At 40.4% G+C, this 576,716-nt stretch overlaps 2 protein-coding genes and 1 long non-coding RNA gene across 5 annotated transcripts; 1 reads left to right on the forward strand and 2 right to left on the reverse strand.

The window, feature by feature from the left end:
* Positions 1 to 44,178: 44,178 nt before the first annotated feature.
* On the reverse strand, positions 44,179 to 116,816 carry LOC126278443 (uncharacterized). The gene is made up of 3 exons (XR_007550703.1): positions 116,736 to 116,816; positions 116,539 to 116,609; positions 44,179 to 45,242 (listed from the first exon to the last, which is right to left on the reverse strand). It is a non-coding gene; the product is annotated as an uncharacterized LOC126278443 (long non-coding RNA).
* An 87,644-nt stretch (positions 116,817 to 204,460) lies between these two features.
* LOC126278540 (intraflagellar transport protein 57 homolog) lies at positions 204,461 to 364,336 on the reverse strand. 3 transcript variants are annotated; one of them, XM_049978715.1, is made up of 9 exons: positions 364,225 to 364,327; positions 335,780 to 335,958; positions 301,848 to 302,010; positions 292,730 to 292,848; positions 265,672 to 265,834; positions 242,797 to 242,911; positions 228,638 to 228,834; positions 222,037 to 222,181; positions 204,461 to 204,885 (listed from the first exon to the last, which is right to left on the reverse strand). In XM_049978715.1, exons 2-9 carry the CDS (start codon positions 335,944 to 335,946, stop codon positions 204,734 to 204,736), a joined length of 1,221 nt encoding a protein of 406 aa, XP_049834672.1. In that variant the 5' UTR covers positions 335,947 to 335,958; positions 364,225 to 364,327; the 3' UTR covers positions 204,461 to 204,733. The 3 variants fall into 3 exon arrangements, with proteins under 3 accessions (XP_049834672.1, XP_049834673.1, XP_049834671.1); XM_049978716.1 differs by having other exon boundaries at positions 204,475 to 204,885; positions 265,675 to 265,834; positions 364,225 to 364,336; XM_049978714.1 differs by lacking the exon at positions 364,225 to 364,327 and adding an exon at positions 362,961 to 363,042 and having other exon boundaries at positions 204,514 to 204,885.
* A 98-nt stretch (positions 364,337 to 364,434) lies between these two features.
* LOC126278541 (protein cornichon homolog 4-like) lies at positions 364,435 to 444,499 on the forward strand. The gene is made up of 5 exons (XM_049978717.1): positions 364,435 to 364,698; positions 373,393 to 373,461; positions 394,911 to 395,023; positions 436,651 to 436,791; positions 444,106 to 444,499. Exons 1-5 carry the CDS (start codon positions 364,621 to 364,623, stop codon positions 444,173 to 444,175), a joined length of 471 nt encoding a protein of 156 aa, XP_049834674.1. The 5' UTR covers positions 364,435 to 364,620; the 3' UTR covers positions 444,176 to 444,499.
* Positions 444,500 to 576,716: the final 132,217 nt, after the last annotated feature.

The following is a 576,716-nucleotide window of genomic DNA, read 5'->3' on the forward strand; positions in this document are numbered from 1 at the left end:
TTACGAGCTTTCTGGTTATTCTCTTCGATAATATCTATATGATCTAACGTCGTGAGGAACGACTCCAAGTCTTTGTCATTGCCGTAAATCAATTGATTCCGGATGCTAGTTGGCAGTCTTGCCTTAAGTATGTTCATTATGTCTGGCAAGGGCATAGGTTTGTCTCAGCATCTCGTTTTATTTATATATTTATTCGAAATACCTTCTAAGGCTTCCTTTCGAAAAGGAGAAAGGCTCTGGGTAGGGCACCTCGTGCCTTAGGCGTTCCTGTACCCCATCTGACCAGAACTTTGCTAAATACGCCTTCTCAAAACCGTCATATGTCGGGCAAACAGAAGTCATGACCGAGGCCCAGATCGTCCCCGAACCTTGTATATATCTTGTAACAAAACTGATCTTCTGCCACTCCGACCAGTTTCTGGGTAGCACTCCTCTGAAACTTCGAATAAAAACAATTGGATGGACCCCCCTTTTGTCAGGGCTAAAAATCTGCAATTGCCGATGCTCTATCATTTTTTTCTTCGGTATGGCAAAGACTTTCGTAATCTCCGGTAGAACAACCAGTTTGCTTGCACAAGTCGGTATTGTGTGCGAATGGGCAGTAACTGGCTCTATAGTCGCTGCCAACTTCTGCTGCTGCCCTGTATTCATTTGTTCTGAGCTTTGTTGTGAAGCGCGCATCGACTCTTCTATCGTTTGTTTCCAATGCTCCAAATCAGCACCTAACTGCTGTCGCACCTTCTCAAGTCCTTTCGCAAACAAATTCTCTTCCTGTTTGCCAGATAAATTCTGGAATGCTGCCTTAACATTTTGCTCAACGTTTTCACACAATAGCCTTTTGTTTTCTAATGTGATTTCGGATAATTTACCCATTAGTAAGTTAATTTGGTGGCCTATAACGTCTTGACGCTCTGTCAGATTTTCAACGCTTTCCCTTAGGTTAGTCTGTGTATGTGCCAATTCAGGAAATTGCGCAGTTGCACATGCCATGGCGTCTTGCTTTTGTACTACTTGCGGAACCATTTCCACTTGTTCCCGTACGGTATCTTTCTTAATAGCCACATACTCCTTCATTTCGACACATACGCGCTGAGTAGATTCCTCACATTGTGCTTTTACCAATTCTATTTGTGCAGTTAATTTTCGTTCCGTCTCTTCGGCCTGATCTTTGAGTTCCTTGGTCTTCGTCTCTATCGGCTGCTCCATTCGGAAAAACTGTCTTGTAACTGCTGCTTAATGGACTAATTTCATCTCTTCTTGAGTTTGAGTGACTGTCACTAATTGTGCTTTAATATCGGTTTTCAGATTTCCTGCCCTTCAGTAAATGAGGCTAATTTCGTATTCAAATCATTTTGCCCTTCAGTAACAGAGGCAAATTTCGCATTAAGTATTCATGCTCTCGGTTATCATCTGTATCTGTCTCATGATAATTACCAATGTATCTAATCCCTGCTGCGTACTCGCTGTTACACCCGCAGCCATGTCTACAGGGCGTTCTGTTGCGCTATCTGTAGCCATCGGTCCTACAACACTTCGGGGAAGGAGGTTTCTTTCTGCTGGGTGCCGGGGCACGTGGGTATTAGGGGAAACGAACTGGCGGATGTGGCTGCCAAAGATGCATGTTCCCTCCCTCACGTTGTTGAATGTGCCGTGGTGTGGTAAGAAACAGTCAATACCGTCACTGCGCGATAACGATGGAAATCTTTCCGATGACGGTGCCACTAAAGCGGAGTTACTAAATACAGTTTTCCGTAATTTCTTCGCGAAAGAAGATGAAGTAAATATTCCAGAATTCGAAACCAGAAGAGCTGTTAGCATGAGTGACATAAAAGTAGAAATCTTAGGTGTAGCGAAACAACTCAAATCACTTAAGGCAAGTCTTCCGGTCCAGATGGTATACCAATCAGGTTCCTATCAGAGTATGCAGACACAATAGCGTCTTTCTTAGCAATCATATACATCCGCTCACTTGGCGAAAGGTCTGTTCCTACAGACTGGAAAGTAGCACAGGTCACACCAATATTCAAGAAAGGAAATAGGAGTAACCCATTGAATTACAGACCCATATCACTGACCTCAATTTGCAGTAGGAATTTCGAGCATATACTGTACTCGAACATTATGAATCACCTTGAAGAAAATGACTTATTAATACATAACGAACACGAATTCCGAAAATATCGTTCATGTGCAACACGGTTAGCCCTTATTTCCATGAAGTAATGAGTGCTGTCGACAAAGGGTCTCAGATCCATTCGACATTCCTAGATTTCCAGAAGGCTTTTGATACCGTTCCTCACAAGCGACTATTAAACAAATTGCGTGCATATGGATTATCGTCTCATTTGTGTGACTGGATTCGTGATTTCGTCTCAGAGAGGTCACAGTTCGTAGTGATAGACGGTAAATCATCGAGTAGAACAGAAGTGTTATCTGGTGTTTCGCAAGATAGTGTCATAGGCCTTCTGCTGTTCCTGATTTACATAAATGATCTATGTGACAATCTGAGCAGCCCCCTTAGATTGTTGCAGATGACGCTGTAATTTACAGTCTAGTAAAATCACCAGACGATCAATTCCAATTACAAAATTATCTAGAGAGAATTTCTGTATGGTGCAAAAAGGGACAATTAGCATTAAACAAAGGAAAGTGCGAGGTCATCCACATGGGCACTAAAAGAAATCCGATAAATTTTGGGTAGACGATAAATCGCATAAATCTAAGATCTGCCAATTCGACTAAATACCCAGGAATTACAATTACGAGCAACTTAAATTGGAAAGACCACATAGATAATATTGTGGAGAAGGCGAAACAAAGACTGCGCTTTGTGTGCAAAACACTTAGTAGATGCGACAAACCCACAAAAGAAATAGCCTACATTACACTTGTCCGTTCTCTGCTGGAATGTTGCTGCGAGGTGTGGGATCCTTAACAGATAGGATTGACGGAGGACATCAAGAAAGTACAAAGAAGAGCAGCCCGCATCGTGTTATCGCGCAGTAGGGGTGAGAGTGTCACTGATATGGTATTCGAGTTGGGGTGGCGGTCACTGAAACAAAGGTGGTTTTCTCTGCGGCGAGATCTATTTACGAAATTTCAATCACCAACTTTCTCTTCTAAATGCTAATATATTTTATAAACGCCCACCTACATAGGGAGAAATGATCATCATAATAAAGTAAGAGAAATCAGAGCTCGAACGGAAATATTTAGGTGTTCCTTTTTCCCACGCGCCATTCGATAGTGGAATAGTAGAGAAGTAGTATGAAAATGATTCAATGAACTCTCTGCCAGGCACTTAAGTATGAATTGCAGAGTAACCATGTTGATGTAGATGTAGAATATTAATGCAAGGGCGCTGATGACCTAGCTGTTTAGCGCCCTCCACGATAAATCGTCATCATCATCACTATCCTTTTTTATTCTTGTGATACAGAGGTCTGTGTCTTTTAGCCGTTCTACTTGTTCGCTGTCCGTCTTCGTCCCTTCACCGCATGTGTTCCTGTTTCTATGCGTTTGGGCGCTCATGACCAAACTGTTTAGCACCCGAAAACCTCAAACCACACACACACACACACACACACACACACACACACACACACATAATGGGTGTGTCACATTTTTCTTGTCTCTCTGTAACGCCCCATGTCCATCACTTCAAAGGCAGCTGGTGCTGTGATGCTAGCAATGTATCCAGAAGTCCCTTCAGGCCCTTTCATCTAGTACTAACTTCACCTTTCGACTACACTCTAATCATTGTTGCAGATATCCGGTGTGACAAAATCCTATCCGGATTTTTACCGAATTTTTCGGTATTTAATCGTTTTTTCCATATTTAATTGTAAAACTGTATATAAATTACGCTCTTATTGCTTATATTGCAAGGTGCAGCTTGCTTTTTTTTATATAGCATCCACTTTTGAAACAGAGTACTAACCAAACCAGGATATATAGTTATTCCTCCAAATGTCAACACGAAGTGCCGTGACCCTCAGCCTTTTGAACATGCATACTGTATTCATCCCTTGGTCTCTCTCTACAATTTTTACCCACCACACATCCCTGCAGTAATAAATTGGAGATCCCTTGATGTCTCTGAAAGTGTCCTTTCAATCGATGCCTACTTTTAGTCGAGTTATGCCACAAATTTCTTTCCTCCCCACTTCTGTTCGATACCTCCTCACTGGTTACCTCATCAGCCATCTAATCTTCAGCATTCTTCTGTAGCATCATATTCCGAAAGCTTCTATTCCCTTCTTGTCTGAATTGTGCAGCACCCACATTTCACTTCCATACAAGTTTACACTCAAGACAAATAGCTTCAGAAAAATATATATTTTTAAATTTGCTTGCCAATGAATTATATTAACCCTAACATCTTACTTATGTTATTGCTCAAATATATGTACACACATTTGGTACCACATTCCACATTTCTTTGTATCACTTCTGATGTAATTTACTGTTCTTTAGGTTAATTGTAATTTCCTGCTCGCTTAAGAAGGAAACTGTCAGTTTTCGATATTGTCTTAATGATGTCCACATATTGGTTGCATGTTAGCTGTTTATAAATGTGATCTTGGATAGATTATCGATCTAGTAGATGTTGTGTTTAAGGAGTGACATTATAGGGGCCTTGACCTTCCATGCTAATCCTGACTTCATATGATTAATATAATCGTAGCAGGCTTGATCACTGACTAAAAGAGAGTTAACCAGCCACTTGTGATACACATTAAATTAACCTACCGAATAATTTAGGCAGGTGGCCTAACAACACACAGAACCTCAAGAACCTTTTTCACACTCGTCTCACTGTTATTCAAAATTGTGGGGAAACCGTTATCAATAAAATATTCTGCTCTCTTGCCAAAATGTAAAATGTGTGTAATCAATAAAGTGTTGGCGCACCAACACTGTAGGCTTCACCAATCCTACTTTGTTAGTCTGCATGCCCGGCCACACATTCTGCCACTGACACGTAACTCATTTCCACAGCAATGATGTAAAAGCGCTCGAGGCAACAGCACAAGACAGGAAGCTCCACTGCTTGCGTCCCTTGTTGCTGTGTCAGCTTGCTAGTTTTTCATTCCCCCATAGGCTCCCCTTGACGTTGAAGTACGAAGTGTGTGCAGTGACTGCTGGGTACGGTTTCTTGATCGTCTTTAGAGCACCTGAGAGTGTCAGAGCACATGGGAAAGTGACAGCGACGAACGCACCTCCTCTGCTGCAATGCCTTTACAGTTGCACAGAGCTCTGCGTCCAAGACTGAATAACATGAGGAGGATACACTGAGCAGCAGAGAGTATAGCGCTGCATAGACACACAAATATAAATTATTGCTAAATTTCGGTGCTTAGTTAATGACTCGTAAGAGGCCTGACTAAAAACAGAATCTTGTGTGCAAGATTTCATGTGTTTCGTGAAATATAGAACCAGCCTTTGACTCGCTACTAATGAGGGATCATACTGAGAGGAGACGTGAACGAGACTTACTTGGAATACAAAACTAACTTGGACGGCTAACTTTTAGAGTATTATTGTGTCGACTTCTGCCACCAAACGTATCAGGATGACCAAATGTAGTGGGAAAACACCGAATGTAGTGGGTGGGTGCTAGGAGGTGCCGTAATAAAACTCGGCGAGAACTTTCCAAATGATTTATTTGCTTCCACTCCACTGCTCCATTCACAGGGCCCCACAATGCTGAGGAAGCACCCCAACAACCTGTGCAACACAATGCTGTGTCAGGCCAGCCTTGGCCAGCCCGCGGGGTTCTGATGATGTCAGGATGGCTGCACCAGCAGCTGAGTCAACGCTGCTTGGTGTGAGCCGCGGGTGGCCAGCTGCATCCTTCTCCTCACCAGCATGGCTGAGATCATGGCGACGAACAAGCGCCCAATATCCGGTGTCCGGATCTGTGGCCCTCGCCTTGGGAAGTCTCCTGCGTGTGTCGGGAGCCGAGACAACTGCCCGCGGTAGCGAGCCATGGAGTGGCCCACCGTTCAGGCTGGATGACTACGGACCCCGTGTCAGCCTCAGGGGTCGAACCAACGACCCGCCGTGGACTGGAATGCTGGCGCCCCATCTGTTGCTGTGTGTAGCACGGCAGTGTGACATGCCCAGCCATCCAGGAGAGCAGCCACACTTGAATGAATCTCGTTAGAAAAGGCCACCTATATATACTTGGCTGCGCACCTCTTTTTGCCAAGCCCGCCGCTTCGCGTCGTGTATGTATAACACTTAGGTTGGCCAGTGGCCCTCTTCTGCCTGTGACTTGCGCCGTGGAAACTGCTGTGTGCACCTGTGTGTGCCTCGGCAGTTCTACGCCACTGTGGCCTCTGCCTTCGCAACAGCTGGTATGCATAACTTAATGCTATCCAGCCCACACCTGGCTGTAACCCGTGGTCTGAATATCTCATGAGACTAACTTTCCCTATCCTAAATGGTGGTGCTGCTACATTATTCTCCTCTTCGAGAAGACCCAGTGCCCAGGTCGTCCTTTACATAACTCTTATACTTGTTTGGATTAGCACTTATGACATACTTACTTACTATTAGAAAACTTAAATGTGGTCTAGGCCTCTTAAAACCATGACATGAAACAAAACGAAAAAATTCCTTACTGGACGACCACTGCTCGATCAACCGCTTACCTACTCGTCTCACACCATCGGTATCCAATCCACTGGGACTTGGACTAACCTTGGTTCCCTCTTGGAATTACCTCTCCGCCTGATCAGAAGGAAAAGAATACACAACAAAGTTAGGGCTGCGATGACACTTGGCACAAAGGTGCTCCAAATGATCGTTATTTGCCGTTGCCTTTCCCTATACTGAGCGACATGTTGAACAAGCTGATCAGCTGATATGCACCCCTCTTACTCTAAAATGAACTGGTTTATGGATGTCGACAGACCTGGCTCTAGAGTTCGATTTAACAAGGCCAGATTCTGCCTTGGCAAAAACTCTAAAGTTGCTTCTGGCCAGTACAGCTGTGGCTGGGTAACATTCAATTGTGTGACTCCTGAAATTGACGTTGGCAGATGGAAAGCTTGTCCTATTCTGTTACACTTAGTTCCATTAATTAACATTCCGCTACCCTCGAGCTCTATACGTATCGCTTCTGCAAATACTCCCCACTCAAAACAACTTGCTAAAACTACCAAATTCTCGCAGGTGGAGAAGATCGAATGCATCCCGACCCATTTCAAGCTCAATTTTGGATCCACGATGTCCCTTGGGCAGTCTATTCCTTTCCCCCTGGATAAAAATAACTGCATGTGCACGTGTCGCATGTTTGTAGCTCCACAGATTTTCCTCCGACGTTCACTGTTTTTAATTCAAACTAAACACCGATTGTGTGACTACTTTCATCCTTAAATTACATTATATGAACTGGTGCAATAAACACGACTTTCGTGACCCAGTACCGTCGATACCAAAAAATTTAAACAGGAAATCGTACGATTCTGACATCGTTCAACACATATTCATTACAGCTTTGCCACAAAATTTACTCGGACGCATCTATTTCTCCAGAACTACGTTTGATTTCTCCTCCAACAACACTCCACATGCGCCAGACGCTACACTTCGCTTATCAGTGACCTGAGGACAGGGATCACCATCACCTTTCCCCCCTCTTTACAAAAGACTGCTGCCCTAGCAGGCTCACAACACTCGAAAACACATACACGAAAATACAGTGCCTGCTTAATCTATGCAAACCCAATGATACATGACAAGAAAACAACAAAAACTACAAATACTCTATTAATTTCTAGATAACAAAGCATACGGTACTTCATGCTGTACTCTATCTTCCTGGTTTTCTCCATGCTTAGCACCTCTCTTCACTCTCTCTTTCTTCCTCTTTCCTTCCTGTGACATGCCTGGAATCACATCCGGGCAACCCTTAAATGGCCGTAACTATGTATACTATCGTCGTTCTAGTTGGCAGCTGAAGCTTAACATTAAGGGGGATGTGGTTTGAACAACTTGGTATGGGCCTTGATACCTCATGAGGAACTTCTCCGTTTTCCCTTTTTGCGTATAGGGGCTGGACAGCATTACCCACTGCCCCACTCTATTCTGCGGTAAACTTCCTTTCCGCTTCACTGCATCTTCCTGCCTTTCAAAAGCCTTCGTATTCGCCTTCTGTACTCCAAACATCCCGAACTGATGTACATATTCACCGGTCCTTCCTTTTTGTAGCTTCGCTAAATCAAACGGTGATGGCATTTTTCTCCCGTACACTACCTCATATGGAGACAAAGCGGAATTTGTATGGATTTTTGCATTATATGTGCATACAATATGCCTCAAATACTCGTCCCACTGATGATGGTGACAATCCACATAAAAACTCAGCATCTTCCCGATTGTTCTGTGTACCCGTTCGGTCCTTCCGTTGGCCTGTGGATGCAACGCACTCGTCCTCAACTTCTTCACGTTCAACAATTTACACAGTCCCTTCATTAAATTCGACATGAAGTTGGTCTCTTGGTCAGTAATTATTGACTCTGGTTTTGCCAAACTGCTAGGTCATAACCTATGACTTCTACTTTTGCCACCCTCCTACTTAGTTCATCTGCATTACCGTGCTCCTTCCCAGGCTTGTGCACCACCTTGTAATCGAATTCACTAAGCCTCACAGCCCATATAGCGAGTCTAGTGGACGGATCCTGCAACCCCAACAACCACTTCAACGCAGCTTGATCTGTCACTACCCGAAATCTTCTCCCATATAAATAACATTTAAAATATGTGATACCATAGATTACGCTAAGCATCTCCCACTCAGTTGTTGAATAATTCCTCTCTTTAGCATTCAACTGCCTAGACGCATGGGCTACAGGATGTTCTTTCCCATCAATTTCCTGACTAAGAACACACCCTAAAGCTTGATTCGATGCATCACATGTTGTTATAAGCTCCTTTTCAAAATCTGGAAACGCAAGAACCGGACTTGATGTTAACACTTGTTTCAGTTTGTCACACGCTTTCTGACTCTCTTCTGTCCACTTAAATTTCACACCCTTCCGTAACAACTGCGTCAACGGCTGTACTAAATCTGCAAAACCCTTCACGAACTTTCGACAGAAATTGCAAATTCAGATGAATGACTGCACTTCCTTAATTGTTTTCGGTTCCTGAAAATCCCTTACAGCCTGTACCAACCTCGGATCTGTACGCACTCCGTCCTTACTGATAATATGACCCACATATTTTACTTCTTCTAATGCGAAATGACACTTCTCCAGGCTCGACGTCAAACGAGCTGCTCTTATAAAGACTTCCCTTAACCGCTATCTATGTTGCTCCATACTACTTGAAAACACTAAATGTCATCCAAATAGACAAGACAGTGGTTTCAAACCTCTCAAGACACTGTCTAGCAACCTCTGAAACGTTGCCCGAGCGTTTTTGAAAGCGAGTGGCATTCTAATGTGCTGGTAATAGCCTCCAGGAGTAGAGAAAGCAGTTTTTGGACGATCCTCTGGAGCCACCTGTAACTGATGATAACCACTTGTCAAATCCATCGTAGAAAAGTACTGGCACTGTCCTAAGTGATCCAAAGTCTCTGATATGTTTGGAATGGGGTATGCATCCATTACTGTCTTATTATTGAGGTATCGGTAGTCACAACAGAACCTGTATTTCTTAGTTCCATCCGTAGATTTTTTAGGCACAACGACAATGCCCGCTCCCCAATAACTATTACTATGCCCTCTAATACCGTCTTCAAGCTGCTGATCAATGAAATCCTCCACAGTTTGCTGCAACACCTCAGTATTCTGTATGGTTTACGGTACACAGGTGCTTCATTCCCTGTTGGTATCCTATGTTCAACTAATGGAGTTCTGGTAATGACCCTTGTGGATAAAACAAATCCTTAAATTTCCACAGTAATTCTTCCATATGCTCTCTTTCTTCTCCTTTCAGATGCTTAATTTTGTGACGCAATGCAGTTCTATTGGCAGTTAGTGGTTGATCGCTTCACCTACCTCTCGAACACCAGTCTTCATCATCTGGAACATCCAAATTTACTATTAAAACTCCTTTCCTCAAACTCGCGTCTACAGCGCTAAAATTATCCACGTTCACGGGAACTACTCGCCCGTCGTTCCCCTCCTGTACGTGTGCAACACTACGTTTCACAGAACAACCCAGTGAACCTAAATCTTCATTATCCTCCAATGGTTCAATAACACATACCGTTCCCTACTTCCCCAAAGCGACTTCCCAGTGCCACTAGACACACACTCATGCGAATTAAGCCTTAATGTTAATGTACGCGCTTCAATTGGTTTGTTCATTATGCTGAACGCCTCTCGCGACAGATGTGCGTTCACAACAGTTTCCCCTAGCTGAAATAACATTCCACCAAGTTCCACAGTTCGTTGTCCAAGGTCAATCTTGGCATGATGTTGATGCAAGAAATCTACTCCTAGGATCATGTCGTAGCCCTCACTTACCCAAGGTACTACCTCAATGCATGCATTAAATCGGCCTTTCTCTATTCGAAAGTCAACTGTCACCGACCCCAAAGGTGTGACCTCCTTATGCCCACTCCACGCAACCTATAACGCTGTGGGTCTAACTTCCTTCGTCCCATTATATTCTTAGTAGCCACTGACACTTGTGCCCCTATGTCCAACAAATCTTAAACTTTTTAGTTCCTACGGATCCTACCACTGAACATTCCACCTCTGCATACGTATTTGTAGCACTGAAATTAAACGGGAGCTCCCTTAGGTGGGTCTTCGGCCCCTCTGTCGTTTAATGCTTGTCCATCTCTCCATCCTCCATGTTACTTATTTCCACCCCTTCCTTTATTCCTCGGTGACTGGGTACATTGCCTCTGCACATGCCCTGTACGACCACACTTAAAACATTAGACATCTGCTGTAAACACTGCTTGCTTCTGCCTGTTGCCACATCTACACTCCTGGAAATTGAAATAAGAACACCTTGAATTCATTGTCCCAGGAAGGGGAAACTTTATTGACACATTCCTGGGGTCAGATACATCACATGATCACACTGACAGAACCACAGGCACATAGACACAGGCAACAGAGCATGCACAATGTCGGCACTAGTACATTGTATATCCACCTTTCGCAGCAATGCAGGCTGCTATTCTCCCATGGAGACGATCGTAGAGATGCTGGATGTAGTCCTGTGGAACGGCTTGCCATGCCATTTCCACCTGTCGCCTCAGTTGGACCAGCGTTCGTGCTGGACGTGCAGACCGCGTGAGACGACGCTTCATCCAGTCCCAAACATGCTTAATGGGGGACAGATCCGGAGATCTTGCTGGCCAGGGTAGTTGACTTACACCTTCTAGAGCACGATAGGTGGCACGGGATACATGCGGACGTGCATTGTCTTGTTGGAACAGCAAGGTCCCTTGCCAGTCTAGGAATGGTAGAACGATGGGTTCGATGACGGTTTGGATGTACCGTGCACTATTCAGTGTCCCCTCGACGTACACCAGAGGTGTGCGGCCAGTGTAGGAGATCGCTCCCCACACCATGATGCCGGGTGTTGGCCCTGTGTGCCTCGGTCGTATGCAGTCCTGATTGTGGCGCTCACCTGCACGGCGCCAAACACGCATACGACCATCATTGGCACCAAGGCAGAAGCGACTCTCATCGCTGAAGACGACACGTCTCCATTCGTCCCTCCATTCAAGCCTGTCGCGACACCACTGGAGGCGGGCTGCACGATGTTGGGGCGTGAGCGGAAGACGGCCTAACGGTGTGCGGGACCGTAGCCCAGCTTCATGGAGACGGTTGCGAATGGTCCTCGCCGATACCCCAGGAGCAACAGTGTCCCTGATATGCTGGGAAGTGGCGGTGCGGTCCCTTACGGCACTGCGTAGGATCCTACGGTCTTGGCGTGCATCCGTGCGTAGCTGCGGTCCGGTCCCAGGTCGACGGGCACGTGCACCTTCCGCCGACCACTGGCGACAACATCGATGTACTGTGGAGACCTCACACCCCACGTGTTGAGCAATTCGGCGGTACGTCCACCCGGCCTCCCGCGTGCCCACTATACGCCCTCGCTCAAAGTCCGTCAACTGCACATACGGTTCACGTCCACGCTGTCGCGGCATGCTACCAGTGTTAAAGACTGCGATGGAGCTCCGTATGCCACGGCAAACTGGCTGACACTGACGGCGGCGGTGCACAAATGCTGCGCAGCTAGCGTCATTCGACGGCCAACACCGCGGTTCCTGGTGTGTCCGCTGTGCCGTGCGTGTGATCATTGCTTGTACAGCTCTCTCGCAGTGTCCGGAGCAAGTATGGTGGGTCTGACACACCGGTGTCAATGTGTTCTTTTTTCCATTTCCAGGAGTGCATTTCCTCACATTGAATTGCCAGCTAAAAGGCTGAATACAAATCTATCGGGGTCCCTTCACGCACTTCCCGTGACATATGCGCCGGTAACCCTCTCAAAAATACATCAAGTGCCCTTTGCTCGGCCTCCTGCAACAGAACACTATTCCTTCATTGCTCTGCCACACTCGTAAGTATATTCATTAATTTCCCTAATCCTGTCCCCAAATTTCACCACCGCCTCTCTCTAACGTAACGAGCGCTATTCTATTTCTTGTACCTTTTTAAAAGCCCTTCCTTTAACTGCTTAAACTGTCGTGCCTTCCTTAAGGCCTCAGAACACAATACATATGTTTTCGCTTCAACGTTAATCTAATCTCGGCTATATGTGACAACTGCTCATCAGACCTACCATTCATCACCGCTGAAGTCTCCAAGTCCTCCACAAACGAACGCACGTCCTCAGATGCCTTGCCAGAAAACGGAATAATCAAACTTTCGGCGGCTGGATCAATCTCCTGCACCCTAAGCAACAACGACTGATCAGATGCAGTTTCCCGCTCACTTCTAGATGTTAATTCATTTCTCAACTGCGTATTGTTTGCTGTCACTTGTGCTACTTTTTCCAACAAAATACGCATCACTTCTGGTTCCAGCACACCTTGCGTGCACTTGCATCGCAGCCAGTGTTTCAGAGCCGGTAGCCCCTACTCGAACGGCAGACAAAGGAACAGTGGCGAACTTGGGCCAGCCCCTGGTGCCTCCAACAGCTGAGGCTGTTCCCAAGCCCAGTGCGCCAATTACCACTCCTACATCAGCTCCCCCAATGCCCACCAAACCACAGAAAGTTCCTGTACAGCAGCAACAGCGAGTCAAATCCCGTGGTAAACCATGTGGCCATGCGGATCTTGTTTTACGTGAGGCTTCATCTGATTCTTCATCAGAGTTGATGGAATACGACGTATGTGTGGGACAATCAGCTCGTCACACACCGGCCCCTCCACCTGCTGCGGTCTACCTGCCCTGTCGGAGAGACAGGATGAAGGTGCTACCCCCAAGATAGATGGCTCCCACACTTCAGTGCAACTTGCAAGGGTTCAGGACGCATGTGGAGGAACTTCGCCTACTCTCTCAGGGTAGACCACTGTGTCTCTGTCTCCAGGAGACTTATTTCCATCCATCATACTCCCCTGAGATACGAGGCTATAAACTCCACAAAAAGGACGACCTGTGTGGAGAGAGAGCTAGAGGAGGCGTAGGTATTTTCGTCAGGACGGACTACCACTCCTCGCCTCTCTCACTTACGACGACTTTACAGGCTGTCTCTGTGTTTGTGCACGTGCGTCATCCATTGACTGTATGTTCGCTTTACTTGCCCCCACATGATGTACTTGATGAAGCGGCCCTCACCGACCTTCTTACACAGCTCCCCCAGCCATTCATTATTTGTGGTGATTTTAATGCCCACATTGTGCTTTGGGGCTCTGCAATTACCTGCCCCAGGGGTAGAGCAATTGAGAGGCTTCTCCTGTCATCCTGTGCCTACTTGCTCAATGGAGGACAGAGTACTCATTTCTGCACGGCGACTGGATCGTTCTCTGCCATTGATCTCTCACTTCGCTCTCCTGCTCTTGCTGCCAGTGCTCACTGGGAAGTGGTCGCTGACTTGCACGGCAGTGATCATTTCCCAATCTGGATTCACCTGCCAGATTGCGTGGCCCCAGAAAGGAGACCACCACGATGGGTGCTCAGTGGAGCTGACTGGACACTTTATAGCCAGTTAGCCCAATTCGAACACTGTGCGAATTTTGAGGTGTGGGTGGATCATATTACCAAAACGGTCCACCACGCCGCTGCAGGATCCGTTCCACAGGCCACCGGAAGAGGCCACCTGTGCCTTGGTGGAGTGCCGAACGCCGCTCTGCAATCAGGACCAGGTGTGTGGCTCTGCGTCGGTTCAAGTGTCGGCCGACTGCTGAGAATCTTGCAGCCTTTCGGGTGGCGAGGGCAAGATGTCACCGTATTTTCGTGAGAGCAAGAAGAGGTCGTGGCAAAAGTTCCTGAACACCATTAACCATTCCACCAAAAGTTCCATCGTGCGGGAGACCATCAGGAGACTTTCTGGCAGAGGAGGGAGGTGCCCCATAGCTGCTGTAATGAATAACAGCACTCTCCACACAGATCCGCGAGACATTGCGCAGACTATGGCAGCGTATTTTGCCACAGTTACTGCAACAACCAGTCAGGATCCAGGTTTCCAGCGCCATAGAGCCGTTGCTGAGAGATGTAATCTGAACTTCCAGTCTACCTGTCATGAAGTTTACAACTGCCCATTTTCTATGTGGAAGCTGGATTCTGCATTGTCTGGAGCTTGTGATACATCCCCTGGTCACGACAGGACCCATCACAGTATGCTATGGCACCTCACAATGCGCAACAAAGAAATCCTCCTCGCACTTTTTAATGCCATTTGGGCGTCGGGTCACTTTCCTGACGCGTGGCGTGAGGCAGTTTTAATCCCTTTTTAAAACCTGGGAAAGACCGCACGAGCCCACGTAGCTATCGTAGTGTTGCCCTCACTAGTTGCATAGGGAAGACATTGGAGCAGATGGTCAACCGCCGCCTTGTCTGGATGTTAGAATTCCGGCAACTACTCAGTCGCTTTCAGTGTGGGTTCAGGAGGTTTCGTTCCACCTTCGATAACCTTGCCCTCCTGGAGGCGGCTATACAACAAGCTTTCCTACGCCGTCTTCACCTTATAGGTGTATTTTTCGACGTCGAGAAGGCCTACGATACTACTTAGAGGCGTCTCATCCTGGAGCAGCTCCACGAATGGGGTTTTCGTGGTTGTCTTCCTGTTTTTATTCAGGCTTTCCTCTCGCCACGATATTTTCGATGCCGAATTGGTGACGTCCTGTCTGATCGGTTTGAGCAAGAGAACGGTGTCCCTCAGGGTAGCGTTTTAAGTATGACTCTCTTTGCGATCGCTATTAATAGCATTACGTCCATAGTGAAAAGCCCTGTCCAGTGGTCTTTGTTTGTGGATGATTTCTCTTTGTTTTTCTCTTCTTCAAGCCTTGCAACGACAACTCGTCAGTTGCAATTTACGATTAGGCGTTAGGATGACTGGGCGTGAAAGAGTGGTTTTAAGTTTTCCACCGAGAAGTCGGTATGTGTTATTTTTAACCGTTCTCGTTCGATTTTAACCTTTCCTGAGTTGCGGATGAGGGACACTATTCTTACTTTTAAAGACACGGTGAGGTTTCTGGGGCTCATTTTTGACTCGAAGCTCACGTGATTACCTCATCTTAAAGACCTGAAACGGCGGTCACTTAAGGCTTTAAGTATTTTAAAATGTCTTAGCCACAGTAGATGGGGAGCTGACAGGACTTGTCAGCTCCAGTTTCACAGGGCGTTTGTGCGATCTCGGCTCGATTATGGGTGCACAGTGTATGGGTCTGCGAGGCCTTCTTACTTAAAGATGTTGGACGTTGTGCACCATGAAGGGCTTCGGTTGGCCACTGGGGCATTCCGAACTAGCCCCATACCAAGCCTCTGTGCAGAGGCTGGTGAACCGCCACTTCATATGCGGCGACGACTACTTACAGTGCGCCAGGCGTATAAAACTTTGTCCACACCATACACCCCTGCATACCATACCGTTGCTCAGCCTTCTCTGGCACAGTTATTTCATAACCGGCAACATGCGACGCAGCCCTATGGGATTCGCGCACAGGATTGCCTCGCTGCGATGTCTATGGCTAGTCTTCGTGTTTTGCGTCGCGGTTGGAGCTGATCCCCACCTTGGCTCCTCCGGAGACCCAAACTTATTTTAGATTTGACTAATTTTAAGAAAGATCGCACACCAGATTTTACATTCCAATCTCACTTTTTTAACATTTTAGATGTGAATCACGGTTTCACTGTCGTTTACACTGATGGCTCCAAACAGGAGAATTTCCTTGGCTGTTCTGTAGTGTTCCCTGATCAAGTTACCCGGATTCGCCTCCCTGATGAATATACCGTTTTCGCAGCGGAGCTCCACGCGATCCTGAAGGCACTGGAGCAGATGAATCATGTTCGGAGCGATCGATTTCTTCTCTGCTCCGATTCTCTTAGTACCTTACAATCACTGCAGAACCTGTACCTGACTGAGGAGATGGTCCAGCTGGTACATGACCAACTGTACTTGCTCCAACGGCGGGGTACAGAAGTATCCTTCTTCTGGGTGCCTGGTCATGTCGGCAAATGGGGCAATGAACAGGCCGATCGGACTGCCAAGCAGGCCTGCAGAGAGCAGGATGTGGTCCAGTGTCCTATTCCCTTGCAGTCAGTCATCGCTGCACTCCACAGGAAGTGCATGGAGTTGTGGGAGGACAAATGGCTGGCAGTGACGGCCAATAAACTTCAGTTGATAAAGTCAACCACTCGGCCGTGGCATTCCTCGTGCCGGTTGTTCAGGCGGGCACTGTCCTCTCACACATAGCTTTTTATTACGGCGGGAGGATCCTCCGTTTTGTGATGCTTGTGGTGTGCACATCTCTGTGCGGCACATTTTAACAGACTGCATTTTATACCATGATGTACGGGCAGAAGCACAAGTTGATGGGGATCTGCCATCTGTTTTAGTTAATGATGAGACGTGTGTGTCTAGGGTTTTTAAGTTTTGTGATGTGTCTGGCCTCTGGCCTAAACTTTTAGGCTGGAGGTTTTAGTGTATTGCAGAGTGGCTGATTCCTCCCCTTTTTTCCTTGCGGTCAGCCAGCCACTTCCATCTGCTACATTGTTTCAGCTCCCTCTAACATTTTCTTCCTGTGTTATCTATGTTTTACTGGCTGACGCTCTGCTTCATCCCACGCTTTGGTGTGGGTGAGCACATGTTTTTTAACAATTGTTACCCATATTTTCTGTTTCGTTTTGTATTCCTGTTCTGGGATTTTTCTTGACACCCTCTCACTATGTTACTGAACGGGCGCTGAAGACCTTGCTGTCGTGCGCCCAAAACTCCTCTACTGCTACTACTACTACTACTACTACTACTACTACAGACTGACTGCTATGCGAATGAAGATGTGTGAGCAAGAATGGCCGGCCGCGGTGGTCTCGCGGTTCTAGGCGCTCAGTCCGGAACCGCGCGACTGCTACGGTCGCAGGTTCGAATCCTGCCTCAGGCATGGATGTATGTGATGTCTTTAGGTTAGTTAGGTTTAAGTAGTTCTAAGTTCTAGGGGACTGATGACCTCAGCTGTTAAGTCCCATAGTGTTCAGAGCCATTTTTTTTTTTTTTTTTTTGAGCAAGAATGAAAGAGACAAGGATGCCATTCAGAGACGTCATCGGTTTTCTTTGGGATAAGGAGATGTCTGTCGACATAAAATTAAGATTTACCACACAATGATCAGGCCAGTTGCATCACAAGGTACCCAGCTTTGGGCCACAGCTAGAAGTGCTGGGCACTCACGAAATGTCACGGAAATGTGGATACTGAGAAGATTACTCGACGTTTATCTGCTCGACCTTATCAACAATAAGGTACATTCCACAACTAGCTACAGTGGCTCCAATCAGTGGGAAGATTCAAGAATTAAGACCTCACTGGTATGGTCATATGAATTGGGCACCACCTACTACAGTCTATGATGACAATGTCGAAGGCCAGAGACTGCATGGAAGGCTTCAAAGTATGGTGGCTCGACACTAAGTGCATGCTTAGTTTCAATAAACCTAAATCTAGAAAAAGCGTTAGACCATAAGAAATTGCGTCCATTGACCCAAAAAGTGGCCCCTGTTCTAACAGTAAGTCACTAGTAAGAAGAGGAAGGTAAAGAGGAAGAAAATTATGATTACTACTGCCATTATCATCATCATCTTTACTACTATTAACTAACTGTTAATCATGGCTGCACTCACATATCGGTAGTTCTGGTATGATGAGTGATAATGAGTAACTGTCTGTACACAGAGTAACATCAGCTGCCCTCGCATGTCTGCCTGTTTAGCTACGCATAGCTTGTGATGTGTGGCCTGCCCTCACGCCTCTCTGTTTCAGAGCACAATGCATCAGTATTGCAGTGCCCCTGTCGAACAGTGCATACATAGAGGCATGGGCAGGAGTGCGCATACATTGGGCTATTGAAGTACCTATGTGTTATATAACATGTACATTATGCAAAAAAACAGTGTTGAAGTATGGATTAAACACAATGAAGGTTGTATAAGTATCATATTCATTGCTTTCAATCATATCACACAGCACACATCAATCAATAAAAGCGTTTCACAAATATGATAAATATCAACAGTCAAACACTAAATAGCTTTCTCAAAGAGTAAATATTTTTCCCTAATTCGTGTGATACTCTTAAAATCAATAGGTATCTTGTATTAAACACTTTCTAAAGCAGCCTGTGTTCTTTCTCAGGCTAGAAACTTCATACCTCATTTCATCGAAATCGATTCACTAGGTCCGTCGTGACAATGTAACAGGCAGAGCTACTTTTGCATTTATAATAGTAGTTGAATAAAGCCTTCAATTACGATATCTTTTTATTCTGTGATCAGATGTTGATGAAATAAAGCCTACACAGTGCCCCAAGATAATGATAATTTGTCTGGTAGGTTGGGAGAAGCGTGTCCAAACAGACAGACATTAAGAGCGTGGTTAATAGTATCTTATACTTCTGTGTGTGGAAAGGGGCAGACCATAAGAGACTACAAGGGAGTACCCAATAAACTCCGGAATAATACTGCTGTGGGCAGAGCTGTGCAGTACGCATTTCTGCCGCTAGGCGTGTATAGCGCAACTCATTGCCAGTTCAGTGTCACTGTGTTGTCGATCTGGCTTGATCTGTTTTTGCTAGCGCTGTTTTGTTCTTACTTCGTTTTTTATGATGGCCAGTTTAAGTGAAGAATGTGTACCTGTGAAATTTTGTTTTCTGCTCGGTAAAAACGCTGCTGAAACTATTTTAAGGTTGAAACAGCTTACCAGCATGACACTTAAGTGAATGGGTGGTTTTCTCGATTTAAAAATGGCGACATGTCGATTGATGACAAACCTAGTTCTGGACACCGTGGTCACACAAAAAGAATTGGCAGGGTGAAGTCTCCCAGTTCCTGTCAGTTCCGAACAAGCAGTCCAAGAATTAGGTGATTCACGAAGAGTGCAGTGGATTTTAACTTAGTTGATTTTAAATGGACGTTGAGGGCGTGGGCGGAGCAAGTATAGGAGAGAAACCATGTTTTGTGCAAAGTGTCTACCCTCAATGTGAATAGTTAACTTTCACTGCCAAGGAGGGGTTGCGTGTAGCACTTGTCATACACTGAGAATTCCTTCATCAGTTTATAAAAGAGGTTAGAAATAAGCAGTACCAATTGTCTCATTGACTCATGAACTCCCGATTTACAAAACTAAACATTCATCTTTCTTCATTTTAAAAATGAAAATGTTCTAAGAACACTCTTTTTCATTCTAAAGTTTATTTAGGTGCTAGCGTTGAAGATGTGGGAGGAAGAGGGCGAGGGAATGGCTGATATGTGATTTCACTTAGGGGTAACGGTCTCGAAAAGGCAAGCTGGGGACCACTGATCTCATTCACTTGCTCGAACCCTAAAGTCAATAAGTTTGCTGCGTATCTCATAAGAAACTTGCTGATTTTCTAATCTGACAATATAGTTCTACATACGGAACTACATAACTAATCTTCAGTTCACATTTAAGTGCCTAACAGAGGGTTCTTCGAACCACCTTAAGGTTTCCTCTCTACCGTTCCTTTATGAACACTTAAATCTTTCTGTACGACTTCTGATTTCTCTTATTTTATTACAATGATTGTTTCTTTCTATGTAGGCTGGCGACAATAAAATATTTTCGCATTCAGACGAGAAAGTTGATGACTAAAATTTCGTAAAAAGAAGTTGCTGCAGCGAAAAACTCTTTATTTTAATGATTGCACCACAACTTATTACACTCTCTGCCCTTTTTTGCGATAGTACAAATCGAGCTGCTGTTCTTGAACTTTTTCGATGTTCTCCGTCAATTCTCTCTGGTAAAGATCCCATACCGCACGGCAGTAATCTAGCAGAGAACTCGTAGTTGTAAGCAGACTCTTTAGTAGAACTATTGCATCTTCTAAGTGTTCTGCAGACAAATTTTATTCTTTGGTTTGTATTCCTCACAACATTATCTACGTGATCGTTCCATATTGTGTTGTTTGCAATTGCAATTCCTGGGTATTTAGTTAAACTGACAGCCTCCCAATCTGTGATTTTTCGCGTAATCGAAATTTAACCCTTTCAGACCCTCTGGCTACAATTGTGTACATTAACTTTTACAGTCTGTTAGCTGTAACAAAGTGTTTCTTCCCTAGGCGAACCTGAGCTACACACTTGTAAATGTTCAACCTTTTCATCGCACGCAAGTGCTGCCAACCGTTGGGCATCACTATAAAAATATCAGCAAGTCAATGTAGCTGTGCGCTGAACTCGCGACCGCCAGAATACACGGTTCGCTAGTATATAATTGAATACTACTGTTGTTATTTTGCATGGAAATTATTGAATGATCATTTTACTATTTATTACAATAGAGAATATTTCATAATTAGTTATTTTAGTCCTTAAAGTGAAGCCAAGTAAACAAAGTACATTTTGGAAATGGGTACATATTTTTGTATAAATCTTGCTCCTAAAATCATCAAAAAATCACCTAAGACCACTACCACACAAAGAAAAATTTTTTTCCTCCAGAAAAATTTCGGGCCTGAAAGGGTTAAGGATTTCTTTTTGTACTCACGTGGATGACCTCACATTTTTCCTCATTCAGAGACAGTTGCCACTTTCCACAAATCTATATTTATAACCGTACTCCGCAAGCCACGGGACTGTGTGTGACTAACGGTTTTACTTGCACGACTATCTTTTTGCCCCCCTTTCCTGTTCCACTCTCGGACGGCGCGCGGGAAGAATGAGTGTTGGTAGTCCTCCGTACGGATTCTAATTTTTCTGATTTTATCATCGTGTTCATTTCGCGAGACATAATTCTGTGGGAGGAAGTAATATGTTTCCCTACTCTTAATGTAATATATCCTCCCGAAATTTCAACAATACACGTCTCTGCGATGCACAGAGCGTCTCCGTTACGCCTCCCTTTTGACGAAACGCGCCTCGCTTTTGTTAGATCCTTTCTGTCTCACAGACTATTCTATTAATCCTCGTTGGATGCTCAAGAATCGGTCGAATGCCTGTTCTGTAAGGCGAAAGAAAAGCCACAGCGGAAAGTGGCTGAAGTAGTTGTTAACTTTACATTATTGTAAAAGCTTCTCCTTTATACAGGGTGGTCAGGTACAGTCTGAAAAAGCATGTAAGAGTGTTGCAGGGGACACTGTGCTCAGAAGTAGTTGTTAAGAAAAAATTAGATACAGTCGCCGTTTCCGAGTTTTTTAGCGTCGGAGTTAGCCGATCGGGTGTTCGCGTGCGCTAATTTCAAGCAGCCCGCTAGATGTTGTGTCAGTAAACATGTCCTTCGTTTGGTTTCCTCAAACCGAACAAACGTAGCTTTTGCTCGCGTAGCTTAAATTTAACACTTCCGAAAAAGTCATGTTTAACTGGTGACGAGCATTTCAGCAAGTCGTAACTCACGAACGCATAGCTGTCTGTGCAATACCGCCTTTTAGCGCTGATGAGGTTTGCCTTCCACAGAACATTATCTATTTATGTTGTTCGTAATTGTAATTCCTAAGTACTTAATTGAATTGACAGCCATACCTGATTAGCTAACTTCAAAACTAAATAACTCGGTAACGATGTAAAGTATAGAATCTTTTACTTAACAATTGTTTTCAATACAATGTCTGCTGCAACACCCTCACAAGCTTTTCAGCTATTTCTGTCCATCTTGTATGTGTACGTACATTATAATTAGCCATATATTCTCTGTACTAAAGTTGATACCTAACTGAACTGGAAGTTAAGATGTACACAGAATGCGTACCTACTATTAGTACAGATAGATTTTTGTGTTCCCATACAGGAAAGTCGACGAATGCACTATTGTTTATATTTTGTCTACGGTTGGAAAATGTTGCCGAGTTTCTCACTTGTGATTAAGGAATTACGAGCCTGCATATCGAAACTTTGATACATCTTTTTGGCTGTTCGCCCCACTAATATCACAGCTTTAAGCCCAACTACAAAAATAAAGCGAATTACACAAAACTCGCATTATTTACACTGTGCGCCCACGTTTACTCCAAGGATTTCACATGTTTCCCAAAGAGAAATTGAAGTTACTTCGTTGTATTTGAGCGGTTACGTTCAAAAAGTTTTATTTATTGTTTTAGGAAACTCAGTATGAAAATGTTTCACTAATTAATGCCAGAATGGCGTAGCTTCACTTTCCTTAATCTTGTTAGTAAATACCAATATAAATGAATCTCTAACTCTTTCCACGTATTTAATTATCCATTCTACATACCTTTTCCTGGCATATGGCGATAATATCATGGTTATCTGCCAAAACTGGGGAAAACCAGAAATAGACCGTCAAAATTTGTACCTTTTATACTTTACTCTACAGGGACTATATTCCAAATCACACTGTAGAGAGGAATCGTTTGTATTTCTTGGCACACATGTTCCGAGTCACACACTGCAACATCTGTTAGGAAGGTTCATTAAGGGGAGACCCCATTCATATAGACATTGGTTGGCTACAACTGTGATTGTTGCTATCAGTTCTTCGTCAAGTGTGGGTGTGAACAAGCGCAGTGGTGTCTGTAAGGATGAGAAACAGGCACTCATGGTACAGTTTTATTGCTTTATGAGTAAAATCAGACTGTAGCTTAGTTGGCTGCTACAAGGTCACATGCGCTGTTCCCAGGCGTATTGTTTCAGCTGTTCCATGCGTCCTGTCAACTCCAGTCTCTTTCGTCAATTAATTTTGTTACACGGTATGTCCATTGTATTAATGCACAGGCAATACACCTAATTAAAAATGTTACATAAGGAGATAGTATCTCATAAGAGCTCACAACAAATCATGATAACACATCGCGGGAAATCTTTCATGTTATTGAGGAAAACAGGGGAAAGAATGATACAAGAACTTTAATTTTTTATGAAGCCAAGTTGCTACACGACGTCCTGGTTCAATAAATAAGAAATTAAGGAACAGTCCATGGAACGGAAAGAAACTCTCCATGGGAATAGATACCCACTTAAATGTCCAACTTGTGCCCCCTTGAAAAAATGTTGATAATTTTGGAATTTTCGGATGTGGTGATACTAATGAGAAATTGGATATTTCAAGTTGCTTAGCCTCGTGTGAAGTGATCTGTGTGCCGCAATACGATTCACACAAAAGGCACAGTGAACTTGATGTTGTACTGCAGAAACAACTGGGGAGAGGCTGCATCCTATACTGTAGAACAGACGGAGGAAGAGACCGTGTAGGAACTGGACCCTTACTATGGGCGTTCCTGCCGTCTACAACAGTAAGCAACGACTTCGTGGGGGCAGACAGTTTCAGATTTTAGTACCAGCATCGTCCATCCACGCGGTCGTGTCACATTCAATAATTCGTTCCATGCACTCACATTGAAATCAGCGATGAGATTGGATCCTTTGAAATCAGGATTAAGTAAGTGCCTGCTGCACTTTGCGGTCTTTGAGAGGAGGTCCATCTATTTATTTCACTGGACGCCTTGGGGTTCTGTTATCCAGATCAAGTATACATACCTGTAAGTTTGTTGTCATTGTAGGTGCAGCTCATGCACCTTTTGCATTATTTTCGTGAGATTAACATTGTTGACCCTCCATATTGCTTGGCTGTTGGTACAGGAAGTAAACATAACGAGTCACACGTGATCAGGATCTACCTGGTGAAATGGAGATCTCATATGATAACTCTTAATCTGCCATCACTGTAATGCCTCCTTTTCTTTTATCCCAGTTACTCACCGAAAAAACTCAACACAAGCTTTAATAACAAATAATTTTAATTCTAGTATTACTGAGGATGAGAAACCGGGGAATGTGAATCACGCACAAGCTTCACTTTAAGTTTGCATTTATTGCAACACAACCAGTTAAAACACCAACAATTGCATGTTGCAATTGATTAGGTAGGTCACAGCTTTTAATGAGAAAAAAATAATATGTAAAAAAATGAATGGATGAAAATGGGGAAGAAATGGCTTTAAATATTTTTGTTAGGTACTCTTTCAGTACGAACTTTGTTGTTGAACCTCTTTTTTTTACGTGTGGTAATAATTCATTTAGACAGAATTAAGCACATTTAAAATTACATGAACTTTAGCAACCCTCTCATGCTGATGAATTCAAACTAACTGATTAATAACATTTATGACTTTGAAAATTACTTAAATTATTTTTTTTTACATATTTCGGCCTTGGCCCATGTTTTCTAGATGCAGTGGGTTTTTAAATATTTACTGAATTCTTTCCCGGCGTTAGAATGGAACACAAGACTGTCTCTGTTAGCATAAAATGGTTAAATATTGCCAAGCCGACCTGAACGTTTAATTTATCATTGACAAAACACACTTCACTATACGTTTAAGTTATTTGCTTTAGAAATTGAAAGAACCAACAGATTAACAACTTCAACGTTATTATCCGCCTATGAATGCACAAATGTAAAAGCAGTCAGCTCAAATTCAGTCAGCCTCAGGATCGCTGTAAAAGAAAAATATTTCGTAATTCACTGCTAATTTTACCTGCTCCCGATTTACGGGTTTGGTTAATTTTATAGCGGAACAATTTTTTAAATGTGCCCCCGCTTCAAATCGTTCGGTCGCGGCACAGCCCGGCAACACCAACGATAATCGCTGAAAGTGCTGAAAATTCTTTAAAGAAATATTATAGATGACATGGGCAAGCTAATTTACATTAGTAATACACAATTTTGTAAATTATAATGTATTTAGACCACAACAATAATTAAAATTACACACCTTTATAATTTCTCCTCTAATGGCGGCTAAAGTTAGATACAGACAAAAGAAGTCTACTCATTCCTATAATGCTACGTCACAGGTTCCTCTCTCTCTCTCTCTCTCTCTCTCTCTCTCTCTCAGCTCTCGAGGGAGACGACAAAGAACGCACACCATGAAGTGCTATTTATATTATTGCTGACCATTAACATCTCTTTGTAATCCTGCAACATTATTCTCCTCTGTGGTTATATTTTTACATTTTTTTCATCGCAGATATTAACATATTTTGTAATTACATTATGAGTATAGAAATATTACAATCATAAATACATCGAGAATATTATTACAGAAAATATTACAATAATAACCAACGATCTTTACACAAAATTAAATAACATTTTTTGGTAAACAATTACAGTACATACGATTTGCTTCATAGCGGCGTACATAGTACAATTAAATGTCATTTTATTAAATGTGTATGTGTATGTGTGTGTGTGTGTGTGTGTGTGTGTGTGTGTGTGTGTGTGAGTGTGTGTGTGTTGCCAGGGAATGTTGCATTGCCCCCTGGCAGCATTTGTCAAAGAGTTTCTATACTTTGACACAATGGTGCCAGAAACGTTCTTTAAAATTCTGTTGGTTTTTTTTATGGAATGGCTCTTTTAATTAGTCCCAGGTTTATATATGTTCATGGCTCCCCCATTTGGGCGAAGGCTGACAGGAAACCTGGGCAAAACTGTGCCATAGCCCAGCCATCCCAGTTGGTTCATGATTAATCTAGTCTCTTTAACAGTAATTCTTTCGAAATAATTTAGCAGTTTGTCATCAACGGTTACATAATATCACAGTCACACACAGTTCAATGAAAGTTTGTTGTGTGAGTTTAATAACTCGTAATTATCATTTTGCGATGTACTGCAAGGTCACTTGTCCTAGGATATATCACTTAGTTTTTTGAAATCATTTAGTACAACGTCACTTTCATAATGTTCTCGCTACCTGCGTGTTACAAATCCATCTCCTACACTTGTTAGTGTTCATTTTCTCTCGTCAATTTACGGGTATACATAATAAGTGTTCAATGTTTGTCAAAAATCGAGTTCATTGACATGTTATGCAGTTTGTGTAAATATTTTGGAATATGTCAATAATGCTGTAGTTGGTGAGCGGTGCGGAGTGATTGTTGAGCGGCGCTCGGCGCGGCGCGTCTGCTCCTTGTAGGTCACCGCCCCGGTGTTGACAGAGGCGAGGAGAGGCGTGTGGCTGTCTGGTCTGCTACGGGTTGCTGCGGCCACAGCATGGCTGAAGTAGCCGGATGCGCGTTGTATATCAGCTCGCCCGTGTAACATCTTCTTGCAGTGCTCCAGCAAACATGCAACAAGTTCACAGACAGTGTACTATCCTTATGGGCATTTTTCCTGCTGTGGGAAAGAACGCACACAGTTATTGGCAGTTATTATTCAGTAGGCCTTCACTAGTCTGGTTTGCACAATGTTTCGTTGTCACAGTAACGCGTTTTATGGGCACACAATATTTTTCCACCATGTCATGACTTGTCATTAGCCACACCCAAGTTTTCACCTTAGAACAAAATGTTTCTCTGTAGTCTATGCGCTTTCCTGGCGTCCCTTGACACACAAATAATTTTTTTTTCCACACGCATAGTATAAGTTATAGTTTGACACTAGCTTGGTCCACCGTCTATTGTCGGCTCACTGTTCGTGTCGTGTTAGTTCCTTGTCCACTTGCAAACACGGCGAAGATACAGTTTCTTATTGCTTGTTTAAAACAAGCTCGTGACGTATTGCTGCAGTTTTAACAGTCACTGTCTGTCTCTGCCACACAATACTGCACTTTTGTTTAAGTTTTTTCAGTTACAATGTCCGTTGTGCAATTTTTTGTAACAGCATATTCGTAACTTTTTGTTCGCTCTTTACCAAGGTATGTGATAATTGCGTACATGGTAACAAATATTAAAATTTCGTATTATTTTGCCCAAAAATCATCTATATTCATGTTCGAGTAGATTTTATTTGTGCATTCCAGCCGGATTCAGGCATATTGTTCAATAACTCCTTTGAAAATATGTCTCACTTTACTTGCAAGGTCCTACGTAACTACAGCGTAGTCTCTGTAGGCTAAAATTGACTTTGACTGTATCAGGCTAGCTCTTTTTACTGATTCTATCTGCACATGCTTCAATTGAAGCTTCTTTGTGCGTAACTTTGCGATACTTAAATTTGCAATAAGTTTGCCTCCCATGTAGCCCTCGGGTCACTACTGGGTGCATTACTCTCTTTGATAATACTGATTTGAAAATAAAGTTCTCAGGGTCTCATATTAATATTATTCCGGGTTCGAGCCTGTCAATCTGACAGCTACACACACACACACACACACACACACACACACACATATATATATATATATATATATATATATATATATATATATATATATATATCAAAAAGAAGACATAACACAAATAGTCATAAACAAAAGAGAAAGTCAATCATATTCTTATAACTAAATACTTCTACACTAGTACATTATCTCTACAGATCACACATCATTAATGTTCATTCATTTCTAAAAGAATGGTGTATCTTTTTACACATAACACATAGGACTATTACTCATTTACTGTAGGAATACACTCCTGGAAATTGAAATAAGAACACCGTGAATTCATTGTCCCAGGAAGGGGAAACTTTATTGACACATTCCTGGGGTCAGATACATCACATGATCACACTGACAGAACCACAGGCACATAGACACAGGCAACAGAGCATGCACAATGTCGGCACTAGTACAATGTATATCCACCTTTCGCAGCAATGCAGGCTGCTATTCTCCCATGGAGACGATCGTAGAGATGCTGGATGTAGTCCTGTGGAACGGCTTGCCATGCCATTTCCACCTGGCGCCTCAGTTGGACCAGCGTTCGTGCTGGACGTGCAGACCGCGTGAGACGACGCTTCATCCAGTCCCAAACATGCTCAATGGGGGACAGATCCGGACATCTTGCTGGCCAGGGTAGTTGACTTACACCTTCTAGAGCACGTTGGGTGGCACGGGATACATGCGGACGTGCATTGTCCTGTTGGAACAGCAAGTTCCCTTGCCGGTCTAGGAATGGTAGAACGATGGGTTCGATGACGGTTTGGATGTACCGTGCACTATTCAGTGTCCCCTCGACGATCACCAGAGGTGTACGGCCAGTGTAGGAGATCGCTCCCCATACCATGATGCCGGGTGTTGGCCCTGTGTGCCTCGATCGTATGCAGTCCTGATTGTGGCGCTCACCTGCACGGGGCGAAACACGCATACGACCATCATTGGCACCAAGGCAGAAGCGAATCTCATTGCTGAGAACGACACGTCTCCATTCGTCCCTCCATTCACGTCTGTCGCGACACCACTGGAGGCGGGCTGCACGATGTTGGTGCGTGAGCGGAAGACGGCCTAACGGTGTGCGGGACCGTAGCCCAGCTTCATGGAGACGGTTGCGAATGGTCCTCGCCGATGCCCCAGGAGCAACAGTGTCCCTAATTTGCTGGGAAGTGGCGGTGCGGTCCCCTACGGCACTGCGTAGGATCCTACGGTCTTGGCGTGCATCCGTGCGTCGCTGCGGTCCGGTCCCAGGTCGACGGGCACGTGCACCTTCCGCCGACCACTGGCGACAACATCGATGTACTGTGGAGACCTCACACCCCACGTGTTGAGCAATTCGGCGGTACGTCCACCCGGCCTCCCGCGTGCCCACTATACGCCCTCGCTCAAAGTCCGTCAACTGCACATACGGTTCACGTCCACGCTGTCGCGGCATGCTACCAGTGTTAAAGACTGCGATGGAGCTCCGTATGCCACGGCAAACTGGCTGACACTGACGGCGGCGGTGCACAAATGCTGCGCAGCTAGCGTCATTCGACGGCCAACACCGCGGTTCCTGGTGTGTCCGCTGTGCCGTGCGTGTGATCATTGCTTGTACAGCTCTCTCGCAGTGTCCGGAGCAAGTATGGTGGGTCTGACACACCGGTGTCAATGTGTTCTTTTTTCCATTTCCAGGAGTGTATTTTCACCTCCTCACGCGGATACAGTCCCCGTACTCTCCCTGATTGGGGACCTGCTAAGAGATAGCTACTATTTCCTTCTTGGACCAAGGAGTGAAGTATGAGGCTCGACAGTAGGTTTTGTGAGGCTTCACCTCGATATTGTATTCATATCCCTTAACAATTCCTGGTCGTTCTGAAAATACATCTGCATTGTCAGATAATAACTGTACCAAATCCTGCTGTTGCATTCAGTTCAAATTTTCGGACTGTGATACTTTGTTCACAAGTGCGTCCACATTTCCTTTTAATTGATCACCTTGTACGTCTGGATAATAGAGATTTTGTCCTAGAGAATGATTGTCTAAATGTAGTATCCATTGATTCCTAAATTTTATGTCAACAGCATTACAATTAGGCACAGGTACCTCTTCAGATCTGAGCATGGACAATTCTATCCTCCTACCCGTGTTCATCAAACTTAATTTTCCCCGAGAAAGGTCGATTACTGCGTCCCTTTCTCTCAAAAAATCTACCCCCAAAATGCAGGCTACCTTTAAACCCTTTGCTACCAGGAACGAGCACGTTATGGCTTCTCCCCCTATATACATCTCTTCCCGCACTTGGAGTTTAATTATTTGTCGCTGTGCACTGATGGCTCCAGTGACTTTACAATTGTTCACAGGGAAAGTCAGCATACGCTTTTCTTTCCCCAGTACTCTGAGTAAGTCCATACTCATGACACTGACTGTAGCACCTGTATCTACGATTGCTTGCACGTCAATATTGTTAATTTTGATCTCTATTATCGCTTGTACTTTGTCTTTGTGCTCCTTTATGCACGTGGGTGGTTCAGTTATTAATTCATGTCACATCTGTACCTGAGGATACAGATTTCCGATGTTTTGTTCTGTGTCGGGCTGCTCTCACTCCAAACCTCAGCCGACGATGGAGAGCGTATCTCGGCTGAATCTAGTTTGTTGGATTCTTACTGGTGGATGGGTGTGGCTGCTTTGTGTCGCTGACCTCCACTGTGTGTAAGTTGTGTTGCATCGGCCGCCACGGTTGCGCAATTGGCGCATTTTGTGGTTTTGTGGTTATTGTCATATCTTTCACTGTTTTGCCGGTCCGGACTGGGCCTCTGGTTCGGTGGCCAAGTTCGGTTTGCATCGTTATAGGTATTGGTGTTTCACGGCCCCCTGACATTTTTCCATCTATTATTGCTTGGTGGGCCTGTTTCATATCGGTCATCGAACCTCCTTTTCCGGTCATTGTTCACCGGCGGACTATTGCCGTTCCAGTCTCTACCTCAATTCCCGTTTTGTACATAATCTTGTCTCCTATTGTTACCTCCGCGTTTCCATTATTTGGTGGAGGCGCGTTATTTCGAGCATTTCTGTAACCGTTTCCGTTACTTCTAGCCTGTTCAGAGGCTGCCTTAACATCCTCCTGAATCAGGTCAATTGAGTCCAGAGCAGACAAGAAATGTTCCATGTCGTTCTCCGGCACGTGTATAAGTTTTTCCTTTACGTGTATCGGCAAGTGTGATTTCAAAAGTCTGATCAAATCCCGGGATGAAATTTGTTCGTCCCGCTATCGGGTCTTATTAATGTATTTCTCAAAATATTTTCGGAAATTGACTAATCGTGGAGAATACGGCTCTGGATTATATACGTCTTTCCGCACTCTCTCCTGAATACATGTTGACCAATATTTGGCCAATAATGCCTTTTCAAATTGCTCATATGTGTCGCAACTGTCAGCTGCTTCGGTTGCCCATAATGCAGCATTTTCTTGTATGTAAGACACAACAAACTGTATTTTCTGTGTATGACTCCAAACACTAGGCAAAATGTTTCTAAATCCCTTGATAAATACTACAGGGTGAACAGATTTCTTCTCCGTTGTAAAGATCTGGAACTGTCTGTTTTTAATCAGGCTTTCTTCAATCCCTATTTTGGAGTGACATTTGTTTGTTTCGCTAACATTGGTTGCCTGTTCTGTCTCGCAGTCGCAATTTTTCACTGCGGAATGTCAGTGTGCACCGCCCTTCTTAGGTCCTGCACTTCGGCACTCGAGCCCAAGTCTTTGGCCTCAATCGCGGCGCGCATCTTCTCGTCTATTGTTTGATTAAGGTCGGTGTCTTTTGCCTCTAACCAGTTCGTAAATTCCTTTTCAATTTTGTTCGCCTGTTCGGATATTTTCTGTTCTATTGCTTGACTTGTGCCAATTTCTAATTTTTCCATCCATCCATAGCCAGTACACTGATTTCATCTACGATACTGGCGTTAGCCACCTGGATATTATCTACTCATTCGCTCAGTTCTTGCACCGCTTTGGGTATGGTTTCATAGTTTTGTCTCAAACTAACAATCTCACTTTGCATAGCTTCCAAAGATTGCATTAACTGCAAGTCTCTCTCTTGCTGACAGCGATCACGCTCTGCTTGTTTAGCATCACGTTCAGTTTCTCGTTCTGCACGCATAGCATCACGTTCTCTATCGCGTTCTGCTTGCATACGTGCAAATTCAGCTACCCAATCTCTGGTCACGCTCTGCTTGTTCATGCACAAACGTGGCTTGGAAACTGAGCATGCGCTCGAACATAACTCTTAATGATTGCGCTTCTGACACCTCACCACTCTCTGGTCCGTATATAGTGCTTGTGGGTGGCACAGTATGTCTACTTTCAACTGAATCACTGGCTGGCAGTGGCAACATTTCTTGCCTTTCTACCCCCTGATTCTCACATTGTACTTCCTGAACTACGCCACTAACATTACTTTGTGCCCCACTTTCTAGTTCGGTATCACTGCTTGCTAACTGTTGTTCATTATCCATGTTTATATTTTTCTGACTACGCAATCTTACCATAGTCAACAAAAGAAACAAAATCTGAACTAAATATCCTAACACTCAGGTTTCACTGACATAAACACACAAGAAATGGTCATTTGTTGAAACACACTTATTATATACTACGATGACTAACTACTCAAATATCCTGTTATTTAAAAAAAACACTAACAACAAGCACACCACCGCACTGAGGCTACTTTACTACCCACAGGACAACTACACTGTAGCTTTACCTTTTGGTGATCTATCTTGGGTGCAGCTGCCCCCTGGTATTGTGGTAGGTAGTTAATTTTTTGATATAATGAGCTCTCTTCTTCAGCTTGCCTCTGGGTATATAGTGTTCTCATGCAAAAAATCATACACAGGTATTACCACACAATATTGGTTAGGCAATACATACAATACATGAAAAAATTAATTGTTCTCCAACAAAGTTCGACTACAATAATTCCCTAATTATCTCATGGGTATTTTGTGGCCACTGCTTATTCGGGCCCCACGTTGAGCGCCAGTTTAATGAGGAAAAAGATATATAAAAAATGAATGGATGAAAATGGGGAAGAAATGGCTTTAAATATTTTTGTTATGTACTCTTTCAGTACGAACTTTGTTGTAGAACCTCTTTTTTTTTACGTGTGGTAATAAAAATTCATTTAGACAGAATTAAGCACATTTAAAATTACATGAACTTTAGCAACTCTCTAATGCTGATAAATTCAAACGAACTGATTAATAACATTTATGACTTTGAAAATTATTTAAATTAATTTTTTTACGTATTTCGGCCTTGGCACATATTTTCTAGATGCAGTGGGTTTTTAAATATTTACTGAATTCTTTCCCGGCGTTAGCTATGGAACACAAGACTGTCTCTGTTAGCATAAAATGGTTAAATATTGCCAAGCCGACATGAACGTTTAATTTATCATTGACAAAACACACGTCACTATACGTTTAAGTTTTTTTGCTTTAGAAATTGAAAGAACCAACAGATCAACAACTTCAACGTTATTATCCGCCTATGAATGCACAAATGTAAAAGCAGTCAGCTGAAATTCAGTCAGCCTCAGGATCGCTGTAAAAGAAAAATATTTAATAATTCACTGCTAATTTTACCTGCTCGCGATTTACGGGTTTGGTGAATTTTATAGCGGAACAATTTGTTAAATGTGCCGCCGCTGCAAATCGTTCGGTCGCGGCACAGCCCGGCAACACCAACGATAATCGCTGAAAGTGCTGAAAATTCTTTAAAGAAATATTATAGATGACATGGGCAAGCTAATTTACATTAGTAATACACAATTTTGTAAATTATAATGTATTTAGACCACAATAATAATTAAAATTACACACATTTATAATTTCTCCTCTAACGGCGGCTAAAGTTAGATACAGACAAAAGAAGTCTACTCATTCGTATAATGCTACGTCACAGGTCTCTCTCTCTCTCTCTCTCTCTCTCTCCCCCTCTCTCTCTCTCGAGGGAGACGACAAAGAACGCACACCATGCAGTGCTATTTATATTATTGCTGACCATTAACATCTCTTTGTAATTCTGCAACATTATTCTCCTCTGTGGTTATATTTTTACATTTTTTTCATCGCAGATATTAACATATTTCGTAATTACATTATGAGTATAGAAATATTACAATCATAAATACATAGAGAATATATTACAGAAAATATTACAATAATAACCAAAGCCCTTTATATAAAACTAAATAATACATTTTGGTAAACAATTACAGTACATACGAAGAGCTTCAAAGCGGCGTACATAGTACAATTAAATATCATTTCAGATTCTTAATAGTGTGTGTGCTGCCAGGGAACATTACAGGCTATACTGATAATTTGCACAAAACAGATTAAGGCTTGCAAATTTAGAAATTATAAATTCCACAAAAATTAGGGAATAAACAGGTAAACTGGAGAACTTGGTTCAGGTATACATTATGGCACTGAAATACTTTTCGATGAGATAAATCATGGAACACAGAGAACTAACCAAATTCAAGTGTTACAGGAAGCCGGATCAGTTAGTTTAATTTGAGAGTGATATTTCGGTGGGCTAACTTAAACACTAAATAAGACAGGATAAATCTAGCACACACTGAAAGGGGCATATACATTAAACAATGGAAATTTTGTTGTTCTTGTTGTTGTTGTTGTTGTCTTCAGTCCTGAGACTGGTTTGATGCAGCTCTCTATGCTACTCTATCCTGTGCAAGCTTCTTCATCTCCCAGTACTTATTGCAACCTACATCCTTCTGAATCTGCTTAGTATATTCATCTCTTGGTCTCCCTCTATGATTTTTACCCTCCACGCTGCCCTCCAATGACAAATTCGTGATCCCTTGATGCCTCAGAACATGTCCTACCGACCGGTCCCTTCTACTTGTCAAGTTGTGCCACAAACTCCTCTTCTACCCAATTCTACTCAAAACCTCATTAGTTATGTGGTCTACCCACCTAACCTTCAGCATTCTTCTGTAGCACCACATTTACGAAAGCTTCTATTCTCTTCTTGTCCAAACTATTTATCGTCCACGTTTCACTTCCATACATGGTCACACGCCATACAAATACTTTCAGAAACGACTTCCTGACACATAAATCTATACTCGATGTTGACAAATTTCTCTTCTTCAGAAACGCTTTCTTTGCCATTGCCAGTCTACATTTTATATTCTCTCTACTTCGACCATCATCAGTTACTTTCCTCCCCAAATATAAAAATCATTACTCCTTGAAGTGTCTCATTTGCTAATATAATTCCCTCAGCGTCACCCGATTTAATTAGACTACATTCCATTATCCTCGTTTTGCTTTACTTGATGTTCATTTTATATCATCCTTTCCAGATACTGTCCATTCCGTTCAACTGCCCTTCCTTGTACTTTGCTGTCTCTGCCAGAATTACAATGCCACTGGCGAACTTCAAAGTTTTTATTTCGTCTCCATGGATTTTAATACCTACTCCGAATTTTTCTTTTGTTTCCTTTACTGCTTGCTCAATATACAGATTGAATAACATCGGGGGAGAGGCTACAAGCCTGTCTCACTCCCTTCCCAACCACTCCTTCCCTTTCGTGCCCCTTGACTCTTATAACTGCTATCTGGTTATCGTCCATGTTTCACTTCCATACAAATACTTTCAGAAACGACTTCCTGACACTTAAATCTATACTTGATGTTAAGAAATTTCTCTTCTTCAGAAACGCTTTCCTTGCCATTGCCAGTCTACATTTTATATCCTCTTTACTTCGACCATCATCAGTTATTTTGCTCCCCAAATAGCAAAACTCCTTGACTACTTTAAGTGTCTCATTTCCTAATCTAATTCCCTCAGCATCACCCGACTTAATTCGACTACATTCCATTATCCTCGTTTTGCTTTTGTTAATGTTCATCTTATATCCTCCTTTCAAGACACTGTCCATTCCGTTCAACTGCTCTTCCAAGTCCTTTGCCGTCTCTGACAGAATTACAATGTCATCGGCGAACCTCAAAGTTTTTACTTCGTCTCCATGAATTTTAATACCTATCCCGAATTTTTCTTTTGTTTCCTTTACTGCTTGCTCAATATACAGATTGAATAACATCGGGGAGAGGCTACAACCCTGTCTCACTCCTTTCCCAACCACTGCTTCCCTTTCATGCCCCTCGACTCTTATGACTGCCATCTGGTTTCTGTACAAATTATAAATAGCCTTTCGCTCCCTGTATTTTACCCCTGCCACCTTTAGAATTTGAAAAAGAGTATTTCAGTCAACTTTGTCAAAAGCTTTCTCTAAGTCTAAATGCTAGAAACGTAGGTTTGCCTTTTCTTAATCTTTCTTCTAAGATAAGTCGTAAGGTCAGTATTGCCTCACGTGTTCCAACATTTCGACGGAATCCAAACTGATCCTCCCCGAGGTCTGCATCTACCAGTTTTTCCATTCGTCTGTAAAGAATTCGCGTTAGTATTTTGCAGCCGTGGCTTATTAAACTGATAGTTCGGTAATTTTCACATCTGTCAACACCTGCTTTCTTTGGGATTGGAATTATTATATTCTTCTTGAAGTCTGAGGGTATTTCGCCTGTCTCATACATATTGCTCACCAGCTGGTAGAGTTTTGTCATGACTGGCTCTCCCAAGGCCGTCAGTAGTTCTAATGGAATGTTGTCTGCTCCGGGGGCCTTGTTTCGACTCAGGTCTTTCAGTGCTCTGTCAAACTCTTCACGCAGTATCGTATCTCCCATTTCGTCTTCATCTACATCCTCTTCTATTTCCATAATATTGTCCTCAAGTACATCGCCCTTGTATAAGCCTTCTATATACTCCTTCCACCTTTCTGCCTTCCCTTCTTTGCTTAGAACTGGGCTGCCATCTGAGCTCTTGATATTCATACACGTGGTTCTCTTCTCTCCAAAGGTCTCTTAAATTTTCCTGTAGGCAGTATCTATCTTCCCCCTAGTGAGATAAGCTTCTACATCCTTACATTTGTCATCTAGCCATCCCCGTTTAGCCATTTTGCACTTCCTGTCGATCTCATTTTTGAGACGTTTGTATTCCTTTTTGCCTGCTTCATTTACTGCATTTTTATATTTTCTCCTTTCATCAATTAAATTCAATATTTCTTCTGTTACCCAAGGATTTCTAGCAGCCCTCGTCTTTGTACCTACTTTATCCTCTGCTGCCTTCACTACTACATCCCTCAGAGCTACCCATTCTTCTTCTACTGTATTTCTTTCCCCTATTCCTGTCAATTGTTCCCTTATGCTCTCTCTGAAACTCTGTACAACCTCTGGTTCTTTCAGTTTATCCAGGTCCCATCTCCTTAATTTCTCACATTTTTGCAGTTTCTTCAGTTTTAATCTACAGGTCATAGCCAATAGATTGTGGTCAGAGTCCACATCTGCCCCTGGAAATGTCTTACAACTTAAAACCTGGTTCCTAAATCTCTGTCTTACCATTATATAATCTATCTGATACCTTTTAGTATCTCCAGGGTTCTTCCACGTATACAACCGTCTTTCATGATTCTTAAACTAAGTGTTAGCTATGATTAAGTTGTGCTCTGTGCAAAATTCTACTAGGCGGCTTCCTCTTTCATTTCTTAGCCCCAATCCATACTCACCTACTATGTTTCCTTCTCTCCCTTTTCCTACACTCGAATTCCAGTCACCCATGACTATTAAATTTTCGTCTCCCTTCACTATCTGAATAATTTCTTTTATTTCATCGTACATTTCTTCAATTTCTTCATCATCTGCAGAGCTAGTTGGCATATAAACTTGTACTACTGTAGTAGGTGTGGGCTTCGTATCTATCTTGGCCACAATAATGCGTTCACTATGCTGTTTGTAGTAGCTTACCCGCATTCCTATTTTCCTATTCATTATTAAACCTACTCCTGCATTACCCCTATTTGATTTTGTGTTTATAACCCTGTAGTCACCTGACCAGAAGTCTTGTTCCTCCTGCCACCGAACTTCACTAATTCCCACTATATCTAACTTTAACCTATCCATTTCCCTTTTTAAATTTTCTAACCTACCTGCCCGATTAAGGGATCTGACATTCCACGCTCCGATCCGTAGAACGCCAGTTTTCTTTCTCCTGATAACGACATCCTCCTGAGTAGTCCCCGCCCGGAGATCCGAATGGGGGACTATTTTACCTCCGGAATATTTTACCCAAGAGGATGCCATCATCATTTAATCATACAGTAAAGCTGCATGTCCTCGGGAAAAATTACGGCTGTAGTTTCCCCTTGCTTTCAGCCGTTCGCAGTACCAGCACAGCAAGGCCGTTTTGATTAATGTTGCAAGGCCAGATCAGTCAATCATCCAGACTGTTGCCCCTGCAACTACTGAAAAGTCTGCTGCCCCTCTTCAGGAACCACACGTTTGTCTGGCCTCTCAACAGATACCCCTCCGTTGTGGTTGCACCTACGGTACGGCCATCTGTATCGCTTGACGCACGCAAGCCTCTCCACCAATGGCAAGGTCCATGGTTCATGGGGGGTAATGGAAATAGCACAATTAATTTAAAGATAAAGAGGCTTCTAACACAACTCTGCTTCACCCTGAACAATTCAACATATAAAAAGGGTTTCGAATTATTCTTAAAAACCATCACTTTGGGATCACATTGGCCGTGTAAATCCAACTTAATGAACTGGACCACAACAAGCTACTCTCTAGAGCTATATAAAACTGTCATAAGATCAAAGGAATCCTTATGGACCAGCACTGGCCTAAAGCTGGCTTGAGGAATTAAACCTCTCCCTAAAGCTGAGGCAGGTAAGAAAGGGTAGGATTGGCATCCAAGGTGCTAAACTCATTAATTGAAGTGACTGGCTGAAGAACGAACAGGTCATGACAGGAATCTTAACAACCACTAGGAGCCGGGCAGCTGTACCGGCATATAGGTAGAGACCCCCCAATAAATCTTTGTAGATTATGGACATTCAGACTTCCACAATAAGGGTAGAAAATACAAGACCTTGTAGCCACTCAAGCAATGAGAAGACTGGAATGAACCGAATACAATTACTATTAATTAAGTAATGAATTAGATATACCACATATGACTGTTGCGAGAGCTGAGGCACTTAACAGACCATTAAAATGACATAACATGGATTAGACCAGAACCCCCCCCCCCCCCCCACCACCAAAAAAAAAAGTCAAAACCCCATTTCACAGGTGGAACAAGATTTACATCATTTACAATTTAAAATAGTTATTTAACTAATTAACTAAAATCTCATAGAAAACTGGATAAACAAGCTACACAAATGCAAATTTAAGTCACTGAGATCTTGGTTACATGACGTGCGTCATGAATGGTATGGGACATCCTGGTTATCGATTGAAACAAACCCAGGACTCAATCACATGTCAACAATAATTCATTTTTAATACATTGGGCAGAATATTAACACAGAAATGAAACCAACCGCACACAATGGAAGAAACGGAAGAGAATACTAAAGGATCTGATAGGAACCGTCAACAGTAGCCACCACGAATAACTTCAGCAATGCAGCCGGGTTACTGAATCACCGTTTTAGTGAAATGTGAATGTCAGCCACCACTAAACAAAGGTGTGTGATAGGTCTTACTTTGATTGATGCACACTCCGACGAATAGTGATTGGTACGAAGACACAGTCTTGCTTCCACATTGGCAATATACAGGAATCAGAATTGATACTGTAGTAACCAAAGCCAACTGCGGGAACGCCTTGGGCTGTGGATTGGAGCCGCCAGGCACGCAAGCCGCCAGCGGTGGAGCATGCACCACCAGGTAAACACAAGGACGAGTCGGACAACAGACCAGCGACAACCAACAACAACCGACTATGAGCGACACACCAAGGAAGAGATAAACAACGGAGGCTTGTAGAAACCACAACACCAAACACCAACACTAAATCCACTCGGGACCAGATCCAGGCAAATATCAACAACGAGCAACGACCAGAACGCAGTACCGCCGAGATAGAGACGCAATCCAAAGCGAGTACCAGACTGCCTGGACTAGGGCAGAGCGGATCCCTGTATACGAAACCGGAGGGAGCGGCTATTGGCCGCTGTCTGCACGTGGCTTAGCGGTGGCGCCCTTGCTGCGCGAGAGCCACTGCGCGGAATAGCCGCTGTGGACGTGGAGCCCTCTATGGGCTGACCACGACCATTTGTTCTGGCGCGTGTTCGACTTCTGCGGTGGGAGGTACTAGAGATAGAATTTTCATAAAGTCTTGAATCGGACACCTCTATTACATCCCAAAGCCAGTAACCTTATCGAGGCCACATCCACACTAGGCATAGAGCGCCGACAACGGTTGCACTACTCGTGACCACTCCCCACTGCCGGTCTTCTGGTCACGCCCCGCTGCAAGTGCAATGAGGAACCGCTCCACACAGAGCACAAAGAGCCTCCTTGGAATCGCTAGTAAACAAATGTGTCAGGAATTGAAATTAATGCTGCAAGCACATTAAGGGGGAGAGGAATCAAACTGTGAGGAACACACAGTTCAATCACTACTAACGTTTGCTAGGGGAGGAGGATTTACAATGGTTCAGCTATGAGAACAGGAGAAAAGAAGGTGCATCCCCACATGTGGTTGATCAGCTATCTTCGACCCAACAGCGAACAGTTTAGATAGCTGTTATCTGTGATCTTCTACATCCATACATCCATTTTGGGAGACCCTGCAGTCAAAATTACTCTAATATCTTTACCTCCTCACTGAGATAATGTCTACTGAATGGTGATGGGGAGGCACTAATGACACGAGTCAGTCGTCGGCTGCTGAAGCTTACACATTTCATTTACCTCCGTGTTGTTCTGGTAGAAATGGGTTCATGTCAACCTACATTCAAATTGGCAGGCAATCTGTCTCAGAACAGACCATCTATCGGTACACCACTATGCCAGCGGTGCTTTCGTTGAACAGCCATCACCTTAGGGGTACATAAATGGCATTCATAAGTGTTTCTTCCCTCGATTTCTATGAAAATATTCTTCTTTGGACCCAGTATGGTGATGATGAATGCACAGTTTTCAACTGTCTTTCAATCCTGTCAATTTTTGAGTCGATTGCACATCATGAACGTCGGAGATGGTTTTTTCTAAAGCGGAGGGGTGATGACCCACATGTTGTTAGAGTCTTTCATTTCAGGTTGTGCACAAGTGATCTGCCAAGTACAACCACAGTCGGTTGGCCATGTTTGAGGCCTTCCCCTTGTTAGAGCAGAACAGGAAAAAATGAGCAAGTTCACCCCTCTACTCACTGAAACCCGTCTGGGAGAACAAGTGAGCCTGTCGAATAGCCCTAGCTGTTGGGGTACCCCTGCCTAGATGGAAAAATAGAATGAGGTACAACGATTAATGTGGCTTCAATTGCACAGTGGAATGACTGTGGACTCAAGGTGGTGGTGGATGAACCGGTACTCTGGTGCTCAATCGTTGCTGTAAAGTTGGTTTGACGCAATTTTTTTGCTGTCTAACCAAATATCAACACAGTTACAATGTCTCACCTACTGCTCAATTTGCAGGTAATAACGTATTACATGTGTTATACGAACATGAGGTTCAATATTTATTACAATTACTGTCAGTGTTATTTGTGTGATTGTAAAGTTTTAGTTGTGTTCTTAAATTATTCTTTTGTATCTGTTTCATGTCGAAAGTGAATGCTGCAACAAACGATTCTTTTGTATCTGTTTCATGTCGAAGGCGAATGCTGTAACAAACGTCGTCCGCATCTTCGGCATTACCACCCAGCAGAAGGCTGACTGCTCTTTCACACCAAACGAAGTGAGAAGATTGTCAGCATGTGTTATGGCACTCTGATTTACATGAGATTAAATGGATTTAACTGTTTACAACAAACATAATAATGGTTGGTCAATGTTGTAAATGGAAAATGTAACAATGATTTTTAGTTCTTGTGTTGACATCTTATGACTACCTTATGCTGTAATAAAATGCATCGGTAGACGTGAGAATTTATTTATTTAATCATCATGATTTTTCTATAGTGAGTGCACATCTGGAATAATAATCTGATTTTGAAACTGATTGCATGACAGCAATATCGATTTCTTAATGATCTAGTCCTGTTGATAATTTTGGAGTTCTTGACGTTTGAAGTCAATCAACACTCGATAGTTGAATGCTAAAGCAGAAATAACACCCCAACCACAAATTTTTGTGAAGGCACGGAACGCTTATGGCAGGGGTGATACGTAAAATGATTGAAAGTTTGTCTTTCTATATATCTGAGATAGACGAAAGTTAATCTATTTCATGGTAAAAATTTACTTATGGCATCGGTGGCATAGTATGTCAGTGTTGACAATGATGCTATGAAGTAACTAATTAATGCCATTCTTGCTCTATGGTTGACAGACTCTTCTATGTACCCTTGTCCACTCAGTAAATTAATTATCCTTGTATAGCGAACATTTCCTAATAAAACGTTTGCATTAATATGAACGTTGCATAATTCCCCGCATTCAACAGTCATTGCCAACATCAGCACACTATGCTGCCACTGCCGTATATAAAATTTATGCTCTCTGATAACTGACTGAATTAATTCAAACCCATTGTGGTACTCCTCTCTTGAGAGGAAGTTCGAAACAGTGAAACTGAATTATATGTACCCGATAAAAAGTTCTCGCCATCTGGGTGTTATGTGCAGTATTTACTGATGCTGAATGTTTAAATAACATAAAAAGGGATGTGGCACCGCAGTTTCGTTTCGATATGCAGTTTTCTCAAACTTTAGTGTTGATATTGTGTTGGATGCACTTCATCACTCACATGACCAAAACTGATTCATTAAATGGGGAATCCATCTGGTCCATGTGCTGTGATGTGTTGATGTGTTCAGTTTGACGTGTAAAGTACGTTTCAGGCAAATGCCTCCTTCTTGATCTCTTAATTATATACACAGTACAACAGAAGTTCGTTATCAGAAAATGCACTGCAGTGTTTTGTAGCTTTAAAAGTTTATGCTGAGTAATTTGTCCTACTCAAAACGTTGCAAGAGCCCTCTATTGTTATCTAGGCATGTAACACATAGTTTAAACACTGATTTATGTATCTTTTCATATGACTTCGCATTGCTATCAAAAATGTTCTCAAATTCTTGTTCAATCAAATTCCATAAATGCTGTCGCTTTAATGGTTTTGTAGCGAAAATGTTGTCTTTCAGTATTTACTACATTGAAAAATCAGACCGTGTGAGGTCCGCTGATCTTGGTGCCATACTTTATATCATCTAAAAACTGTCATTAAAAATGCACAGACATGTAATTCATAGTGTGGTGGAGTTCCACCTTGCTGTCAAATGAGGTCGTTTCTTACAGCTTCAAGTACAGCGGTATTGTCTAACTGAATACGGTAATAGCTTCTCTGAATATTTCATGACACCCTTCCACAATCATGATCCCATCGAAAAAGTAATGGCCTATCACTGCTTTGCTGCATATACCAGAGCAAAGCGTACCTGCAGAAAGAATTAAGTCCTCCTCACAAACAACTCGCAGATTTCCAGAAGACCAGTACACTCAGTTTTAGTTCTTAAATCTTCCATTTAACTTAAAACTTGCTGCATCAGACCACATAACTGTTTTGCAAAAGTTAGAGTCACTTTCATTGTGGCCACTCACAGAATTCGCGTCTTCAATAAAGATCATGCTCATTTAGGGCGTAGGCTTCAGATGTAATGTTTTTAACATTCTCCTTGAACTTCTGTGGTTGCTTAGAATATCTTCTAGCACATTTCTTGGGTGGTTGAATGAAAGCCTGTGCAGTGAGCTGCAGGTTTCATCAGTAGTTACTAATTTTGGGTGACCATTTCGAGGTAAGCCAGCTACATAACCTGTCATCTCTAAATTGTGATTTAATTTGTAGACAGCTCGGCTACATGTTGGCTGTGTCTGCGGGAAGGTTTCAATGAAAGATTGTCTTACATCTTAATTACATGCAACACATCTGTAAAGTAAACTCGTGATGTTCTGTAGACAGTTTTCTGTTAATAATGTATGCTTTTCACACTTACAACGAATGCACAGATGACACCAAAGCTCCGATTGTCAACTGTTAGTAACAAATCATCTCTGACATCACCTTCGAAACAGATTTTACAGTGCACAGGTTTCGCGATTTTTCAATGTTGGGGTTATTATTTGGTTACCTTGCTGAAATGTGACCTTGGACAAAAATGTGCAGCAGTTAACTGACATATGTAGCACACAGTGTATTTCGTCGCTTAACAAATTTGTGTTGGGTAATTAGAAAACAATTTTGGGTAGTACTTTGTACACAAATACATAAAAAATAACCTTAAAGCTTCTCATATTGTGATTTATTTAATAAAACAGTACTTTTAACAAACCATTAAATTTATGAGATGTCAAATGTTAACAACATTAGAGTCATTATTGAAAGGATCCTCTTCTCAGAATTAAATATGGTAAATATTTCAGTCACAACATACAATGTAACCTTATTGCTCATATGTTTTATAGGTTTTGGGATACATAGTGCTTCGTCTTTAAACTTTTTTGTAACATTGCTAACAGCTAATGTGTTATCAAGTCAAGTCCGCATTCATACGTGAAGGCAGACTCTGCCTAAAAATACAAAATAGCTTTTTCTTAAAAATACTGCCTGTTGACAAATTACAGATGAGAAATATTTTTTAAATAGAATCTTCACATTCCTTTTTGGCCTCCAAAGGAATTGGAGCTATAGTTCGTTATTGGCACCCACTGAATATTTAACATCACTTTTTCATTTAACTTATGCATGAAAAATCTAATGATTAGAGAAATAATTCTATAATGATTTCATCACAAGAACATTGCAAGAAACTCTGTTTATTTTCCAGTGTTACCAGTTATGTGCTGCTTATCTTTTGTTCCCAGTTGCACGATGTCGGGGTCACTATTACACAGTCTTCATTCATTGCACAGAACTACACTGCCTCATGAAGACTAGATGAGTACAGAAAGCACCAGACTTGGCATCACTGAAAGAGCGGAATGCACGGTCCCCAACAGAGAAGCCAGTCAGTCAGTCACAGTCATTTCCACCCAGTTACAAATCTTCCATTGTTCTCGAGTTGAATACTGATGAATTTTGATTACCTCATTGGTCAAGCCGAAGTCGATGCATCCAGCCCAGAGAAAAACAATAAACTGAGGAAAATAACCTGAAATTATAAGTGGGGATGCACTTGAGGGGCGACGCTGCCAGCTGTCGGCGACACATGAAAGTCCGGGCCAGAAGATGAAGACACGAAAAAATGCAAAAGTCTATAAATTATATAGGTCGTAAAGGAGCAGACTGTGGTTGACCAGGCACTTCTCCTCAGCCACTTCTCCATGGCCAACTCAGCACCACAGAGCGACAGCACCAGGTTGTGGCACTGTCTACGCTGGCGCTGCTCTGCTTCCCGCACCGGCTGCCAACTCGACACATTGCTGGGGCTGGACTCAATCTGCATCTGGAATCTAGACAGGAGAGACTTGTGACTGGTCTGCATGTATATATATATATTAAAAACAAAGATTCCAAGACTTACCAAGCGGGAAAGCGCCGCTAGATAGGCACAATAAATAAAACGCACAAACACACACACAGAATTTCGAGCTTTCGCAACCGGCGGCTGCTTCGTCAGGAAAGAGGGAAGGAAAAGGAAAGATGAAAGGATGTGGGTTTTAAGGGAGAGGGTAAGGAGTCATTCCAATCCCGGGAGCGGAAAGACTTACCTTAGGGGGAAAAAAGGATAGGTATATACTCGCGCGCGCGCGCACACACACACACACACACACACACACACACACACACACACACACACACACACACACACACACACACATATCCATCCATACATACACAGACACAAGCAGACATATTTAAAAAGTGTGGAGGCAAAGATGATGTTGAATGACAGGTGAGGTATGAGTGGCGGCAACTTGAAATTAGCGGAGATTGAGGCCTGGTGGATAACGAGAAGAGAGGATGTATTGAAGGGCACGTTCCCATCTCCGGAGTTCGGATAGGTTGGTGTTGGTGGGAATTGTCCAGATAACTCAGACGGTGTAGCACTGTGCCAAGATGTGCTGGCCGTGCACCAAGGCATGTTTAGCCACAGGGTGATCCTCATTACCAACAAATACTGTCTGCCTGTGTCCATTCATGTGAATGGACAGTTTGTTCCTGGTCATTCCCACATAGAAAGCGTCACAGTGTAGGCAGGTCAGTTGGTAAATCACATGGGTGCTTTCACACGTGGCTCTGCCTTTGATCGTGTACACCTTCCGGGTTACAGGACTGGAGTAGGTGGTGGTGGGAGGGTGCATGGGACAGGTTTTACACTGGGGGCGGTTACAAGGGTAGCAGCCAGAGGGTAGGGAAGGTGGTTTGGGGATTTCATAGGGATGAACTAAGAGATTACGAAGGTTAGGTGAACGGCGGAAAGACACTTTTGGTGGAGTGGGGAGGATTTCATGAAGGATGGATCTCATTTCAGGGCAGGATTTGAGGAAGTCGTATCCCTGCTGGAGAGCCACATTCAGAGTCTGATCCAGTCACGGAAAGTATCCTGTCAGAAGTGGGGCACTTTTGTGGTTCATCTGTGGGAGGTTCTGGGTTTGAGGGGATGATGAAGTGGCTCTGGTTATTTGCTTCTGTACCAGGTCGGGAGGGTAGTTGCGGGATGCGAAAGCTGTTTTCAGGTTGATGGTGTAATGGTTCAGGGATTCCGGACTGGAGCAGATTCGTTTGCCACAAAGACCTAGGCTGTAGGGAAGGGACCGTTTGATGTGGAATGGGTGGCAGCTGTCATAATGGAGGTACTGTTGCTTGTTGGTGGGTTTGATGTGGATGGACGTGTGAAGCTGGCCATTGGACAGATGGAGGTCAACATCAAGGAAAGTGGCATGGGATTTGGAGTAGGACCAGGTGAATCTGATGGAACCAGAGAAGTTGAGGTTGGAGAGGAAGTTCTGTAGTTGTTCTTCACTGTGAGTACAGATCATGAAGATGTCATCAATGAATCTGTACCAAACTTTGGGTTGGTAGACCTGGGTAACCAAGAAGGCTTCTTCTAAGCGACCCATAAATAGGTTGGCGTACGAGAGGGCCATCCTGGTACCCGTGGCTGTTCCCTTTAATTGTTGGTATGCCTGGCCTTCAAAAGTGAAGAAGTTGTGGGTCAGGATGAAGCTGGCTAAGGTAATGAGGAAAGAGGTTTTAGGTATCTATTGAGAGGATACTTCCCGGGACTGGATCAGACTCTGAATGTGGCTCTCCAGCAGGGATACGGCTTCCTAAAATCCTGCCCCGAAATGAGATCCATCCTTCATGAAATCCTCCCCACTCCACCAAGAGTATCTTTACGCCATCCACCTAACCTTCGTAACCTCTTAGTTCATCCCTATGAAATCCCTACGCTCTGGCTCCTAGCCTTTACAACCAGCCCCGGTGTAAAACCTGTCCTATGCACCCTCCCACCACCACCTACTCCAATCCTGTAACCCAGAAGGTGTACACGATCAAAGGCAGAGCCACGTGTGAAAGCACCCACGTGATTTACCAACTGACCTGCCTGCACTGTGACGCTTTCTATGTGGGAATGACTAGCAACAAACTGTCCATTCGCATGAATGGACACAGGCAGACAGTGTTTGTTCGTAATGAGGATCACCCTGTGGCTAAACATGCCTTGGTGCACGGCCAGCACATCTTGGCACAGTGTTACACCATCCGAGTTATCTGGACACTTCCCACCAACACCAACCTATCCGAACTCCGGAGATGGGAACTTGCCCTTCAATATATCCTCTCTTCTCGTTATCCACCAGGCCTCAATCTCCGCTAATTTCAAGTTGCCGCCACTCATACCTCACCTGTCATTCAACATCATCTTTGCCTCCACACTTTTTAAATATGTCTGCTTGTGTCTGTGTATGTATGGATGGATGTGTGTGTGTGTGTGTGTGTGTGTGTGTGTGTGTGTGTGTGTGTGTGTGTGCGCGCGCGCGTGCGAGTATATACCTATCCTTTTTTTCCCCTAAGGTAAGTCTTTCCACCCCCGGGATTGGAATGACTCCTTACCCTCTCCCTTAAAACCCACATCCTTTCATCTTTCCTTTTCCTTCCCTCTTTCCTGACGAAGCAGCCGCCGGTTGCGAAAGCTCGAAATTCTGTGTGTGTGTTTGTGCGTTTTATTTATTGTGCCTATCTACCGGCGCTTTCCCGCTTGGTAAGTCTTGGAATCTTTGTTTTTAATATATTTTTCCCATGTGGAAGTTTCTTTCTATTTTATTTATATACATTATTTGATCTGTATGGTACAAGAACTGAACTGTGGGCCCAAATGAGATGCACCAAGTTCTCATATTTAAAGATGTGCTGTTGGTACAAGTTTAGCCACTGTATGTGAACTGTCTGTGGTGGACCTGGCAGCAGGCACGAGATGACAAACTTGGAATGTCGTATGATAATTGGTACCAGATGCACTGCTCCTAGCATATCAGAAATTACACAAGAACTTGAGAAGCCAGTTATTGCAGACATATAACCACCCACATGATAACTAAAAGAATTTTATGTACGAATGTCACATCACCATTGCATCTGGCTGGCGAGCAAAGGGCTTGTGTTCGATGCATTTAGCCATTTATTTTTATCAGTATTTTTTCCCATATGCACACTGATAGGAACAGGATGGTTAGTAAGGCACTCAACATGGAAGAATAAAAAGGCAGGCAAATAAATTACTCATTTGGCTTGGATGAGTAATGAATCAAAATTTTATGTATTGTATGAAAACAGTTCCATGTAATATTGCTGTTAATTCGTCACAAGGGGCCGAAGACAACCAATGGCACAACGCTCATTTACAGCAAGGTACGATACAGACTTTTATTTGGAGGTTTCAGAACTTAAGAGGTGTTTCTGGAAACCCAGCGAGTATTATACAACCATTCGGAAGCAACAACAATTCATAGCATGATTCATTATCAGCTTTGAGCTGCATTATCAGGCGATGTTATTGTATGCATAGTATACGTTAAAAGCAGTTCCCAAAATTTTTAGATGTAAACCAAGTGTTTTCCATCAAATCTTCAGAAGGAATGATGTAGTTGGGCATAGATTGCATTCATTAGCTGTTCTTGGCGTTGTGAATATATTTGCTTCGAATTTTTACATAACATGCACCATCCATGTCGTACTTTTAACTGGTATGTGAAAGAGCCGTCATTAGGCAACTATGATTAAAATTTCAATTCTTTACTAATTCAAGTTGTTTGAGAAATTTACCTGCCTACCATGCTATTGTTCCTTATTTATTATGTTACTAATCTCATACTCTTAATAGTTTTGATGGAGGAAAGAATACAAAAATGCATAAGGAAATCAAACACATTTTCTTTCCTCGTTGCTACAACAGTGGTGCTTTCCTTGAACAGCGTTTACCCTATGTGTACTGTGGTATTGGCCAAAGATCACAGTCAGCAATGCACATTGATACCTCAGACATTAGTAATGCCGTGCGGCAATCTGCAACGACAGATGGAAGAGGCCAAAGAAAACCCGCGCCCTCTCTCAGTACAACAGCAGCCCCACACAAATGTCAATATATAGTATAGCATGGAAGTGCTCTGCTTCAGTTCATGAACTCAGCTAAAGCAGCAACATCACCAAGAATGGCTAAAGAGTTATTCAAGTCTCAGATGGAAATGAGCTTTTGTAAATGATGAACACTGTACTTCAAGAGAGCAGTTTGTTAATTAACGCATCAAGCGATTCTTTAGTAGTCAACGACAGTTGTAAATTATTGAGCGCTTCAGTGAAAATGGACTGTATAAAGGTAGGGAAATCTTTTTATCATTCATGTAGTAAAGAGAATTAATATTTCATATGTTGTAGTTCTGATGAGCAATCCCTCCGACCAATCAAAGAACTTGTAATGTTGTCACAGCAGGCAGACGAATGAATATTTGAACTATCATCTGACACAATATGTACATGGGTCCACACAGTTATGCTACATGTGATTTTCAGATGAAAGCCTATTGCATCTCTCCCCATCTTCTCATAAGTGAATTTTAGCCAACTTGCTTACCTCATGTCTTGTACACATTGCCCCAGTCATGAGCTCTAATGTTTGTTCAATAAACACTTGCATAATAATGTGACAAGTGGGTGGGTTTTCTTGTTGTTCCTTCTCTGCTGTTATAATTTCATGTACTGACACATTCCATGACTATGTAGCCTTGCTCTTCAGTTTGGTCCTACAGTCCATGAAATATGAAATAAACAAAAATTTAGTTGTAAAAAGTACCCCTAGGGTGTCTGTTCATTCATGTAAAAGATATACCCTTGTAAATCAGATAGGTCTTTTGAAAATAAAGACTTTGTAGTCTTATATGTAAGTTAAAATCCAACCCAAGTTTCTATTTTCATTCATGTTGAAGATATAGTCGGATGAAACTGTATTCACACCCTGTTACGTACAGAGGGGGCCTCAACTGTGACTCATTAGATTAAAACTACTCATTGAGGTCTTCCTCATGTGACATTAAAAATGAATAAAGTTACATGCTTTCCTTAGTCTTCAGCTAGTAGCTCATGTTATTTCATGTAGTTCAGGCTTTTGACTATTCCATTATATTTGCGAGATTATATTTGCAACAACTTACTATGATATGGAACATGTCAAATGGTTCACAAATAAGATACATTTTCTCTGTGAACACATGGCTTCAGGCTTGATATTTACATGACAAGATTTTTGCTTTAATCAGACATTACAACAAAATTTGATAAATGTGACCAAACCACATGCACAAGCATACTCACCAATGGTGCACAATATGACGAAAACTTAAGAGCAGACCACCCACTCATGTTAATCTCAGGAAATTGGTGCATAACTGGAGCATGCTTTTTGTTTTATTCAGTGACACTACCTCCCAGACATGTGAACACGAATTGTAAGCAACTAAGTTTTCTCTCCTTGGGTATGCAGGTATGTAAAGCCACTTTTCTGATGGTACTTCAGTCTCACCTTGGCTGTTAAAGCCACAGTAAACTTAGAAATGAGTGGAGGAAGAGGGGTGGAGCAGGTGACAAGCATGTGATTGTACACCAGTGGATGCCACACTCAGATAGTAGTTATCCCCTAGGGGATAAAATGAAATTTTCTGGCAGGATAAAGACAAAAAGGATTTAATTATTAGCTTAGTCAAAATTCTAAATTATTCTCTGCAAATAATGTCTAATATCACAGTTTTCGTAGACTAATCATCAGTGTCACTGCTGCATGTTTTTTAATGTCATATACCCACCAACTGCTTTGTCCTGGTCTCAGTATTTTTGTATTTCTTGGAATCCAGGAAAGAACTTCCTTTGGGCATCTACCAAGCTGCAACCTGGCTGTGTGTACCACATAACTCCATTATTGCATTCAAAGTTTAACTGTTCACTGCAGAATGTTCCCTTTGGATCTCTCCACTGGTCACCAAGCAGCCTCCCTTTTCTTTTTCACAGTTGAGAGTTTTGTTTTGAAAATGTATTTAGTTTATTAAGAGGGCTGTGGACCATTTTTACTGTTCATTCTGTTTCATTTGCCAGTGTCTTAGTTACCAGATGTCAGTCAATAATAAATCTAGTAGGAACTATTTACACAATTTGGAAAATTCCAAGGCCAATTTCAGTGCACCAAGGAATATTTTCAGATAGTGAAATTCAAAGTTAAGTACAAGTTCTTGGACTTGACAAAGACACCATACTAAAAACAGATTGGATGAAACAAAACTGGCATTATTTTGGTGAAAGGCTGATTGCTGGTAATCAGAAGAACTCACAAGAATACCCATTCCGTTCACGAGAACTTACAGGTTACAAAGTAGACTTTCAAATAGCAATGAAAATAAAAGCAGGAAACCAAATGAACTTTGAGCATGACTTCGATGAGCATTGGTTGGTACCAAACCAAATATAAAAAGATTATTCCTTATCAGAAACAATTGTCTCATTGAAAAAAATCAAGAACTTCCATGATTTGTTTGAACAATAATCAAGTATTATACATCATTCTTCAGTTAAAAAAGAGATATGTTGGTTATTTTTTATCAGAAGTTTCGTTACTTGCTTAACTCGGGGATAGTAGCTCATGTCACACCTCTTTGAGAGGCAGTGGTCCAAAACTGGTTGGTAGCCACTAGTGTACATGATAGTGATGAGTGTGTGCAAATGTGTCCAACACGGGGTCAGTACAACACAGTGTCTCTCTCACTTCACTGAGTGAGGTGACACCATGATGTAACACTGGACTAGCATTTGGGAGAGTGGTATTTCAGATTCCCATCTGGCTACCCATGGCTTCCCCAAAGGGATTACTGCGAATGTGCTGTGTCTCCGATGACCTATAGTACTTGTTTATCAGATGTTAAAACCTAATGTTCCTGCTAAGATCTACTTTAGTTAATTTTAAATGTGATTAAGTAGAGCCTCCGCTAATCACATGCAATCACAATTCATGACTCCTGTGGATATACTATCTTGTTGTCACTGGTCAATGATGTTATATGACCATTTCACTTTATTGGTTATCAAGAGATGCATGTCCTTGGTTCCCCTGTATGTCTGATGTAACCTTAATTTTATAAATAGTAATCAAGAATGTCGAATAGTATTTGTTTATTATTGTTCAATACACGAATAAATAAATAAATAAATGGCATGATGCCCTGAAATATCCCACTGCCTCAGTGATGCTACTTTCACCCTAAGTGAAAACAACACAGCACCACTTTGAAAACCTGTACACCAGTAGCTGTCAAAGCGTCTATTAGCTATACTCATCAATACCATTTTCAAGACTGTCCCCACAACAGCCCAAGTGTCCCCCTCCGCTCCATCTGTGCTCGATGAATTAAATACAAGAAAAGAGATCGATAAAGGCTGGATAACCTCAAACAACTTTATGTAATGGTGAATGTGTGTTATGTTACATCAGATCCAACTTTTATTACATAGAATTTCCATTATAATGAACAATGCAGTTTTCGTGTAAAGCAATTGACTTAATAGACCAAGTGATCTCAAATTTGTGGAAAGTACTGCAAGTTCAATAGAATTGTATCACACTCCCTTTTCTCTTTCTCTGCTACATGAAACAAGGGGAACCAGTTCTGGCCAGATGTGCCGATTAAAAAGGACTGGGTGGCTTCGGACATTGTCTGATAAAATAAAGCTCATCTTACTTAGGGTAAGATTTGCTGTAAGCTTACTTGCTAGTTTGCACACATCACAAGGAGGCATCATCAACTGCAACGCGACATACATTTAGGCATCTACATGCTTACAGGACTTGTTTGCCAAGAATGGATCAGGTAGTCAGTTGTAGCCTTATAGTAGCAACAATCACAGCATTTGTCTGAAGTAATTTAGGGAAACCATGGGAAACATAAATCAGTATGGCCAGACCCTCTACCCTCTCAAATTCAAGGCCAGTCTGTTCAAAACAATGCTACCCCATGCGATTTTTCCCTAGTGTACAATGCTGTTTTACAAGGAAATTATTCAATAACATAAAAGGATAGTGCTACACTGTTCATTCATTTCTCACTGCACACACTACACATATTATTTTACAACATAACATTAAGCAAACTACCGGTTGATATAATGACCATAGTATCGATGCCTGGTTTCCATTTTTGTGTACCACAACATCCCATTTGCTAACCTAATAAACTGAGTCTGCATCCACCCATAACGAGTAAGTTGTTGAGCTCACAAAGGTGGTAAGGTGTTAGTATTACACACCAGATAGCTTTGGAACTAAATTTTTCCAGAAAAAGAAACATGAAGTAAAACATAGCGTGAAAGTGTTACTTGAAATAATGTTTTATTCTTGTTATTATTAATAATTATTACATTTTTTTTTACAAAAACCCTATTGTGTGTTATCAAAGTAATCATTAAGCATACAGAAAATATTGTTTAAAAGGTAATTTTAAATTCCATTTTGTTTGTTTTAGTAATTTCTTTAAACTTCCTGGAAATTTATTGTCCAGTTTTATTCCTTTGCAGAAACTACTGTTTCGAGTTTTCGTTTATCTTTCCTGGCAAATGTAAGCTCAGTCTAGCTCATGTTCCATGATCATGAGCACAGCTGTTTGTGCAGTAATTATGAATTATCAATCTTTTTTAACTGACTGGTAAATGTACACACATGGTGTACATAAAATCACCAGCGTTTTAAACAGATCTTTACTGTGAGCTTGACTGCTATTTTTGGTTGTTATTCTTATGCCCCTATTCAGTAGCTTAAAACTGTGTCCACATAGCATGCTTTTGTCTCCCAGAAAAGAACTCCATAGCTAAAAACCGAGAGTACATAGGAATAGTATATAACGAAAAGGAACTGGCTCTAACACATTGATGACAAGACTGTAAGCGCATAAAATTCAGACAAAATTCTGTTTGCAAGTATCTTTGTGTTTCCTCACCATTCCAACTGAGAATCAATATTCATTCACACAATTTGTAGAGGTGCCATCTACATTCAACATAAGTGTCATTTTTCCTCTTTAAACTGAAATTCAAGGCATTTGTTTTCTAAACCTTAAATGTCACTTAATTGCATACTGAAAAATTGTAAACTTCCTTGAGGGTTTCTTTCCATTTGAATTTCCTGCAAGGAATTATCTCGTTTTCTCTGTGGCTGTCATCAGCAAAAAGAATTTTTACCCCATGACTAACACCACTGAGAAAGTCGTTGCTGTATATAAGGAACAGTGTTGCCCCTAATATGCTACCCTGAAAAACTCATGTTCAGGATTATCCAAAGCCTAGAAATATTTAAAAATATGCCTGTGCACATCTTTTCCAAGAGTATCAGGTATCACTTTTGTGAATTCTATTTATGCTGATCCTCTACTTCAAAGGTCATATTTATTCAAGTAATTCAGTAATCTGGCTTTCATAATTGAGTCTATTATTTTGAAGAGTATCACTGTAGGGAGTTTAGCACATTTGCTGTGATAACCACAGTACTATTAACCTTATAAGCTTCGCTGACTAATTCCAAGTTCTGTCTACATTTGACACCATTGTCTGGAAGATGGGTCTCATAGTGGATGCTTGTTAACCTGTGAGACAAAACAGAATATCACTTGCCCTCCAGCTGCTATCAACCATTTGCAAACAGTTTTAAATTCACAATTTGGTTAAAAAACATTGATTCTTTCATATCATGTAGCCTCATTCATCAGCTTCATGATGAACTAACTATTGTTTTATTAATGGTTGGCTGGTTAGTTTAAAAGAGGGAGGGGGGGGGGGGGGGGGGGGACCAAACTACGAGGTCATCGGTCCCTTGTTCTGAAGGAAACAATGGCACAAGTGTGAGAATAAGACAATGAGATAACACAAAACAGAATTAAAGGAAAAACCACAGCAATGACTGGAGGGCAACAAACACTTAAATCGACAAAAGGGGATAAGAAAACCACAAAGATGCAAGAAACAGGTAGAAGATGTTAAAACAAGAAAGCAGGTTACCATGGCTGGCTGACCGCGAGGATAAAAAGGAAAAGCCAGCCACTCTACAACACATTAAAAGCCCTGCCCTGACAGCACTATGGTGGAGGACACACAGGGAGAAAGAACATGTGCTAAAACTTAGAGCAAATGATGAAACCCACCCTCACGAATAAAACATAAAACTAAAGCTGCTGTTAAGGCATTGTGGGCAACACCGTAGCTTGTGTGCTGGGAGAAAAGTGGCCAGTCCAGGAAGAGATGGACGAGCATCATTCATGAGCCACAGTGACAACGAGGTAGATCCTCGCAATGGAGGAGGTAACCATGCGTCAGCCACGTATGGCCAATGCAGAGCTGACAGAGAACCACAGAGTCCCTGCGAGAGGCATGCACAGAGGTCTTCCACACATTCGTAGTTTCCTTAATGGCACACAGCTTGTTGTGCGTGCTGAGATTATGTCATTCTGCCTCCCAAAGCCGAAAAACCTTGTGGCATAATACTGAACGCAGGTCAGTTTCAGAGAAGCTGATCTCCATAAGTGGTTTCTGCGTAGCCTGTTTGGCCAGCCTGTTGCCTGGGATTCCGACGTGACCTGGGGTCCAGATAAACACCACTGAATGAATGGACCATTCCAGGGCATAAATGGACTCCTGGATGGTCACCACCAAAGGATGACAAGGGTAGCACTGGTCGATAGCTTGTAGGCTGCTCAAGGAGTCAGAACACAGGAGAAATGACCCGCCTGGGCATGAACGGATGTGCCCAAGAGCACAATATATGGCTGCCAGCTCTGCAGTGATAACACTGCAGCCATCTGGGAAGGAGTGCTGTTCTATATGTCCTCCATGAACATAGGCAAAGCCAATGTGACCATCAGCTATCAAGTCATTGGTGTAAACAATTTCATGGCCCCAGTACATGTCGAGAATTGAGATGAAGTGACAGTGAGAGTCGCAGGGTTAACTGAGTGCTTAGGCCCATGTGAAAGGTCCAGGTGAAGCTGCGGCCTAGGTGTACACCATACAGGTTTTCCAGGAAGAGATGGAATAAAGGCAAGGACTCCAGTTCGGACAGAATGGATTGCACATGAACTGCAATTGGAACCCTGACCTGGGCCGCCGATGCGGGAAATGAACCCATGGGTGGGAAAAAGGAGACAGTAATTCTGATGCGCAGCAGAACTACAAACATGTGCAGTGTAACTGGAGAGCAATTGTGCATGCATAACCAGCAATGGAGGGACTGTGGTCTCCGCCAGAACACTGGTAACTGGACTCGTCCTAAAAGCTCCCATCACTAGGCGAATGCCGCAGTGGTGCACTGGGTAGAGTAAACGCAATACTGAGGGTGCCACCAAAGGATAAACTAGACTCTCATAGTCAAAACGGGATTGAACAAGTAACACCGATACTGGTGGAGCAGTATGAAATGCAGAAGTCGTCTGCATACAGAGAAGGTGAGACGACAGCCCTACAGCTGCTGCTAGGCCATTAATGGCCACTAAAAATAGAGAGACACTCAATACAGAGCCCTGTGGGACACCATTCTCCTGGATATGGGGAGAACTATGAAAGGCACCAACTTGAAAACCGGAAAGTACAAAGCGATGGGAAATTCTGGATAAAAATCGGGAGTGGGCCTCTGAGGCCCCACTCGTATAATGTGGCAAGGATATGATGTCGCCAGGTCATGTTGTATGCTTTTCATAAATCAAAAAAGATGGCAATCAGGTGTTGACATCTGGAAAAGGCTGTTCAGATTGCAGACTCTAGGGGGACAAGATTACCAGTGGTAGAGCAACCCTGGCAGAAGCCACCCTGATATGGAGCCAGTAGGCCACGTGACTCCAGGACCCAACCCAACCATCGACACATCGTACATTCCAGCAGCTTACAAAGAACATTGTTGAGGCTGATGTGCCGATAGCTATCCACATCAAGTGGGTTTTTACCGGGTATCAGCACCGGAATGATGGTACTCTCCCGCCATTGCGATGGAAAGACAACCATCACACCAGATCCAGTTGCAGATGACAAGGAGATGTCACTTGTAGTCAGATGAGACATGTTTAATCATCTGACTGTAGATCCGATCTGGTTGAGGAGCTGTGTCGGGGCAATGTGCAAGGGCACTGAGGAGCTCCCACTCTGTAAATGAGGCGTTATAGGATTCAATGTGGCATGTAGTGAACGAGAGGACTTTCCCTTCAGCCGCCGTTTGAGAATGCGAAAGACGGGTGGGGGTTTAATTCTCTGACACAGAGGCTTGAGCATAGTGCTCGGCAATCGCGTTTGCGTCGGTAGATAACACGCCATTTATATTAATACCGGGAACACCTGGTGGGGTCTGGTACCTGAAAACACATTTGATATTTGCCCAAACTTGGAAGCTGATGTATGGCACCTAATGGTCAAGACATATCTCTCCCAACACTCCTGCTTCCATTGTTTGATAAGTTGGCAAACACGAGCATGGAGCCGTTTAAAGGCTATAAGGTGCTCTACGTAAGGGTGCTACTTATGCCACTGTACAGCTTGCCGACACTCCTTAATTGATTCAGTGAATCCTGCGACCACCAAGGGACCGCCTTTTGCCGGGGGAACCCTGAGGAGTGAGGGATAGTGTTTTCTGCCACAGAAACGATTGTTGTAGTCACTTGCTCAACCATCACATCGATATTACCTTGTGGGGGAGATCAATGGTGGCAGCAGAGGTGAAAGTTTCCCAGTCAGACTTGTTTAAAGCCCATCTGGGCAGGCGTCCATAGGATTGACACCAGGGCAGTGACAGGAAGATGGGAAAGTGGTCACTACCACACAGTTCATCATGTGCTCTCAAGTGGATAGATGGGAGAAGTCTGGGCTGCAAATTGATAAAGTAATGGCCAATTAACTGACTCGAGCCATAATGAAATGTGAGGCGGCCCCTGTATTTAAGAGGCAGAGGTGGAACTGAGACAGTAAAGTTTCGACATCTCTGCCTCAGCCAGTAAGCACGGTGCCACCCCTCAAGGCGTTAAAATCTCCCAAAAGTAGGAAAGGTTTAGGGAGCTGATCAGTCAGTGTAGTTAATACATTCAGGGGTACTGCACCATCTGGAGGAAGATATACATTGCGGACAGTTATTTCCTGCTTCATCTTTATTCTGACAATAAAAGCTTCAGGAGGGATTTGAAAGTGTGCAGTTTCATCACAGACTGAGCTTAGGACATAAACACAAACTCAACCTGACACTCTATTACAGTTGTTATGGTTCCTGTAGTATCCCTTATAGCCATGGAGGGCAGGGGTTTGCATCCCCGGGAACCAGGTTTCCTGGAGGGCAATGCAAACAGGTGTAAAGCTTAACAGTTGCTGTAGCTCAGCCAGGTGGTGGAAAAAACTGCCGCAATTCCACTGGAGGATGACATCGTGAGACTGGAAGGCACAGAACAATGGAACATTCAATGAGGCAGTTTACACCTCAGGGCCACCTGCTGCCAACGACTTTTTGCCTTAGCAGTCTATATCCCTTTTGTCTGAGAGTCCGGCGAGATCCAGGTCCTCAGTGGACGCCAGAATCTCCAACTCATCCACAGACGCAGCTCTTGGAGGTGGCGGTGGTCTCAGTGCCATCACAATTCCCTTGGTCTTGGGGACCTTCTTTTTGGATTTCCCTCGCTGTTCTGTGGGTTTCCCTGGCTGGGAGGACTTCACTGATTCAGTCTCCGGGACTGAGGATGACCGTGAAGCCCTGCCACCAGCTGCTTTTGGGCTCTTCAGCCACTGACAGCTGTCATCTTTCCCACTAGCAGAAACCTGGGAAGGGAGTGACCCAAGAGACCCCTTCCTAGCGAGAGCAGCTGAAGAAGTTGTACGCTTCTCCAGCTTAGAAGTGGGGATGGACGTCCCCGATGGTTGTGGGATGTTGCTCCTGAAGTAGGTGGTGCAGGAGCAACAGGGAGTAGCACAACAACCAAGGAGGGAGGTGCTGTCTTCTGGTTCTGAGAGGTGACTGGGGTTGGTGGAGCTGATAGGGCTAGAAATGTTGCCGCGGCATAAGACAATGTCATGCGTACAGGATGTAGCCGTTGAAATTTCGCCTCGGTCTCAGTGTAGGTCAGTCAGTTCACGGTCTTGTACTCCATGATTTTCCTTTCTTTCTGGAGAATCCTGCACTCTGGCGAGCAGGGCGAATGGTGCTCTCCACAGCTGACACAGATAGGAGGCGGGGCACATGGAGTATTGGGAAGTGATGGGAGTCCGCAATCTTGACATACGGCATTGGAAGTACAGCGCGAAGACATATAAAGCACCACATTGGGGGAGGCATATAGGGTTTTACATCACAGCGGTAGACCATTACCTTGAACTTCTCGGGTAACATATCACCCTCAAAGGCCAAGATGAAGGCACAGGTGACAATCTGATTATCCCGCAGATCCCGGTGGACACCCTAAACAAAACACCTTGCCATTCTAAACTGGTGTGCACCTGATCATCGGACTGCAAAAGGAGGTCCCTGTGAAATATGCTACCCTGGACCATATTTAAGCTCTTATGGGGCGTGGTGGTTAGAGAAACATCCCCCAGCTTGCCACAAACGAGTAACACCTGTGACTGGGCAGAGGATGCTGTTTTGATCAAGACTGACCCAGATCTCATTTTTGACAAGACCTCTACCTCCCAAACCTGTCCTCTAAATGCTCTACAAAAAACTGTGGCTTCATTGAAACAAAGGAGTCCCCAGGAGATACCAGGGTAAATAAGGTTCACTGCCATCCTTAGCCTGATGTTCCTCCCATGGTGTGACCAGAGAGGGGAATGATTTAGAGTCATACTTCCTTGCAATGTACTAAGACTTAGAAAACTTAGAGACTGCTGGTGTTTGATCACCAGCAAATGATGGCATGGTACACTTCATCGCGCATCATCCGCCCTGATGCCACCCACTGCAACCAGGGGCCCTCCCTATAGGTGCCACCCAGCCGCAGCAAAGGCTACCGGCAGGATGGCCATTGCTGGGAGTCCCAATGCCCCATGGGGATGGGCATCTACCCCTTGGCATACATGGGGAGTTAACGGCACAGGCATCAGCAGAGCAATCCCTGAGTGGTCAGGGGGAGAACAATCAACAGGGTACATGGTGGCCGCACCACAGCAGACTGGCTACCGTGCTGGATATCAGATGCAAAGAAGTCCATGGTCATTGTCGACACAGAAAGCGACACTGCATAGTGCATGGTGGAAAATACACACAGGAAGGTGTCCAAAGAGATGGAGAATGAGAGGGACTGAAATGCAACAACGAGAATGTGGGCTAAAGATCTCAATGCTTGATGGACACGATTCCCCATGTAAGGCATCCTTCCCCAATTGGTTCGATCTATGAGGAAATTTTAAAGAATGGAGATCAAACCCTACAGGGGACAATCACAAAAATGCTGAAACGTGTGGAACTCCTTTTAGTCGCCTCTTACAACAGGCAGGAATACCTTGGGCCTATTCTTACCCCTGGACCTGCAGGTGGGAGGGTTGTTAATGTTTATAGTTATCCTCATAATTCAACATTAAGTAATATACTGCAAGAAATTCGAATACTATGCCGTAAAAAATAGGTGTCATTATGAGTTTATTATGTCATACATTGCTGCATACAAAACTTTGAGATCTGTATCTGCCTACAATCTTGAAAAACATGTGTTGTCTGTAACTAACTCATGTTCTATTGCATGTGCAAATAATGCCATGAGAATGAAATATTCATAACATTCCACATATTGCATAAACTATTTGAGATATTGAAAATATATTTTGCCAGATGATAGCATGCAAAGAGGAGAATATTTTGTCGTATTGCTAATATGTGAAACATCGTGATCTACTGTAGTGTATGAGTAACAACAGATTTTCTTCAATGGCATAATATAATATGTGAAATGGGAATTGCTGTATTTTGCAGAAACATATTTATGTGAAAAACGTGTTATTGTCATACAGTATTGAACTGTCTTGCCCTCAGTTGCTAGTTTACAAAGTCACTGCTTCAAGATTCTGTTGTAATTTCATTGTGAGGTGAATCTTTGTAAACCAGCGTGTATATGCAGACAAGTAAAAAAAATTCCCGGATTCCCTGGTTAAAAACACAATTTTTGCGTGTTAAATAACAGTATATTTTCACTCAGAGCATAGAATTTCACAGCACTTTACAAAACGAAAATCACAGAAAAAAGCACTTTCGGAAAGATCTTTGATGTACAGCAACATGTACGCAGCATGTTTTTGTATTACCAAAGTACAAATTTGAATTCCACCAAACATCACGTTATTTTCCGAAGCATTGAAATTGAGCTTCTGATGTGCTTTTGTAAGCCAGTCATACCTCATGTCACGTGATATCACCAGCCAATGACAGCGGATATTCAGAGCAGAGATGTAGTTAGCCAATAGCAACATCACTGTTATGTAGCGCACAGACACAAACAGGAAAAGTTAATGGTTTCAATGAATATACATAGTGTTGCTACAAGAAAAGAAAAGCTTTCACATATAATATTGGTCTCTAAGTTTAATAAGCTAAAAGAGAAGATAAGCTTTGACATATAATGTTGATATTTTTTGCGCTTGTTACATTTTATGATATATCACGTAAATGTGCGAATAAAATTTTTTAACAGCAGCATAAATGTCTGATCTTCTGGGCTCAAAAATCTTCTAAATGGCTCGTCATCAAACAGTTGATTTTTAAACAAGAGTCAAACGCTCTGTGATTTAAGAAATTCATTGTACATTCGCACATAGCTCAATGGTTCAACTCACGTAAAATGACATTTAGTACTTTAAAAGTAACACTTTTCAAACCACCATTCGCAATATTTTCCCGCAACCTGTTAGAAATAGGTTTGTTTCAGCAGTTGCCAGGGAGTGCCAGATAACAGCCGCCACCACGCTTGTGCAGCTGTGATGATGTTGGAAGCCCAGATGTTCGTACGTGTAAAACATTAAAAGATCTTACATTATGTCATAAAAGAAACAAGCCATCACAGGATACTCCAAGAGCATCGGAATTTCATGAACAATACTAAAAAGTGCACATTCCTATGTCCAGATTCCCAATGAAGCAGGCCTCAACCTGATATTAAGCTTTTCAGAGTGGTTCTTTATTATGGCATAATGCCATACATGCTAGAAGATGAAAAAGTGCACCTGAAACGCAGCAAACATTTGAAACTAGCTAATAGTGTGGCATTAAACACTTCGTTTCAGACACATTGACTGCCTCAGCAGAAAAGATTATTAAAAGCCAAATTTCTTTAGCAGACCTCCATTGTTCTGCAAGGCCATTAATGCTTGACTGTCAGGAAGGTGGAAATAAAATAAAATCTGAAACCAATAACATATTTTAGCCCACCATAATTAAGTGAATGTACTTTAATTCAGTTGATAGCTCCTGGCCACAGAAATCCATTTTGTTTTCACTTCACGTGAGAGCAGTAAATGAAGAGGAAACAGCAAAATCACTAAATGTAAACATGGGTCACGTGGAGACTACCCACTTTCCCACTATAACTCAGACTGCTCTGCGCATCAGCGACGGATCTACGATATTTCCAAACTGGGGTAATATTAGATAGTGGCGGGCCCCCTTGAGTGCTTGAGATAGGGCGTCAAAACTTTTAAAAAATCGAATTTTCAAAAATATGTTTATTTTGTAGTGCACATCTATCTGAAAAGAGTCTGATACATAAAACATATGTGTTTGAGGAAACATATGATTATTTGGTCTTAAGTATGCTACAGTGCAGTGCCACGCCTCTTTACAAAGCATTCTTCTAATGCACATCACTGTATTTCACTCTGTAGAATTGAAACTTGTACATTTTGAAATTGATGCCATCAAACTATATTCAAGACAGTGGAAATTAAAATGTCCTGTGGTGCCTCTCCTGCTCCCAGTCAGATGGTCTGACATCCTGCCCCTCTTTAAGGAACAAAAATGAGGGGTAGGGAATGAGTCATTGCCTTGTTCTTGAATGCCATCTGACAGGAAACTGTGTTTCCTTTATTCAGCTTGTTGTGGCAACTGGTTGAGTGCGGGTCTGTTAGGGCTTGTTGCCGGATTCTGTTTGCGTGAAAATTGACTTAAAAACGGAGCAACAAGTTTGTGTGAAATTTTGTTTTAAAACAGCAAAACAGCTTCGGAGACTTAAGAACTATTACAACAGCTTTTGGAAATAATTGTATGAGCCAGTCAAATGTTTTTGTCTGGTTCAACAGATTTAAAAATGGTCGTGAATCATTTGAAGATGAACAATGGTCTGGCTGTCCTTCCACCTCAATAGCAAATGAAAATGTTGCAAAAGTTTGCGACTTAGTGCGCTCAAAGATCGTAGACCTACAATTAGGGAGATGGCTGATGAACTTAAGTTTCTATGCATTTCAGTCAATTTTAAGTGAAGATATGAACATGAGGCGATTGTCTGCAAAATTCATTCCAAAAGTGTTGTAAGGGACCAGAGACAATACCAAACTTGAAGTGTGCCAAGAACTGATTGCTCGGAATAAAAATGACCCAGATTTGTTGAAGATGGTAATTACTACAGGTAACAAATCGTGGGTATATGGATATGATCCTGAAACCAAAGTGCAGTCTTTAGTGGAAGACTCCAGGTTCACCATGACTGAAATAGAGCACAGCAAAGTCAGTCGAAGGTGAAGACAATGTTTATGATTTTTTTTTTTCGATTCTACCAGTACTGTGCATCATGAATCGACACCTGGAGGACAGACAATTAAACAGAAATGCTACAAATGTGTCCTTTAGCATTTGCGCAAAAAGCTGCAAAAGAAAAGACCTGCACTGTGGAAAGACAGGAGCTGGGTGCTACACGGTGACAATGCTCTGGCTCATCATGCCTTCTCTGTCGTTTAATTTTTGACCAAATTCAAAATTCCATATTCCCGTGATTTGGATCCCTGAGGACTTCTACCTGTTTCCTAAACTGAAGTTTTCGCTGAAAGGGAAGTGATTTGACTCGATTGAAGACATCCAGGCAAATACAGAGAGCGTCCTTAACACACTTCAGGAAAAAAATTTCCAGAAATGTTTCCAGAAGTGCAAAAACCGTTGAAGTCTTAATGTTCAGTGAGAAGGGGACTACTTTGAAGGAGATGCATCACAATATCATGTAAGTACCACTATTGTAAATTACAAGCCAAGTCTTAAAACTTTCCAATCACACCTCATAATTCTTCAAAAATTTGCACTCTTTATTGCCTATTAGCTAATAACTTGCTGTTTTGTGTGATATAAAATTAGATTTAGGATACATAAAACCAGTAAAGACAATCAAGACAGTACACATTTCTTCAGTCCTTAGCTCCTAGCAATTTTTTCTCTCTCCAATCTTGCTACAGCTTTACATGGCATGCTTTCCTTTCTGCGAAAGTCTATTCGCAAACTTTTTGCTACATAAAAAATTGTAATGTCGTTTAATACTGAAAAAGCTGTTAATACAAATAGTATCCAAGACTGGTGTGGTTTCTCAGCTGGTTATGTCTATTTTGTCACTGTCTGCTAGATAAGACAAAATAGGCCTTTCTAATATTGCAGAAATTGTAACACACACCAAATAAACGAGAATGTTTTCGCACATGTGGTCATTTTTATAACACGGCAGAATATAGTTCAATGGGTATCTATATCAAATGACTATTAGGCCTACTACAAGCAAAAAGCTTTATGCTAGAAAATAGTTTCACATTTCATTCATATGCTCCAGTTTCTCAACCATGAGATCAAAAAGTAGTAGTAGAAACTGCTATATAAATTTGGAATCATCATTTTCTTTCATAATTTGTGTGATGTCCTCATTTCTTCTCCTTCCTCGTTCTAACATACAATCTTGTCTTCAGAATTCTGTAACTATTCCTGCCACTGTCAAAACTTCTTCGCCGGTTAACTTCACCAACCCTGCCAGAAACACCAATTTGGTTATTCTGTAATTACTCTCCGGTTAGACGTTGTTACATGTTCGTGCAACGATTTTCCATGCGCTACTTCCAAATTAGAACTTAGCATCGGCTGCTAACAGGGGACTGTAAAACTGGCCCTTACTAGTGTAGCGACCTGGCCAAAAATTTTCTGTCAAAATTTCTTTTTCTTCAACACACCGAGAAGATAATACTTAATCTTTCTTACCTGTTATTCCTGTTAGTCATTTATTTCCACTCTGGTAGTCTGAATCTATGGATTTAGCTAGAAATTTTAACAATGCTGATCATTCACAAAGTCGGCCGGGGTGGCTGAGCGGCTCTAGGCGCTACAGTCTGGAACCACGCGACCGCTACGGTCGCAGGTTCGAATCCTGTCTTCGGCACGGATGTGCGTGATGTCCTTAGGTTAGTTAGGTTTAAGTAGTTCTTAGTTCTAAGGGACTGATGACCTCAGAAGTTAAGTCCCATAGTGCTCAGAGCCATTTGAACCATCATTCACAAACCCAATCAACCACATAATCAGGCAGTGATTGGCATTCATCCATTCACCTTACTCTGCTCAGCTCATATAGCTCTGTCCCCTTTTGTCTGCAGGACAGTTTATTTCTAGATGTGACTAGGATTCCCTCAACAGAGACATCACGTACACTATGCACCGTTCAAAAAACAACTTATGATACATTTAGAAAGAAACTTAGAATGTGTTCTAAAATGTTTGGAAAACAACAGGAATGTGTTTCACAATAATATGAATAATCGATCGACCATCATGCCCTGGATGCTTGCCCTTTCCACATCCCAATGGTCTGAGAAATATGAAAAAAATTTCAAACCAAATAGTGTACCCTCTTTTTGTTCTCATCCCTTTACAGAGCAAGGGACTCGACATTTCACCTCATGTACCATTCTGTTCATCAAAGATGCTGATAACCTATTTTCACTTTGATGACTGTACTACATGACCGGATCTGCAAGTAGTCAGAATGATCAGAGCTTCAGTGCTATGATAAGAGTTGTATTGTCTCAACTAGACTTACTATTTTGGTTACAAATATGAGAATAGTTCTGTCTGATAAAACATTCTTTTTATGAGTCAGTTGCAGCTGCACTTCGAGAGGGAAGTAGATTATTTCTTAAAAAAGGTACCTGGAGTGAAAAAGTCAATGAATTCAAGCTGTATGGGTGTAGGGAGATAAATAGGCTGGATTAAATGATTCCACTGAAATTCCAACAGGAGCGGTGATTCTATTTTCATCAGGCTTCTTAGTCTATTTTGTTTCTCTTCAGAAAATTATCACAGTGATAAGTAACACTTACACTTCTCTTTTGCCAAAATACAGCAGTTTGCAAAAATTCACCTTATTAATGTCCTAAAGCTGTTGCAATCACAACAGAATAGTGAAACAGTGTATCGTTAAACTAGCAACTGAGAGCAAGACAAGCCAACACTTTATGGCAAAACTCATTCTTGGTATAAAAATGAATAAGTAATTTCTTCACTTATGTTCTTGTAAACCTATGGCAGTTCCGATATCATCAATGCCCCAGAAAATTGCATTAGTCCATTGAGGAAATCTATAGTTACCTGTATTTTGTGGTGGCTAAGGACGTTTTGCACATTAAACACATAGAAAAATACTCTCACTTTTGCATGCTACCATTTGCCAAAACCTCATTTCTATAGCTAGAACCTTTTCATACTCAATTTGTGCACATGATCAAAAGTTAGTGCACTATATGCAATCCATTTTCTTGATACTGTAGACAGATACAGCACTCTTCCAAAAATTGAATCCGTTAGCTACATTTCATACTCATCAATGACTGATATAGTATGCAGCAAATGTAAACTAACTGTGCTGCTATTTTTCATTGCAGACTATTCCAATTTTGTGTGATGAGTTAATTTAATAATATCACAAAAACTGTGACAATTGAGGAAGTTTGTCATGAAACTGATGTGTGGCAATCAATTTATTTGTGAAACAGTTTCTTTAAAATTGTTTAAAAAAGACCGCAGGACAGCCAGCTTGTGAATGCTGCCATTCGTGCTGTCTGCTGAGTTTTCCACCTGCTGCATCAAATATTACACTGTGAGACCTTCAGACAGCGAGCAGCCCTCTCTACCCCCTGCTAGCCACCAGTCTGATGTGGCACCCAGAAAACTCATGGCCAACCTTATTCCATCTGAGACAGGCTTAAATAGGGAGTCTTGCTGATGTTTCACTCCTGGTTTATCCCAAGTTGCAAACACCTCAGTGCACAAGAGAGAATTGTACTTTCTTTGTAGCTGGTAGATGATCATGTCAGGCCAGAGTGTAACACAGCAGGTGGTTAACAATATAAATATTCACCTTTAAAATTTACACACTGACATGCTCTGTAATCCATTCTGAGAACATCTGTTTCCACTCTGATGTCGGTAATTCAAAAACCTATTTTTGGAAGGATTCAGCACCTTCTTGAGAGATGAAATTCGCTGACGACCATGGATTTTTTGTTTGACAAAAAGGAGTCTTAAGATGTTAAGTCAGGTGAACCAGGCAATGGGGCATTAATTCGATGGTCAATACTGAAATAATTAGCTGTTTTACATGTTCTGTAACCGTGAGAGCAGTTATGATGAATCATGATGCAACATATACAGTTGTTTATCCCGCTTTCATCAATTACTTGAGGCAAACAAATTGTGGTATGCTATCCAGCATTAACTGTTCTCCAATCCTCTAAAGTGTAAAGCAATGGTCATGACATGTCCAGCCTAAACAATGAATGAGCTCTTACTTTCTCCGAAAGGCTTCAAGAATGAACCATCTTTATTGGTTTTGCTTCATGTTGGCACAACCAGACAGCTGATTGCTCCACAGTTTCTGGTTTGTGCAAAGATAGCCAAGTCATGTCCCCTGTTACAATATTGTACATGTATTTTGTATTTTCTTGGTCGAATTCTGGAGCATTTCCTCTTACCAACTGAAACTAACCTGCTTTTGAGCTGCAATCAAATTATACAGAATCTATCTGATCAGATCACACCTAAATCATCATCTTATTTTCCTTTGGCTTTTCCCACTCGTATGAGGTTGTTGGTGAGTCTTCTCTGTTTTCCTTGGTCCTATACTTTGCTTTCCCTTAGCTATTTCTCCCTAAAATAGCTCATGTACACAGTCCATCTATCCATCTTCTTGGTCTGCCTGTCAACAACAAACATATCTACCAACATCTTGCCAACATAGGTGTCATCTTTTATCATGATGTGTACATACCATTACACCCTTCCTTCTTGAACCTTCTTTGTCATCTCTATCAGCTGCCTCTTATTCTCTCATCTCTGATACTACCAGCTCTGGTGGGGCCACAAATTATTCTTAAAATTCTAATTTCAACCACATCTGTTGCTGTGCAATGTGCCTTAGCTGGTGCCCATTTCTCTGCTTCTTGCAGTACTGCAAATCTCATTACTGACTCACACACCATTCTTTAGTCTTCTGATTTATTTTCCTGTAGCACAGTAAGCAAGACTACCTTTTCCAGTTCATCCAACCTATCTGCACTCTATAGGCATTTTGCCATATCTGAATTGCCATTACTAGACACTGTTGATTCTTAGTAGCTAAAGATGTATAACTGAAAATACTGCAGTCTTCAACATGGAGTAACGATGCCACTATCTCGCAATAAGAGATATGTTGATCCTGTTCCATTTTGTTGCACACAGCATCAATGTTTTTACAAACAACGTATTTTGGTGGATCCTCACAAAAGTAATTGCTGATGCAAGTAAGATTACACAAAATTCTACAAATCTATTGTAAAAGTTCTTTGCTGGAGGATATTTATCACAAGCTGTACTAACAACTGATGTCAGCAACTCAGCTAGTTCCTCAGGAAAATTGTAAAAGTATCTTCCAGTGAAAAGCTTTGCATGAAATCTTCAGTTTTTTACTTGGCTTCTTCTTTAACTTCTAGTTCTAAAGAAACTATTCAGCCAATTTCTGAGCTGGTGTTGTTTTCATAACAAAATTTATAAATTTTAAAACAACAGTAATGTCACATTGTCATCTGTCAATCATTTGTAAATACTCAAACCTTTTGTAACAACACATTCCAAACTGGAAGACCTTTCTGCTAATGGGTACTACCTGCCATTTCTTTTGATAAAGGGCAGCAGTGACAGGGCGCTGATGACACTGCTGTGTAGCACCTTACATCTACTTCTACATATATACTCCGCAATCCTTCATATATACTCCGCAATCCACCATCGGTGCATGGCGGAGGGTACCTCGTACCACAACAAGCATCTTCTCTCCCCGTTCCACTCCCAAACAGAACGGGGGGAAAATGACTGCATATATGCCTCTGTAGGAGCCCTAATTTCTCTTATCTTATCTTTGTGGTATTTCTCAAAATATCAGTTAGCGGCAGTAAACCTCAACCATAAGTCATCGTCGTCATCATTGTCATCCTCCATCATAGTGTGGGCACTGCAAGACACTGAAATCACCGGGGAAACATACTGATCTGTGTCTGCTTCACCATGACACTGTCTCTACAGTGTTGATAGGAAGGTGAACTGGTCAACCACACTCACATGATTATCTGTTGTCGGCTTATTCTACCTGAAAAGAATAAACCAAATACCTTCCAATGTCATGTTGCTATGTACACTCTCACACGGTATGGAACTGCAATAAACACTCATGATTTACAGATGATGACAGCAATTTCTTCCATAATCAGACACTCTCTATAAGGAATAAAATGTCCTCTGCCTTCCATCCACTTCAAGTGGTTAAAATGCCATGAGCTTTTGATGAAGAACTCATTGGCCATTGAGCAAACAATGTAGACTTTCACAGTTGGTACTGTCTTCAAAGATCAAGGATACTTTGGTTCCCTCCAATTACAAAACACTTCAGAAGGATCTGACTATGAAGATTTTTAAAATGACCAATCAACTGGTAAAAGCATTTTCATTCACCTCCGATTATAAGAAGCTGCTTTGTAAACCAGAAGCGTACCCACCTAGACTCTATGGACTACCTAGAGTGCATAAACCTAAGATTCCTTTGAGGCCAATTGTCAGTGCTGTAGGTGGTCCCACCCACGAGTTAGCTGGACACCTTGCCTCATTGCTGCAACCTTATGTTGGTAGGACTGACAGTCATATTAAAAATTCAGCTCATTTCATTGACAAGTTAAAGGATATGAGTGTGCGCCTCGATGATGTACACATTAGTTTTGATATTGTGTCATTATTTACCATGATTCCGTTAAATATGCATAGCGGATATTTTTCCTACTGGTATTGTGGCATTGTCCAGGCACTGCCTCACCACAACCTACTTTCAATACAATATTGACTTTTTTGATCCGATTGATGGGGTGGCTATGGGCAGTCCTGCTGTGGCTAACTTGTTTCTGGAGACTTTTGAAAAACAGGCATTGAAGACTGCCAATAAGAGACCAGCCAGATGATGACACTTTCACAGTATGGACACACAGAGCAGAGGAGTTGGATGCCTTTCTGACACATCTAAACAGCATTAATCCGAAAATCCAATTTACTATGGAGATGGAGAGAAATTGGCAACTGAATTTTCTGAATGTGTCTGTGATTAAACGATGGGACATAACATTGAGCCATAAGGCATATAGAAACACCTCACATACTGATTGTTATCTGCATAAAGTTTCAAAACCACCACCCTAGGCAGAAAAGAAGTAATAAAAACTTTGGTAGGTAGGGCGTACAAAATTTGTGAACCTGTTTATTTAGAAGATGTGATTGAACACCTACGGCTGACTTTCATGAAAAATGTCTATTCTAGCAAGGAGATAGATTGAGCACTTCACTCTAGACAGATAATCTGGAGCAATGATGAACAATAGCTGCCCAATGGCAAGGTTTTTCTTCTGTTCATTAGTAAGGTCACAGATCACACTGAGAAAGCATTAAGCAAGTATGGGATGGAAACTATTTTCAGATCCATCAAGAAAATAAAAGAATATTTAAGATCGGCAAAAGATGCACAACATCCTTTGGGTATACTGGGGTTTATAAAATTCCTTGTAGTTGTGGACAGGTTTATGTCGCTATCACAAAGAGATGTGTTGACACCCATCTTGTGGAACATAAGAGGAATTGCTGCCTGGGTCACATGGATAAACCGACCATCGCAGAACATGCTTACCAAGAAGGTAATCATGAAATAAAATTCAGCAAGATGAGCATTATATCTAGAACTTTGCATTATTATGCATCCATGTATAGAGAGGCTATCAAGATTGATAAACACCATAATAATTTTAACCAGAAAGAGGAAGGTGTTAAAATTTGGATGTCAGCATTGCACCGGAAGCATGATGACTGATTACTTTCAATAGAGAGTGTTGGCATTACCAGAGACCAGGTGCGGCTGGTGGTTTCTATACTGGGGAAGGCTGCAGCATTTATCAATCAGAGCCAATATAGACCTCTGGTTACGCTACAGATTAGTCTGACATAAACAACTAAGAATTCAGGGGGAGGGGGGTGGGCAGATCACTCTCTACCCATAATTTTACGCACTGTGTCTTGTATAATCAGGTATTAAATATCATTAGAAGCTAACTTCGAGTTAAAATCTTTGGTTAGTGATTTTATACGTCATCATTACATTTTCTGACACTTTGCAGCAAATCATATGAAGAGACGCATTTCGGAGAGATCATTAATGTGATGAATGTTAACTTTGCGACTGCTTAATATTTTTGGTGTTTTCAGTTCTAAATTTAAGGCGTTTATTGTAGTTTACCTCCAAAGCTCGAAGTTAAATGTTTTTCACTGGAATTATGTTTTTTCACCTTTGCGTGAAAATTCTTTAAGTCAGTGATACCAGTTTCAAAAAAATGGCTCTGATCACTATGGGACTTAACATCTATGGTCATCAGTCCCCTAGAACTTAGAACTACTTAAACCTAACTAACCTAAGGACATCACACAACACCCAGCCATCACGAGGCAGAGAAAATCCCTGACCCCGCCGGGAATCGAACCCGGGTGTGGGAAGCGAGAATGCTACCGCACGACCACAAGATGCGGGCATACCAGTTTCAGTCCAAGCACTATCAGTACTATTTGTATGAAGAACAGGTGAAACAGAAAAATGCATTTTTCACTTCACAACCACACAGGTGCATCGCACATTGCTCTACTAAAACTGCGTTTGTATCCTTGCCTAGATTTGCACTGTTTGTGTTCTTGATTGATCGTTAGATCGGGTCTGGGTGCACCAAGTTCTTTCACTTGCATCCTATGGCCGTGTTCCAAGTTTTTACCAATTAAATTGCACACTGAATTCATATTGCGCTGGTTTCACACTCGCAGTATGTCGCAGATATTCACAAGCAAGTAAAACTCACCAAAATCTTGCAAAATACACTCCAAAAAAGTAACTTACTAATATCACACGGTATCAACAAAAGCAGTCAGCATCAGCCAGCAAGAAAAGTAAATTAACAGGACAAATTTCGCGTGCTTTGTCCTCTAATCACTTATGAAACTCTCGCTAGATGGCAGCACTGATATGTTACGGTAGTCTAGTGCACTCTGGTGGGATATTTGCAAACTTATTCTAAATGTGGATTAAATAGCCAATGGTAGAAACAAAACAACTATGTAAAACATTATCAAAACAATAATACTAAACGTCGATTAATGACACATCGAAGCGTAGTAAAGATGTGCAGAGACAGAGATTGGATAGCAAAGTTTCGGCAACTCTACATTCCTTTATTACATAGATAGTGGAACGTGAGAAACGTGTGGTGGTTGGTATGACACCCATAGGTTGCAAGCTCTGAGCCTTCGGGTCGCCCATAAAGAGCAGTACTACGTAGAAGCCACGCCCCCAAACAGCTACTACATGCAGCTTACTGACATTCCAAGGCGCAGCCTAACACTACTAACCGTTCGGATAACATCTATCGATACAAACAGTTCCAAAAACGTTGACCGTCATTATTTTAATTGGAATGGTAAATGTGTGAAATTCGTCCTGATAAATTAAATTATGTAATATGTTCTTGCGAAATTTACTTTAACATATATTTTGGGGCGGCTCCGCCTCAGAGCCTTTAATTACGAGCCGCGCCTGCCAGAGACAGTCTCACAGCCGACGCCATGTGATGGACAGTGGTGCCCTCTGTACTGCCTATATAATCAGCACTTTCTCGAGTTCCCTTTGCAGTTCACAGCTTTACCTCTCCCACAGTCAGAGACGAAACATCAGGGGAGACTTTTATACATCGACCATGGCCTATCAGCCCGAAAGTTTTAAGTCCCCGGCCATTGTCAGGTGCAATGACTGCTGATGGGCTGCTGGTACACCCTTATGTACTCCAGCAGTCGGCTTTGGTATCACTGGTCCTCAAGGCATTGTCACATGTGGATACACACAGACTCCTGCATCCAGTGTGCCTGCTTCAGCCTTGTGATTGCTGGGTCCCTCGCTGTACTGAGCTGCAGGCTGCCATTCTGTTAAGGGCATTACCTCTGATTTTTATTTTGATATCTTATGTTATTCCACAGTCCCAATAGCTATCAGTGCAAGACATGACAGATTTCACCACATTTTATTCAGTGCCTTTATTCTAGTATTGGCTAAAGCAGATTTTTCTGGGTAGCATAGGCAAAAACACTTCTCATGGTCCATCCTACATTGTTCTATACTGTGCATTGTTGGTCCGACATAAGATTGACCATATTTATAAGGTATCTTACACACAACAGCTATTCTGAGACCTTCCATATTTTTAACTGGTCTCAATAATTGTCGGATTTTTGTTCGTGGCCTGAAGACATTTGATTTTGTGTCTTTTCAGCATGCAGCTTATCTTCCTCAACTCAGAGCCACAGAACAGACAAACAGTGCACACTGTAGAACAAAACAGTAAGGAGAGAGAGGTCTTATCACCTTCATTACTCTGCAAGAATCTGCATTATCTGAGCATGCTGAGTCACCTGATCAGATTTGACCAAACCTTTATCGTGGCTCACAATAAAGGCTTATGGAACTCTGTAATTTATACAATCACAAGACATCATATGTCAACAACAATTTAAGTACTGCACTGAGCAACATGTGCATGTCGACAGACTAGTATTCTGTGTTGTGTGGCCTAAGATGGTGCTGACAGAGCTCACCTAAGGGAGTGTGCTCAGGAAAACAGAGCTTTTTGGGTGCACACTGATCTGTGTGGTGAATTTTCAGCTCGGCCCATGTGAGGCTGATGGGTGAGAGGACAATGGACTAATTGCTTGGATGTTTGGATGACTGTGTTGTCTGGATGTCATATATGATTAATATTTCTAAAAAAATGAGCAAATAACAACTGATTAATCAAGGATTTTTGTATGTAATTACCAGTTTGGATTATCATTAAAATCATTGTGATTTGTAATAGTGGCAAGGATTTGACTTACATATTCAGTCATATTTTAACTGATGTACTAGAACTGTGGTTGGTGGAGCATTATTTGAGTAATACGTTTAGTGACTGCATTGTGGTACACAGGTGTCCACAGGAATTTTTCTGAGAGGGGAACTACATTCAAAACTTGCAAGTTTTGGTATAACTGATCCAGTTCATTTGGAACATGCCATGCCCCAGGAACTAAATTTGACAAGAAAAGTTTGATAGTTGTCTACTTAGTATTTTTACATATCTATGGTGTCTAGATGGTAAGCGTATTTCAATGTTCCATACAAAGTACATATTTTTATAATACGTATGCCACTTTTTCGATTCTACTATCTGAAATTACATCATCATATGATGAAATGCAAGGTATCCAACAGGTTATGAAATAAATCAAGAACATAAGTTACACAGTGTTAGGCTGAAACTGAAAAATAAAAATCTGAGATGGAAAAAGTGTCAAAATGATTGACTAAATACTGCTGTATATCAACAAACATGCTGAATTCCTACGCCTTAAAGTGGAGAAGTGGAAAATAAACTTTAGAAAAGTTGATACCGACAGACACTGTTTGCTTGTAAAACTTCACCACTGTTTGCATTAATGGTTTTATTGCAATACTTTCATGATTTCTATATTTTATTGTTGAATAATGACTGGATGCTATTTGAAAACCACATTTTGTTCAGGTTGTTTGGTAAAGTGTAGCCCATGGCCAATAAACAACTAGATGAATGTGCATAAGGTTCCAAAATCATCCTCAAATTATTTCTTAGAATCATACTGCACCATTGTAATCCTTGTCTTTCCAGTTCACTAAATTGCTGTGCACCTCTGTAGGTGCATGTTGTGCTCTGTTGCTCATACAGACTTTGAGAGAGTCCTAGTTCTGGAGAGCACTTTTTTCAGCATTGAAATTTCACCCTTTTTTCCCACTGTTAAAGAACAGCACCTTCTTTCCAACTGATGTGCTTGGAATTATGAACAGATTTACACATTTAGTATAAAGCATGGCCATATTCTTCTGAGTGTACTACACTGTCCCTGTCGTGTAAAACTGAATGCAGAATCAGCAGTCATAATATTTTCTTCTTTGATGAATACGTGGTAAACTACAGTTGTGAGTCTGCTGTGTATCATGGAGAGGGGGAGCATTTATGGGAATTGTGAATGGGATAGGAGGGTGTTTATGGGAATTCTGGATGAGTGCATAGCACGTTTATGTCTTGGGGATTAGTAATGGAATCCATGTGCCAAGATTTTAGAGCAGCTCCTTTCTGCAGAGCAGTAAATGCTCAATGAGAAAGAAACAGAGAAAGACTGAGGACATTATTTCACCATGATTATTTAAAGGACCATATCCATTGTATCTGCAGATAAGCACCAAAGCTGCAGCCGCACCAAGGAATTGACATTATGTTTACTGAAGGAATTGACATTATGTTTACTGAAGGAATTGACATTATGTTTACTGAAGCCTCAGAGAGTGACTGCTGCAAATTTGTGAGAATTATGTAATGGACAGAGTCTGTAACCTTGATTCCAGGATGGGGAAAGTGCCCCCTTTCCTCCCTCCCCTATGTATGCCTATGTCACAGAACAATTTTATTGTATAGCTGCTGAGTCCAAGTTATGTTCTTTGTGATTTGTCAAACTGATTCACAGTTTTTCTATTTTGTTTAATTTTGATTAAGGTTAAATGTGTTCAGAGATGCACCTTAATGTTTTCAAGGGCTTGATATAAATCTTAACCACACAACCTTGAAATCATTAGAGTTCCTTCTGTGATGATATTTTGTGTGGAATAAAATGTTTAGCAGTAATGGTCATTCACATCTGAATCCAGTCCTATGATTTTCCTGTTCAACTACATTTTGGTATCAGAGTGTGGAGGTCTGTGTAATTATAAACAAAATTTTAGTGTATTTCTTAATTGTAATGTTTAGGGTCTTACGAATTTTGCTTCTTATTTACTACACTGTTGTGGTCTCTGTTTCAGTGCTGTGTGTCAGATGTCTATTCTGTAGAATAACATATTCCACTTCTAACCACTCCTGCCAGCAAAAGATGCTCATGGAAATCAGAAATGTAGTTTAGGTAGTTGTTAGGAGTGGAACATTCCACTATGCACACTCTGGCTTGCCATATGTGTAGATGGGGTGTAAAGGACATCAGCTTAGAATACTGACAACGTACAATTGGGAATGGGGGTCCCCACTAGCTGTGAGGGGGCAGCTTACAGCTTTGCGTCATGGTTTGGTAGTGCCTTGGAAGTCATGGAGAAAAAGGCATGGCCAATAATTTCAACACCATAACAATTCAAGAGTATACATTAAAAGCGTCAATCTGTAGTATCATGTCAGTACATGAATACATGTAATGATCTGTTTTGAGCTGCATGTTAATAGACATCTGTTCACCCACAAAATTGTAATGTAGTTGTGCAATGGAAGTATTGCATTTACAATACAGAAGAGTTTTCACAAAAGTGACTACATCATTTTAGTAGCTTGAATGGATCAGAGATCTCTTTCAGCATCCAACCTGCAAAAAATGAAGAAGTCCATTGTCAAGTGGACACGTCACAGTTTGGTCGTACTGCTCAGCAGGTCCACTACACAGAATAACATCACGAATGGCGACCATGATATATTTATAATGTAAAAGTTGGCACACACATCAGCAGGGCGACAGATCATGTGTGGAGTGGAAGTCATCAAAGCAAAACACCTGTTATGTCACTCCATTTTGGTGTCACAGGTGGAAGGACCTGGAAATGTGATGTCAGAGAGAGAGATCTTTAATAATAATGAAAAGAATTTTGAGGTATTTTGATGAAAATAATGGATAAGGTGACAATGTTGGCCAGAGCAACCCAAATTAACAACTGACAAAATATAAGCACGCACATACAGCTATGTTGCCAGAATTAATTTGAATATTTAAGAAGAAATAATTTAATTTGGTTAAGACAGAAGAAGTGATAAGAGTTACGAAGAGTTGGACAAAGCATATTAAGTGACTTTAGCAATGAGCTCTGCAGTGAAAAATATCCACACTTAAGTAACCTTTGACATGTAAGTAGAGAAGAATTTCATCAAAGATACAGAATTCCACATTGTGATTTCGAGACTAAAATTGCAGAAGCAATCTCCAGGTGCATCCCTGTGATGACAGACCAGCAGAACAATAGTGCAGCTCTGCTTCTCAGTGCAGTGGCAAATAAGCTGGCTACATATTGACTCTCCAGCAGGTTGTTACCACATCACTTAGCCATTCATTTCACATTGTCAGCACCGTGCAGCAAGCTGTGTGCCTGATTACGTGAGCACTGACCTGTGATTCATTTTTAAATTAGTAATTCATTCTGTGGAGAATGAACACACATTTTACTGGCTTTGGGTAGCCAGGACAAAATCTAATGGTGGTGTTTAGCTACAAACAAGGATATAACTTCCATTATTAAACTTGTATGCCAATTTTGGTGAAGAAGAAGAGTTATTAGTGGCTCTGTAGACTCTTCCAAAAAAGGAAATAAGTCATAAAACTTCAAATATGGAAGTGACATTATTAAAGCTATTGTAGGAGATACGAGGATCACTCCAAAAGAAATGTACACTTTTTTTTAAATCCATCTTTTATTCTACATGTTTGAAAGTTTTATAGTGTGTAGATACATCCTTTAGGAACAATATTTTCATTTCTCCACATAATTTCCATCCCTCTCAGCTGCCTTATGCCATCTTGGAACCAGCGACAGTATACTCGCACAGTAAAATTCTGGACCAACCTGTTGGAGCCACTGTTTGGCAGCATGCACAAGGGAGTCATCATCTTCAAACTTTGTTCCATGAAGAGAGTCTTTCAGTTTCCCAAAGAGATGATAGTCACATGGAGCCAGGTCAGGACTGTAAGATGGATGTTTCAGTGTTATCCATCCGAGTTTTGTGATCGCTTCCATGGTTTTTTGACTGACATGTGGCCGTGCATTGTCCTGCAACAGAAAAACATCCTGCTTTTGCTGATGTGGTCGAACATGACTAAGTTGAGCTTGAAGCTTCTTCAGTGTCATCACATATGCATCAGAATTTATGGTGGTTCCACTTGGCACGATGTCCACAAGCAAGAGTCCTTTGGAATCGAAAATACTGTAATCATAACTTTTCCAGCAGAAGGTGTGGTTTTGAATTTATTTTCTTGGGTGAATTTGCATGATGCTACTCCACTGATTGCCTCTTCACCTCTGGTGAAAAATGATGGAACCATATTTCATCACCTGTCACAATTCGTCCAAGAAATTCATCTTCATCATTCTCGTACTGTTCCAAAAGTTCGCTGCATACTGTTTTTCTTGTTTCTTTGTGAGCCACTGTCAACATCCTGGAAACCTACCTGGCACAAACCTTTTTTAACACCAATAATTTCATTATTCTGCAAACACTTCCTTCCCCTGTCCCAATGTAGCGTGACAATTCATTCACTGTGATGCGTCTGTCAGCAGTCACTAATTCGTTAACTCTCTGCACATTGTCTGAAGTGTGTGCAGTACGAGGCCTGCCGCTGCGAGGACAATCCTCAATATTGCCTGCCCGCTTTCATCATGTAAGCTGCTTGCCCACGTTAACTGTACTGCGATCGGCAGCAGCATCTCCATACACCTTTTTCAACCTCTTGTGGATGTTTCCCACTGTCTCGTTTTCACAGCACAGGAATTCTATGACAGCATGTTGCTTCTGACGAACATCAAGTGTAGCAGCCATCTTGAAGACATGCTGTGACGGTGCCAGTCACGGGAACAGGTTGAACTAAGTTTGAAAACAAGCGCGTAGGATGTATCTACACACTGTATAACTTTGACACATGCAGAATAAAAACTGTATTTTTAAAAAAAATATTGTGCATTTCTTTTGGAGTGACCTTCATACAAAGTGAAGTAGAAAAACAGTGGATCTTTCTTAGTTCAGGAAGAGGTTAAAGTACAGTTTAAAAAAGTAAACAGTAAGATGAAACAGAATTTTCAACCCATGAATTCGAAAGTACACACACTCAAATCCCAGATGCACGAGGCTGAGTAGAGGTGTTGGAATAAAATAGAGAACTTGGTAAAGCAATTAATGATCAGACCACTTGGACTAATTTGGAAGCACATATACAGGGACTAGTTGAAAAAAATACAAGAAAAGGTTGAGTCTACCAGCACTATCAACAGTTCTGTGGGTGATATGTAGAAGACCCAAAGGAATTTCAAAAGTTATGGGAAACACTTGAAAATAGCAAGTGAGAAGGTGATAACAAAATGGCTATCAACAATACCGGAGTATCAAATGATTTAATAGAGGACCTTCAAATAGGAAATAGCATGAACTTATCAAAACAATTTTCAAAGTTCAAACCTGATGAAGGAGGTACACCCTTGTCGTAGGAGATGCAGCAGAATGGAGGAATTGCTCATTTGGAAGATTTTAAGTCATGGGACTATTCTCAGGAAAAGTTCAAGAGGAAATTCTGGTCCTCCAGCACACAAGAAAAGGTGACTTTCGAATTGCCAGACACAAAGTATCACAATAGTTGTTGAGATGTTAAAAGAAATATATTGAGTGGCATCTAACTCAATGCAAACCTTTAGATAAACCATTAGGGGAATCTCACCTGGTGAAAGTATTTCTACACAGCTTGCCGCTACAATCTAAGAAAGTAAATTTTATAAAGAGGATGGACAACCATAAGTGATTTGCTGACCTTCATTGAAGGCCTAGATACTGTAAATAAAGAAGACAGTGAGAATGTCCAGAGAGAAAACTGGGGAAATGACAACACCATAGGAAAGTGTTTTCCCAACCACTCTGCAAAGAAAAGAGAAACTGTCATGTTCACAACCACCACAACCAAAGTACTTCAAAAGACAGGAAAAACAATACATACACATTTGCAAATGTTTGTATCAGACTCAGTCAACAACTGCATTGATAATACAATACCCGTAAATGGATCTGTGTGAAATTACAAGGTAATAAAACAGAATTATCCTGCAATGATAATGGAAAATGTGGCAAACACTAGGACAGCAGCCAGGATCCATGACATGAAAATACAGGCATAGGTCAATATATAGAAAAGTTCACAACTGTTACACGTAAGATACCTATGAAAGAGGAGTTGTTGAACAAGGAGAAGGAATTCAGCCGAAATCCTTAATAGATGGGAAAATTTTCAGAAGGAAAGTGTATATTTATATAGGCTCAGAGTGAGATTTCACTGATCTCAGAAGATTTACTACAAACAATGAGAAACAAAGACCTATGTTCCATACGATTTGTTACTGGTGCCTATATTATAGGTATTATGGGAAGCAGGACAAGAAATATGTGTACCTATAATTAGAGGAAGTTTTCAATGTATGCAAACTTTTTTAACTGAAGGATTGTGCCAGAGATTGTCAGAAGTCACACTCCAAAAGAGCGTTTTGTCAGTAGTTATGTTTTTAACCCTTTTGTGGCTAAGGGCATATACATATGTCCGGCAGGTAGAAAGGCCAGATGGCTATGGGCGTAGATGTATGCCCAGCGGGTGGGAAGTCCAGACAGCTAAGAGCATTCATATACGCCCAAGTTCAGGAGCAGGTAAATGTACACAATAGAACGGCTACTCACTGCTGTCTGCATTTCTGACAACAGTCTCATTATCCAGACTTCTTTGTAATGTAGAAAAGCGCTTTAGTTTTCACCTCCCCTGGGCCTTTTCTGCTTAAGAATCTAACATTCAGCCAGTCCTCTTTTCGCTTCTGGCGAGACAACAGCGTTCGCTTGTGTAGCCTCTTTCCCATGTTGGGACACAATATATCAGACAAGGAAATCATGGATATTCTTATGAATAGTAGCAACAAAGATTGCACTGATACTTCGGAGCTTTCTTCTGACGAAGAGTTGGATGCATCTGGATGTATTGCTGAATCCTCGACATCACGAAAAGAAGATTATTCCTCTGAAGATGGAAAAGAAGAGGAAGTAAGTGAAACTTCATCAGGAAAAATGAAGTATGACTGGACGGAGAATCATCCAGCGATGAAATGACACCATTTTGTGAACATATTTAGCAGATTAAAAGCAGACTTCGAAGAGTCAGCAAGCCATTAGATTTTCTTTTATTTTATTTTATTACTTCATGTCCATGGAATTCGTTTCTTCAGATTCTTTGCTTCAAACACCCATATTTTCTAACATAATGGCCAGGGACCAGTACAAGTTGACCCTGCACTTCAGTGACAATTCCACTGCATCTCAAGATATTCTTGTAAAAATACATCTCATTGTAGATCACACAAAAATAAATTCTGTGAGGCAGTAGTACCCTTTGAAAACCTAGTGATCAATGAAAGTCTGCTAATTTTCAAAGGAAGACTTTGATTTAAGCAGTACATACCAAATGAACATAGCCATTTTGGCATTAAAATTTTCGTCCTTTGTGACATACAAACCAATTATATATTGGATTATATTGTCTATCCTGGCCACCATGGAAGTAGGAGCTGGAAATGATAACTGGGGAAAATCATGTGATGTTGTTATGAGTTTGTTATTGCTATACCTCCACAAAGATCATACAATTTATTTAGACAGTTGGTATTCGAGCCCCGAATTATTCCTGTGGCTCCATGATAAATGTACAAACGCCATCAGAACAATAAGTAAAAACAGGAAATGTCTACCACTGTTGCCAGACAAGCTGAAAAATGGGGAAATACAGCTCAAGTGCTGTGGAACATTAATGCCACTCAAATGGAAGGACAAGAAAGAACTCTGGATACTGCCCACCATAAATGGACCAGAGTTTGTGGAGACAGAGAAGACAGAACATAAATTGGGCCAAAAGAAATTGAAACCTACTGTGTTGTCAGCAATAACAAGTCAATGAGTGCAGTTGATAAAGACAGACATGCTGTTATCTTCTGTATAGTGCATCCAAAAGGCAATCAAGTGGTACAAGAAAGTATTCTTCCATGTGACTGACTTGTGTGCTTAACGCAAAAACTATTTTTTAAATACAAAAGCAACAGAAGATACCACTACCGAAGTAACACTTTGAAATAATCCATCAGCTTCTTGATAAATTTCATAGTCAAACGCGTAAAGTGCGACCCCACAGACAATGAAAGAAGAAAGCCCTTTCCTACTGCAGAATAAAGAGAAAAAGGATATTCCCCAGAGGTGCTGTTTAGTATGTACTACTCATTCACAGCGAAAAATGGGATGCATAAGATGCAAAAAGTGTGATGTGACTGTCTGCATGGTGCCATGTTTTGAAAAATATAAAACTCTTCAGAAATATTAGGATGTTTTGATAACTGTGTACGTTTCAAGTAAACAAAAGTAAAAAATCAAAATCAAAAAGCAAATAAAAGTAAAAAATGGTTTTTAACTCAGCAAGTGGTAGTGCAAAGTGCACGTCAAAAATGAGGAAACCACTAAAGTAAACCATATTGATTGTGATGAGCTGAAAAAGAAAACAGTGAGCAAGAAGAAGGTAGACGTTTACTATCCAATTTGTTACCTTGGACAATTGACTTTAGTCTTTAACTACAAACCAAGCCACAGGTCTATCGCAGAATGAGTTATCCAGATATATTCTGTGTTTAACTCTAAGGTCGTATACATGACACAATTTGGTTTTAAATTTCTGCAATTATTTTTTATAGCAAGAACTGTCTGAGATTTGGGTGTTTTTGCTACGCACTACTCACTTTAAAACTATACATCTTGAAACACATTCATTAAATGTTAATGAAATTTTAAGTTGCAGGAATTACTATTAAAAAAGTTCCCATAATTTTTCTTAAACAACTGTTTTTCAGCCCATAATAAACATACAACTGTAAGTGTTTGTTAGTTTCACAGTTATCTTTCGTGGTTATCATAAACTACAACCACTGTGACCATACAGGGTATGCTGTTTTTTTAGGAAGAACATTACTGAACAGTGGTTCTGTGCATGCCAGAACATGGGGGAAGCCTACAGTGGTCGTGTAGCCTATAGTGACCACAGGGCTGAGTCCGCCACCCACTGGGCAGGTGCGCACTGCAGTTTCTCCTGTCAGCCAGCCGGACAGCCAGTACACTTGGCCCTTGCAGCCGTGAAAGGGTTAACCAACATATGTCTCTATGTACATATCTTTTGGTGGCATCTGGTGGCCAAAGGAGTAATTGTTATTGTCTGCTATACAATATCATCCACAAAAATTCTAGAGAAATTATCACAAGCCACAGTAAAACGACATGAGTTAAGAAGGTTTTGTTTCCATCTAAAGAAAATGAAGATTTAAGCATTATTTATGCTTCGGCAGTGTGATACTGATTTATTTGATAGTGCAAGTTGATATAATCATGAAATCCCTGGATCAGATTTAGAATGTGAACAGGTACAGTATATTTTTACTTGTTTGAACATAACCTTAAATGGCTTATCAAATGTCTTCAAAAAATGTGTAACCGTTATTTGGATGCAGTAAAATAATACTGAACAAAAATAAAGAACTTAAATTGCACATGTGAATATATAAACTGAAACAAAAATATTTATTAATTAATGTTAATATATTTTAAATAGAGACTTTAATAGTAATTACTTCTTCATGGCTTGTGATTATCTCTCTGTTAAATATGGAACGTTGATTTCCTTCTGCAGGTTACTCCAATAACTAGAGAACGTGAAGAGACTCCATCTAAATGTCCAAAAAGCAGGCAAATAAATAGAAATGTCAGGTCTTGGTCTCAGGCCAAATGCACAAAGAGAAGAAATGAAGGAAGAGCTTATGTATCAGATAAAACCCATAAAAAACCGGAGGCAATATACATGTGAAAATCATACTCTTGTTCAAAGAAGTGTTTCGAAAAAATTAGAGATAAAGACTCCATCTTTATGCATTTTGGGATTTGGCTGATTTTAATGGAAATGACTGAAGTAAAGAAAAGGTAAGAAAGTTGAGCTCAAGAGTATTTTAATATAATATTATATTTATTTATCATTATGAGACAATTTAAACAAAGTCATTTTATATGAGTAATTAGCACTTTCAATTTATTTCAGGTATCCAAAAAAAGAGAAAACGTGAAGTTTTTAAACAGGGGAGTTACATTCCAGTACAAAATTCATAGCAGAGGCATATTAATAGATGTTTACAAACAGGCAATTTTAAACATACATGTTGGACAGAGTTGTATCAGAAGAATTCAGAATCTACAGAAACAACTTAACAGTACCTGGTCTACAATAAAACTAGATCAGAGGGTTGAATTAAATATTTGTAACATAGAAGACAACAAAAAAGATGTTAGACATTTGCTGAACAGTATTCCAAAATATTCCAGCTATTACAGTAGGTCAGGAAATCCCAGTAAACAGTATTTTGGCTGTGAGATGAATGTTTCTGTTCTGTGCAAAAAAAATCTACATTGATTATTGAAAGCAGAAGAATGTCAGTGTTGTTTCGGAAGGAAAGTACAAATTTAATATTGGCTATAAATTACTAAGTTCAGACACGTGTGGTAAGTATGACTCCTTTGCAAAACAGCTGGATGAAGCAAAATCTATGTTTGCTTCTGAAGATGAAATCATGAAAATTAAAGTAGAAAAAGATGTCCACCACAAAGGAGCAGAAATGGGACAACAGAAAATAAAAGAACTAAATGAACTAGCAAAGAAAGACAGAAATTTTCATGTTATTTCCATTGACCTGCAGCTGACCTAGACATAAGCTATCAGTAGAAGTAGCTTTCTACTGTAGGATGATCCGGACTTACAACTTCGGCACCTATGACTTCTCTACTGGCACTGATTACTTGGTTGGAGCAAAAAGATCAAGCCAGGTGAGGGGCTGATGAGGTGGGAAGCTGCATTTTGAAATATTTGGAAGTTGCCAGTCCAGCAGCACAGGATTTACACATTATTAGTGAAAACTGCAAAGACCAAAATATGGACTGGATTGTAGTGGCATTAGAGAGATCCCTTGCAGAATGCCACAGATTGGGAAACATTACACATTGGTTTCCCCAGGTAGGGCATAAGAGGTTACCATGTGACAAAGGTTTGTTTGAATAGATACCCAAGCTATGCATGCCAGAAATATTTATGATCCTGGCAACTGGGCCATGTTATTGCAGGGCCATCAACCAAACCATCATTTGTGGTAGTGAAACTGAGGAAAGAGGACTTCAAGGATGTGGAGTGGGAAGTGCTGTATTGTAAAGAAATCTGACATCTCTTTTTCACAAGCTTTCAGTTTCAGATTGGAGGAACAGAATCCATCCTTAATAAAAATTACCCACGTGATGACAATGACAAAAAGAAGTGAATATTAGGTGCAAAAAATGAAAACCTGCTTTAAGTCCATTCAGTCTTCCAGGAAAATACAGCAGGAAATTGGGGATCAATAAAAATAAACTGCAAGATATAAAATAACTTTTGAACTACATTACACATGCAAATCAACATTTATTTCCAGTCCCTTGAAGCTGCCATCGGCAATGGGTCAAATGTTGAAGGTTTGAAATGAGAAAGTGATTTAGAAATGAACTCTAAACCTACTATTCTCTAAAATATAATTTTGCTAGATTAATGAAATGCTATATATATTTGAACAAGCCAGATATTTCAGTTCAATGAGCTTACCAGACGGGTACTGGCAATTGAGGTTACAAAAAAACTGAAAACATTGTACAGACTTCTTGTCTGATGCAAGTCATATCAATTCAAAGTACAGCCTTCTGGCATAAATATTTCAGTTCATGAACCTTTGAAGAAAGAATTATTGCAAGAGCTGATTCTCTACATAGATCATATCTTAATAGTTCCAAAACATGGAAATAACATAATACTTTATAAAAAAAACTCACCAGAAGTTTTATAAGAAATGTGTTGTCATTAAACTGTCCAAATCTCATTTCTGCAAGGAGGAACATCTTGTAGGGGTACATAGAATCAAACTTGATCCTGAAAGGATAAGGGCTGTGACAGATTGTTTGCAACTCCAGAATGCTAAACAATTACGCTCTTTGCTGGAACTAGCAAGAGTTTACTGTCACTACATGCACATTCCATTAATGAATGATCCTAGACTGTGAACATTATTGCAATAAAGATAAGACAGATATTGTACGAATGGATAACTTTAAGATATTCAAATGTATTAACAGCCATCAAAGTTTTTTGGACATAACCGGCTTTGAAGTTTTCAGAGCATTTATGTGAAGTTTTCCCACAATATATATACTGCAATTAACTATTAAAACTAGATTGAACGTGTAGCACCATTGGTAGCATATTGGAATGTGAACCAAACTCCCTTTTTCGTGCACTGGTTCAAATCTCCCCAATATCATTTTTTTTCTCGTTTAATTTGAAATACCTAGATTTCCTAATTATGAAACACCTCATCATTTTTTTATTAATAATGCACCTATTCTTGTTTCTAATTACCTATTGAACACAAATTTCCTGTTTCCATTTCAAACACAAATTCTTAACTATCGATGTTTTACACAAAAAAAAAAAAAAAAAAAATTAGTTTAAATTAAGAAAACATAACAATTAAATTTTTAATGCAAAAATGAAAAACCAAATCCTCTTTATTTGGACTATGTCCATCATTTTATACCACAGAGGTTCTTGGAAGCATGAAAAATAATCATTTTCACAGCATCATGCACATTATGCAGATCCATAAAATTCTGCAGGATTTGGCCCGAGAAGTAACAAGACTGTCAACATCGACAGATGTACTGGAACTAACGCATGCAGCTTTTCCACATGTAACTGCCGAACGGTGAGGGGATATAGAACAGCTCGTCATAGAGGGAGAAGAGGAAATGCTGCACCTGGTTGGCTTCATGGATTCTGTTGTTGATAGGCTTGTCATCAAAGTAGCAGGTGACACTTCCAGAACTAAAATGTATTCCTCGGATTCAGATAAGGGAGGAGCTAAAAGATTACCAGATGACTGACTGTAAGTAATACCTTCAGGGGCTTCAATATTTAACTATGCAGTGAAATCCTTCAATACCTCTTATGTTACACACAGCGTACGCAGAAAAATTACCCTGTGGTTAAGTCAGGAATTTTCATCGTTCTTGTTTTTAATTGCAACAGTACATTAGCTAAAAATGATAATATGTTGCGGTTTTCATCTAGTCAACTAAGGATCGTATTGTAGGAGATTTGCAGTGTATTATTTCATTGTGCTTAAAAATGACATTTGAAGCTGTATTGCTCCTCTGCTTGTCTCTCTTTACATGTGAACTGTAGCTGGCCACATCACAGCATACTCGCTGTACCAGCTAATCGGCCAGTGCTGTCCAAGTTAAATGCCCCGGTAAAGCTGATGTCCCGTATTATCCCTAAGTCGATGTGCACGTAACGCACAGCATGAAACTTACCCTTCTTAACATACTTGACAGCACTCGAGAAGCTTGGCTGCAGTCTCACATGAAACGGAAATCCAACGAGGTTCCAGCACGTGGGGAAGAATACATAGCGCAATGTTTACATCTGGTTTATTATTATTATTATTATAGCTCCCCCCCATGAACCATGGACCTTGCCATTGGTGGGGAGGCTTGCATGCCTCAGCAATACAGATAGCCGAACCGTAGCTGCAACCACAATGGAGGGGTACCCGTTGAGAGGCCAGAGAAATGTTTGGTTCCTGAAGAGGGGCAGCAGCATTTTCAGTAGTTGCAGGGGCAACAGTGTGGATGATTGTCTGATCTGACCTTGTAACACTAACCAGAATGACCTTGCTGTGCTGGTACTGCGAACGGCAGAAAGCAAGAGCAGCTGAAAGCAAGGGGAAACTACGGCCATAATTTTTCCCAAGGGCATGCAGCTTTACTGTATGGATAAATGACAATGGCATCCTCTTGGGTAAAATATTCTGGAGGTAAAATAGTCCCCCATTCGGATCTCCAGGCGGGGACTACTCAGGAGGACATTGTTATCAGCAGAAAGAAAACTGGCTACGGCTCGGAGCATGGAATGTCAGATCCCTTAATCGGGCCAGTATGTTAGAAAATTTAAAAAGTGAAATGGATAGGTTAAAGTTAGATATAGTGGGAATTAGTGAAGTTCGGTGGCAGGAGGAACAAGACTTTTGGTCAGGTGACTACAGGGTTATAAATGCAAAATCAAATAGGGGTAATGCAGGAGTAGGTTTAAGAATGAATAAGAAAATAGGAATGCGGGTAAGCTACTACAAACAGCATAGTGAAAGCATAGTGAACGCATTATTCTGGCTAAGATAGATACGAAGCCCACACCTACCACAATAGTACAAGTTTATATGCCAACTAGCTCCGCAGATGACGAACAGATTGATGAAATGTACGTTGAGATAAAATGAATTATTCAGGTAGTGAAGGGAGGCAAAAATTTAATAGTCATGGGTGACTGGAATTCACTAGTAGGAAAAGGGAAAGAAGCAAACGTAGTAGGTGAATATTGATTGGGGGGAAGAAATTAAAGAGGAAGCCGCCTGGTAGAATTTTGTACAGAGCATAACTTAATCATAGCTAACACTTGGTTCGAGAATCATGAAAGAAGGTTGTATACATGGAAGAACCCTGGAGATACTAGATAGATTATATAATGGTAAACAGAGATTCAGGAACCAGGTTTTAAATTGTAAGACATTTCCAGGGGCAGATGTGGACTCTGGCCACAATCTATTGGTTATGAACTGTAGATTAAAACTGAAGAAACTGCAAAAAGGTGGGAATTTGAGGAGATGGTACCTTGATAAACTGAAAGAACCAGAGGTTGTAGAGAGCTTCAAAGAGAGCATTAGGGAACGTAGCTTTGAGAGGTGAAATAGTGAAGGATCAAGTAGGTAAAAAGGTGGGAGCTAATAGAAATCCTTGGGTAACAGAAGAGGTATTGAATTTAATTGATGAAAGGAGAAAATATAAAAATGCAGTAAATGAAGCATGCAAAAAGGAATGCAAACGTCTCAAAAATGAGATTCACAGGAGGTGCAAAATGGGTAAGCAAGGAAGGCTAGAGGACAAATGTAAGGATGTAGAGGCGCATATCACTAGGGGTAAGATGGATATTGCCTACAGGAAAATTAAAGAGGCCTTTGGAGAAAAGAGGAAGACTTGCATGAATATCAAGAGCTCAAATGGAAACCCAGTACTAAGCAAAGAAGGGAAAGCAGAAAGGAGGAAGGAGTATATAGAAGATCTATACAAGGGTGATGTTCTTGAGGACAATATTACAGAAATGGACGAGAATGTAGATGAAGATGAAATAGGAGATATGATACTGAGTGAAGAGTTTGAAGGAGCACTGAAAGACCTAAGTTGAAACAAGGCCCCAGGAGTAGACAGCATCTCATTAGAACTAATGACAGCCTTGGGAGAGCCTGGCCTAACAAAACTCTACCATCTGGTGAGCAAGATGTGTGAGACAGGTGAAATACCCTCAGACATCAAGACGAATATAATATTTCAAATCCCACAGAAAGCAGGTGTTGACAGATGTGAAAATTACCAAACCATCAGTTTAATAAGCCACGGCTGCAAAATACTAACACGAATTCTTTACAGACGAATGGAAAAACTGGTAGACGCATGAAAGGGAAGCAGTGTTATTCAATCTGTATATTGAGGAAGCGGTAAAGGAAACAAATGAAAAATAAAGAGTAGGTATTAAAATCCATGGAGAAGAAATAAAAACTTTGAGGTTGACTGATGACATCATAATTCTATAGACAGCAAAGGACCTGGAAGAGCAGTTGAACAGAATGGACAGTGTCTTGAAAGGAGGATATAAGATGAACATCAACAAAAGCAAAACGAGGATAACGGAATGTAATCTCATTAAATCGGGTGATGCTGCCGGAATTAGATTAGGAAATGAGACACTTAAAGTAGTAAGGGAGTTTTGCTATTTGGGGAGCAAAATAACTGATGATGGTCAAAGTAGAGAGGATATAAAATGTAGACTGGCAATGGCAAGGAAAGCGTTTCTGAAGAAGAGAAATTTGTTAACATTGAGTATAGGTTTAAATCTCAGGAAGTCGATTCTGAAAACATTTGTATGGAGTGTAACCATGTATGGAAGTGAAATGTGGACGATAAATAGTTTAGACAAGAAGAGAATAGAAGCTTTCAAAATGTGGTGCTACAGAAGAATGCTGAAGATTAGATGGGTAGATCACATAACTAATGAGGAGGTATTTAATAGAATTGGAGAGAAGAGAAATTTGTGGCACAACTTGACTAGAAGAAGGGATCGGTTGGTAGGGCATATTCTGAGGCATCAAGAGATCACCAATTTAGTATTGAAGGGCAGCGTGGAGGGTAAAAATCATAGAGGGAGACCAAGGGATGAGTACACTAAACAGATTCAGAAGGATGTAGGTTGCAGTAGGCACTGGGAGATGAAGAAGTTTGCACAGGATAGAGTAGCATGGAGATCTGCATCAAACCAGTCTCTGGACTGAAGACAACAACAACAACAACAACAACAACAACAACAACAACAACAACAACTGCTACATTATTACAGCTATTGTTTGGAGTATTCGAGAATTCCAAATGATTGTTTGGAGGTCGAAAATAATTTACATGGTACACCAAGCACTAGGAATCTTGATGGAGAGCAGGTTATTACACTACTGTTTTATGAGATGGGCCTTGTTTTTTACAGAATTCCATATAGAAATTACATAATAGGTTCTCACAACTAACTTCCCAATGTATTATCAACATTCCCTTTAGGAATGAATGAAATGAATTGCACTGAACAATCTGGTGTCATTTTTGCAATCAATTTCCTAACCTTGAGTTACACCAATAATGAGTTAACAACCCTAGCCTTAAGAATGAAGTGTGCAATAAACAAAAGATGAATATTTTAGCGTTAAATTTCAGCAGTGTGAACTGGCATTGTTGTTACCAGCAGAGGCATAATGGATGATACTTGATGGTACCTTCTTTTGGAGATTAAATATTACTGTATCTTGTTGTAAACTATGCATTCTGCAGAGTACTGAAGATTTTCTAATATGATTTGTCAAAAAAGGAATGCATATGAAAGTGCATAAAGCACAAGACTAAATTTTATTACTATAAGAACTTAAGTTGAAAAATAGTAAAGCTGCTACAACCTTGTGAAATGTGCCAGATGGTTTGTGAAGATAATAGCTGTCTACAGTATAAGTTATATCCAATATTACCAAAAGGATTACACAATGTAACTTCTGCTGATGTTTCTCAAGAATTACATACCTGCAGATTCAGGAGGAGCCACTTACACCTTTGTACTGTTAGAAAGTTGGTCAAACTTCACCCAATCAAACAAGCCAACTAAGTTGCTGTTACAGAATATTTAAGAGACTATTTTAAAAATGTAAGTCAGTCTTGCCACCTTCTTATGGATAACGTATCAATTTACAAGCGATAACTTGAACAAATTTCTAGAATGGGTAAAAATTAAACATTTAGCTATTTTGAAACATCAGCCTTGTGACCAAGTGGTGAAACACATTGCAGATCTGTGTAGCTCATAGTGTTCTAACAAATATACCACATGAGCTAAGATAAGTCACGAGTTCTAAATTACTTGGAATGAGTTACCTAGCACATATGTCTACAGGTTTATCACCAGTGGAGATTACAAATGAAACTTTCACTGATGAACACTACTGAAGTTATTTAAGCAGCCATTTTCAATAGAAATTAAAGCAGAAGAAACACATAATCAGTAAGCAACAATTTACACAAACAGGCACAAAGTAGGACAAGGAAATGCAATTTAAAAAAAAAAAAAAAGAAAAAAATGTTCCAAGTTGAGCACTTAATAATACTTAACGATTTCCATCCTAGTTCTGATTTGAAGAAGGAAATAAGCAATGGGTAATAATGGTAGAAAATTTTTATTGTATTCTACGTCCATCATTTCCACTTAACCTCAGCAGTAGTGTAATCACTACACGGAGGTGGCATCAGTGTTGGGGACTGTGGTTCCCAGCACATAGGATTGGCATGAAAATATCAATTCGGATCTAACAGTAGGAAAAATTCCACTCTCGACCACCAGTTTATACATGTCAAGGTGGTATCTGGAGAACAGGTGGGCATCTCGGGTGTTTTTTCTACAAGTAAAATGAGAAATACCAGGTTTCAGAGAAAAATGGGTTTTATTCCCAAGACCCATCGCCAATAACACAATATTCACACACTGGGTATGGTCGCAGAGTGAAACACACATGAATGGAAAGAGCAATTCACCCTCAATAGGAAGGACTGATAGACATTTCCAGAGGGTAAGGAAGCTGGCAGGCAAGAGACCAACCCACAGTTGCAGCCTCTACTTCACCGATCCTCTTGGGTACCTCACATGATCGCACCTTGACCTTCCATTGGCGGGTTTGTGGCAGGAAGTTGGTACCTTCCACTCAGCAATACTGTGGTGGCATCCCTAGCTCAGTGTAATAGCATGTCGGGCCCAGCCGCAAGTATCGTGGCGTACCTAACTGCTCACGTCTCTACCTGAGGCTAAGCTAAAATGAGGGAAGCAGAATACAATAAAATCTTTTACAGTTATTACATGTTACCATATACAACATGGCAATTACCATGCACCTAACTGCCTAACAATACCCAACAGGTATCCATTACCACACATCATTGATTTCGACAACTCCATAGTGATAGCTGAAGTTTCATCGTTATAGACTGTACCTGAACTTATTAGCGCTATGTTGAATAGACAGCCCTTACCATGCCATTTGGGTTATTCGAGTATTGTTATATGCCATATGGGTTGCAGAATGCTGCTCAAACACGGCAGTGCTACATTTATCAACTGCTCAGCGACCTTGAATTCTTTGTTTGCTACCCTGGTTTTCTTGCAGTCCTTTACTCAGCAATGTGGAGTCAGCCAAGATAAACGTGTGTTTAGAGAGAGCTGCGTCAAGTTCCTTGGCTTTCAAATTTTGTCAGCTGGGTTGGTGGAAAGCTGGAATCATACCATTGTCGGAAGGCATGGATGCTGTCTGCAACGTGCCTTTGCCGACAAAGATTTGAGAGGCTTCCTGGACATGCTAAACTATTACCAGTGGCACATTTCCTATGCCACTGCATTGTTAGCACCACTGACTCCAAAGATGACATTGTGCGTAGCATTTTGAAAATGCGAATTTTGGAAAAAAATTTAAAATCCTGTATCTCTGGAACAGTTCTACATATTTTGTTGAGGTTTTTTTTATTTGAAAGTTAATTACTTTCTGATTACAAAGAAATCCTCCACTTGGACTTACCTGTCAAAGTTCTTTTGCTATGCCATTATAAACTTTTTTTATAATTTATGGAAAAAATTTATTATTTATTTATTATTATTATAATTTTTTTTTTCAAAATGCCAATCCATAAAATTCTGATTTTTTTTCTGTTGATTAGTACCTGCTAGTTCTACATTCCCTAAAAAGGAGAGCTTCCACTTTTACGTTAAACAGGTTTTATAAACAATTGAAATTTTTGCCATGCATAAAACCTGTTTTATTACTACATTATCACATAACAGGTTCATAAAAATCAAGACCTAGCCTTGTTTAACATAATTTTAGTTTTGAAAGATGAGAGAGAGACTTTTTTCAAGCATTTTAAATGGTTCTAAAATGTATGTGACAGATCCAAGGACTTCAAGGTTTCAATTTATACCACTTCTGTGCACTCTTGTTTTGTACTGAAATTAGCCAGTCAATGAACTAAAAATGTGTTCCACTGCTTCAGTATCTTCCTTTGTTGCAGAGTAATGACTTCCTGTTGAACCAATAGGAACTGGAGCACCTACAATCTTCAAAACATTGTGAAGAGGAAGTGAGCACTGATGGCATTGTTGCTATCCTTCAACTGGTAACCTACATCCAGCAACTAGTCCATGTGATAGCGTAAAGTTCACTACAATTTCATTTAACTCATAACTTGTGTCTGTAATCTCTGCAATCCAACAGTCACAGTCATACACACACACCAAAAACATCCCTCATCTCAGGTTGTGAATCTGAGTATTATCCTGCTGTTTCTGAGACATTGGCCGAATGAACGAAATTTCCTCTTTCTTGCTTTTTAAAGTGCTTGCAATATGAGTTCGCACATCACTTTGAGTCCAAAAATGTTTCTTCTGAATTCCTTTCACAATAGTAGTTTTTTTGGACCATTCTTCTTCTTTCTTGTTATGGAATTCTTCGATTTTCTCTTTCGACAAAAGAATGAGGGCTGTGGATGTGTAAGATTACACGAATCTCATAAAATTCTCAGCATTTTGAAATGAATAAAATTTGGTCTGGAAAGATTATTTTTGTAGCATAGTGCTTCAGCAGGCCTCCTACACCATCACAAGGCCCCTTCCCGTGACAGTAGCACTGTATACCCTGTCAGTTGGCACAAGCGACTTACTAAATTCAAACAGTTGGTAACGATTTTTAAAATTACTAGGAGCACCATCAGAAATAATGATGATCTTTTCTGCCCCTGTTTGCAGCTGAAGAACTTTGTACATTGCTAGCATAGCATGTGCTCAATCATGTCCTGTGTCATCACTTATAACTGCAACACTAGTGGTCTTGTTTTGAAAATACGTCACACCTGTAAAAATTGAAACCTGGTCATTACTCCAATGATACCCTTGTACTTCTTGTGGGAGAATTACAGTCCAGTTCTCAGCAAAATCACAGTGAAGCATTAAACATAGTTCTTCAGCCTGTAGACATCCTTTCACTTTAGCAATGTGTTGTTGTTGCTATTTCTTCAGATACTGGTGTGTTACTGCTTTCACTGACCATTTACTAAATCCATCAATGAAACTGTCAAAGGCAACAGCTTTCGTAATTTGTTTATTTTCCTCCCATGTCACATATGTAATTTCTGCAGAGTTATCTGCTACGTCTTCCAGGCCAAATGTCTATAAAGACAACAAGTCTCTCACTTTATGTTACAGACTACTAAAGATTTTACACGCCCCACCAAGGTGTCATGAGTCATGTGCTCCAGTATGTTCTTCAAAGTTACCACACAAAGTTCAAAATTCACACAGTACACACACTCTAGGCGGGTGTGGAACTACCCACTTGGGTCATAGTGCATAAAATTTTGATCCTCCATTGTGTGAAGTTGTATAGTTACTCTTATAAATTGTAAAACTTTCTTTAATACTGCGAGTTATGTATATCTTCATCTTTCACAACTTTTTGACATACAACTGTTACAGTTATGTGTCTTTTTTGTTGACACACTGCTGATAAAGTCCCATTTATCTTTCAGATAAAATGACTGCACTATTTGAACTTGAGCTGCTTCTACAGGATAACTATAACAGGGATTCGGTGTTCCAAAGACTCCTTTTACAGACCTCACATTTCTTGATTTGTCTACAGTGTACTTTGATACTGATGGAACATGGTTCAAAATTGTTTTCTTTGAAAATGTCTGGAATAATAGTTAAAACATGCACCTTTTCATTGTAAGATGCACAATATTCAACAGCTGAATTGATATTTGTGAAAAATTTCTGGCAAGAGGTGCAAGACTGCTTTGGTTCATTTTCTTCTGAAAATGGAATTTCTACTTTGAAGAGTGTGGTCAGTTTTGATGTAGTGTATTCATCTATATCTTTAGTAATTTTGCTCCACTTTCTTGATGCATAGAGCTTATGACTCTACTTCACTGACCATGGTTTCTTAACAGGACTAACACCTACCTCTGTAGTTGACTGATTCAGGGTATTTAATTCTTCCTCTATTGATGCAAAATCTGCATCATCTGCACCTTAAGATGCTTCACCTTGTTCAGATACTATCATTGTTGTTATTCTGTCAAAAGATTTAGAACACAAAATGTCATCGCTGGAAACATCTTCACTTTGAAACAGAGTCTTTAATGAGAACACTTATTCCCAAACTGAACAAAGTCTGTTTTTTGTTTTTCTGTCATATCATCTCTTATGGATATGCAAATAGCCAGCACACTTCTCTCTCCTCTGGCCCCAGTCATAAGACATTTCAAACAGTCCTTTTCAGAAAATACAATGCAACTATATCAACTGGCAAATTCCTCACGAAAACACAGAACTCACTGGATGGTCTCCGATTTCTTAGAAGCCTCTTCAGTAAACAAATTAGCACTGAACAACTACAATACAGTAACTAGCAATGAACGACCATGAGAAAGAAACGACAACAAAGTGTAAGAAATATCTGCAAAAATGAAAGTGAAAAGAAATAACCGCAACAAAGAAAGTTATATGAAATAACGACAACAAAGATCATAGAAACAAACGTTGATGTTGTTGTTGTGGTCTTCAGTCCTGAGACTGGTTTGATGTAGCTCTCCATGATACTCTATCCTGCGCAAGCTTTTTCATCTCCCAGTACCTACTGCAACCTACATCCTTCTGAATCTGCTTAGTGTATTCATCTCTGTCTCCCTCTACGATTTTTAACCTCCACGTTGCCCTCCAATACTAAATTGGTGATCCCTTGATACCTCAGAACATGTCCTACCAACCCTTCGCTTCTTCTGGTCAAATTGTGCCACAAACTTCTCTTCTCCCCAATCATATTCAATACTGCCTCATTAGTTATGTGATCTACCCATCTAATCTTCAGCATTCTTCTGTAGCACCACATTTTGAAAGCTTCTATTCTCTTCTTGTCCAAACTATTTATCATCCATGTTTCACTTCCATACGTGGCTACACTCCACACAAATACTTTCAGAAATGACTTCCTGACAAATCTATACTCGATATCAACAAATTTCTCTTCTTCAGAAACGCTTTCCTTGCCATTGCCAGTCTGCATTTTACATCCTCTCTACTTCGACCATCATAAGTTATTTTGCTCCCCAAATAGCAAAACTCCTTTACTACTTTAAGTGTCTCATTTCCTAATCGAATTCCCTCAGCATCACCCGACTTAATTCGACTACATTCCATTACCCTCATTTTGCTTTTGTTGATGTTCATCTTATATCCTCCTTTCAAGACACAGTCCATTCCATTCAACTGCTCTTCCAAGTCCTTTGCTCTCTCTGACAGAATTACGATGTTATCGGCGAACCTCAAAGTTTTTATTTTTTCTCCATGGATTTTAATACCTACTCTGAATTTTTCTCTTGTTTCCTTTACTGCTTGCTCAATATACAGATTGAATAACATCGGGGAGAGGCTACAACCCTGTCTTACTCCCTTCCCAACCACTGCTTCCCTTTCATGTCCCTCGACTCTTATAACTGCCATTTGGTTTCTGTACAAATTATAAATAGCCTTTCGCTCCCTGTACTTTACCCCTGCCACCTTTAGAATTTGAAAGAGAGTATTCCAGTCAACATTGTCAAAAGCTTTCTCTAAGTCTACAAATGCTAGAAACGTAGGTTTGCCTTTCCTTAATGTTTCTTCTAAGATAAGTCGTAAGGTTAGTATTGCCTCACGTGTTCCAGTATTTCTACGGAATCCAAACTGATCTTCCCCGAGGTCGGCTTCTACTAGTTTTTCCATTCGTCTGTAAAGAATTCGTGTTAGTATTTTGCAGCTGTGGCTTATTAAAGTGATTGTTCGGTAATTTTCTCATCTGTCAACACCTGCTTTCTTTGGAATTGGAATTATTATATTCTTCTTGAAGTCGTAGGGTATTTCGCCTGTTTCATACAACTTGCTCACCAGGTGGTAGAGTTTTGTCAGGACTGGCTCTCCCAAGGCCATCAGTAGTTCTAATGAAATGTTGTCTACTCCTGGGGCCTTGTTTCGGCTCAGGTCTTTCAGTGCTCTGTCAAACTCTTCACGCAATATCGTGTCTCCCATTTCATCTTCATCTACATCCTCTTCCATTTCCATAATATTGTCCTCAAGTATAGCGCCCTTGTATAGACCCTCTATATATTCCTTCCACCTTTCATTTGTCCTCTAGCCATCCATGCTTAGCCATTTTGCACTTCCTGTCGATCTCATTTTTGAGACGTTTGTATTCCTTTTTTCCTGCTTCTTTTATTGCGTTTTTATTGTAATAAAGAAATTAGTAAGAAACTACTTCAGTGAATACATACATTACCCTTGAAAGTTAAAAAAATGATTTTTTAAAAAATAAAGCCTGTCCAACTTAGAAGTGGAAGCTCTCCTTTACAGAGAATATAGTACTACATGGTACTAATCAACAGAAAAAAATTTAACTTTTCTGGATTGGCATTTTTGAAAAAGCTGTATATTTTCTGTAAATTATAAAAAGAATTCAAAAGGCAACAGTAAAAGAACTTCGACGGATATGTCAAAACAGAGGATAGCATAGTGAACATTAAGACATTACCTTTGAAATAAAAGAAACTCTAACAAAATATCTAGAACTGTTACAGAGATAAAGCATTTTAAAATCTTTTTGAAATTTGCATCTTCAAAATGGTGTTTGCAGTGTCATCTTTGGAGGCCTGTATCTCTTGGCAGGATTTTTTTGGAGAAAACAAAAAATTCATGTTTCTTACTTCCTCCTGAATTTCAACATACGATAAACTCAAAAACATCGGAGACTATGAAGGTAACCCCTCCCCGCCTGAAGTGATATGGATTATGCCGCCAGTGATGAGTATTTCTGAGGTTGGAAACCTACTCAACAAGTGTGTCTACTGTGGCTGATCACGCCTAAGCCTCACGATGTGCATGCACAGGGATCTGTGAAATTCTGCTCACATTTGGGTGTTAAATGATTCTGTCCACTCACCTGCACTGCCCCCATACTTCAGACCTTATATGGAGATAGAGGACCACATAACGGGCACAAGGAGACTCTTTCAATCAAGCACTTAAAACCAGCTTATTTTGCTGGGGAGACAATCAACATGGAGTGAGTTGGGGTAGCCTACATCTGCGGTATGGAATCTTGCACCCATTACTTCACCCCAGGTGAAATTTGACCAGCACAGACATAGAGCAGGCAAACGAGCAGCAGTGGACACTGAAATCACCTACTTGAGAGTGTACATGGATGGTGAAGACAGCAGATTAAACACCAGTTCACCAACATTCCTGGGGCTCTGGGTTAAAAAAAAAAGGGGGGGGGAGGGTCTGAAGTTTGCTAAGAAATCACAAGCAACAATTTACTTTTCAACTAGATATATTTTGTCATTTGTTGGTTCTTTTTATTCTGATTTGGTGCATCCTTTTGTGAACTAGTGGCATTTTATTGTGTCGACTTTTACTGTTTTAAAAGAGTTTATTAGCTAGCTTTATGTGCTACCATTCTGGTTCAACACGTCACCACAAAATCCTACAGCTTCATTATCCTATATAGTTTTCAGTGAAGCAATTCCTTTTTTTGCAAGTATACTGTTGTCTTTAAACCAAAAACTCTTCCACTATCATATCCTAGTCTTAGGGTAGAAAGACAGAGATTACCAGTGCCCAATTACAGACAGACTTACCATTCATCTCTCAAGTGTAGAACAAAGGGGCACTTTCATAAACAGGATCTGTTACAGCTGTGATAGAAGAAAATAGGACAACTGAATATCCATCATAGGTTGTATATTTTGTAGAAATGTTGTGTTAGCATTATTGAGTATAGATGACAAATTATGTATGTTATGTGTAATAACAATTTTATACTTTCTCTCTACTATGATGTGTTGTGGCAGAGTTTGTAAGATTTTTTTATAGGTAATGTTTCTTACCATAAGCCAATAACAGCCTATGGAGGTAATGGCAACAGACAGTCACTTATAGTGATGACTGCACAACAAATTCCAAGCATGTGTGTACTTTCCCTGTTCAGGCTAATTAAAAGGGTGTGTCAGGATCAATTTTTGGGGCCTGTATAAGTGAAACTGGGATAAGTTTGTTCTGTAGGGTATACTACACATTCTTCATTTTCTGGTGTCTTGGTGAAGAACCCATTGGGGAGGGTATTCTGAGTGGGTGTTGTATGGGATTCTGTCTTTGGGGCTCAATCATTTTTCTCTCTTTGATCCTGCAAATCCATTCCTAATTTTCCTTTCTTACTTCTATCATCCTTATTTCCACATTCATACAATTCTATAGCTGAAATTGTTCTCTTTAGGAAACCACATAAGTAGGATAGAAGAGCTGGTTCAAAGACAGGTAAACGTTGGGCAATGCATCACTTCCGATGTTTCATGCTGCACCCAGTAAGCACCATTTCCAAAACAGATTGACAGGATTTGAGAAAATTTGCAGGGTCTCGGTGGATTGCAGTGGTGTTACCAGTATGTACTTGTGATACAATAACGCTGCAGCGTATAAGTAGTTGGATAGTTATGCTCGTATAGGCTGATATAACAATATTATCATATCTAGTGTCATGTTACACATCTGGTGTCAAGTTTCACAGTTAGGTTCCTTGGTGTCCTCACTCCTCCTCCTGCAGTGAACTACTCGAAATTGATCGATGTCATCCAGGGAAACCGAGTACCGATTTCTAACCAAAGATGTTCTATGTACAAGAAATACCACGCCTCAGTACATAAACCTCCACTACAGTAGTAAATTGCATGACGTCATGGCAAAATTCTGATGCTTCCAGCCAAAGTTACTGTATTTTTACCACAGTGCTACATTACACACCTAGAGATAGAGTCGACTAGTATCTGCAACAAACCAGAGAAAATAGCGTCGCTTGCAGGATACTGTTGCTACTAAATTATGAAGTTTACCTCTGTTCTTTACTAGCTGTTACCTGTGGCTGTGCTCACCTATCAGTAGTTTTGTTATGATGAGTGACATCAAGTAAGCTAAAGTATGTGTAATAACATCACCTGCACTTTTCTGACTGCCGATTTGGGTAAGCATAGCTCATGATGTGCTCCCGGTTCTCCTCCCTCCCAAGCTGTCCCAACACATGATTTGGCAGTATCTGCAGCATCACTGCTGAGCGGTGCATACAGTGGAGCATGGACAGCAGCATACATCTATGCATCATATTCTTAAAGTAGTGTGGAAGTGTGGATTAAATACATCGAAGAGTGGATGAGCATTGTATTCACTACTTCGAATGGTATCATACAGCACGTATCAACCAAGAAAATCTTTTCTACAAATATGATGAAGTTCAAAAGTCAGAGAGTAAATAGCTTTTTCAAAGAATAAATATTTTTCTTTAATTCATGTAATAGTCTTCAAATCAATGAGCAATGAGTATCTAGTACTACACTAGCAGCGGCTGATCAGAGGCAGCAAGGAAGGCAGGTCGACCCTTCTGATTTTTTGTGTGTCAGAAGAAGCGGTTGCAATAGCAACAACAGTTTTTTTTTCCTATTTCAGTAAACCTTTATGCACTTTTGTCAGTGAGAGTGAAAGACATTTGCTTGTGTTGTTTCATTCTAACCACCAGCACTAGACAGCACGCCAACATGTGAGAGCTTAACCATAACCTAATGCAGCTGGAGGTGTGAAGCATATGGCGAGGTAGCCCAAGCCATTCCAAGCTGCCTGCAAATTCTCAGTTGCCATGGCGACCGGATGCCACTACAAGAGACAGAAGAGAGGGTACAGGTTGTCCTAAGTTGCGTTGCCCTTCTGCTGCACAGCCGCCCAGTATCTGTGGTGCAATCTCTATGGGTTTTTCTTATTTTAATTGTACCACATGCAGTGAACATAGAGAATTAAATAACCTAAAAACTAAGGTCCATGAAATTGCCCCCCAGCCCCATTCCCAAGCTCTTTTTACTCACTATTTTGCATATTTTCTAAATTTGGTTTGCAGTAGAACTGTTTGTACAATACCAGTAAGGATGTCTTTCTTCCATGCTTCATTGTATTCCTGTTTTCCTACACCAGTCTTCCAAACGTAAAATTCTCTTTGGTAAACACATTCCTTCCAAAATACTTAGTAACAGAATTGCTACAGCCTGCTATGCTCTTAGAATTCTGACTGCAGTGTGTGATACTTCATGTGTCAGATCTGTATATTTTTCTTATAACCACTCTGTTATTACCTATGGAATAATATTTTGGGGAGTCAACAGTAAAAATATTCAAATAGTTTTCAAATTACAGAAAAGAGCAATTCATATTATAACCAAGAGTGGCAGTAGGGCTCACTGCCTTGAACATTTCCAAAAGTTGGAAACTGTCCCCTGTGAATACATTTTTCAAAGTATTATGTATGTAAAATAAAACATTGACTGCTATATGAAAAATTCTTTAGTACACAGCTATGAAACTAGAAACCAATACAATCTGCATCTAGAGAGGAAAAATAAAGTTAAAACTCAGCAGAGCTTGTTGTACAATGCCGTTAAATTATATAATAAATTACCCCAAAATATAAAAGCAATTGACACAATTGGACAGTTCAAACCAAAACTAAAAATTTTATTATTAACTAAAAGTTATTACGCAGTAACGGACTATCTGAATTAAAACATTTAGTGTAATTAAAGTAGCCTGCATTGTAATACATGAGGAAATAACTACAATATGAAATCCAGAATTGTAGAGTACTATAAGAAAATTACATAAGGATATAAAACTAATGTAAGATACCTCAAAATGTGTGTAAATACTAATTTTATGTGTATAAATTGTAGGTATATTGTATTGTATATGATTTTGCTAACGAAATCCACACAATGTAAATTGTTACATGGATTAATAAAGAAATCAATCAATCAATCAAACCATGAAATGAGGTGGAATGTAAGGCCAGAATAATATCTGCCAATCACAAAAACTGTCTGGGGCTAACTGAGATTTTAAATGAAACAATTAACAGTCCAGTCTCTAGTGCATCAACTACAAGAGAAGTTTGTTGTTTCAAATTTAGTCCCCTAAACTTTGACTTTGTTTTTCTTCTCTGTTTTTCAAAGTAAGTTTTTGAACACTAAACTGTTTTTCAGCATTCTTCAGGAAAAAATTCTATGATGCACAGTTTTGCAACAATGCTGCCACAAGAAATAAAGATAAACTGATAGACTTTATAAACTCCACTTAATGCTCCACTAATCTGCAGCCTGTACCTTCCATGAATAGAGCTGAAACGAGGGATGAAAGCAATGGCAATTGATTGATGTCAAAATACAAACAGGTTTACTTCAAGGTACTGGATGATATTGTAACACAGCTGGAAACAAGATTTTCACATCATGATAAACTCCTCTTCCTTAAATTAGGTGATTCTACTCAGTTTGCCAATTATGCTCAGTATTTCCCTGTAGACAGTTTGAATTCATTATAGTGCATCCTTTAATCGTGTACAGTTATGAGTATAACTGGAGACTATCTTTCTTTCCAGCATTAAGAAACATTTCAGTCTGTGTCTTGGAGACATTATCAAAGGAATGATTGAGAATGAAACAGATCAAATTCTTCCAGAAACTTTTAAACTATAGTTTTCCTAATTACTACAATTCCTGCAACAAGTGTTTCAATTGAAAGCAGTTTTACTTATGCCAACTGCATAAAAGTGTATTTGAAAAACAGTATGGACAAGGATCGCTTATCAGCTCTTCTTTGTACGCCAGCTGAAAAACAAGCTTTGTGGATATTTGAAAGCAAGAGACACATCATATGACAATATTACCGAAAGATTCAGGAAGGGGAGGTTCCCTTGTCAGTAACCACAAGGAAACTAACGAATGGATAAACCCATTATCACATCTGCCTAAAGAAGGAGGTACAAATGAGTTTGATAGCCCCATTCAAGTGGTAAAAAAAGCATGTGCACAAAACATTACAAACTACATTGAAACTTAGTCATAAAATGAATACCATTATTCATACTATCCCAAACGACTTGATGTACAATATCCAAAATCAAAAATAGAAACAACTATTTACCATATGGTACAGACAATAGACGAGTTACGAAATGCAAGCAAAAGAAGAATCGCTGTTAATTTTCAAATGGAAAGAATAGGTTAAACAGAAGTACTCTACAAGTCTTCCATTTACACGAATAGAATAAAAAAGAGATGTGAAAGATTGGCTTTCCTTATTATTAAGAACATAAAAATTGCAAGTGCTAATACTATGCCTCAGAAAACTACAGACAGGGAAATAAGAAAGCAGAAGGAATAGGAAAGACAATGTCCAAAACAGTACAAACTACAACTGATCAGTGGACTTCAAAAGAAAGGTGGAAGACTTGGGAAAGAAAGTATTCAGAACAATGCAAACTACAAATGGCCAGTGGTTCAGGGTAACAGAAAATAAGACAGAAGATATCCGAGGAATTAAGAATGAACTGGACCAAAGAAAGAAGAGAACAAGAGGCATTATTTGTCAATAATGGTGTCCCAGTGACTGAAAAGTCATACTCTTGCAAGACATGCAGTCTCAATGAAAACAACCACTGAAGCATCAGAATAAACCTCAACGATCAACTGCAACGGTCCCACGAGGATACGGCTACATCACCAACAGCAACTACACTGCTTTAGCATGAACACTAAGCTCCCCTGCAGCAGGTGGTGGTTCCGTACACCCAGTTAGAAGAAACATGAGGCAGTCTAAAGTCATCTGTAGGATTTTTTAATAGTCAAAATCATCAGTTACAACAGTTCAAAAAGAGCAGCATTTGAACTGAAGGTAAGGGATACTTCAGATATTCCCACAAATTCCGGAAAGAAAATCCTTGACCAAAATGTTCAGTCCCTATATAGCAAACCTGATTTAAAGATACTAATAATGCAGTAACTAAAAGATATTTCTGGAATGTGTCTTTCTGAGCAGTGGCTTGATGAAACCTTAATAAAATCCGTCTCCCTACAAAAAATTACTCTCTGGGTGACTACTACTGTAGACTCGGTAGCCAGTATGGGGGACTTTGCCATATAGTTGTGGAAAAGACCTCAAAATGGCAGACATGAAAGTACCAATATTACAATTAGTAATAGCTTCAGCATACTGTTCTCCATTGGGAAAATTTGAGGTGTTCCTAGAAAAAATGGAATGGTCCCCAAATAAAGTACCTGCAGAAAGAAATGATGTTATAATTTGTGTTGACTTTCTCAGAAACAATAAACAGAGAGTCACTCTAGTCAGTCTCATCAAATCACATAATCTTACTGTCATTGTAAACCTTGCAACAAGAAAAACACCAACCAGACAGACAGCATTGGATCAAATCCTGATTGCTAAAGAGAAATTTAAGGGGTCTGTAAAAGTATTTAATGCAGGTTTCAGTGACTATAAAGTGTTAAAAATGACCATCACAACTGAAGGAGAGCAGGTGAACAGCAACATACTTCAGATTAAATATAGGATCTCCTGTCAGGAAAGCATAAACCTCTAATTCCTTACTGCACTTTTTTCCCCCCCTGTTCGTGGTTTTAGGGCGCACAAATACAGTGGTCATTAGTGCCCAGACTAAATTATGAATGCACTGCGAGGCACAATGTTAAAACAGCAACTAAAAAGGACAACACCATAAAAGGCACACTAACAGGCAAGGGATTAAAAGGAAACAGCATAATCAAATGTCCTTAGACAGGTTCATCAAGTGGAAAAACCAAGAACGTGAGCAGCTGCTCCTGGGTCATCAACTAAAATTTCATCCAGAGTACATGGCAGGCCAAGATCAATGCAAAGTGTATTAAAATTCGGACAGGACGTTAAAATGTGGCATACCGTCAGCAATTGCTCACGTGGGCAGAACGGCGCTGGCGCAGCTGTCAGCAGATGGCGGTGGCTGAACCGGCAGTGTCCAATCTGTAACCGGGCCAAAACGACCTCCTCTCGCCAAGAAGGGGGTGAAGAGGTTGTCCAAGCCGTGGGGAAAGGTTTCGTGGCCCGAAGCTTCTTTTCAGTAAGTGTAGACCAATCGGCATGCAACAGTGGGAAACTCAGCCGGGCAAGTACTAAAGATGTTAAAAAAGTTCAAGATACTCACAAAAGTAAAGAAAAAAATAATGTTAGTATATTTCATCAAAATATTGGGGGATTGAAGAATAAAATTGATGAGCTTCTGCTTTGTTTAGAAGGTATAGAAACTGAGAATGTAATAGATGTACTATGCCTGTCTGAGCATCACATTGTCACTGATATGCAAAAGGTTAGCATCAATGGGTACAAATTAGCTGCAAATGTAAGTAGAGATAATATGATGAGAGGAGGAGTTGCCATATATGTCAAAAGCTTCCACAGTGCAAAACATTTAGAAACTAAAAAATTTTGTGTAGAGCAACATATGGAAGCATGTGCCACTGAACTAAAACTAAATGATGGCACTTTCATAATTGTAACAGTGTATAGGTCCCCCTCAGGGAATTTCCAGCTATTTCTAGAAAACTTGGATCCTTTGTTGTACTATCTGTCAGACAGGGGGAAGCAAATTATCATTTGTGGGGATTTCAATGTTGATTCCCTGAAAGAGTGTAATAGGAAGAATGACCTTGTAGTATTACTCAGTTCTTTCAATTTGAGCTCTGTCATTGATTTTCCTACTCTGATAACAAAGAACAGTAGGACATTGATAGCTAACTTTTTTTATAGATCAAGATAAGTTTAAGGACATAAATGCTTATCCTGTTGAGAATGGTCTTTCAGATCATGGTGCACAGCTAGTTACAGTACATGACATAGCTCCATGCAGTATACCAAATCAGAATTTCAAAGCAGTTCGTTCAATTAACAATATAAATATTGCAAACTTTAGGGAAAGCCTAAAGCAACTAGACTGGGATGAAGTGTATATGGAACCCAATGCAAACTTGAAATATAACTTATTTCACGATGCATTTTTAAGGGTATTTGAAAATTGTTTTCCCAAGAAAATAGTTAAACATAATTCCAAGAATACATATAAAAAACATTGGCTAACTAAATGAATAAGAATATCTTGCAACTGTAAAAGAGAACTGTATCTAACAGCAAGAGGGAGTACTGACCCCGAAATTGTTCTATATTGTAAAAACTATTGTGCAGTACTACAAAAAGTTATTAAAAAGTCCAGAAGCATGTGTATCATGCCAGAGATCAGTAACTCTGATAATAAAATTAAAGCCATTTGGAATATTATTGAAAGAGAAACAGGGCAACCAAGAGCACAGGAAGACTTTAGTGCCATAAAACTGAATGACAAGTGTACTAACAAACAATCAGAAATTGAAAATATTTTCAATAATCATTTTTTAAATGTTGTGGAGAAAATAGGATCTAGATCTTCACTAGAAGAGGCAAGGCTTCTAATAGAAGAGGCTATACACGCAGTTTGAAACAACTGTATTTCTACCAACCTCTCCCTCTGAAATCAATAAAATAATAAACTCACTGAAAAGTAAAAGCTCTTACGGAATTGATGGCATTTCCAGCAAGATACTTAAAGCTTGTTCCCCACAGATAAGTAGGATTCTCAGCCATGTATGTAATAGCTCTTTGGAGCAGGGTGTTTTCCCCGATAGACTGAAATATGCCATTGTAAAACCATTGCATAAAAAGGGGGATACATCGGACGTCAACAACTATCGCCCAATCTCTCTTCTGACAGCTCTATCAAAAATTTTTGAGAAAGTAATGTATTCAAGAGTAGCCTCACATATTTGTAAAAATAAAGTACTAACAAAATGCCCGTTTGGTTTTCAGAAAGGCTTTTCAACAGAAAATGCTATATACGCTTTCACTGATCAAATATTAAATGCTCTGAATAACCGGACATCACCCATTGGTATTTTTTTGCGATCTTTCAAGGGCCTTTGATTGTGTAAATCATGGAATTCTTTTAGATAAGCTAAATCATTATGGTTTGCGGGGGGCAGAGCACAAATGGTTTAATTCATACTTAACTGGAAGAATGCAGAAAGTTGAAATAAGTGGTTCATTTAATGTTAAAACAACATCTGATTCCTCAAACTGGGGGGGGGGGTCCTAACCAAGAACCAAGTATGGGGTCCCACAGGGTTCAGTCTTAGGTCCTTTACTGTTCTTGATATACATTAATGACTTACCATTCCACATTGATGAAGATGCAAAGTTAGTTCTTTTTGCTGATGATACAAGTATAGTAATAGCATCTAAAAACCAAGAACTAAGTTATGTAATTGTAAATGATGTTTTTCACAAAATTATTAAGTGGTTCTCAGCAAATGGACTCTCTTTAAATTTTGATTAAACACAGTATATACAGTTCCGTACAGTAAATGGCGCAACTCCAGTAATAAATATAGACTTTTGAACAGAAGTCTGTAGCTAAGGAAAAATTTTCAAAATTTTTAGATGTGTCCATAGATGAGAGGTTAAATTGGTAGCAACACATTGATGGGCTGCTGAAACGTCTGAGTTCAGCTACGTATGCTATTAGGGTTATTGCAAATTTTGGTGATAGGAATATCAGTAAATTAGCTTACTATGCCTACTTTCATTCACTGCTTTTGTATGGCATCATATTCTGGGTAATTCATCATTGAGTAGAAAAGTATTCAATGCTCAAAAACGTGTGATCAGAATAATTGCTGGAGCTCACCCATGGTCATCCTGCAGACATCTATTTAAGGATCTAGGGAGCCTCACAGTATATATATTCACTTATGAAATTTGTTGTTAATAATCCAACCCAGTTCAAAAGTAATAGCAGTGTGCATAGCTATAACACCAGGAGAAAGGATGATCTTGACTATGCAGGGTTAAATCTGACTTTGGCACAGAAAGGGGTAAATTATGCTGCCACAAAAGTCTTTGGCCACCTACCAAGCAGCATCAAAAGACTGACAGATAGTCAACCAACATTTAAAAATAAATTAAAAGAATTTCTAGATGACAACTCCTTCTACTCATTGGCTGAATTTTTAGATATAAATTAAGGGAGTGGAAAAAAACTAACTTAAACATTAGTGTCATGCAATATTTTGTGTAATGTAATATCTTGTACACACATCTTTTGTTAACCTGACACATTCCACATCATTACGAAGTGTCGTATTCATGATCTATGGAACAAGTATTAATCTAATCTAATTTAATCAGCAATAAAATATGCTGACAAATGACTCTGCTAAAATCAGATGAAGGCACACAGTGAAGACTGGTCTGCTCTCTATGACAAACAAAGTCTGAATACAAAATTCAACATATTTCTAGAAAAATTGACAAAGCACTCTGATACAGCCTTTCCTCTAAAAATGGTAAATATCAGAAAGAAAGAAAGAGGCAATGCATGGATTACTAAGGCAATTAAAATTTCTTGCCAGAAAAATAGAGAATTGCTCCAAATCTGCAAGGAAAATACTGTCACAGCAGATATGCACACACTCTACAAAACTTACACAAAAATTTTACAAAAGGTTACAAAACAGACAAAAAGAATGCACAATGAGAGATACAAAATTTTTTTTCAAGTAAAGTAAAAGCAATGTGGGACATAAGTAGGGAAACATGCAAGAAAAAGAAAACCAGTGAGAATACTGTATTGATACATGGCAATGAAATGATTACTGACCCAAGTGAAACAGCAATATATTCAGCAGCTACTTCACTGGAATAGCTGAAAATTTAATAAAAACTAATTTTGTTGTAAATCAGTAGTCAGTAGAAAATCAGGTCAACGCCTGTGAGTTATCAATGTTGTGGATCATGTAAGCAGGGAGGAAACAGTGAAGGCTGTTACAGGTCTAAAACCAACATAGCGAGCAGGAGTTGATAGTATACCCAGCAGAACCTTGCAGCTATCCCTCCAGTACACTACTGACCCCCTCACTCACATATTTAACTGCTCATTAGAAACAGGCAACTTTCCCTATCAGCTAGAAACATCCAAAGTTATTCCAATATTCAAAGCTGGTGACAAACGATAAACTATCACCCCATTCTATTAACACCCTGTTTTTCAAAAGTGATGGAAAAAAATGTAAAAGTTAATAAATTTTATAAACAAAAGTGGGGTATTGGGCAAACCTCAACATGGGTTCCGAAGTAAGAAATCAACGGAGAGAGCAGTGTATGAGTGCATAACCACTGCTATAAAAGCAATTGATTAAAAACAGCAAATACCAGATATATCTTGGATTTAAATAAAGCTTCTGGCATGGTAAATCACAGCACTCTTCCAAACAAGCTTGAATACTATGGCATTAAGGAATTACCAAATGACTGACTGCAACCAACAAGTATGCATTAGACATGTAGACGAAAAATCTCAGAATAACATCCAATCGGGGTACCTGAAGGATCAGTAATGGGACCTCTTCTCTTACTAATACATATCAGTAATTTCAATGTGCACATTAACTCAGGCAAAGTAATTATACTTGCTGGTGAGAACAACATCTATAAAACCAGCAAAAAATAATAATATTCAACATAAAGTAAGCTCCATTATAAATCAACTAAGTAAATGCAATGGATCAGCTTATAACAAAACAATAAAAAACTGTAGCCTTAAGCTTCCAGAACTCTCAAGACAAGACCCTGCAATGCCCAAATATCACCATCAACCAACCCAGCATCACTTGTAAAGAAGTAACAATATTTCTTGGCATTTGAATTCAAAGTAATCTAAAGTGGGACAAATGTATTGAACATGTTAATGCCAAGCTGAATACAGGCTGCTACCTAAAGTACTCTGAAATGATGCATAAATGAACAGGCTCTTATGTCTGCCGATACTACATATGTTAACGCACACCCAAAGTACAGACTCATCTTCAGCAGGGTTTCACCAGCAGCTCTGGGAATCTTCAGAATAAAAAAAAAAGAGCCAATTGGGATTATTACAGGGAGCAGAGCTATGCAGCCATGTAAACCAATATTTAAAACACTGAAAGTGCTACTACTACCTTTCATGTTTGTTCTTAACACACTAATGTATGTTAAAAGAAATGTAATTGGAAATGATAAGAGTACTAGTAAAAACTGTGGCTTATGTAATCACAACACTAGATTAAAAAGTAATTTGCATTTACTCCCAGCTAATACTCATTTACATCAGAAAGTACACACTACTGGGAATTAAATCATTCAACAAGTTGCCAAATGACACAAAATGTAAACTAATACTAATACTTTTGAAAGATCTATTAGAGAGTATCTACAGTGCCACTGCTTCTATTCAGTAAATGAATACTTGAACTGCAATTAATGTATACAGCTGTAACTCCTGTAATCTATAACACGTAGAAGTATAGATAATCCTGAAAAACTGTCTCCTTTAATGACTAGATTTAAGTCCAAATCATCTTGTACATTATGCTACACATGATTCACAAACCTCCTGTTGACACCTGTTCACGAGTCTGGGTAACACTGGCCTCTCAGTATATGTATTCCTTACTGTCATTTCTTGTTAACAATATTAGCTTTTTCCTAAAAATAAGCAGCTTTCACTGAGTTAATACTCAACAGAAATCAAACTTGCATTTGGATCGCACTTCCTTAACTCTTGTGCAAAAGGTGTGCAGTATACTGCTGCATCCATTTGCAATAAGGTACCACTCGAATTCAAAAATCTTAGCAACAATCCACGCACTTTCAGATCAAAACTGAAGAGCTTTCTCATGGGTCACTCCTTCTATTATGTCGAGGAGTTCTTTGAAAAATTAAGCTGATTCTTGTTGTATTGTTGATTGTGTTTACTTAAACTTATGGGCTGACTTTTTTCGGATTCATAAACATTTTATTTTTACCTGTTATTCCTTTTACATTATAATTTCATATACTGACATGTTCCATGACCTTGGAGATTTGCTCCTCAATTTGGTCCTAGACAACTAGATGTGTAAGTAAAATAAAATAAAGTACTAAACAAATCAACAGAAGAACCCACTCTGGAAGAAAAGGTAAGGAAGACACTTTTTGCACTCACTGGTCATGCTAGAATTAGAAAAAAAACCACAAACGACATAAGCCTAGACCACGTTCAGAAGTATCTAGCTGGAGAAACAGTACTACTTACATCTTATCTGAAAGCATCTTCTTTATGTAAAAGAAATAGCAAAAGGCAATTACTCTATACAGGATCCTATCAAATACTCAACATACCCCAGCCAGGTAATTATTTTTTGTTTTCCTAAACCTGGTATATTTGTTGTTGTTGCGGTCTTCAGTCCAGAGGCTGGTTTGATGCATCTCTCCATGCTACTCTATCCTGTGCAAGCTTTTTTCATCTCCCAGTACTTACTGCAACCTACATCCTTCTGAATCTGCTTAATGTATTCATCTCTTGGTCTCCCTATATGATTTTTACCCTCCAAGCTGCCCTCCAGTGCTAAATTTGTGATCCCTTGATGCCTCAGAACATGCCCTACCAACCAGTCCGTTCTTCTTGTCAAGTTGTGCCACAAACTCCTCTTCTTCCCTATTCTATTCAATACCTCCTCATTAGTTACGTGATCTACCCATCTAATCTTCAGCATTCTTCTGTAGCACCACATTTTGAAAGCTTCTATTCTCTTCTTGTCTAAACTATTTATCGTCCACATTTCATTTCCATACATGGTTACACTCCATACAAATGTTTTCAGAATCGACTTCCTGAGATTTAAACCTATACTCAATGTTAACAAATTTCTCTTCTTGAGAAACACTTCCCTTGCCATTGCCAGTCTACATTTTATATCCTCTCTACTTTGACCATCATCAGTTATTTTGCTCCCCAAATAGCAAAACTCCTTGACTACGTTAAGCGTCTCATTTCCTAATCGAATTCCCTCAACATCACCCGACTTAATTTGAATATATTCCATGATCCTCGTTTTGCTTTTGTTGATGTTCGTCTTATACCCTCCTTTCAAGACACTATCCATTCCGTTCAACTGCTCTACAAAGTCCTTTGCTGTTTCTGACAGAGTTACAATGTCATCGGCGAACCTCAAAGTTTTTATTTCTTCTCCATGGATTTTATTTCCTACTCTGAATTCTTCTTCTGTTTCCTTTACTGCTTGCTCAATATACAGATTGAATAACATTGGGGAAAGGCTACAACCCTGTCTTACTCCCTTCTCAACCACTGCTTCCCTTTCATGCCCCTCGGCTCGTAACTGTCATCTGGTTCCTGTACAAATTGTAAATTGCCTTTGGCTCCCTGTATTTTACCCCTGCCACCTATAGAATTTGAAAGAGAGTATTCTAGTTAACATTGTCAAAAGCTTTATCTAAGTCTACAAATGGTAAAAAGTACGTTTGCCTTTCCTTAATCTTTCTTCTAAGATAGGGCGTAAGGTCAGTATTGCCTCACGTGTTCCAACATTCCTACGGAATCCAAACTGATCTTCGCCGAGGTCGACTTCTACTAGTTTTTCCATTCGTCTGTAAAGAATTCGTGTTAGTATTTTGCAGCTGTGACTTATTAAACTGATAGTTTGGTAATTTTCACATCTGTCAACACCTGCTTTCTTTGGGATTGGAATTATTACATTCTTCTTGAAGTCTGATGCTATTTCGCTTGTCTCATACATCTTGTTCACCAGATGGTACAGTTTTGTCATAACTGGCTCTCCCAAAGCCATCAGTAGTTCTATGGAAAGTTGTCTACTGCCGGGACCTTGTTCCGACTCAGGTCTTTCAGAGCTGTGTCAAACTCTTCACGCAGTATCTTATCTCCCATTTCATCTTCATCTACATCCTCTTCCATTTCCATAATATTGTCCTCAAGTACATCACACTTGTATAGACCCTCTATATACTCCTTCCACCTTTTTGCTTTCCCTTCTTTGCTTAGACCTGGATTTCCATCTGAGCTCTTGTATTCATACAAGTGGTTCTCTTTCCTCCAAAGGTCTCTTTAATTTTCCTGTAGGCAGTATCTATCTTACCCCTAGCGAGATAAACCTAGCCATCCCTGCTTAGCCATTTGCACTTCCTGTCGATCTCATTTTTGAGACGTTTGTATTCCTTTTTGCCTGATTCATTTACTGCATTTTTATATTTTCTCCTTTCATCAATTAAATTCAATATTTTTATACTGTGAATTTTAGTTTAATGAAATACGTTTAAGAACAGTACAGAGGAATGGATCAACCCTGCTGTAATATGCACAGATTTTGTTGATGCAGCGAAAACTGCTTTTATTTAGTTAAATTACTATGGGCCAGAATTCATGTGAATCATTACATGAAACATTATATTTGTAATATAATTACCTTACTGCAGGTACAGATTTCTTAAATATGGTATTAGTAAAAGTGAAATGAATAGTATTGGAATGTAAAACTGAAATGTGTATTTGTGAAAGGACTCTTAATTCCTTTAAAGTCTAACGAGTAATCCTTCTTTTTCACTTAATTACTATTTGTTCATTAGTGGTCGTTCATTAGCTTTAGCAGGTATGCACTTGTAAGCAACATGGCGCCTATGACGTCATTACATAAGCACAACAACCACGAAAATACAGATAAAACCAACAAACCCATCTCCCTCCAAAAATATAGTCAACCAGTGCGGGAAATTGAAAGTAATTTGGTGGGTACAAACTGAATATAAGCACATACAGACACACACCACAATCCCACACCACACAAGACGACGGCAGAAAAACACCACAACATTCACAAATTCCACTACACTCGCAATACCGATAGGAATCGGTCACTTCCCTACACCAACCGCAATTATCGATACCACAAAATAAAAACGAACTACTCCAAAAATTAGAATCACACCGCAACTATCGATACCACAAAAACGACACCTAAAACAACAAAAATTGGAATATGACACTTCCCTTGACTTATATACGTCAACAGAAGCTCACGATACCAAAACACATACAGCTACAACGAGACACATTGGAGTCGGACACTTTCCATGACCTCTAACGATATCAAAACAACCACATGCAGTAAATAACACCGACCCAGCAACACAGAAAAACCCCACGGAACACACGCACACACAACGAAAACAAACTCCCAACCCACCCACAACCTGCCAAGCCCGCCCGCCCCCTCCCCCCTCCTACCAAAAAAAAAAAAAAAAAAAAAAAAAAAAAAAAAAAAAAAAAAAAAAACCGAGACGCCGGAATTCTGTCCATCCGCATTTTCTGCTTGCATACGCCGTATTTCACTATCTCCGCCACAAGTCCAGAAATTTGCACAAACTTAATGACGGACATGTCCCCCATTTCAGCCCGCAAATGCGTACTATTAAACATAGAAGTCATATCGATGCCTAACAAAAGCAGCCACAAATTGAATTAACAAACCAATAACAGCAAACGACACCGAAATCACATAAGCACAACAGATACGTAATTCTTAACCCAATGAAACCAATTTCCGTTCTTCTGTAACAATCACGACCGATAAATGGACACTTCAATGAAGCCAATACATCACATAAAACGCAGACCATACACACACCACCAGAGGACACGACCAACCGCAACAAGACATCTACAAACACAACACACACATAAACTAAACTCCGCGCCGTCATGACGTCACACACCGTAACACCCTTAAGTCACGGTTCAAAGCCGACGGACAGGATCGGACGCCTTGAACATTTGACCATTAATTTGAAAGTCCGATGCAAATAGTCTTGAACAGGACAAGTAGAAGATTGAGAAGTAAATAAGACATATTGTGTTCTTTATGTAAATGAGATAAAACATGTTTGATTCCGTAACTAATAGTGAAATCCGCAGTGACGAGTTGCATCTTGAACTATATGATGTTAAGTGACAAAACTCTGAATAAAAAACTGTTGAATTAATTTGCAGTGAAGTTATGAAAAGTTAAGAAAGGGAGCATATAAATGTGAGTATGTGCAAATGGGAACCTACAGAGGCATAAATTTTGAGTGTGTTTGGCAGACATCACTATGTTCAACCTAAACATTTCACAAATACTGATGCATGAGAAGAACAACAAGAATAACAATTTTCTTACCTGGAACTGATCCTGAGCCCTTTTGGCTGGCTGTGGTTTAATGTGTGGAACGGGGATGTCTTTGGAAGGTCCTGCAAGAAATTGCAAATAAACGTGATCGCACAAGCACATTATCCACTTTATGCCAATACCGACGAACAGCTTGTTCTGCCTGTGCGGCACAAACATTACAACAATCCCGGTTGTGCAATACAGACCTGATTGCCGAGACAGACTGCTGGAGACGTGGTGATGTTATGAAAACTCAAATTACGTAAATAAAATGAACACAAAATGCAAACTTAATATCAACATGTACACAAAATGCAAACTTAATATCAACACGAACAAAAAATTCAAATTTAATATGGATACAAACTGCGCCGAATAGTGTAAATTTTCGTAGGGCCAGTTGTACAATCCGCGGTTAGTAGCCGGTTAAGCTCTATTCTCGGAATAGCACGGGAAACGCATTGTAGGAACCATGCAGGTAAGAATACTTACCTCCATGGAAGGAACGCGGAATAACGGCTAACCAGAGAATAAATTCGAGATATCTTAACCGGCGATTTCTGGACGGTTTCCAAGCTTAACCATGGAATAACTTTTCAGGGCGGTAGGAATAGTGACAGATGCAGCCCGCAATAACGAGATTCCTGCTGAACTGTTTATGAGAATGAGGAAGGAAAAGAAAGAGTCACGATGACAATTTGGAATTTATATTCAGATTTTACTTATCGAAGGAAGCCGTACTTCGTCTTAACAGTATTTTACATGAGAAACTGGAGCATATGACGGACAGATGAGTCTAGTTCTCTATTTTCTTAAATAATACAGTTAATTTGTGGTAATATGCATTCGATTTCAGTATGTCGTGTTATGTAAATCAGGTACATTAAAATGACGATTCGTACAAAAATAGTCATGTTTATCTGGTGTGTGTTACAATTGCCGCTGCAGCCAAAATGATTGTTTCGTTTTATTTAGCGGACAGTGCTATAATAGACTTAACCAAATCGAAAACCACACCAATTATGTGTAAAATTTCCATTAATAGAGTTTTCTGTTTTTAACGAAACATCGATTTTTCGTGTTGCAAAACATTTCGACAAAATGGTAGTGCCCCACGTCATTAGTAGCAAAAAATAATGTTCCGCTTTGTTTCTATTGGGAATGCCACTTTTTGTAAACAACACAGCAGTGTCAATTTTCCACCTTTTATTAAAAATATTTGGATTACAGACCCATTAATGCCTCAGAACTAGAAGATTGTCTCCCACCTACCATTATTCAATGAAGCCAGTGTATTTGTCATAAAATAATAGCTGTATTTGTATGCATAAGAACAGAACAGGGATCTAATTATCTATATAGTTGTAGCATGTGGAAGGAGTACCTGGGATGCTATGTTTTTAAATTTCCTTGAATATCAAGTTATTTTCAGAGTTCTCTTCATGTCAAACTGTAGCTAGTTGAGGTTAACTTAAACTGAAACATCTTATGTTGTACTTGTGTTAAGTACCATTTTCTTCTGAAACTGATGGAATATTATGATGTTTAATGTAACAAAATGTTCGATAACTCATTAATGTCCCTAGTTCACTCAGCGAAATCAATAGTAGGAAATATTGTTCACTCTTACATCCCATTTAGACAATAACTTTCTATCTTTTAGTGAATGCTTCAGAGCATTAAAATAGTGCAGCATCTAGCATTATTCCCATAAACATTTAAGATATTTGTGTTTACTCGAGCTAAGTTTAACACAGTAAAATTAATAGGACAGTAGTTTTTTTAAATAGAAAGCTATAGTAGATAGCTGTTGTACTTCTCAGTTATTAGTATTATCCACATAACCACATACATATTTATCATAAATTAATTATCTCCATGACAAGAAAACAGGTACTCTTCATTCAGTTAACATGAATATTTAGTTATCGGATCTCCATAATCATAACAGTGGAAGGAGTTGCTGCAAATTATGTTTTTAAATTTCTCTCGAACTGTCCCATGTCATTCTTTCCTTTCTTTCAGACGTGACTGTTCTACCAATGAACCACCTACTACAGAAACTGAAATATTTTGCCTCTGGGGGAAAGCCAGCATGATTATTAAAAGCATGTGTAAGACACTGCACAACATGCACAAGAGACAGTTTTTTAACTATTTTAGTTCTCTGACATAATTAAAAGAAAATAAAGAAATATATATGGATTAATATATTTTTATTCTGAAACCATTTGTATTAATTTTTATTTTCTGATCTCAATTTTGAGCTTTATGATCCTTTTTAACCAATAGTTCTTTCACCCTTCTTGTCAAGATACTCTTGAAACAGCACCAGCTGTAACTCTGCTAATTCTCTCACATTGGGAAAGTGGTATCTTTATTCTGAAAACAAAACTGACAGTTCTAAGTTGGCAAGAAAAGAAGAAAGAACACAGTGAAGGTGTCAGGCTTCTGGTTTCTTCCTTTTCCCCTCCTAGATTACATCCAGGTGCTAGAGGTGATTGCACAACGCAAAATTATGTATGAAACTGTGTCTCAACCATTTATGGTGAGATACAACAACAGCAGCCTCCAATTTGGTATGTGCCGTAGGTATATTTCCACCACAAAATCATTATAAAGATAATGGATGCTTATTGGAAATGTTGTCATCTTATTGTTCTTATATACCCTCAATATAATTAATAATCATCACATCACAGAAACATTATTTATACATGCCCAAGAACTGCCCTTTATTACCAATTCTGTGTCATTCACCAGCCACAGCTGGACAAACAGCGTCAAGATACAATATTACCAAAATACATGAATACAACTCTACTATGATAGTAATTTAATACCATAAGACATATTTAAGTTATAAATTAGACTAGAATAATATCACAACTATAAAATAGATTCAAGTATATAATGAAATTAAATATAATAGTTACTGTTGGAGTCATGCAACTGTGCTGCAGCTTAAGTAAACACTATGCTATTACTAGAGAAGAATTCTTCAATATTGTAGTTTTAAACTGCTCCCATGGTAAAGACTGAGTATGATCAGGTAGAGCATTAAACAATTTTAGGGCTACCTTTGGGAAGCTGTTTTGCGTCTTTGCTAATCGACACCTTGGCATTTTGATACTGTCTTTGTTGTGAGTGCTGTATTTGTGAACTTCACTTCTCTTCCTGTAAATATCATGAATTCTCTTTATCTGGAAGAGGCAGTTCAATATATATACTGGCTGTAAATGGTCAGAACCCCTAACCTGGTGAAAATTGGTTTTCAGTAGCCTGTTGTTTTGCTTGAAGTAATGATCCTCATTGCTTTGTTTTGCAGTAAAAGCACATTCTTGCAGCCTGCAGAATGGCCCCAAAACAACAACCCATTACTGATGTGGCTGTGGAACATTGAGTAGTACACAGTTAGAAGGTACTGTACTGGTACTATACTTTTCAGGACCCATGAAAGTATGAAACATACATGTGTAGTGTGCTGTTGCCAGGTTAATTTGGTATCAATGAGAAAGCCCAGAAGTTTAACATCTATTGTGTTACCCAGTGCTCCAGTACTGCTGAGGCTGCTTATCATCCTCTGAGTTTTTTCTTCATTAATTTTCATTTTGTTCATGATAAATCATGCCTTAGCTTCATTGAACAAGACTTCTGCTTGTTGGACTGCCTGTTCAACATTCTTTCCTTTTGAGAACAAGGTTGTATCAACTGCAAACTGCAAGGTGTCCCCATTGGAGCCTATGTCATTTACGAAGATAAGGCACAGCAAGGACATTATTACCGATCCCTGTGGCACACCATGCTGTAGCCTCTTCTCACGTTAATCATCTCCTTGCACGGAGACAATCTGTCATCTATTTCTCAGGTAGGATTTAAGAGTTTGCAGAACAAATCCCCCTATACTATATGTTTTTAGCTTTCTGAGCAGGTCCTTATGTGGGATGCAGTCAAATGCCTTACTAAGGTTACAGAGTACTAGTGCTATAGACTCTTTGTCTTGAAAACCCTGACTTATGTTTGTAACTAAGTCAAGTACAGCTGTTGTTGTTGACCTGCCCTTCCAAAAGCCATCTTGCACAGCTTAAAAGAGACTATTTCCTTCAAAGTCACTTAATAGTTGTTCTTTCATTATAGATATGTTGTTGTTCTTTCATTATAGATATGGGCCTGTAGCTTGACATTTCATGTGGACTGCCTTTTTTGTAAACAGGCACTGTGCGTGCTCCTTTCAGGAAGTCTGGAAATTCCCCTGCATGGAGGCTTTTATTTGTTACTACTGCTAATGGCTGTGCAATTTCACTGATTATAGTTTTTAACATAGTACAGGACATCCCATAAATATCAGGGCTCCCTGAAGATTTGTAGCTTTTTACAATTTTTATTTTCCTTTTGGATACACTCTCTTCCAAATTACCATGCTGCATTTATTTTCAAATTTCACAGCAGCTGCTGGATCTATTCCAAAGTCAGGAATTTCATCTACTGTGTTTTCCAATTTTCTTATAAAATAGTCATTAAACTCAAATGGACTGCAAGAATTAGAGCAAGAGGTGGGCTTTTTCCTGTGCCCATTAACCAGGTCCCTCACTGCTTTACAAGGATTGTGAGCTTCTTCAATAAATCTGACATTGCTTTCCTTCTTTGGTTTTTCTACTTCCTTTCTGTAGATCCTTTTGGTCTGTAAATAACTGGAGTATGGTCTATCCTTAATATCTATATCTTAAGCAGCTTGGACCTTGTCATTTAGTATTTGGACAATACATTTTATTTTGGCTAGTGTAGGAGTATACAGCCTCTTTACTTTATTAGTTTTTTGTCTACATTTTGATTTAGAATTTGAATATCTCTTGGGTTTTAATTGCAAATGTTCATTGAATTTCACTTTAAGGATCTGGAACATGTGACTGAATGCAGAATACTACGCAAACTCTTGGAGGCAAGAAAATAAATTCGGAAATTATGTAGGAAATGGATGCAAACAAACATTATGCTCACGACGCGTCTGACGTTCACCTTACCTGCAGCTTGGAGCGCTAGTGTCGCTTCATCTGTCAAACGGCAACAACTTTTATAGCAGTGAGTGTCGTGACTGTTGTGTTAGACTGTGTATAAGGGCCAGTAGTATTTTCACGTTAACGATATTGCGTGTTTGTATCGTGTTAGTTCTCCTGAAAATAAAAGGGAAAAAATAGATGGAAAATATTAGCAGCAAAGAGTACATAACGTCACGTATATATGAGTTGTATCTCGAAGCTCATTTGAACTGTATTGCTTAAGTGCAGCAGGGGATACAAGTTTAGCGTATGTCAGTTTCTTCGTTTTCACTAGCAATACTCTCCTGTTGTTCAGTTGAATTATGTATCTCCTGCTTCACTAAACCCTAAATGAAACACGGGATTCAAATTTTAGATGTATTGTTTATTTTGTCTCCACTATCACTAACAGTCTGTTCTTACGTATATATTAGTACTACTGATGAGAGAAGGAGCTACGTACGTAATATTTTTATACCATAGTTCCGTTGACCTCTATATATGTACACTGCTAATGAAAACTTGGAAATGGACGTACATTACATTTGCAACCTGTATCTCAGTTGAACTACGTGAAGAGGCAATAAGATGACATATATACAATTTGTATCCCACACTTTACTATGGGGTAAATTCTTTTTCCGCCTTCGACGCTAATAGTATCCCATTCTTTACATGAGCTATATAGCTATGTGCATCATTTGTATCCTGCTCTCCATTTGACATATATAGGTAAATCTCATCAATGTTACATATGTCGTTCTTTTCGAATATGTAGTGTCAGTGTAAAGGTCAACTGAAAGACGATATACAAATTTCAGTTGTGTCGGCCGTTTCGCCTTTAATATTGCTAGTAGAGATTCGACAAAAATCGTATTGATACTAGTGCTGGGAAACGAAACTTGTATTACGTACTGGAGTACACGAAAACATACATAATGGTGTAATAAAACAATGAAATACGTCAAAATAATCAAATACAGTAAAAGAAGCAAATGGAAAAGTGAACGGGAAATTCCTAAAATAACTGAAGCTTGCCTAAAAAGACATCCACGAAAATCACATACCCACATTAACAACAAAATCAACATTACGAAAACACACACTCTCTGTGACACACACACACACACACACACACACACACACACACACACACACATATGTACATGCAGAGACACACACATTCACCCCCCACCTCCTCCGTTCTAATGTGAAATTAGCTGAGATATTTGGGACGGTACATTTTCCCAACATGTTTAATAAAACATTTAAATGGGCAATATGTTCCCGGAATACTGTGTCTCCACGAATACTCGTCTAGGTGACTTTGAAGTGTGGAAATCTGGCGATTCCCTTTCCCTGCAAGAGATTTCACAGCTGACCAATAACCCTCTATGCTATTTGTGCAAGCCCCTGTGGATAATGATCTAAACTCAGTGTTGTGATTTACTACAAGAAGCTGATAACCCCTATCCCCTAAATCCCTTTATGAAGAAAACCTGTCTGAAATAACAATGGAACCCTCTGCAGGTGATCTTCAGTTAAGCTAACCAAAACTTCCTTACTTCTATTGGGTACTACTTTGAACACTACATCGTCACACTGCTGACCTGAAACTACAACCCCCCAAACCCATATAATCCCACCAGAGATTCCCCCCTGTTGTACTTCCTTTTGCCAAAATGTGATTCGTCAATTTCGTCCAAACCCCCCCCCCCCCTCCAACAGCCACTGTATTTCATGTATTCCCCACGAACTTCCCTACAAAAAGAATACCAATTCACTACTGTACGCTTACTCACACAACATTCATGCACACACAGTCACATGGGATATCTCAAACATCAACAGTAAGTGATTTTCATAACGTCTCTCAGGGCGAGCTTAGATTTCTCGAACCACGTTCCTCTTCTAATGGATCGCCACAACCTATCTCTGCTGCACCGCCATAAAAATAAGTCGTGTGACGAGGTACAGTGGTGAGGCACATACGTTTGCCGCACTCACAACATCGAACGTACTCAGCAATAAGACCACACGTTTGCAAGAAACAAATAGTGGTCAACAAGTCTTGGCCCATAGCTTGTCGTAAATCATCAAGGTCCATCGCAGCAGACAAATTCATTCCTACAAACGAAAATCAGATACTAAAAACTGTTCTACAATAAGAAACTAACAGTCCAAATTACCTCAATATCACTACGAATGAAATTAAGTACTGAATGAATTAGTAACAACCAATTAATTTAACAAAATCACACGATGAATATTTTCGGCAATACGAAGCGATCGCTTTTAAAATCACATTCAGTTATTTTAATGTTCAATGATACCGCTTATCTAGAACACAGAACTGCTTTATTATCTATGGCTCGAAGTGAAGTCATTACTATCCATGAGTAATGTATGACATCATTGGTCAAAGCCGACGGGTTGTATCCCCTCCTTCACTAGCCCTGAGATGTTTCTTCACTACGTGGTACAAGTAACTGTAACTTAGTGTTTGTGGCAACCACAGTGTCTAGTTTTTCTTTTATATGTTTGTTATCACTGGTAAGTTTTTTCACAATTTGCGTAAGATTATTCACTGATGCTACTAGATCAACACTGCATTACTCTTTAGAGTACAAGATTTGTTCTTGTTTCGCTGTATTAATGTCTTCTGAGATTTCGTCAGATAACCTCACTTCACAGTTGTCACAACCGTATTTTAAGCAATCTTTTGAGCACTTTAGAATGCGATCTTCGCTGTTGGTGAGCCCCACACATTCTGTGTGAAACGATTTTCCACACCATTGTCCACAAAAAAGACTGAATTCCTTATTTTTAACGTTTTTCTCACGGTTAGCACAAAGGATGCTTTCACTGGACGCCGTCTTGATATCGACTCTCTATGCAACTAATTCGATAATTTAGCAAGGGTATTTTCTGTATAACACCTAGTGTGCTGTAATGAATGAAACATTCTAAGACATAAATACAACAGCAAGCTAGCCAGTAACACCTTTCAGAATTTTGCAACCAAATCAATTTCCATGATGTCTATGTAGTCACAGCTTGTTGGAGAGACTCTAAAGACCAACTATTTTACAAACCAGACCACATTTCATAGTTTCTTCTATTTATATGACTACTTGCAATTCAATCCACCATCTACCCTACTCCTACATTTGATGGAATACTATTGTGTAGAAATGTCGCATCTGAATCGAAGTGACTGTGGCGTCCTCCTGTTGACAACTTTATTAAATTGTGTATTTCACTGTACATAAATTGCAACTTACATTCCACATATGGGACGCCACCAAACTACTGCCTCTGCTACCTTTTCTGTGCGTAATATTTACGCGTTTCTTTCTTTAATAATGATAATAATAATAATAATGATAATAATAATAATAATAAGCCGCCCGATGAGGCCGAGCGGTTCTAGGCGCTTCACTCTGGAACCGCGTGATCACTATGGTCGTTGATTCGAATCCTGCCTCGGGCAGGGATGTGCGTGATGTCCTTAGGTTAGTTAGGTTTAAGCAGTTCTAAGTCTAGGGGACTGATGACCTCAGATGTTAAGTCCCATAGCACTTAGAGCTATTTGAACCATTTTTTTTGATAATTATAATAATACATCGGTTGTAGACACTCAGTCGATCTATGTGAAGTTGTTTATGAATGGGTACTTTTGCATATTTTTTCGTATACTTTATATAAAAAATTAGAAAGATCTCTTACTGGTCAAATAACAAATGCCTGATTATTTAACTAAATTCCAAGTACGAAGATGGATGTACCCTGCAATTTATAATATCCCTCGGTCTGCACTAACTGGTGCAAGTGAGGTGATCAGTACAAGAACCTTCTTATTGTTATTGGTTCAGAGTTAGTATATATCACGAGGTGGTGTGTTTCACCGGCGCGAGCAAGATATTTATTCCTTGACTCGGCGCTGTTCCATGGCGAGCGAAGAAAAGTACGGAAATGTAAATGTGACGGGACTTTGTTACGAGACAAGATAACGAGAGAACATGTACGAAGTGTGTGCAATGAAACAGTCATTGTTAGAAGACATATTAAATACACTCCTGGAAATTGAAATAAGAACACCGTGAATATATTGTCCCAGGAAGGGGAAACTTTATTGACACATTCCTGGGGTCAGATACATCACATGATCACATTGACAGAACCACAGGCACATAGACACAGGCAACAGAGCATGCACAATGTCGGCACTAGTACAGTGTATATCCACCTTTCGCAGCAATGCAGGCTGCTATTCTCCCGTGGAGACGATCGTAGAGATGCTGGATGTAGTTCTGTGGAACGGCTTGCCATGCCATTTCCACTTGGCGCCTCAGTTGGACCAGCGTTCGTGCTGGACGTGCAGACCGCGTGAGACGACGCTTCATCCAGTCCCAAACATGCTCAATGGGGGACAGATCCGGAGATCTTGCTGGACAGGGTAGTTGACTTATACCTTCTAGAGCACGTTGGGTGGCACGGGATACATGCGGACGTGCATTGTCCTGTTGGAACAGCAAGTTCCCTTGCCGGTCTAGGAATGGTAGAACGATGGGTTCGATGACGGTTTGGATGTACCGTGCACTATTCAGTGTCCCTCGACGATCACCAGAGGTGTACGGCCAGTGTAGGAGATCGCTCCCCACACCATGATGCCAGGTGTTGGCCCTGTGTGCCTCAGTCGTATGCAGTTCTGATTGAGGCGCTCACCTGCACGGCGCCAAACACGCATACGACCATCATTGGCACCAAGGCAGAAGCGACTCTCATCGCTGAAGACGACACGTCTCCATTCGTCCCTCCATTCACGCCTGTCGCGACACCACTGGAGGCGGGCTGCACGATGTTGGGGCGTGAGCGGAAGACGGCCTAACGGTGTGCGGGACCGTAGCCCAGCTTCATGGAGACGGTTGCGAATGGTCCTCGCCGATACCCCAGGAGCAACAGTGTCCCTAATTTGCTGGGAAGTGGCGGTGCGGTCCCCTACGGCACTGCGTGGGATCCTACGGTCTTGGCGTGCATCCGTGCGTCGCTGTGGTCCGGTCCCAGGTCGACGGGCACGTGCACCTTCCGCTGACCACTGGCGACAACATCGATGTACCGTGGAGACCTCGCGCCCCACGTGTTGAGCAATTCGGTGGTACGTCCACCCGGCCTCCCGCATGCCCACTATACGCCCTCGCTCAAAGTCCGTCAACTGCACATACGGTTCACGTCCATGCTGTCGCGGCATGCTACCAGTGTTAAAGACTGCGATGGAGCTCCGTATGCCACGGCAAACTGGCTGACACTGACGGCGGCGGTGCACAAATGCTGCGCAGTTAGCGCCATTCGACGGCCAACACCGCGGTTCCTGGTGTGTCCGCTGTGCCGTGCGTGTGATCATTGCTTGTACAGCCCTCTCGCAGTGTCCGGAGCAAGTATGGTGGGTCTGACACACAGGTGTCAATGTGTTCTTTTTCCATTTCCAGGAGTGTAATTTGTGTTTTTTGAGATATGTAATTTTAATGTAGAGTTTAGTAACGGTCATAACACAGTTTGTTGCATTTCAAAGGTAATTGCGCCTATTTAAGTTTGATCAGGATTTTGTGATGAACTATTATGTACTACAAGCTTGTATAAGACTTCGAACTTTTGGTGGTCGATGTTTTCAGTGAAACCTGCTTCAATAACATGGTCAAAACCATAGAGAAACTTTTCTCTGCTAAAAACTCATTTTACTCGCTGACAAGCATCGAATGACAAAATGCGAATGGCAGTTTTCCAATTCGAGAAGATCCTATAGAAGTTTTTTTTCTCTTACATTTCAAGAATTTTACAGGTAACCGTCGGAGTCGGCAGCTGCTTTTACACCAGAAGTTGGCAGCTGCTTCCACACCACGAGAGTAGCTTGTCTACGTGTACTAAATGACGTATGCTGTGGGAGTAGGCGATGCAGATCGAGATATTGTCCTTCACAGTACATGTATATGTACTAATGTTGTGCTTCGTGTAATTTTATGTATGACTGATGGAATCATTCTACACTCCTGGAAATTGAAATAAGAACACCGTGAATTCATTGTCCCAGGAAGGGGAAACTTAATTGACACATTCCTGGGGTCAGATACATCACATGATCACACTGACAGAACCACAGGCACATAGACATAGGCAACAGAGCATGCACAATGTCGGTACTAGTACAGTGTATATCCACCTTTCGCAGCAATGCAGGCTGCTATTCTCCCATGGAGACGATCGTAGAGATGCTGGATGTAGTCCTGTGGAACGGCTTGCCATGCCATTTCCACCTGGCTCCTCAGTTGGACCAGCGTTCGTGCTGGACGTGCAGACCGCGTAAGACGACGCTTCATCCAGTCTCAAACATGCTCAATGGGGGACAGATCCGGAGATCTTGCTGGACAGGGTAGTTGACTTACACCTTCTAGAGCACGTTGGGTGGCACGGGATACATGCGGACGTGCATTGTCCTGTTGGAACAGCAAGTTCCCTTGCCGGTCTAGGAATGGTAGAACGATGGGTTCGATGACGGTTTGGATGTACCGTGCACTATTCAGTGTCCCTCGACGATCACCAGAGGTGTACGGCCAGTGTAGGAGATCGCTCCCCACACCATGATGCCGGGTGTTGGCCCTGTGTGCGTCAGTCGTATGCAGTCCTGATTGTGGCGCTCACCTGCACGGCTCCAAACACACATACGACCATCATTGGCACCAAGGCAGAAGCGACTCTCATCGCTGAAGACGACACGTCTCCATTCGTCCCTCCATTCACGCCTGTCGCGACACCACTGGAGGCGGGCTGCACGATGTTGGGGCGTGAGCGGAAGACGGCCTAACGGTGTGCGGGACCGTAGCCCAGCTTCATGGAGACGGTTGCGAATGGTCCTCGCTGATACCCCAGGAGCAACAGTGTCCCTAATTTGCTGGGAAGTGGCGGTGCAGTCCCCTATGGCACTGCGTAGGATCCTACGGTCTTGGCGTGCATCCATGCGTCGCTGCGGTCCGGTCCCCGGTCGACGGGCACGTGCACCTTCCGAAGACCACTGGCGACAACATCGATGTACTGTGGAGACCTCACGCCCCACGTGTTGAGCAATTCGGCGGTACGTCCACCAGGCCTCCCGCATGCCCACTATACGCCCTCGCTCAAAGTCCGTCAACTGCACATACGGTTCACGTCCACGCTGTCGCGGCATGCTACCAGTGTTAAAGACTGCGATGGAGCTCCGTATGCCACGGCAAACTGGCTGACACTGACGGCGGCGGTGCACAAATGCTGCGCAGCTAGCGCCATTCGACGGCCAACACCGCGGTTCCTGGTGTGTCCACTGTGCCGTGCGTGTGATCATTGCTTGTACAGCCCTCTCGCAGTGTCTGGAGCAAGTATTGTAGGTCTGACACACTGGTGTCAATGTGTTCTTTTTTCCATTTCCAGGAGTGTATGTGAGCTACATCCAACATCAGACAGACAGCCATGACAACATAGGTCCATCACATATGAACTTCATACGGAGCACAAGAATGACATGCTAGCTCATTGCACACATTAGTCTGGTCTTTGTAGATAATGACTAGGTTACGAATATTTGTAGATTTAGTTATTACATGCTTTAGTATATGCAGAGCGATATGTGTTTCTGTGTTGATGTGTTCACAATTCTGGAGAGATATTCTGCGGTATAGAATCTGATGTGTATTTTCGTGGAGTAAAGCTGAATTGTGTCCATAGTCAAGTAATTAAAAGAAAAGTGAACAACTGAATTCCTGTGGTTAAAACCAGATCACAGTTTAAAATGCAGACGGAACAGGAAGCGAATGTGCAATCCAGTGGTGATGAAAAGATTCTAGGGCAAATGGTAGATGCAGGCCAAGGAGAATCCAAAGATAATATGGCTGAGCTTTTAAATCAAATAAAGCTTTTGATATATACTGTAACTTGTTTATCTGCAGAACAGTCTCATGTGTCTGATATTCAAATGACTATGTCTGCTGTGCAAGAGAAAATTTCAACAACAGTTGAAAATTTAGCTTTGGAAAAGTCTCGCATATCTGCTACGCAAGCGAATATCTCAACAGCAGTTGAGAATTTAGCTTAGGAACAGTCCAACATGTCTGCTACTCAGAGGAAACCGTTGAGCAAGCGAATATGTCAGCTGTGCAGGCGGCTATTTCTGCAAATGTAGAAACTATATCTGTGGAACAGGCAAATATAGTGGCTAAAGTAATAAATTGTCCACCATTGTGAGAAATTTAGCTACAGAACAGGCAGAGTTAGCAGAGAAAGTAAAGGATATAACCAGTAAAGTGAACGAACTGCCCACAAGGGAAGATTTTGTTTAAGTACTAGCTGGTGTGAGTACTTTGACAAATGAACAGACAGAAATCAGGAAATAAATAAATAGTATGAAGCAAACCCACGAACAATTTTCGATCGAAATAATAAACAGTGAAATTGAAACTGTGCAGGGAGACAACAAACAGTACAAGTAGAGGTACAAGACGTGGTCTCAACGGCGTCCAGATGTGAAGAGTGAATAAAACAAAAGTTCCAAGGAAAAAACCACAAGTTTAAGCAACAATTAGACGACTGGGTAGTGGATAAGGAGCAGCAGGTGAATAGTCTGTTAATAAATGTATCAAGGTAGCGGTAGAGATTATAGTGAGTGAAGGCCTTCCATTACCTCGTAAATAGATCAAGAGTTGAGGGAAGTTCGCGAGCAGATAGGAACCGAGTTCCAAAGATGGAAAGGAGAAGTTCCACAGAATTTGTAAACGTGCACTCAATGGATAGAAGAACTGTGAGGCGGCAGCTATGGAGAAAGAAAAGAAGCCAACCCAGGGTGGAAATCTAAAGGTAGAAATTAGGGCTTGAAGTATAATTAAGGGGATGGTGAGCAGTACCCAGATAGAAGCCCAGACGAACAAATGTAAGGTAGTGTGTCACCTATGAGTGATTGTGCCAGATCTATCATGGAAGAGAAAATGTTAAAGCATGGGCAATTCCAAATATTTTTCCCGGAAAAGAAGACATTAAATTTTGTTGTCTTTATGGGATGATTAAGGGGAGTGTTACCATTAGCTTGGTCTGATCGACAGAAAATCGAATATGTATTAGGATACATCGAAGGCGATGGTAGTCTGTGGGTGACTGACATGATAGACAAGTGTCACTCCTATGATGAATTAGAAACGGCATTACTCAATGGATGTTGGTCAAGAGGCATTCAGGAGAGATTGAAGAAGGAAGTACATAGCCCAGAATCCTTTTCTTACCGAAAAGGAAACTTAAGGAGATACTTCAAAAAATATTTGAATCACGCAAGATATTGGGAACAACCAATAGATAACAAAAGTGTGATAATGGTCATCAAACCGCAGCTTCTGATGGAGATCAGAGAAAAACTGCTGCATGTTTCAAAAGATAAAATGGAAGAATTCATGTCTGCAGAAGATTTAAGCAATTTGCTACGGGAGGAAAAAAGAGGAAGACATAATTACGAGGCGTGATTTTTAAGTAAGTACCGTTCTGAAATTATGAAAAGACGTGCTAAGATATCTCAATAATTTTATTTTTATATGAAAGCCTGTACCTTAATCTACTTTTCAACATAATTTCCATCAATACTGAGGTACTTGTCATAACGCTGTACCAGTTTTTGAATACCCTCCTCATAGAAGTCTACCACCTGACTTGTTAACCACTGCATCACCACTGTTTTAACTTCATAGTCGTCATGAAGACGCTGACCGCCCAGATGTTTCTTCAAGTGCAGGAACAGATGGTAGTCACTGGGCGCAAGATCGCGGCTGTACGGAGGATTATCTAGAGTTTCCCATCGAAAAGATGTGATGAGATATTTGGTCTGATTCGCCACATGCGGACGGGCATTGTCTTGCAGCAAAACGATGCCCTTACTCAACTTCCATGGATTGTTGATTTTGATTCTGTTGTGACGTAGGCCACCCATGTTTCATCGCCCATACCAATTTGGCTCAGGAAATCATCATCGTCGTTGTGGTACCGCTCAAGGAAAAACAATGCACTGTCTAAACGTTTGGCTTTGTGCACATCCGTCACATTTTCGGGACCCAACGTGCACACAATTTTCGGTAACTCAATAGATCGGTCACAATGCCATACAAAACACTACGAGAAACATTAGGAAAGTCATCCCGCAAGGAGGAAATCGTAAAGTGTCTGTTTTCTCTCACCTTATTATCCCCTTCCTGCACCAAACTTTCATTAACGACCAAAGGACGCCCACTCCATTGTTCATCATGCACATTTGTGCGGACATCTTTAAATGCTCTCACCCACTTTATTACCATTCCATCACTCATAATGTTTTCTCCGTAAACTGCACATATCTCACGATGAATATCGATGGCTTTTAGGCCTTTAGCACTAAGAAATCTTACAACAGCCTGTACTTCACAGTCGGCGGGACTCACGATTATCGGAGGCTTCTTTAACACTCAGTACACAACGTAAACATGGAATAATCAGACTGTAATGGCGTCAGTGCGTAGATTAAGGTACAAGCTTTCATGTGAAAATAAAATTATAGAGATATCTTAGCACATCTTTTTTTAATTTCAAAACGGCACTTACTTAAAAAAAAACGCCTTCTTCAAGAAATCCTGTCAGATGGAAAATAGGCAGATAGGTTATAACAGTAATAAGAGAAGAATAAATGGAAGACAAACGGATAATTTTCATCGAACCAACATGAATAATGGTTACAACAATGGAGCAAACTGTATGGTACAGCAGAAAAATAGAAGAAATTATGAGCCGAACAGAAACAGACAGAGGCGATTTGAAAGGAGGTACAATCTTCTATATAATGACCATAGAAATCAAGGACAAAGTTATCAAACCATATACAAGGCTAGGCCAAAGCCAACAAATAATCAATGCTGGCATGAACAACCACTGGTCATAGTCGAAGCAACCGATGACAACAACGGACCAGCTAGACCAAGCAATTTGAACTGAATCCGACCAGACTACTCCCCAGAGGATCGGTCGATAAAAGAGTAATGGGGGGCAAGCAATCACATGTAAACTGTTTTAGATACAACGATGGAATAAGGATCGCTGAGGAGTTAATGGAAGACATAAATCCTGGGGAACAAGTTTCTAATAAAGTGCCAATATCAGTGATCCGTTCCGAAATATTAGACATACCTATCAGAGGAATATTAGATACTGGAGCTTCAGTAAATGCGATCTCCAACAGTTTATTTAAACGGCTATCCCAGAAGACAAAGCCTTAGGTGCCCGCTCGCAGCCAGTCCAGATAATAACTTTGCTAGATGTATGAATAGGAAATACAGCAATAGATGTGTGTTCGAAGTAATTCAAAAATTAGTAGAAGATAGTATTATAGGATTAGAGACTATGAGGGCGAAGGAATTAGACTCCTCATACAGTAATGGCAGTTTTAGTGATAATGGAGACGTGGCACAAGCTGATCTGATCAGGGGAGAGAGGAGCATTGGAAATAACTATCCTGGGCATGGTATTAAGATCATTAGAAAAGAAAGGGGATGGAAAACTGCAGAAGACTTAAAGGAGAGCAAGATACTCAGGGCAGCAGAACAAGTGGAAGAAAAGGCAAAGGACGCTGATGGATTGGAAAAAGAACAAAATTATCAGTTGGTAGATCTTTTGAGAAATATATCCAGGTTTTTGAAGAAAGGCCAGGAAATTATGAAGGGATTTTGCATGACATTTGGTGGTGTGTCCTCATGAGACATATTGTAATAAATCATATCCAATTCTGTGGAGATTCAAAAAATCAGTAAGTGAAGAAATAAACAGGATGATAAACTGGGATCTGATAGAGTCATCGGTCAGTCCATATTGCAGTCTGCTATTAGTTGTACCTACACCAGAGGAATTGATGTTTCAAAAGGAGGAAAGGAATGAGGAGGTGAACAGTCTACTAAGGTGCCACATGGTAAGTCCTCTTGTGAAGAAAAGATTAGGTTGGCTTTAGTGAACATGACCAAAAGGGGCAGAAAGACAAAGGTAAAATATGACAATAATTTAAAGAAAGTACAAACTTTTGCTGTGGGGGATAGAGTGTTGTTGCACACTCATCCACAGGCATCTTTATTGAGGAAAGAGGAACAAGTAATAACAATTGTTATTTTTTGGACCGTTTGAAATAATAAGGATTCCACATCCTGCGGCATGTCTATAGGCCTTTCCAGCGACAGGAAAGGTGAAGGGACTCTATCCTCACTATGATATTAAAAAGTACTATACGAAGTGAAAATTGGAATTAGTCCAGTCTCTAGTAAAGATTGTATATATTAAAGAGATTTTAATTCATTGAGGTTTTAAGTGTAGGTAGGTTCAGTAAGATAACTACGTGTATTGATGTTTGTTTTCAGCAGAACCACAGAAGAAGAGCTAATGTTGATTGTATACTTTTATGTGTATATGAATACATTTTGTTTATTTCTAGAAGGAATTTTAATGTTGTATGTGTTCATGTTCTCAATTAAGTATAAAGAGTAATGTAGATCATGGGTGATAGTGTCAGTACTTATGGCAGCAAATATTTTGACAGGAAATGAGTCCAAGTGGCTCCGGGTATTGGACTTCATGCACTTGTCTGAGAAGTATACTAAGGCAGAATAATTTTTCAGAGGATACTAGACAACAAAGAGCAGTGGTGCACATGTCATCTTGTGGTTGGCTTTACTACAATTAGGTGGACCTATGCTATGTTACCAAATTTTCAGGGTCATGTAAAGGTAAACTAATGGTGGTTGAACTAATTTATGTTAAATTATAATTAACTGAAACCCTCAGCTATGGACAGGTCTTGTTGATATACCTTGATGGGGACAGTTGAAAATGTGTGTCCTGAGCGGGACTCGAACCCAGGATCTCCTGCTTACATGGTAGATGCTCTATCAATCTGAGCCACCGAGGACACAGATGAAAAGCACGACTGCACGAACTTATTTCTTGTGTGCTTCCCATGAGACCCACATTCCCAACTGTCCACAACTTACATACATAATGCACCTAATAGATACACTCCTGGAAATGGAAAAAAGAACACATTGACACCGGTGTGTCAGACCCACCATACTTGGTCCGGACACTGCGAGAGGGCTGTACAAGCAATGGTCACACACACGGCACAGCGGACACACCAGGAACCGCGGTGTTGGCCGTCGAATAGCGCTAGCTGTGCAGCATTTGTGCACCGCCGCCGTCAGTGTCAGCCAGTTTGCCGTGGCATACGGAGCTCCATCGCAGTCTTCTACACTGGTAGCATGCCGCGACAGCGTGGACGTGAACCGTATGTGCAGTTGACGGACTTTGTGTCGCGACAGACGTGAATGGAGGGACGAATGGAGACGTGTCGTCTTCAGCGATGAGAGTCGCTTCTGCCTTGGTGCCAATGACGGTCGTATGCGTGTTCGGCGCCGTGTAGGTGAGCGCAACAATCAGGACTGCATACGACCGATGCACACAGGGCCAACAACCCGGCATCATGGTGTGGGGAGCGATCTCCTACACTGGCCGTACACCTCTGATGATCGTCGAGGGACACTGAATAGTGCACGGTACATCCAAACCGTCATCGAACCCATCGTTCTACCATTCCTAGACCGGCAAGGGAACTTGCTGTTCCAACAGGACAATGCACGTCCGCATGTATCCCGTGCCACCCAACGTGCTCTAGAAGGTGTAAGTCAACTACCCTGGCCAGCAAGATCTCCGGATCTGTCCCCCATTGAGCATGTTTGAGACTGGATGAAGCGTCGTCTCACGCTGTCTGCACGTCCAGCACGAACGCTGGTCCAACTGAGGCGCCAGGTGGAAATGGCATGGCAAGCCGTTCCACAGGACTACATCCAGCATCTCTACGATCGTCTCCATGGGAGAATAGCAGCCTGCATTGTTGCGAAAGGTGGATATACACTGTACTAGTGCCGACAATGTGCATGCTCTGTTGCCTGTGTCTATGTGCCTGTGGTTCTGTTAGTGTGATCATGTGATGTATCTGACCCCAGGAATGTGTCAATAAAGTTTCCCCTTCCTGGGACAATGAATTCACGGTGTTCTTATTTCAATTTCCAGGAGTGTATTTGCCCATCCATTCATTGCTCGCATCCACTAAGGTGATGATTCCTGTAAGAGTTGGGGCAACCTGTGTGCATTTGCACAAACAAAGATGAATGGCCGGGTAGCCTCTAACTAAATAAGAAGATAGAAACTGTTCTTGAAAGAACAGATACCATTGATGACTGCACAGCTTGTCTAGAATAAATGATAACTAATTGAAACCCTCACCTGCCGACAGGTGTTGTTGATAACCTCGATGGGGACAACTGAAAATGTGTGTGCCAACTGGGACTGGAACCCGGGATCTCCTGCTTACGTGGCTGACCCTCTATCCATCTGAGCCATGGAGAACACAAATGAAGAGCGCGACTGCAGGGACTTATCCCTTGCACACTTCCCATGAGAGCCACATTCCCAACTGTCCATAATCTCTACATAAGTAATGTACCTAATAGATATCTGCCCATCCACTCATTACTCGCGCCCACTAAGGTGGCAATTCCCATAAGAGTTCGGCAACCTGTGCACATTCACACAGCCGATTTCGCACAGGGCACACATTTTCAACTGTCCCCATCGAGGTATATCAACAACATTGGTCGGCAGCTGAGGGTTTCAATTAATTATCAATTAGTCTAGAGAAGCTGCATGGACATCAACTGTATCTGTTCTTTCGAGAACAGTTACTATCTTCATATATAGTTAAAGGCTACCTGGCCATTGATCTTTGTCTGTGCAAATCCACACAGGTTGCCCAAACTCTTATGGGATTCATCACCTTAGTGGCGCGACTAATGAATGGAGGGGCAAATATCTATTAGGTACATTTCATATGTAGATTGTCGACATTTTGGAATGTGGTTCTCACGGAAAGCATGCAAGTAAGTCCCTGGAGTCGCGCTATTCATCTGTGTCCTTGGTGGCTCAGATGGATAGAGCATTTGCCATGTAAGCAGCAGATCCCGAATTCGAGTCCCGGTTGGGGCACACATTTTCAACTTCCCCATCAAGGTATATCAACAACACTTTTCCGCAGCTAAGGGTTTCAATTTATTATTAGTTATTCTAGAGAAGCTGAGGAACGGCCTTGCCACAATGGATACATCGGTTCCCATCAGATCACCAAAATTAAGCACTGTCGGGTGTGGCCGGCTCTAGGATGGGTGACCATAAGGGCCGCCATGCGCTGTTGCCATTTTTTGGGGTGCACTCAGGCTCGTGATGCCAATCGAGAAGCTACTCGAACGAACAGTAGCGGCTCCGGTCAAAGAAAACCATCATAACGACCATCATAATGACCACACGCTCCTCCTATCCGCATCCTCACCTGAGGATGACACAGCAGGTGGATTGTCCTGATGGGCCACTTGTGGCCTGACAATGGAGTGCTGCTAGAGATCCTGCACTGTCATCAATGGTATCTGTTCTTTCGAGAACAGTTACTATCTTCACATGAATTATATTAGTTTCGGATGGTAGCGAGAAATGACCATGTATTAGTGGTTAAATGTTTCTATTACTTGAGCAAAATGGGCTTCCAGTGGAGCAAGCAAAGTAATATGACACTATAAATATGGGAATACATGACTGATTAAATTACGTATGAAGTTATCGAAAGGTCAAGAAGATATTCAGAGTAGGAGTCAGGGAGCTCAGACTTTTCATTCTGTTTCATGTCCACCACATCCCATTCCTGATCTCGATGCGAGCCCATAACCACCTGGTCCACCATGAGAGACAACCTGATCCCGATCCATCGACTACGCATCCCGGTAGCAGTCGTGGGGGAGAGAGTCACCATGCAAGACCAGTCCGCCCTGCAGCGCCCAGCTTCCCTGCGAGATCGACCGACGTCACCGAGCTTTTCTGCAATTACTAATTGCGAAAAAACTGAACCAGAAGACTGCGATTTAAATTTAAAAAATTAGTCAAAATTACCAAAATACGAAATGGGATTTGCAAACCAGGTTGGCCGACCTCACTCCTGGTTTTCCATTGTTTCCTGTGGAGGCTTTGCCCAGATGAGGATGTCCGAAATCTAAAAAGGACATGGCCCTACCAACTCCCTTTGTCAACAATGTTCATTAAACGTATTCCAACCTGGAGTAAGGATGGTTGCATACAGCTAGTACATAGTAGATACGTGAAAAGTTCTAAACAAAATTTCGCTCCCCCAGGGTGCCATATAACATCCCTTGGTCCGCACTAGCTAGTGGAAGTGAGCAGATCGGTTCAACGACCTTCCTATTGTTATTGGTTTAATGTTAGCATATATCGCAATGTGAGCGGTTCGCCTGCGCAAGCGAGATATTTATTCCTTGACTCGGCGCTACCTCATGGCGAGCAAAGAAAAGTACGAAAATCGAAATGTGACTGGACTTCGATACGAGACAGGATAACGAGAGGTTGTGTAGGAAACCTGTGCAATGAAACAGTCATCGTTAGGCGCCGTATTAAATAATTTGTGTTTTTTGAGATTCAAAAGCGATATGTAATGTTAATGTGGAGTTTAGTAACGGTCATAATACAGTCTGTTGCATTTCAAAAGTAATTGCGCGTATTTAATTTTGATCAAAGGATTCTGTGATAAACGATTATGTACTACAAGCTTGTATAGGACTTCAAACTTTTGGTGGTCGATGTTTTCTGCACAACCTGCTTCAATAACATGGTCAAAAGCATAGAGAAACTTTTCTCTGCTAAAAAGAACTCATTTCACTCACAGACAATCATCGAATGACCAAATGCGAATGGCAGAGTCCCAGTTCGAGAAGATCCTATAGAAGTTTTCTTCCTCTTACATTTCAAGAATTTTACAGGCAACCATCAGAGTTGGCAGCTGCTTCTACAGCACAAGTCGGTATCTGCTTCTACACCATGAGAGTAACTTGTTTACATGTACTAAATTACGTATGCTTTGGGAGGGGGCGAGGCCAATCGAGATATTGACCTTCCGAGACATACAGAGACACTACACGCACTAGTCCAATAACAAGGACTTTAATATTGCCAGCTTAAAACATTAATTTCTTCATTTGAGCAGTAATATTATACAACTTAGTTAAATTTTTTCCACAAATTTTTTCAATGAAGGGAACTGAAACTATTTCCATGTTTCCCATTGTACTCTTGAACTCATTCACAGTATCTACCAGCCTCAAAGCATCCTCAAGCAAAAAGTTTTGTGATCTGGAATGTTTGTCACTCATGTTCAACATGCTACTTCTGCAGATGTCAGCTAAATATGAAACGATGTACACGAAAATTTACAGAGTGCTCTTCAGTTGTTGCCAATTTGACTTGACATGAATGCTATTCTGGCAATAACTAACCAAGAAGTAAAATCGTGATATACAATTCACACATGAAGTTAACCAGTGGTTAACCCATTCCTCAGTTAGCAAGCCCTGGATTTATCCTTAGATTGTACAACCTGCTCTTAATGTGTTTCGTTTCCAGACACTTCTTGTACTGTCATTAAAAGAAACTTGTGTTCCTGAATCAAACTAAGCGGACCTCCTAAGATCTTGTAGAATCTCTTAAAATTCGTAACAATATATATATATATATATATATATATATATATATATATATATATATATATATATATGTGTGTGTGTGTGTGTGTGTGTGTGTGTGTGTGTGTGTGTGTGTGTGTCTGTAAAACACAAACACAGACACACACAAACAGAACATTCGATGTCACATTATTCTTTACTATTATTTTTGAACTTCTTCATTCATTCATATCTCAGTCCAATATTCCCTCCATCAAAAAACCGAAAATCCTAACTGCTAATTAATTTTAAAATCGTTATTTAGGTTGATAAAAATTTTGCCTTCATTTCTAATATTAAAATATTCACATCCAGTACTGTTATACAAAACATTTACCTATATTTCACTAATGTTTAAAACATATTCGAATTACGAGCGTTATTGAGCTACTTCAGTGGTATTAAGCTTAAGACTTTTATATGTTATAAATGGACACTGGAAGTCTTGACAGCTTAGAAATATATTTTTGAGAATTATTACTTTCTGATATTTTTGAGAAATCTATAGAGGAAAAGGATAGAGAATACAATAAAAAACAACTAACAAATTTATATCATTATTGTAAAGACTGATATTGAGTTTACTATTACATTTGAAGATATAGCAAACTTATTTTAACTTAATAGAATTTATTCTGTTTAATGGGTGAATAACAAAAAACCTATGAGAGCTTATACTGTTGCCTAGACAGTAAAAGGTATGTGTCATAATTATCAATCATATTCTTCAATTTTTAGAGTTAAGGAAAATCTTTAGAGAAGATGACAAGGACACTGACGTTAAAAATAATAAAAAATTTAAAAAATAATTATTTTAAATTTTAATATCTATAATATTTTTATATTAATTTTCAATATATATAAAGCAATGCATCAATTTTCTAGAACTACTGCTATCATAATGAAATGAGAATTCTTTCTCATCTTGTTTGTTCATTAGATTTTTAGTATCATCATCTCTGGTTATCTGTACTCTAAAAGTATCAGAGTCACCATTCAATATTTGATTTTTTTTAATTTAAAGTGAATCGCTTAAATCACTAAGCTTTTTTCCATTTCTCATGACAACTTTTAGGTGCACTCAAAGCCCAATTTTTAATCCATTTTTATCTCCTGGTTCATCTGTCCATTCACCTAACACACAAACTTTTTCTATATTGGCTTCACCATCATGGATGCGTAGCTGTTTTGTTTTCTACATAATAAACCTTGAAGTTTTATTTCACCTTTACCATATCCTTGTTAATAAAATTTAAATCTACACTCCTGGAAATGGAAAAAAGAACACATTGACACCGGTGTGTCAGACCCACTATACTTGCTCCGGACACTGCGAGAGGGCTGTACAAGCAATGATCACACGCACGGCACAGCGGACACACCAGGAACCGCGGTGTTGGCCGTCGAATGGCGCTAGCTGCGCAGCATTTGTGCAACCCCGCCGTCAGTGTCAGCCAGTTTGCCGTGGCATACGGAGCTCCATCGCAGTCTTTAACAGTGGTAGCATGCCGCGACAGCGTGGACGTGAACTGTATGTGCAGTTGACGGACTTTGAGCGAGGGCGTATAGTGGGCATGCGGGAGGCCGGGTGGACGTACCGCCGAATTGCTCAACACGTGGGGCGTGAGGTCTCCACAGTACATCGATGTTGTCGCCAGTGGTCGGCGGAAGTTGCACGTGCCCGTCGACCTGGGACCGGACCGCAGCAAAGCACGGATGCACGCCAAGACCGTAGGATCCCACGCAGTGCCGTAGGGGACCGCACTGCCACTTCCCAACAAATTAGGGACACTGTTGCTCCTGGGGTATCGGTGAGGACCATTCGCAACCGTCTCCATGAAGCTGGGCTACGGTCCCGCACACTGTTAGGCCGTCTTCCGCTCACGCCCCAACATCGTGCAGCCCGCCTCCAGTGGTGTCGCGACAGGCGTGAATGGAGGGACGAATGGAGACGTGTCGTCTTCAGCGATGAGAGTCGCTTCTGCCTTGGTGCCAATGATGGTCGTATGCGTGTTTGGCGCCGTGCAGGTGAGCGCCACAATCAGGACTGCATACGACCGATGCACACAGGGCCAACAACCCGGCATCATGGTGTGGGGAGCGATCTCCTACACTGGCCGTAAACCTCTGGTGATCGTCGAGGGACACTGAACAGTGCACGGTACATCCAAACCGTCATCCAACCCATCGTTCTACCATTTATTGACCGGCAAGGGAAGTTGCTGTTCCAACAGGACACTGCATGTCCGCATGTATCCCGTGCCACCCAACGTGCTCTAGAAGGTGTAAGTCAACTACCCTGGCCAGCAAGATCTCCGGATCTGTCCCCCATTGAGCATGTTTGGGACTGGATGAAGCGTCGTCTCACGCGGTCTGCACGTCCAGCACGAACGCTGGTCCAACTGAGGCGCCAGGTGGAAATGGCATGGCAAGCCGTTCCACAGGACTACATCCAGCATCTCTACGATCGTCTCCATGGGAGAATAGCAGCCTGCATTGCTGCGAAAGGTGGATATACACTGTACTAGTGCCGACAATGTGCACGCTCTGTTGCCTGTGTCTATGTGCCTGTGGTTCTGTCGGTGTGATCATGTGATGTATCTGACCCCAGGAATGTGTCAATAAAGTTTCCCCTTTCTGGGACAATGAATTCACGGTGTTCCTATTTCAGTTTCCAGGAGTGTATATTAGCTAATCAGTCATCCAGGAGTGTCTCATAAAATAAATGTAAATATTCAACATACTGCGAAGATCTATCTCCATATCCAATTTTTCTTTCGCTTCATTGACATAGAACTCATTGTTTTAGAAATTATGGTTTCTAGTTTTCATAAAACTTTGCAAATAGTTTTTAAGGAACCTGTTGCAGGTGTTTCTAAAATCCCAAACTTTAAAGTCATCTAAAATTTTATATACATATTCCACAGCTTTCTTTTCTTCATCAGTGACACAAGTAGCAATAAAACCTCTTTCCTCATTGTTGTGATTGCATTTATTTATTTTTCCTTCTGCACATTTGACACTTTTTCTCATTATTACCAGTATTCCTTCATACCGGTAAAACTACATGATGCTATTGTCTAGGTGTCACTTCTTTACATTTTATAAATACACATCATTGTTTAGAATATTATCTTTGTCTATATATATTATTGTGTCACTCAGTATAGTAATCAATAGTGTACAGATGGATAAAGACTACACACATTATAAAATCTTATTTTTGTGTTAACATCCTTTGCTCTAGCTCTTAATTTTTTGTTTGATGACCATAAAAAGCATCTCTTTCATTCAATAGTTTGACAACTTTGGGAAACTAATTTCTTATGTTTTTGTACTCTGCTGATCTAATCCAATAACACTCCCACATGTCCACTAAACTATATCCAGCATTTTGCATTTTTCATGTACTGTTAATGTCTTGATATACATCACCCATCGATTCTTTATTTCCAATGTTAATCATCTCGTTTTTAACACATTTTTTACAAACATACCACAAAAAACCCACAGTTCTGATAAGAAATATTGGTTCCTTCATCAAAGCCATTTACTTTAGCTCCACTTATAGTTGCTTAACCACCATTAAGAGCATGCTGAATATTATTATTGATTAAACCGTTCAACCACGCTATGGATCCTTTATTATAATTTTCTTTCTGGTCTTTATCCACTTTTCTTCCTTTGATCAAATATTTAGAACTTTATATAGCCATATAAACTCCAGGGATTATTAAATAACAGAATCGACCTATATTAGCTGTTTCTAGGAATTATTTTCTTAGTTTTAAACAATCCTATATTAATATACCTACATCAGAATTAAAGTATTCGTTAATTTCTTTCTTCATATTGGACACACAACCTTCTGTAACTTTTTGAAATGTATCTTACAGTGTAAGTGCAATGAATTCTTTTTGCAATTTTTCTTAATATAATAATCGTCTTTATTACAACTTTGACAATCTTTGACTATAAAATCCTCGTCGTATGTTCTTTAACAAAAAACACCTTTTTGTAATTTGTATTACATTTAACTTTTGTGATTGTTAATTTTTACTACTTGTTTGCATCTTCTACATCATCCAAAGCCACATTTAAATTTTTTTGATTTTGTTAAGTTTTGCAGTGTATTTCATTTTCTTCAGTACTGTGTTCTGCATCAGTGCATATTGTACAGATTTTTCTCTCTATTATTCTGTTGTGCTTCTTCTCATTGTTATACAGCTTGTTGCATATACCACAATAATCTGATGATCCTAAGAAAGCTCTCATAATGCTAATTACACCAAAACAGTTGTGATTTTTACACAGATACTTATTTATTTTTTTCTTGTGACCACAATATATAACTGAATCGAAATTCTCAGCACATACAGCATTGATTTGGCTATATAATAAATCGAACATCTTTAATATCTTCTGGAGCAAATCCTTCAATGTATTCTCCTGATTACATAATGTGTCAGTTAAGTCTTTCTGTAAACTGTATTTATCTCCAACACTAATTTTCTTAATATCATTTGTAGTATGTTCTAATCTCAAAGATAATGTTTGTAGGTAGTTCTCTTGTTCAAGTTAATTTTTTTATGACATGTTAATGCCACTATTACTTCTCTAAGGATACACAGATTAAAATTATCATAAATTCTTGTAATATACTTTTTGTCTTTATATCACCAGCTAAATTTATAGTTTTTTTACGTCCAATTGCTAACATTTGAATATTAAACACAGTATCAGCTCTCAATAGACACATCAAATGCTAATGTATCTCTGGTTTTATTGCACAAGATTCGAACAGATTGTTTACTATTATTTGATGCTTTATATCCTGTAGAAGGTGGATGAAATATTTTTGGATTTACAGTTGCTACATTCAATTTATCTCCTTTTCAGAAGTTTGTTCCTTTTTTACCTACCTGTACCATATAATTGAGTGCCTTCATAATACAATCTTTTTTCACTAGCGATATCGCATTTATTAATATCGACATCGTTAAAGACAACTTTATTTATATACAACAGGCAATGCCTTCAATTTTTCATTAAATTTAGCTCTTGTTTCTTTACTCTCAAATAATTCGTTTGTCAATAGTTTGCCCTCTTTTTCTCTTGCTCAAATATTTTATTATTGAATGGAATTATTTGCTTTAGTATCACTATTTTTTGTCCCAGTGGCCTAGATTCATCAAATGCATCATTGCGAAGTTTGTAAAAATAATTTAAGTTAGACACTTGTTTTGGTCTTAACGATTTAGTTTTTTGGTATAATTTTGAATGAAATGGAAATTCTGGTAAGACAACTCAACTAATTATGATTTCTTTAATTTGTAGTGGAATTCTTGCAGGGGGTGGTAAATTATGTAAAATAATTAAATTAGTTAATTCATCTTTTCTAAATCTGCTATGTACTCTTAAATTATTCTTTCTACAATAATCATGAAGTTGAGAAACTGTGAATTGTCACAAAGTATGCCCCATTTTAGTTTCCTTATTTAAAAAGAACATTTATTTGCTTTTTGTAAAACTAGATTCTCTAAGAAATATAATTCTGTTGCAAAAGTCTATTTAACATTCATTATATTTCTCTTCTTTCTTTGTTCATTACAATCATGAAGGCAGATGTTACATCTTGAATGCTTGTACTTAGATGTGTGACCTGAATAAAAACAAAAGAAATCTTGTATTTCTTGACAACCACATATATTTTGTTGAACTATCACATTCATCATTTTTCATGGGTAGCAATTTTTTTGAATTGTTATTATTTGAAATTTGTTTTAAATCTCCCTTATAAATTTTAATGGTAAATTTTTTCCACATGTGCAAAGGACTTTAGAACATATACTTCTTTAACAGTTTCTAATATAATTTTTTCTAATACGTTCTTTAAATATATGTGAATGCTAATTCTTTTCATCCATATGTGAACGAAATTAACAACTGACTTCTCTACTTCACAATTTTTACACTTCTTTGATTGAATTTATACCATTTATTGAGACAATTATTCACTGGTTGAATTAAAATTATTATTTAATAAATACAATACAAACCCCAAAACCCTTAGATTGATAACAAAAATTCCCAGAAACATAAATTTAGGTACCATCATTATATTGTTGAAGAAATAATAAATTAATCAATGCTTTTAGAAATAAATTGGAGATATTGAAAAAATATAACCCTGGAACAATATCGACAGTTGGCTAGATCTGCTGATGTTCCTAGACATGTACCTCTCAAAATGTTACAGTGTAACATCACTACAAGACTCATAAATGAATGCAGAAATACTCTACAGTATATACTTCCACACCACACACAAACGAAACTGAGCAATAGCCACATTGATGAAAAAAGAAAATCTATTTCTACATGGAAGTCCTAGACTCACAGAGATCACGATGCTATAATATGCGAGCTTATAGAGCAGCAGGGATTGAGCACTGGTTGTCGACAAGAATATATTCCAAAAGACCAATTAACTTGGGGATTGAATTTTCGATCAGCACATGCACAATGGATGCTGGAAAAGCGAGTTGTATGTGACTGATAACAGTGCAATCCACACCATATTTATGAAGACATAGTACCAGTATCTGCTGGCGCGACAGACCCAAGAATCATGGGGGACGATTTCGCCGCTGTGAGCCTGGAATATGCCCTGGGGATACTGTCCAGATGTTGGCCATGCACCACTTCTCTGGCTCGGTGTATCGCAAACTCAAACTGCGGACATTGCAACAAAACGTACAAGAGTCTAGAGACAGGGAAACATGGGAAGTAACGTAGTTCACAGAAGTTACCACATCCAGTTGAAGGTGTTGCGAGTATTGTCTTAAAGATGAAATTTTTAGTGGGGAGAAAGACGTGTTTGTTTTTGTTTTCGTCGAGGTGGTTGATGCTGCATGGAACTCAGCATTAGGCTTTGTGCTATTATGATTTCTAAGAGACAAAAAGTGGAATGCAAAACTGTTGGAGAAAAAACTGGAAACGTAATATACATTCGCATTCTGGGAGGCAAATAAGCTGATCAGTTAAAAAGATTGTGGTTAGAATATCGTATTTTCCCATATAATATAAATGTATAGGATTTTTTTAAACTTGTAGTGTTGTGCTCATGAACGTTATAAACGGCAAATTTACTTTCATAGTTGTGTTGTATGCAACTCAGTACTGTTGTAGTGGCTGTTGGAAGGCTTCTTCAAAGATAACTCTCGTTAAAACATGTTGAGATGTTAAGTAATGTAGTTGTTGAACTTTATTTTTAAGCACTGAAGTACATAGCTATGAAGCAGGAAAAGAAATGCAGCAAAACTGGAGATACTATGAGAAATCTGCATTGGCAAAACAAGATGCTGAAATAGCAGGTAGAAATTCATATGAATGTCTTGCATGACATTCAGAAAATTCGTAAATTAAATCAGTGTCTAGTAAATTCACTTTTTATTATAAATGATAAGTACCATTAGGGAGTAAATGGTTTAGGATGGAAGTATTCGAATTTCAGCGTTAGACTGTACAATCTTAGCTGCGCTGCTTAGAAAGGAAATGCTGTAGGACAGATTGAATAAAAGTATGCTGTCAGTCCTCTTTGTGGGCCAGTACAGTAAGAAAGATCTCCTGCGTGCAAAGCAGGCAGTACTGGCCGTTTTGGGTTGTGCCAAAAGTATGCAAACACTGAACAAATGTTCCAACACTAATTAAGTTTCATTCTTGATAATTTAAAGAAATTACTAATGATATTTCAACTTTTGTGTATGGTACTCCAGAGGGAAAGAGTTTCCTTCACGAAATAATATAGATTTTCAAGGTGTCAAATATTTGCCAACATACACAAAACATCAAATAATTTACATAAAAAAGTCAGTTGTCGACTATTATGATCACTGAAATGAGGCAGAGAAAAAACATAATTTTAATGAAAAAAATTAAAAAGCTCATAAAACTTATTTTTAATAATGGTGGCAGTTCCAGTGACATCAAGTCGCAGATTTAAGTCTACTTCATATTACGTTAATTTAGAATCATCTATAATAAAGCGACTTAAGACTTTGGACTGCGTGAATTTATTTGAATATATTCAGAATAACAACAGGATTGTTTATAACAATAAAGAAGTTTTTGTGATAACTGATAAAGTGAATAATCCATGGTTTAAAGCTAAAGATGTTGCAGAGTTATTGGAATACAAGGGTTTGAACTTTAATAGTGGCAACTATTTATTTACAGTCATACAAAATAGATATGTGGTTCAAAGTAGTTTGAGAGTAGTTACCAGCATTGCATGTAACCCATTGCCAGTGATGTGGAAGTCGTAGGATACTCTTAGCAGTGCCAGCTATGTTGACAGTTCGAGCAGCATGGTCTATTGTCCGACAAATTTTAGCAGTTCTGAAGCGAATGCCATGAAGTATCTCCTTCAGTTTAGAAATCGAGTTGAACATACGAGGGCTTAAGTCAGGGTAGTGCAGTAGGTGGTATAGAACTTTAGGAGCCCCATCAGTCCAACAAATCAGTAACAGCTTGCACTGTACGTGCTTGAGCATTGTCCTGCAAAATGATGGTCGCAGCTTGTGTTACAAAAATGAACATCATAGAGACAGAAGTGATGACACTATCTGCAGGACCTGACCATCATTTTGCAAGACAGTGCTCAAGCAAGTACAGTGCAAGCTGTTACTGATTTGTTTGACTGATGGGGCTGCTAAGTGCTATACTACTTACTGCACTCCCCTGACTTAAGCCCCCGTATGTGCAACTCGATTTCTAAACTGAAGGAAATACTTCATGGCATTCGCTTCAGAACTGCTACAAATTCGTCGGGCAATAGACCGCGCTGCTCGAACTGTCAACACAACTGGCACTGCTAAGAATATCCTAGACTTCCACATCACTGGCAGTGGGTTATGCACAATATCGGTGACTACTCTCAAAGTCAGTAAAACTTTGAACCATGTATCTATTTTGTACCATCTGTAAATAAATAGTTGGCACAATTAAAGTCCCTATAGAGACACTAATGATGCAATTTGTAAACATTTAGAGGCTAATAAGAGAAAATATGACGATATTTTTAACACAGGTGGTTTACCAGAGTTAAGAGATAATTAAACATCATCAATATTTATCAATGAGTCCATTTAGATCAAATACACCTCTCACTGAAAAATTTACTAAATGGGTAACTAAATAAGTTTTATGATCCATTAGGAAACATGGCCAATAGACACTGTAGTCAACAATTGAAAATGTACAAGAACCAATTGATCTATAAATCGATAAGGAACTGGCTAAGTGTTGTGAAGAAAAGGGGACATTCAAAACTTCAGAGAACAAATTAATGAGAAAGATGAAGTAATTAAAGAAATACAATCACATTTTGTTGTACAAACTAATAATATCGATTTGTGACATGTTGGCTGTTCTTTTTAAGGTATTCGATGATGAATGTGAATGCCATTATTATGTCATTAGAATACAAAGAAGAAATATACAAAGACAATTATATACAATTATAGACAGACACCCAAATTGTGAAGAATTGCTAAATCTTGAGTACGATCCTTACTCAATAAATTTACACCAAAGAATGAAAGAAAATTTGAGGACTGTCTGTCATCTGTACTTTTTTAATATCATGGATGATTATACACAACATCAATTGATTATTGATCTAACAAATCTTCATCAGACTGAATTAATATGTCTGCTTTTTAAAAGTATTTGTAAACAATACAATTCTTTGCTGCATTGAGACTGAATAATGGTTCACATTTTCATCTCGTAATTGGTTTATGAATTTATATGTATCTTCATCTGGATGACATATGGCTAGAAATTTGTCCTGCTATACCTATATCCAACTTATAAAATATTATCTTTATTTACACAACTGTTGTGTGAAATATCAAAACCCAAGCATTTAACATATACTGTATCTCCTTTCTTTCTCATAACTCTTTTAACAATATATGCATCAGGTTATTTTCTTTTTTGAGTTTCTTGTTCATAAGAATTTTCTTTTATTTTCTCACCATTTAAACTTTCAGTTTATATGTCACTGGATTAGATGCAGTCCAAACACTGTTCTGCATGTCACCAGACTGAAGACTTATGTCGCCAGAATCAATAACATCTTCAATTTCAAAAATTTCTGTCACCCAATTCGCTGTATATCCTATTTTAAAAGCACTTTAAGTTTACTGTTTCTAACTTTATCTCCTTTTTCAAATGTATTTTTATATCTATCTACAATGATTGATTTCTGTTGGTTTCGTTTTTATAACTGAATGTTTGTGTAATTGTATTTATCAACGAATTTCGAAAGTAAATTTCTTCCACATCTTTTCTTTCAACATTCTATTAAATCCTTCATCAACAGGTGCATTTAATTCTGTAAAAGCTGAATAATGATTAACAATTTTTGTTTCATCAGTCCTTGAAAGTCTTTATTATAAAATTCTTTACCATTATTCCTAAATATGTTTCCAAAAGCATTAGTTACGTTCTTACCTGTTGTATCTTGAACTGGAATAGCCAAAAGAAATTTTGAAAAACGCCTTTAAAATTTAATAAATATGTATTCCTCTAACTGCAGTTGCTGCAATTTTCTCTTTCAAACTAACATCTGAACTGTACATTCTTTCTTTTGCAGCTAACTTAAATTCCTTATTAGCTTCATATCTCGATTCCAAATCTTTATTATCTCTACAGGCAATTTCATGTTTTTTAAAAGCTTCATCTAATGGATTAATTATTTTATCTGCAAGAGCTAGTATTTCTTCAAACTTACTAAACGGTCCACAGTAATTAAATCCTTGTAGGTACAGCTCTGGCATTGGTAAATTGTTAAAGCCAATTTTCCTCATCCTTTGCCATACTCTTCGCTTTTTCAAAATGTGTGTGGTAAATTATTGAAAAATTTAATCAAATATGGAGGTTGTTTGGCAGTACTAATAATAAAATCACTAAACTTGTTTGTTACCATCTGTGTTATTCCAAATTTGTGATTATCATAGGTTTTATTGCAGCTAATTTTTCTCCATAACTTACTGCTAATATATCGATTAAATCTCTAACACCATTCATCCATACATATTCGACTGTTTTTTTGTATATTTTTTAATTAAACCATTACTTGTTTTTGCATCTGAATATCCTGAAGACTCTGAATCTGTCGACACTTGATATACTTCTCGAAAACAGATATTAACAATTTCAATTTATCAGTTTATCTCATTTTTTACCTCTACTTGACTTTATTTTATTTGGATTAGTTTAAGAATAAAATGCCCCTAAACGGTACAACATATCTGTATAGTTTGATAAATCAGTTCACCCATATCTTCCATAGTAATTTGTTTTTTAGTAAAAAGATTCATTAGACCATCTGTGCCTTTGTATTCTTATCCACATATTTTTAATTTATCGCCATTGAAATCAACTGCAAAACGCCCAAAAAATTAAAATCGATCAATCTAAAAATTGGATCTTCAATATGATAAATATATTTTAAAATTCTTTCACTACCATTAATCTTTTTCATATCATCCTGGCGACTGCCAAAGTTGTCTTTACACTCCATCACTTTTATCTTTTTATTTGACTGCATCACCTATATTTTTAACAGCACTTTTTTTCTCTCTTTCATATTTATTCAGTGCAGCATGAATGTTGTTTCACTTCATGTAAAGTCATACTCTCTATGTATATCATCATACCAGTAGTGTAGCTTTCTAATTGCTGATAATTCTCAAAATTCTTCTAGGTGAGGATGTCGATGATAAGGAACAATTTGTTTTTCAACTTCACGATTTTCGTCAATAGCTTTCAAATCATTATCACCTAATCCTTCGATTTTTGGTTTTACATGTGTGATAGCATCAATAACTGGTTGATCATCTTTTAAATATTTTTATATTCTGTTTGTGATTGTTTTTTCCAGAGCTTGAATTGTTCTTTCAATTCTTCAGATTTTTTTCTACATCGTTTAGCTTTTTTAACAACTTCAAACTTTGGTAAAATTTATATGAGATGAGAAATAAGTAATTTATCATTTTTTTATGTCTTATGTATGATTAACATTCAATGGTCATGTTGCTATCAAACTCTGTATTTTATTTCAGAGCTTAACTTCATTTGTTTTTTCATTGTCTATCATAAAAAATCCAAACTGATTGTTCCAACATTTAAAACACATTTCTTTAATATCATCAGACTTTCAATCGCCACCAATGAACTCATGATGAATATGATTTATCTGAAAATGTTTAAAAAATTAAGATTTCTCTGACTATTTGTTTTGTTATTTTTGAAGAAATTTGAGCTAAATAAAAACAATCTACTCCTTTATGTCTTCTTCTAGTGAAACATTTTCAAACTATATCCTGGTTTTCAAGAATAAAGGCATCAAATACTTCTGCTGAATTATCTAGATATTGAACTAATGGAATAATTTATTCGTTATTTTCTACAAAAGTAGTAACTTTTTCATTGCATTTATCTCCAATTTTTTCACATCTTTTTATAAATACGTGATATTTTGGTTGATCTAAAGTTTGTGAATAAACATACAATAGATAAGTTTTTTCCAAATTTAACCATTCTGGTGCTGGAATATAATTATCGACAATTAATATTGTTTTTCCACATCCACTTGGACCTATGATTCTACATTGAATTGAATTTGGTAAACGTTAACCACAATTTTTTTTTATTTCTTTTCTGGAATTTTTATTTTTTATCCCCAATGTGTCATTTATTTAAATAAATTTGTATTAATATAAATGGAATGCCTATTTCTATTGAGTGGTAAGTCATTTATTCTTAAAATAGATTAACCGTTCCAATAAGAGAAACTTATAGAAATGTTTCACTAGTTGGCTTTTATTCAACTTTTTTAACTCCATATATTACATCAAAAAACATAATAAATGATATTGCAATGGAGAGAGAATAGAAATTCCTGTAAGTCAGTAGAGTTTAAAAATTTAGAAACAATTATTCATTCACAAAATCCAAGTATTCACTTTAAAGCAGATGAAATTTTAAATAGAGTTAGTATGACAGTGATGTTAAGTTGTATATAGATCTGAAAGAAGATAGTGCTGCAAGATTGTTTGGATTATGAAATTATTGAAGCTAATAAAAAGACTGTTGCTAAAGACACTCCTAAAATTATTCCATTAAAATTTATAAACATAAATTTTTATCTAGGCGATTGAATGTTTGTTAAATGTATTAATCAATTTCATAGAGAAACTAATGTTATTGCTTCCTTTAAACCAAATGCTGAATTTATGAACTACACTATCCTGTTGATATTCCTACTTTTTATCTTATTCATTACTTATAAATTACTATATCCTTAATAAATCATGAAAAAAGTCGACATTTATCAGTTTTACCCAAAGAATAATTTCAATGCAGCAAACTGAGATTGAAATAAATATTGTTGTTGGATGGCTTCATCTGACTCACACACAATTATTCATGAACATTAGAATAGTTATAGCTAATTCAGATGGACCAGAATCAGATTATCCAATATATGATGGTGGAAAATCCAATAAAAAATAATTTATTATTATGTGGCTTAACTGTTTAATTTTGTGACCAGAAAGAAAGGTTATAATATATTATCTTGAATCGAACATCCTTTTATTTCATCAACAGTTATGTTATATTTGACTACATGTGTTACTGATAAAACAAACTTAGAAGGACATATTCTTAATAATGGAAAAATAAAGAGTAAGAAAAATTAAGTACTTTATCCATTATCAATGCTTGGTGGATTCTTTCAAGATTATAAAGAAATAATGTGGAAGCAAATTTAACAGTAATTTTTACTGTTTTCTAGCTCTGGAGATGTAATTCTTAGGTGGTGTGATTATAATGATACTGGAGTTGAAATTTAAGGTACACTTCCTAGGGAAGGAAAAATTGTAATAGAATCGATGGAACTTTGTAGATCAATTGTTAAATATGAACCAACTTACGACTTAGAACGATATAAATCTTCTGAAAATCCAAAAGAACCGATATGTTTTTTATCAACTACAAACTATAGAAGTTGCAGGATTGAGTAGTAAGAAAAATTTCTGACTAGATGTCACAAATTACTACAACTCAGTAGAATGTGATATACCTTATTTCTTATTTGTTACGTTTAACACAAATCCTAAAAACGATCAGTTACTTAAGTCTTCATTACTTGACCATGTTAGTCTACAGAATATATATTTGAAAAGTGGAAGAATCGAAATTTTCCCACAGGAAATGTGGAATTTTCTCAAGCATATGATGTATTTCTCAATTTTAAACGAATTACGCTACTCAGATCAGACACTGACATAACTCTATATAATTCAATAACGCACTATCCTATCCATGTGATTAACGTGACTCACAGAAAGGATATTGTATCTTCACAGAAAACGCCTATGAAACTTAATGTAACTTTTAATGAAAAAAGTCCTACAGATACTTTTGCATATGTAACGAAATATTGGCGTATGTAGCAGTGTATTGACAAGAAATATTTATCTTACAATGCCCAACACGGAATACTCACTGGAAATTTTTGACTGTATAAATGAATAAAAATTAGAAAAAGTTAAAGAAATCTTTACAGCTTGATTGCTGAAAGACAGCGAGAATAAAAACTGAAAACGTAAATTACAAACTGATGTCCACTTCTCACTTTTCTGAATAGCTCTTTTAAGTAGTTTATGTTAGCACTCTGAATTTTCAAAAGCTGTTGATATTTGCGTGAGACTGATGAGAGTTTATAACTCGTATTTTATCTAGGAGGATGTGGTCTCTAGATAAAGATAGCGGAATGAGTTACATAAACATTCTCTCACACTGTTCATCCATGCATTCTCTCGAGTCAAACTAACCATTTCATGACTTCATTCAGAACTTGCGCTTATGTACGATCCATTGAAAATAATAGGGGAACATGTTTCACTTTAAACACAAATTAATTATTTTTTAATGATGTTTTTAGCATTTATATAACTTTAACATGTAATTTATATTTCATCAATTCAAATAAAATACGAAAATGTGAAGAAAATGATTTATTTATATCCAAAATAAACTGATCAAAATAGTAGTTTGAGAATGCACTTTGTCACTCGAATAACAGCTATATATACAATCCTCGAGCTACTTTACTCTGTCAAACCTTTTAACTGAGTATGTAGACTAAAAGATTTTGGCCATTATTTTAAGAAGTTATCAAATCGTTTGAGGTTGGAGGATAGCTCGCCATTTGACGAAACAATCAACAATCTCAACTATGTAGCTAATAACATCTCAATAAATGAAGCAGTTCTGCTAATTCAGAACTTATTCTTCGTATGGCACTGTGTACATAAGGTCAGAGGAGTCCAAAAAGGACAATGTGGTGGTTGTTTTGGAATTTTTAGAATGAATTTTTATTTTTCCTATTACATTTTATAATCTTTAAATGGCCAAACATCAAAAGCAGTGTGGTGTCTGTCTAGAGAAAAAAAATTAAGGTATTTTATAACGATAAATATCGAAAAAATGGGTATTGTTGCAACTGCAAAGAATGTAAGAAATATTACCTGAAGACTAAAGTTATTTATGGATGTGGTAGAACTGTAAATCAACCATTTCTCAAATGATATTTACAATTGCCAGTTCATAAAAATCTTATGACTGCTCAAGAGCAAGAAGAAAGAATTATGAAAATACTGGGTGGGGCATAGATTTCTTACTTTCACCATAATTCATTTTATTTATTTTCTTACATTCACCTTTTATAAAATATATTAAATTTTATTCTATTACATTCACCCTTTATTAAAAAAATATAATTTTTTTTCTTATTTTCATCTTTTGTATTAAAAAATAACTATACTGAAAATTGGTGAATGTGATACAAAAAAATATTCTTTTTGTTAATTTTTGTAAGTAATTTAACTGAAATTATGTGAGTTGTACCTGAAAAGTGGATTCTAGTAGACAAAAAGTGTAGGTTCTGGGTAAGTTTCCATTTTCTACTGAAGGAGAGAGTGAAACAAGTGAGTGAGCTAGAAAATGGAAGCTGAACTAGAACCTACACTTTTATCTGCTTACCAAATACAAACTACAATGTTATCACTAGGTAGTCATAAACAGCCTGAAAAGCTAATGCGTTGCAGGATAGGTTCTGCTGAGACTAAAAAATTTGATATGTTGCGCCATTTTCAGTATAATTAACGTCGAAGTTAGCCACTCACATTGTTGAGCGCAAAATCGAGGGCTCATCAGATACAATGTAGTGTCACTTATTCTCATTGCGTAGGTGATATCACATGAGACTTGTCAGCCATTGGCTCGGATTTGGTCCTTAAAAATGTGGCTTGACCAATTTTTGTGCCGTTCTCCTGTTGGTTTAAGAAACCAAAAGAAGAATACGTAACACGTTTGGCGACGCTGTTTCTGACAGGCTACTTGAATTTGCTCTCACAACAGCCTCAGTGGCTCACTTCAATGATAATTAACTCGAAAATGGCGCAACGTATCGAATTTTTCCTTAACAATTGTTTCTCAGCACAATCTAGCCTGCAACACCCTCACAAGCTTTTCAGACTGTTTCTGTCAATCCTGTGCATCTGTAAACAAATAAGGTATCTGGGGGGAAGAATAGGCTAGAAACTGCCCATCAGACAAACGACAGAGTCAGCATGAGCTACGTTTCACAAAGTGGCCAGCATTCACGCTGCAACATATTACCATTGTTGCGATCTTCTGTCTGAAGTCTGGTCTTGATCAGCTCTCCACCTCACTCTTTCATACGCAGGCCTCTTTATCTTTGTGTAATTACATCTATTTGAACCTGATTGCTGTAGTTCAGTTTCACACTCTTGCTACAGGTTTTATCCCCAGGCTTCCTTCCCTTATTGACAAATACTTGATGCCCCAGGATGTCTCTTATTAACTGGTCCCAACTTTTAGTCATTGTGAGCCATAAATTTCTTTTTCCTCAATTCTATTCACTACCACGTCATTAGTTATTCAACCTACCCATCTAGTCTTCGACAGTTTTTATGTAGCACCGTACATCCAAAGCTTCTACTCTCTTCTTGTTCAAACTGATTATCATCCACATTTCACATCCGTAAAAGGGTAGAATCCAGACAAATCCTTCAGGAAAGACTTCATCACAATGAAATTTACATCTGATGACAACAAATTCTATTTTTCAAAAATGTTTTGCGTGCTAGTCCCAGTCTGCATTTTTATTCTTTTCTACTTCAGTCATCATCTGTATTTTGCTGATCAAATAGCGCAACTGATTTATTACTTTTAGTGTCTCAGTTTCTAAAGTAATTCGCTGCGCATCCTTTGATTCACTTCGACTATATTCGATTACCATTATTTAACTTTTGTTGATCTTTATCTTATGACCAGTTTTCAAAACATTATCCATATTATTCAACTTCTCTTCCAAGTCCTTTGTTATCTGTGACAGAATTACAGTATCATCAACAAAACCCAAAAATTTTATTTCTTCTTCCTGAGCCTTAATTTACTCTCCGAGTACCTTCTCTGTTTCCTTTGCTTATTGGTCCATCTACTTACTGTTCGAATAACATCAAGGATAGACTCTAGCTCTGTCTCACTCCCTTCTGTACCACTGTTTCTTTTCCATGTACTTCGAGTCTTATAAGCGCAAACTCGTATCTGTGCAATTTACTTCTAACCTTTCACTCCCTGTGTTTTATCCGTGCTATCTTCAAAATCTCAAAGAGTGACTTCTAGTAAGTATTGTCAAAACTTTGTCTAAATGTAAAGTGCTAGAGACATAAGTTTGCTTTTCTTTAACCTGTCATCTAAGATAAATCGTAATGTTAGTAATGCCTCACGTGTTCCTACATTTCTCAGGAAACCAAACTGATATTTACCAAGGTCGGCTTCTACAAGTGTTTTCATGCTTCTGTAAATAATTGGTGTCAGTATTTTACAAACATGACCTATTAAACAGATAGTAATATTCACACATATGAATGCCAACTTTCTTTGTGATTTGATTTACTAATATTACACTTTTCTTGAAGTCTGGGGGTACTCAGTCTCAAGCGTCAGGCACTACGTGGAGCAGTTTTTTCATGGTCGCCCCTCACAAAGATCTCAACAGTTCTGAAGGAATGTCGTCTGCGCCAGTCACACACATTAAAAGCGCATCATTGTGCAGTCTTCGAATTCATAGTGTGAAGTACATGGGGATTCGTCACCGTCGTCGAATATCGTCATACCTGGTAGGATGAGGCAGAGGGGCGTGCTAATACGACTGTCACGGCTTTCAGGACCATACCAGTGGAAGCACTATGCGTGGTACTCGGAATATTCCCGATATACCACCCGGTGCTTGGTCCATCTCTTGACTAGCCACGACCGTTATTCAGCGCGCCTTTATCCCATGCAGACTCAATATACTTGCTGAGAATGTTGATATCCAGAACACACATCCTAGACCATGCAAGACAGCTGCACTTGGCACATGAAGACACCTGGATATCACTAAAAGAGATAAGAAAATAGATGAAACTAATTCTATCGCAGGTGAGATCCGCAGACGCTATACGAAGACACAGACGATCACAAAGAGAGACAAGACAACAAGCAATAGTTCCAGGGAATCCACTGAAGACATGTGAAGATTGTATGCCGCTGACACAAATTAGTAATAATGAGCAAACCTCTACGACATGGCCATACTAATACATCTACATCTACATTTATACTCCGCAAGCCACCCAACGGTGTGTGGCGGAGGGCACTTTACGTGCCACTGTCATTACCTCCCTTTCCTGTTCCAGTCGCGTATGGTTCGCAGGAAGAACAACTGTCTGAAAGTCTCAGTGCGCGCTCTAATCTCTCTAATTTTACACTCGTGATCTCCTCGGGAGGTATAAGTAGGGGGAAGCAATATATTCAATACCTCATCCAGAAACGCATCCTCTCGAAACCTGGCGAGCAAGCTACACCGCGATGTAGAGCGCCTCTCTTGCAGAGTCTGCCACTTAATTTTGTTAAACATCTCCATAGCACTATCACGGTTTCCAAATAACCCTGTGACGAAACGCGACGCTCTTCTTTGAATCTTCTCTATCTCCTCTGTCAACCTGATCTGGTATGGATCCCACACTGGTGAGCAATACTCAAGTATAGGTCGAACGAGTGTTTTGTAAGCCACCTCCTTTGTTGATGGACTCCATTTTCTAAGGACTTTCCCAATGAATCTCATCCTGGTACCCGTCTTACTAACAATTAATTTTATATGATCATTCCACTTCAAATCGTTCCGCACACATACTCCCAGGTATTTTACAGAAGTAACTGCTACCAGTGTTTGTTCTGCTATCATATAATCATACAATAAAGGATCCTTCTTTCTATGTATTCGCAATACATTACATTTGTCTATGTTAAGGGTCAGTTGCCACTCCCTGCACCGAGTGCCTATCCGCAGCAGATCTTCCTGCATTTCGCTACAATTTTCTAATGCTGCAACTTCTCTGTATACTACAGCATCATCCGCGAAAAGCCGCATGGAACTTCCGACACTATCTACTAGGCCATTTATATATATTGTGAAAAGCAATGGTCCCATAACACTCCCCTGTGGCACGCCAGAGGTTACTTTAACGTCTGTAGACGTCTCTCCATTGATAACAACATGCTGTGTTCTGTTTGCTAAAAACTCTTCAATCCAGCCACACAGCTGGTCTGATATTCCGTAGGCTCTTACTTTGTTTATCAGGCGACAGTGCGGAACTGTATCGAGCGCCTTCCGGAAGTCTAGGAAAATAGCGTGTACCTGGGAGCCTGTATCTAATATTTTCTGGGTCTCACGAACAAATAAAGCGAGTTGGGTCTCACACGATCGCTGTTTCTGGAATCCATGTTGATTCCTACAGAGTAGATTCCGGGTTTCCAAAAACGACATGATACTCAAGCAAAAAACATGTTCTAAAATTCTACAACAGATCAACGTCAGAGATATAGGTCTATAGTTTTGCACATCTGCTGGACGACCCTTCTTGAAGACTGGGACTACCTGTGCTCTTTTCCAATCATTTGGAGCCTTCCGTTCCTCTAGAGACTTGCAGTACACGACTGTTAGTAGGGGGGAAGTTCTTTAGCATACTCTGTGTAGAATCGAATTGGTATCCCGTCAAGTCCAGTGGACTTTCCTCTGCTGAGCAATTCCAGTTGCTTTTCTATTCCTTGGACACTTATTTCGATGTCAGCCATTTTTTCGTTTGTGCGAGGATTTAGAGAAGGAACTGCAGTGTGGTCTTCCTCCGTGAAACAGCTTTGGAAAAAGGTGTTTAGTATTTCAGCTTTATGCATGTCATCCTCTGTTTCAATGCCATCTTTATTCCGGAGTGTCTGGATATGCTGTTTCGAGCTACTCACTGATTTAACGTAAGACCAGAACTTCCTAGGATTTTCTGTCAAATCGGTACATAGAATTTTACTTTCGAATTCACTGAACGCTTCATGCATAGCCCTCCTTACGTTAACTTTGACATCGTTTAGCTTCTGTTTGTCTGAGAGGTTTTGGCTGCGTTTAAACTTGGAGTGAAGCTCTCTTTGCTTTTGGAGTAGTTTCCTAACTTTGTTGTTGTACCACGGTGAGTTTTTCCCGTCCCTCACAGTTTTACTCGGCACGTACCTGTCTAAAACGCATTTTACAATTGCCTTGAACTTTTTCCATAAACACTCAACATTGTCAGTGTTGGAACAGAAATTTTAGTTTTGATCTGTTAGGTAGTCTGAAATCTGCCTTCTATTACTCTTGCTAAACAGATAACCTTCCTCCCTTTCTTTACATTCCTATTAATTTCTATATTCAGGGATGCTGCAACGGCCTTATGATCACTGATTCCCTGTTCTGCGCATACAGAGTCTAAAAGTTTAGGTCTGTTTGTTATCAGTAGGTCCAAGATGTTATCTCCACGAGTCGGTTCTCTGTTTAATTGCTCGAGGTAATTTTCGGATAGTGCACTCAATATAATGTCACTCAATGATCCGTCCCTACCACCCGTCCTAAACATCTGAGTGTCCCAGTCTATATCTGGTAAATTGAAATCTGCACCTAAGTCTATAACATGCTGAGAAAATTTATGTGAAATTTATTCCAAATTTTCTCTCAGTTGTTCTGCCAGTATTGCTGCTGAGTCGGGAGGTCGGTAAAAGGAGCCAATTATTAACCTAGCTCGGTTGTTGAGTGTAACCTCCACCCATAATAATTCACAGGAACTATCCACTTCTACTTCACTACAGCATGAACTACTACTAACAGCGACGAACACTCCACCACCGGTTGCATGCAATCTATCTGCAGTCAGTCCTGTCGACGATGCTGCAGATGGTGAGCTCTGCTTTCATCCCGCTAGCGAGACTGGCAGTCTCCATCAAATCAGATAGCCGCCTGAAGCCAGAGAAGATTTCCTTCGATCCATAGCGACACACATCATTGGTGCTGACATGAGCGACCACCTGCAGATGGGTGCACCCTGTACCCTTCATGGCATCCGGAAGGACCCTTTCCACATCTGGAATGACTCCCCCCGGTATGCACATGGAGTGCACATTGGTTTTCTTCCCCTCTCTTGCTGCCATATTCCTAAGGGGCCCCATTACGCGCCTGACGTTGGAGCTCCCAACTACCAGTAAGCCCACCCTCTGCGACCGCCCGGATATACGAGGGAGGTTCAATAACACATTGTTTTACTGAAAGCAGTATGGTTTTATTCAGCATTCCGATACACGATTTTATTCCCCTCTCTTTTGGCTACAAAACCCTGTTTCTCCACATATCTCTGTTGAGTGCGGCAGCCTTACGTCAACTTAGTGGGAGGGCCTTTATGCCTCCATAGTACTTGTGCCATCCCAACGACAGTTGTGTCGTAAAGACATTTTTTTTAAAACAAATGCTTAGAACAAGGAGTGTATCTCGCGACGAAATAAATGTACACGAATCTTATGTGTTGCACCGACCACATAGGCGGCGTAAAATATTCCTGTTTTACTGAAAATATTAAATTTAATCTTAGTGCCAAGGAGTAAACTCGTTAAATGTAATAACTTCTATGCTATTAATAAGGGAGAAGAACGCTCATAGATTGTTCTTCTCTTCCTCTCTCTTCCTTTCTTTCTAGTAATATGAAGCAGACCTCTTGTACCACAAAAGTAATGTAAGCATTTATAATGATATCCTTGTTAATACAGTACGCTAATGTTTATGTGTGAGTTATTTCGATGTACAGTGAGCCCTCTGCCATATTCCTTGCATTGAATTAATCTTCCTTAACACAGCTCCACAATTTTAGTCGCCGCTGCTTCAACGGGCGCCATTACGTGTCGACCTAAAAAAAAGCGAAATCATAGCGGAAGCGCAGAGATCGCCCGCTTTAATATTTAACAAACGTTCTGTTTCATTCACAGCAATGAGCCGCAGAGGAGAGCAACAAATGTTGAGCAACATTTGTTTTAAGATTTTACTTTTCAGCTTACGCCAAGAGCCAGGATTCGACTACCATAGCCTGAATATGATGGTAAGAGGAGTATTCTTTGAGTATTGTGTGCGACCACAATAATTTCAAAATTTGAGTTCATGCTCTTAAACTACAAGTACGCCGAGGTTAATTATAATACTGATATATTTTCATTCTCAAGTAATATTCTTGGAAGTATAAGTCAGTCCTTTATGTTTGATGATTTTACTGCTCAGTTGTGAGTAACGTAAAAGTAAAACCAATTTTGAAATAATTTTCTAAACTAGTTCAATAGCTCAATATTTAAATTTCTTTAAATAATAGATTTAAAGTAAAAGTTATTTAACAATTTTGCATATTGAACCATGGACCACGTAATTACATTCATGCATGTTTTTAGACATTGAACAAATGAGGAAAATATAAATAAATAAACAAATATACTCCTCTCGAAAAGCCGCTTTATTTGATGCCCAACTTAGGCGCACACACACACGTGTGTGTGTGTGTGTGTGTGTGTGTGTGTGTGTGAGAGAGAGAGAGAGAGAGAGAGAGAGAGAGAGAGAGAGAGAGATTTATGTATTTACATAACTATTGATATTAAGGCCTGTGTACAAATTTTTTCATGCACAACAACCAACACCCTGAGACGAAAGAAAGGAGATATTCTTGAGAAAGGATACGAAAGGAATTGGAACAGAAAAACCTGCATAACAAAAAGGTAAGGCTTAAGGTGCAAGAGAACAAATTTTAGAGAAAAAACTGAGTAGCATACACTTTGAACTTGTGGAAATGCAACGAAATACCGAATCTAGTCCAAAAATTAACTAGTGAGATGCAAAATTTAGAAATAACTCACACTAGCCTTAAAGACAAGCTTCAAAACTTGGCAAGTCGTGTTCAAAATGTAGAGCTTGAGGCACGTCAGAACATAGATTTCTAGATGCTCACGCAATAAGGTCGAAAAAGAGTTTGATGAGTGGCTATCTGTAAAGGATCGCGAAATCTCATCAAAGTTCGACGTAAGCATAAAATCAGCTGTTGAACAATGTACAGCGGATCTGAGCGCGAAAACCGACGCCAGCGCTGCCGCAATTCAAGAAGAATTACCAGTAGTTCAGCTAGTGTCGCGTATACCAGCGGAGTTACCCTTTTGGCAAAGAGATGTCACTCGGAGACTAACCGAACTGGAAAAGCAAGCTGACAGTCGAGAATCGGTAGCCAGTCAGGTTCCTGAGTTGGAAATGAGCAATAACTTAAACAATGCACCACCAGATGACAACTGCAATTCACATTGCGGAATGCCTTACTGTTCACTGCCGGATATAAGGATGGAAATGGACAGTGGTTAACTCACTGTACCATAAAGAGGATAATGTTTTTAAACATACGCAGTTTCAACTATTCATCGATGTAAAGTGTACCATACACCCCATAGTGTTCATTAAAAGTTTCCGTATTGTTTTTGCACAGGGTGGACGGAAAGGCAAAGAATTCAAGTCATTGTATCACTAATACAAGGTGACGCGGCACTCTCGGCAACGGACGCATACGAGTGATGCTATACCACGCAGCAGTTTGAGTACGCATTTTTACAAAAGTTGTGGGCCAATTGTATACAGGAAAGTCTAAGGAAGGAGTTGTACAGTTCTGAGATGTTCAATCCAAGTCTGGGAACCTTCCACAAGTATTTTGAAATTTATATTAATAAGACTAGATACTGGGATGAACCAATGTCTGACCGGGACATAAAAAGGCTAATTAAAATGAAATTACCTAGTGACATAAAAAAGTACTTTATCAGTTTACCGGAATACGACATTGAACAATTTATGGAGGTTGTTGACTCTGTAGATTTGCTTATCGAATACATGAAAAGTGAAGGTAAACTTAATTATGCAGGTTGCAGCCAGCAAAAGCTGAAAACAACTACAACTGTATTAACCAAACACCTAACAGTAATGGTAACCGTAACAAATGGAGCCAATTGAATTGGGGGCCAAATAATGGTATGGGTATATGAAACAGTTTAGGAAAAGTCACGATGGGCGCGTGAACAAAGGATACAATGAAACGGTAACCTGCAGTGATGAAGTAACCGTAACATGGACGCGAGTACAATGAGCAACCAGCGCAGTGCCAACAAAATATGGCGCCACAATGGGCACAGAATTCCAGCCAACGTCTGAATATGACAGCTGGTTATAGCAACCAGAAACAGTGTCAAAATAACATGATTTATCAAACTACACCACAGGCAAGGCAAAACAGCCGACCCATCAATCATAATAACTAACCAAAATTATAATGTGAGGATAGTGGAGGTAACCAACAACTGTCAACTCACTATAAACTACATGTCAGACTAAAGCCAGCCACAATCTGCGCTCCATTGCTGGCTGTGAGAGGGTGTAGTGAGGGCATATTCCCCACACAAGACACGAATCTAAAAATGCTGAGGTACAATAATGGAGTAAACATTGAGGATGAATTACCGAACGTATCTCAGAAATATCAACAAACCAATAAAGATGTTGTGCTGGCCGTATTCCAAGTAGAAATATATCGGCGAACATTCTGAGTGTAGAACTGTATAAGCACATAAGTCGAAATAACAGTATACGTGACCGAGCGAGGTGGCGCAGTGGTTAGACACTGGACTCGCATTCAGGAGGACGACGGTCCAATCCCACGTCCGGCCATCCTGATTTAGGTTTTCCGTGATTTCCCTAAATCACTCCAGGCAAATGCCGGGATGGTTCCTTTCAAAGGGCACGGCCAACTTCCTTCCCTAATCCGATGAGACCGATGGCCTCGCTGTCTGGTCTCCTTCCTCAAACCAACCAACCACCCAACCAACAGTATACGTGTCTTACTGGTTAAAAATTGCCGAGTGACAGGTGCAATCGGCGCACAATCTCAAGTGATATGGCACCGGGTGCACATTGAGTTCAAGTAGGAAATGAAGCGATAAAGAGCTCGTTCCTATTAGTCAAAGGGTTGATGGTTGCTTGCATCCTGGGAATAGGGTTCCTACGCAACAGGGACGCAATAATCGACCTCTTGTGCGGAGAACTAAGTCTTGTAAACAAGGATAAGCAAATAGTATTGCAAATGACACGCATGCAATAAAACCACGGAATATACTGCCGAATCTTTCCAGTAAATTATGAAAGTCTATAAGTTATGCATTCAGATGTAGGCTTATGTGAAACAAAAGAATGTTACAATGAATTTATAAATGAGAAAACTGAAGAAAAAAGGGAACTCATAAACAGTAAAGTGTCGGAATATTTGTCTCCTGCACAACAAAAGGAACTGATTCAATGGAGCCGGCCGGTGTGGCCATGCGGTTCTCGGCGCTACAGTCTGGAACCGCGTGATCGCTTCGGTCACAGGTTCGAATCCTGCCTCGGGCATGGATGTGTGTGATGTCCTTAGGTTAGTTAGGTTTAAGTAGTTCTAGGTTCTAGGGGACTGATGACCTCAGATGATAAGCCCCATAGTGCTCAGAGCCATGGCTAATAGAATATGAGAATGTGTTCTCAAAGAGGCTGGGTATAATAGAGGGATATACCTACAACGTAGAACTAGTGCCTCATAGCACGTTTTTCCATGCTAACTACACCGCCCCATAGTCCAAAAACGAGGCAGTAACGGAAGAGATACCAAAGATGATGGAATGGGAGATAACTGAACCATCCTTATTTCCTTGTAGCAGTATCAAAGGAAAATACATGTATAAGGATTTAGGAAGATTTGTTCAGTAGAACAGTACATAAATTTGTAAATAATAGTTTAAACTTTTCATTTTTTTCTAATGCGAAGACAGAATATTTCAACATTTGTATGTAGAGAAAAACATGCATTACAAGTTAATTTATGTGGATAATTGTACCAAGTGCAGAGCAATACTGCTACTGAAACCATTTCAAATGGTGAAAAATATGACGTATGCCATAAGTTTAAGTTTATCTTTGTGGTGCCTCTGGCATAAAGCGTCATATCTTTGAACTCGATCTTCCTTGATTTATCTTTCTCTATGCTCTCTCGCCTTGCTATGTTTGTACAACCATGTTGTATTCGCTTTCTTCTGTGCTTAAATAAATGTATATTCGACATCTAAAGTGTGTTATTATCGCCCTACCACACATAGTAGCCACAGTGGTGACCTCAACATAGTCGTCATGTGTTCGCGAATTATTCTGTGCTTATTTTCATCATTAACAGACTTTGTCTGCCGGCCCACATTGTCTTCGGAACAATGGATCTACCAGTTTCTCTCTGTGCTAGTGCCTCATACCCTATTAACTGTGCTTGCATATGTACAAGTGTACCTGACATGCATTTGGTTAAAAGTGAAATGTAAATTTGTGGTAAGGTCTCATGGGACCAAACTGCTGAGGTCATCAGCATATGTACACACTACATAATCTAATTTAAACTAACAACACACACACCTAAGTCCAAGGGAGGATTTGAACCTCCAACAGGGGGGAGCCGTGCGGACCATGACAAGGTGCCTCAGACTGCTCTGCTACCCCACACAGCCATTAAAAGTTAGCAATTACTTATGACCAGCCATGCTGGCGGCCACTTAACTGTACCCAGCTCAACATGGCCACCATCAAATGCAACTATGCAGCAATGGCTGCTACATGGATTGTGCACGCTGCTTAGTGACACTGTGAACGATAATTAAGTGAAGAACGTTGTGGTTCACCCATCAGCTATGCAGTCTCCTCTGGTTTGGTTTGATGTGCCATCAAAGTTCGAGAACTGTAATTCGAACGTTCAAGTGCATGGCGTTGCACAATCTTATATGCCTGACATCACAACCCCCCCCCCCCCCCCACCCCCTTGCACACTGTCTCAGCGACGCCGGTCGCCTCGACTGTGCTGGTTTCCACTACCATCGCTCCATGGTCACACCACAATCGACTTCCGTCTGCCTTCGTAATGACACCGGCCATTCCATCAGCGCCAGCTACTGGATCACCCCCCCCCCCCCCCCCTTGTGGCTGGACCATGATTGCCTTCCACCACTGTTGCAATGGCGCCAGCCGTTACACCCGCACTGCATTGGCAATCGGACCTGCAATTGGCAATTGGGACACATTGTGCCATCGGTTGCACCTACTCACTCCACATCGTGTGCTGCTTGTGGCCGCTCCACCACGCAGACCTCAGGCGACGCACCATCCACCACTGCTGCACTCCCGGAGTCGGGGACTTCCTGCCCCACACACACAAATCTTCGCCTCCCAGTGCTGCATAAACATGTGTTACCTGGAAGGTTTCCTAAGCTGCCTGCTTTGCAAAAGGACAACCCTAAGATTTGGTTCACATTAGTGGATCACATACTGAATATCCACGGGATTTTGGACGACGATGCAAGTTTCGTCTGTCTGGTGAGCCACATCCATGCTCATCCAGGCCTCATCAGTGATCTGCTCCTCTCACTGCACGCCTTGACCAAGTATTTAAAGGCGAAAACATTGATAATCTAACACCTTTCTCACCCACCAGTGGAGGCTATCCACCACATTATCCATGATGAGCACCTTGATGACCGCACACCTTCGCAGCTTTGGCGGCGCCTTTGTGCATTAATTGATGATCAAGTACTATCACACACCATACTTTGGCTTTTGTGGACGGTCAAACTGCCGTCAGACCTACAACTTCACTTCCCATCTCATTTTGCCGACCCTCTCGAGGTTCCCCTATGCATGGCTGATCAGGTCTATGCAATCATTCATCACCAACACTGCCTGTCACGGACGACATCCCTACCTACAGGAGGTACTGCCTGCAGCCTTCCGACAGACGCTGACACCACCCGAGCAGCACCCCAAGTGGTCTGAGGCTATGATGCAGTCAGCTGTGTCCCCCACCCACTCCACACTGCCTTGTCTCCAAGCTTATCCGCTATGCTGGAACCAGGCCACTTACGGGGACGCTGCTCCCAATGGCCACATGCCTTGTGCATACCCAAACGATTCCAGTTGGCACGTTTAGGCGCCATGTCCTGCCCTGATCGTCCATGGTGCCTACCGTCCGACACTGCACCAATTGCTCCAGCAGCTCGATGCCTCTATGTCACAGACTTGTCATTGGGCACTCGCTTTCTCGTCGACACTGGCACTGAAGTCAGCATTATCCCAGCCAAGCATGTAGGCAACATGCTATCTCCTGTTAACATCGCTTTGATCGCTGCCAATCACTCTACTATCACAGTCCTTGGCTCCCTCAAGATTTCGCTTCACCTATCACCAGTCCCTTGGACATTCCACATCGCTGGCATGGATGAACCTGTGATCAGATTGGACTTCCTACACCATTACAAACTTTTGCAAGATCTGCAAGCAGCCACATGTCTTGTTTACCGTTCTGTGCTCGAACAAGTTCAGCCCAACTCCACTCTCCACTTACTTGGCTGTGCTTTCCACATGTGCATCACTGCTCAAGCGTTATTACTGCATGACTCTCTGACTTATCGGACATCCGTACACAAATCAAGCTCTGCACACATAACGAGGTGTTACGCACCCGCATTTTCAGCGCCTCTGCTGAGTTATCACACACCCGGAGCCTGATTTGCAGCCTGTCCTCAGAGGTACCCCTGAGAGCTACAAGACCAAGAAGAATCGCTTCTCGGCTTTTGGTGAGAGCAATGTATAGTTTATTTTAAGAGGTAAGGAATAAGGATAAGTAAGGGAACTTTATTTAATTTCTATAATAATGAGTGAGATCACCCACAAGTTTTATTTTTTTACAAATGTAAACACCTTTGACCCACACTGACTTAGATTCAGATTCATATATTTTACGATGATTCCTGGTACTAAGAACCAAGGGCATCGACAGCAGGTAATACAATTTATCCGTATCTCTATTGTACACCTCTGGGATATGAAATGTGTGATAAGCAATGACATCATAGCTGTTAAAATTTTCTAGACCTGCTGCTTTTTCGATTTTTGGTCCATGTAGTAGAGCAATGGTGAGCCAGCCATTACCGTGCTGATTGGCATCATTGTTGCTAAGGGCAAAGTTAAGAACTCCACCACAGAACACTGATGAACCATGCAGGATTACTTGTTCACCTACATAGTTTTTCATCTCAATGGCAATATTGTCTATTGATTTATGCACTGTAGGGCACGAACGACTTCTCCTCCTAAAATAGTGTGGCAGGAATCATTGTAAAATAAATGAATCTGAATGCGTGTCAGTATGGGTCAAAGGTGTCAACAATTGTAAAAAAATAAAACTTGTGGGTGATCTCACTCATTATTGTAGAAATTCAATAAAGTTCCCTTTCTTATCCTTATCTGTTAAAAAAACTACGAATTGTCAGCGCCTCTGCTGAGTTATCACATACACAGAGCATGATTCACAGCCTGTCCGCAGAGCCACAATGTACAGAATCATCACTCGCCTCTACTGCACCTTTGCACTACATTCCTCCTGTGTCGAGCGTCCCTCCACCTGCTGCCGTGTCCGCGCCGTCGCAGGCTAACCTACGGGACGCTCAAGTTCTCACTTCACGGGATCCCTCGCTTCATGTGGCTGCCACGCCATGCTCTCCGTCGTCATCTGCTGCCGACGCCCCTCCCAGGCTGTTCCAGCCTGGCAAGGTCAGTGAACCGATGTAGCAACTGAATCACCTCTCGCCCCCCCCCCCCCTGCTTGCCTCCCTTCATGGGTATCGACCATCAGCAAAGGCACTTGTCATAGATTCTGCACAACGGACATCCACCTGTATGTTATAAAGCTAGGCATCTTAACGCTTCCAAACTACTGCGCGTGAAACAAAACATTCAAGATTTATTGGCTTCAGGTGTGCTCTGACCATTGGACAGCAAATGGTCTTCACCTGTCCACCTTGTTCCTAAGAAAGACAGCTCCCAATGCATGAGCAGAGACTACAGGTCCTTTAATGCTTGGACAATTATCGATATTATCCCATTCCTCACATTCAGGATTTCACGTAATTACTGCATGGCTCGAAGTTCTTCTCTGTCTTAGATTGTTCAAAGGAGTATCACCAATTACAAAGATGGACATCATCACAACCTTCATCCTATTTGAATACTGTTACATGCCTTACGGCTTGAAAAATGCTGCACAGACGTGGCAATGGTCCGTTGATCCCATATTGCTACCTCTGCCTTTAGCTTTTGCTTATTTGGATGACATCCTGATTTTTTCCTCATCTGCTGAGGAGCATCAGTTCCACCTTGATGCAGTTCGTTCCGCTCTCGCAGCCAACGGTGTGGTGATCAACCACGACAAATCTCAAGTCTGTTCTACATCAGTTACATTCCTAGGCCATACTGTCTTGGCCGACTGTCTCCGACAACCGGATTCACACATCTAAACCATTCTCGCACTGCCTCTTCCTGAACATTATGTGTAGCTTCCTTGTTTACTGGTTATGGTAAACTTTTATCGACGACATATCCCTTGGGCTGCCTTTGTCCAATAGGCTCTTACCGACGCCTACTCTGGCAAAAATACCATGGGGAAACGAAAGTTGGATTGGACTAAATCCATGCTCGATGCATTTGGTAATCTGAAAAACGCCACCCCGAAAGCCATCTCTGTCTCACACCCTGATCCTGAATTTCTATTACAAGTGACAAAAGTGAGTCAGCTGTGGACACTGTTTTACAACAGCACACTGGTGACTCCACCCAGCAGCTCCGCTTCTTTTCAAGAAAACTAACCAGTAGTCAATGTAAGTGGTCGGCTTTTGACCACACACTTCTTGCAGTTTATGAGGCAATGAAACACTTCCAGAACGATCTGGAGGGGCGCCCTTTCACTATCTGCTCAGACCACAGATCTCTTGTTGACATGAAATGCAACCCAGTGAAGGAACTTCCGCCGCGAAGCTTCCGGCACATGGACCATATTTGCCAAGATTCCTCGAACGCTTGTTATACTTGTGGTGCGGAAAATGTTGTACCTGACCATCTATCTCATATCTCGTTGAGTACTGCATTCTTGAACTTAGATGACCTCGCCTGACTCCAGACTGAAGACATCGATACATGGCGATTAGTTTCGGACAAAGAGTCTTCACTCACAATCCAACCTCTTGTCCTGCACGGGTCGACGACCCTGGTCCTCTGTGACGTTTCTACGGATTCCCCCCACCTCTTAGTGCCGTCTGCTCTTAGTTGTGGGATTTTCGATGCTTTACACAACTTGGCCCACCTCGGAATGCGGGCAACGGCGAGACTAGTCACTGAACGTTTTGTCTGGCCCTGCGTATGGAAAGATTGCTGCACCTAGACCCACGCATGTGACCTTTGCCAGTGTAGTGAAGTGGACAGACACGCGCAGCCTCCTTTAGGTCAGTTCAGCATCCCAAGGGGTCGCCTGCGGCATGTCCACATCGACGTGGTCGGTCCTCTCCCCCCTTCAGAGGGGTACAAATACATACTATCTATGATTGACCGTGTGGACCTTTGGGTCGAGGCGGACCCTCTTGTCGAAATAACAGCAGAGACCATAGCTCGTGCTTTCTTATCCACATGGGTCTCAAGGTTTGGCTGCCCTCTTTCACTCACTACTGATCAGGGATGACACACTGTTTGCCCGACTGTGCGAGCTGTGAGGTGTAGGAAAGTTCCACACTACGGCCTATCACCTGCAGGTGAACAGCCTGGCTGAGCGGTGGCACTGAACTCTAAAAGCTGCTCTCATGTGCCGCTGTGGGCTATGGTCTGAGGCCCTCCATTGGGTCTTACACAGCATCCGTTCTGCCCGCAAGGAGGACCTAAATGCATCACTGGCAGAGATCCTATATGGAGGGCCCCTCCTCCTACCAGTAGAATTCGTGGAGGACGCACCGCCGGCAGACGCCATCGACTTTCGGCCCTTGTGGAGTGAGTGCATATGCACATCGCTCGCCTACGACCACCCCCACCTCGTCCTCATACCATGCCACCAGCGTTTGTCTACAAAGACCTGGCATCATGTAAATTATTGATGGAGTGTGACGACTCCATGCGTGCAGCCTTGCAACACATTACTCGTCACGGAGTGAATACTTTCATAATACATCTCAATGGACCTCATACAGTTTCCATTAGCCGTTTAAAACCGGCGTAGTTCATCTCCAAACCGCATTGCGGCGCTTCCGACCTGCCTGCCGTCGCCACACCTGCTGACGCCGCCGATGTGACCTCGAGCGACGTTACGCCGTCTACGCAGCAATCCGACCCATGTGACTCAGTCGGTGCAGTTTCTGAGGCGCCCACTTCTTGCATTGGACGCCGCATTCAACCGCCACGCTGGCACCAAGATTTTGTGTTGAAGTGAGAAAGCTCCCCTCCGCCGTGCTCCACACTGCCAGGAGGGGGGCGGGGGGCTTTGTGGCGCCTCTGGCGTAAAGCGCCATATCCTTGAACTCGATCGTCTTTGATTTATCTTTGTCTGTGCTCTATCGGCGCGTTACGTTTGTACAGTCACGTTGTATTGGCTTTTTTGTGCTTAAATAAATGTATATTCGACATTTAAAGTGAGTTATTACCGCGATGTGACACGTAATAGGCACATCTTAAAGACTTATTCAAGTGTAAATGACAGCATAAAACGTTGAGAGAATTGTAATTTGAATTTTCCGTTATTGTCTAGTGAAAGTGTTATTTCTTGTTAGTAATTAAGTATGTACAGTAGATACAATAGTTGTATATTATGCCCCTTGGATATATGTTGAAAAAACTGGGATATGTGAGAGCACTGATTTTAAAGGCAAACATTAGGGTGTGCTGGCACCAAAGATAACTCATGTGTCATGTGTGCAGGAAATTATGCATTAAAATTTGGAAAATTGTGGTAAGTTCTATAGGAGCAAACTGCTAAGGTCACCGGTCCCTACGCTTATACACTACTTAATCTAACTTACGTTAAGGACAACACACACACCATGCCTAAGAGAGGACTCGAACCTCCGACGGGGGGAACTGCACGAACCGTGGCAAGGTCGCCCTTCTTTGAATTTTCTCAATGTACTCCGTCATTCGTATCTGATGCGGATCCCACAACTCACAGCAGTAATCCAAAAGAGGGTGGACAAGCGTAGATTAAGCAGTCTCTTTAGTAGACCTGTTGCATTTTCCAAGTGTTCTGTCAATAAATCACAGTCTTTGGTTTTCATTACCCACAACATCAGCTATCTGATCGTTCCAATTCAAGTTATTCGTAATTGCAATACGTAAGTATTTTCGCAATTTTTATCTGTTTTCCATCTTTCCCTTAGTTGCTTTAAATTCTTGAAGGTACGTACTGTCTATTAAACTAAATAAAGGCAGTTTATTTACTGCCATACGCGTTTCGCTTCTTTTATTTGGAAAGCATCATCAGTGGCCGCAATGCATGTTTCCTTTTATACATACAATAAACGTATTATTTGGTAGATATAATATGCTGCTATATCACATTTTTTCGTGTTTTTCTCTTGCTTTTTAGATTAGAAGCAACTTTTGTAGCACAAGTTCCCTATTATGAATGTATTCTTCTGTGGAAATCGTAAGTAACACATAATACATTTATTGTATGTATAAAAGGAAACGTGTATTTCAGGCCACTGATGATGCTCCTGAAATAAAAGAAGCGAAACGCGTATGGCAATAAACAAACTGCCTTCATCTAGTTGCACAGATGGTACATACCTTCACATAAGTGCTAAGTTGAATTTTCAATCTTAAGTTTTGTATGTTTTATCATGTAAGCGAAATGTAGTGGATTTCTTTTAGTACTCATTTGGATGACTTCACATTTATCATTACTTAGAGTAAATTCCCAAGTTTGGCACGATACAGATATGTTGTCTAGATCACTTTGCTATTGGTTTCGATTATATAATGACTTTACAAGACGGTAAATGACCGTATCATCTGCAAACAATCTAAGAAGGCCACTCAGATTGTTTCGTACGTCGTTTATGTAGCTCAGGAATAGCAGAGGGCCTATAACACGTCATTGAGGAACGCCAGATATTACTTCTGAAACTAGCCTAGAGAGTCACAATAGTTGTAGTTATTCTTGTCTGTCAGGCAAATTAATTATCGTAAATAAAAAAGACACAATTCAATTGTTGGGGCCAGTTCTTCTTGTAACATTGCTGCCAAAGACAGGATTTTCAGTAAATTATTTACGTAGCTTCAGGTTTGCTTAATATTAGATTTGATAGTTAAACTAAAGTTTTAGTTCAGATTAGAAGCTGTAAGGTTATAAGCCAGCAAACACTTTTCAAACTCTTTAGAAACTATTTAGGTACATTTTATATTACGCACTGCACAATGATGTGCGAATTACTACTTTCAGTTTTGAAATTCCTATAATTACTTCCTAAGTACTCTGCTAACGAATGAAAACATGTATTTAATTTCGGAATTTCAAAATTTGTATACAACTTACATGAAAATTTGTCCGTTGTACGTAATTCTAAACGACTCCAAAGATATTTTGTCTTTAGGCGCGAATATTTTTATGTCGATGGAGTTCGAATACATTTTGTAACAGCTGTTGAGTTGAAAGGACAAAAGGTGAGTTTCTATTGTTGTATTTTGTTTTTTTGGTACTGAAGGTCACAATCTTGATAACTATGGTCTGAGAGCACAACTAATTCTTTAGCGTTACGAACTGATAGTTAATGTCAAAATAAAATCATTTTTCATAGTAAAAACTGAAGGTTTCATGAAAGCCCAAATTAAAACGTTCTAGCTCACGTACTTGAACAGTTCTCCGATTCAGTTTCTCGAAACCCACTACAGGTTCTTCTCTGGGAAATGATCAAAAACTTACATCCATTTTCCATTTGTTCATTCAGTTGCAAAGTTCTTGGCACTATGTAACCATCGCTCAAAGCCAAAATTTAGCACACCAAGACACGTGGAAAACGTCTGATTGGTGTACCTCAGGAAGGACAAAATCGTATGTGTCATTACATGCCATAACTGGCTCTGAAAGTAATTTCCAGTCTCTATTGAAAGAGTCCCTCTAAGACACATGGCCCCCAGAGTTTGGCAAACACCCTCAGTGCCGCCTGCTCATGTTGTTAAACATGTCAAAAACGACCATGTACAGAGACACGCAGTCGTCGATGCCTATGCGCCGGCAGGGTAGACGAAACTTCCGACACCCCTCAACTCTCGCATGCGTTCGACAGTTACACTGTTCCTTCCGAAGAGTCGGCGGAAAACAAACTTGGTTCACATTTAAAAATATGTTTTTTTCGGGAATTAATTTTGATGCGTACCACGCATACGATGTCATTGTCTGAAAAATCGGTGCTGAAAGTTGGTTATGAACTATGCTGTGAATAGTTATTCCATCCCTGCGGTTGTGCAATGCCTGCTTGATTTCCAGAAGCACACTGCAATTCTGAAGCCTCGAAATAAAGTCTTCAACCAGGTGATAGAAATAAACATAACACGGCTGGCACACAGGTGTGCAGTAATACTTTTACCGTGTTCATCGGTTGACCCTTGTCATCTGTAAACATGGTATCATATATTAGAGTATTAGTTTGTTCACCCCAGGAATCCAATATTAGACAAAACTTGTTGCCAGCAACATATGGTTTTAAAACATTCTCAAGAAATGTTCTGTAAATCGCATTTGTCAATTACCCGGATTAGGAGCAAGTAATGTAAACATTTTTCAACAGGTCAGTTAAGCGACTGACTTCTTCTGTAACCCAAGGACCAAATGTAACATTCGTTTCTTGTAAACACAGGAAAACCTTAGGCAACACTTTTCCCGAGGCTGTGATGGCATATTGAGCCGTGTACGAATGTGTTACGTTTTTTTTTTTTTTTTAATTACAACTGCAACAAGGGTTCGTTTTTCTCCCTTATGCGACAACGTACGTCGAATGTTCACCCTATAAGTGCATCCTGTTTCATCGGTGTTGATCACGTAATCACGATTAAAACTGGTCATAAGTGACGCTGTTTGATTGCTGAAAAGTGCCGCTACTTTCTGTATATCTTCTGTGTTTTCTACCTCCTTGTGGGAGACGTATTTAGTGACGTGCCGTTGACGAATTTTATATTCCGATTTGAAATTCTTTGCTCAAGATAACGGCGCAACAAATGTAAAATCCCAGTTGGTGGTCTATTGAAGGCCCACTACTGGAGTATTATCGTCGTTACATTCTCGTTACGATGGCGAGATTCGACAATCGGTCGTATGTCCACTTATTTATCGCATCTTGTCCCTCCTTTAACGATATCATTTTCCCATGATTTGAGGTCCTTCCTTTTCACTTTTCAGCTGTTGTTGCTCCATTCTTTTGCAGTGTTTGTAGGTCCCAATTTGGATGATTCCTGGCTAGCGCTAACGCCTTTACTTTTACTTCAAGGGGTATAGCGCCGTAGTTCAATAGTTTAGTAACCAGTTCGTAATACTCATCAGGAACAGATGAAGCAAAGACTGCCTGCGACGTGGATATTTCCAAAGTGTTATGACAATTCTGCGATTCGCTAGTTGTGATATCTTCCACTGAATCACGTTCTGCTTCGCCGTCATGGTATAGTTCTTCTGTATCAACAAAAGTCATTTAGTTCGTCATCTCCAAAAATCGCTCGACGATATCCGCTCCTATCAATATGGAATGCCGAGAAACAGAACTGCCTGCTTCCGGAAGTGCGCTGATAATTCATCTATCTTGAAACACTTTTACACATCAAAACACAGCTGTAACTTCCCGCTTGCCGTCGTCTAGGACAGGCTCCCAACGATATATTTCAGCTCCATTATTCAGATTATGCAACTGAAAGATATGACACAACAAACAATAACTAGTTACTACGGCATAAACAGAAAAACTAATTACTACAAACTACATACAGTACAAGTCATTATGTTACTTATGGAAGATCACTGTATTCTTTAACAAAACATATTTTGTTCGGCGGATTAACGATGTAAAATCATTACATGTATCCTCTAGGTTCGCGGCAGCCTAATGACGGAAAGCAACTCTCTCCGATGGTCTCGTGCTGGACACCCTCACTCTTCGAGGTTCGCAGCTATGATATGACGAACAGGCAATCAGGACAATATAACTCTCCCCGCGTGCATTCTGTCCCGTTACTCGCTGTAAACAAGCATTGCGCGGTTGGCTATCTGTGGTCCCTGGTGAGGAATTCACAGCACTCTTACTCGGAGTTGTTTTCGTGTGAGAAGCATAAAGTTTAATTCTTTACTAATTCGCGTTGTTTGGGAAATTAGTTTGTCTACCTTATTACTCTTATTATTTCGCGTTGAGTTGCGTACCTTATTAACTCTCCTATCCCTACGAAACACTACAATTTAAAAAAATGAAAGCCGTACAGTTCCCTAGAGATTCGAACCCAGTTCTCCGCTTCCCAATCAGTTACGTTGGCTTTTTTTCATTTTTTTTTAAAGGAACTTTCCCACTGGCGCCGAAAGGTAGGGGTGGGGGGCAAAGTGGGCTGGGGTCACAACCCGAGGCCTGGCCACTATGTCTCATTCACATCCTCTAGGAAACTCTGTGAGGTGGATCTGTGGACACACAGCACACTACTTGTTTGCTGATGGCGAGAAAAGTATACTTGACTTTTAGCAGTTCGTTAATGAACAACATGCTGAAGTTGTCTGCAATCCAAAATACAGACAATTTTTCTCCAATTTCGTCTGCAGTGTCTTCCTTAACCCACTGCAGAGCTGGGGTGTTCCAGCCATGAAGAGTTGATCCCCATCTCTTCCACATTTAGAACCGATGTATTCACTAGTGATCGGAATGTACATCTCAGAAAAACTATACGTTTGATAATCTCAATTAGTCTGACGTCTTGATGCGCCCGCCTCCTCGCGTGACGCCCGTTTCCTGATATTCACGGTGGTATCAATGACAAAAATAAATAAATAAAAAAAACGAAAAGAAAAGAAATAAGTAAACGATGTTCATTGTACTTCTATTTCACGTTCCCTACGCTTTCCTTGGTTGCGGTAAGTACACCGCGTCCGGAAAGAGGATCAGTTGAGTAGGTATCTAATGAGGAGTCATACGGGTAGTTACGGACAACACCTGTCGCACCAAGAACCAGACACTTCTCGCCGATCTGCACACCAGGCGGTGCTCACCTGAGTCTATAGCATCACAGTCGACAGCAGTGTCGGCGAGGTAAATCCTGTGAAGGCGTGACCGACATACTTGCTTCCAATTAACAGTAAGGTACCATGCAGACTGGACGTCAGCGTCAAGGTAAGGAGTGCACACCGATCGCCAAACGGCACCGATGACCTGTGCTGCTGAAGGAAACCATAGATCGCCTTCGTGGATGTCAATTGCGCCGGCGGTATCACAGTATGGACATAGCTCATTTCAAGGGAAAAGTGGCGGAAGTAGAAGAAGGGGGGCGGGAATTCAGAAAGTTGGATAGGTGCTGAGAGAGAGTGAGGTGCAAGGGCCTCCAGCAATAGGCTGGTAAGGCACGTAAGACTACGGCGCCACAACGTCTTGTGAGAGTCAATGAAAAGGGCTACCACTGTGTCAGGCACATGATACAGACCTAAACTGCCTCTGCATCGCGGGAGAGTGAGGGTTTTGTACCTTATCTTGAACAATAAGCCATGGCAAACAAACGAACCCAGTACCGCTAGCAAGCGGCGGGCCAAGGATGGCGGAATAGGGGGTGGGGGATACGTGACATCAAATATATATTTATGTATTGTGTGCATTGCAGAAGATCGAGTGCTTGTAAACGGTTATCTAAGAGCCCAGTTCGTATTTGGGAAAGCAGACGACGGCAGTTGAGAGCAACTGTCGATTGCAGATCACTTGCGAAATCGAGTCCTAAGCATCGGAGAGTATCAGCTACACGCAACAGGAGCAGCACTGTCCGCAGGAAATCCCGCACCTATAGCCATGGCGCTCGATTTGCGGACGTTACGGCAGCTAGCAGAAGCTTCGCCATAGGTGGTAACCCATGCTAGTCACTCCCTGACCTCAGCACCGCTGCAAAGAACGGTGACGAGATCGTCTGCATATGCAGTGCAGCTGAATACATGGCCACCGAGAGACATCCCAGAGAGTCGTTGATGGAGGCTGCATAGCTATGGTTCCATGGCGAATGCATACAACAATGCAGAGAGCGGACAGCCTTGACCCACTGATCGACATGGGAGGAGTAAGACAATCATTCTAGAGTACACGAGACGTAGCTCCACATAGGAGATGCATTCGACATCGACAGTAGTAGGTTAACCCATATTGCGGAGCACCCCTTCCAGAAATTTGTGATCGACTCGATCGAACGCCTCGCTAAAGTCAAGAGCTACCAAAATCCAGGCATATGACGAGCGTGAGCAAGAGCGGCAAAGGCCAGTGCAGATGTTATTGATACCTCCAAAAGAAGTTTGATCAGGGGAAACCACATGCCGAGCTGTCTGTTTAAGCCACACAGCCAACAGCCGGGTAAAGATCTTTGTAGCGCTGTTGAGTAATGTCGAGGAGCAGTAATCACATATCCGTGAGGTACCCCAAGTCTTGTGAATGTGAATGAGGAAACCATCGAGGAAACTGTCTGGAATCGGCATGAAAAGTGATGTAAGGTCTTGAAAAATTTCCGTCCACACTGGCGCCAGAAGGGGACGAAATGTCCGATAACACTCCAGTGGGAAGCTATCAGGTCCATGTGACCCATTCATCAAACACGCCTTGATAGCATCATGAACTTCATCCTCCATGATCTTAGCGATCAGATTCTTGTCGCATTGACAGGAACTGAGCCAAAGGAGACTCTGGACACCGTCGTAATGTCGGTAGGTCAGTGACGTTGTTCAGAGTACAGTGTAACATAATGTGCATGAAGGGCAGACTCTATATCCCATAGGGTATCAAAACGCTGCCCATCATCGGTCGTAAGAACATTAATCAGATTTCTTGTACGGTGGTGTCATTCCGCTATGACATGATGGATAGATGCTCTTGCACTGGCCCATCGTGTGTACATGCCCTGATCATGGCTCCAAAAGGTGGTGGTGAGAGAGGGTCGTGAGCTGTGCCTTGCCATGATTCGCCATCGCCTGGCGACTATGGCATCAGAGTACATTCCTGGAGAATGGTGAAACAGAATTCCCGAGTACGTCGTCGCCACACTGCAACCTCCATTCTGTAACCAATCAAGGCCATGTGGAGAGCAGGCTTTGCACAGAGCACCCACCAAGACAAGGCTGACTGACAGGCATCACAGCATCAACAACAAGCTGCCCACGTGGTCTCGATGAGCTGCCAGCAGTCAGGTGAAGTAAGGTGGATCGTGTTCAGTTTCCATGATCTACGGCCGCGCCACACCCTTTGGCGGCAAAGATTGATGGCACAGATGTATGTGTCATGGTCGGAAAACACAGTGGGCCAGACTTCAGCAGCCTGCATCCCACTGACAATATCGTGCCAGTGGTAAGCACGATCAAGTTGGCTGGAAGAATGGCTAGTGAAATGCCCAAACCCCAGACAATAGCCATGAACATGCTCCCAAGAATCCACTAGTCTGAGGTGCTGGAGATTTGTCGCTTGCGCCGTGCATGGAGAGTGACGTGGTAGTTGGTCTTGGGGTGCCTCGGTGCAGTTGAAATCACCTCAGATGATCAATGCATCCTGCCGTCCCAGGAAGAGAGGCGTGACTGTTTCTGAGAAGAAGGTGGAACGTCCACGGCCGCGACCTGAACCAGATGGCGCATAGATGTTGACGATCCTGACACCACTACACGTGAGATCCATACCTCTGGCATCAGGGAAACAGGCAACTGCATCAGCGAGGATACAGTCACGTTAGAAGATCGCCACTCCACTATCAGTAGGGGAAGCAAGAGAGACATGTGCAGTAAAACTATGGGGAGCACAGAAAGTTGCAACATACACCTCCTGAAGGGTAGCTACATCAACAACCACAGCATACAGCATGTCATGGAGTAAAGTCAGTAGTGTTGACACTGACCGTTGCTATGTGATATGTCTGGAAAGTTCCCATTGCAAGGAGGACAGACGATTCAAACATGGGTGAATCACAGGGAACTCCTTGTTACACCCCCACTATAGGGCACATCACTGTGATGGGGAGGGAACCGACCCGACCAAGGGAGTCCACAGATCTGTACAGTTCCAGAAAGTTCATGCTCAGCATCGACGTTGTCCATCCTTTAGACCGACGTGTCTCTGGGCCATTTCAATGGAACATTATCAGAGGTGCGCCCACAGGTAGCGTCGGACACAGAAAGTGAGGCTACCGCATCAGATGCAGGCGGGGTAAGGTCAGTGCCTGGGTGTGGATGCTGACTGAAGATGGAGGCAGGAAAGGACATCGCATCATCAAGTGTCAGGGCATCAGAGGACAGCACACCATTAGTAGCAGCATCGTTATCCTGTGTAGACTTCTGATGGACACAGTCATCAGAAGGGGTACGGCGTTGTCTCTTCCATTTCCTTAAGCAACTGTTGCTTCCTAACATGCTATTCCGTGTCGGGTGGCGGGCAGCTATTGTCTGACATTGGGCCAGATGGCAGAAAGGCACAGGTAGGTACAGATCCACGATCAACAACCATGGGGTTGACACAGACAGCTTGTGCCTGTTGACAGTTGCCTTTCATTTGTACTGCCTCCGGCAGGGGTGTAGGAGAGACAGGCGAAACGTCCATCGTGTCGTCAAGAGGAGCCTAAACCAGTACCGACGGATTCAGAGGGGTTGGAGCAGGCAGCACTGCCGCAGACGAGTAAGACAGAGATAGTACAGTGGATGCCACAGGAGGAGCGACGTCTCAAATTGGCGTCTGAGCCAGTTTACGTCGGAGACTTTGAGAATCGACATGGCCTTCCTGGCCACAACCTGAACAGGTGCGTGGCTGGCGACTGTACGTAATGACAGCCCTGCAGCAGGCAATAACCAAGTAGGAAGAAGCGTGTTTCCGTGGTTCAATTTTTATCTGATGGATACCACTGAAGACACGGTATATTTCGATAGTCGTCCTCGTTTCAACCACGTGACTGACGACGTTGCTGTAAGGTTTAAAAGCGGCCACCACAATGACCGACGGTACTTCAAACGGGAGTTCGAAAAACCGCAACGTTCAGAGGCCAAAACAAGTGTGATCAACCACAACAGTCCCTATATGTCCGTCAGAGTATCGGAACCTGAGATCGTTAGCGTAACGCCACACAACATTAATAATTATAGTACAAAGTAATATCTCCAGTTACAGTTACATTTTCAGCAAGTACACTAAGTACCTTCATTCATACATGTGTTTTTTCACCATAACTAACTTTTCTACATGAGCGGGTATACAATGTAAAAGGCATATTACTATAAACTTAACTAGGTCTTCTTTGAGTCTTCGGGTCGATTCCACAATGCCACATCTTGTTGGACATCTCGCTTGGCGAAGGATTCGAGCCCAGGAAGAGAGGCATTTTCACAACGAACAATAGCTAGCGTAAACCAACCACTACCAGAATTTCCGGTAGCGATGTCCAAAGTGAAATTAACCCTGTACCCCCGGAAGAATATAGGTCCATTCAATATAACAGCTTTGGCTGTTCCATTTCCTCCAAGTTTATTTTCGAGGCTAATAAGATTTTTATAGACAGGCATGAGGTGGCGGCGTTGACGATACACACGACGACGAGGCATAGTGCTTCAATACTGTTGCAGATAGAGCTCACAGTGGAATGGTTCTGCTGAAGTGCACTGCCCACTTATATAGAGAATGAGAGACCTCGATTATGTAACGAGTGACCTCGATTACGTAAGCCGATGATAACGGACTTAAGACTCTGCAGGCACCAGCCAGAGTTTGTTATCCCGGACACGCACTGTAGTCGTTCTAGCAGCGCAGAGTGTGGGATTAGGAATCAGTATGGTCCCAGATCAATAAATTTGTACTTTTTAATCTGATTTAAAAACTTGTATAAAAAATTCATTTTTATGTACATAAATATTCTTTACCTCCGTACATCGTTTGTTACGTTTTGAATTACCCTTGTGGTGCTTCCTTCGTAGGACAGGTAATGCAGGACTGCATTTACAGTCCTTTGAGAAAATCATTTCTTAAATGTTATGTGAGGTCTCTTTATGTGTATACATAATAGTCAAGTGTGAATGACACATCCACTTGAGAAGAAGGCACACTGTCGCTCCTAAATACACTTGAGCACCTCCCATTTGAAGTGAATTGTGCTTCTAATGACAGCATACTTGCCGTTTTTTATTTATAATCACACTTGTTTAATACTTACATTATGTCCACTGTACATCCCACCATAACAGTTATTCTTTGTATTCAGCAATATATTAATTTCTTTCCGAGTCACCAGTTATATTGCGGCATCAAGGCTTTGCGAATGAGCACTCGACATGTTTCGCATGGAATGTGATGCAAATTACAAGGATGTAGTCAGTGATAGACAAGGAGTGAACCTGCCCCCTCCCTCTCCCCCCTCCCCCATCCCCCAATCACCTTCTCCTGGGAAAAAAAATCTTCACAGACAGGCATCTCATGCTCCTCCACCAAACACACAAACATATCAGTTCGGTAGCAGTTTGGAGAAAGCCAGAGCGGTAGTTGATAAATCTAAAAACTGTTTCGTCATTCACCAGGAAATTAACATGAGTTCTCCCCTCCTTCCTCCACCGACCTCCTCGCTATAGCCCAGATCCTCAAATAGTTACTGCCAACTTAAGCAGAATGAGTATTTGTCATCATTCCCCACAAAGGCAAGCATAAAGCCTGATTCTAATTTGGCAAGACTACAAATAAATGATCATATTATGCTATTTCTGTTGGTATCATAGCTTAACAAAGACCTTAATTCAAAATAATTGAGTTTCTCAACACCTCAGGTTTAAAACATTTTGGGAATCTTTGTTGAGAACTGGTGGTGAAAGTTTTCAGATGTCATATCCCACTTACCTGTGTTTCTTACCTGTTGTGAACACCATATTAGTCCCGTAATGTGACATGCATTAACTGTGCACGAATTAACGAAGCAATCATTAGCCTCAGCATCGGTTTCAAGGTGTCAGCAGTTGGTGAACATCTCTCACAAAGCCAGGCACAGGCACACCAAAGTTTACACTGAAATGAGAACCATGTTTCTGTATTTACAATTATCTCGTATCTCAAAAAACTGATCGACTTGATGACGCCCTGCTGTAGCCATGACCATCGACTTGACGATGCCCTGTTGTAGATATGACCAATGGTGTAGACACATCGCTTGATGGGAAGTAGCAGGAAGAACAGTACAGAAACGCTAAACGAATTATCCAAATGCTGAACCATGGTCAGTCATGACTTTTAACGTTCCAAAAGGTTGTTGGCCAGAAACATTCCAAAACCTTGGATATAAATTACATGACTTGTGGGTCAAAGCAGTTCAGTAAATAACTGGAACTTCCTATATAGCTGATACAGCTTTGTAAACAGTTTCTATAAACGCAAGTGTGATACTGGGCAATGACCTTAATGAAAGCAACTGATATTTTATCTGTGCCTGGAGGAGGATAGATAATAAGATACAGAACCAAAGTGTAGCTACATCAGTCATAACATTCAATATTTATTAGTTCACACGAGGTGATAAGATGTTGATCCTAGAGGATGAAGAATGTAAGAACTCGGTGATTTGCCTGTAAATGCAGGGAATCTCAGAGACATGGTCTGTGGTTAACCAGGGCTACAAACTTTCCAGTGCTTTTGAGATGAGGACCTCATTAGACAGCCAATGGAAAATGTGCAGTACTATGCAATGGTAAAAACAATTGTCAGAGATTACACAGCGCAACACAACAAAAGGGTCACTCCCCCCCCCCCCCCCCCTGTCATTTTGTCCCACTGTGGCACACAGAAGTTCGAAATTTGGCTTGAAGTCGCCTACAGCGTTCCGCTGTAATGGTACAAGAGCATCCCACAATGTGGCATCACCCTCAGACTCGGCTCTTCAAACAGCAGGGTGTACACACATGTGAAAAGAAAGGCCAGAGTTCAGAAGTTAGTCCTGTAATGTGACTTGCATTATTTGTGCATGAATTAACCAAGTGATCATTAGCCTCAGCATTGGTTTCAAGGTGTCAGCAGTTCGGTGAATGTCTCTCACGAAGCCAGGCAGAGGCGCACCAACAGTTTACACTGAAATGAGAACCGATGGACTTGATGACGCCCTGTTGTAGCCTATGACCACTGGGTGTAGACGCATTGCTTGATGGTAGGTAAGGTGGGTTAATGAAGTCACATTGGCCTCAGGAGTTGCCACAGGGGGAGTCCTCGGGATGTTCATTTACACACATTTTGTGATCAAAAACGACAGTTCTCAGTGCGATGAAGAACAGCTTGACAACCATAGAAGCTGCTGACTTCCTTCCGACGCTTCAACCCTTCTCTAAGGACCCCACTTCACAAGATCTGATCTGTTTGGAGGGGAGCACGATCACAAACTTTGGTCTGGTGTACAGAGCAGAATCACTAGCGACCACTTAAAACTGTTTGACAAAATCTGAACATGACCCAGAGCATCAAAAGGTGTTTACGCTTTTTCAGCCGTCATGCTTTGCACCCTCCTTTGGCATGATCGTGGGGAGCTGCAACATTAATTTGTATACAAACAAAATGGCAAAGGGTCCCTATAACAAGGGGAAGGGCTCAGACACGGCCAACCTATTCGGCTCTTGTGTACAGCCTAAAACAAAGGACTGTAAGATATTTTGGCTCAACACCCCTACCTCCTTTTTATGAAAATTACCCCCAAAGGTTATGATGAGCAATTGACTCAGAATTGGCGGGATCGATAGATCATTGTAAACAGAGCATTTTTCATCATCAGTTATGGGATGGGCAAAGGCATACCTTTCCAGAAATCGAGGTAAGAAACTATTACAACTGTCGCTTACGTACCCACATGGTAAACGCTTTTCGCCGAGATCGCCGATAGCACAACGGCCAGTTGGCCTCTGGCTGTGGTGAGGCACACACACCTCGTTTGCGTCTCGCCTGTTGTGCTGCTTGCTAGTGAGCGCGCCTTGTTTGTTTCCGAGTCCGACTTGATTGATCATAAAGGCGTATTCTTAACACCAAGCTACCATTAAATTAACTTTTCCGTTAGATCATGAACGGCCAAAGGCGTATGAAGCTGAACGTTTTATACAGGAAGAAATGCGTATCCCGCCACAAGGTGTTCTCGGAATACATCTTTCGATCCTCAATACTACTGGGTACATAAAGTTGGCAAATGACGAGCTATTAGATAATAGAAAGGAAGTGATCTATTCGTGCATCAATTGGTAAGTAGTGTAACACTAAGGATATGAATGATCCATGCATCAGTTATGTATTGCACATGCTTGACGTTTCTTGTTTTGAATTCTACAAGTATTTTAATACCTATTAAAAATCCACAATCCCAGATTTTCAGGACCATCCGTATGTGGTTAGGAATCTATATGGTGCTAGGAGAAATTATTTTGTACATTTTAGTCTGCATTAAATAGTGGTATATTAAAACTTATCTTTATTTAGATAATTTTTGTTTTGTTTTTAGTCTTATGTGTGTGAAATTGTTCACTCTATTTGAACCCTTTTGATGAGATTACAATGACAGACATGTGATAACTTCCAGATTTACTTCTGTTTATCTTCGTCTGACTCAACCAATACACTGCCTCCTCCTACACATGCCTCGCGAAAAGACTGGGAAGGTAAAATTAGAGGGATTCTAGGTCACAAAGAGGCTTAGCAGCAGTCCCTCTTCCCGTGAGCCATTCACAGGAAAAGTGGGAGATGGCAGTGGTACACAAAGTACCCTGCACCACATGCCGCACACTTAACACAAAGCGAGTTTATGTTCCACTGTTATGCAGTTCCGAGCAATCAGTTGCAAGAAAGCAGCGTAATATGATAAAGACATGGTAAAAAACTTACATTTTAGCTCTCCTTTCACGAAAGGAGTAGGACAAGTAGGAATAAGTTTCGTTAAGAAGTACCCCCCCGCCAAGTGCTCCACTGTGGCTTGCCTGGTAGAAATTTCACGACGTGCAACTGCTGCTCATGAGTTCGGCAATTAGATGTCACCCATTTAATGTTTTCCAGGATTCATTAACTTATGGTCTCATCTCACAGGCTCTTCCAGTCAAGTTGACCATCATTGGTGCTGTCAAGTTTCAAACAAAATAAGTAGAAAATAATTGTTTGATATAGTCATTTCTCGCAAACTTTTTATTTAGGAATTCCTGTTGTTTCTATTTTTCATACACGTGATTTTTTTTCTTCTATAAATGACAAATCAATGACGATGACATTAATGTTCCATCATGAGTTCTCTTTCTCCACAGTTCCCTAGGATGCCTGCTGTTCATTGGAGCCGTAGCCCACAGGCCCCTGTGTGGCTTCGCCACTTCCACGTGCCACCAGACAAGCGGAAGCAGCAACAGTGCAGACATGGATGGACGTACGAGCCTACGGTGGCCACCATGTCAGCTCCTCATGGGTTCTAGGACGAGTTTTACACGCACGTCACGCAGTAACACCAAAAGCAGAATTAAAAAACAGAGAGGATAAAATAACGTGTAACTGCAGTGCCATTTTCAAAAAAGAAGTAAGAGAAGTGAGTAAAAGATAATCTCACTCGTATTTTATGTAAAGAAAAGATAATTCCACTGTACTGGATGTTATCTAGTTTACTTCCTTGCTGCAAGTAGGCGATCGATGTACCTTCCAAGCCTAATTGTACGCATATTCTTTTCTTTACAAGCAAGACCATTGGTAGGACAGATGCTTTGTGTTCAGGCGATTCCACACAACTCTGAGAATCTTAACTAGATATATATGCAGATGATATAATTGAATACCGTATTTACTCCAATCTAAGCCACACTTTTTTCCAGTTTTTTTAATCCAAAAAACCGCCTGCAGCTTAGAATCGAGTGCAAAGCAAGCGGAAATTCTGAAAAAAGTTGGTGGGTGCCGCCACAACTTACTTCTGCCGTTGAATATATGTAGCGCTACACAGGCATGCTTTGTAGGCACAAAGATAAATACTGGCACCAAAACCTCTGCGTCAGTAAATAAATGTTTTAAAAAAGGTGGAAGACGAGAGGGGTGAAATACATTTTTGTGGCAATGGATGTATTTTCAAAGTTCATCAAGTGGTACCTAATGAAGAAAGCCAATAGTAAGACTGTGGTCACATGGAGAAGGATTACTTTATGAAGGTAGCAACACCAGGAAGAATGCTGTTGGACAACGGTCACTGTTTACAAGTGCCTGGGATACCTTTGTGACAAATCAAGGGATAAAACATATTAAAATATCAGTGAATCGTCTGGCAAGTAATATGGCAAAGTGCTATAGGTGGAAGACAGGACAGTTGTGCAGGATATAGGAAAGCAATTAACACTCATAATGGACAAAATTTGTACCCACATTTGAAGATGTGCTCATCAGTGTGAGTGTGAAAAATAATGCCATGGGCTTCTCACCATTTGAGATCATGATGGACTGCAAACCTAAGTTCCTGATATCCAAGATTATTGAATTCCCAAACAGGAAAGTATTGATGGTTGCTGAGAGAGAGAAAGCAGTGCAAAAGTGGATGGAAAACATGACAGGTGAAAGGAAAAGATGACACGTTGGTTGATATAGAATAATAAAAGACCAACTTGGAGACCAAGTATTGGTGCAAACAAAAGAAGAGTTGAGCAACATACATGTGGAGATAAAAAGTTAGTTGGACTATATCATGAACCATTTCTAGAGGTGGAATGTCTGCATCTGAATGAATATCGATAGAAATATCCGGTATCTGGAAAGCTTCTTGGATTACAAAATGTGATCAAACTATGCTCATATAAAATCAGATAAAGGTTTTCATATGTTAAAATGGTAAATACAGGTAAGTGCAGTTTATATTTAGGTAATAAGATTTAGGTGGATAATATGAAATTCTGTTTGGTTAATATGTCCATTAAGGGTAGAATTTAGTTAGGGTACAAATGCACATTTTCTGATGCGTGGAAGTCAGGTTACGTATAATTAATTAAAATTGCCATGTATTATGGTTTATTTATTAACCAGATGGATTTTGCTTTTATATAGCATTTACAGTTGTGCATGAAAAAGTTGATAAAATTTTGAATTTTACGTGTATAAGGGTAACGATTATTTAGTATAATAATTGTGGAAGGGTACATTGTGATATACTTATGAAGTTCATTGGACAGTTATTTATCAACTGCAAACTGAAAGTAAAATTGAGTAAATAAAGTTGAGTTAAATTATGATTTAATTTGAGAGATTAAAAGATGAATATAATGAAGTTAAAAGTGAGTCATTGCTAGTTAGAGAAATTCATTTCCTGCACTGTTATTCATTCATTTTTGTTACAATTCCACTGGTAAAGGTGTTCAGGGCCTAATCCAAGGGTATTCGTTGTGGTTTGTCAATACAGTTAACTACACTAAAGTCGTGTTTCAACAGAAAACTCACTCTCCAATCCTGGTGGCTGCAGATTAATACAGAGGTAGGTGCAGTATATGACAGTGGGAACCAGAATTTCAAACATTAGTCTGAGAAATGATAAACAATCCAGTAAATTGACACTAATCAATCACTAAAGTGTGGTGAGTGCAAGCGAAACTGTAGTGATGTAAAAAGTTAAAGTGTTGTGGAAGTTTAAGAGTAAAAATTGTGTGCTAAGTTAGATAAACTCAGTCAGTCATGGTGCTGAAATAAATTTTGCTACAAATATGGCATGGCGTCAGGGACTTGAAAGATAAATACTACGAATAGTTTAATAAGTTATGACATTTAATTAATATATCCAAGTTTTTATATACTTTGTTAGTATAAGAATTGCATCATAGGTTAAGTTCATTTCATTTTACTGAAGTACATGCTGTTCACACACCGTTATGGAGGTATTACATTACATGCTAATTCATATTTCAGTTGTGAGTTATTTATTTATTCGTGCTACTTGATGTGACTTTTAGCAAGCTAAAAACCACATTAACTTAAATGGAGGTAATGTAACATAACACACAATTGGAGAGCACCCAGACAGCTAAGTTAAGACCTTAAAATCTTGAGAGAACAAAAGTATTGTTCAGCCACGGTGGTGACGGTCCAGCCACTAGCTTGAGCAGCACGGGATTTCTAACCCAGTGGCATTTTAGCAAGATGATACAAAGGACTGATGAGTGCAGGTACAATGCACACAATTATGTGCTCATTAAGAAAATAGTGCTCTAAGAACTGAGACTTCTGTTACATTTAAAAGAGAAGTAATATCCAAATATTAAAGACTCAATAGTAATTCAGCCACCCATCGTAGAACTAATCTGAGTACACCAAAATCACCAAGCAGTCATAATGCTTCTATTTAAATACTGATTCCTGTGATATCTTTAATAATACGGATATTAGCTTTTTAAATGCAAGCAAATCAATTGAGAATTATATAACGTTTAGTCAAGAGTTAAGTGCTAAGGGTGTTTTTGACAGACATTGTATCAGACTGTACCATTACACTCTATCTATCAGTCGCCAACGCTACACGGCCAAAATCGATCTTGTATTAAGTTTATGAGTTAGTACATACCAGGGACAGATCATCATGTCCTGTATGTGAACACAATCAGTGAATCCTGCATGTTACTTTCATTATCAGTCATCTGTGCACTCTAGTTGTAAATTATTTCTTTACTACCGTGCTATGTGGAAGTGCATTATTAATTATTTGTATGAAATTATTGAATGTAATATATTTTGTTCATTACTATTTGAACCAGAAAGAACTGAACTTTTACGTAACTTAAATTCTTTTATTGTACTAACATAATGCAAAGTGTAGTGGTCCATTTTATTAAACATTCCCTTAAGCAGTAGATTAAAGGAAGACTGTAAGCTGAAAGGAAGACAGACTGTAGCTCACTGCCATGGGCATATATGTCATTATGAGCCTTTTGTCGCAGAGCAGTGCTGGTGGATCGTCCAGAGGCCAGATAGTAGTAGCCAGTTGACAGTGTTAAAAATTGGTTCATGTTAGGCCATAAAAGAAGTAGTTACGTTCAGGAGTGGTAAAAACAGTTTCCAAGTGATAATTTTAAATGGGTGGCATAATGTCACACTAGATACTTTAACAGATGTTGGCACTCTGAAATATTCATGTGATTTGGAACTTGGTCAAAATTCAATTGTTGAGATGTGCTGTCAAGCTGAGCTCTATGAAAAGTTAGTATTGGGCAACTTGTTACATTTTCATATTTATACACTATTACAAGTTTCATTGTCGAATTAATTTTATTATTAATTATTTAAATAATTGATGTAGGACCAGCACCAATAATTAATTCAAGGCAACCATTTGTACTTTATGTTACTTATTATTCACAATAACTAGCCAATGTCTGGTCAATTAGAATGTAAGATCACTGGCAATTTCTGCATATTATGCAGTCAAGCTACAGCAGGGTGTTAAATCTAATGTGGGTCACTCAGTCTCATTGACAGTAGTAAGCCAAATATCTAATTTCGTCCATACATTGCCCCATACTGGTGCTCACCATATTGTTTCCAGTTAAGTTGCAAATGGTTTGTCTCATCTCAGTTAGTCAAATCTTCATTCATTCCACTCTTTTTACTTATAAGTCTCAATATGCACATCTCATCACAGAATGTTGAGGTTGGAGGTCTGCCACCACCATAATGCAAGATAGGATACAATCAGTGGCATGTTGACCCACACAACATTGTCCATTACAATAGCAGTGGGCAGAGGTTCATCAAGATTGGACCATGGATCAATGTAAACATGTTGCCTGGCCCAGGCAACTCACCAACCAGATGAATGGCTGTTTGGAACACGCATAATGGCATGGGTGCAGCCTGGTCAGAGCAGTATTACAGCTATGGGAGACATTCACCTGGGCTTCCATGGAAACTGGGGTAGTAATTGAAGGCGGTGGTGGTGTGTTGGAGCTTATGGGCACTCAACATCGAGGTCATCAGTGCCCTGACACACATTAAAAGGAACGAACGTGGACAGACCTAAGAAAACTAAGGCACACACTCAAAGAAAGCAGGAAAAGAAGGAAAATGTAACATAAGAAAGTAAAACCTAAGGAAAGGAGAAACACAGCAACAAGAATGTCACAGGAAATTGTTATTGGCTGCCCACTTACATAAAATATGGGCTAGCTTGTCACACAGTGAGCAAATTAAAATCCTCTCCCTAAAATCTTTGTAAAAACATTTGACATGTCACAGAACTTTAAAACTTTAGCCACATTCGTCCGAGTGTTGCCTAAAAGAGATGGCAGGTCCGCTGGCAAGCCAGCTGTGGCCCGCTGGTCAGAAAATAAAACACAATCCAATAAAATGTGGCGCACAGTGACCTGGACGCCACAAGCACCACACATTGGAGGGTCCTCTCGCCGGAGCAGGTAGCCATGCATCATAGGGCTGTGGCCTATTCGAAGCCGAGTGAGGAGAACCTCATCCTGTCGATGGGGCTGAAAGGAAGTACACCACACACGCGTTGTGGGCTTGACTATACGGAGCTTATTGTCAGTCACTTCCAGCCACTCATCCTGACACATAACCCGTGAGCTCAACAGCGAGGTGAGTGAGTGCTAGGGGACAGCACACTGAGATACGTGTGGGGCGAGACATGCCTCCTTGGCTGCGAGATCTGCCCTTTCATTCCCAGCAATGCCGACATGCCCCGGAACCCAGCAGAAAGCTACAACCTTCCCCAGTTGCTGTAGTCGGAGGAGGGCATCCTAGATGGTCTGGAGAGTTTTGTCTGCCGGATACAAACGTTGCAATAAGTGAAGGGCACTGAGTGAATCGGAACAGACAAGCAATTTAGGAGAGGAAGAATGTCTCGTGTGCTCCAGTGCCCGTGAGACCGCAGACAATTCTGCATCAATGACAGCAAAAGTCTGAGGCAGGCAGACCTTGAAGACACGATCTGGAAAAACAACTGAGCAACCAACAGAATCCCCTTGTTTCGACCCATCCGTAAAAACAGCTACATAGTCGTGGTGCTCAGATAAAATGGCAGAAAATGCTGCATTAAAAATGGTGGAAGGAGTGCAATCTCTCTTGTACTGCAATAAATCTAAAATCACTTCGGGCCTCTTCAGTAACCAGGGTGGCAGGCGGTTAAAACCCTGGATTTGGGGCTGTACAGACTCCACACCGAGGGACTCTAGTACACGTTACACACGGATCCAAAACGGCAACGTAGCCCGGGGACGGCGGGAAAAAAGGCGGTCCAGGGGTGGATGGGCAACAACATGGTGAGCAGGTGAGCTGGGAGCTGCAAGAAACTTACAAGCCTGGCACACCAGCAGGAGCTGCCGCCGGATGGTAAGTGGCGGTTCCCCAGCCTCAGCACAGAGGCTGGGTATGGGACTGGTCCGATAAGCATCCGTGGCCAGTCGAACCCCAGCATGGTGAACAGCGTCAAGGATCTGCAAATAAGAAGGCCTCGCTGACCCATATACTGTGCACCCATAGTCCAACCGTGAACGCATGAAAGCTCAGTAAAACTGAAGGAGACGCGCCCTGTCTGCTCCCCAGGACCTGTGGCTGAGGCACTTGAGGATGTTGAGTGCCTTCAGGGTTCTGGCTTTCAAGTCACTTATGTGGCAGCCATGACAACCTGGAGTCAAAAATTAGGCCCAGAAACCGCACTGTGACTCTAAAATGTAGGACAGTATCCCCCATATGCAAGGCAGGCAAAGTAAAAAGACGACGAGAACGATTAAAATGAACACAAACACACTAATCGGCAGAGAACCGAAAACCCGTCTTTGCAGCCCACTCCTCTAACCGCCGCACTGTTAGCTGCAACTGACGGCTCACGGTTGCAACACTGGAGGAGGAACAGAAAACAGCAAAGTTGTCCACAAATAAGGAGCACTGTACTGGACTCCTCACTGTAGACGTTATACTGTTGATGGCTATGGCAAAGAGGGTAACGCTTAAAACACTGCCCTGGGGGACACCGTTCTCTTGCTCAAAGCGATCAGCTAGTGTGTTACCAACGCGGGTCCAAAAAAACCGCTGAGACAGGAAAGACCAAATGAAAATCGGGAGGCGGCCACAAAAGCCCCATTGATGCAGTTGTGCAAGAATACAATATCTCCAAGTAGTATCATATGCCTTACTGATATCAAAGAAGATACCAATACAGTGATGCTGACGGAGAAAAGCCTGCTGAATAGCCGTCTCTAGGAGGGTCAGGTTGTCGACCGTGGACCGAAATTTTCGGAATTCACACTGAAAGCGGCTAAGGAGCTGTCTGGTCTCTAACAGCCAGACCAGACACTGGTTAACCATCCGTTCCAGGGTCTTTCCGACACAGTTTGTCAAGGAGATACTACGATAACTACTGGGACATGTGCGGTCCTATCCTGGTTTGAGGAGAGGGATGAGGATTGCCTCCCGCCACGAGGTGGGGAACACTCCTGTCTGCCATATGAGATTAAAACATTCGAGGAGGATTTCCTTTGACGCCGCTGGCAGAAGTCGAAGCATGGAGTACCGGATGCGGTCGTAACCTGGTGCAGTGTCAGAAGTCTCACTAAGAGCCGATTCAAGTCCCCACATGGAGAAAGGGGAGTTGTACGCCTCAGAACTGTTCGACCGAAAGTCCAAGTTCGCTCTTTCGACAGTCGCACGGTAGCGACGAAACGCTAGATCCTGATTTGCAGTGGCAGTACTTTGTGCAAAATGCTCTGCCAGCATCTGAGCAATGGCTCTGGGTGTCGTTTGGAGGCATCCCTGGTTCAGGACAGCAGCTATTGGTAAACGGCGTGCCCTGGCTCTCGCGATTCGAAAGGTGGTAAGACTGACCGCTGTTGGACGGCATTTAAATCAGCAAAGAGCCACACGCCTGTCCCGGATGGCTGAACGGCACTCTTCAGTCCACCAAGGCACAAGGCGCCGCTAAAGAGTGGCAGAAGACTGTGGTATGGACAAGTCAGCAGCATGATGGATCACAAGCGTGATGTGATCCACCCATTCTTGGATGTTATGGTGGTGGTCAAAGACAGCCAACCGAGTGAACAGTGGCCAGTTAGCCCTGCCAATTATCCACGATGGTGGCCGCTGCTCCAGCAATACATCCAGGAGATGAATGCGCATAGGGAAGTGATCGCTGGAATGAAGGTCGTCAATGACCTCCCAGTGAACAGAGTCGGTGAGGGTTGGAGAGCAGAGAGATAGGTCAATGGCTGAGAATGACCCTGTAGCAGGAGAGAAATGAGTACCTGTGTTGAGGATGCACAACATTTGAGATGTTAGGAGGCTCTCCAAAATTCGACCTCGAGCGCAAGGAGAAGTGGAGTCCCACAGGACATTATGGGCATTGAAGTCTCCCAGGAGGAGAAATGGGCGGGGGAGTTGGTCGATAAGATTTGTGACAGCGTCTAAGGTCATTGCATCCAGAGGGGGTAAATAAAGGGAGCAAATGGTAAGCCTCCGAGGTGAATGAATTTCAACTGCAACTGCTTGCAGGTCAGTATCCAGGGGGAGAGCAGAGAAGTGGTGGTCATTATTGACAAACACAGCGACTCCGCCTTTGGCCCTTTCTCCAGTCAGGTCATCTTTACGATATGACGTATAGTCCATTAGTACAGGAGCATCAGATGGTTTGAAATGCGTTTCCTGTAAACACAAGCACAGGGCGCGTTGCCGTGCTAGGAAGTGCAGTTCCTCCACATGTGCCCGGAATCCATTCATGTTCCACTGTATAATGGGAGCCATCTATCAGGGTGGGATTACCTTCATTCTCACTTTCTGTCGGGGAGGAGAGCCCACAACAGACGCAGGCTCAGTTTTGGGGCGAGATGAGTGCCCCAGTCTGACATCAACCTCCATCGACTCTGAAGAGGAGTCGAGAGAGACGTCAGAGAGAATGACATCCACATCAGCAGACTGTAGAATGTCGGTCTCCTTTAGCGGGCGAGTCTTCACCTTTGTCTTTGGCTTCGATTTTCTGGCCTGAGGCGGCATTGGTGCCAAAACCTCAGAAGCAGTAGGGGTGTAGCAGCGCTGGGCAATGCACAAGACTGGACCCGGGAAGGGGCAGGAAGTTCCATGACGTCAGTTACCACGGCCTGGTCAGAAGGCCGGGGAGGGTGGGGGTGCAGCAGGCTTCAGCAGCACACGTACATTGACAAACGCAGGTGCTATTGCTGACAGTAGCAACCTTCATTTGTGTAGTGGCATTGGATTTCATCACTGGCTGTTTGAGAACAGAAGAAAAGGAAGCAGCGAACGTCGGCGGCTGCATGGACTTGTAAATTTTCTTCGCCTCACCATACGAGAGGTGTTTTGTAGTTTTAAGTTCCTGGATCTTCCGTTCCTCAAGGAAAACTCTGCAGTCCCTACTCCACACAGGGTGATTCCCAGAGCAGTTGACACACTTGGGAGGAGAGGAGCAGCCAACTCCCTCATGGGTGGCTTTACCACAATTCCCACAAGTGGCTTCCCCTCTACAGCCGAGAGTAGTGTGTCCAAAGTGTTGGCATTTAAAACACCACATGGGGTTGGGATAATAAGGCCGTACACTGAGACGAAGGAAACCGGCCTTCACATGCTCTGGCAATTTGGTGGTGTTAAATGTAAGGATAAACGAGTCAGTCTTTACGAGAGTAACATCCACCCGTTTCATAATGTGTTGCACGTCGACAATTCCTTCCCGGGGCCATTCAGCCTTCAGTTCGTCTTGGGGAATGTCAACGAGATCTCTGCAAGTCACAACACCCTTGCTGTAGTTCAAGGTGTTGTGAAATTCAGTCTCTATCGCACAACTCCCCAAGAAATTTCGCCTTCTGAAGGTTCTGGGCTTGCTGGAAGCTACATGTTTCAACCAACAAGGTGCCATTTCGCAAGCACTTTACAGATTTTAAGAGTGCCAGCAATGCCTTCTAAGCCCTTCTGGATATAAAATGGTGAAACTTTTGAGAAACTCCCATCTTTTCTTTTAATTACAAGAAACACATTCGGCGAAGCAGCATGCGTTCTGTTACGACTACCTGAATCAGGTGGACTGGCTACACGAGGCCTCTTGTTACATTGGGTGTTAGAACCTACCAGCGGCCCACCCTCTCCGCTGGGAGGAGAAGAAGAAAAGTTCGAGGGTCCCATCTCGGTCCCATGAGCAGCTAGGGAACTAAGAGTACACCTAGACAGAGCCCCGTGTGCCTAGGTAAGCCTTATACAACTGAGGTGCGACAGGTTCCCAAGAGGTTGCCCGCTAACGACTGTTCCACCTCAACAGCCATGCATCTCATCGGCGCGCAGCACACCTTGAGATTGAGGGGTTGTTTATAGAGGTTTATTCCATCCTCGCGATCCGGGTGGTAAGCCAAGATCCCCACTCCCTGAGACACACAACATTCCACCGCCGTGCCGCACGGTGGTCATTGAAGCATGCCCAGAGCTTACGGTGACAGGGGACTGGCGGCGCTTACCAGTCCCCAGCTCAGGAACCCCGGGGTCGCCAAGCCCGTACCCAGCAAATGAATGCTGAGCTCCTGGGGGCGTAATTGAAGGCACTACAACAGTTGTAGATTACATTAATATTATTGTTGATCACCTGCATCCCTTCACACTGGACATCTTCTCGGATGGTGATGGTATTTTCCAACAGAACAAACGTCTGTGTCACGAGGCCACAAACGTGTCACTGTGGTTCGACGAACATAAATAGTGAACTCACACTGATCTCTTGGCCACCAAATTCGCCTGATCTGAACCCAATGGGACACATTTGGGACACTATTGGGAACCATCTGTGTGGCCACAAACTGGCAGCTCATAATTTATGGGAACTGCATGATATGAGAGTATGGAGCCACATACCTCCTGAAACCTACCAAGGTAGTGTTGAATCGATGACACACAGAATGATTGATGTATTGCATTCCAAAGAGCGAACAATGTGCTATCAAGCAGATGCTTGTAATGTTTTGGCTCATCGGTGTTTTTATGTGTGTGTATTATGAGACAAATAGCTACACTGAAAAAGTTACTGCTCTTTCTCTTACACTACTCAGCCACTGTCTTTATATAGTATTTCAAACAGAGCATTTGTGTTAACTTTACACAATTGGTTATCAATTATAGTAGAAACCATTCATGGGACCAGAAATTAATGACAAACAATAATGCAAATAATTACACAATGATATTCCAAAATACCTGCAAGTAAAATTGCACATAGTCTCACATTCAAAAATCATTGGCAAGAAACGAAGTTAAAAGTATCTTCCAGGAGAACAACATTATATGTCAACGTACTGGCACCACCTGGGGTTCACAGCCACATGTGCTCCAAACATCTGTTCCAGCAATATGCTTCTCTGCAGCACAATATGCAGCACCAGTTTGGTGAAACTCCGTGCATGCCAAATAGGTGGATTCGGCATTAAATGAGACCAGATGCTTTGTGACTGGCTGCCTACGACCAACTCCTGTTACCAAAATTTATCAAATTATGGGTATACTACCACCTGACATCTGCAGAAGAACAGTCGCAGAAATGGAGATAGAGAAGCACGTAATCAATCCCAGACATTCCCTGTTTGAATATTAACCATGAAAACCTAGGTTGAGGTCAAGGAGGAGCTTCATGTGCACAACATCAGCAATTCCATCAGTGCCTGGAACTCACCAAATGGGGCTGCGGCAAAATTCATTAACCAAAAGTGTTGGGGAGAACGTCAACAAGGAACCTCCTGCAGGATTTCATCTGCTGAATGTGATATGGTGGGCACTAAAATGACTGAGGATGGGAATGTCGTGATGCAAGATGAACCTGAGAAAATGGAGCTTCTTGAATGAAAATGAGCCCTGTGAGTGTGGTGACCCGCAGGGCCCACATTATCTCCTCCTGGTCTCAAGAAACCTGCCCAGTCTTTGCAACACAGATCAGTATTCAGCAGGTGAATAAGGCAATCAAGACAGTGAAATCCTGGAGCTTACTGTCCATCTAACTGAAAATCAGTAATTTTATGCAGAATTTTATTATTTCATCTTACTATACTTTATTTTTGTTTATTATTCTGTATTTTTATTACTTAGTGTTATCTAAGTCCTGGACATGTAAAACAAAATAAATAAATTTTCTTATGAAAAATCTGATACTGAAATGATGTTTGCTTACAAGGCACTTTTATTCAGTTGAAAATGTGTGTGCACGCTGTATGATAAAGGAAAGCCTTCTGGACCAAAATAATAAACTGTATGAAAAAAGCTGCAAAAAAATATTCAATTGTACCTTGGGGATTTTGGGTGGGTGGGGGGTGAGAGAGGAAGAGAAGTAGTGGTGAATTCAGTGTAGGGATTTATCCATGCAGGGTATCTCTAGCCATTGAGGTGAGAGTCACAGTGACAACACAGTGTCGACTTACTTCTGCCTCCAGAAGGGTAGCACTGGACAACTGCTGCTTGTATCTTCCTGGGATCTTGTATCTTCCTAAACTTAAGCTAGTTAGGTATGTTGAACAGAATGATGTCCTCCATCCCAACCAGCACATATTAAAAAAAGATTTCTCACATGAAACCCAACTTGCACCTTACTCACATGACAATGGAAGCCACGGATCAAGGAAATCAGGGAGATATAATATTTATTAACTTCCAAACAGCGTCAGACTTAGTAGCACACCATTGTTTAACCAAAGTAAAATTATACGGGGTAGCAAACAAAATTTGTGAACGGGTTGAGGATTTCTTGGTAGCCAGGATGCAGCATGCTATCTTGGATTGAGAGTCATCAACAGAAACAGAAGTAATTTCAGGCATGCCCCAGGGAAGTGTGTTTGGACTCTTGTTGTTCACGTTGTATACTGATGACCTTGCAGAGGGCAGACAATATTAATAGCAACCTCAGACTATTTACAGATGCTTCAGTTATCTATAGTAAACTACTCCCTAAAAAATGTTGCAGAAATATTTAGTTGTATCTTGATAAAATTTAAAAGTGGTGTAAAGATTGGAAACTTGCTTCCATTCTACAGTAATGTAAAATTATGCATTTTGCAAAATGAAGAAAAAAAAGGAAAAAAAAAAGAAATGTTGTGTTCTATGACTACAATACCAGTGATTCACAGTTAGATACAGTCAACTCACAGAAATACCTGGGTATAACTATTTGTAGGGATATAAAACGTGTTGATCACATAAGCTCAGTCGTATGTAAGGTAGACTACAGTTCACTAGCAGAATAGTGGAAAAATGCTGTCAGTCCACAAAGGGGACTGCTTACAAATTATTCGTGTGTCCAATGTTAGAATACTGGTCAAATGTGTCGAAGTATTATTAAATACAATTAACAGGGGATACTGAAATTATACAAAGAAGGGCAGCAGATATTTTTCTACCCTTTGTGGTGCAGGCAGATACTGTTTATCGACTTGCTCCAAAGGGTACTTGGACCATAGGAAAATTAACACACAGTTCTATAAGTCTGCAATAAACTGAGTTCACAAAGTGAAACAATACTAACAAGTCCAGAATATAGTGAACTCAGTGTAGCAACACAACAGTTCCCAATCATCAACCACGGGAGACTGGAAACAAATTGTCAACTTGGTTGTGCAGTGGTGCAATAGAAACAGCTACAAAATATAGTAAGAAGAGAGCCACACTGCGAACCCAGGCCACAAACTCAATGGTAAACAGTCACCACTGTGTCTCATCGTGTGACTTACATATCTTAATGGAGGCTCCCCTTATGACCTGCAGCATTTGACATGTCCTTGTCTGTGCAAGGTGTGGAATCCGAATGGCAAAAAATATGGTCATAAGTTTCTTTGGCTCACAGGAGTCAGAGTTGTAAAGCCTGAATTGGCAGACTCTTGAAGAAGGATGGAAATTACCCTGCAAGGACCTATTTACAAAATTTCTAGAACCAGGATTAAGTGAAGAATCTAGAGATATTCATCATCCCTTAACACATTTCTCACATAGGAACTGTGAAGATAGAATTAGGCTAATTACAGAGCACACAGAGGCAGTGATTCTCCCTGCCCTCCATACGCAATTGGAATAGGAAAAAATCCTAATATGTGGTACCATGTTGAGTACTCTCAGCCAATGGTTTGCAGGCTGTGTGTGTGAAGTGTAGCTGTGGATGTAGTAGCAGCTGTTTCTTGTCACAAAATTTTGCAAGTTTTCTTGGCACATAAGTTTTGTATTTTATCCAAGTAATTTGCACAGAATGGCAGGGGCTGAATTAACAGTTCCACAAAACTTTGCAAAATTGCTGGTTCACTGCTGACACCCAGAAAAAATGTGCTCTGTATGAAGTACAAGGTATGAATTTATCACGAGTCATTGTAGGTCTAAGATCGTCACACAGAGATAATTTTCTATTACCTTCCAGAATAAGCACTGAAAGTGAAGCAAAAGTACTGCATGTGATTGGTCCAATACGATGAGTCCATTAATATATCCAATTTAGGCTAAAGTCCATTCCTACACACATAAGGACCTGGGTGGGCCTAAAAAATTAGTGGGGGTCACTGAGGAAATCAGATGTGCACCATGTATGAACAAGTCAAAACAAATACGAGTGCAAATAACTCTGAAAATTCTTGTTAAAGATCTAAAAAAGCTTGAAAGGCACAGATTGTCATATATTTTGACATTTTCATGAATTCAGATTCAAAACATAGTAAATATTATTGGTATTAGTACTTTTAAAAATGAGAAATGGTATCTCACTTTCCTATATGATATCTCTAACAAACTTCCCCATAACAGGTTAAATGTCCTTAGCCAATAGGTGTACTAAGGTAGTGATTGATGTGTACATATTGTAATAACAACTGTTTTCTTATTAACCATAAAATAATTCGGTACAGCTTTATGGAACTAAAGTCCACAAACAAGTACAATTGCAATGTCCTTTTGTGACAAAGGGTAGTGAGTGTCCACTATGACGAAGTCCACAATTGTCGGTAGTGGCAAGAGGAGGTGCTCCAGAGTCATAGTGATGCAGTCCTGTGACCTCGTGGGAAGTCGAGGAATAGGCCCAGCAAAGAACAGCCTTCCAGGGTGGCCGAGGGTGAGCAGCAGCTGTGATCCAGGCGAAGGCACAAGACAGCACTGTTTGATGGATAGCAGTAGCAGCGGCAATTACGGGCCGAAGCATATATCTGAGGGTGACTGAAAATTAGTAATGAGATGGACTGGTCATTGGGGAGCTGAGTGATGACCTAAGTACACGTCAGCAGAAACAAATACAGGCCTGGTGTCACAAGGACACTTGACAATATGGACACAAATAGGTGCCAGTGACTGTAGGGCTGTCTTCAGTAACCTGCACACCACATGTTAACATGGCTTGTGGCCACAGGTGCTGTGGCGGCTGAGGCGACTTGGCAGCAAAGAGCTCAGTGACTCTTCTGTAGACAAACCACCTCTGAAGATAAAGCAGGAGCCTTACCCGACCTGCTCAGCATATCAACAAGTGTGGTGCCCAAATATAAAGGAACCCAGCTACCTTCACCATTATGAGAGATGTTCAGTGAAGTGCAACACCCAGGGAATGTGGCACTGAACAGCCACTAGACGATGATGATGATGATGATGATGATGATGATGATGATGATGATTGGTTTTTTGGAGCACTCAACTGAGCAGTTATCACCATGCGTACTAAGTCCCAACCTTTGCTCAGTCCAATATCGCTACTTTCATGAATGATGGTGAAATCATGACGACAACACAAAAACCCAGTCATCTCAAGGCAGACAGCCACTAGAGCCGAGTGGAAAAAAATAACAGGACAATCAGTCAATGAACACAAAAATTATGGGTGTAAGCAAGACTGGCAGTGAAGGGTCCAAGAAGGCACAACCCAGGCCCATGACAACAACCAAAGGGTTTGGTGGTGCCAGTGGGGCTGGGTGGGCAGATAAAAGGATTGTTCAGGAGGAATAAGTTGTGGCGGCAGTGCTGTTGACTGCTGGGAATGGCGTCAAGAGGGCTGGCCACAGCAGAGACCGGCAAAGACTGCCAAGGAGGCTGTACAGCCAGCCACATGCAGTCATGACAATGGCAGCAGAGGCGGGAATGGCCAAGAACAGCACCAGGAGGTCCAGCCATGACAGGACAAGCAACAGCTGTGGAGGACGCCGCACTGAGGTGAATGTGGCATCAAGAACAGCAGTGGCAACAGCCAGGAATGGCATCAGGAGGGTCAGCTGTGACAGTGACAGTGATGACTGGAAGGCTGCCTGCCACAGTGCTGGTAAGACAGTGCATAAGACAGGCCAGCTGATGCAGAGCTGGTGCTGACCGGACTCATGTCGAATGTCACGTGGAAGGTCTGGGCTGCTACCAGTGGGACTTTTGGCATTTAAGCCTGTGAATATGAATGGCATGTAGGACATCATTGCAACATTGTAAATTGTAGGAGGCTCAGCTTGCTACACACAGAATTCCTGGTTGATTGTCCGAATGCTGCTGGGTGGGTGGGGAAACCTGAAGAATCTGAATGTGCTGAATAGTGCTCTGCTGCAGGTCCTGAATTGTTTGACCCCTGAATTTAAGAGCTGGAGCCAATGATATCTCTGGTGATTGAGAATACACTGCAAGTGAACTAGAACCTGAACAAACACAAGGAATTTGCAGACCAACAATGGCTAGGAAGAGAATGCGCATTAGAATACCCCATCAATGGACTGCCCAAACTATACAGAAGAGAGAACATTGCCAAGAACTTGCCACTGCTGAGAAATGTGAACACAAAATGCAGAGGAAAGCCTAGCAGAATCAAAACAACCAAACAATTGAACACAGGTACTAAATCCAAGAATTGAACAGCCCATGTCTAGTACACAGCTGGATACACTCGCACTGTAGTAAGGCTGAACAGTCCTAGTCCAGTACACACTTGGACACAGGTGCAGTGTAGTAGGATTCAAATACCGAGTGGCACAATACAATAACATGACTTCACATCTGGCCACCAAATGGCAGCATGACCAAATATCAAAGGCACCATCACTTCAAGGTCAGCACATGCAGACAATGGACAGGGCCACCTCAAGAAAGTAACTAGTAATCTACATGATATAACCTCAAAGCAGAGGGAGCTAATTCAGATTCTGTTTTGATTTGTTTATGTGCTCACTTCACTCCGCTCTTGGGATTCTCAGTACCTAATCAGACTGATATTGGGAATGTACTTTGACTTTTTATGGAACTTCTCGGCTGTGTGCCCATTAAAGTGATTTTGATATTATATGTGTACTTATTTGTGTGTAGTTACTTCTTTTCTGGAAAAGATGTCGGCCGAATTAATACCTGGATTGATATGAGTGAGCACTATCATCGTTCGAAGCACAGTCCCAACATGAGTCGAAAGCATGACAGTAACAGCTGAATCAGGTATACAAATGAGTATAGTGGAGTACAGGACTGGCTCTCAAGTTGCAGCTGAGTTATTACAGGGAGTGCTGGCAGTCATGTGACTTCTAATGGTTGATGCACTGCAGTGGTTGTGTAGTGACACACAGTATCTCTCCACTGTGTTGATAATGAGCTATACAGACTGGCATACCCATTGCTAGATTGTAGTATACTACAATTTCCATCAGTAACTAGTAAGACAGATATACTTCTCCACATTCTTTTAATATTGATTTATTATACTTTTGTATTTAGGATTTACATAACGAACCAACAACTTCCATTCTGATAGAAATTATTTAACTCTTATATACAGCAGTAAAATATTTCAAGAATTCCAAATAAATAGATTTCAGATTCCCATATCACAAGAAGTGACCACTCACTTTGTATCAAGAATTTCGAATATCTTGGAAAACTTTTTACTTGTGCAATTTGAAAATGCACCACTGCTGGTACAGACTTTACCACAGTGTACTAGGCGGGTGTATTCATGTCTTGTTGCAGCTGGCTCTTGTCCCGCAGTCTGGCTTGCAGCAAGCTATTCTCCAAGACTCCAATTCGCACATCCATTGATGTTATTTCACTCTTAACCTTGGTAATGGCCTTTTTTATGTTCACCAATGGCGCTGAAAAAAATAAACCATCAGAAACAGTATCCAAAAAACAAGTATAATTTGAGTAGCTGAACAGTAATTAATGAAGCAAAGTGCAGATTTACATGAAAACTTAATACTGTAGTCCATATCACTGACATACTTTGTAAGTTATTATGTTCTGAATTATTACTTGATTCAGATACTGAAAGTTAGCCCTGGAACAGTGCTTGTTATTTTTTTTCTATTTTACTATAAGGTATTCTGTTAGTTCAGTCTAAGCATAAGATGCAAACCTTAATAGTTGTTTCTTATTAACAGAATGTAGTCACAACTCTGTCAAATATTTTCTGTGTGCCCACAAACAACTCCACTGGTAAATGTGCAGAACTGAAATCTCATTCACTTAACAGCACCTAATATTACACAAAACACAGTTTATCTAATCTCATTGCATTCTGATTTTGCATGTATATTACTAGTTGTTAATTTCCCACAATTAAAACAAAGAGGGGAACTATTTGCTAATAGCTCTGAAAAAAGATATGTATGAAAACTAGCAATATCCTAAGTCTTGTTTACATGCCTATTGACTAACCGTGCCTCAACTATTTGGTGAATTGTTACCCTTATTTCTCAACTTATTTGTAAAAATACTGGGAAAGATATGACTACAAAACAATCTATGTGGTATATGGAATGATTAAATGTAATTTCTGGGACATGAAATGTAAAGGTGTTACCCTATGGATTTCAGATTCAAACATCTATGAACCACATAAGAATGGGCAAAAAGATGACAGGATTACATCAAAAGCCTGTATGGCAATGAGCAATTGTCATGGAGTATGGTAGGGGAGGAGACAGGTGATGTGGAAGAAATAGGTGATCAGTAGTGCACTCTGAGTTTGACAAAGCACTGTGGACTGAAGTCACACAAGGTAGCAGGAGGTGATGACACACTTTCTAGAGGTACTGAAATCTGTGGAATTGTAGAAACAAGAAGATGATGAACAAATACTTATTAAATGGGTCATCGGCCATCAGATTTCCAGAAAAGCATATCATCACATTACCAAAAAATGTAAACATTATCAGACGATTAGTCAACTAGGCATTCTTGTAAACTGCTAACCAGAATAATATATAAAAGAATAAAACCAAAAAAACTGAAGACTTACTAGATTAAAGTCAACTTGTATCCAGGAAGGGAAAAGATACCTGAGAAATAATTTTGACACTGTGTTCAGAAACTGAAGGCAGATTAACCGTCGAATGGTTCCACTGGCTGAATGAGTCAACCAGAATTTGTTATTTTGCTCTGAATTCAAATTATCCATTGTTGCCCATCTGGCAGTTCTATCTATCTTCAAACTGAACCTCTGTCTGTTAGCTGCATTGCTGATGGACTTGTAGTGACCACACACTGCCAATAAGTGCAGCTTATCTTTGTCTGCACTCTATTTGGTGTACAGAGCCAGTCACACAATTGGTAATGTTTTTTATGTTGATTATTTACACCACTGTTTTTACAGGTTAATGCTTCCTTTTTATTTATATTTTTAGGGCCCTTTCCAAAAAAGGGTTGTCAGATGTGCAAACTGAAAGGGTTTTAAATGAAGTTTCCAATGACAACAAATATTTTGAATTTGAGTGGTCTGACAGGGAGGTAGAACAACAACTAATTAGAAACACAACAGTTTATCAGAAACAGAAGAATGTTTTTAGAGGGAAATGGAGATATACATTTCAAAAAAGACGAAGTGCAATGTCATGTACAAGGAGGAGGGAAGAAGAAGAAGAAGGAGAGGAAGATGGTGACAAAAATTATGATTTTATTTGTCTGTTTTTTGTTCACAAAGAGGGTAAAAATGCCATCGAAAAATATAATAAATATTCTTCCTAGAAGTAACAGCATTCAATAATAGTGCTAGTTAGGACATGATTGGGCCACTTGTGGAATACACTGACTCGCATATTAGAAACCTGATATCACAAAACAACTATTCTAGAGTGAGGGATGTAAAGAAAAGTTCTGGGGAAGAGATACATGCTCTCATTGGAATCCTTATTTTGACTGGCTTGAAGGGCAGAAGTAAAAGAAATGTTGAGGAACTTTGGAGTAATGATGAAAGTGGTATGATGATTCTCATACATTATATACTGTATAGACAGTTTTTATTTCTCCTCTTAAGTGTGTGATTTGATAATAATATAATAGAGGGAAACATTCCACGTGGGAAAAATATATCTACAAACAATGATGTGACATACCAAACAAAAGAGCTTGTAGGTCGATAGACACACAAATATACACACAAAATTCAAGCTTTCGTAACCAAAGAAGGAAAGAGAGAAGGAGAGGCAAAGACAAAAGGATGTAGGTTTTAAGGGAAAGGGTAAGGAGTCATTCCAATCCCGGGAGTGGAAAGACTTACCTTAGGGGAGAAAAAGGACAGGTATACACTCGCACACACACACACACACACACACACATATCCATTCGCACATACACAAGCAGACATTTGTAAAGGCAAAGAGTTTGGGCAGAGATGTCAGTCGAGGTGGAAGTACAGAGGCAAAGATGTTGTTGAAAGACAGGTGAGGTATGAGTGGCGGCAACTTGAAATTAGCGGAGTTTGAGGCCTGGCGGATAACGAGAAGAGAGGATATACTGAAGGGCAAGTTCCCAACTCCGGAGTTCTGACAGGTTGGTGTTAGTGGGAAGTATCCAGATAACGTGGTCGGTGTAACACTGTGCCAAGATGTGCTGGCCGTGCACCAAGGCATGTTTAGCCACAGGGTGATCCTCATTACCAACAAACACTGTCTGCCTGTGTCCATTCATGCGAATGGACAGTTTGTTGCTGGTCATTCCCACATAGAAAGCTTCACAGTGTAAGGCAGGTCAGTTGGTAAATCACGTGGGTGCTTTCACATGTGGCTGTGCCTTTGATCGTGTACACCTTCCGGGTTACAGGACTGGAGTAGGTGGTGGTGGGAGGGTGCATGGGACAGGTTTTACACCGGGGGCGGTTACAAGGGTAGCAGCCAGAGGGTAGGGAAGGTGGTTTGGGGATTTCATAGGGATGAACTAAGAGATTACGAAGGTTAGGTGAACGGTGGAAAGACACTTTTGGTGGAGTGGGGAGGATTTCATGAAGGATGGATCTCATTTCGGGGCAGGACTTGAGGAAGTCGTATCCCTGCTGGAGAGCCACATTCAGAGTCTGATCCAGTCACGGAAAGTATCCTGTCACAAGTGGGGCACTTTTGTGGTTCTTCTGTGGGAGGTTCTGGGTTTGAGGGGATGATGAAGTGGCTCTGGTTATTTGCTTCTGTACCAGGTCGGGAGGGTAGTTGCGGGATGCGAAAGCTGTTTTCAGGTTGATGGTGCAATGGTTCAGGGATTCCGGACTGGAGCAGATTCGTTTGCCACAAAGACCTAGGCTGTAGGGAAGGGACCGTTTGATGTGGAATGGGTGGCAGCTGTCATAATGGAGGTACTGTTGCTTGTTGGTGGGTTTGATGTGGACGGACGTGTGAAGCTGGCCATTGGACAGATGGAGGTCAACATCAAGGAAAGTGGCATGGGATTTGGAGTAGGACCAGGTGAATCTGATGGAACCAGAGGAGTTGAGGTTGGAGAGGAAATTCTGTAGTTGTTCTTCACTGTGAGTACGGATCATGAAGATGTCATCAATGAATCTGTACCAAACTTTGGGTTGGTAGACCTGGGTAAACAAGAAGGCTTCTTCTAAGAGACCCATAAATAGGTTGGCGTACGAGAGGGCCATCCTGGTACCCGTGGCTGTTTCCTTTAATTGTTGGTATGCCTGGTCTTCAAAAGTGAAGAAGTTGTGGGTCAGGATGAAGCTGGCTAAGGTAATGAGGAAAGAGGTTTTAGGTAGGGTGGCAGGTGATCGGTGTGAAAGGAAGTGCTCCATCGCAGCGAGGCACTGGATGTGCGGAATATTTGTGTATAAGGAAGTGGCATCAATGGTTACAAGGATGGTTTCCGGGGGTAACAGATTGGGTAAGGATTCCAGGCATTCAAGAAAGTGGTTGGTGTCTTGCATGAAGGATGGGAAACTGCATGTAATGGGTTGAAGGCGTTGATCTACGTAGGCAGAGATACGTTCTTTGGGGGCTTGGTAACCAGCTACAATGGGGCGGCCAGGATGATTGGGTTCAAATGGCTCTGAGCACTATGGGACTCAACTGCTGTGGTCATTAGTCCCCTAGAACTTAGAACTACTTAAACGTAACTAACCTAAGGACATCACACACATCCATGCCCGAGGCAGGATTCGAACCTGCGACTGTAGCAGTCGCACGGTTCCGGACTGCGCGCCTAGAACCGCGAGACCACCGCGGCCGGCCAGGATGCTTGGGTTTGTGAATTTTAGGTAGAAGGTAGGGGTGCGGGGTGTTGGTGGGGTCAGGAGGTTGATGGAGTCAGGTGAAAGGTTTTGTAGGGGGCTAAGGTTCTGAGGATTCCTTGAAGCTCCGCTTGGACATCAGGAATGGGATTACCTTGGTAAACTTTGTATGTGGTATTGTCTGAAAGCTGATGCAGTCCCTCAGCCACATATTCCCGACGATCAAGTACCACGGTCGTGGAACCCTTGTCCCCCCGAAGAATGACGATGGATCGGTCAGCCTTCAGATCACGGATAGCTTGGGCTTCAGCAGTGGTGACGTTGGGAGTAGGATTAAGGTTTCTTAAGAAGGATTGAGAGGCAAGACTGGAAGTCAGAAATTCCTGGAATGTTTGGAGTGGGTGATTTTGAGGAAGACTAGGTGGGGCCCATTGTGACGGAGGATGGAACTGTTCGAGGCAGGGATAGTGTCTTGGGGAGTTGGATCATTAGGAGTAGGATTAGGATCATTTTTCTTTGTGGCAAAGTGATATTTCCAGCAGAGAGTACGAGTGTAGGACAGAAAATCTTTGACAAGGGCTGTTTGGTTGAATCTGGGAGTGGAGCTGAAGGTTTGGCCTTTCGATAGAACAGAGGTTTCGGATTGGGAGAGAGGTTTGGAGGAAAAGTTAACTACTGAATTAGGGTGTTGTGGTTCCAGATTGTGTTGATTGGAATTTTGAGTTTTTCGAGGCAGTGGAGCTGGAAGTGGGAGATTGAGTAGATGGGCGAGGCTGGGTTTGTGTGCAATGAGAGGAGGTTGAGGTTTGCTGGAAAGGTTGCGAATGTTGAGTGAGTTGCCTTTCCGGAGGTGGGGAACCACGAGATTGGATAGTTTTTTTGAGGTGGAGGGTGACATGCTGTTCTAATTTGCGGTAGGCCTGTAGGAGGATGCTCTGAACAGCCGGTGTGGATGTGGGAGAGGAAAGATTGAGGACTTTTATTAAGGATAGGAGTTGATGGGTGTGTTCATTGGCTGAGTTGATGTGTAGGTGAAGGATTAGGTGGGTGAGGGCAATGGATTGTTCAGTTTGGAACTGGTATAGGGCCTGATGGAAAGAAGGGTTGCAGCCATAGATGGGAACTTTAAGTGTGACGCCTTTGGGGGTAATGCCAAATGTCAGACAAGCCTGAGAAAATAAAAAATGGGAGCGTAATCTGGCTAGGGCGAAGGCATGTGTGCGGAGGGAATGTAAATAAAACTTAATGGGGTCGTTGTGGGGATTTTATAGCAGCGATATTGAGGAAAGTGGAAATAAATTTTTTGGTTATGGTTTGGAAGTGGGTTAGTTATTATTGAGTATATATAGTGGGATAAAATTGTATAGTAGATTACGGTAAAAAGGAGAAGGTGTACACGATCAAAGGAAGAGGCACGTGTGAAAGCACCCATGTGATTTACCAACTGACCTGCCTACACTGTGAAACTTTCTATGTGGGAACGACCAGCAATAAACTGTCCATTCACATGAATGGACACAGGCAGACAGTGTTTGTTGGTAATGAGGATCACCCTGTGGCTAAACATGCCTTGGTGCACGGCCAGCACATCTTGGCACAGTGTTACACTGTCCGCGTTATCTGGATACTTCCCACGAACACCAACCTGTCAGAACTCCAGATGTGGGAACTTGCCCTTCAGTATATCCTCTCTTCTCGTTATCCGCCAGGCCTCAACCTCCACTAATTTCAAGTTGCCGCCGCTCATACCTCACCTGTCTTTCAACAACATCTTTGCCTCTGTACTTCTGCCTTGACTGACATCTCTGCTCAAACTCTTTGCCTTTACAAATGTCTGCTTGTGTATGTGCAGATGGATATGTGTGTGTGTGCGAGTGTATACCTGTCCTTCCCCCCCCCTAAGGTAAGTCTTTCTGCTCCGGGATTGGAATGACTCCTTACCCTCTCCCTTAAAACCCACATCCTTTTGTCTTTGCCTCTTCTTCCCTCTTTCCTGAAGAAGCAACAGTTGGTTGCGAAAGCTTGAATTTTGCTTGTATGTTTGTGTTTGTTTGTGTGTCTATCGACCTGCAAGCCCTTTTCTTTGGTAAGTCACATGATCTTTGTTTTTAGATATATTTTTCCCACGTGGAATGTTTCCCTCTATTATATTCATATCATTAATTTGAACCCAACAATTACATTTGTTATTGTCACTGTTGCATTTCGAAATCTTTTCTGTCTTCTTATTTTCTCTTTCTGTTTTTGCCAGTAGTTTCACTTTGTATTCACCTTCTACTTTTTACCGTAATCTACTATACAATTTTATCCCGCCTATATATACTCAATAATACGTAACCCACTTCCAAACCATAACCAAAAAAATTTTTGCCAGTTTTGACACTACCGCTGCTATAAAATCCACCGTTTCTAGTTCACAAACAGTTCCTTTCACCTATTAAACAACCATTTCGGCTAATTCTAATAACTTTTGCTTTATTTCCATTTCCGTTTTTCCCACACCACTGATCATTTTTAGCCGCTTCCCACAGGTTTTAACGTCATTATTTCTTTGTCAGACAATTGTTAGCCTCATTTTCATAATCTGCCACCACAAAACCACTCCTTTTAATACATTTACATGTAGTTTTTTCGAAATTTTCCCGAATTTCTCCACCCTTTAATGTGTTTTGGCGGCAACACAACCACCTAACCTTTATGCGCATCGTTGTCTATCAACCCAGGTTCACCACAGGATCAACATAGCCCAGCTTCAGCCAACACTTTTTCGCCTTTTTCACACCAGATCTCCAGTTGCTTTCTAGTTCGCCTTTATCTCTCCCCATATATTTTTATTTTCATTTTCATTTCAGCCTCAAGTTACACTTTCCACCTTCTAATATCATGTCACCCTCACAACACCCCCACAACGACCCCATTAAGTTTTATTTACATTCCTTCCGCACACATGCCTTCGCCCTAGCCAGATTACGCTCCCATATTTTATTTTCTCAGGCTTGTCTGACATTTGGCATTACCCCCAAAGGCCTCACACTTAAAAGTTCCCATCTATGGCTGCAACCCTTCTTTCCATCAGTCCCTATACCAGTTCCAAACTGATCAATCCATTGCCCTCACCCACCTAATACTTCAACTACACATCAACTCAGATAATGAATACACCCGTCAACTCCTATCCTTAATAAAAGTCCTCAATCTTTCCTCTTCCACATCCACACCGGCTGTTCAGAGCATCCTCCTACAGGCCTACCGCAAATTAGAACAGCATGTCACCCTCCACCTCAAAAAAACTATCCAATCTCGTGGTTTCCCACCTCCGGAAAGGCAACTCACTCACCCTTCACACCCATGCCAGCAAACCTCAACCTCCTCAACACAGTCTCTCCCCATCTACTCAATCTCCCACTTCCAGCTCCACTCCCTCCAAAACCTCAAAATTCCAATCAACACAATCTGGAACCACAACACCCTAATTCAGTAGTTAACCTTTCCTCCAAACCTCTCTCCCAATCCGAAACCTCTGTCCTATCCAAAGGCCTCACCTTCAGCCCCACTCCCTGATTCAACCAAACAGCCCTCGTGAAAGATTTAAAGTCCTACACTCGTACTCTCTGCTGGAAATATCACTTTGCCACAAAGAAAAATGATCCTAATCCTACTCCTAATGATCCAACTCCCCAAGACACTATCCCAATTGAACCCTGCCTGGAACAGTTCCATCCTCCGTCACAATGGGACCCACCTCCTCTTCCTCAAAATCACCCACTCCAAACATTCCAGGAATTTCTGACTTCCAGTCTTGCCTCTCAATCCTTCTTAAGAAACCTTAATCCTACTCCCAACGTCACCACTGCTGAAGCCCAAGCTATCCGTGATCTGAAGGCTGACCGATCCATCGTCATTCTTCGGGGGGACAAGGGTTCCACGACCGTGGTACTTGATCGTCGGGAATATGTGGCTGAGGGACTGCATCAGCTTTCAGACAATACCACATACAAAGTTTACCAAGGTAATCCCATTCCTGATGTCCAAGCGGAGCTTCAAGGAATCCTCAGAACCTTAGGCCCCCTACAAAACCTTTCACCTGACTCCATCAACCTCCTGACCCCACCAACACCCCGCACCCCTACCTTCTACCTAAAATTCACAAACCCAAGCATCCTGGCCAGCCGCGGTGGTCTCGCGGTTCTAGGCGCGCAGTCCGGAACCGTGCGACTGCTACAGTCGCAGGTTCGAATCCTGCCTCGGGCATGGATATGTGTGATGTCCTTAGGTTAGTTACGTTTAAGTAGTTCTAAGTTCTAGGGGACTAATGACCACAGCAGTTGAGTCCCATAGTGCTCAGAGCCATTTGAACCCAATCATCCTGGCCGCCCCATTGTAGCTGGTTACCACGCCCCCACAGAACGTATCTCTGCCTACGTAGATCAACGCCTTCAACCCATTACATGCAGTTTCCCATCCTTCATGCAAGACACCAACCACTTTCTTGAATGCCTGGAATCCTTACCCAATCTGTTACCCCCGGAAACCATCCTTGTAACCATTGATGCCACTTCCTTATACACAAATATTCCGCACATCCAGTGCCTCGCTGCGATGGAGCACTTCCTTTCACACCGATCACCTGCAACTTCTTCACTTTTGAAGGCCAGGCATACCAACAATTAAAGGGAACAGCCATGGGTACCAGGATGGCCCTCTCGTACGCCAACCTATTTATGGGTCGCTTAGAAGAAGCCTTCTTGGTTACCCAGGTCTACCAACCCAATGTTTGGTACAGATTCATTGATGACATCTTCATGATCTGTACTCACAGTGAAGAACAACTACAGAATTTCCTCTCCAACCTCAACTTCTCTGGTTCCATCAGATTCACCTGGTCCTACTCCAAATCCCATGCCACTTTCCTTGATGTTGACCTCCATCTGTCCAATGGCCACCTTCACACGTCCGTCTACATCAAACACACCAACAAGCAACAGTACCTCCATTATGACAGCTGCCACCCATTCCACATCAAACAGTCCCTTCCCTACAGCCTAGGTCTTTGTGGCAAACGAATCTGCTCCAGTCCAGAATCCCTGAACCATTGCACCATCAACCTGAAAACAGCTTTCGCATCCCGCAACTACCCTCCCGACCTGGTACAGAAGCAAATAACCAGAGCCACTTCATCATCCCCTCAAACCCAGAACCTCCCACAGAAGAACCACAAAAGTGCCCCACTTGTGACAGGATACTTTCCATGACTGGATCAGACCTTGAATGTGGCTCTCCAGCAGGGATACGACTTCCTCAAATCCTGCCCCGAAATGAGATCCATCCTTCATGAAATCCTCCCCACTCCACCAAGAGTGTCTTTCCGCCGTCCACCTAACCTTCGTAACCTCTTGGTTCATCCCTATGAAATCCCCAAACCACCTTCCCTACCCTCTGGCTGCTACCCTTGTAACCGCCCCCGGTGTAAAACCTGTCCCATACACCCTCCCACCACCACCTACTCCAGTCCTGTAACCCGGAAGGTATACACGATCAAAGGCAGAGCCACATGTGAAAGCACCCACGTGATTTACCAACTGACCTGCCTACACTGTGAAGCTTTCTATGTGGGAATGACCAGCAACAAACTGTCCATTCGCATGAATGGACACAGGCAGACAGTGTTTGTTGGTAATGAGGATCACCCTGTGGCTAAACATGCCTTGGTGCACGGCCAGCACATCTTGGTACAGTGTTACACCGTCTGGGTTCTCTGGATACTTCCCACTAACACCAACCTGTCAGAACTCCGGAGTTGGGAACTTGCCCTTCAGTATATCCTCTCTTCTCGTTATCCGCCAGGCCTCAAACTCCGCTAATTTCAAGTTGCCGCCACTCATACCTCACCTGTCTTTCAACAACATCTTTGCCTCTGTACTTCCACCTCGACTGACATCTCTGCCCAAACTCTTTGCCTTTACAAATGTCTGCTTGTGTCTGTGCGAATGGATATGTGTGTGCGCGCGAGTGTATACCTGTCCTTTTTCCCCCCTAAGGTAAGTCTTTCCGCTCCCGGAATTGGAATGACAACTTACCCTTTCCCTTAAAACCCACATCCTTTCGTCTTTGCCTCTCCTTGTGTGTGTGTGTTAGAAATTTATTGTTAAATAAAGGATTAGGATACTTTAATTAGATTTTGTAGCTACATATTTTGAACAAATATTAAAATATATATTTATATAATGTATAAAAAAAGTAAATTAAAATTTAATTTTTCAGTACCAAGGATATTAAGTCTTTTTTTTTTAAATCCTCCAGAAAACACAATGGCTGGTTGACAAGTCAGTCATATGACCACTGATGTTACAAAAACTGACGCAACAGCTTGAGTGTTAAAGAAAAATCAGAATACCTCCAAAGCAATTTTGGACCAGAAAAAGACAGTTCATTATCCTGAGAAGACTGATGCTAAGATACAGACAGATGAATAATCTGTGACATCTACAAAAGAGACGAGAGAGAGAGATAAAAGTGATAGGTCATAAAAGATAAGTTCATGTTATTCTCTTTACATCTGGATACCTTGTGGCATAATTCAAGGAGGTTAAAATATAGGGATTTCCCTTAAGCTGAAAAAGTGAAGCCAGCCTCTGCCATATTAGCGAGTCTTAATGAAGTATTCATATCGCAGCACTGCTCTTCGATTTCACGTAAAACAGGAATAACAAAGTTGTTTGTTTTGCCACAATGTACATCACGCTCAAAAAGTAAGAACTGGCATTAAAAAATTGTAATTTTCAACTGTCTGAGAATGAGTATTCATCCAGTAAAGTAAGTTGTTTCGAAGTACATTCTCAGAACTGACTGGCAATTCAAAGCACTAACACACAGGGATTTATCAGAGAAGGACGTATCTAAGACTTACCAAGATGGTGGACAAGCTTCACCTGATGGCATCTCCCCTTTACTCTAACCATCTTGGCCTAATTATGTCAAGGAACTGTCAGGAGTCACAGAAATTCCATATGCTACTGGATGTCACTGTCTATGACAGAGGAGCCTTATTAACAATACTAATTCCATTAGCCAGCTTATTTCTCTATACTATCTTCAGCATAAAGCAACAGTTTTCGTTCGCTGCTACGGATGTAACTGCCAATTTAAGTTGTATACTCTTACGTCAATGTCTTCTTTGATGACAGTATCACAAAAGACAGGTGCATGGAATATGATTTTCAATTTGTCAGACATAACTAAATGTTTATTTATGAGGCCTTGATCAGTAACAGCAAATTTGTAGCATATTTATTGTAGTGACACTGCTCCGTGCAACATTCTGAAATCATAAATATAGACTGACCAACGTAAGTGCTACTGCATTCACAAGGAATTAAAATTCTGGGAACATTGAGTCCAGAGCCATTTTTATTGGGTGCAGCATTTCTTTGATATTCTTGGACAGTTGGCAAATGGATTGAAGACCTTGCCTGCCCAGGACCCTGCCTATTTTCTTTGGTGTAGCTCTGGAGAAAGCAAGAAGTGCTGTAGACTGATTATCTTATGATTGTTGAGTATCTCTATGTTTTACCTGTTAGAAATGGATTACTGAATATCTGTTTCACTACAAATATTCTGACAGAACTTCTAATTAAAATATCTGATCTCAAAATCCAGGTGGTCCTCATTAGAGACAGATTTAACTCCATGCATCAGCATATTTAAAACTATTTATTTATTGCATTCTGAAAAACTACCCTCCTGGGTGTCTATCAGATCATACAATACATTAATTACACTGAAAATTCTCTACACGATGGAACTTTTTTTAAAATAAAAATCTTAACTCTAATATTGCAACAATTAAGATATTAATTTACACAATATAACTTAACAAAAAACCTATATAAATAAAATTAGTTGCGAAAGGTATTAAAGACCATCATTTGATAATGGCTCATCCAATTTGGCTGATTTTTTGTTGCTGTGTCCATAATTGTCAGGACAAGGTTTGTATGAAAGAAAATTTTTGGAAATTTCGCTGGAAGAATCAGAAATCTGGATGGTATTTTAGTATGAAAATCTCAATGAAGAAAATGTGATGGCCGATTTGAATGTTCTGCTCTCATGTGTTCATAACAATAAATATAAAAATAAACTGACTTTCAGTTTGATGGTTCTGCTCTCACATCTTTTCATAACGACAACAAATTCCGCATTGAATATTGATTTTTGCAATAAACAATACAACTGAAAGCAATATTTCATTGTGTTATCAGTGGTGGTCATGTCTTTCGTGTATTTCAAAGACTGAATCGACATCAGTTCATGGTAATTTGTTGTGTTGCAAAGATTCAATTGATTTCAGTTTGTGGTTTATCACTTTGGAAAAAATGCCGCCATTGAGCAGGGAGGTGTCAAAATACAAGTCAGTGTACATGCAACACAAGCAAACTACATGATCATCGAGTCAATGAAACTCATGAAGAGCTTAGACAGTGTCTGGAGGCAAGTCAAATAAGAATTTCTCAAGCATGACCCATTATGACTCTGGAACAACAAATTCTGATTTATTTCATTTCATTTCAATAAATTCATGATCTTACTGAAATTGTTTTGTTTCAGTTCACACAAATTCAAGGAAAGATTTGGTTGACGAATCGATATGCCAACCACGCAAAATCGACGTGAGCAATGTGTCAGTAAACCCAGTCACGCACCAGGTTGAAGAGGTAAGATTTGGTTGACTGAATCCGTTCTCGACTAGCTGACTGACTGATTGAGAGACAAACAACACACAACCTAAACTGTGGAGGTGCAGACATTTTATATAATAAACACTTTCTGCTAAACTGGCTGTGAGAAAGAACACGCCGAGCTGTGCTGTGAAAATGTGTGGTTTTGTTTTCCTTTTTGCAGTCATTTTAAAGAGAAAACAGGGAAATTGTGTTTATGGCTAACTTTATAATCCTGCCTGTTCGTAGGTGATAACCATGTGAAAGACTGGCATTAAAGCTACTATCTTCAGAGATCCTGTAGATGGAAATGTCTCTCTCATACCCTATGATTCCAACCAATTTACCCATTCATTCTGACTTCTACTCTGAATCAAGGTACCATTTGCAATAACAATAAATGAGGTCAGAGTTTGCAATAACAATAAATAAAGTTAGAGAGAGGGGGAGGAGGAGACAGACAGAGCAGGGGAGAGGAAATGCATATAATAAGGGTAAAGAAGCATATGGACAGAGAGATGAGGAAGGAGAAGATGGATAGGGAGAGCGGGGGATAAGAGGTTTACAGGGAGCAGGGGAAAATTATGAACAGAGACAGTGGGGTAAGAATAGGAGATGGCCAAAGGATGGGGATAGAGAGAGCAGGGGAAAGGAGATTAAGACATATATCCAATTCTCACACATATTTAGCAGTTGTAAAGTGTTGAGGGGTTCGTTCATGTGTATGGAAATCATAATATATTGCAATGAATATTAAATGAAAATAAGTACATGAAACAAAAAATTAATGTATTAAGCTGCCTCTGAAATGTATTTGTTGCCATTGAGTGATTGCTACCTGGGTATGTTTCCAAGTTTTTCCTGCACTGAGTGGGTAAATAACCCACACTTATAGCCACCTGTGCATTTCCTGGAGATATTAGTATTATATTGACTATTTGTATTCCATAGCATATGTAACCCTTTAGTTTGTATGCGGCTCAGCCAACACACCTCGGTATGGATTTAATAAATACTGTATTTAATTTATTTGATTCTACTTAACCAACACTGAATATCTCATATTGTAATTTTAATTAATCGTCGAGATATTAACCAACTTGGAAAAACATATCAGTCTTCACAATACTTTGTAGATGAACAGACCAAACCAGTATAGGTTGCTAATGTATTTACATTAAACTATATTGCAATTACATAGACTACTACACAACAGACACAACAATTCACTGATCACACAGTGTTTTTTGTATGCTACTTGTGAAATTATATTAAAGCGTTTACTTGTTGTGGTCACTGCCATTTGTGTTTCACAGCAAGACAATCATTCCCTCGCCATCAGCACTACTGAGATCAGCAACAAAAACCATTAAGACATAAATGTATTGGGGCATGAATACAAAAATATTCTAGATCCTTAAAAACATTTCTGTGAGATATATGGGTATTTACTTTAGACAATATTCTCGCAACTTGCTTCCGCTGAATACATATTTAGTGTACTGGTACTTTAGGTGCAATGCACCTGAAGAAAAATATGCATAATAGGCTAAGACTTTTGTCTTTAAGACAACACAGTGAGACATGAAGATGCCGAACTGGCCTTCTTGATTAATTTCTGATCTGAGCTGCTTGATTAATTTAACTGCACGTTGACTCTATTTTCACTTGTTATCCAATTGGAACCCAAGGAATTTTATACAGGTTGTCTGATTTAATGTATGATATTTACTGCCTACTTACAATGCTACCAAGCAGCAGTTTTTGAACCACCACTTACAGTCATTGGAAGGTAATTTACATAGGTTAAGAACAGGAATGTGCCCAGTACTGATCCTTGTGGGATATCCACATGTTACATTCCTTCCATTCTTAGTTTAGTTTCATGACTGTGATGTGGAAGCTATCAATGGAACCTTCTGCTTCACATTCTGATACAAACACTATCATCATCAGTGGAATTGTTGCTTTTTAGTGTCTGGTTCATTGGAATCTCTTTAGGTTTTTTTTTTTTTTTTTAACTAATATGTCTTGGCAGCACATGCAGTGTCTGCAGAAGTAGACCTAATTCATCCGTGTTTGACTGTCTTACCAACAACACAGCCCTTCTGCTCAAATGTGAAAGTCTTAGAAAATCTGTCAAAAGAACTGGCACAAAGATGGTTTAAGAATAAACAAAGATGATGATAAAGTGCAGTTGAAAGGAGGATAACTACTCACTCACAATCAAAATTGGGACTGACACAGCAGTGAGAGAAATGAAACAATTTTATATCTGGCAAGAACATTTCCAGAGGATGGCTGAAGTAAACAGGATATCAGAAGTCAATTGCCAATGTGAAGAAAGACTTCTTTAACAAAGAAGCAGTATCTGTACCAGATGTTGGTAGAGTACATGTCCCAAAAGTTTCAAGAATAATTTTTTAAATATTTATTGTTTTTTAACATATAAAATCATTAAAAAATTTTCAAAGTACACTTCTTCTGCATTTATGCATTGGTGCAACTGCTTCACGCAATCTGCATAGGCTTTCCCGAACAGGTCATCAGGAACATTCTTAAGGAACAGGTATCAAAGTCCATTTTAGCCCCTTCGATGATCTCTGTTGGTGTCTCTTCAAGCTTCTCTTTATTCTCAAAACAAAACGAAGTGTGGTAGTACCAAGTCAGGGCTGTACAGCAGCTGGGGCACATTTCCATATCATTCCTGGCAAAAAACACTTGCACGATGAGGGCAGTGTAATACAAAATCTTGTTGTTCCAATTGTCTTTCGTAACACGTCTCACCTTATACTGCAACTGGGTGAGGACTTGAGTGTAAAACAGATTGTTAACTGTTTGTATTAGAGGCATCTTTGGAGTCAAAAAAGACAATGAGCATTGCCTTGACCTTCCCCTGCCCTCCCCCTTAAGCGTCATACTTGAAAATCCATGTCTCATTGCCTGTCACTACTCAACCCAAAAGATTAGGGAGCACTTCCACAGTTTTCCAACAACTCATGACACTTCAGCACAGAGATTTCTTTCTTTTCATCAGTCAGCACTTTTTGTACCATCTTTACACACAGCTTGCTCTTTCCTAATTTGTTTCTTAAAATGCAATAAATATTCAATCTCAGCATATTGCAACCCTCCGCTATCATCCTTATGCTCAAGTGTTCCTTCCCGTTCAAAGCTTTTCTCACTTTCTCTACATTTTCAGGCATTTCAGGCGGTGACAGGTGCCTGAAGTACTCACTGTCATTTTTTTCAGTCCTCCCAGAACTTCTTGTCCACTTGTAAATTCTTGTCTCGGACATAACTCCCTCCAAGAAAGCTTTCTGAATCAGGCCTACAATCACAGAGCCCAACTGTTTTTAGTTTGACACAAAATTTGATTGCATATCACTACTTGCTTAACCACTGCATCTCAAATCTTGACATACTACAAAAACACAGTATGCACAAAATGTTATCCTCACTCTGTCATTGCCTGGAAGTGACGGAGCCACATTGCATCTGTTAGCTGAGAACCATTGTCCTAGCCCTTCTGGTTCACTGGAGAATTTTATCCTCAAAACTTTAGATGTGAACCTTGAATAAACTGAGTAAGAAGTTTCTGAAAGTGCATGTCAGGAGCATAGCATTGTGTGAGAATGAAAAATGGGCCCTCTGAATTCCAGAGAAGAAGAAAGTGGAAGAATTTGAAATGTGGTGTTATTGAAGAATGTCAACAATCAACTGGACAGATGGGTACAAAATGGATAAGCACTACAATGAAGAGGTAGAGAAAAATGTCTACAAAAGGCCCTGATTAGAAGAAGGTACAGGTTAGGGGGATGCCAGCAGTAAACTAGGCTCTGGAAGAAGCACTAGAGGGGTAAAACAGCAGGGACAGCTAAAGCCTAGAATGACACAGCAGAGTATAGAGGATGTTGGTTGTAACAGACACACAAAGGTGAAAACATTATCAAATGATACACGAATATGGGAGACAGCAGTATATCAGTTTATGATGACCACATATTCTCACAATATTTTAAGTTTCTTTTCTCATGAAAACATATGTAATAAACACATAATTATTGAAAAAAATGCTTGGAGCTTACTGCCATCTGTCATGCTGGAACTTCGTTCTTCCATTTCCCGTTTCACAGCATCAAGTTCTTCCGAAAGTTGAGATAATATTTTAGTACGCTCTGCAACCCTGGCACTCATTTCACGATAGGATGTGCTCAAACGAGAATGCTCATCCTGTAAGATTAGAGATGTTACATAAGTGAATATTTAAAGCACAAATGACAATGAGAAAACCTAGAAGAAAGGAAACTTGACTCTGTGAGAGAAATCACACACTAAAATAATAACAAAAAGTTCTGTCCTTTTCTTCATAGTACTACAGTTTTGCTTTCCATCCATCCATTCATTGACACACTGACTTCCATTAATCCCGTTATGAAGGAGAGCCATAAGGAGTATGGAATGAACAAACACACATTAACAAGAGCAAGGAGTCACTCTAGGCAACTTCTGTAAAGTATATCAAAATCAAATTATGAGTAGTGTTAACCAACTTGTACTGGCAATTTATGGCAATATTAGGTGTAAGACTAAATTTTAATAGCCTTACGATTACATACTGGTACTAATCTCTAATGTAAAAATAATATCTGAAACAAAACTAAATGTCTAGCTCAAGCAATCTCTATTCACTATTAAAGCTGCTTTACTGCGACTGAGATTATTTATACCATTAGGCAAATAATAAAATATATCTCTAGGAGCAGAACTGAAGAGTAATTAAAATTTTTCTGTCGCTTTGAGGTTACAGAAGCTACAATTTCTGTCAATATAGCTTTGGCTATATTCATAAGAGTGAATGTACCATGAAGAGAATGTTAATGTTTCTGTCTTAAGAGACTTGATATGATTTGATTTAATCAGGGAGGTACAATAAAAGTTACCTTAGACTTCTGTTTCTTGCACCAAAAATAATTATTATATGGTTATTCTAGTAAAGCCAACCAGACCCTTGGAAGAGTAGTGGGAGATGCTTCATTAAGCCTTTGTTAAAAACAGTTTCTTTAGGAATTAATTACCCAAACATTTAGTATCTTTTGCCCTACAGCACTTTGTACTGGAAGATTACATGTAATGTAGTTTCATCCCCTACACCACATAGTGTGCAGATAGGTGCTTTTTAGGGTTCCACGCCTTAATCTGTAAAAATGATAACGAGAATCCTTGTAGGATATATTTGTTGTCCACCTACATGTTTATCTGTCTGACTGTTAAGAACTGTTTTTCTCACAAACGGATAGATGTATCAAGTTCAAATTTATGTCAAATTTTAAGGTCATTGGTCCTCAGCAGTGTACAAATTCCAAACTTCAAAGGCAATGTAATAAAAAGATACAGCTATTTATGTTGCATATTTTGATACTCGAAACCTCACTCATCAAACCCACTAAGGTACTTCAATTGACCTAGACTCCTGAAACTTGGCAAGAAGCAAAATTTCAAAGTACAAGTAAAGGAAAAAATCAGAAAATTGTTGAATTGTAACTATATCACATGAAATATATCTTTTTGCCATTACAACATATGCTGCATTCATCAACCATCAAAAGCATAATAGATAAACATTACTGCATGCGAACATAAAATCTAAGTTGTAGTCATGGTTTAGGAAGGACATAAAAATATGCTCACTTCTTTTTGTATGTCTGGCCTACTCTGACGAAGTACTACAGATATTTTGACACGGTCTTGAAATTCAAGGGACCTATATCTTTCCAGTATCTACATAAAAAATAGGCAAAAATTGAATTAGGTTTGCACAGGACCCTCAGTATGTGAATCCTACTTCCACTTTGTCATTTTTTTTTGTAACAATCCTGTGCTGGTGTTTCCTGAAGTTTCTGTAACCAGTCATTGGGCTTACCATGAGTTTAATCTGCATTCTGTTCAAGCCCAGGCTTGAAGAACTTCTCTTAAGATATGATTTTGGCGTCATTAATTAGCCATATTTTTGTGTTTGGATCTTACTCCAATATTCTACACGTTGCCTTCTGATAAAGCTACACACCTTAGATTTTATCATCATCTTAGCGATGGTTAAGGCAGGTTCTAGTTCAACAATACTTTTATTGCTTATTATGCTTACCTATTGAAAGGAGAACCTTCTTATATGCCATAGGGAAGACGAGTATGCACCAGTGCCACGTAACCACAAGGGTGAGAGAGAGAGAGAGAGAGAGAGAGAGAGAGAGAGAGAGAGACAGTCGATACCCATATGGTATCATGGCCATACCTGCCATGGGCTCTTGTAACATAGGTAGAACCAGTCACTTATGACTGCACACAGCACAATACAGACCAGCAACACTTCACATCTGGATCTCACTGTCTACATGTCACCAGACGGTGCAGTTAATTCTGTCTGATATGTTTCGGATATGCAGTGGACTCTTAGTAATTGCTCATCTGGTTTTTGGACCGGACACTTATTTACATCTACATAAACAATGCGAAAGCCACAGTATGGTGCTTGGCAGAGTGTGCCCTGTACCACCACTAGTCATTTATTTTCCTGTTCCTCTCGCAGATAGAATGAGTGAAAAACAAGTGTCTATACGCCTCCATGTCAGCCCTAATTTCTCCCATCTTATCTTTGTGGTTCTTACACGAAATATATGCTGGCAGCAGTAGGATCGTTCTACAGTCAGCTTCAAATGTCAGTCTCTAAATTTTCAGAATAGTTTTCCTTCAACGTCGCCTTCCTCCACGGATTCCCATTTGAGTTTGTGAAGCATCTTCGTAATAGTTGCATGTTGTTTGAACCTACTGGTAACAAATCTAGCAGCCCGCCTCTGGAGTGCTTCAACGTCTTTCTTTAACCTGACTTGGTGCGGACCCTAAGCACTCGAGCAGTACTCAAGAATAAGTTCACTGCTAATGCTGTATCTGAATAGTATGGGTTTGATTTTCCTACTTATCCACATTAACTTATATTTGTCTACATTTAGAGTCAGTCACCGTTCATTACACCTACTAGGGGGAGGATGAGGGATAGTGGCAGGCATGCTATGGGCTTAACAAGAGGGGTCTCATACTAAAATCAATGATGTACAAACTGCAAAGCATAATTAATAATATTTAAAGATACTTCATGCAGTTTTAGGTCCTCTACATAATTCCACTGCCATAATTTTATGATATTTTTTTCTTTCACTATTTATACATCCATTGTTCTAGGACAATAATTTTAATTTTCTAATGAAAAAATTATACAATTTTATTTTTATACTTTCAGAGTAAGAATTTATGACTTTAAACTTTCAGAGTTTCACACTTTGAATATCTGCAGGTACAAATTCAGTTTTCACTACTTTGGTGGAGGAGGAGGAGGAGGAGGAGAAGAAGAAGTCATGCTGAAACTATAGGACATATAATTATGTGCACTTTCCCATTGTAACTCTAATAGTGTACAGCAGTGGTAACTAAAATATTAAAATATTAAAATATGAAAATTATAAAATGGAGCGAGGGGGGATTGAAAGCACGCAAAGCAGCAAGGGATGCTGGGGTGAGGTGGGGTGGGGTGGGGTGGGGTGGGGTGGGGTGAGGTGGGGTGGGGTGGGGTGGGGTGGGGGGAGGATGAGGGATAGTGGCAGGCATGCTATGGGCTTAACAAGAGGGGTCTCATACTAAAATCAATGATGTACAAACTGCAAAGCATAATTAATAATATTTAAAGATACTTCATGCAGTTATAGGTCCTCTACATAATTCCACTGCCATAATTTTACGATATTTTTTCTTTCACTATTTATACATCCATTGTTCTAGGACAATAATTTTAATTTTCTAATGAAAAAATTATACAATTTTATTTTTATACTTTCAGAGCAAGAATTTATGACTTTAAACTTTCAGAGTTTCACACTTTGAATGTCTGCAGGTACTAATTCAGTTTTCACTACTTTATTTCCACTTTTATAATCAACTATTTTATCCTCATTTTACATTTTTACACATCCATTCTGGTATCTTAACAGGAGATTTTTTTCAATTTTAGTATAAGACCCTCTCTTGTTAAGCCCATAGCATCCCTGCAACTCCCCGCCCTCAGTTCCCCCATGGTCCATTTTATAATTTCGCTATTTTACGCCCTTTACATTTTACGTACCTATTGTTTTACAGTATTAGTCATTCAATGAGAATTTTTACATAATTATACAGTCTATAATTTTAGCACGCTCTTTCTTGTTAAACTCGTGACTTCTCCACCATACCCTCCCTGCTTCCTTTCCACTACCCGTATCAGCCTAACTCCACCCCCCCCCCCACCCCCCCCGCGCCTCCCCCTACTTCCAACATATGCCTATTTAAAACATTGACTGTAGTTGCCAAACACAGTACTCTGATATGTGCTTCTGAGTAGACAAGATGGGTTGCTGACACAACTATTTAGGTAAATTCGAAGTTCATGCACAATGCTTTTCTTTTCTACTCACCGTAAAATATTAGATGTACTTATTTAGTTACCTTAAACATCTAGTACTATTACAGTGAATGCAGAGGGAATCACTAACTCAGGTAGAAAAGTGTCAACAAGGTAAAAGAAATACTTGAGAGAAAAAAAAAATAAAGATACGGAATACAATTCATTAAAACTATTGGGGCACCAACAACAGCTGCAGCTCGTGTTACTGCAGTAACAGAAGTAGTTCTCCCAACAACAACCTAAGAGACTTACTGCAACAGCAGATACAGCTGTGTCATACCACCACCACCATGACCACCACAACCATCAATAATGACACAAAAGAGAACTGGTGTGAATATCTTTGCTGCTGGTATCAACATTTCACTGCATATGAGGTAAACTCAAACTATTTGACTCGTTGCATGCCTTTGCATTATTGGCAGATCCTGTTACCTTGCTATTTGAGGAATTATGTAATCTGTTATGGATCCTCACAAAAAAAGTGTGCATGTGTAGTGGTGGACGGGTTAAGAAGAAGAAGAAGGCCACACAACAGGCTGATTTGAGATTTAATCAATACCAAAAAATACCAGATATAACCCATACAACATGAGTTGCTCATCTCCATGGTCTTAGTCAAAATTATAATATTAGCTTTTGGTAACCCAACATACACAAACACAAATCATATGTCAAATCACTCAAGTGTGCTGTAGTACTTTACTTCTAGCCAGATGAGTTAGCCCATTGTGAGACACTGATACTTCTGGGATCCACATTGAAAGACGTGTTACATATCATTAAATCATTTAAAGTCTCACAGCCTGCAAGCCAGCACATACTAGCATCAAAAGAAGTGACCCTGGCCAAAACATAGCTTCAGAATTTATTACAACTCTTCCAAATGTCTACCTGCCAAAAAGCCAAGTAACCAGATGACCCACGATCTCTGCGTGGCAGTCAGGCACACTGACAACTCAGCTACAGAGGTAAACTCTGCAGTGCAAAGATATATTACATCAATAATTTAGCTGCCCTCACAGTCCAGAAACTTGTGGATGACAAGGATTATTGCTCTCTTTTATCAATACAGCTGTTGTTGAACTCAGACAATGGGAATGTGTCTCGAATGTTTGAATGTTAATAAGAATAGACTGCCTTAACTGAAAAACACAGAGTGTTGTCTTGTTTGCTTTTAAATCCGATTATAATTATGTATGCCAATTCTATATTTTCAACCCAATAATGCCACATAGAACACAATAACTAAGCTTGTTATCTACAAATGTTGGGGTTCTCCTGATTTGTCACTATCCTTGGAGAAGATATTAGAATATGAGAATCAACAGATCCTGTTAAACAGGAGTCTTTTCAGTGGACATCAGATGCAAGCACATCTCCTGACGACCAAATTTATTAATACTAGATCATCTAGATGTAAAAATATTTTTGAAATGGATGCCTTCAGACATTCTGGTTCTTCATTATGGGTGCAATTAAATGATTTTCAGATGGTCTTCCTCTTTGATTGATGGGTTTGACGTGTGTAAAAGTTGGCCCCTCATTTGTCCTGGAACTGGTTTGTGCAACAGACTACTGAGCTCAGACTAACTCTGAAACCATCAGCTGTTTCGACATTTTTTCTGCCTACAAACTGTACTGTTCACAATACAGGGAACACACTCACAGTTAAGCTCAACTGGCTACCTGAAACTAGCACTTTCTGACCAATGGATGAGGCATCTAGCTGTGCCATCTCCCACCTCCATAAAAACCTTTCTACATCTGAGGGAATTTTAATGCAATGATAAAGGCTTAACTGGCCATGGATGTCTTATATCTTATTCCAAGTTCTCAGAAGCTTTTAGTCAAGCTATCTGGTAATCAGGGTTTCTTGCAAAACAGACATTGCATATTCGTGTCTTCAAATTCTCTTGAATGAAGAACCACAAAAGGTAGCTCTGGTGAATTTAGTCCCTACAGATACAAAAGGTTACCCTTAGGAACTGCTAGCACCAGTGCTGCTACAAACAATATTTAAAGGAAAGGGGTTCCCCAGTACCACTGTTTGTCAGCTACTTGGAAGGCATTGTTGTTATAGACGATAACCAAGGAAAGAATCTTAAGGAAGTTGGCCACTTTTTTCAAAAACAGCGAGGTTGTATTAAAGCACATGAAAAGAGATATAAGCTCAATGCAATGTATTGGCGTAACAATACCTTAAGAGCACGATACTGAACAAGCAGAGGCTCAAGCTGAGCATTCAAATAGCGCTCACGGCTTGCCACTTTGTCCAGTGTGTGTTCCACATCAGTATGCAGCCGACTCAGCTGTGTCTGTGCACTTGTGAGAGCATCCTCCATTCCTGTACGATGTTTTCGCATCTGTTCCAATCGGGACCGCCAGTCACTTGCATCTGAAAGGAAATAACATATTGCCAGCATCTGACATTCTTTTAGTGTCCACTTTTAAGTTGACAATCAAATTCGGAATCAGTCACCAGATAGTAAGGATTTAGAGATAAAATGGTGCGTAAGTGAACGCAAAAGAGAGAATTATAAATTAGCATAAATATTGAGATAATTGACACAAATTAAACAAAGAAAAGTATACCAATGGATGAATAGTACTAAATGATAATCAACAGGAATAGTACAAGTGGAAATTTCGATAGGAACTGTGTGTAATGTAGAGGAAAAATGATCTTATGGAAAAACATGATGGAAAAAAATGAGAAGGCGGAACCCAGTATAAAGGAAATACTGAAAGATTTGAAAACAGACTGGCAACTGCAATGAGAGATTAAGTTTTGGAAAAATAACTGGTAGTGTCACAGAAAAGAGACTTAAAAAGGTAGTTCGACTTAAAATTTCTAAGACAGTGTACTTTAAATCACAAATCAGCATGTATTTTAGAAATATAAAAGAAGTTGTAGAAAAGCCACAAAAATGTTTCAGTGAATCCTATGTAACAGTTATTAGAAATAATTGCTCATGATGTTGAACAGATGAGCTTACCATAATGGCGTGATGGACTACATCACCTCAGTTGCCTTAGCTTTGATTAATAAAGCTTGTGTATGTTTAGAACACTGTTATTTGCAAATCAGTTAACAATTTTTATGCATTATACAAGATCTGTTAACATATTACAGAACACTTGCAATTTTGCGCCAATGGTGTGTTGGAGAAAATGCGGTTGGAATCCCTGCACATGCCTGTGTTTAATGTGTAATTGCCAGAAGTTTCATTGTTATATGTCTGCTAGTTACTGTTCAATGCTATATTGAAGCAGAACTTTGTGTCACACTGCTTACAAATTTCAAGATTGCAAAGTTAGAGGAGCAATGGATCTGCATTACATTTTGTGTGAAACTCAAGAAAACTTTTAAGGATACACATCATGTGATGCAGGAAGTCTACGGTGATGAGTGCTTAAGCCGTACTCGGTGTTACGAATGGTTCACACTGCTTAAAAATTGCCAGACAGAAGTTAAAGGTCACCCTCGTTCAGGATGCCCTTCGATGTCCACTAATGACATTCATGTCAAGAAAGCCAATCAAATTGTGCAAGCCAGTAAAAGACTGACTGTCTGAGAGATTGCAGAAGAATGTAACATTTCAGTTGGATCACATCATCAAATTCTGACACTAATCTTGGAATGCATCGTACTGCTGGCAAGTTTGTCCCACAACTCATAAGTCGAGGTCAGGAAGACATTTGCCTTGCTATCTGTGAAGAGCTTTTGGGTCGCACAAATGAGAATTAAATGTTTATTAAGAAAATCACAACTGATGATGGAAAAAAAACCCTCATTAGGTCAGGTCAAATATCAAAGCCATGCTGTTTGACTTTGACAGATTAGCTAATCATAAATTTGTACCACAGGGACAGACTGTTGATTATTTGTAGTACTAGGATGTGTTGCATTGCCTGTGAGAAAATGTGGGAAGGAAACGGCCTGAATGTGGCAAGACAATTCACGGCTCTTGCATCAAAATAACGCAACCAGACATTCATCCCTGTTGGTGCATGACTATTGCACAAAAAAAAAAAAAACTGAATCACTGTGCTGCCTCATACTCTATACTCTCCAGACCTGGCCCCTGTGGACTTTTTTTTATTACCGAAGTTGAAAACCCTGTTGAAAGGACAAAGATTTGCAAGAACAGACGAGATAAGAAAAATTCATAAACGGCACTTTGCGCAATCCAGAAAGATGCACATCAAGACTGCTTCTGAAGTGGAAATAGCCTTGGGACTGGTGTATCAACTGTGGAGGAGTGCAATAAGTAAAAGGTAAGCAAGGAAAAAATTTTGTGGAAAAAATTGCTGAAATTTTTGAATAGACCTCATACCACAGGATATAATGCACTGAATTTGTGAATGTGATGCAAGTCTTTCCAATACAGTTAAACAGTATAATGAAAACATTAAATCTTCATTTATTTCTTGCCAGCTTACCAGTTCACTCTGAGTTATGCAACAACATAACATACGAACCAGATCATTCTTTCTAACAGCTTATCATTTATTTCAAATACTCAGTCTCCAGTTCTGTGGATCTGCTTTCTCCCATAACCCCAACCTCCAATACCTTTTACAGCATTTGCACACCTTGATGTGATTTTATCATATCATCCCATTAGCACGTCTATTGAAGACCAGTTATGCCGTTACTGAAATACTGTGTGTGTGTGTGTGTGTGTATGTCATGATGCAATACAGCTACTCATCCCAAAGACCTTTGTCTCCACATAATTTTCACTTTTTCTCTTTTGAAAAATTTCAGCCACAGATATGAACTCTGAAGATTTATACCTCAATGACAAGCTTTAGAATCCTGCATGAATTTATTCAGATACATATTAAACTTGATTCATAGCTTACTGAGACATTATGAAACTGCATATTTCTTTGTGCTTCATACAGTTTGGAGTTGGTATGTCATGATATTTATTGTTTTTATAATCATCTGCAGATTATTTCACAATGATATAGGGATTGCCATCGTAATACAATGAAAATCAACAGTTCAGAATGTAGATACACACAGAATACATAAGAATGCTTTATGAGGATATGAAATTTGGTTAGCCATGGTCTTTCTAAAGGAACCATCTTGGCATTTGCCTAAGGTGACTTAGGAAAACAGTAGAAAAACTTAAATTAGAAAGGCCGATAAAAAGTTAACTTCATTCTTTTGAATATGAGGTCAGTATCTTAACAGCTGCATTGCCTCATTCGGTTTGTCCCTGCTGTACAATGTTCTTTGATTTACGATAATTTGCTTAAGATAATTTATAGTATAAAACATAGTTTTGCTCTCCATCATTGCACACACTGAGGACACCTGTGAATGATTTCTGGACCCTGAAGATGGTATTATGCTCCTTGCACTAACTCTGGTTTGTTTGAAAAACTGACTGCATGGCTGTACATACCCTTCCTGTCCTTTCCTCTGTCTACTGGCAAGACTGGTTCAGCCTCTCCCGATGATGGATGGGATGTTGAACTCAGGAGAATGACAAGACATTTCTATCGTGGACTTTACATCCTGATGCATAACCTTCTTGTAAAAGCAGTTAACCATGATCATGTATTGATATGCGAAGGATGTTGTAGTCATTCCCTTTCATTACTAACCACTAAGCTGAGTCCTGTAAGTAGCCTTCAATTGCGTAATATGTGTTACTTATGAAGAATATTTAAGTTGCCTTTATGAAAAAAATGCATTTCAATAACCCTCTCATTTCCTTGGGAAATTTATCCCAGAATTTTATTCCGTGACAGCAAATGCTGTTTGGAGTTTTTTTTATTTGTTTTCCTTGGTAAGTGCAAGTCCAAACTGCCTCTTGTTTCATGATTATGTGTAGAACTGATACTGAAATATTTAGTAATGCTTTCTCTGACATGCACTACAGATTGGAAGACATGTTCTCCTGGTGTAGTAAGAATGCCCAATTTTTTAAATAGCTCTTTACAATGAGTCCAACTGACACATCTATACCATTCTCATAGCTGTATTCTGCAGTTTAAAAACTGTGTTCCTGTTTTGTGCTTTTGATCCTCAGAAAACAATCCTATAGTTAAGAACTCAGTGTACATAGGAATAGTAAGTCACCACATGACATGTGCTGTTACAAACTGATGATAAAACCCTAAGAGCATAACACGCTGATGACATTCTTTTAGCCACTATCTTTGTACGTTCATTCAGTATTAGCTGACAACAATATTCATTCCCGAACATTTTGTATTTTTACACAATTTGCTGCATCATGCTACCAGTGAATGTGAATGTGATTGCTCCAAGTGTAATGTTGCCACGCATATGTACTTAAATCAAGCACCAACTGTATCAGTGTGTGCTGGCTACTAGAGGCCACCTGTAGGAAGTGTGCACACAGCACAGTCTTCTCCGCATCTTAACCGGTGACTCATTCCTATACATGCACAGAGCAGTGCTGACTCACCCTTGCTACGTTCTTTTAGTTTGTACTGCTCGCATCAGTTGTTATGTGTATCACTTGTAATGCACCATCTGTATGATTCTTTTTGTCTTGCGACCAGTGGAGTCCAGAGAGGTTTATTTCTGTTATCGTTCAAAGGTTTACAAATAAAGGCATTTTCATATTACTTGGGTCAGTTTTGTGTATTACTCGGTTACTGCATGATTGGTGGCAAGTTTGAAATGGTTTCCATGTGTGCAGTCTTTAAGTGTGGTTTCATCAGGTTTAGTCACTATGGGCGTGATGCTACTGGCCCTGATTGAACAGCTTACTTCGTCAGTGACCACTTTCTCAGCTTTCTTTAAGAGACAGTTGGCCATTCCACCGGTCAATCCACCCGCTTTTCCTCTATATGATGATTCAGCTGACGATTGGGAAGCTTACGAAAAAAGACCCACACAGTACTTTTTGGCTTTCAGTACAAGGGACTCGAATTTGTACAGTCTTATTCTTCTCGGGGATCCACGTTTGGTGTATCAATTACTGTGTCAACTTGCCCTTTAAAAGAACTGGCAGCAGAACCAGCAGCTCTTGATCACATGTGCAGTTTATTGTCCAAACACCACTGCAAACAAATGCATGTCATAGCAGTGCGAGTTGAATTCTAGCGATGCAGCAAGAAACCAAACCAATCATATAGGGCCTGGGCAGCTGAACTTCGTGGCCTTAGCCGTAAGGGTCAATTCGTTACTGATACCCATAAGACTCTTATGCAGACTCTATGGTGCATGATGCAATTATCTGTTTAGCTCCAGACAAGGAAGTGCACCAGAAGTTTTGCAAATAGCACAATCTTTTGAAGTTTCTTGGGCAGTGGGCAACCAAATTGAAGCATGGGGTGATGTGGCAGTAGTGCCACAAGAAGTGCCCACTAGAACAACAGACAGCTTGCATGAAGAAGCGACAGTAGCAAATATGCAGGTCCAGCGCCGAGCAGACCAACACTGGTACAAGCAGCCGCAACTGCCACCTCGTCAGCAACATCATTCTCTGTTTTTGTGTTGTCCTTTCCGTTTTGTCCAGCACGAATATTCGACATGCCCTAAGCACTCAGCTACTTGTAAGGCTTGCCAGAAGAAAGGCCAAATCACTTCCGTGTGTCGTTAACCAAAGGTTTCTCAGTATATGGATACGGATGCAAACTGAGTGACTCCAATGCTTGTGGCTTCTCCCAATTTGTTTATTGAGTTAAGTATTTTTTGCCAAGTGCTTTGGCTACAGGTGACACAGGTGCTGCAGTGGCGTTATTGAATTCTCAAACCTATGTGAGTTTAGGCTTGTTGCCATTAACACCAGTCTCACGGAAGCTGGTCAGTTATAACAAACATTTTTGGCATCTACCTCTTACAAGTCAGTGGTTTGTTCCATTACATTTTTGGTGGTTGCTGATGCCAGTGTTGAAAACTTGTTCGGGACAGACGCATTTTGGGCATTTGTATTTTCTATCGCTGATGCAGCTCACCTTGTGACCGATCAGGTACCATATTCTCAACTGGAAACACTGTGTGAGGAGCTTTTAGACTTATTTTCAGAAGGTATAGAGTGTGCCACGAATTTTTCTGTCCATATTTCTTTGAAGTACATCACTCTTCCTCATTTTTGTTGTTTGTGTCCTATTCCTACACCACTGAAAGATCAAGTGAAAGTGGATCCAAACAGATTTCAGTCTCTAGGGGTGGTGCAACTTGTTACAGCTAGTGAATGGCCATTGCTGCTGGTTGTAGTTTGGAAGCTTTGGGGAAACTTTGCCCCTGTGGCGACTTCCATACTACTATCAATGTGCAGTTGATTGTGAATACATATCCTCTACCACGCCCAGAGGAACTGTTGGAACTAATATCGGGTGGCCAGTACTTTTCTAAAACTGATTTGCCTGAAGCATATCTGCATGTTCCTGTGGACGAAGAGTATCAGCGGGTTCTGGTTTTGAATACACCTTTTAGTCTCTATCAATATTTGCACCTTCCTTTTGGTGTGGCCAGTGTCCCTTCTATTTCACAACAATTTCTAGAGTAACTGAATTTCCTGTCTCAGATTGTATTAACTATCTGAATGATATCGTTGTTAAAGGCTCCTCCACAGCCAATCACTAGAAAAATTTGCACACTCTAGTTTCATGTTTTACAGTTTGCTGACTTGCAATATAACCTCAAGTAATCTCAGTTTTTTTCAACATTCTATCGTTTATTTGGGGTTCAAGGTCTTTCTGGAACTCGGATTGTGAAAGTGCTTTTCAAATGTTGAAAAGCTCCTTCTTTACCTGCGTTCTCTCCAGACCAGCACATTGTTTTGGTGACTGATGGCTTACAGCATGGCCTCGGAGTGATCCTAGCACACCAAAATGTTGACAGCTCTGAATGACCTGTTGCTTTCACCTCTAAAACTCTCACTCTGGCACAGCAGCATGGAAGAAGAGACTCTTACCATAGTCTTCACTGTCCAGAAATTTCATGTTTTTTTGTGTAGCTCCAAGTTTCTTCTTATTACTGACTATGAACATTTGATTTCCTTGTTTAACCCTCACACTTCCTTGCCTAACAAGGCAGCATCCCCCTACAATTCTGGGCGTTGTTCTTGTCTCACTACAATTGCAAAGTGCTGTTCTTTTCTCACTACAATTGCAAAATCCATTTTCGATCTGCATCTAAGAATGGCAATGCGGATGCCTTGTGCCACCTCCCTGTGGGTGCTGTTCCCAACTCTGATTGTGAAGAATTGCTTTGCTTCCATCGTGATATTGAAATGCAGGCCATTGCTGCCAACACAGTTCTCTGGCAGGTGGTTCAGTTCATTCAACAGGGCTGGCTTTGAATAAGGCTTTGGAGCTCCTGCTCCCTGTTTTTGATGGTGTTTTGTTGTTGCCTACAAAAGACCTCTCTCCCAGAGTAGTCATTCCTGCTGCATTACAGTGCGAGGATCTACGCCTCCTGCACCAGGGCCCTTGTATGATATAGCTGAAGGAATGGGCACATCACCCTCTACAGCAGGCACTGATTGCCCCTGTGGCTACAGCTGCAGAGACCATGGAAATGAAACCAGTGCCCTCCCTTTCCCACTTGCCCACAGATGAGTCTTCGCCCCTGTCAATGCAGGGAGACCAACCATTACACTAGCCGCAGCAATCTTCCACCACTCTGGAGGCATCTGCAGCGTAAGTATTGCCTACTTCTGGGATAGATGCCCTGCTGGGGAATCTCACACCCTCTCTTGATTTTGTGACGCAAGTCAGATCACAAATGAGGCCATTTTCAGCCATATAGAGTCCTTTCAGGGGGGAGGGATATAGCAATCCCACATGGACTTGAAAACAGATGAGCTCTGTGGGTTTTGTGGCAGAGTAATACTGTAAACTGCCACAGACAGCGCACAGGAAACATTGTACGCACATGACCACTGACTCAGGTGTTCACCTGACAGCAGCAATAAGACAAACCCGTTAGGTCTTACACTGATTTCAAATACCTCGGACATGGTATTCGCCTCACACCAAGCTCTGTTTCCACATGCTAGAGTTCAGGCAATCATGTTGGTTGCATTTTGGTTTAGCTCTATTTTTGTTTCTACATGATACTTGGACTCGCTGTTCCTCTGTAGATTTACTCACAATGTAAGTTTTATTTCTCTTCTGGAGCTCAGCCCTCTGGCTTGTTGTAGGGCCACTGTTGGTAAGCATAGTTACTATGATATCCTGGTGCAATACACCTTGAAAATTTGGTTGTAATGTAACACATTCAGCCTGGTGGTGTCTGTCTCATCAAAATGCGATGGCCAGTAAGGAACACTAGAGACTTCCATGTCCACTGCTGATATAAATAAGCATATTTACCTGCAGACTTAAAAAAAGCTCCACACAACACCGAAGCACCCTCATCGCTCAAGGCTGCATCACCATTACAGAACTATTTTTCTACGTCAGTCACAGACTGCCCAGAAAATAATCATGTAATCTTCCATCGGATGTGCTTATAACCAGCTGTCTAGTGCACAGCCAGCAGAGTTCTGCTAGTTCCAGTCCTGGGCACCAGCCATCTCCACAAGCAGCCAAGCTGTCAACCACAGCCTCGAACTGTTCTGCCTGTGGTACATTTCCGAGTCACATCGCTGTGTCTCTGAGCAGCTGCCATCTGACACTGGCCACAACTTCATGGGTGCCACTCCACACACTCCATGAGCCCCTACACCATCACAATGCGGCTGCTGTTCATCCGTCAACCACAGCCTCACTGGTCGCTAACTATCCTACATTCTCCGAGCTGCTTAGCCATCACCAGAGGTCATTGCTGACCACTGCCTCATGGGATTTGGTATTTAAGGACACTGTGGGAATTTACTATTTCAGTGATCAAACATAGACTCTCGGAGATCTATTGGTGGATACAGTGTTAATCTTAATTCTTGTTGTTCTTGCTTTCTTGTTATGTGCCATTCAGAGACATAATAAAGCATTACTCATCATTATCAGAGGCATAACAATAAGTGTGTTGACACTATTGCAATCACAGAAATACAAGTGGCAATGAGGAACAGGCTTATGTGGGTGGCATTTTCTTTCATACACACTGTTCTTATCCCCATGACAACCATAGCTACTCCAGCACTACAACTATTGCTCCTGCAACTCCAGCTAAGGGAATGCAGTTGCAGTGTTTTGAACCATGGCACTGCTTCCTGTCTCAGCTGCAGTGTACAGTGACAATGCCCCCATGCCCTACAGATGGGACAGCATATCTTATGCAATAAGCATATCTCTTCTTGTGACCTACACGTACATGACCACTCTGCAAATCAAACTTAAGTGCCTGGCAGAATCACCTTCAGACTATTTCTCTGTACCGTTCCACCATTGAAGAGCATGTGGGAAAAATGAACACTTCAATCTCACAGATGCGCTTCGATTTCTCTTAATTAATATCTTCCAAAGTAGGATGGCATCAATGGAATAGTTTCGGTCTCAGAGGGAAAAGGTTGGAGACTGAAATTTCGTGAAACTATCTCGGCACAATGAAAAACACTTGTGTTTTAATAACTGCCACCTCAACCTGCTTGTTAGATCCATGAGATTCTCCCTCCTATTTTGCAATACAAAAAGTTCTCCCCTTCTTTGGAATTTCTCTGTCAATCCTGTCTAGTAAGGATCCCCCTCCACACAGCAATACTCTGGCAGAGGACAGACAAGAGTAGTGTAGGCACTCTCTTTACAGAACATATAGCATCTTCTAAGTGTTCTACCAATAAAATGCAGTTTTTGCATTACCTACTTTCCTTGTTTCCCGAAACACTCTGTCATGTGTGATAACGATCTCCCATATGTTCCAACACTTTCCCATATGTTTCAATGCACTCCACCATGGATCAACATGCACTACTGTACATGCACTCACGCACTTGCACTCTCTTCTTCCGAGTTACTGGTCTGCCTACTTGTCTCCTGCATTCCCTTGCAATTCTCGGCATTTCTCCACCTTTCGCTCGATCACTGTAGCCGTTTCTGAATTCTCACCCAGTTCTTTGCACTTGTGGACACACTCACACACACTGTGCATTCTGTCCAGTTTCAGGTACACATCAGCCGCTTCCCACAGCCACATTTCTCCTGCCTCACACTTTTGGTCTGAAGGGAGCACGACATTAGCTGGCCCCTTACATCTCACGTCTCAAATACCTTTAATGTTTCCACGAAGAGAGCTTTGTGCAACACTAACTGCCAACCACTGGTCTCCTACTGGCAGCACTCCTTAATTGTTAACCTTCCTGTCTGTCACCGAGCTGGTCTCCTCCAGAAGTACCTCTAGCTGCACCTTCCATTTCGCAGAGCAAGCCATGGCCAGACTCCCTCGAGAGCATGTTGCTCTGTACCCTCACCACAGCCACAGCCACAGCTCTGTACTTCAGTACTTGAGTATGGAGCTGGTTATCAACCTACACACATCTGACAGCAGTAGATTGTATTTGACACCTCCATACCTTGTTGATACTGTTATGGTTTCTATTTTAGTGTACTTAGTGTTGCATGGGAGTGTTTTTTCTGTGAGTTTACCTCCACGTTTTCGATGGCCACACAGTGGCATTATAATTCATGTATACGATTACCTGAAGATGGCAATATAACATTGCTGAAACTGGTGGTCAGGATACGTATCAGCGGCAATCTGCGCAATACAACTTCTATTCTGGAAGCTTTTTCACATCTTATCTTCTTGTTGTCAAGCACTAAGTCTTATTTTCTTGTTATTCACGTTCCAAGTTCAGTGACATAATAAAGCAGTGCTCCTCACTACCAGTGGCATAACAATAACCTGTTGTCCCTTTTCCAGTTACAGACATAAAAAGTTAAATTTGTGCCGAAGGTTACAGTTTTGTGGGATGCACATGCAAAACTGTTAATAGCAGTTCACCTGTAGACCTATTTTCTTATACATTATTAGTCATACTCTTGCACAGTCTAGTTTATTCCTTAAGTATCTTCCTCAGAATTTTTCATCTCATTGCCTCTTTCACGTTCCCTCAAGCCCCCAACCACCTTTACAGGGAACTGTAACTGCACTATTCTACAGCCTTTTTCATCCTTTCACTGCTTAACTCATACAATCTTCTCCTCCTCCCTTCATAATTCCTCATGCTCTCCAGCCTAGTACACTAGTCAGGCCAGAGCACAGGCTGCGGCACTAGATGAGTGTTTGCATTTATATGATTAAATTTGTTGCTCCAAGCCAATGTGGAAGTCTTAATCTAAAACAAAGTGTCAGCTCTACTTTTGATGTATCTATACACCACTCAGCACTCCATCTTCAAGACAAGTAGTAATTTATTCTACCAATAATTACCTGTAGACATTCCTGTACCGTATCTACACCCCCAGTGCTGAACTTACTTTGGTTTAGTAAAAGAATTCTCATATATTGTTTATCTGCAATATGCAGTGTAATGCAAAGTCCCAGATACTTTCCGTTGTAATTATAAATATTTCCAAAAACTTTCCCTCCATCACAACTTCTGAAGTTTTTATTCTTTTTACAGTCAATTTCTTCCATTAATCTTTGCTGAGAACATTCGTTGATCCAATCCTTTTACTGACTTTTTTGTATTTCTAAATATGACCTGCTGTCTAGGGAAATTTGTCTTCTGCATGTTTTCTTTATCACATATTATAGACATCACAATTTTAGCATTAATTAATTGTTATTGTTCTTTTCTTCTTTGAGATATTTGTTCTTTAAAATTGCATTCCTTACAAGAGAGAAAGTATTGGATTTAATGTTTCATCAACAATGAGATCATTCCAGTTGGAGCACCCACTACGTGTCACTACTGAACAGATCAAGATGACAAGATTAGACCAGTTATAGTGTGGACAGAAGTGTTTGAGCAATGATTCTTTCTCCACCCCAAAGGAAGAACTCCTAGTAACTGGTGCAACAGTGGTTAACAGTGTTTGGCAGAGTGTCAATGCAGATATAGAAATTTTGATCAGATAAAGTGGAATTTGGTTCTTTGAAGCCATCATCCCTTTAATAATCTGACATGTTTAACAGACACCACAGAAACCATAATATGCTTGCTGGATGATAGCTTGAACTTTATTTCTTGAAAATGTAATTCTACACTCCTGGAAATTGAAATAAGAACACCGTGAATTCATTGTCCCAGGAAGGGGAAACTTTATTGACACATTCCTGGGGTCAGATACATCACATGATCACACTGACAGAACCACAGGCACATAGACACAGGCAACAGAGCATGCACAATGTCGGCACTAGTACAGTGTATATCCACCTTTCGCAGCAATGCAGGCTGCTATTCTCCCATGGAGACGATCGTAGAGATGCTGGATGTAGTCCTGTGGAACGGCTTGCCATGCCATTTCCACCTGGCGCCTCAGTTGGACCAGCGTTAGTGCTGGACGTGCAGACCGCGTGACACGACTTCATCCAGTCCCAAACATGCTCAATGGGGGACAGATCCGGAGATCTTGCTGGCCTGGGTAGTTGACTTACACCTTCTAGAGCACGTTGGGTGGCACGAGATACATGCGGACGTGCATTGTCCTGTTGGAACAGCAAGTTCCCTTGGTGGTTTAGGAATGGTAGAACGATGGGTTCGATGATGGTTTGGATGTACTGTGCACTATTCAGTGTCCCCTCGACGATCACCAGAGGTGTACGTCCAGTGTACGAGATCGCTCCCCACATCATGATGCCGGGTGTTGGCCCTGTGTGCCTCGGTCGTATGCAGTCCTGATTGTGGCGCTCGCCTGCACGGCGCCAAACACGCATACGACCATCATTGGCACCAAGGCAGAAGCGACTCTCATCGCTGAAGACGACACGTCTCCATTCGTCCCTCCATTCACGCCTGTCGCGACACCACTGGAGGCGGGCTGCATGATGTTGGGGCGTGAGCGGAAGACGGCCTAACGGTGTGCGGGACCGTAGCCCAGCTTCATGGAGACGGTTGCGAATGGTCCTCGTCGATACCCCAGGAGCAACAGTGTCCCTAATTTGCTGGGAAGTGGCGGTGCGGTCCCCTACGGCACTGCGTAGGATCCTACGGTCTTGGCGTGCATCCGTGCTTCGCTGCGGTCCGGTCCCAGGTCGACGGGTACGTGCACCTTCCGCCGACCACTGGCGACAACATCGATGTACTGTGGAGACCTCACGCCCCACGTGTTGAGCAATTCGGCCTCCCGCATGCCCACTATACGCCCTCGCTCAAAGTCCGTCAACTGCACATACGGTTCACGTCCAAGCTGTCGCGACATGCTACCAGTGTTAAAGACTGCGATGGAGCTCCGTATGCCACGGCAAACTGGCTGACACTGACGGCGGCAGTGCACAAATACTGCGCAGCTAGTGCCATTCGACGGCCAACACCGCGGTTCCTGGTGTGTCCGCTGTGCCGTGCGTGTGATCATTGCTTGTACAGCCCTCTCGCAGTGTCCGGAGCAAGTATGGTGGGTCTGACACACCGGTGTCAATGTGTTCTTTTTTCCATTTCCAGGAGTGTAATTTGCTATTCACTGCATCACCTCACTTGGTTATCTTACGTAGAATTTATGTTTTATTTCTTCCATGTCCTGCTGGAGTAGTATCCTCAATGTGTCTTTAGTAATAATTCTGACCATTATACGAGTTTTAACATAAAATCACACTTCTATTACACTCAGACACCACCAAATGGAAAATATGTAAGATGTGTCTAAATTATTCTTTCAAACTAAATAAATTTTCTGGTCTGAAACAGTTTCCAGTAACGTGAGTGCTGCAGCTGTTCATAAGTAATGTTGATAGTTTTTGTTCCTTTTTTATGATTCACGTTATTCATGATACCCTCATACGCCTCTTACTGAATAAAGTTCATTAGGAATTGATAAACAAGAAAGTTAAACCATATGGTCAAGCATAAGGGGCAGTCAAAAAGTTTCCATTCAAAGACTGTACAGTCCAGAATCAGTATGCCAATCAGTCAAAGTCACAGTGAGCACTGAGGCAACCATTCCACCAATGCAATTGGTTGAAGATACCCATGGTAAAACACCCTGCCCTCCCGCATGAAGAAGTCTGTAACTGCCTGCTGCACATCCTCATCCGACATGAATCGTTGACCCTTCAAGGCCTTTTTTAAGGCAAAAAAAGTCTATTTTTAATGGCAAGAAAAATTAAATGCCTTCCCCATCACTTTCTAACCAAGTCAACAACATACACGTTTTTTTCCTTTCCCATGTTGATTCCTCTGCAAATATAATTAAATCTGTAGAATTTTACTTGGTATTGAACATATGTATCTAACCTTGAGAAGAAAGAAAAAAATAATGAAACTTAGTACATAAAAAGCAACTTTACTATGAACTTTATTTATAAACAAACCTGGTTTGATTGTGACTTTCAATTGGGGAAGGACTCTTTCCACTTCCAGTTTCCATTTTTCAACATCCATGTCAGAGACCAGTACCTCTTCAAGTTTCTGTGGTTCAGATGTAGCCTGTAACATTCCAGAGTGATTAATTAATATTTGTCTATGGGTTACAGTTACAAAAACAGAACTCAAACACAAGATGCAAATTTTTCAAATAATCACTGGATAATGGCTTGAAAAGCCAAAACTGATTGTGAAACAAAGGAAAAGTTTAAATAAATAGTAGCCTGAGTGGAGAAAAAATGTTGCATTCATTTTGCACAATCACCACAGATTATATATATATATATATATGTTATATGATATCAGATTTTGGAGGTGAGAAGATCATTCACTAATGTCTTGTGCTATCATTTTCTTGAGTAACTCATCATTAAGGAGAAAAGGTCTTCATTGCAAAAGAGTATAATAAGGGTAATATGTTATGTCCATTGTAGAATCTCTTGTAGACAGCTCTGTAAACAGTTGCATGTACACAACAGTCTCACAGTACATTTACCCCCTTATTAAGTTTGTTGTCAATAGTGAATTACAGTCTATAATAACAGTAACGTTTATAAATATCATACTAGGAGAAGAATATAATAGAGGGAAACATACCATGTGGGAAAAATATCTAAAAACAAAGTTGATGTGACTTACCAAACAAAAGCGCTGGCAGGTTGTGTGTGTGTGTGTGTGTGTGTGTGTGTGTGTGTGTGTGTATACCTATCCTTTTTTCCCCCTAAGGTAAGTCTTTCCACTCCCGGGATTGGAATGACTCCATACCCTCTCCCTTAACACCCACATCCTTTCATCTTTCCTTTTCCTTCCCTCTTTCCTGACGAAGCAGCCGCCGGTTGCGAAAGCTCGTAATTCTGTGTGTGTGTTTTGTTCATGTGCCTGTCTGCCGGCCCTTTCCCGCTTGGTAAGTCTTGGAATCTTTGTTTTTAATATATATATATAGCAACAAATGTGTGGTCATTCAGCATGACATGCTTTACTTCAGTGGCTGCTGTGCTACTTTGACCTCCCCCTTCCCATAAATACATGCTCCCACAAGCCCCAGAACCAATTCTCTACAAGCTCCTGCCCCCCCTCCCCCCCTCTTCTACATCTGACCCAATACGTCTCCCCTTCCCCCCTCATAAACAACTCCCCACCACTTACATTTGATTCATTAATCTACATCCATAATGTTCTCTTCAAAGTCTCCCTCTCCTCTCATTCTAATACATTCCACACCCATTTTCTTCCTAAATAATGATTTACTAAAGATATTGGAGTACACTTCAAAAGCTCACATGCTTGCTGACGATACAAGTAAGCTCATAAAAGGCTGAAATGCACCCATACCAGACATAGATAAAAGAATAGTGTAACAGGCTTACAACTGATTCACAGCAAGCAATCCTACTTGTAATGTCACAATATACACTGATGAGCCAAAACATTATGACACGATCCACCATGAGACTGAATGCCATCTGGTTGCATTGTGAGCATACGCCACAGTAACGAAAATATACAAACAGAGTGACCACGCTGGCCACAAATCGGTAAATCCACTAGTATAAGTGACTTTTCCAGAGTGAAGATTGTTATAGCCTGGTACCTGGTAATGTGCATCTTAGAAATGGTGAAGCTGGTCAGCTGTTCATGTGCTTCTGTCCTGAGGACTATCGGAAGTGGCCAAAGGATGGTGAAACCACAAGTAAGCAACAAGGTGTTAATCCTCTGTACCTCATCAGAAAATATGGATGTTGGAGGCTTTCCCAATCTGTAAACTAGGATAGGCACTGATCTATGGTAAATATGATCATAGAGTACAGTGCTGTTGCAGGCAAAAGTGTTTTGGAGCACATCATTCAGCACATATTGTTGAATATGTGGTTCCATGGCAGGCAACCCCTAAGCGTACCTGTGTTGAATTAACATGGTCAATTATGAACATAGTGAAGATCACTGAGATTTGACCATGGACCAATAGAAATGTGTCACCTCACTGGATGAATCACGTTTCTTTGTACATCGGGCTAGTGGTCATATCCAGATATGCCATCATCGAGGCAAACTGCTGTTCAAAATATGCACTGCAAACAGGACGCAGGCCAGTCGGGACAATATTATGTTACGGGGGCATTCACCCAGCCTTCAGGGATACCAATGGTACTAATCGAAGGCACTGTGACAGCTGTTGACTAAGTGAACAGTTTTGTGAACCATCTGCACCCATTCATGCTTGATGTCTTTCCCGATGGAAACTGCATCTTATACTTGTCTATTTCACGTAGGCAGAATCATGCTACAGTGCGTTGAGGTAAGTGATAGTGAACTCGTGTTGATTTTACAATCCGAAACTGATGTAAAACATCTAGGAAGTTATAAATAAATGAAAGAGGTATAATTTTACCAATGGCTAACATTTTAGGATGTTTTTTTGAGTACACAGCTTGAAGGTCTAATGTTGCAACACTCAGTATCATTATCTTCTTAAACTCATTTGTATGAACAAAAAGTTGATGCAAGGGAACACTTATGGGTTGAGTGTCAGCTTCATCAGAGTTCTAATACCTGCCAATGTCATAGAAGAATGGAAATACTGTAACTGCCAAATCCGCGTGTGCGCCTCTTCACAGTTTGCGTGTGAAGTCTGTGCTCGATTTGATCACTAAAAGCCACCTGGACTGCTAGTGCAACAGCAGTTGCGTGCACAGCCTCCTATTAGAACTGACAACTGTAGAGGCCATAGTGCAAGGAACTGCCGGCTACTTGTGTTGTCTGTCATACATACTTTGTCTCTAATGTATTTATGCTATGTCATTTAATAAAGATACAGTGTTCTTGGGTTAGAACAGAAAACAGTTGGCTGTTGCTGTTGGAGTCTTCAGTCTGAAGACTGGTTTGATGCAGCTCTTTCATGTTACTCTATCCTGTGCAGATCTTTTTATGTCTGCGTAACTACTGTAATCTACTGCTTATTGTAATCAAGCTGTGGAGTTCTTCTACAACTGCTACACCTTCCCTCAATTTATAAAATTAAATATTCCTTGAAGCGTCAAAATGTGTCCTATCAGCGAATCCCTTCCTTCAGTAAAGTTGTGCCATAAATTTTCTTTTCTCACCAATTTGATTCAGTACCTCCTCATTAGTTACCCAATCTACACAACCAATCCTCAGCAATCTTCTGTGGCACTGCATTTCGAAAGCTTCTACTGCCTTTTTCTCTGAACTGTTTTTCACCCTCATTTCCCTTCTGTACAAGCCTACATTTCAAGAAAGATGTCCCAACACTAAATTTTATATGGAATTGCCTCTCTATTTCCACCAGCAGCCAAAATAATAAAACTCATTTACTACTTTTACTGTAATATTTCCTAATGCTATTCCCTCGCATTATATGACATAATTCGACAATATCCCATTACGGTTGTTTCTTCTTACTCATTGTAAATCTCTTTTCAAGGCACTGTTCAACTGATCTTCCAAATATGTCACTGTCTCTGGCTATTACACTATCATCAGCAAGCTTTCAGTTCTTGTCCATGAATTCTGACTCTCTTTCCAAACTTCTCCTTCATCTCCTTGACTGCTTGCAATGATGTACCAAACTGTTTTTATTTATCCGTAATATACCACTGCAGCTGTTAGTCATTACTGTTTCTTTTTTCTCCAAATGTCTCTTTAATTTTCTTATAGGTGGCCTCTATGTTTCCCATAGCCATACAGTCCTCTATAGCTTTAGCATTTCACCTCCAGCCATTCCTGCTTTGTCATTTTGCACTTTCTGTCAATCTCATATTTTAGACGTCTTAGTCTATATTCCCTTTCACTTGCTTTGCTTAAATATTTTTTGCTTTTAACAATGAAAGTAAATATCACACAAGTGATTCAATGACTTCTACTGGGCCTTGTCATTTTATCTATTTCACCATATGCTGCCTTCTATTTCAGCTCTCAAATCTCATCTAAAGAGTTATTCAAGGGCTTCTACTGGGACATGACATTTTACCTATTTAACCACCTGCACTTTCAACAACCTCTGGTTCTTTCAACTTACCCTGATCCCATTTCCTTATATTTCTGCAATTTATTCAGTTTTAATCTGCAGTGTATAATGAGTAAATTATGATCAGAGTCTGTATCTGCTCCTGGAATATTTTACAAATTACATGTGATTTCTAGATTTCTGTCTTACCATTACCACTGAAACCTCCTGGTACTATCATGGCTCTTCCACATATAAAACATTCTTTCGCGATTCTTGAACCAAGTGTTACCACTGATTAAATTGTGCTCTTAGCAAAAATGTAAGCAACTCCCCTTTTCATTCATTTCTCCAGTTCATGTTCTCCTGCTACAGAATTCCAGTCAGCCATCACAATTAAATTTCTTTCTCCTTCAAATATTTGAATAATTTCTTTCATCTCAACATGCAATCTTTCAATCTCTCCCTCACCTGTGGAGCAGGTATAAATAGAAACTTGAACTGTTGTGGTGGGTTTTGGCTATGATTATGTGTTCACTATTCTATTTAATAGTTCACCCACATACCTACTTTCTTATTCATTATTAGTCAACTCTTGCATTACCCCTAATTAATTCTGTGTTGATAAACCTATCCTCACTTGCTGGAGAAGTCCTGACCTTCCTGCTACCATTCTTCACTAATTCCCACTGTATCTAACTTCAACCTATCTATTTCTCTTTTTAAATTCTTTAATCTACCTACCCAGTTAAGGGATCTAGCATTCCCAGCACTGAACCATTAAACTGAGTAGAATTTTTATTTGAAAGTATCTAAGAAATACGCTATGTTAATGAATTAGTGCATGAATGAATCTACAATTTTTATCATCACTTTTATCGACAAGACAATGAATTCTGATAATGTAAACACTTTATCTATGACCATTTGTTCTACTCGAGAACTTTGTTGCGATTGCATCAACAAAATGTTGATAAAATATGCAGGTCACTTGAGAAACAGCTTTGTGTGCTGTTGGATATCTTATCACTGAACAAAGGTCATCTTTATTCATACCTCATATGGCAGTTGCAATGTTCTTCAGACTAGTGCTTATGTACAGATGGGTGTCGTCAGCATATAAGCAATAATTAAAAGAATAAAGTACAGATGGAATATTATCGATATACTGTGAGAAAAACAATGGACTAGCTTTGCACCCTGCAGGACTCCAGAGAGCAAATGTATCCATAATAACTTAACTGATCCACAGATGATGCTTAGCATTCTGTGTCTGAGATAAGCTGTTGTACCACAATGTTCCATTGTTTAAGAAATTCCACTGTTTCATTTTTATAAAATATCAAAAATCTTGCTGAAATCATGCAATGTTAAAATGATTGCTTGATGACTGTCCATGGCACTTTTGTTGACATCAATCACTTTGATTAAGGCAGTAGCTATGCTGTAGTGTTTTCGGAAGCCTGACTGATATTTATTGAGGATGTTTTTAAGTTTTAAGATACTACATCAGTTGTTCATAAACATCATACTCCACAGCTTTAGCTTCTTATGGGTAATATGTTGAGTAGGCTGGTAATTTTGGATGATCTCTCCTGGGTGATCACTGTGAGAAATGGAATTATAATACTGACAATGGTTTCAATCACATCTATGCTCACACTGTCTTTAGTTACTGTCTCAGACGAAATTCTGATTGCTTTCTGTACTGTGTGAGAATGTTTCATGAAAAACACTTCTTTTTGCAAAGAGGCTATCTTGTGCCAGATAATTTCATAGCATCTTGAGAGCAGACTATATTGAGAAAAAGTTGTTTCATTTATTTCCACAGGCTTGAAAAATACCATCAGATTTTCCTTTGTGTAGCATATAATAGGTTGGATCCAGATGAATAATACTCATATTGTTAAAGTGGAATCATCTCCTAAAATTCTCCGTAGTGCCAAAATTTAACCACCTGTCTGTATTTGTGTGTCCCAGTTACACATTTGTACTATGACACTAGTGAAGGCAAGGTTGAGTGAATGATATGTGCTAATTCTGAGTGGTTTACAGATAACTCTATTTCAAAATTTACTATTAGATCTATTTATTTCAAGAAACAGAAACTCAGCCTTTCTTTCACTATTTACATCAGACATACTTTTATCTTCTGCTTCATAACAGAATGAACATATATGCAGACATCACCCTCATGACAAGATAGGGAAGTGAATGTAACTCTTTCCATTTGCTTATGGCTTATAATTTATAATGGCTGCATGTGACAGAAGACACATCTTCTACAACAGGTTGTTTCAGCTCGTGAGCTCTTTGCTGAGCTGTGGAGTGCCACTGTTGGGCAGAGCATTGTTGCTCACTGTGAACAATCAAATGGGCCAGCGGCACGTGGCACAGCAGGTAGTACAACGAGCCCTATCTACCGCATCGTACATGATACCTAATCTCATTTTCTTATCTGATATGGCATATTAACATGCTACCTCAGAGAAATATGAAATTCAGGGGAAAAAATGAGAAACAGCTGTTTTAAAACAAATTGCACACTGGACATCTGAAATTTGACATTTTCTTTTCATGACAAGAGTGGAAATACTGGGTGTCAAAGTATTCATAGCATTAATGCAAAGGATGGTTTAATAGTTGCATACTGACGAAAAGACTGTTCCTTTGTTTGTGTTCTTCTCATTGCTGAGAAAAGCTGCTCACAAGAATATGTCGATCCAAACCTGCACATGATCTGAGCGACATTTTTGTAGAGCTGGGAAATTTTCTGCTGTAATGAACAATACCATTGTGACAAATTCACGTGTTACAGTATCTGTATTTAAGCATAGCTGAATTATGCAAATTAATAACTTCCAAATTGTGTGTTGATGGCAAATCATTGGGTGAAATCGAGAAAAGAGTGCTGAACAATTTAATTTCCATTTTCAAAATGGTGAGCTCTCAAAATCTCATTTCAAAAGGCATGAAGAAATGTTCTATCCTGACTTGGTAATCACCAAAGCTGGCATCTTCAGGTTAAGAAGCCACATGATTGAGGAAAGTTGAAATTCCATTACTCATTAGCGCCTAGTACAAACTTAACATTTCCATGAACACTCTGATTTTGTTGCACATGTAAGATGTTAGCTGCTCTTTGTCCTGTAATGACAGATTTAAATTATTCAGATGCATAATTATGTCAGCTAGGAACATTATGATTGACATGCATTTTAAATCTTTCAGACAACACATTTATTCCCCTTTTGTTTTGAGGAAGAGATATATTCCCTCACAAATTGCAAAGAAAACATCAAGAACTGTGCTGCAGCAAGATATCCCATACTCTGTTTCCATATCTTTCAAGAATCCTTTGAATTGGCAGTGATTTACACTGTGATTCCACATGCTTTACATGTAGAGGGGAGGCCGTTGACGTACTCTGGCTGTTTTTCGGTGGTATCTGCCAAATGGCGCGGTCAGTAGCTGCACTGGCGTTTCACAGGCTTCTGTGATCACATCTGTGGTCAGTGAAAGTCTGGCATTCCTAACGGGGTTAATCCTAGCTGGGAAACAGACAGAGATGGAGGTGGACACAAGCGCGAGGGGACACCTGACGCGGAAACAACCTCAAGGAAGCGCCTCGAGGCATCTTCTGAGAAAATTTCTGCTAAGATGCCTCCCATCCCAAGAAGCAAGGTGCCTAAGGTGTGCACAAAGAAAAGTCCTCTGGCCATGGGCACCAAGGCTCCCACCAAGGGTGACCTCCCCACCGAGGACGGTTTCCAAGTGCAGAGCAGGAAGCACACTACCAGGGCAGTGACGATCACACAGGCACAGCCATTACCAACTGCAAACAGATACGTCACATTCACTGACGCACCAACTGATGATAACAACCAAAGATGACTGAAAATCCTCTCCTCTGATTGTTATACAATTGTCCAGCAATTTTAAGAGCTTTCAGCACCTCTTAAATAACACAGTCTAGTCTATCTTTTGTCACGATAAGAACAGCGGGTCGGGACACTTTTAAGGTTGCTGTGAAGTCGTGAGAGGATTATGGTGTGGTTACAGGTGTGGCTAAGACCCATGGTCTGGCCTACTATACCCATTCATCTGACCCACTCAAGCTGCTCAATGTAGTGTTCCAGAAACTACCTTCCCAAATGGACCCAGCCCACCTCAAAGAGGAGATTGAAGGACTAGGTTTCGGCGTCAGAGTGGTCTCTCGCATGAAAATGCCGTGCACCAATAAACAGACCCCGCTGTTTATGGTTATATTGATTGGCAGCATAGAAAATAGGAAAGTATTCCAGCTCAAAAACATCACACACTGCTGGAAAATAAGTTGAAAAGTTTCGTGGCAAGGGCCACAGGACCATAATGTTTTTGGTGCCAAGGCCTCAATCATGTACCTAAGTTCTGCACTATGCTGCAAAAATGCATAAAATGTGATGGGCCACATGAACGTCATGAGTGCAAAGCAAAGCCACAGAAAATGTGCCAGTGCTGCAACTGCACATTTCTGGCTGTCGCGGGTGTAACACTTTCCAAAAGGCAGACGTTGAGCAGCGCACCAATAACGCACTGACCAGGTAAGTTACTCCTGGCCTTAGTTGTAATAATGTCGTGATGAGAAAGAGAGTAACCCCCCCCCCCCCCCCCCCCCCCCCCTCAATCGCTGATCAGGCAGTCTCGGCGCATCTTTTCATATCGAAAAGTGTGCAAATGGTCACTGCATTGCTCTCACACTGACACAAATCATGCTGGCCAGTGCGCTGAAATGAATGCCGCAAATACCTCCGATAAGGAAGTAGTTAGCAGGCGCAGACCGAATAGGGTATGCTCAGCTGCCTCCACTGCTACTGAAATCCCTAGCGGGTGCGAACTGAAAACGGAATGCCTGCCTGCCCAAACAAGCCATGGTAGACATTCACAGTAATGGACCAGAAAGGGAAGGCTCTGCAAGGTTCGCAGAAGAGCTTCTGTAAAGTTTGGAAGGTAGGAGACGAGGTACTGGCAGAAGTAAAGCTGTGAGTACCGGGCGTGAGTCGTGCTTCGGTAGCTCAGTTGGTAGAGCACTTGCCCGCGAAAGGCAAAGGTCCCGAGTTCGAGTCTCGGTCGGGCACACAGTTTTAATCTGCCAGGAAGTTTCATATCAGCGCACAGTCCGCTGCAGAGTGAAAATCTCATTCTGGAAGAAGTCAATTGTTTATGTGAGAAGTGTGTATTTTGTTCTATGTGGATGATCAAACATACCGACAGTTGTTGAAGAGTATTCTTCGAGTACCTCAGTATTTCACAAAGAGAGAGAGTCTTATATATTCCTTTAACTAGCATCATTCTCCGGAGAAGAAGTTTTTAGAGATTGACATAACCAGCTATCCAGAGAAGAAGATCAGCTGTGCATACCAAGTAAGTCAACTCATGTAAGAGAAGTGGCGAGTTTGCACATACACTTCAAACACTCTTAGTCATCAAGAATGTTAGAGTACCTCTCGATAGGCACCTCACTTGGAAGCTGCATATCTGTGAGGTCTGGGGGAAAGCGCATGCACATCTGAAGACACTATATCCCTACTAACCCAGAATCAACGCTTCCTCCACACTGACGCATTACGCTGTATCTGGCACTGATCTGACCAGTGCTAGAATATGCACCTTCAGTGTGGGGGAACACAGTCGATACAAACATTTGTCGACTCCACAGGGTGGAAGGGAGAGCTCTGTGACTCACCTTGCGCTTAACTGGAAGACCACCCGACCAGGGCCTGGGGTGAGGGAACAGGGATCCCCAAGATAAGGGATCACGCAAAACTGACTGCCCGATGGTTCTATATAGCATCACGGCAGTCTGACAATCAGCTAATTTCAAGTCTGGGAAACCAGAAGGACAGATGATGGACCACCAGGTGGCCCAACCTGCTTCGGCAGTGAGACAGGCAGGATACAAATGTGTCCATGCTCCAGATACAAAGAGGCCAAACAGAACAGTTAGGTCATTATAAACATATAAGAGGGAACACAGGAGCAGTTACAAAGAACTTAGACAGTAATAAATTAATATAAAAAAGGGGAAAAAAAGAAAAGAAAAAGGTTCCCAGCATCATGCCATCAGTGCAGCCAAGCTCTCTGTGCATCACCCTTGCTAGGTGAAGGTTCAACTCACAGTCTTGGGCAGTTACATGTCATAAAATGAAATAGCATGTGATAGGACTTTAGGACTCTACCTACACTTGTATTCTTCAGTTAAAGTTCTCACTTGATTTTCTAATTCTGGTGCTCATCTCATCACTGTTGTACATAATGGTGTGTTGTTTGTTGTTGTCAATAAAAAACTGCAGCTACAAGATGTAGGGCCACATATAAAAGCAGCCATGTTATTAAAAACAGCGCTGCAATTACTGCAAAATGTGTGGGGTGAATGGCTGCTTAAGCACTTGTGTAATCTTGTCTTTGCAACCCCTACGAGAGTGACACATAACAGATTATGGTATACTCATTGACTCACCATTTAAAGAGGTTCTTGAAGTCTTTAAATTAGGATTTCTTGGACGAGTTTGTGTCTGTAAATGATTTATGGAAATCAAGAAATACTGCATCTACCTCACTGCTTTGATTCATGGAAGGAAAGTGTAGAGCGGTGGACTGCCTGGCATGAATATGAGGAGTCCAGTATACACTTCCAATCTGTTACTGCCAAGTACTGGGAATGATACTGGTTCACGATCTTCTTCCCTACATCTCGTGATACCTGTGCGGCAGCCTCATTCACATCACCCCATGTCTTACAGGCACACTCATTGTTCCGTGATGTGTGTCATCAGTCAACAAGACTAGTCTTGTCTGACACACATTAACCCACGTTTCATCAATCCACATTATATTCTCTAGACGTACAATCAGCACCTCTGGGTACACTGTTAGCATCGCTGAGCCGCAATGTCTGCCATTCCATTAATACTTTTTTCTTAAACGAAGAAGGGACTTGTTCCATTACTTGTAAACAAATCACTTTCCAACACTGAAACAATCAACATTTTACATCTAAATCTACATCACCTACATCTACACTCTGCAAACTACAATGAGGTGCATGGCAGATGGTACATCCTACTGTACCAGTTATTAAGGTTTCTTCCAGTCCCATTGTGTTGTGGATCATGGGAAGAATGATTGATTGAATGCCTCAGTGGTTGCTGTAATTAGTCTTATCTTATTCTCACAATCCCTATGTGAGCGACACAGCGAATGTTGTAGTGTATTCCTAAAGTCACCATTTAAAGCCACTTCTTGAAACTTTGTTAATAGAACTTCTCAGGACAGTTTACATCTATCTTAAAGAGCCTCCTAGTTCAGTATCTCTGTGACACTCTCCCATGGATTAAACAAACCTGTGACCATTCATGCTCCCCTCCTCAGTATATGTTAAATATCCCCTGTTCGCCCTATTTTGTACGGGTCCCACACACGAGTAATAGTCCATGATAGTTCGCATAAGTGATTTAGAAAGAATCTCCTTTGTAGACTGATTGCACTTCCCCAGTATGCTATCAATAAACTGAAGTTTACCACCTGCATTACCTACAACGAACCTATGTGATCATTCCATTTCATACCCCTAGAAAGTGTTACACACAGGTATTTGTGTGAGGTGGCTGATTCCAGTAGTGGCTAACTGGTGTTATAGTCACGGGATACTACACTTTTACATTTGGTCAAGTGCACAATTTTACACTTAAGAATGTTGAGAGGAAGTTGCCAATCTTTGCACCACTTCGAAATCTTATCAAGATCTGACTGAATATTTATGCTACTTCTTCCAGAGAGTACTCGAATGTAGGTAACGCCATCATCTGCAAAAAGTCTGAGGTTACTATTAATATTGTCCATACGGTCATTAACATACAGCATGAACAGCAAGGGTCCCAACATGCTTTCCTGAGGCACACCCAAAGTTTCTTTTACATCCAATGATGACATCGAAACTAACATACTGTGTCCTCCCTACCAAATGTCCTCAATCCAGTCACAAATTTTACTTAGTACCCCATATGAGTGTACTTTTGGCAATAAGGATACGTGTGGTACTGAGTCAAATGCTTTTCGGAAATCACGAAATATTGCATCGACCTGATTGCCTTGATCCAAAGCTTTCAGTATGTCATGACAGAAAAGTGCAAGTTGGGTTTCACATGATCAATGTTTTCAGAATCCGTGCTGACTGGCATTGAGGAGGTCATTCTGTTCAAGATACCTCATTATGTTTGAGCTCAGAATATCTTTTAAGATTTTACCACAAACAGATGTCAAGGATATAGGTTGGCAGTTTTGTAAATCACTTCTACTACTCTTCTTGTAGACATGTGTGACTTGCACTTCTCTCCTCGAACTGGGCATGGTTTCTTATTTGAGGGATCTATGACAGATTATAGTTAAAAGAGGGGCCAACGCAGCTACAAATTCAGTGTAGAATATGACATGAATTCCATCGGGCCCTGGAGCTTTGATCACTTTTAACAATTTCAGTTGTTTTTCAACACCACTGACACTAATACTTATTTCATTCATCTTTTCAGTGATATGAAGATCAAATTGGGCAATTCTCTGGGTTCTTCTAAATAAGGAACATCAGAAAACAGGGTTAAGCATTTCAGCTTTAGCTTTGCTACCCTCGATTTCAGTGCCTGTCTCATTCACTAGGGACTGGACACTAACTTTGCTATCACTAACAGCCTTCACATACAACCAGAATTTCTTTGGGTTCTGCTAAAGTAGTCATTTAAGGCATCACACATTGCTATCTTGCAGGCAAATGTGTTTCACTCAGCATTTACATCTACATGGATACTCTGCACATCACACATAAGTGCCTGGCAGAGGGTTCATTGTACTGCCCTCACAATAATTCTATATTATTCCAATCTTGAACAGCACGCGGAAAAAATGAACACCTACATATTTCCATGGGAGCTCTGATTTCCCTTATTTTGTTAAGATGATCGTTTCTCCCTATGTAAGTCGGTATCAACAAAATATTTTCGCATTCAGAGCAGAAAGTTGGTGATTGAAATTTCGTGTTTTAAATATGTCCACTCCAAATCCTGTATCAAGCCAGTGACTCTCTCTCCCCATTTCTCAATAATACAAGATGTGCTGCTCTTCTTTAAACTTTCTTGATGCACTTCGTTAATCCTATCTGGTAAAGATCCCACAATGTGCAGCAGTACTCCAAAAGATGACAGACAAGCACAATGTAGGCAGTCTCTTTAGTAAATCTGTTGCATCTTCTATGTGTTCGGCCAATGAAATGCAGTTTTTGGTTCACCTTTCCACAAGATTTTCTGTGTCTTCTTTCCAATTTAAGTTGTTCATAATTGTAATTCTTAGTTATTTAGTTGAATTGACAGCCTTTAGATTTGACTGATTCATTGTGTAACCAAAGTGTAACAGATTCCTTTTTAACACTCATGGATGACGTCACACTTTTCATTGTTTAAGGTCAATTGCCAATTTTTGTACCATACAGATATCTTTTCTAAATCATTTTGCAATTTGTATTGATCTTCTGATGACTTTACTAAATAATAAACAACAACATCATCTGCAAACAACCTACGACGGCTGTTGAGATTGTCTCTTAAATCTTTTATATAGATAAGGAACAGAAGAGGGCTTATAACACTACCTTGGGGAACATTGGAAATAACTTTTTTTTACTTGATGAGTTTCCCAATTACTACGTATTGCACTATCTCTCTGACAGGAAATCACGAATCCAGTCACATAACGGAGATGATATTCCATAAGCATGCAACTTGACTACAAGCAACTTGGGAGGTACAGTGCCAAAAGCCTTCTGCAAGTCTAGAAAGATGGGATAAATTTAAAATCCCTTGTCAATAGTATCCAACACTCCGTGTGAGTAAATAGTTATTTATGTTTCACAAGAACAATGTTTTATAAATCTGTGTTGTCAATAGACTGTTCTCTTCAGGGTAGTTCACAATGTTCGAACACAATGTATGTTCCAAAATCCTGCTGCAAATCAACATTAATGATATGGGCCTGTAATTTAGTGGATAACTCTATTGCCTTTCTTGAATATTGGTGTGACCTGTGCAACTTTCCTGTCCTTGGGTACAGATCTTTCGTCGAGCGGGCAGTTGTACATGGCTGTTAAGTATGGAGCTATGGCATCAGCATACTTTGAAAGGAACATAACTGGTATACAGTCTGGACCAGAAGGCTTGCTTTTATTATGTGATTTAAGTTGCTTCATTACTCTGAAGATATCTACTTCCAAGTTTCTCATGTTGGCAGCTGTTATTGATTCAGATTCTGCAATATTTACTTCGTCTTCTTTGGTGAAGGCTGTGTTTAGTAACTCTTGTTTTCGCAGTGCTGTCACAGACAGTATTTCCATTGGTATTGCGTGGATAAGGCATTGATTTGGTCTTGCCACTATCACACTTTACATTGACCAGAACCTCTTTGATTTTCTGACAGGTATCGAGACAAAACTCACTATGTGGAAACTATTATAAGCTTCTCACATTGAAGTCTGCACTAAATTCCAAGCTTCTGTACAAGACTGCCAACCTTAGAGGTTCTGCATTTGTTTTAAATTGGCATGCTTTCTTCATTGTTTCTGCAACAGCATTCTGACTCGTTTTGTGTACCATGGGGGATCAGGTCTGTTGTATAAATCTCTCAATTGCTGTCAATACTATTTCTTTGAATTCAAACTACATCTGGTTTATACTTACACATTCACTGTTAATTTGGAAGGAGTGGAGAATGTATGTCAGGAAGGGATCAAGTGAATTTTCATCTGCTTTTTGGAATAGGTATATTTTTGTTTATTTTTAGAGGATTTGGGAGTTACAATATTCAGGCTAGCCATGATAACCCTGTGTTCACTAACCCCTGAATCTGTTTTGATGCTCATTATTAGTTCAGGACTATTTGTTGCTAAGAGGTCAAATGTGTTTTCACAACAGTTTGGAAGTGGACTCATAAACTAAAAACTAAAGAGAATGCATTTAGCACAATGTTGGATGATGTTCTGTGCGTACCTCCAGATTTAAACTTGTATTTTCACCAACATATAGAAGGAAAACTGAAGTCACCACCAACAACAACTGTATGAGTTAGTTACATTTTTGAAATTAAACTCAAGTTTTCTTCGAACTTCTGGGACTGATGGCCCTAGTAGTTTGGTCCCTTCAATCCCACAAACCAACCAACCTTTTCTTCGAACCTTTCAGCAATTGTACCATCCGATTTGGGAGGTTAGTAATAGGATGCAATTACTATTTTATTCCAGTTGCCAAGGATGACCTGTACCCATACTAACTTACAGGAACTACCTACTTCAATTTCACCAGATAAACTGTGTCTAAAACCAACAAAAATTCTACTGCCAAATGTATTTAGCCTATCCTTTCTGAACACTGTTAGGTCCTTTGCAAAAATTTCGACTGAACTCTCCGGCTTTAGCCAGCTTTCAGTGCCTATAATGATTTACGCATTAGTGCTTCCTACAAACGCTTGGAGCTCTGGTACCTTCCCAACGCAACTATGACAATTTACTGCTGTTACACTGATGGTTTCTGGATCTACATTCTTCCTGTGTTCAACCTGCACTCTTAGAGTGAAGTCCTTTTTGTGTTTCCTGGAGACCATCTACCTTAAAAAACTGCCCAGTCCACATCACGCAGTCCCTGCTACCCATGTAGCTGCCTCCTGTAGTGGTTTCCCAACCTATTTAGCAGAACCTAAAACTGAACCAACTACAAGTTGAGGAACCTGCAGCCTACACAACTGCAGAACCATATGAGCCTTAGAACCATATGAGCCTCTGATTCAGACCCTCCACTCGGCCCTGTACCAGAGATCTGCAATTGGCCCTATTGACTATCCTGCAGAAGGTGAGTTCTGCTTTCACCTCGCAAGTAAGATTAGCAGCCTTTACTTTTGTATACGGCCTGGAGGGCTGCCTGTGGATCTGCTCCTGTAAACTGAAGGATAGGCCGAATGTAGGAAGTGAGTAGGAGCAGGAAAAGGTGAAATGCTTCGGTACTGCGTATAGGTTATAGCTCTCTTACTGGTGTATGAACATATACAATTGATAATACTCAACTTTGTCCGAGATGAGGATGAAGGTGCGATGCTGTACACCAATCAAGTTACAATGGCAAAATCTATAGTGGCTTGCCTACTGTGAAACAGAAACAATGTTTCTTGGTCGTCTACTCAGAATGTGGCGCTGCTTTCCACAATCTCAAATCTGCTTTGTTGAGTGAAAGCTGTTTGATTCCTTTCGATCCCTCCAAACCAGTTGTTTTGGCTGTCAATGCATCTTCTCACAGCATCAGAGCGGTTCTCTCACACCACATTCATTCTGTTGCTCGCCCGATCACTTTTGTGTCTAAGTTGCTCAATTCTGCCCAGCAAAACTATTCTCAAATTGAGAAAGAAGCTTTAGCTATTGTATATGGAGTGACAGTTTCATGTTTCTTTGTACACTCACAAGTTCTATTTGTTCACTGACCATAAGCCTTTGATGTCGTTGTTCCACCAGTCAAAGCCAGTTCTGACCTGTACTGCACAAAAGTTGCAACGTTGGTATTTGTTTTGTCTAACTACAGTTACATTTTGTTTCGGCTTACGGCCCAGCATGGAAATGCCAATGCTTTGTCTCGTCTACCTATCGGTCCTGACGATGTGTTTGATTCTTCCGAGTTGTCCTGCATGTTTATTGATTTGCAAGATAAGGAATTAGATGAAGGTTTTCCAGCAGATTTTCGTTGCATTGCTTCCATGGCACCTGCCGATGCTTCTTTGCAGATTCTTTTGCAGTATATTCGTACTCAATGGCCTCCATCTGCTACCCAGATTAGTGATCTCCTTGTACGGCATTCCTTTGCGAAACATCACAACTTGTCTGTACACCACGGTGTTATCTTGTTGCAAGCTGACAATGATGTCTCGTGTGGATGTACCTCATTCGTTGCAGTCGGAAATCCTCTGATTACTGCACGCTGGTCATTGGGGTATAGTGCAGAAGAAGCAATTAGCGTGCCGTCACTGCACTTGGGTTGGCATTGATAAACAAACTGAGAATTTGCTTGCTAACTGTCGCTCTTGAGCAGAGCATCAATTTGCTCCCCGCCAGTGTGGCTGACTCCTACTGTGTCTTGGCAGCACATTCAAATCGATTTTGCAGGTCCTTTCTGGGACAACTGCTGGTTGATAGGTATTGATGCATATAGCAACTTTCCTTTTGTTGTACCTATGTCTTCTACCACACCTGCCAGTACTATTCAGGCTTTGACATCTATTTTCTGCGTTGAGTTCTTTCCTGAAGTTACTGTCTCTGACAATGGCCCCCAATTTGTGACTTCAGAATATGAAGCGTTCTGTGCTGCTAATGGCATTCAGCATCTGACCTCAGCCTCGTTCCACCCTCAGTCGAACGCTGAGCCGAATGCTTTCTGTGTACATTTAAGTCGCAGATAAGAAAGTTGCGCACCATGCACTCTCGCAAGTGCACACTATGGACTTTCCTTGCTTCAAATCGTTCCCAGCCACGCGGCACCTGTTCCCCAGTGGAACTGCTACACGGTCGCTCCTGCAGCTATTACACCCGCTACCATGCGCTCCTGCTGTTTCGCCTCGTTGTGGCTTGGCGACACATAATTTCGTGTCCTATCACGTTTTCTCTGGCAGGCAGCGCTGCTAGCAGGGGCACATTCTTCGCCAGCTTGGCCACGCCTTATTTGTCATTTCTGGTCCCTCCGGCACTGTCAAGTGACACCAGAACCAGATCTGTTTGTGCCATCCTCGGTTTTCTGCCACTGGTTGTTTTTCGGCAGAATTGGAGGCTTCGTGGCTTCCGCTGCCTCAGCCCATTACTCCACCGAAGGTGCCTCCACCACTCGCAGCTCCGCTGCAGATGCACCTGCTGACGCTGCCACTGCCGGTAAAGTCACCTGCACTGGACAGATGCCTCTCGCCGCTGCCATGGCCTCACCTCTGGCCACCGCCATCACTGCCGCTGTGTTCCTCCGCAGGGCCGGAACCGATGGACGCTGAGGCTGCCGTCACACCACCACTGCTGCCGCCCATGGAGATTGTTGCTCTGCCTCCTCATCCGAGCATATCCTGTGGTGGTGCGTGGCCTGAGCAGGTTTTCCACGGGGTGTTTTCCTCGCCCCCTCGCAAGCAATTTGGGGTTACAGGTGGGCAGCACACCCTGGCAGTTCCACTGTCCGCCCCTTCTGTTGTGCCACCCCTGGTTCCCTGCACCCGCCGTCGGAAGCCCTACTCAACGATGGTGCACCATTTTAGGAGGAGAGGGATGTAGTATTGATAGCGACGATGCCACAATGTAGGTGCACTCTACTAGGTTGGCACTACGACACTGACACCGACGACAACGCCCTCTAACCAGCACTGTGCAGCTCAATGAGCGCCGCTCTGGATTCAGCCCATTTAATTCTGAGTAGACGATCAAGTAACACTGTTTCTATTTCATAGTGGGCGAGCCACTATAGATTTTGCCAGTGTAGCTTGATTGATGTACAGCTTCACACCTTTGCGCTTATCTCAGCCTATGTTGAGTATTATCAGTTGTATATTTCCATACACCAGTAAAAGAGCTATAACCTATATGCAGTACCGAAGCATTTCACCTTTCCCTGCTCCTACTCACTTCCTACATTCGGCTTACCCTTCAATTTACAGGAGCAGACCCATGCGCTGGGATACAAAATTTATCACTTCTCTTAGCTGCTCAAAACCAGAGACAATCTCTTCTCATCCAAAGTGACACACTTCATTGGCACCAACGTGAGTCACCACCTGCAGTTGGCTCCACATTGTGCTCTTCATGGCATCCAGAAGGGCTCGTTCCACATCTGGGTTGACTCCACCTGGTATGTACACAGGCTTTCTGGTTGACTCCACCTGGTGTGTACACAGGCTTTTTTCTTCTCCTGAACAGCCATGTTTCTAAGGAGCCCCATAACGCACCTAACATTGGAGCTCCCAGCTACCACTAATCTCACCCTCTGTGACTGCCCGTATCTTGGAGGCTGAGAGGTTTCCTATGAAACAGGACAAGTGACTGTATCTGGCTGAGGGACAGTGTCAGGCAACCTCCCACTCGACCACAGGTGAGTGGTAAACCTCAGTGTGATCAGTAACTGGGCTCAACGCTGGTGCGGACTGAACCGTGGACCCAGATGTGTTGGACATCCATTCCATCCCCAAAGCCAGCCCACAACAGTGATGCATGCCCACTGCAGCTTCAAGCTGTGTAACCAAAGCCATCACATTGTGGAGCTGAGAGCGAAGTATCACCAACTCGCCTTGCAACCGCACACAGCAATCACAGTCCCTACCCATACTAAAGACTATGGAAAACTACATTACACAGAAAAATAAAGGACAATCGACACGCTCTACAGAACTCTACTGTAGACACTGACAAAAATGTAACAACTGTTTCTAATAAATTACATTAACATGCTCAGGCCCAAAAATTAAGCTACCAAACCACTCAGGTCAGACTAAATAATTTACTCCTGATTAGGAACATGTAATAAGCCACGAAATTGGTTTACTTTCCAACACAAACGTGAGAACAGTATCTAATAAATTCTAAATTAACACATAGAAATTCAAGAAGCTAAACTACCAAAGCACATAGTGAAATTATAAAATTCACTCCTGGTTAAGAAATTGTAAAATGTCATAAAATCGGTTAATTCCTGGTGGCTGCTTGTGTCTCAGCCAGCTGCTGCTGCCTGACTCTATTCTCAATCTATAGCCAAACTCTTTGTTTTACACCTATTATGCAGTAATCTCTGTTTCTTTACAGTGACAGTATACCATGGAGGTTCCCTCCCACTATGGACTGTACTACAGGGTATCTATCCACCGCATGCTCAAATATTCCTTTAAACTTGAGCCATAGTTCCTCTCTTTTAAACTTGAGTCATCGTTCCTCGGCATGCACCAGCCCTGTGCTGGAAGTTTCAAGTTCCTCACTGAGATATGACACTACTGATTTTTTATCTAGCTGACTGAACATATATATCTTTCTGCTTGTTTTAGTTGTCCTTTGTACTTTGGTAATAATTGTCATCACAATTGTGTCATGTTCCCTGATACCAGTTTCAGTATGGACATTCTCAGAGAGGTCAGGTCTACCATTGCCACTAGATCCAATATGATTCCCTCATGTGGGGTTCCTAACTATCTGTTCTAGGACATTTTAAGGGAAGGCATTTAGTATAGTTTCACATGATGTCTGACCACACCCACCACTCGCAAAACAGTAATTTTCCCAATTGACTGTTTGGTGATTAAAAGTCTCTACTATTACAGTATGACTGGGGAACTTACTTACAAGTATAATCAAATGTTTCCCTAAGACATTTAAGTCTCTTTTTATTATTTACGATAATGACCAAAGCAGCCGAAATTAATTAAAATTCGTGCTGCGTCCAGGACTCAAACCCAGGTCTTCTTGCTTGATAGGCAGTACGTGCAGCAATGTTGACCATTGTACTGCGGTGGTATAGTGGTTAGCATTTCTGCCTGGCAAGCAAGAAGACCTGGGTTCGAGTCCTGGCTGCAGCACAAATTTTAATTCATTTCATCTGCTTCGATCATTACATGCAAGTGAACTGAGGTTTTCTTTAAAGTTTTCAGTTCCATCAGGAGATGAGCCTGGTGGGCAATAGAAGGATAAAATTATCATTTTATGCTCACCCCTGATACTGAGTCTTGCCCAAATAGTCTCTGATGCAGCTTCAATTTCTATTGTGGTGGATTTAGGTTTCTTGTCTAATGCAACAAATACATCACCTCCATTCCTCGTTTGTCTACTCTTTTATTAAACACTTAAATTTTTCCACATAAATCTCACTGCTATCAATTTTAGGTTTCAACCAGCTTTTTGTACCTCGTATTATGCAAGCTTCACTACTTTTCATGAGCACTTCAGACTATGGCACTTCGTTGTGAATGCTTCAGCAGTTTACCATTAAGATTTTAGTACTCTCACCTGTGGGAGGCATTTGTTTCAATCCTACACTGATACTTCTGGGTTTTGTACAGGTACTGTTATCTGGATTGGATGGACAGTCACCTAACCTTAGAAAAAGGACCACCATGGAAGCACTCCACACACAGTCAGCATTTTACCTGCAGGGTACTTTTCCCGGAATAATATGCACATCAACATGCTGCTTAGTTGCATTTTCATTGAAGTTGTCAGTATCTGTCACTTGATAGAATTTCTGTCTTGTCTCTTCGTGAGTGACAAGAACAGAGCTTCCACATGAATCTGCACTCTCCTCCTCCTTTGTCATTCTCTTCATTGTCAGATGGTAGACAGTCAAAGCTTCTGACACTCTGATGATTATTTAACTTATTGGTATCAATCACCATTATCTCTTTCACTTTCAGACTTTGTCTTTCCTCCACTACAGAAAGCCAGTATCTCAATCAATGTCATGAAATTCACAGACAGAATCTATGGAATACAAACATGCAAACCCATAGAATAGTATGCATCATAACACTGACTGAAAACAAAAGCCATCTAAACAGTACTCCAGCAACAAAGAGGTATTGCCATATAGGCTAACAAAATGATGTTATGCGATCAGTTGAGGTAGGCGCACAAAGCCACCACTCCCAGGCCCCAACAACTGTCGGGTATCTGTTTACACCAAGTTAGCTATAGCTTAGCTATGGTTACAGTGGAAGACAATACCTCAAACTTGGGGGTTATTGGGAGAGGTGTAACATGCTAAGTCCTGCCTGGTCCCCATCTCCTCTGTACAGGAAGTTTAGCACTACCACTGGCATGCCACTGATAGTCGAGTGGACCAGTAGTGACAGATCCCACAATTCCAGTAAAGGTGACAGAATCCACAGGAGAGGATGGTACTGGTGGTCAACTCTCAGGAGCCCTCCCAAAAAACCCATTTGCAGCCAGTTCCAAGTACCTGAAAGTGGACTGGCTGATTTCTGGTCACTTATGTAATCAAGTATCTCATTCCATCTTTGAAATTCACGGTGGGACTGCTTTGTGGCTGGTGCAAAAAATAAACAAATAACTTTAAAATAAGCTTGTGGCGATCTTTCAGTTTCTGGATCTGTTAAGCTAAATATATTACTAATTCCCTTTACAAATTGAAACAATTAATATGCAAAACCAGATTTCTATTACGACAACAGAAAAACCCAGGATAAAAGTTACCAGTTTCCTTGTACTTTTTGAGATTAGATTCACTAATGAACTCGAAAATACTGTTAATTTATGATAAATGCTAACAATACACACTTCTGTTGAAAGGTAAAACTAAATGCAACACAAAATGTTAGTTGTAATGTGTGCTACGATAACTTTAAATCACAAACATTGATTTACTTTGAAATATGTCATCCACACTACATGTAACTTCTGAAAATTCTCAAGAATATATGTTTATTCGAATGAACAATGTAGGAAAATACAGATTGCTACTTACTTTAAAGAAGACACATCAAGTTGCAGACAGGCACAATTAAAAGACACTCACACATAGCTTTCGGTCATAGCCTTTGTCAGTAAAACACACACACACACACACACACACACACACACACACACACACACACACTTTTTATAATATGTATGGATAAAGAAGGAAAAAGATTATCACACAAGACAAATTACAGTCTTTGAGCAATATCACTGGTGCAGATAAATAGTGTAAAAAGTGAACCAAATATAACTGACATGTAGTTTTTGGTGAAAGTGCAGTGGTCAACTATGTGTGGAAAAGGTTATGAACAAAAGCACCACTACATTGCTGAAGCTCAGTTTATGGAGGTCATCAACATGCAGCATATTTTCTTCGTCATCGTCTTCCTCATCTGTATATTCGGCTGTCAGTTCTTCTTCTTCGAAGTTCTCCTGCAGCTGCTCTATCTCCTCCTCAGCCTCTACCTCAACTGCTGGCTGTGGTCTGGAAATGAGCACACAAGGAAACTACTGAGAACAGGACAGGGAAAAGTGTAACATATGATGACTAAATCTAGAGGTGGAAAAAGAAACAGCACAATTAATAATAAAAACAAAGGTTCTCACATATTTAACTCAAGTAGCACTTGCAACTGTGACTGAGCCACTTGGAGATGTGTAAATTATGTACAACAGTAGAAGAAAACAGGCTGGAATCCAATTTTTAGCTATACGTCTTTGTACTTACAGAATCATAAAATAATTCTTGAACATATATAGCAATTACCTTCAACTTTAATAATTATCCATTGTCTCTCTGAAGTAAGTCCGAAGAATTACTGTAATTTATTTAATCCTTACCTTCATGTGTTATACATGTCAGCTAAGACATTGAATTCCAAAATCTAGATCAGAGCCAACGGCAGTCTTGGCGGTATTTCTCTATAGCTCATATGTTGCCAACACATCACTTTTGTATATCCAATGGGGTGATATGTTTATGTAACCTATGAGAGGTGAGAAAATATACACTGAATTTCTAACCACAAAATAAAAACCTTTTTTCTTCATTGTTGTCACAAATATTTGACTGTTTTTACTGAGTATGTCAAAAATAACAAGGTTGTAATTAGGTTAAAATGTGACAGTTTGGTCACAAGTTGGCAAAGCCAATGGATGTGAAAGCTAAAAAAGCTGAGTTACGGTGAGAAACTGTTCTGTAGTTCAGCTTGAGGTTACTGATAGACAGGAATGTGACAGTCTGGTTGTGAGTTGGTGAAACCAATGAAGGTAAAAGCCAAATAGCCTCATCATGGTGACGAACTGATGTGCCGCTAAGCCCAGGATGTAGGTTAATTAAATTAATAATCTTTGTTGACACATATATTTGTTCCTTCTGAATATGTCAAGAATTACAAGATTGTGTTTAGGCTGGGACCTAAAAGCACAGCTTAAATTAAACTAATGATCTTGGTTGTCAAAATATTTGCCTGTTGCTACTGAATGTGTTATAGTTTCAGAGGCTGTGACGCATTGACTTGAAAATGAAACAACTTTCTTTTGGAACACATTCTCTGTCCTGCTCGCTCATTGGCTGAGTACAGTCAACAACTGACAAACTATTTCCATCCCATTATACCTCATAGTGATTACTGCCAACATTGAAGCACAAAACACATCAGTACACCACTGGCCTTGATCTAGACTTGTGCCATTTTGACTTCTCATGACTCTACACAAACAAAAGTATCTGGGACAGTAGGCTAGTAAAAGAGTTTCATCAATATTCAATACAGCTAACATGTTCAGAGCATCACATCATTCTGTGTTCAGAGCATCACATAATTCTGTTTCCATGTTTTAGACATCTGCTTTTATACAGTACAATACAATGTTTTGCTGAAAAAATTGTTGGCAGTGTTTAGGACAGTAGCTCAATGGGAAAGTGCCAGGCTACATGTCCAAAGGCCTGGGCTTTGATCCTCAGTTATACCAAGGATTTCTCTTTACTGTTAGTTATCACTTAATTCATTGTTGGTGACGGGTTCGGTGGATCAATTGGAAGGTCAAGAGAAGGCAAGAGCATACCACTTCCAATAGACTAGGGAGTTGAAACTAACATTTGGATTGGCGGAGCTTCAGTTTGTACTTTTTATGTTGGTGCTAGTACTTAGTTGGCAACATTAACCACCATAAGCACAATATACTGTGAAACATGCAGATCACACAACCATACTGCTACAATTCAAGATGGTACCAACTGTAGATCATCACTGCGTTGACTCCCGCAAAAAGTGTAAAATGAATCATGAAAAGCATTCAACTTGCAACATAATTAATGTACATTGTGATAATTTGTGCTTGTCATGATGCATCATCAAAAAAGAAACTGAAAGCAGCAGAGATTCAATAAGATGAAGTGTTGACAATTATGCATCTATATCATCCAATGTGAATCAACTGTAATATTAGGCTTGGACCCCTGCCACTGCGAGAAACATGCAGTTATAGGTATAATGTGCAATATATGTAAAACTACACATCATTATAAATGTGTTAATGCAGATCCAAAACATAAAGTATGGTTCTGTAAGAAACGTAGCAGAGATAATCTAATTCAAAAACCTAATGAAAACGACTGTTTTACAAGCAAAAGTAATTGCAGTGCCCCTGGAAGAGGTACAGGTTTTAAAACACAAATGTAACTAATTCACACAGTAGAATGCAGAGGTTGCAAACAAATCACACAGTGAACTACACCCAGATACTAGAACTCATATTATAACGTGTGAAAAAGTACGGGAGAGTAGGTAGAAATTGTGTCAGATGCACTTTATGCGAAAGTAAGTTCCATTTTCTGTGCAGTAAAATTAATCCATCACCAAAAACTGACCAAAACACAATAACAAAGCGCACACGTGATAACTACAGAGATGATACTACATACATACACCCATTCGACTAAAGCAAAATAAGTGATGAAAATGATTCAGAAAATGTTACTTTAAGTACACAGATACGTGATTCAGCTATTGCTGTTCCACAGAATACTCAAATGCCATGTCACCATATGCTCATGTCACAGCAAAAAATCCATGATCACTTGGGGAAACTTTACATCCTAGCTGATATCCACAGATGCGGAATCACCTCAAATGTTAATGAAGCAGCAATTTTGAAGTCCTTGAGTTTTGTCAAGCCCAAAGCATCCCTCTTTGAAGTCATTAAGAATGTTCACACCGAAGAAGATCAAGTTGTCTTCAAACGACTTTGTTTGGCAGCTGTAATGATGCATACACAAACGAAATATACCCAGCTTGCTCAGAGTTAAAGAAGCACCTGGGTCACTTGTCGCACACAAACATTCTCTTCATGAACATTCCACACCGCTATGATTTGCCACCTTGACCTTGTGTAAACTAGGAGATTAGTGCTGTAATAAGTGTTTTTCGAATACATGCAATCAATTCAAAAATGTTTCTGTTGTTGATATTAGCAGCAGTGGGCACATATTTCATACTTCATAATTCCACTTGAATGGCCTAGAGAAGCACACTGTGACACACAAATTACCGGAAGAAATCAAGAAGCACCAGCAAGCATCTGCAGCACCAACAACAGTATCAGTATTAGTAACATCACAAATATCAGTAACAGCTGATACAACTCAAGTAGCAGCAGCACTCCTCCACTTAACGAGATATTTTTTATGGATTCAAATTAAGAAAAGGAAAAGACTATGACAAACCAGCCTGAAAACTATCAGGAAAAAAGTAGTATTTAATCAGGTAATAATAACAGTAAAAATGTTCAAAATAATGTATTCTAATATACAGTGCCTCAAGAATAAAGTGTTAGATTTAGTAGTAGCTATAAATAATTTTGGTGACATCTCCTGAATTTGTTTACCTGGACATTGGTGCAAGGATAAGAAATGTAAGCAATTTTAAATTAGCATCTCATTACTGCCACAGTGTTTGTAAAAATAGTACAGTATGCATTTACACAAGAGCAGAATTACAGTTTAAAGCAAAAATAGAAGTGGACCATATAAATACTGAAAAACATTTTGAACTGTGCCACAGAGATAAAAACCGATGATAAGAGAAAAAAACTAATTCTCATATCATATCAGTGTTTAAATCACCAGTGGGTGAGAAAAACATATTTTTTAAGAAGTTGGGGCCAGCATTCAACACTTTTTATAACAATGAAGTGATTTTATCATTATGTGAACTTTAACATCAACATCCGAAAACCTCTTCACACTTACCTTTAAATCTGCTAACAAGGTATACACCACTGTGAATGCACATGCCTCCTTAAATGAGGACAACAGAAAGGACAAAGAAAAGGTGAAATGTTTTTGTGACCAACTCGATGATGTGCAAAATATCCCAGAAAAAACACCATGTACTATTTATTTTATTTATTTATTTACACGTCAAGTTTCGTAGCACCAAATTGAGGAGCAAATCTATAAGTCATGAAACATGACAGTACATGAAATTACAACATAAAAGTAATAACAGATAAAAATAAAATGTTTATGAACCCGAAAAAAGGTAATCCGTAAGTTCAAGTAAATGAATCAACAATACAACAAGAATCAGCTTAATTTTTCAAGGAGCTTCTCAACAGAACAGAAGGAGTTACCCATGAGGAAACTTCAGTTTCAATTGGAAAGCACTTGGAGAACTACTAAGATTTTTCAATTCAAGTGGTAGCTTACTGAAAATGGATGCAGCAGTATACTGCACACATTTCTGCACAAGAGTTAAGAAAGTCTGATCCAAATGCAGGTTTGACTTCTGGCAAGTATTAACTGAGTGAAAGCTGCTTATTCTTGGGAATAAGCTAATACTGTTAACAAGAAATGACAGTAAGGAACATATATAGTGAGACACCAATGTCAAAATACCCAAACTCATGAACACGGGTCAACAAGAGATTTGTGAACTTACACCACTTATTGCCCATGATGCCCATTTCTGAGACAAACATATCCTTATAGAATGGGAAGAGTTACCCCAAAATATAATACGATATGACATAAGTGAACGAAAATAAGCAAAGTAGACTAATTTTCATGTCGAATGATCACTCACTTCAGATACTGTTCGAATAGTAAAAATGGCAGCATTAAGTCTTTGAACAAGATCCAGAACATGGGCTTTCCGTGACAGTGAACACTTAGAAATATGAACTGTTCAGTTTCTCTAATCATATGCCCATTCTGTGAAATTAAAATGTCAGGTTTTGTTGAATTACTAAATCTCATGTTAGTAAATTGTCGAAGTGTCTATAGCTAGATCCCCGAGTTACTCTACAAAATAAACAGTAGTAATGCCAATACTGTATTAGGTACCAAAAACTGGTTGAAACCAGACATAAATAGCAGTGAAATTTTGAATTCTGATTGGACAATGTTTAGGAAGGATAGGACTGATGCTATGGGAGGTGGTGTGTTCACTGCAGTTAAAATCTGTTTAAACGCAGTTGAGATCGATACTGGGCTGGACTGTGAAATAGTCTGGATAAAGCGGTCAATCAGCCAAGGAGTGACCATTGTATTAGGATTGTTTTATAGACCACCAGCATCCGCAACAAATGTCGCAGAATGTTTCAGGGAGTCTTGAGTATATAGGAAATAAATATCCAAATTATCCATTAGTTATAGGAAGAGACTTTAATCTGGCATCCACTGACTGGAAAAATTACATGTTTATCACCGGGGCAGAAACAAAGACTCGTGTGAAATTATTCTAGGAGTGCTCTCAACATACAACCTAGAGCAATTGGTTAGAAAACCAACTCGAGATGGGAACAAACACAAGGATGGCTGACATAGTGTTTAGTGTATCTGGGATTGTAAAACAGTTAAGATACTTAGACACCAGGAAGGATTCCTCGACTTTCAAAAGGCGTTCAACTCATTTCTGCACTGTCTCTTGCTCCAAAAAGGGTGCACTTACAGTCTATCCAATGACATATGTGGTTGGACAGAAACTTTTATTACAGACATAGAGTAGTATGTCGTCTTGAATTGGGGGACTTTAACAGAAACAAGCATAACATCAGGTGTGCCCCTGGGCAGTATAATAGGTCCACTGCTTTTTACAATTTACATAAACTATCTGGTTGATGGTATTGACAGTGGCTTTAGACCGTTTGGCAATGATGCTGTAGTCTACAAGAAAGTAGTATCACACGATAACTGTGAACAAATCAGTGAGGATTTGTAGAAAATAAATGCATGGTGTAATGACTGGCAGTTATCTCTGAATATTAGTAAGTGTAACCTACTGTGCATAACAAAGCAAAAATCCCCATTAATGTACGAGTACAAAAGAAATGCCCAGTCAATGGAAGTAGTAACATCCGTCAAGAATCTGGGTGTGACTATTCGAAATGATCCCAAATGGAACAATCAGATTACACAAGTAACAGGTAAGGCGAACTCTAGATTGTGGTTTACTGGTAGAATCCTGAAGCAATGCAGTCCTTCAACAAAGGAAACTGCTTACAAGACTTTAGTTCGTCCAGTCTTAAGAGTACCGTTCGTCTGTGTGGGACCCTAATCAGTTGGGTCTGATTCAAGAGATTGAGAAGGTCCAAAGAAGAGTGGCAAGAGTGCTGATGGGTACATTTAGTCATTGCGAGAGTGTTACAAATCTCACTGAAAGTTTGAAGTGGGACACACTTGCAGATAGACGATGTGCTAAACGGAAGGGGCTGCTCACTAAATTCCAAAATCCAATCTTCGCCGAGGATGTAGAGCATATATTATTACTACCAACTTTCATACTGTGCAATGATCACTATTCAAAGACAAGGAAAATTAGAGCTTGTACTGAGGCGTTCAGATTGTCGTTTTCCCTTGTGCAATCCCCACTTTCAGTGAGTTGGCTGTACAATTCTAGGAGCTACAGTCTGGAACTGCGCGATCGCTCCGGTCGCAGGTTCGAATCCTGCCTCGGGCATGGATGTGTGTGATGTCCTTAGGTTAGTTAGGTTTAAGTAGTTCTAAGTTCTAGGGGACAGATGACCTCAGCCATTATGTCCCAGAGTGCTCAGAGCCATTTGAACCATTTTGAACACAGAGGGGGAAATATGACTTTGGCGAAAATAGTGCCCTCCGCCACACAACGCTTGGTGGCTAGCGGAGTATATATGTAGATGTAGAATTGTGTGTTAGAAATTGTAAAAACTAAGTCTTACTGTGATTTAGCGTTAGTTTATTTTCTGCAAGCCATGAACTTAGATCATGAACTGCACATAATATTCTTTACTACCAAGCTAGGGTCATCAGCAAACAGAAATATTTTAGAGTTGCCCATAATACTAGAGGGCATATCATTTATACACTCCTGGAAATTGAAATAAGAACACCGAGAATTCATTGTCCCAGGAAGGGGAAACTTTATTGACACATTCCTGGGGTCAGATACATCACTTGATCACACTGACAGAACCACAGGCACATAGACACAGGCAACAGAGCATGCACAATGTCGGCACTAGTACAGTGTATATCCACCTTTCGCAGCAATGCAGGCTGCTATTCTCCCATGGAGACGATCGTAGAGATGCTGGATGTAGTCCTGTGGAACGGCTTGCCATGCCATTTCCACCTGGCGCCTCAGTTGGACCGGCATTCGTACTGGACGTGCAGACCGCGTGAGACGACGCTTCATCCAGTCCCAAACATGCTCAATGGGGGACAGATCCGGAGATCTTGCTGGCCAGGGTAGTTGACTTACACCTTCTAAAGCACGTTGGGTGGCACGGGATACATGCGGACATGCATTGTCCTGTTGGAACAGCAAGTTCCCTTGCCGGTCTAGGAATGGTAGAACGATGGGTTCGATGACGGACTGGATGTACCGTGCACTATTCAGTGTCCCCTCGACGATCACCAGAGGTGTACGTCCAGTGTACGAGATCGCTCCCCACACCATGATGCCGGGTGTTGGCCCTGTGTGCCTCGGTCATATGCAGTCCTGATTGTGGCGCTCACCTGCACGGCGCCAAACACGCATACGACCATCATTGGCACCAAGGCAGAAGCGACTCTCATCGCTGAAGACGACACGTCTCCATTCGTCCCTCCATTCACGCCTGTCGCGACACCACTGGAGGCGGGCTGCACGATGTTGGGGCGTGAGCGGAAGACGGCCTAACAGTGTGCGGGACCGTAGCCCAGCTTCATGGAGACGGTTGCGAATGGTCCTCGCCGATACCCCAGGAGCAACAGTGTCCCTAATTTGCTGGGAAGTGGCGGTGCGGTCCCCTACGGCACTGCGTAGGATCCTACGGTCTTGGCGTGCATCCGTGCATCGCTGTGTCCGGTCCCAGGTCGACGGGTACATGCACCTTCCGCCGACCACTGGTGACAACATCGATGTACTGTGGAGACCTCACGCCACACGTGTAGAGCAATTCGGCGATACGTCCACCCGGCCTCCCGCATGCCCACTATACGCCCTCGCTCAAAGTCCGTCAACTGCACATACGGTTCACGTCCACGCTGTCGCAGCATGCTACCAGTGTTGAAGACTGCGATGGAGCTCCGTATGCCACGGCAAACTGGCTGACACTGACGGCGGCGGTGCACAAATGCTGCGCAGCTAGCGCCATTTGACGGCCAACACCGCGGTTCCTGGTGTGTCCGCTGTGCCGTGCGTGTGATCATTGCTTGTACAGCCCTCTCGCAGTGTCCGGAGCAAGTATGGTGGGTCTGACACACTGGAGTCAATGTGTTCTTTTTTCCATTTTCAGGAGTGTATAAATAAGGAACAGGAGTGGCCCCAACACTGATCCCTGTGGCAACCCCCCCACCACTTGACCGTAACCCACTGAGACCCTACATCACAGCCATTCTCAACATTGTTAATAACGATCTTTTGCTGTCTGTTGCTAAAGTAAGAGGTGAACCAATTGTGAGCTACTCCCCGTATTTCATAATGGTCCGACTTCTGGACAAATATTTTGTGATCTACACAATAAAACACCTTGTTTTTGTTGTTGTCTTCAGTCCTGAGACTGGTTTGATGCAGCTCTCCATGCTACTCTATCCTGTACAAGCTTCTTCATCTCCCAGTACCTACTGCAACCTACATCCTTCTGAATCCGCTTAGTGTATTCATCTCTTGGTCTCCCTCTACGATTTTCACCTTCCACGCTGCCCTCCAATGCTAAATTTGTGATCCCTTGATGCCTCAAAACATGTCCTACCAACCGATCTCTTCTTCTAGTCAAGTTGTGCCACAAACTTCTCTTCTCTCCAATCCTATTCAATACCTCCTCAGTAGTTACGTGATCTATCCTCCTTATCTTCAGCATTCTTCTGTAGCACCACATTTCGAAAGCTTCTATTCTCTTCTTGTCCAAACTAGTTATCGTCCATGTTTCACTTCCGTACATGGCTACACTCCAAACAAATACTTTCAGAAATGACTTCCTGATACATAAATCTATATTCAATGTTAACAAATTTCTCTTCTTCAGAAACGCTTTCCTTGCCATTGCCAGTCTACATTTTATATCCTCTCTACTTCAACCATCATCAGTTATTTTACTTCCTAAATAGCAAAACTCCTTTACTACTTTAAGTGTCTCATTTCCTAATCTAATTCCCTCAGCATAACCCGATTTAATTTGACTACATTCCAATAATCTCATTTTGCTTTTGTTGATGTTCATCTTATATCCTCCTTTCAAGACACTCTCCATTCCGTTCAACTGCTCTTCTAAGTCCTTTGCCTTCTCTGACAGAATTACAATGTCATCGGCGAACCTCAAAGTTTTTACTTCTTCTCCATGAATTTTAATACCTACTCCAAATTTTTCTTTTGTTTCTTTTACTGCTTGCTCAATATACAGATTGAATAACATCGGGGAGAGGCTACAACCCTGTCTCACTCCTTTCCCAACCACTGCTTCCCTTTCATGCCCCTTGACTCTTATGACTGCCATCTGGTTTCTGTATAAATTATAAATAGCCTTTCGCTCCCTGTACTTTACCCCTGCCACCTTCAGAATTTGAAAGAGAGTATTCCAGTCAACATTGTCAAAAGCTTTCTCCAAGTCTACAAATGCTAGAAACGTGGGTTTCCTTTTTCTTAATCTTTCTTCTACACCTTAGTTAAATCAAAAAATATGCCTAGTGTTCAAAACCTTTTGTTTAACCCATCCAGTACCTCACAGAGAAAAGAGAAAATAGCATTTTCAGTTGTAAACGACTTCTAAAGCTGAAGTGTACATTTGATAACAAATCGTGTGATATAAAATGATAAATTATCCTTACATACACAGTCCTTTCAATAACTTTAGCAAACACTGATGGCATAGAAATGGGTCTAAAATTGTCTACATTATCCCTTTCTCTCTTTTTATAAAGCGGCTTTACTATTGAGTACTTTAATCGTTCAGGAAACTGACCCTCCCTAAAGGAAAAATTACAAATATGGCTAAATACAAGGCTAACATATGCAGCACAATACTTTAATATCCTGCTAGGCCGTCCATCATATCCATCTCTCCCGTGTCTGTATCACAGAGGAGTATTTCAGACATCAATCTAAAAAAGGCATTTGCCAAGCAAGTTATATGATTACCTGTAGAAACTAAATTTTTATTTAATTCACCAGCAATGCTCAGAAAATGATTGTCAAATACTGTAAATATATCTGATTTATCAGTAACATAAATATTTTTACTACGAGCTGACTTTATATCGTCAACCTTGTGCTACTGACCAGACACTTCCTTTACAACTGACAATATGGTTTTAATTTTATTCTGTGGATTAGTTATTCTATTTGCATCCCACATACTCTTTACCTTCCTGATAACATTTTTAAGCACCTTACAATACTGCTTGTAATAGGCTACTGTAGCTTGATTGTGACTACTTCTAAAATTTTGATATAATTCCCACTTTGTTCTACATGATATCCTTATCCCACTTGTCAGCCACGCAGGCTGCCTATTACTGCTAGTATCGCACTTAGAAGGTTCTAAAGGAAAGCAACTCTCAACGAGCATGAGAAATATGTTACGGAACACATTCTATTTATCATCTATGTTATTGGCACTATAAACATCATGCCACTCTTGTTCCCTGATAAGGTTTAAAAACTCTCTACTGCTGTTGAATCTCCTTTCCTACATAGCTTGTAGTTACAAGTGACATTTGTTTGAGTACAAAAGCCTTTTAGTGTTAAAATTTGTGCATCATGGTCTGAAAGGCCATTCACCCTTTTACTAACAGAATGCCCATCTAGAAATGAAGAATGAATAAAAATATTGTCCATGGCTGTGCTACTGTTCCCCCGCACCCTAGTTGGGGGAGGGGAAACAGTCTGCGTCAGATCATATGAATTTAGGAGATCTACCAACATCCCTTTTTCTTGCATCATTACATCCACAATTTATACTGAAGTCACCACATGTAACTAATTTCTGGTACTTCCTATAAAGTGAATCAAGAACCCTCTCAAGCTTGAGCAGAAGGGCTCTGATGTCAGAGTTAGGGGACCTATAAAAGAAAGCAATTAGAAGTTTAGTTTCAATAAATTCAACTGCCCTTGCACAACATTCAAATATCTCTTCTGTGCAGTGCCATGATACACGCTCAAATAGAATACTTTTTTTCTTTTTTCTTTTTTTTAATACATACATAGCAATAGAACTCCTTGAAAAACTCCCTACTTATGGGGGACATCAATGCAAAAAAGGAAACTATCCAACACATAACAGAACTAACCAAAATGGGATCAGAGTGATCAAATTACGACGAGCACACAATATGATTCTGAAATCCACAGCCTTTAGAAAGCTACATCAATAACAGAAAACATGGATCTCATCATGCTCACATCTAGGTGAATTCCAACTAACTAAGGTCCCACATTCTGTTTCTTGAAACCTGCTTGTTCCTTGGAGTTACTCCAAAAGGCCTAACACTGAAAGTCCCTGTTTCTGTATGCAATCCTTCCCTACACCAGGCTCTTTTACAGTTTCAAATACAACAACCTATTGCTCTTATCCGGCTAAGCTGTGACCTAAATGCCTCATCAGCCAATTTCCACACTATCAGACTTCTCTCCTTCTACAAAATCCTGCAGTTACCTGTCCCTAATGTTTCCTTGAATGATATCATCTGCCAAGTCAACTTCAAACTGCAACAACATGCCAGACATCACCTCAAAACGCTATCCCCCTTCTCCTAAACTACCTGAACTGTGGTGTTTCCCTTCCTGTCCCTATGCAGCTTCCTAAACAGCCACACCATCAACCACCACTTCTCTCCTACAAACTGAGTTTGGCCAACCTCCTTAACATCCCACAGCCTTCACCACTACCTCCCAGACCAAGAATAACCCATAATCCCGAGAACCAGCCACAACAGTATAGTATCCTTAACCTCTCATCTAAAGCACTCTCCCCTCCTGAATTATCTGTATTATCTAAAGGTCTCACTTTCTGCCCTAAACCTGCATTTGATCATGGTGCTTTGCTGAAGCAACTACTTTCCTTCACATATAATATCCATTGAAAATATCACTTTGCAATCCAATCCCAAAACCTTTCCAACAGCAAACCTGACATTGAACCCTGCCTTGAACAGTTCAGATCACAATCCCAACTTGATTCACCACTACTACCACAAAATCATCCCTTACAGGCCTTCCAAGAATTCCTCACCTCCAGCATTGCTTCATAATCATTCCCCAGATCCCTACAATATGGTCCTAACCAGTCCTCTGCAGAACTTCAATCTCTACAGACCCTAAAATCTGATGACACCATCATTATCCTTCCAGCAGACAAAGGATCTACCACTGTAGAACTTGACTGAAAGAAATATCTTAGGGAAGGTCTGAGCTAGCTGTCCGACACCACTACATACAGTGCCTGTCATCAAGATCCCATCCCTGTGATTCAAACTGACCTGCAGTCCCTCCTTAAAACCTCAGGCCCCTCACAAGGACTAACACCTCAATCCATAGAACTTCTCACCCCATTCAAACCATGCACTCCCACCTTTTACCTTCTTCCTAAGATCCACAGACCCAATCATCCTGGCCATCCTAAAATTGCTGGCTTCAAAGCACCCACCAAATGTATATCTGCCTTAGTTGATCAACACCTGCAACCATAGTACAAAGACCCCCTCCTACATCAAAGATACCAACAATTTCCTAGGTCATCTTAAATCCATGCCCGTCCCACTCCAACCACATACCTTGCTTGTGACCAATGATGCCACCTCCCTCTACACTAACAGCCCCCACGTACATGGTCTGTCTGCTCCTGAACATTTCCTCAGTCAGCACCCACCTTATTTCAAACCTATGGCATCCTTCCTACTCACCTTAATCAACTTTATACTTACCAACAACTACTTCACCTTTGAAGGGCAGGCATACAAACATATCAGAGGTACGGCCATGGGAACTATGCCAACCTCTTCAGGGGTTGCTTGGAGGGGGCTTTCCTGGGATCCATAAGTCTTCAGCCCCTGATTTGGTTTAGATACATTGATGACATCTTTATCTTATGGACTCACGGAGAGGCTGACCTGCTAATATTCCTGGTGTCTCTGAATACCTTCTCCCGATTAAATTTCACATGGTCATATTCCGATTCCCATGCCACTTTCCTTGATGTTATCTTGTCCTCACCTAAGGCCAGCAACACACTTCTGTCCACATTAAACCTACAAATAAACAACGGTATTTACATAATACACCACCATTCTCACCTCAGCCTTCACTGCACATAATTATCCCACCAGCCTAGCTAAAAAGCAGATTTCCTGGGTCATCACATCCAAGCCTGGTACTGCTGATCCCTCCAAAACACAACTTAAGAGTACATCATTGGTGACTCAATATTATCCTGGTCTGGAACGCGTTAATCATGCCCTGAAATGACATCCATTCTGTCTGGAATTTTGCCCACCACACCTAGAACAGCTTTCTATTACTCACCCAATGTCCGCAATATTCTTGTCAGACCCTATGCTCCTTCTGCACCCATCTCCCTACACTATAACTCCTACCTCTGTGACTGTCCCCACTGCAAGGCTTTCCTGTACACCCTCCTACCACCACATATTGCAGCCCTGTAACAGGCAAAACATATTCTATCAAAGGGAAACAACACACATGCTATACCAGCTGTTATGTAAGCACTGTTCGGCCTTCTACGTCGGCATGACTACCTCCAAGTTATCTATTAGGATGAATAGGCATAGGCAGAGAGTGTATACTGGCAACTTGCAGTACCCTGTTGCAGAGCATGCTTTACAATATGAAATTCGCCACCTCAGGCCTGTTTCAACACACGTGCCATCTGGATTCTTCCCCCAGACACCAGTATCTCAGAACTCTGCAGGTGGGAACTAGCACTACAACATGTCCTTGGTTCCTACCACCCACCTGACCTTAATTTATGTTAATTTATTCCATCTACGTTAATTTCTTCCATCACAGCATTTCTTCACTGTAACTACTCTTCTGCCTGAAGGAGGAGCGACTGGATCCGAAAGCTTGCCTATTATAACTGTCTTTTTTATGTGTGTTTTCTGCCATTGCTTGGTGAGTAGATCTTTTATGTATAAGTTCTACAAAGAAATACAAAATTTCCAAGTCCTCTAAGGAGCCAATCTGGATTCTGATCAGTACCATTCTAAAATAAAACTCAAAATCACCTCAAAAAGAAAAAAAAACAGAACCAAAAACCTCAAAAGAAGAAAATACAATCTACAAAAGATAATAAATTCCAAGGAGTTTCCCCTCACAACTAAATACATGCAAAACCAAAACTAGTATCAAATGAAAGGAAGCCTAATAAATGAAGCTGAACAATTAACTCCCATGATCAAAGCCAAAAAACATGTCTGGTGGACAGAAGAATGTGATAGACTCCTTGAACTATGACGAAAAGCATGGTAACAGTAGCAATCACAGAAAAATGAACATAACAGACTTCACCAAAAATATCACAAGGAACTATTATAAGACTTTTAAACAAAAAATAGCTGAATATAGTCTACTGAAACTGCTTCTTTAAGACAAAAATAGAAATATTGCCCATAACAACAGAGATAATTGCAAAATATTGGCAGAATATTTCATAAACTTTCCTATCAGTGCAAAACCCACAGAAATATGGACTTTAAGACCTTAACAATAACCAAACCTAACTCTAAACCACCCTCCATGAAGGAACTACAGTCAGTCATTTCAAATCTCAAAAACTATAAAGCCTCAGGACAAAACAAAATCACCGCTGAACTTTGGAAAAATGTCAAAAAATGCCACACACTCTCTCTCCAAACTATCTTTGAATAAATATGGAAAACCAAAAGAATTCCAGACAAATGGAAGACAGCTGTTCTCCACAGACTCCATAAGAACGTGTCTAAAGCAAACCCCAACAACTAGCGAGGCATCACACTCGTAGATGGAACATACAAGATCATCTCTATGTCCTATTTAACACGGCAGAGCCCTAATTAGACCATAAACTTGGAGAAAACAGGTTTCAGGAGTGGGAAATGAAATGAAATGATCATATGGCATTGCTGGCCAGGAGGGCCCATTCGGGCAAGTTCAGCCACCGAGTGCAGGTCTTATTTCAATTGACGCCACATACGGTGACTCGCATGCCGGCAATGAGGATGAAATGATAAGGAGAAAAACACAACACCCAGTCCAAGAGTGGAGAAAATCTCCAACCCGGCCAAGAACTGAACCCGGGCTCGCTGCATGGGAGGCAAGCACTTTACCATCCAGCTAAGCAGGCGGACTCAGAAAAGGAAGATCCTACCCAGAACAAAGCCTAAACATCAAAAACCTCATGGCTCACCAAAAATCAAGAGCAAAATAATATAACTTTCATTGACTTTCAGTCAGCACACAGCTCAATAAACTGGGAATCCCTCATCTCTATACTAAAACAATTAAACCTAGACAATGAAATCACTAACTTAATGAGAGAAAAAGTCAATTGTCTAGCCTTTGGAAATGGTATCTCCCTACTAGCTGAGACCTGAAAGAAGCCAAAGAACAGAACCTCCAATCACAAAAACAAGGTTGAAAAAATAGGTCCCAAAATCTCCCTTGAAAAGACTAAGATAATGACAAACATTAATACGAGGGTCAGTCAAAAAGTAATGCCTCCTATTTTTTTTTTCTACGTTTAATTGTCAGGAAATTTAAATGCAATTACATAGGTTGAAAACCACAACATTGAGGATCATTTTGTCATTTTTCAATGTAATCTCCGCCCATCTCTACAGTTTTGGTCCATCTTTGAACAAGGGCATGTATCCCAGCACGGTAAAAATCACAGCTCTGCTTCCCAAGCCATTGACGCACGGATGTTTTGACGGCCTCCTCATCTTCAAAATGAATCCCACGATGAGCTTCTTTTAGTGGCCCGAACAGATGGAAGTCTGATGGTGCCAGGTCAGGGCTGTATGGGGGATGAGGCAAAACTTCCCATCCAATTTTGACAATCTCGTCAGAGGTGTGACGACTGGTGTGTGGTCTTGCATTGTCATGCAAAAGAAGAACATCTGCCATTGATTTTGTTGGGCGAACTCGCTGAAGACGTGCTTTAAGTTTTTTGAGGGTTGTGACGTATTGAACAGAATTTATTGTGCATCGTTGCTCCAAAAAAATCAACCAGAATCACACCCTCTGTATCCCAGAAAACTGTTGCCATAACTTTCCCTGCCGATCGCACAGTTTTGAATTTTTTCTTCCTCGGCGAGCTTGTGTGACGCCACTCCATTGACTGCCTCTTTGATTCGGGTTCAAAAAAATGCACCCATGTTTCGTCCCCGGTCACAATTTTTTTCAGAAACTCATCTCCCTCCAAACGGAAGCGCTGCAAGTGTTGGGAGGCTATTGTTTTCCTTGCCTCTTTATTCTGATCGGTTAACATTCTTGGAACCCACCGTGCACAAACTTTTGAGTACCCCAATTGTTTAATAATCGTGATCACACTGCCTTTACTAAGAGAAATAATGCGACACACTTCATCTGCAGTCACCCGACGGTCACCACGAATGATGTCAACAACTTGCTGAAAGTTGTGTGGAGTCACTGCACTCACCGGCCTGCCGCTCCGCTTTTCGTCAGTCAACTGTGTTTGCCCTTCAGCTTCCTTACAACGACGAACCCATCGTCTAACAGTGCTGACATCCACTGTCACAACACCATACACCTTCTTCTGTCTTTCATGAATGCGTATGGGCGTTTCACCTTCTGCATTCAAGAATTCAATCACACAACGCTGTCTCAAACGAACATCGATGTCGGCCATCTTACAAACTTCTGCTGTGCTGCCACCTGTTGACACAGAAAGTTACTACTGCAGTGGATTGCAGAAGAAGGTTTGAGGAATGGCGCCAAATTCAAATTTTTCACTTAACTTAATTTTTTTAAGTAGAAAAAAAAAGGGAGGCATTACTTTTTGACCGACCCTCGTATATATTTAAAATGTGGGAGAACAAAAAACTGAGATTGTCAAAGAATTCAGATATCTTAGAGAATGAATCAGTTGGAATGTCCTCGCGGAAAAGGCAATGGAATCTACAAGAAGTTGAACAGGCGTTCCTCCTTACCAAAAACACATATAACAAAAAGTCCCTGTCATGGAATGCAAAAATAAGACATTACAATTAAGATAATCAAATGGGAAGCAACCAAAACAATGTCCATCACCAACCATGTCATACTTGAAAGGTTGGAGATCAAAGAAAAAACAAGACCATGAAAAGTGAAACAATAATGGGCTAACAGAAAGGCACGGAATATTAAAAGTTCATTGATTTAATGTACCCCAAAGTAGGGTGAAATGAAAGAAGAAGGAAGTGCAGAAAAAAGACAGCTTTTGAGTATCCTAAACAGCTTTCACAGGAAACCATTCTTTATCGATTCCAATAGAATAACAGTTTCGTCATCTTCCCCATTAGATAATAACTTCAAAAACATGGAAAATGGTGTCACTGAGGCACTAAATGTAAACTTAGGTCTTTCAGATCACAACACACTTGTCATATGTATAAATTCTTCTGTACCCAAGCTAAAGAACTTCTGCACAGAAAAAGTGAATATAGTTATTCATAGCAAAGGAAATCTGTGAAAATGTACCTGCAAAGCAACAACCAACGAATCATTCAATCCATTTTCTAGTACCTTCATGTCCCTATTTCAGATGTGTTTTCCAAAAAAACTTACAAAATCAATTAAACAAAGGAAACTCCCATGTTGGAATATCAATAACATAAGGAAAAAATAAATTGTTGGTCACTGTAAAGATGACACATTGACTTGCAGACAGGAACAACGAAAAGACACTTACACATTAGCGTTTGGTCGAAGCCTCTGTCAGAAGGGAAACACACACATATCCATTTACACCTCATGCACAAACGACTGCCATCTCCGGCAGCTTGGGCTGGAATGCAACTGTAACAAAGAACATAAACTGCAGTTTGGAGAGGGAGGGAAAGGGGAAGAGATAGCAGGGTATGGATGGCTGGAGATCATGCAGGGAGTAGATGGCCAACAGATGCAGCAACAGGTGGCTATGGGGCAGAGAGAGAGAGAGGGGGGGGGGGGGGGGTTGAGGAGCAGAAAAGGAGAGGAGCAGGGAAAGAGAAGACGAGTGGGTGCTCTGGCAGAGGGTGGCATGCAAAGATGGTGGGAGACGAGATTATGGAGGAAGTGATAGGACAGAGGGGGTGGAAACTGTTGGGTAGAGGGGGTGGTTACAGTAGGTTATCATACGTTGAGGCTGGGATAGTTTCAGGAGGGAAGAATGTGTTGTAAGGATAACTCCTGCCTGTGTAGTCCAAAAAAGCTGTTGGTGGGGAGGATCCAGACGACTTGGGTAGTGAAGCAGCCATTGAGAAGTCTAGCGTGTTATGTTCAGCTGCATGTTGTGCCACAGGGTGGACTACTTTACTCCTGGCTTCAGTCCGATGGTGACCTTTTATCCAAGATCGATGAATTGCCAATGCTACATTGTTGTAGTGGCTAGTTTATAGTTTGTTGCATATCCCTTGCACTAGCGCCGTGTGAATCAAATGTTGTGTGATTTTTCAGGAAATGTCCATAACATGTATTGAGTACCTCAGCATAACGGAAAATATTGAGTCTGTTCGAAAGCGAGTATCATTTGCCAGCTGTCCTTCCACATACTTCAAAATAAATCTTAGATGTGACCTCCACAGCCAAAGTTACATTTGTAAATGCAGGACGATTCCTATATAATCTATTAAACAACTTAAAAATGTTGACCTCAGCAGTAATAGTTTGATCAATGAATACAAGATGACCCTGTACTTTTTGAATGATGAATTTGGTTAAGAACCTTGTCTTATTAATCAGGCAAATACAGTATTTTGCAGACTTTCCAGTTACAATGCAGGGATTGAGCATACTTACTGAGGAAATGTTGGACATAGTTCATTGAGAAAGAGGGGATTGTGTCAAAAAGAGTTAAAAGTCTTTCATTGCCTGACAGAGAACTTCTCCCATTGCCCTTACAAATGATTCCATTAAGTCGACTTCTTTGAATTCTGAACCATTTTGTACAGGATCACTTCTCAGCTCTAGAGTTTGACAGTACTGTTTTACATCTGCTTCTAAATTTACACTATATAAATCACTGTGATTTGCCTCACCCTCACTTCAAAATTCATACACAATGTGTGGGAACAAGTGTTGATAAGGCTCTGAATAAGTGAGAACTTCTCTGATTTTAGCACTACAGTCAGTTTCAGATATAAGTGTTGGCAGAAGTAACATGATGCTCAACTCTTATTGAAACTCACTCCTGACAACTGCCAATAAATACTTGGATGCAGCTCACAAACACTCACCGCAGTAATATGAATGAAGACAAAAGTAATGTGGCATTCAAGTATCTAAATGATGGCTTGGTGCTTTCTAACTGCTTATGCTCATGGACTTTCAAATTAGTACTACAGATTCTTACCTAAAAATACCTTAGGATTCAACCAGGTGCCTAATTAGGCAGTCGACTAATTTCATGACTCAAACTCTTGGTGGATATGTAGATATCATCGATGATCTAGCAACACAGTCCTTCCTAAGGAAAATTTTACAGCAAGTTTATTCCCTGGGAAGTGCATATCGCGCAAATCAGCTCTGGTTCAAAGACATACCATCGATGTGATTCAATGAATGTCAGAAAGCATACCAGCAACTAAAAGTGTCTTTGAACAACTCCATACCTGATGATGCTTATGCCCCGCAAGCATCACTCATCAGCAACTGAGATACTGCAATACGAGATGGGACCATCCTATTGTATCAGCACATACATGGCACATGCGAAGGTTAAAAGCAATCACATTGATAACACTCACAGCAACCCACTGCAATTGTTCACAGGCAGAGAAGGAATATTATCAGCCATTTATGGACTAAGGTAATTTCACGTGCCTCTCTTTAATGCAAAAGTTCAGTTAACCACAGGTCACACACTACTGATACCCTTTCTGGGCACCCATTCTGAGCTCCCAGAAAAAAAAAACAGCTACAAAGATTTGCCCTATATTTAGCAACTAAAACTATGATATCATTTACTTGCCCATGACACGGCATGAAAATGTAAACATTGTATCTCATCTGCCCATGGACTGCATGCGAAACGTGAAGCTGTGTGTTTTGGGCTTGACAACAACCTGCAACAAACATTGTATGGATTCCCTACTATTCCTGCTAAGTAACCCTTTGAAATATGTTTGGTACTCATTAATATGCACCAATACACTGAATATACCCAGAACGGCAATCAAAAGAAACAGGTTCATTATATCACACACTCTTTTCCTTTTGCAATTGCTACATGTCACAATGTTATACTTCTGCCAACCTAAGAGGAAGAATATTTCATCATGGTCTCACCCTTCCTCTACACCCACATTCTCCAGTTGCTCCATGTTTTAAGTGGAAGATGACTAGAATGAAAATGTTAGCATACTGTATTTACTCGAGTCTAAGCCACACTCGAATCTAAGCCGCACCTGAAAAATGAGACTCGAAATCAAGGAAAAAAAAAATTCCCAAATCTAAGCCGCAACTGAAACTTGAGACTCGAAATTCAAGGGGAGAGAAAAGTTTTAGGCCGCATCTCCAAATCGAAACAAATTTGGTCCACCATAATATGAGCCAATTTAGGTCAAATGAATGACGATAGAGCTACAGTAATTTGGTTCGAGTCGTAAGCTTAGCAGTTAAGCTTTACCAGGTAGCCATTGCTATGCGTCAGGTGCTCCGTCCGTATTTATACGGGTACCCTTCCTCTTTCATGTGCTTTGTCTGGTTTGAATTGATAGCTTATTTTTCTTTGATCTGATAAGCACAGTTTTCTTTGTTATAGGTGTTTAAGTCACTGTACGCTGGAAATGCATTATTGTACTGTGTCATGCATTGTTTGTCGTACTCTGATACTGCGTGTTTACGGCCTGTCGCCGATCGCGGCATGGCTTGCTTTTTTGCGCGCTACCGCCGCTTACAATAAAAAACAAAAAAAGAGAGAGAGAGAGGAATCGTCTCATTAGCTAAACAATGGCAAGAGAGTGCTACTTGTTGTTACTTACACTGCTGCTTTCTTTGATAATGATCAACAAGAACCAAATAATAGACTGCGTATGATAGAAGATGTTTTGAACGAGAGTTTAGCGAAAATTTTTCTCCATTTGAAAATCTTTGCAGGTGCCTCTTTAGTACATTACATTCTGCACAGAAATTAAAATCATCTTAGATTTAAAAATCTAGTCAATTGCCTCGCTTCATTTCTGACTTATCACTGTTTAGCATAAGAATAATACGAATATAAACATGACATGATATGTATATTCTTCCGCGTTTGCTGTTGTCTCACTCTAGTTTTGTGGTTTATTACGCAGACAGGATTTAAGAGGGATAGCAGCAAACACGAAACAATACATGGCAAAATGTTTATATTCTTATGGTGATGACAATACTGCATGTGATTCACAATTTATAAAAGTTCCTATTAGCAACCATCTCTTCTCACAGATAGGAAAAAATTCAGAATGTAGAGTTAGCCATATTGACAAACATCCTAAACATTCTTGCCAGTTGGGTTTTCGTAGTACATTGAAATGCTGCTACATTCAAAGATGAACAATACGGAATTTGTATTTACTTCATTGGATAATGTATGAAAATGCAGTGGTCGAAACTCGGTGCGGAGAAAAAAAGCTTGTCTTCAACCTTTTTTTAAAAAATTTATTTACTGATGCAGAAGTTTTGGCGCCAGTATTTATCTTTGTGCCTACAAAGCATGCCTGTGTAGCACTTCATATATTCGACGGCAGAACTAAGTTGTGGCGGTACCCACCGACATTCGTAAGAACTTCCGCTTGCTTTGCACTCGATTCTAAGCTGCAGGTGGTTTTTTGGATTACAAAACCCAGAAAAAAAGTGTGGCTTAGATTCGAGTAAATACGGTAATGTTATGTCTTCCAGCCCAAAATTGTCTGTACAAAACAACATGCTGTCAGGGCCAGGAATGTCAATACAACAGAGGTGGTCACAGCACCTACCCAAAGGGAAGGAAACACTACACCAGACATTCTTTTCTTTTTTTTTTGGTTGTCTGAACACAAGATACTGACTTATACTTTTATCAACGAAAAATGAAGAATGTTGGGTCAGCATCACACCATTGCTTTGCATGTCACAATGGGATACAACTACAAAGAGAATGCTAGCACACTGTTGTGTCTAATGGTCCACAATCAACTCTATGAGTGAACACACTGTCTGGGCCTGCAACACTTACTCCACTGCAGTGTTTCGCTCCCTGGCCAAAACCTGGGTAGCCTGGGGAGCAGGTGCACATCAATTTTTCTGGTTCATTCCAGGAAGCTATGTGGTTCTCAGCTATGGATGCACTCTCAAATTTCCCTATATGCTCTAGACATCATCTCTGCATTACAAGATGCTACCAACACCATTGATTCATTTAACATACAGGCTTCCACATCTGTGCTCGTAACTTCATCAAGACCCCAGAGTGGACACAGGGCAGAGTCACCAGTGGCTTGAGGTCACGGATTAGGCAATTCATCACAGACGTCACCTTTGGTCACACCAGCCAGCATAGAATGCACCCGCACCTAGGCTTATCACCGTCCTGAGCACATCAGTGACCAGAGACTCCCCTAATCCTACCATCTGGCGTAGGCCAGCCCCACTCTACCCATGCCCTTCCCACAATACTTTAGATTAGATTAATACTTATTCCATAGACCATGAATATAACACTTTCTAATTAAATGGAATGTGTCAGTTCAACAAAAGGTTTTCTTAAAAGCCGTAATTCAAGTTCTTTAAATAGTAAGATTACTAATTTATATCTAAAAATGCCTCCATTTAGTAAAAGGAGCTGTCATTCAGAAACTCTTTTAATTTGTTTTTAAATGTTGGTTGGCTATCTGTTAGACTTTTGATGCTGTTTGGTAAGTGACCAAAGATTTCTGTGGCAGTGTAATTCATCCATTTCTGCACCAAAGTATACTTTAACCAACAGCAGTGAATAGTGAAGATCAGCCTTTCTCTTAGTGTTGTAGCTATGCACATTGCTATTGCTTTTGAACTGGTATGGGTCATCAATAACAAATTTCATGGGTTATCAATAACAAATTTCATAAGTGTGTGTGTGTGTGTGTGTGTGTGTTGGGTGTGTGCGCGCAGGTGCAAAGCTGCTGTGAATATCCCTAATCCCTCACATAAATGTCTGCAACATGATCTTGGCTATTATTCTGATTACAAGCTTTTGTGCAATGAATATCGTTTCCCTTAAAGATGAATTACCCAACAATATCATGCCATTTGAAAGCAGTGAATGAAAATAGGCATAGTAAGCTGATTTATTTACATGTTTATTACCAATATTTGCTGTAATCCTAATAGTATAAATAGCAGAACTCAAATGTTTCTGCAGACCATCAATGTGTTTCTTCCAATTCAATCTCCCATCAATGCGCACACCCAAAAATTTGGAATAGTCTGTCTTAGCTACAGACCGGCATTCAAACTCAATATTTATTAATGGTGGTGTGCTGTTTATTGTACAGAACTGTATATACTGTGTTTTATCAAAATTTAGTTAGAGTCCATTTGCAGAGAACCATTTAATAATTTTCTGAAAGATATTATTTACAATTTCCTCAGCTAATTCTTGTTTGTTTGGTGTGATTACTATACTTGTATCATCAGCAAAAAGAACTAGCTTCGCATCTTAGTGAATACAGAGTGGCAAGTCATTAATATATACTAACAACAATAAAGGACCCAAACCTGAACCTTGTGAGGTCGTATTCTTGATACCTCCCCAGTTTGAGGAATCTGCTGGTTTTTGTGCATTATGTGGACTGTTTATTTCAACCTTCTGTACTCTTCACGTTAAATATTAATTAAACTGTCTGTGCACTGCTCCACACATTCAGTAATATTTAAGTTTACAATATATCCCTGATTTGTACAACCAAAAGCCTTTGAGAGGGGGAAAAAAAAAAAAAAAAAAAAAAAAAAAAAAAAAAAAAAAAAAATGTTATGATTGGTTATTCAGAGCATTTAATACCTTGTTCAGTGAAAGAATATGTAGCATTTTCTGCCAAAATCATTTCTGAAAACCAAGCTGGCATTTTGTTAGTACTTCATTTTCACAAATATGTGAAGCTACTCTTGAATACATCTCTTTTTCAAGAATTTTGTACAAAGCCGTCAGATGTGAGACTGGATATTAGTTGTTGGCATCAGATCTATCCCCCTTTTTATGCAATAGCATATTTCAGTCTTTGACTCCAGCTGAACCCACAGCGGCAATCAAAGACCTTCACAGTAGAGCTGGGTGCTGATGGAGATGCTACCTTGTACACTGTCATGACCATAACCTGCAAACTTCACCATATTAATGTTGCACCTCATAGTTCACCTGGTCCCACCGTCACCAATTTCACCACAACTGACTTGATCTGAGACCAATATGCAAGAGGCAATGGACAAGGACATCGGCATCATCCCCCCCCCCCCCCCCCCTCCTCACTGGTCCATTCCTGCACTCTCCAGGTCAGTTCCATATCTTCCTGTCAATTAAAACTGGTAGGGACTTAGTATTGTACAACTTCCACATTGATACTGTTCACAAGACAGAGGCATTAGAAGTATCAGAGTCAACATCTTTCAAATCAGACCACATGAGGTAAGTGAGATGAGATAGGTGGTCATGCATTCCAACAAACAGTTGATAAATAATCAGGCATGACTCATTGGCCTCTCTGTGGTGTATAAAACTTACAATAGCTCAACATCCTAATACATCTACATCTATAATGACTAAGCACACTCTTTCTGATTACGTTCAACGGCATGCAAGTTGGTATTACTGAGTTTGACTTGCAATGACTTCAGCTTCAGCTTTGTCCCGATTTAGTTTTTGAATCTACTCCAGTTTAGTGACCACCCATGTCAGTTGAGGGATCCAGAATAACCCACTACTCTCATTTTTGTCACTACCAACTGTAGGTGCCATTTTTATAGCACCTTGCTTATCCACTCAGTGTATCACATTTTAGTGGTGACAGTAATATAAAATGGTAGCAGCAGCTAACATTTTATCACTTTTTGAAGTTCCAATGGCATTCACAAACGTAAAAAGTAATATTCACGTCAAAACAGCTACTTATTTCAATGCCAGCCAACATATTGTGATACTGGAAAGTATTCTGACATGGTGTTTTTGTACGATAAAGTTGGCAATATGTAAGTAAAGTGTTTAAGTTGAGGACATAGCATACATGGAATTCGTGTTTTGTTCCATGACATGACAAAGTCAATATGGGTAGATAAGTAATGCAGTACAAGACAAAAAATAACAAGTGCAGGTCAAAAGTGTTTTAAAATAACATTTTAAAGTCTCTTAATCTTGACTGTGAATGGCTACATTCCTACACAAATCTAAAGTCATTAACACAGAATTATGCCACCATCAAAAATATGAAGAATATCTGACAGATTTGAAGGAGGCAGTAATACACACTTTGACAGAAGATAAATCACAGACTGAGGTTGGTAGTATTTTTGGAGTATCTAGACAGCTGGCATCAGTAATAAAGTTGATGAGCAACAAACCACAACATAGCCAACCACAAAAATGCTATCATCAGAATCAATAGAATTATTAGACAGTACAGTACAGTACAGTAGTTTGTATCACATACTTGAAAGGCTGCATGACAAATTACCGACGATCTGAAAATGCATTATGGACTAGAAATTCAAGTTTCTACACTAAAATGTTGATTTTGCAATCAGGACTTGATAGGCTGCTGTCCAGCCAAGAAATGTTTTCACAATTCAGCAAATATAGGAAGATGTGAATTGCCTCCACTAAAGAACATTACAAGTAGACAGCAAAAGTTTGAGCCGAGAAATTATGGAGTAACAAAAAAAAAAAAAAATTATATGATGTCTTACAATGGGATTCAGCATGTTTGTCATCCAGCAGCCAAAAAATGGAATTCACACCATCGGATTCTGATTAAGTTGCATGGAGGAGGAAACATTACAGTACAGGGATGCTTCAGCACCAAAGTTGTGTGTCCTTGAGCACACATACAATATTATGAAACATTGTGATCACAGGAATATTTTGAACAAACACACACTATCATATGCTAGAAAGTATATGACAAGAAAATAGATTTTTCAAAATTACAATGATCAAAAGTATCACACATTAGGTGCCCATGAATATCCTAGGAAGAAAAAGACAAAGGTTTCGGTATGGCCAAGTCAAAACTTGCGATATCAAACACACATAGCTTATGAAGAAGGTACTGGATAGATATATTACATAAGAGAGTATCAAAATAAAGCAGATTTCAACAATATTCTGCAGTCTGAATGGGAAAAGATTACACACGAGATGATCGAATGTCTAATTGAATCTATGCCTCCGAGATATGCTGCTCTTTTGCTAGCAACAGGTTATGCAATGAAGTGTTAATATGACTTGGCACAGAAAAGTGAACTTATTTTTTTCTTTGCACTGTGCTAAAAATTTGATTTATGTCAGAAAACTTATGAGCTGTGAAATTCTGAATTTCATTTTCCAACACAGGATATAATGTTACTAGACTCTGTATGTTGTTGCAAAATTTGGATGTAATGTCTAATGTATATTAGGTTGAACAGTACGCCACTAAAACTGTTGATAAAACAGTCATTTCAAAACACTTCTGAGTGCCTCAGCAAGTTCTGAAATATCATGGGTTCTGATATGCCATGGACAAAGTAAATTAACTCACTTTTTCCAACTAAAGCCCGCATACTTCAGTGCTGCATCAACCAGATGGTCCAGAACAAATATGGCATATTCACCATAGCCCTGCTTCAGCTTGTTTGGCGGAAAAGTAACAGGTGTTCCCTGCACAGATGAAAAACCAAATACATAAATTTTATAGGCAATACCGAATAATGCATTCACAAAAGCAATCACTAAGAGTTAAGCAAGATGCAATATATACAAAACAAAATCCAAGTGGGATAAATCCACACAAACAATGCACGTGTTGCTTTAAGATATCCAACATTGTAGTTATCAACACTTGAATTACATTATTCTGTGCCAAATCCAATTACAATAATAAATTAAAAATATTCCTTTGTCATATTTACTTTCCCCCGCATTTATTCAAGCTCATCTAAACATTAAAACACAACCACATGTAACTTAAAAACATGAATACAGCACTTCCATAAGAGCAGATGGATACAAAAGAATGGCTTACCTCATGGCAGAGTGCTCACCCCTGTGCTCTTCAATGTTTACATTAATGACCAGCCCATAACGGAAAATTCCTGGCTTTTCATCTATGTCAACGAAACTGCAGTGGCTGCTCAAGGAAAGACTTTTGAAGAAGCAGAGGAAAAGTTGACTTCTGCACTAGATACATTTGACTCCTACTACAAAGCCAATCAACTAAAGCCAAATACCAAGATTCAGGTGGCTTATTTCACTTTACAAATAGAGAAGTTCGGTGGGAACTGAACGTTCCATGGCTAGGCAAATGACCGGAGCATTGTTCAACACCAGTATATCTGGTGTTACCCTTGACCAAACTCTGTCCTTCAAACAACATTGCCATAACACCAGGCTGAAAGTTAGTTCATGGAATAACATCTTGAGGAAGCTCACATCCACCACCTGCGGAGAAAGTCCTCCCATCCTGAGAATTTTGACTCTTGCTTTGTGTGTGTCCGCTGCAGATATGCCTCACCTGTGTGAAGTGCATCCACTCACACCACAGTTTGATATTGCAATCAATGAGACTGTCTGAATCTTGTCAGAATGTATGAAGCCACCTCCAGTCGATAAAATCTACCCAATCATTGGAATAGTTCCCAGCAGTATTAAAATGGCTGTTGCTGCTGATGTACAGAGGGCTAAGCAAACTTATGATCCCTGACATCCACTGCATGATCAAGAGGCTGTAGTCTGTCGACTGAAGCCGAGAAAGAGCTTCATTGTCAGGACTCAACCACTAGAGGGCACACCAGAGTCTAATCGCATCATCAGGTGGAAGAGCAGGCCACCGCCTGATATCCCTGTAAAGAGATACCTCCAGGAAATGACTTGCCCTACCCTGTTTGGAGATTGCTCATTCGTCTTAGGGTCTTTGCAAGACCAACATGCGAAAATGGGGCATTCTTCCAGCTGATGGAGATACATCTTGCGAGTGCGGAACAACACAAGGCCCAGCCCACCTTCTAATTTGTCCTCAACTTGAACAAGCCTGCACAACACAGGACCTGATCGTCAGACACAACAAGGCCTTCGTAGTTCCTACCTCTGGAAATGCTGACCGGACACAGAAATGAATGAATGGGCACTCCATAAAATGGATCATAAAGCACAATAACAAAAACTGAAGATCGAAAAGGATAAAATACCATGCTTTTCGTTTTCAAAAATGTTGAGAGAAGTGCTGATCATGACACAAAATTCTCGTCCTAACGATCATTTCTAATAACGAGGGTAGCTCTCTCTAATTTGTATAAGTAATTCTTTAATTCAAATATTGAAAAGACAATCCAGAGGACTGTGGTAAAGGAATAATTGTCCCTGTCTATAATAAAGAAAATAAGAATTTCAAAGCTATGGAGGAATGACATTGGTGTGCTACTGTGGGAAAATATTTTTTGGGAAATTCTAGGAAAGATAATTGGGCCGAGAAAATGGAGGAATAGCAGGAAGGCTCTAGGCTGGATAATCTAATTATGGACTTCACTATAATGGCTGGAATCTTTCAAGACTGAGAACGGCTCACAACCAGTACAAATAGGTCAGCTGAAGGCATCATAGTAAGCCAGCTGAGAGTAAACAGGTGGACAACAATGAGGGAAAGACAAACAATGGAGATTGCATGGGAGAATAACAAGTCCGGTGAGTAAACCACGATTGAAAACCAAAAACATATTGAATTAAGAACCAAAATAATATAGCATACTTAAATCGATACAATAGTGCACAGAAATCATGACTGACCTCGTAGCTGTTATGCTGCTGACTTTAAAGAGTAGCTACGGTGTGCATAGATCAGCAAGGTGGGCGTGTACTCATGGTAGCAGACACCAGTGTCTGCAGTTGCAACATCACTGTCACTGAGTTAGATATCTTGTGTCAGGCCTTCAAACTCACCGGGCCGGACCCTACCCCCCTTAAAATGGGCATGCTGGGCTGGAACCACCCTGGATGACGCTTGGGAAGGAGAACTGATGGCACAGGGGGAGTCATAGCACAGAAGCCTGGCAGCTGGTAGGAAGAACCGAGGAATCTGGCAAAGTGCTGGAGCATGCCAGCATGGACAATGATGATGCCGTGACTGTGGCCAAGAGGGCAGAGGTTACATTAAGACTTCCATTTCCATGCCGGCATCCAAGGGGACCACTGCTGATGTCCTGGAGCACAAGTTGTACCTGTGAGGATGTGGGAGTGCCATAGACAGACATTCCAGGTCTGACAGAGCCAGCAACGGAGATGCTGTCAGTATGTGGAGAAAGAGCTGGTTGGTAGGCTGGCAGTCCACATCTGTCAGAGCATCAACTGGTGTAAGGTGGCACCCGAGGGTGGCAACCGCCGTGACCAGCATTCACGAGTTTTTTTCCCCATATGAGTGTGCCAACACAACTGAGATAAGCAGAAGGTGCTGGGTGCGCAGAGTCTGGGGTTCCGCGGGCTGTGGGGCCAGGAGGCGGAGGAGGGTGAGTGTGTGCTATCGATGGACGAGCTCCACCAGGCCACAGTCATGGACAGGGGTGATCCTGCAGGTGCTCAGAAACATCGTGAGTGCAGCTATAGTGATAGAAGTGCCCACCACTTCTAACATTTGTTGCTTAAACGTTCGCATCATATGCTCCACTTCGTCATTGGAGGATCGGTGAAATGGTGGAGTAAACTTGTGCCTGATGCCATTGGAGGTGCAGAAACATCCGAAAGCCGTCACTATGAACTGTGGTCCTATGTCTGACATGATGGTACAGGGATGCCATTCGATGGCCAGAATCTGGGTGAGTGCATTGAGAGTAGCATTAGTGGTGCAGAAGCCATGGTGACCACATAGGGGTTCTTAGAATAAGCTTTCATGACAATGAGCCACAAAGAGCCCAGAAAAAGTCCAGCAAAGTCCAGGTGAATGCCACGCCAGGGATGATGGACCAGGGGCGAAAGACTGGGGCAGATCAATCTGGTGCCAGACACAAGCTTGACATCTGTGCACCATGGCCTTCACATCTTTGTTCTGTCCAGGAAACAGTATGCATGTTGCCTTGCAAGGGCTTTCATTTGCAACATAGCCCAATGCTCACAGGAAGAGTTGAAAAACATGAGAATGCAGTGTAGGTGGGATGATGAGGTCATTATCCACCTCCGTATCAAGCAGGAGAACATTGGAGATGACTTATGAATGGTGGAAGAGGCAAGCCCAGGCCTGGAGCTAAGGATAGTGGGCCACCCATGGAGCAAATAGTACACGATTCCCCATGGGATAGGGTTGTGGTGTGTGTCTGCAGCAAATATAAGCAGCTGTCATGAGTAACGTGTCCAAGGCGTGCTGTTTTTCCACATCAATGTGAAAACAGGAGATTTGCTGTTGGTCAAATGCTGGAGCGGTCTCAAAGATAGATGAGATAGAACATCCACGTTTGCATGTTTTGCCATGGGCTTGTACTTAATGGGATAAGCTAAGGAAATACACCCAATGCTGGAGCCAATGTGCTGTATGCTCTGGAAGCTGGGAGCATGTCCCAAAGATTGCTACCAGTGGTTTGTGGTCTGTAACGAGGGTAAGCTTGCCCCTAAATAGGTAAACATAGGATTTCTTAAGGGTAAAGATAGTCACCAAAGCTTTTTTTCCAATTCTGAGTTTAACACACAGTCAATCAGTTGCTCAGTACCATCATCATTCCCATGGGTTTGCATCACACCAATGCCATAGAGAGACACATGATTGGCCAAAATGTGGGAACAGGATGGAGAAAAGAGCATAAGGAAGGATGCGAAATGCAGCAGATACTTCATTAAAGCGTGCTCAAGGGCCGCCATCCATGTGTAATGAAAGCCCTACCTTCATAACTAGCTTAGTGGATACATAATGCAGGCCTCTTGTGGGAGGAACTTAGAATAATAATTAATCTTTCCCAAAAATGCCTGCAGCTCCTGTAAGTACTGGAGTTGGGGCAGAGAATAACAGAAGAAACATTCTGGTCAGTGGGCTGGATCCCATCTTTACTGAGCAACTGTCTGAGGTATTTTACTTGCTTCACTGAGCTTCTGGAAGGGAACCATGTCAGAGATGACTTGAACCTTATCAGTGATGGTGAGCCCAGACTGTGAAGAGGCATCCAGACTAAAAATGTTGTCAGCTTAATGACTATCGATGAACAGCGTGTCAGCAGTGAGACCATTTTGTAGACAGCGTTGATTGTCATTTGACCCCAGAGGGGAATCAAACTGTCATCATATGAAAGCAAAACACAAGAGGACGGTGCCAAGTCATGGGAACCAAGACAGCATATGTGTGGAGGTTCATCTGCATCTGCATGGATACTATGCAAATCACATTTAACTGCTGGGCAGAGGGGTCATCAAACCACCTTCACATATTCCAGTCTCCTATAGTGCACGGAAAGAACAAACACCTATATCTTTCCGAACAAGCTCTGATTTCCCTCATATGATCGTGGTGAACATTTCTCCATACGTAGGTTGGTACCAACAAAATATTTTCACGTTCGGAGGAGAAAGTTGGTGACTGGAATGTCGTGAGAAGCTTCCGTCGCAATGAAAAACGCCTTTCTTTTAATGATGTCCAGCCCAAATCTTGTAACATTTCTGTGACACTCTCTTCCATATTTCACGAAAATACAAATTGTGCTGCGTTTCTTTGAACTTTTTCAATGTACTCCGTCAATCCTATCTCGTAAGGAGCCCACACCGCACAGCAGTATTCTAAAAGAGGACGGACAAGCGTAGTGTAGGCAGTCTCCTTAGTAGATCTGTTATATTTTCAATGTGTCCTGCCAAAAAACGCAGTCTTTGGTTAGCCTTCCCCACAGCATTTTCTATGTGTTCCATCCAATTTAAGTTGTCCGTAACTGCAATTCCTAGGTATTTAGTTAAATGTATGGCCTTTAGATTTAACTGATTTATCGTGTAACCGAAGTTGAATGAATTTCTTTTAGCACTTGTGTGGATGACCTCACAATTCTCTTTATTTAGGGTCAACAGCCAATTTTTGCACCATTCAAGCCAATTTTTGCACCATTCAGATACCTTTTCTAAATCATTTTGCAATTTGTTTTGATCTTCTGAGGATTTTATTTGTTAATAAAGAACAGTGTCATCTGCAAACAACCCAAGATGGCTTCTCAGATTGTCTCCCAAATCATTTATATAGATAAGGAACAGCAAAGGGCCTATAACACTACCTTGTGGAACACCAGAAATCACTCCTGTTTTACTTGATGACTTTCCATCAATTACTACAAACTGTGACCTCTCTGACAAGAAATCACAAATCCAGTCACATAACTGAGACGATATTCCATAAGCATGCAATTTCACTACAGTTATCAAAGAAATTATAGCTCCAGCACCCATGTGGAAATGGACCTCCTGGTTTGTAATCGTGAGGTTGATAAACAACATAGTGGAAGAAGGATTGTCCTGAGGAAAACTGTCCAAGATTCATAAGCTCAGTTAAGAGATGTCCCTCTTTGCTACAACACTGCAATGCATCCACTGATCCAGGCAGACTGCAGGGCATAAAGCAGTCAGGACAAGACAGAAGACCCCATTGCTTCCATTGATGGGGTGTGACTGTCTGTTCAGAACCCATTGCCACATCAGAAATCGATGAACATAATGCCGTTGTCGGTAAAAAGACTAAAGAAGTCCGCCCCCAAGGTTGGTGGCTGAAATGTTGCTGAGCCATGAGGCATTTGTTGCCTGTGTGATCTCGAAAAAGTGTGCAATTTTCAAGATCTCATCCAGGGGAGGGTTGTCCAGTTTGATGGCTTCAGTGCATACTCCCAGATCAGGAGATAATTGGACTACCATATTTAAAATCAAAGAATCTGCAAATGAAGGTTTGCAAGCTGGGTTCACACAAGTGTAATCACAATGGAATCTCAATCCTTGCAGTTTTGCCACCCACAAGTGGTATGACTGGCCAGTTGCTTGTGGTATTGATGGAACTTGAGGACGATGTGACAGCAAGGAATCATTGCAAATAATAATTCTTCTCAAACGTGAGCATAACAGGATTTGAGAGTGAAGCCAATTTCTTTAAGAAGAAAAATGTCTCCAGAAAGGGAGAATGACCATTGTAGAGTGCCATTAGAAACACAAAAAGTGGCAAAATGCTGTTCCAGCTGCTGTAAATACATGACCAAAACCTCTCTGGCGTCATTAAAAGGTGGAAATGTGCATGGGTGGTTCTCTGCCTCAGGAGCGACCACTACTTGTATGGAGTGTGTATCCTGAACCTGCAGTTCATCCTTCAAAATGTGAATTTCCTGACAAAGCAACTCAGTTTGTTGTTGCTGTTGTTGAAACTGTAGTTGCAATTGCTGCTGGAGGACCATCTGTTGCAGCTTCATGTGCTGCACAAATCTGGCATCCATTGGACACTGCCAACTTTTTCACCCATTGCCAATTGTATTGACTGGAATCTGTTAAGACTGGGAACGACTTGAGAACCAGTAGAGCCTGAGAGTAAAAGGCGGGTAACAACAAAAGAAATAAAAACAATGGAGACAGCACAGCACAGTAACAAGTTCAGCAAGTAAATCAAGAAAATAAAATGGAGACATAGTGAATTCAGTACCACAATAACGGTCTGTTGTGAGATCAATATAATAGCACTGAGGAATGATGACTGACTGTCGAGCTGCTGCAATGCTGGTTATAAAGGGCAGAATAGGCACTGATAGGCCGGGAAGATGGGTGTGTCCTCACAACTGTGCTTGCAGCAGCAACAGCAGTGTTTGCAGATGCAGCAGTGTCATCTAGAGGTTGTCACTGAATTCCACACCTTCCGGTAAGCCTTTAAACTCACCAGGCCATGATAACAGACTTACATTACAGGTAAGCAGCCACAGGAGGAACATTATGAGTATGGGAAAAATTTGCTAATGGCCCTTCTGCATATTAAGAAGGTGTATGGCAGAGTGTTCTGCAATATGGTATGGGAAGCCCTCAGGAACAAAGATGTGCCAAACTGCGCAATAGACTAGGTGAAAGAAATTTACCCCAAAAACATAAGATATTTTGTAAAAGAAATTTACCCCAAAAATATATGATGTTTTAAATTGGAATAAGAGGAAACAGACTGAATAAAGCAGAAAAGGTGTTTCAAACAAGGAAGTGCACTTTCACACCCATTTCTGTAGCTTTTATGGGAAACATAAAGCACGAGGTGACATACAGGGTTGCAAAGAATAATGATAAGTTAATGACTTATGATGATGACCTACTTATTACCAAGACAAATAAGGACAATCAAGTTCAGCAGCAGTTAGATGCATGGGCAGAGTGTATGGATTATATGGCCACTCATCGACTAGCCGAAGTGTTGAGCTCTTGACAGGCACATGCAAAAGAGAAAGAAAACTTGCAAGAATTTCAAAATAAATTCTACGTCAAGTCAGAGTAATCCCACCCACCCATGTATGTGCGCTCAAACATGACCCCCCTCCCCCTCCCTCTCCCTCTTCACACACACACACACACACACACACACACACACACACGTGTGTGTGTGTGCATGTGTGTGTGTGTGTGTGTGTGTGTGTGTGTGTGTGTGTGTGTGTGTGTATTCTATCTCTGACAAAGGCTCTGTTGGTCAAAAGCTCATTTTCTGACAGATTTTTCGTTGTGCCTATCTGTGACTCAGCATCTATGGTATATGGTGAGTAGCAACTATCCTTTTCATGAAATTGCCACATTTCAGCCTGGATTTTCCATTGTTGAAAATTTCGAGTGAGGAAGAATGGCTTCTTGACTACTCAGGAAGAAGGAGAGGGTAGCCCAAAGTCTCATTTTCATAAAGAAACAGCTTTAAAAACTTGACAGCTTCTAATATTGTGGAAGTGTTGTGGAAATTAATGGAAGAAGTGGTGAAATCAATGAGTGAAGAAGGCAAGGAGACACATTTCTGGGAAGTGTTAAGAGCTTCATGTGGAATAAAGAGGTCCCATAGAATCTAAGTTGTGTATCTGGCTGTTACACTTGCTCCAATTTTTCAGTACAGGTAGTTCTGTGAAAGCCTGGAAATTGTCAATGTAGTCACTTTGGATGCACAGACCAAATGGATTTGACTTAATGCTCACAAATCTTTGTCTTCCGCTAACCTCACAATATATGGGTCGCTCTCTTTCTGAGATCTGAGTGACCCATCTTTCTTTTTTAACTTTAAAACCCTCTCTCCTAAAAGAAAGAATTAACAGGTCCTAAAGCTAGGACTGTCCAATGGTAACACAAAATATTTTGTATCCTGAAAGTAATTACCAGCCCGCAGCTCTATCTCATAATTTTACAATTCTCTCATGTGATTTTCCTTTCGATACAATCAACTGCCTGCTCACATAAAAGTATATGATAATAGAACATATGTGTATCAAAGTGATTATTGTAACTGAAAACTGTGGTCAACAAATACATGTGAGTTATATGTCACCAGTGACCATATACTGTGATTTTTGTTCTCAGCTACTAGTCTACATTATTTTTGTGGGCAGAATTTCCTGCAGGGCTTTGTCAAGAATTGTAACATTCAGTTTCTCCAGTAATGGGAATAAATGATGCAAAATTATCTCTTCTGTACAACAGTAAAATAAATTTAATAAACCTCAAACAAAACTCACAGTCTCTCGAAGCACATCCAGAATGCCAGATATTGTAGAGTTTGGATCATCATATTCCTGTGGCTGTTCAAATATTTTACCCATTTTGCGTATAAGCCACGCTGCCAGAGACGTGAAGAGATAAAACTGTTCACCAGGGTTGGTCTTAATTGCGAAGTAGTGCCTGAAAAGCAAAACAAATCTTTTCTCAAGAGATAATACACTGAGAATACCAACTTCAAATATAACATTTATGTGTAATATTGTGTTGTTATTAATTTTGACATCACATTTCTAATCCAGTATCTTCACATAATGAAAGTAATTAATAACTATGACAATTTTGGAGGGTTGATTCAGCATTTATTATACATACTACTAGCGAACCAAGCAACGTTTCACAATTAATAAATATGTATGGAAATTGTATATACATCCTAATCTTCTTCTCCCCCTCTCTCTGTCCATCTTCTCCTCTTTGTCCACCTCCTCCTCCTGCCTCCCCCCCCCCCCCCCTCCGACCTTAAGCCTTGTTTATAATTATTGCAAATTCATATTTCGCAGTACTATTCTGACCATAAGCCATACACATTATTTTTGTGTCCTCTGTGAAAACTGACACCAAGAAAGAAAACAAAATTACAAATTGTTGTGTATGAAATTTTTAAAAAATACATGTGATGAGAAAGAATGTATATAGGAGAAACAAAACTGCAAATTTTCACAACAGAGCACAGACTACGATTTTCCTTCTTATAGTAGGCTTCAACAAAAAACCAGTATACTGTTGTTTAAAAAATATGTAGCACATGTCTGTCTGAATGTCTATTACTGTATCACGTAAGAGTTTAAAGTAAATCAGAGAAGAACTTTTGAGAATTTTGTCAACAACATATCCCCTTCACATATTTCATATATATTCATATATTTCAAAACTACATCGCCTATGTCTGTCGAAATGCTCATGAGAGCATCATGTAAAAATTGTAAGTACATCGATCAATACCTTTTCATGATTTTTGCTAATAATGATGCCCCTTTACATAATGTATATCTAAACTTACGTACCACATACATTAAAAATGTGTAGCCTATGTTTGCTCGAATGTTTGTTACGAGTATTATGTAAATATTTGAAGTAAATTGACAAAGAACTTTTCGAATTCCTGCCAACAACTTTGCCCCTTTAGTACATACATACTTATATACCAAGTATGTTAAAAATATGTGTAGCCTATGATCGTCCACACATTTATTATAGTATCAGGTGCAAGATTTTTGGTAGCATTCTTAAACTACAAGCCGTCTTCATTTATAAACATAGATTTTATATGTCCACACTATAGGATAAATGCAAAAGTAACTCCATCTGTTACCTTTTCACAACTAAACTGCTGAACTGATTTTGAGAAAATTTGCTATGGAGATAGCTTCGGTGCTGAGGAAGAAGACAGGCAACTTCAGAAAGTGTGTAGCACAACATATTTATTGATTTGGAGAATATAACATGAAATATGCAACAATAATTACTCTTTCTAAAACCTATTTACTCTTTTACTTTTGAACTTTATTATATTTGTGAAAATGCTTTATAGTTTGATATATTCTACATAATATGACTCCATGTAAGGCACACAATGTTTATACAATCCTCTATGTGTTTAATCCATAACGCCATATTAAAATCAGCCACAAACTCATCACATTTTAACTGCTGAGCATCATGTGTCTCTTCCAGCTTCTAAGACACCTGAAGACTCACAATGACGGCATCATTTAAAGGTTGTATGACAAACAGAGAGTCGTACCCTTACACGCGGAATGTTGGAGGCTTTTGGGGAGGCTGCATTTGAGTATGCTCTATTAACTGAGTATGTTAATCACAAATTAATCATCACAAGGGGATGAATAAAAAATGTACACACCATAAAATGTTAAAATAGAAGGGAGAAACGATTTGCAAGTATTGCTCTAGTGGCAAAACTCACATCCTAAAAACTCTACTCCCACATAAATGTAACAAATTGAGGTATTTAAATATAATTAGAAAATATAATGTATGCTTTTAGATGTGGCATATATCAAAATAATAGAAACACATTTTTTATGTAACTACATACTGGCACTGCATACATTTTTTATACATACATCTCTACAAAAATACATACACAGTCATCTAGTAAAATTAGTAACTTTCTTACTCCCACTCACTCACCGTAACAAAACTGATAATACGTAAGTGAAGCAGCGCGCGGCAGCAGGTGCAATTATGTGTATACCGTAGAAATTAAAAAAATTGTAGCCTATGTCTGTCTGAAGGTATATTAGAGTATCATGTAAACATATGAAGTAAATCTGGCAAGAACTTTCTGAGACTTTGCTGAAGACCTCTCCCCTTTACATATATCTACATCTAGAGCTACATACGTATTCTGCAATTCACTGTACAGTGTGTGGTAGAGAGTACACTGTACCACTACTAGTTGTATCCTTTCCTGTTCCACTAGCAGATAGGGTGAGGGAGAACGATTGTCTACATGCCTACGTATGAGCCCTAATTTCTTGCATGATATCTTTATGGTCCTTAAGCAAAATGTATGCTGGTGGCAGCATTTGGAGGAAGTCAGCTTCGAACGCCGGTCCTCTAAATTTTATGAAGAGTGTTCCTTGAAAAGAATGTCGCCTTCACTCCAGGGATTCTCATTTAAGTTCCTGAAGCAGCCCCGTAATAATAGCATTTTATTTGAACGTATCAGTAACAAGTCTAGAAGCCTGCTTCTGAATTGCTTCAATGTCTTCCTTTAATCTGACCTGGTGCAAATCCCAAACACTTATGCAGTACTCAAGATAGGTCACACTAGTGCCCTATATGATCTCCTTTACAGATGAATCACACCTTCTTAAAATCCTCGCAATAAACCGAAGTCGACCATTCATCTTCCCTACCACAATCCTCACATGCTCATTCCATTTCATATCACTTTGCAACGTTATGCCCAGATACTTAAACAACATGACTCTGTCAAGGAGGACACTGCTGTATTTTTGTCTAAGTCATCCTGTATCATCCTAAAGTCACTCATCTTCAACATCTTCCTGTACACCGCAGCATCATCAGCAAACAACTGCAGACTGCTGCCTGCTGTGTCCGCCAAATCATTTATATATACATAGAAAATAACGGTAGTTCCATTCCACTTCCTTGGGGGACTCCTGACAATAGACTTGTTTCTGATAAACACTCACTGTCGGGGACAATGTACTGGGTACTACACCCCAAAAAGTCTTCAAGCCACTCACATAGCTGGGAACCTATTCCATATGCTCATACCTTTGTTAATATTCTGCAATAGGTTACCAAGTCAAATGCTTTTCAGAAACCTGGAAATGTGAAATCTGCCTGTTGCCCTTCACCTACAATTTGTTGTATATCATGCATGTGAGGAAAGGGCAAGCTGAGTTTCACATGAACGATCATTTCTAAAATCGAATTGATATGTGGACTTCACCTTTTCAGTCTCTAGAAAATTTATTATATGTAAACTCATGATATGCTCTAAAATTCTGCAGCTAACTGTGTTAACAGTTCTTCACGAGACAGTGTGCCTGCATCCCCTGCAATGAATCCATAGACGTGCCAGTCTACAATAGGTATGTTAAAGTCGCCTCCAACTAATATCGCATGATCTGGGTATTTATGCACATCATCAGTAGACTTACTTTCAATCACTTTAAAACTGCTACAGTGGAATTGGATAGCCAGTAAACACATCCAACAATCAACTTAGTTTCATCTTGACCCATTATATGCCACCAGATAACTTCACTATCAAACTTAATTTCAGCCTCAATGGATACAACATTTTTGTCGACTGCAATGAACACTCTGCCTAGTAAGGTGCCTAATCCTTACTTCTAATAAACCGTCAAAGACTCACTCTCTACTTAAAGTTTTAGCCAGCTCTCAGTCCCAAGAATAATTTGAGTGTGAGGACTTTCCTGGAGGGCAGTAAATTCAGTAACTTTGTTACGAATACTTCGACAATTTACTGAAAAAAATCTGACAGTAAAAATGTCTTTCCTCTGAAGACGGTCTGATGTCCCTATCTGTGCATAGATTTGAATACCTCAAACTACCCCATAGCCTAAAAAACCTTCAAGTGCACTCTATAAGTACTCTGTATATACATACTTTTACAGGTACTGGTGCCTGTAACTTTGATGCTCCGTAACGTCGTTGGGTGACATTTCCTGACATGGGTTCCTTTTAAAAATATTATGTACTCCCTCCCCTCTAGAAGCTCTAGAAGTCTTCACTGCTTTACTCAAAATTCTTAGAAATTACTCTAATAAACATTTGGAGACATAAACGCTACATATTTTTTAATGTATGTAACACATAATTATACATAAAAAATATATAATGGATGAAAGTCGTTAGCTAATATCTCGAAAAGTTCTTGACCGATTCGTTCAATTTTTTTGCGATGCTCTTAGAAATGTTTGAGCAGGTAAAGGCTATATTTTTTTATTTTTTTATATGTAATATATAAAGGGAAAATGGTACTAACAAATATCTCCAAGTTCTTGATATATATTTTTTAAGCAATTTGCAGGTTTTCTATTAAAACAAACTACGAAAAAGAAAACTTTTCATCAACATTTTCACAATCTGTTTTAACTACAGTAGCAGAGCATTTATATGATAAGACAGATGGGTTCCCTCAAATATATCCTTTGTCCTTATACATAATTTTAAACAAAAATTGTACACATAATTATGTTTTGTTTCTTTTTGTTCCTCTCAGTTGATTCAACAGAAAGTAGGAAAATAGTTTCTATGGCTTATTGGCTTATGATCAGAATACTACTGTGGAATCTGAATCATCCAAAAGTTGTAAGACTCCGATCCGCAGATTAAAACTATGCAAAATACATTCATTGAAACTACTGCCCACACAGATCCAGCAGCTGGAAAGTTCTCCCTCATACCCCACATACCAATGATATCAACCATTTTCCCATTGATTTTAAGTGAATTCAACTTCCAGTCAAGGTTTTGTTTTGAATGAGAGTAAACAAGACTCAAGGTCGGAGAGAGGGTGGAAGAGGAGATGGACAGAGAGATTGGGGAAGAAGGAGATTATGATGTATATCCAGTTCCCAGACATATTTAGCAATTGCAAAGCATTTCTGCATCCACTAATAATAGGCGTCGCCTGTGCCACATCTCCAGGGCAGCAAGTTCCATATTTTGCTTTACCTGCATTTTCTTATTAGTTTATACGGCTTAAATTTTGAGCATGTTGTTGTATTTAAGATGTTTAATTATGTGTTTTGTATATATTCAGGCAGTCGGTAGGGCAGTAGTTGCTCATTTGTTTGTTTTGAAGACAAGCGACTGTCTGGTTCAGCCTAGTTAACAACTCAGTCCAGCTCCAGGTTCCACCTGTGATACATCTCCAGAACAGTAAGTTACATATTTAGCTTTTCCTGTGTTTTCTTAGCAGTACATATTGCTTAAATGTGATTCATGTTTTTGTATTTAAGAGGATTAATTTCTTGGTTTGTAAGCTTATACTCGGACAGTTACTTGACTATCTGTAACTCAGTTGTCATTTCTTCTGAACAGCCAGCTACACAGTTCATTAAGGTATTAATATCCATTGGTGACATTTCAGGAGGGTATCAAGTTGCATATCTAGGTGTCTGTCAACTTTTATAGTTTACTTCTTCAGTAAGTCTTGCTAGGACGGGTAGGATATGTGTGTGCTGTGTGTGGATGCAGGAGGAGCTGGCTGCAGTTCACGAACAGTTAAATGTGCTTTTGGCTACAGTCAGCTGCATTCGGGCTGCTGCCTTGGGATATAGCAGTGGCAGAGAACGTGGTGTGTCACATGGGACACCTGGGGTGTATTTTTCACCCACTGGCTCTGCTGGGGAGGCATCTTCTAGTGTACCCAACACTGCGGATCTGTCATCAAGTGGGGTGATTGGCAGGATGTAATGTGTTATTTTCACTTGAGGCGGAGAGCGAATGTGGAGGCTTGGTGTCTGGCCTTGCCTGTTAACCCTATGGGTAAGTGGGTGACCATTCCTTTCACAGGGACTGAGCAGGCACACATTGACAGGGGCTTGGTAGTTATCAGGAGCTCCAACATTAGGCATGTCACACAGCCCCTTAGGAAGACAGCATTTGGGGCTGGAAAGAAAGCCAATATGTGCTCGGTATGTCTGCCGAGGCCATTATCCGAGCTGTGGAGGTGGGCTTGCCTGCAGCTATTTGGCACCAATGACACAAGTCACATGGGTTCAGAGGCCATCATTGATTCATACTGGCAGCCGGTGGAGTTGGTAAAGGCTATTGGCCTGTTGTGCAGGCTGCAAGCAGAGCTTGCTGTTTGCATCATTGTTTCCAGTGTTGATGAGGTCCTTTGGTTTGGAGATGAATGAAGGGTCTCAACCAAAGGCTTCAACGACTCTGTGACGGTCTTGGGTGCAGATTTCAAGACCATCATCACCAGGTGGGAAATTGTAGGGCACCCCTTGATACGTTAGGGATGCGCTACACAGAGGAAGCAGCTACTCTGTTGGATAAGGATAAATGTCCCAGTTTAAGGTAAGGGTTCATATACTGGAAATGAATGAGTCAAAATAGAGGAGATGTGAGCGAAGATGAACAAGTGCCCATAGCTCTTAAGGCAGGCATTTTAGAGCCCATGTTTATTACCCATTTTTGCTTGTTCTGTTCCATACTAGCATCTATGAAAGTTTCATACACCACATTCTTAGCAACAACAATACTGTTACATGTATTCCATTGCCAGAGGTATCAGAGGTATGATTTTCACTTGTAACTTTCAACCCATTCATTTCTGAACCAGGGACCTTAACCTCAAATTGATATATTTATCTATCACCACCAACCTTGAAAGTCTGTAACATCATATTAGAATCCTCCTGTATATACAAACATTTACTGGCACTGGCACCTATAACTTTGACGATCTATAGCATCACTGGATGTCGTTTCTAGGCCTGGTTTCCCGTTCAAAATCCTATGTGCTCACTCCCCTTCTACAAGTGCGCGTGCACACACACACACACACACACACACACAAGCATGCACTAGTGGGCACTCACGTAGACTGCAAGCATACTTTTTTTGTAATCAATTTTTTATGTTCTTCACAAATTGCACCTTCTAAGCTTTTCACACCAATTAAAGCCACATACGCATGGTGTACTTCTGACCAAAAAGCGATTCTGTTAGCTGCAGTTGCAAGTTTTTGTTAATAAAGGCATTTGCATTCTTGTGGAGATACTTTCAACAAATATTTATTTATAGCTAACCGAGAAGTGAGCAGGGTGTATACGTGGACAAGAAAAAAAAATTCCCAATTTTTTTCGGATTTCCCGGTTAAAAACACAATTTCTCCCGGATGAAATTACATATAAAGCAGGTGAAAATACATCCGTGTTAAGCAACAGTATACTTTCTCTCGGAGCTGTAAAACCTATCAGTTCTTTGAATAGTGAAGGTCTTATACTGGCTGAGGACATCCCAGCACTTTAGGAAACAGGAAAAACAATGTGTTTGGAAAGATGTTTGATGTGAGAAAATATGGAGAGAGTTTATTTTCGTATTGCAAAAGTATATACACAAATTCTTCAAGTTACAGCACGGTAGCTTCCGAAACCTTAAAATAGAGATTGCGTTGAGCGATGCACTTTTGTCAGCCAGTCATAGCTCATGTCACATGATCTCGCTAGCGAATGATGGCAGTTATTCAGAGCATACGTTACGAACATAGGCCGAGCTCACTTAACTCAGCAAAGTGCGTTTATACACCAGTTAACTCGTAACTAAATGTGTATGTATGAACGAGAATTGCGTCATCTATTGGAATCCACTATTATTAGTCCTACAATGATAGGAAGTCCATAGGCCTACTAACAGGCTCTAATTTGGCAATTAAAATCATGCCAAAATGATTATCAGTTGAGTAAGGCACCACATCTTCTATGAAAGGAGAACTGTTACAAAGAAGAGACTAAATGCTGTAAATGAGTGGTTATACCATTCCTATCAAGAATTGATTTTAAATTTTGTTGTACAAACAGTAAGTAAGACTTCATAATAACGGATTCCAGTACAAGATGAAATTCTCATTAGTATGCACGCACCCGGTTGCGAGTTAACAGATTTAAAAGCGCACTTTGCCCGCTGTGTTAAGGGAACGAGCGAGCAGAGGCCGTTCTTCATGACGTACGCGCCGCGGCCCATCTTTCTCCTGGGCCTCGATCAGCGCATAAGACATGTTATGTACTCAACCACTAGCAGCATCATTTTTAAGTAGCATGACCATACAAAGACGAAAGGTTAATGGGTTGAAGTAATGAAAAGTACACTATATCTTCATGAAATGCTGAACTTTCACATATAATATTGGGCATTAACAATGTTTTGCTGTTTTTTCTCGGAGGGCGTGGTTAGACAGTGTAATGGAACTGACAAATAGACATCATTTTATTATATTATACACTAAAGTCGTGTTAAAAAAGCTTTTGCTTAAGATAATACTAAGTTAGGTGTTGCGATCAATAATCGATATTGGAATTGTATGTTCTTTGTAGCTTATGACCGTGATCTTTGGTCTACAACGGGTTTTCGGCCACCTTGAGTGTTGGCCGCTGTTGAGTGTAGTTGTGTATATAGTTTTGGCAATAAATGTGTTCTTGATATAAAGAAACCGTGAAATACTGCGTCATTTTTCGATAGTCCAGTAATAATTAAAAAACCCGCACCTTTTTCTTGGACCCAGAGCAGCAAAGGAATCATCGCCTAGATGAGAAGCCACATGGACAATGCAGACTCAGCAGCATCAACGAAGGAGACATCATGCCCAGTTCTACTAAAGTACTATACAGCCATTAGCCACACAGTAACGGTGTCCTTATGGAGATAACTTTTCCTGAACAGTAGAGCGGGTTCGTGACAACTGGGGGCTCTTTGCCGGGATTAAGACATTTATATGTACTGGATTGACGAAATCTGGTTTGCAGAAGTCTAATGACCACGTGGTACAAAGAAGTGCTATACATGGAAGTCAAGGGAGACGAAACGAAACAGTAAAGTGGACTGACCACATGAGTGACGACCCAGACTGAAAAGACAGGTACATTTGTATAGTGCTGTTTATTCCTTTTATTATTTTGTGTGTGAAATTTCACGAAAATGAGCATTGTGAAAAAGGAAAGTGGTGCTGAATCCGAGCAGGATTGTGAAAATTTGTTAGTCATTGGCGTCGTACACATGCCGATAAAAACGGAAGATGAGTCAAAGAAGCTGATCGAAGTCTTAATTCATCAGAACGCGAGACGTCGGACATTAAATCACTGTTACAAATGATGGGACAATCGTTAGCTTTAAATCAAACTGTTGCAGCCCGCTTACAAGCTAATGAAGATCAATTGCAAAACATGAATCGGACGGTCGTGGAGAGTTTTTGGGTTATAAATCAGAAAGTGTCGCGTCTAGAAGGAGCTATGAACAAAACAATTTGATAATGTCTTACTTTGGGGTAATAAACTTCACAGCGATATATCAAAGATAGACAAGAAACTTAGCAAAGCAGAAACAAAGATTTTGGTTGTAGAATCAAAAGTGGGAGACGTAAAATCTAGTCTGAGTAACAAAATTCAGTCTGTAAAAAATGAACTGGTCACAGACAGAGAGAAAAATGCAAAGTGTTTTGTTAATGTTACTAGTCAAATAGATTAAGTTTGTGTAAATGTACAAGCTATGGCAGTAGATCTTAAAAGTAGAGTAGATTCGAAACTAAATGTTGTGAATGATAAAGTGGAAACAGTCAGTAACACAGTAAAACTCCACGAGATTGAAACTAAGACAGACGTTAATGAATTAAAAAGTACAGTATCAGAGTTAAACCAGAAGTTTGAATATATTTAGCAATGATTTAGGTAGCAAAAATTTTTCTATGAACACATGTACCGTATTATCCAATATTCCAGTTAAAAACTTTTCTAATGAGTGTAGTTTGCATCCTGTTGACTTTCTGCAGAGTTGTAGAGACAATTTTTTGCCCAATATGAGTGAAAGTTTCAAAGTTAAGATTGTCAAAATTTTTTTGGAGGGGGTATCTTTGTCATGGGCCAATCAACATTTTTTTATGGACATGTCTTATGCAGAATTTGAAATTGAGTTCTTAAAACGGTTCTGGTCTGAAACTGAACAAGCCAGGATAAAGAGCGAGTTCCACAATTGGCCAAATTATAGAGAAACACAGGGGACTATGAAACAGTTTTGTAAGAATCAACTGAAGAAACTTGTACATTTGAGTAAACCCTTTGATGAGCTCACACAGATAGATGCTTTAAAGAGAAGATTGCCAACAGATGTGCAATGGGACCTAGTGTATGGACCAGATGACAACATTGAGCAATTTCTAAAGTACGTGGACAAACTTGACAGGATTATAGACAAAGTGGGGAAACCAAAAAACTATTTTAATCACACACAAAGAGGTGGGGATCATAGTTAGGGAAACACTAATTTTAACAGGAGGGAAAACAGAAGGCCCAACGACCATAGTTTTCATCATAGGGAACAAAATAGTCACAATATTAATAATAATTTCCATTCAAGGGAAAACTATAATTTCCATTCAAGAGGACAATCTGGGAACAATTGGAACAGAAGTAATTACAGGGAGTCTGAAAACAGGAATTGACGTGAACGTAGGGACACCAGGAGTCAAAATGCCATGGGAAGTCATGAAGTAAAAAACTAGCATGCGCTCCATTGTCGGTCCACAAGATAGGGGCGAAAAGCATAGATAATAGATGGACCAATAACACTGACTATGTTGCACCAAGAGATACGTCTCAAGTAATGAGTAGTTATCTTATGAATGTGTTCTACCCTCTAAACACAGTACCTGTTAAGAATGAACACACTGGTTTCAATAAAAACCCAGAGAAAATAATTGACTTAGTTGAATTTTATGAATGGGCAGAAGCTTGTAGTTTGTCAGAGGACCAGCAGATTAACGATTTAAATGATTTAGGAATTGATACACTGATGAGGGAACCAAGTGAGCAAATTGTTGACACTGATTTAACGAGCAAAGAATTAAAAACACTTGGGTGTGAAAGCAACATTTTAAGTTTTGGAGAGAGAGAGAGGTTGATGGTTGTAGTATTTGGGAAAATGAAGATTTAATGATACATGATGATGGTGAAAAATATTTTGTTTTCTTGAAAGAGGAAATGGAGGCATTAGGTGTTGTGGGAGAAACTGATATGAGTGTTGTAGATGTACCGAAGGATGTTGTTAACGGTTTAAGTGGTGTTAATGCCAGTGTAACAACCAATAGGCTCTGTAATCCAACATCTTATGAAGGAACCTGGGCAGTTGATAAAGATTCCCTGAACAGTAAAACTGACTGTGCAAGTAGGCTACCATTTGCAATGAACAAAGGTGAATTATTTCTTTATAATATGTGGCTAAATAGTGATGCAATTAAAAATGATAGCAATTTTAGAAAAATTATTCTTAATATGTCTCAAATTTTATATCCTGATTGGTGGAAAAACACTAAACATATTATTGTTGAACACCTGAAGGATAAATGCTTTAGTGGTGAACACTGTTATATGGGTGAAAATATTTGGGTTAATGAAATTATCAATGCAAGTGACAGTGCTAATGATGTGTGTGTTAATGTAGTGACCGTAGATAATAAAGGTGACAGTAATATAGGTACTTGTAGATCAGAAAGTCATTGTTTCAGTGAAATTCAAAATGATTTATTGTCTGAATACGTTCAGCCTGAAAAGGTGATGACATAGGTAGTCCGTTCATTAGAGCAAAAGTTGGTACCTGGGAAGGCAAGTGCCTTATAGAGACAGGGAGTCAGGTGTCAGGAATATCTGAAATTCTAAGCAAAAAGCTGAAGTGTGAGAAAGATTACATTGAAATGCCAATCATTGGGGTGAAAATAAGAGGGGCTACAGGAAAACATAGTAAAACTGTGAAAAGACAAACTTTGTTATCTTTTACAATTGAGGGAGTCACATTTACACATGGATGCCTAATTATACCAGGCCTCAGTGAGGACTGTATTCTTGGGATGTCATGGATTCGGAGTGTAGATGCAAGATTTGACTGGAGAGGACAAAAACTTATCACAACAACATCAAATGGGGGGTGTACCTCCACAGAGTTTGTCAGATCAAATACAGTGTTGTGTAATGATAAATTTAACACTATAAATCTTTTAAAGGAGAAAAGATATGTTGACAAACACATAACAGAGCTGGATTTAAGTGAAGTAGATTTCCACACACTGGTAAACACAAAGATTTCCGAAGCTAGCGGTCTAAACAATGAGCAAAAACAAGAACTAGAGTCTTTGTTATGGGAATACAGTGATGTCTTTAGCAACATTCCAGGGAAAGATAGGGGTTATGAATGTACTTTTCAAGTAAGACCACATGACCCATTTTTCATAAAACCCTATGGTGTGCCCATAGCCAAACGTACAGCAGTTGAGAAAGAATTACATAAGATGGAAGTGTGCGGCATTATTGAAAGAAGTATCGGTGCTTATAATAACCCGCTGGTAGTTGTGTCAAAGAGGGATGGGGGAGCGAGAATAGTTCTTGACTCCAGGCCTTTAAACAAGATCTTATACAGGGAAACAGACCACCCTGAAAACATTGATGAGCTGTTGCACAAGTTCAAGGGCATAAAATTAATGTCAAGTCTAGACTTAACCTCAGGCTTTCACCAAGTACCCCTGGCACCCAAATCTAGGAAATACACTGCTTTTCTGTACAATGGCCATTGCTATCAGTATTGTGTAGTCCCTTTCAGCTTGAACTCATCGGTAGCAGAATTCATGAGAGCTTTAGACATGTGCTTGGGCAGGAACTTGTATCCAAACTAGTGATTTATGTAGATGACATTTTAGTAACTGGACAAGATTGGAATGAGCATGTTGGGCTTTTAAGACAGGCATGTGAGAAACTTAGAAGAGGGGGAATGACACTAAAACTAGAAAAGTGCAAATTTGCAGTACCTGAGTTAAAATTTTGGGGACATGTCATAACAGAAAAAGGAATTTTGGCTGATCCAGACAAAATTAAAGCTATTGCAGAGTTTCCTATACCCCGTAACAGAAAACAACTGAAATCATTTTATGGGCTATGTGGCTTCTACAGAAAATTTGTAAGTAAACAAAGCTTAAACACACCCTGTCTAAGTAGCTTGTTAAAGAAGGACACTGTTTGGATATGGAGTAAAGATTGTCAAGAGGCTTTCAACATAATAAAAAAGGAACTGAATAACCAGAGCCTGTTACACAGACCAGATTTCAATTAACCTTTCTCATCATCAGTAAACACTTCCGGGCTAAATTGCCGTGGTCGATCTGTAGAACTTCTTCTCCCTTTCTGTTTACATACTGACAGCAGTGATTATGGGCTAGGTGCTGAATTATTTCAAGTAAAAGAAGTCAATGGGGAGACAGTTCATGCTACAATTGCATTTGCAAGCAGAATGTTACTGCAGCATGAAAAGAACTATACAGTGTCATTTTCAAAATTCAGGACCTATTTACTTGGACATAAGGTAATAGTGTACTCTGATCATAAAGCCTTAAGCTATATACAGGAATGCAAGCTCTATCATGATAGGCTTACAAGATGGGCATTGTATTTACAACAATTCAACTTTGAAATTAAGTATATTAAAGGCACTGACAACATAGTTGCGGATGCTCTATAAAGGTTACCAGTAGGAAATGAAACAGAAATTTTTGATCAGAATGAAGAAACACAGTTTAAAATGAGGTATATTAAAGGGGTCACAGATGAAAAAGTTGTTAGATCATTGTGTGATAAAACCAGGAGGAGCCAGAACCGTGATGCAAATTGGAAATTAGTAAAGAGCTGTTTAGGGAAAAAGAACTATGAAAAATTAGACAAGTACTATAAGGTGTTTAAAGGTACTCTGTTTAGGAGAACTGACGAAGACTCGGACAATTGGAAACTATGCTGGCCTGAGGAGGAAGCTGAGAGGTTAATTAGGTATTCTCATGAGAGCTATGGTCATTGTGGCATACAGAAGTGTACGCAGAAATTACAAGAAAACATATACTTCTACAAAATGGCCAAGAAAGTTAGAAAAGAATTGTCACATTGTGATAAGTGACAACGAGTCAAAGTAACAGAAAATGTCAAGGTGAAATGCAAAACATTATTCCTGCACAACCTCTAGATTTATTCGCTGTTGATTTCTATGGGCCTCTTCCCAGGAGTAGCAGTGGCCACTGCTACATTTTTGTCACGGTGGATGTATTTTCTAAACTAATCAAGTTGTATCCTGTCAGAAAAGCCACAGGTAAAGAGATAGTCACAAAAGTTGAAAAAGACTATTTCTTAAATGTTGGGAAACCAAAAGCAATCTTGTCAGATAACGGTTCTCAGTTTTTGTCAAAAGTTTGGAAAGCCTTTGTTGATAAATCAAAAATCAAACATGTTCAAATATCTGTATATAATCCGTCGTCAAACCCAGCTGAGAGGTATATGCGCGAGATTGGTCGTTTATGTCGTACATATTGCAATCATAAACATCCTACATGGTATGACCATGTACGAGACTTTGAAGATGTTATGAATAGCTTGCAGCACACTTCCACAGGATTTTCACCTCATGAAATTGTTTCATCTGAAACCAGACAACATTATCAATGAACTTGTAGAATTTCCACCATGCACAATGATGACTATGTGTGAACATGAAGCCATAGTCAAAGAAACCATGATAAAATGGGGAAATGAGAAAAAGGCGACATGATGGCAAGATCAAAGCAACCAAGTTTAAAGATGGAGATTATGTTTTAGTAAAATCAAAAATTCTAACTTCTGAAATAAAGAAATTCTTTGATATATATATGGGTCCATTCAAGATTGTAGAGCATCTACACCCGAATGCATACCGGTTGGTGTATCCTAAATCCAGGAAAGTTCTCGGACTAAGGAATATTGTCTCGTTGAAATTGTATAAACAAAAGGGATAAGACTAGCCTGAGAAAGTGAAAAGGTGACTCAACAAAAGTTTTTGACTGGAAATTTTGTATATAAAAAATTGTCTGATTTTGTTACAGTTTTGCGCCCTTTAAAATGTTTATTATTTGTTTAATATGTATTCATTGTATGAAGTGTTTTCAATGGATTTTCTGTGTAATACACTTGCCATGTTCTTGATATTTCTGTATGTTTATGCAATTTGATTGATATTTGATAATTTGTGTAATAACTTTCTCACACCACACTTGTTGAGACATCATTTATAACGCAAGCCACTAATCAGCACTAAATCGGTCTTGCAACAAATAAGTTTAATTTTTTTAATCTTAAAGGCAGAGTCCTAATTACTACACACTTAGGTGCTTGAGATGTCCAACTCTACTAGGAGAAAATCATTTTTAGTAAACCACCTGAATTACTGTACATTTCTTTCTCAACCACTGCAAAAGCATAGGCAATAATATTTTTAAATTTTGATAGATACATACCATTCCAAAACATTCAGCCATAATTCTACCTTTGCACTTTTACTGTGAATATGAACCCTTGTAACAAACTGCCTGTAACTTTACTTTTGAAAACAATCTAATTTTGTTATCCTTGAAGTATGTGTTATAGTCTGTGATACGACATTTTACACCCAATATGTTGATGCATTTGTATTGCATGTTTATTGAATTTATTAGTATTTAAAGGATCTGTTTTGGACCAGTTCATAACTTTGTAGTATTACTCAGACAGATTCTGTAAACTTCTCCCACTAGATAAACATTACCAGAAGGTTAACTATGTATCCTAACCATGTACTTACATATAAACATTATGTAACCAAAAGGTGATCTCTGTATGTGATTTTTTAGATAACATGGCATTATAGTCAACGAAGCAATACAAACAGCTAAGCTTTGGAAAGACGCACTGCAGGACATGCAGAAATCAGACCTTTAACGGAAGTCACCTATGTGCAGATGGACAATGTGGGACACACTTTCAATGGTTTCATGTGAAGTGCTACAACATTATGGACTCTTCTAAATGAAAATTGTGAATCTTCTTTTGTATTTAATTTACTCTAAGGTTAAAAATTATATGTGTTCCTTTACTTAGTGTAACAATTTCAGTGTTAGCATACTTCAAAGGAAACAGTCCTATTAAAAATTGTAATTTATTTAAAATCATGTTCTTGGCAGTTTCATTATTCTGATATCAGAATTTTGTTCGCATTTTCATACTTACAAAATTCTTGGGGGGCTATTGTAATGGAACTGACAAATAGACATCATTTTATTTTATTATATACTAAAGTCATGTTAAAAAAGCTTTTGCTTAAGATAATACTAAGTTAGGTGTTGCGATCAATAATCGATATTGGAATTGTATGTTCTTTGTAGCTTATGACCGTGATCTTTGGTCTACAACGGGTTTTCGGCCACCTTGAGTGTTGGCCGCTGTTGAGTGTAGTTGTGTATATAGTTTTGGCAATAAATGTGTTTTTTATATAAAGAAACCGTGGAATACTGCGTCATTTTTCGATAGTCCAGTAATAATTAAAAAACCCGTACCTTTCTCTTGGACCCAGAGCAGCAAAGGAATCATCGCTTAGACAACGAGAAGCCACATGGACAATGCAGACTCAGCAGCATCAACAAAGGAGACATCATGGCCAGCTCTACTAAAGTACTGTACAGCAATTAGCCACACAGTAACGGTGTCCTTATGGAGATAACTTTTCCTGAACAGTAGAGCGGGTTCGTAATAGCAGGAACCTAAGAATACTTCGGAAACTTAACTGCTGTATTTGATGTATTTCATACATATACTTTCGAATTACGCAAACATGCAGTCCAAATGCCGATGCGAATCAAAGATCTTTCTAAAACGCGTTGTTTTTTGCTGGATTTCGTTTCCTAAAGAGCTCGGAAGTATAAAACCCCTAAAATTTTCCATACGTTGTTTTCCAATAACAAAATTTATTTAGTTTTTATTTCGTGATCATAGCTGCAGCGATTTAGGGGAACATTTACAAGGTGAAGTTTATACTTAGCTGTAGTCGGTGTCATGTTTTCTCGAAGAGTGATGCATCAACTTTTACACTGTTTTTATTTGAAACTCTGAATATTCTGTACAACATTTAAACACCCATTGACGTAAGGCTGCGAGCACTCACAAGCTCTAGGGATCTTTGAGATCAATCTGCATTCTGCCTGACTGGGACTGGAGTGGCAATGAAGGATGGGACAGAATAGGAGTCACCACAGCGTCAGCTGGTTAATGCAAAGCGATCCAGTGACTGGATGAAGTGGGAAGAGACATCATTGCGAGCTGAGGAGGCGAGGTGAGATGACCAAGCCAGCAATCGATCACACGAAAGATGAGCCATCACTTTCAGCAGCTAACATCATTACTTGCCTGCTCAAAATCCCAATACCGTGAAACGCTATAATAATACAGCCGCTGTTACCGTGATTAAATACAAATAAAACAACTGCCATTTATACATTCAATGCCAAAAAGTACAACTTGGTATATGTAAAAAAAAACACATCGAGACAGTATTATAGGAAAATACTAGCTGGCAAATAAGTAGTAAACAAAAACATTACGTAAGTTGGTCAATAATTAAAGAAGAAAAGTCTGGAGCAAGAGTCTACAAATACGAGTTTATTTAGCCGAGTAGCATGTTCTTCAAATGATCATAGACTACCGTGTAGCTAGCATGTTTCGGGTTGTTTTTGTGCTCTATCTTTGTAACAAACATTCAAAAATACAGAAATAGTTACTAGAGCGCACTCTGCAACATCTAAGTTCTCCAGCCATCGAATGATGTAAATCTTCAAGGGCAAACGTTCCGATTCAATGGTCCAAATATACAGAGCTAGCCTGGAATGAAAACCCTTAAATAGGTTTTACAAGGCATGTACAAACTGAATTATCATCCAGAGTGTTTCCTTTACTGCGGACTTGATTAGCAGAAAAATATGGAGAGGGGGCTTGCAAGTAGATCAAAGAACAGCAAGAAAACATAACGTGAAGACAACAATAACAGCTGAACAGGGTTTATTACATTTCTAGGTACGGAGGGATACATAAAAAGCGACATTAACAATGTACTAGATGTCAAGTAAAACCATATTTTAAAATTAAGCAGGTAAATCATTCCTCTAGAAGTAAATCAACATGTACGCTCCTACAGAATCTAGACTTTAAATTAAAATTGGTATATGTACAACAGAAGGTCTACCAAGTCCTAAAGCACTACAGAAATTTTACATATAGTAGAGTGCCTCAGCTGTAAAATAACTGGGAGGCCAAGTCGTTCGTAACCGGCAGACTTCATAACTTGGAAATCATGGATGGGAGACGAGAGCAAGCAACCAATAGCAGCCGATAGAGAGAGAGACAGAAAGAGAGAGAGAGAGAGAGAGAGAGAGAGAGAGAGAGAGAGAGAGAGAGGCGTCGTGGTAAGGAATAAGCTAGAACGAAAAGGTTGCGAAGCCTTCACAACTTTGGTCAATGAGCGTGGTGACCTTATTATCTTTCGTCTTTATAATTGAGGTGCTGTACTGTACATGTAAAATTAGCTAGAAACTTGCAATAGATTACTGGAGTAAGTCTTGTCATTCATAGTTTCTTAAAGGGTCAGCAAATGCAGCGCTACTAATAATATCATAATTAATGCCGACTGTTGCTTGGCAGAGACAGTGTTGTCAAACGTGCCTTGCTCGATTTTCAAATCACACAGTCTGTCAGTAGTCAGTGTGCTCGGCTCACCTGTTGAATTCAGTTCAGCACACATACGGGGCAAAGTTTTATAAACTGACAAGGTAGGTAACACTCACTGTGTCATATTTCATTATGCATAATAACCAGGCGCAGCCTTATTTACATCCATCGTTCCTCTTTCTCCAATAAAGGTTGCCCACCAACAATCACTGCAACTGCGCCATATCGATTGGTTTTCAAGATCGCTGGTTTTCAGATCCAGCATTCAAGGACTGGTTGGTGAAAGTACCTACAGACCTTTATAGTGCTAAATGTGGATTATGTCCAGGGACCATCATTAACATCCGTACTATGGGAAGATCGGCTCTTACAATTCACATGACAAAATCCAAGAAGCACGTCGCGAAAGCAGCTGCCATGAGAAGCACAACAAGTTTGTACGTCTACACCCGACCGACAGAGACCACTTCAACCCAGCAGACAGATTCTATTTCTACTACCACATTTGCGGATTCAGCTGGGTCAACAACAGTGGTATAGGCCGCTGGAATTGTTGCGCCTCCGCAGAAGGATGTCACTGCAATGTCAAAACCCGGGGATAAACTGAGAGGAATTGATCGGATAGCAATCAAGGACAAAGTAACAAAGGTGGAAATACTGTGGTGTTTGGAGTGCATCGTTTCACACAAGTCACTGCGTAGTTCTGCGAACGACGTGTTGCTTTTCCCGGTAATGTTCCCCGACAGTGAAGTGGCCAAGAGCATGCGTTTAAAAAAGGACAAAATCAGTTATATTGTGCAATAGGGACTAGCTCCCGTCTTTTAGTCTGAAATTAAATCTGACCTCGTAAACGCATCAAGGATTGTTATTTGTTTTGACGAATCCTTGAACAAGGTGTGCAAAAGAATCCAGATAGACATTTTAGTGTGTTGTTGTTGTTGTTGTTGTCTTCAGTCCTGAGACTGGTTTGATGCAGCTCTCCATGTTACTCTGTCCTGTGCAAGCTTCTTCATCACCCAGTACCTACTGCAACTTACATCCTTCTGAATCTGTTTAGTGTATTCATCTCTTGGTCTCCCTCTACGATTTTTACCCTCCACGCTGCCCTCCAATACTAAATTGGTGATCCCTCGATGCATCAGAACATGTCCAACCAACCTATCCCTTCTTCAAGTCAAGTTGTGCCACAAACTTCTCTTCTCCCCAATCCTATTCAATATTGCCTCATTAGTTATTTGATCTACCCATCTAATCTTCAGCATTCTCTGTAGCACTACATTTCGAAAGCTTCTACTCTCTTCTTGTCCAAACTATTTATCGTCCATGTTTCACTTCCACACATGGCTACACTCCATACAAATACTTTCAGAAACGACTTCCTGACACTTAAATCTATACTCGATGTTAAGAAATTTCTCTTCTACAGAAACGCTTTCCTTGCTATTGCCAGTCTACCTTTTATATCCTCTCTACTTGGACCATCATCAGTTATTTTGCTCCCCAAATAGCAAAACTCCTTTACTGCTTTAATTGTCTCATTTCCTAATCAAATTCCCTCAGCATCACCTGACTTAATGCGACAACATTCCATTATCCTCGTTTTGTTTTTGTTGATGTTCATCTTATATCCTCCTTTCAAGACACTATCCATTCCGCTTAACTGCTCTTCCAAGTCCTTTGCTGTCTCTGACAGAATTACAATGTCATCGGCGAACCTCAAAGTTTTTATTTCTTCTCCATGGATTTTAATACCTACTCCGATTTTTTCTTTTGTTTCCTTCATTGCTTGCTCAATATACAGATTGAATAACATTGGGGAGAGGCTACAACCCTGTCTCATTCCCTTCCCAACCACTACTTCCCTTTCATGTCCGTCGACCCTTGTAACGGTCATCTGGTTTCTGTACAGGACTTAAATAGCCTTTCACTCCTGGTGTTTTACCCCTGCCACCTTCAGAATTTGAAAGAGAGTATTCCAGTCAACATTGGCAACAGCTTTCTCTAAGTCTGCAAATGCTAAAAATATAGGTTTGCCTTTCCTTAATCTAGCTACTAAGATAAGTTGTAGGGTCAGTATTGCCTCACGTGTTCCGATATTTCTACAGAATCCAAACTGATCTTCCCCGAGGTTGATTTCTACTAGTTTCTCCATTCGTATGTAAAGAATTCGCGTTAGTATTTTGCAGCTGTGACTTATTAAACTGATAGTTCAGTAATTTTCACATCTGTCAACACCTGCTTTCTGTGGGATTGGAATTATTATATTCTTCTTGAAGTCTGAGGGTATTTCACCTGTCTCATATGTCTTGCTCACCAGATGCTAGAGTTTTGTCAAGGATGGCTCTCCCAAGGCTATCAGTAGTTCTAATGGAATGTTGTCTACTCCCGGGGCCTTGTTTCGACTTAGGTCCTTCAGTGCTCTGTCAAACTCTTCACGCAGTATCGTACCTCCCATTTCATCTTCATCTACATCCTCTTCCATTTCCATAATATTGTCCTCAAGTACATTGCCCTTGTATAGAAACACTATATACTCCTTCCACCATTCTGCTTTCCCGTCTTTGCTTAGAACTGGGTTTCCATCTGAGCTCTTGATATTCATACAAGTGGTTCTCCTTTCTCCAAAGGTCTCTTTAATTTTCCTGTAGGCAGTATCTATCTTAACCCTAGTGAGATAAGCCTCTACACCCTTACATTTGTCCTCTAGCCATCCCTGCTTAGCCATTTTGCACTTCCGGTCGATCTAATTTTTGAAACGTTTGTATTCCTTTTTGCCTGCTTCATTTATTGTGTTTTTATATTTTTGCCTTTTATCAATTAAATTTAATATCTCTTCTGTTACCCAAGGATTTCTAACAGCCCTCGCCTTTTTACCTACTTGATCCTCTGCTGCCTTCACTATTTCATCCCTCAAAGAAGTTACCCATTCTTCTTCTACTATTTCTTTCCCGCATTCCTGTCAATTGTTCCCTTATGCTCTCCCTGAAACTCTGTACAACCTATGGTTTCGTAAGTTTATCCAGGTCCCATCTCCTTAAATTCCCACATATTTTCAGTTTCTTCAATTTTAATCTACAATTCATAACCAACAGATTGTGGTCAGAGTCCACATCTGCCCCTGGAAACATATTACAATTTAAAACCTGGTTCCTAAATCTCTATCTTACCATTATATAATCTATCTGAAACCTGCCAGTAGCTCCAGGCTTCTTCCATGTACACAACCTTCTTTTATGATTCTTTGATTAAGTTGTGCTCTGTGCAAAATTCTACCATGCGGCTTCCTCTTTCATTTCTTATCCCCAATCCATATTCACCTACTACGTTTCTTTCTCTCCCTTTTCCTACTGCCGAATTCGTCATCCATGACTATTAAATTTTCGTCTCCCTTCACTATCTGAATAATTTCTTTTATTTCATGAATATAATAGACGGCAACATTCCATGTGGGAAAACAAAGATGATGTAACTTACCAAACGAAAGCGTTGGTATGTTGATAGACACACAAATAAATACAAACACACAAACACAAAATTCAAGCTTTCGCAACCCATGGTTGCTTCATCAGGAAAGAGGGAAGGAGAGGGAAAGGCGAAAGGATGTGGGTTTTAAGGGAGAGGGTAAGGAGTCATTCCAATCCCGGGAGCAGAAAGACTTACCTTAGGGGGAAAAAAGGTCAGGTATACACTTGCACACACACACACACACACACACACACACACACACACACACACACACACACATATCCATCCGCACATATACAGACACAAGCTGACATTTGTAAAGGCAAAGAGTTTGGGCAGAGATGTCAGTCGAAGCGGAAGTACAGAGGCAAAGATGATGTTGAATGACAGGTGAGGTATGAGCGGCGGCAACTTGAAATTAGCAGAGGTTGAGGCCTGGTGGATAACAGGAAGGGAGGATATACTGAAGGGCAAGTTCCCATCTCCGGAGTTCTGATAGGTATTATACATTTCTTCAGTTTCTTCGTCATCTGCAGAGCTAGTTGGTATATAAACTTGTACTACTGTGGTAGGCGTGGGCTTCGTATCTATCTTGGTCACAATAATGCGTTTACTATGCTGTTTGAAGTAGTTTACCCGCATTCCTATTTTCCTATTCATTCTTAAACCTACTCCTGCATTACCCCTATTTGAGTTTGTGTTTATAACCCTGTAGTCACCTGACTAGAAGTCTTGTTCCTCCTGCCACCGAACTTCACTAATTCTCCCTATATCTAACTTTAACCAATCCATTTCCCTTTTTAAATTTTCTAACCTACCTGCCCGATTAAGGGATCTGACATTCCACGCTCCGATCCGTAGAACGCCAGTTTTCTTTCTCCTGATAACGACATCCTCTTGAGTAGTCCCCGCCCGGAGATCCGAATGGGGGACTATTTTACCTCCGGAATATGTTACCCAAGAGGACGCCATCATCATTTAACCATACAGCCATACAGTAAAGCTGAATGCCCTTGGAAAAAATTACGGCTGTAGTTTCCCCTTACTTTCAGCTGTTCACAGTACCAGCACAGCAAGGCCGTTTTGGTTAGTGTTACAAGGCCAGATTAGTCAATCATTCAGACTGTTGCCCCTGCAACTACTGAAAAGGCTGCTGCCCCTCTTCAGGAACCACACATTTGTCTGGCCTTTCAACAGATACCCCTCCGTTGTGGTTGCTCCTATGGTACGGCTATCTGTATCACTGAGGCACGCAAGTCTCCCCACCAACGGCAAGGTCCACGGTTCATGAGGGGGGGAAGGGGGCGGTTAGTGCATTATCTGGGGAGGGGGGGGGGGAAACTAGTGTGCACCTGTTACTACGCATCGGCTTTTCTAGGCAGTTCGACGCCAGCTAAGCTACTCGAGTCCTTCAAGAAAAAAATTCCCGGCGAAGCAATGAGAAAACGGACGGCCCTAACGTCAACTTCATGATCTTAAGGGGACTTCACGTTGTTCATGGCGCCTTCAAGTCCGCAATTCAGGAAACAGAGTGGATGATAATTCAGTTTTTACATGCTTTGTACAATCTTTTTAAGGATGTCCCTGCCAGAAGAGCTCTGTATATTTCGACAACGGAATCGAAACTGTTTCCCTTAAACTGTTGCGTGATCCGATGGCTGGAGAATGTGGAAGTTGCTGAGCAAGCTCCAGTAATGCTTCCATTTCTGCGAATATTTGTTGGAAAACTGAAAGAAAAAACAAACCAAAATGTTCTAGATACAGAGTAGTGGAGGATCACCTCAAGGCCAAGCTACTTGGTCCGAAAATTGCCTTTTTCAGAGTCTTGCTGGAGACTTGACACCTTTCCTAAAGGATTTCCAATCCAATTGCCCACTAGCATCATTCCTCCACTCTGCTTTGACAGAGATAATGGAGACAACAATGACATGATTTGTCCAGCTGACAAAGATCTCGCCGTCAGTTAATTTGGACAAAGAATCCAATCTTTTGGGTGTGAACCACGTCAAGATTGGGTTCACTGTCAAGAATGAATTCAGAAAGTGCAGGTCTCTCACAGCCCTTGAAATCGCTAAGTTCTGGAGCAGAAGAGGAATGATCAATCTCGTGTCAAAGTTGATGGAGAAATCTCTCTTACACTTTAGGTTGACAAAAGCTGTAAGCTGCTTTGATCCCACAATAGCGTGTAGGGAGACTGGTCCCAAACGATTTCATTCCTTTCTACAGATTTTGGTGGAGAGCAATTGAATGGACGGTGTATGTAACGATAAAGCAGAAGCGCAATGCGTTTCTGTCGTAAAGAAGAACTGCAAAACAAAATTCGAAACATTCAACAAAAAGGAGCAATGGCTGGATGAGTTCTGGATGAAATGCCTCAACAACCACAATGCAACATGCCACGAGCTGCAGAAGGCAATCGAAATCGCACTCACTTTATCACATGGTTAACCAGCTGCTGAGCAAGTATTCTCGGTGAACAAAGAGTGCCTCTTCGAGAATATGAGGGGACAATCTGTAGTTAGCAAAAGACTGGTGTACGACGCCATCAAGACATACGGCAGAGTCCAAGGAGTGCCTATAACAAAGTTCCTTATACACTCTGTAAGAAACTCACGAGATCGATATGCTGAAGACATCAAAAATCGAAACGAGTCATCCAGGAAAAAGGATCATCTGACTAAAAGGAAGATTGTTGACGCACAAATAAGGCAGCTTAAAGAGAAGAAAGCAAAACTTGAGGGGACCATTCAAAACGCTCATATAGAGCGAGAATCTATTACAGAACGAATCAATGCTCTCGGACACAGCTCCAAGTGAGTTATTCTCCAAGGTCAATTCCTAAATGACAGTATTTGTTGTTAAACATGTTACTTCCTTCTAAATTATTTGTTGTATTGTCTAATAATAATTAAAATGTTTCTTCAATAAAATGTTTTTAAAATGAATATGATAGCATTATTTATTTTAAACTGCTAACTCCCACAGATGTTTAAATTTACATTTCAAACAATAACTTTAGTGATTAAAAAATATTTGAAAAATAAACCTAATTTAAGAAATTAAGTATTAAAATAAAGACCAAAGCTAAAATTTAGCAACACGAAAATCCGAAAAGAATGTACTGTAAAAATGCACAAAATATTTTACGGAAAAAATCTCTTATTATTCTAAAATGGAAGACTGTAATTAAAGGTCTTTAACAACGATTAAACCGCAAGCTGTTGTCTTTAAATAAAAAATAATAAAATCAGAAAAATTGAGGAATGGAAGAGGTAAAAGACATACTTGTCCTTACTGAAAGCTTGACACAGATTTTTGCTCTAAAACTGGACTAATTACATACGAGAGCAAGGTAGTGATGTCCCGCTACCTGTGGCTTGACTGGTGCTGCCTTCTGTTGTCCAATTATAGGATTAGTTAGAAAGAAGTAGTAGCAAACGTTAGAGCTGTTCGCAGACGAAGATACAATTCACTAGCAAAAAAAGTAGAAAAGAAGCGAACTGGTATTGCTCTGCATGCCAGAACACTTCGTCTTTTCTATACTATAGAAAAGTCGAAGTGCTCTGGCATGAAGAGACTTGTGACATGGCTCAGTAACACATTATTCACTTTTTTTGAAGGTCAATTATACTTTTTGCCATAGATTTTATAATTAGTGGCATAAATGACTTATCTTCTGGGCCCGAAATTTTTCAAATAGCTGATACTCAAGTGTTACGTTTTGAATGAGAGTTATAATGCTCTGCGATTTAAGAAATAACCCTGGGTTTTAAGAAATTCATTGCACATTCTCACACGTAACATACATCATCTTGCGTGGAAATTTACTTTGAAAGTAACGCTTCTCAAGCCACTATTAGTAATATTTTCCAGTGATATGTTACAAATGTAAACAATTGCGACGCAAGCACATCAAATGCACGTAAGTTGTTATGGATGTACTGCATAATCTTCGACCTAAAGCCTTTGACACTTTTCAGTGTCAGCAAACTGGTGTGTGCATTTCTACGCAACTAAACTTTTATTTTGGTGTTATTCTCTTATTTATGTTTCATTGCTGCAGTATTATTCAGCAGTAGTAGGCTAAAGTTCTTTGTCAGCGTATCGGACCTTACACGTCAAACATACAAAAATTTAACTGAAATCTAAAACAATGAAAAATCCCGGAATTCTAAAAAATTCCCGGGTTTTTCCCGGATGAAAAAATTTCTGGTTTTTTCCCGGATCCTCCGGGCCATGTACACCCTGATCTAACATGCTTATGAAGTTGTTGGAAGAGTACAAAAAGTTGAGTTAGAAAATTAATTTTGAGAAGATGGAATGTCTATGTCGTGGAGAGGAGGGAAGTAACCTGGACATTGATAGACATATTATCAAACTGTGTAAAAAGTTTAATTACCTGGGTAGTATCTTATTGCATGATGGAAGATATGACAGAGATAACGAACAACAGATCAGGCAGGGAAGGGTAGTTATCCAAAACAAACACAGTACTTTAGGTCCTCAAAAATGAGTTTAAAGGTTAAAATTCATTTATACAAATCCACCATTGAACCAATAACAAGCTATTGAAGTGAGTGTTGCAAGTTCACAGAAAGAAATAGAAAAACACTTGGGGCTTTAGAAATGGACCACTTCAGAAGTTCCTGTAGAATTTCCCGACTTGACCACATAAGAAATGAGGAAGTAAGAGAAAGGCATAGATTCATTACAGTATTATGAATAAAACAGAAGAAAGACTGCTAGGATGGTTTGAACACATCAAAAGAATGGAAGAAGACAGATGGCCCAAGAGAGTACTTTCATGGCAATCACCTGAAAAAAGAAGAAGAGGAAGACCATGGAAAGTGTGGGTAAGTGGTATCCAAGAAGGAACGGTGAGAAGAGGAATGGAAGAGGATGATGAAGAATGGTGAGATCGAGACATTTGGCGACAGAGATGGAGGATGCAGTGACAGCTGTAGGACCCCCGCAACATGGGAGAAGTTACTCCATTTTTCATATAAAAGGTAAATGTACTGTAGTTGGTGAAACATACTATCAACCCTCACTCAGTTCCATGAAGATATCAAATTATTCACAATTGTGTTCAGCTGCTGACTCCATGTAGACGCTCACTGATGTAAGATATGTTATAGTCTTCACAGAAACAGAAACTGTCTGCTGGGCTGTATAAACTAGAAGCATGATTATTGCAGCCACTGGAATCACATTTCATTATGTAATCAGGTTTACTGTTACTTCGTGGTTTCAGTAACCATCACATAATGTCTCAGAAGACACTATACACACATACAACATCTACGATCTTTCTTTACTACTCTCAATCCACTTAAATCAGATCTGCCATTGTGAAGCCACATAGCCTCCAGGAATACCACTTCTACTCTCGTCCTCCTTCAGTGGTAGAAAGGTGACAGTAGATCCTAAAACAAATGCTAAACTCGGACATGGTTGCTTCCTATTGTTGGAACAATGCTCCTCATCCTGATCACTCAGTACCGCCACACTACTTACTATTCTCATTAATCCAGAATAGACCCATTAGTGTTCAGTATGAACAGTAATATTTAATTCTTTCACTACACAGCCCGTGGAAGAGATCTGCATGTTAGTTGCCATGTCTACAGCCACTTGCTAACCCCTTTAGCAAAAACACATATACACACATCAAGCTGGTTGTCAAGCTCCAGTAATCTGCCAGCACCAGCCAACATGCCTGCAAACCAGTACTGGCCGGGACATGCTTCATGTGTATGTAAACTTATCAGACAAGGACCAAAACATGCTGGCTTGCTGTCCCTGGTATCTCTGGCAGCTACCACATGATGTGCCAGTCTTACTGGTAGCATACGGTGCCTCGTACACTACAATCAGGCCACATGCTCACATGGAAAGCTTTCCACCCACCTATTTAAGATTCCGTTCAACAACCAGCAGGCAGAATTTTCATAAGTTCTGGGCTTTATACTTGCTGCGACCAGCGGCCGCTCTGGGTTCTATGCCAGCTGTGCCCAGCGGCTCACCTGTTGAAGCAGACGCTGAGCTCATGGTAGCTGTTCCGTGTCGACTCTGACACCAGCCTGGACTTGTGGATTAATAGACATTTATGTGCCAAGTGTTATTTCTTCCTGTAACTCACAAAAGGAAACCAAGAAATACAGATAGTTACTGGGTGAGAGTATTTCTTCTTGTAATTCACTGTGGAATGTTCATTGTATCATGATCTACTTGGGAGTCAATATTTTCTTCGTGCAACATGTATTGGTCACCTAATAATTGGCTATTGTACACCCAGCCAGGTGTAGGTTAGAACACTAGCATATCAAATTTAACTAAAGATAAATCCTCATATTTCTGATACCTGTTTTCCCTATAATGAATGATGTCCTGATTAATAGGCACAGATTATTGAAAAACACAAAGACAGTTCACTGCTGATTGCAAAAAACTGACACAAATTGTGAACTGATATTTCTGGTCTTTTGTTCTCTTAGTAAACTGAACAACTTCTGAGATTTTCCTATAGAAAGCAATCTTTGTGTTACATGTTCTTTTTACCCTTTCAACCTGTGTTACCTATCACACACTGCTCGTATTAGTATCATCATGTTTCTTAAGGCATAGACAATATCACACACATCATTGGTGACCCACAATTTAAAAATTATATGTATTTGTTTTAAATGATTATGTATCAAGATAATTTTCTGTTAGGATTATATTCTTTATATGGAATGTCAGTGTCCTGGTCTGTTAAAGTTCTCTTAAGAGTCACAGTTAATGATTTTCATTTAATTAACATTAGCTGCAACATTGGATCAGAACATGTATATTTGGTTGCCTAATAGCTCATTATCAGGAGAAAGAAAACTGATGTTCTACGGATCGGAGTGTGGAATGTCAGATCCCTTAATCGGGCAGGTAGGTTAGAAAATTTAAAAAGGGAAATGGATAGGTTAAAGTTAGATATAGTGGGAATTAGTGAAGTTCGGTGGCAGCAGGAACAAGACCTCTGGTCAGGTGACTACAGGATTATAAACATAAAATCAAATAGGGGTAATGCAGGAGTAGGTTTAAGAATGAATAGGAAAATAGGAATGCGGGTAAGCTACTACAAACAGCAAAGTGAACGCATTATTGTGGCCAAGATAGATACGAAGCCCACACCTACTACAGTAGTACAAGTTTATATGCCAACTAGCTCTGCAGATGATGAAGAAATTGAAGAAATGTATGATGAGATAAAAGAAATTATGCAAGTAGTGAAGGGAGACAAGAATTTAATAGTCATGGGTGACTGGAATTCGTCAGTAGGAAAAGGGAGAGAAGGAAACATAGTAGGTGATTATGGATTGGGGCTAAGAAATGAAAGAGGAAGCCGTCTGGTAGAATTTTGCACAGAGCATAACTTAATCATAGCTAACACTTGGTTCAAGAATCATAAAAGAAGGTTGTATACATGGAAGAATCCTGGAGATACTAAAAGGTATCAGATAGATTATATAATGGTAAGACAGAGATTTAGGAATCAGGTTTTAAATTGTAGGACATTTCCAGGGGCAGATGTGGACTCTGACTACAATCTATTGGTTATGACCTGTAAGTTAAAACTGAAGAAACTGCAAAAAGTTGGGAATTTAAGGACATGGGATCTGGATAAGCTGAAAGAACCAGAGGTTGTACAGAGTTTCAAGGAGAGCATAAGGGTACAATTGACAGGAATGGGGAAAAGAAACACAGTACAAGAAGAATGGGTAGCTCTGAGGGACGAAGTAGTGAAGGCAGCAGAGGATAAAGTAGGTAAAAACACGAGGGCTGCTAGAAATCCTTGGGTAACAGAAGAAATATTGAATTTAATTGATGAAAGGAGAAAATATAAAAATGCAGTAAATGAAGCAGGCAAAAAGGAATACAGACGTCTCAAAAATGAGATCGACAGGAAGTGCAAAATGGCTAAGCAGGGATGGCTAGAGGACAAATGTAAGGATGTAGAAAGATACCTTTGGAGGGAAGAGAATTACGTGTATGAATATCAAGAGCTCAGATGGCAACCCAGTTCTAAGCAAAGAAGGGAAGGCAGAAAGGTGGAAGGAGTATATAGAAGTTTTATACAAGGACGGTGTACTTGAGGACAATATTATGGAAATGGAAGAGGATGTAGATGAAGACGAAATGGGAGATACGATACTGCGTGAAGAGTTTGACAGAGCATTGAAAGGCCTGAGTCGAAACAAGGCCCCTGGTGTAGACAACATTCCATTAGAACTACTGATGGCCTTGAGAGAGCCAGTCATGACAAAACTCTACCAGCTGGTGAGCAAGATGTATGAGACAGGCGAAATACCCTTAGACTTCAAGAAGAATATAATAATTCCAATCCCAAAGAAAGCAGGTGCTGACAGATGTGAAAATTACCAAACTATCAGTTTAATAAGTCACAGCTGCAAAATACTAACGCGAATTCTTTACAGACGAAAGGAAAAACTGGAAGAAGGGGACCTCGGGGAGGATCAGTTTGGATTCCGTAGAAATGTTGGAACACGTGAGGCAATACTGACCTTACGACTTATCTTAGAAGAAAGATTAAGGAAAGGCAAACCTACGTTTCTAGCTTTAGACTTAGAGAAAGCTTTTGACAATGTTGACTGGAATACTCTCTTTCAAATTCAAAACATGGCAGGGGTAAAATACAGGGAGCGAAAGGCTATTACAATTTGTACAGAAACCAGATGGCAGTTGTAAGAGTCGAGGGATATGAAAGGGAAGCAGTGGTTGGGAAGGGAGTGAGACAGGGTTGTAGCCTCTCCCCGATGTTATTCAATCTGTATATTGAGCAAGCAGTAAAGGAAACAAAAGAAAAATTTGGAGTAGGTATTAAAATTCAAGGAGAAGAAGTAAAAACTTTGAGGTTTGCCTATGACATTGTAATTCTGTCAGAGACGGCAAAGGACTTGGAAGAGCAGTTGAACGGAATGGACAGTGTCTTGAAAGGAGGATATAAGATGAACATCAACAAAAGCAAAATGAGGATAATGGAATGTAGTCAAATCAAATCGGGTGATGCTGAGGGAATTAGGTTAGGAAATGAGACACTTAAAGTAGTAGAGGTTTGCTATTTAGGAAGTAAAATAACTGATGATGGTCGAAGTAGAGAGGATATAAAATGTAGACTGGCAATGGCAAGGAAAGCGTTTCTGAAGAAGAGAAATTTGTTAACATCGAATATAGATTTATGTATCAGGAAGATGTTTCTGAAAGTATTTGTTTGGAGTGTAGCCATGTATGGAAGTGAAACATGGATGATAACTAGTTTGGACAAGAAGAGAATAGAAGCTTTCGAAATGTGGTGTTACAGAAGAATGCTGACGATAAGGAGGATAGATCACGTAACTATTGAGGAGGTATTGAATAGGATTGGGGAGAAGAGAAGTTTGTGGCACAACTTGACTAGAAGAAGGGATCGGTTGGTAGGACATGTTTTGAGGCCTCAAGGGATCACAAATTTAGCATTGGAGGGCAGCGTGGAGGGTAAAAATCGTAGAGGGAGACCAAGAGATGAATACCCTAAGCAGATTCAGAAGGATGTAGGTTGCAGTAGGTACTCGGAGATGAAGAAGCTTGCACATGATAGAGTAGCATGGAGAGCTGCATCAAACCAGTCTCAGGACTGAAGACAACAACAACAACAACAACAACAACAACAATAGCTCTTGTTTCCAAAAACCTTGATCAAATTTTAGTTAAAGAAATTCATTAAGACTAATCACAAAAAGTCAGTTAGAGCATCTTGTAACTTTATGCAGCAACTGTGAAAGCTTTCCTAAAATCAAGAAAAATGTGCTCTCTTATCATATGATCATCATCTAATGACAATCAATTTAGCTTTAGGCACCAGACAGGTCGTCCTGTCAACAACGAAAGTTCAAGAGTGGGGATTTAAATTCCAGGTGATAACACTGGTATTCTCAGTGAAGGTGAAGAAAAATCACAAGATCTGTTGAATGAACTGAACAGTCTAATAAACACAGAATACAGGCTGAGCAAACTGAAGAAAAAAAAAAGTTATGAGAAGTAGCAGAAATGAGAATAGTAAGAAACATAACATGAAAATTGGAGATGATTGAGTTCATGGAGTTAAAGAATTCTGCTACCTTGGAAGCAAAATAACTTATAAATGACAAAACAAAGAGGACATAAAAATCAGAGTAGCCCAGGCAAAGAGGGCATTCATAGCCAAAAGAAGTCTAGTAGTATTAAACATGGGCCTTAATTTTAGGAAGAAACCTCTGAGAATGTATAATTGGAGGGCAGTGCTGTTTGGTAATGAATAACGGGCTGTAGGAAAACAGGAACAGCTGAGAACTGAAGCATCTAAGATGTGCTGCTACAGAAGAACATTGAATATTAGTTAGACCAAGGAAGTTCTCCACAGAATCAGTGAAGAACCCAGCATATGGAATACACAGGCAGGAAAAAAGGGCAGGATGGTAGGACATATGTTCAGAGATCAGGTAACAACTTCCACAGTAGTAGAGGGTGCTGTAGAGGGTAAAAATTGTAGATGAAGACACAGACTGGAATACAAACAACAAATAACTGAAAGTGTAGATTGCAAATGCTACTATGAGATGAAGAGGTTGGCACATGGGGGGAATTTGTGGTGGGTCATGTCAGACCAGTCAGTAGGGGTGGGGGGTGGAAACTGCACTCTGATTGAGCACAGAGGGATCAATGATCAAGTGAAACTCAATTCCAACACACAAAAGATTTTTTCATATTTAAACAAGCCAATGACAAAGAAGGCACTCTAACACAATAAGAAGTTTCCATTTTATTTTTATGATTAAAGTCCTCTGCAACAAAACTGAGCTAACAATCTGTTTTCTACATGGATACCACTAACCAATTCGGAAAAAATATTACAAGAAGCTGAGAACTGAAGCATCTAAGATGTGCTGCTACAGAAGAACATTGAATATTAGTTAGACCAAGGAAGTTCTCCACAGAATCAGTGAAGAACCCAGCATATGGAATACACAGGCAGGAAAAAAGGGCAGGATGGTAGGACATATGTTCAGAGATCAGGTAACAACTTCCACAGTAGTAGAGGGTGCTGTAGAGGGTAAAAATTGTAGATGAAGACACAGACTGGAATACAAACAACAAATAACTGAAAGTGTAGATTGCAAATGCTACTATGAGATGAAGAGGTTGGCACATGGGGGGAATTTGTGGTGGGTCATGTCAGACCAGTCAGTAGGGGTGGGGGGTGGAAACTGCACTCTGATTGAGCACAGAGGGATCAATGATCAAGTGAAACTCAATTCCAACACACAAAAGATTTTTTCATATTTAAACAAGCCAATGACAAAGAAGGCACTCTAACACAATAAGAAGTTTCCATTTTATTTTTATGATTAAAGTCCTCTGCAACAAAACTGAGCTAACAATCTGTTTTCTACATGGATACCACTAACCAATTCGGAAAAAATATTACAAGAAGTGCAAAAATGTAAACTATGAAGTGAATATACAGAAAATTTCTTAAAAGTACTTACACTATATATGTCTTGTGTATTTCTTGACGGTTAAAACCAATGACTATATTGACAAGAACAATATTAACTATTTGCAAAACTTAATACCTGCTCAGAGGCTTCATCTTTAGTGTCTGGATAAATTCAGTATCATAATTGAGTAGCTTCAGTTTGTCGTGAAGATCTTCCATGACAATAAATGGCATGAATGCAAGACCTGGCCCCACATCTTGTTTCTCTGGAGTACGCAGCACATGCTCATCATCATCCTCCATATTTTGGTGTACCTGCAAAACAAAATGACTCTACATGAACACAGAACAAAGTTCTACTTATTCTTGTGAGACCCATAAAAATGAGTATGGTATGTTCATGATTACAAGAAATACTGACATCAAACATTAAACAATGGAAAATCTGGGATGGAATATCAACGCCCGCATCTCATGGTCGTGCGGTAGCGTTCTCGCTTCCCCCGCCCGGGTTCCCGGGTTCGATTCCCGGCGGGGTCAGGGATTTTCTCTGCCTCGTGATGGCTGGGTGTTGTGTGATGTCCTTAGGTTAATTAGGTTTAAGTAGTTCTAAGTTCTAGGGGACTGATGGCCATAGATGTTAAGTCCCATAGTGCTCAGAGACATTTGAACCATTTTTGAATATCAACAATACAAATCAGGACAGACTGCTACTTACATAAAGAGCAGACATTGAAAGGTTAACAGAACTGGAGTAGGTGGCACCAAACCATCCCACTACCACTTACTCCAGTTCTGTCACAGACATTACCTACCCCATCGAAGGCAGGGTTGCCTATGAAGGCAGCCATGTAGTTTACCAACTTACCTACAATCATTTTGTGGCATCCTAAAAGGACATGACAACTATAAGCTCTCCATGTGCACGAATGGCCACTGCCAACAAGTGTCCAGGGACAATCACTGTGCACAATTCTTAAAGGACACGATAACTATAAGCTGTCCGTGGGCACGAATGGCCACGGCCAACAAGTGTCCAGGGTCAGTTAGACCACCCAGTTGCTGAGCATGTAGACAAAACACTGTGTACCTGACTTCCACGACTGCGTCACACCCTGTGCCATCTGGCCTCTTCCCACCAACACTACCTTTTTCTGAATAATGCAGGTTGGAACTCTTCCTCCAACATATACTTCACTGTTGCAGCCCCCTGGCCTCAATCTCTGCTAGTCCTCCTCCTCCGTCTGCCTCTATCCCCAGCACTGCTTCCAGTGCAGCCTCACACATGCCTTACCCTAACACACCTGCATAGTACCTGCCCCTTATCTGCTTGTCTCCTCTTCCTTTTCCCCCCTAAGCACAGCCTTCCAATGCCAAGTCTAACAGCACATCATCCTGTTCTCACCACGTACCTGCAATTGTCGATATTAACCATTAATGGTTAACATGTACTGTTAATTTGGTTTCGGTATCAATATATGTTCGAAAGTCAGTCGCTGATCAACTCAGGAAGACAGTAATGCAGTACAAATTTAGTAATAGGAGGGAAATTTGCTCATTATTACACTCAAATGAATGTAGCAACAAGCAAAGCTTCACATTCTGACCCAGATGGGACAACTGGGATAAACTTAGCACAGGGTCATCCTCTGCCACCGGTGGCACTTGATGTGGTATCAAAGGTTGTAGTGTCAGTACACTACAGTCCTGGCTATTGTCGGCATTCCTGACCTTGGAGCTTTTACTTCTCACTCAAGTAGCCTCTCTATTGGCCTCATGAGACTGAGTGCACCCCATTCCAGTTGTCCCACTGAGCAAAACTCGCCTGCTGCACAGGGAATCAAATCCATATCCTCTGCATAGCAGCTAGACAGGTGGAACACTGAGCTACAGGGGTGGACCATTGAACATTTTTTCATAATTTTCTTTTCAACTGCTAACACACATTATACTCTTTTAAATCTTTGTACCGTTTTGTATAACAGAAGATTTTATTATCATTATATATTCATTATGTGAACAGATTATTTTCATCTCTGAAGTAAGAGGCTCAATATAGCGTACCTACCACAATTCTTTCCTTTTTTAAAAGCTATTTTCAGCCAGACTGCTAATATTATTGGAGTGCTGGGTGTTGTTTAACAAAGAGTTAATACGGTTACAGAATTAAGTCCTTTCAGAGTCAATAATGAAGTTATTCTCTTCTTTTCCACTACTGGCTTTAAGAATGACAACATTTCTACATCTACATCTACATCCATACTCCGCAACCCACCTGATGGTGTGTGGCGGAGGGTACCCTGATAACCTTTATCGGTTCTCCCTTCTATTCCAGTCTCGTATTGTATGTGGAAAGAAGGATTGTCGGTATGTTTCTGTGTGGGCTCTAATCTCTCTGATTTTATCCTCATGGTCTCTTCGCGAGATATACGTAGGAGCGAGCAATATACTGCTTGACTCTTCGGTGAAGGTATGTTCTCGAAACTTTAACAAAAGCCCGTACCGGGCTACTGAGCGTCTCTCCTGCAGAGTCTTCCACTGGAGTTTATCTATCATCTCCGTAACGCTTTCGCGATTACTAAATGATCCTGTAACGAAGCGCGCTGCTCTCCGTTGGATCTTCTCTATCTCTTCTATCAACCCTATCTGGTGCGAATCCCACACTGCTGAGCAGTATTCAAGCAGTGGGCGAACAAGCATACTGTAACCTACTTCCTTTGTTGTCGGATTGCATTTCCTTAGGATTCTTCCAATGAATCTCAGTCTGGCATCTGCTTTACCCACGATCAACTTTATATGATCATTCCATTTTAAATCACTGCTAATGCGTACTCCCAGATAATTTATGGAATTAACTGATTCCAGTTGCTGACCTGCTATTTTGTAGCTAAATGATAAGGGACCTATCTTTCTATGTATTCGCATCACATTACACTTGTCTACATTGAGAGCAACTGTGTTTATTGAAGGTTGTGAAAATGTATAGCAAGCAGTCTCTAATACTCTATTTATGATAGGTCTCACTTTCAACCACTGTATGTCTATCATCAGTGCAGTAAGAAGCAAGTCGAATAATTTTGTTGCTTGTCAATTCAGATAGCCCCTGCTAGCCTATCGATGGCAATATTTCACTCCACACAGCGTTAAGCGAAATACTGACATGGATAGACCAGCAGGAGGTGTTTGTATGGACAAGTAAAAATGATGATTTGATTTGCATCCCTGACATGGGGTTCTGCATGACTTTTCCATAACTCTCCCCTTTCCTAAACCTTTCTAGTCTTTTTCTTTCATCACTCTTCCTTTCCCTTCAACCCTTCTGCCAGAACAAGGAGCCACTAGCTCTGAAAGTTTGTGTATTTCTATATGCTTTATGTATGTTTTCTCCTGCTTCCACTTAGTGAGTAGATTATTTATTTGTTAAAGTATATTAAAAAATTGGTATCAGAAGTGTTGAAGTTTTGAAATTTTCTAATCAGCATTCAGCCTTGGTTTCTAGTCAGCCTTAGTTACCATGGTTGCATGGAACCTGATATATAAATAAATATTTTATTTTTGTAATTTAGTAATGATGACATGCAAGTTGGATTTTAAGGTAACTATCAGGAAGTACCAGTGTGCAATGAGACGAAATGCTGAAATGCAGAGGAAGGATGATGAATGTTTGATGTTCCCTGGGGCTGTAAATAATGTGAAAGTGGATACAACAAGAGGTAGGTCAGCTGAGAAAGAATGAATACCCCTAAAAAAGTGATCACAGAAATCAGACAGTATCTGAAGAACCTGTGGGCAACAAAAGACATACTTCAATTGGTCAAAGAAAAAAAGAAATGCAAAAAATTTCATAGTGAGAAGGGAGTACTGTAATATAAGTCACCTATATATGAATTACATTGGAAGTGCAAGGAAGCTAAAGTAAAATGACTGCAGGAAAAATGCAGATAAACCAAAAAGAACATTAAAAGCAAGAAGTTCTACTTTTGAATACCAAGGAGGGAGCAGATAGGTAGAAAGAGTACAATGAGGGGAGGGAGGACCAGTCTCGTAATGTTACAGATGAAAATATGGGTATTGATTTGGAAGACAACCCCCCCATGAATTACAAACCTTGCTGAAGTGGGATGGTCACATACCTCAATGATACATAACATAGGGATATCCATAGAGGGGCCAGACTTACTCATAGTTCCTCAAGATGAGCAACAGCCTTTTCAGCAGCTGCAGTGGCAACAGTCTAAATGAATGTCTGATTTGGTCTAGTAACTTCAGTCAACATAGCCTTGTTATGGTGGTACTGCAAATAGTTGAAAGTAATGAGAAACTATAGTCATTATTCTTTTTTACAAGGGTATGCAGCTTTATTGTATGACTTAAGATGGAATCCTCTTTTATAAACTATTTCAGAGGTACAATAATCCCCCATTCATATCTCCAAGTGGGTACTACTCAGGACAAAAACAAAACTGGCATTCTATAGACTGGAGCATGGAATGTTGGATCCCTTTATAGGGTAGGAAAAGTTAGAGAATTTAAAAAAGAGAAATGGGTAGATTTAAGACAGACATAGTGGGAAAAAGTGGAGTTGAAGAAGCAGGAAGAACAGGACTTCTGGTAACATGAGTACAGAATTATAAATACAAAATCTAATATGGGTAATACAGGAGTAGGCCTAATGATGGCTAACAAAATAGAAACAAGTTTGAGCTACCACGAACAGTGTAGCGAATGCATTATCGTCGCCAAGAGAGATGTGAACCAAACACGCATGGAGATAGAAATATATGCTTGAAAAAATATCGTGATGAGATAAAGAAGTTATACAGACAGTTAAAGGAGACAAAAATTCAGTTGTGACAGGTGACTAGAATTTGGCAGTAAAAAAGAAAAAATATTAGAATTTTTGCATAGAGGCAAACAAATATTTATAGTGTTTCTAGATTTATAAAAAGAATTGGCAATGTTGACTGGAGTACACCCTTTAAAACTCTGAAGGTGGCAGGGACACAATAAAAAGGAAAGAATGGTTGTCTGCAACTTGCACAAGCTAAACTGCAGTTACAAGAGTCAAAGGACATGAAAGGGAAGCAGAAGTTTAAAAGGGAGTGAAACAGGGTTGTAGCTTGCCCTCTATGTTACTCAATCTCTACAGTGAGCAAGCACTTAAGAAAACCAAGGGGAAATCTCGAAAGGGAGTTAAAAGTTCAGAAGAAATAAAAACAATTTGGTTTGCCAATGACATTGTAATTTTCTCAGATGCAACAAAGGGCTTGGAAGAGCAGTTTCAATTAAATCAGGCAATGCAGAAGGAGTCTGATCACAAAATGAGACACTAAACTTAGTAATCGATAAGTATTATTATGCGGGAAGCAAAATAACTACTGACGACCAAAGTAAAGAAGATATAAAATGCAAACTGTTAACAGCAAGAAAAGCATCTCTGAAAAAAGAGGAATTCGTTAACATTCCTTATAAATTGAAGTATTAGGGAAAAAAGGTCTGGAATGTAGTCTTGTATGGAAGTGAAACTGGACAATAATCAATTCAAACAAGAAGAAGACAGAAGCTTTTGAAATGTGATGCTATGGAATAATGTTGAAGATTAATTGGATCGATTGAATAACAAATATGAAGAAAAAGAATTGAGTTGGGGAAAAGTGTAACTTGTGGTAAATTTGGTTAAAAGAAGGAATCAATGGACAGCACACATCCTGAAGCATCAAGGAATTGTCAGTTTGGTAAAGGAAGGAAGTGTGAGGGTTAAAAATTGTAGACATGAAGAGGGAGACCAGGCTCGAATACAGTATGACAGCTCAACTGGATATAGTTTGCAGCAGTTATGCAGATAAAAAGCGACTTGCACAGGATTTACTAGGGTGGAGAGCTGCATCAAACCAGTCTTTGGATGGAAAATTACAACAAAAACAAGCAGGATCTAATATTAGAATCGGAGTTTCACAGACCTTTGGAAGATGTGATCAAACAATGCAGAAGGGATAGATAGCAAATCTCTCTAATTTATAAAGCCTCTGTGGGAAGTGGTAACCAAACAATTATTCAAGTTAGTGTGTAGAATCAGGGAGATTGGAGATATGGCAGCTGACTTTCAGAGAAATACTGTATCATCAATACAATTCCAAAGATAAGCAAGGCTCTAAAATGAGTGACTGTTGCATAATCAGCTTAAAATTCATGCATCCACATTTCTGACAAGAATAATGTACAGCAGAATGGAAAATAAAATTGAAGATCTCTTAAATGACAATTGGTTCGGCTTTAGGGAAGATAGAGGCGCAAGAAAGGCAGCCCTGACATTGTGCCTGGGGACAGAAACAAAACTTTAAAAAAATCTAGACACCTGTGCAGGATTTGGCGACCTACAAAACACATTCAACAATGTAACATGGTGCAGGATGTTTGAAACCACCAGATAAATAAATACTTTTATAGGGATAAGATGGGTAATATACAAGAGAGAGAGATAAAAATGTGAAACCAAGAGAGAAGTGCTCAGATTTTACTACTCTTCCAGTTAACCTCTATACTGAAGGCGAGATGAAGGAAATAAAAGAAAGTTTCAGCAGTGGAATTAAAATTCAGGGTGGAAGGATATAAGTGATAAAATGCACAGATGACAATGTCATCCACTTGGAAGTGAGGAAGTATTACAGGATCTTCAGATAACAGTTTACAGAACACAGAGTATGGTTGGAGAATGAACCAAAGAAAGATAAAAAGTGTTCAGTGTGGAAATGAAATTAGCAACAAACTTGACATCAACATTGGGGACTACATATAAGTTGAATTAAAGGAATTCTGCTATCTTTGGAAAGAACGTAATAGATTATGGATCAAGTAAGAGCACATAAGAAGCATATCAGCTCAGCAAAAGAGAGCATTCCTGGGAAAAGAACTCTAATAGTATCAAACATAGGGTTATATTCGAGAAAATTTCTGAGTCTGTAATAAAAGCTTCTTGGATTTCCAGCTGCGTCGGGTGGTTCAAATCCCATGAGCTTTTGACTGAGCTTTCCTTGGCCACCGTCAATGGCAACTGTCGTAAGCTAGTGAGGTTTTTAACCACCTGACTCAGCTGGAAACCCGAGAAGATATTATTAATTCATATTGCCACGGGACCATACATCCATACTATCTGAAACTGTACTTCTACAGTAATGCATTGTCTGGAAGTTAATCATGGACAGTGGGAAAAATCGAAGAAATAAAAGAACTGAAATGTTTGAGAAGTGCCGTTGTGGAAGAATACTGAAATTCAAGTGAATTGATAACGACAGAAATGTGGAGGTTCTCAATAGAATCAGCAAGAGAAGGAATATGTGGGAAATACCAAGCAAAAGAAGTGGTAGACGGTAGGACTAGTGTTCCTGTGCCGTGTGGGCCTGTTTTGATCTCAATAGTTTCCACTCACTATTAGCCTCTCTGGTCGCAATAGCTTCTTGAGCGGTTTGCTCCCTGCAGAGCACAGATCTGTGGGCCAATATTTAACTGCTGTCATGGCCAGGAGGTGCTCTCAAAGTGATGGGCAGCTGAGCAGTATGTTTGACAGTGGCTGGAGAAAGGGTTGTGGTGTCGTGGCTAACAGAATCCTTCACCCGCTGCAAAAAGTTGCATTTTTGGTAACTGTACATTTGGTTGGGGCCGTGAAGACTGCTCATTGAAAAAGCTATCTCCGCGCAATACACAGAAACCTAAATGTTCTCAACATTTTTTAAATTTCATTCAGTCATTTCTGAAAATCATGTAATATCCACCAACAGTTGTGTTCTTGGAAATTAATTTAATTAATTCCAGGGGTAGCTGCTCAGATTGTCTTGCATGTTTTAATAAATTGGTTTCTGTTTTTCATACATATGTTAATAAATTTGTGGCCCAGCATCCTTCCATTCAACACCAACTCCCTTTCACATTGCTGTTACAACATCATGGAATAACAGAGGGACAGAGCGAGGTGGCGCAGTGGTTAGACACTAGACTCGCATTCGGGAGGATGATTAAGGTTTTCCGTGATCCTTTGAAAGGGCACAGCCGACTTCCTTCCCCATCCTTCCCTAATCTGATGAGGCCTATAACTTCGCTGCCTGGTCTCCTTCCCCAAACAACGCAATACAATAACGGAGGGAGCCACAGAGAGTGAAAATTGTAAGCGTAGATAGTAGTTGGAGTACATTCACCAAATAAAGTGAGGACACTGTGCAAAAAAGTCCTACTCTGCAATAAAGAAATTGGTCCTAAGACAAAATCATGGACGGCTGCTGCATCAAACCAATCAAAATAAAATACAATAATGTACTCAACAGATATCTACTTCATACAAGAGTTCATGACGGGAGGAACCCTCCAATGAATACAGCCACTGTAAAGAAACAGAACACTGCATAACAGATGTAAAACAAAGCATAGCATTAAAGATAGAAAGATGCTGCATGAAACAGCTGTTAAGAGGACAATGTGTGCAGCCTTCAACAACTACAGTAGCAGAATATTACTGAGAAATCTCTCACAAAACCCAAAGAAATTCTGGTTATCCATAAAGCCCGCTTGTCTACACCTACATATATACAACAAAAGCCACCATATGCTGCATGGCAGAGGATACCTTATACCACTACAAGCCATTTCCTTTCCTGTTTCACTCGCATAGAGAGCAAGGGAAAAAATATTTTCTATACACCTTCATATGAGCACTAATTTCTCTTATCTTATCGTTACAGTTCTTACACGAAATGTATAAAACTCCTACTGAACATGTAAATCCACAGCTTCAGAAATCACTCATGAGATGGGTTGTGCCACACATGGCATGGTCCACATCTGAATGATTCCAGTAGGATGTTACTTGTATAACTAATTTCTAGAAGCAGAACACTTTCTTCCCAGTCTTTGTGATTTACGATACTTTCTACCAGGCTTTGTTTAGATCATTGTTTCCCAACCTGTGGTTTGCAAATCTCTAGGGGGTTCGCAAAATATTTCGAAGAGTTCGCCAAAACTCCTTTCCATAATGGTGGGCATTGAGGTTAGGCCTATTACTGTTTTGTTCATTTCTGTGGCGTTAATAATAATAATAATAATAATAATAATACTTTAAAATTAATTGACCCAATAATGGTCCTTGTTACATACATGTGACATTGGGAATTTATCTCATTATTTCCACAATTAATTGATATTTACCACAAATGCCTGATTTTTCCAGTTATGTTACAACATTAGGGATGCATTTGATTTTGCTACATGGGAAATTTGGTCTTCTAAATTCTTTGTGTTCTAACAATACTAACAACACTACCGCGACCCCACACAGGAACAGTTACATGGCGGTCTGGCCTTTGATTTTCAACAACAGCCTACTTCTTCTTTCCTTGTGGCAAATACAGTAAGTTGGCATCTGGGTATCAGAACCATTCCCATTCTCACTAAGTGGATAACTGGCTGAAAAGTGAAAGTTGGAAAGGGGAACAGGATATAACAAAATTGTAAGTTAAGTGTTGTGTCAATGTGTGAGAAGAAAAGAAAGTAAAATGATAATTACATTAAGTCTGATGTAACAACAAAAACAAAAGTTCCCTCCCATACAGCCTTGGCACCTGAGGCAAACAAATTTGTTTGGATGCAGACTCTTTACAGCAATATACCACCATTCTCAACTCAGCCTTCACTGGACATAATTACCCCGCACATCATAGTTAAAAAAGCAGATTTCTTGGGCCATCACATCCAATCCTGGTACTGGTGATCCTGCCAAAAAATTACTTCAGAGCACTCCACTGGTAACTCAGTATTATCCTGGTCTGGAATGTGTTAATCAGCTACTTCAATGGGGCAATGACTTCCTAAAATCATGCCCTGAAATGAGGCCAATTCTGTCTGAAATTTTGCCCACCACATCTAGAATAGTTTTCTGTCACCCTCTCAACTCCACAATACTCTTGTCAGATCCTATGCTCCTTCTGCACCCATCTCCCTACCCAATGGCTCCTACCCCTCTGACTATCCCTGCTGTAAGATTGCCTATGCACCCTTCTACCACCACCTATAGCAGCCCTGTAATTCGCTAAACATATACTATCAGAGGGAAACAACACACGTGATATACCAGCTGTTATGTAAACACTGTTCAGCCTTCTATATCGGCACAACATGACAATCATGACCTCAGCACCTGTTTCACCACACGTGCCATCTGGATTCTTCCCCCAGGCACCAGTTACTCAGGGAAGCAGCATTACAACATAACCCTTGGTTCTCGCCACCCACCTGGCCTTAGTTTATGTTAATTTCTTCTGCCTCAGCATTTCTTCACAGTAACTACTCTTTTCTTCACTTTGTTTTAGTTTTTTACATATTTCACTGTCTTACCTATCTATTTTTTACTGCCCCCTCCCATCTCTGTTCCATGCAATGCACTTAGCTTTTCACTCTTATTAATCGATGCATGATGTTTAAGCAGTAATCTCTGTCTTGCATATTACCTTGTTTTCCACCTTTAAGCTCTCAGGTTTCAAATCTCATCCAATGCAGTCCCCAACAATCAGTCTTTCCTTTTCATCCCATGTGGTAAGTCTCCCCTGACCCGCAGTTATGGGTGGCTTTCCTAAAATATACCTCTTTCCCTAGACCTCTCCAGTCCGTTTCCTTCACCCCTCTTCCTTTCCCTTCAACCCTAATGTCTGAAGAAGGAGCCACTGGCTCTGAAAGCTTGCAGAATTACAACTCTGTTTTATGTGTGTGTTCTGCAGCCTCTTGGATTGCAGATTTTTTTATCTATCCAATTAAATTATTTTATTAAAAATTGATCTTTTCCATAGTTATCTGAAACAATAACTAGAGTAACTTTAGATTTAAACCCTTATGGGTTAAGTTAATTTAAGGTTATCAAATCTTTTGCCCAGAATTATCTTTCATGCATGTCTACTGTATGCATATTTGAAAATCAAATGTTCACCCAACTCACATCACATTTTGCGAGTCAGAAAGACAGAACTGCCGAAGAACTATAAAACACTTGCAACAATCAATGAAAAAAACAACAAATGGCAGCTTGGACAGTAAAAAATAATACATTTAACTTTTCCATCAAAACATAGTAAGTTTGTTCAATAAGAAAAATGAAAGTCTCATATCAGTACAGGATAGTGAAAAATCTAAAGGTATTTTTCCAGCTTTGCTATGCAGAACAGAACATCATCTGGAAGTCACAGAGACTGAACAGTTGCACCTAGATGAGTATAGGTTAGCAACACATTAATGTTGGCATATGACATGAGGAAAGGGGGAGCAGCGCCTGACCATAGGATGCCGGTACCTTCTCAGTCCACTGCTGTTCCAGATGCTCTCTCTGCATTCACTCCCACTAAAAACATTCTTAGGCATTCCCTTTTCAGCCAGGTTTGGCATGCTGAGCATCAGTTATCCTTCTTCAGCCCCATGTGGACATCTGCATGGTAGTGTTCCCTCTTCAGTCTGGAATGGATCTAGGTGTTCTCTCCGCAGTCCACTCCCCCTAGAAGCACCCTGCAATGCTCCACCTGATGCCTGGTGTGCCTGGCACTCTATGTCAAGTTTGTTTCCCCTGTCCAAAACCTCAGTTATTGTTTCTGTTGAGTTCTGCTGCTGCCCCTGTTAAGTTTTCAGCAACTCCAGTGTAGGATACCAGGCTCTACTGAGTTGGTTCCCAGTGTCACAATTCATGAGGTTTTCTATAACCTTTATCTCTAAATACTTTCTTATAACACTGTCCCAATATCTGGGGGTCTGTGCCAGAATCCTTATTTCATTATAACTTAAGAAATGATTGAGTTTAAGACAGTGCTCAGCAAGGGTTAATTTAGTTGCCTGTCTTAGTCGAGCTGAGGCATGGCACCTTATATCGCTCTTGTCTAGAGCCTGTGTATTGGGAGAATGACTCATGCGTGCCAAGTGACAGATGGTCTGAAGCGAGTTCAGTCAAGTATGTAGTTCTAATTTTCATCTGCTAGAGGACAGTAGTGCACAGAGACATTCAAGAAAAAGGTCAAGAGAATGTTTTTGTGAATTGTTCTCTTTATTTCTTGAAGGCTTTTTTGTTCATTTATGTTTGTGCAGTTTTGTATATGCTTTTAGCAGCGTGAATGTGGTCTGAAGTAAATATGTAAATCACTGATCTACTGATGAATGTTGTACGATGGGAATTTTGTATCATAACATGATAAGTCAGTTTATGGTAAAAGGAAAGCTAATTTGAGTGCAAAAGAAAATAGTTAACAACATGGAGTATAAACAAAATCTCAGAACGTTAAATATTTATTTTGGGAAAAAATACAGTTCGAAAGTGTGTTATTTGTTGATTGGTTAGTCATGAAAAGCACGGACTAACGCGGGAGAATAATGTTTTTCTGTTGGCCTTAAAGAAAACTGACCAATCAGAATGTATTATTCCTTGCGTGTCTTTTTTCTTGGAGACAGAGAATGCTTACAGCAGTCGAGGTAGTCAGAGCCCAGCCTTTCAATGGTAAGGTCGTGTGCAGTATGAGCTCCGAAGGAAGTTATAATTTGACAGTTTTAGTTGTGCTACATGTTTCAAAAGTGTTTTAAAGTGAAGGCATATTTGCTCCGGTGTGATTTTTAGAAAGTATGGATATTTTAAGTAATTTTGTATATGAGAAAATATAGTAATTCCGCATGGTGTATTGAGCAGATCAGTGACTAAAAAGTTGAGCGCATTAGACACTGATAAACTTAATAGTATGGAAAGTGTTTTCATTTAAGAAAAATCTATTCTTAGTTGCTGATCATATTTTGGGAATATTTAATAGTATGGCGAGCATTTTTATTTAAGGAACATCCGTGCTTAGTAGCTGTTCATATTTCGGGAAACTTGTTAATGTGAATGAAAGGGTTGGTGCATCAATGTGTTAAGATAAGCATGGGCTTGGCAGTGAATGTGTACATTATCAAGGTTCAGAATATACCACAGTTTGGGCAGTATTTCCTCCTTCCATTCAAAATTAAGGGCTTTTCCTGATTCTTGGAATAGTTATGTTGTATGCATCCTGGTGCGAGTTGCAGTGTGGTAGATTTTTGCTTGGCTTTCCTAACGGTGATCTGCTGCAACGAGATCACAGGTAGGTGAAGGTATTAGACGAAAGGAACCGCGTCGCCGCACATGGTGCATCAGCCACGAAAACAGTTAAAAAGCCATAGTACATTGAATCTGTGGTTGAGAGAAATCTTGTGAAACACTATAGTGGACGATAATGAAAAGTTTTGTAAATCGGTACACATGGAATTTTGAGTGGAACCCGTTTCGAGTCGCAGGAGAGACTTATAAGAAAGAAGAAGATGTTAAACAGTCACAATAACAATGATGGAGCATCATAGCAGCAGACCGCGTCATAGCAGTATCAACGAGCAGCAGTACGGCAGGGCAGTGCTACCAACTTACACAACGAGCGGGGACCCTGAAACTGGTACAGCAGACGAAGAGGTGTCAGACTCACAGATTCAGCACGTCGAGGCTGCAGCATTCAACGAAAGATAAGTTAAGTTTGTTACATGTGTTGTGTACGTGAGCTGAAAGACTGAGTAACATGGAAAGTGATAAAGATTTTGTAAATACGATAAAAGAGGAGGAACTCTCATTCAGTGTAAGTGCTTTACAAACTAGCATGCCCGAAGAGAGAGAAAGAGTAGATATTAAAATAAAAGAGGAGGTTTTTGATTATATTTCTTTGTTATCTACAGACAGTGGAGTAGAATATACTTCAAGGATGTCAATTAATGTACCTAGTTGGGGTAATGTAAATCCTGAAAGTGACATTAAGCATAAAATAGGTAGATAGTATTACTGAATTAAATGGGTCAAATGTGGATACCAAATTTGGTACAGTACTGGTGGAACAAAGTAAACAGGAAACAGTAATGCAGAAAATATAACCTGGAAGTACACAAGAAATGCTTGCAGCACTAATGGGTTCTATAAAATATGGGCATACTAATTTGGCGGAAACAATTGGTCAGACAATTAGTAGACTTGAAGAAAAACTCGAAAAGCAAACTTCTGATTTTAATGAAAAACTTGAGAAGCATACTGCGGTTTGAAAAGAAATGTGGAAAAATAATTTGACGTTGTTTGAAAGTTAAGTGGACAGCAAAATTTCTCAAGTTGCGAATCACTGCCAACAACCCATTAAAACTGTAAAAAGTGAATTAACAGATGCCTTGAAAAAATTGCTATTGGAAATCAACAAAGGGTAGATTAGATAAAAGAAGGTGTGCACAAAGTAGAGGTCAAAATAGCAGCGGTAGAGTCTATATGTGTAAATGATCACAAATTGTTAGACAGTAAAATCAGTTCTGAACATGTCAAATGTATGAATGAAGTAGAAAGTGTGTCTGAAGAAACTGTTCTTCAGCTAACTAACCACGTAGAAGAGGTTGAAAATAAGGTGGATGAGCAAAGCATTAGATTATGCCAAGTTGAAACTAACCTCAGACATGGAACTAACAGTAGTGGGTGTAGTTTTGTAGTAAAATCATCTGAAATATCGTATGTCACTAACAGGCTGTTTTTACATCTTGATCCAACATGAAATGTGCATCCAAAAGATTTTGGAATGACTTTGAAGGTGTTCTACCTAGTTTGTGATCAGACAGAAAAAATAGGGTTTGCTGTATGTAAATTCTTGGGACAGGCTAGAACTTGGGGGTTATCGCTACTGAACAGTATGGTACTCTAGATACATTTAAAGAGGCATTTTTTAAAAGAATATTGGGGTGAGCAAAAACAAATGGAGTTGCTATATAGCTTATGGGCTGGGGAAAAGTTTAATCCCAGGAAGGAAAGCGTAAGAAAGTTCGCATTAAAGTGGATGACAAACCTGCAACATTTAAACAATAAAGTCCAGCCAGAACAAATTGTTATGAGCCTTGAAGGTAAACTGCCCATGAACTGCTGAAACAAAATTATTGCACCTCTGAGGGTGACATTCATAAATTCATTCTAAGATATTTTGAGAGAGTTGAGAAGTTGTTGCATGAGAAGGAGCATGCAAATCATAATGTCACACCACCAAATAATGTAGAACCACAGTAGAATGTAAACATTAACAGAACTGGCATGTACCGTGGAAATAGCAGGAGCAGAGGTGCTGGGAGGTGGTGCTATCCAGCAAATGAGAGGCTAAATAATGAGGAGCAGGTCCACAATTATCGATCGTATTTATTGGTGTGAGGAGATAAAGTTGCGCCAAGGCGATACCAAATGGAGGTAAAGATAAGAAATGGTACAGAATCCCAGAATCCGTTAAACTAAATGCTGTCTGTGACAGGGCTAGTGTTTACAAGATGAGAAGGAGTAATTTGAACCAACTAGCAAAACCCTTTGTACGTGTTAGCACAAAACGGACAGGGATTATAAGTGAGGAGCAGAAGAAGGTAGTAACAACAGACAAAATGAGCTACATAAAAATCTGTACATTTAATGGACGTTTAGGGGACTTTATGGACAGACACAAACAAAATAAGCACTGTATTGCAGACGAAATGTGTGATGCATTAGCAGGAAATGTGACAGAAGCTGATTACCAGAAAGTCATGAAGTCGAGTCATGTTCTGGGAAGGAGAGAGTACAGAAGCTGCAGAATTACAGGAGATTAGTGATGTCAGTATAGAAGAAATACTAGCGCCTATAAATGACGACATTAGTGAGGCTATAACAGAGAGGTGGGAAAATGGTGACCAAAATGGGGGTCAGCCAATTAATTGCAGAAAAAAAGAGAGATAGGAAAGTTAGAATGGTCGAAATGCCAAAAAATGTTTTTGAGCTGTCATTGGTGGACAGTATAGTTAGTTGTTGTTGTTGTTGTGGTCTTCAGTCCTGAGACTGGTTTGATGCAGCTCTCCATGCTACTCTGTCATGTGCAAGCTTCTTCATCTCCGAGTACCTACTGCAACCTACATCCTTCAGAATCTGCTTAGTGTATTCATCTCTTGGTCTCCCTTTACGATTTTTACCCTCCACGCTGCCCTCCAATGCTAAATTTGTGATCCCTTCATACCTCAAAACATGTCCTACCAACCGATCCCTTCTTTTAGTCAAGTTGTGCCACAAACTTCTCTTTTCCCCAATCCTATTCAATACCTCCTCATTAGTTATTTGATCTACCCATCTAATCTTCAGCATTTTTCTGTAACACCACATTTCGAAAGCTTCTATACTCTTCTTGTCCAAACTATCTATCATCCATGTTTTACTTCCATACATGGCTACACTCCATTCAAATACTTTCAGAAACGACTTCCTGATACATAAATCTATACTCGATGTTAACAAATTTCTCTTCTTCAGAAACGCTTTCCTTGCCATTGCCAGTCTACATTTTATATCCTCTCTACTTCGACCATCATCAGTTATTTTACTTCCTAAATAGCAAAACTCGTTTACTACTTTAAGTGTCTCATTTCCTAATCTAATTCCCTCAGCATCAGCCGATTTAATTTGACTACATTCCATTATCCTCATTCTGATTTTGTTGATGTTCATCTTATATCCTCCTTTCAAAACACTGTCCATTCCGTTCAACTGCTCTTCCAGGTCCTTTGCTGTCTCTGACAGAATTACAATGTCATCGGCGAACCTCAAAGTTTTTACTTCTTCTCCATGAATTTTAATACCTACTTCGAATTTTTCCTTTGTTTCCTTTACTGCTTGCTCAATATACACATTGAATAACATCGGGGGAGAGGCTACAACCCTGTCTCACTCCCTTCCCAACCACTGCTTCCCTTTCATGCCCCTCGACTCTTATGACTGCCATCTGGTTTTTGTACAAATTGTAAATAGCCTTTAGCTCCCTGTACTTTACACCTGCCACCTTCAGAATTTGAAAGAGAGTATTCCAGTCAACATTGTCAAAAGCTTTCTCTAAGTCTACAAATGCTAGAAACGTAGGTTTGCCTTTCCTTAATCTTTCTTCTAAGATAAGTCGTAAGGTCAGTATTGCCTCACGTGTTCCAACATTTCTACGGAATCCAAACTGATCCTCCTCGAGGTCCACATCTACCAGTTTTTCCATTCGTCTGTAAAGAATTCGCATTAGTATTTTGCAGCTGTGGCTTATTAAACTGATAGTTCGGTAATTTTCACATCTGTCAGCACCTGCCTTCTTTGGGATTGGAATTATTATATTCTTCTTGAAGTCTGAGGGTATTTCGCCTGTCTCATACATCTCGCTCAATCTTGCTCACCAGCTGGTAGAGTTTTGTCATGACTGGCATAGTTAGTATGGGGGAGAAAAGTGATGAGGTTAATTCTGCAAAAATCTGTGTAATTTCTGGAAACATGGAAGGTTTCAATAGAAGAGAGGTTGGCTGGTTGGTTGGTTTGGGGAAGGAGACCAGACAGCGTGGTCATCGGATTAGGGAAGGATGGGGAAGGAAGTCGGCCGTGCCCTTTCAGAGGACCCATCCCGGCATTTGCCTAGAGTGATTTAGGAAAAGTCAAGGAATACCGAAATCAGGATGGCCGGACGCGGGATTGAACAATCGTCCTTCCGAATGCTAGTCCAGTGTCTAATCACTGTGCCACCTCGCTCGGTAGAAGAGAGGTTGTGAATGATTTGTTGGAGTAGGGTTCTGACACTAGCAATGAAAGGAAGGTGTTGAGTCAGCCAGTAATTAGTCTGCAAGCGTGTAATGAAGAAGTACAGTGTTTAGCAGATAGTGGCAGTGATTTATTTGCTGTGAGGAAAAGTTGGTGAGAATAGTTGCCAAATAGAAATGAACTAGTAATAATGCCAGTAATAGGGGTGCAGATAGTTATAGCTACGGGAAAAGTTAAAAGAACCTGTTAAACAGGAAGCTCTGTTGCCAGTAAAAATAAATGGTGTGCAAGTACTCCATGACTTCCTTATAATCCCTGAACTATGTATAAAAATGCTAATTGGTGAGGACTTCTTTAACCAGTACAAAGAAAGATTAAATTTTAATGAAAATGTAGTAATTTTTGAAATAAATAGGGAAGATGTTGTTGTACCATTAATTTCGAAAAAATAATTTGACCAAAGTAGAAGTAGACAGTATGGAAGGATGGAAGATTTAGAGGGCTACAATGAGTATGAGGATGATGTGGAGGTGGACCCCAAGGAAATGAAGGTGGTACATCAAAAATAGGGAGGCCTCAGAGGGCACTGCAACCTATGTAATGCTAGGTGTTTGACCAACACCAGGTGCTCGAGTTATTGACAATGCTATTTCAGCTTCTTTTCGTGTTGTCAATCTTTCTCTTCTGCCATTTTGAACTGAATCTATCATCTTTAATTTTCTTCTTTGTCAGTGAAGGTAAAGTGTTTGAGAGACTCAGAGGGCGTTATGGTGTCTTATGCTGAAAAAAAGTTTTATGGTGAGAGAAATGGGGGTCAAATTGTAATGGAGTGAAGTGACGACATAAGTGTGTTGATGTAGGAAAATAATTAAAGGTATGAAGGTGATGATGTAAAGGGAAAGTAGAAAAGGGTGCATTATCCTGCTGAAAGCTGACATTAAGGATTGGCATCAGTAATGTGAGAAGGTATACCATGGTATGTGGAAGTGTGCGAAGCAGTAATGCATCAGTTAAAATAATGGAAGAAAGGAAGGAATATCCTGTTGGAATTTGTAAAAATAAATTGGAGACTGAGTGAAATGTAGTGAAATGAAGTGCACTAAATGAAGGTGATTTTGATGAAGGAATACCAAAGTGTAGGGGTCAGGAAAAGGCATTCTGTAATGACGAAAAGAGGCCACATAGGTAAAGGGAGTTTATAAATATGACAAAAAATATATCTGGATAAAACTGAAGTACATTTATTCTGAAAGAAATACGAATGAATGTGGAGATTTTTATACAAGATGTTTTTATTTATGTTCAATAGTGGTAAAAAATATGAAGAAGAAGTGATGCAAAGAGACACAGCATCATAAAAGTGGTAACTATGAATAATAAGATGTTTGTACATAATTGCTTTGTGTGAAATGGGTTTTTCACAATAAATGCTCTCAAGTTGAATTAAAGTAAAGAAAAACTTTAAGTTTTACTTTCAATAACAACTAGCTCATTAAGTCTTCTAAAGGAAAACAATTCTTTAAAAAAAATTGCAAGTAGATTTGATCTTGCTGATTAAAGTAAAATAAAAAAGCAATACTGTTAATTTACTTTCATTTGAACTTAAGTTAAATGAAATATAAAATTTGTAAATAATTTCTTGTATTAATAAGTGATTGTGTAACAGGGTATATGTAAAAAAAAGTAGTCTTAGACGGAAATGTGGTTTTAGGGACAATGTTGCATGTAAACCCTCGGAGGACAGATATGTGGAGAATGGAGGAATGCTATGGATCCTGCAATGCAAAGGTGCCATAATCAAAAACCAGGGAAATTTTTGTGACAAAAAGACTATAGTAATGAGCTGGTACATGCTAAGGTAGGATAAAATACCATTATCAAATGGAAGGACACAAATCGCAATGCCTAAAAAAGTGAACAAGTAGTTAACTTCAAAAGACTTTCATAAAACATAAATTTAAAAATGTTGAAAAAGTTATTAAAATGTTGAAAATTTGTTTCAAAAATTTACATCAATTTTCTCAAGTACGAAATGGTTTTTCATGAAGAAATTAAGAGATTAGGCTAGGTTAATTGTAGAGTGCCACGTCCGGAGTGAGAAGTTTGTAATTTTAAATTATAAGAAAAGTGACAAATCAAAACTGAGTATTCTTTGCGCATCTTTTCTCTTGGAGATAGAGAATGCTTATAGCCTTTCAATGGTACGTTCGTGTGTAGTATGAGCTCTGAAGGAAGTTATAACTTGTTGGGTTTAGTTGTGCTACATGTTTCATTTTTAAAGTGAAGGCATATTTATTGTGGCATGTTTCTTAGAAAGTATGATTTTTTAAGGTAATTTTGTGTATGAGAAAAGACAGTAATTCTGCATGGCATATTGAGAAGATTGGTGACTAAAAACTTGAGCGCATTAGACACCGATAAACTTTATAGTATGGCGAGCGTTTTCATTTTAGAAAAAATTGTGCTTAGTAGCTGTCCATATTTCGGGAAATATGTTACCATAAACTTGCTAACGTGAATGAAAGGGTTGATGCATGACTATGTTAAGATTGGCACATGCTTGGCAGTGAACGTGTACATCATCATGGTTCAGTATATACTGAAGTTTTGCCAGTATTTAAACATTTCATTCAAAATTAAGGTGTTTTCCCGATTCTTGGAATAGTTTTGTTGTATGTACCACGGAGCGAGTTGCAGTATGGTAGGTTACTGCTCGGCTTTCCTACCGGCAATCTGCTACAATGAGTTCACAGGTAGGTGCAGTTAATGGACGAAAGGAACTTCACCGCCACAGGGTGTGCCTCTGATGCTCCTTCCATCTGATGTCCACTTTTGTAGTCGTTTGGCCAATGTTTGACATACCACATTAGCAAGATATAGTTTAAATTCCTGTTTTTCACAGTTCCAGGTTGTATTTCACATTTTCCAATAGCCCTCTTATTTTGGGAGGGACACACACACACACACACACACACACACACACACACACACACACACACACACACACACACACACACTTGATGTTGTGCTACCTGACAATTCAGCTGATTCTGGCAGAAATAGATCCTGCATAGGGCAGGTACAACACAGTCTTTGCCTCAACTTGCTATTCTTATAGTGTGTGTGGTGGATTGGCTCACTGAAGGGCCTTCTGAATCTGTTGAGTCGTGTATCCAGTCTTCAAAACACTGATTGTAAATGCTCTTTATCTGCTGTCAAACTATCTGGATCTGACAATGTTTGTGCCTTGTGGATCAACATCTTCAGAACTCTGTTCTTCTGCGCTGGGTGGTGAAAGCTTCTGGCTTGCAGGTACAAATCAGTGTGTGTAGGTTTGCAGTACACACTGTGGCCAAAACGAGTCATCTGCTCTCTTTTTGACACGTACGTCCAGAAATGGCAACCAGGCACTCTTTTCCATTTGCGTGATGAACTTAATGTTGGTGTGAGTTCAGATGTTCCAGAAAGTCACTGAGCCTATCCCTACCTTGAGGCCACATCACAAACGTATCATCCACATACCTGAAGAAGGATGTGGGTTTGCGTCTAGTCACCTCTAAAGCCTCCTTTCCAAATCTCTCCATGAGCATATCGGCTACCACAGGAGACAGAGGGCTGCCCATGGCTACACCTTCTGCCTTCTGTCCGATCACTGGACTGAATAGGGAATGTTTAAGAACATTTCTAGTAGGAGTGGACCACAGAGACAGCACATGGGACCACACCAGATTGAAAACAGTACACCAGCCCATAGACAGGTGCTCTGGGCCAAAGAGGGAACATCCAGGGATGCTGTTAGTGGGAACAGACCACGGATGGAACTCCTTTAAACTACCATGGACGGGGAAGAGCATATACTATGTGATAAAATGTATTCGGACACGTGGCTGAAAAGACTTACAAGTTTGTGGCACCCTCCAACGGTACAGCTGGAATTCAATATGGTGTTGGCCCATCCTTAGTCTTGATGACAACTTCCACTCTTGCACACATACGTTCAATCAGGTGCTGGAAAGTTTCTTGTGGAATGTCAGCCCATTATTCATAGAGTGCCGCACTGAGGAGAGGTATCGACTTGATCGGTGAGCCCTGGCATGAAGTCAGCATTCCAAAACATCCCAAAGGTTTTCCATAGGGTTAAGGTCAGGATTCTGTGCAGGCCAGTCAATTACAGGAATGTTATTGTCGTGTAACCACTGTGCCACAGGCCGTGCATTATGAACAGGTGCTCAATTGTGTTGAAAGATGCAACTGCCATCTCCGAATTGCTGTTCAACAGTGGGAAGCAAAAAGGTGCTTAAAACATCAATGTAGGCCTGTGCTGTGATAGTGCCATGCAAAATAACAAGGAGTGGCAGCCAACTCCATGAAAAACACAACCACACCAAAACACCACTGCATCCGAATTATACTGTTGGCACTACACACGCTGGCAAATGACGTTCACCAGGCATTCGCCATACCCACACCCTACCATCGGATCGTCACACTGTGTACCATGATTCATCGCTCCACACAACGTTTTTCCACTGTTCAGTCATCCAATGTTTAAGCTTCTTACACCAAGAGAGGAGTTATTTGGCATTTACCGGCATGATGTGAGGCTTATGAGCAGCTGCTCAACCATGAAATACAAGTTTTCTCCCCTCCTGCCTAACTGTCATAGTACTTGCAGTGGATTCTGATGCAGTTTGGAATTCCTGTGTGATGGTCTGGATAGATGTCTGCCTATTACATATTATGGCCCTCTTCAACTGTCGGCAGTCTCTGTCAGTAAACAGACGAGGTCGGCCTTTTTGCTTTTGTGCTGTATGTGTCCCTTCACGTTTCCACTTCACTGTCACATCGGAAACAGTGGACCTAGGGATGTTTTGAAGTGTGGAAATCTCACATAGAGACGTATGACACAAGTGAAACCCAATCACCTGACCATGTTTGGATTCCGTAAGTTCGCGAAGTGCCCCATTCTGCTCTCTCATGATGTACTAATGACTACTGAGGTCGCTGATATGGAGTATTTGGCAGTAGGTGGCAGCGCAATGCACCTAATATGAAAAACGTCTTTTTTTGGGGGTGTCCGGATACTTTTGATCACATAGTGTATGTATAAATACTGGACCCATTCCACTCGACAATCAGTCTGAGGTAGCACCTGATGAAGGTTATGGGTCGTGTTGTCAAAATATTGTGCAAGAATGATGCTGACATACAGCTGAATACCGGAAACCTAAAGATGTCAACACATCGCCAGAGAGATATGAAGAATTGCATCTGGAGAGCCTACAGAGCAGAGATGCACCAAAATATCAAGCTTCGAAAGAAGGAAGGGGAAAAGCAGACTTGTGTTAGTTGAGATTGAGATGTAGTACCAGTTTTCGTAACAATTAAGTATAAACCACACAGCAGCAAATAAGATAAAACATCTGGCCAGCATGGCACTTGTGAGAGAGGGGTTCCGAGATATGCACCACAGGATAGATTGATAGCCTGTGAGTTTTTTCACTTTCACCTGTACATGGCAGCCTCCTTAGCAGCTGTAGACAGGGACAGAGTAGACAATGCCTGTTAGTCTCTAAAAGAGTGCACCATGAACAATGCCACAGGATGTCAGTCTTTAAGGTTTGATAGCATGAGTAAGAAAACACAGCAGATAGAGACTCCACTTTGAAGGTATTCAGCAAGGGTCTCAACTCTGCAATGACTCTTAGAAATGTGCTCATTTCAGGTTTCATAAGTGCAATGAAGCAAGCAACCAACATACTTCCTCCACACGGTGCTGACCAAAACAAAACCTCCAAAAACGAAAATCTCAAATGATGAGAGGCTTGCAGTCAAGAGGCTCCAGGAAGATAATAGCACCATGGTGTTGCCAGCACACAAAGGGAATTCTACAGTCGTTCTGCAACCAGATGATTATGATGAGAAAGTGTGCCAGTGTCTGGAGGATCCTGCATACAGACTTTTTGAATGTGACCCTGTGGACAAAGCAGATGTGGACTTTCTTGAAGGAAACAAGTATGCCTTACAAGGTCATTAAACAACTACAACTGAGAGCACCAGTTCCACTTACTGTGTCAGAAGTACACAAAAAGGATGGGGCACTGGACCCAGTTGTCAACAACACTGGTGCATCAACACGTCCATTATCTAAGTACTCCAAAAAACTGCTGCTCCCCCATGTGGGGAAGCATATTCACACATTCACAGCTAAGGAGACTTCTTGTAATGTCTGACGCCACTGAATCTGATATAACAGTCAGTTTCGATGTGGCACCCTTTTCATGAAGGAGCCACTGAGACTCATGGGAACTGATTGCATGGAACTGGAAAATGCTCTGATGGACCTGCTCAGGCTTATAAAGACCTCAACTTATTTGTTGTAGAGGCCAATATTAATAGCAGATGGAAGGTGTAGCAATGGGCAGCCACCTGTCCCTAGTGATTGATGTTCATAGAGAGATTTGAAGAAAAGGCATTATGGATGGCTAGATACAAACCCACATGCTTTTTCAGGTACATGGATGATATGTTTGTGATCTGGCCTCATAGTAGGGATAGGCTCAATGAGTTTCTGGAACATCTGAACTCAAGCCACCCATATATTAAATTCACCATGCAACTAAAAAAAATGGCCAATTGCTGTTTCCAGATGTAATTTTCAGAATGAGAACAGATAGTTCATTTGGCCACAGAGTGCATCACAAATCTACACACACAGATTTGTGTCAGCAAGCCAACAGCTGTCACCATCCAGTGCAGAAGAATGGAGTTCTGAAGACATTGGTCCACAGGGCACAAACATTGACACACCCAGGTAGTTTGGCAGGGTAATGTTCTGCTAGAATGGATATACAACCAGATTCAGAAGGCTCTTCAGCCAACCACTCCACTTCCGTCTACAGAGATAAAGGTGACAAAAACCCCATGAATTGTGACACTGGGTTGGTTGGTTGGTTTGTGGGGCTTGAAGGGACCAGACTACAACGTGACACTGGGAACCAACTCAGTAAAGACTGGTATCCTGCGCTGTATTTTCTGAAAACTTAACAGCGGCAGCAGCAGAAATCCACAGAAAGAAGAACTAAGTGTGTCGACATGGAACACAGACCTCAAACAGAGCACCAGGCACTTCACAACAAAGACAGGGTGTTGCAAGGCACTTCTAGGGGGAGAACAGACCACAAAGGAAACACCTAGAACCACACTGGACAAAAAATGGATGACCAGTGCACAAACGGTCAGACCGAAGAAGGAATACCTACGAATGTTTCTAGTGGGAGCAAACCACAGTGGACTAAAATTGGAATGCCAGCCCAGAGACAAGTTCTTTGGATCGATGAGGGAATGCCTAAGGATGCTGCTAGTGAGAGCAGACCACAGACAGAACAACTGGAACGTACCGTGGAGGGGGAAGGGCGTAGGTGAAAATACTGGACCTGTTCCACTAGAAGAGCAGTGACGCAGCAGCTGATGAAGATAACAAATCACAATTAATATCTAGCAAGAACGATACAAATATTCAACAGAACACCTGATATCTCAAAATGTTAGCTGTTTGAGTCTCTACCTTAGTGATAGGCATGGAAATGTACAAGATAGTTTTTCTGTCAGTCAATAACCTCTCAAAAGTAACATTTGAAACTTCATCAACCAATCACAGGAGCACTAACAAGACCCAGAAGTAATAACATTGGAAAAGATTATATGTGGATATTTAGAACCAATCAAGATTTTGGATGGCTGTGATTGAAGGCTCTTTGTTTGACCCCCAAAGTAACATTCCAAACAAAAACAGCATGCCAAAGTGCAACAATGATAGATAACTTACTTGTAAATCTACCTGTCTTTCATGAAATAGATGTGGATCCCATAATAAATGGTTTACCTGATGAGGATGATGGTCAAATGGCAGCAATAAAGCATCCAAATCAATCAAGTTTAACTTACAAAGCAGAGAAAAAATTCACTGAATCGTAGACACTGACTCAGTTACTCTATTTAGAGAAAATGTACAAAATTCAAAGTGGGAAGTAATTTAGTAAGAGCACGTAGTAGCTGAAAAATTCAGTTATTTACTGAAAATATTATTATAACACTAGGAATGCAATTATGCTTTGGAAAGGCTCAGTGACACACAGACCAGAAACAAAGGAAAAATGTTGCTAGTATCTGGGAACAAAACATCTTATATGACAAGCAAAGGCCCAGTTCTAATCAAGCCTTATGACACCAGTTCAAGCAGTACTGCAAAATTCTTCAGTGTGTCACAAAAATGGCGAAAATCATGTATTCTGCACAAAAAATTTAAAAACCAAGAACAAGCAGGAACAATTTGACATTTTAGACATGAAATGAATAAATTCAATACAGGAAATGATACTGAACTCCCAGATGACAGCATCAGAGAGACAGATGGCAAAAAACTGCTCAATCAAAATCAGACTCAATAAACTTACTTCAACATTCAATGTTTAATATACCATCACACAAAAATTATTTGTGTCAGCAAAAAGTAGTAAATCTTCTTGCTATCTTAGACAAAGAACTAAAATCTTATGCTGACTTGGTAATGTCACCCTTGAGTCACCTCTGTAAATAGTCAATGATTCAATGTGTAGAATTTCCTATAAGTCTGAAGTATGCAGTATGTAGTAACACCAATACACAAAAGTAGACAGAAGCAACTGACCACTAATTATAGACAGATCTACGATCTCCCTCTTTTCCATCTCCTCGAATATTTTACAGGAGATTGTTTACAACACAATACTTAATCATATTTTTGAGAATAACCTTGTAGCTAGAGTTTAATTTGCTCCCATAAAGTCTTTACTACTGAGAAGGCAACATATGATTAATGAAGTCAATTCTAGCAGAATGTGTAAGTATGTGGTACATTTATATCGATAGTACTACAAGTGGCGCCAAAGCTAATGTCAATACAGTAACAGACATGACAGGAATTGATGGTAGTAAAAAAAAAGCAGAAATGAGGAACTGCTCTATATGATGGGTAGCAATCTGTCCTTTTTGTAATATTATTGTTATTATTGAAAGTAAGATCATACGCAAAATTTGTGGGACTGGGGATTTCTTGGTAGGGAGGAGAGTCATTGACTGACCTATACGTAGCTTTGGGTGTGTCCCAGGAAAGTGTGTCAGGAACATTGTTGTTCATACTGTACACTTGCAAACAATGTTAATATGACAAAGTTATCTCAAATTTAGCACTGTTTGAAAAATCTGCAAAAATATTCAGTAAGTTCTTAACAAGATTTTAAAAGTGCTGTGAAGACTGTCAACTTGCTTTAAATGGTGAGAGTTGTAAAATTATGCATTTCGCAAAATGGAAAAAAATTAGTGTCCTTTGACTATAATATCAACAAGTACCTGTTGGACTCCCGTCAACTTGAGTGTAACAATTTGTACAGATATGAAATGGGATAATCACATATGCTATCATAGGTAAAGCAATGGCAGAATGTTAGGGAAATGCAATTTTCATACAAAGGGAATTGCTTACAAAACACTTATGCATTCCATCCTAGAATATTCTTCAAGTTATGTGGGTCTCATACTAAACAGGACTAACAGGGGATATTGAACATAACAGAGAAGGGCAGCACGAATGGTCACAGGTTTGTTTGAGCTACAGGGAGTGTCAAGAAAATGCTGAAGAGCATGAACTCGATTATGTTTGTAGATATATGAAACCTACCTCAAGACAGCTTACACACGGAGTTTCAAGAACCAAATTTTAATGTTGAGTCCAAGAACATACTACAAGCCCTCACATGTATCGATCCTGTTGGTATCGCAAGAACAAGATTGCAGTGATTACAGCCAGCACAGAGACATTTAAACAAACATTCTTCTGACACTCCATTCGTGAATGCAACATGAAAGAGACCTAATAATTGGCACAATGAGAAGTACTGCATGCCATAAACTTCATAGTGGTATGCAGAGAATGGATGTAGAAGTTTATCATTTCCAATAAAGACGAACACAAAAACTTTACTTTTTTTTAACGCTTTCCATAGTACTTCCCCATCCTCCCTCTGTTCTAGATTATATCACATCCTCAATAGGTAAGTGGGAAACCTACAAAAAGTTTTGTTTTGATTGTACGCACATCTTTAAAATTATAATTTTCGTATTTTGGTTTGACGTTTTCTTATATTATTTCTTGCGAAACAGATCCTGCTGATGGAGTGGCTACGGAAGCATATCTTCATTTCAAAAACGGTAATTTTATATACTTTAATTTTATGCCATATCTTACCTACGTATACGATTTAGTTAGTTTAAAATGACAATTTTCTGGTATATTGTTATTTTACTCCAGCTTGATTGCGACACAGGAATGTCCTGTAGAGACTTATCGAACATAGCTATGTGAAAACATATCCGCAAATATCAAGCAACAATGACAAAATTTTGTAAGATTCGTCATTATCATCATTATAATCTCCACAGAGTGTTTTCACTAATTACGCAAACAATGTTTAGAAAGCAGGTTGTTCTTTGTTGACTTCATTAACACACTATCCATTATTTTTTTGCAGTTTAAAGTAAGTCGTTGTCATCAAATAACTGCATAGGTATTTAAGAAAATAAAAAGTTGTAGGTGAAAAACTGGATCATATTTCGTTTCGACCAACATAACGCTTCGTTAAAACTAAAATGCAAGCAATGGTCCACGAAACGAAAGCCTACAGGAAATAACAATTCGAAAACTTAATCGTAAAAAGACCTATATTTCTGGAATAAAGAACAAATGCTAGAATGCATTCTACACAAAATTACGTCCTAAGTGGGGTCAAGTTTATAGACACTATTTTACAAAATCTAGAGCAAATGTAAAAGTTTCTAAAACAATTGTTGACCCGCTTAACTATTACGGATCTAAAATTCACGAAAGTATCATAGTACTTTTATATAAAGCAGACTCAAATTTGATAGTAAATCGAAAAACTTACACATGAATATCTGTCGAGTCAACAATTCTTGTTTCTCTCCACAGCGCACTTATCAACAATCTCGATTTTTGCGGGCAAAAATTTTCCAGAGATGCCACAACTTGTAAACAAACCCTGAGCTCATATCTTTGATCAGCGTGTACCGTCGTTTTGTACTGTATACAGTGGCGCTCGGAAGTACCGGTGCGATTGTTTGGGGGAGTGGTGTATGTGTATGTGTATGTGTGTGTATTTATAAAAAAGGCAAACGACACTTTGAAATACCAAGTTATGTTAATTGCTGGCGTATGACAACAGCAACAATGCCGAGAATATCCCAGTAACAGTGAATTTTGGATGTGTAATTAGAACGCATAGAAGAATATACGCAGTCTTTCGAACTAGTTGGCACAGAAAATGATATTGCCCGATCCATTTGTATTAAGTATATGCCTTGTGGATACTGGAGGCGTGCTGTTTTTGTTGGTTTACTTCGTATCCTTTCACGCATTAAATTCCACATGCAGTTTCTTGGGCTACTATTTCTGTAGTAGGAAATCCGTTGCTATATTTATCAATGTATTTACTACCTTTCTTGTTTATAAAAGTGTTCATAATCGCGGTATCTAAACGACGAAGAAAGATTTTGTTAAATTTTATAATTGTATATATAATAGGTTTTTTATGTCTTGTTCCAAATTTGGGAGAAAGAGAGATCGTAGGGAATTCAATAGGTGGCGAGAAATTGTGGCGTTTTAATGCATTGCTGCCTTTCTGTCGAAGTAGGCCAGAAGTTATTGACGTGAATCATGTTTGATACTTGTTATCTAGGCTGTGTAGTAAATTGCTTGCTAGTGGAAAAGCACATTCATTTTTTTGTTGCATAACTTAGCGAATTATTTGTGTAAATTTGCACCCATGTCACCAATATAATGATAGTGGATTTGACATGAAGATTTACAGAACATTCAAGAATTTACATTTAATCACTATGCTCACCTTCATACACATGTATCTGAATACAAAGTATGCCTACTTGCCTCGGGGCCTGGTGGAATCCCTGTCAAATTCTGTACCTAATTCACAGCCAAGTTAGCCCCTCTGATGTCTGTTATGTCGTAGACCCCTTAAACAAAAAACTGTGCCCAGTAGTTAGAAAAAAGACTAGGTCACACCTGTCTACAAGAAGGCTGGCAGAACTGATCCGTAAAACAACTGCCCATTGCCCTTGTCATTCCTTTGTTGTAGAATGTTAGAACATATTCTGAGTTTGAACATAATGAAGTATCTCAAGCAGAACAACCTCCCCCATGACAACTGGCATGAATTTCGAAAATGTACATCATGTGAAACTGAACTCTCACTTTTCTCACATGGCAACCTGAAGGTCATGGATCAAAAGTCAGATGTATCCAGTATTTATTGATTTCTGGAAATCATTTGACCGAGCACAACACTTACACTTATTATCAAAGGTATGATCATATAGGTTCTCAGATAAGTTGTGTGACTGGATTGAGGATTTCTTGATAGGGAAGACACAGCATGTGATCTTGGATGGAGAGTCATTGCAAGATGTAGAAGTTAATTCTGGTGTACCTCAAAGAAGTGTGTTGGGTCCCTTGCTGTTCATGTTGTATATTTATGATCTAGCAGACAATATTAATAGTGATGTCAGACTTTTTGCAGATTATGCAATTATCTACAATAAAGTACAGTCTGAACAAAGCCATACAAAAATTCGGTATGAACTTGATAAGACTCCAGCATGTTGGAATGATTGGCAGCTTTAAACGTTCAAAAGCATAAAATTGCGCACTTCACAAAACGAGAAAATATATACTCGAGAGTCACAATTTGAATCTGTAAACTCACAAATACCTGGGTGTAACACTTAGTATGAACATGACAATCTCATAGGCTCACTGGTGGGTAAACCAGGCAGCAGATTTCAATGTATCGATGAATATTAAGGAAATGCAATCAGTCTACAAAGGAAATTGCTTGCAAATCTTTCGTGCGATCCATGCTAGAATATTTTCAAGTGTTTTGACCCATACTAAATGGACTAGCAGGAAGTCATACAGAGAAGTGCAGCATAAATATTCGCAGGTTTGTTTGACTTATGGAAGCATGTGACAGAGGTGTTTAAGAAACTGAACTGTGAGACTTTTGAAGAAAGACAAAACTGTCCCACCAAGGAAGTCTACTAACAAAGTTTCAAGAACCAGCTTTGTATGATGATTCTAGAAATATACTACAATCCCTCCCCCCGCACACGTGCTCACACACACAGCCCCCATAAGGGTCATGAAATAAGATTAAATTAATTACAGCATGTACAGAGGCTTTAAAGAATCATTTTCCCATGCTCCATATGTGAATGGAATGGACAAAAAAGCCCTACTAACTGGCACAGTGGGACATACCCCTGCTATTTACTTCACAGTGGTTCACAGAGTACAGATGTTGATGTATTAATGAACTTGAAATAACAATGGTGATGGTGGCTCATTTGTTCAGAATTCTAAATTTCTAACATTTAAAACATATGTACATAGACTTGCCATCGACTGCTGATGTGTTGTTTCTTGTGGGGTCTTGCTCTTACATCGATTAGATGTATGTTGCATCTGAAAATGGGGTGAATAGTCCCAAAATGGATTATGCAATAAAGAAATTAAAAACTATCCTTGCAACCAGGGGTTGGTTTATTTCTAATATTAAATACTTTCCCTGTCTTTATTCATCTGAGCTGGTCTCTTCAGTTCCAATGCTATGTTCAAATCCTTTGCCCTTTTCTTGTACTTATTTGTATAGGCCTATCTGTTTTTTCCATGTGAACTAGTGAAGGGTGGATGACAGAATTGCTCATATTATACTGTAATTTGCGTGAAGTAATTTAGATAACGCAAATCAATGTGGCCATATATGGATTTGATACCTACATCTCTCAAACATGAACACAGTGTCTTAACTGGTGCATTGTTTCAGTTTAGCTTCTGAGAACTACACAACTGACCCAAACTTCTCTTATTTCTGATTTTTCCTTCCTGTTGAATTTAAATCATACAACTAAAGGTTCTCTCAGATGGGAACGTTTTTATTGGAGAGGCATGTCAGTTGAACCTGTCAATAAATATGAAAACACTGACATCAAAGAAAACATTTAAATCAGTTCAGTAGTAGGAAGCATGTTGAAAGCTTAGATTGGCACTGAATGTTTACGTAGTAAACTCAACGAGTGTCTGTTCTTTTTGGTTGTTCATCTTACTGTAACTTCTTCTTCTCTATCATCATGCAGAAGAGATCCCTGTCCAAGGCATCTTTGGGTATGATTTATATAGAGGTCGTCTGTGGTATTTCTAAACCAGGGTATCATGGTTTTGAGGTTTGACTCAATAATGTGGGAGATCTTCATGGTCAACCTGTACCCACCCATTTGTTTTAGGTGACTGTAAAATTGTACACATCTTTTATGAATTATGTCTAACTTTCTTTGTTTTGTCATAGACATCCTTGATGGATCTTTATTGGTTGATGCCATTCATGGAACGGGATTCCAAGATTGCCCTACCAATTGTTCACTCTTTTTTTTTCTCCTATACTTTGAGGCGGTCTCTGTTTGCATTTAGTGTCGGCTGTTTACATAATGGTTGGCTTCAGAACAGTTTCACAGTGATGTATCTTAGTATTTTATGGGAGGCATTTTTTTTTCTGTGGATCCTGCATGAAATTTGGTAGATTATTTCAAGTATACATATTCATTTTTTAAGTGCTTTATTGTCCAGTCTGCTTTTCATTTCATCTCACCCAGGTACTGATATTTTTCTGCTCTGCTAATGTCTTCATATTTCATCTGGAGTTTCTAGGATATCATTGACGTCAGTCTGTTCTGTCCCCCCACCCCCTGAATATCTGGAGGCAAGTTTGTTTGGTGGTTACCTTTAATTGTTCAACATAATAGCTACATTCTTCGCAAGAATAAGGCAGTGTGTCATGATTTCCCTGGATTTAATTCCCATTCTCATCGGGCCGTATCATTTGACAGGTCCTGATGGTTTTTATTTTTTTTAAATTTTATTGTTATTTTATTTTTTCAGAACACAGTTGAAAACCAATAGAAACAACCCATCATGTTGTCTGTCTTATTTTGATCTTGAAGGGGAGAGGCATTATAGGAATTTTATTTTGGAGAATGTATCTGCTTGTGACACTAAAAGTTTGGAGAGGTCTTGGTGGTGTGCTGTATGCTCCAAATGGTTAATGAAACTGCTCCTAATAAGTATGAGGTCCAGGCACAAATTTTCACTTTTCTTGCTAAATAAATGATTTCGTGGTAACTGCATTAATGAACTGATATTTATTTCAGTGTCTTCATTAATGTAAGTTAAATTATTTTCTGGGCTGTAAATATAAATTTAAATCATGAAATCATTGTATAATTTCTTTGAATTTCAGTTCTGGCAGCATTATGCTCAAATGTCCAACTGGAACGTCTGTTGTCCTGTCTTCTCCAGTGGTTCATTCCATGTTAGTTCAACCAGGGGCTCCATCTCATAGTCTCAGATTTGACTGAAATTCAGTACACTAATTCTGCCATGTGTGGAACAGTCATGTACAAAGTATTAGTTTCCCCTCCCAATTAATTCCAGAATTATGACTTGTGAAAGAAGGTGGCGTGACCCAGAAATTGCAACCCGCATCTGGCAATCTGTCTTCAGACTCAACTTCAGGTCTTAATAACTTTGGAACTATTACACGAAGTCCACTGAAATTTTTGCAACCCAGTAACATCCCTTTAGAAAACACACTCCATGAATCAAAACACCAACAACATATTTCTGAGGGAAAATAAAAAATTCCAAAATGTGTTTAAAAATGTAATATGTTAAAAGGTACATATTGTAGGTGCCCTCTATGCCAAATATAATTCACTCAAAAATAGTATAATTTTTTTTGTGGTAAGCTTAATGTGGCCTAAACACACACAGAACTCATATCAGTCACAAAAATTGAGTTACATGCACACGAAAATACAAAAATTTGAAAAATTACTTAAAAAACATGGATTTTCGAAGTGTGGTAGCACAAAAGGAACAAATGGTATCCAAGCCAAATTTCACACACTGTATAAGTAGATCATAATGGTATATATCTAAAAATTTCAGCATGTTATTGCAAGACATTTGTGTACAATGGAAGTTGACAGAGGTATTTGGTGATGTGGCCATTGTTTCACAACACAATTTTGTAAAAACATATCGTAAACTGTTCTGCCTCTTCTTATCCTCTCCCACTATTGTTTAATCACTAAGCAACAATATATAGACAGATTAACACAACCTATCATTAATGTTTACTGCACCTAAACTGCTAAAAACCAGTCGATTGTGCTTCAAACAGAAGTTCTCCCGCACTTTGGCTACTGTATTCTGTGCATTGAGTGGCAAATTGTACTGTCTTCCTGACACAGTGGTAGGAACTGGAACTGTCATAAGAATATGTCCAAAAAGGAATCCAACACCTGTCTGCCAAACATGGCCAATGAAATGATGTTGCTGGTCCTGCTGGTGCCATGAAGTCACAAATACATCACCTTCTGCTTCACAGCACTCTGCAACACATCCTAAGTACCATTGGCATCATAAACAGCAATAACATAGCAACCTGGTTGTATGCTGCTGCTTTTGCTTCTGAATCCTGAGTCAGACACACTGTGAAGACACATGTTGTGCGTGTACCTATAGTTATCACCGGACAGTCTGCTCATCTGCACATTGTCAGAGTCCACTGGAGAGAGGTGATGATGGCTCCTTGTGCCTGCAACAATTTTAGTGTATTCTAGCCTGCTTTTTAGCAACTCTTCGACTGATTTCACCTCATCTTTCGAAACATAAAATGATTGTATGCCAGAGATATTTTTCTGTACCCAGGTAAATAATTGAAGAGGTGTTAGAATGTGACCTTCTGTAGGGTGCTGCAGACTAGCTCGTGATGCCATGCGCTTAATGGTAGCACCAATACCATCACATACATTTTTACCATGACTTGTTGCGAAAAAATTCCATTCTGCGTGAATCTGAAAATCATGGCAATGCATGCATAAATTTTTGAGATTTTTACAGTTTTTGTACTGACTAGTTGCCCCATCACTGAAGTATTTCACAAAATTTATGTGAGGCAGCTTGTTTTTTCACATATGCCATGACAGTGTGAATGTGGACATGAACTGCAATGGCATCATGAACTAAACAGTCACAAAAAACACACAGGTTCATGACAGACACAGCACCTGATTCACCTCTATAGTAAATCGCAAATGGCTGGAGAGTTGCTCGACTGTTGTCTCAATGATACCCTTGGATGGCATCTTGAACTATAAATGTATAATTTTAAGAAAAGTCTAGTATTACTATAATTTCATCTTGTTTCAAATTATCCTTACAAAACTAGAGATAAGCCGATGGTGCTGTTGCTGTGAAGCTGTGTGTGGTCAGTTTGTCCGTTTTTTGACAACACATTTCAACAAAATCTTCCACTGTATTTTGCTTTGTTTCAAGACTTGTGCGATCCATGTGTGTCCATTGTTTAAAGACACAAGTTCATCATCATCCATAAGGAGTTCACCATACAGTTTGTTATTCATGTGTTCTGCAAGGTTTGCCTTACCAGGACACTTCTCACACCAGTGTATCATGCACTGGTAGGAGCTGATGTCACACACTAGCAGCTTCATTGCACCCTTGTAATCCAGACCAGAATCCTCTATAGCAGCAAACATCAGCTTAGCATTTTGATGGGTCTCACATACACAAAATTGTGTGTGCCCCTTGCACTTACAGGCACAACCCATTTTAGCTGATGATTGAAAAAAGCTGATAAACCTACTTTGGTATTGGGATACTTTTCCTTGAATTCTACATATAGTTCTGATCACGTACATTTCCCATTTTCAGCATTACATAGTCTCTTTTTCCAGGCATTATTCGGCTGTAGTCATTATTTTCATAAAACTCCAGCAGTGGCACCTTTATTTCTGAACTCAATTGCTTACCCTGAGCCTGCTGAAGTTGTGGGGGCACTCCTTGGGTTGCTTTTATTTTCCTAGCTTGCTTTACCATATATGTAGAAACATTGAATTCCTTTGCAGTGTAGTCAATAGACCAGCTGGAAGTTGCAAGGGTAAAAATAGCTTCTTTTTTCTGGCGTGTGGATATGGCACATTTTTCTTTCAAATCATGCACAATTTTGCCCAAATCAGAGCATTTCTGGCATGATTTGTGTTCCTTTGGAGCAGATAGTTCTTCCTCTTCCACCATTAGTGTGTCAGCTATTTTGTGTTTTAATTTCATTTGAGCTTCTTGTAGTGTTCTTCTACCATGTCTGGGCCTGTCTCTTTTCCCAACTTTGTGTGTCTTCATGGGAGACAAATCAAGAGCAGTCACTGAAGTGTTTAATTGCTCATCCGCTGTGGTTGTAGGTGGCTGATACTCTTTGTCACTGTCATGTAAATTATCAGAATATTCTTGATTTTTTAGCTGCGTAACACATGTGGAACATAACTTTTGTCCTGGTTTCATGTTGAGTCCCATGCACTGATTCACTTTCAATGCTGATTTTATATCAATTTCTCTGAGGCTACATTTCACTGTCTTCTTATGAATCCGAAATGGATCAAAACAACTTCTTTGTAGGAGAGAATACTTATCCGGAACACTTTTATATGATGATAACAAACACTAAAGTTTCCTGGAACTGTACTTCTTGTGCCCACAGGGTGTATCCCGGATCTCCCTAGCAACGAATCTTGGTCCGGTTCATCCAGATCATACAGTACAAAGTGAATGTCACATTTTGTTCCATATGTTGCTTTATGACATTCATATGCTTGTGCTCTACCAATACTGCAACTTGTTTGAACAAAAGCACCACTAGTACACTCTTCTGCCTCCATACCGACTTTCCTCAACAGTACTGACCAGTCTGAACTAGAATCTTAAAAACATGAGTAACCTGTAGTTGTTGCTTGTTTCCTTTGTTGTTCCTGCCTAACAATGACTCATTCTGTCCCCAAAAACTACCATTGTTTAATTTCCTGTTGCCTAATGGTTCCCAACAGTTGCTGCAGCTTTATCTGGAACAAGCTGTTTACATCATCACTATTACTTGCTAAATCGTGTTAAAAGAAACTCCAAATACATCTCGGTCAACTTTTATTGTACACAAATGCCTTGCAATAACAAGTTGGAATTTTGCCACATATTTTATTATGGTCTACTTATGCAGTGTTTGAAATTTGGCTTGGATATCCCTTTTGTGCTACCACACTTAGAAAATCCATGTTTTTCAGGTAATTTTTCAAATTTTTGTATTTTCGTGTGCAAATAACTCTGTTTGTGTGGCTGCTATGGGCAAGATGAGTTCTGTGTGTGTTTAGGCCACATTAAGCTTACCACAAAAATTTATACTATGTTTGAGTTAATTATATTTGGCATAAAGGGCACCTACAATATATACCTTGTAACGTATTACATTTTTTAAATCACATTTTGGAATTTTTATTTTCCCTCAGAAATATGTTGGTGTTTTGATTCATAGAGTTTGTTCTCTAAGTGAATGTTTTTGGGTTGTAAAAATTTCACTGGACTGTGCGGAATAGTTCCAAAGTTATTGAGACCTGAAGTTGGGTCTGAAGATAGATTGCCAGATGCGGGTTGCAATTTCTGGGTCACGCCACCTTCTTTCACAAGCCATAATTCTGGAACTAATTGGTAGGGGAACTTCAAATTTGTATATGAGTGTTCCACACTTGGTAGCATTGGTGTGCTAAATTTCAGCTAACTCTGAGACTATCAGCTGGAACATTTTCTCAAATTGGTTGAATTGACATGGAATGACCCCAGTGTGAAATCAGTAATGCAGAAAACCTCAAAAAAAAGTTGATCCAACAATTTGTTGCTTTTGACATGAAAAATTAGCAAAATAGTTTACAGCTACATTAATGCGCTTTAGTTTGTGTGAGAGTAAGTTTCTTGGCATATAGCATTATTTGCAGAATTGTCCAACCTATATATTTTAATTATAACATTGGTGTTTTTGAACCACTTCATCTAGGAGAGATTTTTAAAAGTGTTTGTATGGTGGGTATTTAACAATGTTTTATACAGATTCTTAACAACTACTCAGGTGATTACATTATCGGATTTGGAATGTGATTATCTTAATGCTCAGCAGTGCTGTTCGAAGCTAAATTTTGTAAGTAATGCTTATATGCATATATTTTTTCATGGTTTACTTGTTAAACAAAGCTGTATTTTCTGCTAATAAAATGAAGGAAAATTTTGTGTGTGTGTGCGTGAATAAAACAGTGCCACGTTTTTCTTCTGTCAAATACAACTTTTTTGTACATGTGATAGTATTATGAAAAGGATAGATTGCTACTCACTATACAGTGGAAATGTTGAGTTGCAGACATGCACTACAAAAAGACTGCTAAACAAGGAAGCTTTTGCCCAGAAAGCTGTCTTCTAGTTAGACAAAACACACACACACACACACACACACACACACACACACACACACACACACACACACACACACACACAGATGTTCACGCAAATGAGGCTCTTTCACATGTGGCACTGTCTCTGACTGTCCAAGCCAGACAGTGAGAACTGCACGTGTTAGGAGAAGCAATTTAGGTGGGGGCGGGGTAAGGAGGAGGCTAGTAGGTGGAGGGGTAGCAGGGTAGAGGTGAGGTCAGTAAAGTGGTGCTTGTGGCAGCGTGGAGGGACAAGGTGGAGGGAGAGTAGGGCAGCTAGATGCAGTCAGGAGGTCGGACAGGGGCAGGGGGGAAGATAGAAAAGGAGAGAAATAAAAAGACTGTGTGTGCGTTGGTGAAATAGAAGGCTGTGTAGTGCTGCAATTGGAACAGGGAAGCATATAGGTGGCTAAAGTGCAATAACCAATAAAGGTTGAGGCCATTATATGGTGCGTAGCAATCTATCCTTTTCGTAATATTGTTTTTATTCCATCCTGGATTTTCCATTTTTCTTGCATCTTCTTGATCTGAACTTTCATTGTTTTCACTTTCTTTTTATTTTGTTGAACATTTCTTGTGAATATGTTTTTATTATTCTAGGTAAATACTTGCTTTTAAAGTGCACGGGAGGACAGTATAACACCAATTTCGTAATTCACTGTGTAATGAGCTTTGCATGTGGAGTGGAACACAACTCAGACATTTTAAACGTGGTTCCTTTTTTTGGAGTGTTGCATAAGTATATACATGTCTGACTAAATAATGTGAACATCTGGGCATAGATAATGCATTTCTGGAACTTTTTGCTGAGTTTCTTGTAAATTGCACTGACATTTCCATTTTCGTTACCTTGGAACAGTGGAACACTACCATGAATCTTCTGAGCCACCAGAACATCTGTAATCATTCTGATGTTGTGTTGATCATCCCGTTGATGCAGCTCACCGTGCTACTCTACCCTGTGCGTGCCTCTTCGTCTCTGAATAACTACTGCATCCTACATCTTTCTGAATTGGCTTACTGTATTCACCTTTTGGTCTCCCTCTATGATTTTTACCCCCACACTTCCCTTCAATATTAAGTTTGTGATCCCTGATGACTCGGAAAGTGTCCTTTTAACCAATCCCTTGTTTTGATCAAGTTGTGCCACAAATTTCTTGTCTCCCCAGTTCTACTCAGTACCTCTTCTTTAGTTACATGATCTACCCTTATAATCTTCAACATTCTTCTGCAGCACCACATTTTGATAGCTCCTATTGTGTTTTTGTCCAAACGGTTAATCGTCCATGTTTCGCTTCCATACTCTAGACAAATAGATTCAGAAAAGACTTTATAACTCTGAAATTTATATTCAATGTTAACAAATCTCTCTTCTTGAGAAATGCTTTTCTCACCAGTTCTAGTCTACATTTCATATCCTCTCTACTACAGTGATTGACATACGCTCAAGTGCCAATACTGTAGATAATGACATAAATAATAAACAGATTTAAGAGTGCACAGAATAATATAAAAATTATAAAACAAATACCTAAAGAAGCCACAATGAAAGAAAGCAGATTGCTGCAATAATCAGCGCCCTCTGTTAGCGCTAATGCCAGAGTGCCGCAAATGCAAGAAGTGGTTAGAGGAACATGACTGTCAGAGGGCCCCTAGTACCCTGCGGCATGCCATTGCAAGAAAAGTATGATAAAACCCCATACCAGTCGATGAACAAGATTATCTAGTTAATGAACTGTATACTATGTAAACAGTTAACAGTTTAAATTTGTTTCTTACACAGTAGTTGACAGTGAAACTTCCTTTTAATCTAATTTACATTTTTCAGTCTTATATAATTATTATTTCTCCATATAGTTTAACACAGAACTTTCATATTTTAACCTTTTTTAATTCAAGTACTCCATTACTGCATAGTAACTTTTATTTTGTAATTTTTTTTAGTTTTTCTTTGAAGGAGGAGATTGTCTCTATGTCTTTTATGTTTTGTGGTAATTTATTATATAATTTGATGGCATTGTACAGTAGACTCTGTTGTGTTTTAACTTTATTTTTTATATCCATATGCAAATTATTGCAGTTCCTACCATGTACAGAACCATTGTTAACATAGTGTCCAATATTTTTTTTAATGTACATAACATTTTGTAAAATATATTCACATGAGACAGTTAAAATTTGCAGCATTTTAAAAAGTTCAAGGCAGTGAGCCATGCTGCCGCTCTTGGTCATTATATGTACTGCTCTTTTCTGCAATTTGAATATAGCTTCGATATTTTTCCTGCTCACTCACCAGAATATTATCCGATAACTAATAACGAAATGGATGTACACAAAGTATACTGATCTAATACATGAAGTATCGCATGCTGAAGTAAGAACTCTGAGGGCATAGCTTGCTGTAGAGATTCTGTTACAAAGTATTTTTACTTGGTCTTCCCACTTCAACTGACTATCAACTTGCATGCCAAGAAATTTTGTGCTTTCCACTCATTGATCTAATACATGAAGTATCGCATGCTGAAGTAAGAACTCTGAGGGCATAGCTTGCTGTAGAGATTCTGTTACAAAGTATTTTTACTTGGTCTTCCCACTTCAGCTGACTACCAACTTGCATGCCAAGAAATTTTGTGCTTTCCACCCATTGTAGGTTTCATTACCTAAATTCAGGTTACTATAATATGGTTTTTTGTTTATGTAAAAATTCATAGCACTTTTTTTCTTAATATTAAGCGTGACTTTTTTTGTTAGCTGCCCATTCATATACACGTTTTAGTGTTTCTTCAACCTTCTCTCTTAGATCTACATGTGATGTGTCACTGATTAGCACATTAGAGCCATCTGCAAACAATATTGTATGACCATGCTTTATGGGAAATCATTAATATAAATTAGAAATAGTACTGGACCTAGGACACCACCCTGTGGTAAATCTATATTTATATGTTTGGGGTCAGAAATATGTTTTCTATACAGTCGGAGTTACATGATAAATGTGTTATTTCAGTCATCTGTATTCTATTTTCTAGATATGACTGGAACCATTTTTTATTTTTTATTTTATTTTATTATTATTATTATTATTATTATTATTTTTTTTTTTTTTTTTTTTTTTTTTTTTTTTTTTTTTTTTTACGATCCCTTTTACTCCCAGTTCATCTAGCTTAACCAACAGTGTTTTGTGATGCACTGTGTCAAAAGCTTTGGTTAGACCAAGAAATATACCTGTTGCATAGTTTCCTTTATTGAGTGCTTCTAGGGTATATTTAGTGAGATATGCTGTTGCTGCTTCTGTGCCTTTCCCTGTTCGGAATCCAAAATGGTCCTTGGTTCGGAGATTGTGCTTATTCAAGTAGCTCATAAGTCTACCTTTCACAATAGTTTCTATTATTTTAGCAAAGCATGAGAGCAGTGAGAGTGGCCTATAATTTTCTATATTTCCTTTGTCTCTTTTTTGAAGACAGGCATTACTTTAGCATATTTTAAGTTGTCAGGAAAGTAAACCTGCTTGAATGATTGGTTTTTAATATTAACTAATGGTGATAACAGGCTCTCTATACAGTCTTTAATTAGAAAAATTGGAACTTCATCTAAACCAGCTGAATTTTTATTTTTCAGTTTGCAAACTACTTTGTAGACTTCTTCGTTTTTTGTGGGCAGTAATACCATTGAATGTGGTACATTTTTGTTTAGCTTTGTGATCTGGGGACTTTTCGCAATTTTTGCTGTAACTTTGTACATATACTGCTGAAATAATTATACAGTTCTCCTTTTTAACAGTGTAACTTTTGTCATGTTTTGTTTCTTCATTTTTTATTACTGTAATGTCTCTTACACCTTGTAAGCCCATTACAAACTTTACTGATTGCATCCCCCTTTATTTTACGTTGTACAATTAATTACTGAAGAATATGTGTATGCCTACAGTAGCAACATCTGGTGAACTTGAAACTCAATTATTTTGTGCCTTCTGTACTGCATTTTGTTTTGAACAGTAGTGCTGCTGATATGATGACTCTTGCATATGCTGTTATTTATATATATTTGATGATGCTGGTGCTGATTTTATATTTTTTATATAAAAAAAACAGGTTTGCCTCTTCATACTTGAAGCTCACAACTGCACACGTATGTCAGTAGTACTAGTCACTACAGACTGAAACCGGTAGTCTGATGACAAAAATTTGTGACCATAAGTGTGACATAAAGCTCATTTATTCTGTTTTTGGGTCACTGTTTTAATCATGACCATGTCACAGCTTGTGATTAAACAGGTAGTCCAGTAATTTTCACACCTCTTAGCAAGTGATTTCTTTGGAAATGGAATCATTACATTCTTCTTGAAGTTTGAGAGTATTTTACCTGTCTTATACATCTTGCACACCAAATGGAAGGGTTTTGTCATCAGCAACTGTGACAGAATATTGTCTACTCATGAAACCTAGTTTTAATTTAGATCTTTCAGAGCTTTGTCAAATTCTTCTCACAGTATTGTATCTCTCGTCTCATCTTCATCTATGCCCACTTCCCTGTCTATAAAAATGCCTTCAAGTTTATTTCCATGATATAGACCTTCTATATACTCCTTATACATTTCAGCTTTCCCTTCTTTGCTTAGGACTGCTTTTCTGTCTGAGCTCTTGATATTTACAGAGCTGCTTCTCTTTTCTCCAAAGGCCTTTTTAATTTCCTATAGGCAGTATCTATCTTTCCCATAATGAAATATGCTTCTGAATCTTTACATTTGTCCTCTAGCAATTCTGGCTTAGCCATTTTGCATTTCCTGTCAGTCTGTATTCCCATTTGCCTCCTACATTTGCTGCATTTTTATATTTTCTCCTTTCATCAGTTAAATTCAGAATCTCATGTGTTATCCAAAGATTTTTACCGGACCTTGTGTTTTTATCTATTTGATCCACTGCTGCTTCACTATTTAAGCTCTTAAAGCTACCCATTCATCTTCTACTGTATTCCTTTTCCCTGTTCTAGTCAACTATTACCTCATGCCCCATTTGAAACTCTGAGCAAGCTCTGGTTCTTTCAACTTATCCAGTCCCATTTCCTTAATTTCCTATCTTTTCCAACTTCTTCAGTTTTAATCTACTGTTCATAACCAGTAAATTGTTATCAGAGCCCATATCTGCCCCTGGAAATGTTTCACATTTTAAAACTTGGTTTCTAAATCTCTGTCTTACCATTACCTTAGCATTATCAATATGAATATAATAGAGGGAAACGTTTAACGTGGGAAAAATATGTCTAAAAACAAAGATGATGTAACTTACCAAACGAAAACATTGGTATCTTGATAGAGACACAAACAAACACAAACACACAAACAAAATTCAAGCTTTCGCAACCCACGGTTGCTTCATCAGGAAACAGGGAAGGAGAGGGAAAGATGAAAGGATGTGGGTTTTAAGGGAGAGGGTAAGGAGTCATTCCAATCTCGGAAGTGGAAAGACTTACGTTAGGGGGAAAAAGGGACAGGTATACACTCGCACACACACGCATATCCGTCCGCACGTATACAGACACAAGCAGACATATGTAAAGGCAAAGAGTTTGAGCAGAGATGTCAATCGAGGTGGAAGTACAGAGGCAAAGATGTTGTTGAATGACAGGTGAGGTATGAGCGGCAGCAACTTGAAATTAGTGGAGGTTGAGGCCTGGTGGGTAACGGGAAGAGAGGATATATTGAAGGGCAAGTTCCTATCTCTGGAGTTCTGATAGGTTGGTGTTAATGGGAAGTATACAGATAACCCGGATGGTGTAATACTGTACCAAGATGTGCTGGCCGTGCACCAGGGCATGTTTAGCCACAGGGTGATCCTCATTAACCTGTCTGCCAGTGTCCATTCATGCGAATGGACAGTTTGTTGCTGGTCATTCCCACATAGAAAGCTTCACAGTGTAGGCAGGTCAGTTGGTAAATCACGTGGGTGCTTTCACATGTGGCTCTGCCTTTGATCGTGTACACCTTCCGGGTTACAGGACTGGAGTAGGTGGTGGTGGGAGGGTGCATGGGACAGGTTTTACACCGGGGGCGGTTACAAGGGTAGGAGCCAGAGGGTAGGGAAGGTGGTTTGGGGATTTCATAGGGATGAACCAAGAGGTTACGAAGGTTAGGTGAACGGTGGAAAGACACTTTTGGTGGAGTGGGGAGGATTTCATGAAGGATGGATCTCATATCAGGGCAGAATTTGAGGAAGTCTTATCCCTGCTGGAGAGCCACATTCAGAATCTGATCCAGTCCCGGAAAGTATCCTGTCACAAGTGGGGCACTTTTGTGGTTCTTCTGTGGGAGGTTCTGGGTTTGAGGGGATGATGAAGTGGCTCTGGTTATTTGCTTCTGTACCAGGTCGGGAGGGTAGTTGTGGGATGCGAAAGCTCTTTTCAGGTTGTTGGTGTAATGGTTCAGGGATTCAGGACTGGAGCAGATTCATTTGCCACGAAGACCTAGGCTGTAGGGAAGGGACTGTTTGATATGGAATGGGTGACAGCTGTTATAATGAAGGTACTTTTGCTTGTTGGTGGGTTTGATATGGACAGATGTGTGAAGCTGGCCATTGGAGGTCAACGTCAAGGAAAGTGGCATGGGATTTGGAGTAGGACCACATGAATCTGATGGAACCAAAGGAGTTGAGGTTGGAGAGGAAATTCTGGAGTTATTCTTCACAGTGAGTCCAGATCATGAAGATGTCATCAATAAATCTGTACCAAAATTTGGGTTGGCAGACCTGGGTAACCAAGAAGGCTTCCTCTAAGCGACCCATAAATATGAGGGCTATCCACAAAGTGCATTACGTTTTGGAATTAAAAATAAGTAAAGTATTGGAATCTTTTTATTATATACAGATGAAAGCCACACTTAAATACTACTTTTCTACATAGTTGCCATTTAAATTAAGGCACTTATTGTAGCGATGGACGAGCTTGGAAATTCCTTCGTCGTAAAATTCGGCCGCCTGCGCCTTCAACCACATGGTTACCTCTTATTGAAGCTGTGCGTCGTCATCAAAATGCTGCATAGCCAACCACTTGTTCACTGCTGGGAATAAGTGGAAGTTGCTCGGTGTCAGGTCGGGACTGTACGGCGGATGAGGAAACGACTCCCACTTAAAAGATTCGAGAACTTCACGAGTGGCATTTGCCATGTGTACCTGGGCGTTGTCGTGAATCAGCAAGGTCTTTGAGCCCAACTTTCCCCTGTGCTTGTTTTGTATTGCTCTTCTGAGGTTGTGCAGAGTTTGTGGATAGCCTTTGAGAGTTTATTTTAGTTCCTCTTTCCAGGAAATCCTCAAAAATCACACCTTTTCTGTTCCAAAAGACAGTCATTACGTGGTTGAAGGCACCGAATTTTACAACGAAGAAATTTCCAAGCTCATCCATCGCTACAATAAGTGCCTTAATTTAAATGGCAACTATGTAGAAAAGTAGTATTTAAGTGTGGCTTTCATCTGTATATAATAAAAAAAATTTCCAATACTTTATTTATTTTTAATTCCAAAATGTAATGCACTTTGTGGATAGCCCTCGTAGGTTGGCGTACAAGGGGGCCATCCTGGTACCCATGGCTGTTCCCTTTAATTGTTGGTATGACTGGCCTTTGAAAGTGAAGAAATGGTGTCAGGATTAAGCTGGCTAAGGTAATGAGGAAAGAGGTTTTAGGTAGGGTGGCAGGTGATCGGCGTGAATATACCAGTTCCAAACTGAACAATCCATAGTCCTCACCCACCTAATCCTTCACCTACACATCAACTGAGCCAATGAACACTCCCGTCAACTCCTATCCTTAATAAAAGTCCTCAATCTTTCCTCTCCCACATCCACACCGGCTGTTCAGAGCATCCTCCTACAGGCTGACCGCAAATTAGAACAGCATGCCACCCTCCACCTCAAAAAACTATCCAATCTCCTGGTTTCCCACCTCCAGAAAGGCAACTCCCTCACCCTCCACAACCTTTCCAGTAAACCTCAACCTCCTCTCATTGCACACTGACCCAGTCTCTCCCATCTACTCAATCTCCCACTTTCAGCTCCACTCCCTCCAAAACCTCAAAATTCTAATCAACACAATCTGGAACCACAACACCCTAATTCAGTAGTTAACCTTTCCTCCAAACCTCTCTCCCAATCTGAAACCTCTGTCCTATCCAAAGGCCTCATCTTCAGCCCCACTCCCAGATTCAACCAAACAGCCCTCATCAAAGATTTCCTGTCCTACACTCTACTCTCTGCTGGAAATATCACTTTGCCACAAAGAAAAATGATCCTAATCCTACTCCTAATGATCCAACTCCCCAAGACACTATCCAAATTGAACCCTGCCTGGAGCAGTTCTGTCCTCCGTCACAGCGGGACCCACCTCCTCTTCTTCAAAATCACTCTCTCCAAACCTTCCAGGAATTTCTCACTTCCAGCCTTGCCTCTCAATCTTTTTTGACAAACCTTAATCCTACTCCCAACATCACCACAGCTGAAGCCCAGGCTATCCCTGATCTGAAGGCTGACCAATCCATCATCATTCTTCCGGCAGACAAGGGTTCCACGACTGTGGTACTTGATCGTCGGGAGTATGTGGCTGAGGGACTGCATCAGCTTTCAGGCAACATTACATACAAAGTTTGCCAAGGTAATCCCATTCCTGATGTCCAGGCAGAGCTTCAAAGAATCCTCAGAACCTTAGGCTCCCTACAAAACCTTTCACCTGACTCCATCAACCTCTTGACCCCACCGACACCCCGCACCCCTACCTTCTATCTACTTCCTAAAATTCACAAACCCAATCATCCTGGCCGCCCCATAGTAGCTGGTTACCAAGCCCCCACAGAACGTATCTCTGCCTACATAGATCAACACCTTCAGCCCATAACATGCAGTCTCCCATCCTTCATCAAAGACACCAACCACTTTATCGAATGCCAGGAATCCTTACCCAATCTGTTACCCCCGGAAACCATCCTTGTAGCCATTGATGTCAATTCCTTATACACAAATATTCCCCATGTCCAGGGCCTCTCTGCGATGGAGCACTTCCTTTCACGCAGATCACCTGCCACCCTACCTAAAACCTCTTTCCTCATTACCTTAGCCAGCTTCATCCTGACTCACAACTTCCACTTTCGAAGGCCAGACATACCAACAATTAAAGAGAACAGCCATGGGTACCAGGATGGCCCTCTCGTACGCCAACCTATTTCTGGGCCGCTTAGAAGAAGCCTTCTTGGTTACCCAGGTCTGCCAACCCAAAGTTTGGTACAGATTCATTGATGATATCTTCATGATCTGTACTCACAGTGAAGAACAACTCCAGAATTTCCTCTCCAACCTCAACTCCTTTGGTTCCATCAGATTCACCTGGCCCTACTCCATATCCCATGCCACTTTCCTTGATGTTGACCCCCATCTGTCCAATGGCCAGCTTCACACATCCATCCACATCAAATCCACCAACAAGCAACAGTATGTCCATTATGATAGCTGCCACCCATTCCATATCAAACGATCCCTTCCCTACACCCTAGATCTTCATGGCAAACGAATCTGTTCCAGTCCTGAATCCCTGAACCATTATACCATAAACCTGAAAAGAGCTTTCGCATCCCACAACTACCCTCCTGAGCTGGTACAGAAGCAAGTAACCAGAGCCACTTCATCATCCCCTCAAACCCAGAACCTCCCACAGAAGAACCACAAAAGTGCCCCACTTGTGACAGGATACTTTCCGGGACTGGATCAGATTCTGAATGTGGCTCTCCAGCAGGGATAAGACTTCCTCAAATTCTGCCCTGATATGAGATCCATCCTTCATGAAATCCTCCCCACTCCACCAAGAGTGTCTTTCCGCCGTCCACCTAACCTTCGTAACCTCTTGGTTCATCCCTATGAAATCCCCAAACCACCTTCCGTACCCTCTGGCTCCTACCCTTGTAACCGCCCCCGGTGTAAAACCTGTCCCATGCACCTTCCCACCACCACCTACTCCAGTCCTGTAACCAGGAAGGTGTACATGATCAAAGGCAGTGCCACGTGTGAAAGCACCCATGTGATTTACCACCTGACCTGCCTACACTGTGAAGCTTTCTATGTGGGAATGACCAGCAACAAACTGTCCATTCGCATGAATGGACACTGGCAGACAGGTTAATGAGGATCACCCTGTGGCTAAACATGCCTTGGTGCACGGCCAGAACATCTAGACACAGTGTTAAACCATCTGGGTTATCTGGTTACTTCCCACTAATACCAACCTATCAGAACTCCGGAGATGGGAACTTGCCCTTCAGTATATCCTCTCTTCTCGTTATCTGCCAGGCCTCAACCTCCACTAATTTCAAGTTGCCGCCGCTCATACCTCACCTGTCATTCAACAACATCTTTGCCTCTGTACTTCCACCTCGATTGACATCTCTGCCCAAACTCTTTGCCTTTACATATGTCTGCTTGTGTCTGTATATGTGCGGATGGATGTGTGTGTGCGTGCGTGTGCGATTGTATACCTGTCCCTTTTCCCCCCTTTCCACTTCCGGGATTGGAATGACTCCTTACCCTCTCCCTTAAAGCCCCCAGGGGTTCAGCATTCAATTGCTGAGAACGGGCTTGGCGACCTCGGGGTCCTGAGCTGGGGACTGGTGAGCGCCGCCAGTCTCCTGTCACCGTAACCCCCGGACATGCTTCAGCGACCACCGTATGGTGCGGCAGTGGAATGTTGTGTGCTGCAGGGAATGGTAATCTTGGCTTGACTGCCTGGATTGCGAGGAAGGCCAACCTCTCTAAAAAAAAAACTCAATCTTACGGTGTGCTCCGCGCCTATAAGATTCATGGCTGTTGGGGTGGAACAGTCGTAAGCGGGCAACCTCTGGGGCACCTGCTGCAACCCAGTTGTATTAGGCTTACTCAGGCACGCAGGGCTCTGTCTGAGCAGACCTTTAGTTCCCTAGCTGCTCGGGGACCGCAATGGACCCTTTGACCTCTACATTTCCCCCTACCAGTGGCTTGGGTGGACCACTGGTAGGAAAACACACCTCATCGAAAAAGCGACTTCATGCTGCGAGTCCTCCAGCGCCTGGTGTTGTTAGAGATTTATCAGACTGTCGTAACAGAGCACATGCTGATAATCAGAATGTGTTTTTGATTATTAAACGTAAGGAGGGTAGCTTTGAGAGGGTTTCTCCCTTTTACATCCACAAGGGTCTTGAGGGAATTGCAGGTACACTCAAATCTGTTAAGCGACTGCGCAATGGTACTCTGTTAGTTGAGACTTCTAGTTCCCGTCAAGTCACTTCTCTTTGGAAAGAAACCTGTCTTGGAGAGTACGCTATCAAGACCAAGCTCCACTCCACGTTGAACTATAGTAAGGGTGTTGTGACATGTAGGTACTTGGTGGATATCCCCACAGACGAGTTAAAATCTGAGTGGGCTGACAAAGTGACGTGCAGCATATTATGAAACGAGTAGATGGAGGCCTAGTCAAATCCGACTTGTTTATTCTCACGTTCAGTTGCCCAAGACTCCCAGAACATGTTAAAGCGGGGTTCTTACGTTTGCCAGTTCGGCCATATTTCCCCAACCGAATGCGCTGTTTTAAATGTCAGCACTTTGTGCATACTACGTTGAGGTGCAATGGGATAGCCACTTCTGGTAAATGTGGTCAGCCTGCCCATGAAGGAGCCGATTGTTCATCGCTTGTGAAGTTCGTGAATTGCTCTGGGAGTCACCCTGCCTGGAGCCGGATCTGCCCCATCTATCTCGAAGAACGGAAGGTACAGGAGATTAAAACATCTAAGCGCATCCCCTATGGTGAGGCCAAGAAGCTCTTTAAGGCCATGCAACCTCATGTGTACGACATCTTTCGCTTCCGCTCTGAAAAAACTGCTACAAATGGCCACTGTTGCTACGCAAACGGAGGTTGCTAGTGTTAACACTAATACCTGCGTTTGCCAGTGCAGTTGTGCTGCTGCGGTTGTTTTGAAACCTGTGGTCTCCGTGCAACTTCGGACAAGGCCGTGGTTGCTGACATTGGGGTACTTCCTGCCTCTCCCCATATGGCGCCTTCTGCCAAGGCGAGTAAAGCTCCACCTGTTGACAAGGCTCTGCATTAAAAGCCCCCCAGGACAAAGACGCCGAAAGTGAAGGTTTTGCCACCTGAGGAGACTAGTCAGGGTCGGTCCGATGATGAGGCCATCGTACTGTCTGACATCTCCCGTGGGTCGTCATCGGAGCTGATGGACTTTGATGTCGACCAGGGGCATTCTTCTCGCCCCAGGAATAAATCTCCGGCCAGTACGGGCTCTCCTCCAAAGCACAGAGGCAGGGTGAAAGTTCAGCCACCCTGGTCACTGGCTCCCATATTACAGTGGAACCTGAATGGGTTCAGGACGCATGTGGCTGAATTACAACTCCTTGTACAAGAGTGCCCTTTGTGCTTATGTCTCCAAGAGAGACATTTTAGGGCCGCTGATGCTCCTTCTTTACGGGGCTATACCGTATATCGAATAGATGATCTGACGGGGGAAAGGGCAAAGGGTGGTGTTGCTGTTTTTGTCCATGAGATGCACCACTCATCTGAGCTCCGTCTCGTTACAGACTTGCAAGCAGTTGCAGTTAACCTTGTTGTGGGTCGGAGACTCACAGTCTGTTCAGTTTATTTACCGCCTCAGGATGCAATAGACTCTGAGTCTCTCACAGACCTTATTAGCCAACTCCCCTGCCCGCTTCTTCTTCTGGGGGATTTCAATGCTCATAATGTCTTATGGGGCTCTTCGACTACTTGCCCCAGGGGTCGCATTCTGGAAAGCCTCATGATGTCTGAAGAACTGTGCATCCTCAACTCTGGTGCTCCCACTCATTTCTGTACTGCTTCCGGGTTGTCATCAGCTATTGACCTTTCCTTTTGCTCTCCAGCACTCGCGGATTCTGCTCTGTGGGAGGTTGCCCCTGACCTCCATTCTAGTGACCACTTCCCCATTTGGATTCGCCTCCTGGATGAGGCTGTGGCATTACCAGTGCCCGCCCGGTGGCACCTCTGCAGAGCTGACTGGACACTTTTCAGCCAACTGGCTGTTTTGGAACACCGTGCCAGCGTCCACGAATGGGTAGACCATGTTACAGCCGTGATCTCCCATGCTGCTGAATTGTCAATCCCACGGTCATCCGGTTATCCCAAGATGTGTCCTGTCCCTTGGTGGACCGCTGAGTGCCGCTCAGCCATCCGAGCCCACCGTGCAGATCTGCACCGCTTCAAGTGCTGTCCTTCAGCTGTCAATCTTGTGGCCTTACGGGTGGCAAGGGCCAAAGCGTGGCGAGTGATTAAAGAGAACAAACGACGGTCATGGCAATCATTCTTGAACTCCTTCTCCCGCTCCACTAGTTCTACGAAAGTATGGGAAGCCATCAGGACGATTTCCGGGAAACGCAGCCACCTACCTGTCATGGCATTGCCGCATCAGGGATGTCTCCTCACGGCGCCGAGAGACATAGCCCAGACACTGGCCAAGCATTTTGTGGAATCTACCGCCACTATTAACTGTGATCCAGATTTCTGCCGCTACCGCACTGCCATCGAGAGGGGTCACGTGGACTTCCGGTCTCCAAATTCTGAACTCTACAACCGCCCCTTCACAATGTGGGAACTGGATTCGGCGCTGTCTGTGGCTCATGATACTGCGCCTGGTCATGATCAGATCCGATACAGCATGCTGCAGCACTTGTTGCTGCCTTCCAAGGAAGTTCTCCTGAATTGTTTTAATATGATGTGGTTATCCGGCACGTACCCTGACTCGTGGCGGGAGGCGATTTTGATTTCCCTCCTCAAACCAGGGAAGGACCGAACGCATTCCAGTAGTTATCGAAGTATTGCCTTGACGAGCTGTGTCGGGAAGACGTTGGAACGCATGGTCAACTGTCGCCTGGTTTGGCTACTCGGGACCAGGCAGCTCCTTAGCCCCTCTCAGTGTGGCTTTCGGAGATGTCGTTCAACTATAGATAACTTGACCCTGCTTGAGGAGGCCATCCAGCAGGCCTTCCTACGTACCCAGCATTGCCTAGGTGTATTCTTTGATATTAATAAGGCATATGACACTACTTGGCACTGACTTATCCTCAATCAACTCAATGAGTGGGGCTTTCGTGGCCATCTCCCCATCTTCATTTGGCCCTTTCTTTCCCATCACCTCTTTCGATATCGGGTTGGTAATGTGCTATCTGATTTGTACATGCAGGAAAATGGTGTTCCTCAGGGAAGCATTTTAAGTGTCACCCTCTTTGCCGTCGCCATTAACAGTATCACGTCCACTATCCGGAGTCCTGCCCAATGCTCCTTGTTTGTGGATGATTTTGCTGTTTTCTGTTCTTCCTCCAGTCTTGTCACTGCTAGTTGGCAGTTGCAGCTTACGATAAAGCACTTAGAGGCATGGACTGTGAAGACGGGTTTTACCTTTTGTGCAGACAAATGTGTGTGTGTTCATTTTAATCGTTCTCAACATCTTTTTACCTGCCCTGAATTGCGTCTGAGGGACACCGTTATTCCTTTTAGAGACACTGTGAGGTTCCTGGGCCTCACTTTTGATTCCAGGTTCTCGTGGTTGCCTCACCTTAGAAAGACCTCAAGGTGCGGGGCCCTGAAGGCACTGAATATTTTGAAGTGTCTGAGTCATCGGTCGTGGGGAGCAGATCGGACTTGTCTGCTGCAGTTTTATAGGGCTTTTGTCCAATCGCTTCTTGACTATGGTTGCACCGTGTATGGGTCATCGAGGCCTTCATATCTGAAGATTCTTGATGCAATACACCATGAGGGTATCAGGCTGGCAACTGATGCCTTCTGTACCAGTTCCATCCCCAGCCTGTGTGCTGAGGCAGGGAAACCGCCGCTTGCCATCCGGCGGAAACTCCTCATGGTGCAATGGGTGTGTCAATTCCTTGCCTGTCCTACCTCCCCTGCATACCCTACCGTTGTCCGACCGCCTATGGAGCGTCTCTTTTCCAGTCGTCCCAGGGCAACGATACCATTTGGGATTCGTGTCAAGCATTTGCTTGAGTCCCTTTGTGTGGAGCGTGTGGCCCCCCAACGACAAGGTTTTACTCGCCTGCCTCCCTGGTTGCTCCAGAGGCCCAGTGTCCTTTTAGACTTGTCGGAGTACCGGAGGAGCTGCACTCCTGCATTTGTTTTTACCTCCTTATTTTCCGATATTTTACGCCAGCATCCCGACCATGTACCAGTATTTACAGATGGCTCTAAACAGGGGGACTCTGTTGGTTGTGCTGTTGTTTTCTGTTTTCCCTGATCGAGTCGTCAAGTTACATCTTCCTGCGGCATTTACCATCTTTGATGCCGAATTGTTTGCGATCTTGCGAGCATTGGAGGGCATGAGATGTGTTCCTAGTCTTAAGTTTCTCATCTGTTCTGAGTCCCTGAGTGCCCTTCAGACCATGCAACACTTGTACCCAGCGGATACGGTAGTCCAGAACATCCATTATGCCCTACTCCACCTGCAATGGCAGGAGAAGGAGGTTTCTTTCTGCTGGGTGCCAGGACACATGGGTATTAGGGGAAATGAGCTGGCGGATGTTCCTGTCAAAGATGCATGTTCCCTCCTTTACATTGTTGAATGTGCCGTCCCCCTCCATGCTGTTACCTCCCTCCCGTGTTTTCGTGTTATGCTTCAGTGGGAAGAGGAGTGGCTGGCAGTCGGTGGAAATAAGCTGTGTCTGGTCAAGGCCACCACGCGGCCATGGCGTATGTCCTACCAACCGTGCAGGCGGGATGAGGTTCTCCTGACTCGCCTTCGCATCGGGCACAGTCCCTTAACGCATGGTTTTTTACTCTGGCGGGAGGACCCCCCAATCTGCAGTGCTTGTGGCGTCCAGATTACTGTCTGCCACGTTTTACTTGACTGTCTTTTATTCTCTGACCAGAGGGCAGTGGTTTCTTTGCCACTGGATTTGCCCTCTATTTTGCAAGACGACACAACGACTGTGGTTAAGGTCTTACGGTCTTGTGTCCTGTCCAATTTGTTGCCTTGGATTTTAGGGAGAGGGTTTTAATGTGCTGCTGGGTGACTGGCTCACCCAGGTTTTAGGTAAGAGGTCCGTCAGTCGCGATTACCTCCTTATTTCCCTTCAATTTCCGTTCTCATTTCCTTGTGTTTCCTTTCCTTTTTTAGTGTGTTCCTTCTCCTCTTGTTTTGCCTCTGTATGTGAGGATTTGGAACTGCATCAGGTCTGTGTCTTTTAGCTGTTCTCCTTGTTCGCTGTTCGTCTTAGTCCCTTCACTGCATGTGTTCCTGTTTTTATGCGTTTGGGCGCTGATGACCACGCTGTTTAGCGCCCGTAAACCTCAAACACACACACTCTCCCTTAAAACCCACATCCTTTCATCTTTCCCTCTGCTTCCCTCTTTCCAGATGAAGCAACCGTGGGTTGTGAAAGCTTGAATTTTATTTGTGTGTTTGTGTTTGTTTGTTTCTCTATCAACATACCAATGCTTTCGTTTGGTAAGTTACATCATCTTTGTTTGTAGATATACCTTAGCATTATGTTATTCTGCATTATTTTGCCTCCCCGCATTTCCTTTTTTATAACGTCCCAGACTGCTTTGCTTCGCGCTGTCCGGAACCATGCAACTACTACGGTCGCAGGTTCGAATCCTGCCTCGGGCATGGATGTGTGTGATGTCCTTAGGTTAGTTAGGTTTAAGTAGTTCTAAGGTCTAGGGGACTGATGACCACAGCAGTTGAGTCCCATAGTGCTCAGAGCCATTTTTATTCTCTGCATTATATATTGTTTTGTCATTAAATTACTTTTTTGCAGCAATCGGCACCTTCCTATAGCTCTTTTTCTATGTATAATAGAAATTTAAGAATTCTGGATCATGACAACTCTCTTTAATTTAACTGAATTATTTAAGTGTTTGGGAGGTCTTCTTAGCACCTGCTGTTATCCATCTGTTTTTGTGAGATGTTGATACAGGCATGCACACTTTTGGAAATGTCTTTTCAAAGTTCAATTTAAATAATGTGGAGAATTTATAGAATTTGATATTCACATTGGGTTCCTTATACACTTCATCCCAGCTTTGTTTTGCTAATTCTTTTGAAAAATCTTTTAGTTTCCTTTTTAATGGATGTCGTTTCTAGGCTTGTAGTTTTGGGAATGATTCGATGCCTGATTTTACTGTTGTTATTTGACAGAGATGATCTGATTGTCCAAGATCTTTTACAGCTAAATCAAAATTTTCCATGTCCATATTTGTGATCACATGGTCAATTACTGATGCAGTCATTGTAGTAACCCTTGTTGCACTATTGAACAATAGGGATATGCCAAAACTTTGAAGGATGTTTGTGAGTGTGCTGCTGGATTCATTTATGATATTAGTGTTGCTGTTAATGTCCCCACACAGAATTATGTTGACTTTGTACCTGAGTCTTGATCTAGAACTTCTGTTAATTTATTGAAAAAAAACAAGTGTCCACCACTACCACTGGAAGATCTATACAAACACAAAATGATTAATCTCTTGGTAATAACAAGCCCTGTTCATTCAATAGCTGATATTTCAAAGTGCTTGTCTTCACTTACTGTACCGAGCTCATGTCTTGATTTGAACTGTGTTCCTTTTCTGATATAAATGCATGATCCCCCATCCCTTGAAGCAGTTCTGCAGTAAGAGTTTGCCCTTTCATACAATGATAATACTACATGTTGGATTTCTGTGTCTCTACACCAGTGCTCAGTAACACAAACTACTTTGCACTTCAAAGATCGGAGCTCAACTTCTAATTGTTGTATTTTATTTTTTATTGATTGCATGTCTCGTTGGAGAATTGTTAAGTCTGTGAAATGCCCCATGTTACTCTTTCCAGTGGTTTGTTTGTCTTTGTGACATCTGGTATGTCTGATATTTGAAGTGTTCAAATCTGTCTTGTGAGAGATTGTTTCACTATTTTTTAAATTGCTGGAGATACTCTTTAGGTAGGGGAACCTGTTGTCTGGATTTATCCTAAAGAAGACCTACTTTTCATGCACATAACAGGTATTTGACCATGTGTGGCCCGAGATCCACCCTCTGTACTTTCATGAATCAGCTGTACCCATCTTTCCTTCCCAGTCCTGTCTAGGTGTAAGCCATGCCTAATGAAACCCTATCTGTTGATAGTCCGAACAGGCTCCAGAGACACATGAATTAGTATAGGAAGAAAAGATGAACTTCTAATGCTAGCAGACTGTGTCAGCAACAAAACCTTGTTCCAGAGAAACCTTGCTTGTAACATTCTATCACATTGCACTCAGTTGACAGTCTGTGTGAATACTACCACTTGAAATGCATTGTGGAATTTTTTGTCATTCCATTCTGTCGTGTCCAGTATGTATCTCTCTTTAAGTTTCTGTATCTAAAAGCAAGCTAAAAGTCTTTTCAGAAAGCTCTTTTCTTGCATTGCACACCAAAAGAGTGTATCTGTGTGTATGTGTGTAAACTACTGTTCTGCACTGAAGAATAAATAAGTTTCATATCCCAGTTGTCATCACTACTTCCTGTATACCTGTCTCCCAGTCAACACTTCACTTAAAGATGGTAGGTAGCTTTTATTTATATTTCTCCATTGTAGTAATGTACTGGTATTCATTTTATGAAACCAGAAGAATTATTTTCATTTGCTTAAAACTGTAAGAGGCACTGCCCACACTCTTACATTGAAATGTGTGTTGGTAATGCCAGTCACAATAGAACTTTTAAAGTCAGATGGTGGAGCAGCAATTTGTAAAACCAGTGGCATGAAGACCAGTCTGTTACCACAAACAACATCTCATCTTCACATTTGTTGGCTTAGACATCTCTCAAACAGTGCGTCATCTTCCAATTAAACCTAGATGTTGGGCTATGTTACAGTTCAGTCTGTCAACTCAATTGAGATTTCATATTTCAAATGAATTCAGTAATAACCATTTCAGTTTAAAAAGTTGTACTGTATATCAATAATGGAAATGCTGATAGATCGAAATAGCAGAATTTGAAAAATGCCATCGACATAATGTGAATAATTCGTATATCTCTCCATGAAGATCTGGTTAAAAACTGATCTTTGGCTATTTGTTACTATCCATCCATTGGCTGCCTCCATATACATACATTGTTAACATCTGATCTATACAATGCACAAGTGCAGCTTGTGGATGGCCCTCTTATAATTTTAGCCTTTATTTGTGTTATGAGTGGACTAACAAATGCCTGTGTTGGGGAAGAAACTTCTGGGAATGTACGTTTGGAACACAGCATGGAATGGAAGTGAATGATGGACTGTGGAGAAACCAGAAAGACGCAGTACTATAGAAAAATGTTGAAATGTAAGTGGACTGAGAATATAAGAAACGAGAAGGTTCTCTGGGGAATTCACAAAGAAGGAACTACTTAGAAAACACAAGAAGAAGTGACAGGATGCTAGGACATGGGTTAAGAACAGAAATAACTTCCATGGTACTAGAGTGTAGGTTAGAGGTTAAAAACTGTCAGAGAAAGGCAGAAATTGAATTATGTCCAACAAACAGTTGAGGATGTTGGGTGCAGTGTTAATCTGAGATGGAGAGGTTGGCACAGGAGAGGAAGCTGTGGCAGGTCACATCAAACTAGGCAGAGGATTGATAATTCCTGTTCCCGTGCCCGTCCTATCCCATATTTGTAACAGCGCTTATCAACAAAAATATGTAGGGTAATTTGCTAAAGCTTAAGTAACTTATTGAAGAAATTCTAGTAAATTTCTGATTTCTGCCTACAGTGACTTATTAGTTTGATAGTATGTTAACTTATCACACTGTTTTTGTCTCTGTTTTATGCTTGTAGTTCTATGCTGATTTTGGAATCACTAGATTGGTAGTTAAGGATGATGAGGTATGATAAACAAGTGATAACATGGTACACACTGTGACTTCTTGAAAATGAAATCCATGAGATGAAGGATGAGTTATGTAGAGAAGGGCTAACACCATCAATAAATGGAGACACAAAATTCTTGTTTTTTGTTGTAATGTAGAAAAAGATATATTGCTACTTACCGTAAAGATAACAGACAGGTGCAGTCGAAAGACACTTACATAAGCTTTTGGCTCCAGTCTTCATTGGAAAAAAGGAAACACACACCATTCATTCACACAAGCAAGCACACCTCACACACACAGGACCACCAACTCCTGCAGCTCAGATCAGAATGCCATTGGCATTTTAATCACGCCTGTTATCGTCATGGTAAGTAACAATCTGTCTTTTCCAACAAGGTTGATATTCTTACCTGGAGTTTCCATTGTTTGACTTTGTCTTTCATTGTTATTTCCATGGCTGTGAGTGCTTTGCATTTTCATTTGTGTGGGAAACTTTGCACATTATCTGCTAAAATCTTGATTCCATTTGTTAATATTTCCTTTCTTATGGTTTGATTTTCTTGACAATAATTTCATTTCCATTGCTATCCCCACACCCCAATCTCCATTTAGTTGTTAATTAGTTCTCCCCACTTTTTCTTTGTATCTTTGTTCAGATGTTTAACTGAGTTCATCTCTCTCTCTCTCTCTCTCTCTCTCTCTCTCTCTCTCTCTCTCTCTCTCTCTCTCATTGGTCCCACTGTTATTGTGCGCTATTCTTAATCAGATAGCAAAAAACATCTTTCAGCAAAGTGGATGTATTCAAGGCTTGCAAGTTACATATTGTTATGTATTGTAAAAGAATATAGTGATATTAATAACAATTAGAGTAATCATATGGTAAAAATTTTCAATGACTTCAGGAATAATTAAGGTAATAGTCATGGAATTCACAATTAAGATAAATTTTATTCCTGTCTCTATCCTAATATCCTGATGAAGCTTTTTGTGGTCACTGTATACTGCTCTAGGTCAAATAACTAAATAAATACTGCCTTAAACAAAACCTCACCTACATCACTGTGAAACTGTATCCATATTTCATTTCCAACTACTTTAATGTAGCACTATATTGAATAATAATAATAATAATAATAAACCATAAATAGCTGACCTTATTTGGTAATGCAGATTAACATGAGCACTAATAATTCTGTTCTATTTTTTCTTCTGTTTTGTTTCACCATAATTGATGTTCTGTTTGTTTGTCAAGTACTTATTTGCAACTGATGTGTGTGTTTCATCTTTCCAGTGGACTATTCCAAAAATCGTAGCACAGCTGTTTATTGAAGTCTTACTTTTGCTGCATGGCCATTGGGGTCTTTTCCTGATGAATGTTCCCATAACAGGCTGGTTTGTTTGGGAGTAAGTATATGCAATTTGAGAAATAAAGAAAACTTTGTTCTGTGAGATATGATGATGTGTAAGGTATAGGAATCATAATGATCTCTATTATGTTGACTAACATGTACGAATACATCACTGTCTTTGTTGCTGTTTTAAAACTTGAGATTCCCGTGAAGTTGCAATGTTGATGTGCTTTGACCTTTCATATTGTACCAATAGGCAATTTGACACTCATAGAACTGAAATGCCACCAATGCCGTACCTCTGTTAAGTTTTCAAGGATTTTGCACCATGCCATAGCTGCACCTGTCATACCACAGCCCACTCTTTTTCAAAGCTAATTTAGTGCTTCTACTCCAATGACTTTCTTGTTGGTAGTATGAATCCTATATTTTTTCTTGTGTATCAAAAGAAGAAATGAAAAGAGGATTTTTTTTTTTGTTCAAAGTTTGTGTTGTTTCCTCAGTGTTAGGACATTACTGTTTTATTTTACTATTTCAATTATCAGTGATAGTAACTATAATTACATCTGGCACTGAACATCTTTGTACATCATGATGTACAAGCTGCAGAACTTCTGAAAAATTTTTAATGTAAATTTTGTAATACGGTGTAGATGAACATATTCTATGTTTCGGCCTAACAAAAAGTGGTGGCATGAAGATGAAGAACAGAAGAGCAGAGAAGGCTGTGAGATGACGTCAGCCAATAGCTTGCTGGCTAGGACCACACCACGACAGGAGTGGCCTCTATATGAGGAGAATATAAGTGCCACTCCTGCCAGCCTCAGCCACACAGTACTAGACCACCACTAGGAGTGCACTAAGATGGCACTTATTAGTGAGCCATACCCATTGCTTGGATCAACATAGTATATAGAGAAAGACATTGACTGACTGCCTGTCACCAATCACGTGCGACATGTTCTTGTAATACAAAGTTAAGTATTGTCTGTCTTCTTTACCGTAACAAAAACTATTAATGTTGTTTGCTTGAATTGTTGTATAGCATTCTGAGAATGCAGCATCCTTTAGGCACCCTATATGAGATGACTGAGCAGGACCCCACATGCTACTCACTGCAAAATTAAAGCTTCAGTAGAAAGATTCTGTTGACATGCTTTTGTTACACAGGCTTGATTTCCATAGTTGGTTGATGATGTATTGCTGCTTCCAGTTGTTGTGATTATAATTGTATCATGATTTATGTGCTCTCCACCATTTTTTTAAAAATACTGTTCATTGGGGGGGGGGGGGGGGGGGGTGTTTCTACAGGGTTCTCTTTGTTGGGTTGGGTTGGGTAGGTTTGAGGCAGGAGACCAACCAGCAAGGTCATTGATCTCATTGGATTCGAGAAGGATGGGGATGGAACTTGGCTGTGCCATTTCAAAGGAACCATCCCGGCATTTGCCTTAAGCAATTTACAGAAATCACAGATAACCTAAATCAGGATGGCCGGACGTGGGATTGAACTGTAATCCTCTCGGATGCGAGTCCAATGTGCTAACCAGTGCGCCACCTCACCCTTTGTCTGACAGGGAGAAGTCCCCAGTTGTGGTATTGACTTTTTGAAACCATTTGTTTGGTGATGTAGGTTAAGGTTGAAGGTATCACAACCTGCAACCTCTCGCACTGGTGAGCACTCATTTCCGAGTAATCGGTGGGAAAAAATTTCAGAATTTCACCTGATGCGCTATAGCTTACTCCTTCAGGGGGCCTCAGTGCTCTTTAGCGGGTTCATGCTTAGCTACCACAGGCTCCCAGCCTTTGCAGCATCTTTTCCTTTCCATGTTGCATGTCTATCCTCTTGCTATTCTTTTTCCCCTCCCTTGGGAAACATGTCTGGGATGTTTTTGGGAACGTGTTCCGCATTTCCAATAGCTGACATCAGAACATTCTGTCCACTGTTTTTCATCCCTTTTTTGTTTTTTTGCAAACCTTCTGCTATCCTTCCTCTGCTTCGGAATTTGAGGTTCCTCTTTTTCTTCTTCCTCCCTGCGCACTCCTGAAGGCCGGCCCATGTGTCCGACACGTAACAGGTGACTGGGTAACGCGTAATTCCCAGTCCCGGGTCGACATGTAAGGTTCACATGTACCTGCTGGTACAGGCCAGGCTCAAGCAGAGGTGATTTCCTGAGCTGTTACCTTCCCAAATTGCTGATTGGTCCCTCTGTCAGGTGTTTGTGAGGTGTGAATAATCACCTAAGGCATTTGCGCCCCCCTCTGAGAGGGCCCCAGTTGGAAGAGCACACCATCGGAGACACTGGGAATCATGGGGTTTTTTCTGCCAATGAGCTAATCATCTTCTTCACAGTCAACATCTACCAAATGTAAATGGAATGAACCTCACAATTAAAAGACACTCTGTGATGCACCATGGTTCCTTGTGGTTTCATGTACTGAAGACAGTCAGTTCTTTGCAACAGTAAGTCTGTTTGTTATTCATAAAGGTGAGCAGTTGATGCAATTGTCAGCCCTGTAAAATCCTGCTCTCACTTATGCACTGGCACTTGCTTTTGGAGACAACCTCTTGTTCTCAAGCACAACTACTTCTTGCAGCTTCGCTCCTTCATGGCTATTCTGTTCATGTCAAGGCCAATTGCCTGCTGAATTCTTCATGTGGTGGTATTTACACTAGGCTGCTAGGTGGTGTGACTGAGGTAGAAATCCAAACGTATCTCCCTGATCAGGACATCATTGGAGACCATCAGATGATGAGAGAGGTGGATGGGTCTTTAATGCTCACATGCATTCTTTTCCTGATGTTTGACAGTCTTGCTTCCATCCCAGATCAAAGCAGGCTATGAAGTTATCACAGTCTGACTGTAAGTTCCGAACCCGATGGGCTGTTACCAGTGTCATCATTATTACAACCATCCTCAAATGTCCTGTCAACACCCAACCAATTAACCGGTGCTAGGGATGCTCACGACAGTGATTGCCTGCATCCTTCTCCCACTGCAGCAATTGCAGTATCAACCATGCAGCAGATTGTCCCATGTATCTCGATGAGTAGGCTGTCCAGGAGATCAGGGTAAAGGAAAAAGTGCCTTACCCTGTCGCTCGCAAGTTGTTGGATAGTCGGTTACACTGTGTTCTATGGTCTGGCACTTACAGTACTGGTCTTGCTACATCTCACTCCATGAAGGACATGGCCATGTAGACATGCAACCTCAAATTCAGCACCGCAGTTGTAAATTCGCCCAGTGTCATGGTAGCATCCCTGTCTCCCCCTCCAGCTGTGCAACAGGCCATCAAACTTTTGCCTCACGGAGCGGAATCAACTGCTTCTCCAGCAGCTGGCCAGAAAGGACAGAGGAGATACTCCTGTGATGACTTCTTATGTCCCTCTAGCCAACAAACATCAGAATCATCATCTGCCACCTGGAAAGGCTCCAAGAAATCAAACAGAAGCACACAGTCTTCTCCTTCACCGACTTGGAGATCCTTTTCAATGGCATTGCCATTTAATACTCTCACCTGGCCTTACCCTGTGCTGCTGGTGTGCATCGCCAACCATTTTTCTTCCTTGTACTCGCAGACTGCCTTGGACTTCGACACTTTTTTAGATCTCATGGAGCAGGATCATCTATCCTCTGCCTCCAGAAGCAGCGAGTCTACAAAGTCTAACACTCGGCATCCGCCGAGGTGACACCCCCTTCATTTTGCCCCTGCTCTCCCTTTCTTGTAGTGATTGTCCTCAAGTGGAACGTTCGCGACCTTAGATCCAAAAAGAGGAATTATGGCTGCTCTTACAATCACAGCATCCACTTGTTCTCCACCTTCACAAAACAAACCACGCACGCACACACGCACGCGCGCGCGCCCACACACACACACACACACACACACACACACACACACACACACACACACACACACACACACTTCCTGCATTTCTTTCTGGTCCGCTTTGACTTTCCCCCCGAGGATGGCATTCCATCTCATGAGGGAGTGATGCTGCTCATTGGGGTTGACATTCATAGTCAAACCATCTTCCTGACTACCCGGCTGTTGCAGACATTTTCCTTCCTCACTTCACCTTTTCCCTTTGTACCGTTTACATCCCTGAGTCATTCGGTGTCACCAGGGCAGACTTCCTCCTCCTTACTGGGCAATTCCCTCACCCCTTTCTGCTGCTCAGTGACTTTAACGCGCACTATCCCCTTTGGGATTCTCCCAGAACCTGTCCAAGAGGTGCCCTCTTGGCTGACTTCCAAATCAACATCAACTCAACTACCTTAACACAGGAGCACACACATTCCTTTGAGACTCCACACACATTTATTCCAATTTGGACCTATCCTTCTGCAGTGCCCAGCTCACTCATCTTCTTGAGCGGTCCGTTCTCTCTGACCCGTACTCAAGTGACTATTTCCTGTGTGCTATCTGTTTGCTGACTGCTACCCTGTTTATGTGCACACATAAATGACAGCTTTCTAAGGCTGACTGGATGTGTGATTCCTCCCTGGTGACCTTCGATGAACAACATTTCCCCGGTTGTGATGACCAGGTAGACCACCTAACCAACATTCTTGTTACTGCCACAGAAAGTTCCATTTCTCGCACTTCATGTCACTGTCCCTTAGTGGACTGAAGCATGCCATGACGCAATTCTTGTATGGCGACATGCTCTCCACATTTTGAACAGTCATCCTACGATGGTAAACTGTGTTTGTTATAAACAGTTCCATGCACAGTGTCTTCACACTCTTCGGTCATGTGGGCTAACCTCTCTGGGGCCAAGGTCCATTCCCCAATTTCCAGTCAGACTGTAGCATATTGTAGCTTTATTTATTTCATTGATCATTTGTTGTGCTCGGGGTCAATTTACTGCATTGCTACCACTGGCTGAAAAATGGGTTGTGGAAATACAACACAGACTACTTTAAATGATGTAGCCAACAGAGGCCCAGTTGCGTTTCACTGTCTTTTACTTTCACTTTTCACGACCCCCAATGTTACAGATGTAATATGGCCAGTGCACTATTGTTTAACTTTCGATAAACCTCATTAATAGATTGCAGGCAAACATCCACATACTGATACAATAGTATACTGTTGAACTTCTATGAGCAGTAATAAACATAACCACAAAGTTCACATTTCTTGAAGAATAGAAAGGTACGTACAGAGCAGACACTGTCAGTGTTTTAACACATGACCTATTGGTGTAACACTTATTTCCCTGTTAAGTTGATGCATTGTTGTCATTCTAAGCAACACAGATTCCTCATCTGAAACTCAGCCGCCATGGACTGATTGTCTCGCGACCAAAAACCATGCTCTTATAGACCATCACAGTAATAATTGCTGAAACTACACGTTGTCTTAAGTTAAATTTACACAAATTACAATTAAAACTTAACTCATTAAATTAACTGAATACATCAAAAACTTGAATCTTTTTAACAGTTTCTTCTACTGCAAGAGTTAGGCCAAATTATTTGTTTAAATCATGAAATTAACAAATATCGTTATGCAAACAATACTTTTGACAAAACTGTTAATTGCTTTGGGATTAATTAAGGGCTGGCTTTGCACACATGTTTTCTAATAGAGCTAAATAGATACCTTAATATTTCTAGCATTTCATCTTCCAAATGTTTACGATTATTACAGAATTTATATTTGTTTATAGTCAGCAATAGAATGTAAGTTACGAAACAATTACTCATTTCTCCCTATAATGAAAGGAATAGTCAAATTATAATATCAATTGCATACGTAAAACTAGGCACAAAATTAGATTTGGTGTTATTTACTTTAAAAATGAGGGCCACTCTTTCTCTTTTATGGAAATGAAGATTATGCTCATGTTTGCTAATATTAATTAGTTAAAATTGAAAAAAATTAAGGAGCCAGATGGCAAAACAAGAGGGGAAGTAAAATTATCCCAACTTGCTTCATCACAAGATGATTGTCATAGTAGACCCTATTGTTATCTCCAACATCTCAGGCAACTGTTTTGCGGAGGTTTCAATTTCCATCCACTATTGCATTGCCTTTCTCCATCTGAAACGTGTTGAGGTGTTTCGGGTGATACCCTTCTCTTCTCAGAATCATGAGTGCTACAGTGCCACCTTTACTTTGAGGAAGCTTGACCTTATTCTCACTTCATCCCAATCCACTGCCCCAGGGCCAGATGATGTTCACATTCAGATGTTGCAGAACCTGTCTCCTGCAGGCAAGTAATTTCTCCTTCATACATACAACCGCATCTGGGCAGAGGACACATTTCTCAGGTGTTGGTGTGAAGCCACTGTCATACCCATACCTAACCCAAGTAATGACTTGAGGAAAAATTATTTTTAATATAAGCCTATTCTGACCAACAAAAATTATTGGCTATCGAGATTACCTAATCTTTCCTGTGATTAGCAGATGGTAACTTAATTATTACATAAACCTGGTATGTATTTGTTCATCCATTTTCTCAGCTTTGGATGATCAACGTTTTCCATCGAAATGTTAGCCTCAATGAAAGCTCGAGTAGTTGATAAAATGAATTCTTCTTTATCATTTTTTGGTCGTTTTGCCACTGCAGTGACTTCTGTGAGTGTAGCTTATCTTTTTATACCAGTAGTTGTTAGCGTGTTCTTGTTGTTCTTCTTATCGCAAGAACTGTTATTAATGTGTTTCAGGCACGTATCCTTCATCCTCCACTCAATACGCACATTGCAGTATTTGCACATAACTATCTTCCTAGTTTTGTCGAAAACATAAAATCCTTCTGACGAAAATTGCTGCACCGGCGATCCACAACAATTTCCAACATGCAATACTGAATACACTGCCAGAACATTGTAGAATGCTTTGGAATACTTGATATATTGTATATATTGAAATGGTGTACAATCGATATCCGGATTGTATTACCATAACACCAATCGAATTTCCACAGTTAGATTCAAATGACAAGATTTTGCAAAGTTTCGTCAATTATTTTGTGATTTGGCTTAAAAGTAAATAGTTTCACGTTTTCAGAAAAATGTGTAAAATGTTGTGAAAATTTTGCTATTTCGTGCTTTGTGAAAAACAGGCGCCTCTACTCATGGAGTATCTACAGTGGCTTCCTCTTTTCCACTGACAAAACCAATCATATGAAAGTCTGGCTGTGTAGTTGATTTCTTCCACCATCTTTAATTCTTGGGCCTGCTGCTCTTCTGTTTATCGAAACTACAAAATGCCTGGGGCTCACGCTTGATAGGAAACTTTCTTGGTCCTCCACGTGTCTCACCTGGCCACCCACTGTACCCGGTCCCACAGTGTCCTATGTGTCCTCAGCGGTACTTCCTGGGGAATGGATCGGGCACCCTCTTTCATTTGTACCAGTCCCTTGTATGTTTGAAACTAGACTATAGGTTTTTCATTTATGCATGTGCATGTTTGTTCATCATACATCACCTCGGTACAGTCCACCATTGTGACATTTGTGTGGCCACTGGTGCCTTTTACACTAGCCTGGTTGAGAGTCAGTATGCCGAAGCTGCCAAACTACTGCTGTCATACCACCATGATTTTCTCCTCAGCAGATACACATGCCATGCCTGGCCACCCATCCTAAACCTCTTCTTTCGTTGATTCTTTGATCGCTAGTATGGAGCACATCCCTCTTCTCTGTTACCTCCTAGAGTTCGCCTTTGGCTATTGCTCCGGTGGCTTAACTTCATGCTACATGCCACTTTCCCTGTGGTTGTGAGCCTTTCACTGCCTTGGCTTCATCCGCCAGCCCGTGTTCACCTTGGACATCACTCGCTTCCTAATGACACTACTCCAGACTTGCTCTATTGCCGTAAGTTTCTTGACCTTCACGCAGAACTTTGCAATAGTGCCTTTATGTACACTGATGGCTCTCGGGCTAACTGTGGTGTCTGTTGTGCCTTCGTAGTTGGAACTTTTTGGTATCAGCTTCCAGGGCATTCTTCAGTATTTACAGTGAAGCTCTTTGCCCTGTACCAGGCCATGCAGTACGTCTGGCAGCACAGGCTTTTAAGTTGTGTCATTTGCTCCAGTTCTGTCAGTGCCCTGCAGATCCTCAGTGTGCTGTACACCATCCACGCCTTTGTTCATTGGCTCCAGGAAAGTTTTCACTTGCTCACTGTTAATGGAGTCTCTGTGATTTTTATGTGTGTTCCTGTTCACGCCATTCTGAAGGGCAAAGAGGTTGCTGATCCTGCTGCCAAGGCTGTAGTTCTGGTACCTCAGCCCACTATTTCCTCCATACCCTCAGATAATCTCTATGTTGCCGTCTGTCAGCAGGTGGTGTCATTTTGGTATTACCACTGGTCTTCCCTTCATTGGAACAAGCTCCTGGAAATTAAACCTCTCTCAGAGGCTTGGCTGACCACCTCTCTGTGCTCTCACCACAAGGAGATCATTTTAGCTAGGTTGTATACTGGGCACTTCTTTTTTAGCCATCACTATTTGTTAAATGGTGTTGTCCACCACTTTGTGCTTATTTTCCTCCACTGTTGAAGGTTCACTATTTCCTGATGGAATGCTCTTTTTTTTTTAACCACTTATGTTCTCATTTATGTTTGCTGTCTGAGTTATCGGCCATTTTAGCAAATGACATGCAGAATGTCAACTGCAATTTACTTTTTATCCGTCACAGCAATTTGCCGAAGGACATTTAATCTGTAGTTCAGGACCTCTATTTCTCTACAGTGTATTTTATGGACCTTTCTCCAAGTCCCTGTTTTTAGCTCTATTTCCTGCTGGTGATTGGACTTAACATGTAGTCATTTTTAACTCCATTTTCCTCTTCATATTCTGCAGTTATTAAATGGGTGTGTATGACCCTAGTTGTTTGTGCCCTAAAACAAAACAAAACAAAACACAAAACTACAGCTTACAAAATACCAAAGGTTATCAGACTGTTGCCATAGTGTAATGGTTATCATGAGAGTATCATAAACAAAAGATTGTTAGTTTGGACCCTGCCAAGTGCTTTGAAGTTTTTAATGTTTTTAATCTTTATCAAAATGACGTTGACCATTTTTATTCATTTAAAAGAATTAAACACAATTTTTTATTTCTGTTACTTTGTTACATTATTTTAATCAGCATATTAACTGTTTTACTTGCGGTCATTCCTTCTCCTGTTATTATTTTTCCACTTGCAAACCTTATTTATTGTATTTTAATTATTATTATTATTTGTTGATTTTTATTTAATTTCTTCTCTTTTATTATCTTATATTTTTGTTCATCCTATTGCATCCATTATTTTTATTCCTCATATTTCTGGAGTTTTGTTTTCTATATAACCTCTTATTTCATTTAAATCTTCATCCGCATTGTTTTGTCCTTAGTGTAATAAGAATTTATGTTTTAAATGTCGATATGATGTTTGCTATCCAAAATAATGAACATCTTGTAACAAAAAATACATTTTTGATACCAATGCACACTCAATATGAAGAGACTGTTTCGTCTTTCATTTTTTAACTGGTAAATCAGCATTTTTAAATATTATGGTAGCTAAATAAAGTAATGAAATTCTTATGCACAGAGATTCCAAGTGGGATAAGAATGACAGGAAGAAGAAATGAGTGGAGTCGAAACAGTAAATATGCTAATGCACTTGATGTGACAAGGAATATAAATAAAAAATTATATCTGTTTAATTGAATAAAAATAATGATCAAAGTAAATTTGATACTGACTTAAAAATATAAAGTCCCTAAGAACCTAGCAAGATTCGAACTCTCAACCTTTTGCGCATGAGCCCCTTAATAACTGCTACCCTATGGAAACATTTTGACTGACATTACTATTTTTAAAGCTGTAGAGTATCATGCATAATTCCAAAATGTTTATTTGTTGATTACTCACAAGTGAGGGCCCACAATGGTTAATGGTTGTAGGGTGTAATACCTACACCACCATATAGGTGGTTTCAAGAAGTTGATCCCACTATTGGGGACACCTCCTTGTGAGCATTACACTCCAGGAATAATATGATAGTGCTATGGGTACAGGCAAAGAAGAGGAATTGTTTTGGTATCTGGCTATATGCAACTGCCAGAACCATACTAACATTAATTTCTTTTAGTGACATCACAGGTTATGGTGATCATTATTTTAGGTGGAAAACACTAAACTGTAGGTTTTAGTGTTATTATTTTCATCACTGTAAAATAAAGTAACTATTTTTTCTGCTTCCTGTGGAGAGAATTATTCAGGAAACTGCAAATCTGCTTACAATGAGTAATTAATGTCAAGAGGGCTGTGACAGAAATACCTCAGCAAATTAATGTCTCACATGCATAAACTGTTTCAGGTTGAAAATTTGCTTTAGGCACAACCTTTAAGCAAGGCACAATAATGCAGATTAATTTCAGTATTTAAGTGGGAGGTGTCAATACAAAGAAACTTGAAGTGTTCAGGTTCATTTTTAGTGCCCATGAGAAATTGTTCTTCCCACAAACAGTTTGCAACTGGAAGAGGAAAAGTGGGAAGTGACATTGGTACACAAAGTAACCTCCACCACACACCAAAAGTTCTTTATTATTTGTAGCAGTACATGATGCAACAAGATTGCCGCTGAACATGTATCTTGTTCATTGAAAATGACTGAACATGTGTGCTTATATGTAGCTGCAGTGAAAATTAAAAACAAAAGTAAAATGAAGTCTTGTCACCTATTTTGCAGGGCTTTCATGTAATGTTTGCTATCCTAAAAAAAAAAAAAAGAGGGGGGGGGGTGAGGGAGTCCCACTTCTGGCATTAGCTCTTAACTAATCTATGTGGCATGTATTTTTTTTAAGTATGTACCATTTTGAAATAAAAATAAAAGAAGTATACTTTTCTTAGCAGTTTTATTTTTACATCAAAGACTGTAGTTTAATCTGCTTTTCTACATAATTCCAACCAATATTTGGTGCGCTTATGGTTTTTTTTTTTTTTTTTATCTGAACTGCCTCCTCCAATTGAGAATCCCAGAAAATGTGAAATACAGGTAAGGTGAAAGAGAACGGACACTTTATGATTATCCCGGTATTTGATGAGTCTCCCTAAGTATCAAGAAGTGTGGTTTATGCAGTTATTGCCTAATGAGGTGGCAGATTTTTGCAAGGATTGTAACCAAAAGCTGGTTGTATGATATGATATGTGTCTTAGTGCAGGTGGAAATTGTGTAGAAAAGTAGATTGAAGTACGGACTTACATATAAAAAAGAATTGTTTTATTTTTATTTCAAAATGGTATTTACTTTTTAAAAAATGCCTCGTACATCCCCACTATCATACAAATATTGATAATTCTCAACTCAGCAAAAATTTAATAATACTGTGGTAGTAGAAAAGCTCTTTGCAGTCTCCCTGGTAACAAACTTTAAAAGAAACAACATGTCCTTTATCTCTGGGCAATTCAAATCAAATATTTTCAACTCACAGTGACTTGAAATAAAGACTGGACAAACTAGGACTACTTCCCACTGAAATGATTGAAACCTGAAATTGATAGCAGTGAGATTTTAGGGAAAAATTTGAGTGTGTATCAAAAGTATAGACAAATGGAAAATGGAGGAGATGTATTTGTCGCAGTAGCAAGAAACTCAGATCCCCTGAGATAGAAACTGAAGCTACATGTCAGAGTGTTTGAGGAAGACTCAGTATCAGGGGTTGGCAGAAAATGGTAATTGGATCTTTCTATCTTGCACCAGATTCTCTCCTGATGTAATCAAAAACTTTAGACAAAACTTTGGTTAATCTGTACAGAAGTTCCCTAATCATACTGTAGTCACTGGTAGAGACTTCAGTCATCCAACAGTTAATTGGGAAAAATCATTGTTTTGTTAGTGGTGTTGTGATAAGAAATCCTGTGAAACAGTACTAAATACCTACTCTGAAAACCACCTAGGACATATAGTTAAGAACCCCACTCATGATGGAAATATATTGGATCTAATAACAGTAAATAGACCTGACACCTCTGAGGATGTCCACAGTGAAACTGATATCGGTGACCATGATGTGGTTGTGGCAACAATGGCTGCCATTGTATAAAGAACAACTAAACCAAGCAGAAAGATATATATGTTCAGTAAACTAGATTAAAAAAATCAGAAGTGAAAATTGTAAAAAAACAGAGATTACTGCATAATAGGTGTAAAACAAAGTGTAGGGCTGTAAATAGAGAGATGCAGAATTAAATGCATTTGGCTGCCAAGACAGCAGTGCGAGATGCGTTCAGTGACTGCTGTAGCAGAATATCGTCAAGTGATCCTTCACAGAACCCAAAGAAATTCTGGTGGTATGTAAAGACTGTTAGTGGCACCAAAGTTAGTGTCCAGTACCTAGGGAATGAGACAAGAACTTAAACTGAGGGTAGCAAAGCAAAAGCTGAAATGCTTAACTCTATTTTCAAATGTTCCTTCACAAAGGAAAATGTGGGAGAATTGCCACAATATAATCTTCGTACCAATGAAAAGGTGAATGAAATAAGTATAAGTGTCAGTAGTGTTGAGAAACAGCTGAAATTCTTGAAACTTTACAAAGCTCGAGGACCTGATGGAATCCCTGTTAGATTCTATACTGAATTGGTGGCTGAGTTAGCCCCTCTGCTACCTATAATATATTGTAGAGCCCTTGAACAAAACATTGTGCCCAGTTCTTGTAAAAAAAAAAAGAAAAGAAGAAGCACAGGTCACACCCATCTACAAGCAGGGTAGTAGAAGTGATCCACAAAACTACCATCCAATATCCTTGAAATCAGCTTGTTGTAGAATCTTATAACAAATTCTGAGCTCAAACATAATGAGGTATCTTGAACAAAATGACCTCCTCAATGCCAACCAGCATGAACTCTGAAAACATCGATCGTATGAAACCCAACTTGCACTTTTCTCACATGACGTACTGAAAGCTTTACGTACAGACAATCAAGTAGATGCAGTATTTCTCAATTTTCAAAAAGCATTTGGCTCAGTACCACACCTATGCTTATTGTCAAAAGTACAATGACAAGAGGTATCAAGTGAAATTTGTGGCCAGATTGAGGACTTTTTGGGTAGGGAGAACACAGCATGTTTTCTTGGATGGAGAGGCATCGTCAGATGGAAGCAACTTTGGGTGTGTCCCAGAGAAGTATGTTGGGACCCTTGCTGTTAATTTTGTATATTAATAGCCTTGCAGACAATAGTAATAGTAACATCTGGCTTTTTGCATATGATGCAGTTACCTGATGAAGTACTGTCTGAAATAAGCTGCATAAATATTCAGTCAGATCTTGATAAGATTTCAATGTGGGTCAAAGATTGGCAACTTTCTTTAAATGTTCAGAAATGTAAAATTGTACACTTCATAAAATGAAAAAACATGATCTATAATATCAGTGAGTCACTGTTGAAGTCTGCCAACTCATACAAATAGCTGGGTTAATGCTCTGTAGGGATATGACATGGAATGATCACATAGGCTTAGTCGTGGGTAAAGCAGGGAGTAGACTTTGATTTATTGGTAGAATACTGGGAAAGTGCAATCAGTCTACAGATGAGATTGCTTACAAATTAGTCGTGCGACCAATTCTAGAATATTGCTTAAATAGGTGTGACCTGTACCAGATGGGACCAACAGGGAATGTTGAATGTATACAGAGAAGAACAGCAGAAATGGTTTCAGATTTGTTTAATCCATGGGAGAGTGTCACAGAGATACTGAAGGAACTGAACTAGAAGGCTCTTTAAGATAGGCGTAAACTGTCCTGTCTATTAATAAAGTTTCACGAAGTGGCTTTAAATGGTGTCTTTAGGAATATATAATACAACAGCCTGTGTCGCTGACATAGGGTTCGTGAGAATAAGATAAGAATAATTACAGCACCCACTGAGGCATTCAAACAATCATTCTTCCCATGATCCCTAATGATTGGTGCAATGGGACACACCCTCTGCCATGCAGGTCATTATGGTTTGCGTAGTATAGAGGTAGATGTAGGAAAACACAATTATAACACTACAAGGCTGCACCTGGTTAAAATTTTGCCCAGAAGTCACACTGTGTTATTCCTAGCCATTTTCATTATTCTCTGGAACCAGGTCCAGTTTTCGCTTAGAGCTGCAGCTTTGTTGCCACTGTGGATGCCCAGTGTGCTCACTTTTCAGTATTTTCAACCATGACTGACTTACAACTCTATTTAGGAATGTATGTCATTCAACTAATTAACATATATGAAAATTAAAATATATCAACCTGTTGGGATGCTGCGTAAACTGTATTCTCTGCTTGTTGCTCTGCACTGGGCCCAAATAATTGTTTTTAAGGAACTATGAAAATGTACCATTACCAGTGCAGTTTATTGCGGGCAGGGAGGATCCTGAGTTAAGGAAGTCCTTAACCCCAATGTATACTGCCTACCAATTAGATGAACAGCTGTTGAGACAGAAAAGTAATTAGTGAGCAATCTCTAAGACATCTGCTGCACTTTGGTTGTATTTGGGATGTTCAGAGATGTAGCTGTTACCTAGCTACCTGTGGGAATTAACTGAAAATTATTAATACTATAAAATTACTTTTATTGGCTTTTGTGGACTTTTAACACATTGAGGACAGATCCCGAGTTTACTCGTGTTTCGCATGCCATCTGTTATGTATGTATCTCAAGATAACTTGTGTTTCCTACACGCTGTCGGTAGATACCGTCTTCTGTGATATATTTTAACTACTTCATCTGCGTAGCTGTTTACGTCAGTAGTCAATGTATCAAACTTAATTGCCTTCATCTACTTTTTGATTATTTATCATTTGTATACTGTTATTTCAAATAGTTACTATTTTCCATCGTGAAGTTCCTCCTGCTTGAACAGATGGCCCTATGAAATGAGTGAATGTGAAATATTTTCAGAGGTTTTTGATGATGATTGTTCAAATGTTCGTAATGAGAATGAAGATCCAGATGACTGTGTGAATGAATGTTTTTACAGTTCTTGTGACATCATTCCACCTGTGAAGAAGATGAAGGTGGCAATGTTTTCAATTGATACTGACGATAACAATATGGGTGATTCTGTTCTTGTGAGTGATTCATTTTGTCATAATGTTAACCCTTTCAATATGGCTCACAAGATGAAACTTCTGTGCTTTCATTTGTCAAGAAGCACCACAGATGGGTACTCTCATTGCAAAAACGCAGGCAGTTTATACTAGTAGCAATAACAGGAATAGTAAATTTACTTGGCATGTTAAACTAACCTGAAAAGCTTTGCCCTCCTCCACGGTACTTCCTGACACGTATGCTGGCAGTTTACCCAAATTCTAATACCTGCAGTAGTAAATTTAGTTTCTAAATGAAACTAGCCCAAAATAAACTTTGGGTCTTCTCCAGTCACTTACCAGTGACTGTGGAAAGAATAACTCTGAAACTTAGTGTTACAACCAGAGACAGAGACAAAGGAAAACTAGTTAGTTAGTTTCATGTTCGGTGGATCATTTCACACTATAAATCGCAATGAAGTGGCATGAGTTATCTTACATTCATGTCACAAATTAATTCGTACATATGGTTACTTGCTGAACATTTTTTTAAGTCTTTTTAAAGAAAAAAGAAATACTGATATGTGAGTAGTTCTTACTGACACCTTTTACACATTACAGTTGTAGAAATTCTTCTGTGGAATAGAAGTAGTTGTCAACTACTAGCAAATTTTCCAAATTTTACTTTACTGTCTGTCACAAATTTTATATAAGTAGGTAAGTGTGGGGTCCTGCCCACTCGTCTCTCTTACAGGGGGCCTAAAGGATGCTGCTTTCTTGAATAGCTGTTAAACAATTCAAGCAAATCACATAAATGGTTTTTATTAGAATAAAGTAGAGTGACAATACCTAACTTTGGTTACAACGAGTTGTCGCAACCGATTGGCGACACTGCAAATAAATGTTCTTTGCTATATACAATGTCCATACAAGTTATCACACAAGTGGCTACGGATCACTAATAACGGTTCTGCTAGTGCCTCTGCTAGAGTGTGTCTTCTACTGTCTACCCGATGCTGACAGGAGTGGCGCTTATATTCTCTTTAGCTAGAGACCACTCCTGTTGTGGTGCGGTCCTAGTCAGTGTTGTCTCACAGCCTTCTTTGCTCTTGCATTCTTCATCTTGGTGCCTGTGCTTTCATTACGCCTGTACAGTAAATGCCCAAAAATTTTTTGTTGCAGCATTGTGCAGCTTGTTTTGTGCTAAAGACAACCTTAATGTGGAGTAATGATTGTCATTTTTCCGTCTGGTACAGTATTTATGTGCATAATTGTTCCTTTTGAACTGTAGTGTATTATTTACAACAAACTTCATGAGAGAGTAAATATACTGTGAAGCAGTAATCAGAATGCCCAACTCCATGAAAAGAGGTCTATAAAATGATCATGGGTGAGCACCACATGTTTTGAGCAATGCACACTTTCTAATGGGTCACCCCAGAACATTATTCCATATGACATTATTGAATGAAAATATGCAAAATATGTCAGCTTACCCATTTGTCACTGCCCAGGATTTGCAGTGTTTCTAAGTGCAAACGTGGCTAAACTAAGTTATTTTAGAAGTTCCAAAATATGCTTTTCCAGTTTAAATTCTCGTTGATATGGACACGTAAGAATTTTGAAGTTTCCACCCTGTTTGTTATTTCTTCACCAAATGTTACACTTATTGAAGGTGTAGCACCCACAGAAATTCATGTTCCAGTTGTTAGGGTTTTTTTCAGTTCCACTCACATATGGAGCATGGGAAGAATGATTGTTTGAATGCCTCAGTGCATGCTGTAGTTATTCTCATCTTGTCCTCCTGATCCCTATGTGTGCAATATATAGGGGGTTGTAGTATATCCCTAGAGTTATCATTTGAGGCCTGTTCTTGAAACTTTGTTAATAGCCTTTCTCGGGATAGTTTACATTTATCTTCAAAAGTCTGTCACTTCAGTTCCTTCAGTATTTCAGTGACACTTTCCCACAGATTATACAACTCTAAGACCATTCATGCTGCCCTTCTCTGTATATGTTCAATATCCCCTGTTAGCCCTATCTGGTATGGCTTCCATACACTTAAGCAATGTTCTAGAAACGGTTGCATGATTCATTTGTAAGCGATCTCTATTTTAGACTGATTGCACTTGCCCAGTATTCTACCAATAAATCGAAGTCTACCACGTGCTTTACCCACAACTTGAGCCTATGTGATCATTCCATTTCATCATTTCATATCCCTACAAAGTGTTACACCCAGGTATTTGTTGGAGTTTACCGATTCCAGCAGTGACTAATTGATATTACAGTCATAGGATACTACATTCTTTTCATTTTGTGAAGTGCAAAATTTATCATTTCTGAACATTTAGAGCAAGCTGTCAATCTCTGCATCATCCTGATATCTTATCAAGATCTGACTGAATATTTATACAGCCTCTCTTCATTATAGATAGCTGCACCATCTGTACAAAGCCTGATTTTACTATTAATATTGTCTGCAGAGTCATTAATGTGAACAGCAAGTGTCCCCCCACATTTCTCTGGGGTACACCCAAATTTGCTTCTACATGTGGTGATGACTCTTCATCCGACATAACATGCTCTGTTCTCTCTAACAAAAAGTCCTCAGTCCGGTTACAAATTTCACTTGATACCCCATATGATTGAACTTTTGACAATAAGCCTAGGTGTGGTACTGAGTCAAATGATTTTTGAAAATCAAGAAACACTGCATGTACCTGGTTACCTTGATTCAAATCTTTCAGTATGTCATGTGACAAAAATGGAAGTTGCATTTCACGTGATAGATGTTTTCAAAATCCATGCTGGTTGGCATTGAGGAGGTCATTCTGTTCAAGTTACCTCATTATTTTTGAGCTCAGAATTTGTTACAAGATTGTACAACAAATTGATGTCAGGGATATTGAATGGTAGTTTTGTGGGTCACTTCTACTACCCTTATTGTATAATCCGTTTATCATAAGAATAAACCTGGTGTAAACATGGCATTATGTATTCTTGCGTGTTTGCTGGAACCTCATTGGATTTCCATTTCACCTGGGACTGCAGCAAAGCTGTCTCAAGTACTGTCAAGTACAATAATAAGGGTACATTTTGCGCTGTGCATTAGGCGCACATCGACTTCATGAAACTATGGGACAACAGCTTTATCGTTGCATTTAACTTGGACATCACAGGCCAGTCAGCTGGTACAGCTAGCCTGCAGTGACGTGTACAGCTGCAGTTCAAACATGAAAACAAATGAGCAGAGGAGCAATACAGCTTTGAATGTCATTTGATTTTTAAGCAGAATAAAATAATGCACTGCAAATCTCCCACAATATGCTTGTAAGATGACTACACGAAAACCACAACACGTCATTGTTTTAGTTGATGTACTATTGTAATTAAAAACAAGAATGATGAAAATTCTTTACTCAACCACAACGTAATTTTTCTGCATAAGCTGTGTATAACGTAAGAGTGTACTGAAGCATTTCACCGTATAGTTAAATATTGAAGCCACTGAAGGTATTACTTACAGTCAGTCAGTCTGGTAATCTCCTAGATCCTTCCTTACCCGAATCTGAGAAATACATTTCAGTTCTGGAAGTGTCACCTACTACATTAATAGCAAACCTATCAACAACAGAATTCATGAAGCCAACCATTCTTTTATGACGAGCCGTTCTATATCCTGCCAGAGTTCAGCAGTGAGGTGTGCAAAAGCTGCATGCCTTAGTTTCAGTACGTCTGGCAGCTTAACAGTCTTTGGGCCAAATCCCGCAGCTTGGCTTCAGATCAGTTCTGTTGGGTTCATATTGTAATAGTACAGTAGCAAATGTAAAAATGCAGCATTTGTATAATGTGCTCGATGCTGTGAAAATGATTGTTTTTCATGTTTCTACAATACTTATCTGCCTCTGTGTTATAAAATGATGGACATAGTCCAAATGGAGAGGATTTGGTTTTTCATTTTTATCTTAACAAATTAAATTGTAGATTTATTGATTTAAACAACTTTTATTAACAATCTTTCATAAAACATTGATAATTAAGAATTTGTATTTGAAATGGAAACAGGAATTTCATGTCTAATATGTAATCAGAAACAAGAAGATGTGCATTATTCATAAAAAATGATGATGAGTTTTATAATTACAAGACGTAGGTATTTCAAACTGAATGAGGGGAAAAAAAATGGTACTGAGGAGATTTCAACCAACACTCAAATAACTACATTTTGCTCACATTCCATTACACTACCAACTACGCTACATATTTAATTAGCAGTTGTGTACCAAATGCATTATATACAATGCTGGAAAAACTTTAAAGCTGATTATGTCCATGAAGTTATGAAAATCATTAAGAACAGCCCGTTTCTCATCACTTTTTAACCATGTTCCACGCACATGTTTCACTTTGTAATAGTAAGCAGCCTCCGCCATTTTTATACTGTGCATTAATAGTGCGACAATCAGAGCACAATGCTGCAGAGGCTGTGACTGTACACGTTTTTTGAAATAAAACTACATGGCTAAACAGTGATTAAGAAAAAGCTGATGGCTCTTAATACATTTGAATATTTTAAAATTTCATTTAACATAAGTTAGTAATAAGATATCTAATACATAAGTAGGACCTACTTCCAAGAGCGTAACACCACCAGTGTACGTATGCTACGGCTTCTGGCCAATCATTGCTTTTGTGTTTGTTTATGTCAGGCTTATTCTTATGATGGACGGATTATAGATGGGTGCGATCTGTGCCATTTTCGAAATACTGGGCACAGTTTTTTGTTCAAAGGATCTATGATAGATTATAGTTAGAAGAGAGGCCACCTCAGCCACAAATTCAATATAGAATCTGATGGATTCCATCAGGGCACGGAGCTTTATTCAATTTTAATGAGTTGAGCTATTTCTCAACATCACTGACACTAATACTTATTTCATTCATCTTTTCCGTGGTATGAGGATTAAATTGGATCAATTGTCCTTGATTTTCCTTTGTAAAGGAACATTTGAAAATGAAGTTAAGCATTTCAGCTTTTGCTTTGCTATCCACATTTTCAGTTTCTGCCTCATTCGTTAGGGACTGGATACTAACTTTGGTGCCACATATGAACAGAATTGCTTTGGGTCTTGTGAAATGTCATTTGACAGTAGTCATTGAAGGCATCATGCATTGCTCTCTTGACATCCAAACACATTTCATGCAACATCCTGCCATCAATAGCCCCACACATTGTTTTACACCTGTTTGTTTAGGAGTTTCTTTACAGTGACTGTATACTTTGGATGTTTCCTCCCATTGTGGATTGTTCTATTGAGTATATATCTATCCAGTACTTGGTCAACTATCCTTTTAAATTTGAGCCACAATTCCTCTGCATGCTCATGCCGTGTGCTGAAAGTTTTAAGTTCCTCATTGAGGTATGCCACTACTGATTTTTTATCTAGTTTACTGAAAATATATATCTTTCTGATTGTTTTAGTTGTCCTTTATACCTTGGTAATCATTGTTGCCACAACCACATCATGGTCACTGATACCAGTTTTGATGTGGACATCCTCAAAGAGGTAAAGTCTTTTTGTTGCTGTTAGATCCAACATGTTTCCATCATGAGGGGGTTTCCTAACTATCTTTTCCAGGTAGTTTTCAGATAAGGCATTTAGTACTGTTTCACAGGATATCTTACAAAATAGTAATTTTACCAATTAATTGTTGGATGATTAAAGTCGCCATCAGTGACTACAGTGTGCTTGGGAATTTTATGTACAAGTGAACCAAGGTTTTGTCTACATCAGGAGAGGGGTCTGATGGGTGATAGAAGGATCCAATTATCATTTTATGCCCACCCCTGATACTGTGTCTTGCTCAGACAGTCTCACGTGCAGCTTCAGTTTCTATCTCAGTGGATCTGAGTTTCTTGTCTGCTGTGACAAATACACTCTCTCCATTTCCCATTTGCCTATCCTTTTGGTATACATTTAAATTTCCCCCTAATATCTCACTGCTATCAATTTCAGGTTTTAAACAGCTTTCTGTACCTAGTATTATGTGAGCTTCATTGCTTTCATGAGTGCTTCAAACTCTGACACTTGTTGCAAATGCTTCAGCAGTTTACCTCTAGGATTTTAATACTCTCGCCTTCTGATCTTACACTGACACATCTGGGTTTCCTACAGCTTTCATTATTGGAATTGGATGGAGATCAATTAATCTAAAAAACCCTTGTGTGCACCCCACACATAGTCAGCTACCTGAGTAGCTGCCTCTGATGTGTAGCGCATATCTGAACTGTGTAGGGAGACCCTATAGTTCTCAACCCTATGGCACAAGTCCAGGGAGTTGCAACCTAGCTTGTCGCAAAACCTTTGAAGTCTCTGTTTCAGTCCATTCATTCAACTCAGAACTGAAGGGCCACGATAAATTCTGAGGACAATGCTGCAAATTGTGAGCTTTGTTGAAGCTCTGCAGGTGAGGCTGGTCTTCTCAACCTTCTCAGACAGTCGCTGGAATGATCCAACAATGACTTCTGAACTGAGACGACAGGCATCATTTTTTTGCAACATGCCTCATAATCTGCATTTGGTTGTACCCTCTTCCATTAATGGCTGCTGGGATAGACTCTTCAACTTGCTGAATGAGGCACCCAGGCATACACACTGAGTGCACCTGGTGTCCTTTTCTGTCCCTTGCTTGCTGTTGTTTCCCTAAGGAGTACCATCATTCACAATATGTTTGAACTGTCAACAATTAATAAACTCCTAGACTTTTCTGTTTGCCTCCTCCGGACCCCAGATGAAACAGGTTTCCCCAAAACAGGTGAGGTAAGTCCCAGTGGCTCAGTTTCAGTGAAAGACAGCACTTCAAGTGTTTGTGAGGGGGATTGGTACAACACCCTGAGTCCTTCCTGGTCCCCGTCTCATTGATGCGCCACTCACAGTCAAGTGGATGGGTAATAACAGATCCTGTACTTTCTGCAAAGGAGACATGATCTACAGGAGAAGATACTACTAGAACTACTTCTGGTACATGCACCATCGGTACATGACTCTCCGGAGCTTCAGAAGCTATTTTGATTCCACTAGGATGCCTTCAGTCGAGTCAAAACATCACCCTTTCAATGCGATTTTCATCTTTGGGAAGAGTAGAAGTCACATGAGGGAGGGGGGGGTGGTATCTCTGATGACTGGTGGGAGGGATGAAGGAGCATTGCCATGCTGTTTTTGGCCAGAAATTCCTTCACAATGAGTGATTTGTGTGCAGGTTCATGTCACAATGCACCAACCAGTCTTTCTTTTTCAAGAACTCTGGCTGTTTGTGCCAAACTTTTTCCCCCACTTGCCTCAAAACCTCACAGTAAAACCACCCATTGATGTCTGATCGGCTGGAACAAGCTCCTCATGCACCATTCCCCGCATGTCGAAAAAAATAATCATCACTGACTTCACGTTGCTGTGAAGCTGTTGAGCTTTTTTTTCCCTTGTAGAGGATAGCATTTTCCTTAGTGATGTCTGCTGCTTCATTTCTGGGTCATAGCCATAGACCCAAAGTTCATCACATCTTATGAGACTGGATAAGAATTTTGGGCACTCTTGATTTCTTTGTTGCAGCTCAGTACACATTTGAATCCTGAGGTTTCATGGGTAAGTTCTGAGCAGATGAGAGACAAACTTTGCTGCAATTCATATAATTTTCAGGTCATTGACTAGAATCCACTGACATGTACTGTATGACAGCCCAAGTCTGTTACAAACATTGTGAATTGCCTGCCTTTGATCTTTGTGAATGTAATTCACTCTCTGGTGTTGATCATGTTGAAGGTAGGCCAGAAAGTTTGTTGTCTTCCATATATTCTTAGCCTTCATGAAGTGCTTGAACCACTCATATGTTCTTGAATTCTCGCCAAATGCCTCTGTCAGAATGCAGTGGGTTCCAACTGCACTTTTCTTCAATTTGAAACAGAATTTGATGCAAATCCATTTCACAATTTGAAGAAGCACTGAAACACAGCCTGACCCGCGCCACTACAACTCACAACGGCTTACACCAAAGATGATGCAGCTTCGTGCCACAGTGGTTGAGACATGTGTCTCAAGACATGTAGTGGCGGAATACCATACTGCTATTGGTGTGACTGGGACAATTTTCACATCATAAATCTCAACAGTACTTGTAACATACCTTCTTGGACATAGAGTTTCTCCCAGATCCCATCAACATTAGGTCTGCGCCATGTAATCTTGGAGCTTCCATTGTCTGATAAGCACCTTGTGATAATAAATTAAATTGAATGCTACAGTCAGTCAGCATCCTCACCTCTCAATAACTTTTTTGGACATTCTTAAATTTACAGTTATTGGTACAATTCTTAACAGCATTTGCATTCCTTGTGACCTTTCAATTATTCCTCTCCTTCATGCATTCACATGAGATATGACCAAACTTGTTGCAACTGAGGAATTTGTTTCGCTCGTTAGTGCTGATTGCAGTCACTCAACAGTGACCACTGGCACAACAGTTGAAACGCTTTCTGTTTGGATACTGAGCTGCAGTTTTTTTTATTTTTTCTAGTACTTGAGTCCTTAGCAACTTTGGTACTGTTGTTTCCAAAATTTTCATTACTGTAACTTTTGTAATTTCTTTTCAGTAGTGACTTTCCAGATTTAATGGCCTTAACTGGCACAGAGGTAATACTGTTATTTACTTTTTCAATTTCACCGAACACTGCCAGTTCTATTCATTTTCTCAGCTTGATTCACTCTTCACGTTATTCAAAAATAAGCCAAACAAATGTTTTACACCATCTCAGAGTTAACGCATAGTTAAATCTTTTGTTGCTAGTTCTAAGTTAGTGTTTGATGTTGTAGGCTGTTCCATTTAAGAGTTTTGGTTTCATTGTATAGTCCTTCATTGTCTCATTTAAAATTTCCTGTCGTATTGTTCTGCTCCTGCTAATCATAATTAAAATGGCAGTCTTCATTATAGATCCAAAGTCCTCACAGTTGCATGTCATAATGTCATCACAAGCAAAACGGCACTCGGAAAATTTCATCATAAGTGTCCTAGTCAGGCAGCAGCCGCTGGTAAGAAATAGCAGTAACAGGGAAATAACTGACTTTGTTACATTTTACGGGTTCCTGAACAAGTGTGAATTATGTGGTCTCATCTGCGTGCTTTGGAAGTGTCTCAGTGTTAACCTAATTTAGTAGACACAGTTCTTGCATTTTTTATCAGTGTTGAAAAGTTCTGCAACGTGTGCCAATAGTCATTTGTTTCTCTGTTTAGTGTAGTTTTCCACCATCTTTAGTATGGATAGGGACTGTGATTGCTTTGTGCGGATGGAAGCTGGTGACATTTCGCTCTCAGCTTCAGGCTGTGTTGGCTTTGGGTACACAGCTTGAGACTGCAGTGGATGGGCATTGTTGTTGTAAACCGACTGTGGGGATCCAATGCATGCCCAGCACTACCCACGAGTCCGTCGATCGATCTGCACCAGTGGCCAGCCCAGTTACTGCTCGCATTGAGGTTGAGTCCTCACCCGTGGCTGAATGAGAGGTCACCTTGGGGCATGACAGGCTGTGAAAGATGTCCTGGGGGGCCGAACATAAGGCCTCCTCGGTTAGCCTCACAAACTGGTTCCAGGTGCTATCCGACAGTGCTCTGAGCCACATGTTGTTGCTTGACCTGTTTCAGAGGAAACCTCTCAGACTGCAAGATCCGGGCAGTCACAGAGGATGGGATTACTGATATTTGGGGGCCCCAGTGTTAAGGATGTTATTGGCCCCATAGGGACTTGCTGCCAAGAAGGGGCAGAAAACCCACGTGCATACTGGGTGGAGTCATTCCAGGTATGGGACAGGTTCTTTTGGATGCAACGAAGAGCATAGGATGCAGCCAACTGCAGGTGCTGCCTCATGTCGATACAAGTGATGTGTATCACTTTCGATCAGAAGAAATTCTCTCTGGTTTTGAACAGCTAACAGAAGTGGTAGAGGCTGCCAGTCTTGCTTGCGAGATGAAAGCAGAGCTCACCATTTGCAGTGTAGTCGACAGGACCGATTGCAGACCTCTGGTGCAGACCTGACTGGAGGATGTGAATTGGAGGCTCAGACAGTACTGCAAGCGTGCTGCAGATTCCTCAACTTGTGCCATAGGGTGGTGGAGTTTTGGGTTCTGCTACATAGGTCAGGAGTCCGTTGCACACAGGAACCAGGTACACTGGTAGAAGAGGCAGTGTAGCATGGACTGGTCATTCTCCTTAGGTTAGAGGGTTTTTGGGAAACACAAAATAGGCTTCAGTCTCAAAGGGTGCCGTTCAAACACAGGAAGAATGTAGAGCTAGGAATCGTTGGTATAACAGTTGCAAATTGTTGTAGCTGTGGTGAGCTAATAGAAAGCCCTGAAGCTCAAATCATTAAAAGTAGTGAATCCTGGCTAAAGCTGGAGATAAGTTCAGCTGAAATTTTGCAAAGGACGTAATGGTGTTCAGAAAGGATATGCTAAATACAATTGGTGGTGGTGTTTTTGTTGCTATTGGAAGCAGTTTATCTTTCAGCGAAATTGAAGTAGATAGTTGCTGTGAGTTAGTGTAGGTAGGGGTCATTCTTGGCAACCGGAACAAAATAATAATTGGATCATTTTACTTACCTCACAGCCCAAATGATAAAATTCCTGAAAGACTCGAACAAAACTTGAGACTAATTTCAAACATGAACCCAACTCATACAATTATAGTTGATGATGACTTCAATTTGCCCTTGATATGTTGATCAAAACACATTTTTAAATCTGGATGTGTGCATAAAACATAATCCAAAATCATGCTAAACACATTCTCTGAAAATTATTTCAAGCATTTACTTCCAGAGCCCACACAAATAGCAAACAGTTTTGAAAACACACATCTTCTCTTAACAACAAGTAATACAGAGCTGATAATGAGTATCAAAATGGATACAGGGATTTGAATTACCATGGAGGGAACAGTCTATTGACACACAGTCAACACAAATTTAGAAACTATTGCTCATATAAAACACAACTACTTCTTTACTCACATGAAATGTTGAGTGCTGTTGAAAGTGGATTTTAAATTGATTCCATATTTTTAGATACCCAGAAGGCCTTTACACTCTACCTCACAAGCAACTTCTAATCAATTTGCGTGCATATGGAATATCATCCTGGTTACGCAACTGGATTCTTTATTTCCTGTCAGAGAAGTCACACTTCATAGGGACTGACAGTCTACCCTGATAGCTGAGTGGTCAGTGTGACGGATTGCCATCCTACGGGCCCGGGTTCGATTCCTGGCTGGGTCGGGGATTTTCTTTGCTCAGGGACTGGGGGTTTTGTTGTCTTCATCATCATCATTTCATCTCCATCTTCCGCACAGGCCGCTCAATGTAATGTCGAATGTAATAAGACCTGTACCAAGGTGGTCGGACCTGCCCCGTAAGGGGCCTCCTGGCCAGTGACGCCAAATGCTCATTTTATTTTATATGAACTGTCAGAAAGTAATTGAGTAATATAGAAGTGATTTATGGCCTTCCCCATGGTAGTGTTATAGACCCTGTGCTATGTATTATGTATATAAATGATTGAGGAGACAATCTGAGCAACTATCTGAGACTGTTTGCAGGTGATGCTATCATTTATCATCTAGTAAAGCCATCATAAGATCAAACACAGTTGAAAAATGGTTTCGATAAGATATCTATATGGTATGAAAATTGGCAAGTGACCCTAAATAATGAAAACTGTGAGGTCATCCACATGAGTGCTAAAAGAAATCCATTAAATTTGTTGACATGTTAAATCTGTCAAATCTAAAGGTCTTAAACTCAACTAAATACCTAGGAATTACAAGTATGAACAACATAAACCAAAGACTGCATTTTATTGTCAGAACACTTAGAAGATGCAACAGATCTACTTAGAGACTGTGCCTAGACTACACTTGTTTGTCCTCATTTGGGGTACTGCTGTACAGTGAGAGATCCTTACTAGATAGGGTTAACGGAGTACATCCATGTTCAAAGAATGGCAGTGCATTTTGTATTATCAAGAAATAGAGGAGAATGTGCCATGGACATGGTACAGGATTTGGGTTGGACATCATTAAATCAAAGATGTTTCTTGTTGTGGTGGGATCTTCTGATGAAATTTCAGTCACCAACTTTCTCCTCTGAATGCAAAAATATTTTGTTGACACTGACATATGTAGGGAGAAACGATCATCATAATAAAATAAGGGAAATAAGAGCTGGCATGGAAAGATACAGGTGTTCATTTTTTTCCATAGGAATAATAGAAAATTGTTATGAAGATGGTTCAATGAAACTTCTGCCAGGTACTTAAACGTGTTTTGCAGAGTAGCCATGTACCTATAGATGTAGGTGTATATAGCTAGCCAAAACTGCATCATTACTCATTCATTCATTTGATCGTGGGGAGCCCCCAAAATTTATAGGAGAAATGGCTCCGATTCTTACAGAAACCATTTATCATCACCCAAGTATAAATTCTAATGATTAACAGAACCACAGAGCAGTCCAATATAACTTCTATCTTCTGAATGAACATCATTTCTCAATTATTATACAAAAACTACTCTGCCTTATCCAACTTCTCTGAGGTATCACTTGTCTTATTTGCAATAAAATCTCTAAAACTGCCAACCAAGGCCAATAGTACTTTCTGAAATGTGTTTATCCAGTGGAGCAATGTAGCAAAATGGTAGGACACTTGATTAACAAATTCTGGTAAATAGTGAAACAGTCCCTGTGTAGATTTAGGTTTTTCACGTTGTCCCTAAATTATATAAGGCAGTTGCCAGGACAGATCCATTGGAAAAGACACAGCCACTTTATTTCCCCAATCCAAGATAGTGACTCATCTCAAAAGACCCTTTTTTATGTAGAATATTTAACCCTAATCTTCCTTCTGTTGTTTATCTTCACACACAGCTGTTGCAGTGCAACATTTATGGCCCGAACTGAAGCTTGAAAGTTGCTGTAGTATCTGCTAAAATTTTGATAGAAGTAAGAGACCTCCGTTTCCAGGTACACAACATGCTGTTTGCCATGTTGTCATTAACAGAGTTCATCATCGTCATCATCATCATCATGCCATTGTCGAAACAGTATCTTAGTAGCATGAACAAAGATTTGCATGTATCTGTGTTCATAAGACTTGGCAGAGCCTCATTTGAAGGGGCAAGCCAGTGTGTTTCACTGTTTCCTTTCCCTTTGCCTAATGTATTCCTCTTCATGTTTTTCAAAAGTTTACAAGTTTCATCATAAAAAAATTCCCCCATAATAATGAATCCATTTTCATACCACTTCAATTTGGGATAGAGGTAATAGCTTCATCTGCCAACATTAAATTTTCCAACCCTCATGCACAGCAAATCATAGGAGAAACATCACATTTTTGGGAGATCTCGAGTACTGCACAGGAAATTGAACCGAAAACAGCACATTTTTGGGAAATCTTTAGCTTGTGAACCCATTGAACTCCCATATTTCTGTCAGAATACAAAAACCACCAAATATGGCACTTTAGCTTTAAAAATTTATAAATCAACATGGCATCTGCTTGGTTTGCTTCTATCACCTAATCACAGGACAGGACATGTGGTGTCGTGCAGACCTGTTTCTGGCGGTGGAATAGAACACTGGAATGTTTATTGCTACATTTACTCATTATAATTTTTACTGTTTTTGTGAAATGAGCCTGTGGTGACAGCGTGATCTCTAGCGTAGCCCAAGTGACTGATGGAAGCAAAAGAAGGAGGCGCCATGTTGATTTACATGTTTGCAAAGCTAAAATGCTGTATTCCGTATTTAGTGGTTTGTGTATTTACATTTACATAGTACAAAAGTATGCAGTTTAATTGCTGTACTGTACTAAACATCTCTCCAAAACTCGATGTATGTCTATGATTTGTTATACAGAAGGGTCAAGAAATTCGACAGCGGCAGATGATACTGTATCAGCTGATGTTCTATCTAGGCATCAGATTTGTAAATAGTTAATGAACTGTCATTTTAAGGTTATGAAACAATTATAAAGATGCAATTTTAACATTAAATAAGTTTCGGTTACGAATATCAGTGAAGTGCTGCCTTCAGATTTAGATTTTAATACAGGAATGGAAAAATAACAAATTTCACAATATTTTATAGAAACTGCCAATTTTGCATGATTTGTTACATTGTTGTTTCCACAAAACTTCCCTGTCCATAAATATAACTGACAATTTGTTGACAGCAAAAAGGCCCATTGACAATGCAGGCATTTAATCTCATTGCCTGAAAATACAGCATGAAGCATTTTTGATATACTTTGTCTTCTTGAGCCTCATTAAATGGCAGAATTCTGGGATGGCTACCAGCTCTTGCAACTATTGCGGCATTGAACTTCTTAAGTGCCTCACCAGTCAAGGTGTTGGTTTCACTATTGCTGCTGCCGCAACAGCACTTAGTCAACCAAAGCTGTGACCACCTCATTTTCAACACTGTAACCCTCTTTTTAGTGTCAACCACATTTACTGAAGGCAAATTAACTTCTTCAACAACAGATTAAAATTGTCTATGAGTCCATAAAAGGAAACAGAAAACGTTCATTGTGGAGTTTAATACACACATCAAAAACAATTTTGCATCACCCCGGTTTCCAGAACTCCTGAAGATTGACTATGGATATTGTATCACAGACACAGTCCATTTGACTGTTCAGAGATGTCACTAAACCCACCCAAAGATGTAAACAACCATGCATGAGCAGCACTTGTTCCATGAAGGGGGTCCGACAGCCGATCAATCCACCAGGAAGGAGCTACACGGCACATGTTGCCTGTAGCTCAACCTTGTCTAACCGGACTATACCGCGGTTGAATTGATCCTCATTGTTACTTTATGCCAAGAAGGACTCTCAACAAGGGAAGCGTTCAGGCTTCTCAGAGTGAACCAAAGTAATGTTGTTCAGACATGGAGGTGATACAGAGAGACAGGAACTGTCAATGACATGCCTCGCTCAGGCCTCCCAAGGGCTACCACTGCAATGGATGACCGCTACTTATGGATTATGGCTCAGAGGAACCCTGAAGTAACACCACCATGTTGAATAATATTTTTTGTGCAGCCACTGGATGTCATGTTATGACTCAAACTGTGCGCAATAGGCTGCATGATGCACAACTTCACTCCCAACGTCCATGGCGAAGTCCATCTTTGCAAACACAACACCATGCAGTGCGGTACAGATCAGCCCAACAGCATGCCGAATGGACTGCTCAGGATTGGCATCACATTCTCCTCACTGATGAGTGTCGCTTATGCCTTCAACCAGACAGTTATCGGAGATGTGTTTAGAGGCAATCCGGTCAGGCTGAACCCCTTAGACACACTGTCCAGTGAGTGCAGCAAGGTGGAGGTTCCCTGCTATTTTGGGGTGGCACTATATGGGACCGACATACACCGCTGGTGGTCATGGAAGGTGCTGTAGTGGCTGTACGATAAGTGAATACCATCCTCCGACCGATAGTGCAACCATATCGGCAGTATATTGGTGAGGCATGCGTCTTCATGGATGACAATTCGCACCCCCATCGTGCACAGCTTGTGAATGACTTCCTTCAGGATAACGAAATTGCTCGACTAGAGTGGCCAGCATATTCTCCAGACATGAACCCTATTGAACATGCCTGAGATAGATTGAAAAGGGCTGTTTATGGATGACGTGACCTACAAACAACTCTGAGGGACCTATGCCGAATTGCCATTGAGGAGTGGGACAATCGGGACCAATAGTGCCTTGATGAACTTGTGGACAGTATGCCACGATGAATACAGACATGCATCAATGCAAGAGGACGTGCTACTGGATATGGGAGGTACTGGTGTGTACAGCAATCAGGACAATCACATCTGGAGGTCTCACTGTATGATGATGGTACAACATGCAATGTGTGAGGTTTTCATCAGAAATAAAAAGGGCAGAAATGTTGTTTAGGTTGATCTCTATTGCAGTTTTCTGCACAGGTTCTGGAACTCTTGGAACTGAGGTGATGCAAAACTTTTTTTGACGTGTGTGTAAGTCAAAACAGAAAATAACGTGTTATAGTTCCTGAATGAGTCCAAACATTACTAAGTTGCAACACACATGTTTAGTAAGTATAATATAAAACAGTTCCATTAAACTTAGCGGTGGTGGAAACGACATGTTCATAGTTCATACTATTATGCACACAGATTTACACTATGTGATCAAAAGTATCTGAACAAGACGAAAAACATATGTTTTTCATATTAGGTGCATTGTGCTGCCACCTACTGCCAGATACTTCATATCAGCGATCTCAGTAGTCATTAGACATTGTGAGAGACCAGAATGGGATGCTCCACGGAACTCACAGACTTAAAACATGGTCAGGTGATTGGGTGTCACTTGTTTCATATATCTGTACGAGAGATTTCCACACTCCTAAACATCCCTAGGTCCATTGCTTCTCTTGTGATAGTGAAGTGGAAACGTGAAGGGACACATACAGCACAAAAGCAAAAAGGCCTACCTCACATCTGTTGACTGACAGAGACCACGGACAGTTGAAGAGATAGGCAGACATCTATCCAGGCCATCACCCAGAAATTCCAAACTGCATCAGGATCCACTGCAAGTACTATGGCAGGCAGGAGGTGAGAAGACTTGTATTTCAGGGTCGAGCAGCTGCTCGTAAGCCACACATCATGCCAGTAAATTCTAAATGACATCTCACTTGGTGTAAGGAGCTTAAACATTGGATGATTGAACAGTGGAAAAAACATTGTGTGGAGTGACAATCATGGTACGCAATTTTGTGATCCGATGTCAGGGTGTGGATGTGGTGATTGCCTGGTAAACTTCATCTGCCAGCATGTGTAGTGCCAACAGTGAAATTCGGAGGTGGTGGTGTTACGGTGTGGGCGTGTTTTTCACGGAGGTGGCTTGCACCCCTTGTTGTTTTGCGTGGCAATATCACAGCACAGGCCTACATTGATGTTTTAAGCACCTTCTTGCTTCTCAATGTTGAAGAGCAATTCAGAGCTGGTATTGTAACCACGAGTGTTCTGGTCGCGGGGTTGCCGACAACTAAGTGCTGCAGGACCAAATGGGAGCGGCCCGCGAACAAACAAATGAATTTGAAAGGACGGACATGAATGATGATGGACGATCGAGCACAACTTTACGAACAACATGCAAGAAGCAACAGGGTCACAAGCAACAGCCTAACGAATCCACAACAAAGTAAAGTAAACTTGCTGTCTGTAGGGGAGATGTCGATAGACTCTCACGAATATCAGACTGCCTCACTGAGTGAGAGGCAGGCACTTAAATACAGAATAGGGTACGTCGCTATTGGCTGCTGGCACCACATGCCCCACCGTGGCACCCTCGCGTTATATGCGGGTCAGGAACGTGCGCGCGCAGCCACATCTTACGGCACGACCTGCAGAGACGTCTAGTGGTAATCGAGGTCCATGCCGTCTGGCATGGATTTGAAATCCCGCAGCGCTCAGTACTAGATCCCTCCCACCTGAAACTTGAGCTTAGGGGTGGAACGCCTTGGACGGTGCCGAGGTGGTTGGCAGATGCGAGTAGACCGGCTCGTCAACTGCCGTTGGCAGAGAGGATGGGACGTCCGAGGTGTCCATGACAGCCGACCCAGAGGCCAGGGTGGTGGAGGGAGCCGCCAATCAACCTGGGGGCAGGGAGGGCCAGCGGCAGGCCCACGCGCATGGACCGTGATGACCGTGGCAGACGTCCAACCCGCCCTGCTCCGTACACGCAGGCCCACACAGCCGCGCCGGGGGCTTAACGCTGAGAGGGCTGGGAGTGAGGGCGGGAGGGGGACAGAATCAGCAAATGGAGCAGGGTCTGCAGCTGTTGCCCATGGAGGAGCTCCACCGGACTATGTCTGTCAATTGGCGTGATGCGATAGGTACCCAAAAACAGGGTGAGGGCCGACGTTGGAGATGTGTCAACTGCCTTTGTCAAATGTTGTTTAAATATGCAGACAAGCCTCTCCACCGCACCATTGGAGGAAGGGTGGAAAGGTGGGCTACGGATATGTTTCATACCGTGGGCCTGACACAAGTCATGGAAGGAGGATGCCATGAATTGGGGGCCATTATTGGAGACCAATGTGTGAGGCAGGCCCTCTATGGCGAGAGCCTAGGCCAGGACCATGCGTGTAGCCTCCATGGTAGTGGACGCCATGCGGACGTCATATGGGTATTTGGGGTAGGCATCAACAATAAGTAACCAAATGGACCTCAATAACGGGCCCGCAAAATCGAGATGGGTGTGATCCCAGGGCTGGCGAGGCACAGTCCAGGGTGCGAACTAGTGAGGGGGTCTTGCCTGGTGACGCGCACTCACACAGCGCACCCGCAGACCAGGCGGTCAATATCGCCATCGATGCTGGATCAATACATGTGCCGGTGAGCCAAAACTTTCATGCGGGACATACCTGTGCCTGTGGTGTAACAAACTTGATGCCGCAAATCCATAGGGGTGACCACCCCGATGGCCATCCGACTCTGTGACCAACAGATGGACATCATCGACCACGGAGAGCCTGTGGGACAGGTGGTGCCAGGGGCTGAAATTGGCCCACATCCGATGAGTGATATAGGAGGGCCACCATGTAGCAGAGAACCAGCCACAAGATATGGTCTCGGCGTGTTGCGATGCAATGTAGCAGCCATAAGAGGCAGACTGTCCAGCGCATCCCGACGGGCGGAATCAATGTGAAAGCAGAGGACCTCCTGTTGGTCAAACACAGGATCAGGGCCTGCTGGAAGGCATTAGCATGGTGAGCAGTGGGCTTATACCAGATGGTGTAAGCATAATTTCGTAAAAATAATACCCAGTGTTGGAGACATGGAGCTGCCCACCCTGGAAGGTAAGAGTGGGGTCCAAAAAGCATAACTAAAGGTTTATGGTCTGTCAGGAGGGTGAACTTTGCCCCAAAGAGAAAGGTGTGAAATTTTTGGATGGCGAACACGATCACCAATGCCTCCTTTTCAATCTGGGAATATTTCTGTCTGGGGGGGGGGGGGGGGGGGGCGAAGTCTCAATGCAAAAGTGATGGGCTATTCTGAGCAATCGGCATTCTGATGCGCGAGGACGGCCAAATGCCTCATGATGATGCACCAGCTGCCACAACCAAGGGGTGTTCTGAAGAGAAGGGAGTAAGGCAAGGGGTGGACTTCAGCATCGCCTTTAAATGGAGAATAGTCTGGTCACAGGCAGGAGACCAATCAAAAGGCACCCCTTTGTGGCGCAAGTGATTGCGGGTTGAGCAACAGAGGCAGCTGGGGTGAGAACTTTAAGTAATAAGTAAACTTACCCAAAAACACCTAGAGTTCAGGTAAATTCTTGGGACGAGGAAGGGCCTCAGTGGCCGCGACATTACGACCCGAAGAGTGAATGATATCTTTTCTAAGTCAGTGGCCTAAGTACTCCACTTCTGGTTGGAAAAAAACTACACTTCTCCAGCCGACAGCATAAACCTGCAGACTGTAGAGTGTGAAATGAGGCACTGAGGTTTCGAACGGGAACGCCCGGTGACCAAGATGTCATCCAGATAATTCACACAGGTGGGGATAGGCTGTGTAAGCTGCTCCAGGAAAATGGCTGGCGCCGAAGAGACACCAAATGAAAGGCGCTTGTACTTGTGCAATCCAAAAGGCATATTGATAACCTAGATGTTCTGGGAATCAGTATCCAAGGGTAACTGGTGGTATGCCTCAGCCAGGTCGATCTTTGAGAAGTACTATCCCCTGGCAAGCTGGCCGAGAAGGTCTTCCTGTCAAGGAATGGGGTAAGTGTCTACAAGGGACTGAGCATTGACAGTAGTGCTGAAGCCCCCACACAGCCGAAGGGACCCATTGGGTTTCCATTATATCTCCAGTGGTGTCACCCAGTCACTGTATGTCACAGGCTCCAGAATGCCAGTGGCCTGGAGCCAAACAAGTTCCTGCTTGACTGCTGTCCGTAAGACCATTGGAAGGGGTTGAGCCTGGAAACAGTGAGGCTGTGCATCTGGCTGAAGCGTAATGTGCGCCTGAAAATTGGAAGCACATCCAAGATCCGTTGCAAACGACGACACAAAAGCGGAGCACAGATCATCCAAGTCCTGAAAAGGAACAGCCATGGAAAAAACCTTAATTACATCAGAAATTTAAAAACCAAACAGCTGAAATGCATCCAGGCCAAAAATATTCGAAGCCGATAGATGGTCGACGACAAAGAGGGTAAGGGGCTGGGGAACACGTTTGTACATCACCTGGATGACGAACTGCCCACGAAGGGGAATGGAACTGTCTCCATAGGTGAACAAACACTGAGAGTGAGGTGACAACTCAGGAGAGCCCAGTCGGGTGTATGTTGCCATATTAATCAGGGAGATGGTGGTCCCAGTGTCAACCTGAAAACACATCCTCAGTGAAAAGGCGGAGCATGAGGAAAAGCTTCTGCGCTGATGGGTCATCCTGTGGGACGACTGATTGCAGAGCATGGATGTTATCTTGAGGCCCAGGAGGGGCAGGACTGGAGCGAGTCGAGCGACTACAACAAACCGATTGGATGTGGACCTCGTTATTACACAGTGTGCATGTTTTCCAGTTTCAGGGGTGAGGACAATCAGCGTGAGAATGTGTGGTAAAGCACTGTGGGCAAGATGGAAGTGGGCCGCGCGGTCGGTGACGAGGTGTGACTGGAGGTGCCGATGCCATAGAGACATCGGACAAAAAGTCTCAATGGTGCTGGCCGTTGTCGACTGGACCACGTCACGAGGGCAGAACCTGCCGAGACACATCAATTGCCGCCACTTGCAGCTGTGCCATAAGGCACTTGTTAGCCGCTTGAACAATGCGGGCAATGCGGAGAGTCTCTTCCAAGGAGGGGTTATCGAGTTTCAGTGCCGCAGTGTGGACATCAGGATTGGGGGCCAGCTGAACCACCACATCCCGGATCAGCGAGTCTGCATACGAAGCCTTACACTGCTGATTGGTGAACGTAAAATCACATCAACGGCTGAGACCCTGCAAGTCCATGGCCCAGGAATCATACGATTGACCAGGTTGTTTATGGTACTGGTGGAGCTCCAGCCAAGAGGCGACCACATGGTAGCGTTGGGAATAATAGGTTGTCAGCAAAAGGCATACCTGCTGGAAAGGGAGAGCCACAGGATCGGAAAGCGGTGCCAACTTGCAGAGATCGCTACAAAGAGTCATCCGTGAGTTGAAAAGCTGTAAAATGTTGTTTCAGCCGATGTATGTATGTTTCACAGTATTCTTTAGCGTCATTAAATGGGGGAACGACGGCGGACGTGGGAAAGCATCGAACACCTGAGGAATTGGAAGCTGTTGTGACAGTGCATCCTTCGCATCAACTTTGCCCGTAGCAACCACAACTGCTGTAAGGTGTTTAACTGGAGCTGCTGTTGCTGCATGAGCTGCTGCTGTTGCTCCAGAAGACAGACCAACTTTGCCTCCTTGTTAACAACTACCACCGTTTACAATGTCACCAAAATGTTGTAACAGCGACCGGAACGGTCACAGGGTTGCCGAGAATGAAGTGTGGTGGGACCAAACGGGAGCAGCCTGTGAACAAACAAACAACAGGAAAGGATGGACACAAACAATGATGAACGACCGCGCACAACCTTACGAACAACAACACGCAAGAAGCAACGGGGTCACAAGCGACATCCTAACGAATCCACGTCTACTCGTACATGGAAACAAAGTAAAGTAAATATATAGCTTCTGTTACTGCTAATAACTAGACACCAGTGCCTAAGAGCTTTAGTTTGTATGATAAAGCACTGAAGATGATCGTTATGTGATCGAAAATCGATTTTGCTGTTAATAAATCATCAGAATTATGCTCAATGCTGACCTTCTTTCTAATTTTTTTATTGCTGTAATGGACTGGCCTGCACAAAGTCCTGATCTGAATCCTATAGAATACTTTTGGGATGTTTTGGAACGCCAGCTTTGTGCCAGGCCTTACCAACCAACATCGATACCTCTTCTCAGTGCAGCACTCCATGAAGAATGGGCTGCCATTCCCGAAGAAACCATCCAGCACCTGATTGAACGCATGCCTGTGAGAGTGGAAGCAGTCATCAAGGCTAAAGTCAGACCAAAACGATACTGAATTCCAGCATTACTGATGAAGGGTGCCATGAACTTGTAAGTCATTTTCAGCTAGGTGTCTTGATACTTTTGACCACATAGTGTATATCATTATCATTGGTACACGGACATAGTAGTCAGAGGCCACTGGTAGAGGTGAGTCGGATACCAACAGCTGCCTACTACAGAAATTCATGTGATCGGCCAGGATATCAGTAGAGCTCTTACCTCAGGCACATTGGTGATGTTAAACTTGGAGATTTGTTGTTATCTTCCATTTGTTAATAGAGTGAGGTTACTAAATATGTGGTTCTGTATAATAAATCTGTATCATCGTGATCAATTCACAGCATACTTGAATGCGTTAATTTTGTTAATTACACAGTGCAACAAATTTGAACTTTGTGCCTTGCCACAAGATAGTTTTTATGTCCTCTTTACTAATCACATACATTGATTGTGAAAATAAAATTCGAAATGTTCCATCACATACCAGTTTTTCTGGAAAAGATACACCAGATATACCGCTTTTGAGAAACTTGGAAATGACTCAGTAACAATACAGGAGGAACCTGTAGTTGATTAATATACAGATCATGTAACAAAAGTAATTGTTTGACAATGAGAACAATCAATTTTTGACCACACAGAAGGGGAAGGAAACAGGGTGAAGGAAAAGGGGTAGATTTTGGTAAAGTCACCCATAGTCGCTGGTCAGGGAAGACTTACGAGATGGGATAAGAAGGAAAGACTGACTGTTGGGGACAGAACCAGATGAAATTTGAAAATCTGAAAATATTCAAATCTCATCTGTTGCAGTCACCAACAATCAGTCTTTTCTTCTCATCCTGTCTGGTAACTCTCCCCTGATCCACGGTTTTACTAAATCTACCCCTTTTCCTAGACCTCTCCAGTCCTTTTCCTTCACCCATCTTCCTTCCCCTCCAACCCTTCTGCCTGTAAAGGAGCCATTGGCTCCAAACGCTTGCCTAATTATAACCTCCTTTTATATGTGTGTGTTCTGCTATCACTTGGTAAGGAGATTTTTTTATCCATCCGATTACATGAAAAGTAATTTTTTGTATTACAAAACATAAAATAAGATGAAAATAGTATGAGTAAGCTGAATAAAGCCTGAAATGTGCCTACAACTTAGAAACTTTCTTTGGAAACTTTCTGTTGGTAGGTAGATGGTGAAACGTCAAATGCTTGGCGATCATATTCCCGTATATCGTCTTTCCATGGCAGCGATATATTAGTGACATTGCTCACCATGTTCGTCACTCACATCTCCGAGATTAGGTGGGGTGATATCTGGATGGAAATCAAGAAAATGTAATTTCAGAGACATTTCTCAGACATTATGTTTCTCAAGAAATTGTAGAATACATCTTTAAAAACAAGCCAAGCTGACTTCCCAGTATCTGTCAGCAACTGTTCAAAGGTATATCTTTCATTAAGTCTTGGATCTGAGACCCAAAGAAAATTCCTTCTTTAATTTTTGCAGTGCTAATCACAGGAAATTTATAGAATTGAAGACCCCAGCCAAATTTGTTGAATGCTTTCACAAAATTGTTCAAAAGCCCAATTTCAGATGAAGTGGTGGTAACAACACACTGTCTTTGTCAACAAAGGATTCATGCAACAGATTTTTTTTAATCGGGATTGAAAATTTCTCTCAAAGGCCACTCTGTGACTGCACAGTGGTCTTTCCTTGACCTACCATCCCAGTGACACCAGAAACAGCAATTATGATTTTGTGTAACCAGTCTGCATTCCCTGAACTAGTCCCAGAACTTTGAGATCACCTCAGATTTCCATTTGTGATTCAAATATTCAATATATTTCAGGAATATCATCATGCTTTCCTAGATTTCCTTTAACTGAACGGGCCACTTGTATTGGAGGATTCTCATTTCCGTTATGTAAGAGAACAGTTTTGAGACTACTCTTGGAGGAATTTATAAATAGGTGCCATTTTTCTGGATTGTGAATCATCCCAAATTTTGTTAGCAGCCCATTTATGTCATTACAGTATACCAAACCCTCTGTCATTGAGAAAAAGTGGAAAGATCAAGCTGTTGTTTACGGAATGTGAACTAGTGTTTGGTTGTAACAGTGCTTTTCTTGAAGATGAGACCCAAGTAAAGATTGAGATCTCTTACAAGATCGTTCAGTTCTGCCTTGACAATGGTTGTGGTTGTAACCGTGCTGCAGATGGCATTTACTCGAGATCTTCATGATCTGTTGGTTTGTCACTACCCCAGTCTGTTTCATCTTCCAGTGCTCATTCTGTTGGTGGCTTTGGAACTGGGCGAGAATCAGAATGTGGAACAGGGCGATTTGCAAACTCCAAATTTGTATGAGATATTGTGTGCTTTGATTTACTTAAGATTCCTTCTACTTTTGTTAAACAAAAGTAGCAATCTGTAATGTAGTCTCTAGGTTCCCTCCGCAACTGTATTATGGCAAATGGCGTAGATGGGTGGGTTACATGCAGCCAGCCTCATAAATAACTGGAGCAACATGAACAGCAGTTCTGTGGTGCCCAAAACTTGTCTACCTTTGATTCAAAATACAAATCAATGGCTTTTTCATGATTGTTGCAATGGGATGTCTTTGAGACTTAGTTGTAAACTTGCCACACACGTAACAGAAAACATTTGGTGAATTAACACACTTCCTACACATTGGTGAATATAAGAAACGCAAGAGCACACAAAAACAGCATTCTTCACGTTAGCAGGTGTACACATGTCACGTATCGATACAGTGTGATTTCATAGAGAGATAGTCAATGGTTGATACCTGATAGCCGATTGACTCCTGCAACTGCGACTTCTCTCCACCTGCTCCAGCTGGCTGTCTCCCTCTCCCCTCTCTACTCCCACCACTACAGAACAGTATTTCTAAAATAGCAGAATGTGATAAGTGCCACAACATACTTATAATGCGTCTGAGTACAGAAAAAATTGCATTTGCAGATGAAAGTTTAGGTGATAGTGAATATTGATTGTCATCACAGCACTGAACTACATGCCAACCACATACTTTTTGTTCTGCGCAAATGTCATTGTCACACTGTTTTCTTGTTGATGAGGAACAAACTTTGCTGCAATTTGTCCCGTGTCCAACTGATCTGCTAAAAAGCATGATCTTGGAATGTTTCTCACCTTCCACAACTCATAACCACCTTTAGAGTGTTTTAATCAATCAATTTTCTACTTGATTTAAACGTTGCTCACCAAAAGCCATATTTGGCATTTGCCTTCTTCAAATTAACAGTATCATAACTCACAAGCACATTTGTCTGTGGTGTAATGAAAGCATTGAAAATTATGGGACATGTGCTGAGTGAGATTGCACATTGGTGAGACAATGAGCTCATGTTTTGGAGTACACCTTGTCAAATCCCCATCCGGCCATCCAGATTTAGCTTTTCTTAGAATACTTAACGCAAATGCTGTGAGGTTTTCTTTGAAAGAGCGCAACAGATTTCACTCCCTAATCCATGCTTGTTCTCTGTTTCTGACAAACTTGCCAAGGGAGGGGGGATGGACATTAAACCCTAACCTTCCTTCCTTCTTTCTTTCTTTTATGAGACATACATACTCACAAAGGTATTACATGATAGAGTTTTAATGAAATACCTGCAAAGAGGCACGTAGAGACAGTGGTTAGTACTGCTAATGGACTGAATAGGATATTATTAATTTTGGAAGTTTTAGGCAGTACTGCGTTTGCAAGATTTGTGTTGACATATAATTGCGTACAGCATGTAAGTTCTAAATTTGTGAAATTTGAGAAAATATACAGAAAATTGAATTCTTCATATTTTTATAAGAAATGGTGCCCCCTGAAGTTATTATTTATTCTTATCAGTGCAAGATAAATGCTAAATCATTAACTAGTGTCATTTCATTAAAATGGTAGATATTATTTTAAATAAAAAAGTTCATTCTTTTTCATGTTCCTCCTATTACGGACACTGAAAATTAGTTGAACATTCAAAATGCTGAGCTGAGAGGAGATTGAGTTTCACATACTGATATATGTTTTCTTTGATCACTCTATCACCTTTTTTACCCATTACTCAGTCACGTTTGATGGTTACTTCACCAACCATCTGCACACCCGATTGTGAATAGTCTTACACGCAACTGCAACTCACTGATTCAGTAACTGTTTTTACCCTTATAAGCCTCATTGATTTGGTAAAGAACCTCTTTTGTTGTCATGTTTGTGCATTCAGAAAACAAAGCATCAGTGTTGTATGAATTATTATTGATCTCTTTTAAATATTTCTACATTGTAATCCCTGCTTCCTTTTGCTTAGTGTAGACAAACCGTACATCATCAGATCACATCCTCATAAGAAAGACTCCATTAGGCTTATTTTTAGAAAAAATGTGAAACATGATAATCTGTTTTGTTGAAATGATAACCTCAATCAAATTGATTTTTGTGTTCATTTTTAGGTATATGAAAGTGCCAACTGGAAATACAGGAGTATACGATCCAACTGAGATTCATAATCGTGGTCAGCTAAAGAGGCATATGTGGCACTGTATGATTTATCTGTGCTACTTCCTTGTGGCCTTTTTTATATATTTATATTGGTAAGAAATGCATTATTTCATTAGCAGTACAACTTAGTAATATACCCAAAAAAGGAAAATTACATGTGATGGTATAGTTTATTGGTACTCACATTAAATTCAAGTGATTAAAAGTAATGCAACCACCAGCAGGAAACTTACTCCTGTATGTCACAAAGTGAAAGTCCTCATACTTAAAAATAAAAAATGAATAATAAACAATTGACATAAGTATCCAAATAAGTACGCATCAACACACACACACACACGCCAACTCCAGCATCTTTGGCTGCAATGCCGATTATTGACATTTTTGAAAATAGGATATATATGGATTATATTCCATTTAGCAAAGACAAGTAGATTTCAATTACCACGATTTCCTTTTAGAGCTAAACCTTATGACAAAATCACAGATGTTTGCACTAAAGCTGTTCAGGTCAGTATGAATACACAAAAATCGGAAATTGTTTTCTTAAGACAGTTGTGAAGTACAAAAATGTTAGTGTAAAGCTACATGTTTTTTTTAAAAAAAGTTGATTCCATCCGAAATCTTTATTATAAGAAGTAAAGCAAACATAAGAATTGTTGCTCTTTCATTGTGTCTGAATATGCATACACTACTTTTAGTGCCAGTAGGCGGGACGCATCAATCCAGTCAGAAAACTGATGACAAAGGAAAATTCACTTGAAACTGTCAGATTATAAGGAGAGAGAATGGCCAGTACCTAGCTCCAGTAAACAAAATTCCTAGTGTTGTAGATAGAAACACTTAAAGCAGCAAATTATGAAACGTTACTTTTGACCCTTGTATGTTCCTTCTTCGCTAATGACAGGATTATGTGGGGCAAGTTTGGAAAAAGAGGAACAGCAGGCTATTCAGAAAGAGGAACAACAGGTTATTCAAACTATAAGTTGGGAGGTACTCATCTCTCTTATATATGCTATTAGCCAATTTCAACCAGGCAGTTAAAACAACACATACACACACTAATACTAGCGACAGACATGGATAAAACAGAAAATCTTGTAACAAAGCCACACAGGCATACATAAAGTTTATATCTGATACAAAATGCGAAAACTAATTGATGGACTAACAGTGATTCATGCTAAATAACAATGCCAAAATACAGATCGCATGTCAGTCAATACATGTTTATTTTGCATGTAAGTGTGAAACCAGTACCAAACAACTAAAATCACCTTATATATGACGTACTCATCTTTATGGCTACTCTGCAACTCACACTGCTTGGCAGAGGTTTCATCCAACTACTTTCAGACTGTTTCTTTAATGTTCCACTCTTGAATAGCACATGTGAAAAAATGAATACTGAAATCTTTCTTTGTGAGGTCTGATTTCTCTTATTTTATTACAGTCATTGTTCCTCCCTACATACGTAGGCATCAACAAAATGTATTCACATTTAGAGGAGAAAATAGGCGATTGAAATTTCATGAAAAGATTTCAGCACAATGCAAAAGCCCTTGTTTTGATGATTGCCACACCAACTCACTTATCATATTGATGACAATCTCTCCCACATTATGTATTAATGCAAAATGAGCTTCCCTTCATTGAAGTTTTTAAATGTCCTCCGTCAATCAATTTCATAAGATTCCCACACAGCACAGCAATACTCTAGCAGAGGACGGACTGCCATAGTGTAGGCAGTTTCTTCATTAGACCTGTTGCATCTTCTAAACATTCTGCCACATTATCTAAGTGATTCCAATTTAAGTTGTTTGTAATTGTAATCTCTAGCTATTTAGTCAAATTTACACTCTAAACATTTCTGTGACTTTTGCATAGCTGAAATTTAATGGATTCCATTTAGTATTCATGTGGGTGATCACACACTCTTTAGAGTCAATTGCTACTTTTTGCGCCATACAGATATCTTGTCTAAATCATTTTGCAATTGGTTTTGACCTTCTGATGACTTCATGGATGATAAATGACAGCATCATTGGCAAATGATCTAAGAGTGCTGCTCAGGTTGTTTCCAGAATCATTTATGTAAATTAGGAATGGAAGAGGGCATATAACGCTTCGTTGGGAAAGATCAGATCTGACTTCTGTTTTACTTGATGAGTTTCTGTCAACACTATGAAGTGTGATTTTTCTAACAAGAAATCTGTTCTCCAGCCACACAATTGACACGATACTCCATAAATGTGCAATTTGTTTAGAAGCTGCTTGTGAGGAATGATGTCAGAAGACATCTGGAAATCTAGAACTGTCGAGTCAGTTTGAGGCCCCCTCTCTGTGTAAATAAAGAACTAGTTGTGTTTCACAAGAATAGTATTTTCTGATCAGTGCTGACTGTGTGTCAACAGATCAGTTTCTTTGAGATAATTCATTATATTTGAATAGAGTATATGTTTCAAAGCCCTACTGCAAATTGACGTCAGTGATACTGTCTGTAATTGAGCAGATTACTTCTATTTCCATTATTGTGTATGAGTATTATGCCTACAACTTTCACTCCTTAAATACAGATCATTTGTAGTTGTTGCATGAGTGGTTGTGATTGCTAAGTATTGAGCTGTTTTATCAGCAAACCATGATAGGAATCTGATTGGTGTACAATCTGGACCAGAAGACTTGCCTTTATTAAGTGATTTAAATTGCTTTACAACTCCAAAGGTATCTACTTCTGATTTACTCATGTTCAGAGCTGCTCTTGATTTGAATTCATTGTCTGTTCCAAAGAAATCCTGACTTAAGTACTATTTTCTTTTCTTGCCATGCAAGAAAATTGTGCCATAACAGAGATAAAGATGGATAATCTTATCCTTTCTATACAAATAAGTACTACAACCTACATTCATTTGAACATATTTACTGTATTCATTTGTAAGTCTTCCTCTGCAATTTTTGCCCTCCACATTTCTTTCCAGTACCAAATTTACAATTTCTTGATGCCACAGGATGTGTCCTATTAAAAGATACTTTTTTTGGGGTCAAGTTGTGTGATAAATTTCTTTCTTTCTCAATCAATTCAATATCTCCTCTTTAGTTACACAGTCTACACGTCTCATCTCCAGCATCCTTCCATTTCAGAAGCTAATATTTTCCTCTTGTATCAGCTGCTTATCATCCACATTTCACTTCTGTACACTCCAGACAAAGATCTTCAGAAAACACTGTGTCACACTTAAATTTATATTCGATGTTAACAAATTCTTCTCTTTCATAAGTGCTTTTCTTGCTGTAGCCTGTCTGCATTTTATATCCTCTCAACATCAACCATCATCAGTGAGTTTCCTTAAAGCATTTATTAATGTTTCTGTCAACAGTTGGAATATTTAGTAGGTGATTAGTTTAGAAACCTAATAGGTTCATTTTCAAGTCTGGCCTACTGAGGCTGCACTGACAGTGCCTGATGTTAATAATAAACATTGAGTGGCAATGCATGTATTGTAAATGATTGCAGGATGAATGCCACAATCCACACATGCTTGTTACCAAGTCAAAATCAAACTTGTATTGGTAACAAGCATGTGTGGATTGTGGCATCCATCCTCTAGACATTTATAGAGCGTGTGTTGCTGCTCAGTGTTTATTATTAAGATCAGGCACTATCAGTGTAGCTTTAGTAGGCCAGGCTTGAAAATCAACCTGTAAGGGTTGGAAACTAGTCATCTAATAAATATTCCAACTGTTGACAGAACCATTAATAAATGCTTTAAGGAATTTAAATAAAGCTGCTTTTTCCCTGTCAACAAAACAATGAAACTGGAGTCTGAAGTATTTTGTTGCCTAGATAGCAAAGCTCATGTACTACTTTTAGTGTTTCATTGTCTAATATAATTCATTCATCATCACTTGATTTAATTTAGTTACAATAACCATTTATGGTATAAAAAAGTGAACTTGTGAATACATGATGACATACCACTACAGTTCTAGGAGGAATGAGAAACAATACCTTGCTTTGTTAGTCAGAATATGCCCAAAGAATTCCACTTAAGTGTAATAATGTATATAATTTGCACTAAACATCATTTGATACCATTTGGGAAATGATATAAAATATTTCATATGGTAATTAGCATGAAACATAGTGCCATTGTCACACACAATATATGACCATGTATGTGTCATGAACTGCACACTTCCTATATATCAAAATACAGTATCACCAAGAAATTCATTATGTAACTAAAACCAGAACTACAGTGTAGTCTACTGCAGTATACACTGAAGTGACAGAAGTGACCTATCATATCGGAGCTCTTTTTGGTTGGCTTAGTGCAGCAGTGGAAGTCCCCTGAGAAGTATTGAGCCATGCGCTCTCTATAAGTGTCCATGATTCCGAAAGTGTTGCTGATGCAGGATTTTGTGCACAAACTAATCTCCTGATTGCGTCCCATAAATGTTTGATGGGATTTGTGTCCTGTGATCTGGGTGGCAAAATCATTTGTTCAAATTGTCCAGAATGTTCTTCAAACCAATCGTGAACAATTGTGGCCCTGTGACATAACGCATTGCCACATGTAAATCTCATCATTGTTTGGCTGCAAATGGTCTCCAAGTAACTGAACATAACCGTATCAAGTCAGTGATTAGTTCAGTTGGCCCAGAGGACCCACTTCATTCCATGTAAACACAGCCCACACCATTATGGAGCCACCAGCAACATGCACTTTGCCTTGTTGACAACTTGGGTTCACGGCCTCATGGGGTGTGTGCCACAGGCAAATCCTACCATTAGCTCTTAATAACTGAAATAAGGACTTGTCTGACCAGACCAAAATTTTCTGGTCGTCCAGGGTCGAGTCGATTTGGTCAAAAGCCGTGGAGAGATGATGCAGGCAGTGTCGTGCTGTTAGCAAATACACCCGCGTTGGTCATTTGCTGCCATAGCCCATTAATGCTGAATTTCACTGCACTGTCCTAATGGATATATTTGTCATATGTCCCCACATTTATTTCTGAAGTTATTTCACGCAGTGTTGCTTGTCCATTAGCACTGACATCTCTTCGCAAATACCATTGCTCTCAGTCGTTAAGTGCGACGTCTGTGGTGAGAGATGGTGCCTGAAATGTGGTATTCTCTGCACACACTCGGCACTCAGAATATTGAATTCCCTAATGATTTCTGAAATGGAATGTTCCGTGCTGTGTGGCCATAAACGTGTCGGAAATCTTTTCACATGAATCAACTGAATACAAATGAAAGCTCCACCAATGCACTACCTGTTTATACATTGTGTACATGGCATCACTGCCATCTGTACATGTGGATATCACTACCCCAGGACTTTGGTCACCTTAGTGTAAGTCTGGATGCCAGTTGCATAATTCGTTATGTGGTAAATAAAAAATGAATTTATTTAGGATTATCACCCAAAGATACCACAATAGCCCTTTTGATGTATTTAAGGTCTCCTCACTTTCTGTACATCTTTTGATAGGAAAAACAAAAGTGTGCAACACGCAAATGCTACATGCATTAAAATGTTTCTGCTGATCTTAAATCATTCAAAAATCAAATATTTTTAGAGCAGGTGACAGTAATAAATGCTAGTTATACAACTGTAAGGAAAATCAAAAGAAAGAAACAAATACACCAGTAAATATCAGGAGCTGAATGAGAACTCTATGAAATGTGAAACAAGTTACCTGCTGAATTGTCATTTCAGTGAATAAGTGAGTCTGAATATTGTGAAGATCAAATATAAATAAAAAGAGTTATGTGTACAGGTCTATCCAAAAATTATTATGGAAAAAAACATTAATTCTTCATTGAAATGACGTATGCTATTGAGAATGGTATCCAACTCCATAAGTTTATTTTTACTTGAGTTTCATACAAGTCTGTATAATTTGTACTCATGATGAGAAACACTGTTGCTCAACAACTGGATGTTATAAATGTTGCATATCAGCACTGTGCATTATGTAGCATATATCTCCTCAATAGCCCATTTCATCTTAGAGGCATATTCACTTGTTTTCAATTATCCACTGCTCTGCACAACAGAGATTGTTCTCTGAATTGTCTAGTTGTTGTTGCAAAAGGTCAACACACACACAATGTCCTTGACATATGTTAACAAAACTGCTGGATGTTAAATCAGATGACTGCAGAGACCAAAGCATCATTTCCATTTTTCGTGTGGCTGAATGACATTTTGATGCTCATGAACATCTCAATAGAAATGAAGAGAAGTGTCTTCCTGTTGAAGAACCATCCTTATCTTGACATAACTCATTCTGTTAACATGTCGAGACTGGTGAGGACTCTAAAGGAAAGTAGGGCATTCAGACATATTCAGTTTTGGTGAGTGAATTTAGATTTCATATTGGCATGTAAGTTTTCTGTATTCCACATCTGAAGATTGTTGTAATTGATGTTCCCATTGAGTTGCATCATAGCTGAGCACTGACCAGACAGCAAATCTATCTTCTTGTAACGGGTTCTCCATTTAATTTCATGAGATAGCAAATTCTGCCTTGCCTGTTGGTCTCAAATTCTGGGTGAACTGCTGTGTGTCTACACAAGTCACTTTCATGGAAGATAAAAAAATCTACTCACCAAGCAGTGTCAGCAGAATAGACACACAAAAGGGTTTGAACACAATACATGCACAGTTCATACCTTTCTACTGTCTGCCTTGTAGTTTGTGAGCAACCAAGTTTGTGATTTGTTGGATACAAATGTCCATTGGATTGAAGTGTTGATAGAGAGAAGAGAAAGAAAGGCAGAAACAAGGAAGGTAAAGAGTTCAGCATCCAACTGATAATGATGACATTTGACAAGCAGCAAAAACTTTGATTGGGGAATAGATGGAGAAGTAAACCGTTCATGTCCTTTTTAATGAAACTATCCTAGAATTTGCCTCATGCAGTTTAGGGACATCATGGGAAACCTAAGTCTGAATGGCCAGTTGAGGAAATAAATTGTGCTGAATGTGAGTCCATTGTGCTAATCTTGCTTTATGAAACTGTTTAATCCAATATTATATTCAGTCCCTGTGTGGAGATATTGGTTAAATTGTGTTTAAAAATGTCACTACACTACCAGAACAGTTCATCAAAAAAACTCTTATTGTGAGACTGCCACATTATAAACAGTTCACTTCTTGTAATTAGTACATGATCCACCACAGTTGGGCATGAAATTGATAACGTTTTGGCTGTGATTCCACAGCACTATAGATTGTATACATCATTTCAGTTAAGAATAAACTGTGTTTCCACCATCCTGCAGGAATATGATTTGTGAGTTTCAAAGTTGATTTTTTATGAGTGTAGCATCTGTTGTGCCACAAAAAATTCTTAAATTTATATTTATTGGTGCATTTATTTTTTTCTTGCAGTCTGATTATCTCCCTGCTGAAAGCAAGCCCGTTTAAAAGGCCGGATGAGGATACTCTGTCAGAAATGTGAAGACTACTTTTTTACGGAGACTGACTTTATTTATTTTGTTTAGTGAAGTTCATATTTGCAGCTTGTGCAACTAAAGTGTTGCTTTCAAATGTTGGATGTGTGTGATTCCAAGACTCAAAAGACTGTTAGCCAGAAAGAACAAAGCTGTCCACTTAAAAAGAATAAGAACTGAATGTGTATGAATTTAGATTTTTCATGCATTGTTACTATATAAATATGCATTTTGCATATTTCTTATAGTTTTGAGAAATCTCATTACCAACATTGTCAGAAACTGTACAAAAATTTTCTTTGTAATTGTCAATAAAATGATTCATTTTTTCATCAGTATTTTACTCATTCTAAAACGTTGTTTTTTGATTCCATAATGATTATAGTGTGTTATCCTGAAGGTAATTCATTGTAACATAAAAATTAAATTAAAACTATAAAATACACTGCCTGTATTTAGTGTCTTGCCAAGAGTGGCATGGTATATAAGGGGTGTAAACAGCTTTAGATTGTGAGTGATCACTGTGAAGGAAATGTAGATGAATCATTCTGGTGTGAAACAACGTTATCAGCACCTGACTAAGTTTGAAATGGGACTTGTTGTGGGTCTCCATTTGGCCAGTTCATTGAGTCAGCATTCAGATGTGACAATGGTTCATTGTTGGGCTGCATGGCAGTGTGAGGGCAGGCATCGTCAGGGTACTGCTCGACCACATCTGACCACTCCAAGGGAGGATCGCTGTACTGTGCACCGAGCAGTTGTATCACTTTTACTTCTGTGCCCAGCACCTGAAAACAAGTAATGGAATTCCTGCAACATTCTGTATAACCCCACACCATTGGCCTGAAACTAGCAACAGTTGGACTTGTGACTTACCATCCCACACGTGTGCTGTGATTAATAACATGACATGAATAGTTGCATTTAGAGTGTTGCTGTGACTGGGAAGTATGGAATGCTGATGAATAGCATCATGTTTTGTGCAGTGATGAACAGTGGTTCTGCACTACCTGAGATGACACCCTTGGGGGGAGTTACCACTGTTCCAATCTTTTGGAGAAGCAAAACCACGTTACTCCTAACATTGTGGCATAGGGAGCCACTGAGTATGACTTCAGATCACGACTGATAGTCATTGAGGGAATTACGGCAGCATGACAGTGTGTGTGTTATCTCTCGTACGACTGTACGATAATGCCATTTTTCACATGACAGTGATCATCCATACATGATCAGTGTGTGTGAACTGTGTGCATGATGTTGATGTACTCCTTTGGTCACAAAGTTCCCGTGATCTGTCCCCTACAGAACAGTGTTGGACCAGTGCAGATGTCAACTTTGTCTTAGGATATCATTCATATTATTTAAGACATGAAGCATGCCAGGAAATGTATAATTCTTGTTCACTTAAATGACCAACTGGGAAGTTACTATACAATGCATATAGACAATGGGATATACTCTTAATGGAATGAAGTAAGTGTGTGTCATTTTTTAATGTTGTGCATATTAGGTGTTTTAAAATTCATGATGAAAATTGAACATGACTGTGCAATTGTGCTGTTGTAAATAAAGTCCAACCTCTTTATGTGCGAGCACACTCCAACAAGACAAGGCGACTTGTGGAACAGTGCAGCATGACTGTCGACATTTGTTCCCTCCATACAATGGTTGAGCTAGCTGCCTCATAGCTCCCAGGATGTTGGCACTATGGCTCGAAGTCACTAATTGTTTGTGCATGTTTGTTCCATTCTGCACATACCAGTGTTTGACCTAAAAATACATCGGATGTGAACTGAGCCCTAGCCTTAATGGCAAATAAGAAAAACTGACGTTTGAGAAACATTTTTGAGATGAGAAACATGTAATATTTGGTGTTTGTATGTCACACAGGGGAACCATGTCTGACAGGGAATGTGAAATGTTCCTTTTGCACCTGCAAGAAACGCACCTGCAGGGTGGTGGTGTGGGATGGGATAGGGATCACAGCCTACCACAAATTCAGTGAGGGGAGGGGCAGGCCTGGTGCTGGTGCCACTGGGATCCCTCCGTTGTGCTGCAGACACGTCACAGCACTTGTAACACTAGTGCTTAGCAAAGGACAACTGAGTTCTGCGGCATACGTTGTCTTGCATGTTATGTGCGTTTGAGCTCATAACCAGCAGCGAGTTCGTTTAAATAAAATAACCCTGCTTCAGTGGTAATTAAATACAACTCTGACATACTGCTGCACACATGGGGACGGGGCAGAGGTAATCGTGAAACATTGTAGGCCATTGTTTTAAAACATGTAACCAGCAGGTACCAGTGCAATTTCTGCAAAAAATGAATCTGACACCTCAACAATCAAATTGTTATGTAGCATGAGTATAACTGGTTTAAATATTGTGTGATTTGTTTAAAATAATCAATTCTTCACCACACAATGTAATGGTAAACTTCTGCACATGTCCCTAGTGTAGCCCAACTGCATTACAGTGCTGTCTGCAATTCTTTAAACATTAAATATGTCTAAATTAACTGCAAATGAAATTCAAGAATGTTAACGTGATGAAACTTGAATCCCGAACCTCCTAAAACCAATGCCAGGCGGCAGTAATAGTGTAGCCTAGTTGTGCTACATTGTTTCCAAACATATTACCTGGTTGTTACTGATGTGGGAGAGTCATTCATTCACACAAGTGTTCTGAGGATTTCAGAGTGGGGACATCCTGTGTCAGTCCAGTGATATGACGGAGCAATGAGGAAATCATTTGCGTGCATCAGAACTGTCCTGGGTGTAGGGGAATCCTTTGTCTTTGCCAAGAACTGTCAAGGGATTTGAGCTAGTTTTGCCCTCTTTGATCTGCCAGATTGTATGTAACATCATAGATACCACCATCTTGGATCCCACTATCATCCATTGCCCTTAGGGGGAAGGATTTTAAATCCTCCATTTCGATAGGATCTTAGTTATCGATAATTTCAAACAGGTCTCCAGTTAGTGTTGGTGGTCTAACACACAACAGTTCCTCTTGGGCTTCTGTTAATTGTGCTATCAGCCAGACGGATGGGGATTTGGTAACAGCAGGGTAATAAATAATCCTGGATACCAGGTGCACACCTGTTGTTTCTTGGAGGGGGGGGGGGGGGGGGGGGGATGGAATCTGGAAACCATGCAGGCCCTGCTAGGTATCTGTGACCAAAAGGACTATTACCCATCCCCAATTTTTTAATTTCCTTCCTATAGGTCAAGTGGCCTAGAGGGCTAGGTGAGGAGAAAAGATGGGGGAGAGGTAAGTGGTGTGTGTGTGTGGGGGGGTTATTGGGAGGGGTGGGAGAGATCTGACAAGAAGTCAGATGGTGCTGAAACTGTCAATTTCCCCCACTATCCTATGAATGTAGCTTCCATTATGAAGTGCAACACCAGAATTTTCTCCTTGGTTTCTGAAAGACAAACCAATGGTCATCCAACAGATCTTCGTTTTTTTTTTTTTTTTTTTTTATTATTATTCTTCTGTGTATTGTACTTTTCAGTAAATTGATGCATGAGCTGTTATATTGACTGTGTGTGGTTGTCGCACTTGCCAGCCCTTGCTGTCTTCCAAATTGTGATGATGATTTTACAGAAGTCTGATGCTATATCTTCTACATCATAGATACCATACACCAATTCAAGTAGCCATTTGATTGAGCCTTCCACCAAAAATTTTATAAAGTCTGAAGGTATTTGATCTACCCCTTCTGCCTTATTTGACTGCAAGTCTTTCAAAGCTTTGTTAAACTCTGGCTCTAATACTCCTATTTCTTCTTCTTCTTCTTCTTCTTCTTCTTCTTGTGTCTTGTCATTGGACAACTACCCCCGCCCCTCTTATAGAGGCTTGCAATGCAATCTTACTATTTACACACTCTCTCATCTTTGTTTAGCAGTGGAGCTCCTATTGCACTTTAAATGTTGATGTCCTTGCTCTTAAGGTTGTTTTGATTTTTATATGCTGCATCACCACTTCCAATGACCATTTCTGTTCTTGATTTCCTCCATTTTCCCTGCAGTCATTTCACCTTTGCTTCACTGGACTTGCTATTTATTTCTTTCCTAATTGGCTTTTATTGCTTTCTTCCTGTCTATCCCTGAAAACTGTTGTACTCCATTCTCTTGTCAGTTGAAAAATTTTATGTGTTACCCAAGATTTCTTCTCAGTTTCCTTCCTTGTGCCCTTGTTTTTCCATCTAACTTCTGCGAGTTTTCTTTTTGGTGTTGTCGATGCTTTTGAGTTTCGTACCGCAAGAGAGAGGATGTTGTTGTGGGTGGCCAGGATCCTATTTCTACAACACAAATGCACGCATGGATTAATAAGGTTCTTTATTTACATGAACATTTACTTAACTTCAGTTGAGTCCATGTGCTGTGGTACAAGCTCATCAATAATACTCCTCTTCCAGATAATTTTGGTAACCATGCTATTACAAACTTTGTCTCACTGCTAGTCCTGCAATAGGCACTAATCTGGTCACTATGTACTTCCGTAACCTGCGATGTGAACTGAGGCCGCTCTGCAAAGATGCTGACGGGCACCAAACTGGAGTGTGAGTTAGTGAGTCATCAGGCCCTCTGGTCAGCAGCAGCAGCCTAAATACATGCTATGAAGAGGGTGTTGGTGGCATATTGCTTGTTGGTATGTCTCTCTCGTGATAGGCACACTTGATCCGACACCTACTATCCATCTTTGCGTCACCTCTTTGCCAACCAGTGTGCTGGCAACAGCTTACACCAGTACATTCCTCCCTCTGAAATGCTGTACCATTGTCGTGTAGGGAAGATGCGAATGAGCAGGGAGGGAGGTCGGATGCTGGATGTAGAGGTGAGATGTGAGCTGTCACTGTAGAGGACGGCACACTCCCGACCATACCCCGCCATCTGGCTTGAGAGGCAGCAGGAACATTCTCCAGAAAACTGCTGCCAGGGCACACATCCAGGCCTGGGGTTTTGTCCTGGGATGATAATGGCGATGGTGATGGTGGCAATGGGTCCACCACGTCCATAGGAACTATGAGCAGGGACAGTGGGGGCAAGGGCGCTTCGTCTATCCGCTCCTCCTGTATTGCCCTGGTGGCACCAGTGGGTTGCTGCATAGGCCATGTTGTCCCATGAGGCCACGAATCTGGGGAAAGAAAAGAAGCAGAATCACGGGACAAATGACAGGCACAAATTTGCTTCTGGCAGCAGCACTGCAAAGCACCGGGACATGCAATCAATTACATAAAAGAGCCAATGCATTCCTAGATCACGCCTTATACCCAGTGCACATGGTTGCCATAAACCCTGAAAAGAACAAGATCACACTGCAAAAAGCGATACTTGCAGACCATTGGCGCTGCCAGATGCTTCGGTGGGTGCAGAAAGTGTAGCAGCGTCTGATGTCGGCGGCCATGCTGAAGTTCTGTCGATGATGGTCCATCTCGTGGGTAGGAGTGATAGGAAATGAGAAAAAGATGGAGTGCCGTTCCCGGAAATGGATGGTGCAAAGCTTGGCCATCTGTTGTTTAAAACTGTGTGTGAAGCGTTCAGTTTCTGCGTTGGACTTGGGGTGAAACGGAGCACTTGTGTTATGTCGAATGCCACTTCGTTGACAAAACTTCAAACCGTGAAGTCTATTGTGGTCCAGTGTCTAGCACAACTACTTTTGGCAAACCTTGTATGCAAAATATGGAGGACAACGCTCAAATGGTGCAATGAGATGTGGCAGAAGCCATAGACACTGCAAATGTGAACTTGCTAAAAGAGTCTTACCACTATGTGCGAATGAGTATTCCAAAACAGTCCCGCAAAGTCAATGTGCACTCATTGCCATAGTGATTGAGTCTTAGGCCAAGCTGAGAATGTCTGTGGTGGAGTGGATTGCATTGGTTTTCTGTGCATTCACGACACTGTGGCGTCATTTGTTCAATGTGGGCATCAGTGTCCTGCCAAGTACAGTGCCGTCATGCTAACTGTTTAGTGTGAACAATTTCCCAATGTCCTTGATGGAGCAATCACAACACTTCCTTTTGCAACACTTTGGGAATAAGCACACTCAATTGTCCACTGTAAGTTTGAACTGGAATCTCACCCTGTTGAACTGAAAGTTTATGCCGACATGGAAAATATCGGCAGACAGCTGGGTTCTGGATACTGTTCAATGAACGAGGCCAAGATGTGCGAATGTAATGCAACAAAATCTTCAGATTTGGGTCTGCTTCTATGGCCTGTGAAATTTTCCTATAGTGCAAGAGAGAAGATTCAAGCACTTCAGAGTCTTGCGCATCAAATTGTCAACAAGGTGGTGCAAATGCATCAAAATCAGACTGTGGGCCAGTCTAAGGCAAAACCGAGTGTCTGCATTGCCATGCTTTGCCATAGGTCTGTACACAATTGCATATTAATACTGTGATAGCAATAAAGTCCAATGTTGCAATTTTTGAGCAGTGCATGTATGAACCGGTGTCGATGGGTGAAACAAGGTCTGCAAAGACTTGTTATCTGACACTAAACAGAACTTGCGACCAAATAGGTAGTGATGGAATTTTGCCACACCATACACAGTAGTGAGAGCCTCTTTTTATATATGAGAATAACTGTACTGAATTTGAGTTAACAACATTGAGGCAAAAGCAATAGGTCTGTCTTGTGCACCAATTCTGTGCAAAAGCACAGTGCCAATTCCGTAGGAAGAAGCATTGAGTTACATAACTACTGGCTTGGCAGGATCGAGATGCACTAAACATCTGACTCCAAGCAAAGCATTTTTGAATTTCTGAAATGCATATTGACTGTCTTTAGTCAACACAAAAGATACATTTTTGCGACTCAAGCGATGCAATGGAGCCGCGATCTGGGCGGCATTCAATATGAACCGAATGTAGTATATCATCTTGCCGAGCACTGACTGCAGTTCAGACACATTGTGAGGAACAGCCAGGTCACGGATTGCAAGCAGATGAGATTGGAGTGGGTGCACACCCTGACTGTTCAGCACATGAACTAAGTACTGTAGTTCAGTTTGAAAGAAGTCACACTCTTCTCAGTGACACTTGAGTGCTGCTTCTGACAACACTTGAGAAAGAGTACGCAAATTGGCAACGTGTTTCTCTGGTGTGTTACCTAAAGTAGTGTGAACAAAATGGCACTTTTGCAGTCAGCTGTTCCAAGTAATGTTGAGAAATGGTGGGTGCGGAAATACTGCCGAAGGGCAAATGCAAATACTTGAACAGGTGTGTATTTACAAAAAGACTTTCTATGACTCTTTATCCAATGGAATTTGCAAGTAGGCACCACGCAAATCCATCTTACAAAAGTAACGTCCTGCACCAAGTCTGTTCTTGAGGTCCTCAACGCGAGGTAATGGGTTAGTGTCAACTGCTGTCTGCGGATTGACTGTAGACTTGAAGTCCACACAAATGTGGATGCGACCAGAAGGCTCAGGCAACAAAGTGAGAAGACTCACTTATTGACTAGCTTGAATGGCAGCAATCACACCATTTTCTTGCAATTCTTTCAATTCACTTGACACTTTGTCCCTCAAAGCAATTGAAATAGGGTGGGCCTGGAAAAATTTAGGCTGTGGATTATCTTTCAATGTAACATACACTACAAAGTTACTACCTTTTCCCAAGCCTTCCAAAAATAGTTCAGGAAATTCTTCAAACAAACTAGCTACACTGTCTTTTGGATTAACAGCAGTCACTGAAAGTACATTGTTGTGGGTACTAAGTCCAAACAAATTATTTCTGGGGGCAGGCAAAATTGACGTTTTTGTGCCATTACAAACAAACTGCTTGGACATGGCCTTTTTTTTTCCACGCGTGTAACACACTGCATTACATGATGGGCAATTCTGTCTTTTTATGGTGAGCAAAACATATAGGGCAAGACTTCACTAAATTCACAGGCCTGTTTACATGAGTATGTGGTTGTCGCATGTCTGTATGCACTCTTTGTGTGGCTGCTTGGGGCAGTCGCGGGCCAGGGGCAACTTGACCCAACAAATCGGGGCCTAGTCAAACTTATTGGCCGATATGGCACCGAATCATATTGCTCTGAGATTTGCAATACTTGGGGAAGTGATGGATCAGAGTACTTTAAGATCTGTTGCTGTGTTCTACTGTCTAGGACATTGAATTTTATTTGCATCACGTATCATTAAATCAGAAGTTGCCACAACTACACTTATATTTACACTTCCTAGTTGTGCTCGTTAATTCTGTGTATCATTGGCGGCATGTCTGTTTCAGCTTTTCCTGGAAGCAAGAGGACTGATATCTAGCTGCAGCTACTTGGACTTGCTGGTCATAATATTGAGTTAATGCAGCAATTACTTGATCATAGCTGAGTTCGTTGGGAGAAGCAGTTGGGAATAGTTCTTGTATTAACCTGAACACTGGGGACCTTGCAATCAAAAGAAAGTATTGTAATTTTACAGGACTTTGAACATGATGAACTTCACGTTGTGCTTAGAACTGAGTCAGGTAATCAACCCATTACTCTTATGTGTCCTTAAATTGCAAGAATGTTGGTATATTAGTTGGCAGCATTTGGGCTGGTTGGTTTGGCGGTTGTTGTTGTGTGGCCAACACTGCTTGTGCAGCCAGTAGTTGTACCATCATCAGCAAAGCAATTCGTTGGTTCTGAAACTGTGGCGCAGGGGCAGGGGGTGGGGAATTCATGGTTTACACATTTCATTAATTCTGCAGGTCCCTTCCTGGAATACAAGCAAGAACACAACAGCAAATCAGCAAATAGAAACACTTGAACATGACCACACCTGCAAGCTAAAACACAAGAGAAGCAAGCAAAAACTTTAACCAAGTTGATTATCTTCGATCGCCACTGAATTATCCTCATTTTCCACTGTTGAATCCTTATTGTCACTTTAGTCTTGTACCACAAGGACGCAAGAGAGAGGATGTTGTTATGGGTGGCCGGTATCCTATTTCTATAACACAAGTGCAGTTGTGGATTAATGTGGTTTATTATTTACGTGAACATTTACTTAACTTCAATAGGGTCCATGTGTTGTGGTGCAAGCTCACAGTAAGAGTCCACTTGCAGACCCCCCTCCTGGCCCGGGTATTAGAATAGGCCCGAGGTACTCCTGCCTGTCATAAGAGGTGACTAAAAGGAGTCTCACCCCTTTCGACCTTTATGTGATGGTCCCCTGTAGGGTTTGACCTCCATTTCCCAAAATTTTCCTGAAGAGCAAGCCAATTGGGGAAGGGTGCCTTAGGTGGTGCATCGTGCATTGAGATCTTCAGTCTACTTTCTCATTGTCACATTGCCGTCCCACCGATTCTCCATCTCTTGGACGAGGACACCTTCATGGGTGCATTTTCCACCATGGACTATGCAGTGTCACTTCTGTGCTGACGATGACCACGGAATTCTTTGCACCTCATATCCAGCATAGTAGCCAGTCTGTTGTGGTGGGGCCGCCATGTACCCTGTTGGTTGTAGCCCCATGGCTACACAGGGATCACTCCACTGATGCCTGTGCTGTTAACTCCCCACATTTGTCAAGGAGCAGATGCCCGTCATGCTGGGGCATCAGGATTCCCGGCAATGGCCATCCTGCGAGGCGGTCTTTGCTGCGGCTGGGTGGTGCCTGTGGGGAGAGCCCCTGTTCGGAGTGTATGGCATCAGGGTGGATGACACGTCATGAAGCATAGTATGTCACCTCTTGCTGGTGGTCTAAGCAGACAAAGTCTAACTTCAGTGCTAAGAAATATGACCCCAAATCGTTCCCCTCCCTGACCACACCATGGGAGGAACGCCAGGCTAAGGATGGCAGTGAAGCTTATTCGCCCTGGTACCTCGTATGTATGAGAGTCGATGGGGAATCTTTCATGTCTATGAAGCCTTAGTTTTTTGTGGAACATTTGAAGGACAAGTTTGAGGACGTGGACGGCTTGTCCAAAATGTGCTCTGGGTCATTCTTGATAAAAACAACATCCTCTTCCCAGTCATGGATATTACTCACTTGTGACAAGTTGGAAGATGTTTCTGTTCCCATCGCGCCCCGTAAGAGCTTAAATATGGTACAGGGTACAGGGACCTTCTTTTGCAGTCTGACAACGAGCTGCGCACCAATTTAGAGTAGCAAAGTGTTTATTTTGTCTGGTGCGTCCATCGGTGTCCGAGGTATAATCAGGTTGCCACTGGTGCCTTCATTTTGGCCTTGAGGATGACATATTGCCTGAGAAGGTCAAGGTGATGGTCTACCGCTGTGATGTCAAGGCATATATACCTCCCCCAATGCAGTGCTTTTAAGTGCTGGAAGTTCGGCCATATGTCTTCCTGCTGTACTTCCAGCGTTACATGTGAACGTCAATCACATCTCGATACTCCATGGGCCCCACCTCCCATCAGTGTCAACTGCAGAGAGCATCATTTTCCTTGCTTGCCAGACTGCAGGATTTTGCAGAAAGAGAAGAAAATCATGGAACATAAGACCCTGGACCGACTGACCTACATTGAGGCTAAGAGGAAATTTGGGCACCTACATCCTGTGGCTATGACCTCCTCTTATGTCGCTGCTGCCAGAAACAGTTGTCACCCCTACAGTTCCTCGCATTCCTGTTGCCTCTCAGAACCACGAGACTAGACCTACCCCCTTGATGGTGGGGGGGGGGGGGGGGGGCACTACCCTCCCTGTTGCTCCTGCACCACCTAATTTGGGAGCAACACCTCCCTAACTGTTGGGGATAGCAGTCACCACTTCTGAGCTGGAGAAGCGTAAGTCTTCTTTGGCTCCTTTCACTAGGAAGGGATCCTTTGGGTCACTCCCTTCCCAGGTTTCTGCTAGTGGGAAAGATGACACCCATGACACCCACAAGTGGCTGCAGAGTCCAAAAGGCTTCACATTCATCCTCAGTCCCGGAGACTGAATCAGTGAAGTCCTCCCAGCCAGAGAAACCCCAGGAGTAGCAAGAGAAATCCAAAAAGAAGGTCTCCAAGACCAAGGGAATTGCGGTGGCACCCACACCATCGCTACCTACAAGCTCTGCGTCTGCCGATGATGTGGAGATTCTGGCATCTGCTGAAGACCAAGATCTCGCTAGACCCTCAGACACAATGGATATAGACTGCTCAGGCAAAAAGTCAGTATCAGCAGGTGACCCTGAGGTGTAAACTGCCTCTTTCAATGTTCCATGCCTTCCCAGTCTCACGATGACATCATCCTCCAGTGGAATTGTGGCGATTTTTTCCACCGCCTGGCCGAGCTATGGCAACTGTTAAGCTTTACACCCGCTTTCTGTATTGCCCTCCAGGAAACCTGGTTCCCGGCAATGAGGGGGCCCTGCCCTCTGCAGCTATAAGGTGTATTACAGGAACCATAGTGACTATAATAAGAGTGCCAGGTGGACTTTGCACCTGTGTCCTGAACTGTCTGTAGTGAACCTGTGACCCTCCAAACCCCTCTTGAAGCTGTGGCTGTCAGAATAAGGATGTCACAGGAAATAACTCTCTGTAATGTATATGTTCCTCCAGATGGTGCAGTATCCCTGAATGTATTAACTGTGCTGATTGATAAACTCCCTAAACCTTTTCTACTTTTGGGAGATTTTAACACCAATAAACCCTTGTGGGGTAGTTCCGTGCTTAGTGGCCGAGGCAGAGGTGTCGAAACTTTACTGTCTCATTCTACCTCTGCCTCTAAAATACTGGGGCCACCACGCATTTCAGTGGTAGTTACTCTGCCATTAATTTACAAGGGTGAGTCAAATGAAAACCTTAAATATTTTTAAAAAAATATTATTTATTGTGTAGAAGTGGTACAAAGCTGTATCACTTTTCAACATAATCTCCCTCATGCTCAATGCAAGTCCTCCAACGATTACAAAGTGTGTAAGTTCCTTTTTAAAAAATTCTTTTGGTAGTCCACGCAACCACTCATGCACCACATGGCGTACCTCTTCATCAGAATGGAACTTCTTTCCTCCCATTGCGTCTTTCAGTGGTCCAAACATATGGAAATCACTTGGTGATGAGGAATGGCGCCATTCCTTGCTCGCTCTCTTCATTTCCAGTTGGTGGGAGTGAACCCAGGTTTTGTCCCCAGTAACGATTCTTCCAAGGAAGCCATCACCTTCTCGTTCAAAGTGCCAATGAAGTTCTTCAAAAGCATCAACACGTCGTTCTCTCATTTCAAGAGTCAGCTGCCGTGGCACCTATCTTGCAGACACTGTATGAAACTGGAGCACATCATGCACAATGTGGTGTACTGACCCATGACTAATCTGTAAACATGCTGCAATGTCACCCAGTGTCACTCGGTACTTCACTATGGCTTCAACTGCTGCAATGTTCTGTGGAGTCACAACTCGTTGTGCCTGACCTGGATGAGGAGCATCTTCCACTGCACTCACACAATTTGCGAACTTCCTCCTCCATTCGTAGACTTGCTGCTGTGACAAACATGCATCAGTGTACTGAACCTTCATTCGTTGATGAATTTTAATAGGTTTCACACCTTCACTATGTGAAAACAGAATGCTGTTCTTCCCTGGTACAAGTCACAAGTGGGGCGGCCATGTTTATACTGATACTCCGATTGTGTGTGTGCATCTGCACTATGCTGCCACCTACAGGTCATTCTGCACGCTGTTTGTAGCATGCTTACCATCTCACAGGATAACAGCGCTACATTTTGATTTGTTGTTACAAATTTAAGGTTTACATTTGACTCACCCTTGTGTTAATTTGTAGCCCAGGACTTCTCCCATCTATCCAGTGGAGAGCATATGATGACCTGTGTGGTAATGACCACTTCCCCACCCTCCTGTCACTGCCCTGCCATCAGGCCCACGGACGCTTGGCCTGATGGGATTTAAACAAGGCGGATTGGGAAACTTTCACCTCTGCGATCACCATTGAATCTCCCCACTTGGTAACATCGATGTGATGGTTGAGCAGATGACTAGCACAATTGTTTCTGTGGCAGAAAACGTGATCCCTGGGCAGTGTATTCACATGGCAAGATGTTGGCGCATCCACAGAAGGTCCCATGGAAGGTGAAACAAAGGTACAGGCAAAGGAGCAGTTGGGTCGACTGTAGGCTGTGAGGACAAAGTGTGCTCGGGGGTGTCCATTGGGACATCACCAGAGATGAGCAGTCCTAGGGGAACCACTGATGCACAGGGAGTCAGAGGGGAGGGCTGGGGTGACAGCAGGACGTCCACAGTAGCTGCCTGCATTTCTGATTGTAGTGGCACATTAACACCTGAAGGCGGTGAAAGAGGGAGCAGAGGGGATGCTAGTGTCTGTGACATAAGCTGGTTGTGGTGATGGCACTCTAGCCCCTTCTGTGTTTGGACCAACATAACTTGTCTCCTGTGGGTGGACACTACTGTTGCTAGCATTGAAGCCTCAGCACTCCAATAGGAGCATGGGCCAAGGTTCAGATGGATGGACACGAGCGACATTCCGACAGTGATGGTGACAGCAGATGAAGCAAAGTCTGAGGTTGGAGACCATGGAGGTGTTCCGCAGGGCTATGATTGTTAATCGCTGTGGTGCGATAATTCCTCAAACAAAGTAAGGGACACCACAGTGACGGAGGATTTGATAGACTCCTTCATGTGCTGCTTAAAAGTCTGGACCGGATTTTCAGCCTCACCATCAAAGGAAGGGCGGAATAGAGGGCTACAGATGTGTTTGATTCCATTGGCAGCACAGAAGTCCTTGATGGCAGAGGCCGTGAATCGTGGGCCATTGAAAGAGACCAGTGTGCGAGACAACCCTTTTATGGCCAGTACTTGGGCTAAGGCAGTAAGGGTTGCCTCAGTTGTGATGGATGCCATGCAGATGGTGTAGGGGAACTTTGAGTATGCATCCACAATGAGCAGCTACATAGAACTCAAGAATGGACCTGCAAAATGGGGATGGATGGATACCAGCATTAGCACTTTCTTGTATGTGGGTCTTACTACAGCTGAGACCATTGTGCATGTCATATATCACTGAGAGTAGCATCAGCACTACCCTGTTTCCCAAGCCAAAGCAGGAATCAGGACATCAGCATCACTGTATTCTGCCACATGCCAAAGGCCTGCTTTCCGCACCTGTGCTCAGCAGCCAATGGCGTACCTGTTGCCAGCACAAAGTGCCCCCACCCCTCCCCCACTCTGAACACCCCACTCAGCAGCTGATGGTGTGCAGTTTGCATGTGTGTTGTTAGTATGAAGTGCAGTGCTAGTGTAGTTGTTGCCTTCACACTTTTCCTGTGAGCTAGAGGTGCACATATAGCAGTTGGCTGTACGCACCACTATGTTCCTGGTTTTCATGGGAGCAAGAGTCAGTTGCAGTTCACACATACGTGCAATGCGCTTGCTGCCATATACTCATAATTGAACGCACCTACACACATGTGCCGTCACCTACTGCCACATACTCGTAATCCAGTGTGCCTATGCACGCGCCTGCTGAGCACCTGGAACCAAAAGCACCTCCACACCCATGCTTGGTGAAGAATTTGTAACACCCAGATAATACAACTGGGAAATTGACAGTTTGAAGCATCAAGAATGCAGGAGCATGGTAGTGGAAGAGCGGAAGACTGTAGACAGAGGGAATATTTTTCAACAAATAATGGCTACCCTTTATATGATTTGGTACACCGATGCACACCACTGCATGTGTTGGAATTGCTTACAATTTTGAAAGTGCCTACCCAGTCTCCAACTATGCAAGAAGAGTAAGTAATTACAGTAGGTATTCATCTGTCTATAATTGTTATTATGTTTTTGTATAACATTAGACAGGGCTTTTTATTACTGTTGTAGCACTAATTGAGGATTTCACAGCAGCTGCAGGTCACAAGTTTTAAATATCTGTGCACAACACTTTCTTGCTATGTTTGTGGTTTGCCAATGACATGGATTGATGAAGATGCTGGCCATAAGTGTTTTGGAAAAAATTCTCACTTCATGACGCCAAGCATTCAATTTATATTAAAAACAAAGGTTCCAAGACTTACCAAGCGGGAAAGCGCCGGCAGACAGGCACATGAACAAAACACACAAACACACACACAGAATTACTAGCTTTCGCAACCGATGGTTGCTTCTTCAGGAAGGAGAGGGAAAGACGAAAGGATGTGGGTTTTAAGGGAGAGGGTAAGGAGTCATTCCAATCCCGGGAGCGGAAAGACTTCCCTTAGGGGAAAAAAAGGACAGATGTAGACTCGCACACACACACACACACACACACATATCCATCCGCACATACACAGACACAAGCAGACATATTTCTGCTTGTGTCTGTGTATGTGCGGATGGATATGTGTGTGTGTGTGTGTGTGTGTGTGTGTGTGTGTGTGTGTGTGTGTGTGTGTGTGTGTGTGTGTGCTAGTGTACATCTGTCCTTTTTTTCCCCTAAGGGAAGTCTTTCCGCTCCCGGGATTGGAATGACTCCTTACCCTCTCCCTTAAAACCCATATCCTTTCGTCTTTCCCTCTCCTTCCTGAAGAAGCAACCATCGGTTGCGAAAGCTAGTAATTCTGTGTGTGTGTTTGTGTGTTTTGTTCATGTGCCTGTCTGCCGGCGCTTTCCCGCTTGGTAAGTCTTGGAACCTTTGTTTTTAATATATTTTTCCCATGTGGAAGTTTCTTTCTATTTTATTTACAAGCATTCAATTTTATACACACACACACACACACATACACACACACACACACACACACACACAGGGTGATTCAAGAAGACATGCAAATATTTTAATGTTATTCTACATGTAAAACTAAAGAAAAAAGTTAATAAAAACATAGGTTCACAAATGTTTAGGTACAGAGTTACGGCTAATAAAAGATTTTGCCTAAAATTTAGCAACTTCACTAATATGAAGCCATTGAATAACTGTACGAGGTTAAGGTAAAACACGATTTCCATTTATTTTTTTGTTATTGATCTAGTGAATCCAATAAAACGTGTCTCAAAAGTGCATCTGAAGTAGATTATGAATGCTAGGTAAAGAACCTGTCTCCCATAACATTCCAAATACTCCAATAATGGTTTATGCATTCGGAATCCTCTGAATTGTATAACGTACATGATATTCGTTACCTGCAGCCATAGCATTATCATCACATTTACCATAAATAAACACCATAATGGCGTATTCCTCTCTTGTAAATTTGAAAGGCATCCCTATTTCATAAATAATCTACAAACTACATCAGTTACTATGTGATTTCACTTAAATACAATGTTGTTGTGATGTTCTCTCACTGAACGATACAGAAAACTAACTCATTTCAAGGTTAGGAAACAACTGAAACAACTCACTAAATGTTTCCAAAAGTGATATAAATGTTTCGACATTCTTAATGGAAAGTAAAAAAAATTGCTTGTATAATAATCTTCTTTCTATGTTCTGGAAAACTACTGCAGATTCACATCTGGAACATGTTTTATTAGATTCACTAGACCAATAAAACAAAATAAATGCAAATCATGCTTTACTTTAACCTTGTACAGTTCTACGATCAATTCATATTAGCATAGTTGCTAAATTCCAAGCAAAATCTTTTATTAGCTGTAACTCCATAACTAAATATTTGCAAACCTATGTGTATGTGAACATTTTTCTTTAGTTTTACTTGTAGAATACCATATTAAAATATTTTCATATCTTTGTGGATCACCGTGTATATACAAGGAATGGAACTTAAATAGTGGCAACTATTCAACTATTTATTCACAACTGATAAAAAAGAGTTACATGTTTGCACCTGTTACTGTCCTTCAAAGTAGTCACCAGCGTTGTGTAGAACCTGTCACCATCGATGTAGAAGCCTGTTCTGTTGATGGTGCAAATGAAACGGTCAATTGTCTGTCGAATCTCTGAAACAGTTTTGAACCAAATGCCATGAAGAGATTCCTTCATCTTTGGAATCAAATCAAAGTCACAAGGACTTAAGCCCGGGGAGTATGGTGGATGGTACAGTACTTCCCAGTCCCATCGACTGAACAGAGCAGCCACAGCTTGCGCTGTATGCGCCTGCACATTGTCGTGCAAAATGATGGGTGGGTTGCGCAGAGAGTGTCACTGCTTCTTTCAGAAAGTTGGTTGCAGGTGATGCTTCAAAAACAAACAGTAATGCTGTGCATTCACTTTCTGCCGTGGAGGAACATAATGCGTTCGGATAACACCACCACAGTTGTACACGAGAATCACCATAACTTTAGACCGCTCTATTAGCACCATCAACAGAACGGGTTCTGCTAACAGTATACCACACCTTCCACATCACTGGCAATGGGTTCTACACAACATTGGTGACTACTTTGAAGGACAGTAACAGGTGTAAACATGTAACTCTTTTGTATCGGTTGTTAATAAATATTTGCCACTATTTAAGTTCCAACCCTCATATATTTTTTCTGAGTGTCAGTGTGATATCAAGCTGGGAGTTTTATTTAGTGACAGAAAGTAATATTATCCATGCCAACAGACTTGGCACAATGGTAACACCGGTTCCTGTTAGATTGTTGAAGTTAAGTTCTGCTGGGTTGAGCTAGCTCTTGGATGGGTGACCATCCAGTTTGCCTTACGCTGATGGTGAGTGGGTGCACTCAGTCCTTGTGAGGCAAACTGAGGAGCTACTTGATTGATAAGTAGTGGCTCTGGTCTCGTAAACCGACCAACAGCTGGGAGAGCGGTGTGTTGACCCTCCATATCTGTTGTTCCCAGTGATGCCTGTGGGCTGAGGATGACATGGCAGCTAGCAGGTACTATTGGGCCTTCATAACATGTTCATGTGGAGTTTAGTTTTAGTCTTTAAGTAATATAATCCATGGATGATTGGCATTGACTTTGCAATATCTCAATGCAGATTTCTGTCTTGTTCCACAGAAATGTTTACTTTCTCTTAGTGACACTGGATGATCATAAAATCTCTGTACAGGATGTCCGAGGAACATTTAAAATATTTAACAACAGAGAGTGCATACATCTGCATGCTAGTTATGCAATATAGCATAAGCTAGTGTGTCGACAAAGGTGGCATTCATATGTCTGCTGACCTTGTGAGATATTATAGAGTAATCTGCTGGAGTTAGGTGACAAAACTCTCTGCCCATCGGAAGAAACCATAGCTTAGCTCTGTGATGCATTCTGTGCACTGATGGAGGTGGAAGTACATGATTCAGCATTACCAGATGTGGGTACAAAAATAAGATCATATTTAAGTTTGTTTATAAACTTGGCTACATGAAAGAGTTTATAAAGTTTAAAAGCTATACATGTGTTATTTCTTTCCCCATAAAAGCCCCCTGCATGCTAATGTAAATGAACAGTTATCACCATGACTGAGTGGATGAAACAGTATCACCACAAGAATCTTGTAGTAAGCAACTACCGTATTTACTCGAATCTAAGCCGCACCTGAAAAATGAGACTCGAAATCAAGGAAAAAATTTTTTACCCAACCTAAGCCACACCTGAAATTTGAGACTTGAAATTCAATGGAAGAGAAAAGTTTTAGACTGCACCTCCAAATCAAAATGAAGTTGGTCCATTGTAACATGAGACACAATTTAGATTGAATGAATGAAGATACAGCAACAGTAGTTTGGTTCGTGTCGTATGCCTAACAATTAAGCTTTACCAAGTAGCCATTGCTATGTGTCAGCCACTCCATCCATATTTACACAGGTACCCTTCCTTTTTCACGTGCTTCATCTGCTTTGAATCAATTGCTTATTTTGCCATGATCTGATAAGTGCTGTTCTCTTTGTTATAGGTCTTTATGTCACTCTAAGCTGAAAATGCATTATTGTACTGTGTCATGCATTGTTTGTCACATTCTGATAATGAGTGTTTATGACCTGTTGCCGCTCGCGGCATGGCGTGCTTTTGTGCGCGCTACCGCACCTTACAATTAAGGAAAACAAAGAGAGGAATCGTCTCATTAGCGAAACAATGGCAAGATACTGCTATTTGTTGTTACTTACACTGCTGCTTTCTTTGAAAATGATCAACAAGAGCCAAATAATAGACTGCATATGATATAAGATGTTCTGAATGAGAGTTTACTGAAAATTTTTCTCCATTTGAAAATCTTTGCAGATGCCTCTTTAGTGCATTACATTCTGCACAGAAATTACAGTCATCTTAGATTTAAAAATCTAGTCAGTTGCTGTGTTTCATTTGTAACTGTATCACTATTCAGCATAAGAATAATATGAATATAAACATGAAATGATATGTATATTCTTCCGTGTTTGCTGTTGTCTCACTCTAGTTTCGTAGTTTATTAGGCAGACAGGATTTAAATGAGATAGCAGCAAACATGAAAGAATACATGGCATAATGTTTACATTCTTCTACCTTTCTTTTAATTTATTTACTGACGCAGATGTTTTGGCATCAGTATTTGTCTTTGTGCCTCCAAAGCATGCCTGTGTAGTGCTACATATATTCGACGACAGAAGTTAGTTGTGCTGGCACCTACCAACATTTTTCAGAACTTCTGCTTACTTTGCATTCGATTCTAAGCCACAGGCAGATTTTTGGATTACAAAAACCAGAAAAAAAGTGTGGCTTAGATTCGAGTCAATACGGTAGTCCTGCAGTGATGATACTGGAGACTGGAAAAACAAGAAGAATGGTTGATTACTTTGTGGCAATATACCTGCTTTGATTATCAGGCCTTCAGATTCCAGAAGGGCTAGTCTTGTTCTAACACAGTGAACACACCCTGAGGGAGTCCCCCTTGAGTGTGTATATAGTTTTTCAAAAACCATGTTTCAGCCAAAATATCAGCTGTTGCACAAAATTTTACATGGCTTTGAGGGAGTAACATACCAGACATTCAGCAAAAGAAGTGATATTCCACCACCTGAAAAAGTAAAGCCAAACAGCATTTTCATATTTGACAATGTTGCATTGGGAAATCAGAAAGAAGTCCAGAGATATTCCTGCTATTTGAGGGAGACATACTCAAGGATCCCGAAGCAGTTTGTCCAGGATAATGAAAACTGTTTGTCACTTTCCAGCAGGACAATGTGATCATTTTGTGGTGCAGTTCTTCTTGTTGCCTCTGTGCTTGCTAAGAAAGGACAATCTGAATTTAAAGCATATTTATCAGCACATGAAGGAACTGACATGTTCTTTAATGAATTCATTATCACATCCACATATTGCTAGAAAAGTCAAAGTATGGCTTTCTGAATGGAGCTGAATGGGTACATGGCACAGGCCTGATGGTGGACTGGGGACCTGTCCTTCGCAATTTAATTTTTTAGTTATTACAATTTAATACAAACTAGAAAAAAAATTTTGCATAAATTTTTTATTCAGTGAAATTTTAGAAAATTCTATAGCTAATTATAGCCTCAAATTCAAAATACATATTTGTGATAAACTCTTTATCATAAATTTTTACTAAAATTGGTGGTGGTAGTTATTGTCATTGCATGTCTTTTGTGAACTTGTGTGCATAGTAGCATTGTAAGGCTTCCAGCTGCCTCCCCCTTTTTCCCACCTTCTCTACTTCCCCATCCTCCCTTCCTCCTATAGATATTTTTTGTCTAACTGTTTCTCTCTTCCTCATTGTTCTGAAAACAGATGCAACCCATTGCTCATCAGTCAAAGTCCACTTGTCTGAGTGACATGGGTTGAATTTGGTCAGTTTTGTCTCCTGTTACTGAAAGTGATAACATTTATTTGGTCAAGTTTCACATTAAGTTGTTTTGTGTAAATGTGTTTTGTTTGGCTTCGATTTTGTTTATGTGAAAATATTTGTGAACAAAGTAAGGTACGAGTTACCTTTCCCAATAATCCAATTTGAGAAATACAGATTTATATCATAAAGAAATATATTGTAGCTGAACTGTGTTATTTCATTTCAGCTTGCATAATACAACAACAAGAAGTTAAGATATCAAGATATAAACATAAATCTGGAGCTTTAAAAAGAAAGCTGTGAAAACAGGAATTAGTAAAAGTAGCTGAAGGTGGTAGGACTATTAAAAAATCTTTGAAGTGTTATGGAAAAGAAGAATTACAAGACGTTCAGCCTCATGATATGTCCAAGCCTACAACAGCCCTGATAGCCAGCTTTTTGCTCTGTTGTTCAGTTGGTTTTTTACCAAAAAGACATAAAACAAATCACACAAGGAAAAGATTCTGTGGCTTCTGAACATTTAATTGAAGCAGAGGCAACAAAAAAGGACATCAATTCTCTTATTCCATATCAAGATAGTAATTCAGTGACCTTTCAGGGGAACATATCCATGAGACATTGATTTACATGAAAACAGCCAATAATAAAAAACTAAAAAATTTCCATGGGAATGATTAATGTAGAACAAGGCAAAAAACAGTATTCACTGTTTAACTTGCAGCATTTTGATATCAGATCAGAGTATACTTTGAAAAGAAGAGTTTTCTCCATAAAACACCCTACAAAAAGCTTTTCAGGTTGTTACATATGCTTGAGAAGAGACATCAAAAACATTACTTAGAATCTAAAGATTTTCAAACATCATTGAAAGAACATGGTGTCGACAGTAATCTTCAACAGGTGTTTGACTGTGAAGCAAAAAGATGGAAAGCTACAATAAAAAAATTCTGATCACAACTTTATTCTTATGTAGCAGAGGTTTAGCTCTGAACCATACCTGTTACTTGTAGAGCATATCACCAGGTGTAAAGGGAGCAAGGCATCAGTGAAATGGTTTGGCTTCTCATCAAAACACAACAGTTGGGTGAACACTTGCAATTTGCTAAATAACATGACATGCAGACCTCAAATTACACAGAAGAGTGACATGAGTGCTTGGAAATCCATCAGCAGGGATAGGGGTGGTATTCTCAAGTACCTATCTGCTGAACTTCATATCCCTGAATAGAATTTTTGTGGACATGGAACAAAGTTGAAAAAGTGCCTAGCTCATGGCAATAAGGGAATTAATAAACTACATGATGAATGCAAGGAGTACAACATCACTTAAACTACAAATAAAGATCGTTCCATTGGAGACCAAATATTAGCTGGTAAGGCAAAACATATACTTAGAATAAATGACATTTGTGTAGGAGAAGGCTCCATTTTAGGTCGATAAGGAAGTGCATGCCAAACTTAAATTGGTGCTGAGGGTTTTGCCATTAGCCAAGACACTTCATGGAATAACTCTGTTTCTAATCCCTGCATTTGATGAGTTATCCAACCTTTGGTTCATTAGCCATGGGAGCCACTGCCATAACTCAGGCAATAAAGAATGCATGAAATGTGGATAAGCAACTACAGGAAGCTAAAATATGCAACATGGGTATGGCCATGGCCAAGGCCAAGGCCATCACTATCCGTAAAGGTCTATATTTAAACTTCCCGCCTCATTTTCGTGCACCTCGTCTTCTTTGTTGATGTTTATTAATTCGTCGCCTTTGATGATCCATCTCTCAGCCAACAGGTCTTGTATTGCACTATATATCTCATTGCCAACTGCAATTGAATTAGCAAACATCGTGCTGGGCAGTGTATTTGTTAGAAGATTTAAATCATGAAGCAACTTTTCGGCATATTTGATGGTTTTAGTGATTTCACCTCTTGATTGTTCATTCAGCTCCTCTACCTCTGATGTATCTTCTTCTGGCTGCACTTCTGTAGACACACTTGGGTCATCCATTTCACTGTTCTTTGATCTCACATGGCACTAACAATGCATTGCAAGCAACGGACTTCGAAGACAAATACAAATAGTGTTTTATGAGCTAGGTCACAGCTGTTTGTTTGACCATGGCAATACATGTTCATAATACACAGAGGACTGTCCTTGTGAACTGTGTGTATTATGAATTTTACATCACCATAATCAAACAAAAGATGGTGACCAGGGTGATACACTGTCACAAAACGCAGACTTCACACAGGATGTCTGCAGGGACAGTCTGCTTTCTGTTTGAATGAGCCTGCACAATTTAAACTTCTTAATAATTTCACACAATTTACACTGTTTGTTGTTATTATGTAAAATAAAATGGAAAAATGTCGGACTATTATGATTAAACAAAAAAAAGCAAAAACACGGAAAGGACCCGAATGTGGTACCTTAACCACTGTACCACACTCACTTGGTTGGAACACGGCTAACGTTACACATATTACAGTGCACAGTGAATATCAAAATGAGTTTTCTCAAAAACCAAGGCTCATTGCTAAAAAAGCGGATAGCCTCATACTCAAGGCATGTCCCTCTACAATGTATTCGAGACCCATTAAAATCGATTATTTACACGTCTGATGGTCCCCTTGTTAGTAGTTTAGTAGTAGATGCAACTGTTCGTAAATGAATGTCATACTCAGTATTTTGAGGTTTGGGACATTACTTACACATCAACATCTCTTTAAAATGTATATTGTGAGTACAAGTCAGCAAAAATCAACAAAATTAGTATTTTTTAAGTTTTTTGTATTTGTTGGCATATTATTGAAAGTGTGCTGGTATTGCTAAGATTCTGCTAAAAGATATTTTCATGTTATTAACTTTACTTACATATCAGTATGTCTTTAGAAATTTGTTGTTAATATAAGCCAACAACAGTTACCAAATTTTATTTTTGTTTAATTTTTTTAGGGTGGGCATAAAGTACCTCCCCTTTGGTAATAAAGATTACAGAATATGCATTGGACTAAATATATGCTAGGACTAAAACTTTGCATCACCTAGGAATCAAAACTGGCCCCACTATGTAGCAGGCACTCATTCTACCAGAGTGCCATTTGTCCTGTCTAAAGAGATTGTCTTGCATTAGAGCACCAACTTCAAAGTTGATTTACTCAAGACTTTTTGACAGTCATGTGAAACAGATTTTTTTTGTGCGGGGAGGGGAGGAGATTGATATTTGTTCTGAATTTCACATACCATAAATATAAAAAAATTAAAGAAGATCTTATTGTCATGTGATCTCTTAATGAGATGGAACAAGAGTATTGGTTGACACCCTTAGAATTGTGCTGTAACTTTTTTAGGAGAATGAGGTCCTATGTTTCTGGTTAGTGATGAAATTGCTGGATCATCTCACAATGGGAATTACTTAGAACTGGTAGCCAAATTTGACATTTTTCCTTCTGAACCCATGCAAATAAAGGAAAGGGCATACCTCATATTTGTCAAAAACTACATACGAGTTAATTTATCCATATAACTGCATTAAGCATTCAGGAACATATTATTTCTGAAATTAAGAAATGGAAATATTGTTCTGTTTCATTGGATTCCACTCTAGGTGCATCACATCACTTAGTGCACTATGTCTGCAGTCCACATGAGTGGAAAGATTTGTAAGGTTCTTGGACATGGAAGGCCATTCTGCTGTGCGACTCGCCCAAACCTTACCAGATTTTTTAAATAATAATGACAGTGATATTAAAGATTGTCATGGGGGAAGCTATGACAAAGCTAACAAAATGTGTGGGAAGTACACTGGGTTAAATGCTCAAATTAAGAAGAGAGAAAAATGTGCAGAACACACTTCTGGACTTTGCACATTCTTTAAATTCGGTTGCCAAGCATGCTACAGATGCTGTTCAGAAACATCTCTTTTCTTCAAATTTTCTGAAAGCCTCTATACAGTTTTCTCCAGTTCTACCGATTGATGGGATCTTCTTCCACAAGCATTGAAAGAAACTAGTTAAAAAATCTGATTCTGAAAAGGTTGTAGGCACTTGGTAGTCAGACTGAGCAGAAGTAGGCACTAGTATGTTGTTTTACTACTACTAAGCAAGTTTTGGATGACATATCTAATAACATGGACCAAAAGGTGAGTGTCGCAATCAGTCTTATGGACTAGTTTCAAAGATGAATAAGTTGTTATAAATGGGAACACACTCTTAGACTGCACTGCAAGCAACTAGTGCTTGACAATAGTTGTATGGCGAAGATCTTAACATGGAATATGCCATTTATAGACTGTTACATGGGTACATCGCAGCAATGCAGTCCACATTTTCAATATTGAAGCAAAAGCTGACTGGCTGTGAAGAATATAAGCAACAAACTTCAAGATGACACAAGCAAAATACAAAGAAACAAAATTTCAGTGGCTCTACTATGCTCATTGTGTCATTTGGTGTGCTTAGGAGCAAAAACTGCCTCGTGAGGAGGCTTCAACATCTATAATGGGGAAGGTAGTACTGAAGAGAGAGCTTTTATGAAATTAATAAGCAACTATCAACTATTTGTCACAAGTTATCTACCAATAAGAGGATGTGTCTGTCTTGATACAGTCATTACAAAAATAAATAGTTGGGACTACAAAGTAAGTGTGGTTGATGCTATGCTTGCAGATCATGGTGCAGTAATCATGAAGTAATGGACAAACTCTGTAAGTACTCAACAGATTCCCAGCTGGCATTCAAATCATGTCTTCAGAAGTAGGGTTATTGCAAAGAAAAATTCAGATGATTTAAAAACTGCTGTGTATTCTACAGATTGGCATCAAATGTGTGAGGAATTGGCATCAAATGATACATTCAGTTCCATGTTCCAGACTCTCAAAGCCAAATTTGATGAAAATTTTCCACTAAAGCTTAAGAGATATGCAACTGCCAAATCAAAATACACACAGAAAACTATCAAAATAAAGAGCTGATATAATTCTAGATTAGCCAAAGTAAAATGCATTGTAAAACTACTAAATGATAAAGTCAAAGCCACAGAAGATATTGGCATCAAGGACAGACTATACTGCAATTATCTACAGGCCAAAAGGATGTACAGAAAAGAAATAGAGAAAACAAAGAAGGAAAGCAATGCCAAATTTATTGAAGAAGCTCATAACACATGCAAGGCAGCATGGGTTCTGATTAATGAACATAGACAAAAGTCCAACTCTTGGTCTAATTCTTACAGTCCAGATGAATTCAATGAATACTTTATACACATAGTAGAAAGCACAGTAGGTGAAATTCCTGACTTCAGAACAGACCCTGCATTTGCTGTGAAATCTGGAAATAATTGCAGGATGGTAATGTGGAAGAGAAAGTATCCAAAGACATAATAAAAAGAGTAAAAGACTACAAACACAGAGGGACCCAAATAACTGGCAACAGACTGTGTCAGTGCAAGGAGCAGAATCAGGTGAAATGAAGTGAAAACATGGTGTGCCACAAGGTTCTGTAGTAGGAGACCTGTTATTCTTAATTTTTGTTAATGGCATAGGCTCCAATGGGCACACCTTGCAGTTTGCAGATGACACAACTTTGTTCTGAAAAGGGGAGAATGCACTTCAAGTAGTTCAACAAGCAGAAGTCTTATTCAATGAGGCCAAGGACTGACTCGTCATGAACAAGATGAAAACTAATGAAGACAAAACTCAGAGGATGATATGCAGCCTAAGTGAAACTGGAGCACTGGGTGACACAGCAGCTGTTAATCTTCTGGTCTTTTTCATTGCTGCATTGTTAACCTTGAAATAGCACACTAAACATGTATGTACCAAAATCTCATGGGTTCTATATCATGCCAGTACCTATTAACAGTATACAGTGCAATGTTACACATGTTACTGTGGGCCCAAGCTGCAGCTGCAAGAATGTGCTTTTATTACAAAAGAAAGCAATGAGGAACATTACCTCAAGCAAAAAAGTGATAATTGCTAAACAGTTTTTTCCAAATTAAGATTTCTGACAATTTTCACCTAATATATTTTCAACTGCCTTGTTTCCACAAAAACAAATCAGGAAATCAGAAGACCTACAGAAAGAGAAATGAAGTTTACCAATACAGCACTCATTATAAAGACAGTATAGACAGGGCAAGGTGTCAATTAACTGACATGCAGAACAACTTCTCAGTGGTGACCGTAAAATTATTTAATGCTCTGTGTACCTGATATTCAGTCATTACCAATCAAACAGTTTAGGACTAAAATTTTGTGTATACTAAAAGAGCAAGCTTTGTAAAGTATGGAAGTGTACTTCTCTGTTGACAGAATAGTGTCTATATGGGTTGCAGCCCAGTGCCAATGAAAACAGCAGCAACACTTCTATGTTACCACATGACTGAGCTTTTATTGTAAAGTATATTGTAATTTAGTTCTTAACTATACATTTTATAGTACTCACTTTAGTATAATTTCTTTATTAATGGTAATATTCTCATAAAATTGACACTGCCTGCCCAGCCATGGTATGTGAATGACAAAGAACTGGTAATAAAAGTACTAGTAATAAAGGAGAAAATCAAATACTTTGACAACATTTCGAAATTTTGGTTTATATTGTCATAACTGATAATGTGCTGTCTGCATTAACTGAATGCACTGAGGCATACCATCAAGTGACTAGTGTATCTGGAATACTTTGGGCAATTTGTTTTAAAAAGAACTTTAGCTATCATCAATACTTACCCAGACGATTTGAAAGACAGCCTAGGTGGCAAACTGGTACAATTTGCTGAGCTGCTCAGTATAGATGTCACTTGCTATTGGCAGCAAAAAGCACAAGCCCCTTGAACTGCAGTTTTATAAACTTTTGATGGGAAATTCATTAGAATCAGATTTTACAAATGCAGGAATAGTCTCCCACATTTACTTGTCTTTGCTGATTATCAGCTCCAGTGGAGAACATTCTCTTTCAACATTAAGTGCATTAAAAATGAGTTAAGAGAAACCATGGGATAAGAACATCTAAACAATCTCACCTTAATGAACACAGAATGTGATTTGCTTGACGACATTAGTTTGACTAGCATAATCTATAAATTTTCTCAAATTAAATTGACAATTTTTTTTCAAAATGCTGTTTTATTTTATGTCATAAACTTTAAGGCCTAAGGCAAACCAAGGCCCTCTTCTTAGCATTTGGTATGGGTCCCACACTAGCCTAATGTTGCACTGGCTGCTGTGTAATACTGATAAAATTTATGAATCGAACCAGCTAGTGGACTTACTGCTGGACAGTATGATTCATACTGAGAGTAATATACAAATTTGTATCTTAATGACAGCTTAGTCCATAGTACACATGATTGTTTTTCCTACATTGGTTCCAGGTTGTAAAATTTGAGAGGTTCCCAGTGACTTTTAGGACATTAGACCATCTCAAGCTGAATATAATAGATCAGAAAACGAATTTAGTCGATTTTCTAGGTGAGGAAATTACAATATGTCTTTATCTAAGGTACCATTACAGGTGTTAAGTATAAATATAGCATACTCAACCATCAAAAGACCACTTTGCAGTACAAGCAAGGATTGTGCATGCAAGGATTATGAGTTTCTTATACTCACAGAATTGAAAACTCACAGTGACAACACAACATATTACACCCCTAGTTCAATATGACAAGCATGCCGTTAGCAAGAGATATTTTTCCCACAAACTGATTCCCTCAGAAACGTTTAATAATAATAATGAGATATTAATTATTATTCAACATCAAGATGGACTGACACTTCCAAGCAAAAGCTTCCTATATTTGGAAGAGTTATTTACACCCACAAAGTCTTTGGCAACATCAGCAACATAACACCATACAAGTAATGCATTCACCTTTCTGTTGCAAGAAACAATCTTATTGGGGTTGAAACCAGAAATGTTGGTATCATATTGTCTCTCAAGGACTATGTCTCTGCACCAACATCACTACACAATGCCCTACAAAACAGTTGATGGTTCACAGATGGATCGATAGGTAACTCCTTTAGTGTCAGCATACCACTCAAAATGTTAATGTACTTCTTTGAAGATTGTTATCATGTTATTATAAATGCTAGGCAGCAGCTGATTCAGAGTGCTACTGGTAATAACTCATACAACCTAGGACAAGGAGAAGAGAAACATGAAATTGTGGTAGATAAACTGATATGGAAAATACCACACTTATTTCTGTAAGACGAATGAAATCTGCAACTTTTATATGTACTGAATTCTGGACTAAAATTACCGTTAAATTTCCATTCATTGGAGCTGTTTGTATATTCAATCCTTCCACAGTCATATCGCCAAGGATCGAGGATTAAAAATTCTTTTCAGCTAGAAACACCATGCTTTATTATTCTATCACTGCAAACAGACAAGAAGGGAAATCTCAAAAAGAATTAGTGCATATTTGACAAGTGTAAACCAACCAGTGCCAGAGTGTACTTAAACTCCCAGTGATGCATCCAGGTACCATTTTGAGATTGAATAATTTAGAAATGAAAGAAACTGCCTCTCTTTGAAGAAGATTTATTGTAAAATAGCTTTACACAAATAAACAACACATGCAGCCGGAATCACAGACAGGGAGAGTCAGATAGTTGAAATGTGAAAAATTCAGCGTAGGCTTGTTTATATTGCACCTTTGCCCTGAACAGTGTTCCGATACTTATTAAATGAGTATACTTTATGGGTAAGCCAAAGTAAGATCTGCCCCCTACTGTATATTGGCAATGTCCATGATTACTGGATGACAGTACACAGTAGTGGTGCATTTTACAAACATACATAACATAAAAAGCCAGATTTAATTTGAAAGTACCACCTAAACTACTTTTTGGCCTTTCTGGGGATCAAATCCCTTTATTTGTGACCAAGTTTATATCTTATTAATCTCTTGCACTTGTCAGTTTTATTTATATTACACTTAATTTACATGAAATTTACAAAAATTTAAAAGTTCGGTTTGTGAGAGACCATGACTCAACAAGGCATGTTTGAATTAGAGTGTTTTGCACCATTGTTGAGGCATAACCACCATCCATAGTTTGTGCAGCAGTGTCTCCACATGCTAAGCAATGTTTGTTGTGGGCAGACCTTGTGGTACCATCAGTGCAACTACAGAGAACAGTTGAGCCTCAAGTCTAAAACTTTGAAGACAATGATGAACTGCATGTCATTATATATAGTGTCCAGAAGGTATCTCCATAGGATAAGTGCATGTTGATGTGTGTTAAGTTGAAAAGTTTGAACCTACGACAGAAAAGCCATGAATTCTGCTATTGTTATATAGACCACATCATCCATCACATATTTCCATGTCCAAAAGGACATCCCCTATCACATTGAGAGCTCACCATATTCAAGGTAAGTCCATAAAATACTTACTTTAATTCCTCCTCCGTAGTAAAGTTCGGTGTTCAGTGCCACTACAAAGGGCAATTACTTGTAGAACGTTTTCGTCATTTTTTGTAGATATGTGCGAATTTGATCACTGCTCCACAGAAGTGTGTATTCTTCATTTAACACATGCTAAACCTATGATGTGCCAACAGTTTTTCTCAAAGTTCCTTTTCATTTCAAATATGTGAAACATAATTTTCCTATACAGTTTTCCTTACATCTCTTTGTACACATGCATAAAATTTTATGTGATTTACATAAAGAGATTAAAACATGACATAAATTTGCTCCATCTAACTACTCACAAATGTCATTTTCATATTAGCTGACATGTGATGTCTAATATATTTCACTTATATACAAGTTTACACAAATTTGTTGCATTGTTTTCCATGTTTGCATAATAATATTTAAACAGAAATGAATGACATATAAGAAGTTGTTTTTGCCTTCAAAATTCATGAAGAAACATTTCAGTGACAAGTTGTTTCATATTAATTCTCATCACTGATGAGTCATTTATGTATACAACTGTTATGATGAGCTAGTACTCCTTTTAACTTTTAAACTCATGACACAATCTTTGTTTACACCAATAATTTGCAAAACATGTTACATGTCAAGACTGAAAAAACAATATACATATACACTCCTGGAAATTGAAATAAGAACACCGTGAATTCATTGTCCCAGGAAGGGGAAACTTTATTGACACATTCCTGGGGTCAGATACATCACATGATCACACTGACAGAACCACAGGCACATAGACACAGGCAACAGAGCATGCACAATGTCGGCACTAGTACAGTGTATATCCACCTTTCGCAGCAATGCAGGCTGCTATTCTCCCATGGAGACGATCGTAGAGATGCTGGATGTAGTCCTGTGGAACGGCTTGCCATGCCATTTCCACCTGGCACCTCAGTTGGACCAGCGTTCGTGCTGGACGTGCAGACCACGTGAGACGACGCTTCATCCAGTCCCAAATATGCTCAATGGGGGACAGATCCGGAGATCTTGCTGGCCAGGGTAGTTGACTTACACCTTCTAGAGCACGTTGGGTGGCACGGGATACATGCGGACGTGCATTGTCCTGTTGGAACAGCAAGTTCCCTTGCTGGTCTAGGAATGGTAGAACGATGGGTTCGATGATGGTTTGGATGTACCGTGCACTATTCAGTGTCCCCTCGACGATCACCAGAGGTGTACGTCCAGTGTACGAGATCGCTCCCCACACCATGATGCCGGGTGTTGGCCCTGTGTGCCTCAGTCGTATGCAGTCCTGATTGTGGCGCTCACCTGCATGGCGCCAAACACGCATACGACCATCATTGGCACCAAGGCAGAAGCGACTCTCATCGCTGAAGACGACACGTCTCCATTCGTCCCTCCATTCACGCCTGTCGCAACACCACTGGAGGCGGGCTGTACGATGTTGGGGCGTGAGCGGAAGACGGCCTAACGGTGTGCGGGACCGTAGCCCAGCTTCATGGAGACGGTTGCGAATGGTCCTCGCCGATACCCCAGGAGCAACAGTGTCCCTGATTTGCTGGGAAGTGGCGGTGCGGTCCCCTACAGCACTGCGTAGGATCCTACGGTCTTGGCGTGCATCCGTGCGTCGCTGCGGTCCGGTCCCAGGTCGACGGGCACGTGCACCTTCTGCCGACCACTGGCGACAACATCGATGTACTGTGGAGACCTCACGCCCCACGTTTTGATCAATTCGGCGGTACATCCACCCGGCCTCCCGCATGCCCACTATACGCCCTCGCTCAAAATCCGTCAACTGCACATACGGTTCACGTCGACGCTGTCGCGGCATGCTACCAGTGTTAAAGACTGCGATGGAGCTCCGTATGCCACGGCAAACTGGCTGACACTGACGGCGGCGGTGCACAAATGCTGCGCAGCTAGCGCCATTCGACGGCCAACACCGTGGTTCCTGGTGTGTCCGCTGTGCCGTGCGTGTGATCATTGCTTGTACAGCCCTCTTGCAGTGTCCGGAGCAAGTATGGTGGGTCTGACACACCGGTGTCAATGTGTTCTTTTTTCCATTTCCAGGAGTGTATGCAACCAGATGATGTGCATGAACTACTATCTATACCATCATGTCATTTAACTCAAGCATTTGTAATTCAGGATTGCTAAAAAAGGAATAGAGAACTTCATTCTCATGTTTACAACACAAGCAATCCAGGAGATGGTAAGGAATGGAAAAAAGCATATCCTGCTGAAATCCATTATTTACACATCACACAATATTTGAGCAAATTCTCTGCGAATACTTCTTTGTATTTTACAAAAAAATTATTTACTCAGTGCTTGGAGGACTATAGATAAAATTTTAACACCATTGTGTCATACAAGTTTATTAATCTAATTTGCTTAAAAGTACCATAATAATTATACTTCATTGTACTTAATTTATACTTTTCACCACGGGACACAGCACCCATTTGCTCAGTAAATATTTTACAATGGAAGTTGTGTCAAAAGAAATATTAGTAGAAGGATATCTAGGCAAGCCATGATCCTGGGTAACTGTGTCTTGAACACTTATAGTTGGAGTTCATATCTGTTACTTGCACCCCCCTTTTTATTCTCGACAAGACCTCAACTTCATTTCACAACATTTTCTATACTATAACTTCTTAATATTCACACACATCATTCAAACACATATTTATATGTATATAATAACTCATATCATGGTGTGGCCTGTTTCTTTTGGTATCAGCTAACTGAATTCTCTTTCTTCTCATTACTGGAGCGCATCCTTGCATCGTTCCCTGTAAAAAAAAAAAAAAAAAATTCATTCAGTATGAAAATATGAAAATGGTTTTAGTTCATTATTTTGCTGACTGATTCTCAGAATTCAGTTCTTTTTTTGTGAGATAGCAAATATTAACAGCCTGTCTGTTGTTTTTACTTACCTTTTCCATCTCTTCCATATTCGTACAATGAGTGCATATGAAACTAGTAGGTATCTTTCTAGGTGAGGCACAATGTCCTTATCTCCTCACACAGCTTATTCAGAATATGAGTATATCCCAAGAATTATACATTCTTTCATGGTATATACAGATTTTATTTTGTGTATAGCCATAACATAGATTTTTGTGTACATATTGTTAATAGTAACCTCGTGTGTAGAGTTCTTCCCATTGTTATTCATTTTCTGTCCTTCCATGTAAATATTTCCTTATCATAGTTCTCTTTTCTTGTATTAATTTTATTCTTATAGTGTAGGCCTTGGTATTTATTTTAGTAATAAATTTATATTCATAAGCTTTTGGGTATATTCTACTTGGGATACAAATACTAATGTTGGCTGAGCATCTGGCGTGTTGAGCAGTGTGTTAAATTCATTTTATCTTCACACGGTGTGCGGAGGTCACTGTCCTGTGATGCATATTTCTACAGTGCTTGTTCATTGCCTCTCATCATAATGCTACATCATTTATTTCTCCCCACCACATTTATCAATTTGTGGTTGGAAGGTATATGTGATTTAGTTGTGACTTAGCTTCATGGCAATCAAATTCAGCTTGTTACTGATTTTCATAACATCCTTTTGTCAGCAAACAAAATTGTAAATAACTAACAACTTATCTCATTTCTGTTTACACATATATACACACATCAAAAAAGTTATACAGCACCTCGATTCTGAGAGTTCTGGATCCTGTACAGAAAATTGGAATAGAGATCAACATAAACACCATATCTGCCCTTCTTACTGCTCATGAAAACCACACATTGCGTGTTGTACCACCATAGAGCGAGATCTTCAGAGGTGATGGTCCAGCTTGATGCATACACCGGTACCTCTAATAACCAGTAGCACATCCTCTTGCATTGATGTAGGCCTGTATTCATCATGGCATACTATCCACTAGTTCATCAAGGCACTGTTGGTCCAGATTGTTCCACTCCTCAATGGCGATTTGGCGCAGATCCCTCAGTGGTCAGTAGATAAAGTCATCAATAAACAACCCTTTTCAATCTATGTTTGAAAGAGTTCATGTCAGGAGAACATGCTGGCCACTCTGGTTGAGCAGTGTCATTATCCTGAAGGTAGTCTTTCACAAGATGTGCATGTTGTGGCTGTGAACTGTCAGCCACGAAGATGAACGCCCCACCAATATGCTGCCAATATGGTTGCACTGTCAGCCAGAGGATGCCATTCACATATTGTACAAGCATTTCTGTGCCTTCCATGACCACCAGCGGTATACGTTGGCCCCACATAATGCCACCACAAAACAACAGGGAACCTCCACTTTGCTGCACTCGCTGGAAATTGTGTCTAAGGCATTCAGCCTGACCGGGTTGCCTCCAAACATGTCTCCGACGATTGTCTGTTCGAAGGTGTATGCGACACTCATTGGTGAAGAGTACATGATGCCAATCCTGAGAGGTACATTCGGCATGTTGTTGGGCCCTATCTGTAGAATGTTGCATGGTGTCATGGTTGCAAAGATTGATGTCGGGGGTGAAGTTGCGCATCATGCAGCCTATTGTGCACAGTCTTAGTCATGACACGATGTCCTTTGGCTGCACAAAAAAGATTTTTCAACATGATGGCATTGCTGACAGGGTTCCTCTGAGCCATAATCCATAGGTAGTGGTCATCCACTGCAGAAGTAGCCCTTGGGCGAATTGAGCGACGCATGTCGTCGACAGTCCTTGTCTCTCTGTATCTCCTCCATGTCCGAACAACATCACTTGGTTCACTCTGAGATGCCCGGACACTTACCTTGTTGAGAGCTCTAACTGGCACAAAGTAACAATGCAGAAACAATCAAACCGTTGTATTGACTGTCTAGGCATGGATGAACTACAGGCGGCATGAGCCATGTACCTCCTTCCTGGTGGAAAGACTGAAACTGCTCAGCTCGCGGTCTCCCTCCATCTAATAGGCACTGCTCATGCATGGTTGTTTACATCTTTGGCTGGTTTAATGACGTCTGTAAACAGTCAAAGGACTGTGTCTGTGATACAATACCCAATGTCTATCTTCAAGAGTTCTCGGAACGGGTATGATGCAAAACGTTTTTTTGATGTGTGTAAATAACAAGACAGAAACTTATACTAAAACTAAGCGAACATCTTTCATAATTTATGGTGAAATATGTTTACTATACCTAAGCATAACCACTTCATGAGTTGCCAAATGCATTCAGCACACAAATTCCTTCAGATCCTCGTTTGGATAAAGGTCCTTGTCCTTTGCATTTATAGGGTAAACTAGTCTATATGAGGACTGGATGAGGGACTTATGTAATTACAAGTGGACCATTGTATAATAGTTGCTGTTTGTGATTAAGTTTTCCATGTTGGGTAGACTTGGGTACATTTGCAGCAATGCTTCTTGTCCTCCATGGAATTATACACAGCATCCTAATCTTTTGTTGTAAGACTTTTTTCTCTGCCTGGCCTTATCTCCTAGATTAATGAAACACAGCGGATTTTCCCCCCCAAATGACATATCTCCCTTAGGTACTTGAGGCAGTGGTTTCTCATCGAGTTCCCACTTCTCAAGCATTAATTCAGTTGTGACTCTTCAAGATTTCCTGGTGAATATGTTGTTAATAGTCATAACAGGTTTGCTGGCAGATGACATGCAAATTCCACAACATTTCAACCACCTGAAGGTATCAGACAGTTGCAAATCCATGAATACCATTTACATTAAAGCCTGTTGAAGTATGTGGCAAGTTATTAATGATGTGCTGAAATGGCAAGATGAACTTGACCCATTTTGTATGTTTCTGTGGCGTGTAGCAGTGTATAAATCTATCAAATTGATATGCACCCCTCCTATGGGTCTTTCTTCAGGATGGAATTGTGATACCAGTATGTGTTTTATTTTGTTTGTGGTAATGAATTCCTTCCATTAAATAGCTCTGAGGTATGATGGATATCAGTTAACAGTATCTGTGGCCTCTTTACTATCGATAGATGGTCATCTGCAATTCTTCTAATAATAGAACTGGTGATCACTGAACGCACTGCATACATCTTAACGTACTTGGGAAAAACTTCATAAGGGAAATACATACTTAAAACTCCTTTTTGAATTTTGATGAAGACCAGCAGCATCCAATGATAATCATTCTAAAAGTTTTATGGAACTAATAGATGTAGTTCAATTAAGTTTGATTCGTTGGATTGTTTGGTCTTCTGACAAGTAATACATTTTCGAATTACTTGGAGAATTTGGCGCTGCATGTTGGGGAAGTAGCAGCATTTCTCTATCTTATTAGTGTGTTTAGAAACAGTGTAACAACTGCACATATCATCAATGTAATGAATGAACTAATCTACAGCCTTTTCAGGTAAACATATGCACCACCATTCATGCTTTGGAGTATGTCGGTGAAACAGTACTTGTTTATAAATAGCATAAAATTTTTTTTTGTTATTATCATCATCTCCTTCACATAGTTTTCAGAAAAGTCACGCAGAGTGAGATCTGGTGATCAGGGAGGCCATTTCCCCCTTCTATAGCATGGCCGATCCATCCAGCAGCTTCCTGTTCAGGTAACCAAGAACTTCACGATAAAAATGGAACGGAGCACCATCCTGCTGATAGTTGAATTTGAGGCATCAGCCATTGTGGCAACATAATTTTGCTGAACTCCAGCACACAGAAAGCTCACTCCGCACCTGAACTCAACATGTTTGTGACTAGCGCTGACTATTGGAAAATTACCAAACTACACTGTGGCGGTACACATTAGGGGAGGCGAGGGGGGGGGGGGGGGGGCAAGAATTTTCAGGATTTATCTTCAAAATGAAATATGAATAATATCTGTAAAATGTTCCATACTACAATATATCCATACTAATAAGACCATTAACTAAAGCTTTTACAACCATAAAAATGCATTTTAAAGAAAATTTTTTGCTAATAATGGGCATTAATGCTTGAAGCTTCACCCCTTTGGATTTGTTCTCTACTGCTGTCAAGATCCGACAGTTCTGCACAGGCAAGGCTTGTATGAGTGTTCACTTTTGTAACTTGTTAAATAAGCCTTTTGAGATTGCATTTGTCAATGTGCCTGTATCCAGTGCTATGTAGATATCTAAATCAGCTATCCTGGCATTTATTAGTGCCTGTAGATACTCCCTCCTGCTCTCTTCCAAATTGTTCAGATTTTCCTGACACAAGCCCTACTTGACATCCACTTCTTTATCATATGTCAGAAAGTAATTAGGAATTAATTGTACGCTGCCCCCCTTGATGTGCGAATGGATATCCATCATTAACTGTTTTAGTTTTCCAGATTATCCAAATTAGTCAGGAGAGGGGGGGGAGGAGGGAGGCTGTAATCTCTTCATCTTTGGTAACCTCCACAATATGCACAGTCTTATCTCATCTCTTAATTTTGTTAATTTGTCTCTTGCTATCCCTGTAAATTAAATTCTCTTTGACCATTATTTCCACCCTATAGATAGTTGCTGTTCCACTGGTTGTGGATACCTGGAGGAGGACTGCCTGGCAGTCAACCACTGATCAGCCCTTGCCAATTATTGCATTGGTTATTACCATGCACTGGGGTTACATTTTGAATCTGTTGCCAGAAACCTCTCTGCTTGGTATATGCTGGTCTGTTGCAATTATGGTTGTGGTTTCCTTTAAAACCTCATTTGTGTCCTTGGTTTCCCCAGTTAGCATAGTTACCTGCTATTTGATTATGATTATGCAGGTGGTGCCATTAAGGAGCTGAAAACACACCGCTCTATTGTAATCCTCCCGGTGGATAAAGGCTCCACAACTGTGGTACTTGACCGTGTGGAGTATGTGGCACAAGGACTGCGTCAACTCTCTGACACCTCATCCTACAAAGCTGTTACCCAGGATCCCATTCCCTCCATCCAGACTGAGGTGCAGAAAATCCTAAAACTCCAAGGTCCCTCACAAGGCCTCACAACGGCTTCCATAGACTTACTCACTCCACCTGAGCCACGTACCCCTACCTTCTACCTATTACCCAAAATCCACAAAGAGAACCATCCTGGCCGTCCCATTGTAGCAGGCTTCAAAGCCCCAACAGAACGTATCTCAGCTCTGGTAGACCAGCACCTCCAACCTATCACCCGCAGACTCCCATCCTACATCAAGGACACAAACCACTTCCTAGAACACCTCAAATCCATTCCCACTCCTCTCTCACCTGAAACCTTTCTTGTCACCATAGATGCTACATCCCTTTTCACAAACATCCCACACACCAATGGTCTCTCTGCCCTTGAGCACTACCTCTCCCAACGCCCACCCGAAGATCTTCCAAAAACCTCGTTCCTTATCACACTTACCAACTTCATCCTCACCCATAATTACTTCACTTTTGAAGGCCAGACCTACAAACAAATCAGGGGAACTGCCATGGGAACCAGGATGGCTCCGTCCTATGCCAACCTCTTCATGGGCCGCATGGAGGAGGCTTTCCTGAAGACCCAACAGCTGCTTCCCCTGGCCTGGTATAGGTTTATAGATGACATCTTTGTGGTCTGGACTCATGGTGAAGAAACACTGCTTAATTTCCTCCATAACCTCAACTCCTTTTCGAATCTGAATTTCACCTGGTCCTTCTCCAAAACCCAAGCCACCTTCCTGGATGTTGACCTTCATCTTGTTGAAGCTCACATCCACACCTCTGTACATATCAAACCCACAAACAAACAACAGTACCTTCACTTTGATAGCTGCCATCCATTCCACATCAAACGCTCCCTTCCCTACAGCCTAGGTATTCGTGGCAAACGTATCTGCTCCAGTGACGAATCCCTCAACAATTACACCAATAACCTGACCAGTGATTTCCTCTCCCACAACTATCCTACAGACCTTGTCCACAAACAGATCTCCCGAGCAATACATTCTTCCCCATCCAACAACAATGTTCCTACCCTCAGACCACACAGAAGCATCCCCCTTGTCACCCAATATTATCCTGGCCTCGAATACATCAATAAATTACTCCACCAGGGATATGACTTTCTCAAGTTAACCCCTTGACAAAATTCTCCCCACACAACACAGAGTTGCCTTTCGTCACCCCCCTAACCTCCATAACATCCTTGTTAAACCCTACAATATTCCCAGACTACCTTCTCTACCCAGTGGTTCCTACCCCTGTAACCGATCCCGCTGCAAAACCTGCCCCATGCATTCCCCCACAACCACCTACTCCAGCCCCGCTACTGGTAAAACATACACAATTCAAGGCAGAGCCACGTGTGAAACCACACATGTCATTTATCAACTGACATGCCTGCACTGCACAGCCTTTTACATTGGTATGACAACAACTAAACTGACTGAGCGCATGAACGGACACAGACGAACTGTCCGCCTAGGAGATGTCCAATACCCAGTAGCGGAGCATTCCCTCCAGCATAATTCTAGGGACCTAGGAACCTGCTACACCATATGTGCCATTTGGCTTCTCCCACCCAACACCAGTCCCTCTGAACTGCGGAGATGGGAACTTGCACTCCAACACATCCTTTCATCTCGCCATCTCCCTGGACTGAACCTACGTTAAACAACCTCACTCCCATTTACTCTTCAGTCTTCTCCTCTTTCCCTTTCCTCTTTAGCCATTCATGCATCTTTTCATCCTACATCTGTATACTATATACCTCTTTACTTCTGTATGCGTCCTCTTTGGTTTGAAGCTGGCACAGTACATACAGTAGAATATCTTTGGCTTCCCTCTGACAACCATGCCTCCATCCTTGCTACACTCCCTGTTTTCCTTTCCCTGTTGCTTCATAACCTGGGTTGTGAGTAACTAAATCCACTTTCCTTTCTTCCCTTTCTTTCCCCTCGCTCCTCCCTGATGATGGAACATTTATTCCAAAAGCTAGGAACTTAAATTTTCGGTTGTTTTTTGTGTATCTATCGGGTGTACTGAGCTGAGGTAAGTACTGGCCAGCCCCTCTATCTCTTTGTTAGTATTTGTTTCATTCATCATTCATTCACACGATCAGGCCCAGTGGACTGCACGCCACTACAGTTAGAGCTCTCCATCCATCTCTGTCTTCTGCATTCTGTCTCCAGTTTCCCGTGACTCCTAGCTGCAACAAGTCTTCTCTCACTCCATTGATCCATCTCTTTCTAGGTCTTTCTACTGGTGTGCTGCCTGACGTGATCCAGTCCATTGTGATTTTGGGCCACCATGTGGCCTCCATTCTAACTATGTGTCCAGTGCATTGCAGTCTTTTGCTTCTCATTACTCTCAAGATGTTAGGCTCCTTGTAGAGCACTTCTAATTCAGTGTTGTGGCATCTTCTCCATTCTCCAGTAGTCTGCTGTCAGACTGGTCCAAATATTTTCCTGAGGACCTTCCTTTCAAATGTAAGCTGTTGGTTAAGGTCTTGTTTTCAAGTACTCCAGGTTTGAGAACCATAAAGTACTACTGGCATTATTAATGTCTTATACAACCATAGCTTTACTTGTTGAGAGACACTTCTACATTTCAATATAGGGTCTAGAGGGTGATAGCATCTGTTTCCCGCCTGTAGTCATGCTTTTATCTCTGTTTCAGTTGATGTTACTTCTATAAAAATTGATCCAACATATTTGAACTCTTTCACATGTTGAGAGTTTTGGATCTTTGTTTCTATGGTCATATACTCAGTCTTTTCAGAGCTAATTTGTAGATTGATTCTAGCTGCCAATAACTCCAAGGTCTGGTAACTTCTCTTCAGAACTTCTTGTGTGCATGCTAATAGTGCAGTGTTGTCTGCATAGTCCAGATATGTAATGTGTTCATTGCCAATCTGAATGCTCTGGAAGTTTTCATTGTTGAAATCCCACATTACCTTCCTAAGTGCCAGGTAGAAGAGGACAGGTGATAGCCCACCTCCTTGGTGTAATCCTGTTACAACTTGGAAGCTTTCTATTATTTTATTGCCTACCTTAACCTTAAGTTTTGTGTCATTTAGGCATACCTCTACCAGTTTGATCAACTTATTTTGTATACTATGACTGTGTATACTGTCATAAGCCTTCTTGAAGTCTACAAGGAGGAGGTGTATCCCTTATTCATATACATACATTTTTTCAGAGACCTGTTTTGGGACAAAAATCTGGTCCGTGGTTGATCGTCCTGCTTGAGAACCACCTTGGTATTGTCCAGTTATGTATGTTGCTAGAGGTTTTATTCATTCGAATAAGCAGTTGGAGAAGATCTCATAACAGGTGTTGAGTATCACTATCCCCCTATAGTTGTCACATACCAGTTTGTGTTTCTGTTTATATATGGGGCATATCATAGATACCTTCCATTCCTCTGGTATTTCATGTTTTGCCCAAATTTGCTTGATTGGCTTGTGGATTTTGAAACAGAGGATTTTGTCTCCAGTATTGAGAAGTTCCGTCCTCTCCTGGACTTAACCATTCTCAAGGTTTTTGATCTGGTTCTTTATCTCTTCAATGGTGGGTGGAGCATATTCTGGGTCTTCTGTTACTTGGTCATCAAACTCAAGTAGTTCAGTTGGTTCATCAGAGTTTAGTAATGCTCTGAAGTATTCCACCCATCTTCTCCCAATTTTTTGATCTTCAGTTAACATTCTTCCATTGGCATCTTTTATGAATTTGTGTTGATACGTCCCACCTTTAAAAGATCTCACTTTTCTATAAAGTTCTTTATACCTATTTACGTGAAAGTCTTGTTGAGCTTCCTCCATATTGCTTTTTACATATTTTCTCTTTGATTTCCTCAATGTGGATTGTGTCTGCCATCATATTTCTTTGCATTTTGATTTCTCTACTTCCCACATATTACATTGTATTCACAGTAGTTAGGCCCATTCTCTCTCCCTGATAGCTTCCTTACACTCCTCATTGAACCACACTCTTTTTCCATTAGTTTGCTTTGGGATTACTTCTTTGGCTGTTTCTTTAATGGTGTCTGCAATTGCCTTCCAGTTCTGATCTACCACAGGATCTCCTTCTGCTTCATTCAAAGCCTCATAATGGTTTGTCAGTGCTATCTTGAAAGTTCTTCTTATATTATCTTCAATCAGACTCTCCTGGTCGTATTGAGTGACTCTTTGCATTCTTTTGTATTTCCTGGCTTTTCATATTGTTTTCATCCATCCCCTGACAAGGAAGTAGTCTAATCCAAATTCCGCACCTCTTGCTGTTTTGACATTCTGTATCCACTTCTTTATTCTCGTCTCTACAATTAAGTGCTCAATGTTGCAAAGCTAACCAGCTTAGTGCCGTTATCACTACTCACATCATGTAAACTGTGCTTTCCAATGTTCCCCATGAAGGCTGCTTCTTTCCCTATTTTTGTATTAAAATCTTCAAGAATAATTTTGTAATGTTCACTTGATACATTGTCTAAAACTGTTTCTAATTCCTCAAAGAAAATACCTTTCTTGATGTCATCATTTTCTTTGATTGGAGCATGACAATTCATATATGTAAGTAGTATTTTCGCGTGTCTACGAGTGGAGTGAGATTCTGGGTTTTATTGATTTAAAATCAATGAGAGTGGTACAGAGTGATTTCTTCATTACAAAACCAGATCCTAGTGAGTGGTTTGCTTCTGAGGCTCCATGGAATATGACATGGTTTTCTCTTGCAGAGCCAGTAGATCTACTTGATACTTATCTGCTTCCGTTACTACGCATTTTGCTGCCCCAGGTTTGTATACACTTCTGATATTCCAGGTCCCTAGTTGTATTTCCTTCTATAGTCCTTGTTCTTGCTTAGGTCATTTTACAGAGATCAGTCCTATCTGAGGCTCTTCTGTGATGCTCATACCGGTGATTATTTTTTCCAGGATGCATTGGTAGCTCATCGCCAACCCACAACCTTGGGGACCAAGATTTTTTATTTGGGGTTTTCTCCCATAGAAAGATTGGCTTCTCCATGCCTATAGAGGTCTTTCTGCCCTTTTGTACATATACCAGGGAATGACAGGAAAAGGAAATGGTGAGGACAGGTTCAGGACAGGAAAGTGGAGTGATAGGTTGTTGTGGGACACACTTTGTCTGGCTCCTCCCCTTTGGTCGGTCCCTGCAGATCTGGAGCACGCAAACCTCCTTCCCTGCATGGACAGTGCTATGTTAAGGCAGTGTCCCCTGAGGAGGTCTTGAATATTGACTTGTCATAATACAGGTAACTAATGCCAGATCTCATGGAACAACCTGTCTAGATCACCGTTACATATATGAGTGGTTCCAATAAGATTGCGATGACTGTTAAGGGGATAGTGTGTCATGACACATGAGAATGTATTTCCCAGTACTAGAAAAGAAACATAGCATATGCCAATGTAGTGTGTAAAACAAGTAATTTTCCCAAATGAATGTGAAATAGCACTCACTTTAGTATTCACAGAGAAAAAGACAAAACAACAATCAGGAGGAAACTGATCTTGAAATATTTTAAATATAAGTTCCCCACTATTTTAATTAAAAAAATAGGAAATTATTCACTGTGACTACCATCATCAAGCATTCTGTTATATTTGCTAACTTAAGAGGCATGTCCACAAAATATTACCATTTTGGAAAAAAACTCATAAAACATTTTTAAACCAAAATTTATTTTTGCAGGAAAGAGCAGACCTTGAACTATTTTTCTATGAAGTTGCAACCATTATCTAGACATTTGTCATTGTAGGAAACCAACTTTTCTCCACTTCTTCCCAGAAAAATGCTGCCAGTGAAGATAGTCACTGTTGAACACCATTTTTTGTGTCGTCGTCACTGTCTAAGTACCTTCTTCCAAAATCAATCTTCAAGTTCAGGAAGAAGTGGTGGTCATAAGGTGCAGGATTGGGGCTGTGACAGAACTGCTCCCAATCACATCACCAGCAGAATGAGGACATGCATTATCAGGAAGCAACACACTGCATTGACTGTGCATTCAGTGCTTTTTGTTTTGAATTCCATGCTGAAGTTTTCTCAATGGTTCAAAGTATCGTACCACATTGATGGTTTCATCTCTGAAAACAAACTCAACAGGCAGAGTGCCCTGTCTGTCCCAGAAAACAGTGCACATGACTTTTTGTGCTGACAACATTGTTCGGAACTTTTTTTTTTTTTTTTTTTTTTTTTTGGGGGGGGGGGGGGGGGGTCGTGAGTGCCTCCATTCTCTCAACTGTTGTTTTGGGGCTGAGGTAGCATGACAAACCCAAATTCCATCACTGATTGCAATTCTGTTTAAGAATTCATTTTCCTCATTACTGCATCAGGTAAGAGATGTCAAAGAACTGCCAAGCTGTTTCGTGTTGCGGACATTCGTAAGCATTTTCAGAAGATGACAGGAACACAATCTGTGAAAATTTATGCAATTTGTGACAATCTCATGCTAAACAGTTCTTGAAACTTGTGAAAGCTGATCAAAAAGCCTTCTTATTGTGAACTGCCTGTTTTTACATCAGCAACAACAGAAGGCCAACTTCTCCATGATTTGTGATTAATGTTGGTTTCCATTATTGAATTGTCTCACCCACTTTCTCACCATTCCATCAGTTCTTAGATTCTCATCATAAATCTCTACATGTTGACAATGAATTTCAGTTAATATTCTGTGCATTAAAAATCCATATTACAAAATGCACTTCAGTCACTGGGTTCAGAGATAAACTTTTGAACAGTCATCAATAAATACAGAACTGCAACACTAGTGGTGCAGTGGCAGCAGAATGAAATGGTACTTACTTTCCAGACATGGCTCATACATGAAACCTAATCTTTCATTCTTAGTGATATACTTAGCATGAAATGAAATGATCAATGGCATCGTTGGCCAGGAGGCCCAGTCACCAGAGTTCAGCTGCCGTCTTGCAAGTCCTTTTTAGATGATGCCCCATCAGCAACTTGAGAGTCAATGATGATGAAAATGATGATGAAAGACACATAACACCCAGTCCCCTGCCAGGAATCGAACCTGGGCCCCCTGTGTGGTAGGCCGTAATGCTACCACTACTCTAAGTAGGCAGACACACATAGCATGATGAAAAAGCATACTACAACTTGTAGCCTACTAGTTGGGACTAAGCCCAGGGGAGAGGGCTGTCATCAATTTATCCTTAATGCTCAAGAAGTACATTGTGCAAAATGCATCAAAATCCACAAAATAATAGGTCAGAGTTCAGAAATCTTACATTAGTACAAGTATAATATATAAAAATAACATGCAATTTCAGTAACTAGAGCAGAGCAGTTAGTGTCCCATCATTAGTTTTCAGATAAACCATTATTACTAACACTTATTCATCCTACGATACTGAAGGTACCCACCATATAGTGGAGGTGCTGAGTTGTAGATAGGCCAAAAAAAAAAAAAAAAAAAAAAAAAAAAAAAAAAAAAAAAAAAAAAAAAATCACAAATAAATAAAGCTTTTGGCCATTACACTCACACACAAGCAAATGGAACTAATACAAACGACCACAGAATCAAGCAACTGAAACCACTTTATTTATTTGTGACAGTCTTTTTGTTGTGCCTATCTGCAACACAGTATCTCTACTATATGGTGAGTAGCAACTTTCCTTCTCATAATATTGTTACATTCCATCCTGGATTTTCCATTGTTTGATAGTGAAAGTACCATAAATGTGTAGCTCACACATATGGAATGGTTGGTGCCCTACCGCCACATAAGTTAGTGTAAGATTCAGTGTTACCTTTTGTGCACTGCTTCTAAGAAACTGTTGTTACAGCTTCTATACATTTACTGCTTCTCGAGGGCTTTCTCTTAATAAACTGATGAAGTCATTGGTATTGCCAATTTAATGTATAGCTTAACTCCTTAGTGATTTCTGTTCACTAAATATTTTCATGGTTTCTCTGTTTACACCAATCGGACCTAGCTGCAATGCCCTACATTTCTATGCTGTAATGTACCTACATCTCAGGCCGATAGCTTCAGGCTTAATAAATTAGGTTATCGTCGATGAATCAGAGATATCTTTTGCAAAGTGTAGTGCATTCCTCAGACAAATATACAGCAAGAAATTTTGTTATACTTTGTGGTGGTGTCTTACTTTGTTTCATTGATTAAATAACTGGATCATAGTTGTATCTGTTATAAATGTTTACATTCATGTTTGACTGGGCAGTGTGGGGAAGCATTTGCAACTGAAACGTGCCCAATTGTCTGCTGAGGTAGCCTGAGCAAGCTACACTTTACAGTATAGTCTCGCCCTCACTATAGGGCAGTAGTGCGTATACTCACACTAGGTCTAATTCATGCAAACTCTTGAGCATTGTTCTGCATCAGGTAGCAAAATATGGATATATGAACGTGAATAGGGTTAGTCCATGTGATGGCGGAATGTGTCTGCACCCTATGTCTTGTTATGAGCGTTTCATTAAGAGGCAATGGAATTTTTTTTACAAAACCATGCGATTTGGTTGATAATAAGTTACAGTAAGTAGTACCCCCATCATTGCAAGTAACAGGAACTTTTCTAGTATGTGCTTTAATACTGTGTTGGTTTGGAGGATCAGTACTGTAGTGTTAATGTGAGAATCACCAGACTTTGGGGGGTTGGCCCCAGAGGAATGGATATGAGTGTTCAGCACAGAAAAACACAGTTGGGTCTCTTCCCGAAAGAGGTGGTGTCAGACCCTCATCAGTGCAGCTGCACAGTGTGGCGTTTATCTAAACATGCAGCAGATGGCCATCCTGCAAGGGGGTTCGAACTAGGGTACTGCAAGCCTCTAGCATGGACCAGGCTACAGGCAAGCTGGTGTTCTGGCTATGTAGGGCCACTTCAGAGTTTCAAAATTCTTCCAATGAAGTAAGAGAGGAATGGTGACTGGCACTTGAGACTAATTGCTTCAGTAAGGGGTAGAGCAGTGATCTTCTAGTATATGTAAGCACAGATATTTCAATAGTTGTAGGTCCTTAAGTAAAGCAGACAGCAAGTTCTTAGCTATATATAGTGTGATTCTATGCTGTATTGTGCCTCTTATCATGACACAAGAATACAGCTCCACTCAGCGACACACACCCATCCCAAGTGGTCCACAGCTGCACTCTATCTTTCAATGATGAAGAAAACGTTTGTAATTGCACAGTTAACTGAGGATGTTACCCTCAGATAAGATTACCAGAAACCACACTTGTTCATGGTAACATGGAAAAATTGTTTACCAAATTCTCCAGCACAGTTGTGCATAAAAGTATAAAATCAATGTGCAATAGTCTTAAAGGAGTAATAGTTATTGCTATCTGCGATGTCATGGTGAAACATACGAATGTCTTCTTTCTGGATATTCAGTGTTCATCCATCTGGTATCTGTAATAGATTGTTTGAATTTATGTTGAATGCCAATTCGAAATGTTCTGACAGAAGAGTGGAATATTAAACTTCAGAAGGATAAATATGTGACTCATTTTACTCTAGCACTGCACATCTGCCTTCAAAATCCATGTCAGATGAGGATTACAAAATGATGCTTGTGTTTTATTGAAGAGTGCTACAGGTTTTGAAAGCAGTGAGAAAATTAAAACATAGACTAAGAAAAATATTACTTCTTTATGAAACCAATAGATTAGTTATGGTCAATTGGAGGTATTGTATTGGGTTTGGAACAGAACCTAATCAAAAACAGACTTTAAATATAACTTCAAATTTATATCCAAGGAATTTCATGTGGCATCCGCACTTCCAGGCAAGGTCCAGGGATTAGCCTTTCTTCATGGATAACAGACAGACAGGCAAAACTATATATTGTAGTGGCAAGCTTTGTTAACATATGGACATCTGGTAACTCATGCTGTGATTGATGGATAAAGCATTCCCAACATGTGGGATTGTTGACAGTTTAGGGATTGATACAGTTGTCATCTTTTGCTATGAGACTGAAGGAAACCCTAATCTGTGTAGACATATATTGAACCAAAATAAAATTAACTTCTGTCCACACCTTTTGCACAGAATTAAGGAAACCAGGGAGCAATACAGAATGCAGTATCATCATCTATCAGTGGAATAAAATCACTTTTTGTAAAATACGTGTTATTTAAGTTATATGTGCTCTTGCAATGATTTGTAGTGAGGCTGAAAAGGTCAGGGCAAAGAGACAAATAAAATATGATATAGCTCTAAGATTCCCATTAACAAATTAACAAATGTATCCCATTGCAAATTAAATAGGTGTAACAGTCACTTGAGTAGACCATTGTGGAAAGGTGTAGAAGGCTGTGTCACTGTCAGCAAAAATAAATTAAAATGGCAGGTTGGTATTAGCAACAAGTATCATGCAGACACTGGCAGAGGCCAGTATTTACTCTGGAAATTCTTATCCTTAAAATATGATCTTTAGTTTAGTAGTCTTCAACAACAAACATAAAGTAATAATCAAAAAGGTAGGTTGCCTCACCAATGGGTTGGAATTCAAAGAAGTCAATGTGTATTAAGCCAATTACATGAAAATTCTGTTTCAGCCAACCATACACATTCCGTGATGTTGTTGTTGTTCTCACCAAAGACCAGGTTCACAGTGCCGTTCACATTAAACCTACCAACAAACAACAGTACTTTCATTTTGACAGTTGCCATACTTTTCATGTCAAACATTCCCTCCCATACAGCCTTGGCATCAGAGGCAAACATACCTGTTTGGATGCAGAATCTTTACAGCAATACACCACCATTCTCACTTCAGCCTTCACTGCACATAGTGACCCCACCAGCCTAGTCAAAAAGCAGACCTTCTGGGCCATCACATCCAATCCTGGTGCTGCTGATCCCTCCACAAAACAGCTCAGTGTTATACTGGTCTGGATTGTGTTAATCAGCTACTCCCACAGGACCATGACTTCCTAAAACCGTGCCCTGAAATGAGATCCATTCCATCTGAAAGTTTGCCCACCACACCTAGAGTAGCTTTCCGTCACCCTCCTAGTCTCTGCAATATTCTTGTCACACCCTATGCTCCTTCTGCACCCATCTCCCTACTCTATGGCTCCTACCCCTGTGACCATCTCTGCTCAAAAACTTGTCCTATGCACCCTCCTACAACATCTATAATAGTCCTGTAACTGGCAAAACACATACAATCAAAGGAAGAGGCACCTAGGAAACAACACGTCATATATCAGTTATATGCGAACACTGTTCAGCCTTCTACATCAGCATGACTACCACCAAATTATCAACTAGGATGAATGCACATAGGCAGAGGGTGTATACTGGCAACTCGCAGTATCCTGTTGCAGAGCATGCTCTACAAGACATTTGTAACCAAAGTACTTGTTTCACCACAAACACTATTTGGATTCTTCCCCCCAGTTTCTCAGTACTCCACAGGTGGGAACTAGCACTACATAATGTCCTTGGTTCTCGCCACCTGCCTGGACTTAATTTACATAAATTTCTTCCATCTCAGCATTCCTTCACTGTAACTACTCTTTGCTTCACTCCGTTTTAGTTTTCTACATCTTTCTTTCTCTTTCTGCTAACTTTTCACTGACCCCCTCCCACCTCTGTTATTTACAATGCACTTAGCTTTTCACTCATATTAACTCATGCATATTACCCTGTCTTCCACCTTTAAGCTCTCAGGTTTTCAAATCCCGTCTGATGCAGTACCCAACAATCAGTCATTCCTTATCATCCCATATGGTAAGTCTCCCTTGACCCATGGCTCTGGATAACTTTTCCTAGACCTCTCCAGTCCTTTTCCATCACCCTTCTTCCTTCCCTTTCAACTATCCTGTCTGAAGAAGAAGCCACTGGCTCCAAAAGCTTACCAATTACAACAATTTTTTATGTGTGTGTGTGTTCTGCCACCAATTGGTGAGGCTACTTTTTATCCATCCAAATAAATAATTTTACTTCCTTGCCATCTTGCTTTCCTGATGTTTCGGTTCTTCTTGATTCCTCTTTGGATGAAGGGGTTGATTTCATTAATCCCTTCTTTATTGCACGTGTGTTCAGAAACAGGACATACCCATCTATTGACAACCACTTTTCTTCACTTGATAATAAATACCTGCAGACTCTCCTGATGTAGGCATGAGACTCCCAATTTGTAGCTAACATCATTGAACCTAAGAGGGTTGTTATCAAAACTCATCATTTCAGTTTTTGGCCAACTGTGCAAATTCCTTGGTTATTAGACTTTTTAATTGATGTACTTCTCGGAGTTTATAGAAATCAGGAAATGAGCGTGATATGCTATAGATTGTAGTATTTCCTCTTTCCTGTGCATTTTGTGGAATATATAGCCGTATTGGTCAGTTATGAGTGCTGTTTGGATTTATGTACTAAATCTGGTGACTTTGAGTACCTGTCTAGTGGCTAGTCAGAACTATGGTATATTTTAAACATACTAGGGTGGTTTTATGATAAAATTGATGTACTTCTTGGAGTTTATAGAAATCAGGAAATGAGCATGATATGCTATAGATTGTAGTATTTCCTCTTTCCTGTGCATTTTGTGGAATATATAGTCGTATTGGTCAGTTTTGAGTGCTGTTTGGATTTATGTACTAAATCTGGTGACTTTGAGTACCTGTCTAGTGGCTAGTCAGAACTATGGTATATTTTAAACATACTAGGGTGGTTTTATGATAAAATTACTTTTAAAAATCACTTGGTCCATTCAACTGTTTGTTTTTGTTTTTAATTTTTTTTCAAAATTTTTTATTTTATTTTATTTTATTTATTTATTTTGTGCATCAATGGATATTCTTTTAGCGCTAAACATGGCTACAGTAAAGGCACAGTATGCCCAGAAATGTCGTGCTGAATGTAAACATTACTATGCATTAATATACTCATCACAGCTGGCAATCTGTCACAGCAGAAATTCTAGATAACAGCTTTACAATAATACATTTACATTTTTTATTAATTACTAGAGACTCCCTTCATGAGAATTATTCCCTTCATTTACAGAGCTTCTACACATTAGTGTAATTAAGATTCCGTAATTATTTTCTTTGTAACTGTTCCACAAGTACATATATCTGTACACCACTATGTCAGAAATTACTGTTTATGGTTAAAATGTACGTGTTTAAACCAGTTTCAATTAGGCTGTTACATTTCAACAATCCCCAAAAGATTTGTGAAACTGAAAGTTGAACAAAACCTTTTCTGACAGATCTACATAACAGTACTCATTTGCAATCAATTGGATGAACAAACAATTTGCGAAAGATATGAGCAACCAAATATGTAAAATCATCATACATTATTTTGTATCATATTCAACTAGATTAAACAAAATATTAATTAACAGTACAAAGAAAGAACAAGTTAATTTGCAGAATTTGTCTGCAGCTTATATTACAACATGAATATGAGGTAAATTCATTTCAATCAGAAAATTATCTATTGGAAGTTAGCTGAATTGACCTTGTTTCTGTACATTTATGTCTGTCATTACGGCCTCCTGGTTCTCCAGAATGCAATGGAGACACTGGTGTGTGTAACTCTTTCTAAATATTGCTGCTGCATTGTGGAACAAGCATTAGTATCAGATACTACAATACACAAATTCCATATTAGTTTGTATTTAGCCACCTCCTATCTTTTGCAAGTATGCCTAGTATTGTTGTTGTTGTTGTCTTCAGTCCTGAGACTGGTTTCATGCAGCTCTGCATGCTACTCTATCCTGTGCAAGCTTCTTCAGATCCCAGTACTTACTGCAGCCTACATCCTTCTGAATCTGCTTAGTGTATTCATCTCTTGGTCTCCCTATATGATTTTTACCCTCCACACTGCCCTCCAATGCTAAAATTGTGATCCCTTGATGCCTCGGAACATGTCCTACCAACCGATCCCTTCTTCTAGTCAAGTTGTGCCACAAACTTCTCTTCTCCCCAATCCTATTCAATACCTCCTCATTAGTTACATGATCTATCCACCTTATCTTCAGCATTCTTCTGTAGCACCACATTTCGAAAGCTTCTATTCTCTTCTTGTCCAAACTAGTTATCGTCCATGTTTCACTTCCATACATGGCTACACTCCATACAAATACTTTCAGAAACGACTTCCTGATACATAAATCTATATTCGATTTTAACAAATTTCTCTTCTCCAGAAATGCTTTCCTTGCCATTGCCAGTCTACATTTTATATCCTCTCTACTTCAACCATCATCAGTTATTTTACTTCCTAAATAGCAAAACTCCTTTACTACTTTAAGTGTCTCATTTCGTAATCTAATTCCCTCAGCATCATCTGATTTAACTCAACTACATTCCATTATCCTCATTTTGCTTTTGTTGATGTTCATCTTATATTCTCCTTTCAAGACACTGTCCATTCCATTCAACTGCTCTTCCAAGTCCTTTGCTGTCTCTGACAGAATTACAATGTCATCGGCGATCCTCAACATTTTTATTTCTTCTCCATGGACTTTAATACCTACTCCAAACTTTTCTTTTGTTTCCTTTACTGCTTGCTCAATATAGAGATTAATAACATCAGGGCCAGCTACAACCCTGTCTCACTCCCTTCCCAACCACTGTTTCCCTTTCATGCCCCTCGACACTTATAAGTGCCATCTGGTTTCTGTAAAAATTGTAAATAGTCTTTTGCTCCCTGTATTTTACGCCTGCCACCTTTAGAATTTGAAAGAGGGTATTCCAGTCAACACTGTCAAAAGCTTTCTCTAAGTCTACAAATGCTAGAAATGTAGGTTTGCATTTCCTTAATCTATTTTAAAAGATAAGGCGTCGTTATCAGGAGAAAGAAAACTGGCGTTCTACGGATCGGAGCGTGGAATGTCAGATCCCTTAATCGGGCAGGTAGGTTAGAAAATTTAAAAAGGGAAATGGATAGGTCAAAGTTAGATATAGTGGGAATTAGTGAAGTTCGGTGGCAGGAGGAACAAGACTTTTGGTCAGGTGAATACAGGGTTATAAATACAAAATCAAATAGGGGTAATGCAGGAGTAGGTTTAATAATGAATAAAAAAAATAGAAGTGTGGGTAAGCTACTACAAACAGCATAGTGAACACATTATTGTGGCCAAGATAGACACGAAGCCCATGCCTACTACAGCAGTACCAGTTTACATGCCAACTAGCTATGCAGATGATGAAGAAATTGATGAAATGTATGATGAGATAAAAGAAATTATTCAGGTAGTGAAGGGGGACGAAAATTGAATAGTCATGGGTGACTGGAATTCGGTAGTAGGAAAAGGGAGAGAAGGAAACGTAGTAGGTGAATATGGATTGGGGGAGAGAAATGAAAGAGGAAGCCGCCTGGTAGAATTTTGCACACAGCACAACTTAATCATAGCTAACACTTGGTTTAAGAATAATGAAAGAAGGTTGTATAAATGGAAAAACCCTGGAGATACTAAAAGGTATCAGATAGATTATATAATTGTAAGACAGAGATTTAGGAACCAGATTTTAAATTGTAATACGTTTCCAAGGGCAGATGTGGACTCTGACCACAATCTATTGTTTATGACCTGTAAATTAAAACTGAAGAAACTGGAAAAAGATGGGAATTTAAGGAGATAAGACCTGGATAAACTGACTAAACCAGAGGTTGTACAGAGTTTCAGGGAGAGCATAAGGGAACAATTGACAGGAATGGAGGAAAGAAATACAGTAGAAGAAGAATGGGTAGCCCTGAGGGATGAAGTAGTGAAGGCAGCAGAGGATAAAGAAGGTAAAAAGATGAGGGCTGCTAGAAATCCTTGGGTAACAGAAGAAATATTGAATTTAATTGGTGAAAGGAGTAAATATAAAAATGCAGTAAATGAAGCAGCCAAAAGGGAATACAAATGTCTCAAAAATGAGATCGACAGGAAGTGCAAAATGGCTAAGCAGGGATGGCTAGAGGACAAATGTAAGGATGTAGAGGCTTTTCTCACTAGGGGTAAGATAGATACTGTCTACAGGAAAATTAAAGAGACCTTTGGAGATAAGAGAACCACTTGTATGAACGTCAAGAGCTCAGATGTAAACCCAGTTCTAACCAAAGAAGGGAAAGCAGAAAGATGGAAGGAGTATATAGAGGGTCTATACAAGGGTGATGTACGTGAAGACAATATTATTGAAATGGAAGAGAATGTAGATGAAGATGAAATGGGAGGTACAATAATACGTGGAAAGTTTGACAGAGCACTGAAAGACTTGAGCCGAAACAAGGCCCCGGGAGTAGACAACATTCCATTAGAACTACTGACGGCCTTGGGAGAGCCAGTCCTGACAAAACTCTACCATCTGGTGAGCAAGATGTATGAGACAGGTGAAATACCCTCAGACTTCAAGAAGAATATAATAATTCCAATCCCAAAGAAAGCAGGTGTTGACAGATGTGAAAATTACCGAACTATCAGTTTAATAAGTCACAGCTGCAAAATACTAATGCGAATTCTTTACAGACGAATGGAAAAACTGGTAGATGCGGACCTAGGGGAGGATCAGTTTGGATTCCGTAGAAATGTTGGAACACGTGAGGCAATACTGACCCTACGACTTATCTTAGAAGTAAGATTAAGAAAAGGCAAACCTACGTTTCTAGCATTTGTAGACTTAGAGAAAGCTTTTGACAATGTTGACTGGAATACTCTCTTTCAAATTCTAAAGGTGGCAGGGGTAAAATACAGGGAGCGAAAGGCTATTTACAATTTGTACAGAAACCAGATGGCAGTCATAAGAGTCAAGGGGCATGAAAGGAAAGCAGTGGTTGGGAAGGGAGTGATACAGGATTGTAGCCTCTCCCCGACGTTATTCAATCTGTATATTGAGCAAGCAGTAAAGAAAACAAAAGAAAAATTTGGAGTAGGTATTAAAATTCATGGAGAAGAAGTAAACACTTTGAGGTTCGCCGATGACATTGTAATTCTGTCAGAGACGGCAAAGGACTTGGAAGAGCAGTTGAACGGAATGGACAGTGTCTTGAAAGGAGGATATAAGATGAACACCAACAAAAGCAAAACGAGGATAATGGAATGTAGTTGAGTTAAATCAGATGATGCTGAGGGAATTAGATTACGAAATGAGACACTTAAAGTAGTAAAGGAGTTTTGCTATTTAGGAAGTAAAATAACTGATGATGGTTGAAGTAGAGAGGATATAAAATGTAGACTGGCAATGGCAAGGAAAGCATTTCTGAAGAAGAGAAATTTGTTAAAATCGAATATAGATTTATGTATCAGGAAGTCGTTTCTGTAAGTATTTGTATGGAGTGTAGCCATGTATGGAAGTGAAACATGGACGATAACTAGTTTGGACAAGAAGAGAATAGAAGCTTTCGAAATGTGGTGCTACAGAAGAATGCTGAAGATAAGGTGGATAGATCATGTAACTAATGAGGAGGTATTGAATAGGATTGGGGAGAAGAGAAGTTTGTGGCACAACTTGACTAGAAGAAGGGATCGGTTGGTAGGACATGTTTTGAGGCATCAAGGGATCACAAATTTAGCATTGAAGGGCAGCGTGGAGGGTAAAAATCGTAGAGGGAGACCAAGAGATGAATACACTAAGCAGATTCAGAAGGATGTAGGTTGCAGTAGGTACTGGGAGATGAAGAAGCTTGCACATGATAGAGTAGCATGGAGAGCTGCATCTAACCATTCTCAGGACTGATGACAGCAACAACAACAACAACAAGGCGTAGGGGCAGTACTGCCTCATGTGTTCCAACATTTCTACGGAATCCAAACTGATCTTTGTCGAGGGCGGCTTCTGCCAGTTTTTCCATTCGTCTATAAAGAATTCGCATTAGTATTTTGCAGCTGCGACTTATTAAACTGATAGTTTGGTAATTTTCACATCTGTCAACACCTGCTTTCTTTGGGATTGGAATTATTATATTCTTCTTGAAGTCTGAGGGTATTTCACCTGTCTCATACATCTTCCTCACCAGATGGTAGGGTTTTGTCAGGACTGGCTCTCCCAAGGCCGTCAGTAGTTCTACTGGAATGTTGTCTACTCCCGGGGCCTTGTTTCGGCTCAAGTCTTTCAGTGCTCTGTCAAACTTTCCACGTATTATTGTACCTCCCATTTCATCTTCATCTACATTCTCTTCCATTTCAATAATATTGTCTTCACGTACATCACCCTTGTATAGACCCTCTATATACTCCTTCCATCTTTCTGCTTTCCCTTCTTTGGTTAGAACTGGGTTTACATCTGAGCTCTTGATGTTCATACAAGTGGTTCTCTTATCTCCAAAGGTCTCTTTAATTTTCCTGTAGACAGTATCTATATTACCCCTAGTGAGAAAAGCCTCTACATCCTTACATTTGTCCTCTAGCCATCCCTGCTTAGCCATTTTGCACTTCCTGTCGATCTCATTTTTGAGACATTTGTATTCCCTTTTGGCTGCTTCATTTACTGCATTTTTATATTTACTCCTTTCACCAATTAAATTCAATATTTCTTCTGTTACCCAAGGATTTCTAGCAGCCCTCATCTTTTTACCTTCTTTATCCTCTGCTGCCTTCACTACTTCATCCCTCAGGGCTACCCATTCTTCTTCTACTGTATTTCTTTCCTCCATTCCTGTCAATTGTTCCCTTATGCTCTCCCTGAAACTCTGTACAACCTCTGGTTTAGTCAGTTTATCCAGGTCTTATCTCCTTAAATTCCCATCTTTTTCCAGTTTCTTCAGTTTTAATTTACAGGTCATAAACAATAGATTGTGGTCAGAGTCCACATCTGCCCTTGGAAACATATTACAATTTAAAATCTGGTTCCTAAATCTCTGTCTTACAATTATATAATCTATCTGATACCTTTTAGTATCTCCAGGGTTTTTCCATTTATACAACCTTCTTTCATTATTCTTAAACCAAGTGTTAGCTATGATTAAGTTGTGCTGTGTGCAAAATTCTACCAGGCGGCTTCCTCTTTCATTTCTCTCCCCCAATCCATATTCACCTACTACGTTTCCTTCTCTCCCTTTTCCTACTACCGAATTCCAGTCACCCATGACTATTAAATTTTCGTCCCCCTTCACTACCTGAATAATTTCTTTTATCTCATCATACATTTCATCAATTTCTTCATCATCTGCATAGCTAGTTGGCATGTAAACTGGTACTGCTGTAGTAGGCATGGGCTTCGTGTCTATCTTGGCCACAATAATGTGTTCACTATGCTGTTTGTAGTAGCTTACCCACACTTCTATTTTTTATTCATTATTTAACCTACTCCTGCATTACCCCTATATGATTTTGTATTTACAACCTTGTATTCACTTGACCAAAAGTCTTGTTCCTCCTGCCACTGAACTTCATTAATTCCCACTATATCTAACTTAAACCTATCCATTTCCCTTTTTAAATTTTCTAACCTACCTGCCCAATTAAGGGATCTGACATTCCACGCTCCGATCTGTAGAACACCAGTTTTCTTTCTCCTGATAACGACGTCCTCTTGATTAGTCCCCACCCGGAGATCCGAATGGGGGACTATTTTACCTCCGGAATATTTTACCCAAGAGGATGTCATTATCATTTAACCATACAGTAAAGCTGCATGCCCTTAGGAAAAATTACAGCTGTAGTTTCCCCTTGCAGCCGTTCGCAGTACCAGAACAGCAAGGCCATTTTGGTTAGTGTTGCAAGGCCAGATCAGTCAATCATCCAGACTGTTGCCCCTGTAACTACTGAAAAGGCTGCTGCCCCTCTTCAGGAACCACACATTTGTCTAGCCTCTCAACAGATACCCCTCCATTGTGGTTGCACCTACGGTACGGCCATCTGTATCACTGAGGCACGTAAGCCTCCCCACCAACGAGAAGGTCCATGGTTCATGGGGGCAGGTGCCTAGTATTAGACCATAATATAACAGAGTGTTCAGTCTCCTCTATGTGCAATGAAGAGAACTGAACTGAAGTACACTGTAGATCTCTGCTCGTTGGAAGTACTTCGTTGCAAACTGCTGAATGTGGCTCATACTCCACTCCTTATGACCATCATATTTTGTGTAATTGATTTTTTGAATAGAGTAGTTCAATTCAGCAAAAGTCCAGCTGTTCATACCTAAACATTTCCTGTCTTAAATCTCATATTGAAATTTTAACTTGTTCTTTGATAACATATAATTAAAATCATACTATTACAAAATCTTCAAGTGCTATGGCACTATTCTCTGCAATTTATATTGAAATTTACATATAGTATTGAATAACAAAATATATTATTATCATATAGTACAATTAAATTCTTGGACTATAGTTCCTCAACAGTTAGCATAATTCACCCTATATGCATAGGATGGAATGTCTGACCAATGTCCAATCTTTTCAAAACACTTCCGATGCTTCATTTCCATCTTGACAAAACATATAATGATTTTTTTATGAATATTTATGCAATTACAATCATTGCCTCATCTTTCGCAGTATGTGTTAACATATAGTGGTATCAAACCCCACAACAGTCATGGAATATAATTATGTGATAGGGAGTAGTGTAAGTGAGCTATTCCTCATGATAATTACAAACATAATGTATGGTAATACTGAGTATAGTAAGTGAGCCATTCCTCATGGAAAAAAAATGCATGGTAATACTGAGTTGTGTTGATCATATTTATTGAGAACAAAGGTTAAATACAAATCATTCTACAACTACACACATCCATCTTTTTACAGTGAGTGAGAAAACACACAAAGAGCAAAATGGTTGTGCTATAAAGATATATCACCCTTCATTGGATTCCATATATCGATATAAATGTATGAACATTCCAACATGCCTCCTTACATTTATACCATACTCTAGTGCTTTCTCTCAAGCCATAAAGTGCCTTAAATAACTTACAAACCCTATCTGTTCCATCCATGTATCCAGGGGGTTGCTTAACATAAATTTCAGACAAAATTTTTCCATTAAGAAATGCAGTTTGTACAGCCATTTGTTCTACAATTAAGCCCTTTTGACAACAGAATGACAAAAACATTTTCAATGTTTGCATCATAGCAACTGATGAATAAATATCATCCAAAAATTCCTTTTGTTGGAAGCCCCTTTCAACTAATCTTGCTTTACAAGTGTTATCTGATTTCCTTGTAAAAACCCACTTTACATCAAGAACATTTACATTTATTGGTTTAGTTACTATTTTCCAAGTTTGATTTTTATTTAAACTTTCGATTTCTTTATCCATTGCTTCCTTCCACATTTCTGACTCATTACTATTCATTGCCTCGTCAATATTTTCTGGACTATCAGCACAAAAAAAGTTTACATAAATGAATTTACTCAAGACATAATCACTTAATTTATCAGACATTCTATGTTCCCTAGTTGACCTTCTTAACACTTGTTCCTGGTTTTCTGTTTGCTTACATGGACAACGATCGACACCTCTTCCTTCCATATGGTCATTTACTGATTCATTGTTTATGCTTTTGCACTCAGAAACACTAAAATGTTCATTCCTTGAACTGGATGCCTTAATATCAATACACCTGACATCCTCTTCCACAATATCAACATGTCTGGCAATTATAACTTTGTTATTAATCAATACTCTGTACCCAACTTCAGTCTACCCTATTAAAATTCCCGTCTGCTTTACGGTCCCACTTTGACTTCTTCAACTGTTCTGGTAGACGTACAAAAACCCTACTTCCATATAACTTTAAATGCTTAACATCAGGTTTCTTCTCAAACCATAAGGAGTTTTCTTTTTAATAGTATTAGGTGAAGTTCTGTTCTTAAGGTATGCAGCTGCACATACAACTTCTGGCCAAAATCGCCTATCTACTCTTGCTTCAGATATCAGACAGTGTGACATATCCATAATTGACCTGTTATATCTTTCAGCTGTACCATTTAATTCATGTGCACAGGGAGGACATGCATTTAATATGATTCCTTTCTGTCTTATAAACTGATACACATCTGAATTTAAATATTCTTTCCCATTGTCACATCTCAGTTTCTTAATAGTTTTACCAGTTAAATTTTCAATTTCATTTACATATTCCACAAAACAATCATAAACCTGACTTTTAGATTTAATAGTACAGACTCTAGCTGCTTTACTATAATCATCAATGAAAGTGAGAAAATACCTTTCCCCATGCAAACCATAAGTTGAGTGAGGCCCATTTAAATCAATATGAATAATCTCCAATGTTTCTTTTGCTTTGCTTCTTTTGTTTTTGAAAGGTAAATTGTGCATTTTATTTTCAATACAGACTTTACACTTCATAAATTCTGACTCTAAATTTGTTGGCAATCCATAAGCTAACTGCTGTTTACATAATGTATTCAAACCGTTAAACTTTACATGTCCAAGTATACGAGGCCATTTCTCCTTAACTGACATACTATCCCCACTACTGACAGTGTTTACATTTATCTCCTCCTTGTAGATTTTACTTGTCACTTTATACAGCCTATCTTCTTTCAAAGCAATCACAAGTAAGTTATTGTATTTATAAAAAATCTTTAAAGTATTGTCCACAGATAAAACTTTATGTTTTTCTGTTACTTTAGCATAGCTAATCAAATTTCTGTCCATGCCTCTGACATAAAACACATTATTCATTTCAATTGCAACCATATCATCATCAACTGGAAAATAATGAATTATGTTTCCTATTTTTGTAGTCTGCAAGACTTTTACATTCGCAGTTTTAACATTTACAAGCTCTTTTGTGGTTACGTACTCAGGAAAATAACTCTCATTATGAACAACATGATCTGTACAACCTCTATCCAATAACCAATTAATCTGTACATTGTTACTTGACTCAAGGTTGTTACACATCACTGTAGGTTGTACCTCTGTTACAAAGGTGCTCATGCTGACTCGATACTGTTGACATCCTCGGTGTCCAGGATGATGACTTTCTCTTATAACATGATGTTTACTCTGACTAAATAACCAGTTGTTCCCACTGGCGTGATCATTCTGCCCATGTTGCCAACTGCTGCGACCGCCTCCTCGGTGATGTCCGCCACGTGTCCTTGAATCTGTGCTTGTTCCTGAATGGCGACAGTCCCTCCTTATATGACCTGGTTTGCCACATCTGTAGCACAATTGCTCTTGGTAGCTGATACTAGTTTTCTTGCGTGAAATGCATTGGATTCTACACATTCACTTCCATCCTTTTCTTTTAGATCAATCATCTGAAGTTTGCTTTTAACATATTCCACTGTCTAATCTTCTTCTTTCAAAACATCGATCAAGTCCCCAATATAGCTCAAGGTTTCCAGCAATGTGCTCAACATATAATTTAGCTTCTCCTTTTCTGTCACTTTTGCACTGGCTAATTTTAATTCATTCACTGTTTTTTCAAAGACACTGAAGAATGTTGCCATATCACTATAGTATTTTAACCTCAGTTTGTCCAACTTGTTTCCCCACCCAATTTGCAGTGCTGTTGATTCTTTGCAGTATAAATCATCAAATTTTTTCATTATTTCAAATGCAGTTTCCTTATCACTCACGAATTCTAGTTGCATGTTCAAAATTGCTCCATATATGTAGTTCATTGCAGTCAGATTTTCTTCTTCCCACGTATCTGCTTTGTCCATGCTTGTTTTCACTCTTGAAGCCACTATATAGCGTTTCTTCATTTTCAGGTACATTGCCATTCTTATTTTCCAGTTCCCGTAGTCTTCTCCATCAAATACTGGTATCTTAATATCAGCCGTGTTCAGTTTCACAAATCACACTTTTTCGAATAACAGTCTTCTATTTAATTTACAACTGATCACTATTATTTTGAGGGACACACTTCGTTTGTGGTTTACAGCTGCGAACTGCTACCATGTTAATATTTATTCAGAACAAAGGTTAAGTACAATCATGGTACAACTACACACATCCATATTTTTACAGTGAGTGAGAAAACATGCAAAGAATAAAATGGTTGTGCTATAAAGATATATCACTCTTCATTGGATTCCATATATCGATGTAAATGTAAGTGAAAAATTCGATGTAAATGTAAGTGAAAAATTCCTCACGATAATTAAAGAAACATTATGTATGATAGTACAGAGTATCTTAAGTGAGCCATTCCTCACATTAATTAAAACATTACAGAGCATACTTGCATGAGTGCTAGTATATAGCAAAGTAAATACATAAGTAAATGTTTATCATTTGGGTGACAACATACAATAAAATCAGACATAAATAAACAATATAGTATACCGAGCACAGTTACATCTAATAAAGTAGAAATGCTAGCTTTTTCCCTGGATCGTCCTATAAAACAGGCTTTTGTCACTTAATAAAGCTGACATGGTAAATTAGAAAGTTCTCAGCAATAGAGACATATGCATGTGGACAGAGGGAAGGATAGCTTGGTACTCTAATGATAAGTAAGAAATGATATAGAAGGTTCAGAGTGTTGGAGTTGAAGAAGAAAAGATGAAAAACTCCAAAGACAGGAAACCCCCCTACCACCCTACCCAGGACCCCCACTGTTCCAGTACTTCACTGTGGCACCGGAGGGAGAAGAATGTTCGGCATTCCCTGCAGAATGGACTTGCCACACCTTCACCTTCCCAGTTCTTGAAAATTAACCCCAACACTCCCCACTGACTGATTAATGAAGGATGAACAATTAGTATTCTGCAGGACAGAGTAAATGACAAATATAATGCTGTACTGGTTAACAAATGCTAGATCCCACCAGCTGACTTAAAAGCAGTCCCTCTAGTATCTGGGTTTGATCAAACATAATCAATTACATAAACATGAAATATTGAAACCTGTGGTATATCTGAGACATAAACATGAAAATACTAAAGTGAAGTACAGGATTACTGTTCCTCTGATGTCTGTTGCTGCTAAAACATAAATCACTACATCAACATGAAAATATAGAAATAAGGTAGCCAAATGCAATGAATTACAGCATATCTCACATCAATAAATAAACAAAGTCAACGGCCTCATTGGGCAGATCATCCAAGTGTTACAATGTTCACATTATGTGAAGTACTTTAAACAGGTCTGAGATATAAAATTAAAGTTACTGGAATCTCAGCCAAGTGATATATAAGTTCTCTTTCCAATTGACAAGGCATATATGAAGGGATTATTTAAATAGTGGTACAAGCCCATTTTTGTTCATTCTGAGATACAGAGTCCTAAAGTTAAAAGAGCACTGAAAAATCTGCAGTCAAGACACCAGAAATATTCAAGTATATATACTTGTAAATAAAATAGAAAGAATCTTCCACATGGGAAAAATATATTAAAAACAAAGATTCCAAGACTTGCCAAGCGGGAAAGCACCGGCAGACAGGCACAATGAACAAAACAAACAAACACACACACAGAATTACTAGCTTTCGCAACCGACGGTTGCTTCTTCAGGAAAGAGGGAAAGACGAAAGGATGTGGGTTTTAAGGGAGAGGGTAAGGAGTCAAGGAGTCATTCCAATCCCGGGAGCGGAAAGACTTCCCTTAGGGGGAAAAAAAGGACAGGTGTACACTCGCACACACACACACACACACACACACACACACACACACACATATCTATCCGCACATGCACAGACACAAGCAGACATATTTGTGTGTGTGTGTGCGAGTGTACACCTGTCCTTTTCTTCCCCCTAAGGGAAGTCTTTCCGCTCCCGGGATTGGAATGACTCCTTGACTCCTTACCCTCTCCCTTAAAACCCACATCCTTTCGTCTTTCCCTCTTTCCTGAAGAAGCAACCGTCGGTTACAAAAGCTAGTAATTCTGTGTGTGTGTTTGTGTGTTTTGTTCATTGTGCCTGTCTGCCAGCGCTTTCCCGCTTGCTAAGTCTTGGAATCTTTGTTTTTAGTATATATACTTGAATATTTCTGGTATCTCAAATGCAGATTTTTCAGTGCTTTTTTTAACGTTTGGACTCTGTACCTCAGAATGAAGAAAAATTGACTTGTACCACTATTGAAATAAGCCTTTCATATAAGTCTTACATTAAGTTCAAGGACATATTTCATGTATTGATGATTACAGGAAGTTAGGTTGCATGTGACAGCACATCACGGTATAATACATGTCAATACACCACTAGTTCTAAGTTTGTGCCTGTAAGTCATAGATCTAATTAAAGTAAATATATTTCTTTTGAAAGGAACAGAGCATTGATAATAAGTGGTTACTGAGAACCATGTCGCACATTGTTTTAAGTAGCGGTAGAAGATATTTCAAACAGCAGCACATATGAATATACACTCATAAGTTTGAGAATACATTGACAATAGATGATTATAAAGGATTCTGTTGCATGTAACAGCATATCATTGTATTAAGTCTAGATAGATCAGATGATTATAGTGTGCATTGTATCATGTGAAGGTAGCTGTCAAGCAATTTACAAGAAACAATCATTGTTAGCCTTTCAGATATCTATTTTCATGGAAAAATTTTGTCACTTTTCAACTGTTGAAAGATACATAGACATAATAACTGTATCACTTATAGGACAGAATGTCTTTATTTGTTTACAAGTCGAACTCAGACTTTAGAGCAATTGAATTGACATGAGCATTTCAGGTCAGGAAACCACAAGGATGGGTAGAAGGATTTGCCCACAACAAATGTCAACGGCATCACATTCTCGTAGCATAGATGTAGTCATTTAAAATTTTCATCCTTTTTCAGTGGTAACTGCAAGTCAACATGGTCACATGTAACTGTAGAGTTCAATTTAAATTGGTAAATTGAATATGCTAAATTGAGAATCAGCAGGTTACTTCCAGAATACATACTGCTCAACAACTAGTTGACAGATTTCTCATTGAATATCACCACATTTGACATAATGCAAGATCATCAGATCCGACAGATTGGAAAACTGGGCACAGGTAAGGTAAACTCCAACATAGCTTAAGGCAAAGGATAAAGTACCACTGGTTACCTATGAATGGGTTGACATTAGGAGTGAAATGGTTAGTTCAGTGATTCTAAAGGAATGGTAAATATATATTTTCTCATCAGTGTGTATTAATGAATCAACTAGACTTCAATTGAAAGTATGTGTCTGCAAGAACATAACTATACCATGAGTACAAATCCTCAATCTTTTGTTTTTCCTTTGCCACTCATAACATATGAATAGTTAGTGGTCATCAGAGTATTTTCAATAAGATATTGAAGTAATTTAACCAGTTTCCATTAAGAATCAGCTTGTAAGCTAACATTTGCAAATATTGAAAAGCATTGACTTGCTGTAACATACAGCTCTATTGAACAGCACCTAACTCAAATATTTTGTATTACATGAAGTTGATACTTGAGCTGTAGACATTGTGACAAAGAACACCTTGTATCTATACTAAGGAGGTAGCATGACTTATACAGATATCAGGTACTGTAGCAAAAAATATCCCTATTTTATAGTACTAAGATGGCAAAAGAATAATTAAATAAGACTACCAGTGGTTGATCATAATGTTCATTGAAGCAGCAGAAATAACATGAAAATAAAACTGTGTGAATCTCAAATCTTGGGAATCAGAAACACTTCTGTCACAATCACTATCTCCAACATAAAATTCCATTTTCTTTATGCTCCACAGATGGTACCATTTAATTAATACAAACATAGTAAATTTCTTTCTGATAAACTTTCCTTTGCCAATTATACAGTAGGTCTAATACATCTTAAGGACAAGATCATGACTTAGAGTATTTTCACACTTGATAGTAAATCAACATCTATCCAGTGACTTTCGCATAATAGGTATAGTAACAGGACAAACCAAATGAGAACACATATATAAGACTGCAAACAGTCTAACCCAACTATAATCACATCCCAGATTTAAAGTGATAGAATGTCACTATAACAGCACAGATATCTTAAGTAATCTTCACACCAACTCTAAAGACTTTCTCAACTTTTCATAAAAGCATCAGCAGAATGAGAATACAACATTATCATCACAGTGAGAGTATCATATCCAAAATGTAAAGTAACAGAACCTCATTATAACTGTACAGACATCATAAGTAAATATCACACCAACTCTCCTCAAAATTAATACTCGGGTTGTATTATTAAACCACACATTATTAAACCTGCCCAGAGTTTGTACTCACATCCAGATAACCAGGAAAAGGCAGCTGGCTTAGTATGAGATATCTGCACCAGTTCCTTTTGGCATCCAGTCTCTAATTATTTGTTCGAATCAGAAAGAGAAAGAGGGTCAGATTGTACAGAAAAGTAAGAGAGGATGTGACTTGAAAAGGAGAGAATCACACCAGCTCAGAGCCTTGGGTTTGCCACCCCCAAATTGCAAAACAGAGCTTGCAACCTCCTGAGGAAAGACAATTATTGTGATGTTACATGAGTGACGAAGACTGTTTGTATAATTTCAGCTGTGTAACATTCATGAGTCCAAAAAATTTTTTACACTTAGGATATACAAGTTTATAACCATTTGGGTGTGGGTTTTCAATAATTTCAAATGGTCCTATATAAATATCAAATAATTTCTTTATTTCCCTATTTAGTGGTTTAGATTTGGTGTAACTTCTTGTCAAAACAAGATCCCCAACTTTGAATTCCATGTTTTTTATTTGTTTGTCATGCCATTTCTTTCTTTTTTCGTAATAATCTTTCATACTTCATCTATCTCCTCTCTTTCAGCTGCTATTATATTTTTACAAGCTGGAAACTCTATAAGTTCTCTGATTAGGTAAGGTGATTTTTGGTCAAACATGATCTCATAAGGTGAGTATCCTGTGGTGGCATGTTGTAGGCAATTCAAATGGTTCAAATGCTCCAAGCACTATGGGACTTAACATCTGTGGTCATCAGTCCCCTAGAACTTAGAACTACTTAAACATAATGAACCTAGGGACATCACACACAGCCATGCCTGAGGCAGGAATCGAATCTGCAACCGCAGCAGACATGCGGTTCCAGACTGAAGTGCCTAGAATGCACAGCCACACCGGCCAGCTGTAGGGTATTCATAATGTCTTCAAATTTATTAATATACTGTAACATAAATAATTTGTGTGAACTTTCTTACAGTAAGTTCTACAAAATCTACCAATTTCCCTCATGTACCATTCAGTTGGGTTGCATTTAGGTGAATAGGATAATATTAAGATATGTCTGATGTTATGTCCTTCCACAAATTCTTTCCAAAATTTAGAAGTAAACTGGTTCCCATTGTCAGATAAAATTGCCTTAGGTGTACCCACTTTAATGAAGTAGTCCTTCACAAATGTAGAAGATATTTTCTTCTTAGTTGCTTTATTTAAAGGATAAAATTTCACATATTTAGAAAACATATCTACAATGGCAAAAGTATACTGAAATCCCCATTAACTCTTGGAATTTGACCACACAAATCTATCTCTACTAAATCCAACTGTTTATGTGGTACCACATTTTGTAAAAGTCACTTGTTGGTTTTGTTACTAACTTTTGTTCTTTGACACCTATCACAGCAGGAAAGTAAGGTCCTAACTCTCCTAGACATATTATGAAAATATATACACTCTTATATCTTTTGAATAAATTTCAATGCGCACAGTGTCTGAACTCTGAAGCTCTCATGTGTGTACTTTATCAAAGTATTTATGTGAGAATCTGGGCAGCAAACTTTTCAAGCATCACTGTCTGTGCTGTGTCTATAAAATAGAATACATCTGAAGACCTGGTAGTACATTTGTACTTTCTCATGACCTTTCTTCCCTATATAACTTTTAACAAGCTTCCAAAGATCATCACCATTTTGATATCTTCTCAATTGATTACAGATTTTTTAAATTTAACTTTCCTCTTTGACATCTTTAAAATACATAATTTTAAATTTTCTCTCCTGACTACTGTTTCCATTATCATTTCCATTCCCCACTGGCATTTTTGACAGGGCATCAGCAATGACATTTTCGTTACCCTTTATAAAATGACTGTGTATTTGAAGTGCTGTAAGAACATTGACCACCTGGTAATTCTCCCATGATACAATTTGCACTCTTATAAGTAAGTTAATGCTTTATGTTCTGTATAAACTTTGACTTTGTGCCCAAACAAATAATTTTGAAATTTTTCGAATACCCATACAATTGTCAAAAGTTCATTTTCAGTTATCATGTAATTTCTCTAATGTTTTTGTAAGGTTCTGCTTGTAAATGCTATAGAATGAGGTTCAATTTTCCTGTTAATTTCTATCTATTGGAAAAAAATGTACCCTCAGCCCATAATCACAACTGTATGTCATCAAACAAAATGGTAAAGATAAATCATGTCTATAGAGAATTCACTTTCTGCCAATTCTCTCTTAATTCTGTCAAAAGCTAACTGACATTCACCAACCCCACACTGCATTTTTTTAACAGGTTGTTCAAACATGGTGCATTAAGTGCCTGTGTTTGCACATATTTTTTATAGAAGTTTACTAATTCAAAATAAGACTAAATCTTTTTCATTTGTAGATTTTGGGAATTTTGCAATGGTCTCTATCTTTCCCCCATCAGGCAAAATCCCTTTTCCATTTACACAATGGCCAAGAAATTTTAATTGTTTCATTGCAAACTGTCATTTTTCTAACTTCAAAGTCATACCCGCCGCCTCCCCCCCTCCCACCCTGTTGAGCTTCTCTCTAATTTCCTTTAAAATTTGAATATGTTCCTCCCAGGTCTTACTTGATACCAGAATGTCATCCACATAAATAATTAACTTTTCTAAGAGTTCATTATCCAAAACAAAGTCCAATCCCCTAATATATTCTGCCAGAGATATATTTAAACTGAATGGTACAACGCAATATTGAAAACATTTCTCATGAAACAAAAATGCAATGTATTTTCTAGAATCTCTTTCTAATTTGATCTGATGAAACCCAGAGGTCAGGTCAAGGCGAGTCATATATTTGACATTTTCAAACTTATGTAGTAGTTCATCTATACTTTCAGGGTGGTCAGTTTCTCTCTCCAAATATTTACTCAGTTGTCTAGAGTTAAGCACTAAACAAATACCCCCCATCTCATTTCTAAACTACCACTAATGGGTTATTGTAAGAACTACAACTTCTTTCTATTATTTTCCAACTTTCCATTTTCCGAAGTTCTCTTTCTACCTCCTTTCTCTTACAGATAGGGATAGCATACAGTTTTATGGAAAATGGGTCATGAGCTTTCTATTTTAGTCTACATTGGTACCTTTTTACTCTCCCATGTTTTTTTTATCAAATATGTCATTATAATCCCACAAAAAATGTTCAAGCTCTCTCCTGTTCTCTACATTAAGGCTTTCAGTTTCAGATACCTTTTTAGTGACGAATTTACTGTAATCATTAACATTACCCTCATCAATATTAAATTCTTCCCCTTCCTCACAATAACCATCACTGTTAGTCTCTTGCATCCTTCTCATCAGACTACTTAGACCATGATCTTCCACTACAATACTCGGTTCCAAATGAATCCCACTTTTTGGTTCAACAAATGTTATTTTCATGTCACCCCACGTAAAATTTACTTTAGCCTTAACAACCCAGTGCATACCTAGTATCAAGTTTTCATTCGAATCATCATTTACTAAGCATCCTTGTATAAGCTGTATATCATTAATCTTAAATTGAAGTAAGACTTGGCTGGTAATCAACTTATTGCTTTTTCCTGCTGCCCCTTTTATCCTTGCCCCTGTTACAGGAACTTGTGCAAAATTTTTATTATTTATGATCCTGTCTCTTAGCTTTCTTAGCCTGCATCTCGTGGGCGTGCGGTAGCGTTCTCGCTTCCCCCGCCCGGGTTACCGGGTTCGATTCCCGGCGGGGTCAGTAATTTTCTCTGCCTCGTGATGGCTGGGTGTTGTGTGTTGTCCTTAGGTTAGTTAGGTTTAAGTAGTTCTAAGTTCTAGGGGACTGATGACCATAGATGTTAAGTCCCATAGTGCTCAGAGCCATTTGAACCATCCTAGCTTTCTTGACATTCTTGTAATTAGGCTGCCTGTATCCAGAAGACAGTTTCCTACTCAATCATTACTCTGTACTGCAATATATGGACATCCAAGTTCTTTACCCATTTCATTTAACTATTTTCAAATAACAAATCCTCTTCAATGTCCCAAAAACTCACCCCTTACTCACAATCACTACCTTTTATTTCAGATTCTACACATTTCCTAATCATATTACCACCAGGAAACTGTTCCATATTTTTCCTGGAAATTTTATCATCTGAATACACACTTTGGCAAATTTCACTTAAGACCTTACACTTTTGACCACCATACTGACATTTGCTACTATAGTCATTGACTACACTTAGTACTCTGTCACTAATTAGACCTTCTTCTCTATTTTCACAAACACATTCACATTTGCTACTTTGCTACTATAGTCATTGACTACACTTAGTACTCTGTCACTAATTAGACCTTCTTCTCTATTTTCACAAACACATTCAGACACAACATCACTAACATCAACTGGTAACATCAATCTATTAGGCACTGGTCTACTGGTTTCTAACTCATTACTCGAACACACACCAGGATTATCAGAATCATTCATCATCAAATCATCAACTTTAACTTCTACACATACCATACCATCTAATTCTGTAAGTAACATATCCTCATCAACATCATTATCATCATCATTTGAGACATTCTCATCAGAAACATTATTATCGCACTTAATATTATTTTCAACACCAAACTCATTTCTCTCTTCACACTCTTTTGCAACAACCTCAACACTGTGACTATTCTGTTCTAACACATCCTCATTTTCCTGTCTATTATCTACTGTAATTCCATCTGGAATTACTCTGTCATTTTCATTTCCATTGACAAGCACATGAACATCATCTTCCACACATACAGCACCAGCATCAGCTTTTTCACTCATTTCACAGTCACTCAACATTCTCAATAAGCCACACTTAGCAGATCTGTTCTCATTTCTATCAACAACTACTATTGAATTACTACTGTTAAAGAAATTTATCAAAATGTTTTCTTCTAATTCAAATTCAGATTTTCTACTTTTTTGTTCATCTTTGTTTCCAGATAAAAAAAATTCCCAAAATTTCCTATCAAACTTCATTCTATTCACTTCAGGTTGTATTCTCGGTACAAAATTTTTGTATGTCCTATTTGTTCTGCCCCTTCCCCTTCTGAAATTACTACAATGTTCCAAATTGTAATCTCCATGTCTATTTGCCCCATTTCATCAGGCTGCAAAAGTGGCCGCTCTTAGTTTACCGGACCATTTCTTCTGTTTCCAAAATTATTACTATTGTTTCCCTGATTTTACCCCCATTGCCCATTTCTTGGTTCAACATTCCTGTCCTCTGGTCTCTGCCTATCATTCCTCTCCCCATTTCTTCTGTCGTCATTTCAGAATCTGCTATTAAAATGATCATTGAAAGCTCTGTTATTGTTATCCCTGCTATCATCAGGTCTGTCATTTCTCTCTCATGCTAAGTCCAATTTATCTTGTCCGTAGACAAGACTCCACTGTACTCCATTCGGTAATCTATGTCTTAATGCACCTATGTGGATCATCTCATCCAGTGGTTTATCAAGATGCACCAAAGTTCATAATTGTTGTTCACAAAAGATTTTCTTGTGTCCACTACCTGGTTTAATTTGGCCCATTCAAAAATTCTGACTTAATTCTGGCTTGTTTAGTTTCTGACCAGAATTTGTTCATGAAAGCTCATTCTACCTCATTAAATGACATTTTGGGTTTGATTGATTGGTTTGCCCATGACAAAGCCTCCCCATCTAAAAACTATTTAACAAAATTAATTTTCAAATTATAACTCATTTTATTTTTGAAGTTTTCTTTAATCTGTTACATGAAATCAACAGGATGTATATTGCCCTCCCCTGAAAATGTTTTTATGTTGACATTGTTCCAAAATGGACTGTAAGTACAGGAAGATTTCTCAACAACTAAATCTTCAATTACTAGAAATTTTGATTTGAGTTTTTGTTGAGTTTTTTTTAATTGTAACACTTCTACAGTAGCAACTTTTTCGAAATTTTCCACAGAATCTATCCTCTCCTTGAATTTTTGGTGTTCCTGTTTTAAGGTAACAATTTCCCCTTCTATAGTCAACACATTTTTGGTATTCATCCCAGCTCTTACACCACATAAAACATTACTATGCGTTAATTTACTCTTCATAGCTGCCAATCTGTCACAGCAGAAATCCTGGATAACAGCTACTGAAAAAAAAAAAAAAAAAAAAAAAAAAAAAAAACCTATAAAATTATTTTTAAATAATTAATCCAGTATAATGTTTTCACTGAATATTTATTACAGTCTAAAAGTAAATAAAACCATCTTCACAAATCTGAAACAAGTTGTAACAAACTTACAATAATTAAATAAATCATAGTCAACAAGCTACATGCTTTGTGTCCAAATACATGGCTGTAACTATTCATACTTTCTTAACAATCCTGAATAATCCTCGGCATTGTTTAGAATCAGTTTTTGGTTAATTAACAATTAAAATCGACATAGAAAAACTGAAAATAAGTATATAAACCCATGTTTACTCCAGAACAGCTAGTACACTATGATATTAGTACATGTCTGTTATTTTATTCAAGAAGTTATTATTTAGTATAATAAAATAGAAAGAAACTTCCACATGGGAAAAATATATTAAAAACAAAGATTCCAAGACTTACCAAGTGGGAAAACGCCGGCAGACAGGCACAAGAACAAAACACACAAACACACACACAGAATTACTAGCTTTCGCAACCGATGGTTGCTTCTTCAGGAAGGAGAGGGAAAGACATTCAAGGTCTGACAGAATACTTCCCGGGACTGGATCAGACCTTGAATGTGGCTCTCCAGCAGGGATACGACTTCCTAAAATCCTGCCCCGAAATGAGATCCATCCTTCATGAAATCCTCCCCACTCCACCAAGAGTGTCTTTCCGCCGTCCACCTAACCTTCGTAACCTCTTGGTTCATCCCTATGAAATCCCCAAACCACCTTCCCTACCCTCTGGCTCCTACCCTTGCAACTGCCCCCGGTGTAAAACCTGTCCTATGCACCCTCCCTCCACCACCTACTCCAGTCCTGTAACCCGGAAGGTGTACACGATCAAAGGGAGAGCCACGTGTGAAAGCACACACGTGATTTACCAACTGACCTGCCTACACTGTGACGCCTTCTATGTGGGAATGACCAGCAACAAACTGTCCATTCGCATGAATGGACACAGGCAGACAGTGTTTGTTGGTAATGAGGATCACCCTGTGGCTAAACATGCCTTGGTGCACGGCCAGCACATCTTGGCACAGTGTTACACCATCCGAGTTATCTGGATACTTCCCACCAACACCAACCTATCCGAACTCCAGAGATGGGAACTCGCCCTTCAGTATATCCTCTCTTCTCGATATCCGCCAGGCCTCAACCTCCGCTAATTTCAAGTTGCCGCCGCTCATACCTCACCTGTCTTTCAACAACTTCTTTGCCTCTGTACTTCCGCCTCGACTGACATCTCTGCCCTTACTCTTTGCCTAAATATGTCTGCTTGTGTCTGTGTATGTGCGGATGGATATGTGTGCGTTTGTGTGTGTGTGTGCGCGCGAGTGTACACCTGTCCTTTTTTTCCCCCTAAGGGAAGTCTTTCCGCTCCCGGGATTGGAATGACTCCTTACCCTCTCCCTTAAAAGCCACATCCTTTCGTCTTTCCCTCTCCTTCCTGAAGAAGCAACCATCGGTTGCGAAAGCTAGTAATTCTGTGTGTGTGTTTGTGTGTTTTGTTCTTGTGCCTGTCTGCCGGCGTTTTCCCGCTTGGTAAGTCTTGGAATCTTTGTTTTTAATATATTTAGAATAATACATTTACATTTTTTATTAATTGCTAGAAACTACATTCATGGGAGTTGTTCCCTTCATTTACAGAGCTTCTACACATTAGTATAATTAAGATTCCATAATTATTTTCTTCATAACTTTTCCACAATTACTTATTTCCATACACGTTTGTGTCAGAAATTACTGTTTAATGGTTAAAATTTACGTTTTTAAATGGGTTTCAATTAAACTGTTACGTTTCAAATGGCTAGACAATAATAGTACATTTGCAAACTGGTAAGGAAGAATTTTTGGCGATAACACAAAAGCATCTTGCAAATTTTGTCCTAGCACTTAGTTAGCCATTTGAACACAAGACAGTTGCAGCACCCTAAACAGAAATACTTTTAAAAAGCATGAAAGAATCTTTAGAAGTGAATCAAGCTGAAGTTTCCCCAGTATTTTTTGCCATTGTGTGATCATATCATGTTGTCACTTAAGTGAGTTGTACATAGTTAAATTCAGACAATGATGTTGCCAGAGAACTTCAAATATGTATAACAAAGAATAGTGCATCATAAAACATGTACTAAGCCCCTATTTCATGGAAAATATGTGGCAAGATATCAATGACAGCATGTATTACATTGTAATTGATGAAACAACAGACATTAGCATGACCAAATTGTTGGGAATTATAACAATATATTGTAGTGCAGCAACTAATGGAGTCATTCCAATATTTTTGAGATCAGCTGACCTCAAACATTTTCCTTCTTTTTTTTTTTTTTGGGGGGGGGGGGGGGGGGGGGGGCAATATTGCAACAATTCTGTGCATTATTATGTCAAGGAAAGATCTGTTGTCTACATCTTATAATCTTCATCTACATGATTAGCCTGCCTGCAATTCAGACTTAAGTGCCTCGCAGAGGGTTCATCATACTAGTTTCAGATTATTTCTTTTCCATTCCACGTCGAATAGTGCACAGGAAAAACAAACACCTAAATCTTGCCGTACACACTTTGGTTCAAATGGCTCTGAACACTATGGGACTCAACTGCTGTGGTCATCAGTCCCCTAGAACTTAGAACTACTTAAACCTAACTAACCTAAGGACATCACACACATCCATGCCCGAAGCAGGATTCGAACCTGCGACCGTAGCAGTCGCGCGGGTCCGGACTGCGCGCCTAGAACCACGAGACCACCGCGGCCGGCGTACACACTTTGATTTATTTTATTATGATAATACTTCTTCCTATGTAGGTGGGGTCAACAAAATATTTCCACATTCAGAGGGGAAAGCTGGTGATTGAAATTGTGCAAATAGCTCTCGCTGCAACAGGAAACACCTTTCTTTTAATGTTTGCCATCCCAACTTGTCTATAATTTCTGTGACACTCCCCCCCACTGTATCACAATAATACAAAATGAGCTGCCCTTCTTTGGACTTTTTCAATGTTCTCCGTCAATTCTATCTACAACTGTATTCCAACAGGCGTTTGCAGGTGTAATATGAGCAGTGTCACAATCATAGGAAGAATGGTCAAGAAACATCAAGCCTCTAGTGTGTTTAAAATTAGTTGCAACTTTTGACAATTCAGTGGTTGTGGTGGTTAGTGTTTAACGTCCCGTCGACAACAAGGTCATTAGAGACAGAGTGCAAGCTCGGGTTAGGGAAGGATTGGGAAGGAAATCGACCGTGCCCTTTCAAAGGAACCATCCCGGCATTTGCCTGAAACGATTTAGGGAAATCACAGAAAACATAAATCAGGATGGCCGGAGACGGGATTGAACCGTCGTCCTCCCGAATGCGAGTCCAGTGTGCTAACCACTGCACCTCCTAGGTCGGTCGACAATTCAGTATCGAGAGAGAGGAGGGAAACACAGTTGCCAGCGTGTGCTGAATGTGTCTGAAGCTGGCGGTAACACCAGGCCCACCTAGCAGGGAACCTGTCAGGTTCACTAACCTACAAGCCAGCCAATCTTTCTCAAATGATTTTAAAGAAACGATTATGTCATTAACTCTGATTCTCACACATCTTATAGTTTATTTCATCAGCTTCACAATGAACTGTCTACCATATCACTAATGGTCATAGTTATTGACATATTTTGGTATTAGGGAAACCATTGAAAGATATTCTTAGAATCTGCAGTAAGAAATGAAGGTCACTATGAATTTTCATTTCATGCTTGTTACGACATGTGTTGCTGTGTATGAAATGTAAGTAACATGTTGAATTATTCTTTAAATGTTGAAGGATATCACTATCTGTCTCCAGTTTCAAGAACAGGAATGTATGTAAAGAGCACTCTGTTACGAACACATGCACCAGTGAAAAAGTCAGATTGAAAAAATCTCATATCTCATAAAAGGTCTGAGATATGGAAAGAGACTTTCGCAAATGGTAGCATACAAGGAGGAGAGTTTTTTGCTATAATATTAATATGTGAAATTTCCATATCTACCATGATATTCGAGCAACTACAAACTTTTTGCAATTAAGTAATGTAATTTTCAAGGACCGTTGATAGCTGACGAAACGAGAATTGCTGTGGGTGGTACAATAATATAAGTGAAGAAGTAACACATTGATATTTGTACTGAAAATGGTATTTTTCATCAACTACTGACTGGTCTTGCCACTGTTTGCTAGTTTAATGTTGTATTATTTCAGGATTCTGCCGCAATTTCTTTTTCAACTGCATCAGAATATTGTGACGCTGTGCTGTGTTTTGGCAAAATAAGCAGATTTTTACATACTACTCAAAACTCATCACAGTCCTTCATGAATGCATCTCCACAAGTACCTTCTTAATGTGGCTGACAACTCGAGACCAGTCCTGCGGTGTAACATCTGCATTTCAATAGCTTCTTTTGTCAACATTTCAACCTCACTGTTCGTACATTTCTTGTTGTCTTTGGTACATCATTTTTCACCTAGGCCCATATCTTCTCTGTTGGATTTAAATGAGCATGATACAGAGGTAGCCTGATTAAACTGTGCCCTTTAGCCTTAGCTAGTTTGTCGATCTAGTAGTGTGGAATGTTTGGCTTTATCCAGTAGAACATTTCTTTCCATACAAAGCAAAATATCTGCTTTCCTCCAGTGGATTGTTGGAGCTTTACCCAACACAAAAGAGTGGTATCTGCATTGTCCAGTGTTATTGTCGAATTTGGAGGAATATATTGCAGGGGAACACTATGTTCACAGCCGGTGAACGTGTTCTTGGAGAGCAACTTTTAATGTGAATGTCATGTTCAGGCATGCTGAACTGTTGTTAGTAGTGAATTTCTAACACAAAACACTCATTCACAATACCTGATGGCTCTAGAGCACTCCAGTGGCAGGAAATACCATTTTGCAACCAGACCTGTTGAATGCATATATCCATCCAATGTACGACATCATGTTGTACCATCCACCCATGGCATGGCAGCGGGAGGGCTTTCCCAAGCAAATCAAAAAGGGAAAGCTACTTGCCATCGGTGTTACCTGAACAATGTCGTCGTGTCTTCTCCGGTGACCCAAATGTCAAAAGATGCAACCAATTTTAAACGCACTATAGTACCACAGTTGAAATACACTACAGATAATGGATATGGAATTGATGGTTTGGTTAGTTTTTGTTTTTATTTGTATTTTATAGCAATTATATAACTTTTTGACATCACAGGAAAAGATTCACATCAGTTGTCTTGGGACTATACTGAAAATGAGCCATGATTTTTGATCATACATACCTCCTGATTTGTTTAAACCGTGTCTCCAGATTTTTGGATTTTAAAGGTTGGTAGGTATTTAGTATCACAAGGATCACATCAACATCTTATTTGGATATTTGATTGTTTTTAGGGCAGTGGAACTTCCGGATCACACTCCCTGTTGTCTGGCGAGATAACTAGGCATAGTGAAGATGTTACCTTGACGCTTGATAAGATCACAGCGACTGGTGACTAGGGAAGCTCGCAGTTGACTATTGGTTTGTCAACTTCCCAGTTATTGCAGCCTGACATCACCTCAACCACTGCCACTAATGCTGCACTATTTCAAAGCACCTGATCCAGGATGGTGTTACAAGGGCACAAATATAATGGACTTTGCTGACTGTCGAAAATCATGTGTCCTGTTCTACTACAAGGAAAGCAGACTGCTTTATTTTTGGTCATAGTTCCTAACGATAATGTAGCTAGCTGATAAGATGCAGCTTGGGCAGACCAAGACATCATACATTACTGTTCATGAGTTAGCCCTACACTTTAGGAAAAATATTCTCAAAGATCTTGAAGGGGACTTTCCTTTTGTAATCTTATTTGATGAGAGCCTTAACAAGGTAGTAGAGGCGCACTAATGCATATTGCTCTCAGATATTGGCACAAAGTTTACAAACAAGTTGAAATGCATTATTTCTCATTTGCATTTTTAGGTCATACCACTACTGCCATTAGGTTGGATAGTTTTAAGCTATAAACTTCTGATCTGAATCGTACCAACATTCTTCAGGTATCAGTGGATGGGCCTAATGTCTACTGGGCATTTTTGGAGGATCTGTGTTTTGATCTGAAGAGTATTCATGAAGACAGATTTTGTACCTCTTCTGAGACTGATTTATAATGTGCTGATGAATGCATCTGCAAGAATAGCAGATTATTAAAGATTTAATAAACCTGAGAGTCCACTTTTCCCTAAAAAATTTTGCGCCATGCACTGGCTAGAATATGAGGATGTGGCTGACTGTGGCTTAAAAATCATCCTCTTTCTAAAGACTTATGCAGACAAAGTAAAGGAGCACAAGTTTTAAATAGATACTTACAACTGGAAAACAATGATAAAGTAACTTGAAGATCCTTTGCTGCTGGCTAAAATATCTTCTTTTTAACTTTGTCTCAGGGCAGGTCACATCCTTTTTGAGGGAATTCCAATGTGTGGCCTGCATGGCACCTTTCCTGTACAGTGCCTTGACATCTCTACTTGCTGATGTGATGTCCTTAGTTGTTAAGGTTGAAGTATTACCTGCCACAAAACCGTTCTGTGATATAAAACTTGAGAACAAAGCTGGTCTTAATTGTGCAATAGACAACACAGGTCATTCTATACTGTCTGAGCTCAGAAAAGTAAAAGTGCCTCCAAAAATATTTTAAGTTTCAGAACTGATTGAAATGTGCTCAGACCTCTTTCTGAAGTCACCTTTGAAGTATGGCATTTGTAAATACATAAATTATTATGATCCAGTTATAAAAATACCCGCCCAATTACTAGAAAGATGACAATCTAGTATGCCATGCAGAATTCTCTTCACAGAATTGGATAAGTCCTAAGGACTGTGATAAAGTTGAGAAAGAATTCATGCAACTTGGTTAGGAGATATTTCTGGATCTCTGTGCAAACTACTGGAGGACTGAGACAAGAACTGATCACTTTTGGAGAGATTTATGGGATGATGATACCACATGTCAGCATTTGTATAGCTTTCTTCAAAAGGTTCTCATTCTGAGTAATGATCAAGCCTTTGTAGAGCAAGGTTTTTCCGTTATTAAAGAGTGTATGATAGTCAACCAATAAATCAAGTCACTGGTGGCCATACGTCAAGTGTCTGACAGCCCGAAACCAAGTGGTGTTGTCTTCAATACTGACATTAACAAGAGAATGATACTAGAGTATCACAATGCTAGTGATCAGTATGGTTAGAGTGTAAAGCAGAAGCAATGTGAAGATGATGGAGAAGCCAGGAGAGCTAGATGGAAGAGGTCCATCACCCAGCAAGTTCAAGAATTGGAGGCCAAAAAGTCACAGATACTGGTCAAAAGGGCCATTGTACTGACTGGAATTGTTGAACAGATAACTTCTCTCAAAAAGGAGTTTTGACTGATTTTTCATTGATTGATTTGAATTATTTGTTTGACAAAATAAAGAGGGTTATCATTTGGGAGAGAGAATTTCCTAAACATACCCCACAGCTGTTCTTGTTTTTCAAACTTTAATGCTATATTATATATGCACATCTCTTTTATGTTTGTCTGATCTGACGCATTATCTAGCCTGGTAAGTTCACAAATCCTATATGGTAGGATGAAGGTTTTATCAAACTATGAAACCTAATGAAAAAAGTGACTGACCTCTGTCTACATTTTGATGTTCAGTTTACCAGGCTTCTCAGGATATGAGTGCATGTTTTATGGTGCCAGAGTCTTGACTGTAGCAGCCAGCACATAACAATCCATACCAATTTAGGGAAATAATGGCCAGGCAGCTTACCGGTAGGTGCCAGATGAAGACTGCACATGAAGAAAATAAAATTCATAAAGAAATTAGTTACGAAATGTGTTGTGTAAACTGATGTAAAATGTATTTCTAACCATCTATTTCAAAAGATTTGTTACTCCATTTCCATCTGTTATGAAGGGGCCTCACAACCATTTTGTGTGTGAAATTCACAATGGAGTAGAAACAAACTGTTCTCCTCCAGATGCTAAAAAGCTAATCTTACAGCTTGATGCAAGAAAGCAGGAGAGGCCACTTTCACTTCACTACCAATCTGCAGGTTTATTACACAAATGAATCCATCACTAGCTCTCATTTCAGCCTCTTCACGTTATACTTCATTAACACGGCATTTATTCACAACACATACATGCGGCAGTATACAGCCAGTATCTGATCAGCAAAAGTCTCAAAGCCTTCACTGGTCTTTTGTCATAATGTAAACACACTGTCTCTGTAATAACTAGCTCTTGTTTGTCAGAGTAGCACTCTGCTAACCCCCTTGCCAGGATATCTAATGTTACCGCAGTGCATAAGATATCAGCTGATTTCAAATAGTTGTATGTAATACCTGGTGTTCCTCTATCAGTGGTGCTTTGGGAGTGTGTCCCCTATCAGCAGTATCCTGTGTGGGATTGCTGTTCACAAGGACAGTGAGAAAATAAAAGAGAAATTAAAAGTTTTAAATTTCACTCAACCATCCAAAAAACACTTGCATTCAGTCTGACTGCCCACCACATGCAGACTAAAAGAACATATAGGCTGCTGTGACACATTCTCAAGCATCAAGAAATAGATAATTAGGTAATGGAGGAAATGTGGGAGATAAAAATTGTACAGGGAAACCAAGACATAAAAACAATGAGCAGGTTCAAGTGGATGCAGAGAGGTGGAAAGATTTGCACAGCAAAGACTACTGCAGAGAGCTGCATCAAACTAATCTTTGGACCAAAGTGAGGTCTCTCAAGCAAATGTATTTTTAAAACTTGGAAAAATAAGAAATAATAAGCAAATTAGGAAGTTCTAAGTAAACTGATGATTTAAACTAGAAAAACAGTATAACTGAGCCCTTGGAAGATTTAGATTCAGCTACCAGTACCCAATGTGCATTGTGTTCTCCATTCCACCTGTTGTGATATGCAGTGTGATTTTCATTGAAAATATAGCATTTCAAGTCCTCAGTCGTGGATTAAGCCTGAGGTATGTCCTGATCTCACATTGCACCTTCGGCCTCAAAGGTCGCCCAATCTTGGAGATTTTTTTGCGAGGATGAGATTGTTAAGGACTCTTGTCTGTGTGTTTCCTCTTACATCAACTTTGGATGAACCATGATGCCACAGAGCAGCAGTGATTGCAGGACCTCCAGGCATGCTCACAAGCGAATGGGGAAAGTTTGGCTGGTGTCTCAATGTTTGTCATGCATCCAGTGGAGGGTCCACTGAACATACATAAAGGGTAACAGTAAACCTCCATCCTCAGGTTTTCACAGTTTCTAACTCACAGTTTAGCAAAAACTGACATTATTAGTACACAGAATGGACATATGATTAGTGAGCCTGAACAATTCAAATTCTTAGGCACTCAGATACATTTGTCATGGAAAGCCCATGTTCAGGATCTTGTTCTAAAACTAAATGCTGTTTCATTTACCATTAGAACAGTTGCTGAAATAAGGGATAGCTCAAGACAGAAAGCAGTCTACTTCACTTTTTTTCTTTCACTTATGGTATTATTTTTTGGGGTAACTCTTCTGATACAAAAATGTTATTTTTGGCTTGGAAACAGGTGGTTCAAGCGGTATGTGGTGTAAATTTGTAAACCCCTTGTCAACCCTTGTTCACTACTATGGGAATTCTGACAATTCTGACATTGGCCTCTCAGTACATATTTTCTTTAATATTGTTTGTTGTTAACAATATCAGCTTATTCCCAAGAGTAGCAGTTTTCACTCAGTTAGTACAAGGCAGAAATCCAATCTCCATTTTGAATGCACCTCTTTGACCCTTGTGCAGAAAAGTGTGCAACATTCTGGTGCATCCATTTTCAGTAAGTTACCACAAAAATCCAAAAATCTTAACAGTAATCCATGTACTTTCAAGTCAAAACTACAGAGTTTCCCCATGGATCACTCTATTCTGTCAAGGAACTCCTGGAAGAATTAAAGAAATTGAGCTAATTCCTGTGTTACATTATTGATTATGGTTATTTATTAAAATTACAGCTTGTTGTCTGTGCAGGATCCATATAATTTTATTTTATCTGTTTTTACTCTTCTGTTATAATTTCATGTACTGACTTATTCCATGACCATGGAGACTTGCTCCTCAATTTGATCCTACAGTACATGACATACAAAAAAGTAAACAAAAATTTAGATGTAAAAAGTACCCCTAGGTTGTATGTTAATTCATGTAAAAGATATACCCTTGTAAATCAGATGAGTCTTTTGAAAATAAACACTTTTTAGTCCTATGCATAAGTTAAAATACACCCCAAGTCTCTATTTTCATCCATGTCACAGGTTGTCTTATGAAACTGTATTCAAAACTCTTTTTTTCCACATACGGAGGGGACTTGTGCATTTGATGTCAATTTTTTGTACCTCAAATGTGTTAATTGTGTGCATTCACATATTCACAAAAGTAGAACCATGACTCATTAGATTAATACCAGTCACTGAGGTCTTCCTTGTGTGACATTAAATATGACAGAAAGTTACGTGTTTTGTTTACTCTTCAGGTTGTAGCTCTTGTTAGTTGGTGTGGTTCAGGCTTTTGACTGTTCCAGAGGTTATATTTGCAACAACCTACCATGATGTGGAACATTTCAATGGTTCACAAATAAGATACATTTTCTCTGTGAACACTCGGCTTCAGTTTTGCCATCTGCATAACAAGATTTTTGCTTTAATCACACTTCACAACAAAATTTGGTTAATGTGGCCAACTGGCATATACAAGCATACCCACCAATGATGCACAATATGATAAATACTTAAGTGCAGGTCACCCACTACTGTTACTCTCAGAAAACTGGTGTATAATTGCAGTGAGGCTTTTGTTTTATTCAGTGATATTATCTCCCTGACACATGATCAGAAATTGTATGCCATTACCTTTTCTCTCTTTCTCCATTGAATTTAGGTTATGAAAACAAATTTACAAAAGCATGCATGATGACTGCTACTGGACATAATGATTCCGTGATTTAGCAACAACTGCAAATGATCTGCATATGCAGGTATGTAAAGCCACTTTTTTATGGTACTTCAGTCTCACCTTGGCTGTTAAAGCCACAATAAACTCAGAGATGAGTGTAGGATTAGGGATGGAATAGATGATAAGCATGTGATTATTGTATGCCAGTGGACCCCATCCTCAGGCAATTATCCCCTAGGAGGTAAAATGAAATTTTCTGACAGGGTAAAAACAAAAAAGGTTTGATTATGATTTAGTCACAACTCTAAATTATTCTCTGACAATAATGTCTAATATCACTGTTTTGGTAGACGGATCAACATCATTGTAACTGCTGCATGTTTTTTAATGTCATATACCCACCCTGTGCTTTGACCTGGTCTCAGTCTTTTTGTATTTCTTGGAATCTATCAAAGAACTTCCCTTGACCATCTATCACAAAGCAACCTGGCTACGTGTTTCACCTCCCTCCTTTATTGCAACAAGTTTCACTTTCCACTGCAGAATGTTCCTATTGGATCTCTCCACCAGTTACCAAGTAACCTCTTCCCCCCTCAGCTTCCACCCTCACACATTCAAAGCCCATGTCTCACTATCACACATCAAAACTGGTAACATGCTCAGGCTGTGATCTTTAGGTTTCAAGCACTCCTGTGAATACACAAACTTGTTGTCATTGGATAATAATGCCATATGACCATTTTACTTCATTGGTTATCATGGGTTGCATGTCTGTCATTACCATGTACGTCTGATGTAATCTTAACTTTATAAATAACAGCCAAGAATGTTGAATAATCTTTATTTATTATTGTTCAGTACAAAAATAAATAAATGGTATGCTGTTCTGCCTCAGTGATGCCACTTTCACCCTAGGCAAAAACAATATATCTCCATTTTGAAAACCTGTACACCAGTAGCTATTAAACCATCTGCTAGATACACTGATCAATATCATTTTCAAGACTGTCACCACAACATACCAAGTGCCCTTTCCCCCTCCTCTTCATCTGAGCCTGATTAAGTAAATACGAGGAAAGAGATTGATAAAGGCTGGATAAATTCAAACAACTTTACGTAGTGGTGAAGGTGTCTGTTATGTTATGTCAGAACCAATATTTATTACATAGAATTTCCTTTATGATGAACCATGCAGTTTTCATGTAAAGCAATTATTTGGAATAGGCAACTGATTTCAAAGTTTTGGAAAGTGCTGCAAGTTCAGTCGAATTGTATCATACCAGTATGCAACAATTTAAAAGGATTGGTGGCATGATTGGCTTAGGAGATCATTTGACAAAGTAAAGCCCATATCACTGAGGGAAAGATTTGCTATAAGCTTACTTGCTGGTGTGCACAACTGCCAAGTAGGCATCATCATCTGCAAGCTGGATACATACTGTCATTTACATACTTGCAAGACTAGTTTGACAAGAATGGGTCACATAGTGTGTTGTAACCTTATAGTAAGAACAATCCCAGCATTTGCCTGAAGTAATTTAGGGAAATCATGGAAAACCTGAATCAGTATGGCCTGATTTGGATTGGACACTTTACCTTCTCAAATCCAAGGCCAGTGTGTTTAAAACAGTGCTCCCCCTTTTGATTTGTCCCTAGTGTACAATACTGTTTTACATAGAAATTATTTAATAACATAAAAGGCTAGTGCTACACTGTTCATTCATTCCTCACTGCACACACAACACATATTGTTTCAACACTAAGCAAATTATCAGCTAATTGGAGGAGCTTAGTGGCAATGCCTGGTTTGCATTTTGTGTGCCACTACTTCCCATTGCTAACCTAAAAAACTGAGGCTGCATCTCTCTATAATGAGTGATATGTTGGGCTCACAAAGGTGTTAAGGTGTTGGTATTATACATTGGATGGCTTTGAGACTGAATTTTTCCAGAAAAAGAAGTATGAAGTAAAACACAGTGTGAAAGTGTTACATGAAACAATATGTTTTATTCTTGTTATTATTATTAAGATTATTATGTATTACAATTTTTATAATACCCCCACTTTGTGTTATCTAAGTGATCATTTATCATGTAGAAAGTATTGCTTAAAAGGTATTTTTAACTGCCATTTTGTTTGTATTAGTAATGTCTTTAAACTCCCTGGAAATTGACTGTACAGTTTTATTCCTTGGTAGAAACTGCTATTTTGAGTTTTATGTTTATTATTTCCTGGTAAATGTAAGCTCAGTCTACCTATTGTTTCATGTTCATGGGCACAGCTGTTTGGGCAATAATTATCAACCATCAATGGCTTTTTTTCCAACTGATTGGTAAATATACTTGCATGGTGTAATTAAAATCCCCCATTTTTGTCATTATTCTTATGGCTCTTTTCAGCTGCTTAAAATTATGTTCACACTACATGCATTTGTGCCCCAGAAAAAAATTCCATAGCTAACAACTGAGTGTACATATGAATAGTATGTAACTAAAAGAAAATGGCTGTTACACATTGGTAACAGGACTGTAAGGGCATAAAATGCAAATGATATTCTGTTTACAAATATCCTTATGTGTTCTCACCATTCGATCTGAGAATCAGTATTCACTCATCGAAATTTTGAGTTTATCACACAATTTATAGATGTGCCATCTGTATATAATTTAACAGTGTCATGTTTCTTCTCCAAACTTAAATCCATGGCATTTGTTTTCTTCATTTTCAATGTCACATAATGGCATAGTGACAAATTGTAAACTTCCTTGAGGGTTTCATTTGCTTTTTCTGCAAGAAATTATCTTGTTTTTTTCAGTGACTGCAATACTGCTGTCATCAGCAAAAAGAATTTTTCTCCATGACTAACACTATTGAGAAAGTCATTACTGTATATCAGGAACAGTAATGGCCATAATGTGCTACCCCGAGAAACTCCTATGTTTAATATATCTTGGTTCTGATGACTATTTTACTAAAACTTTGGAGTGACTTGATGTATGTGTTTTCTCTGCATTTTGTACCCTATCTGTTAGATACAATCAGAACTAGTCATTAGCTACACATCTTATTCCTAACACTTCTAGTGTATTTAGTATAATCTTATGTTCAACAATATCAGAAGCCTGGAAAGATTTAAAAACATGCCTCTGACACAGTCATCTTTTCCGAGACCATCAGGTACCACTTTTGTGAATTCTATTTATGCTGATTCTCTACTTGCGCCACTTAAAAAACCGAACAATGATTCAAGTCAAAGGTCGTATTTATTCAAGTAATTAATTAATTTGGCTTTCATAATGTAGTCTATTATTTTCAAGAATATCTCTGTAGGGAGTTCTGCATGTTGTGTTGATAGCCACAGTACTGTTACCCTTGTAGGCTTCACTGACTAATACAAGTCCTATCTGCATCTGACATCATTGTCTGGAAGCTGGGTCTCAGGGTGAATGCTTGTTAACCTGTGAAACAAAACAGAATGTGCTTGCATGCCAGCTGCTATGCAATCATTTGCAAACAGTCTTAAATTCACTTTTTGGTTAAAAAAATGAGTCTTTGGTATCTTGTAGCCTCATTCATCTGCTTCATGATGAACTACCTATTGTTTTGTTAATATCTGATAATTCAACATTAAGTAAAATACTGAAAGAAGTTTGACTACTTTGCACTTAAAAATAGGTGTAAGTATGAGTTTATGTTATGTCATATAGTTTTGCATGCAAAATGTGGAGGAGATCTACATGTGTCTACATCTTGAGAAAATGTGTCGTCTGTAACTAACTTGCATCCTATTGCTTGGGCAAACATTACCATGAGAATGAAATATTCATATCATTCCAATTGCCATGCAAACAATTTGAGATATCAAAAAGAGATTTTGGGAATGACAGCATAGAAAGAGGAGTGTTTTTTCATATTGCTTATATGCAAAATATTGTGATCTGCCATCATGTATGCGTAACAGAGATTTTCTGTGATGGAATAATGTAATTGGTGAAATGTGAATTGTTGTATTTTGCAGCAACATTTTTATATGAATAATGCATTATTTTCGTAAAGTATTGAGCTGTCTTGCTCTCAATTGCTAGTTTAAAAAGTCACTGTTTCAAGAATCCATTGTAATTGTAATTTTTATTATTGAGCTAAATCTTTGTAAACTCTGCTGTGTTTTGGCAAAATAAGCAGATTTTAACATGGTAACAAGAGAACTGTAGCTGTTTCTAAAAACTTGTCACTGATGATACTTCTCGGAAGACAAAACAGGAATAAAAAATCTGGGGAGAAAATCATCATTTCTATAGCAGTTTCAGCAGAATTGTGTAACCAACATTGTCTTTAATAATACTGTCCAACAATGAAAATGTAAATTGAATGAAGATAGCCAATTCCTATCAATTCTAATGTGCTGATCACGAATATCACAAAGATAATTCCAAATTAGCTCTAGTTTTCATTTTAAACTGTTTTCTTGTGGTGAGAAAATTATACACAGATTTTTATGTTAAGTTTGAACTCAAATATTATGACAGTTTGTCAAAGTCATAATAACAAGTAACAATAGATTATATTATTGTAAGTGGTCTTACTTGTGTGCAATATTTTGGAAATAAACATTTTGATACCAACTTTAGTGATCTTTTTGTCTCCCTCCTCTTCCACTACAGTGACTTTATTAATGCATATAATATTTTTTACACATTTGCTTCCAGATTAACTACCATTGCTCAAGTTGACTGCTATTGAAGTGAACAAAAATGCCATGAGTTTGTGTTAACAGTGCTGACACATTTTGCTATGTGTGTGGAGAAGTGACATTTGCTTCATAAAAACAGCAAATAACTCCATTGATTAAAAAAGCTTACAGTTGTTATCTAGGGTGCAAAATAGGTGATCAGGATAAACCCCGGGCTCCACACGTGATCTGCAACACTTGTGCTAGCAACCTCAAGAACTGGATGCATGGAAAAGACATTCAATGCCCTTTGCAGTGCCCATGATCTGGCGTGAGCCAACTAACCATATTAGTGATTGCTACTTTTGTATGATTCCTCCTATCAAGAAGGAAATATCAAAGAAGAAGAAGCAGACAGTGATCCAACCTAACATTCCATCTGCCACATATCCAGTTCTACATGGGGAATGATTGCCAATACCTGAACCACCGACAGAGTACGAGATTACTTCTAATGGGGATTCTGAATGTCCTGAACCATGAACATTCTTCCAAATATATCATCAACTGATAATCCACAAAATTTGTCTCAAGATGAGTTAAGTGATCTAATTAGAGATTTGGTGCTCTCTAAAGCTAAGGCTGACATTTTTGCATCAAGATTGCAGAAGCGCTGTTTTCTGGAAAGCAATGTAAATGTTTCATTCTGCTGCAAAAGAGAGCAACAATTCACTCCTTATTTTAATATGCAAGATAGTCTTGTGGTGTTTGTAGACATAAATGGTCTAATGAAGGCTCTCATAATTAATTACAACCCTAATGAGTGGGGACTCTTTACTGATGCGTCAAAGTTGCGCTTAAAAGCAGGGCTTTTAGATATTGGTAATGAGCTTCCTTCTATTCAAGTTAGGCACAGTGTACATATGAGAGAGTCATAACAAAACATGAAAATTTTACTAGAAACCATCAAGTATAATGACTCTCAAAGGTGGATTTGTGGTGACTTGAAAGCAGTTTCATTGCTACTAGGTATGCAGTTAAGATTTATACTAAATATTGCTGCTTTCTCTGTGAATGGGATAGCTGAGCTCATGCATCTCATTACAGTAAACATAAATGGCCCACCAGAAAATCTCTTAAACCAGATATAAAGAAGATTAAGTGTGAATATCTAGTACACCCTAAACAGATTCTGCTTCCATCCTTGTACATCAAGTTGGGTCTCGCAATTTTTTTTTTTTAAGGGAATGAACAAAGATGGTAACACATTTAAGTATTTAAGGCAAAAAATCCCTTACCTAAGTGATGCCAAAGTAAAGGAGGGCATCTTTGTAGGCCCACAGATTCGAGAGTTTCTTGCAGACCGTACTTTTGATGGAATCACACGAGATGATGAGAAGCATGCATGGGAATGTTTTAAGACAGTCTGTTTACAGTTCTTAAGGAACAAACAAACAATAAATTACAAGGAGATTGTAGATAACATGTTGTCATCTTATGGAAACTTGGTTGCAACATGTCATTGAAAATGCATTTCTTACAAAGTCATCGTGACTTCTTCCCCCAAAGACTGTGGTGCAGTAAGTGATGAATGTGGGGAGCATTTCATCAAGATATTGCCATATTTGAGAAGAAGTATGCCAGAAAATGGAGCCCTACTATTTTAGCAGATTACTGCTGGACTGTCATAAGGAATGTTCCTGATTATGTGTATAAAAGTCAAGCCAAGTGAAAACAATCATCATGTGCATTTATCTCTGAACAAATTATGTAATTGTATGTACTGTACATATGGGCATTTAACATTTGTAATCCTTTATATACACTTGTGACCAGTTAATTTATATATTTTCTTTTGTACTTTACATAGTTCTGGTACAAAGTAGACTTATAAAGTATTTTCATTCATGTGATATTATAATCATTTTTCTTAATATTTAGTTTTGTACTTCCAAAATGGCACTGAAATTTATCAATACATGACACATAACATAATTCAAGCAATTATTCACTTAAAATTTGTTATGCTGAATCTTGGAACATGAATGCATATCTAGTTAGTGAGTTAAATATATCTAAAAACAAAGATGGCACGTCGATAGACACACAAACAAACTCAAACATACACACAGAATTCAAGCTTTCGCAACCAACAGTTGCTTCGTAAGGAAAGAGGGAAGGAGAGGGAAAGATGAAAGGATGTGGGTTTTAAGGGAGAGGGTAAGGAGTCATTCCAATCCCGGGAGCGGAAAGACTTACCTTAGGGGGGAAAAGGACAGGCTTGTGTCTGTGGATGTGTGGATGGGTATGTGTGTGTGTGTGCAAGTGTATACCTGTCCTTTTCCCCCCTAAGGTATGGAATGACTCCTTACCCTCTCCCTTAAAACCCACATCCTTTCTTCTTTCCTTCTCCTTCCCTCTTTCCTGATGAAGCAACTATTGGTTGCGAAAGCTTGAATTTTGTGTGTATGTTCGAGTTTGTTTGTGTGTCTATCGACGTGCCAGTGCTTTCGTTTGGTAAGTCACATCATCTTTGTTTTTAGATATATTTTTCCCACGTGGAATGTTTCCCTCTGTTATACTTAGTGAGTTATTTATACAAAAATGAAGATTACTTTTTTTTAAAAACTAGAGGTAAATATGTATGAAGATGATGATTTTGTATCATTTTATACTGAAATTAACAAAACTAACTCAAAATTATGCAATTTACATACTTTCAGGTCAGATCTGTTGTTCAGTATAATCAGTGTCTGAGAAAAATGAAAAAAATTTCACACCAAATAGTATACCATTTTTTTGTTCCTATTCCTTTACAGAGTAAAGGACTGGACATTTCCCATCAGATATTGTTCTGTTCATCAAAGATGTTGATAATCTATATTCACTTTGATGGCTAGGTTACATGAGAGGATCCTGAAGTTGTGAGAATGATCAGCACTTCAGATCTATAATATAGTTCTATTGTATCAACTAGAATTACTATTTTGCATCCAGAAATGAGAATAGTTCTGTTTGACAAAACAAAATTGATTCTTTTTATGTGTCAGTTGCAGCTGTACCTGAGGAAGAAAATAGGTTGTTTCTTAAACATATAAAAAGATATTTGAGGTGAAAAGTCAATGAACTTAAGCAGGTAAATTGCTTTCACACTTCTCAAATCATATGGCAAGTTCAGTCCCATCCATTCATTATTAAAAATATGCTAGGATAAAGGATTCCACTCAATCTAGCCAGTAGACCATGAGCTGCAGACATAGTAGATAAGGAAGTTTTGCACATTGACCACATGGCAAAATACTCTTATTTGGGATGCTGCTAAATGCAAAAATCTCATTTCAATAGCTCAAACCTTTTCATACTCGATTAGTGCACATGATCAAAAGTGAGAGCATTTTATGCAATCCACTTTCTCAAGATTGTAGGCAGACAGATCTCCTCCAAAAACTGAACATGTTAGCATTTCATACACAGCAATGTATAACTTAGAATTCCAGCAAATGTAAACTCATAAGTCCCCTGTTTTACATTGCAAACTATTTGAATTTTGTGTAACAAATTACTTAATTTCATAATATCACGAAAACTGTGACAACTTACAAAATTCATCATGAAACTGATCTGAGAGAATCAAATTTATTTGTGAAATAGTCTCTTTAAAATTGTTTAAGGAAGACCACAGAGCAGCAGGCTTCTGAATGCTGCTGTTTGTGCTGTCTTCTGCATTTTCCACCTGCTGCAACAAATATTACACTGTGTGGGACCTTCAGAGACTGAGCTAGCCCTCTCTACTCCCTGATAGCCAACAGTTAGGTGTGGCACCCAGCAAACTTATGGCCAACCTTACTCCATCTGAGACAGGTTTAAATATGGAGACTCACTGATGTCTCATTCCTTCTGGTTTATCTCAAGTTGCAAACAATTCCATGCACAAGAGAGAATCATGCTGTAATTGTGGCAGGTAGTGGTGGTGTCAGGACAGAGTGTATCTCAGACAGTGCTTCACAATACAAATATCCATCTTTAAATTTTATACACTTTGACATACGTTGTGTGAATTTATTATTATTTAACAAGGCTTATAATCTCATAGGGTGTACTCATTCATTTTCTTTAAATCTTCTGCTGCTCATGTTGTGGACTGCAAATGGTTGTTGCACCATAAATAATGAATGCAAACATTATGTTTCAGAACTTTTATTCTGTCACTTCATAATTGTACTGACATGCTTACAACACTGAAGTACATCTTCCTTAAGTCATTATTTGCTTCCTGCATGTAAATTAATAAGACACTGCTCTCCCATTCCAACATGGCTGCCCCTTTGTATATAAAGCCGAACAATCCTCAGTATTGTTACAAAGGATTTTTTAATAAAATTACAATTAAAACTGTTGTCTTAACATCAATGACAAATTTCAACAGTTGCACTGACATTTATAGAGTAAATATATTTATTGAATTTTACACATTTAACATTTTAGAAGTGTGAAAATATTCAAACATGAGATATTAACAATCCTTTTCTATTTTTGTAAAATGCAAACGATACATGGATCAGAAAATGTTCCTACCAATATATATGTTTCCAAGTCTCCCACTGAGTGTGGCAAAATAGGCCTTTTTATTTATTATTGACAAAATATCTGATGAAATACCTATGTTTTCATGCCACTTATAACATTTTCGCTAATTACATTTTAATTTTCTAATCAATTCTGATTCTCTCAGTTGGTTTCTCATTGAAATACAACAGACTTTTATTTAGTTATTGTTTTAACTCAAAACCATCTCAGTTTCAAAGAAATGACTTTGACCAATGTACTCGATCATTTGTTTCAGATTTCACTTAATTATGTTAATCCTAAATGTTCCTACCAGTTACAGGACTTATATACTTTAAATGGGTTTCAATGGCCTGTTACATCTCAGTTGGAAGCAGTTCTGAGAACATTTGTCTCCACACAGATGATGGTACTGTAAAAATGTATTTTTGGTAAGATTCAGCACCTTCATGAGGACATGAATTTCTGTGGCCATGGTTTTTTTGTTTGACACAAAGGGGCTAATGGAGTCTTAACATGTTAAGTCAGGTGAACACAGGAAATGAGGCTTTAATTTGGTGGTTTTTCAATACTGAAATAATAAACTTTTTGATAATGTTCTGTGACAGTAGGAGTAGTTACGATGAATAATGATGCAACATATATAGTTAGGCTATTTCTGCTCTTGTGGTGGTGGTGTTCTTGGTGAGTCTTCTCCATTTTCCTTGGTTCTATATTCACTTTCCCTTAGATATTTCTCCCTAAAGTCCTCTGTACACAGTCCATCCATCTTCTTCTTGGTCTTCCTCTCCTTTGTCACCTTCTACTACTATTCCCACCAACCTCTTGCCAACATGGTTATCATCCCTTCTCATGGTGTATCCATACCATTACAGTCTTCTGTCTTGAACCTTCTGTGTTATCTTGATCAGCTGCCTCTTATTCTCTCATCTCTGATACTACTGGCTCTAGAGACGCCACAAGTTCATCTTAATATTCTCATTTCAACCACATCTATTGCCATGCAATATGCCTTAGCTGGTGCCCATTTCTCTGCTTCATAAGCAGTGCATATCTCACTACTTCTTTAGTTTTCTGAGATATTCTTCTACAGCACAATGAAAATGACAGCCTTTTCCAGTTAATCCACTGTATCTGCACTCTATGGGGTTTTAGCCATATCTGAATTGCCCTTACTAGACACTGTTGATCCTCAGTAGTTAAAGCTAAATACTTATGTATAACTGAAAGTACTAAAGTCTTTGATGTGGGTTAAGGATGCCACTACCCAATGATAAGAGATGTGTTGATCCTGTTCCATTATACTGCCCACAGCATCACTGATTTAACAAACAACAGCTCATTTAGTTGGATCTTCATGAAAATTGCCGGCCGCAGTGGTCTAGCGGTTCTAGGCACTCAGTCCGGAACCGCGTGACTGCTACAAATGCAGGTTCGAAACCTGCCTTGGGCATGGATGTGTGTGATGTCCTTATGTTAGTTAGGTTTAAGCAGTTCTAAGTTCTAGCGGACTGATGACCTCAGATGTTAAGTCCCATAGTGCTCAGAGACATTTGAACCATCATGAAAGTCATTGCTGATGGGGATATGGTTACACCACATTCTGCAAAGCTATTGTAAATGTTTTTTTGCAGAAGGTTATTTACCAAAAGTTGTACTAACAATTGATGTCAGGGACTGATACTCAGCTAGTTTTTTACAAAAATTGTAAAAAACAAAAATTCCAATGAAAAGCTTCACATGAAATCTTTAGTTTTTCACTTGGCTTCTTCAACTGCTGTCTCTAAAGAAACTACTTAGCCAATTTCTGTTCTGTTCATTGTTTTCATAATTGAATTCATAAATCTTAAAACAACAGTAATGTCACATTTCTACTGTGCCATCTAGCAGTCATTTTTAGATAATCAAAACTTTTTAAGAATAAATTCCAAACTAGAGCACCTTTCTGTTAATGGGTAGTACCTATCACCTCTTTCAATAAAGGGCAGCAGTGACAGGGCACTGATGACCTTGCTGTGTAGTATCCTCAACTGTAAATCATCATCATCATCATCATCATCATCATTATACGTCCTGATCTGTGTCTGCTTCACCATCAGGTCTGTATCTGGTAGGCTGTGCTGGTAGGCAGGTGTACTGGTCAGTCACACTCATGTGATTTTCTATTGTCTGTTTATTCTACCTGAAAAGAATAAATGAAGTACCTTTCCAATTCATGTGAGTGTGGCTGCATAGGCTCTCATAAGGTATGGAACTGCAATAAACACTCACAATTGACAGATGATGATAGTATTTACTTATATAATCTGACAGTCTCTATAATGAATGAAATGTTCTGTGGCTTCCAGCCACTTCAAGTGGTTAAAATGCCATGAGTTTTTGACAAAGAACTCCTTGGCCATTGTCATGTGCAATGACTGCTGACAGGCTGTTGGTACACCCTTATGTACTCTAGCTGTTGGTTGTGACTTCATGGGTCCTCATGGCACTGTCATATATGGGTATATGTAGGCTCTGCTTTCAGTACACCTGCTTCAACCTTGTGACTGCTGAGTCCCATACTGTACTGAGCTGCAGGCTGCCATCTCTATTATGGGTGTTACCTCTGATTTTTATTTTGGTGGCTTCCATTATTACGCTGTACCAAAAGCTATCAGTGTGATACAAGACAGAAGTTTCATCAAATTCTGGAGTCAGCCCAACTAAAGCAGATTTTTTAGGATAGCATAGGTGATAAAACCTCTTATTCTCCATCATACATCATTCTATACTGTGCATCACTTATCTGACATAAGATTGGTCGCATTTACAAGGTAGCTCATGCACAACAGCTGTTCTGAGACATTCTGTTTCTTCACCTGGTCTCAATAATTGTCAGATTTTTGTTAATGGCCTGAAGACTGATTTGATTTTGGTCTTTCCAGCATGCAGCTGATCTTCCTCAACTAAGAGTCACAGAATGGACAAAAAATGCACACTGTAAGAACTACACACTAAGGACGGAGAATCAGAGGTTTTATCATCTTCTTTATTCAGAAAAAAATCTGCTTTATCTGTGCATGTTGAGTCACCTTATCAGGTTTGACCAAACCTCTATCATGGCTCACACTGAAGACTTATGGGTCAGTGTAATTTGTGCCATAACAACACATCAAAGATCCACAGCAATTTAATTGCTGCGCTGATGCAATATGCACATGGTGTGGCCATAAGATGGCACTGTTAGAGCTCACCTCCAGGAGTGGGCTTAGGGAAACAGGCTTTTTGGATGTGCACTGATTTGTGTGGTGGATTTTCTTCCTGGCCCATGTGAAGATGATGGGTGAGAGAAGACAACATGATGACAGTGAACCCTAGGAGGGTAAATGCTTTGGCCCTTGGAGGACTTTATTGTCTGGATACCATAACTGATTGTTATTTCTCATAAATGACCAAATAACAATTGGTTAATCAAGGGTTTTTGTATGTAATTACTGGAGTGGATTATCATTTTAATCATTCTGATTTGTAATAGTAGCAAGAACTTGACTTAAAAAGTTAGTCATATTTTAATTGATGTGCTGGAACTGTAGCTGGTGGAGCATTACTTGAGTAATAAGTCTAGTGATTGGATTGTGGTACATGGGCATCCACAGGAATTTTTCTAAGTGGGGGACAAGATTCAAAACTTGCAAGTTTTTATAAAACTGATTCAGTTACTTTGAAACATGCCATGCCTCAGGAACTAAATTTGAAAAGAAAAGTTTTATACTTATCCACTTAGTATTTTCAAGTATCTATGCTGTCTAAATGGCAAGCATGTTTCAATGGTCCATACATAATACATATTTTTATAAAATTAATATGAATATGGATGCCACCTTTTTCACTCTACTATCTGAAATAACATCCTCGTATGATGAAAATCCAGGGTATCCAACAGCTTATGAAGTAAATCTAGAACAAAATTTACATAGTGTTAATTTGAAACTGAAAAATAAAAATCTGGGATGGGAAAAATGTCAAATGATTGTGAAAGTACTGCTGAATATCAACAAACATTAATTACCACTCCTCAAAGTATGGGAAATAAACTTTAGAAAAGTATTTGTCAGCTCTTGTCACCTCTTTTTGCATTAATGCTTTAATGTTTTCTATGTTCTATTGTTGAATCATGACTGGTATAACTGTACATCAACAAAATGCTATTTGAAAGCCACATTTTGTTGAGGTGGTTTGGTAAAATGTAGTCCATGGCCAATATAGGACAAGATGAAACTGAGCATGCCTCTAAAACTATCCTCAAATTATCCCTTAGAATCAGATTGCACCAATGTAATCCTTGTCTTTCCAGTTCACTATGTTATTGTGGAGCTCTGTGACTGTGTGTGGTGCTCCGTTGTTCCTATAGACTTTGAGAAGGTTCCAGTCCTGTAGGGCACTTTTTTTCGAGATTGAAATTTCATGCTTTTTTTCCTCTGTTATATCACAGAAATACCCTCTTTCAAACTGATGTGTTTGGAATTGTGAACAGATTTACATATTTAGCATACAACATGACCACATTCTTCCATGTGTACTACAATGGATCTGTCACATAAAACTGAATGCAGAATCAGCAGCCATCATATTTTCGTTATTGATAAACATATGGTAAATTACTATTGTGATTCTGTTGTGTATCAAGGAGAGCGAGTGCATTTATGGGAATTGTGAAGAGGAGGGGATGTATTTCTGCGAATTTTGAATGGGAGAATGGCATATTTATGTTTTGGGAATTAGTGATGGAATCCATGTGCCAAGATGTTAGAGCAACTCCTTTCTGCAGTTCCCTAAAGGCTGAATGAACTGAAAGAAAAAGCAACAGAGAAAGACTGAGACATTATTTCAGCATGACTGTTTAAAGGACCATATCTATCTTAACTGAAGATAAGTGCCAAAATTGCAGCCACACCAATGAATTGGTGTGCCAGTCCTGTAGGGCACTTTTTTTCGAGATTGAAATTTCATGCTTTTTTTCCTCTGTTATATCACAGAAACACCCTCTTTCAAACTGATGTGTTTGGAATTGTGAACAGATTTACATATTTAGCATACAACATGGCCACATTCTTCCATGTGTACTACAATGGATCTGTCACATAAAACTGAATGCAGAATCAGCAGCCATCATATTTTCGTTATTGATAAACATATGGTAAATTACTATTGTGATTCTGTTGTGTATCAAGGAGAGCGAGTGCATTTATGGGAATTGTGAAGAGGAGGGGATGTATTTCTGCGAATTTTGAATGGGAGAATGGCACATTTATGTTTTGGGAATTAGTGATGGAATCCATGTGCCAAGATGTTAGAGCAACTCCTTTCTGCAGTTCCCTAAAGGCTGAATGAACTGAAAGAAAAAGCAACAGAGAAAGACTGAGACATTATTTCAGCATGACTGTTTAAAGGACCATATCTATCTTAACTGAAGATAAGTGCCAAAATTGCAGCCACACCAATGAATTGGTCTAATTTCTGGTGAACTGAATGACAACTGAAAAAAACCATGGTCAGCTATGTTAAATCTGCAGTTTACTGGACTGCTGGAAATTTGTGAGAATTCTGTAATGAATGAAAAGTCTGTAACCCTGATTCCAGGATGGAGAAAATGCCCCTTTCCCTCCCTACCTTGTGGATGCCCATGTTGCAGTACAGTTTTATTTAATTTTAAACAGATGCTCAGTCCAAATTACACTCTTTGTGATTTGTCAAACTGATTCACAGTTTTTCTATTTTGTTTATTATTGACCAGTTGATTACCATTAAGGCTAAATGTGTTCAGAGGTGCATGTTAAATTAATTAATGTTCAAGGAGTTGACACAAACCTTCAGCACACAACCCTGAAATCGTTGGAGTTCCTTTTTTGATGCTTGTAATAATATTATGAAAAGGAAAGTTGCTACTCACAATATAGTGGAGATACTGAGTCGCAGATAGGCACGACTAAAAGAGTGTCACAAATAAAACTTTAGACCAGTAGGTCACACACAAAAACACACACACACACACACACACACACACACACACACACACACACACACACACACACTCAAGCAAACGCAACTCACACACATGACTACTGCAGTCTCAGGCAACTGAAACCAAACTGCAAGCTGCAGCATCAGTGCATGGTGGGAGTGGAAACTAGGTGGGGATAATGAGAAGGCTGGGGCAGGGAGGGGGGAGGGACAGTAAAGTAGGGGTGACAGAGAGTGAAGTGCTGCAGATTAGATGGTGGGCAGGGGAAAGGTGGGCAGGGCAGGGCAGTAGCGGAAAAGGAGAGAATGAAAATGACTGGGTGCAATGGTGGAACAAGATCTGTGTATTGCTGGAATGGGAACAGGGAGAGGGCTGGATAGGTGAGGACAGTGACTAACGAAGGTTGAGTCCAGGAGGGTTATGAGAGTGTAGGATGTATTGCAGGGCAAGTTCCTATCTGCACAATTCGGAAAATCTGGTGTTGGTGGAAAGGATCCATATGGCACAGGCTGTGTATCAGTTATTGAAATGACGGATATCATGTTTGTCAATGTGCTCAACAACAGGGTGACCCACTTGTTTGTTTGTTGGCTACAGGTTTTTGGTGATCATTCATTGCGACAGACAGCTTGTTAGTTATCATGTACACATAGACTGCAGCACAGTGGTTGCAGCTTAGCTTGTAGATCAGATGACTGATTTCACAGATAGTACTGCCTTTGATGGGATAGGTGATGTTTGTGACCGGACTGGAGTAGGTAGTGGTGGGAGATTGTATGGGACAGATCTAGCATCTAGGCCTATTGCAGGGGTATGAGCCTTCAGGTAAGGGATTGGGAGCAGGGGTTGTGTAAGGATAGAAGATTGTATTTTTTAGGTTCAGTAGATGGCAGAATACCACTGTGGGAGTGGTGGAAGGATAGTGAGCAGGACATTTCTTATTTCAGAACACGAGAGGTAGTCAAAACCCTGGCAGAGAATCTAATTCAGTTGCCCCAGTCCTGGGTGGTACTGATTTACGAGGGGAATGTTCCTCTGTGGCCAGACAATGGGACTTTGGGAGGTGGTCAGAAGCTGGAGAGATAAGGCATGGGAGATTTGTTTTTAAACAAGTTTTGGAGAACAATTACAGTCTCTGAAGGATTCAGTGAGACCCTTGGTATATTTTGAGAGGGACCGCTTGTCTCTACAGATGCAACAACCTCGTGTGGTTAGGCTGTATGGGAGGGACTTCTTGGTATGTAACAGGTGGCAACTGTTGAAGTGGAGGTATTGCTGGTGGTTAGTAGGTCTGATATGGGTGGAGGTACTGATGTAACAAATGGACCACCCTGTTGCTGAGCACCCTACCAAACATGAGATCCTTCATTTCAATGACTGCTTCACAGCCTGTGCCATATGGATCCTTCCCACCAACACCAGCTTTCCTGAAATGTGCAGATGGTAACATACCTTGCGATACATGCTACATTCCTGTAATCCTCCTGGCCTCAATATTCATTAGTCACTATCCACAGCCATCCAGCACCTTCCCTGTTTCCATTCCAGCAGTACACAGCCCTCATTCCACCATCATACCCAGTCTTTTTACTTCTGCCCTTTCCCACTACCGCCCTCCCCCCCACCCCCACCCCCCACCCCCCAATGTCTGCCCACAGTATAACCTGCAGCACTTCACTGTCTGCCAGCCCCACCATACTATCCCTCCCCCTCCCTGCCCCAGCTCCCTCATTACTTCCACCCAGTTGACATTCCCATCATGCACTGGTGCTGCTGCTCGCAGTGTGGTTTCAGTTGCCAGAGATTGCAGTTGTGTATGTGTGAGTTGTGGTTGTATAATTGAGTGTGTGTATGTGTGTGTGTGTGTGTGTGTGTGTGTGTGTGTGTGTGTGTGTGTGTGAGAGAGAGAGAGAGAGAGAGAGAGAGAGAGAGAGAGAGACCTACTGGCCTAAAGCTTTATTTGTGACCCTATTTTAGTTATGCCTATCTGTGACTCAGCACCTCCGCTATATGGTGAGTGGCAACTTTCCTTTTCATAATATTGTTACTTTCCATCTTGGATTTTACATTGTTTGATTTTTTAATGGTTGAGATTTTGCATGGAATAAAGGGTTTAACAGGAATAGTCATTCGCATCTCAACCCAGCCTCATATGATTTTCCTGTCCAGTTACATCTTGGTAGCAGAGTGTGCTGAGCTGTGCGAGTAATTATGTACAAAATTTTTGCATATTTCTTAATTTCAAAGTTCAGGGTGCTATAAATTTTGCTTGGTATGTACTACTCTGTTGTGGGTTCTGTTTCAGTACTGTGTGAGATGTCTGTTCTGTAGAATAATTTGTTACACTTCTAACACTCGGCCCATCAAAAGATGCTCATGGAAACCAGAAATGTATTTCAGGTAGTTGTTAGGTGTGGAATATTCCACTATGTGCACTCTGGATTGCCATATGTGTAGATGGGGTGTAAAAGACATCAGTTTAGAACACTGACAATGTGCAGTTGGGAGTGAGGATCCTCACTTGCTGTGGAGGGCAGCTTATGCTTTGCATCATGGTTTGTTAGTGCCTTGGAAGTCATGGAGCCAAAGGATGGTCAATAATTTCAACACCATAACAATTCAAGATTATATATGAGAAGTGTCAATCTGTAAAATCATGCCAGTACATGAATACATGTTGTGATTTATTTTGAGCTGCATGTTAATAGACATCTGTTCACCCACAATTATTGTAAATGAAGTTGTGCAATGGAAAGTTTGCATTCACAATACAGAAGAGTTATCACAAAAGTGACTACATCATTTTAGTAGCTTGAATGGACTGGACCTCTCTTTCAGCATCTGCCCCTGTCAAAAAATGAGGAAGTCCATTGTCAAGCGAACACGTCACAGTCTAGTCAAATTGCACAGCATGTCCACTACACAGAATAACATCATGAATGATGACCATGAGGTATTTATAATGTAAAAGTTGGCACACATATCAGCAGGGTGACATATCATATGTGGAGTGGAAAGCATTATACCAAAACACCTATTGTATCACTCCATTTTGGTGTCCGAAGTGGAAGGACATGGAAATGTGTTGCTACAAGAAGAGAGCTTTAATAATAATGAAAGGAATTTTCAGGTATTTTGGCAAAACTAATGGATAAAAACATGATGTTGCCAGAGCAACCCAAATCAACAACTGACGAAATATACTAGAGAGATAATCACAAGCCACTGCAAAATAGCAGGAGTTAAGGAGAATGTTTTGCTTCCATCTAAAGAAAATGAAGATTTAAGCATTACATACGCTTCAACAGAGTTTGATACTGATTTTTCTGATAGTGCAAGTTCATGTAATTGTGAAACCCCTGGATCAGATTCAGAATATGAACAGTTACAGTGTATTTTTACTTACTTGTTTGAAAATAATGTTAAACGACTTGTAACTTTCCTTCAAAAATATGTATAACCTTTATCTAGATGCAGTAAAATAATACTGAGCAGAAATATCAGACTTAAATTGTATTACATATGTGAATATATAGGCTGAAGCAAAAATATTTAGTAATTAAAGTTAATATTTTTTTAATAGAGACTTGAATAGCCATATTACTTTTTTGTGGCTTGTGTTTATCATTCTGTGAAATATGGCATGTTGATTTTCTTCTGCAGGTTACTCCAAATACCAAAGGAAATGAAGTCACTCATTCTAAATGTCCAAAAAACAGGGAGAGAAATGGAAATGTCAAAACTTGATCTCCAGCCAAATGCAAAAACAGAAGAAATGAAGGAAGAGTTTTTGTATCAGCTACAACTCCTAAAAAATGGAGGCAAAATACATGTGAAAATCATGCTTTGTTCAAAGAAATGTTTCGAAAAAATTGAAGATAAAGACTCCACTGTTGATGCATTTTGGAATTTGGCTGATTTCAATGGTCAAAATGCATACTTTGTGGGGCAAATGGAATTGACTGAAGTAAAGAGAAGGTAAGAAAGCTGAGCTCAGAGTACTTTAATATATAATATAATACTTATTTATCATAATGAGACGATTTAAACAAAGCAGTTTTCATATGAGTAATTAATGCTTTCAATTTATTTCAGGTATCCAGAAAAGAGAAAGCATGACATTTTTAACAGGTGAGTTACAGTCCAGAACCAAATATGTAGCAGAGGCATATTAATAGATGTTTGCAAAAGGCCTTTTTAAACATTCTTGGTGTACAGAGTCATATCAGAAGAATTCAGGTTCTACAGAAACAACTCTTCTCCAGAACTAGAGCAGAGAAGTGAAGTAAATATTTGTAACATATAAGGCAGCAAAAAAAGATGTTAGAGATTTTTCGAAGAGTATTCCAAAATACTCCAGCCATTACAGTAGGCCAGGAAATCCGAGTATGCAATATTTTCACTGTGAGATGAATGTTTCTGTTCTGTACAAAATAAACTATGTTGATTATTGAAACCAGAATAACGTTGGCATTGTTTCAGAAGAGAAGTTTAGAAAGATCTTTGATACTGAATTCGATATTGGCAATAAATTAGCAAGGTCAGACGCACGTGGTAAGTACGACTCCTTTGCAAAACAGTTCAATGATGCAAAATCTATGTTGCTTCTGAAGAAGAACTCAAGAAAACTGAGGTAGAAAGAGATGTCCTACACAAAGAAGCAGAGTTGGGACAACAGCAAATAAAAGAACTAAGTGAAGTAGGAACGAGAGAAATGTTCATGTTATTTTCTTCGACCTGCAGCAGAACTTACATAGACATGAGCTGTCAGTAGAAGCAGCTAATGATCGTCTGAGAGCTCAAATAACTCTTTAGCATCACGAACTGATAGATAAAGGTCAAAATAAAAATATTTTTCATAATGAGCATTGAGGCTTTCACGAAATGCCAAATTAAAATGTTCTAGTTCACATAGTTAAACGGTTGTCTTTCCATTTGTTCTTTCAGTTGCAACATTCTTGGCACTATGTAACTAGCACTCGAAGCCAAGATTTAGGACACAAAGACACATGATATGTGTCTGATTGTTGGACCTCTGGAAGCACAAAACCATATGTGTCATTCGAAAGCATCACATGCTATAATTGCCTAAGAAAGTAATTTCCTGTCTCTATTGAAAGCGTCCCTTTAAGACACACCACCCCCAGAGTTTTGATAACACCCTCAGTGGAGCTCCCAACGATCATGCCAACGGAGGGCACGAAACAGGAGGGCTGAAAAAGCGCATCCACCTTTAGCTGCCTTTGATCACGTTCAGGTTTCGCTGAATGGTTAGAACGGTCGCTGGAGGTTCCGCTCTGTACACCAGACCAAAATTTACTGTCGCGCTCCACTCCAAAGGGGTCAGACCTCGTGCAGTTGGGTCCTTAGAGAAGGGTTGAAGCGTCGGGGGGAGCCAGCAGTGTCTGAGGTTGTCCGGAATGTCGTCGTCCGTTGTTCATCGCACTGCCAACTGTCATTTTTGATCGTGAAATTTGAGTAAATAATCGTCTCGAGGAAGGGGCGGTTCCACTGACGCCCTCTATGCCACCTCCTGAGACCAATGTGACATCATTAACCCGCCTTACGCTTCACATGGACTTCTGAACTTAGTTTTTTTTTTTCCGCGAGTGTGTACACCCTGCTGTTTGAAGTATCGCTGAGTCAGAGGTTGACACCGAATGGCGCCACGCTTTTGCACCATTACAGAACAAGGTTGTAGGTAACTTTGAGCGTAATTTCGAATTTTCAATATGTTGCGCCGTGTAAACTCTGACAATTGTTTGACCACATGTCAACAATGAAGTTAAGCAGTACATGATACTGCCCAGTTCTCCGTTGGCTGTCTAATAAGGTCCTTATCTCGAAGAACACTGGGAAGTTTGTAGCCCTAGTTAACCACAGACCATATCTCAGACATTCCCTCCATTTACAGGCAAAGCACGGAGTTCTTACGTTCTTCAACTGTTTCATGCTTTGTGCTAAACATCTTATAACCTCGTGTGACCTAATAAACATAGAATGTTACGACTGATGTAGCTGCACTTCAGTTCTACATCTCATTATCTGTCCTCCTCCGGGCACTTTTAAGAGGAAATATCACTCTCTTTCATTAAGGTCTTCAGCCAATATCACACTTGAGTTTATAGAAACTGCTAACAAATCGTTAGCAATCATATAGGCGTGTGTTCCAGTTAGTTACTGAACTGCTTTAAAAATGAGTTCCCGGAAGTCATGTAATTTATATCCAAGGTTTTCGAATGTTTCTGGCCAGCAACTTCGTGGGACGTCAAAGTCCCGATTGACCGTGGTTCAGCATTTGGACAATTCGTTTTGCATTTCTGTACTGTTCTTCCTGCTATGTACCGTACCAAATAATTGTAAATACAGAAACCTGGTTCATATTTCATATTCATATTTCGTGATAGAAATTCACCAACATGCTGACCCCTTGAAACCGATCTGAGGATAATGATTGCTTGGTTAACTCAGGTACAAATAATGCATGTCACATTACAGGACTAATACGGTGTTCGCAACAGATCAGAAATATGCTGGCTCCTAAGTTAAGTGGTATATGATATCCGGCAACTTTCGCCACCAGTACTCAACAAATATTCCCAAAGCTTTTAAACCTATGGTGTTCAGTAACTCAATTATTTTGGATGAAGGTCTTTTTTAAGCTACGATATCGACAGAAACAGCGTAATACCATCATTTGTTTGTAGTGGTGCTGAATTAGAATCAGGCTTTAGGTTCGCCTTTGGGGGAATGATGAAAAATATTCATTATGCGTACGCTGGCAGTAACTATTCCTGGATCTAGGCTTTAGTGAGGATGGTATGCGGAAGGGGGGGGGGAGGGAGATTTCATTTAATTTACTGGCGAATGACGAATCAGTTTTTATATTTATCGGCTAACGACTACTATTCACTATCCACTACATGATCTGGCTTTCTTCAAATTGATACCGAACTGATACGTGTGTTTTTTGGTGGAGCAGCATGAGACGCCTGTCTGCGAAGATTTTTTCCCCAGAAGGAAGTGATTGGTCGGTTGGGGGAGGAGGAGAGAAGGAGGGGGAAGGTTCGCTCCTCTGCTATTACTGACTACACCCTTGTAAACTGCATCTCACTCCATTCGAAACATGTCAGGTACTAATTCACAAACAAAGCCCTAATACCGCAATAATACTGGTAACTTGCAAAGAAATTAGTATACTGCTGGGTGCAAAGTGCATTTGTTACAATTGGACGTACAGTGGACATAATGTCTTACACCAATGTGACTATAATTTTAAAAAAAACTGCGTATATGCTGTCGTTAGAAGCACAACTCACTTCCAATGGGAGGTGCTCGTGTTTAGAAGCGACAGCGTACCTACTTTACAAGTACACGCGTCACTCACAGTTGACTACTATCTATACACATAAAGACACCTCACGTAACGTTTAAGGGGAGGTTTACCATCTTTTGGTTCAAAAAATCGATTTTTTTAAAAATTGCAGTTTTGGATCCGTAAAAGTGTTTAGAATCCACCCCTGAAAAGGTTTTTCCGAATACGGAAAGGAAATGTTCGTTTTTCGCGATTGAACAAAAAATGCACCTCCCTGAAATCGGCCTTTATCACGCACCAGAGAATTGTTCTATGTGCTTGCCCATGATTAAAAATGATAAAGTGATCAAGGAGTTTACGACGTACTACGGCTTGGCAATCCCACGGCATTCCAATTCCGTGGAACAGATGAAGAAGGCAATTTGGGCAACGTATTTCCACAAGTGTTCGACGGATGACCACCCACAACACCAAAATTGTCCGGCTGGGGAAACTAGTTGGTGCAAGTGGCGCATTGCTGAGGCCACCGGACATCTGGACGAATATCAACACGACCAGCCACTCTCCCAAGAAGTTCAAAAAGTGATTCATTCCATCTACGAGGCCCTTTCAGAGGACGAGTAATTGTACCGGTGCTTGGTAGGAAACACAAATTCAAATGAAAGTTTGAACACGTGTTTGGAAGTTAGCCCCCAAGCATTTGCATTCTGGTGCGAAGACTGTGAAGATTGCGACTTCCCTGGCAGTGAGCAGCTTCAACGAAGGGTATTTAGCAATTCTGAAGACCATGACATCGATGGACGTCACCCTGGGACTCTATTCGACGCAGTTCGCCAAGCATTCGGACGACCACCGGATTCAAAAGGCCAAAAATCGCTTGTCACCGGCCGTCCGAGCGACTCTGGAGCAGCGCAGGATGGTCCAGACCGAGCAGAACACCCTCTATGAGGAAGAGGAAGGACTAGTTTATGGACCCGGAATAGCAGATTGAACGTAAGTTGCATAATATTGAATTTATATGTAGTTAAAACTTCAAATTCGTTTTTCTAGAAATGACTTTGTTATCAAGCGCTATTGCAACTTCAAATATACTGAACCGATTGGCATGGTTCTTTGTTTCCTAGGAAGCTAACTAAATTGTCTAGGAGTTGTACCACTTTTATTCCGATCCATTGACTATAAATATTTTTACTTGGCCGACGAAGTCGAAAAATCGATGGAAAAAGCCCTATTTTCTTCAAATGGCCGCCATTTTGTTTCCTATGGTCCAAATAACTTAAGCGAGGTACAACTGCTAAAGAATCTTACATACTTCCCTAACGTCAACTCAAGTTTGATTTCAGACGAGCCGGCTGACCTGTGACATAGCAAGCGTGGAGGTCTACATCGAAAGGTTTGTTAAAAAGTACTCTCTGCCAAGTGCTGCACTGCATCTTGCCTGGTAGTATTTTCACGACAGGCAACGGCTGCTCATGAGTTCAGCAATCAGACGTCACCCATTTAATGTAAAGTCTCATCTCACAGTCTGTTGCATTCTAGGTGGCCACCATTGGGGCTCCGCAGCTCCCTGGGACGCCTGCTGCTCGCTGCAGCCGTGGTCGACGGACCCCCTGTGGCGCCGCCCCCTCCACGTGGCACCAGACAGCCGGAAGCAGCCTCAGCGCAGACGTGGTGGACGTACCAGCCTACCGTGGCCCCCAGGTCAGCCCCTTACGGGTTCTGGGACGAGTTTCACACGCGTGTTACCCACTAACGCCTTAGAAATTCGACAAGAAACAGAGAATAAGGTAATGCATAATTGGAGTGCTATCTTCAGGAAAGAAGTAAGACGACGACGGCTGCTGAGTACTGGATGTAATCTGGTTTACTTCTTTGCCGCACAGGCGGTGTATCTTCCAAGCTTAATTGTATGCATATTCCGTTCTTTACAAGCAATACCATCGGTAGGAAAGATGCTTTGTGTACAGCCGATTCTGCACATTCTGAGAATCTTAACATACTGAATAAATATAACAGAGAGAGAGAGAGAGAGAGAGAGAGAGAGACGAGATTCAAAGGCTAACTGGACGATTTCTCTCTGCAGTGTTTAGTCAGCGCTGAGCGTCACAATTTTGCTCAACAATCTCCAGTCAGAGGAGAGACACAGACATTTTTTTCGCATTACGGAAAGGCTTCGTCTTGCATCCGCGATAGCAGACGCCCCAAGCAGAGCTGCAGGTTCCGTTTCTCCTTGTACATGTAATACTCACCGCCGTATTGACGATAACATTCTAGGCGCACCGAAATTCGCATTTCGCACTCACCATCTGCATGTGGGACGGAAGGCGAAACGATACTCATATACTTTGTACTCGCCACAAAACATGGTACAACAGCTTGCCTATCATAGCTCTGGGTACATATACAGAAACCATTACTTAATGCCAGTAGAACAGTTGCTCTGCAGCTAACGATAATCCCACCGTGTATGCAATTGCTAAGATTTCCAGTATTAAATTCTGGCGTTATAACATTAAGAGCGCATTAATTCAACATTCTAACGCTACAGAATTCATCGAATAGAGAAACCCATCTCAAACTGCGAAAGTAAAAATTATTTCTCTCCCCTCTAATAGTGTTTATTGAATGGGCTAGGAACACGGTTATACTACTTTCAGTGAATTATGAGAGCTGGCGAAGCCACGCATCCGTGGTCAAAGCAGTCCTGTGTGGATTCCGATCGTTGGCAACAATGCCAGGCTGAAACCATGGTCACTTCGTTCAGACTGTGAAAAGACAATCGGATCGCACCAGACCGCGCTCTCGCAGTTCAAGTGCAGTGATTCTATATTTTCTTGCTGAGCTAGCGAAGTTTGTGCGTCGAGGTGAGTAGTGTGTTACGGCTTTCTCGTATTACACTTCCAAACATACTAGACTGAAGAGACAAAGAAACTAGTACACCTGCCTAATATCATGTAGGGCCCCTACGAGCACACTGAAGTGCCGCAACACGACGTGGCATGGACTCGACTAATATATGAAGTAGTGCTGATGGGAGCTGACACCATGAATCCTGCAGGGCTGTCCATAAATCCGTAAGAGTACGAGGGGGTGGAGATCTCTTGTAAACAGCACGTGTCAAGGCATCCCAGATATACTCAATCATGCTCATGTCTGGGGAGTTTGATGGCCAGCGGAAGAGTTTAAACTCAGAAGAGTATATCTGGAGCCATTCTGTAGCAAATCTGGACGTGTAAGATATTGCATTGTCCTGTTGGAATTGCCCAAATCCGTTGGAATGCACAATGGACATGAATGGATGCAGATGATCAGACAGGATGCTTACGGATTTATGACCTTTCAAAGTCACATATAAACGTATCAGAGGTGCCATCGCTCCAATTGCACACTCACGACACCATTACAGAGCCTTCGTCAGCTTCAACAGTCCCCTGCTGACATACGGGGTGCATGGATTCATGAGGTTGTCTCCATAGCTGTAAACGTCCATCCGCTCGATACAATTTGAAACGAAACTAGTGCATCCGTCCAGGAAACATGTTTCTGTTAATCAACAGTCCAATGTCGGTGTTGACTGGCCCAGGCGAGGTGTACAGCTGTGTGTCGTGCTGATGTCAAGTGTACACCATGATGTTTCCTTGAATGGTTCGCACACTGACACTTGTTGATGGACCAGCACTGAAATTTGAGGCAATTTCCGGAATAGTCACAAGGAACATTTTTTTTAGAATAAACTATTAGGTATGGCACTCTTGTTTTTCCGTTACAGGCATCAAACCCACCGTAGTTCATCTCATTTTCCATTTAATCTACATCTACATCTACATGGATACTCTGCAAATCACATTTAAGTGCCTGGAAGATGGTTCTTCGAACCACCTTTACAATGCTCTATTATTCCAATCTCGTATAGTACGCGGAAAGAATGAACACCTATGTATTTCCGTATGAGCTCTGATTTCCCTTATTTTATCGTGGTGATCGTTCCTCCCTATGTAGGTCGGTGTCAACAAGATATTTTCCCATTTGGAGGAGAAAGTTGGTGATTGGGATTTCATGAGAAGATTCCGTCGTAACTAAAAACGCCTGTATCATTTTTGTGACAATCTCCCCCATATTTGGCGATAATACAAAACGTGTTGCCTTTCTTTGAACTTTTTTGATGCACTCCATTAGTCCTATCCGGTAAGAATCCTATACAGCGCAGCAGTATTCTAAAAGAGGACGGACAAGCGTAGTATAAGCAGTCGCCTTAGTAGGTCTGTTACATGTTCTAAGTATCCTGCCAATAAAACGCAGTCTTTGGTTAGCCCCCCCCCCCCCCCCCCCACAACAGTTGCTATGTGTTCCTTCCAATTTAAGTTGTTCGTAATTGTAATACCTAGGCATTTTGTTGAATTTACGGCTTTTAGATTCCACTGATTTATCGTGTAACCGAAGATTAACGAGTTCCTTTTAGCACTCATGTTGATTACGTCACACTTTTCGTTATTTAGGGTCAACTGCCACTTTTCGCACCATTCAGATATCTTTTCTAAATCGTTTTGCTGTTTGTTATGATCTTCTAATGACTTTATTTGTCGATAAACGACCGCGTCATCTGCAGACAACCGAAGACGGCTGCTCAGATTATCTCCCAAATCGTTTATATAGCTATAAGGAACAGCAAAGGGCCTATAACACTACCTTGTGGAACGCCAGAAATCACATGTGTTTTACTCTATGACTTTCCGTCAGTTACTACGAACTGTGACCTCTCTGACAGGAAATCACAAATCCAGTCACACAACTGAGACGATGTTCCATAAGCGCGCAATTTCACTATGAGCCGCTTGTGTGGTACCGAGTCAAAAGCCTTCCGGAAATACAGAAATACGAAATCGATCTGAATTCCCTTGTCAATAGTACTCAACAATTCATGTGAATAAAGATCTAGTTGTGTTTCACAGAAACGATGTTTTCTAAACTCATGTTGACTGTGTGTCAATAGACCGTTTTCTTCGAGGTAATTCTAGATGTTCGAACACAATATATGTTCCAGAATCGTGCTGCATATCGACGTTAACGATATGGGCCTGTAATTTAGTGGATTACTCCTACTACCTTTCTTGAATATTGGTGTGACCTATGCAATTTTCCAGTATTTCGGTACGGATCTTTCGTCGAGCGAACGGTTGTATATGATTGTTAAGTATGGAGCTAGTGTATCAGCATACTCCGAAAGGAACCTAACTGGTATACAGTTTGGACCAGAAGACTTGCTTTTATTAAGTGATTTAAGTTCCTCCACTACTCCGAGGATATTTACTTCTACATTAATCATGTTGGCAGCTGTTCTGGATCCGAATTCTGGAATATTTACTTCGTCATCTTTTACAAAGGCATTTCCGAAGGCTGTGTTTAGTAGTTCTGCTTTGGCAGCACTGTCTTCGGTAGTATCTCTATTGCTATCGCGCAGAGAAGGCACTGATTATTTCTTGCCGTTAACATACTTCACATACGACCACAATCTCTTTAGGTTTTCTGCCAGGTTTCGAGACAAAGTTTCGTTGTGGAAACTGTTATAAGCAAATCGCACTGAAGTCCGCCCTAAATTTAGAGCTTCTGTAAAATATCACCAACCTTGGGGATTTTGCGTCTGTTTATATTTGGCATGTTTGTTTCGTTATTTCTGCAACTGTGTTCTAACCCGTTTTGTGCCCCAAGGAGGATCAGCTCCGTCATTTGTTAATTTATTTGGTATAAATCTCTTAATTGCTGCCGATACTATTTCTTTGAATTTAATATAACTAGGGAGTTTATTGCGTTGTAAAATGTCCACGTTTGATATCCTCTCTTAAATGTTTTCCTAGCCCTTGGAACTGAGGTGGGTAATTCCCATCGATGTGTTGCACGCGTGTAACACGTTGGCCCTACATGATGCTGTGGTCTTCCAAATACGACAGGTTGTAAACTGAATAAATACCAGTTTCCGGTGAGAAGAATAGGGAGTGTGCTGTCAGTGGCTTACAGCTTACGCTGCGCATAAATGTGTTCACATTTTAGCAAATTTGTAACCCACACAGGTTTATGTCAGCTACATAGCAGAGTGTTCCCCTTAAAGAAAAGTAGCGACGTAATTATAAATGTTACAGTACTGTAACATTAACGAACCGCTGAGTGTAATTTTTTTTTATTTTCGGACTGCATCATAGTTTTATTTCGAAACAGCTTCAAATATAAGCGAATTTACTGTATGCGATAGCTCCTCACTGGAACCGAGGCTCTAAATTTTTGAGGCACATAACAAAATGCATACAATTTCCACTCAGACTGATATTTTTTTTTTTAAATTTAGTGGTCTCCGTACATAACCCAATAGTCGGACACCTCGTGTTTTATGCAGTGCATATGAAGTGCGCCTCTGGAGGCAAATAATAGGTTTTATTCTTGAAGGTGTTCTACAGCTGTAATAAATTGCAGAAATGATATCATGTAAGACATTACACTGTTGTCAGTTTTCTGTATGACCTGTTTCCGTAGAGGACCATTAACCAGCGCAGATTTCTGTTAACAGCATGATTTATACATCAATTTGAAAGAACGTTAGTTATAACTATTATACCATTGACATTGTATTTTTATTGTACATTTTTATATGTAACTCTTACAATTAGTAAAACTCTGTGTGTGGTAATGGTCTTTAAGCGAAACTGACCGCACATCAAAGAATTAATTAAACAGTAATTTAATGTGTTACACGACATTTCTACAAAATATTATCATATAAAACACAACAAATTTAACAGAATAGTTGCAGATAAAGTAATTATTATATAAATGCCGCATATTATAGTACGATAATTTTATGACATCTTAATCATTTGTTGATTTATGTAGCCTAAAATTTGTCTATATGCTTGTTTCATGTTCTACTATAAAGCTGTAGAGGTTCTGCAAGGTACCTCTGTACTCGTATATGGTTATACCGTTCCCCAATACTATGTTTTTCTGACTTTTGAAGAGCACGTTCCTCCACAACGTCTGCAGCAAGTTCACGGTTCTACGCCCTCCTCGGAGATAACGGGGCAAAATACAGTTGGCGTCTTCGTCGGATCCAGTCAGAGCAGGGATAAAGGCCCATAATGATTCGATATAGGGGTTGGCAAAACTTACTGTGATTAAATCTGAGGTGGGATGTTGTCACTTGGAATGTAGCCGGCCGGTGTGGCCGAGCGGTTATAGGCGCTTCAGTCTGGAACCACGTGACCGCTACGGTCGCAGATTCGAATCCTGTCTCGGGCATGAATGTGTGTGATGTCCTTGCGTTAGTTAGGTTTAAGTAGTTCTAAGTTCTAGGGGACTGATGACCTCAGATGTTAAGTCCCATAGTGCTCAGAGCCATTTGACCCAGCCATTTTTGAAGTTTTCATTGCAATTGATTTTGTCGTAGCAACGACGTTTTGGCAGACCGAGGACCATTGCTACATAACCTCTGATCATGGATTCGCACGAAAGACTAGTTTGTTATTGCAAATTTGGGTCTTGATTGTACATAGGAAGTCATAAGGTGGTAGATAGTTCGTCGTATGCCATCAACCTGCGTACACTGTCTGTTCTTCCCAGCAAATATTTATCCATTACCTTTAATTCCACAGTGATTCTTACTAAAATTTGTTGTGTGGTGGCTAGTGTGGGGAGAAACTTTTCACCACCAGAATTTGGCAGGCAAGACAAGGAAAGTCGGTGGTATAAAGTTCCTGATCGCTAATGTCTCAGATGAAAGTCCTAAACCGTCCTCTTTGTCTCGCGAAATGCAGGCTCGTGGCACTGTTTTTGATAATCATATAACAGAAACATATCACGGCGTAACGAGCTTATTGCCTCCGGGTTTCACTGCCAACAATAGCATCTGCTCTTTCTTTCTTATTGCTGAAAAAGCCGTAACAGATACAAATTTCATAGCTAAGACGCCAGGTTTCTTCATCTCATTTCCTAAGAGTGTTATTTGCCACAGTAAAGGAATGTATGTTCGGACTGGTGCAGCACATAAAATCATCACGCAATCAAACGCCTTGGAGAGATCGCAATAAATATCAGCTGGCGATATTTTATTATTTGAGGCTGTTTATTTTTAATGAACGAATGTATAAACAGAATTTTCAGTCCACCAATCCACCTAGAATTCCTGATAATCAGTACCAAAGAGTGTCGACTGTAACTGCATTTTGTGACTGGGAACCCGCTAACTCACTATCTCCTCGCCAGTTTCCATGGCTGAAAAAGAACCGAGCCTCTACAGTGTAAAAGAGCCCACTCTGCCGTGTGAAGTGGAGAATGAAGATTACGAAAGCACAGAGATATCTGGATGGAAGAACAAAGATACAGAAAAGTGCACGTTAATCTAATAAGAGTACAAAGAATACAATGAAAGATTTAAAAAATAGTGTGTGTGTGTGTGTGTGTGTGTGTGTGTGAGAGAGAGAGAGAGAGAGAGAGAGAGAGAGAGAGAGAGAGAGAGAGAGGGAGGGAGGGAGGGAGAGAGAGAGAGTGAGAGAGAGAGAGAGAGAGAGAACAGATACATTGCACGCCTTGGGCAAGTCATCGACTTTCGCTCTGAGACGCTGCACTGTTATTCAACGACCTCATTCCTTATCATTTTTAACATGGATGTGTTGTCCCAGAAATAAATTTGCTCCAATCCCACAATTTCTGTCAAGATTTTCGTGAAATTGTCTCACATCAGGCATAGGAACAACAGAATCTGTGAGAAAGGGTTTTTTCTCTGAGCCACCTTTTTGCGAGATTTCATCTATGGTGTGTCCTTGTTTTGTCTGACCAGCTCAGATTTTTAATACTACGGATATGATTAGTCCTTAGTGATTTCCGTTGCCCTCAAGTAAAAAGCTCATTTCCCCACGCGAAAACCCCCCACTTGGCGAAAAATGTCCCCTGTAAGATCTGTTCACTGCCAGTATCTCTTCTCGTTACCCGTGCTCTCGCAAACGTCCGAGTCCAGTACTGGTGGAGTTCTGTGGCTGCTGAGCAGTAATCTCCCCTGTTTACTGCTGTGTTCATTCTGCCTGCAAGTTCTGAGAAAGAGAATGACAGTCCTTGGTTAGAACGTCCTGTGTTTGTAGGTGCTATTATTCTCCTATGCACAAGCAAAAGAAATTCATAATACGTAGTTTATTTGTTGCTATTGTCTGAGGACGAGTAAAAATGTGTTCAATTTAGAGGCTAAACATTCAAGAACAAACGAAGCAGTCTAGAATTAAGAGAAACTTTTCAAATAACTGTAAAACGTCGTGTTAATAACCATGTGTAAAATTATAAATCAATTCCCCAAAATTGACCGCGTCGCAGGTTTAGCATTTAACGGAAGTGAAAGTGTGAAACTAAGTTAAAATTGTTGTTTAACACACGCACTTCACAACATTCCGTTATTAAGAATAACGCTAACAGTAATGCAATATTTCTAGGACTTAGCTAACACATTGATCTCGGATTTCGTCGAACAAATTATCATTCTAACCAATCTGTTTTTTGTTCTTTGCAGCTTGTCGTAACAGCAGCATCTTACGTCGACATGTAAGTAAATTTATTACTGTTCCAGTTGAAGATTACTTTAAGTGTAATCTACAGTTAGGGTCATCATTGACTCATACAGGGATTGCACAGAAATTGGGGAACACAGCGAAAAATGTATACTCGAACACAAATACAGACGATAGCCGAGCACGCAGGTTGCGCCGTTGTATTCGACCACGAGCGGTGCCTATGGAATGTCTTCAACGGGTCGCAGGAGTCAACCGTGTTTTGTGTAGATGAGAGAGCGTTATGTCGGCGCTAAGTGAATTCGAGCGTTGGCAGATTGTCGGTGGTAGTGTGATGGGTGCTTCCACAACCAACGCAGACGGAGTGCTTCAAAAGGCACCCTATCGAAAATATATACGCATACTGGGAAAGCGGAGAAACATCATCCACTAAGCCACAGCGCGGACGATGGTGTGTGTCGAGTGATTGTGCCACAAAGTCGTGAAGAGAAGTGTGACGTAAAATTAGAGGACGAGAGCTGCAAAAGTCGCTGCAGAACCGAACATTGCGCTCACGATCCCTGCCAGCCCCAAAACAACATGGAGGCTGCTCCATAGGCTGGAACTCCAGGGCACGTCGGAACTGCAAAACCACTGATCAGTGATGCAAATTCGGTTAACAGGAAGACGTAATGACGAAGCCACAAAACCTGAACTATGTGGCAATGGCTGTGTTTTTGTCCCAATAGTGAAGCTTGGGTCTGGTGATTATTTGGGCAGCCACATCGTGTTATTCCGTGGATCCCAAGATTACTCTGCATTCTCGCATTACTACCAAGGATTATCTGGCTGATCAGATCCATTCCAATGCACAATCTTTGTTCTCCAATGAGGTTTTTCTAATCCAAGGCGACAGGGTCTCTGTTTGCACAGCTGGCATTGTCAGGACTGGTTCTGCGAGCACGAGGATAAAATGTCGCACGTCCTCTGGACACCACAGTCACAAGATCTCAACGTTATTGAGCCTTTGGAGAGAGGGTGATCAACATATTAATGGGGATTTTTGAGAGAGGTGGTCAACGTTGCAGCGCTGCCGCAAAATGTAGCTAGGAGTGCAGCCATGTACATTCTGAAAGTAAACAAAGACTTCGCAGCCAGTAACTCGTTCACAAATCGGGTCTGAGTGCTGGTTATTTGCGAGAACATCGCTTTATGCCTCCTGTGCGAAGGAGAAACTTCCAGAACATTGAGCAAATGCCGGAATTTGACAGAGGCAGAATCGTGACCAATCGGTGCTGTGGTTCATCGTTCGGCGCTGTCGCTCTTCGTGACGGTCAGGATCCCACGAATGTCATGCGGATGCGGGATGGCTGGGTTCGGAAGGGCTACACTGGACGCCAAGCCGGATGCCACCAGCTTCAGGAGACTGGTGCCCAGGAGGACAGGGGGATTACGGCGTTCGCCTGGCAGTGTAGAACCGTACAGCTGCGCCACGTGCCTCGCCTGCCGCAGTACCAGTGGCGACGGCGTCTGTGGCACCGCCGACTGCTGTGGCGACAGAGCAAGACAGTGGTGCGTGCAACAGTAACAGGCGCAGCAGCGGCGTCACGTCCTGTTCTAAGCAAGCCTCGGTCTCTTCAGCAAGTTCCTGTTCTACGGCAGCGTCGTGTTGGCCATATCCGTATTTGGGGGCTACAAGAACAAACATTGAAACATTGAATTCGTGATCATCGCGCTACCCTTGCATCTGGGGTGATGGGATGGAGGACGACTCGGGCGCAACACGATCTCGTCTGTTCTGCACATCATCTAATTTTGGCAGCAGCCGTTACATTTCTGACATGCTACAGCCAGTGGTTGGGCTCTGTCTTCGAGCACTCTGTGACGCTGGCTTTCTACCAGATAACCCAAGACCGCCTGTTTCCCGAGTTGTCCTGACCAACCTAGCCTCCTGAACGATCTCCAAATCTCAGACCCACTGAAAACATCTGATCGTGGGGTGCGGCGAGGCCAGCACGACAACACTAGATAACCGCTACCACTTATCTACTCTGGCGTTATCCACTGAGCAAAAGGCCGTAATTGCCTTCCGTTGCGGCGCATAAGTTTGAAATTCGGCTCAAAGGTGCCTACGACCCTCCTCTCTTATGTTACTAGAGCGTGTCGGCTTATGACGTCAAAAATGGTTCAAATGGCGCTGAGCGCTATGCGACTTAACATCTGAGGTCATCAGTCCTCTAGAACTTAGAACTACTTAAACGTAACTAACCTAAAGACATCACACACATCCATGCCCGAGGCAGGATTCGAACCTGCGAGTGTAGCGGTCGCGCGGTTCCAGACTGAAGCGCCTAAAAGCGCTCGGCCACGCCGGCCGGTTCATGACGTCACCCTCGGACTCGGCGAAGCTTCAAAGAGCAACGTGTCGACATATGGGCAAAAAGGCCACAGATCCAAAGTTCACTTGAGGTGTGAGGTGGATTAATGACGTCACATTCGCACCAAATTTCACCACGATTCTGCCCAACGCCATCGTGGACGTCCCACGCGATGGGAATGTTGCCACACTCCGTTTTACCCACAATTTATCCCTCCTTTTGAGACCTCTGCGATTTGCGACGGAAGTCTGAACTGCAATACTCATCGTTGCAATCGCGCGGTTTTCTTGCGAGTGGCCGAGGAAAACGTTTCAGACCCACCGCTGCCCAGAACCATCGTTGCCCAGAACCACCCCTTCGCCTTGGGCGTTTATTCCCACATACTTCGCCGTGGAAAACGGCAGCTGGCAGTGTGATGAGCAACAGGACTCACGTTCTCGACAACCTTCGACACTGATGACCCACCCTGGACTATTCATCCGTTCTCTAAAGACATCGCGGGGCCACAAACTCACTGAAAGTGATCTGACCCCTTTCGAGCGTAGTGCGAACGAAAGTTCTGCCGTAGTACACTGCGTGAGACTACTAAGAAGTGTGCAAATACGACGATATGTGAACGTGGTCCGAAGCAGCAAAGGGTGTTTACGCTTGTAAAGCTCTTGTTCCGCGTCCTCCTGTGACATGATCACTCTGAGGTGCAACACTGACCTTTGCGTGAAGAAAACGGCAGAGAGTCCCGCTAATGACCCGCTTCTCCCACCCACCCACTCTGGCAACACCCTCGCTGCCAGCGACGCACTCTCCAATGTGGCTAAGTGGTGCCTCGCGGATGCTCCAGTGTGTCCTCCCTTGCGGTCCCATTTTGTGTAGCAGAGAAAAGGTTGTGGTTGCACTACACTCCAGAGGGTCGTATCACGTCCGGTTTGGTTGCAGCCCCACGATGTCCTTAGAGTGGGGATGAATCGCGCGAGGGGAGTGAGTAGTGTAGAACGTTATTAAGAGCATCGTTCCATTGCGCAATATAATGCGAACTCTCGTAGAATCAAGGCCTCATGGCAAGATTTGGTATCTTTAACGCCCTCTATGGCATCTCCTGATGGGATTTTCGTGTCGAGTCTCTGCAGCGGTGTGTCTGAAATGTTTTCCTCGGCCACTCGTAAGAAAACCGCGCGATTTCAACGCTGCATGTTGCAGTGCCGTCTTCAATCGCAAATCACACATGTCTCAAAAGAAGGGATAAATTGTGGGTAAAACGGAGTGTGACAACATTCTCACCGCGTGAGACGTCCACGATGGCATTGGGCAGAATCGTAGTGAAATTTAGTGCCAATGCGACGTCATTAATCCACCTTACACCTCAAGTGAACTTCGGAGCTGTGGCCCCTTTTCCCATGTGTCGACATATTGCTCTTTAAAGCTTCGCCGAGTGCGAGGGTGACGTCATAAGTCTACACGCTCTATCATCATAAGAGAGGAGGGTCGTAGGCACATTTGAGCCGAATTTCAAACTTATGCGCCGCAATGGGAGACAATTAGGGGATTTCGTATAACTGGTACCCTTTTATGCGCAGTATAGTTGCAGGATTGTACCCACATCTGCCTTCCGAGATCAGTTCGTATCAGTGTCAAGCTGAGTTGGACGTGTTGTTGCTATCCTCTATACTCCCAAAGCACGTTCCCATTAATAACCTAATAGCTTTTGTGTTGTTTTTTGATGTTTATTTTCGTCCTGGAACAGATGATTCTGAGCAACTTACCCAAGTGATATAAAGGTATTACTAAAACAGTGATAGTCCCATAGCAACCGTTCGTGAATTGCATGGCACACTCGGACGCAGTACTGCTCCAACCGAATCATCTATTCCGAAGTTGATGCGGAAGTTTGAGACCAAGGGTTCCGTTTCAGAAGTTAAGAAAACAGGACGATCGTGTGTTGTTCAAAAACAAGAAAATATTGCTGTCGTGCGTGAAAATGTGACCGTAAGGCTCAGGAAATGGGTTTACCGACGAGTTCAGCAATTGAACCTGTCACCAAGTTCACTGTATGAAATCCTTTCAAAAGATCTGGAAACGCAGCCGTACAGGATTCGACTTTAGCAAGAGTTGAAGCCTGCAGATCCTGGAAAGAGACATCGATTTGCCTAATGGGTCTTGGCTCGACAAGCGCAGAACGAGAACTTCACAAAAATAATTTTCATGGATGAGGCAGACTTCCACCTCAGTGGATACATCGATAAGCAGAACTGCAGAATCTGGAGTAACGAAAATCCCCGAGTGACTGTGGAAGACGAGACGCATCAACAACACACGACTGTGTGGTATGGGTTCTGGGCAGGAGGAGTTACCGGCCTGTACTTCTTTGAAAATGATGAAGGAGTTGCCGTCACTGTGAACGGCCACCGTTAGCGAAACATGCTTTCTGATTTGTTTCTCCCTCTTATTGACGAAAACGACGATTTTTGGTTTCAGCAAGCATGTCACACATCCCGTGAATATATTGCTCTGCGGTATCAAAAGTTTCCTCAAAAAATTATCTCTGCCTGGCAACCAGAAATGGCCTGCCAGAGGTGCGATCTTATGCCTTGTGACCTTTTTGTGTGTATTTGTGGAATCAAAAAGTGTACGTGAACAAACCGCAATCAACATACCAACTGAAGAATGAAATTAAAAGTGTTATTAACGGTACCCCACGAGGTGTTTGCGAATGCGTCATCGAGAACTTCAGTGAAGGCATTTCTCGTTGCTGCGCGGTCTTGCATGGTCATATGGAGGATATAATTTTTCATATAAATGGGGAAGTTACTTTAAAAAAATTACATTTTCAATGAGTTTTGTGTCTTCTGTAGCTCTTTAATATTCGTCCCTACTTATCGGACACCTTCTACGTGTTGCCTTAAGCTTTGTATTAACTCACTCGTACTTGTAGCAAAGGAAAGTAAATGAATATCGGCACTAGATTTTGTGGTATTTGCTTATTAATAACATTTGCAACTGCCAAAGCATATACTGTTTCACCAGTGTAGAAACTTAATGTGGATATTTTCGTTTTCAGGGCACTGAATATAAGTTGGCGCCATCTTGGGGAGTGCTTCAGAGGGTAAGTAGTGAGCATGAAATTGTATACGTAGTAGCTGAGCTCCTGACACTGACAGGGTATGTATTTATTCCAGTCTTCTGTTAGTCCATCTCTTCCTCTCCATCCCCCCTCTATCCATCTCCTCCTGCCTCACTCTATGTCCACCTCTTCCTCCCTCTCTCTCTGTCAATTTGCTCCTCCCCCTCTGTCCATCTGCACCTCCCCATTCTGTCAGTCTCCTTCTCCCAACCCAAATTCCATCTCCACCTCAGCTCTCTCTTTGTCCATCTCCCCTCTCCCCTCTGGCCGTCAGTATCTTCCACCCTGTCTTTCTGTCTGTCACCTCCTCCCACCTTTAACAGTTCATCTCCTTTGTTTTTCTTTCTCTGTCCATCTCCTCCTCTTCCCTTTCTCTGTCAATTTCCTCCTCCCCCTCTGTCTGTTCATCTGTTATCATTCAGATAACGTTTTTCTGTTCGTATTATGCATGTTGTGGCCGTTTGGAGTGTGTTGATCTCCTCGACCACCAACCACCGCATGTACCTGGGTCATAGCTGAAGTCATATGATACATAATCCCAAACAAAGAAATAATGTTTTAGTGGCATCTCCACAGCATGGCGTCACGCCGCAACAGTTACAAGACGGTGACGATGATGATGATGATATTGGTTTCTTGGTGCTCAACAGCGTGATTATCAGGATACATACAGAACACACTAAAAGCTTTGTGGAAATAAAACAGTTACTGATAAGCAGTCTCCTTGGGACAAAGGCACTTGTACACATTTACGAGAGAATTGAAAGACTGCCTGACAATCGCAACATAAACATCAGGAGTTTACCAATATATTACAACGATTAATAAAACTTGTGCATGGGACTGTGTGTGTCTACATGTTCGTTCGGGTCTCTGAGTCGGCATTAAATGAAACTATAATACACGTTGTTCCAAGAGGATGGTCAGTATTCAGGAACTTGATTGGAACAAGAATTCGAAGCAATGAAGTCTGGCTCGAAATTGCATGTCTTATGAGCTATCAGCAATTCCTCATCATCGGCACTGTGAAATAAGTGTGTTCTTCTGCAAGCTCTTATCTTTCCAGATTTTCAGAGGTAGTGTTATGGAACAAAACAAGGAAAAACTTTCCAGTAAACATGGACCTTGCAGTGCAGCCGTGAAGAGCTATCTTCGCTACTGTGAAACACATTTCTTCTATTGAACAAGTGTTAATAGCTCTTTAGAGACCATCTATACTAGACATTTTTTTTTCCTTTTTTTGTTCCATACTACCTCCTTCCAAACTTTGGAAAGCATAGCGGCTGCAGTAGAAGAGATTTGTTTCAAAATGTCGAAAAGAAAGAGGTGCCCATATCTCTTAAGGTATGCATTTAACAGCCCATGTTTATCAGACATTTTGGTACGAATGATCGTTCCTGTCACATCCGTGAACACTGGTCACTTCTCCCAGCACACACTGTATAATATCCACACAAGATACTATCTAAAACGATAGTTAGTTGAAGAGGATGCTAAGATTTATTCCCTGGTAGATGTGGCTGATAGACCACTAATAAAAAAAAAATTTTAAGATGTTATAAATTCATCAAATTAATGGAGGGTGAGATCTATCATATAAAACAGTAATCTTTGTGTATATACTTCGTAGCGTTTATATAACGTGAGAAACTACAGGAAATTGACAAAAAATGAGCCATTGTATTATAATGCACATCACTTTTTTCTCTTGTATTGTGAATCTCTCTTCTCGCGAATGATATTCCAGCAATAATCTGCTTACATAGAAGGTACCCATTTCCCTGCATAACGCCTTTCTATGGTAGATATACCTTGATGGAATCTTTTGCCATGTTCATCCGATACGTCACTATAACTCTCTGTGAAGTAGTCCAGGTTAGAGTCCATCCTATATACCTCTAAAGACATATTCCACCCCAGATGGTGATATGCTTTGATCGTGTCATTCACCATTGCTTTGTAGTTAGTATCTCTTCTTCTTCCGAGGAAATTTTCTGACACCATCTTGAAACAGTACCATGCCGTCTTTTCTTTGTCAGTTAAACGTGCTTCAGAATTTGCATCTTTCTGCAGCTCCTTGATTTTTGGAACCACAAATACACCTTCCTCTATTTTTGCTGCTGAAAGATGGGTGAATCAGATAGCTATATATGCAAATCCACTGCCTGTTGGATCCACGTCCATTACGATTTGTTTCATTAGGGCAAGTTTGGTGTGAAGTGGTGGAAGTCGTATATCTTCAGGAGCGACCAGACTTGCACGTTGTACATTCTTTTCACCTACTTTTCTTCTCCGCCTGGGCCATTTCTTTTCACGTAGTGAGAATTTCTGTCTCGACTATCCCACTCGCAAAGAAAACAGGCATACTTTGTGTAGCGTTGTTGGATTCCCAGTACCTTAGCAATTACTTTGAAATCTGCACATATTTTCCATTTGTATTTATTGTATTGGAATGAATTTAGCATTCTTTGTACGAATTTGTAATTGTCTTTGGTCAAGCTGGCATAAGCTACTGGAACAGAGGGTATTTTATTTCCGTTATGGAGCAAAACAACCTTGAGACTCGTATTCGATGCCTCTATGAAAAGTCCCCCCTCCTGTGAAATATAGGTGAAGTTCAACACTTTCATTAGGCCAGCAACGTCATTGCAAAATGCCAGTGCTCTGTCAGTTGCAAAATAGGAAATAAAGACATGTTCTCTGTACCTGAACACACTGATTTTAGTACTCTGGCAGAGTAGATTATGCTCTTGTAATCTTGAACCAAGCAGCTGCGCCTTTTGTTCACATAATCCCAGATCATGTACTAAATCATTTAAATCTGCTTGTGTTCACAAATGTGTCGATGACTCACTTGTGCAGTATTATACAAAGGATCATCATCTGTGATCTTTTTCAGTACTATTTATTTCACTGTCACTCCGAATTTGACCCTGAGCTCTTGAAGGTATTGGAAGGTTGTCAGAATGCTGCACTGCCATTCTCGCTGAAGGCATATCTGGGTAAACAATGTTCCTCTTCCATTTTTTGTTTATAAAACCTTGAATTTTGTTAGACAGAAACAACAGTCAGTAACATGGTTCTTGGTTTCTCTCCACACCATGGGCACAGCGAACAACGCCACATTCTCTTTACCTTCCCACCACTGAATCAGTTTGCAGTAACATGTAGCACAACAGAAATTTGGTACCCATTTTGTGTCTTGGTCTCCTGCCTCTAGTCCAAAGTAATTTTTATATGCTTTCTTTATGACTATTGAAATTTTCTTCCTACTTCTGACAAAGGTGAGCTTCCCACAGATATAGAAGAAGTTGTCTAGCTTATATCGACATCCACGACGAAATGGCATTTCTGAGCATTTAAAAATACCTGTTCAGTAATACACCTATACTACATTAACACTAGAAAACTAGAGAAACGCTGATATTTAAAAACAAGCAGTCAATTTACCTTCAGCACCAGGCTAAATCAGTTTAAACACAGTATATGACAGAGAGGGTTACTTGTCAGACGAAACACTCACTCGTTAGGATTGATACAAATTACGGATAACACCACTCTTGTAAACTCGATGCACCTACCTCTGGGAAGCATGAAGGTTTACTGCTGAGGCAGCGACCGCTGTTCGAGTTGATGAGCTGTTGCAGGTGGTCTTAATAACATAGGTGAGGCTGGGGATCACCCAATGACGTCTGATTCTTCCCACTTGCTGCTGAACAAGAAATGGTCACGTTCCATTACTCCTGGATACGGCAACATATCCGTATTTCTCTATAACGCCCCTGTGTTTGTCATGAAGTGTGAATAAACATCTCCATGTGTAAATATATTACAGAAAAAGTATCCCTGACAACGATATTTGTTTACATATTTGAATTTCCCGTCGTAAACTGGTTCAGAAGCACAGACTTTAATATCAGAAGTAGAACACTTGTCAAAGAGTGATTCTGGCCTCTTGCAAAAGTTTAAAATGCGTATAATGAAGCAAGTAGTGGCGCACCGACACTGTAGGCTTCACCGGTCTCACTTTGTTACTCTGCATACCCTGCCACACATTCTGCCACTGGCACGTAACTCACTTCCAGAGAAACGATGTAACATCGCTCGAGATGACAACACGAGGTGGGAAGCTACATTGCGTGTGTCCCTTGCTGCGGTGTCAGTTTGCTCGTTTCTCACGACTGCCCCATAGGCTGGCAACCAACAAGATGATACTTCCTCCCCTTGATTTTGCAGTACGAACTGCGTGTTGTGGCTGCTGCGTACGTTTTCTGGATCGTCTTTAGAGCACCTGAGGGAGTCAGAGGAGAAGGGAAAGTGACAGCGCCGAACGTACCTCGTCTGCTGCAGTGCCTTTAGAATCGCACAGAGCTCTTCGTCCAAGACTGAATTACTCTGAAAGTCTGGTCATAAAAACAACGTGCGGAGAATCTACTGAGCAGCTGATAATATGGAGCTCCGCAGACTCACAAGTGTAAATTATTGGTAAATTTTTGTGCTTAATTACAGACTCATAAAAAATCTGTGTAAAAACGGAATCTGATGCTCAAAGTTTCATGTATTTTGTGAAGTTTAAAACCAGCCTCTATTTCGCTACTAACCAGGAGGGATACTTCCAGGAGACACCAATGGAACTTACATAGGATACAAAACTTGGAAAGCTAACTTTAGGGGAATCAAATGGCAAGAAAACCTAAGAGTCTGTAAAATGGCAAGGAATTCTAGAAATTACAGACCATATGTAAGATACTTCTGAGTTGGGTACGTGTGGTCCTGAACACGTTCATGAGTTTGTTGCTTGACTCGTGCATTCACATCTTGATTATAACTGCTGTCAACAACAGTTTCGACACTGTTTGTAAGTCCACACTTAGAACTGGAAAACCACAGTGAGCTGAACAGGGGAAGACACAAAATGAGAGATCATCTAATACGAAAAAATGACAAAAAAGAAAATTTCTCTATGGTAGTCAGAAACTACTGAAAGTGACACCATTGCCCCAATTTAGATGGTCCCGTAGCCACAGATGACAGACTTGTGTTTACAATCGCAGTAAGCTCGCTGGAGAAAAAAATAGTCACCGCTAGAAAAATCATTACAAACATCATTTAACACCACCTAATTCCACTCGTGGTCTTGATAACCGCCTGGGTTCTGTTAGGAAGTGTGTCCACAAGGTTGTTCAGGTACGTTGTACCCTGGTTACGCCACTTGCTGAGGGTTTGGTCGCACAGTTGCACCAGATTGTGGGGATGGTGATGCCGGCGTTTTATCTGCTGTTCCAACATGTCCCACAGATTTCATATGAGGTTCGAGTCAGATGAATTCGCAGACTAGTCGTGGTATAGCAGGGTTGGGCAGTGTTGAGGAAACCAGTCATATATTCTGCCAGACCTATTAACTTTGCTGTTGACTTCTTGAAAAATGTAAGCTTCAACAACATTCCCATCATATGCATGCTGAGTGAAAGGTAAAACCTTATCCTTGAGAATAGTTAAATAAACATGCTTGTTCATGTCAGTGTGCACTTCAGTGAACACGCCCAATTATAATAAGAGAAACCGCCCTAATACATCACTGACCCTGCCTCCACCTTGAATCTGACCTATCACACGTTCAGGATGAAATGCTTCATTTGGCCTTCGGTGAATTCGACGTCGTGCGTCATTTCAACATAGGCAAATACGTAAATAGTCAGACCACATACCGTTCCGTCAGTCACTTACTGTCCACGTTCGATCACTTCTAGCCCACTGAAGACGCGCTGCTTTATATACTTTTGTGGGCAATGGCCTCTTGTTAGGTGACCGACTCCAAATGTTCATTCCCTGGAGTTCTTGTCGCAGTCTCCTGTCGCTTACAGGTTGAGATGGACTTTCATTTCCGTTGCGTTTGAAAGCGATTTTGATTCACGTCTCTGGGCCCTCTCAGATAGGATTTTTGTCTGATTGAAATTCTGCTGCCTTGCTATGTGGCCACGTGTATTACACCATTTTTTGTAGACACGGTGAACAGTCCACTGCGAAACACCAACACATCCAGCAAATTCGCGCCGTATGGCCTTGGGCACAGCCAAACGCGATAGTCCATTTTGGGCACTTTGTCACGTTCTTACATTTATCCATGTTTACGTAAAATTTCCACTTGAAACACGAATGTCTCACGGATTCCTACTTCCTTATGCTCACATAGAAGCAGTGAGTGCGCGGTTGAGCACTTGAATTGATCGCTGCAGTATCTGTAAAGGCTTAACGGTTCATCTGTGTGCACCAAGCATGATCAATGTTTTTGTGGGGTGAGCTTGCTTGGTTGTGTCAGACGAGTGAGCGTATTTTACTATCATAGCTCTTAAATTAACCATACATTATACGTACTTCTCAAATTTTTGAACATATATTTTTGAAACATTATATTTCTCTGAACTGAAATGTCTAGCACGCTATGTTAAAGAAATGTACTACGTGTGATATAAACAAATTATAATTTTATTAAACATTTTGCGTATTGTCTTGTTATTATTATAATTATTATTGCTGGAAGTACAAACTACCGTCCAATCCGGCTCCTGTCCCACACTATAAAGATATTGAAACCTATTGTTGACTCCAAAATATAGTCTAGCTCACAATAAATAAATTTGCATCTACATCTACGTGATTACTCTGCCATTCACAATAAAGTACTCGGCGAAGAGTTCAACGACCCACCTTCAAGCTGTCTCTCTGCCGTTCCACTCTCCAACTGCGCTCTGGGAAAACGAGCACTTAAATTTTTCTGTGCTAGCCCTGATTTCTCTTATTTTATCGTGATGATCATTTCTCCCTATGAAGATGGGTGCCAACAGAATATTATCGCAATCGGAGGAAAACACTGGTGATTGAAATTTCAAGAGAAGATGCCGTCGCAACTAAAAACACCTTTGTTTTAGTGATTGCCTCTCCAATTCACGTCAATTCACGTATCATGTCTGTGGCACTATCTGCCCTATTTCGCGATAATACAAAACGAGCTGCCCTTCTTTGAACTTTTTCGATGTCATCCGTCAACTGCACCTGATGCGGATCCCACACCGCACAGTAATACTCCGGGACAGAGTGGAAAAGCGTCGTGTCTCTTTAGTAAACCTGTTCCACTTTTTAAGTGTGTTGCCAATAAATCGCTGTCTTTGGTTTGATCTACCCACAACATTATCTGTCTGATCTTCCCAATTTAGGTTATTTGTAACTGTAATCAATAAGTATTTAGTTGAATTTATAGCCTTCAGATTTGTGTGACTTATCGCGTAATCGAAGTTTACGGGATTTCTTTTAGTACTCATGTGAATAACGTCACACTTTGCGACTTTTAGCACCATACAGATATCTAAATCATTTTGCAATTCATTTTAGTCATCTGAAGACTTAACAAGATGGTAAACGACAGCATCATCTGGAAACAACCAAGTGGGCTACTCAGATTGTCTCCTGTTGTTGCCGTTGCGGTCTTCAGTCCATAGACTGGTTAGATGCAGCTCTCCGTGCTACCCTATCCTGTGCAAGCTTCTTCATCTCCAAGTACCTACTGCAACCTACATCCTTCTGAATGTGCTGAGTGTATTCATCTCTTGGTCTCTCACTACGATCTTTACCCTCCACGCTGCCCTCCAATACGAAACTGGTAACCCCTTCATGCCTCAGAACATGTCCTACCAACCGATCCCTTCTTCTCGTCAAGTTGTGCCACAAACTTCTCTTCTCCCCAATCCTATTCAATATCTCCTCATTAGTTATGTGATCTATCTATCTAATCTTCAGCGTTCTTCTGTGGCGCCACATTTCGAAAGCGTCTACTCTCTTCGTGTCTAAACTATTTACTGTCAACGTTTCACTTCCATACATGGCTACACTCCATTCAAATACGTTCAGAAACGACTTCCTGAAACTTAAATCTATACTCGATGTTAACAAATTTCTCTTCTTCAGAAACGCTGTCCTTGCCATTGCCAGTCTACATTTTATATCCTCTCTACTTCGACCATGGTCAGTTATTTTGCTCCCCAAATAGCAAAACTCCTTTGCTACTTTAAGTGTCTCATTTCCTAATATAATTCTCTCAGCATCACCCGACTTAATTCGACTACATACCATTATCCTAGTTTTGCTTTTGTTGATGCACCTTTCTGATTTCCTTTCTTTGCTTAGAAATGGTTTTCCATCTTATGTCGTTAATTATAGATCAAGAACAATGGAGGACCTATAACACTTCCCTGGGGAACGCGGGATATTACTTCTGTTTTACTCGATGACTTTCCGTCTATTACTATGAACTGTGACCTTTCTGACAGGAAATCATGAATCCAGTCGCACAACTGAGACGATATTCCATGGGCGCACAGTTTGGTTAGAAGACCCTTGTGAGGAACGATGTCGAAAGCCTTCTGCAAGTCTAAAAATGTGGAATACATTTGACATCCCCTCTAGATAGCACTCATTACTTCGTCAATATAAAGAGCTAGTTGTGTTTCAAAAACTCAAATGGCTTTGAGCACTGTGGGACTTAACATCGGAGGTCATCAGTCCCCTAGAACTTAGAACTACTTAAACCGAACTAACCTAAGGACATCACATACATCCATGCCCAAGGCAGGATTCGAACCTGCGACCGTAGCGGTCGTGCGGTTCACGACTGAAGCGCCTAGAACCGCTCGGCCACACCAGCTGGCTAATTGCGTTTCTCAAGAACGATATTTTCTTAAATACGTGCTGACTATGTGTCAGTAAATCGTTTTCTTCGATATAATTCATAATGTTCAAACAAAGTATATGTCCCAAAACCCTACTGCAAATCGACGTTAGTGATATGGGCCTGTAATTCAGCGGATTACTCCTATTTGCCTTTTTGCGTATTGGTGTGACTTGAGCAATTTTCCAGTCTTTAGGTAAGGATCTTACTGTGAGCAAGCGGTTGTATATAATTGCTAAGTATGGAGCTGTTGTATCAGCATATTCTGAAAGGAACCTGACTAATATACAATCTGGACCAAGGACCTTGCCTTTATTAAGTGATTTAAGCTGCTTTGCTACACAGAGGTTATCCACTTCTATAATTTCTCATCTTGGCAGTTGTTCTTCATTGGAATTCAGGAATATTTACTTCGTCTTCTTTGGTGAAAGAGTTTCGGAAAACCTTGTTTCATAACACTGCTATAGTGGCAATGTCAGCGGTGACTTCACCGTTGTTATCCCGCAGTGAAGGTATTTGTGTCTTGCCACTGGTGTTCTTTATGTATGTCCAGAATCTCTTTGGTTTTTCTGCCAGATTCCGAGACAGGGTTTCGTCGTGGAAATTATTAAAAACAACTTGCACTGAAGTACGTGCTATCTTTCGAACCTCTGCAAAACTTTGCCAATCTTGGGGATTTTGTGTTCTTTTAAATTTGGCGCACTTTTTTCGTTACTTCTGCAACAATTATCTGAACCGTTTTGTGAACCATTATTAATATATCTGGTGTATATCTCTCGATTGCCGCCGATACTATCTCTTTCAAATCATTCCACATCTTTTCTACGCTTACATCATCAGATGGAAAGGAGTGGAGACTGTCTGTTAAAATGGCATTAAGAGCATTTATGCCTGCCTCCGGCTTTAAACGTATAATTTTTCCAATATAACGAGGGCAGACTGAAGTCACCATCGACTACAATTGTATGAGTGGGGTACCTAATTGAAATGAGACTCAAGTTTTCTTTGAACTGATGAGCAACTATAACTTCTGAATCGGAGGGGGGGGGGGGGGGGGGGGTCGGTAAAACGATCCAATTAATAGCTTGGTCCGATTGTCAAGTATAATCTCAACCCATACTATTTCGCAGGAACTATCTACTTCAATTTCACTACAGTGTAAACGACTTCAGACAGCAATCAATACTCCACTACCAACAGTATTTAATCTATCCTTCCTGAACACCGTTAGGAAAGGTCACTACATCTTGCCTTCTTACCTTGAGAAGGCACTTGGTCGAGTACCACATCCTATGATTTGGTATGGTCTTTGTGATCGTCAAGTTCCTGAAACGTACGTAAATTAGGTAAAAATTCTGTACAAAAACACCAGACTCTGCGTACCATGCTCAGCAGCACTGACTCAAGCTCCCTGTGACAGCTGAGATCCATCAACACTCATCAGCTCTATCTCCACTGGTCTTTGTTACCATAAAGGATAACAATGAGGCCGACCTAGAGAAATGTGTACTGTGGGCAATGCTGTACACTGATGACATTATGCTTGCAGCAGAAACAAGGGAGCATCTTGAAACTCAATTGCGAATGTGGGATGTTCGTCTACAACATATGGCCTTTATTTAAATATTCACAAGACTGAGCACCTCGAAACAATTGGAGCTCCTCTTACCAAGTTGGAGACATTCCATTATCTAGGTTCTTGACTATAGGCTCACTGCTATGTGAATGAAGATGTACGAGTAAGAATGAAAGTGACTTGGATGCGATTCAGAGACATCACTGGTGTCCTCTGGGATACGAAGATGCCTGGCTACATGAAATTAAAAGCTTGTCACACAGTGGTGCGGCCATTTCTATGCCATGGTACCGGGTTTTGGCCCACAACTAGAAGTGCTGAGCACTCACGCAATGTCATGAAAATGTGGATACTGAGAAGACCTTATCAATAATATATCGACCCAACAACTAGCTGGACTGGCTCCAATCAGTGATAAGGTTCAAGAATGAAGACCTCACTGGTATGGACACATCGTATGGCCAAAACCTAGTGCAGTATATAATGACTGTGTCGAAGGCCAGAGACTGCATGGGGGACTTTAAAGTACAGTGGCAAGATACTGTAAGAACACGTCCAAGATGAAGAAGTGTAAGTCTAGAGGAAGCGTTAGACCATAAAAATTTGCGTGATTGAAACAATAAGTGGACTATGATCCAACAGGAAAGCACTAGGAAGAAGAAGAAGAAGATTATTATTATTACTATTATCTTCAACACCATCTTTATTATTATTATTAACTATCTGTTACCCATAGTTACACTCACATATCAGTAGTTCTGGTATGATGTGTAATGGTGAAGAAGTAAGACGCAGTAACATCAGCTGCCTTCACATGTCGGCCTGCTCAGCTAAGCATAGCTCGTGATGTGATGTGTAGTCACTGTCACGCCTTTCAAACTGTTTCAAAGCACAATCCATCAGCAGCATCCCTGTCGAGCAGTGCATACACACAGGCATGGGCAGGAGTGCTCATGTACGCAGTGTGCTACTGAAGTACCTATGTGTTACACAACGTGTACATTATGCAGCAAATAGTGTTTAAGTATGGATGAAACACAGTTAAGATTGTATAAGTATTGTATTTATTACTTTCAATCATTTCAAGTAGCGCACATCAACCAATAAACTCCTCTCACAAATACGATAAATATCAAAAGTCAAAGAGTAAGTAGGTTTCTCCAAGAGTAAATATCTTTTCTTCTTCGTGTGATACTGTTCAAAGCAACATGTATCATGTACTATACACTTTATAAAGAAACCTATGTTCTTTCTCAGGGTAGAAAACTTGAATCTCTTTACAACTATGTTCCCCACTCATACAGTTATAATTGGTGGAGACTTCAATCTACCCTCGATTTGTTGGCAAAAATACATGTCAAAGCCGGTGTTAGACAGAAAACATCATCCGAAATTATACTAAATGCTTTCTCTGAGAATTACTTTGAGCAATTAGTTCATGAGCCCACACGAACTGTAAATGGATGCGAAAACACACTTGACCTCTTAGCCACAAATAATCCTTATA

This window comes from Schistocerca gregaria, chromosome 6 (genome assembly GCF_023897955.1).
Source record: "Schistocerca gregaria isolate iqSchGreg1 chromosome 6, iqSchGreg1.2, whole genome shotgun sequence".
In the NCBI taxonomy this organism is placed as follows: domain Eukaryota; kingdom Metazoa; phylum Arthropoda; class Insecta; order Orthoptera; family Acrididae; genus Schistocerca; species Schistocerca gregaria.

Excerpts from the sequence above, each read along its gene's own strand:
- LOC126278541 (XM_049978717.1), top strand. The coding sequence starts at position 364,621 with ATGATATTGCCCGATCCATTTGTATTAAGTATATGCCTTGTGGATACT. Across the intron at positions 373,462-394,910 it reads GCTGTTCGAAGCTAAATTTT|TGGACTATTCCAAAAATCGT; the intron begins GTAAGTAATGCT and ends TCATCTTTCCAG. Across the intron at positions 436,792-444,105 it reads TTTTTTATATATTTATATTG|TCTGATTATCTCCCTGCTGA; the intron begins GTAAGAAATGCA and ends TTTTTCTTGCAG.
- LOC126278540 (XM_049978715.1), bottom strand. The coding sequence starts at position 335,946 with ATGGAGGATGATGATGAGCATGTGCTGCGTACTCCAGAGAAACAAGAT. Across the intron at positions 302,011-335,779 it reads AAGATGAAGCCTCTGAGCAG|GCACTACTTCGCAATTAAGA; the intron begins GTATTAAGTTTT and ends TTTGCTTTTCAG. Across the intron at positions 265,835-292,729 it reads GCGGGCTTTAGTTGGAAAAA|ACCACAGCCAGCAGTTGAGG; the intron begins GTGAGTTAATTT and ends GCTCATTTCCAG.